The sequence below is a fragment of the Anabrus simplex genome, chromosome 2 (genome assembly GCF_040414725.1).
Source record: "Anabrus simplex isolate iqAnaSimp1 chromosome 2, ASM4041472v1, whole genome shotgun sequence".
Classification (NCBI taxonomy): Eukaryota; Metazoa; Arthropoda; class Insecta; order Orthoptera; family Tettigoniidae; genus Anabrus; species Anabrus simplex.
In genome coordinates this window covers 438,618,903-439,195,618 of record NC_090266.1, presented here as the reverse complement: position 1 = coordinate 439,195,618, position 576,716 = coordinate 438,618,903, and the positions used below count along the sequence as shown (strand labels likewise).

At 40.7% G+C, this 576,716-nt stretch overlaps 1 protein-coding gene across 1 annotated transcript; it reads left to right on the top strand.

The window, feature by feature from the left end:
* Window positions 1-279,606: 279,606 nt before the first annotated feature.
* Window positions 279,607-576,043, top strand: LOC136863569 (esterase E4). The gene is made up of 10 exons (XM_067139949.2): window positions 279,607-279,789; window positions 344,590-344,718; window positions 356,195-356,354; window positions 366,303-366,488; window positions 381,661-381,848; window positions 435,648-435,822; window positions 447,479-447,657; window positions 499,421-499,571; window positions 527,134-527,266; window positions 575,763-576,043. Exons 1-10 carry the CDS (start codon window positions 279,607-279,609, stop codon window positions 575,938-575,940), a joined length of 1,662 nt encoding a protein of 553 aa, XP_066996050.2. The 3' UTR covers window positions 575,941-576,043.
* The last annotated feature ends 673 nt before the right edge of the window (window positions 576,044-576,716 follow it).

The following is a 576,716-nucleotide window of genomic DNA, read 5'->3' as shown; positions in this document are numbered from 1 at the left end:
AAATTTTTATCTGGTTGTTAACTTTTGGTTGTTAAAATATATTTATATGTTATTTTGCACTGTTATTCTGGTCATCTTCTTTTGGGCCTAGTTCCTTCCTTACTGCGCGATTTTCCTCATCATAGCCTACTTCTTATTATATATTATTAACCACGTTTGATTGCCTGACGTTATCTTATCAATATAGGTACATTTTATTGCATTGTGGCATATCAAACTAATATATTATCCATGTTGTCGCCCCGACAGTATTGGTAGCGTTATATACAGTATTGGAATGTGCTAGCATTTCAAGAAGTAACCAGGTGTTTTTTCTCGGAACACGTTGCAATATTTATAACCATCCACCATGGGGAATATGTTCGCTAATCTTTTCAAAGGCCTTTTCGGCAAGAAGGAAATGAGGATATTGATGGTCGGGTTGGACGCTGCAGGAAAAACGACCATATTATATAAATTGAAATTAGGAGAAATAGTCACAACAATTCCAACTATTGGTTTTAATGTTGAAACTGTTGAATACAAGAACATCAGTTTTACTGTATGGGATGTTGGTGGCCAAGACAAAATCAGACCCCTCTGGCGACATTACTTCCAGAATCCTCAGGGTCTGATTTTCGTAGTTGACAGCAATGATAGAGAGCGTATAGGAGAAGCTCGGGAAGAACTTATGAGAATGTTGGCCGAGGATGAGTTAAGAGATGCTGTACTAATTATATTTGCAAACAAACAAGATCTCCCTAATGCAATGAATGCTGCTGAAATAACCGACAAACTTGGACTTCATTCACTTCGAAACCACGCTCTGCTACCAATACTGTATATAACGCTACCAATACTGTCGGGGCGACAACATGGATAATATATTTGTTTGATATGCCACAATGAAATAAAATGTACCAATATTGATAAGATAACGTTAGGCAATCAAACGTGGTTAATAATATATAATAAGAAGTAGGCTATGATGAGGAAAATCGCGCAGTAAGGAAGGAACTAGGCCCAAAAGAAGATGACCAGAATAACAGTGCAAAATAACATATAAATATATTTTAACAACCAAAAGTTAACAACCAGATAAAAATTTGGAAATGGAAGAAAAATCTAAAAAAAGATGTGCCACATTTACAAAAGTATACAATAAGCATCGAAACCAGAACCCTGAAAAGAAAAGGTACGCATGGGAAGGGAAAGGGGACTAGGATGAGAATGGATCTTCTTCACCGGGTAATTGAATAGTTTAGCAGTAGCAATAGATCATATATGAGAACTGAAGAAGCTTTCTTTTTGCAAATAGTCCGTAGCGCAGTTCATAAGTAGAAAAAGTCTATGTGAAAGTTTTTAAAGCGAAGCATTGCCACTCGACTGAGTAAAGTATTTATAACAGGCAAATGCCAAAATGAAGGTAAAGTCCAAATGTAAACAAATGCGTTATAAGCCTTGCTCACAGAGTTGCAGCAGATAATGTCCAGCTGAAGTTGACATAATAACACAGCACAGTTGTCAGCGTGTGTAATCCACCACTCCGCCACGTAAGCCCGACTCAAGGATGGATGGGCGGAGAGGGCAATTTAAAGAGGAAAGGAAGTTTCCAGAAACGAAGCGAAGGCTATACACACTAGCGAGTTCTAGAAAGAAGAAGGTCACGTGGTGCACAGTACACAAGCACGGCAAAGTGTAGCACAGCTGACGTAATCAGTCGAGTTGACAGTAGATGAGCAGTGTACATCATGCGGCGAGCGTGGAGTAGAAGCAAGCAGCGCCAAGCAAGGTAGGGAAACGTAGAGTATATACGGAGATCGTAATAAGCGTCAGGTCTATGGGAGCAACGGAGTCCCTCTCCCATTCGACAGACGAGAGACGAGAGACGAGAGACTCCTCGATGGAACATGACGAACGAAGTAAAATTCGATGGGTGCTATAAATATGAATTGGGCTTATGGAAGAATGAAAATAGAACTGGCTGAGTCAGCAAAGAGGATTCATCTGGATGTGTTAGGAGTTAATGTTGTTCAGTTCAGGGCAGATAACAAGGAAGAGACAGAAGGTTGTGAGAAAGGGAAGGGCAGAGTGTTGGATAGGAATGTTCATGAGGAATATTATTGCGCACAAATTAGTTTCTGTTAGGCACCTAAATGGGTAAATCTGATTAGATTATGGCAGTTGGAGGAATTAGGACGAAAATTGTCTCAGTGTACTCACCATGTGAGAGTGCAGGTGAGAATGAAGTTGACAACTTTTATGAATCATTGAGTGACATCGTAGTCATGGTTAACAGCAAGGATAGGATAGCTATAATGGGCGACTTCCATGAGGGAGTTGGAATTCGAACTGAAGAATACGAAAGGGTGATTGGTAAATTAGGGGAAGATATGGGAGCTAATAGAAATGGGTAGCGTTTGTTGGCTTTCTAAGCTAGTATGGGATTAGCAGTTACGAATACATTTTCAACATAAGTCTACTCACCGCTGCACATGGGATTTTAGAGGCACTAGGTCCATAATAGAAAATATTATGACCGACTTTGAGTTCAGGAAGTCTGTTAGGAATGTACGGGTATTTTTTGATGATACAGATCACAATCTGATCTTCAGTGAACTAAGTATCACGAGGCCTAGACCAGAGAAAGTAAAATCTGATTGTAGACGAATAAGAGTAGAATTTCCTGGACGAGGGAATTAGACAAAAGTATAGGAATATGATTAGTGAAAAGTTCCAAACAGAAGACAATATTCAGGTTCAGGGTATAGAAAGAGAATGGGTGGTATACAGGGATGATGTAGTAGAAACAGCAAGGGAATGCCTAGGAACAACTGTGTGTAAATATGGGAGTAGCGAACATCTTTGTAGAATGATGAAGTGACAGCAGGTTGTAAACGTAAAAAGAGAGCGTATCATAAATGGCTTCAAATAAGGACAGATACAGACAGGAAACTGTGCGTAGGGAAAAGATACAGAGCGATAAAATACTTGTTGAATCCAAGAAGAAGGTCAAGCAACAGGGAAAACTTTCTGGAGAGTAATAAATAATCTTAGGAAGGGACGAATAAAGGAAATTATTAGTGTTGTGCGTAAATCAGGTGAAATCATAATAGATCCCAGGGAGAGGTCTAAGGAACATTTCGACAATCTTCTTAACGTAAAACAAAATCTATCTGGTGACGTCATGAACAGCCGGGCTCATATGGATGAGGACAAAGATATTAATGAAATTACGCTTGAGGAAGTGGAAAGGATGCTAAATAAACTCCATTGTCATAAAGCACCAGAAATTGTTAAAATTAGACTTGAAATTGTGAAGTACAGTGGGAAGACAGGGATGAAAATCGCTTCATAGATTAATAAGATTAGCGTGAATTGATTGTAAGGTACATTCTGATTTTAAAAGTCAGTAACTGCACCAATCTATAAGCACAGGAACAGGCAGGCTTGCAACAACTATCGGGGTATCTCATTGATCAGTATACCAGGCAAGTTGTTAGCCGGCATTTTAGAAGGGAGGGTGCGATCAGTGGTTGAGAGTAACTTGGTTGAAGACCAGAGTGATTTCGGGATCAGCTTTTGAGTGTGCGCTAGGTAGAGACAGTTAAGTTTATGTTTCGTATATGTAGAGAAAGCGAATGACAGAGTGCCTAGGAAAAGATGTTCACTGTACGCAGGGCTATGGAATTAAGTGTAGATTATTATAATCAAAGGCACCTATGTTGACAATTGTGCTACAATGAGAATTGAGGAGTACGCTATAGCAGCCCCTGGGTATAAAGGAAAGGGTGATAGTCATAAAGCTGAAAATTACAGGCCAGTTCGTTTGACATGCATTGTGTGTAAGCTTCGGGAAAGCATTCTTTCTGATTATATTAGGCATGCTTGCGAAATTAATAACTGGTTCGATAGAAGGCAGTTCGGGTTTAGGAAAGGTTATTCCACTGAAGCTCGACTTGTAGGATTCCAGCAAGATACGGCATATAATCGTGGATTCCGGAGGTCAAATGGACTGTTTCGCGATTGACCTGTCTAAGGCAATTGATAGCGAAAATCATGGGAGACTACTGGCAAAAAGGAGTGCAATTGGACTATACAAAAGAGTGACTGAATGGGTGGCTATATTTCTGGAAAATAGATCTCAGAGAATTAGAGTATGAGAAGCTTTATCAGACTCTGTAACAATTAAGAGGGGAATACCCCAAGACGGTATTATTGGACTTATATTCTTTCTTATATACGAGGGTTGAGTCATAAGTCGTGGCAAATATATTTTTCTCCCGAAAGGGAGACAACACGGAAGAGCTAAGATATGAATTTGGAAATATAGGGCATGCACTTATGCATAGTGCCTGAAGACAAATTCTGGCTTGAGTAGATTCTCGTAGGAAAGTGACAGAACACAGATCATTGGAAAACATTGCTTTATTATGGTTTAGACTGCAAATACACAAGACTACGTACAAAGGACAGAACTCCACTGGGTACAGCCCTTCGAAATAATAACCCAAGGTTTCCAATGAGCATTGTCCGCGGTGGGGCAAATCGGCAGTTGATATTCTAACCCGTTTGAATGTCTCCACCCACCTCGCCACTATAGGCCATGACATGCACACCTAATGCTTCCCGCAGCTCTGCATGGCTTTGGCGTGCATTTCTGAAGCGAAGAAATGCTATTTTAATATACGATCGTTGCTCCTGCTTGTTGACTACCATTTTGGGACGCTCTCACTCACACACTGAAATTGGGGGCATGCTTAGACCCACACTGTTGTTTACATACACCATCTAGTGGCATCATACACAAGTACATACCGTACGTTTCCAAATGCATATCTTAGATTTTCCGTGTTGTCTCCTGTTCGCGAGAAAAAAGTTTCCATAACTTACGACTCGAACTACATATATAAATGATATTAGTAAAGAAGTGGAATCAGAGGCTTTTTGCGTATGATGTTATACTGTATACAGTAATAAATAAGTTACAAGATTATAAGAAACTGCAAGATAACTTCGATAAAGTTGTGAGATGGACAGTAGGCAATGGTATGTTGATAAACGGGGTTAAAAGTCAGGTTGTGAGTTTCACAAAACGGGGAAATTCCTCTCAGTTATAATTACTACGTTGATGGTGTGAAAGTTCCCTTTGAGGATCATTGTAAATACCTAGGTGTTAATTTAAGGAAAGATCTTTTTTGGGGTAATCACAAAAATGGCACTGTAAACAAGGTACTGATCTCCTCACATGTTTATGAGAGTATTTAGTGGGTATAGTAAGGATGTAAAGGATAGGGCATATAAGTCTCTGGTAAGACTCCAACTAGAGTGTGGTTCCAGTATATGAGATCCTCACCGGGATTACTGGATTGAAGAAGTGGAAAAAATCCAATGAAAAGTAGCTGTTCTGGATGATTTCCGACAAAAGAGTAGCGTTACAAAAATGTTGCAAAGTGTGGGCTGGGAAGACTTAGGAGAAAGGAGACGAGTTGCTCGACTAAGCGGTATGTTCCGAGCTGTCAGTAGCGAGATGGCGTGGAATGACATCAGTAGACGAATAAGTTTGAGTGGTGTCTTTAAAAGTAGGAAATATCACAATATGAAGATAAAGTTGGAATTCAAGAGGACGAAATGGGGCAAATAATCATTTATAGTAAAAGGAGTTAGGGATTGGAATAACTTACCAAGGGAGATGTTCAATAAATTTCCAATTTCTTTGCAATCTTTTAAGAAAAAGCTAGGAAACAACAGATCGGGATACTGCCACCTGGGCGACTGCCCTGAATGCAGATCAGTATTGATTGATTGATTGATTGATTGATTGATTGATTGATTGATTGATTGATTGATTGATTGATTGATCGACAACACACTATTATAGTAGGACACATGCTACCTAACAAAATAACAACACTACAACTCTCAACTGCAGTTGGGCGTATCTTAATTTATAATAATAGGTTAACTGAAACAATAGAACCGAAATGCCGAACGATCTAGTGTACAAAATATTATAATAATAATAATAATAATAATAATAATAATAATAATAATAATAATAATAATAATAAAAATAATAATAATAATAATACCCGTGTGGGGATTTACCGGTTACCTCCATCGGGCGCGTCCCATTGGAATTGGGGAAGCTCGCTGGCTCTGCCGCCAGCAGAGTCAGAGGGTAGTAGGAAAATGAACTACCACCGTGAAAAAAACTGGTCCCTTGCCAGGGTTACGGCGAAGACTGGTAAATGACCAGAAGCCAGAAAACAACTTGAGGCAACCTCTAGGGCTAACAACCCTAGTTGCAAAAGGATGGGTACCCGTCCAAAGCAAAGTCAAGTCAAAAAGCATGATGGCACAACATTTCAAGAAACATACCCCAGGGGGTAAATCTTCGGATAAATCCCTCGTCGTGAATGCCACGGCGCACGACTCTCGTTCGGATTCTGGGGGAGACTCGACATCATGCAAGAGACGAGTCGGAGCGTCTCGGTGTACCCCGAAGAGTCAAAAACTCAGGCCAAAATCTAAAACCTTTCTAGCAACTTTCAACATAAATTCACTTACACAAACTGGCAAGCTGAAAACCCTCACCAAAGGTCTTCACGAAAATCAGATATCCATAATGGCCCTACAGGAAACAAGGTACCCAGATGAAGATATTTTTGAATCCGAAGTTGATAATTTCTGGGACCTACTGGATGAAAAATTAAACAAAATCCCCAAACACCATGTCAAGCTTCTTTTGGGTGACTTCAATGCCCAACTAGGTCGTGAACAGAAGTACAAGAAAGTTATAGGAAATTACCCTGCTCACAAAAGAACCAATCCGAAGGGCAAAAGACTGGTGTCCATTTGCGAAAATCACAACCTGCAGGTCATGTCGACCCACTTTCGCCATCTACCCAGAAAGCAAATGACTTGGCGTTCTCCCGTCCAAGCTCTCGGAGAGTTCCAAATTGATCACGTTGCAATCTCCAGGAGAAACAGCCCTGAGATTATGAATGTGAAGGTAAAGAAAGGCATCAATGTGGCCTCAGATCATTATATCTCTCTTATCAAATTCAAACCAATTCCCGCAAACACAAGGAAAACAACCAAACAGGTCACACGCTTCGACAATGATAAACGTCGGCAAAGGGTCGAGGAGTTCCAGGAGAAGGCTAGACCAAATGACTGTGACTTTAACAACGCCAAAAGTCTCCTTGTGGAGGCCGCCAAAGACGTTGCAGAAATCAAGAGAAGCAAAAAGCATGCCTGTTGGAATTGTACCTGCGAATCAGTCCTCCAAGAAAGACTCAATGCATGGAAACAGTACTACTCTACGAAATCAGAAAATGATTGGGAAACCTACAAAACCCAACGTGCCCAAGCAGCTAGGGTGTTCAGAACTGAGAAACGTAAATACGAAAAATCTCCCATTGAAAAGATAGAACAAAATTTTAGGAAGAATGAAAGCAGAGAGTACTACAAAGCCTTCAAACGCAAACTCACTGGCTATAAACCACCATCTCTATGCTTTGAGCGAAAGGACGGCACACTGGCGACGTCAAATGAAGAAAATTGCAGCATTCTGGCAGATTACTTCAAGAATTTACTTAATTGCTCTAAACCGCAAAGCGCCATTGAGACCAAGGAACCCTTACTCAGGTACCCAGATTCCAGACCACCCGACAGAGATGAAATCAAGCGCCACATTGCCCGTCTCAAAAATAACAAAGCGCCGGGTGAAGACTCAGTAGTAGCAGAACTATGGAAATATGCCCCAGAGGAATCACTTGGTACCTTGCAAAAGCAAATAGAAGAAATTTGGAACAAGGAGACCCTACCCGAAGATTGGAAAATAGTTTTGATCCATCCACTACACAAAAAGGCAGCATGAAGAACATCAACAACTACAGAGGAATATCTTTGCTACCCGTGACTTACAAAATTCTATCACTTGCCATCCTGGAGCGTTTGGAAGCACAAGTCGAACATCAAATAGGTGAATACCAAGGAGGGTTCAGGAAAGGTCGCTCAACAGCTGAACAGATCCAAAAAATCAAAACGATCATCAGATATTGTACACTAAGGTCCAAGCAGTATGTGTCTGTCTTTGTGGACTTTAAGAAAGCGTACGACTCCATTGACCAGGAAGTCCTGCTAAACATCTTAAATGAATTTGGAGTAGATTTGAAACTGCTGGCATTACGTTAGAGTCACCCTGACCGATACAAAATCCAAGTTGAAGTTCCACGGATGTCTCTCGCATTCCTTTGACATCAAAACAGGAGTCCGACAAGGTGATGGGCTATCCCCGATACTCTTCAACTGTGTTCTTGAAAAGATCATCAGAACCTGGAGGGTGAGATTACAGGAAACCAAGTACAGTCCATTCAGAATAGGAACCAAATCCAAGGGGATCACAACAGACTGCTTAGCATTTGCCGATGATATTGCTGTTCTCTCAAACGACATAGAAACCGCTAGAGCTCAAGTTGAAATTTTAAAGGAAATTGCCGAACAAACTGGTTTGCAGATATCGTTTGAGAAAACAGAAGTAATGACTAACATCAAAGAGGCTCCACCAAAACTCCATACAAAATACGGGGACATCAGCCGAGTAGACAAATTCAAATACCTGGGTGAGATCATTATGAAAAGTGGACTGGACAAAGAAGCACTTCAGGAGCGAGTACGCAAACTGGAAATAGCCTACCAAACATCCCGCACAATCTACAACAAAAAAATACCTTTCCCAAAACACCAAGATACGTCACTATGAAACAGTTCTGAAGGCAGTAGTTCTATACGCAGCCGAAACCCTGTCTCTAAATGCCAACAAAGGACTTCTTGAAGAACTGGAGAAAAGAGAACGCAAAATTGTGAGAGGAATCTTGGGATCAAAGTACAAAAATGGAATCCATCAAAAGGGATCCAACAAGGAAGTCTACAGCAAAATAGAGAAAATTACCGACACAATCAGAAAAAGATGGGCACGATTTTACGGTCATCTGAAAAGAATGGACGGAAGAAAGTTAACTAAAGAAATCTTTCACTTTTTTGATTCAAACCCCAAAACCACAATTCCCTGATTTAGAAATACCAAAGAAGACCTGCAAATGCTACATATCTCAGCTGAAGACGCCCTTAACAGAGATCTCTTCCGCAAGAAAATATTGACGAACGGGCTAAACCGAGACGAACAACCGAAGAGAAGACACGGTGCCCCTTGGACAGAGGAGCGTAAGCAGGCCCACTCACAAAGAATGAGGGAAATTTGGGCTCTAAAGAAGGCCAAGTTCAGTGTCAAATGCAACAAGACTTAACGTGGTCCTTGATGGCCCCAGCGAATTATATATAATAATAATAATAATAATAATAATAATAATAATAATAATATTTTCGTGTGGCTATTGCTACTCTGGTGCAGTCCTTGTAACACAGACCGTCCGACGACGGTGAGTGGTATCTGCCGTATATGAAAAACTCTTTTTTATGGGTTGAAATTTGGTATTATACAGTAGGTACTCGGCTTGTAACACTCTGGGAAGGTATTCGAAACTAGTGGTGCAAATATTGATAGATTCCCAGCCGCCCCCCCCCCCCCTGTGCACTCTCTCCACACTCTATGTTGATGTTTAGTCAATGATTTTTCTCGAAATATTCCATTTCTCTATGGTCCGAAAAAGTACACCAATATTCAACAGCAGGCCAACTCACACTTGACCCTGATCATGTACATTAATTCCTGCATAAATCACAACGAGCATAAGACATGTATAAACATGAAAAACAACATTTATTTACTTTTGAGCTCTGTGACAAATGCTTATAATATCTTACTGGCGCTTCATGAAGGCACATTATTTTTGTTTAAGGAACATTCATATAGAATCCAGCACCATCAAGAACGGTCGCAGTGGAAATTTTTTCCCAGAAGTTGCCAGAGCTTGTTTAGGAAGCGAGAGCTCTGTGCTAATTCGCAAGCCCACAGGGTTTCGGGTTTATGACGGTTAAATTGCGGAACTTTTACTGCACGGGACATCGTGACGAACGCTTTCACGCTCCCAGTCTCTCAAACTAATTGGATTGAACAAGGTGACAATGAACTTTCTTCCACGTGTAAGTCGATACCTTTATTACAAGTCTCCTTGTCATTTGAGGTTCAAGGCAATCCGTGCCCAGTTAGGAGATAGTTTCGTATTTTTTTAGATGAATTAGTAAAAAGGTGGAGGCGAAGAACACTGTTCTTATTTGGCTCCACTTGTTTACTTTTCCGCAAAATCACGAAAGATATTCGTTTACGAAAGCACAAAGTGAGTTTTTCCATTCCCTGACGTAGGAAAGTGCCGTTCTGTTCGTTTAACAGCACTAACTAATTCGGGGTGAAATTGCTGTTATTCCACTGCACTTCATACAGTGTTCAATATTGGAAGATTCCGTGTTTTATGTACACAAAAAAACAGTCCACTGTTCAAATCATCTTCCGAGACCACCAGCTCAATACGCTCACCATTCTGAAACTGTCACTGTGCCAAGGCTAAGTTTCAACGAATTGTACACCTCTCAAACTAATTGGATTAAACAAGGTGGCAATGAACTTTCCTCCACTTGTAAAGTCGATATCAATATTACAAGTCTCCTACTCATTTGAGGTTCAAGGCATTCCATTCAGATTGCCTCAATCCTGATCACATTCTTGGCATGGATTCAAGGAATGTTTCTTAGAAGTTTTCACACTCATGCTATTTATATCGCTTTCTCCTACAAGGTCGGTTGTATACATAAGCAAAAACATTGCTTCTCAAAGAAGAAGGGATTTAAATGAGACTATGCAGTGGGTATGTGCGAAACTGGAAGTGAGATTTCTAGATCCTAATGGGTTGGTAGAGATATGGATCTTCCTCAGATGGTCTTCACTTAAACCGCAGTGGTACATATAAGTTAGGAAATGTGTTTAGAAGGGTTATAGAGAGGTACATTCAGGGAAACGGGGTGGCCTAGGGAGCGGTGATAAGGGTACAGGGAACTGGAAGTCAAGTAGGGATGATATGAAAATGTTAGTGCTCAACTGTAGAAGTATTTCAAAGAAAGGAATATAATTAAGTAATTTAATAGATTTATACTTAACAGATATTGCAATACGAGTTGAGTCATGGCTGAGAAATTATATACTGGGTGCAGAAATATTCTCACGGAGTTGGAGTGTGCATCGTAGAGATAGGAGGGGAGTGGTCAGAGGGGGAGTATTCATTCTGGTGAAAGAAGAATTTGTAATCTACGAAAATGTTAAAGATTACAAACATGAAATTCTGGTATAAGGCTCATCTCTAAAGATAAGAGGCAGCTGAATGTCTTTAGAGTGTATAGACAGGGAAGGGATAGCGCTGACGCTGATTCACAATTATTTGATAAGATAATCAGCTATGTGGGAAACGGCATGGAAAGGAACGTGATAGTAGCGGGTGATCTCAATTTACCAAATGTCAAATGGGAAGGTAATGCGATCGACAGGAAGCATGACCAACAAATGGCAAATAAGTTAACATAGGAAGAGCAGCTGATTCAGAAAGGGATGGAACCAACTAGAGGGAAGAATATTCTGAATGTGGTGCTGGTAAAACTAGATGAGCTCTATAGAGAAACCGAAGAAATAGATGGTATTAGTGATCACGAAGCTGTTTTTGTTGTAGTTAAAAAAATGTGAAAGAAAGAAAGGTATTAAATTTAGGACGATTAGGCAATACCATATGGCTGATAAAAAGGCATGAAGAAGTTTTAAAAAACTAACTATGATCGGTGAAAAACGGTAAATAAAAATGTAAGCGTACTCTGGGATGGGTTTAAAGCAATTGTTGACGAATGTGAAAATAGGTTTCTACATTTTAAGGTGGTAAGGAGTGGTAAAGATCCACTATATTATAGCAGAGAATTAAAGAGAATTAAAGAAGGATGTGCAGGTTGGAAATAAATAGAGTTCGAAATGTCTGTGGAAGTAAAGATAAATTGAAGGAACTTACTAGGAAATTGAATCAAGCAAAGAAATCAGCTAAGGATGAAATGCTGGCAAGCATAATTGGCGGCCATACTAATTTTAGTGAAAAATGAGAGAGTGTGTACAGGTACCTTAAGGCAGAAACAGGTTCCAAAAAGGACAATCCAGGAATCATTAATGAACAAGGGGAGTGTGTATGCGAGGATCTACAAAAGGCAGAAGTATTCAGTCAGCAGTATGTAAAGATTGTTGGTTACAAGGATAATAACCAGATAGAGGATGTGACTAATACTAAAGAAGTATTAAAATGTACCTATGTCAACAATGATATTTACAGTAAGACATGTAAGTTGAGAACCAGAAAAGCAGCTGGAATTGATAAGGCTTCGGGGCATATACTAAAGACAATCGGTTGGGATGTAGTACCATATCTGAAGTACTTATTTGGTTATTGTTTGCATGAAGGAGCTATACCAAATGAAGGGAGAGTTGCTATAGTAGCCCCTGTGTATAAATGAAAGGGTGATAGACATAAAGCTGAAAATTACAGGCCAGTCAGTTTTACGTGCATTGCATGTAAGCTTTGGGAAAGTATTCCTTCTGATTCTATTAGACACGTTTGCGAAATTAATAACTGGTGTGATAGAAGGGAGTTTGGGTATAGGAAAGTTTATTCCACTGAAGATCAACATGTAGGATTTCAGCAAGATATGGCAGATATCCTGGATCCAGGAGGTCGAATGGACTGTCTCGCGATTGACCTCTCTAAGACATTTGATAGGGTAGATCATGCGAGACTACAGGCAAAAATGAGTGCAATTTGACTAGATAAAAGAGTGACTGAATGGGTGGCTACATTTCCAGAAAATAGATCTCACAGAATTAGAGTAGGCCAAGCTTTATCTTGTCCTTTAATAATTAAGAGGGGAATTCCTCAAGGCGGTTTTATTGGACCGTTTTTATTTTCTTATATACACTGAAGAAAATGGAAATTACAACACCCAGAAGCAGTGGTGCTACATTGCTGCAATTGAACATGCAGGACGAGTGTTCGGTTGTGATTCGATGATTATACTTTCAGTCCATCTGACCGCAAGTTTGGACAACAATCAATACAGGATGTACCCACCACGAGCTGCAATACGTTGATGAATTCGTCGAGGCATGGAGTCAATAAGGCCCTGGATCGCTTCCTGAGGAATTGTGGCTCATGCTTGCTGCACTGCACGGGTCAGTTGTTCCAGAGTTGTGGGTGGCTGAGGACGGTTGGCCGGTTGTCGACCCATCATGTCCCACACATGCTCAATAGGACTGAGGTCCGGGGATCTGGCGGGCCATTCTAAGGTTTGATGTCGTGGAGAGCTTCTCTGGAGATGCGTGCAGTGTGAACCCGGGCAATGTCCTGCTGAAACATCCCATTAGCAATGTTCGCCATCATAAGGACAACCACTGGATTGAGTATCCTATCAACGTACTGTCGAGCAGTCATAGTGCCCTCAATAAGCACCAACTGTGATTTCACATTAAAGCCAATAGTGCCCCAGACCATAATGCTTGGTGTTGGCCCAGTGTGCCTCTCGACAATAAGGTCTGGGCGGCCCCTCTCCCCGGTACGTCGGCGCACACGATTCCGGCGATCACTGCGGGCAAGACAGAAGCGCGATTCATCACTAAAGACGACCATATGCCTTTCCTCGACCCACGTCGATCTTTCTCGACACCAGGCCAGCCTTACACGTCGCTGTGGTAGGGTCAAGGGAACACCTTCTGCAGGGACACGGGCTCGTAAGCCAGCTGCACGCAGGCGATTACGAACTGTTTGTTCTTGTGTAACGTGGGGTGCCACAGCTGCTCGAATTTGCGCTGCTGTTGCATGGGGTTCCAGCCGAGCCATCTGAATGATGCGGCGATCCTCTCTCACAGTTGTCTGTCGCGCTGGGTCTGTGCCAGGTGTACGAGTGTGGGTACCTTCATTTGACCACTGCTGCCATACACGTTGTACCGTAGATGTCTGTCGGCCAACACGTGCAGCGACAGTCCTTAGCGATAATCCAGCCTCACACATCCCAATTATCCGAACCCTCTCAAACGGCGTCATTTGTTGATACCGTGCTCTTCTCTGTCGTCGAGGCATGTTTAACGGGGAAAACTTCACTGCACAGACTGCAAGTCAACTACGCTACACCAGAGTCCGTATACTGGAGTTGATTCCTCCGCGACCAATCACTTGGGGAGACCTGTAGGAACAATCCAATGGGTCTGAAACTCTGATCGTTTACATACCTATATGGCATCGTTCTATATCTTGAAAATCAATACAAACCACCAATGCCTTCATGGTGTTGCAATTTCCATTTTCTTAAGTGCGTATCTAAGGTGTGTGTAAAGAAGTGGAATCAGAGATAGGCTTTTTGCAGATGATGTTATTCTGTACAGAGTAATAAATAATTTACAAGATTGTGAGCAACTGCAAAATGACCTGGATAATATTGTGAGATGGACAATTGGCAATGGGATGATGATAAACGGGGTTAGAAGTCAGGTTGTGAGTTTTACAATTAGGAAAAGTCCTCTCATTTTTAATTACTGCGTTGATGGGTTGAAAGTTCCTTTCTGGGGATCATTTGTAAGTACCTAGGTGTTAATATAACGATAGATCTTCATTGGGGTAATCACATAAATATGATTGTAAATAAAGTGTACAGATCTCTGCACATGTTTGTCAGGGTATTTAGTGGTTGTAGTAAGGATGTAAAGGAGAGGGCATGTAAGTCTCTGGTAAGACCCCAACTAGAGTATGGTTCCAGTGTACGGGACCCTCAACAGAATCCCTTAAATCAAGAATTGGAAAAAATCCAAAGAAATGACGAGCGATTCGTTCTGGGTGATTTCCGACAAAAGAGTAGCGTTCTCTATGCTTTGAGAGTTCAGTGTTTGTGTTCTTGTGCCAGTGTAATTCCTTATTCCTTGTGACGTGCGGTGAGCAGTGGTAAACGTATGGAATGGTGGCTTCTGTAACGCGTTGCGAGAAGGTAGTTCTGGATGTTAAGGTTTCTCACACTTGATTGTTATATAGCATTGAATTGGAGAGTAATCTGTTTCACTGTGACCCATCTATCCACTCTTACCATCCACATCAGTTGGCGCTGACCCCTGATAACAACACGTTGTACTGCACAGCAGCTGACACTAGCGATGAAGGTTTATCCCGAATATACGTTCTCATGGTACACTCCGCCACGATGGTCCATGGAAGGCCCATTGCCTGCATGACTTCGGAGGTGGAAAAGCCAATATATACACCGATAATCTGACCGCGATAATACCCGCGGAGATCTCGTGTCATACACACCCTGTGCTCTTCGTTATTCAGAGGCCAGTTCAATGTCCAACGACTTCGCAGACATGTACCACGCCGAACTATTACATTAACCAGGACAACTACAGCGCCATTTCGTCAAAACGGCAGCAATGTCTAATTCTACTGCTCATCGGTGTAATTTACCTTGAGATGACGTACGACAATTGTACGACGTGGACTTGAAGTGTATGGACTTAACTCCTTGTTATTAGGACTCTACGAAAAGCATACTCCTATTCAACAGGCAAGAGTCACTCATTCCCCTGCTCCGTCATTAAGCAGTGAGATAAAAGCAGCAACTGATCAGAAACATTAAATTCACATATGTCAGAAATCAAACAAACATCGTAATGCTGATATTTCGTGGAACCAATTGTGTGCAGTAAGTATGAAAATACAGAATCTCATATCCCAACAATATCACTTCATGCAGTTGACTACCGCTTCACTAAACAAATAAAAGGAACTCAACTCCATCCCGAATTTCTATCACACGAAGGCGACGATTACTTGGATACAAAACCAAAATTTTCGCGTCGTGTTATCAGTATAAATGAAGTTAACCGAGACTTAAATTCCATTAAATCTCAAACGAAAGGAGCAGATAATATTCCAATAAGTTTTGTAAAAGTGTTATCAGTGCACCTTACCGGTCATTACTCACATCTTCAATTATTGCCTAAATACGGTTCCGGTCATTTAGAAGGATGCTCTTGCAATTCCCACATTAAAGAATACCTCATCATATTCTCCATCAGTTTACCGCCCTATATCTATCCTCCCCCACTTGCGAAAACACTTGAACGACTCCTATAAGAGCAACTACCTCAATACCTCACAATTCATTCTACTTGGACTGTTTGCAAATTGGCTTTAAGAAAGGCCACCGCACCCTCCATGACCTTAAGAGTACGTTTGGTACAGCGAACATACAACGCATTCGTTTTACAATGCGCTCCCTTGACGCTGACAGGTGAGCGCTCAATTTATTTGAATCCTGTCGCACAAATCGTCTCGAGTAAACAATGGTACATTCCAATGGACTATCTTATTATCCGGCATCCTCAAGGATCTGTGCTGGGACATTTGTTATTCATATTGCCCATTAAACACATCACATCCTCACTTCTACCATCCAGATGGTAATGTCTTACAGGTATATTACCATAATATACGAATAATGACCCGCAAGGACTCACTTCATATGTCAGAAACAACTCCTTAATCATCAACGCACGAAAGACGCAAAGCATTATAATTCAAAACTAGAGATTATTATGTGCTCTAAATAATAAACATCCACTTCCGATTACCACCGATAATACTGAAGTGCCTTGATGTAAGACATTTTGAAATCTTGGGAACACTGTGTAAGAGATTCTCGCCTGGAATGAACACATTGGAATGGAAAAATTACAGAACCTCATATTCTAACAATATCACCTGTTGCAATTAACTACCACTTTACTAAACAAATAAAAGAAAACTTCAAGGTTCATGAATACATTTATCCCCTAAGGCATCATAAGAATTTTCCTCCCTTGAACCATAAATTAAAACGTCTACAAACACTTCTACTCCCAATCGTTGACTACTGTGGCAGTGTACTGACCGACCTAAACAGTGAACAAGCAACAAAACTGTAACGTGCACATAAATCTTGCTTCCGATATGCCTTCCATCTCCGACATGATACTCATATAACACCATAACCACAAAACGTTGGTGGGGCTACGTATAAACTCCCTGAGAAAAACCATCAAAATGACCCGTGTATATCAGTTGCTGTCTGCAAACAGTCGCACCTATTTATCGTCCAATTTTGTCCAATTTTAGGCTTCTTTCTTCATTGCGCAAAATCAGTACCAGTTAAGGATCATTCCTTCCTGGCCACTGCTTCGAGGCGAAGGAACATGCTTCCAGTAGGTATTAAAGACTTTTCTTTGTCTACCACGTGGAAGACAGCCTGCCGTAAATTGTTACAGAGTACACACAGTTGGCTTGAATGAATGTATGAGTGAATGATATCAGATAGTGTATATTATATGCATCAAATGTTATCCCATCTACATTTGACTATTCTCATTCAAGATTATGCATTGGTTTCTACGAACATACAGGACACTGTAGTATACTAACAGTCTAACCTAGTTCTTTGTGAATAGAGATTGTAACATAGTAACATTTAGTTAATTATTATGCCTCAAATGTATATATATTGAAACGGGAATGTCACTGCGACATTCATTATCAAAGTATTCCTGGTGCATACGGGCACAACTCGTAACAACAGCTGTACGAGAGGTTTAAAAAGACCGCATTGCGTGCAGGTGACGGATGTAGCATCTATGCACTCAACCTGCTCGCTGATGGAAAGCCAGCCAAGGACATATGACGTAGCCATCGAACATTCGATTCCTTCCATCTGATGATTTCCAGAGCTGAATTCGATACAAAAATTTCAATTACATCATCCTGTAGCCCATAACAGCAGAGAGTAGAACACCAAATTTCATTAAAATCGGCGGTGGGATAACCAAGACATTGAAAATAGAAGGTTGACGAATCAGAAGCCACGATGCCCGGACTACGGGTATAAAAGGAGCTAGTCAGCAGGATTGCCCCCTTTAGTACTTTAGTACTAGATCTAGTACTTCATGGACATTTTTAGTACGTTAGTTCGTTTTATGGAAATCTAGTACCTTTTACGGAGGTAGAGTAGAAGCTCTTCTACTGCAGCAGAAAAACAAGAAAGAAATTGATAAGAAGTTTAAAATCCAAGTGCCTATCTTTCAATGTTGAATTCTACGAACAGTTTTTAAAGAGGGTGGATTTGGTGATTCTATTTTAAGAAATCTGTCCATGTCGAACCTAGAAAATTACAAAAGAGATCGCAGTTTCATCAGTACAATCCCATTAGCTATATATTTCCCTAATGTAACTACAGAAAGTGTTTATGAAGTTAGATACGAAATAGTGGCTGGCTAAATCCACAGAAATATAAAAGCTCTTCAGTCTGTCGAACACACAAGCTCAATATAAATATTACACTATAATATACCTGTAAAAACACACATCATTAAACAATATTTATATTGAACTTGTGTTACATTTAACTGAGTCGACACTGGAAGTTTCCTTCCTAAGAAACAAGTCCACAGAATCGCTGAAAGAAAACTAAGAATTTATTACATTATGGAACTTAGCTTTTGAAATGAAAAATCCTGTACGCGATTACATCTTTCCAAATTTGACGCATTTTGTGAAGGCAGTGCTCTGTTTACCACATTTTTCTGCTGCAACAAAAAGGTTTATTTCTGCTGTTACTACTAATACGACCAAACTGAGAAACAAACTCGAATCCTGTATGTTGAATGGGTTCCTTCTAACAAAGAAAAAAACCTACAATCTGTTTTCCAGTCAGTGACCGGGTCAGGGATGAAATGAATGAAGATCCTATCTTGCGGCGAGGATAGGAATTGTGCCGGCTGCCGAGGCCTGTCGCACTCCTCTGGGGCAATGATTAATGACTGACAGATGAAATGAAATGTTAATGGAGAGTGTTGCTGGAATTAAAGATGACAGGGAAAACCGGAGTACCCGGAGAAAAACCTGTAACGCCTGCACTTTCTGCAGCAAAAATCTCACATGGAGTGACCAGGATTTGAACTACGGAACCCAGCGGTGAGAAGCCGACGTGCTGCCACCTGAGCCACGGAGGCTATCCAATATTTGACAAAGGAGAAACTAAAACACTCGTCTGCCCAAAATTTTCACATTTCAAAACAGTTTATTGCTTTGCAATGTTTTCCAAGGATTAGGAGAAGTGCAAAATATGAAATGCATGTGCATATATTCTAAAAGACAGCCAACGTTTGGGTAGTGTATGAAGACAAAAGGCGCGTGCACGTGTGTGTGTGAATATGCTTGAGAATATCCATAGTGTTCATATGCTGAACATAAATAAATTACTATCAACTCGTAGTCAGCCTGGAACTGGATGTGTTAGGATGGTGGTAATTGAAATTGCAACATTGCTTCTGGTCTCATTATTACACATTTCTCATATAATAAATGTGTATTTTTGATCAATATAATTTTTATGCTGCCTTTATGAATAATCCTACTCCTTTGTAAAAATTCGTAATTTGTCCATAATCTAGTACCTTTTTAGGGGAAAATTTAGCACGAAACATTTTGCCCGGTGACAACCCTGTACATCAGTATCTGTGTGCATTCCCAGATGCCACGGTGTGCGGACCGGCTGTGGAAGATATCGGTCAGTGATCGTTACTCTGTTCGGCAGACTGCCGACGGTAGTTGTGTTTACAGAAAGTACAAGTGTTCGCGTCTGTGGACGTACAAATTTTTACGTGTCGAAGGTGGAAATTTTGAACTATATTTTTTTGCGAGATAAGAAGTGATATAATACTTTTAGTCGTCAACAGCTGATAGACTTGTGTATTAAAACTCGAACAGTTCGAATAATTAACATTCATGAGAACAGGACTAAATTCTCCAAGTGAATAATCATAAATTATCATCAATTTGCATAAACTGGGCGGACACACCATACAATAGTTTATCGTCGTGTTATTGTACACATTCAGGGAAGTGATAGTTCACTTACAAACGAGACCATTTTTACTTATGTCAGTCTTTTGCAACGAACTGTATCATAATAATTTCTAAAGACTGTGTCGTTTATTGTTGGACAGTGTTAATTTCTTTCCTTCGAACGATGCTGACCACGTTATAATCATGCATTTTAGGTTCATGAGACTGTGCCTTAGTGACAGAATAGACTCGAGGTTTTTGAACTGTGTTCGCTAAGTAGGCTTGATGCACTAGAACAGTGCAACGAACGACAATCCTTTCATTTATGTTGCACGGTGTTAATCTTCTTCCATTATGAACTGTGATATTCTATTAACTTGAATTACGTCGACAATGCATCAAACGATAATCACTTCATCCATGTTGAACTGTGTTAATCTTCTTCTTTCGTTATGATCTGAGGAACTTGAAAATTCTACGAACTCTGTTCAGTAGTAATATTCAGTGAAGGTACTAATACGCAGAATGTGCAGTGCAGTAAAGATGTGTCGTCCCAGATCTCATTGACATTCTGTGTAAGGGAAAGAAATGGAATTCAATGCTAAATCAATAATTCCACATTGCACGTAATCGATCATCAGGCGTCAGACTCTCGGGTTCGATCCCGATCCTCATCGGACCTTCAAGACCTGTCAATAGCCGTGGGATAACGTGGTGCCATGGTGCTGAGAGGAGTTCCATGATCAGGGGGGAAGAGTCAGGCAACGCGGGATATCGCCGACACCGATGCCGAGAGACAGCGTCACTTCAAACCACTGTTTGGACTTTCTCATATCCATCCTTCACATCTCTAAAAGTTGATATAATTCTTGTCCAAGTTGAATAAACAAAGACTTAAATTTCAAAAGAACTTATTAAAATACCCTTCTCTCTGTAGTTCCTAGCATAGACCGTCAACCCATGCTCTCCGATAAAGCTGAAGTACGGGTGTTCCTGTTACAATATATTTATTTTTAAATATTTACTTTAAGCTAGTTAATAGATATTGTACCATTAACTTAAGACATTCTTCAGATATTGATTTTAGTACTTTTTAGATAATTGTTTAGTATGTATTTAACGTACGTTTCATTTATTAACTGCAATTAATTGTACTATTGTTCACTACCTATATCGGATTGTTCACCAGCCCCTTGCGATTTAGTTTTATATCTCCTGGCGCGTTTATTACAATTCTGAAATACATCGGTCCCTCTCACTAAACTGTGGTAATATAACGAGATGTGTGATTACGGGCTACAAACCATCAGGCATGGTGAGCGTCACTATTAACTCATTGTGAGTACCCCGAATGAACCCGTAAAACTTGCACAGAATAGAAGAGTATGTGCCTAACAACAGGATATGCACACACAGACCAGGAACAGGTATTGCATAGGCTGGAAACATGCGCCTGCATGTCAAGCCTTACGATAGCTCACTTGGCAGGGGTACGATGGGGGTGCGATAGAGAACGGTCCTCGAAGGTTCGAATCCTACGAAATTTTCTTTTTTATCTTCTTACACAGCCAGATGATTGGGATATGGGTAGGTTGCATACTTAATAGCTTCCACAGACTGATTTGTTTATTTGGTCCCGAAAAGGGCCGTTGGTATAGGTGCATATGATATGGAGCTGGAATTGGAAGGCGCTAGGAAACATGTGACAGGATTTCAGTTTCCTACGTCTTTTAACGCACCACCTGCTCGAACTGATGACCTCCGTGTTCAATACAGAGCTGCACGCGATGTTATAAGGACCGTCTGGGACTTTGCAACATCTCCGGCGTAACGATAGGCATGGCTTGGTGAGGAGCTGTCTAAGGTGACCAGGATTTCTCAGCTCCTTTCCATACACCAGGTTTTTTTACTTGGTCCCACGGAAGAAAATTCAGGGGCGTGAGATCTGGTGATCTGACGGACCAGGGAGACGTCCTCCTCTTCCTATCCATTTATCAGGACATGTCGCATGAAAATGGTTCCGGACGACCACCACCACGTGCGGTGGAGCTCCGTTATGTTCAAACCACATCCTGCAGTGGTCAGGGAGTGGCATATGTTCCAAGAACTGAGTTGATTCAACTTGGAAAAACCGCAGATAGCGTTCTCCTTTCAGAGGTGTCTCAAAAGTAATGGGGGCCAATAAGGTAATCACGCATGGTGCCGCACCATACGTTCACGCCCCACTGTATATGAAAAGCTGCCTGTCGTACCCAGTGGGGATTATCCTCACTCAAGCAATGCATAGTTGATTAACGATTCCATTGTTGTGGAATCGCGATTCGTCCGTTAATAAGATGGTAGCTAAAAAGGCAGGATCAGTGTCCGCATGTTGTAGGTTCATTTGACAGAACGCCACTCGTGCTTCGAAATCATGACCATGGAGCTCCTGGTGTAAATGCAGGTGATACGGGTCAACCCGCTGGGTATGCATTATCCGCATAACAGACGCCCAGCTGATGTTCGTCTCCTGTGCAATGGCCCGTGGTCTAGTGTGAAGGTTATGCCTGACAGCGTCCAGCAAACATCTTCATTGTGAGCAGACGTCACGGGATGATCTCGAACCGGCCATATCTTTCCCAGGGACGAAGAAGCCCGTAGACGTCTTTCCACACTCCGAAACGCCATTCCTGTCGGTTTTCCTCTGTCCGGATAGCGTTCTTGATACAGGTGTTGTGCCTGGTATATAATCTCTCTAGTTCCTCCGTAGACGCATAACACACCCATAGACTCGTCGCTGTAATACATCACAAGGCAGTGAATAAGCTTTGTGTTGTATTTTGCTGTGCCTTGCCTCGAGGGAAGGGAGTTCGCACAGCTACATAGCTACCTGCCATCGAATGTTGTTATCGTCCAAAAAAACACACTTTGCACTTTGGTCTACGAAGCTCGCAACATGTACGACGTGCAACGTAGCTAATTGGTTGCCTGTGTCCTAGCCAATGACCGTCACCTCCTCATCCTCATCCAAGCCAGCTCAATACCGTTTGTCACTATACATACGGCCCATTGCAGGGCCAAATAAACAGATCAGTCTGCGGAGGCAATCAAGAATGCAGCCTTACCACATCCCAGGCAATTGGCGGCAAAATTTAAAAAAAAATTTGCGTGGAATTCGAAACTTCGAGCACCGTCCAATATCATAACTCCCACCGCAACCCTGCCAAGTTACTGCAAGGTTTGAGATGCAGCGCGTAGTTTCCATCCTATACAATACCTGCTCCAGGTCTGTGTGTGCACCTCCTGTTGTAAGGTACGTGTTCTTAGTATCTGTGCTCGTTTTACGGGTTCATTCTAGGTAACGTTAATGAATTAATAGTAGCGCTAACGATTATCTGCTGTCTTTTAGCTCGCAAACACACATCTCGTTATATTACCCCGGTTTAGGGAAAGGGGGAGATGTATTTCAGAATTGTAAAAACGCAGCGGGATGCATAAAACTAAATTGCAAGGGGCTAGTGAACCAGCCGTTATTGTGTACAAACGTATAAGCATTAGGACTTTGGAGGCATAGCTTGAATTATTTTTGGATATCACATTCTCTTCTCGCTACGATCTCCTAATCCACTTGAATGTCAAAAGTTATGCTAAATCTTTACATAAAAACCGATCACAAAAACTTCTAAACTGTTCCCTTTTTTACACCCGTAATCTGAAAATCGCTGCTGTTTTCTGTTGTAGATGAGGACACCATATTCTGTAAATTATGGATTTTTCTCGGAGTCATTTGAATTGTCTTCCAGTTTTTTTCCCAGGGCTGTGAATCAATAAATCGACTTGACTTCCAATAAACACAGTTGCTTTAGAACACTCTGAAGGAACTTACGGGTGCTAGCACTTCCATTATTTTCACGCTTTAAAAACAAGGCAAGTTAAGTAGACATTTGCTGTACTGTCTACTTCATATATAAGTAGAATGTGCCCATTGAACGGAGTTTTCATTTAAGTCACGTTGGTATAAACGGCATTTATTTATGTTTAATAATAATAATAATAATAATAATAATAATAATAATAATAATAATAATAATAATTGCCTGCTCATCAATTTTAGCCACTACATGTCTCAATGTTCTTCTCTGTGAGTGCTTTACTTTCTTTATATGTATATTCATGGCCGGCCCATTGGTGTAGGGGTAGCGTGCCTGCCTCTTACCGGGAGGCCCCAGGTTTGATTCCCGGCCAGGTCATGGACTTTTACCTGCATCTGAGGGCTGGTTCGAAGTCCACTCAGCCTACGTGATTGCAGTTTAGGAGCTATCTGACGGTGATACAGTGGCCTCGGTCTAGAAAGCCACGAATAACTGCCGAGAGGATCCGTCGTCCTAACCACACGACACCTCGTAATCTGAAGGCCTTCGGGCTGAGCAGCGGTCGCTTAGCAGACCATGGTCGTTCGGGGCTGTTGCGCCATAGGGTTTGGTTTTGGTTTATATATGCTACATATATATTCGTTTTGGTGGATTCGGTTAGTTGAATAATGTTGGAACAGCAAATGCTTTTTTAAAAAAAATACATACAAGCACCTTCATAGTGCACACCATATATTTTTCAGGTTTTATTTAAAAATACGGCCTCTTTTTTTTCTAAAAATAATATCTTATGCAGTAGGCCTATATAGTCCCTTCGTTGGAACTAGACAGATATATCCTGCATTATAATTAGGCTTATAGCTAATTTGAATTTTGTAGACATTTTTAAACCGTGAATATTCGATTGTTGTCCGCCTCTGTGGTGTAGTGGTTAGTGTGATTAGCTGCCAACCCCGGAGGCCCGGGTTCGATTCCCGGGTCTACCACAAAATTTGAAAAGAGATACGAGAGCTGGAACGGGGTCCACTCAGCCTCGGGAGGTCAACTGAGTAGAGGTGGGTTAGACTCCCACCTCAGCCATCCTGGAAGTGGTTTTCCGTGGTTTCGCACTTCTCCTCCAGGCAAATGCCGGGATGGTACCTAACTTAAAGCCACGGCCGCTTCCTTCCCTCTTCCTGGTCTATCCATTCCAATCTTCCCATCCCCCCTCAAGGCCTCTGTTCAGCATAGCAGGTGAAGCCGCCTGGGCGAGGTACTGGTCATCCTCCCCAGTTGTATCCCCGACCCAGAGTCTGAAACTACAGGACACTGACCTTGAAGGCGGTAGAGGTGGGATCCCTCGCTGAGTCCGAGGGAAAAACCAACCCTGGAGGGTAAACAGATTAAGAAGAAGAAGAATATTCGATTGTTGCTCATTTATTAATAAATTGACTTGTTTTTCTTGCCGTCGCTAGTCTTTTTGAATGCTCAAAAAGCGTACCTTAATTTGTGTTGAAATAATTTATGCAGTTAGAAGCTAAAAATCAGAAGTTTTTACAAATGTAACAATCAAATTATATGGAACAAGTATTCGCGTGAACGTACATAACACAGCTGACTTTTAAATAAAAAATTGCAAGATATATACGAAAAACAAGCGTTTACTCGAAACTAGGTATGACAGCAGTTTACTGTTTCAATATAGCGGACACTGGTCTTCCGCACTATAATATAACGCATGGACTGAAAAGAAAATTTCTGTCTGTATGCTTCCTGATCTGTCATAAAGCTATGCCAGATTGGTGGCATAGTTCCACATCACGCGACCAAAGAATAAAGTTTGGCAGAAGCCTCTAAGTACCGTAATAACGGCAAATGAGCTAACCACTTTCGGCGATAAGAAATGCAATCATTTTCCTCCATTGAGTTACAGTTGTTTGAAATGCAAGGAGAGAATCAGATTATACTAAATATTTTTTTTCGTGTGGCTATTTCCAGCCGAGTGCAGCCCTTGTAAGGCAGACCCTTCGATGAGGGTGGGCGGTATATGCCATATGTAGGTAGCTGCATGTTATTGTGGTGGAAGATAGTGTATGTGTAGTGTGTGAGTTGCAGGGATGTTGGGGACAGCACAAACACCCAACCCCCGGCCATTGGAATTAACCCGGGCGGGAATCGAACCCGGGACCCTCTGAACCGAAGGCCAGTGCGCTGACCATTCAGTCAGCGAGTCGGACATACTAAATATTTATGAATAGGTACTTTTCATCTCACATCTGTATGAATAGGGACTAGATGATTTCGCAAGCTAAAGGCTAGGTCACACTTGGCGATTTTATAGCAGCGAGTCAGCTAGCAACGAGTACTCCCTGTTTAAATCGCTCAGTGTGATTAAAAAGTCGCTACTCGCCGTAAGCCCAGCGAGAAGAAAAATCGTTGCGAGAAGAGTTGGACATGCTTAACTTTTCTCCCTGCTAGCTAGTCACGTGATCATCCCGCAGCGACTCATCGCCTTGTGTGACAGCGTAATCGCTGATACAGGAAGTGTATAGTAGCGAGAAGTTTTAGCTTAAAACACCTTTTAAATATACTTGCCAGTGTTATCATTTAAAATGAGTAATATAAAGTGGTCAGGTGATCAGATAATACCATTTCTTTTGGTTTTCCGGAAGTATGAGGTCCTGTGGGACGTTTCGACCTGTGATTACATGAAAGGAGATCGTAGAGACAGTGCTTATTTTAAAATTATCCGTGAATGAAGCGAGTTGGGATTTACGGTTACGCTAGATGAGGTCAAGAATCAGATAAAAAGAACTAAAATACGCATACAGAGCAGACATTAGGCTGTCACCACTTGCCAAGCATCGCAGTGTCATTTCCAACTTTGTCCTGCATGAGATCGCCATACGCAATTTCGCATTTTGTTTTACAGTAAGTGTTGTAATCTTTTCAAGCGAGTCATCGAATTTGCGAGGGCTCATTCTTAGAACATTGTGGTACGCTTTCGGATCTTCTGCAGAAAGCTCTTGCATCAGTCTGTTGGAGGCTCCAAGCTGACCCCCCCCCCCCCCCCCACTTTTTGTATGCAGTCTCTCGCCCATTTACGTTTTCTTGATTCTTTCGTCAACACTATCAATAATTCGCGACATTTGCGAGGGCTCATTCTTAGAACATTGCGGTACGCATTCGGATTTTCTGCAGAAAGCTCTTGTATTAGTCTGTTGGAGGCTCCAAGCTGACCCTCCCCCCATTTTTTATGCAGTCTCTCACCTATTTACGTTTTCTTGATTCTTTCGTCAACACTATCAATAATTCGCGACAGACCTCATGCACTGTAAGTCTCAACAAACGTATTATAACATTACACCGAAATCCAACAGACATTATTATAAAACACCACGAAAATTACACAAAACTCTGCTAACTAGTCTACTGAAACTCAGAAAGACAATGTTATCGCTGCTTGTACCTCTATATACTATTTCGCTTGAGTCTTTGTAATGCCATAAATTCTCGTAGCGATTTTACTATCAGCGAGAACTCGCAGCTAGAACTAGCAACCAGAATATCGCCAAGTGTGACCTAGGCTTAAGGTTTCAGCAAATATCGATGGCTTTCTTTTAAAACCTCGTATGTCCAAATGTTCTTCCTACCCAATATATTCCTTAAGACTGGTCACGCCTCCCGGTCATATATTTGTATGTAGGCCATCAGAATAATTTTCGTTGTGTTCATTTTCCTTTGCTAATGTCTAAAGGAAAATGGACCTTACCGTACCGTATTGTAGCGATGTTGATTGCATGGCAAATTTACACACTCCTATCGTATAATGTATTTAAGGTTCATTTTCCTTTACAAATTGGCAGAGGAAAATGACCATAACGAAAATTATTATTTTGGACTGCATATACATATGAGACTGGGAGGCGTGACCAGTCTTAAGGAATATAATGGATAGGAAGAGTATTCGGACCTACGAGGTTTTTAAAGAAAGCCATCGATATGTTGCCTGCGATATATCTTGTCATTCTATATTGTATTATTTGTAGAAATCGTCCTGCTGCTCTCGGCGTGGAAAATTATATTTTCAGTGTTTGTGTCCAAAATTTATTTTTGCACATGCTGCTGTAAAAATTGTGTTTATAAACCAAATATTTGTTAGATAAATTAGCCTCCGTCATGTATTAGTAATTTTTTATTGGTAGGATTTATCGTTACTTATGATTACTAGAACTTACAGTAAATAGATAACCTCCAACGTTTTGACCAAGAGTGTCTTACCACGACGATATAATAACCTTACTCACTAAAATTGTCTTAATTTACAGTGAACCGTTCATTTTATTACCTTGTGTTCATTGTGATTAATAATCATAGAGAATGAAATTGTAAAATAGACATCAGATGTGTCATTAATTGCGTATTTAAGCAACTGGTTGTACGATTTGGATCACGTAGCCATACGCTTGCATTCTAGAGATAGTGGATTCGAGCCCCACTGTCGGCAGACGCGAAGACGGTTTTCCGTAGTTTACCATTTTTTTTTTTTGCTAGGGGCTTTACGTCGCTCCGACACAGATAGGTCTTATGGCGACGATGGGATGGGAAAGGCCTAGGAGTTGGAAGGAAGCGGCCGTGGCCTTAATTAAGGTACAACCCCAGCATTTGCCTGGTGTGAAAATGGGAAACCACGGAAAACCATCTTCAGGGCTGCCGATAGTGGGATTCGAACCTACTATCTCCCGGATGCAAGCTCACAGCCGCGCGCCTCTACGCGCACGGCCAACTCGCCCGGTTTTCCCATTTTCAAACTTTAATTAAGGCCATGGTTGCTTCCTTATCAATCCTAGCCCTTTTCTATTCCATCGCCGCCATAATACCTATCTCCGCCGGTGCGATGTAATAAAAAGATACTCTAATTTAAAATTGGGTATTCAGGATCTTAGCAATTTGTGAGGTGCGTGCTGCGAACACAGAACTCAAACAGATGCCAAGCACCAATCCTTAAGCAATATTATCTCTTACCCCGCGTTCCTTGTTCCATGTTCAGTTATTATATTTTCCTTAATTCAACCATATTAGGTTGGTAAGGAGCTGAGAACTTTTCCTTTATTGGCATTTCACAACGTTTCCATATTTTGTTTTGTTTATTACATCAATTACAACAGACTACCTTCCTGTTTTGACACCGGAAACAAAGAATTCTGAGTTGCTACGGTGATCTAGGAATAGGCATACTAACTACTGGATTCCTTCCCTGCAGTCAAGGATTTAAATAAATGTATGGGATTTGAAAAACGTGCCATCAGTCTCGGAAGATCAAATGTTAATGGGGCACTGACAAAGTTTAGGCAGGGAAAACTGAGAATTCGTTATAACCAATAAACAATTGAAATGTTATCCACATTGTTGCAGCGGATTTTCTAGTGTTGAAAGCCATCCACATAACATTATTTGTATACCTGCTTATAAGACAAATTCTCTTAAAGAAGAAATTTTAGCAAACATCAACTAGAGTCGAAGTAATTTATGTATTTTTATGGCATGCACTGAAAATAGAACGTAAGTTTATACTCTGCAGGAAGCTCGACAAATTCTCTGGCTGGCAGGATCGTCACGCATTTCTCCGATTGAACATTTATGGGGCATTGTGTATCCCTGACGAGTTCTGTTAGGCCCCCTATTAGTCTCACTGAATTACATTAACAGATGCAAATACCGTACGACAACGCGCCACAGGCTTGTCACGATGCAGAGACGGGGTGACAACGGCTCCTCCGTGGCTCTACAGCTCTGCATTCCGACCGACCAACCGAACAGAGGATCGGTGGCCACGGCTCTACCGTGGCTCTATGTCTACGCATTCGGGAGATGGAGAGGGTCTAATCCCCACTGCCGACTATACTGAGAATGGTTTTCCGTGGTTTTCCATTCTGCTGCACTAAGGCGAATGCCGGGACAGTTCCTTCACCACAAATCTCCTTTTCCACTACCGGGCGAGTTGGCCGTGCGGTTAGGGGCGCGCAGCTGTAAGCTTGATCCGGGAGATAGTGGGTTCGAATCCCATTGTCGGCAGCCCTGAAGATGGTTTTCCGTGATTTCCCATCTTCACACCAGGCAAATGCTGGGGCTGTACCATAATTAAGGCCACGGCTGCTTCCTTCCAACTCCTAGCCATTTCTTATCCCATCATCGATATAAGACCTATCTGTGTCGGTGCGACGTAAAGCCACTAGCAAAAATGTAGCCTTGTCCACTACAAATCTACTGGCTTGAGAGACGGCGTCACCGTCTAAGAGGCCCGCCTACCCCTTCAGGGAAGTATGAAAACATAGCAGTAGTAGTAACATATCACGAGGCTGACGTGAGAGACTACAGTAGCGAGGTAAATGAATTAAATTTTATCGAATTTCAAACCACTAAATGTGCACTACCTGTATTCGTTTACAAATCGAATGCAACGTATTCCCTAGAGCTTCATTTGTTTCATTCCATATCTGGCTTCAACATCATACTTTGTTTTTAATTTGTTCTACCTTCCTGGAAGTCACCTTAAACCACATGGTTTATCATTCGAATTCTTCTCAAAATTATAGAGGAGAATTTTGTTTGCACATAGAGACAGACCTTCAAGTTTGTTTAACAATGTGTTATTAAGATAACACTTACATCCAGCAATATTTATATCTAATTTCTCTACGTCGGCCTCGCAACGGATAATCCGCCTCCACTACCCAGTGAACAGCGGTGATACAAAGGAGCACTGTCCTAATCTGGGCCCCGCTAAAATTTAAGTAAGAGCAAAGCTGTGAAGTTCAATCTGGTACACGCACGCACATTAATGGTGTCCCGACATAAACAATCAACACTGCCCCACTCCAGTACTGAAAAGGAGGGGAGAGAGTAAAGGGATAGTGTTGAAGGCCACTCCAGTACTGAAAAGGAGGGGAAGGGAGTGAACAGGTAGTGCTGAATACACAGTGTGTGTATTCCGGCGTTATACTGTAACATTGTAATAAGATGGCTCATATCCTATCACAGGTGAATCGAGGCCGTATTATTGGCATGTAGGAGGCTCTCATGGTCCCCCAAGCAATAGCACAAGCAATACCATGCAGTCTTTGCACAGTTTGGAGACGGATAGAAATATGGCAAGAACGAGGTGAAGAAGGATTGGTAGATCCGATATAACGCAGCTACAAAATATTCCTAACTAGTATAAAATACTTTTCGGTTAAAAACTCCTTTACCGCTTAATACTGTAATTAACAGAGTGGGCTACTTTTTAATTTTTTATGTTAAAATGCTATTTGTTAGGGGCGTCGACCTACAGAGGTCTTTTGCCCCTACTTGCACAATATATGAACCTGTATGTAATTGGAATTGCGGAAGTGTTGAGTGTTGAATGTGAGAAACGTTAAGGACGACACTAACACGCAGTCCCCAGGCCAGGGATATAATCATTTACAATTAAAAACCCCTGACCCGGCCGGGAATCGAACCCGGGGTGGCCGGACGAGTAGGAAACCTAATGCTGCACTTCAATACATCCGCCACTGTGCCCATTTCGATCACAACGAAGTCTTGTAGCGGGCTGTCTGCATGCAGTCCATGCAGCAATTTGTTAAGCGAGAAGGTGAGTCATTGTGCCTTCGACACTATCCCTTCACTCCCTTTCCCCATGTTTTGTACTGGATTGGCCTTCAACACTACCCCTTCACTCTCTCCCCTTCTTTTCAGTACTGGAGTGGGGCAGTGTTGATTGTTTATGTCGGGACACCATTAATGTGCACGTCTGTACTAGTACTCAAACAATGCCCAAAGAGAGGAAGCAGCATGTAAAGATAGTATCTGAGAACTGACGGAGATCCCATACTTCGGAACCAGCAAAAGCGAATTTTACTGTAACCAGTGTGCATTATCAGCAGATTTAATCTTGATTGGACTGTAATATGTTTAAGGTATCGTCCGTGTATATCGCCACGCTACGTTGAGATGAGTCCTGATTTTCAGTAATCTGTATAAACTCACTAGTGCCATAACACTAACGATGACTAACGTCTAAGCTGTTAATCCTACAACTTCACCTACTATCTGAACACTATGAGACGAAAAATATATCCAGCTTGAAAAATAAATTGTTTAAACCATTCTGTTGTGTCAGATGTGCGGCTTCACATATGTTGTGAAACACAATCAAATATTCAATATATCTTCGCAATAATAGTTGTGGAATAGTGAACCCATAATTCTAATCTGCTAAATGTTGCAACTACAAAATACAACTACAAGCGCAACCATATTTCTTTATTGCAAGCATCTCATCCTCCATTGCGGGACAAGTCACCCTGAGAAATAGAGTGGGAGAGAGCGAGCCATCCATTCCTGCGGTATCGGAACACTTCGACTGACCTCGTGTAGTTAATATTTAATTTTCACACAATAAACCTTCATTGTAAGAGATTTCGGCAATATCATTAACCAAGAAATAAATAATTAAGAATTGTAAGAAGTATTAAATGAAGCTGAAATCCACAAGGTGGAAATGTATATAACTAACCTGGAGAAAATTTGTCTTCTGTATTGGCAGATTAACAGCGCGTGTCAAGGCTACGTCATTTAAAAGCGCGCGAAGTCGCATGTATGAAATTAATTAATTACGCCCGTTAAAAGCACGGGGAAAATCTGTACACAGTACCATCATGACTTGGAAATTAGGTGGAATTTTTGGAATGAATTTCAAAGAAATCGACCCAGTGATTATGGAATTGTATGATTGCACCACAGTACCCCATGACCAGGGCAGAGTCATCAGAAATCCTATAAATATTCCCACCCCTGGACAACAGACACACTCACTTGTTTGGTAGACGTGAGGAGAGTCCGCGTCGCGTTAACACAAAATATAGGTCTTGAACTCTTCGTCAAATAAACTTGTGAGTTAGTGAATTGAGATAAATATTTTACCGAGTGGTAAAGGTGAAAGGGGCATTTGTTAGTTGAAATAATAACAAAATTCCTGAACTTCTTTCCGCAAATGAAAATCGAAAGCGTAAATCTACCTTGCATTTGAGTATTGTGTGTCTTGGAAATAAGTAAGGGGAGTTGTATACTAGCCAAAGATAAGCCTCGAGTCTGATATCTCGTGAACACCTGGTGTAACAGAGAGGGTGCAGCCGAGTAGAAGTTCTCACAGTTAGTTTATTTCCAACGGACGGTAAATACGTACATGTAGAGGGCAGCCAGAATAATCCGTTATTTGAGTGTTTGTACGATTTCTAGTGTAAAATCTGTGTAGATATAATTAATGTATAAGAAAGAATCTGCAAATATGAGTGGCTTACTCTGAACAAGCTGGCTAGAATGTAGCCAGGAGCCAAAATATGACGCAGTTACAAGAACTGTCTATTTTTCAAATGCTTTGTAGAAAGATGTAAACACATGTCCCATTAAATCACTATGTTGCGTGTGTAGATTTAAGTATAATGTTCAGGCAAAGTGTCTATTGTTCATGTCAGCGTAAGAAACTCTTAAACGCGTTTCAAATTTCGTTAAGAAACTGTAAAAAGCGAAGTTTAAATATTGTACTAAAAATCAATGAAGTAAGGTTCAGACTGATAAATGTTACAAATATGATAACGATAAAATAGTCGTGATGAGCGTGATAAAGTCAAATATTAAATAAATTAAAATAATAATAATAATAATTATAAGCCTAATAATAATAATATTAATGATAAAGTTAATATTCACGTGAGGATAAATTTTTGATGGCAAATTATGTATTCAACAACAATGTCGAGTGAGATTTGCGATTTATACGGAAATCCAGTGACGTCTGATAAATTTATCAGTTATTTTTGGGAAACTTAAATTTTGTGACACCGTGTATTTGTGATACAGAAAATCACGGTATGTTATACACTGACTGACAGAGCAAATGCAACACCAAGAAGGAGTGGTCAGAACTTTATGCCAATTGCAGGGTAGACTGACGTCACTGAGGTATGCTCGTGATGTGAAATGCGCCGCTGTGCTGCGCACGTAGCGAACGATAAATGGGACACGGCGTTGGCGAATGGCCCACTTCGTACCGTGATTTCTCAGCCGACAGTCATTGTAGAACGTGTTGTCGTGTGCCACAGGACACGTGTATAGCTAAGAATGCCAGGCCGCCGTCAACGGGGGCATTTCCAGCAGACAGACGACTTTACGAGGGGTATGGTGATCGGGCTGAGAAGGGCAGGTTGGTCGCTTCGTCAAATCGCAGCCGATACCCATAGGGATGTGTCCACGGTGCAGCGCCTGTGGCGAAGATGGTTGGCTCAGGGACATGTGGCACGTGCGAGGGGTCCAGGCGCAGCCCGAGTGACGTCAGCACGCGAGGATCGGCGCATCCGCCGCCAAGCGGTGGCAGCCCCGCACACCACGTCAACCGCCATTCTTAAGCATGTGCAAGACACCCTGGCTGTTCCAATATCGACCAGAACAATTTCCCGTCGATTGGTTGAAGGAGGCCTGCACTCCCGGCTCCCTGCGCCCGCTCAGAAGACTACCATTGACTCCACAACATAGACGTGCACGCCTGGCATGGTGCCGGGCTAGAGCGACTTGGATGAGGGAATGGCGGAACGTCGTGTTCTCCGATGAGTCACGCTTCTGTTCTGTCAGTGATAGTCACCTCAGACGAGTGTGGCGTCGGCGTGGAGAAAGGTCAAATCCGGCAGTAACTGTGGAGCGCCCTACCGCTAGACAACGCGGCATCATGGTTTGGGGCGCTATTGCGTATGATTCCACGTCACCTCTAGTGCGTATTCAAGGCACGTTAAATGCCCACCGCTACGTGCAGCATGTGCTGCGGCCGGTGGCACTCCCGTACCTTCAGGGGCTGCCCAATGCTCTGTTTCAGCAGGATAATGCCCGCCCACACACTGCTCGCATCTCCAAACAGGCTCTACGAGGTGTACAGATGCTTCCGTGGCCAGCGTACTCTCCGGATCTCTCACCAATCGAACACGTGTGGGATCTCATTGGACGCCGTTTGCAAACTCTGCCGCAGCCTCGTACGGACGACCAACTGTGGCAATTGGTTGACAGAGAATGGAGAACCATCCCTCAGGACACCATCCGCACTCTTATTGACTCTGTACCTCGACGTGTTTCTGCGTGCATCGCCGCTCGCGGTGGTCCTACATCCTATTGAGTCGATGCCGTGCGCATTGTGTAACCTGCATATCGGTTTGAAATAAACATCAATTATTCGTCCGTGCCGTCTCTGTTTTTTCCCCAACTTTCATCCCTTTCGAACCACTCCTTCTTGGTGTTGCATTTGCTCTGTCAGTCAGTGTATTTTGTTCTGGAGTTCAGAAACCGTAATGAAGTTAATTTAGTGATTCTTATAAAATTGTTTATCGTGGGATTACGTATATTTGAAAACTTTCGAACAGAAAAAATGGATTGTAATGGAAATGAAATGTTATGGGAATAGTTAGGAAGATGCTAAAGGCAGATCAAACCTGCATTTTACGATTGATGTATAATGAACAAGAGGCTGAGTATGAGAAGCTCTGTTTTATGACAGAGATGAATTTGTGTGACATAGTCTATTTTAAAATGTGATTTTTCTGAGACAGGTTGTATAATATGACGATGTCCTTGTAAGCAATCCAGAAGAGTTGACTAATTTAATAGTGTTCGAAATCTAAGTGAGCGCGTTGTAACGCCTTTTTTTATTTTCAAGTCGATGTTCTCCCATGGTTACCATTTTTCTATGAGATTGTAGTTCTTGGAAATTATGTCCAAGTGGAGATTCTATGTAGAACCAGCGTAGTGCATTTTTGTTATAGTTGAACTCACGAACAAAGTACATTGTGACACACTGTCGAGGTGATACTTGATTATTGTAAACTGAATTCTGTTCTGTGTTTTTACGAGACGAAATTATTATTTGAATGAAAAATTGCGGGATAGAAAATTGTATGTTATTCGAATGATAGTCTGGCTTGTGTAGAGCGATGGAAAGTTGCTTCACTGCATAGTTCACGACCATACATGTTTGGAACGTTGAGATGAAAGGCCATTTTGAGCCTCATACTAGAGTTATGTGGTGGATCTCGTGATGGTGGTGATTACTGTTTTAGCGATATTACGTAAAATTACACGAGAGTTGAATTTATTTTTATTTACCGAAATTCATTGCATATGGTAAGATTGTATTGAGAAACGGATTAAACTATTCGGACGTGTTGTTTACTTTTGAATTTTACTCATTACTGTAAGAAATGGACAGTTTAGCTGTAGCGAGTTTCATTTTATTGTGTTAGAATTTCAACAAGGATTACATTTAAATATCCATGATTATGTTTGAAGTTTCAATTTCGCCTGACAGTGTTAATGATGCATAGACGTCCCAACATCGGATCAACGATAGGTTTAGGATGTTGCGCGTATTATATGAATATATGGATGAGTAGATATCCCAACATCGGCTCAACGATAAGTTTAGGATGTTGCTCGTATTATATGAATATATGGATGAGTAGACAACTCAACATCCGCTCAACGATAGGTTTGGGATGCTGCGTGTATTATATAACTAAGGGATGTGTATACACTACGTGGGTTCGACGACAGGATTAGGGTGTCTTTTGTATATAGCCAAGCCATAGGTTAGTCATTTTTGCGAATCGAATTCAACGATGTTAGTGTCTGCAGTAGTGAATACGAATGCGAAGAGTGTTAGCAGGTATTATCAAGTCCATGTTTCGGTATAAGTCTTACTAGCCAGAAGGTGCTCCCATAACGCGTTGCGTCAGTGGCGGCATGAATGTGAGGGTTGTCCAACATGGATACCTAGCTAATGGAGACTGATCATTACCGCTTTGCCGTACATGTTCAGGTTCGATGAACCTTGGTTTATCTATTTTCTTTCTTGATTTTTAAAATGTATTGTTTGGATGTCCGGTATCTGTTGAGAGTGCCGTGTATTGACACATAGCTGATTTATGTAGGATTTACGTTACGAATGCGGTTTCGATTCGTCAGCTGTTAATATATTTATTTTCAATTTTCGTTATTTCAATTTATATTAGGTGAGACGTTGGTCTATCGATTACTTGTAGTTTGGTTTAATGGGACACGTGTAAGTAGACAGATTTGTAATGGTAGTCGTAGTTATAGAAAATTGGAAAGATTTTTGTCATTTATTTTTGCCGTGTGGACTTGTAACTTAATAAGCTTAACGACATAATTATTTCATAACCTGAAAGTTGGTTTAGTAAGAACATTTCAAGAAACATTACTTTTCTTTAACTTCAGTGTTTGGCATTTCTTCTAAATGCATGATGAATTAACGTTTCCCTGCATTTCGCGGTTTTGTTTCTTCAGGACTTCGTAACGTAAGATCCCCTCGGATCAAGTTGTTGTTGGTTCCTTCTGAACATCTGTTTGGGTGATGCATACTTCAGCATCGGGATTATTCTGTAACTTAAGGGTGTCATGAGATGACAATGCATGGTGGAATATTATTTTTGATTGTGATCATTGCTGTTAACTTGTAACGAACACCACGCTTTCTAATATTATTTCGCAACTTATCCAAAGCAACTGATGGTCAATTTGGTGCGATTAAGGGTCCATTCGGGGGATGTTCCAATATCCGATTGGATACCAGACTGGTGGATAACCTTAATTAAATGTAAATCTGGAATTCTACTTGTTGAAGGTCAGATTTTCCACGGATCGTGTGGATTAATTCTCAGTTATCGTTTGGATCAATGGTGCCCGATTTTCAGGTTTTATTTTCGTTTCTCTAGTTTTTGCTATCCACGAATTTCATGATACTTTTACATTCCCTGAAACAATTTTAAACAGTAATAAGAAGACAACACTCACGCAATGTATTGTGACTGCGTCCAAACATTATATATAATTAAGTGATTTTATGGATGACTTTTAATAAATATATTTTGCATTGGTGTCATTGTATAAAATTTTAGTAAACACATTTTTTCTCCTCATTTACAGTAGTTAGGCTCTCTTCTGAACCTCATCGTTTGGTCAATGTAGTGACAGAAATAAACCCGCTACGACCCCAAGATCAAGAGTTCAATATTGCTCTATTGCAGCAGCTGTGGCAGACGACCAACGATGGAACGGTAAGTTCAAAGTTTCAATAACTTATTTTACTACAAATCGGTTGTGTGTTACACCACAGTATAGTCTCTAAGTTGAGCAATACGCAGGATAATGCATACCGTACTTGAATGGAGGGCCTTGTACCGTTCGGTGTCGATGGACCATATAGAATCGGTAACCCTGCAGTAATTAAACCCTCAGTCAGCCAACCTGTTTCGGCATCCGCTGGAAAAGGGTGGGGCGAAAAACACTGATTAGGTTTTCACACGTCGAAGGCCTATAAGCGAATGTTACCTTCTAACTACAACATCCAACATATCTTTCATCGAAATATGTAAATCGATACCTGTGCACTACTAATTTAGTCAATGTCTCTTCATAGACACGCATTGAAAAGGTACGTGGTTTCTGTCTTACAAATTACTTACGTAACGCTGTTTATGAGTAAGCACGAAAGTCCCATGGGTGTGTCACTCCAGGGTAATTTCTAGTTAGTGCCTCAGTCTGATGGTGATCTTGGATATAATTCTTTGAAAGGGAATATTGTGCGCGATCTTCTTACAAGGAAAGGGAGACTTTCAAATTAAAAAACAGTGATTTAATCCAGAATGAGTTTTAAACTAGGAATCCCGTTACTTCAAGTGTCACACAGCGAGTCCATAGAATTCTTCGCACTAATTGCTTCATAATGTGTACTACAGATATCAATGAGTTTCAGCCATCATCTCTGGTATCTACATATTTGTGGCCTCCTAATCATAAACATGATGATCTAATCTTTACTTTTAGCGAATTCTAAAACCTTAAGTTTACGTAAGGAAATTAATTTTCTTCTCATAGGGAACAGCAGATTTATATTAGACATGTTATTGCTATTGGTATACTGTTCTTTATAGACAATTACCAAATAAATTATGTATTATAATTAGACGTCTTCTACCTTGTATTAATTTCTTGTAATTCTTCTCTAAACCAACATACCAGGTGCATCCATAAGTTTTGCCTGTTTTGTGGTAAAGAAAACACGCAATTTTCAGGGGAAGTTAATTTTTCGTTTATTAAAAATATTGGCCATCGGCTTCTACACACTTCGCCCATCTTTCAGGTACGTCATGAATGCCATGTCAGAAAAACTGCTTGTATTTTGAGGCATTGAGCCATTTTCCAACTTCCTCGAAATTGCCGAAGTGCTGCTCTGCGAGCGCGTGCCCCATTGATGTGTAGAGGTGATAGATGGAGCCAGGTCGGGGCAGTACGGAGAGTGCGGAAGAATGTCCCATCCAAGCGATTTCAAGGTGTATTTCATTCGTTTTGCTGTGGGAGACGGCGCACTGTCGTGTAACAAAATCACTTTGACATGCCTTCTGGCCCATTCCGGTCGTCTTTCAATCAATCCGTGATTTAAATTAATCATTTGTTGGCGATAGCGTTGTGCATTAACGGTTTCGCCGGGCTTCAAGAGTTCATGATACACAATACAGCGCTGGTTCCACCAGACCAGACAATCGCCGAAGCGATTTAGCTTTGGTGTTGAAGGACCGGATCACCAGGCGAGAGCCACTATTTTCTCCGCTTCGGGTTTTCAAAATAAATCAATTTTTCGTCATCCGTCACATTCGGTACAGAAATTATTTTCTTTCGTGGCGTACTTACTCTTACTTTCCTTGGTTACAAACAACAACAAGGTGCTTTTTCAAAGTATCAACTGTCATAGACAGACGCTTGTCAGAAAGAATGTTTTTCATCATGGAAAAGGAACGTTCTACTTCCACTGAAGTGATTGGCGCAAATTTGAAACAAGCTATTTCGGAAGGACACATGCCAGTTATAACAGAATTTTCATCTTTCAGAACATCACGAATGTTCTTAATATTTTCAATGTCCACATTAGCACTCAGAACGCGTTTACAATTCTCATTGGAAGGAGAAGAGACGTACTTCCCTCATCCTTTCTCTTTCCTGGTATTCATTATGCTTGTGCATTCCTTTACTAATGAAGGTTCTGCTATTTACAGAGGTTAAACGAATGGGTTGAGAAAAGCTTTCGAATGCCTGAAAACAAATAAACGATTTACAGGGAACAAAATTCTAAATACATATTTGTGACGGCAATATGTAATTTAATTTGTGCAACCTATTTTGTCTTCGATGTACGGAAATTCATTATGTGCTTTTTAAAATGTGTAAATCGCAGAAAAAACATTGCATAATGATCAAAACAGGCAGAAAAAGGCTTTAAATCTTAAAATAGGCAACGGAAGCCAAAATAGACAAAAAAAGGCAAAATAAAAATTGTCTCTACACTTCCTAAATGCACGAAAACATATTTATCTCTATCTGATTCTTCAATATATCGTCAGATAAAAAAGGCATTTTGCCTAACTTCCGGGCTCTACTTATAACAAATTTAATGCTTGTGCCAATTGCTGTTTAGTTTGAGTTGGGTCATCATCCAGAGCACGCACTGCCTTTCACATTGAAATCACCACGTTTAAATTGTCGAAACCATATCTCACAAGTTCTAATCGATGGATCGTAATCACCATGTGTTTCTACCAACAAACAACAACTTTCCACAGCCTTTTCGTTTTGATTAAATAAGAAAAGTAATGCGTGCCGCAAATGTTCTCTTTCAGGCACAAACGTCGACATGATCACTGAACGATACAACACAGACGCTAGTGTTTGGCGGACTCAACTTGTCTGTGTTGGTAGGTTGATGTCAGACGAACAAACTGAGATATGTGTCAAATTCATACGCTGCGTAATGTTGACTGGCGCCATCTCTTAGTGAAACCGGAAAAGATTTATGCATACACCTGGTAAATGTCCCTTTGAAATTAACTTTTTCAAACCACACTAAGTACATATTTATCTAAGTTTAAGTGTGTTACACTGCACCCTTGGAAAGAGTATATCATTACACCCAGACCTTAGTCATCACTTTGTGTAAAGCTACTTCCACAATTGGTGTCAAATGAAACACTACTTGTTCAGTTATCTATCTAGCTAATTTACAGAAATAAGTGCACGTGAAAGTCTCCTGTGAAATTTCTGAACCGAGAATTTGTTGTCATGACCACAATTATTGACACAACAACCTGGTGTAAACCCGGCCATTCTTCAGAAATGTTCACCTCTTCTCTCTAGTCACTTCCATTGCATTCTATTTTTTAATTCCCACTCCATCGAATATGACACTCTTGAGTAATCTCTCAATCATGTTTTTTTTTATTTATAGGCTACACATGGCTACTAAATTGCGTGATTTCAGCACAATATACCCTTCTCCTCATATTTTCACTCTTTTTTTTACATTATACATACCACTGATCCAGTCATTCCACCATTTCAATTTCTTAAAGATTGGAGTATTTCATAAATATTTTCTATTAAGTTCTGGCTGGTTACTACATTCTCAGATTTTCTTACCCTTATCAGACTAGATGCAGCCCCTGTCCGCTTCTAGAAAGAAGAAATATAACACCAATAGCAAGAGGTCACATGATACCCAGCACATTGCAGATCAAAAAATTATATGTGTCATAAATAAAGTGAATACGGTACACACGAATTCCGAAAAGATATCTCGATTTGATAACTAATCTGTTAGACATCCGGCCCCCATGAATTTTCGCGTGCAATATTAATCGCCCTGGTATTTGAAGCATTTTATCAACACTTACCTAATAGAGTCGAGCAAAACACGCTCTGTGCTCGGTTCATATTTGTCGAATATGGCTATGATCGAATTTGCTTCTCAAAGGCCAGGCGAGCCATGTTCGTTCGAACTTGCCCCTTGATACTCGCTCCTTCTCACGCTATCTGACTTGTGAGTCACAGGTAGAAATGCTGGACTTACTCCGCCCTTGCTTAGCCATACTCTGTTAAGTTTGTCTCGCGTACCTTTATCTCTCGAAACATTACACATTTGCGCCAATGGTGGACTCATGACTGGGCACGGAACTGTCATCAATTTAACTCATATTTTTATACTATGTTTCTACACTGTACTGGGAGAAATGGTTAATTAATTATACGTGCTGTCACGTGTATTCCTGCTGACTAGCGTACTTTAGTGCTCTATATGACCGGGTCAGTGATGTAATGAATGAACGAGATATAGGATATTATTACAATGGGGTCGCCACTCCCAAGGTGATATTAATGACTGTTAAATGCTATGAAATGATAATGGAGAGTGATGCTGGAATGAAAGATGACAGAGAAAACCGGAACTAGCCGGAGAAAAACCTGTCCCGCCTCTGCTTTGTCCAGCACAAATCTTACATGGAGGGACCGGGATTTGACCCACGGTATCCAGCGGTGAGGGGCCGACGCGCTGCCGTCTGATCCACGGAGGCTACTTTAGTGCTTTATATACGGAAACTAAATACACATTATTAATGCATAAGCCATATATTTCACTACTAGCCATACCAAAAGACATTGTGAATCAACCATGCAATTTATTGTCATTATAACACATGTCCGACTCGTTGGCTGAATGGTCAGCGTACTGGCCTTCGGTTAGAGGGTCCCGGGTTCGATTCCCGGCCGGGTCGGGGATTTTAACCTTAATTGGTTAATTCCAATGGCCCGGGGGCTGGGCGTTTGTGCTGTCACCAACATCCCTGCAACTCATGCACCACACACAACACTACCCTCCACCACAATAACACGCAGTTACCTACATATGGCAGATGCCGCCCACCCTCATCGATGGGTCTGACTTACAAGGGCTGCACTTGGCTAGAAATAGCCACACGAAATCATATTATATTATAACACATAAAGTTAAATAAAAACTAAAAATTAATGAGAAAAGTCCTGTTGATGAAGGTTTTCTATCCAAGGATATATGGCTAGTGCAAAAACTCTAGCTCAGAATTGGGCTAACTCAACCATTCCATCATCCTTTGATACCTCCCAAATCCCGGCCTTTGTTCTTTGTATATGAACAAGGGCTTACTCATACCTGGACTGTCATATGCACATGTCTTGTACTAAAATCTCAAATCTCTTATATACAACAGCACTTAGGCAAGACGCAAATCCTCTTCCATCTCCTACTTCTTCAAATACTTATCCACCTCCTTCTTCCCTCACATCTCCCCAACCCGCCCGCATCTCTTGGCCAGGGAGAGGGCGTAACCCTCTAGGTGGCCCGCCCCACCCCTTCAGGGTGGAGAATGAAAGCATTTATAGATAGGTAGTTCATACCTGGATGAATCACATTTCTTGCAACGTCAGTAAAGCAAGCAAGGTCATCATCCTCGCTAGTCAGCAAACTTCGCTTCTAACATGCCCTGTCGAACGAATTGCAGCAAACTCGGGCATTTTAGCTTTTAACCTACACTCATACGCGATGGTGGTTACATACGCAGCAAGGCACATCTTGCTCCGTCTTGGTTACCCATCTCAAGTTCGAACAATGCTCGACACTATTACCTAATACTGACATCAAAATCCAGCTAGCATGTTCACCTATCAGCTTACGTAACTTCTCCATTGCTGTCAAACGAAACACCACTCGTTTTCTTATGTATATAGGGCCAATTCAAAGAAATAGGTGCAAATAAAATTAACAGTAAAACTGAGAGTGCATGTAATATTAATGATAAGAATGGAAGGTCTCGTGGGAAGGTTTGGACCGAGATTTCGTTGTCATGGCCTTCGTTACAGGCACAACAGCCTTATGTAAACCCTGTTCCCCTTCAGAAGTTTTCACCTCTTTCCTTCTCTTCTGTTCCGCATTACCTAAGTCCTTCATAAAACTTGTTCGTATCAAGTTCACCTGGCTCCTCACACGTGAACATGTTGAGAAGAGTATGTGCGTAAATTCACCTAACTCATTCACACGTTTAGCTACAGACATCTACGTAGCTGTGCTCGGTGTTTATGGTGAACAACTCAACACAAGTTGTTCACAGCTTATACCACACCTGATATGTTATACTACCCTACTACTTTATATACTGTATCTTTGCTGAATATTACGAATTCTAACATTTCCCTCTTTCCTGTAGATGCAACAAAATATGCTGCATCCCTTTCCTGTATAGTTTTTTCCTCACCTCATTTGTTAGTTACCGTGCGAGTTAGCCGTGCGGTCAGGGACACGCGGCTGTGAACTTGCATCCGGGAGATAGTGGGTTCGAATCCCACTGTCGGCAGCACTAAGGATGGTTTTCCGTGGTTTCCCATTTCACAACAGGCAAATGCTGAGGCTGTACCTTAGTTAAGGCCAGGTCCACTTCCTTCCAACTTCTCGGCATTTCCTATCCCATCTTCGCCATAAGACTTATCTCCGCCGTACGACGTAAAGCCACTAGCAAAGAAAACCATTTGTTAGGCCGATACCAAGAAGTCCCCATTTCTACAAAGGGTAATAGATGCATTTCATACTGAAATATTGGAGGCTTGATCAAAACTTGATCAAAAATGGTGAAACTGACTTTTTTTCAGAAAATAGAATATCTGGGTGTCCAACTGAATTAGAACGGGAAACACGACTAAGTTCAGTATTTAAGTGTTATGTCCACAAATGGTAAATTTAAACGCTGCTGTTCATTTCCGGTTTAGTTCACCGTGGCCATCAATTCTATCTACTGTCAATGTGAAATCAGTCTAATATTCAGAACTAGTTTGAACTAGATATCCCTAGTCAATTTTAGCTACGTCGGGAGACTGATTACCTCGAACTGAGTCGGGATACATCCGTACCTCGATGAGGAATACGGTAATTTATTTGAAACGTAGGCAACCTGTACATAGAACGCTCAGAATAACGACCGTAGAGGCTTCAAATCTAACATCGAATTTTATATGTGTAAATGTTCGAGGTAAAATTGGCAAGAAAGCACCTCGCCTGCCATAAATTGAAAAGTACGGCTCTAACAATCATGACTCATAACACATGGAAACATGCATACGAACTGCAGCGACCAAAATAGTAGAATTTTGACGGGTAATCTATTGTTATGTCCGTTTATTAGACCGCTAGTTGTTTGCCCCTAGTTTACGTACTAGGACGCGACGCGAGGAAAACGTACTAAGAACTACTGAATATTCTTCAAGGAAATGAAATATTACATTATGACTGCAGCCAAACCACGCTTAGTTTGTATCATTTTATTTATAGACGTATACCCCATCAACCCTCCCCTGCGAACCATGTGACCTTGCCGCAGTGGGGAGGCTTGCGTGTCCCAGTGAAGCAGATAGCCGAGCCGCAGGTGCAACCATATCGGATGGGTATCTGTTGAGAGACCGATGGCGTGCCAGATGCGACCGTGCCGCATGCGACCCGTGCCACTAGCGACCGCATAATCTGTAACCGTGCCGGATGCGACCGGCGTTGACAAGCAAATTGTCATTTAATAAGTTTTGTCATCACCCAAGGTAAGGTAAGCTAAACGCAGTGCAATGTAATTTAAAAAGTCTTATAAGCAACTACTGCCCCTACTTTACATAACACTTCTGGGGGAAACTCGTTTTACAACACGAAATATGGTGATGCGTTTACGTCTTTTCCCACCGGGCGAGTTGGCCATGCGGTTATAGGCGCGCGGCTGTGAGCTTCCATCCGGGAGATAGTGGATTCGAATCCCACTGTCGGCACCCCTGAAGATGGTTTTCCGTGGTTTCCCATTTTCACATCAGGCAAATGCTGGGGCTGTACCTTAATTAAGGCCACGGCCGCTTCTTTCCCATTCCTAGCCCTTTCCTATCCCATCGTCGCCTTAAGACCTGTCTGTGTCGGTGCGACGTAATACCACTAGCAAAAAAAAATCCTAATTCTCTGAAATTATTTACTTACTTATCGTGTCCTATTAGTGCCGGGAGTGTCCGAGGACGTGTTCGGCTTGCCTGGTGCGGGTCTTTCTACCTGACGCACATGGGAGGCCTGCGCGTCTGGATGTGAGATTATGATAATGAGGTAGGGAAAGATGAAACCCGGTGTCGGCACGTAGCCTACTCCTTTCGAATAATACCAAGGGGTCTGCTCAATGCTTTACGTCCCCATCCGACGGCCGAATCACCATCAACAGCATCATATTCCCTCACTTCATTTGAACACTGTGAAGGGGTTTGGATTTGAATCCAGGCTTTTGGTACGCAATCTAGTGATTACAAATTGTATACACCAGCTTTCCTACCCTGCCGCCTACATTATGATGGTGAATTTTTTTTCATCCTGGCTAAGTGGCTCGACGGCTCAGACGGTTGAGATGCTGGTCTTCCGACTCCAACTTGGCAGGTTCGATACTGGCTCAGTCTGGTGGTATTTGAAGGTGCTCAAATACGTCAGCTTTGTGTCGATGGATTTATTGGCACGTTAAATAAGTCCTGCGGGACTAAACTCCGGCACCTCGGCGTCTCCTTAAGCCATAAAAGTACTTACTGGGACGTAAATCCAGCAACATTATTATATTTTTCTTTCGACCAACGGCACTCGAACCTGCTAACAACGGTGTCAGACCTTTATTTTAGAAAATACCAAGTTAGTTACTGATAAACAATCTGCCACTTGGTGACAGCCCTTTATGCAAATAAGTTGTAAGTGATTGATGGGTCGCATGCGGCACGATGCATATCCGCTCGGTCGCTATTGGCACGATAATGGCCGGGTCGCATCCGGCACGGTCGCATCTGGCACGTAACCGAGAGACCAGACTAACGAATGGTTGATCGGAAGGGGGGTAGCAGCCTTTCGGAAGTTGCAAGGGCGACAGTCTGGATGATTGACTGATATGGCCTTGTAATAATACTCAACATGGATTAGCTGTGTTGATACTGCTACACGGCTGAAAGTAACGGGAAACTACAGCCGTAAATAACTCACGAGGACATGTAGCTCTCTCTGTATGAATGATGTACTGATGATGGCTTCCTCCCGGGTAAAATATTCCGGAGGTAAACTAGTCCCCCATTCGGAACTCCGGGTGGGGACTACACGAGAGGGGGCGATCTTCAGGAAGATGGATACTGACATTCTGCGATTCGGAGCGTGGAATGTGAGAAGTTTGAATCGTTGTGGTAGATTAGAGAATCTGAAAAGGGAGATGGATAGACTAAAGTTAGATGTAGTTGGTATAAGTGAAGTACGTTGGCAGGAAGAACAGGATTATTGGTCAGGCGACTACCGAATTATCAACACAAAATCAAACAGAGGAAATGCAGGAGTTGGTTTAATAATGAATAAGAAAATAGGGCAGCGGGTAAGCTACTACGACCAGCATAGTGAAAGAATTATTGTCGTCAAGATAGACAGCAAACCAATGCCCACCACAATAGTGCAGGTCTATATGTCTACTACCTCAGCGGATGACGAGGAAATCGAAAGAATATATGAAGAGATCGAAGATTTAATACAATATGTAAAAGGGGACGAGAATCTAATTGTGATGGGAGACTGGAATGCAGTGGTAGGCCAAGGAAGAGAAGGTAATACAGTAGGAGAATTCAGATTGGCACAAAGGAACGAAAGAGGAAGTCGACTGGTTGAATTCTGCACTGATCATAATTTAGTCCTTGCCAATATTTGGTTCAAACACCACAAACGACGGCTTTATGCGTGGACGAGACCTGAAGACACTGGAAGGTATCAAATAGACTTCATTATGATTAGGAGATTCAGAAACCATGTGTTAGATTGCAAAACTTTCCCAGGAGCAGACGTGGACTCTGACCACAACTTGTTGGTCATGAAATGCCATCTGAAGCTGAAGAAATTGAAGAAAGGAAAGAATCCAAAAAGATGGGATCTACACAAGTTGAAAGAAAAGAGTGTGAGGGATTGTTTGAAGGAACATGTTGCAAAAGGACTAAATGAAAAGGCTGAAGGAAACACAATAGAGGAAGACTGGATAGTCATGAAAAATGAAGTCCGCAGGGCTGCTGAAGAAATGGTAGGAAGGAAGAAAAGATCAACTAAGAATCAGTGGATAACTCAGCAGATACTAGACCTGATGGATGAACGAAGAAAGTACAAGAATTCTAGAAATGAAGAGGGCAGAAAAGAATGCATGCGATTAAAGAATGAAATGGATAGAAAGTGCAAGGTAGCTAAGGAAGACTGGCTGAAGGAGAAGTGCAAGAATGTCGAAGGTTCTATGGTCCTAGGAAAGGTAGACGCTGCATACAGGACAATCAAAGGAACCTTTGGAGAAAGGAAATCTAGGTGTATGAAGATTAAGAGCTCAGATGGAAAGCCACTTCTAGGGACAGAAGACAAAGCAAAAAGATGGCAGAACATATCCAGCAGTTGTATCAAGGTGAAGATGTAGATAATTTGGTTCTGGAACAAGAAGAGGCTGTTGATGCTGATGAAACGGGAGACCCAATTTTGAGGTCAGAGTTTGACAGAGCTGTGAGCGACCTCAATAGGAACAAGGCACCTGGAATTGATGACATTCCCTCTGAATTACTGACTGCCCTAGGAGAAACCAGCATGGCAAGGTTATTCCATTTAGTGTATAAGATGTATGAGACAGGAGAAGTCCCATCCGATTTTCAGCAGAATGTTGTTATACCTATTCCCAAGAAAGCCGGTGCTGACAGGTGTGAAAACTATCGCACAATTAGTTTAGAATCTCATGCCAACAAAATTTTAACACGTATTGTTTACAGAAGAATGGAAAAACAAGTGGAAGCTGATTTGGGAGAAGATCAGTTTGGCTTCAGAAAAAATGTAGGAACACGTGAAGCAATCCTGACGTTACGTCTGATCTTAGAGGATCGAATCAAGAAGGACAAGCCCACGTACATGGCATTCGTTGATCTAGAAAGGGCATTCGATAATGTTGATTGGACCAAGCTATTTAAGATTCTGAAGGTGATTGGGATCAGATACCGAGAACGAAGAATTATCTACAATCTGTATAAAAATCAGTCTGCAGTGATAAGAATGGAGGGCTTTGAAAAAGAAGCAGCAATCCAGAAGGGAGTGAGGCAAGTCTGCAGTTTGCCCCCTCCTTTTCAATGTTTACATAGAACAGGCAGTAAAGGAAGTCAAAGACGAATTTGGAAAGGGAATCACAGTCCAAGGAGATGAAATCAAAACCTTGAAATTTTGCCGATGATATTGTTATTTTATTGAGACTGCAGAAGATCTCGAGAAGCTGCTGAATGGTGTGGACGAGGTCTTGGGTAAGGAGTACAAGATGAAAATAAATAAGTCCAAAACAAAAGTAATGGATTGCAGTCGAACGAAGGCAGGTGATGCAGGAAACATTAAATTAGGAAATGAAGTCTTAAAGGAAGTAGATGAATATTGTTACTTGGGTAGTAAAATAACTAACGACGGCAGAAGTAAGGAGGACATAAAATGCAGATTAGCTCAAGCAAGGAAGAGCTTTCTTAAGAAAAGAAATTTGCTTACTTCAAACATTGATATATGAATTAGAAAGATGTTTTTGAAGACTTTCGTGTGGAGCGTGGCATTGTATGGAAGTGAAACATGGACGATAACTAGCTCAGAAAGAAAGAGAATAGAAGCTTTTGAAATGTGGTGTTACAGAAGAATGCTGAAGGTGAGATAGCTAGATCGTTTTTTTTTATAAGTTGCTTTACGTCGCACCGACACAGATGGGATAGGAAGGGGCTAGGGGTGGGAAGGAAGCGGCCGTGGCCTTAATTAATGTACAGCCCCGGCATTTGCCTGGTGTGAAAATGGGAAACCACGGAAAACCATCTTCAGGGCTGCCGACAGTGGGGTACGAACCCACTATCTCCCGAATACTGGATACTGGCCGCACTTAAGCGACTGCAGCTATGGAGCTCGGTATAGCTAGATCGAATAACAAATTAAGAGATACTGAATCGAATTGGTGAGAGGAGATCGATTTTGCTAAATTTGACGAGAAGAAGAGATAGAATGATAGGACACGTCTTAAGACACCCAGGACTTATTCAGTTGGTTTTTGAAGGAGGTGTAGATGGTAAGAACGGTAGGGGTAGACCAAGGTATGAATATGACAAGCAGATTAGAGCAGATGTATGATGCGTTAGTTGCGTAGAAATGAAAAGGTTAGAACAGGATAGGGTGGCATGGAGCGCTGCATCAAACCAGTCTATGGACTGATGTCTCAAACAACAACACCCCATCAACATTGTTCGAAACTGAACATAAGAAATGAACGTTTCACACTACAATCATCTGCCTTAAACTGAAATTTAAAATTACGGGACACGTTTTCAAAGTACAATTCCAAACATCGTAGCACACAACATATAAACAGCGGCGAGCAGTGTAGCAGAATTTTGACGGTTGTCCTTTTCAGCAGTTCACTCTGAACGGGTGTCAGCTCATGTAACACTGTCACTCACACAGCGATACTCAGGGGAGATGTTGCGTGTGGAGTGTGATGTGACAACAGATAATTATTCTCACACATCCTTTTAAATTCACGGTAAAAACAAAGAACAGAATTAACCGTAGAATGACGATGTAAAACATTACTTTATATGTTCCATGTGTACTAGAGATGGTCTTCACCCAGATCGGAGATTTTACTGAACTCTCATAGATACTGGCGAGAAGAGGATCGCGGAATGAAGTAAATTCAGACAACATACTGTAGTTCTTTTAATTTGATCGTTCCTCCAACGTCGACAACCTTATTCATGAAAGCCAAAAAAACAATACCTAGGTTGACAGTTGCGTCTAAAATACGATCTGTGACAGCTGAATAAAATAGGGATTCGTTTAAAATAATTACACGGTACTTCTTATACTTCTACCTTATCCGGTGATCACAGACTAGCATAAAAATCGATCATACAGTGCCCCTTTATATAATCTTCCCTACATCTTTCATTGTTCCAAAATACAACTGTAACAAAATTGCAATCCGGAATTCTTTAATCTGTTATTCCTTCCTGATCCAATATGCTTTCGTTTACCTAAAAGTACGATACAATAAATAATAGTGCGCAAAAATGCTGATAATTTACGTGTCCCATTCGGGAAGAGAGGAAAGTATTAAGTGCAACTGGCCTATTTTTAATTCTCTTTTCTACACGCCAAATGAGAAATAAAGTGCAATACAATATCTGCCAAAAGGTAGTTGGACATTTGTCTGGGATCTTTGCTTCGTCACAACTTCCATGGGCTATTTCTTGCTACTATAATAACAAACCAAACAAAACCCCATGGCGCAAAAGGCCCGACGGACCATGGCCTACCACGCGACCTCCGATCAACCCGAAGGCCTGCAGGTGGCGAGGTGTCGTGTGGTCAGCACGACGGATCCTCTCGGCCGTTATTCTTGGCTTTCTAGACCAGGGCCGCCATCTCACCGTCAGATAGCTCCTCAATTGTAATCACGTAGGCTGAGTGTACCTCGAACCAGCCCTCAGGTTCAGGTAAAAATCCATGACCTGGCCGGGAATCGAGCCCAGGTCCTCCAGGTAAGAGGCAGGCACGCTACCCCTACACCGCGGGGTCGGCCGTTATAATAACAACCATGCTGTAAATCCTGCTCTTGGCTGGCTGCGTAGGACGTCTACTGAAACGCTTCACCATTCCCTTTTCAATATCGCAGACAGCTGAGCAATGGAAATTGGTTGTATCTACCCAGATCACACCCTACGGTACAGTTCTTCCCAAAGAAGTTCGATAGACTTCAGATCGGGACTCTGTGTAGCCTGATTCAATCTGTGAACTAATGCAGAGTAACAGTATGATATCTCACATTGCTCGCAGTGTTTCGCTCCGTAAAACACTACATTACTTCATTGTCTAGAATTGTACATTCATCATCATCATCATCATCATCTGTTTACCCTGCAGGTTCGGCTTTTCCCTCGGACTCAGCGAGGGATCCCACCTCTACCGCCTCAAGGGCAGTGTCCTGGAGCTTCAGACTCTTGGTCGAGGGATACAGCTGGGGAGTATGACCAGTACCTCGCCCAGGCGGCCTCACCTGCTATGCTGAACAGGGGCCTTGTAGGGGGATGGGAAGATTGGAAGGGATAGGAAAGGATGAGGGAAGGAAGCGGCCGTGGCCTTAAGTTAGGTACCATCCCGGCATTCGCCTGGAGGTGAAGTGGGAAACCACGGAAAACCACTTCGAGGATGGCTGAGGTGGGAATCGAACCCACCTCTACTCAGTTGACCTCCCGAGGCTGAGTGGACCCCGTTCCAGCCCTCGTACCACTTTTCAAATTTCGTGGCAGAGCCGGGAATCGAACCCGGACCTCCGGGGGTGGCAGCTAATCACGCTAACCACTACACCACAGAGGCGGACAGAATTGTACATTACGACTGTGAATTCATGCTACCGCGAACAACCAGTGGCTTCAAATGGTAGTACGATAAACGTCCTCATACCAGCAAGCTGCCACCACCACTATCACCACCGGCAGCAGCTGCCACAACAGCATCAACAGTAACAACAGCAAATTTCATTACAGACACCATACAATCTGGAGGAAGACGTACTCTGCGTAGCGCCCACGCCCATGCTCATCCACAGATCAAAGCATTACGAATCTCGTTTTTTTGTTTTTTTTTGTTTTGTTTTTTTTGCTTTACGTCGCACCGACACAGATATGTCTTACGGCGACGATGGGATAGGAAAGGCCTAGGAATTGGAAGGAAGCGGCCGTGGCCTTAATTAAGGTACAGCCCCGGCATTTGCCTGGTGTGAAAATGGGAAACCACGGAAAACCATCTTCAGGGCTGCCGACAGTGGGGCTCGAGCCCACTATCTCCCGATTACTGGATACTGGCCGCACTTAAGCGACTGCAGCTATCGAGCTCGGTTTACGAATCTAGACTGGTCTACTACTCCAATGTCCAGGTCGAATCTAGAATCCGAGTTTCATTCATCTTCATCATATGCGTCTTGTCCGAGTTAGTGGGCCTTTAAAGGTCGGAAAAGTGTACGCATTCATACTGCTTCCAGGTGCTCTTAGCTGTAAGTCACTTGTCAGGGTTCTGCGATCTCTGTCTTCTGAATTTTGGTCACCAGGAACGCTCGCCATTTACACACTATTTGAGCTACCGAATGTCACAGTTCATTTAGCTCTGTTTACTTCGTATCCAATGTCTTGCTGGACAACCCATTGAAATGGAAACATTATTTCACTTTTATCGAAGTCTGATAGTTCTACATCACACGCAATTTCCTTCTCAGTGGGTTCTTTTACTTACTAAGGAACATCAGGGTGGGATGAGTAACATTATCTACCACACGGGTCAAGTTATCTACTCAGTTACCCATATCCAATTAACTTTAACCGGGCGAGTTGGCCGAGCGGTTAGGGGCGCGCAGCTATGAGCTTGCATCCGGGAGATAGTGGGTTCGAACCACACTGTCGGCAGCCCTGAATATGGTTTTACGTGGTTTGCCATTTTTACACTAGGCAAATGCTGGGGCTGTACCTTAATTAAGGCCACGGCCGCTTCCTTCCCACTCCTAGGCCTTTCCTGTTCCATCGTCGAAATAAGACCTATCTGTGTCGGTGCGACGTAAAGCAAATAGCAAAAAAAGAATTACACTGCTCTATTCTTATTCAGAGAATATCAGTATTAACATTTTTTCTCACATTGAAGGAGCCTCGTAATACGGGTTTAACTTTCGCATTCTCTTCGTTTCATTGACTATATGCCCGGATCCATGGCTAAATGGTTAACGTGTTTGTATTTGGTCCAAGGAGGTCCCAGTTTCTATTCCCGCTAGGGCCGGGGATTTTAACTTTAATTGGTTAATTCCGATGACTCTGGGTCTGGCTGTGTGTGTCGCCTTGGACATTTGAAATCATCCTAGGTAGGTCCAATCCACACAGGAGCGCAGGTCGCCTATATGCGTCAACTCGAAAGACGTGCTCCAGGCCTCTCCGGAATTCATACGACATTATCGATTATATAAATTATATTTCGAAGCTTTTCTTTCTGACGAAAGCTGTGTAGATTTCGGTCAGTGAGTTTCGACTATACTAAGATCGTTCCGTAGAAGAAATGGTGTTCATTTTCTGAATTTAGGAAGAATAGCTCACTTAAAGCATAATTTTTGAGGAAACATTTGGCAGTGAGTATATACAGTATTGTTGCTGTTGATTTTCTTATTCTTGTCGTTGTGGCCCTTATTGCAGCTGTTGTCTTAGATTTATTTTAAGGGCTAGGTAACAACGTTCATTAACCCATTTTATTTAGAGTGTATGATGGTTATTTGAAACGTGAAAGATAGCCTAGTTATAATGTAACTGGCTTCTAACCAAAATACCCGTGGCTCAAAGCTTGACCATTACTTTTGAGATTTTTGAAGTCGAAATACACATCCCTCTGGTTTGCATTCTACTCGTACATCATACTGGAGGTGCCGGGATTATTTACAAGATATCACACGCCGATTAAAATTACAAGCCTGTTTATTTCTTTTGATTATTCATAAGCTTGCTTTCTGTGCTCTATCTAGTAACTGATGTTCGGGATTAAGAATGGAAAATTACTCATAACTTCATATCAGATACTGCCCTAACATTTCCTAAATGCGAACATAGTAAAGCTCAGGAAAGGCAACTCTTAGAACAACCACTGACTAACATCAGATCTAGGAGTGGCGCAGCTATTATTTCTTAAGGGATGATCAAATCGTCCATAGTTCTTTTTTTTTTCTCAGATTGGAAGAGTCTCATAGTACCTTCTACCATTCTTCTGTTACTGATATTAGTGTAGTTTAAAAATTATAAAAAATCTGTGGGAGCAATGGCTGGTTGGTATGGGTGGATGTTACGCAAGTTGCTGGCCTGCTTCTGTCTACCATGTTCGGGAAAGGGTCAAATTACACTCCATCTTAGTGTCGCCAATTCTAGTGCGATTCGACTGCTTGTAATAGAGTTTCATCCCTTCGAAGTAAAGGTGGTGAAATCCGAGAAAGAAATATAGAAAACAACATTTAGTGGTTTTCTCCTAATTTTTCTCGTTATGTTACTTGAGTGTTATCTCAGGAACCTAATTTACATATTCAGACTCAAACATTTACCTTTCAGCGCAATGACTGAAAACCAATAGCCCGTAAAGCCTAAAAGTACTGAAATACCTGATGAAAGATAACTCCCATACTGATTCTGAAGAATTTCTGAGACGGTGCGTTTTCTATTGAATGAATGAATGAATGAATGAATGAATGAATGAATGAATGAATGAATGAATGAATGAATGAATGAATGAATGAATGAATGAACTGAATTAATTGTTTCTCCTGCCATCCAATTTTAGTTAACATTATCGTCTCATAAGTTGTGTTCATGGTTGACAGATGTCTATCACTTTGGAAAGCGCTAGAATATCATCCTAACCTAAAACATCATTATTACATTCATTCACCTCTAATTCATTTCCTAATGCAATTTTCAATCAGATTCTGCTTCAAGCAGTTTTGTATTGAAAGAAAGATGAACTTGCAATGTATTATTACATTTTCTGACACATTAAATGAAGTGGTAAAACGAGGAAAAGAAAGCCACATTCTATAGATATTCACATTAGATACTGGATGCATTTGCTAGGAAAACAATTTACATTAATGCGCAATGAACACGTGGTTGTATAATGTGGCTCGTTGGTTGAAGTCTATTTCAGGAAAGTTGGGCTTCTCCAATCCTCCAAGGCGAAAGGTTTAATAAACTTAACGAATTGCTTAAATCTCCAAAAATATGCTGACTTCCAAAGGGTAAGTTTCCCTTATAAGTAGAAAACATCTATTGTAGTAACGATATACCCATATAAGAAATATTTTATACTTTAACAGAATCTAGCGCAAATGAGAAAAGAGACTGGTAAAGTAGTGCGACCACAGTGGCTTATGACGTGGGTAGAAGCTATTCCAGTATTCACAGTATCATTGTTTTGAGTATACCTCACTTCTTATAATGAAATGTAATGGCGTTTGGCTTTTAGTGCCGGGGGTGTACTAGGACAAGTTCGGCTCGCCAGGTGCAGGTCTTTTGACTTGACACCCGTAGGAAACCTGCGAAACCCTGTGCCAGCGAAATAAACCAATGGTGGTTAAAATTCCTGACCCTGCCTGGAGTCGAACCCAGGACCCCTGCGAACAAAGGCCAGCACGCTAACCATTCAGCCGTGGATCCGAATACTTCTTTAATGAGCTCTATAAATGAGTTTACACATTGAAGAAAGTTCAAATACACTACCCATCATCTGCACGCAAAAGAGGTTATTATGCCTCTCATTCAGAGCGGAGTCTGTAATTGACACAGGTAAAGCTCACATTATATGACTAACCAGTAACTCATTGCTCGGTACTCAGGTAATTAATCCTACGACAGACGAAGCAGCCTGCAAAAAGTCACTAACGTATTACTGTAGCTTGTCTAGTCAGTCAATCGCCATTCAAGACTCGCGGTAATTCCACTGAAGTAGATAACGGTTTATCTCGCCATCGCTGGGCGTGTTTTATGTAAAACAAAGGTTGTTGACGTTGGATGAACCTAGAATATTTGAGTTCCCTGAATTCAATTTGCATAAAATAGTCCTTGCTCTCTTGGGAAAATATTTAAAATGGTATATGCTCTCTCGTCGTTAATTACAGAATAGACTTAAAGCATTCATATAAAGTGTACCGAGAGATACACCCCAACGCAGCGCATTTAAATCTTGCGCCCAAAAAACTCCTCTACAGGAGAAACACTGAACTTGAAAGTAGACCTACCTAAACTTTTACTCAGAAGATCTCACTACCTTTTTTTTGTGATTGTGAAGTGTCCAATACTGTGCGAATTTCAACTTGTTTTGTTTTCCGTTCATCAAGAAGTTTGGACATTCTCTCATAGACGTCACTACTAACAAATTTTGATCATGCACCCTGGTGGGAAGTGAAGGAACCTTTTTTGAAGAAACTTTGTATTCATAAGTTTTATCTTCACTAAATTTCGTTCGTTCATTTTTGAGTTCGCAATATTTATCGTTTCTTTCCGCCAGTTTTGAATTTAGCCAATCAAGAATTTCTGTAATTAATATCCAACCAATCCCATATTTGTTCTTCGATTTTGAGTGTAAATTTTGATTTTAACCAATAAAACTCTGTTGGTGTTTCTTGATTATTCATGAAAGGTCTCGAACCTTCCCCGAGGGTTTATAAACTGCGGATTTTCACGTCTCTTGGCCATTTGATCAACATCTAACTAAGTGTGTATGTCAAGCAGGAGGCGGGAGGTGCCTCTTTCATCAGGCAGCAGTACTCCGGCAAGGTATGGCCACTTAACATCTTCAACTTTTGCTAGCTCCGCAGTTTGACCCGAGGGAAAGGTTCGAAACTTTAACTATGTAACTTACTTCTCTAAATGTAATGTTATGTCGGCTTATGTAAAAACTTCCTAAAATCATTAACTGTAAACCGGGGATAGAGAGTGATATTCACTCTCGAACTCCCCTTCATCTTGGCTCGAGGTACCGCATTTTGTTTCTCCAATGTATTGAAGTTATCTCCATTCGCGCTACCTCAGTAGTTTGGGATTAGCCCCTGTTTCGTTGGCCAAGTGCCCTATAGGTCTGCAAATTTTTTTGGGGGGAGCTCAATCTTTGACTCCATTCCAGTTGTACTCGGGCCGTTTATTGAACCTGTTCTTTTTCACTAAGGCCCCGTAGGTTGGGTACTAGATACCTCGGTGTAATAAGATTGCTATTTGTAAATAGTACCTTGTAAGGCCAGTGATTATTAGATTTTCACATTGTGTTGCCTTGAGTAGGCTGGGAACACTGTGAGCACGTCAGCTCTTTTCAGGTATTGTAAGAATGCCTCTGGGAGGCTTAATATTGTAAATTGGGAGCAAGTGCTCCATGTATTAGGGAATTTCTACCCTTTGAACAAATTTGTGGTTTTGTAAAGTTGAGCTAGGAGCTCAAAATTGTAAAACTAGGGGCTTGTAGCCCAAGAGTGTTAAAATTCTGAAGTCTTGGATCTTTCTAGGTCTTGTTTCTACAGTAAGTTGCTATGTCATTGTTATTTCACTAAGTGAAAAGTTGTTAATTTTTTTTGAAAATATAATCTTTGTTAAAATTTTAAATTAACTTTGACTTTGTAGTTAGACCCATTCATCCCGGCACCTTCTTTCACCTCTGCTGGTCCACGGGTAACCCCGTAACATAAAGTATTCGTAGAAGAATGTATGGCAGTACAATTATATACTGAACAACGAGTGTACTCACTGTAAATGGCGTCCGGCTCCATGGATAACTGGTTAGCGTGCTGACCTTTGTTCACAGGCGTCCCGGGTTCGATTCCCGGCTGGGTCGGGAATTTTAAGCATCATTGGTTGATTTCCCTGCCTTGGGGCTGGGTGTTTGTGTTGTCTTCATCACCATTTCATCCTCACCACGACGCGCAGGTCGCCTACGGGAGTCAAATCAAAAAGACCTGCACCTGGCGAGCCGAACCCGTCCTGGGATCTCCCGGCACTAAAAGCCATACGCCATTTCATTACTGTAAATGTTGGAGGTTCAGACGCTAAATTTCTGTTATGTTCATGAGTCTTCTTGATTTGATGATGATGATCATGCTTGTTGTTTAAGGGGGCCTAACATCTAGGTCATCGGTCCCTAATGGCACGAAATGAGACAAAATGTAAAACAATTAAAAATCAATAATCCTCCAATGACCAGAATTCAGAACGTGAGGACGAAGATTGAATGGATGGATATGACGTTAAAAGAATCAGAGGATCCGACCCACAATGCCCCACATTCCAAGAAACTAGCGTTAAACAATAGTATTACTAAGGGACTGCTTCTAAAGCACAACACTGAATCGATGATGCTTGTAGTTTAAACGGGTCCAAAATCCAGGTCATCGGCCTCTCATAATGGTACTTATCTCGAGGTTAGTAGAACCATGGTATTTGTCATGTTGCGGTACTAATCAAAAATAGCGTAGACTCGCGGTATTCCACACATTATGGTACTACTCAAGGTAATGTAATGCGCACATGTAACACAGACCTATGGTGTTTGGCACATTGTGTCGCTATTTACAGGCAATGCAAACTTACTCAGGCAACGCAAACCTATGCTGTTCTTCACATAAGTGGACTAACCACAGGGACTCGCACTATCCCGTGGTGTTCCTCACATAGTGGGTACTAATCATAGGCAAGGCAGAACCATAGTGTCGCTCATATAGTGTTACGAATCACAGCTACTGTAAAATGCATCCTGACCACTCACTACCGCTACTAATCACAATCCTAGTGTTTTACTTGAGAGAAGACGTTCTCACGTGTACAGTTCTATGTCGCATGGTCATCTTAGCCCCAAAAGGCAATACCACAAACGTGGTTTGTGAAGAGTTCCTGGGGTAAATGAAACTCAATTTTTCAGTGAGGTTTTATACTTTAGGGATTTTCAGATAATATATTTGTACAGTACCGAGTCTTAGTACAGTAAGCCACGGGTAACCTCTAGTGTGTACATAAAGTTCACCGCAGATCGTACAGCACACAAAATTAACGTCTTTCCCCATCACCGTCAACTGCAGACATGAAAACGAACCAAATACGACTTTTAAGTTTAGGATCCGGTTCACAAGTCCTGTATTGTGCGGGTTTTAGTACGCTTGTTTCATATTTTTACCTCACGTTTTTGTCCACGGTTTCTTTTCTTTTGGAACTGCACTCCACATTCTTTTCCGATAAACAGGATTAAACGGAGAAGTCATAATGAAAACCACAGCAAACTTGATCGTCTCCACTCGACCGGAATGCTACGCACTCCGCTGACACGCAGTACACTGTACACATTGAAGCAGTCAGCCCATAGAACTACCTCAGCGCTGTCCTTGGCTCACCGCATACGAATGGCATAGCGCTGCCCAGACCGGCCCGTGCGATGACGTCACGGGCTTCGTATGTTCGAGTCTTTCAAAGCCCATTGCAGTCTATTGCCGAAGCTGCTCGTGGGCTGGGCCGCTCTTCAGGACTCTGTATTGTAGTGCACAGCGCCTGCGACTGCATCAGTTCGGCTAAAGAATTTTATAGCTAGCTTTTATATAAATTGTCGGAGAGGTAGAATTCCCATTTCGTTGTGGATTTACTTGTTGCGCAGGTAACGGGGAGCGTTACTGATCATGCGGAGCACTCTATTTTGAAAATTTTGCAGTGTGTTAGTTGATTGTTGAAAGCTCCTCCCCAAACTGGAGCAGCATAGGTTATTATTGGTCGGAGACGTGCTCTGTACAACAAGAATGACCATTCAATTCCAAGCGAGGTTTTCCTACTTAGAATAGAATATAATTTATGTAAACGAGCGTATGCCAATGTTGTTAGTCGTTTAATATGAGCATTCCATGTCAAGCGTGTGTCTAAGAAAACACCAGGATATTTGACTGCGGTGTCACGAGATAGCCAGGTTAGTCTGTTATTTTAGAGCAAAAGGGACGGTGGAGCGGTTTATTGTCTGAGTGCAAATATCTTCGCTTCTGTCTTCGTAGGATTCAGGGAGATTCGCCATTTCTGAAGCCACTGAGAAAGCTGAATGAGAGAAGTTTTCAGGCAAGACGTGGCTTCGTGAAGATCAGAATGGCCGGTGAAAAGAACTGTACCGTCGACGTACATTGCTGTGCGTGAAAGCGTAAGATCAGGGATGATATTCATAAAGATATTAACAGAAGTGGTGCTAGAATGGATCCTTGTGGTACTCCTGCCGTTATAATCTTCGGTGCGGATGGTTTTCCTCCGATTCGTACAACAAACGGTCGGTGTGTAAGGAAGCTCTTGAATATGGTGATAAGGTAATTTGGGAGAACAATTCGATGTAACTTTAACAGCAAGCTTACATGCCACACAGTGTGGAATGCTTGTGCTATATCCAGGAATACAGCCGCTGTATATTGTTTATGTTCATAGTCTTTGATTATAGATTCAATGACACGTAGAAGCTAGTTGACAGTTGAGTGTTTAGGTCGAAATCCAAACTGTAAAGTTGACAGTATGTCATTCTTGAGGACGTAAGGAGATATTCGACGGTATAGAAACTTTTCGAAGAGTTTGGAGAAGGTGGGAAGGAGACTGATTGATCTAAAGTTTGAAGGGTGGCTAGTAGATTTGCCACTTTTTTGGGAAACGATGATATCTGCAAATTTATACTTGGATGGAAAATAACCCCAATACAGAGCAGCATTAAACAAAGGTGCCAGGTAAGCGATAGCTTTCTTAGTGAGATGTTGAAGGACGATATTTGGTATTAAATCATGGCCAGGTGACTTTTTCTTTGGCAGGCGATTGATAAGTCTTCGAACTTCTCGCGGTGAGGTAAAGTGTATTCAGGTGTGCGCAGTAGGTTTATTGTTTTCTGCTTGGAGAGCGTCTTCTGCTGATAAAGTAGAATCTTCCGGTCCTTTTGCGTTCGGCAAAAATGTGGACTCATAGTATGCTGCAAGAATATTGCACTTGTCGACATCATCTCTGTATATGTGATCGTTAATTTTCAGAGGTGGCATGATTATTGGTTCTCGAAGAATTCGTCCAGTTGCTGTCCAGAGTGTTTGGTCATCTGGGTGAATGTTTGCTCTAAATATCTTTGTAAGAAAAAATTCGATATTTGTCCAGTTCCGTTCTGACCCTACATATTCAAGCATTTAGCCTGCTATTTTGCCAGGGACGGTGTTAGTGTTTCCAAATACGTCGAATTCAATGTTTCTCTTTTTTGCTATTGGCTTTACGTCGCACCGACACAGATATGTCTTATGGCCACGATGGGATAGGAAAGACCTAGGAATGGGAAGGAAGCGGCCGTGGCCTTAATTAAGGTACAGCCCCAGCATTTGCCTGGTGTGAAAATGGGAGACCACGGAAAACCATCTTCAGAGCTGCCGACAATGGTGTTCGAACCCACTATCTCCCGATTAATGGATACTGGCCGCACTTAAGCAACTGCAGCTATCGAGCTTGGTTGTTTCTCTTTTTATCAGGCGATCACTGGGAGATCACTGGATGTTCGTGATGGTTTAGAGTTGTGTAACATTGAAGATTTCACGCAGCTTATTATGATTTCCGTGAAATTCTGAGCGATGTTGTCAATACCTTTACAGCGTTTCAATTTATAAGGCTGAGTCAGTGAGGCATCTAGTGACGTTTGAAATTTATGCCAATCCATATGATAAGTGATCAGTCATGGATTGTTGACTGAGATATATGAGGTCGCGTGAAATGTGACCAATACTGGACAATGATCAGAGGTTAGTTCAGCCTGAGGTTGCATATGGATGGGAAATTTGAGATCCTTTGCCAGCCCTGGTTGTACTTGTGGATTAAATGAATAATACGTAGGTTTCGGGTGGTGTTAAGATTTGTATTCCATGGGAGCTACCTGCGTCAAGAAGGCGGCATCTTTTTGGGTTGTGGCTCTGCAGCCCCGTGATATATGTTTAACATTAAAATCTCCAAATAATATGGTTGAATATCCATCTGTGAGAAGAAGTTTAGTATGCGTATCATTTAATTTATATTTGGGTGGCTTGTAGGCACATATCAGCAGAAGGTCATTGATGTCATGGCATGCCAGTTTAATCCCACCTATTTCCATAGCGATCAAGACTGGTAAATGAATACTACAGTGAGCAATTCTCTTCCTGATCAAGATGGCAACTCCAGCTGAGGAAACTAGTGCTGTTCTGTCGTACGGTAAGTCAGGTAACCGGTAATTTTAAAACTTTCATTTGAAGAAGGTGAGTTTCAGTAACACAAGCAATGTCAACATTATGCCTCGCAAGGAAAGCAATTAACATTGAGCGCTTTTGACGAATACCGTTTGAATTCCAGTTTACAAGCGTTAATTGACGAGCTATCTGTAAGTTACGTTCCTCCATGTTGAAGAGTAGATGACAGACAACACAGGATTTGTGGGAGATAAGAAACAATAACTGATTTTAAGAGACTGAGAAGCTGAGAGAAGAAGTCACTGGAAGGTGCGGAGGATGTGTTGTCGTGGCTTCTTGTTGAGGATGTCGTTGTCGTTGAGAGGGAGGTGAGGATCTCATGGCAACGTAGTTATTAGTATTAAGTGGCGCAGGTTTTATTAGAGTGGACGTGAGAAGTGGAAAATGTACATTATTATTGGGTGGTGGAACATCCCCCGTAGGTCGTTGATGCGAGTGAGGATGTCTTCATTGCCCTGCTGCTGCTGCTGTTGCCGTTGTTGTTGTTGTGTACGAGCCTAGCCAGGAGGTCGATGCCTCTTAAGTGTTCGTTATTTAAGTTTTAAATAGTGAGGACATCCTTTAAAATTGGCGGCGTGATGTTGCTGACAGTTGAAACATTGTGGTGGAACCGATTTGGAAACTGTGCATTGGGAGTAATGATGAGAACCGACGCAGCGAACGCATCGTGGTGATAACTGGCAGTAATTCTTGGCAACGTGTACATTGAGGAATATCGTTGCTATGATGGCGTAATTCAACTTTAACTATACTGCGAGACAACACCGTGAGGTTAAGTATTGCCTTTCCTTCATCAGTATCATAGATTTCAACTGTGCAGAGTGGTGTGGGTTGCTTATCTTTATTTAAAATTCAGTGACCTTGTGAACTGGGAATCTGAGCTCTTGTAATTCAGCAAAGATTTCTTGATCATTGAGCGAATATGGTACATTTCGTATTATTTTGAAGAGTTTTATATGCGACGTAAAGCCACTAGCAAAATAAAAGATTTTATCTGCAGGGTTTCTATGCATGTAGTATTTCTGGTGATTTGACTCGACATATGCAGTCTGCGCTCGAAAGTGTGTTATTGTGGTAGTGAACACTTTTACAATCTCGCCGGTAAACTGTGTATGGAAGTCGGTTGGGCGATGTTTTATATGGCTTTGAACTAGTAGCTGATGATAATTCACTTCACGTAAGCAGATTGGTGGGATCTTTTCGGTAATTGTTGGAGTTACTGGATCGTGACGTTGATAATCTCTGTTGTTAAGATCACTAAGTGGTTGAAGGCGATTGTGAGTAGGAGCATTGAGAACATAACAAGTACTACTCTGTGGTGATGTTGACACGCGATGCCGTTTGGTGGGTATATTGGGGAAAGAGTACGTTGATGAGCTGATAGTCGTATGTGATCCTGTATATTCACTGAGTAGTGTCCATGTCTTCGTTACACTGCTGTATACTATCATCAGTCACCGTTTCAGGAGGAGCATTACTAAATCTAGGTGGCTGATGTTTTTACTTCCTTACAGTCTGTGAATCTGAAGTAGGGTGCACGTTGGGCGGTGGACTGGCGGAGTTCGGTAGTTTGGCGCAATTGTTCTGGATAGCAATGTTGCTGTGGTAGATGCTTCGAGAAATCTTGAAATAAAATCCGTTGCGGCTGTTGATCTTGATGCACTGGTTGGTTTCACTCGGTGTCATAAATAAGGTTAGTAGAACTGTGTATAACTGGCCTGAATCAGGCAACTCGTTATTCATTGAGGGTTAATATAGTAATTACTGGTGATAATGCACACAAATGTCACTAAACACAAATGCACATGAACACTAAAGCACAAGTTAAACAAAACAATGGGTTACTGGCGAGCAGTCCGATTCAACTCGAACACACACAAGACTTGATATCACAACGGAGCGCAAGCAAAAACGTCCGACCAACTCGAGAGGAGGCAGGCGAACCCAGCTGAATGTTTTATTATTAATGCACCTATTCCTCATGAATATTTTTTCCTTTCGACATTATCAGAACTATCAAATGCAAATAATAACTGATGAGCTTTCGTCAGTACACTCCTTTTATCTTCCAATACTTACTATGATTCTAATCAAATTTATGAGCTTCTTATTCTACTTAAATATATTTTTCAACATTCGTGCTATGTGAACTAACGGTTCGCTCTTCAAGTTCAAATCCGGAAAGAAAACTTTAGCTGAGTTATGTTCAATATATCTCAATATAAACCAATATTCCGACTAAAAAGAAAATGCATGTGTACATTTATGACTCATACCTTTAATTTTACATAACTACGAATCTGGGAGAAAGGAATTGACTGAAATAGAGCAGTTCTTAAATGTTCAAGATTGTCACTCCGTTGGACGTGCATATTATTATTTCAAGAAGATGGCAGTAAAATAAGTGTTTGCACGTTTTTTTTTTTTTCGCTAGCAGGCTGGTGGATAGTTTACACATGAACATGAACTAGAAAACCAAAAGCAGAGTAACCTGACTTACAAAGAAAATTAATGTCCTTCTTGCCGGTTAGAGAGCGTGATATCGAATTGTGTCACCAGCCATTTCGACATTTGCTAGTGATGATAATTTAACTGAATTACCCTAATAGTATTGATGCACTACAGGAATGAAAAATAGTGAACGTGAATTGTTGGGATTCTCACACGTTTAAATATATAATAGCATGCACCTCAAAGCAATAAACAGAGCTCTGGCTCAGCGACAGCTTGAGAAAGAATATTCTAATGTAAGAGCGCTAAACATATACATTAGCATGAAGTTCTATATGCAACAAAGTTTAAAATCCACGAAATTTTCAATTGGATTCATTATATATTTGCAAGTCATTTTTGTGACAATCAATAACGTTTGACAGTGATACGTTTCTGGCATAATGTATATTCATGTCAGATAAGTGTTTGAGTTAACGTGACTATGGCCAACATAATATTCACGTTTACTCCAGTCAGAATGTTTTTCAAATTTTCTTGTATCTTTTCTGAGTAGACTTTTCTCAAAAAGTTGCATTTGATCATATAACATTTTACTCGTCAGTCCGTCATCATAAATTTATTTACCCTCAGAGTCAAAATGGTTATATTCTCAAATTTTACTCTGAAAGTCTCGGGCTCGGTGCTAAATGCCTCAAGGGTTAACCAAGATCTGATGTGTCGCTACCAGCAATTATTTGACAGAATAACGCAACCATCGCTTCCAGGTCTACTTCCAAACTCCTACCCCACAGTACTAGGCTCTTCATTGTAGTCTGCAACACCAACGAACAATTAACAAGATACAGTCGTAATTTGAGAATAATTGAGGCCGATGATGGTGTAATTCTAAATATAAAAATGCCAAACCATGCCCAAACATCGGTATTAAGAGAAGGGCGTAAAGTAAAGGGGCTGTGCATATAAGTGCGAAGGCGAGATGCCTCCAATCGCCCGCCCATGAAGCCATGACTCCTGCTCTGTACATGTTTCAATTATTCATGTCACAGGCAATGTCGCCATTAAATACTTGAATTAGATTCTTGAGAAGCCAAAGAATTATTGACTGAATTGATCACTGATGTAATATTGGACTTCTAGTTTCCTATTCCGAAACTCTCTGTTGGAAGTTTTCTTTCAGTTCAGTAACATGCTGTGTGTGTGTGTGTGTGTGTGTGTGTGTGTGTGTGTGTGTGTGTGTGTGTGTGTGTGTGTGTGTGTGTGTGTGTGTGTGTGTTCAATTTAGTGCTATTTATATAATGGTATTTAGTGCTTGTTGGTAGAAATTGGGAGTAGGATATGTATTTGAATTTTATAACAAGTAATTCACTTGGTGTTCAGTTGATTACGTATTCTAGGTTAAGTAGGCTAGCTAGGTGTACCTTGTTTCGAATTTAGGTTTAGGAAATATTTTAGGTAATAACTTAATATTAATATTATAAAACAATATATTTAAATATCTGTAGGTTAGTTGGTATATTACAAAGGCAGATTAGCATAAGGAGTTGTAACTCACTGTAACTTGCGCCGCAACGTTTCGATATTTCATATAGATGTCAATCAATCAATACTGATCTGCATTTAGGGCAATCGCCCAGGTGGCAGATTCCCTATCTGTTGTTTTCCTAGCCTTTCCTTAAATGATTTCAATGACATTGGAAACTTATTGAACATCTCCCTTGGTAAGTTATTCAAATCCCCAACTCCCCTTCCTATAAATAAATATTTGCCCCAATTTGTCCTCTTGTATTCCAACTTTACCTTCATATTGTGATCTTTCCTACCTCTAAAGACGCCACTCAAACTTACTTGTCTACTAATGTCATTCCACGCCATTACTCCGCTGACAGCTCGGAACATAACACTCAGCCGAGCAGCTCGTCTCCTTTCTCCCAGTTCATCCCAGCCCAAATTTTGCAACATTTCTTAACGCTACTCTTTTGTCGGAAATCACCCAGGACAAATCGAGCTGCTTTTCTTTGGATTTTTTCCAGTTCTAGAATCAAGTAATACTGGTGAGGGTCCCATACACTGGAACCATACTCTAGTTGGGGTCTTACCAGATACTTACAAGCCCTCTCCTTTACATCTATATATATAAAGTAACTTGTCCTGACTGACTGACTGACTGACTGACTGATTCATCATCGCCGAGCCAAAACTACTGGACATAAATGAATGAAATTTTGAGGATATATTCATATTAAAATGTAGGTGCTCGCTAAGAGAGGATTTTTGGATATTCCGTCGCTAAGGGGGTGAAAAGGGGGTGTGAAATTTTAAAATGAGTGTATCTATATCTCAAAACTTTAAAAGTTTACAGATGTGAAAATTGGTATTTAGAATCTTCTTTAAAAATAAGGAAACCCGTATTTTTTTATTTTCAGAAAATCCCAATAGGATGGGTGAAAGGGTAAAAAATGGGTTGAATGCCATTTAATCAGGATACCGGTACTTATATCTCAAAAACCGCAGACATTACAGACCTGAAAATTGGAACTTTTGTTCGCTTTTAAAAATTAAGAAACACGTATTTTTTTGTTTTTGGAAAATCCAATTAATAGGAGGGTGAAAAGGGGGGTGAATTTTTTAAATGAGTGCATCTATATCTCAAAACTTTTAAAGTTTACAGATGTAAAAATTGGTATTTAGAATATTCATTAAAAATAAAGAAACACGTATTTCTTTGTTTCCGGAAAATCCCAATAGGAGGGGTAAAAAGAGGTGAAAAAGGGGTTGAATGCCTTTAAAGAGAATGCTTATATCTCAGAAACTGAAGATATTACAGACCTGAAAATTGGTGTTTGGGGTCTCCTTTAAAAATAAAGAAACACGTATTTTTTTGTTTTTGGAAAATACAATTCATGGTGGGGCTGAAAAGGGGGTGAAATTTTAAAATGAGTGTATCTATATCTCAAAACTTTTAAAGCTTATAGATGTAAAATTTGGTATTTAGAATCTCCTTTAAAAATAAAGAAATACATATTTTTTGTTTTCGGAAAATCCCAATAGGAAGGGTGGAAAAGGGTGAAAAACGGGTTGAATGCCTTTAATGTAGCTACTTATATTTCAGAACCTGAAGATATTACAGACCTGAAAACTGGTGTTTGGAATCTCCTTTAAAAATAAAGAAACACGTATTTTTTTTAGTTTCGGAAAATCCAATTAATGGGGGGGGGGGGGTGAAAAGGGCGAATTTTTCAAATGAGTGTATCTATATCTCAAAACGTTTAAAGTTTATAGATGTAAAAACTGGTATTTAGAATCTCCTTTAAAAATAAAGAAACATGTATTTTTTGTTTTCGGAAAATCCCAATAGGAAGGGTGGAAAAGGGTGAAAAAAAGGTTGAATGCCTTTAATGAGGCTAATTATATTTCAGAACCTGGAGATATTACAGACCTGAAAATTGGTATTTGGGATCTACTTTAAAACTAAAGAAGCAGGTATTTTTCGTTTTTGGAAAATCCAAATACGGGGGTGAAAAGGGGGGGGGGGAGAATTTTTAAAATAAGTGTGTCTACATATTAAAACGTTAAAAGTTTACAGATGTAAAAATTGGTACTTAGAATCTCCCTTAAAAGTGAAGGAAAACGTATTTTTTTCTTTTCTGTAAATCCCAATAGGATGGGTTTAAAAGGGTGAATAATAGGTTGAATGCCTTTAATGAGGATACATATATCTCAGAAACTGAAGATATTACAGAACTGAAAATTTGTATATGGGATCTCCTTTAAAAAAAAAGACACACGTATGTTTTTGCTTTTGGTAAATCCAATTAATGGCGGTTGAACAGGAGTGACAAATTGGGGTGAATTTTTTGAAAGACTATATCTACAGAATATCTGAGAAACGTAAATTGTTGCAGACGTAAAAAGTGTGTATTTTGAATCTCCTGTAAATGTAAAGAAACATAGGTGATTTGTATTTGGAAACTCCACTTAAGGGGAACTAAAAGTGGTGAAATTTTAAAATGAGAATTTCTACAGTATATCTCAAAAAAGTTAACATGTTACAGAATTGAAAAATTGTATTTTTTATCTTATTAAAAATAAAGAAACATGTATTTTTAGTTTTCGGAAATACCACTTGGGTGGAGGGGGGGGGGGGGTAAAGTTGACTGAAGATAGTGTTGATTTATTTTAATTAGGCTACTGATATCTCAAAAATGAAGATGTTACAGACGTGAAATTTGATGTTTTGAATCTGCTTTAAAAAGTAAAGAAACGCGTAATTTCCGAAAATCCAATGAGGGGGTGGGGTGAAATTATTGAAAAATTAATAGACCTAATTGTATGAGAATACTTACATCTAATAAAAACTATATTTGTTACAGGCGTGAAAATTTATTTGGATCTCCTTTAAAATCAAAGAAAAACGCGTTTGGGGCGGAATAATCTTGGAGGGGGCGGGAGTGAAAAGGAGTTGAGTTCCTTTCATGAGGACACATAAATCAAAAACGGAAGAAGTTAGAGTCGTGATAATTGGTATTTAGAAGATACTTTACAATTAAAGAAACGAGTTTGTTGCAGGAAAATTCACTTAGGGGTGGGGGGGAGTGTGAAAGATGTTAAAATAGTGAATTGTTTTTATGGGGATACTTATATCTGAAAACTGAAGGTTATAGACGTGAACATTGGAGTTTGGAATCTCTTTTAAACATAAAGAAACACGCCTTCTTTTCTTTTTTGCGGGGGGGGGGAATGAAACTAACGACGGTGGGGTGTAAAAGGAGGTTAGACCAATTGATTTTACTGTATATTCATTCCATTCCTGACCCTGTCGAATGACTGGAAACAGGCTGTGGATTTTCGATGTACTTATTCTGAGCATAAACCGATCATTTTTAATCTTTCCTGGGTTCGTTTTCAAGAGCCATCTTTTTCTTCGGAGAACGTTCTTTGATTACAGTAGATTCTCCTGGCATATAAATAAAAATTAAAAACATTTGAAATAAACGATAGGAATGAGATTGACTGTCCAATTGTTCACCTCTATAATAAGGTCAATAATGCACGGAAGTACGTCATTCGTATCACCAGAAATTCCGCGTACTTGCCTACGCGCGATAATGGTGCTGGTCACAATGTCAAAAATGACAATGGCAGCAGATGGAATTTACCGCCAATTAGCGGTCTTGCATCTTGCTGTGGGGTCCAGAACATCTATAATAATAATAATAATAATAATAATAATAATAATAATAATAATAATAATAATAATAATAATAATAATAATATTCTGGACCGTCGTCAAATGTGCGGACCGCGCTGGAAACGGGTCTGGACGGGTAATGACTACAAATGCAGTCCGGCCGCGGGTTCAGTACTGCCAAGGCACCCAAGAAGACACCACGCCGAATCTCCTCAAGAATTTGATCCATATTAAAAATGCTTATAGGAAAAGATGGCAAACTTTTAGGGACCGAACTGACCGGGTGGAATACATGGTCCTAGCCCGGGAAGTACGAAATCGATTGCTGGAAAGAAAGATTGAAAAATGGGAGGGAACTTGCCGTAATCTCTCAGAAAACGAGTCAGATCTCGAATTTTGACGGATTATATATAAATCGATATCCATTCAATTATAAATTTCAGTATAATACCGTAGCGAAGCACGGGTATCTTGCTAGTCTATATATATAAAATAACTTGTCCTGACTGACTGACTGACTGACTGACTGACTGATTCATCATCGCCGAGCCAAAACTACTGGACATAAAGAGATGAAATTTTGGGGATATATTCATATTAAGACGTAGGTGCTCGCTAAGAGAGGATTTTTGGATATTCCTTCGCTAAGGGGGTGAAAACGGGGGTGAAATTTTAAAATGAGTTGCTCTATATCTCAAAACTTTAAAAGTTTACAGATGTAAAAATTGGTATTTAGAATCTTCTTTAAAAATAAGGAAACACGTATTTTTTTGTTTTCAGAAAATCCCAATAGGAGGGGTGAAAAAGGGTGAAAATGGGGAAAAATGGGTTGAATGCCTTTAATCAGGATACCGGTACCTATATCTCAGAAACTGAAGATATTACAGACCTGAAAATTGGTACTTTTGATCTCTTTTAAAAATAAAGAAACACGTAATTTTTTGTTTTTGGAAAATCCAATTAATGGGAGGGTGAAAAGGGGGTGAATTTTTAAAATGAAGGAATCTATATCTCCAAACTTTTAAAGTTTGCAGATGTAAAAATTGGTATTTAGAACCTTCATTAAAAATAAAGGAACACGTATTTTTTTGTTTTCGGAAAATCGCAATAGGAGGAGTGAAAAGGGGCTAAAAAGTGGTTGAATGCCTTTAAAGAGGGTACTTATATATCAGAAACTGAAGATATTACAGACCTGAAAATTGGGGTTTGGGATCTCCGTTAAAAATAAAGAAACACGTATTTTTTTGTTTCTGGAAAATCCAATTTAGGGGGGGTGTGAAAAGGGAGTAATATTTTAAAATGAGTGTATCTATCTCAAAATTTTTAAAGGTTATATATGTGAAAATTGGTATATAGAATCTCCTTTAAAAATAAATAAACACACGTATTTTTTCGTTTTTGGAAAATCCAATTATTGGGGGGGTAAAAAGGGGGGAGGTAAATTTTTTAAAATGAGTGTGTATACATCTTAAAACTTTAAAATTTACAGATGTAAAAATTGGTAGTTAGAATATCCTCTAAAAATAAAGGAAAACGTATTTTTTGTTTCCTGTAAATCCCAATAGGAGGGGTGTAAAAGGGTGAAAAATGGGTTCAATGCCTTGAATGAGGATACATATATCTCAGAAACGAAAGATATTACAGAACTGAAAATTTGTGTATGGGATCTCCTTTAAAAATAAAGAAACACGTATTTTTTAGTTTTGGAAAATCCAATTAATGGCGGTTAAACAGGAGTGACAATTTGGGTGAATTTTTGAAAGACTATATCTACAGAATATCTTGGAAACGTAAAATGTTACAGACGTAAAAAGTGGGTGTTTGTATCTCCTGTAAATCTAAAGAAACATAGGTGATTTGTGTTTGGAAACTCCACTTAAGGGGAACTCAAAAGGGGTGAAATTTTAAAATGAGAATTTTTAGTTTATCTCAAAAAACTTAGCATGTTACAGAAGTGAAAAATGGTATTTTTTATCTCTATTAAACATAAAGAAACGTGTATTTTTAGCTTTCGGAAATACCACTTGGGTGGAGGGGGGGGGTAAAAGTGACTGAAAATGGTGTTGAATTATTTTAATTAGGCTACTGATATCTCAAAAATGAAGATGTTACAGACGTGAAATTTGATATTTGCAATCTGCTTTAAAAATAAAGAAACACGTATTCTCGGAAAATCCAATGAGGGGGGGGGCGAAAGAATTGAAAAATTAATTAAATTAATTGAATGAGAATACATACATCTAATAAAAACTAAAGTTGTTACAGACGTGAAAATTCGTATTTGGATCTCCTTTAAAAACAAAGAAAAACGCGTTTTGGGGGGAAACCATCTTGGAGGGGGGAGTGTAAAGGAGTTGAATTCCTTTCATGAGGACACATAAATCAAAAACTGAAGAAGTTAGAGTCGTGATAATTGGTATTTAGAAGATCCTTTACTATTAAAGAAACAAGTATTTTTTGCGGGAAAATTCACTTAGGGGGGAGGGGAGTAGTGTGAAATGAAGTGAAAAAAGTAAATTATTTTTATGGGGATACTTATATCTCAAAACTGAAGGTAATAGACGTGAATATTGGTGTTTGAAATCTTCTTTAAACATAAGAAACAAGCCTTCTTTTAATTTTTTTTTGGGGGGGGGGTGCCGGTAAATAAACTTAACGGCGGTGGGGTGTAAAAGGAGGTGAGACCAATTGATTTTACTGTTCTTAATGTACTTATAAGGATCCTCGGCAGCGCGCCGGCCTCTCACAGCTGGGTTCCGTGGTTCAAATCCCGTTCACTCCATGTGACATTCGTGCTGGACAAAACGGAGGCGGGACAGGTTTTTCTCCGGATACTCCGGTTTTCCTGTCATCATCCATTCCAGCAACACATAATAATAATAATAATAATAATAATAATAATAATAATAATAATAATAATAATAATAATAATAATAATGATGATGATGTTCCGGACCGTCGTCAAATGTGCGGACCGCGCTGGAAACGGCTCCTGGACGGGTAATGACTAAGAATGCAGCCCGGCCGCGGGTTCAGTGCCTTCTAGGCACCCAATATGACACCACGCCGGATCTCCTGAAGGATTTTATCCATATTAAAAATGATCATAGGAAAAGATGGCAAAGATTTACGGACCCAACTGACCGGGAGGAATACCTGAGCCTAGCCCGGGAAGAACGAAATCGATTGCTGGAAAAGAATATTGAAAAATGGGAGGAAACATGCCGTAATCTAATAGAAAACGAGTCAGATCGGGAATTTTGGTGGATTCTCGCAGAAAACGAGTCAGACCGCGAGTTTCGGCGGATTATATATCTAAAACAATAAGCATTCAATTATAAATTTCAGTATAATACCGTAGCGAAGCACGGGTATCTTGCTAGTCCTTAATAAAACCCCTAAACACCCTCATAACCATGTGTAGAGATCTGAATCCCTTATTTACAATCCCATTGATGTGATTACCCTAAAAAGGATTTTTCCTTAAATTAACACCTAGATACTTACAATGACCTCCAAAAGGAACTTTCACTCCACCAGCGCAGTAATTAAAACTCAGAGGACTTTTCCTATTTGTGAAACTCACAACCTGACTTATAACCCCGTTTATCATCATACCACTGCCTACTGTCCATCTCACAACATTATCGAGGCCACTCTGCAGGTGCTCACAATCTTGGACTTATTTATTACTCTATATAGAATAACATAATCCGAAAAAGCCTTACCTGTGATTCCATTCCATTCCTTTACACTACTCTACTCTAATTTTCTGAAATCTGTTTTCTAGAAATATAGCAACCCATTCAGTCACTCTTTTGTCTAGTCCAATTGCACTCATTTTTGCCAGTATTCTCCCATGATCCACCCTACCTAATGCCTTAGACCGGTCAATAGAGATACAGTCCATTTGACCTCCAGAATCCGAAATATCTGCTATATCTTGCTGGAATCCTACAAGTTGAGCTTCAATGGAATAACCTTCCCTAAAATCGAATTGCCTTCTATCGAACCAGTTATTAATTTCGCAAACGTGTCTAATGTAATCAGAAAGAATACCCTCCCAAAGGTTATATGCAGCGCATGTCAAACTTACTGGCCTATAATTTTCAGCTTTATGTCTATCACCCTTTCCTTCATATAGCAGCTCTCCATTCATTGCTATAGCTCTTTCAACCAAACAATAATCAAATAAGTACTTCAGATATGGTACTATATCCCAATCCATTGTCTTTAGTATATCCCCAGGAATCTTATTAATTCGGCCCGCTTTTCTAGTTTTTAATTTATGTATCTTATTGTAAACATCACTGTTATCATATGTAAATTTTAATACTTCGTTAGCATTAGTCACCTCCTCTATCTGGACATTTCCCTTGTAACCGACAATCTTTACATACTGCTGACTGAATACTTCTGTCTTTTGAAGATCCTCACATACACACTCCCCTTGTTCATTATAGACTTCTGGAATGTCCTTCTTGGAACCTGTTTCTGCCTTAAAATACCTATACATACCCTTCCATTTTTCACTAAAGTTCGTATGACTGCCAATTATGCTTGTTATCATGTTATCCTTAGCTGCCTTCTTTGCTAAATTCAATTTCCTAGTAAGTTACTTCAATTTCTCCTTACTTCCACAGCCATTTCTAACTCTATTTCTTTCCATTCTGCACCTCCTTCTTAGTCTCTTAATTTCCCTATTGTAATTAGGTGGGTCTTTACTATTCCTTACCACCTTTAAGGTACAAACATGTATTCACATTCCTCAACAATTTCATTAAACGCATCCCACAATCTGTTTACATTCTTATTTACCGTTTTTCACCGATCATAATTACTTTTTAAAAACTGCATCATGCGTGCTTTATCAGCCATACGTTACTGCCATATGTTAGTCCTTCTTTTAAAACCTTCCTTTATATCACATTTATTTTTAACTACGACGGAAACAGCTTCGATATCACTAATGCAATCTATTACTTCGGTTTCTCTATAGAGCACATCTGGTTGTATAAGCACCACGCCCAGGATCGTTTTTCCCTCTACTCGTAAGTGGCTCCGTCACTTTCTGAATCAGTTGTCCTTCCCATATTAACTTATTCGCCATTTGTTGGTCATGCTTCCTGTCGTTCGCATTTCCTTCCCAATTGACATTTGGTAAATTAAGATCTCCCGCTACAATCACATTCCTTTCCATGTCGTTTCCCTCATAGCTGATTATCTTATCAAATAATTCTGAATCCGTGTCAGCACTGCCTTTTCCCGGTCTGTACACTCCAAAGACATCAAGTTGCCTATTGTCTTTAGAAATGAGCCTTACACCAAAAATTTCACGTTTTTCACCTTTAACTTTTTCGTAGCTTACAAATTCTCCTTTCACCATAATTAATACATTCCCATCCACCATTCCTAATCTATCTCTACGATACACACTCCAGTTCCCTGAGAAAATTTCTGCATGCATTATATTATTTCACAGCCATAATTCAACTCCTATTACAATATCTGGTAAGTATATATCTATTGAATTATTTAATTCTATTCCTTTCTTTACAGTACTTCTACAGTTCAACAATAACATTTTTATGTCATCCCTACTTGATTTCCAGTTCCCTGTTCCCTTATCACCGCTCTCTAGGCCACCCCCTTTCCCTTCCAAACAAGTTATATGTACCACTGCGATTTCGGTGAAGGCCATCTGAGCGCAGATCCATATCTCCTACCAACTCATTAGGATCTAAAAATTTCACTCCCAGTTTCCCACATACCCACTCCATAGTCTCATTTAAGTCCCCAGTTACCCTCTAGTCAGTATCCCTCCTACACAGTATTCCACTGATAACAATCTCCACTTTCTTAAACTTCAACCGTGCTGCATTTACCAGATCCCACACATCTGCAACTACATTGGTACTTATATCAGCTTGCCTTACGTTGTTGGTACCAACGTGAAACACTACCACCTTCTCCTTCCCCTCCTCCTTCTCTTCTACTTTCCTCAACATCTGCCTCAACGTAATTCCTGAATAACACTCTACCCTGGTTCCCTTTCCTCCCCACACTTTCCTCACATGTCTATCGATGGAATCCCCCATGACCAGGAGTTGAATCATGGCTGAGAAATGATATAATGGATGCGGAAGTTTCCTCACCGAACCGGAGTGTGTATCGTAGAGATGGGATAAGAATGGTGGGTGAGGGAGTATCCATTCTGGTGAAAGAAGAATTTGTAAACCACGAAAAAGTTAAAGATGAAAAACGTGAAATTTTAGGTGAAAGGCTCATTTCTAAAGATAACAGGCAATTTGAGATCTTTGGAGTGTACAGACCGAGAAATGGTAGCGCTGACACGGATTCAGAATTATTTGATAAAATAATCAGCTATGTGGGAAACGACATGGAAACGAATGTGATTGTAGCAGGAGATCTGAATTTACCAGGTGTCAATTAGGAAGGAAATGCGAACAACAGGAAGCATGACCAACAAATGGCAAATAAGTTAATATGGGAAGGACAGCTGATGCAGAAAGTGATGGAACCAACTAGAGGGAAAAATATCCTGGATGTGGTGCTGATAAAACCAGATGAGCTCTATAAAGAAAACGAAGTAATAGATGGTATTGGTGATGATGAAGTTTTTTTTGTCGTAGTTAAAAATCAAAGTAGGATTAATAGGCAGTACCATATGGCTGATAAAGCAAGCATGAGGCAGTTTATAAAAAGTAACTATGACCGGTGGATAACGGTAAACAAAAATGTAAACAGACTCTAGGATGGGTTTGAAGCAACTCTTGAGGAATGTGCAAAATATTTGTACCTTTAAAGGTGGTAAGGAACGGTAAGGACGCAACTTATTATAATAGAGAAATAAAGAGATAAGAAGGAGGTGCGGATTGGAAAGAAATAGAGTCAGAAATGGCTGTGGAAGTAAGGAGAAATTGAAGAAACTTACTAGGAAATTGAATCTAGCAAAGAAGGCAGCTAAGGATAACATGATAACAAGCATAATTGACAGTCATACACATTTTAGTGAAAAATGGAAGGGTATGTATAGGTATTTTAAGGCAGAAACAGGTTCCAAGAAGGACATTCCAGAAGTCTATAATGAACAAGGGGAATGTGTATGTGAGGATCTTCAAAAGGCAGAAGTATTCAGTCAGCAGTATGTAAAGATTGTTGGTTACAAGGATAATGTTCAGATAGAGGAGGAGACTAATGCTAAAGAAGTATTAAAATTTACATATGATAACAATGACATATATATAAAAATAAGAGTTTTGTCTGTACAATGCTAAAAATTTGAAAAGAATCGTATTTCTGTATCGGTCATGTCCACGGTAACAGAAATGCACTTTTTACTTTTCCGTAATGTCTGTCTGTCTGTCTGTCTGTCTGTCTGTCTGTCTGTCTGTCTGTCTGTCTGTCTGTCTGTCTGTCTGTCTGTCTGTCTGTCTGTCTGTCTGTCTGTCTGTCTGTCTGTCTGTCTGTCTGTCTGTCTGTCTGTCTGTCTGTCTGTACACGCATCACTAGAAAACGGCCAAAGAGAATTTAATGAAAATCGGTATGCAAAGTCGGAGAATAAGTCGCTACAATCTAGGCCATAAATAATTTTATTCACGCTGATAGAAGTGGTATACTCCTGACGCTCAACGCATACCCAAGCGGTATCTTCTGATCTCAAAACTTGGCCCACCCTGGTAATAATGAGGGTTGTCAGTCTGCCCGCCCTAGTGATAATGACGGTTGACAGTCGGCTCCTTTCCTCTGGATACAAGAGGCGCGTGTCGTTTAAAAGGCAAGTGAGCTCTGTCAAAAGCAAGTTTGTCATATTTTGCGTCGATTATTTAAACATGTTAACATTTAATTTAATCTAAAGTCAAAATATAAATATAAAAAATTGATAAAGAACCACAGCACAAACCAATATCGCAGAATAATTTGTTTCGTGCTTAACCCATGCGGTGGTCGCAGATGTTGAAAGAAAGAAAGAAAGAAAGAAAGAAAGAAAGAAAGAAGGAAAGGAAAAACAGGAAGAAGGCATTGGCAAATAAACTCGACGAAGACTAAACTTAAATTAATACCAAAGTAGGCCCATTAAATTATTAATTTTATGCTGCTAATATCAATGTCTCGCTTTCAGTAAAGAAATGAAAAGTGCAACATTTTTTTACAATTTGTTTTATGTCGCACCGACACAGATAGGTGTTATGGCGACTATGGGCTAGGAAAGGTCTAGGAGTGGGAAGGAAGTGCCCGTGGCCTTAATTAAGGTACTTGCCCAGCATTTGTCTGGTGTGAAAATGGGAAACCACAGCGAACCATCTTCAGAGCTGCTGACAGTGCAGCTTGAACCCATTATCTCTCCGATGCAATCTCACAGCTTCGCGCCCCTAACCGCACGGCCAACTCGCCTAGCAAAGGAAAAGTAAAATCACGAACTAGGGACTGGGATAATAATAATAATAATAATAATAATAATAATAATAATAATAATAATAATAATAATAATAATAATAATTGTCCGCCTCTGTGGTGTAGTGGTTAGTGTGATTAGCTGCCACCCCCGGAGGCCCGGGTTCGATTCGCGGCTCTGCCACGAAATTTGAAAAGTGGTACGAGGGCTGAAACGGGGTCCACTCAGCCTCGGGAGGTCAACTGAGTAGAGGTGGGTTCGATTCCCACTTCAGCCATCCTGGAAGCGGTTTTCCGTGTTATCCCTCTTCTCCTCCAGGCAAATGCCGGGATGGTACCTGACTTAAGGCCACGGCCACTTCCTTCCCTCTTCCTTGCCTATCCTTTCCAATCTTCCCATCCCCCACCAAGGCCCCTGTTCAGCATAGCAGGTGAGACCGCCTGGGCGAGTTACTGGTCATTCTTCCCGGTAGTATCCCCCGACCAAATGTCTCACGCTCCAGAGACGGTAGAGGTAGGATCCCTCTGAGTCAGAGGAAAAAACCAACCTTGGAGGGTAAGCAGATTAATAATAATAATAATAATAATAATAATAATAATAATAATAATAATAATAATAATAATAATAATAATAATAATAATAATAATAATAATAATAAATATCGGAGTGTGTAGTTCGGACAAAAAATAGCCAGCAAACTTAGCTACTTTTAAAACAAATGCAGTATTTACCTTACCTCTATTCGTCTCCCTCGTCATTGTCTGCTATGTGAATTACAAATCTATCTTGGTTGCTATCCGTGTCGTGTTTCATGTACTTCTCTTCTGTCTTAATGGTGCTTCGAACACAAGCAGACCACCTCTCAGGACCGATCGTTCCAGCTCCTTCACGAAGAAGTTGACACACACTAGCACTCAAAGTTGGCGTAACATTATTTTTCCTAACATACGTCTTCAGCTGAAACCAGATCATTTCTATGGGGTTTAAAATACAGTGATATGGAGGGAGTCGCAAAACTTCGTGTCCACGTGAGGCTGCGATCTCCTCTACAGCGTACCTTTTACTGATATTGTCTAATTTGATTTCCTGCAACATAACTACCTTGATGGGTACAGGTTTTGGCACGGGAATATTATTGTACTCCATAAACTTAATAATGTCCTTAATATTAGTGTTCATGGAAGGAAACCTAATCAGCTGCCGCGAATGATAGCTTGCGTTGTCCATCACGATTACACATTTTCGGTCACGTGGTAGGTTCTCTAGAAGATGAGACCTAAACCAGTTTTCGAAAACTTGAGCTGTCATTTCGTCGTGGCTATCAGCTTTGCAGTCTCCAATGCCTTTAGCCCTCACTGCCTCCAGCATGCAATACATAATACGCTTGCCTCGCGATGTTGGTGCTTTCAGTATGCAATTACAAGTTCCATCATCCCACCCTTTCTTCACAATGCCATGAGTATCGTACCAAGTTTCATCTAGATAGACAACTCTGCATCCCTCGGAACGCAATTTCCGGAGACGGTCTATGAATTTATATCGCCAAGCTACTATTCTAGCAGATTCCATTACAATCTGTTTTTCCCTCAGAATACGGAAACAAAACCCAAGTTTTTTCAACAGCTGTCGTAGAGTAGTTTTTTCATAAGGAAAGCCACACACATCTTTCAAATGTTTTAACAGTTCCTGTACGGTTGGTGACTTACCTTTAGTAAAGAATGCATATACCTCGCGTCTCACCAAGTCACAGGAAAAATCATCAATTTTATTAAAGATAACCCTATTATTACCACACTTTTTCGGAGTTGTAGGTCCCCTCTTTACTATTTTACTTTCAGTTTTCCTGTTAAGTTTCAACATTTTAGCTGTCTCAGAAATATAACCCTTGCGAACGTTGTTCTTCATAACGTATTCGTATGCGTTACATACCAGCCGTTGACTTTGCTTACTTAAAGTTTTAGTCGCCTTTCTTTTCTTCGCGGAACGACTACTACCCGGCTGAGTATCACTCGCGGGCGCGGAACCACTGCTGCTCGGCTTAATATCAATCGTGGGCACGAAACCACTGCTACACGGCTGAGTATCACTCGCGGACACGGAACCACTGCTGCTCGGCTGAATATCACTCGCGGGCGCGGAACCACTGCTGCTCGGCTGAGTATCACTCGCGGACACTGAACCAGTACTACTCGGTCGAATATCACTGTTACCGGTGCTCGGTTGAGGATCGTTTGCCTGCACTGGTAGATTTAATTCAGGATTTTCTGATGCGATAACTTCCAGGTGTGATTCCCACGGGCTCCACATTACTGCGTGAAGCGAAGTGAAAAACAACACACTTCACAAATATTAATTAACGAAGCAAAGAAATAATCCAAAACTTTCAAACAGCGAACAAAGCAAGTGTGAATTGTCTGAGCTGAAAAGAGAGACTGACGTCTATTTAACAAGAGGTGCATTGGCAATAGAGCTGTGAGGATTTCTGAAGGGGAATGCGAAATTCCGTTTTAAAGCCCACTGTCGTCATAAATCACCCCCTACTAGGAAAGTAAGTGGCCAGGGAGATCAAACGTTTGCCGAACACTTTGAATGCCGCTGGGTGCGCGTAGCCCGTCTCACCTATAGGTTAGAGGAAGGCCTAAAATTTAATTTGTACCGAGCTCGATAGCTTCAGTCGCTTAAGTGCGGCCAGCATCCAGTATTCGGGAGATAGTAGGTTCGAACCCCACTGTCGGCAGCCCTGAAAATGGTTTTCCGTGGTTTCCCATTTTCACACCAGGCAAATGCTGGGACTGTACCTTAATTAAGGCCACGGCCGCTTCCTTTCCACTCCTAGCCCTTCCTTGTCCCATCGTCGCCATAAGACCTATCTGTGTCGGTGCGACGTAAAGCAACTAGCAAAAAAAAATAATAATAATTTTCAAATATTCATGTTTTCAATAAAAAATTCTTAATAAAAATTGTTATGCAAAGTCGAGGAATGCGTCGCTACAATCTAGGCTATAAATAACTTTATTCACGCTGAGTGCAATGGTAGTTTAGGGGAAGGCCCAAAATTTAATTTTTAAATATTTAAGTTATTAGTGGTTCTACTTCATTGCAAATTGGTATGCAAAGTCGGAGAATGAGCCAATACAATTTAAGCTGTAAATAATATAAGTTACGCTGAGTGAAATGGTAGTTTAGGGGAAGGCCTAAAATTTTAATTACCAAATATTTATATTGTAAGTTGTCATATAGATAAATACTACGTAACCAAAGTTATATTGAATTAAATTTCCGACCATTTGTCTTATTCATTTTTATCGTACCGGCTACTATAACACAGATATTCATGGATTTGTATTTTTGTTGCTAAATCAATATCAACGCCAAGCCACGAGAAAACTTGATAACAGAATTTAATGAAAAGCGGTATACAGAGTCGGGGAATAAGAAAATACAGTCTAAGCTATGAACAATTTTATTCATCCTGGATGAAATTGTAGTTTAGGGGAAGGCGCCTAAAATATAAATTTTAAATACCAGTGTTATTGGTCCTATCGAAAAGTACTAACTTATATAAAAAGTTAAAGAGAATACAATTTCCGATCATTGATCTTTTATTCAGTTTTACCGTACCGACTATGATAAGCGTGGTATTTCAGAGTCGGAAGAAAACGAAATGTGAAGGCCTATAATATCGAAAGTGTATAACATCGATCAACAATAACATTACATTGACCATTGTTTGTTGTGATGTTGTTTGTCTCTTATGAAGCCTCTCAACTCTGATAGATGGGATTACTGCTGCGTACCGAGTATAACAGCTTGACTGAATATTGGCAGGAAATAGCTGGGGAGTTAGAAAACTTTCTTCTTTAGTATGCCTTTCCTCTGGTTCATTCATTTTCTGATACAGCTGGTACGTAACACACTGGTTCATCATAGCATTTCAGCTATTCGATCCCTAATCTGACGCGCTGTTTTGATTGAGCAATGTGCGTACTTAAGGCAGAGCCTCACTTAATTGTAGTAGCAGTAGTACTAGTAGTATGGCCTGGTCCAGAATAACAATTTAGGCCTACTCCAAATTATAGCACCACAATATTCACTAAATAACTCAAAAATCAACCCTGAAAAGAGCCGTTTCCTCAGAAAAGCTTCTCTCACTTCACTTTTATTAAATTCTGCGTTCAATTTATTCCACATTAGCAGTGAAGAGGGGGTTTCTCCTCTGGCTTGGTGGAAAAATTTGCCTTGAAGTCAGATAGATTTTTCGCCGCCATTGTGGTGAATTGATATTTTCCGAGTCATCGGGTACTCCTAGGAAACAGATTAGTAATTGCGCATAGTTTTTTGCCCTGGGAGTCTCCACTATTCGACCCTCTCCCCGCCAAAGAAAGCCGAAGCGTGTTCACGGATCACGGCTATCTGCGGCTTGGTCATTCCAGCTCTGGAACTTTGGACTGTTAGATCGGGAGCGTAGTCATGTTCGTTAAAAGTGAGAAAATGTGTGGTGTTTCATTTGAACGAGTATTTCATAATATGAAAGCATTGCTTTTAATCGCGCCATTCCTAGTGACGTCGTTGTAATGTATGTTTATTTCAGTTGGGAAAACCACTAAGACAGTCCTTTTGAGGATGCAAAATGGCACTATAATGAAAACAACCCCACCTGATTGTGACTGATGGTATAGAATTGAGTCTACCTAACCTAGAATTCTGTACACAATGTAGAATTCCGTAGCGAAGCAGGGTACATCAGCTAGTTTAAAATAAGATACAAAAGTTGAAACTAGAAAAGCTGCTGGAATTTATAAGATTTCTGGGGATATACTAAATACAATGGTTTGGGATATAGTACCATATCTGAAGTACTTATTTGATTATTGTTTGGTTGAAGGAGCTATTCCAAATGAATGTAGAGTTGCTATAGTAACCCCTGTGTATAAAGGAAAGGGTGATAGACATAAAGCTGAAAATTACAGGCCAGTAAAGTTGACATTCGTTGCATGTAAGCTTTGGGAAGGCTTTCTTTCTGATTGTATTAGACATGTTTGCGAAATAAATAACTGGTACGATAGAAGGCATCTCGGTTTTAGGAAAGGTTATTCCACTGAAGCTCAACTTGTAGGATTCCAGCAATATATAGCAGATATCTTGGATTCAGGAGGTCAAATGGACTGTATCGCGATTAAGCAACTTCAACGTGACCTCGATAATGTTGTGAGAAGGACAGCAGGCAATGGTATGTTGATGAACGGGGTTAGAAGTCAGGTTGTGAGTTTCCCAAATAGGAAACGTCCTCTCAGTTTTAATTACTGCGTTGATGGGGTGAAAGTTCCTTTTGGGGATCATTGTAAGTATCTAGGTGTTGATATAAGGAAACATCTTCATGGGGGTAATCCCAGAAATGGGATTGTAAGTAAAGTGTACAGATCTCTTCACATGGTTATGAGGGTGTTTAGGGCTTGTAATAAGGATTTAAAGGAGAGGGCATATATGTCCCTCGTAAGATCTCAATTAGAGTATGGTTACAGTGTATGGGACCCTCACCAGGATTACCTAATTCAAGAACTGGAAAAATCCAAAGAAAAGCAACTCGATTTGTTCCGAGTGATTTCCGACAAAAGTGTAGCGTTCCAAAAATGTTACAAAGTTTGGGCTGGGAAGAATTGGGAGAAAGAAGACGAGCTGCTCGACTGAGTGTTATGTTCCGAGCTGTCAGCGGAGAAATGGCGTGGAATGACATTAGTAGACAAGTAAGTTTGAGTGGCGTCTTTAAAGGTAGGAAAGATCACAATATGAAAATAAAGTTGGAATTCAAGGGGACAAATTGGGGCAAATATTCATTCATAGGAATCGGAGTTAGGGATTGGAATAATTTATCAAGGGAGATGTTCAATTCATTTCCAATGTCTTTGAAATCATTTAAGAAATGGCTAGGAAAACAACAGTCAGTAAATCTTCCATCTGGGCGACTGCCCTAAATGCAGATCGTATTGATTGACTCTTATTGATTGACTCTGAGAAAGTTTCTGAAATTTTCCTTTTAAGCCTGGAGTCTAATTTTGTTCATTACCCGTATTTTAATTGCAGCCCACCAAAACCAAACCCCACGGCACTTAACGCCAGCCCAGCGACTGTTGCTCATCCCGAAGGCCTGCAGATTACGAGGAGTCGTGTGGTCAGCAGGACGCATCAACTCGGCCGTTATTCTGGGCTTTCGGGACCGGGGCCGCCATCTCACCGTTAGATAGCTCCTCAGTTCTAATCACGTAGGCTGAGTGGACCTCGAACCAGCCCTCAGGTCGAGAGAAAAATCCCTGACCTGGCCGGGAATCGAACCCGGGGCCACCGGGCAAGAGGCAGGCACGCTACCCCTACACCACGGCACCGGCATTTTAATTTCAGCTATTTGTGTTTAATTTTTTCGTGTTACATTATTAATGTTATTTGATATTATTTTCTTGAAAGACTCTGAACTTTTTATTAGCTCTAAGGGCCTGTGTGCATACTTTACATTAGTCGGCAGCATGATGAGTGGTCATAAGACTGAAGTAAGTCTTGCAGGATTGCTTACTGCAGTTTTAAGTAAGTGACATCATTTGAAACTCACAGAACTTTCTTGAAATGGATTTCATATTACCACTTCTGTTACCATTCCTGAAACATTTGTAATACAGTATATTATTTAGAAGAAACCTCCATGGCTCAAGACGGCAGCGCGTCGGCCCCTCACCACTGGATACCATGGTTCAAATCCCGGTCGTTCCATGTGATATTTGTGCTGGACAAATCGGAGGCGGGGCAGGTTTTTCTCCGGGTACTCCGGTTTTCCCTGTCATCTTTCATTCCAGCAACACTCTCCATTCTCATTTCATTGCATCTATCGGTCATTAATAAATCACTTTGGGAGTGGCGAACCCATCGTACTAATAGCCCATATCTGCTTCATGCATTCCATCCCTGACCCGGTCATTGACTGGAAAACAGGTTGTAGGTTTTCATATATTATTTAGAAAAATTATTTTAACAATAATTTAAAATGGAAAATATCAGATGTTTCAATCGAAGTCTAGTATTAAAACTGGAAATTGAAAAATGTCCGTGAAGTGAAGAGCTACGTAATTCTAAACACTAATGTATTTGTGACAGTCATGGCATATCCTCAACCCTCAGTGGCTACCAAAGTTTACAGGCAGTACTAACGTATGTTATTCGAACAGGGGTACCAACCCCTTTTTCTAACATAACCTAACGTAAGGAGATGACTAGCCGAGGCAGTAAAGACTTCGGTTCTCCCGGAAAGATGCGAGTTCGATTCCCCGCCAGGAAGTCGAAAAATATAAGAAACGAAATTTCCAATTTCGGAGGTGCACATGGCCTTGAGGTTCACCCAAACCTACATCAAAAACGAGTACCGGGTTAGTTCCTGGAGCAAAGGCGGCCGGGTACAGGGCTTACCTCTCTATCCCACAAAGTGCTAAGCGGAAGCCTTTACTTTCTACCCCTCGAAGGGTCTTCTTGGCTTGTACGGAGGTGACTTTGCTTTGCTATCAATACTTTGGCCCTCGTTACCACTTTCTATGTACACACGTACACATACGCGTGGAATGACTGTCGTTTGTTTGTCACACGCGGCCTCCTCGCAGAGGACGTATTCGAGCGGTGCACAAGGCTACCAACCTGCGTACTTTGGAAATATGGGGACAAGCAGAGGGGGTCTGCAAGCGTAAGCCTCTAGGTTAGAAGCCGAGAAGTGGCCTTAGGCCTCTAGCTTCCTGTGGAAAAAAACCATTGCTCTGGACTGGTTAGGGTAGGGCTTGGAAAAGACCATTGGTTTGGACTTGTTAGGGTAGGGCCTGGACAAGACAATTGATCTGGACTGGTTAGAGAGGGGATGGACAAGACCATTGTTCTGGATAGGTTTGGGTAGGGTCTGGACAAGACCAGTGATATGGAGACAAGCAAGAGGTTCTGCGGTTGTAAACCCCCATCTCTCTAGCTTCTTGTGGAAAAGATAATTTGTCTGGACTGGTTAGAGTAGGGCCTGGAAAAGACCGTTGATCTGGACTGGTTGGGGTAGGGTCTGGACAAGAGCATTGGTCTGGACTGGTTAGGGTAGGGCCTGGACAAGACAATTGGTCTGGACTGGTTAGGGTAGGGATGGACAAGACCATTGGTTCGGGTAGGTTTGTATAGGGTCTGGACACGACCAAAGTTATGGGGACAAGGAAAGGGGGTCTGGGGGCGTATGCTCGCAGGTTAGAAGCTCCGAAGCGGCTTTAGGCCTCTAGCTCCCTGTGGAAAATATGATTGGTACCGTCCTCTACTTTTATGTAAATTTCATATAACATTATTGCTGTTCTGTAATCTACAGTACATTGTTTCCATCGTCTGTTTCGTTTACTTTTGCTTTTAATCTGCTGGGTTTGGTAACGTAATCCAAGTAAAATCATTCAAGACATTGATGTCATGTGGCAATTTCTGTTGGCCAATAGGAATGCAAGTTGCTACTTCAACATTGAAAATGGCGTGTGTACTGCTCTTCGTTATCTTATAAAAGTACTAGCTGATACACCCGTGCTTCGCTACGGAATTCTACATTGTATACAGAATTCTAGGTTAAGTAGTGTACCCATTGTGAGCAAGATTGTATGAAATTGTATAGCTCTTAACGTTACCCTAGAAATGCGACGGGAAGTCACCAAACATATTTTCTCATATGAAAACTGAGTTAGGGAATTTTCACTGTAATGGTAGACCCACTTGCATACCATCAGTCACAATCAGGTTGGGATGTTTTCATTATAATGCCAGTTTACAACCTCAGAAAGACTGTCTTAGTGGTTTTCCCAACTGAAATAAACATACATTACAACGACGTCACTAGGAATGGCGCGATTAAAAGCAATGCTTTCATATTATGAAATACTCGTTCAAATGAAACACCACACATTTTCTCACTTTTAACGAACATGACTACGCTGCCGATCTAACAGTCCAAAGTTCCAGAGCTGGAATGACCAAGCCGCAGATAGCCGTGATCCGTTAACACCCTTCGGCATTCTACGGCGGGGAGAGGGTCGAATAGCGGAGACTCCCAGGGCAAAATCTATACGCAATTACTAATCTGTTTCCTAGGAGTACCCGATGAGTCGGAAAATATCAATTCACCACACTGGTGGCAGAAAAATCTATCTGACTTCAAGGCAAATTTTTTCCTTCAGGCCAGAGGAAAAACTCCCTCTTCACTGCTAATTTGGAATAAATTGAACGTAGAATTTAATAAAAAGTGAAGTGAGAGAAGCTTTTCTGAGGAAACGGCTCTTTTCAGGGTTGATTTTTGAGTTATTTAGTGAATATTGTGGTGCTATAATTTGGAGTAGGCCTAAATTGTTATTCTGGACCAGGCCATACTACTAGTACTACTGCTACTACAATTAAGTGAGGCTCTGCCTTAAGTACGCACATTGCTCAATCAAAACAGCGCGTCAGATTAGGGATCGAATAGCTGAAATGCTATGATGAACCAGTGTGTTACGTACCAGCTGTATCAGAAAATGAATGAACCAGAGGAAAGGCATACTAAAGAAGAAAGTTTTCTAACTCCCCAGCTATTTCCTGCCAATATTCAGTCAAGCTGTTATACTCGGTACGCAGCAGTAATCCCATCTATCAGAGTTGAGAGGCTGCATAAGAGACAAAGAACATCACAACAAACAATGGTCAATGTAAAGTTATTGTTGATCGATGTTATGCACTTTTGATATTATAGGCCTTCACATTTCGTTTTCTTCCGACTCTGAAATACCACGCTTATCATAGCCGGTACGGTAAAACTGAATAAAAGATCAATGATCGGAAATTGTATTCTCTTTAACTTTTTATAGAAGTTAGTACTTTTCGATAGGACCAATAACATTGGTATTTAAAAATTATATTTTAGGCGCCTTCCCCTAAACTACAACTTCATCCAGGATGAATAACATTGTTTATAGCTTAGACTGTATTTTCTTATTCCCCGACTCTATATACCGATTTTCATTAAATTCTGTTAACCCATTTTCTCGTGGCTCGGCGTTGATATGGACTTAGCAACAAAAATACAAATTCATGAATATCTGTGTTATAGTAGCCGGTACGATAAAAATGTATAAGTCAAATGGTCGGAAATTTAATTCAGTATAACTTTGGTTGCGTAGTATTTAGCGTTATGACAATTTATAATACAAATATTTGATTATTAAATTTTAGGCCTTCCCCTAAACTACCATTTCACTCAGCGTAAATTATATTATTTACAGCTTAAATTGTATTGGCTCATTCTCCGACTTTGCATACCAATTTGCAATGAAGTAGAACCACTAATAACTTAAATATTTAAAAATTAAATTTTGGGCTTTCCCCTAAACTACCATTGCACTCAGCTTGAATAAAATTATTTATAGCCTAGATTGTAGCGACTTATTCCCCGACTTTACACACCGATTTTCATTAAATTCCCTTTGGCCGTTTTCTAGTGATGCGTGTACAGACAGACAGACAGACAGACAGACAGACAGACAGACAGACAGACAGACAGACAGACAGACAGACATTACGGAAAAGTAAAAAGTGCATTTCCTTTTTACTGTGGACATGACCGATACAGAAATACCATTCTTTTCAAATTCTGAGCAATGTACAGACAAAACTCTTATTTTATATATCTTCTTATATATAAAATTGGATATTGGTATATTTGACGTTAAGGGACTCAAAAACTACTGGACCGATTTCGCTGAAATTTTCCCAGTTTTTTTCTTATTACATCTGAGCGGGATTATGAAGTGGTTTGAAGGAAATCTGATCGGTTTTTCAGCACTTTGGATGAGAAGTGGAAAAAACGAAAATAGGGGAAAATAAGCAAACCGCAAGACAAGTCTGATCAGCGGGTTATCTACCCACCAGTATGTGAAGATTATGATGTGTTTCTTAAAACTTATTTCTGCTTTTATCTTCTATATAATTATACAAAAATGGAAAATCCAAGTTCTGTCCCCATGGCACAGTGGGTGAGTAGGTACGAAAATGTCGCAAATTGGGGACATTACGGGTGAATATGTGTATGTTCCAGCTTAGCTCTAAACTGAATTTGATACTTATATAACTTACAATCTGGAAAAATTACTATTGGGGCAACAAACCACTAACACCCTTAACGGAAGGGGGTGAAACATAACAATACGAAAATGACTATATAAGTGACGAATCCATAGTCTCTGGGGTAGCTGAGATGAACTGTGACACTCTGAATGCCGTTTAAGTCAAAGTTCGTTCCCAATCGGTATGATAAACATATTATGACTTATTGTTTGGGAAAGAAAACTGTAGGATAAGACACACATACGGGCGGGATCGTGCAGTATATAAAATGCCTGTCATTACTGACTGACTGACTGACTGACTGACTGACTAGTTCATCATCGCCGAGCCAAGACTACTGGACATAAAGTAATGAAATTTTGAGTGTTAAATTTATATTACGATGTACAGTAGGTGCATGCTAAGAGAGAATTTTTGGATATTCCGCCGCTAATGGGGTGAACAGGGGAGCGAATTTTTAGAATGGGTATCTATATCTCAAAAACTTAACAGTTTAAGGACGAGAATATTAGTATTTGGAATCTCCTTTAAAAATTAGTAAACACGTATATTTTTGTTTCCTGAAATTCCTTTTAAGCGGGGGTGCAGTGAAAAGAGGTTGAAAAGAGGTTAAATACTTTTTACAAGGATACTTATATCTTAAAAACTGAAGATGTTACACACGTGAAAATTGGTATTTGGAATGTCCTCTGAAAATAAAGAAACACAGGTAATTTGTTTTCGGAAAATCCGTTTAAAGGGAGCTGGAAAAGGGGATGAATTTTTAAAATGAGCGTATTGACAGCACATTTCAAAAACTTAACATGTTACAGACGTGAAAAATTGGTATTTTTAATCACTTTTAAAAAGAAAGAACCACATATTTTCTGTTTCCGGAAAAGGCACTTAAGAGAGGGGGTAAAAAGGACTGTAAAGGGAGTGGAATTATTTTTATTAGGATGCTGATATCTCAAAAATTGAAGATTTTACAGACGTGAAAATTGGTATTTGGAGTCCCCTTTAAAACTAAAGAAATGCCCATTTTTTGTTTTCGGAAAATTCTCTTAAGGGGGTGAAAGAATTGAAAAAGTAGTTGAATTCTTTGTATGAGGATACTTATATTTCAAAAATTAAAGGTGTTGCAGACGTGAAAATTGGTATTTGGAATCTCCTTTAAAAATAAAGAAACACGATTCTTTCGTTTACGGAAAATCCACATAGGGGGGAATAATTGAGACATTACTTGAATTATTTTTACGAGGATACTTCGCATCTCAAAGTTGAAGATTTTATAAACGTGAACATTGGTATTTGGAATCTCCTTTAAAATAAAGAAAGATGTATTTTTGTGGTTTTGTAAAATCTGCTTAGGTGGATTGAGGGTGGGGGTAGGACTGATAAAGGGGTTGAATTATTTTTATGGGGATACTTATATCTCAAAAACTGAAGATGTTACCGACGTGGAAATAGGTATTTGGAATATATTTTTTAAAAAGAATTCTACTTGAGAGGAGACTATTTCTCACACCTACAGTTCTAATTCGCATCTTAGCCCCAAAAGGCAATAGAACAAACGTGGTGTACAAAGAATTTCTGGGGTAAATGAAAGTCAGTTCTTCGGTGAGTTTTTATACTTCAGGGATTTTTCTGATAATTTCTTAGTACAGTACCGAGGAACGATTACTTTTATCAGATGACGAAATCCACGCGAGCGAAGCCACGGGTAACTGCTAGTATAGATATATACTTCTTGGGGCGGAATGGTGGGTTCCCAGACATCGCTATGAACACGTCTTTAATTTCTACTTCCTTAGAATGTTAGAAACAATATTTAACGAGGTCTGAATTTTTACCGCTTTGCCTTAATCTAGCCTAAGTTAACCTAACCTGAGAAAGATTGGGTTGGAACTGGACCAGGGACTAATGTACAAGATAGAAGCAATGTGCAACTTAACCTAACTCCTATGTCCCATTTCTCACTGGTTGCCCTTCCCTAACTTAATCTAACCTGACCATTCTTTTTTATTTTACCAAAATTAACTTTTCGATTTTTATTTTGTAATATAGTGGCTTCTCCTAAAGATCTATTGCTGAAAGTTCTGGATATTTCCACTATGCATTCTTAGCCCTGTCGAGCGCAACATCTAGCGGCTCACTAGATGAGGATCCAACTAACTTTCAGTTTCACGAAACACAATTCGCAAACCTACAAAAGGAGAGCAGGTGGCTCTCCATCTGAAGATCCAACTAAGCTGCAGGTTCACGAAAATCAATTTGCAAACATGCACGGCTGATCCACCAGCTTTTTACAAAGTACCTTAGGGGCTGAAGTGTTTTAATTCACTCGCCTCTGTGTCTTCGCTCTATTATTAATCACCGACGGAGAGCAGAACGTGATTCCTGTGCAGGTTTGTGAAAGCTCTTTTCTGGCTGGTGTCCGTAATTACGAGCTGTTTTCAGTCTGTGTTTAAGCACTTGCGATAAGCAGAGCACTTTTCTTGCTGTCCCTATAATTACGAGCCGCTTTCGGGCTGTGTATTTAATCACTCACGAATGTCTAGCTGTGCCCGACGGAACTACGCTGGTACGCTACCGGCATGTGCTACTTGCCGGCGAACACTACTAGGCCGCTGGTGTATGCACTATATAACACTTAATCTTTAATATTAGAGTAAAATGTGTGGATTAACATCAAAGACAGATATTTTTAAACAAACGATTCACAGTAACTTGCATCAAAAACGGACACCTAGTAGTATCAAAAGCGGTCATTTGTCAATTTCGGTTTCAAAAGCATTCACCTGTATATTCGAAGTCAAATTCGGCTGATTTCTTGAATAATATTGATATCACAAACTGAACAATATTAATTTGGGACTTGTAAGACGAATGTAAAAATCATCAGAAAATAGCTATATAGCCTATAATTTGTATAACAAAAATAGGTTTTAACCAAATTGTAGAAAATTGCAAATATTCACCTTTGATGTTACACAATGGAGCAAGGCGTATGAGGCACTTGGAAACGTCGTCGAGCTAGTTATAGTGTCAAATTCAAATTATTGTTCCACGTTGTAAGGCGTACAAAAATATTTAAATATGGCGGGGATAACTCCAACAACCGTGCGTATTTTGCGGTGCCCATCTCTCGGCGTCCTCATAAAACGCTTCTCTATATCTCCAACACCCGCAGTGATAGCTTACTTTACACCTGGATGTTGCTTTATGATACAGTCTACCAATTCATTCTCTGGAAAATTTACCTCATTTCCATGAGGAGTATGGAATGATCGCATTCAGTTGCGGACTACTTACTTCAGTCGTATTGCATCCTTTAGTTGCCATTAACAACTGCTATCTGCCTAGACTGCATCGCTAAGTGCGGCCAGTATCCAGTAATCGGGAGGTAGTGTGTTCGAACCCCACTGTCGGCAACCCTGAAGATGGTTTTCCGTGGTTTCCCATTTTTAAAACAGGCAAATGCTGGGGATGTACCTTAATTAAGGCCACTGCCGCTTCCTTCCCATTACCGAGCTCGATGGCTGCAGTCGCTTAAGTGCGGCCAGTATCCAGTATTCGGGAGATAGTGGATTCGAGCCCCACTGTTGGCAGCCCTGAGGATGGTTTTCCGTGGTTTCCCATTTTTACAACAGGCAAATGCTGGGGATGTACCTTAATTAAGGCCACAGCCGCTTCCTTCCCATTCCTAGGCCTTTCCTGTCCCATCATCGCCATAAGACATATCTGTGTCGGTGCGACGTAAAGCAAATAACAAAAAAAAATAGCTTCCTTCCCATTCCTAGGCCTTTCCCATCCCATCGTCGCCATAAGACATATCTGTGTCGGTGCGGCATAGAGCTAAAAAAAATTGTACTGACTCTAATTTATTTATGCTGAAGAAATATATTACATTTACTAAAACTGGACGATGAAAAAAAACGGTTGAGCAAACAAATAACAATTAGTAAACTAATTGAACAAAGTACATTGTTCATGATTTATTCATTGTCTCCTGGGGCTGCATTGGTCGAAAATCACAATAAAACAAATGAAAACCTGGAGATCATAAAATTCGGAGTCCATGTGAAACCGAGGTTTACTTCACTTGATTCACAAGGTGCAGTTTTTCGTCACTGAGCTCAAGACTTCCGTTTAAATTAATATCAGCGCAGGGTAGCTTACAATCGTAGAATGGGCACTTAATGAATCGGAGTAACCCCCAGTTCTGCGTGGACCGGTCACTAACTATCTATTTATATTTGAAGAAATCAAATGTGCCTATTGCAAAATATAGCGCTTCCAAAACGATCAATTCCAGCAACTGAGGGAAATAAAATATGATTGCATCACCTGTGTCACTGCTTGAATCATGAACGTTTATTAACAAACGTGCTCCAAAACCCAGAAATACTGAAATTTGTTCAAAGAATGAATTTATTCATTCATTAAAATTAGAAAAATGTTTTTTTTATTTAGCCTTACACAAATAGACTCATTACTTTTCAGGTTACTTCCCAATTGTCTATATGAACTGAGAAGTGCAAAATGATCAAAATGGAAATGTTTTATTGCATTAAGTTCTCCAAACTGTTCTGAACAACATGGTATGCACTTTTATTTTGTTGTGTACATGTTTAGTTCTTGAAATGATCATTAAAAAGGACTGCACGTCTCTGTAAGTTGAGCCATGCGAACGCTTCATTCCTCCAAGATTTGTTGTTCCCAAAAGGTGAGGTGTCATGGAATGGTTTTCAGACAGCATTAGCAGGTGGTACTAGTTATCAGTACAAACACTCACTTTCTAGTGCTGTGATAGAAGCCATGCGACCTGCTTTCAGAGATATCAGTGGAACGAAACCCTTGAAAGAAATGTTTCCATGGGCAGATCCAAAATTTAAATGAAACTTTCAATAACTGTGTATGCGAATGCTTACCAAAACTGTTCTAATTGACTACAGTGCCAATTAGTTATTCGTATATGTAGTGCTGCTCTCACATTAATGAGGGCGCGATGGGTTGAACTATAATTTTGAGGGCATTGGGCATAGAACCAGATCATAACACCAGCAATAGTTTTGTGTCAAATCGAACAAGATCGTGTAAAATATGCAGAAAGAGCTGCTGAAGCGTCAATAAAGGAAACCAGAATTTCAAAAAATATAAGGAAGCAAGATTAAACAGCTGAAGCCGATAATAATGTCCATTCTTCAATATTCCACTTAATTTGTAAAACTAAGTGTTCGTCGCCATAAGACCTATCTGTGTCGGTGCGACGTAAGGCAACTAGCAAAAAAAAAACAACTAAGTGTTATCTTTAAATCAATTTTGATACTACATTTACCGAGCTCGATAGCAAACGTCGCTTAATTGCGGCCAGTAACCAGTATTCGGGAGACAGTAGGTTCGAACCCCACTGTCGGCAGCCCTGAAGATGGTTCTCCGTGGTTTCCCATTTTCACACCAGGCAAATGCTTGGGCTGTGCCTTAATTAAGGCCACGGCCGCTTCATTCTCATTCCTAGGCCTTTCCTGTTCCATCGTCGCCATAAGATCTAACCGTGTCAAAAAAAAGAAAAGTTACTACATTTTTTAAACCATAGGTCAATGTTTTTCTGGAACTGTTAGCTATCGAAAGCTAGAATTCGTACCATATATTTTCATGTAATATTAAGTGCTGATAAATAAAATTACAGCATGAGATTTAATTAATTCTAAGATATTAAATTTTATTTTTAGGAAATTTGCAGACCTTTTTTTGAGCATGGTAATTATTTTCTTAACCGAAATACATTCCAGTTTGAAAGTTTAATTTACTTACCAACGTCAATTAAGAGTAATGGAAAAACATGTAAAAATCTCAAATCCATATTTTGAAACAAGTTCTCAGAAATTGTACCTAAAATGTCAAAGTTTTTTTTTCAATTTTCAGTAAGTTTATGATTTGTTTACTTAGAAGTATTTTCATTTAGAGTAATGAAGCTGTGTAGAATCAAAGAACAAGCTTTGGTAAAATAATGAGGACATTTTTTAAAAATCCACCAGAAGTTTTGTTTTAAAATGGATATAACACCCAGATGAGTATTCCTCTGCTGGGAACACTTCCATGTTCCCTTAAATAAGCATGCACGGTTTTAATTTATGCAGAAATTAACATTGAATGATACGCTGATGGTGGGATTGGTTAACATAACAAGTTGGTGTGAAAAAAATGTACAAAAGATTCTTCCTGTGAAGTTAAAGAAAACAGAAGCCAAAAATAAATGTAAATAAAGTGTAGAGATCTCTCAAATGTGTCAGATCCAATGACGACAAGTCTAATCTGTACCCGAATAATTTGCGACATGACAAAAAACAATTTTTCACAATATTAACCTATAATAAACCTTGAACACAACACAGTGAAAACCATCTAGAAACTGTGAACATAAAAATAACTGAAATATGCTGCTCACTCAAACATCCGTAGACTACAGGTCAAAACTATCCGAAGTTAAATGAGGTTTACATGTAGTGACGATAAATTACATCAGCTAGGTTACTCAACGTTGAATCGAAATGAGTATCTCGTAGTCCGTAATTCGCACCTACCATTACCTATCATGTATCCCACAAACGTCCTCCCTTGACATAACTCAACTACTAACCACGACCTTTCCACAAAAGATCTCCATAATAACAATCACTAGTTACAAACCAAGAAAATATTCGCATGACTATCAACCATTAAAAATGAAAATCTACAGCCTGTTTCCAGTCATTCGACCGGGTCAGGAATGGAATGCATGAAGCCCCCATCTAGCGGCGAGGATAGGAAATTTCTGCCGGCTGCCGAAGCCTGTCACATTTTTCTGGAACAATGATTAATGATTGACATATAAAGTGAAATGATATTGGAGAGTGTTGCTCGAATGAAAGATGGCAGGGTAAACCGGAGTACCCGAAGAAAAACCTATCCCTCCTCCGCTTTGTCCAGCACAGTTTTTACACGGAGTGACCGGAATTTGAACCACGGAACTCAGCGGTGAGCGCCCGGCACGCAGCCACCTGGGGCATGGAGGATTCGCTAACAACCATCTCATTGATAAATATCTCTATTTACAAGCCAAGAAAATGTCTGCGTGGCTATCAGTCGTCTCTATTGCCAAGGAAATTTCGCCGTAAATATAAAACATCTCCGTATTCAACTATTCAACAAAATAATATGGTGGTTGATAACAACACTATGTTATGAACGGTCGCTGATGAAGATCTAACTAACCTTCATTAGGCATGGTCGCTCACGAAGATTCATCCAACCTGCAACTTCGACTCAAAATCGTCCTTCAAACACAAATGTATACTCAACTGGCTGTAATAATTTACAGAACTGTCTCATCCTCACCAACATCTATCAACTCCCAGTGGTATTGCGACCGACCAGCAGTGAAACGACATGAATATCATTAATACAGAACAATCTTAACAAGAGGTTTTCAAACTACATATTTTATTATAACTTCGAATTACAATTATTTGAGACCTAAGAAGTTACTTAACATTCAACAAGTTTCACTCAGATATGTTGGACCAAATTTACCACAAAACCCTATGGGCACACAATTAATCACGTAATCGGAAACACAGGACCCTAACAAACTATTACTTCAAGCCATTCTTAAACATCAGGTCGTTCAAATAGCTCCTGGTACACTGCAAATACGAAGGCTGATCAACAAAAACTGAGACTGATTTTTTCCTGTATCTTCCGCGGTAGTTTCCCATCTGTAACATAAATATTTGAAAAGAGTGGGTTATTATGTATAATGTCCCTAGTACTCTATTGTGTAGACGCTACGTACATTTCGCATACCAGACAACAGAGGTGAAGCGAGAGGAGCAGTACAGAGCAATCAAATTCTGTTTTCGTTTAAACCATACAGCCACTGAAACTTACGAAAATCTAAAGCAAGCGTACGATGAAGATGCACTACCTCGTGCAACAGTGTTTAGGTGGTTGAAGGACTTTAAAGAAGGCCGACTTGTCTGTGTTAAACAAGGTTGTCCTGGTGTTTCGGCTTCTGCTGTGACTGAAGTCAACATCAACACAGCTGCTATGATTATCCGTGAGGATCGGCGGATAAAATTACGTAACCTCAGTGAAGTGTTGAGAATTTAATATGGCAGTGTCTTTGCGATTACGAACGATCATCTCCATATGACCCGAGTGTGTGCCTGTTGGGTGCCATGTCTGTTGACTCCCGAACAAAAGTCTGTGCGAATGGAGACAGGCCGTGAGGTGCTGCGTTTCTTTGTTGATGGAGGAGATGCGTTTTTGAAATCGATTATCACCGGTGATGAGTCATGGCTGCATTATCATGATCCTGAAGGAAAACAATCCAGCACATTCTGGAAATCGCCAGGTTCTCCAACACCAAAAAAAGGCAAAAGTTGTTCCCTCTGCAGGGAAAATTATGGTGATCACATTTTTGTACTGTAATGAAATGATTTACCAGAATGCAGTTCCCCCTCACACTACTGTTACAGCAGCATACTACACGTCAGTATTGGCTACACTGAGGAAGCACCTTGCAAAGAAACGACCAGAGCTTTCTCGGACTGGGTGGCGACTTCATCCTGACAATGTACGGCCCCACGTCGCAAATCAAGACAGGGCCGATGACCTAGAATTTACGCCCCTTTAAACAACAATCATCATCAAATCAAGACACGCAGTTTCTGACTCGATTCAACATTACCTGTGCACCGCATCCACCCTATAGACCTGATATTGCACCCTGTGATTTTTTTATTCCCATTACTAAAGGCAAAGCTTAGGGGCATTCGATTTGAGAACTCTGAAGCAGTGCTCAGTAAAAGTGAGGCGATTCTCAAGGATCTGACAAAGAATGGTCTGCAGCATGTGTTCAAGGACTGGCATAGACGCTATAAAAGGTGCATTGAAGTAGGAGGTACTACTTTGAAAAAGATCATGTAAACATTGAAATGGAGTAATAAATATCTATGAAAAAGTCAGTCTCAATCTCTGTAAATCAGCCCTAGTAATTTCAACATGTATCAGACTTTCATAAACTCATCCTGAACCATACAATCACGCACTAAACAACAAATTATCACATGGGATCTTATAATGATCGCTCACCCGCACATGACTTCTTCTCTGCAAACAACCGGCCTCCTGCTAGGTTTCCTTCGCCTGTTCGTTTCCAGCCTCCGGCATTTTGCATCTCCGGAATACGCCGAACTATCAATCCTGCTTCTGCACCTATCATTCGGCATTATGAAGATTATACGCAGCTACAACGAATTTACGCTCAACTAAACACAAAATACCGTGCTTACCTCTCTCGTCAGCGTAGTGTTCGTCTGCCCACGCCATGTGACCCATATGTCACTGGGCTTTTCATTGGGCAATGGTAACATCCTACGGGCAATTCTCCCCTATATTCGTACCACCCGTTTTCATATTCGGTGATGAAACCGTTCAATGTCACGTTAATAGACATGTAATTAAGCCCAGTAATACATATGTGCAGTTTTCCGCATCATTTGATGAAGTATTCGGTTGCATCAGCATTTTACGCCCTGTTCGGGAGACGAACGACGCTGCGTGAGCTCAGAGGCAAGAGCCCCAATTACGCGTACAGAGAGAGAGAAAGCTTTGAGTAAGCGCGACCTCGGTATTGCCATCTCTGTTGTACAAGGGAGATAAAGACATGACGCATCTCTCAGAATGCTGCCTGTGTCAGAAGGCGCGGTTAACTTACAGTGTTTCAACTCAAGAACTGGATATTACCACCAGTTTCCCACCTATTTCTTGGATACCAACCCACAAATTTCGCGGGCTAAAGAAGAAGAAGGAGAAGAAGAAGATTTCGTTTCAAGCCCAGGAGAAGTATATGAAAGGAGTCAATAAACTCCGCATAATTTACCGTATTTAAAAATGTAGAGGTATGAGTGATGGATGACAGATGTTTATGGCAGTGTTCGTAACACAGAGCGGGGAGTCCCCATTACGCACAATATCACGCGCCAAAAAGTCAAAGAACGCGTTAACTTTATTTCTTGTCTTCAGTGTGATTATGGGATAAACACGACATTTATCTCCGGCAATCTGCATAAACTAGTGTATAACGCCCTACAGGTTGCATATCTATTTAGTGAAGCACTCGTAGATGGGATGGATTTAAATAATTCGGCTAATTTCCGCAATATTTCCAATTAACTTAAGATGGTATGATCTTCTTAAGTTCCAAACATTAATTTGTTCAGGTGCTTCACAATTTACATTTTGCATGACTTTTTTTTGCTAGTTGCTTTACGTCACACCGACACAGATAGGTCTTATGGCGACGATGGGAGGGGAAAGGCCTAGGAATGGGAAGGAAGCGGCCGTGGCCTTTAATTAAGGTACAGCCCCAGCATTTGCCTGGTGTGAAAATGGGAAACCACGGAAAACCATCTTCCGGGCTGCCGACAGTAGGTTCGAACCCACTATCTCCCGGATGCGAGCTCACAGCTGCGCGCCCCTAACCGCACGGCCAACTCGCCCGGTCATTTTGCATGACTATAGACATCCTTCTTTAGTTTAAGGATACTGTTAAGCGAAAAAGATACGATTGCTCGAGGTGCGAACAAACGACTTAGATAGATACGCGAGTGTGTGTAATGTTATAATTCACTCCTTGTTGTTGAGGGCCATTTACATACTTCAGAAGATATTTGAATAGTGTGAATATTAAATACCTACAGTATGTTTGAAATTGAAAACGACAGAAATACTATTATGTGAAGATGTGCAAGACGGGAGAAATTATGATGATAATAATAACAACAGAGGGACCAGTATTGAATTTTGCTAAGGCATTAGATAAAATGAATGATATGTGAATAGTGCCCATGGAGGTAATATGCATGGAAAACATGCAAATGTTAAAATGAAGAATTAACCGTATATTCCGGTTGGCATTGTGTTGTAGCTAGAGCATGTCTTCGAGACGAGTGATATATGGCCTCATAGTGGAGGGCTAGAGAAAGTGAAAGTAAAATATATTCCAGATCCTCAGTTATTCTGTCCCGTTAGGGATGTGCTTGCCGCCCTCACGCCTGTAAATGGCAGAGATAATATCGCTCATTTCAAACACCCTATTCAAATATTCAAGCGCTTAGTAATCTTTTTTCGCAAGGCTGTGTGTTCGATGTGCCGGTCGTCGATGTATTCCCTCCAATTAGGGTATTTAAACAAAGTCGTAGTAGAGAATTTCAGATAGCACCTCGAAGGTAAGATGGAGTGGTTCGACACCCGACTGGTATCGAAGTCCTTGTATCGATAACAGAGGACCTTTAGAGGGTCACAGATTCCGGGGAGCATTAAAGTGCATTTATTATTTGTTTCAAGGGATAGTGCTCCACCATATTATATGTTATTGTTTGTGTTGTGTGTAATTGTATGTTGATTCATTTGTGGAGTTACAGGCTAACCAACATTGTGATGTCCGCCTTGCAAATATTAGTATTAAGTTTATCACCCCGGAGATACCCGTATACTCTGTAGTGTACAGCAAAGCAAAGTCACCTCCGTACAGGCCATGAAGGCCCTTGGAGGAGTGGAAGGTAAAGGCTTCCACCATTGTTAATCTTGGCACGTGATGGGGTAGAGTGGTTAGCTCCACGCCCGGCCGCCTTTGCCCCCAGGAATTAACCTGGTACTCATTTTTGGTGTAGGCTGAGTAACCCTCAGGGCCATATGCACCCCCGGAAGTGGAAATCTCGTTTCTTAAATTTTACGACTTCCTGACGGGGATTCGATCGTTTCTTAAATTTTACCACTTCCTGACGGGAATTCGAACCCACGTCCTTCCGGGCGAACCGAGCACGCCTTTACCGTCTCGGCCAGGCAGCCCCCTATACTTGGTAGTGTAGTAATGTTTAATGTGATATTCTAAGAATTATAGTAATAGGCGACGACGTGATTTTCATGACTGCGTAATTAGTGGAGTAGATGGAATATACTTGTCAAACGCAGTTTCCACGATCTCGACTCTGTAAAAATGATTCGCAAGAGGTAGGCCTACCACCGTCTTCATGTAATGTATTGTTATGTCACAGTATAGTGGATATCCACATGATATCAGTATTGTGGTGACAAGGACAGATCCCTATTAATTTGTAGTAAAGTGTAAAATATGCGGTGTTGATTGGCTTTTGGATTGGGAATACCAGAATGAAATTCAGGAGTGAATAACTAACTGACAAATACATTAAATGACATTACCCACGTATTAAGGTTAAGGGGATTATATTTTTTAAATTGCCACGCAGACAAATATGTGGCACCTCTCGTGTGTAAAAGGATTTTCTTAATCAACGATTTCTCTCAGTGATTAAAATTATGTTGTGAATTCGGTAAAAATCCATTCTTATTATTTAGTAGGTTGTGTATTCCTCTTTTTAATGCTATTTGGTGTCCACCAAACACAGTTACAGCATAATGCCGAGCGTTACCGAAAGCGGCGAACTTATGGCGCCTTTATGCATCACTCTAAGAGAGTGGAAAGCTGTGTTTGGTAAGAGGGTGAAAAAGAACATATTGTTGTATGAAAATATTCATAAATCCGAAAAAATGGGATCTATACAAGTGCATGAATGGTCAAAAGGCGTATTCGAGCAAAATACATTGTGCGTTAAAGTTGCGCTCATTCTGGATTCCTTTCCTGGACACAAATCCATATAAAATGAAGATACCGTTCAGCTGATGATGATTCTTCCTTGTGCCACAGCTTTCTGTCAACCAACCAAAGTATACGGCCTTAGAGTGTGGGCAGGTTTTGTACGTAGATTATCTGACACTGTTCGATTATTGAATTTTGATATCGTTTTGGCACAGAGAAACACCATCTTGAAAATTCAGTATCTGACATACCACCAACTGTCGTCTCCTCGTTTTCGTCCCACGTGACAATACGCCTTTGTACGGAAGCCAATACGTGTCCAAAAGCCTGGAAATCTTTAGCAACCTGTGCAATATTGTTCTGACAGCAGTGACTTCAAATGTTCCAATTGCCCTTACCCCGCTTCGTTAGAAGTGGTTAGTGTAGAACCACTTTATGCATTCAACATTTCTACCACGACAATCATTGCTTTCAACATTTCTACCACGAGCATCAGTGTTGCACAAACAATAAGGAGTAACATGCGTTCGTGTATAACGTCCCTTGTTATACTGATTAACTTTTATGTTCACATAACAGGCTTGTTTTATTGCCTTTATTGACCGACAATAAATGCAGGTGTTACACTATTTTTCTTAATGCCACTACATCATTTTCGCCACGTGATACGCAACTATTAACGGAATAAAAAAGAATATCAGCGGTACGGTCCCGCGACGAGTGGACCCAGCTTCGCCGCAGTCCAGGATAGGCACGCCAATTCAAACATACAAACTTTAAAGCTTTCTGTAGGTCGCAAAAATTAAATCCCGAAATAAATATTTTGGTCTTTGTGCTATTCTTGTCTCATTTTAACATGTGTGCAAAATTTACGTAAGATCCATGGTACCCCGGTACGCACCCTTCCCTTGTTAGCGAGATTTATTTCTAGCTTTCGCCGTATTTTCAGTGTTGTGAGAATCGAATTATACATTCGTCCCATTTTTCCTAAACGCCGGCCGTGTCAACTGCTTAATATTGTAAGATACACTCTGGATTTTATTGTTGTTTTTCTCATTTCAGTAGGCAATCTGTCTGCAGTTTTGTATTGTTATTAATATGATAATGGTTTATAGCTTAAATAAGGTAGTCTGTTCGTCCTTTTTTGAATGTGGGGAAATGCAGTCCTCTAGAGTTAATAAAAAAACCAGTTTGTTGTAGATAACAACGCGGAAATGCAGTCCTCTAGAGTTAATAAAAAACCAGTTTGTTATATATAACAACGCGGAAATGCAGTTCTCTAGAGTTAATAAAAAACCAGTTTGTTATAGATAATAACGCGGAAATGCAGTTCTCTAGAGTTAATAAAAACCAGTTTGTTGTAGATAACAACACGGAAATGCAGTCCTCTAGAGTTAATAAAAAACCAGTTTGTTATAGATAATAACGCGGAAATGCAGTTCTCTAGAGTTAATATAAAACCAGTTTGTTATATATAATAACGCGAAAATGCAGTTCTCTAGAGTTAATTAAAAAAACAGTTTGTTATGGGTAACAACTTTCCTTCTGTTGTAAATGTTTTCTTTGTTTTTTAATTTTCTCATCATCCTTTTACTTTGAACTATTTATAACCCCGGCTGGACAATTTCATGACTTGTGTTGGTCCGGTATTTGGAATGCATATTCTGCTTTACCGCGTAAAGCCTGGGATTTCTCGGAAAATGTATCTGATTCTTTCTAACCAGTATATCACAAAGCACCCCAACCATAACACCGTATCTACTCTCGAAAACAGCGGCAAAAAATTAACTAAGTAGTATTCCACAGTTTGGAAAGGTACATACTAATTCAGACTGATATTATAACGTCCAACGTTCACTAATACTCGGGTCCCACATCTGTTCTAAATTACGTCGAACTACCTCATTTTACTCCTAAATTCTGCATCTGTTACCTATCTAATTTATCACGATTATTTAGACTTTACGGGGCAAATTTCACATTTATTAGTAATGTTATTTATTATTAATTTTGTATTACGACTGTGAACAAACAATAATGACAAATTTAATCACTCTGACACGGCAATATTGAAAATATTACGCTTTCTGCACACAGAAAACCACACACAGTTTTAAATATTCACAAGCAACTTCATAAATAAGTATCTTACGTGCTATATCAAGTAAACCTGCCATAAGAAAAGAAAGAGCGTTAACATGACAAGAAATACACACTTATTTATGCATACAATACAATGCTTACAGACCATGTCTCATTTTGCACTCAATCCCAGCCATTATTTTCAATTCAGCGGCTGCCCCGGAATTTTAATTCCTTCGTAGAAAAAATTGATATCATGGGACGCACTCTCGACAAACACTTATTACACATCTTCGTGATTATTTCGCAACTTACACTAGGAATCCAAAATAAAATATGACCAATACACTTGGTATTACTGTATTATTAGTCACTGCATTTTGTACAAAATATTGCCTGCCAACTTAAACTCTGCTTCCACGCACTCGCGAAACCGTTATCTCACTGCGACATACAGCCACGGGCTGTGTCCGGGCAACCAGAAAACAAGGAAATGTAACCCATTATTGAGTGATCCGTCTCCTACTCTGACTGATACAGTATATCACACCTGGCCTATAAGCAGGTGTCAGATAATTTGTACTGCTTTCACTCCAAACACCGCACTCGATTCACCGTGTCGTAACCGTAATACAATTCAAGCTGTCTTCTCTCATAATTTGACAATGTTAATATACATAAATACCTACTAACAGTCCTGACTTTATTGATAATGCCACAAAGTCTTCTAACTCTTACAACTCGACTTGGAAGTCTCTTATTTATTTACACCTCCATATGGACCGAAAAGTTTCTAAGTGATGATTCGTCACGACAAGAATTTCTCCCATGTCCCTGACTCAGAAACAATTAGAGTCGTTATTCTTGCATGGAGTAGAGTTTTTAAGTGTTGAAGGTTCGATAGGCAGTTCAAGTCCGAAATGCCCCTATACGAAATATGTCAGAGTCCGTAAGCTACTTTTGCGAAATGACTATGTTCTCCAACAATTATTGTAATAATTTAAATAGGAATTTATGTGTCTTCTAGATCAGCAAGGAGTAGATACAGGATAGACGGAGGAAAAGTAGCTAGAAACGAATTTTGTAAAAAAAAAAAAAAAAAATAGGAAAGAATACAGAGATATGTTAAGAAAAACGAAGTTAGAATGGCAACAAAAGATGGCTATGGACATAAATAAAAATTGTAAGGACAACGATAGCAAGAAAGTATGGGATATAATAAATCAGATAACCAAGAAGAACTCGAGAGCTGAGGATCCATAGTGCATGGGTTCAGTATTTTGGGAAATGATTGAATAAGGAAGATTAATGTAGAGCTCATTGCGAAGGAACTGTAGTTTCGGGGTGTATGAGTGTCACTCTGTCTTAATTAGATAAAACTATTTCGAGTCAAGAAATGCGGACCTGGTATAAGAAGCCCAAAATGGAAAATCAGTAGCTATTTCGGGCACCACATATGAATGTTGGAAAGAGATGGGAAAGAAAAGCGGCATGATGGAAATGTTGACAAGGCTATTAAAAAAAACCTTTCAGAAATATATATAAACATAAATGGGGCATATTTTATCCAGGCAAATATAGGGAAAAGTATACACTGATATAATGGTGAAAGACTAATGAACTGGGCAGAGACATTCAGTCCTGTCGAACTTTCAGAGTGGTTTTAGAAGATGAAGATGAACATCAGATAATGCTTTAATTGACAAATAAGTAAAGAAATAAAGGAGGTAAGCTGAATATAACATCAGTAGCATAGAGAAAGCATATGGTACTGTGAACACGTGGGGCAGTTGTTACTAGATTGAGACAAGCTGGAGTAACGTGCAAGATTATAAGAGCGATAGAAGAGATACAGTATTCGCTGAAATAAAATGTACAGTGAGTGTAAAAGGAGTAGTAGTTGTAGGATAGATTATTTCTAGAATGGGAATGAATCAGGGGTGTAAATTATCACATTTCTGTTTTTTATTACTGATATACTGGAATTTGAAAGAGAGGGGAGGTTTGCACGGCCATGTTCAGAAAATCAGGATATTCCTGGTTTTGTCTTTGCTCACATCATACTCCTGTTGACACTAACTCTCGCTGCAACGGGAACTAGTATTGATGGTACTGAGAAGTACTGTAAGAAGCGGAATATGATAATTAAAACACAGAAAACCAGAGTAATGGTGTATATAGTTTACTTTTTCAAAATTTGCTTTACGTCCCACCGATACAGATAGGTGTTATGGTAACGATGGTATATGAATGGGCTTGGAGTGGAAAGGAAGCGGCCAGTGCCTTAATTAAGGTACAGCCCCAACATTTATCTGGTGTGAAAATGGGAAAACACGAAACACCATCTTCAGGGCTGCCGACAGGGGGATAGGAATGCGGTACTACTGGAAAAGGGATTGCTTAGAGCAGCAAGGAATATATAAAAATTAGTCCTAAGTGTGAAGGACACTGAAAAGCAACAAATTGCTTCAGAGTACAAAAATGAAAGGACAATAGCGGAATTTTGTACTGCAATTGGGAGAATGGGGATAAATGTAGATATTTATTAATACAACTTCCCCCATGAGGAGGCTGCCACAAGGGAAAAGTATGTCGACTACACAGTATTTTGTCTTCCAGATTACTGGTGAGTTTGCTCGTGTGCCAGACAGAAATAACCACCACAAGGCTCAGGTGATTCCGGAGTATGGTTACTGAACCTCGTATTGCGGCGATAGCGATGTTGTGAAGTCGTGTCCGGTTGAGACCGCGAGAGTCCCATAGCCGTACAAGAAGGGAAATGAGGGGTATAATCAGGCCCCGATTTACAAATCGGCGGACTGGGCATTTGCCCAGGGCGCCAGTTTTTGAGGGGCGGCGGTTGGCGGCCGGCGGATCGAGTAATTATGGCCTGCGTGAATTACGTCTTAAATTCATTACACTCAAATTACTTTTACATTCCATAAATTATTCCAATTATTTTATTAGACTATACAAAACACTTTAAACTATTCTAACTTTAAAACCTAAATTCAATCTATATATTTAAATTTTATGAAGAAAATGTGTCTTATTTCTAAAATTATTTACTTGCGTACAAACTATCAAGCTGAACTAACGGCTTTTTAAATAAAAATAAAAACAGCCTCATTCTTATATTGCTTGATAAGTTTAATTATGAGAATTAACTGCATTTGCATAACGTGCTGTTTTAAAACTCATAATCTTGAAAAGTCTAATATTTAATTTGTAAACAATTTAAAGGAACAGGAAAACGAGCAGAGGGGCGGGCGGCTAAATAATGTTTGCCCAGGGCGCTAACTACTTGAAATCGGGGCCTGGGTGTAATATGGTGGTTATTGGTAATACACACAAATAAAGCGTACATGAAGAACAAGGATGATAACACATGTTTATTATGTTCTAAAGAAATGGGATGGTAACACCTTATAAAAGATTGTTTGGGGACAAGGGAAATAAGGGAGAAATTTATGGATGAGGAGGATAAGAGGAAAATTGATAAGGAAACTCAATTGTATACCGTTGTAAAGTTATTGAACAGAGAGTGAATGCACCCGGGACGAATTGCTGAATTATTCAACACTGTTAAGGGAATGTGGAGAAATAAATTGATAGAGGTAGGAATTGATGCATGCTAGTTAGTGATGGAATTGTGCCTAAGGTAACCTAGACAATATAACTTTGTTGAAGTCTAGAGCTATTAGGTACGTAATTATATTTAAAGCATATAAATAATAAACCATCATATTCTATTTAAATTGCCTGTTCAGAAAATACAATATTAATATTCATTGAAGACGTTGGACATGGTATGCGGGGAGTGAGGATGACTACTGTGGTGACCCTTACTTTGGGGGGTCACGTTTCCGGAGTACCCGATGGACCTCATGCCATGTCCAAAATGTCTCGTGTTTCCTTTTTTGTTTGTATTTTGCTTTTTAAAGTTCAGTTTATTAACATAATGTTTCTAACATTCGTCCCAGGCTATTCTGTCTCTGTTCAATTCCTAAATCATTTATGTGTTAAAGTTGGGTTATGACTTTTCCGGACACTGCTTTATTTCTATTTTTATATAATTGTGTGAAAGGATATCAATGTTTGTATCTGAATGTATCAAAAATAAGAACAAATTACAATAAACAATACCCTCTCCCTGATCTGCGGTTTCCGAGATTACGGGAGATGGGTAATATCTTATCTTATCTTATCTTATCTTATCTTATCTTATCTTATCTTATCTTATCTTATCTTATCTTATCTTATCTTATCTTATCTTATCTCATCTTTAAAAATACAAATATTAATAGCTGAGGGTAAAATATCAGAAATCTAGAGGAATTCGTTAATATACATTCAGGCATGAGAATAACAAATGATAAATTAACAAAACGAGAATAATGAGGAATAATATGGTGGCAAATGGGACTTTATGGGAATAAGGCATTTTAAGAAATCGATAGAAAATATATGTTTACTGTGTGAGAAGGAGATAAAAAATACACATTTCTTAAGACAGTATGAAAGTACAGGGGCATTACGGGTTAAATATTTAGGAACAGAAAACTGAAATAAAATATAAAGAGAATTATTAGAAGTGAAGCTTCCACGGTGTGAAGAATTATTTAATTTAATTTCCGGGTTGAACCGTATTGTACTTGTACGCATATCACGTACAGAAATATAAAGAGAATCATCCAGTTTCTAAAATCCTCAAGAGCGAATGGAGAATGCCACGGAAACTATCGAAATTATGTATAATTCTTAAAAGTTTGTGAGAAAAAAATGAAAGGGATGAATGAGGAAATGGTACATGCAGCCGAAGATGCCAATAATTAGGGACTTAAACTTGGCAAGTAACATCTGAAAATAGTGGAATAAGCAAGAGTACACATGGCTAAATATAATAGAGGACATTTATACTATACATACAGAAATGAATACTAATGTTGCAGGACGAACCACGTCTCGTCTCTCCTGCTTCGGCTAACCAAAGTTGGAAGAGAGAGACTCCAAATTGGACATTTACTTGTACTGTAAATAAAAAGTTAAACACTGGCCATATTCGCGTTGAAAATAAATATAGGCAAAATTATCAATTTCTCAAGTCTGTATGGGGAAGTAAAAACAAGGTTTCGTAACCATGCACGTACACAGTACAGTTTTACAATTGCCTTTACGTCGCACCGACACAGATAGGTCTTATAGCGACAATGCGATATGGAAGGCCTAGGAGTGGGAAAGAAGCGGCCGTGGCCTTAATTAAGGTGGAGTCCCAGCATTTGCCTGGTGTCAGAATGGGAAACCATGGAAAACCATCTTCAGGGCTGCCGACAATGGGGTTCGAACCCACCATCTCCCGGATGCAAGCTCACAGCTGAAATTATGATTCAAAGGTATGGAAAAGTATAGAATCTAGGACAATCACGATTAACGTCGATAATAATTTTAATTTTAGTATCTTGTCCTGTTTAAATATTTGGCCGCGTTTGATCCTCGTCTTGTATACACTGTAGGCCTACATTTTATATCTGATAGTATTTCTGTTCATTGATATGCACTCCGTAGTGTATATCCTTCATATTTGTTTTCTTGTGTTTGTTAGTTTGTTTGCTTGTTTGCTTGTTTGTTTGTTTAGTTGGCTGCAATAGATATGTGCCTAATTGCCAATAAACTGAATACTCTCCCCTTAGTTTCTGAAAAGCCGGAGCAGGTGGAGGGGAGTATTCTATTCTATATGTTTTTTTGGTAATGTAGGTAGAATATTTTATGCCCTACCATAAATTATAAATTCCTATTACTAGTAATCGGTATAGAAAGCCAAGAATAACAGCCGAGAGGATCCGTCGTGTTGACCATACGACACCTCGTAATCTGTAGGCCTTCAGGCTGAGCAGCTGACCGCTGCCATGGTATGCCATGGGCCTTCGGGGCTGTTGCGCCATGTGGTTCGCTTTGGATTACTAGAAATATTCTGAACTAAGGAATTGTATGGTGTCATCTGGCACCCATTTACCAGCATTATCGGCAATTTATAACTTATTTATGATTTATTTACTTTATTTTATTGCAAGTCGCTAAATCACAATTAACACTCAGTTGTGGTACAAAAGTATTAACATAAATCTTCTTCTTCTTCTCCTTCGTCATTATGCCCATTCAAAGACCGCGTTTGAACTTGTTCGTTGGCCTGATGATTTTCGCGTTCTTATCCTCTCAAAATCTCTTCATGAATGCACTGTGTTGCATCTTGCGTTCTGTGGACCAGAATTATTATTATTATTATTATTATTATTATTATTATTATTATTATTATTATTATTATTATTATTATTATTATATTTCCTTAGTCCCTGAAAATAAAGCTCATTCAATCACTTTTGTTTCCAATTCTCGAATACTGTGATACAGTTTTTATTGATATCAATAACGAGCAAGGCATGAGACTGCAACGTGCCCAAAATGCATGCATCAGGTATGCATTCGACATACGACCATATGCCCACGTATCCTCATACTATAGACAATTATCTTGGTTACGACTGAATGACAGACGTAGACTCCATGCAACTACTTTGGTGTATCAAGTGCTTTCTGAAAACACTCCTCCTTACCTATCCACCAGATTTCGCTACCTTAGTTCCCTACATCTGTTCAATACCCCGTCAGGCTGTACGCTAGAAATTTCTGTGCATCGAACCGCAACCTACAACAGATCGTTCACGATCACCGCCACGAGCTGGTGGAATGAACTCCCCAATGACATCAGGGAAGCTAAATCTAAGACAAAATCAAAATCCTTTGCCAGCGTCATCTTATAAGCACTTCCAGTCTTTCTTGAGTGTGAATGGGAAGCATGAATGAGAGTGAATATGGTTGTTTATTGTAATGTGTTCCTGTTTATACTTTAGTTATACTTTAGGTTGTAAAGACTTCATATGTTTAAATTTTATGTAAAAATTATAGTGTATATACATGAAGTGGTTAAGTGTAAGAAAGGGCCGGAGAACTTCGCCACAATAAAGACGTTTTAATAATAATTATTATTATTAATTTTCGTAATCATAAAAGTCGCTCCAAGCGTGGGGCTAACAAATTAAATTAAATTAAATTTATTGTTAAGTTACAATTTGTAATCTAAATGAGGTGAAGTATTTTCACAAAATTAATTTGATTTCGAATGCGTAATAAATACTCCCCCTAGATAACTTTAGTTGGAAGTAAACTAGAAATTAATATATATTTGAGGAGTTTCTGTTCAAAAGGTGCTGTTCCCACCTTAAGAAAGTTGTGTGAAAATCGCAAGAAACGTAAAACAAAAGCACGTGGAATGTTTCCACGTTCAGGTTTGGTACAACTTTTAAGGAATTGAATCTTCCTGGTCTGGCTTACTCATGACAATTGATACTGTTCAAGTAGTGTAATGCATGTGGACGAAATACTTATTTATTTTCTGGAATTTGAAAGAGCACCTTTCGAACAGACACTCCTCAATCGTGCGTGTACCCACAATGATGCATTAATTAACACGATCAATATTCGAACGTTTATAAATAGTAGAAAGTTGATACGTGAACGTTGAAATAACCAATCTATCATTCCTACAGTCACTCGACAAACGAACAGAACAAACCTTTAAGAAAGAAAGCACTCAAAGCCCCTGGTATGTGTAAAACGGCTCTTCTTTTACTCCATTGTGAAAAATGTCCTCTGTTGCCAACAATACTTGTGCAACAGTTTTGAAGTCGTGCAATAAACTCTCTCAGTGATACAATCAAGTATGGCATCACCAGAAATGAAGTTTGTTCATCTCCAGATTCAGAAAATCATTGGACGGAGAACATCTACCGATCATGTTTTCAACGGAAAGCAATTTCCTCTGCTAATGCATTTGTGGGCTTTCGCCACTTAAGATCACACTCTGCCAGTTACGAATGTCTGAAACCTGAAGTGGTGTTCGGCTTCGCAGAATACTGACAGAAGAAACGTACTATACCATACAATAAATATCTTTCACATTTAGAAACTCAAACTTTTATTTACGAGTAGAATGAGGACTCACAATTACATTATTGAAATGCATTGTACGATAGTGTAATCGACTGAAACTAAATGTAGACAATATACACTGACAACGTAGACGGATATGACTTTCAATATTTTATGACAATAAAAGCAAAGAAAAGCAAAGTCTTCTCCGTACAGGCCGTGAAGGCCCTTGGAGGGGTGGAATGTAAAGGCTTCCACCATCCGTAACCTCGGTACTTCATGGGGTAGAGTGGTTAGCTCAACTCCTGGCCGCTTTTGCTCCAAGGAATGAACCTGGTACTCGTTTTTGGTACTTTATGACAATGGTTATGAGTTATGAGTAAATGTTCCATGATCCATGTTAATGAAAGTGAAATGAAGAAATTTAGACATTTTCTCGTCAGTGTTGCCAACTTAGCGGATTTTCCGCTAAATTTGGCGGAATTAGAAGACTGTCGGCGGAGAAATATATAATTTAGCGGACAGCGGATTTTTTGGCGGAATTCTAGATTTATTATAGCGGAATATAATGTTTTATCCATTTTACGTTTTTTTTAATTTGTACTCCAGTCTGTCTGCGAGCTATTCCGTATTTCCTGTCAGGAGCTAGCAGTCACATGAGGGAAACATGTTATTTGGATATGATGTTAAGAGATCATCGTATCATAAATCTGTAAAGCGTGGGGAAAGGGTACTTATCTCTTAGTTGACGAATGACGACAGATAATGAAACTGTGAGAGAGTAGGATTTATGTGGCCCTTGAGGTAGTGGATTCGCCTAGTTTGCACGCGGCACTAAAACGCCTACAAGTTTTATCTTGCCGGGTCGCAGGCAGGGGGTAAATCCCAGTGAAACTCACAGATCAGGTGAGTGCAGACATTTATTATTATTATTATTATTATTATTATTATTATCATTATTATTACTCGATAGCTGCAGTCGGCTAAGTGCGGCCAGTATCCAGTAATCGGGAGATAGTGGGTTCGAGCCCCCACTCTCGGCATCCCTGAAGATAGTTTTCCGTGGTTTCCCATTTTCACACCAGGCAAATGCCGGCCACGGCCGCTTCCTTCCAATTCCTAGGCCTTTCCTATCCCATCGTCGCCATAAGACATATCTGTGTCGGTGCGACGTAAAGCAAATAGCAAATATATATATATATATAATTAATTACTTATTATATATTATTATTGTTATTATTGCTCATTATTTGAGATCGGATTGCTTAGCGGAATTTTAGCGGTTTTTAGTAGTATTTAGCGGATCTTGAAAATATAAGTTGGCAACACTGTTTCTCGTTTTAACAATTATGCCTATAGACAGGGACCTGTATTTTTCGTTTTATTGTTTTGATGGAGAAAGGATTATTTCCAAAGCATTCCACATTCTTTTTCTTATTCTTCTTAATCTGTTTACCCTCCAGGTTCGGTTTTTCCCTCGGACTCAGCGAGGGATCCCACCTCTACCGCCTCAAGGGCAGTGTCCTGGAACTTCAGACTTTGGATCGGGGGATACAACTGGGGAGAATGACCAGTACCTCTCCGAGGCGGCCTCACATGCTATGCTGAACAGGGGCCTTGTGGAGGGATGAGATGATTGGATGGGACAGGCAAGGAATGGGGAAGGAAGCAGCCGTGGCCTTAGGTTAGGTACCATCCCGGCATTTACCTGGAAGAGAAGTGGGAAACCACGGAAAACCACTTCCAGGATGGCTGAGGTGGGAATCGAACCCACGTCTACTCAGTTGACCTCCCGAGGCTGAGTGGACACCGTTCCAGCCCTCGTACCACTTTTCAATTTTCGTAGCAGTGCCGGGAATCGAACTCGGACCTCCGGGTGTGGCAGCTAATCACGCTAATCACTACACCACAGAGTCGAACATTCCACATTCTTTTAAATGAATTTAGGTGCGTTTTGAAGGTGGTCTGTTTCATGTTCATGCCTGTCCATTGATACTTAAATACGTAAAATATACTTTAAATATTTTGAGAATCTTAGAGGTAATTTTGAATGTACATAAATTAATCGAGGACAATATTGAGTTGTTTTCTATTAAGAAAACCATTTTGATCAAACCAACTATTAGTGAAGAAGCTGCCTGACCGAGGCGGTAAAGGCGTGCTCGGTTCGCCCGGAAAAACGTTGGTTCGAATCCCCGTCAGGAAGTCGTAAAATTTAAGAAACGGGATTTCCACTTACAGAGTTGCATATGGCCCTGAGGTTCACTCAGTCTACACCAAAAATGAGTACCAGGTTAATTCCTAGGGGCAAAGGTGGCCGGGCGTAGAGCTAACCATTCTACCCCATCACGTGGGCAGGTTAACAATGGTGGAAGCCTTTACCTTCCACTGCTCCAAGGGCCTTCATGGCCTGTACGGAGGTGACTTTGCTTTGCTTTGCAACTATTAGTGAAATAGGAACGATCTCATCAAAGTGAAATGCGTAATTTTCTGTTTACTAATTCTCAAAGGGGAGCGTTGCCATATCTTCTTTCATACTGAAATTCAGATCACTCAAGCGTCTTCAGTATGAAGAAATGAAATGTGCACTGTCATTGGTATATGGATAACAAACTATCTGAAGAGCTCTGCCATTATGATCTTCATCTTTGAATGCTATTGTGTTGTATTAACATTCACTTTGGTATAATACAATACTCGCTTTAACCAGACACTGCAAAAAACGTATAAACTGAACGACTGCTGAGGTGGCTTGTTTGAAGGAATTGAACTGAGAGAAGCTCACAGCGAAGGAGCGCTATAGTATTCCTCATAAAAAATGGTAATTGTTAAAAGATGGTGGCGGAAAGGTTAAAAAAAGAATAAGAAGTCCAAACATAGTGACTTCACGCTATTAATCGCATAGAGTTGATCGTTTTTTCATATTCGTTTTTACTGTCCCATTTCGTCTTACTTCGCGAAAGAATACACCTAAAATTCAAATTATTTACGTAAGTAATACCTAGAAGCTGTTTTCCCAAGTATCTCGTGATATTTCTTTAAGGTGGGATGTTCTGCAGTCGGAGAAAAAGTAGGCCCCTTTATATATAGGCCTACCATCCTTGTGATAAAATTCATCGGACCAGTTGGCCATGCGGTTAAGGGCGCGCATCTTTAAGCTTGCATCTGTGAGATAATGGGTTCGAACCACACTGTCGGCAGCCCTGAAGATGGTTTTCCGTGGTTCCGCATTTTAACACCAGGCAAATGCTGGGGCTGTAGCAAGATTAACACCACGGCCGCTTCCTTCCCGCTCCTACGCCTTTCCCGTACCCCACCGTCGCCATAAGGCCTATCCGTGTTGGTGCGACGTAAAGCAAATTGCGAAAAAAATTGATAAAATTCAGGTCTCCATAATGAATTCTCAGAATTTCCTTCATTAATTTTTTAAATGAAAAAACATTTTCAGAACCCAAATATTCAGTCAGACGACCATTATTCGGTATCGCGTGACATTTGCTGCTTCTTCCATTCTGGTTCACGTGCGCCTACTCCTACTTTTCATAGCAATCTACTTTAGCAGAGGCGATCTGTTCGTGCAGTGCTCAAACATCAGTTCCCGACAACTTGAATTCCCCACATAGAAAACGGTTTAGAATTCAGTTCAGTCAGGATACTAATTTCATTGAAATGAAATAATCAAACCATCTAACTACCCTACTTTGTCATATATATTACATTGAAAGTTTAGAAATAGTAACTGGTACGAAACATTCGCCTCCCCTGCGAACCATGTGAACTTGCTGCGTTGGGGTGGCTTGTGGGTCCCAGTGAAGCAGATAGCCAAGCCGTAAGTGTAACCGTATTGGATGGTTGTCAGATGAGAGACCAGACTAACGAATGGTTCATCGAAAGGGGAATAGCAGCCTTTCATAAGCTGAAAGGGTGGCAGTCTGGATAAATGACTGTTATGGACTTGTAATAATATTTAACATGATTTAGCTATGTTAATACTGATACGCGGTTGAAACAACAGGAAACTACAGCCGCCACTGACTCCTGAGGATATGCAACTCTCTCTGTATAAATGATGATGTACTGATGACGACTTCCTCCGGGTAAAATATTTCGAAGGTAAAATAGTACCCCATTCCGATATCCAGGTTGGGACTACACGAGAGGGGACAATCAACAGGAAGGTGGATACTGACATTCTCCGAGTCGGGGCGCGGAGTATTAGAAGATTGATTCGTTGTGGTAGGTTAGAGAATCTGAAAAAGGAAATGGATAGACTGAAGTAGATGGTATAAGTGAAGTACGTCGGCAGGACCGCAGAAAGAGCAGGATTTTTGATCAGGTAAATGAAATGAAATGGCGTATGGCTTTTAGTGCCGGGAGAACCCAGGACGGGTTCGGCTCGCCAGGTGAAGGTCTTTTGCTTTGACTCCCGTAGGCGACCTGCGCGTCGTGATGAGGATGAAATTATGATGAAGACAACACATACACCCAGCCACCGTGCCAGGGAAATTAACCAATGATGGTTAAAATTCCCGACCCTCCAGGGAATCGAACCCGGGACCCCTATGACCAAAGGCCAGACGCTAACCATTTAACAATGTAGCCGGACTTTGATCAGGTGACTACCGAATTATCAATACAAATCAAACAGAGGAAATGCAGGAGTTGGTGTAATAATGAATAAGGAAATAGGGCAGCGGGTAAGCTACGACGACTAGCACAGTGAACGAATTATTGTTGTCAAGTCAGTGTCCACCAAAATGGTGCATGCCTCTATGCCTACTAGTACAGCCGATGATGAATAAATTGAAATAATGTATGAAGAGATAGAAGATTTAACACAGTATGTAAAAGGTGGCGAGAATGTAATTGTAATGGAAGACTGGAACGCAGTGATAGGCCAAGGAAGAGAAGGTAATGCAATGGGAGAATTCGGACTAGGACAAAGGAATGAAAGAGAAATTCGGCTGGTTGAATTCTGCGCCGATCATAATTTAGTCCTTACTAATACTTGGTTCAAACACAAAAAACGACGGATGTATACGTATACGAGACCTGGAGACACAGGAAGGTATCAAATAGATTTCATTATTATTAGACAGAGATTCAGAAACCAGGTGTTGGATAAGACTTTTCCGGGAGCATACGTAGACTCTGGCCACAAGTTGTTGGTCGTGAAATTCCATCTGAAGTTGAAGAAATTGAAGAAAGGAAGGACTACAGGAGATGGGAGCTAGACAAGTTGAAAGAAAAGAGTGTGAGGGATTGTTTCAAGGAACATGCTGCACAGGAACTAAATGAAAAGATTGAAGGAAACACAATCTATACATATAAAAGAACTTGTCCTGACTGACTGACTGACTGACTGACTGACTGACTGACTGACTGAGTAACTGACTGACTGACTGACTGACTTCATCATCGCCGAGCCAAAACTACTGGATATAAAGAAATGAAATTTTGGGGATACATTCATATTAAAATGTAGGTGATCGCTAAGGGAGGATTTTTGGATATTCCGCCGCTAAGGGCGGTAAAAGCGGAGTTAACTTTTAAAATGAGTGTTTCTATATCTCAAAACTTTAAAGGTTTACAGATGTAAAAATTGCCATTTAGAATCTCCTTTAAAAATAAAGAAACACGTATTTTTTGTTTTCATAAAATCCCAATAGAAGGGCTGGAAAAGGGTGAAAAAAGGGTTGAATGCCTTTAATGAGGCTACCTATATTTCAGAAACTGAAGATATTACAGAGCTGAAAATTGGTATTTGGGATCTCCTTTAAAAATAAAAAACCCGTATTTTTGGTTTTGGGAAAATCCAAATAATGGGGGTATGAAAAGGGGGGAGAATTTTGAAAATGAGTGTATCTATATCTCAAAACTTAAAAAATTTACAGATCTAAAAATTGGTATTTGGAATCTCTTTTAAAAATAAAGAAACATGCATTTTTTGTTTTCGGAAAATTCTAATAGGAGGATGAAAAGGGGTGAAAAATGGTTGAATGCCTTTAATGAGGATACATATATCTCAGAAATTGAAGATATTACAGACCTGAAAATTGGTATTTGGGATCTCCTTTAAAAATAAAGGAATATGTACTTTTTGTTTTCGGAAAATCCAAATAGGAGGGGTGAGAAAGGGTGAATAAGGGGTTGAATGATTTTAATGGGGATACTTATATCTCAGAAACTGAAGATATTACAGACCTGAAACTTGGTATATTGGATCTCCTTTAAAAATAAAGGAACACGTATTTTTTTCTTTTAGGAAATTCGAATTAATGGCGGTTAAACAGGAGTGACAAATTGGGGTTAATGTTCACATAGATTATATCTGCAGTATATCTCAGAAACGTAAAATGTTACAGACGTAAAATTGATATTTGGAATCTCCTCTAAAAGTAAAGAAACATAGGTCATTTGTTTTTGGAAACTCCACTTAAGGGGAACTAAAAAGGGGGTGAAATTTTAAAGTGAGAATTTCTATAGTATATATCATAAACTTAACATGTTCCAGAATTGAAAAATGGTATATTTATCTCTATTAAAAATAAAAACGTGTACTTTTAATTTTCGGAAAACCACTTGAATTCTTTTAATTACGAAACTGATATCTCAGAACTGAATATAACTGAATATGTTACATACGTGAAATGTGGTATTTGAATTTTGCTTTAAAAGTAAGGAAACACGTATTCATGAAAAATCCATTGAAGTGGGGGGGGGGGGTGGAAGAATTGAATTAATTGTATTAGGGTACTTACATCTAGTAATAGCTAAAGTTGTTACAGCCGTGAAAATTGGTATTTGGATCCCCTTTAAAAACAAAGAAAAACGCGTTTTTTTTGGGGGGGGGGGGAAGAATCGCCTTGGGGGGCGGGAGTGAAAAAGAGTTAAACTCCTTTCATGAGGACACATATCTCAAAAACTGAAGATGTTAGAGTCGTGATAATTGGCATTTATAATATCCTTTACTATTAAAGAAACAAGTATTTTTGCAGGAAAATTCACTTAAGGGGGTAGTGTGAAAGGAAGTGAAAAAAGGTAATTATGTTTATGGGGATACTTATATCTCAAAACTGAAAGTAACAGACGTGGACATTGGTATTTGGAATCTCCCTTAAACAAAAAAGAAACGCGCCTACTTTTTCGGGGGGAGGGGGGTAAATCAACTTAACGGCGGTGGGGTGAAAAAAGAGGTGAGACCAATTGATTTTACCGTTCGTAATGTACTTAGAAGGAGCCTCAGTGGATCACGCAGCAGCGCGCTGGCTCTCACCGCTGGGTTCCGTGTTTTAAATCCCGGTCACTCCATGTGAGATTTGTGCTGAACAAAGCGGAGGCGGGACAGGTATGTCTCCAGGTACTCCGGTTTTCTCTGTCATCATTCATTCCAGCAACACTCTCCAATATCATTTCATTTCATTTGTCATTCATTAATCATTGCCCCAGAGGATTGCAACAGGCCTAGGCAGCCGGCGGCACAATTCCTATCCTCGCCGTAAGATGGGGGCTTTATTCATTCCATTCCTGACCCGGTCGAATGAATGGAAACAGGCTGTGGATTTTCAATGTACTTATTCTGATCATAAACCGATCATGTTTAATCTTTCCTCTGTTCGTTTTCAATGGCCATCTTTTCCTTTGGAGAATGTTCTTAGACTACAGTAGATTCTCCTGGCATTTATATACATATTTAAACACATTTCAAATAAACGATAGGAATAAGATTGACCGTGCAATTGTTCACCTCTATAGTAATGTCAGTAATGCACGGAAGTATGTCATTCGTATCGGCAGAAATCCCGCGCACTTGCCTAACCGCAGCAATGGTACTGGTCACATTTTCAGCAATGAGAATGGCAGCAGATGTAATTTACCGCCAAGTAGCCATCTTGCATCTTGCCGTGGTGTCAGGAACAATAATAATAATAATAATAATAATAATAATAATAATAATAATAATAATAATAATAATAATAATAATAGTAATAATGTCTTGGAGCGTCGTCAAAATGTGCGGACCGCGCTGGAAATGTGTCCTGGACGGGTAATGACTACGAATGCAGTCCGGCCGCGGGTTCAGTACCGCCAAGGCACCCTAGACGACACCACGCCGGATCTCCTCAAGGATTTGATCCATATTAAAAATGCTTATAGGAGAAGAAGGTGGGGAAAATGAAATGGCGTATGTCTTTTAGTGGCGGGAGTGTCCGAGGACAAGTTCGGCTCGCCAGGTGCAGGTCTTTTGATTTGACTCCAGTAGGCGATCTGCGCGTCGTGATGAGGATGAAATGATGATGAAGACGACATATACACCCAGCCCCAGTGCCAGCGAAATTAACCAATTAAGGTTAAAATTCCCGACCCTGCCGGGAATCGAACCCGGGACCCTCGTGACCAAAGGCCAGCACGCTAACCATTTAGCCATGGAGCCGGACAAAAGATGGGAAAGATTTAGGGATCCAACTGACCGGGTGGAATACCTGGACGTAGCCCGGGAAGTACAAAATCGATTGCTGGAAAGAAAGATTGAAAAATGGGAGCAACTTTGCCGTAATCACTCAGAAAACGATTCAGATCTCAAATTTTGGCAGATTCTCTCAGAAAACGAGTCAGATCGCGAATTTGGGCGGATTATATATAAAACGTAAAGCATCCAATTATAAATTTCAGTATAATACCGCAGCGAAGCACGGGTATCTTGCTAGTAGATGAATAATGGATTGTCGTGAAGAATGAGATCAGTAGGACCGCTGAACAAAGGTTAGGAAGAAAGGAAACATCAATTAAGAATCAGTGGATAACTCGGTGTACTAGATCTGACCAACAAACGGCGTAGGTACAATAATGCAAACAAATGAGGAGGGCAAGAAAGAATGCAGGCGATTAAATGAGGCAAATAGAAAGTACAGGCCAGCTAAGGTAGAATGGCTGATAGAGAAATGCAAGGATGTTTAAGGTTGTATAGTTGTAGGAAAGGTAGATGCTGCATACAGGAAAATTAAGGAAACCTTTGGAGAAAGGAAAACTAGATGTATGAATATTAATAGCTCAGATGGGAAAACACTTCTAGGGAAATAATGCAAGGCGGAAAGATGGCAGGAACATATCCAACAGTTGTATCCAGGGAAACAAGTAAACGATAAGGTTCCGGAACAACGAGAGGCGATTGATACTGATGAAATGGTAGGCGCAATTATGGTCAGAATTCGACAGAGCATTGAGAGAACTAAATAGGAACGAGGTACCTGTTATTGATGACATACCCTCAGAGTTATTGACTGCCTTAGGAGAAACCAGCAAGGCGAGATTATCCTATTTAGTGTGTAAAATGTATAGTACAGGAGAAGTGCCATACAATTTTAAGCAGAATGTTGTTACACCCATTCCAAAGAAAGCAGGTGCTGACAAAGTTTGAAAACTACAGCACGGTTAGTTCAGTATCTCACGCCTAAAAATTGTTAACACGTTTTATTTAGAAAAGAACGGGAAGGCAGTTTGAATCTGAATTGAAAAGAGGTCAGTTTGGCTTCGGAAGAAATGTAGGAACACGTGAAGCAATACTGACTTTACGTATGTTCTTAGAGGATAGCATTAAGAAAGGTAAGCCCACGTACATGGCGTTCGTTGATCTAAAAAAGGCATTCGATAATGCTGATTGGACCAAGCTCTTAGGGATTCTGAAGGTGATCCGGGTAAGATACCGAGAACGAAGCATTATCTACGATCTGTATAAAAGTCAGTATGCAGTGCTAAGATTCGAGGGCTTCGAAATAGAAACAGAAAACCATAAAGCAGGGAAGCAAGGCTGCAGCTTACTCCCTCCTTTTCAATGTGAATATAGAACAGGCGGTAAAGGAATTCAAAGAGAATTTGGAAAGAGAATCACAGTCCAAGGAGAGGAAGTAAAAGCTCTGAGATGTGTCAATGATATCGTTATGTTATGTGAGTCTGCAGAAGATGTACACAAATTACTGAATGGTAAGGATAGTCTTTGGGAAGGAGTACAAGATGAAAATAAGTGAGTCCCAAACAAAAGTAATGGAGTGCAGTCGAACGAAGTCAGGTGATGCAGTAAATATTAGATTAGGAAGTGAAGTCTTAAAGGAAGTAGATGGATATTGTTACTTGGGTAGTAAAATAACTAACGACGGCAAAAGTAAGGAGAATATAAAATGCAGAATAGCATAAGCAAGGAAGGGCTTTCTAATGAAAAGATATTTGCTCACTTCGAATATTGATACAGCATTTAGAAAGACGTTTCTGAGGACATTCGTCTGGAGCGTGGCATTGTATGGAAGTGAATCTAGCTCTGAAAGAAAGGTAAGAAAAGCAATGAAATGCGGTGCTACGGAAATATGCCGAAGGTGAGATGGGTAGATCGAATCACGATTGAATTGACACTATATCGAATTGGTGAGTGGAATTCTATTAGGCAAAATTTGACCAGAAGAAGATATAAAAAGACAGGACACATCTTAAGACACCCAGGACTTGCTGACCTAGTTTTTGAGGGTAATGTAGGTGGTAATAACGATAGGCGTAGACCAAGGTATGAATATGACAGATTACAGCAGACTATAGTGTACTAGTTTCATAGAAATGAAGAGTTTAGAACAAGTTAGGGTGACATGGAGGGAGATCTGCATCAAACCAGCCTATGGACTGATGACCCCAAAGGACAGCAACATAAACCTTCGATGAAAATGGCATATTTAATATTTTGGTAGAAAATGTACCAAACTATTACATCTAAAATAAGAGTGTTGTCTACACATTGCTCAGAATTTGAAAAGAATGGTATTTCTGCATCGGTTATGCCCACAGTAACAAGGAAATGCACTTTCTACTTTTCCGTAATGTCTGTCTGTCTGTCTGTCTGTCTGTCTGTCTGTCTGTCTGTCTGTCTGTCTGTCTGTCTGTCTGTCTGTCTGTCTGTCTGTCTGTCTGTCTGTCTGTCTGTCTGTCTGTCTGTCTGTATGTATGTATGTATTGAACCCTATCGGTCATTGTTATAGAGGCATGATTTTAGCCTATGGTATCACGTACATTCAAGACCACCCTGAAGAACCTTAGAGATCCTTGTATTTTAATTTATTGCCTGGGAGAAGTTGAGTGGTGCAGTGCTCGTGGGAATGGAACAGCTAAATAATTAGGAAATCTCTGGAATCTCATAAGATAAATTTATGACCCCAAGCCAAGCGCGTTAATTTAGACGCAGGACGCTAAACCCTTTACAAAAGGTGGCGTATCAACAAAGATTTGGAGCGAAAAGGAAATTAATTTATATCTTAAAGCACAGAAGAAATGCATTTAATCTGAGAAGAAAATTGCAACCTCCGTAAAATGAGCAAAATTTTGATATGCGACATGGGCATAACTAAAAGTGCATATGCGAGATTAGTACTTAGCGCGCTTCTTGCAAGGAGACCGCCGGAGGGAGAATATCGCGGGGAAATCCTTAGCTTGGGCACGCGAGACGTGTTATAAATATGCAGCGGTAGAGCACTCGAGACCGCACTATTTGACTGTCCCGCGACTGCGACGGTGTGATACTACTCCAGGAGGACATCGTGAATCAGATCTAAGCGGCGAGCTGTTAACATCCAGTACAATCTACTTGGGAATAGAAGTAAGTAAATAACCTGCATAATCTAATTGAATCTTTCAGACTACATGTGTTTGTTTGCCTGTCATGGAAATGTACTGCCAATAACTCCACTATCTCGCATGTAAATCGAATAGCTTTTAGGGCCAAGTATTAGAAACGAGATTCGTAATCTTATTATAGCTCAGATGATTTCTGACCGTTTGGAAAAATATTTCTGTGATAGAAAGACTGAATCTAGGCACAATATGTGAAAATGTGAATGATGGGTGTACTTGACGTCGCTCTAAAAGGAGCTTTAAAACGTGTGAAAGGGGCGTGAGTGGAGACTGACATTGTAGCAGAACTCTTGGTAACTTATGTCTCTTTTACAGTTTCCCTTCACGTATACAACGTGAGAAACGTCGCAGAGAACGAGAGAGAAGAACAGCAAGCTGTAGCAACGGAGCAGCTGTCGAGACAACCGAGCATCGACGCGGGGACTCCAGGAAGGCGAAGCTCACCACAATACCGGAAGAGACACTGGACCACCTTCACGGAAGCTGTCGAAGAATCATTCACCAGCCAGCATGAACCCAGTGATCTACATAACTTTGCAGTTGGCAGTGTCATCTGTCAACATGTGCTAAACATCAGGGTTCCATAGAGAGCCACCTCACAATGTCATCGGTACTCCCAGGTCAGACAAACCCAATTTATATTCAGCATGGGCTATTTAAAATTAAAATTCAAGGTGGCGTCAGCCACGACAGTTATGTAAATAATGGTTTGTATAGGATAGGTATGCACAGACCTCGAACTCTGGACGATAGATATGGTGGTGATTTTTTATATTTTCACCTTGTATTATGTTTGTTTCTGTTCGCGGCATCTTTTATGCATTGGTCACATTAGCTAGGTCTTTTAGCCAGACACGGGAATTTCAGAAGCAGAGGATTTTTATTTCATTGGTTATTGTACGTAAGTTTTTCACACTGGAGACAGATTCCTTGACTTGCACAGGTTGGCATGGCTGAGGGTGTTAGACATGGTGCTAGTGCTTCATATGCACGGTAGAGATAGCTAATCGCACGCATGGACGTTATATGACTGAGTCCTGTTGATATGATGTATAATGTTGGTAGTGCCAGGGAATTCAACCCAGGTGTCATGATGAAAAGCCCTATGGGGGCAAAGTATGTGAGAGTTATATGACTGAGTGCTGTTGATATGATGAATAATTTTGGTAGTGCCAGGGAATTGAACCCAGGTGTCATGATGAAAATCCCTATGGAGGCAAAGTATATGAGAGTAATATGTATGCCGAAGCCCTTTGAAGGCAGATATGATATGATGAGATAATTTCAGCACTAAAAGGTTAGTTGTGTATTAATGTAATGGGGTAAGAAGTCCCTGTAGTTGAACAGCTATGCGTAGTGTAGGATGGCGGGTAAGGACACTCTGCCATGTGACTTGTGCGAGGCAGGGCACTCGAGTGTGACGTCAGAGACGTGAAGATTTGGTCTCTGTCTGCGTGTTTGTTTTGTTTTCAAGTGCTTAGGGGGAGTCGCCCTCGGCTTGTGACCTTGAATATAGCTGCCTGTTAGGACCGCAGTTCGTTTGTTTGGTTTATTTTTTTCTTGTCTACTTCATCTCGCCACATGTTTACTTCGCCACGTATTGTTGGAGCGGGGATATTTTTGGGTTTATTGATAAGTGTGTGTACCTTAGTTAGGTTGGACTGTGAGCTTTCATCCAGTCCAGGTCTTGTACTGTAAAGCTTTCATTACGGAAGAGTATGGGTTCGAGGTCATGTGACGCAACATTTTTACGCACGGGAGATTGCCTTTTGATTTTTCCTTTTGCCCAGATAGTTCTCTTATCTTCCTATTTCGACTTATTCTGTTGTTCCACCCTTGTTCCAGCCCGGCAGACCGATGTTTTTGTGACATGGAGGTCCTCGGCGATATCATATTGGAATATTTCAGATATTCAAACTCTTTGTATATATGATTTTGGATTTAAATTTTTGTAATAAATTCATCATGTCATTTTATGAATGCAGCTTGGTTTCTCGTATTTTTTTCATTTTTATTTTAGATTATTCTTACCTGATATGTCACATATCCTGTTGTTTATCGTAATTTCGCCCTTTGTTTTCCCTTGTATCCCTGAGATGTGCGTGGCTGAGTTGCTGTGCGAGGATATGTGTTCAAGTAAGACTATGTGCACAAGATCACGATTGTGGGAGTTTTTTCACTACTGTGCTCTTGGTTCGAGACCGGTATTCGCCTGGCCGGAATCATAGGGCCCTGTAGGGCACAGTATGTATGTATGTATGTATGTATGTATGTATGTATGTATGTATGTATGTATGTATGTATGTATGTATGTATGTATGTATGTATGTATGTATGTATGTATGTATGTATGTACACGCATCACGAGAAAACGGCTGAAGAGAATTTAATGAAAATCGGTATGTGAAGTCGGGGGATGAGCCGCTACAATCTAGGCTGTAAATAATTTTATTCACGCTGAGTGAAATGGTAGTTTAGGGGAAGGCTTAAAATTTAACTCTAAAATATTTATATTATTAGTGGCCCTATCGATAAATATTGCATAACTAAAGTTATATAGAAAGCTAGGCTATAAATCATTTTATTCACGCTGAGTGAAATTGTAGTTTAGGGGAAGGCTTAAAATTTAACTCTAAAATATTTATATTATTAGTGGTCCTATCGATAAATATTGCATAACTAAAGTTATATAGAATTAAATTTTAGATCTTTTGTGTCATACATTGTTACCGTACCGGCTATGATAACACAGATATTCATGAATTTGTATTTTTGTTGCTAAGTCCACATCAACGCCCAGCCACGAGAAAATGGGTTAACAGAATTTAATGAAAATCTGTATATAGAGTCGGGGAATAAGAAACTACAGTCTAAGTTATAAACCATTTCATTCACCCTAGATTAAATTGTTGTTTAGGGGAAGGCGCCAAAAATTTAATTTTTAACCCTTTGTTTCCTGACGGTACTTTAAAGTACCGTCTCATATTTCATGGCTTTGTAATTATTCAGTATATCCTACCCTTGTATTTTCCTCATGATACTTTCAAGTACCTAATTCTTGAAACAGAGATATTTCATTTTTGATGTTGGTATTGATGAAAAACGCGGGGGATCGTTTTATTCTTAGGAGTGTAGTCATAGTGTTACCACTCTAAACAAATGACATTTTGATTGATTATTTCTTAGCTCATATTGTTACAATCGACCGGCAAGTGATCTTAATACAAGTAAGTATGCTTCTGTAATGCAATAAAATACTCAAATTGATGAAATTTGCAATTGGTGTGGATATATAGCTAGTAAATAGCGAGGTACTTAGATGTACCGTCAGGCCATATGAAGGGTCTCATGTTAGTCATATCCAAAACCGAAAGTAATGCTTTCCTTCGATGGACATCAGTGTTTTTCTATGGAAAGACAGTAAAGGTGTGTACATAGCATCTAATTTCCATGGAACAGAAGCTACAACTGTTTTTAGGAAACAGAAGGATGGAAGTAATGTTATTATTGATTCCGCGGTTGTTGTGCAAGACAACAATGCACACATGGGTGGAGTGGACCATGCTGACGGACTTCGAGGCGTATATGGTTTAGACCGTCGATCCAAAAATGGTGGCATAGATTATTTTGGGGAATGATTGAGATAGCATTTGTCAATGCCTACATCATATACTGTAATCTGCATGAAAAAGTCCCTCTAATGGCATTCCGGCGTAATGAGGCTCTAGGACTGATGAACCAGAAAGAAATTCCTCTTCCAGGAAAACTTTCACGTGATATGAGGTCACCAAAGTCACCAGAGGAAACTTGTCTACCAAAAAGGAGGAAAACAGAATATTCCGTGCCCAGTGATGTCAGACTAAGTAATCGTGGAGATCATTTTGTTGTTTTAGTACAAAACCGTGGTTGATGTGAGGTGTGTTCAAGAAAGAAGGTGCAGTCAAGACCGCATTCAAAGTTTACTACATGTAGTGTTTTTCTCTGCTGCAATGAAAAAAAAACTGCTTTGCAGAGTATCATAATGTGTCAGCTGTATAGGATGTATGCAAGATGTTCTACATATGAACAATAATATTAGGAAACTTCACTCCTATTACACATATTTGCCTTAAATTTTGCTTTTACATTTTTGTAATAGTTATAGGTATGAAAAACATGTTCTACTAATATTTTGTGACAATAAATGTGATATAATTCAAAATGTGAACATTCCTATCTATCCAAATCTGAAGCCTCCGATATGCCTGACGGTACTTAAAAGTACCAGGCCCCAAAAACATACCAAAAATTTAAATTATGATTTGAAAGTATTATCATTTACTATTAGAACATATTCCATTACAATAAGATGAAAAAATCAGGTATACTTATTATTTTTCACTATTCAGGCAACAAAGGTTTAAATACCTATTTTTTTGTCCCATCGGAAAGTACTACATAACAAAAGTTATAGAGAATACAATTTCCGGTCATTTTTGTTTTATTCAGTTGTACTGCGCCGACTATGATAAGAGTGGTGTTTTAGAGTCGGAAGAAAACTAAAAGAAAACTACAATATCGAAAGCGCATAACATTGATCTATATAAATAAAATTGTAGGGGGTCCGCTGTCTGTAATTTCTTTTGTTTTGCCAATTTTTCAGATATTTATCCGTTTTAGGTCAACTCAAGACCGAATCGGTGGTTTTTACGTTTCGTGTCTGTCTGTTTGTCTGTCTGTTTGTCTGTTCCACCATCACGTCGAAACGGCTGGATAGATCTCAACCAAACTTCATATTTAGAGTATACTCATCCCGGGGAAGGTTTCGATATGCATATTATTTTAAAACCTTTGAATAGACCGGGGGTTTATACGAAAACCAGAATGGTTTTTCCACCATCACTTCGAAACGGCTGGATAGATCTCAACCAAACTTCATATTTAGAGTATACTCATACCGGGGAAGGTTTTGATATGCATATCATTTGCAAATCTTTGAATAGACGGGGGGTTTATAGGAAAACCAGAATGTCTTTCCTCCATTTTCTCTTATACTATTGATTTTCTGCAAACTTCGTTTACCGTACGTTAAACGTCTCTTCATTATAAACAACTTTCGTTATCTTCATAATTTACCTTACTCTTCACATGACGGAGAAATTTACAATTTTCCGCTCGGATCATGCTCTGCATTGAGCGACCGACAGACCGACAACGAACCTACAGGTTACCATGGCAACGTCTCTGACTGCATGCCAGCAGGGAAGTAACGTATTGCCATTTTCCTCATCATGCTTTTAAATTCGTGGTTGTTCCTTGGGTAGAAGGCAAGAGAGGCGTCAATCGGCCTATCTGCAGGATATTGGCGGAATATCTTTGGATGTTATAACCGCCCTCGAATAGATTAAGTAATAACACCATTAGTCATCTTCTTATTATTTGTTTACCTAAGAATCACTGGACCTAAATTTCTCCTCTGTTACCGCTTTATTATATCCATAACTCACACTAGCATAATTTATTGAGGGGCATTTGATTTTCCAATACATTCACTTGGCATTTACATATTTGTCGTAAACCGGCTGTCCTCAGTTATAATGCATTTTCCATTACTTTCAACTTTCTTAACTGTATTATTTCTTCCTTTTTTTTGCTATGGGCTTTACGTCGCACCGACACAGATAGGTCTTATGGCGACGATGGGATAGGAAAGGCCTAGGAGTTGGAAGGAAGCGGCCGTGGCCTTAATTAAGGTACAGCCCCAGCATTTGCCTGGTGTGAAAATGGGAAACCACGGAAAACCATTTCAGGGCTGCCGATAGTGGGATTCGAACCTACTATCTCCCGGATGCAAGCTCACAGCCGCGCGCCTCTACGCGCACGGCCAACTTGCCCGGTATATTTCTTCCTTAATTACGCCGTATGTACGCGAGTGCTACAAACTACTGGATGTATTTCCACCAAGACTCATATTTAGAATTCACCTGTTCTTGATAGGTTTTAGGGCAAATATTGTTTATAAATCCCTGAACTGACTGGGGGTTTATACGAAACCGAAACAGTGATTTTGCACTTCCACAAAATATACACAACCAAACTTAATGGAAATCTACCTACCTTGGTAGAAATTAATTTCTAAACCTTTTTTCTCATGTGCATCATTTCGATACGAGGATTAATAAGGGAGATATTATTAACGGACCGCTTTTCTGTACAAGTCCCATCGGACTTAACTCACGAGCGGGTGCGTGTAAAGCGTATTCCTTACAACTTGAAAACTACTGAAGACATTCGAACCAAAATTTATATATTTAGCATCCACCTGTCCAAAGATAGGTTTTAAACGTAAATAACATTTCATGTTCCGGAATGGACTGGCGGTTTATAAGGAACACAAAAGGTGATTTTACTCTTCATAATATATACAGAACAAGACCAACCTGACTGGAAATCGACCAAACGTGATGGAATTTCACCTCTAAATCTTTTTTTTTTCATGTGCATTTTTTCGTCAGGAGGATTAATAAGGGAGATATCATGAATGGTCACTTTTGCAGGTTAAATCCAGCGGACATAGCCCAAAAGCTGTTTTACATGGAGCAGATTCCTTATCTATATAAATCATATCGTAACGACTGTGTGCCTCTACACTGACTATTTTGGCGAAATGTTCGTACAGCATTCCGTTTAAGGGTTAATAATGACCATCTCCATAATTTTTGGTTTAGTTTCCTGAAAGTCCTAATTTTTACCCGCCTCGCCCAAAATCCACATTGCGGCATAATCTGCCGGAAGAAAAAGAAGATAATTTAAACTTGACAAAATTATACGTTTTAGCCTGTAACGAACGGAAAACAACCTAGATCATTAAATTTTTCACTTTTTATCCCCGAAGAATATCGAAATATGCAGGCAATTTTAATGATAGTGCAGACCTTCGGAAATTCCTGTCACATAACGGATTGCACAATCTCCGTTCAATTTGGAATGATCTACAACCTTGGTGTTATGACTTTTTGCCGTATCTGTATCCCTTTTACGTTTGGTTTTTCTCTATTAATCGATGTTAAGTCAATTTGGGAATTTTCACATGCATAATTCATACTTTCAATTACTTAGATGAAATACAGAATCATCAAACTCTTCACGAAAATTGGCCCACCCAGTAGCCATATGTGAGCCAAATGCTATGTATGTAGCTGTCACATAATTATCCGAAAAGTAATGTAACGTGAGATAATCTTACAAATTCTTTACCCTGTTCCACGTTTCTAACTCAATCTGACCTAAGAATAGATGACATATCATAGGACCAGCCATTTAGGCCACTAAATCCGGCGTAGCAGTTAATCTGAAAATGAAGGTCTTCAATATTGTAAACACGCATATGCTTTCGTATGTCGATTTGTGTATATTCACTGATGTCGATTTTTAGCGATCGAGAAAGGGTGGGTCTGCTATTGTAATCAGTACTCCCCACACCGACTTTGACTGGCAGTAGGAAAGGGTTCCTTCTCCAACTCCTGTGTAACTGTCATTAGTAAGGAAGGCCTACAATTGTAATGAATAGTTCCCTTCTCGATTCGACTTGCAGAAGGCAAGTGAGCATGCAGTTTTGTTTAAAACTCCCCTACCCGATTGTGTTTGGCAGTAGACAAGGGTGCCCGCCATTATAAAGAAATGTCCTCATCTAAAATGTGACTGGCATTATGCATAGTGGCCTGCTATTTTGATGGAAACTCACCAACTTGGTGTGACTGGCAGTAAGCTGGCTGGCAGTAGGAAAATGGGCCTGGCATTATAATGATAACTGCACAACTCAATTTTGAGTGATAGTAGGGTAATTGCCTACCATTATAATAGAAACTCCTCAACTGTAATCTTCTGGAAGTAGGAAAGGGGGCTGCCATTTTAACGAAAACTCCCCAAATCGATTCTGTCCGCGTAGTAGGCAATGGGGCCTGCAATTATAATGTAAATTTCCCAACTCGATTGTGAATGGCAGTAGGCAAGTGAGCCTGCCGTTATATCACAAATCCATAAGAAACACTTTACATTGGAAACAACGTACGGGGACCTCCCCATGCTCTTTCTCGGATAACGCTAAGAGACATGCAATTTTAAAACAATTTTATTTACTGCATGAACACTATTTACTTCGATATTCGAATACAATGTAGAATACCGTAGCGAAGCACGGGTACATTCGCTAGTCAACAATAACATTACACTGACCATTGTTTGTTGTGTTGTTATTTGCCTCTTATGCTGTCGCTCAACTCCGATAGATGGGATTACTGCTGCGTACCGAGTATAACAGCCTGACTGTATATTGGCGGGAAATAGCTGGGAAGTTAAAAAACTTTCTTCTTTAGCAAGACATTGTTCTGGTTCATACATTTTCTGATACTGCTGGTATGTAACACACTGGTTCATCATAGTATTCCAGCTATTCGATCCCTACACTGACACGCTGTTTCGAATGAGCAGTGTGCACACTTAAAGCATAGTAGTAGTAGTAGTAGTAGTAGTAGTAGTAGTAGTAGTAGTAGTAGTAGTAGTAGTAGTATGACCTGGTCTAGAATTACAATTTAGGTCTATTCCAAATTATATCACCACAATTCACTAAATAATCCAAAATTCGACCCAGAAAGAGCCGTTTCTTAAGAAGAGCTTCTTCCTCTTCACTTTTATTAAATTCTACATTCATTTTATTCCAAATTAGCAGTAAAGACGGCGTTTCTCCTCTGGCTTGGAGGAAAAATTTGCCTCCAAGTCAGATTATTCCGCCGCCAGTGCAGTGAATTGAGAATTTTCCGATTCATTGGGTACTCCTAGGAATCAGATTAGTAAAAGGGCATAGTTACCCGGGAACTCTCCACTATTCGACCCCCCCCCCTCCCCCGAAAAAAGACGAAGAGTGTTCACGGATCACGGCTGTCTGCGGCCTGTTCATTCCAGCTCTGGAACTTTGGACTGTTAGATCGGCAGCGTAGTACTGTTCGTTAAAAGTGAGAAAATGTGTGGTTTTTAATTTGATCGAGTATTTCATATGAAAGCATTGCTTTTACTCTCGCCATTCCTATGACGTCCTTGTAATGACCTATGTTCCTTTCAGTTGGGAAAACCACTAAGACAGTCTTTTTGAGGATGTAAGCAGGCAGGTGGAGAGTGAGTGTCTGCCATTATAATGAAATTGCCCATCCTGATTGTGACTGATGGTAGGCAAGCGGGCCTACCATTACAATGAATATTCCCTAACCCAATCTTCATATGAGAAAAGACGTTTGGTGATTTCCCCGTCGCGTTTCTAGGGTAACATTAAGAGCTATACAATTTAATACAGTCTTGCTCACAACGTGTACACCGAGCTCGATAGCTGCAGTCACTTAAGTGCGGCCAGTATCCAGTAATCGGGAGATAGTGGGTTCGAGCCCCACTGTCGGCAGCTCTGAAGATGGTTTTCCGTTGTTTCCCATTTTCACACCAGGTAAATGCCGGTGCTGTACCTTAATTAAGGCCACGGCCGCTTCCTTCCAATTCCTAGACCTTTCCTATCCCATCGTCGCCATAAGACCTATCTGTGTCGGTGCGACGTAAAGCAACTAGCATGTAATAATAATAATAATAATAATAATAATAATAATAATAATAATAATAATAATAATCACGTCTGGTTGATTCCTCTAGTTTGGAGGCTGAGTGCTTGGGTTCTTCTCAATTCACATCTTCATCTACATACAACATATCAATACGAACCACCACAGAAAACAAAAAAGAAAACAACGTGTACACTACCTAACCTAGAATTCTGTATATACAATGTATAATCTCGTAGTGAAGCACGGGTAAATCATCTAGTTTATTTCTAAATACATCTAATAGTTCCCTTGGCCTGATCTAGTTTTAAACAAACGTTTCGAGATGTTATGTGTGATGATGTGCTTAGTAGTCATAATTATAATTTATATGCTGGTACAAATGAAATGTATTATATACTCAAATAGTATTAACTGAATATTAAAATATGTTTCTGTTTTTTTCACTTTTGTGGGAGTTTCAATAAGTTTCGGTATAGCAATATCACCTAGTTAAGGTGATTCACTTTGTAATTAATTAGTCCGTAAAAATTTGAGGTCAAGTAACAGCCTACGCAGAGGTACTCATTCAGGAAATGGCAGTTCTAAAATTATGTTCATATCGAGTTTTAGGGAATATTTGTATTATTTTTAAGAACTCGTGGCAGATGGGGACCGTTCTGATTCTTATATTTCCAAGAAGACTGTTACTGGAGTGGCTCATGGTCAGCATAACGACATCCTGAACCTTTTTTGTGAATTTTGTGGCTGGGTGTTAATTATTATTTAGGGTGAAATAAAACCAAAAATGTGCTGACATAGTGTACAAATGCACTTGAAGAAAAGGGCGTATAGTAGAATAATGACCAGGCCTAATAATAATAATAATAATAATAATAATAATAATAATAATAATAATAATAATAATAATAATAATAATAATAATAATAATAATAATCACGTCTGGTTGATTCCTCTAGTTTGGAGGCTGAGTGCTTGGGTTCTTCTCAATTCACATCTTCATCTACATACAACATATCAATACGAACCACCACAGAAACACGCAATAGCGAATATATCTTTCCACATAGTGTTGGGTGTGAGAACAGACATTCAGTCGTAAAACTGGGCTGAATTCTCATGTAGAACCGATCCCCAGTAATTGCGAAAGTGCTGAATAAATAAAATATTACAATTAAAGTTGTAATATTGACCGTATGAATTGGCTAGTAGCTTACAGTACATATTTACAAAACTACTCCAGAATCAGATATGTTAATCTTCTACTACCAATAATTTTATGCCAGATATACTTAGTTAATGTATTAATCCTAACCTTAACTGCAGATCAACTTAACCTTTCCGTTTTTGCTTGCCATCTATCAAAGAAAACCATAACTCAACTTGAGTGAAAGAACGTGGGGAGGATTAGGTTACAGGATCTACAAAACAAGCCAACAGTGTTGCCTTTCCTTCTCGAGGTTAATACACCGTCTACCGAAGACGAACGTGAAATAGCTAACAAATGGAGAATGATAATGAACGTTCAACTCCTTGGTTAAATGGTCAGCCTTGAGGCCTTTCGGTTCAGAGAGTTCCTTATAGAATTTCCGGCGAAGTTAGGGATTTTAATCGCAGATGATTAATTCTTCTGGCCTGCGTGTTTGTGTTTGTCCCAACACTCTCATATTTATATTCAGACAACGCACCATACTACCAACCACCACAGAAACACGTAATAGTGAATATCTTTTCCACACAAGGTTGGTGTCAGGATGGGCATCCGGCCGTAAAGCAAACCCAAATCCACAAGAGCGACAAAGCTCGTACCTGCAACCCAACAGATGTGAGAAAATCGGTTGAAGAAGAAGAATCCAAAGGTAATGAACGTAAAATAAGTCGAAATCAGCAATAAATTAATAGCTGTGGCTGTGGCTATGTGGTTTGGGTTACGTAGCTATCAGCTTGCAATCGGGAGATAGTGAATTCGAACCCCATTGGCGGCAGCCCTTAAGATGGTTTCCCGTGTTTTCCCTTGTTCATACGAGACAAATGATGGGGCTGTACCTTAATTAAAGCCACTGTCGCTTCCTTCCCACACTTAGCCCTTTCCTATCCCATCGTTGACAAAATATCTGTCTGTGTCGGTGTGACGTAGAGCAGAATGCAAAAATAAACATAACCACAAATGTTATAACAATGGCGTATGGCCTACGTAGAGGACCGGTGCAGGTCTTATGCGACCTGCATGTTAGTGAGGATGGGGCCCTACCTAAAATAATTTATAATGCTAAAGACATCTCGAACACCCAGCCCCCGAACGAGACGAATTCACCAGCCCGACCAGGCTGGGAATCGAACCAGGGGCCCCCTGGTTCAAAGGCCATCGTGCTAACCATTTAACCATGGGACCGGACACCACAAACCCTAACTGTCCGTGAATAAGTTATGGACTGCAGCCAATGAGAATTACTGTTTTGAACGAGGAAAGTTTAGACCACCAACGAAAATTCATAGGTGCCAGTCCATAGCAACGAAGAGAATGTGCCTGCAATAGGTCAAAGTCATGTTAAAATCTCAGGACTCCTGTACGGTACATCAGCTTATGAAAACTTCACTGCGCTAGTCGTTGCTGCAAGCCGTTGGCTGTAGCAAAGTACTATTCCGTTTACAAGATCATGAAAGTATTTTTATTGACACTGTTGTAACTATTAGTTGATGATTGTAATACACATGCTCCTAAAAATTGATTCAATAATAAGGAGGAGAGCATTCTATACTTTCTTTGAAATCCAATACTAAATATATGGATAGCATCACAACGGCCCTAGCGTCAACAATTTTTGTTTTGTTTTGTTTTTGATTTACAGAAAGATGACTCATCTGGAGGACAGTTCATCATTCATGTATGTGGCTAAATACTGAAGATCGTTCTTTCAAATCACGAGACGAATGCCTATAAACCAAAGTTGAACCGTTCTATTCCAGGCATAACAATTTGAAGCGGGACTGGTATTCACACGGCCAAAGCTGCGAATATTCCGCGTTCGCTCTAGGTATGGTTCTGGAACTGTTCCGAAACACTTTCCGTAATACTGGTCGTAAATATCCACAAATAAAACCCTAGACAAAGTGCCAGGGAAATATAATACAAAACACCACTTAAACGCAAGAAAGCAGACAAAGTTCCTACGCATACGAATGGAGCTACAATAGCAACAATGTGAAACATTGTTATATAATGTGAAAGGAAGGGCGAACACACATTGCTGTCTTTAGTTAACGTTAAATTTCCCTTCCACAAGTTGCTGATATAAAATCACATTTGTGTTTGAACACTTGTGATAAGGAATAAAAGAAACACTGGATAGAATTAGATTTTAAATATTGCGTAACAACTTCGTGATGGTACACCAGAGTTACCCTCCAGCTTTAGAAATGCCTTAATAATTAATTTGAAAAGCAAAATATGAAATAAGAAGGATCGACAGTTTCAGTAATAAATTAATGTCGTGCTTCTGAGTCAGAATAACACACTACCGATTCCTTCTTGATTTCTAAGCGTTATTCGGAGAAGATTTCGTTAATTGATAATACATGACATCAGCAGTTTTCAGTACCAAAGCACATACACATTCTTTACGAATTATCACGTTTGCTGAATTATGAGTTACGTAAATGTCAAGTATTCAAAATTACACTCCTAAATTAGTGTAAATCAGAGAAAGGACCAGGATACACATTAAATCCTTCTCAAGATAGTAAATATATTTATCAACGGATATTGCAGGTAAAATTAATACTTATGCCAATTACCCGAGATTTTTTTGGCAATGTAGGAGGGCCATGAATTAATAGAACACACGCATCCTTCCACTTGAAAAAACAGCTTCATAAAAATACTATTCAGATAAAACAATCTGACCAAAAGTCGTTGTTTTAATGTTCAGAGTGATACATATCAACTATAGCGGATTAAAAGATGTTAAGCCTGATAAAAAAAAAGTTCTTGAGAAAAAATGTCACAATACGCTCATGGCAGTTTGGGTAATGAACGATGCTAAGTTCCACTCACCTGAGTGGCGCCTATCGCTGGGCGGCAGAGCACGTCTCACACGCTGTCCTGTGTCATTCGCTTCCTGGAGCACCGTTCGCTCCACTACTGCCCGCCATCGATCCCTTCACGACCACGTGCGCTTCTGACGGGCGTCGTGGTCACTAGATGTCAGTCCGAGCAAGCAACAGGTTCCCCGCTGGTGACGCGCTGTGATCCTGCGTCCACATTTGGTAATCAAGAGAACTTCATGTCATGTAAACTAACACGGTTTATACAAAGTAAGCCGCTACCCTAACAAATTGCAGGTGGATGAGTTCCGACCAGTATAACAACAACGCTATTGGTTTTACAGCATACCATTGGGTTTTGCTCTTTTCAGAAACCTGAGGTGCAGGGATATAACGAATCAAGGCCACTCTATTTGAGCACCAGACTGTGCCAAGGGTCTAGGATGACCAGACCTCCTCATTTATGCGGACATGTCCTCCATTTTAGACCAGTGTCCGGGGCCCGGGTGGATTTTTTTTTAAACCTGAAATGTCCTCCTTCTTCAGTGAATCTGCTTATTTTGGAGTAATTTTTTTACTACTTCGTTTTTGCAAGTGTTCTTCATTACACGTCAGCATCATCTATATCGTATCGATATATAGAAATATGGTTATGGATTTACAGTACATGGCATTATTCCATTAATGCCATGTATTATGATAATAGACACTATTTACCATTCTGTACATTACATTAGTGATGTGCGCGAGTAACGCTTGGACTCGCGAGAATCGAGTCTGGCGAGTCCAAGCCTCGCCGAGTAACCCGTGCGAAGTACTCGAGTCTCCACTGTGACGTCACGATCCATAACAGTGACCTGTTGCCGAGCAGTCGGAAGAAATGCTCCAATCATTAAGTACTATTACAACAGCTACGTAAATGATGACCATAACGTGAAACACGCGAGTGTATCACCGTAACTTATTTGTTTCGAAATACCATTCGTTTAGGTTGTCACACAATGTTCTTCCTTTTCTCCTTCGTCTGTATTTAGTTGGGCACACGCATTACAGCACCTATGTAGCGTAACGGTTAATGTTACTAACTCCCATCCTTGGAAGCCTGGGTTCGATTCCCGGTACCGCCAGAAATTTTAGAATGTCCGAAAGGCTGGTATGTGATTGAAATGGTACATGCAGCTCACCTGCAATGGGAGTTTTCCCGAAAGGAGCTTCCCCACCTCGGGATGAGGATATGAGTTTGCATATTTGCATTATATCGCCCAGTAGGTTAGCCTTTGGTAACTTGAGATACGGAGTAAAGATTAGGAACATGATTTAACTATTCATTGTAGGCTTCCTTCCCTCTTCTTGTCTATCCCTCCCAATCTTCCCATCCCCCGCCAAGGCCCTTGTTCAGCATAGCAGGTGAGGCCGCCTGGGCAAGGTACTGGTCAATCTCCCCAGTTGTATCCCCCGACCCATTGTCTCACGCTCCAGAATACTGCCCTTGAGGCGGTAGAGGTGGGATCCCTGGCTGAATCCGAGGGAGAAACCAACCCTGGAGGGTAAGCAGATTAAGAAGAAGAAGAAATAGGTTTTTCCCTCGGACTCAGCGAGGGATCCCACCTCTACCACCTCAAGGGCAGTGTCCTGGAGCTTCAGACTTTGGGTCGGGGGATACAACTGGGGAGGATTACCAGTACCTCGCCCAGGCGGCCTCACCTGCTATGCTGAACAGGGGCCTTGGCGGGGGATGGGAAGATTGGAAGGGATAGGCAAGGAAGAGGGAAGGAATCGGCCGTGGCCTTAAGTTAGGTACCATCCAGGCATTTGCCTGGAGGAGAAGTGGGGAAACCACGGAAAACCACTTCCAGGATGGCTGAGGTGGGAATCGAACCCACCTCTACTCTGAGTGGACCCCGTTCCAGCCCTCGTACCACTTTTCAAATTTCGTGGCAGTGCAGGGAATCGAACCCGGACCTCCGGGAGTGGCAGCTAATCATGCTAACAACTACACCACAGAGACGGACCATCCCTATTTCACATTAAAAATATCTTAACATAGTCGCTAGTTACGTAGATTCATCTGAACACACTGCAGACAATTGACAGTGCGAGACGCAAGGTTCGGTAAGGGGCGCAATGTTCACACAATTGTAGAGGTCAGATATAACACACAGAGCTTTAAAAGCTTTACGGTCAGGTATTGTTTGTATAGTCACGAGCGTACAATAATGCCCTTTATAATATAAATAGATTAGTCGAAAATGTACGTTTGTCCTGCCTGATCTCTACAATTTCACACTGTGCGCCGGTAAAATGAAATGGCGTATGGCTGTTAGTGCCGGGAGTGTCGGATGACATGTTCGGCTCGCCAGATTCAGGTCTTTCGATTTGACACCGACAAGCGCCCTGCTCGTCATAATGAGGATGAAATGATGATGAAGACAACACACACACACACACCGTGTCGGCAAAATTAACCAATTATGGTTAAAATCCGTAACCCTGCCGCGTATCGAACCCGCGACCGCTGTGATCAAAGGCCAGCACGCTAACCATTTAGCCATAGAGCCGGACTGTAGCTCATAAGCACCTGAGTCCACACATTCCTTAGTTTACGTTACAATATGGTTTTGTTGTGTAGGCCTATACATTCATGTAAATACGGCATAATGTACATCAGTTTGTACATTATATCACTGTGCATTATTTGGAAACGGACCCAATACTTGTCCTTGGCCTACCTAAAATATTAAGCATCGTGTTGTTTCCATACACGGCTCGCAGATAACGCTGCCAGCGTCCTCGGCCTCGAGTCCGGACTCGAGTACCTCGAGTTTTACGATCCCAGACTCGAGTCTTCGCGAGTCCATTCGCAGCCCATCACTACATTACATGCTTCTCTCTCAGCGTCATCTCACTGCTATGTTAGCATGTATATGATTTTTTACGAGAGTTTAATCCTGATGTAAACAAATAGGCGGAGCACCTTGCCTTTGCACGTGGACATATACGTAGTTGATTGGAGAAGCAACCGTCTCACTCACTCGACTGTATGCGAGCTCGAAGAAAAGTAGTACGTCGCATTAATTTAATTTTATCTTAGCTTATTACATTTAGAGAGTCTGAAAGAGTGCGTAATCAAATTAAAATATGTTTGTCATATATATCGGTATATATCTGTAAGATTTTTTAAAATAAAACAGTGATTAAATAACGAGATATGAAGGCAGAAGGCGTGGTGTAATGCAGGAAGACTGCTCATAGTTAGTGAAAGTGGAGATAAGGTGTTGCATCTTGCAGCAGCTGTCAGTGTCAGTATTCATAGTGAGAGAAATGGAGCAAGAGGTAAGACCAGTGTGTGTAGTGAAGCACAAAAGAGGAAAACCGCTCAGAAGTGACCATAGGCAGTGCGTTGTGAATGTTTTTAATAAAATAAGTGAACAGAATCCAGGTTTAGCCGTAAAAGAGGTAGAGAAACTAAGTGCGGAGTTGTGTGGTGAGTCGGCTAGTTCGGTTCATAACATTTAGAAAGACAGGGAAATTAACAACGCCGGGAAAGGAACGAAAACGACCTCAAAGAGTCGAGAAGTACGACGATATCGTCAAAAGTGGTATTAGAAGGAAAATTCGTGAATTCTTTTTTTCGGAATGAACCACCTACTTTACGCAAAGTATTAGACAGTGTGAATAAAGGTAAAACTTTACCCACCTTCAGTTTAACTACATTGTACAGACTTTTCAAGGACATAGGGTTCAAGTTTGTTAAAAGAGAACGTAAACCTATGTTAATGGATAGGGAGGATATTGTATTGTGGAGACGGAAGTATTTGCGTGAAATTAGGAGATATCGTGCAGAAGGTCGAAAAATTTATTACTTGGATGAAACGTGGCTTAACGAAGGACACATAACTTTGAAAGTATGGGTTGATTCCACTGTTAAATCCAAGAAACAGGCCTTTGTTTCTGGACTTTCAACTGGCCTGAAGCAGCCGACTGGGAAAGGCAAAAGGCTTATCATTGTTCATGTAGGTAGTGACTCTGGTTTTGTGAAAGGTGGAGCTCTCGTGTTTGAATCTAAAACGACACGAATCATGAAGAAATGTCAGGTGACCTTTTAATCGTAGTTTTCGTCTATCCTACTGAAACTCGAACCCGGGAGCGTGATTGTAATGGACAATGCATCTTACCATTCTCTTAAAGTGGAAAGAATCCCTACAATGGCAATGCGGAAAGACCAGATCATTGCTTGGCTCGACAGTCACCAAATAGAATACAAGGCAGGTATGGTCAAAGCAGAACTCATTGAACGGGTGAGGTCAGTGCGAGACCAGTATGACAAATATATTTGCGACGAAAGAGCACAGAAAGCGGGCCACAGCATGCTACGAATTCCACCCTACCATTGCACTCTGAATCCCATTGAACAGATATGGAGTCAAGTGAAGGGTTACGTTGCGAGAAACAACACGACCTTCAAACTACAAGACGTACGAGCTCTACTTTGCACAGCCCTTGAAAATGTGACAGCTGATAACTGGAAGGACTGCATTAGAAACGCAACGAAAGAAGAAGACCAGATGTGGGAGCTAGATGGCCCAACAGATGAAATTGTCGAGAGATGTATCGTCACTGATAGCGACCAGAGTAGCAGCGACTCATCAGACAGTGACAGTAATGAGTATGGAGGAGATACGTTGTGTGATATGGAAGGAATTGAGCCCCTGCAGGACGACTAAAATAGATAAGCATATACAGTATGCATGGACTTCTTACTTTGTTAAGACCGCAACTGCCTGTGTTTCCTGTCTTTTTGAGTTGTTTCTTTTCGATAGATGTTACAGAAATATCAACAGTTCCGTCTGACATGTCCAATCTATATGCTCTATCAGGATAGGAATTCTACAAGATAAGAGATATACATTTCAACTCGAAAGTTGGTATTCTATTAGGTTACAGTCTACCGGGCGGACATTTCAAACAGCTGTCGTAAGATAAACCTTCCTACGTGTGTAATTTTGTGCTGTAGCCTACGATAGCTTTCTTCAATATTAAGAAATGAATAAATAAATAAATAAATAAATAAACAAATAAATAAATAAATAAATAAATAAATAAATAAATAAATAAATAAATAAATAAATAACGTAGGCCCTAATCTTCAGCAGTAGATCTCACTTCAAACCCCTCCGTTTAGTTTCATACAGCTCAAAAATTGTTCCTCGTCTATTTTAGGTCTTATGCGTAGCACTGTATGTCCGAACACGAGACGTTGACGGGGTGGAGGTCGATACTACACGCTCAGCGAATCACAACTCTTTCTTTGGCTGAGGCGTGGACATGCCTTGTTTACATCAGGATTAAACTCTCGTGAAAAATCATATATTGCGATGGGTCGAACCAGTTCATTCCTATGAACTACTTCACTCATTCACACTCTTTACTGTGAACCGTTCAAATGAAGTAGTTCGTTCATGAAGTAGTTCGTCCATGAAGTAATCAAGCCTGATGAAGCTGCTAAGTATGTCGTTCAGCAGCGACTTCGTTCACAGTATCTCACTCACTCAATAAAGCTTCACAATACTTAATCATATTGCCAACAGATGGCAGAGCTATGTAATTATGGACCTAATGGCTTACCTGCTTACAGCATCTAGATGATGGTTGATAGGGACAGGGAAAAGATAAATAGGGAGACCTGTCTTATATAACGAAGGAAATACATTTAATCTAGGGTCATGTTATTCGCATGATGCACTCAACAGTGTCTTTATCTGCCACGTGATACCTTGTTTAGCTGTACTCTGGCAGAAAACACCAGGGTTACCAACGTTATTCATCATATCATAACATTTTTCCTCTTAAAAATTCAATCCGAAATAGAATGAAAATGACTACCACTGCCACAAATGTTTATTTATCTACCTTGATGAATCTCCTGTGGGCGGGGGAGGTAGAATAACTCCCACGGTATCCCCTGCCTGTCGTAAGAGGCGACTAGAAGGGGCCCAGGGGCTCTGAACTTTGGAGCGTGGGTTGGTGACTACGGGGCCCTTAGCTGAGTCCTGGCATTGCCTCCACTTACTTGTGCCAGGTTCCTCACTTCATCTATTCTACTCGACCTCCCTTGCTCACCTCGTGTTCTTTTCCGACTCCGACGTTATTAGAGCATTCGAGGCCTAGGGAGTCTCATTTCCACGCCCTTCGTGGCCCTTGTCTTCTTTTGGCCGATACCTTCATTTTTCGAAGTGTCGGATCACTTCAGTTTTTTCTCTCTGATTAGTTGTAATAGAGGACGGTTTCCTGGTTGTATTTTCTTTTAAAACAATAATCACCACCACCACTACCACCACCACATTTCATATAGTGTACTGTCACTAACAAATAGCTCTCATTTTTAATTGAAGTCCACTCATCCATTGTCAATACAACCGCTTCTGCAGACGACATTGCAAGCATAACACAAGTGTGCGAAGTGGTGAAATTTTCAAAGATTGTACTGAGGAAATGAGCAATGAAAGACCGGTCACTGCGTCAAAAGTTATACTCCTCATTCGGTCATTGAAAAGATGGTGTTGCAGATTTGCCAATAACTCTGATATTCGTGGTGATGTGAAACAGATGGCCGAGAAGCTAGTGGAAGAGCTAAATCATCGTACTTAAAGCGCTCTAGGAGAGGCTATTTCAGCTTCATGTCTTTAAAAGTGATATAAAGTCCGTTCATTTTTTAAAATTTAATTACACTGCTGGACTCTGCTAAAATACCCAGTGATTTTACGCATTGGTGCCGACTACTGTGTCTATAAACTTATATTGTTTAACTGTGACTTTCCCATTGTAATGTATCTTAATGTTTACAATTTATTTACTAATCAGGACCCGATTTAAGCCTTGAGGAGGTACTATGACTGATGATGCCCTCAATGAAGGGCGAAACATGTCTCTAATGGATTTAATAATAAATTCCTAAGTGTTATAAAATTTATTATGTATTGAATAGGTGACACAATAAACCCTTTAGCATCCTACATTAGTCTACTCTCCAAAGTTTTAATTTCGTGTGGCTATTTCTAGCCGAGTGCAGCCCCTTGTAAGGCAGACCCTCCGTTGAGGGTGGGCGGCGTCTGACATGTGTAGGTAACTGCGTGTTATTGTGGTGAAGGATAGTGTGATGTGTGGTGTGTGTGTTGCAGGGATGTTGGGGACAGCACAAACACCCAGCCCCCGGGTCACTGGAATTAACCAATGAAGGTTAAAGTCCTCGACCCTGCCGAGAATCGAACCCGGGACCCTCTGAACCGAAGGCCAGTACACTGACCTTTCAGCCAACGAGTCGGACATTCTCCAAAGTGAAATTTTGTATATGTGATAAACATTCCTTACAAGGATGATACTCTTTAGGCTGTGGATTCAAGGCATCCTTTACTTATAAGAAGTGATACAAAGTCCGTTCATTTTTATATTTTTATTTAATTGGTATATTCCCCACGTGCAGTTTTGTTTAATTAATTACCGGTACCATAAGTATTGTGCGAGATGAACGCTCCTGCAGGAAAGATACTCTTTCGACTGTGGATTCAGCGCATTTTTTATTTCCAGATTCACAAGGTAAGCATTTTATTTGCATGTCTGCTGTGGTCGCTCTGTCGGGTTGTCCGTGTTTTCGTATATTATCATTAATGGTGTAATAACACAGTTCACAGGTAGGAATGGGACTGGGAGTAAAGGAGGAAATGAATTACGTAGCTAGTCAGAGGAGGGAAGAGAGAGAGAGAGAGAGAGAGAGAGAGAGTGTGAGCGAGCGACAGACGAATCGAATGAGTTGTGAATGATATGAAGTTTGAGAACTGTGAATGATATGAAGTGTGAGAATTGTGAAGTGTTTGAACTGCCAGTGCGGAATGATACCTTCCTCGGTTTTTGATTTGCCTGCAGCGATATAATGCAATCCATTTAGTGTTTCCTGTTAAGGCCGCTACTTACGTTCAATTCGGCTTGTCAATTCGATGTGAACAAGCCGAACTGACAAGCCGAATTGCCGTGTGTATGGAAAAGTTTGTTCAAACGATGTGAGCTCAAGCCAGAAATTTGAACTGATGGCATGATGGAAATTCGATCAATTCTGCTTGACACATCGGCTTGCCGTCAAGCCGAATTGACCGTGTGTGTGGAAGCGCAGTTCAGTTCCTCAAATCAGCTGTTCTGCGCATGCGCACCAGTGATTGGCGTCTGTCTAGCAACAAGTGTCCCGCGTATTTTTATTTTTCAACAATATTTGAAGTGCCTGTAGTTATTCCTATTTCAACAAAACTTGTAGGTTAAACAACACAAAATGTAATTACTTACCTTACAGAAGTCATTCTTCAATACTTTTAAAATTGCTTTGCAGGTTTCCTCTATAATGTTACCAAGTGCCTGTGGGGAAACGATTGTTGAATATTTTAGGTCTTCCAGTGACCTGCCTGTTGCTAGATACCGTAGAGTGGCTGTAAGTCTTTCGTGTGGAGTTATTGCTGCTCGCATAACAGTGTCCTTCTTTATCAACGGAGAAACACGGGACAGCAGATCTAGATGTGTTTCTTCGTTCATCCTCAAATAATTATGCCAATCTTTGGGGTGAAACCGAAGCTCTTTTAAAAGGTTAACATGGGAGTACTGGGCTCGTTTTAAAAGCCAGTCTTTAACCCACACATTCCGCTTGAATTGACGCCTTCTTCTTTTCACAATTACGCAAGCCACTGCACCACACATCAGAAATAACTCATCGTCCGAAAACATTATTAAGTTGGAATTTCAGAAACACAAGCACGGCCAAATTTTGGAGTTACAACCACATCGAATTGACACACCAAACTGAACGTATGTATGTGATTGCTGCTTCAGTTAGATTTGTCAGTTCTAACTGACAAGCCGAACTGACAAGCCGAATTGAACGTGTGTAGCGGCCTTTATAGTTCCTACATTCTATTCGGGCTCCACCTCCAAATGATGGCTTGATGAGTTATTCATTTGTTGGTGTTGTACTAACACATCGAACTTGTTCAGCGACGCAAGGATGGGGAAGTGATAGTACATCCCCGGCATTTGCCAGGTGTGAAAATAGAAAACCACGGAAAACCATCTTCAGTGCTGCCGACTGTGGGATTCGAACCCACCATCTCCCGAGTGCCAAGTCACAGCTACGCAACCCAAACTGCACGACCATTTCACTTGGTGCTTCATCAGTTAATCGTGTGTTGATCACACAAGCATTTTTTAATTCAGTGGCAGATTTCTAAATCAGCACATACGCATTCAGAATGCTTAAACAGAAAAGTATATTTACAGATGTTCTTGCAAATAAGTATACAGCTTTCAACAAAGGCTGGACTGAATTTCAAGCGGATGCAAAATTTGTGGTGTTGGAACTCCGGTTTCAGTTTCAAATAAAGTTAAATAATATTTTACTCATTATTGGAGAGCGTATTTTGGCATATGTGCATGTTTTGTTATTTTCCAGATATAATATGCCCAAAAGAAATAAAGAAGATTCATACCATTTCAAATCGAATAGACCGGGCGAGTTGGCCGTGAGGTTAGGAGCGGGCGGCTGTGAGCTTGTATCCGGGAGATAGTGGGTTCGAATCTCACTGTCGGCAGCCCTGAAGATGGTTTTCCGTGGTTTCTCACACCAGGCAAATGTTGGGGATGTACCTTAATTAAGGCCACGGCCGCTTCCTTCCAATTCCTGGGCCTTTCCTATCACATCGTCGCCATAAGACCTATCTGTGTCGGTGCGACGTAAAGCCACTAGCAAAAAAAATTCGAATGGCTAAGTTTTATAGTGCATATAAATGCACATATACGGAATATGCACATTTTCTTAACGTACGCGTATATAAATGCCTAATTGAAGAATATTGATATTCAAATCGGTACATCAATGAAAAGGAATGAATATGTAAAAATTCCGTTCGCAGCCGGAAACCTTTATAGTGTACTGTTGTTGACAATAGACAATATTTTACGGTGGCGTTTTGGTATTCGGTTCGGATGTTTGAACCACAGAAAAATAATATTTTACGATAACTGAAATAGCAGAGAGCAGAAATTCTTCCTCTATATTTGGCATTGAACACGCTATTCGCCCCAAACATGTATTATTACTTACATAGGAAAATTAAAACAGAAACAACCTGAAACTAAACAATGCCACCATTTTCTTTGTCCCTATTGTTTTTTTCACTACCAGAACCTAACCAGTCCAGACCAACTGTCTTGTGTAGGCCAACATTTTACAGCTCTAGCCTATCTGTGTTATCTGTGGATAATGCGCCGACGTTGGCAAGCTTGTTTAGTCCATTGCGAGCACACTGGAGCCGTCACTATGTTGGATCTATGGCCTATACTTTCATTTCTTCGTTGTATGAAGACCAGTGACCACTAGCAACCTTGCCAAAAGAAAAAGCACCTAAAAGTATTCCGCTTCAGCAGTTGATATTTGGACAACCAACCTTATTCGTAGAGGAAACACAAGTATTTTGCTGCATATACGAGTGAATATATTGCTGTTTTTAGTGTATAGATGCATGCATATTTTTCCGTTTTTATTGCATATGAATTCTCCCTCTTCTCATTACATGGCTATAAGCATTTTTCTAATTGTCACTGTGTGTAATGCTTTCAAGTGAACATTATATAATATTTTGTAAAACGAACTAGACAAGGCACAGAAATGTGTTTTCTTTTACTAGGTATTACAACTCAGGAATATAAGACTAATAATCAAGATTGCAGTTCAATATCCAGAATAGACACATTATTTCAGCAACACCAGTCAACTTCTGTTTTAAGTCACTGGATCCTTGCTGGAGAGGCAGCACTGTCAGGTACTATTTTAGCTACAGACATACCAAGTGACTGCTGCTCAGCCCGAAGGCCTACAGATTACGAGGTGTCGTGTGGTCAGCACGACGAATCCTCTCGGTCGTTATTCTTGGCTTTCTAGACCGGAGACGCTATTTCACCGTCAGACAGCTCCTCAGTTCTAATTACGTAGGCTGAGTGGACCTCGAACCAGCCCTTAGTTCCAGGTAAATATCCCTGACCTGGACGGGAATCGAAACCGGACCTCCGGGATAGAGGCAGGCACGCTACCCCTACACAACGGTGCCGGCAGATATAACTGTAGAATATTTAAATGAGATATCTTGCATTGGAGTTTCTACTGATGCGAGTAACCACAGATGTGTAAAACTATTGTTATTCAGTATTTTGATTACATTTTAGATGGAGTTAAACAAAACTAGTAGAGCTTAAATCAATCTCAAACGAAATATTTGAGATGATTGCAGGGTACGTTACAGAAACATTAAAAAATGTTGGCATTGCGAATAAGTGCGTAGCACATTCAGGCGATAATGCAAATACAACACTTGGGGGTATAAGTTCACAATGGGTATTGCAGAAATACTTGAATAATGACAATTTAGTAGGTTATTCGGCCCATAAAATAAAATAGAGAATGCGAACAAACCTAAACCCCATTGCGCAACAGCCCCGAAGGGCCTTGGCCTACCAAGCGACCGCTGCTCAACCCGAAGGCCTGCAGATTACGAGGTGATGTGTGGTCAGCAGGACGGATCCTCTCGACAATACAGCATGCAGCCGACTGTATACCGGTATCTGTTAATATTGAGTGTTTCATGTTGAAAGTGAATAATTTTATTCGATTTATACTGTGAGAACGGAAGAGTCTTTCTATGGATTTGTTGATGTTGATTACAAGGGGTTACTGTCTCACAGGAAAACTAGATGGCTGTCTCTTTTCTCATGCATTCGAAGTGTTGGAAATGTATACTCGATTAAAGTCTTATTTCTTATCTACACGTAAGTCACCTGAGATATTACTTCCATTTTTAAAATAGATTTGGTAAAGCCTACTTGTGGCATTTACATTCACTGATGTCCGTGTTAGATACACATATCATGCAAATAGGAAAGGAAGAAAATTATATTCTGGATACCGTCTATCAGGTCCTTCAAAACAGATTGCAAGGGAAGTTCATTTGCCTCAGAAATAAAAAGAAAATATAAAATTTCACAACAGAAGGAAGTTGGGTTTTTATGGAGGAAGCTATGTTGTTGAATACTTTAAATGATGGGTCTCGGTCCGTTTTAAATGGATGGCGCTTTAACGTGATATGCATTATTGTGATGTTGAAGAAAGTATTCTGTATTCTCAAGCTGTATAAATCCTTTCAAATTGATGATATGGAATCTTTCGACCAGTTACGCGATTACAAACAGTTCCTGAATGAGAGTAGTGATGACCCTGAATTTAACAAGTTACCTTGTAGTCAGAAATGGTCAAGGAATTTACATGCGTATCCTTTTACTAGTATATGTTAAACAAGCCAAAACTATTAAAGGCAATTGGTCTTCATAAAAGTACAACCAAGGTAGGTAAATTCATTCACTGTTCAATTATTTTTAACAATTTGCTGTATAATACGGAAGTGGATATATTTTGTTCTATATGAGCGTGAAAATTGGAATATATAAGTCTAAATTCAGATTCTCAATGGGGAATTTTTGTGTCCTCTTTTTCCTCTTTCTTTTTATCTGTATGCATCTGGTCGCCCTACCAGGATAGAACCCAACAAACTTGGGCCCATAAGTGGAGAGCCCCACCATCTGAACTTCTTAGCCCCGCATCCTGACATTTATATTTCCTATGCACCGTCCATTCTCCGGGCTCAAGTTTCTGAATATATAGTTCTATGCTCGCCAAATCTTGCGTTTTCGTCAATATAAACATGAAGTCGATTGAAAACTATGCTACCGAACTCGATAGCTGCAGTCGCTTATGTGCGGCCAGTATCCAGTATTCGGGAGATAATGGGTTCGAACCCCACTCTCGGCAGCCCTGAAGATGGTTTTCCGTGGTTTCCCATTTTCACACCAAGCAAATGCTGGGGCTGTACCTTAATTAACACCACGGTCGCTTCCTTCCCGCTCCTAGCCCTTTTCTCTCCCATCGTCGCCATAAGACCTATCTGTGTCGATGCGACGTAAAGCAACTTGCAAAAAAAATATGCTTATACTAGATGGATAGAAAAGTGATTAGATATGTGAGGTCGCCTTTTGTCCATTGCGTTAGCTTTTCCACCAGGACTGCATTGTTAGAATCCTTGTCATTGATTAACAACTGAATTGGCCGTTTGAGGAACAGCAAAAGCGAAGAATTACTACTTTTGGGAAACTGCGGAAAATATCTGCGTCTTTTAGTTTTTCATGTATTTAACTTGTTATTTCTAATTCTTCCTACAACAAAAGCTGGCTGCCGTTGAGACAAAGAGCACCGTGACGAGAGATGATTATCGTATATTAAATTCATTAGGCACATATTAATATCGAAATGTGGGCAAATATTTTGTAATCCTGTCAGTGAGTGACACTGTCCAAGTGTTTCAACAGAGCTGTTGCAACGTCTAACATGAACCTCTTCCACAGCTCCTCGCAGACGTTTTACGGCTAATCTGGTATGGTCCATCTGGCACCAATCGTTAAGTCGAATAGTTTAATGGTTTTCCCACTTTATTTCTCTTATATATCTTACTGTTGGCTCATATTTGAGTCTCTCTTGTGAATCAACTTCTTCAGGCTGGCTCTCATTGTTCCCAAATCTGATGGTAAGTTCTATTGTGTATGCTTGAGCGAGTTTGGTTTAAAGGTGATGATATCAGTCCACCTATTACATATAGTCTTCTTGGAAAGGATAGCGTATTTCCTGACTTTCCTCATGCACCCTATAAAATAACATTATTCAGTGCTACGTTTAGGAAGAATGTCTTTCTCAATATATTGAGTGATCCTGTAGTTCTGTAGTTAATGGATAAGTTATTAATTATTCTTCTACCGTTTTCTCCAAAACCTACTGGGGTCGCGGGTGCGACCTGCGGCCCACATTTTGACTTGGCCCTGTCTTACTGCCATATGCCCTTCTCGACGCCAACCCTATATGGAGGGATGTGTTTCTGTGGTGATTCTTTGTGCAATGAGTTGTGTGTGTATGAAGATGGGAGTGTTGGGAAAAACACAAACACGCAGCCCCCGAATCTGAGGAATTAACCAAATGAGATTGAAATACCCGATCCGGCCGGGAATCGAACGCCGGACCCGCTGAACCGAAGGCCTCGATGCTAACCATTCAGCGAAGGAGCCGGACGGATAAGTTATTAGTAGAGAAAAATTTGGAGATGTTCACCACTGCCGTCTCCATAAAATATTCACAAATACCAATTTTCTTGTCAGTCTATTATCTCATGCCGTATAGTAGTTTCCTCATTAACATTTGGATTTGAGAATATTTCCTTATAAAAGTTCTGGATCTTTTCTTCTGGCAAGTATGGTTCAAACATCCTTATGTCAACATGTTCTCGTCATTGATTGGTAGGAAACCATTGGGATGGGTGAACATACGCGTAGAACATTTTACTGATATTAAAGACGTGCGCTTGGAGGCCATTTATAAAATCCCAGGTTCGAACAATATCTTTGTTGGCCACTGGAAAGGATGAAATTCATAAGCTTCTTAATCCTGAAGGATATCCTGTGCTCTCTGAACGCATCCCTGCCGAGAGATTACATGGAGAGAACCTCCTTCCTGTAATTTCCGTCCCCACATTCTTTGAAAAAATCTCAGCACTTGAATCAGATTACATAACAACAAAGGAGTTCTTATGAGAAGATGAAAGAGTAGCCCTAAAAATCATCTAACGGTGTATTCTATCATGTCTTTTGGTTTTCCTCTTTACGACAGCAAAATATTTTGAATTGGTCAGCTGTTTACTACAACTTGCTATAGAATGAAGATAAGTCAGTGACTTACGTAGTTACTCAAAGAAGCACAGATCTCAGTGCCTTATCAAATTTCACAAATGAAATCTGACTTACGACTTTTCTGAAGTTTTTTGTTTTGTTTTGTTTTCTTTTCTTTTCAATCGGCTTTACGTCGCACCGAAACAGATAGGTTTTATGTACTGGTGTGAAAATGGGAAACCACGCAAAAACCATATCGCCAACGGAGCCAACTCGCTCGGTCGTTTCTGCAGTGAAAGGTATATTTATCAAAGGAGAATATCAGTTCAAAAAGTGGTCAAAAAGAGACATATTGTTTCTCAATTGATAGATTCAAGTTATAAAACGGGAACTCTTTTCGTCAATGGTTGAGATTCTTCCTAAAACCATAGGCGGAAATAAGAGAACTTAATATAAGTACAGCGAATAGCATAATGGCTGATATTTTAAGTGTATGGCATACTATACTATAAGCAGAGTACTTCATTACACATAAAGTGATAGCCTGCAATATACCTGGCTGTAATGACTGCGATCCATAATTGGAGATCTTCCCACATCATCTACTGCTCTTTACTATGTCTGCACCTGTCCTCTTACCCGCTTAATCCCACGTATAACTTGGCCATCATCCCTCATTGTGGAGTTTAATGGAAATTGCAATTCAACCATTTACGTCTGCACGAGGTAACTCTTTACTGGCGATTGCATTTGTTTGCTGTTGAATTAATCACCAACTAAGGCCCGGTTGTATAAAGACATCTGACTGGAGATCAATTAAAAACTTAGTTCTGAAAATGAACTGAGATTACGACTTCATCGCGTTGTATAAAACTGAACTCGGTTTACACATGTGTAGTTCAAATGTAATCGGAGTTCAAAAAATTGGACGTGGCAACACCGCAAAACAAATCAAATACGAAATAGCTCGGCCCGTTGGATAATACTTAAATAGTGGGATTGACCTGGCCGTGACTGCCAACAAATGAAATAGGAAATTGCCGTGACTGTCGAAGAGGAGAAGAAGATAATATTGTAATCTCGCGAAGTAAACATGGAAGGAACTTCGCACAGAAAGAAAAGGGCGATCTGGTGGATATTGTACTGTCATGGTACAAACATATAATAGAAAATAAAAGAACCTATATGGTGACATCAAAGTCGAAAGAGAAAGCCGTTGACTTGTCAATGTTAAAGAGCTCTCCAACAACCATTTGAAAACTTACTGTAGCATAAAACCTAAGAGTTGTTAGGAACATATACATGGGTGACAGGGGATAATTTATTTGACTAGGTTTTTGTAGTGTGTCCCTTAACTTTAGTTCCAGTCGTTCCACAACATCTTTCGATAAACGAAATCTTATTTTGAACTTTTCACACAATTCAATAATCGGATTCCGTCTGTGCCGAAAGACGCGAGGAGCTCGTTGTAAAATCAACTCTTCATCAGACGAAAAGTCGGGATAATCTGACATCCCTGCTAAAGAAAATATATATGCTTTGTTTTGTAAACTTGAAACATAATAGAAAACTAAGTAACAACATGTTGGTATAGCAGTAGGCTATTGTTTATATGATATTCACATAACCTCACTTCTGAAAAAATCGAGCGATCTTTAGCAATATTATTTAACTACTAGCATTCAATATACACTGACTGACAGAGCAAATGCAACACCAAGGAGGAGTGGTTCGAAAGGGATGAAAGTTGGGGGAAAAAGCAGAGACGGCACGGACGAATAATTGATGTTTATTTCAAACCGATATGCAGGTTACACAATGCGCACGGCATCGACTCAGTAGGATGTAGGACCACCGCGAGCGGCGATGCACGCAGAAACACGTCGAGGTACAGAGTCAATAAGAGTGCGGATGGTGTCCTGAGGGATGATTCTCCATTCTCTGTCAACCATTTGCCTCAGTTGGTCGTCCGTACGAGGCTGGGGCAGAGTTTGCAAACGGCGTCCAATGAGATCCCACACGTTTCGATTGGTGAGAGATCCGGAGAGTACGCTGGCCACGGAAACATCTGTACACCTCGTAGAGCCTGTTGGGAGATGCGAGCAGTGTGTGGGCGGGCATTATCCTGCTGAAACAGAGCATTGGGCAGCCCCTGAAGGTACGGGAGTGCCACCGGCCGCAGCACATGCTGCACGTAGCGGTGGGCATTTAACGTGCCTTGAATACGCACTAGAGGTGACGTGGAATCATACGCAATAGCGCCCCAAACCATGATGCCGCGTTGTCTAGCGGTAGGGCGCTCCACAGTTACTGCCGGATTTGACCTTTCTCCACGCCGACGCCACACTCGTCTGCGGTGACTATCACTGACAGAACAGAAGCGTGAATCATCGGAGAACACGACGTTCCGCCATTCCCTCATCCAAGTCGCTCTAGCCCGGCACCATGCCAGGCGTGCACGTCTATGCTGTGGAGTCAATGGTAGTCTTCTGAGCGGACGCCGGGAGTGCAGGCCTCCTTCAACCAATCGACGGGAAATTGTTCTGGTCGATATTGGAACAGCCAGGGTGTCTTGCACATGCTGAAGAATGGCGGTTGACGTGGCGTGCGGGGCTGCCACCGCTTGGCGGCGGATGCGCCGATCCTCGCATGCTGACGTCACTCGGGCTGCGCCTGGACCCCTCGCACGTGCCACATGTCCCTGCGCCAACCATCTTCGCCACAGGCGCTGCACCGTGGACACATCCCTATGGGTATCGGCTGCGATTTGACGAAGCGACCAACCTGCCCTTTTCAGCCCGATCACCATACCCCTCGTAAAGTCGTCTGTCTGCTGGAAATGCCTCCGTTGACGTCGGCCTGGCATTCTTAGCTATACACGTGTCCTGTGGCACACGACAACACGTTCTACAATGACTGTCGGCTGAGAAATCACGGTACGAAGTGGGCCATTCGCCAACGCCGTGTCCCATTTATCGTTCGCTACGTGCGCAGCACAGCGGCGCATTTCACATCATGAGCATACCTCAGTGACGTCAGTCTACCCTGCAATTGGCATAAAGTTCTGACCACATCTTCTTGGTGTTGCATTTGCTCTGTCAGTCAGTGTATTTATAACGCACCTCGATATTATTAAGGTACGGTATTCTTACGCAGATACGATACAAGGAAACACTCTCAAGTCTTCAGGTCTAGTTCAATGTTTAACATGAATGATAATCATCTAAGTTCAAGGAGATTAACCGACGAATATTCAGCAGTCAAATCTGAACTTAGATCAAGACGAGATGATCTTAGATTAGCGTTTATACAACGGAAAATCGAAGTTCAACTTGACTGGCAGCCATTTTTCCTCTTTAAACTCAGATCAATAGTTTTATACAACCGGGCCTAAGACTATCATTGAATAATCCCTAAATATTTACCGTATCATAATAATTACAGCATGATAATCTGCTTCGTTGTGGTATATGTTACCATACCTACTTGTGAATAGAAGTGATAAAGGTGACCGAATTCTAGAATGAGGTAATTTTCTAAGTGTGAAAATGAAGATTCTTTGTTTTATTTCACGCCCTTGTACATCACAACCTTCGTGTACTTCTGGATGCATAAACTATCTAATAACATGTGTTATTATGGGTTCTACACTAGTTTGAGCAGCTGTAATTATTTTCGAATAGTTTTGAATAGTATTTTCTTGGACTGAGTGTTGAGAACCCGGAAAAATACATTGGGAATGCTATTGGAGCAACAGGTTTCGGAACTAGAATTTAAAAGGTATGGGTTTCGAATTCTATCGGGAAGCGTAATTTAACTCACTCGCCTTTGAGGATGAGGGAGGTCAATCCATTCCTCACAAGAATGTTAGATGTAATGATTGGATAATGGTTATAGTCGCACATATCTTTATGAACCTTTCGCCGAATATTGCACTGGATTTCTGGAGTCTATATGGGTGGATGGCATGAGAACGACCTACACATGCATCACTGAAATATTAGATTCTCAAACACCCTCTCCCCTCACAACCCATAGTCCTTTTTGCCTTAATGATACGAAGTATGTTTCTTGTAAACATATCAACAAGTTGCTATATTTTCGTGACTTGTTGATATAGCGATAACAGCCAAAGGACCTCCAGTTTTACGTATGATCCGGCCGTGTGATCGTGACCAGTCCTATGAAAAACTTACCTTCATTGTTCGGGATAAGAACTATGCCCACCTTGGTGAGAAATCAGGGTGATATCACAGGGCTTCTTCCCCACACCCCACCCTAACCCTCACCACCATCTTGAACATATTGTACCGCACCGGTACAAAGCCCAGACTTCAGTATGAGCAATTCTAAGTAACACCGCGCTGACGCCGGGATTTGAGCGCGCATTACCTTGCGGGTATATGCCAAGACCTTACGTGATGCGCACCCGTCTTTGAGACCACACCTGTCAATGAAATCCTACAAACCTGCCGGCGCTGGAAGGAGAGAAGTATGACTAGATCGACAGGTCACCCAGCTTACGCGAGAGGACATGCATATTAAGATTTCCGGTCACTGGAAATAAACTAAATGAAACTAAATGCCTATCACCTGTGTATATAATTCTTTTTTTTTTTTTTTTGCTACCTTGCTTTACGTCGCACCGACACAGATAGATTTTATGGCGACGATAGGATAGGAAAGGCCTGGAAATGGGGAGGAAGCGGCCGTGGCATTTATTAAGGTACAGCCCCAACATTTGCCTGGTGTGAATATGGGAAACCACGGAAAACCATCTTCAGGGCTGCCGACAGTGGGGTTCGAACCTACTATCTCCCGAATACTGGATACTGGCCGCACTTAAGCGACTGCAGCTATCGAACTCGGTATATATAACTTTTAGAGTAAGATACAGTAGTGTAATTTTCCATGTTAAATCATTTCTGATCGTCGCTATAAGACCTATCTGTGTCGGTGCGAAGTAAAGCAACTAGCAAAAAAAAAAAAAATCATTTCTGTGTAAATAAGCAAGGTCAGTTCGGACCGTTGCCGTAAATTGAGGTCACCCGGTGAACGGCCTGAAGGGGCCCGTTAGCGCAAGGCACACCCAACACTACCTGGGCTGAGTGGCTCAGACGGTTGAGACAACGGCCTTCTGACCCCAACTTAACAGGTTACATCCTGGCTCAGTCTGGTGGTATTTGAGGGTGCTCAAATACATCAGCCTCATGTCTGTAGATTTACTGAAACGGAAAAGATCCCTGAGGGACAAAATTTCGACACCTTGGCGTCTCCGAAAATCGTAAAAGTAGTTAGTGTGACGTAAGGCAAATAGCATTATTAGTATACCCAACACTACGGATGCAGCGTCTGTGTATGTAGATTTACTGGGACGGAAAAATCTCCTGAGGGGCAATATTTCGGTACCTTGGCGTCTCCGAAAATCGTAAAAGTAGTTAGTGTGACGTAAAGCAAATAGCATTATTATTATACCCAACACTAGGGATGCAGCGTCTAACGCTAGGTATCTTTTAACCTGCTTTAAATTTGGAAATCCTCTATCAGAGAGGAATGAAACTCTATCAGAGTGTATACGAGATCTCCATCTACAGAATGAGCCTGATCTAGTGTCCCTAGTCTCGATATTAGCGGAAGGATCGACATAAAATCACGTGGCACCCTGGTCACATGGCATAAACTAATAAATACTTCCGGGCGAGTTGGCCGTGCGGTTAGAGGCGCGCAGGTGTGAGTTTGTATCCGGCAGATAGTGGGTTCTAGCCACATTGTCGGCAGCCCTGAAGATGGTTTTCCGTGGTTTTCCATTTTCACACCAGGCAAATGCTGGGGCTATACCTTAATTAAGGCCACGGCCGATTCCTTCCCACTACTTGGCCCCTCCTATCCCATCGTCGCCATAAAACCTATCTGTGTCGGTGCGACGTAAAGCAAGTTGCTGTTTCCAATAAATACTAGTGGCACAGAGGGGGCGCGGTTATTCATTATCCTGAACTCGTGATGGACAGAAGTGTGTACGAAGTGAGTACTCTGAAACTGCGAACTAGTGATTGTAAACTTTGAAGTGTACCTTTTTGCAGCCAGGCAGACCAAGCGCGTGGTTATCGCGGTATAATCGACTCGCGGAAGGCCGTAGCAACATTGAATGGCCACAGTTAATCGGCCACTGAGAAACTATCACGGGTCGAGGTAGCACAAATCACATTATCGCGGAGAGAGCACTGGCGAGGCAAGCTGTCCTAGAACTTTTGATTCGCCGAAGAACGATCGCCATATCATCGCCAATGCGGGCGGTAAGAGAGAAGGGACATCTTTAGCCGTCCAACGGATCGCGCTACACGGCAAGCAGTCACGGGAGTTTATGGCTCCTTGAAATCGTAGTGTCTCCAGGTGGACAAAGTAATTCATGAGGTTTCACCTCGGGACGTACAATCGACTGAGAGAATTTATATCACTACAAGAATTTGCCAAGAAGTTCTGGTTCCGAGATGTCATCAGCCTCAGTTACGTCGGTGTGGGTTCGGTGATACCTTCATCTTCATAGCTCACCCAAAACACCTGGGGGTTTTACCCCCAGAGACTTATCTGTCTTCGAGAAGCTGACAGTTAACATCATGGACACCATTGCCAAAACCTCTACCACCGCCATCACAACCGCTACCACCTCAAAAGCAAACACCACCGCCACCGTACTGTCAGCATCATCATGTAGGACTCTCTCCCAAGCCAATGCCACAAGCCTCATGTGCCCCGAGGTCACTCATTACTACCACAGGCAGCCCTCTAAGTGATAAAAGGCATCTCACTAAACCAAGGGAACCGATACCGCCTAAAGTCGCCGCTATCAACTCAACGCCTCCTCGCCTTCATAGAACATCGACTCAATGGAAATAGCCAACACTCCCCAGATAAACGCATCATCCACCACCGAACTTCCTGGCCTCTCTGGCACTCATCGTCCAACCCTCGCTCCCTGCAAAAGCCACCCCCAAAGTATTCGTGTCGTGCAAAACACGCTCTGTGCTCGGTTCACATTTGTCGAGTATGGCTATGACCGAATTTGTTTCTCAAAGGCGAGGCGCTATGTTCGTTCGACCTTGCAACTTATACTCGCTCCTTCACACGCTATCTGAATCACAGGTAGAAGTGCTCGCCTCCCTCCGTCCTTGCTTAGCCGTACTCTGTTCAGTTTGTCTCGCGTACTTTTATCTGTCGAAACATTACGCTTTTGCGTCAATGGTGGACTCATGACTGGGCACAAAACTGTCCATAATTAAGCTACTTTTTTACTATGTTTCTACACTATACTGTGAGAAATGTGTAATGGATTTCACGTGCTGCTACATGTACGAATTCCTCCCGGATAGCGTACTTTACTACTCTATATACGGAAGCTAAATACACATGTATAAGTCATTTGTTTCACTACTAGCCATACCAAAGGCATTCTGTATTAACTGTGCTAATTAATGTCATTATAACACACAAAGTTAAATATAAACCTCAAAATTAATTGAAAAAGTTCTCTTTGCTCAATGTTTTCTATCGAAGGATATATGGCCAGTGCAGAAACTGGAGCTCAAAACTGGGAATAAATTGCAAACTAATTATTTACTGTTATGATTACTAGGAATTAATAACAAGTCGTTGGCTTGGTCTGGGTCTAGCTGATATCTACGACTCGTAAGAGCATTCCAGCTTTACTAAATTTATTTTGCTGCTTGCTGGAATGCACAACGTACGTCTAGCAATTACTGACAGAGTGGGTGGGCAGACTGATTCCATACTCCTTCCACCAGCGCAGTAGGTCGTCGTCATCTTCATCAGCATTTATATCGTAGTATATCCCTACTTCGTCACCAGCAGCTCAGTTGTAGCTTATCCACACACTAAGTTATTTTTCTCCGGACGCTCTTGTAGACTGGTCGATGCATGCACAGTGCGACTTGCTGGATCTACAGAGAGACCAAACACCTTGTTTAGGTACATTATTTCTCATTTTAAATAACAAGATGTTTGGCGGACGTTGGGATGCAATTACTTACGTGACTACACAAAGCAAATTATATTTTCTTTCTTAATCCGTTTACCGTCCAGGGTTGGTTTTCTCTCGGACTCGGCGAGAAATCCCACCTCTACCGCCTCATGGGCAGTGTCCTGGAGCGTGAGACATTTTGGTCGAGAGGGTACAAATAGGGAAAAGGACTAGTACTCACCCAGGCGACCTCACTTCCTATGCTGAAGAGAGGCCTTGTGGGGGCTGGGAAAATTAGAAGGGAAAGAGAAGAAAGGGGAAAGGAAACGGCCGTGGCCTTATGATAGGTACCATCCCGACATTTGTCTGGAGGTGAAGTGGGAAAACACTGAAAACCACTTCGAGAATGGCTGAGGTGGATATCGATCCTCCGCTACTCAGTTGACCTCCCGAGGCAGAGTGGACGCGGTTCCATACCTCGTACCACTTTTCAAATTTAGTGGCAGAGCAGGGAATTGAACCCGCGCCTCGGGGGTGGCAGCTAATCACCACGAACCTGATATACAGATCTATTATGCAGATGCGTCTGAATTCTTCCATCGTGGCCTTCCTTTCATCTTCTTGTAACATTTTCAGGTGGTGAAACGGAGGCCATAGTAATGTGGCTGTTTTGTGTACAGTTGAGACTAGAACCTATTTCACTTAAGAGTTTGTGAGCTCTGATCTTTATCTTACGGATTTCCTTAAAGTAAAATCAAGGTTCAATATAATATTAATGTAATGACTATATGCATAGTACTGAAGTGACATACTGTAAACTGCAGAAATCAAGCATTAATATATATTTAATAGCGCACAAATGTGCATTAAAATACATTAATCTTTCGCATATTCTAGTAAAGATTTTGTTCTTTTGTTGCACTTGCTGAAGTGATAGCGATCGCAATGTTTGTCACACAACATACACACACAATGTAGAGATGGTTCATGGAAGCCTGATCGCCGGCATAGACGATGGTGAAACCCATGTACCGCCAGCCTATTCAAAGCACTTCTCATGCCATTATTTGGACCGGTCCAGCTGCGGTCAATCATAGCATCAGTTGAGTAAAAGTCCAGGCTGATTTCTGCTTGTTTCCTCTTTCGCTCTTGGAGAACTTCCTTTTCTTGCTGCGTATGTGGAAGCTGCATTCTCATTTTCAAATCTTCGAGTAAAAACGTTTCCTTGGATAATTCATACGCAAGTCGTGATGGTGACATTTTGGAGATGCCCAGTGTTCGTTTCAGAAATCTGGCCTTTACATTTTCAATAGTCCGAAGGTCGGACACCGTTAGTCTTTCCCAAATAAGTTCCATACCATATGTGAGAACTGGGAGGACCTTGGCGTAAAATAAGGCCATGGCTGTGTCTAGCGATAGTCTACTCGGGTTTGTAATGTCATATATGCTTCTGATGGCAGCTAAAGATCTTTCTCTTACGTGAATTCTAAATGAGGTGACCGTAGGTTGTAAAGTGACACCCAGATATGAGAACGAGTTCACTATGTCTAGGTCCACCCCTCCACATTGTATTCTGTCACTAGATGCGATTTTCCCCCCTTTCCGGAAAACCATCTGAACTGTTTTATTCTTATTTATCACAAGGCTGTTTTTGACTGCGTACTCTTCAAGTTTGTTTATTGATCTTTGTAGCTCTTCCCTGCTACTCGAACCCATAACAATATCGTCTGCATATTGATAAAGTACAACTGAACTGTTGTCAGTGACCTGCATGATATCTGCTAAGGTTATGTTGAAGAGGAGGGGGCTTAAAGGGTCGCCCTGCAATACTCCGTTTCCCTGAGTTATGTTGTTCGATGATGATTTCCCATCTTGTACTGTGATCTGATTGAAGGCTAGGATATTGTTGACTGCTATGGTTAGTGGATTATCTTGTCCAATCATATTGGCCAGTTTTGTAATTATAATTTTTCTGTCAAGTAGATCGAATGCCTTTTTGAAGTCAACAAAGACTGCAAAGAATTTACCATTTTGATGTCTGATTGTGTCATGTATGCTCTCGATGAGGTTTGCTACTGCATGTAGTGTTCCTCTTCCTTTCATAAAGCCGAACTGCTGTTCTGGAATATTTGTGTAGGTCTCTGCGACGAGCCTGTTCTCTAAAATTCTTGAATACACTTTGTAGATGTTATTTTCTAGAGCAATTCCTCTATATGAATCAGGATCATCTTTGTCTCCCTTTCCTTTGTACAACATTTTTAAGTTTGATTGTCTCCAAATTTCCGGAATTTTCCCTGAAGTGAGACATTTGTTAAACAGAGTGGTCCATATATCTAGTAGTACATCGATAGTGTCTTTCAGATTTTCATTGAATATGCCGTCTGGTCCCACAGCCTTTTTATCCTTTGAGCTGAGTATTGCTGTTTTAACTTCGTCCTGTGTTATCGGCTCGGACACTGCTTCCGTGTTCTCACGAAGTGGTAGAGCTATTTGAACATTTTTTGCGTTTAGAGTCTTAGAGAAATGCTGTTCCCATGATGCTATTGGGAAGTCTGGGGTGATACAATCCTTTCTCTTCTTTAAAGCGATGAAGGGGTCCCTCTGAGCATCCCTAGCTTGCGTGAGAGCTTGGTTTTCAAAGAATATTGCTTTTTTCTTCCTGATTGTTATTTTATATACTTTTCTCTTCGCCGCATATTCTGCCAGTATGTCATTACTGTCCGACTGTCTTGCTTTGTGCAGAAGTTCTAAAGTCTCTTTTCTAAGGTCGTAACATTCCTTATCGAACCATATCTTTGCAGTTTTGGGAGGTCTTTTTAGTTGGGCTTCCTTAATGAGATTCAGCGTCATGTCCAGCGCTAGGTCAGTGAGGCCCTCCTCAATCATTTCTGGGATTTTCTCTAGGCTGCTCATCTTCCTTTCAAGGACTTCAAGATCTGTGTTCCTTGTGGTGAGCATTTGAAAATTATTCTTAAGATTTCCTCTTGTTTTACCGAAGTCAACAGATACTGAAATTGGAATGTGCTTTCTTAATGTGGCCACTGGGTCTTGGTACATAACTTTTCGAGCAAGTATTTTATAGCATTCGCCTTTAACAAAAGCTAGGTCAATAGTACTTTTCCCATTGGGACTAATGTAGGTAACTTCTTCCGTTCTATTAATCAATGTGTATCCTTCATCATATAGAAGGTCAAGGATAAGTCTGGATTTGTGATCGAGTCTATCAATTCTACAGTTGATATCACCGCCCAGGACCACGTTTTGGTCTTCTTTTGATAATGTAATGGCTTTCACTATATGCTCAATTACATCATCTACCTTTCTAGCCGGGCTTATGTAGATACCTATAACAGTAATTTTGTTTGTTCTGATAAGTATCATGTTTTCTTCTGTGTGAACTTCCTTTACAGCACCTATGTTGTTTTTGTGGAATATGCTGACTCCACCTTCCGGTCTTCCTCTTTCTTTTGGAGTGGCTAAGGCATGCTTGCTGTACAGATATGGTATGCTGATTTGCTCTGTAAGGAAGGTTTCAGTTGCTATGATTATATTAAATTTGCACCAAAAGCTATCTGGAATTAGCGAGATAAGTGACTTAAGTCCTTCCGTATTCCAAATTAGAATGTCCAAATGAAGTTCTTCTTCCAAAGATTTACTTGGGATTAATGTTGTTTTAAGGTCTTCAGTATCACACGATATTACGTTTATATTTCGTTGATCGATCCTCTTCGTTTTGTTCGTCGTCGTCTTTTTATTCGAGGTTGACTCCACTGTATTGTTGCCTTCTCCGAAAAATAAACTGTCGTACTATGACTCCTTTTGGCCAGAACTCTGGCTTTTCAATTTCTTCTAATATCTGGAATGGAATTCCTAACTTAAATGCTTTGTTGCTACCAAGGGTCTTTAGTTCTTCACATTCGATTTTGCAATCGGAACACTTTTTCTTTATATATGATTTGATGCTGTCAGTGGTCGTGGTGTCCTTAAGTTTCCCAATGTATAGCCAAGCTTGTTTTACCGCTGCCTGTAATCCATTCTCCTCTGTATTTGTTCCTGTTATTATGTTTCTTCTCTTCTTGACTGCCTCTGTCCACTTTGGTTCTACATGCCTGTCATTTCCGTGCCCTTTCATATCTTGGGTATTAGTGTTCATAGAGTTATCTAGATTATCTGTGTATGTTGTAACTTCCTTTTCCTCTTGGCCTTGTGGTCTTGATATTAGTGGTGCATTGTGTGTTCGGGTTTGGGTCACCTCCGAATACAATGGTTGATGCTCCTCTGTGTTTTGGATGGTTTTATCTGTTTGGTTATCTGTGCTGCGTTTCATCTGATCTGTCAGAATTTCTGATTGTTTTACTTGTACTTCAAGCATGAGAGCTAGTTTATTTAATATAGTTTCGCTGAGTGAGTCGATAGTAGTCTTTAGTTCGGTCACATCGTTCCTTATTTCTAAGCATGTTTCCTTGTTTTCTAAGATAGCGGGTCTTGTTTCGTCTTCGGGTGCTGTTTTTATGCCGTATGTAACGAGTTGGTGCCTACATTTAGGGCAGAACCAGAAAAAGTTGTTCTTTTTGGTTTTCAGCACATTACAAGCTGACACAGAAATACCCATGCATTCCACGTGGTATCGTGTCTTGCAGTTACCATCGCATGTGATTATCTTGTCTTCTTCCCTCAGTTGTGAGTTGCATTCCTCACATGTGTAGTTATCGGTCTTGTTCGGCATAGCGAATTCTCGTATGTTTCTCCGCGTTTGTTTGTTGAAAGTCTTTGCGCAGAGCACGTAGTAGTGGTTAGCTTTCCCCTTGTGAGTATATCAACGCCAGTTCACTCTCTCTGCATCTATACTTTGTCTTTCCGGTGTGAGTCAAACTTTCTTTCACCTTCAAGGCAAGAATGCGGACTCTTCCCCTTGTGATTCGCTATTTGCAATTATGCTTTCTCTCTCCGCTGTGAGTCAAACTTTCCTCCACCCTTGATGCAAGTATGCGGTCTCTTCCTCGTGTGATTCACTATGTGCAACTACGTTTTCTCTTTCCTTTGTGCATTAAAATCTTCCACCACCCTCGAAACACTTATGAGTTTTCTCCCCCGAGTGATTCACTAAGATTTTCTCTTCATGTGGGCGATCTGTTTGTTTCTCCTCCGAGTGTTTCACTAACGTTTGGTCTTCAGGTGGATGATCTGTTTTTCGTCTTACTTAACCTCACTACTTTCACCCTGACCGTCTCTAGATTTTGATCCTGTATTTTACTTTATACACTGTTACCCACTATTAATAGACGATTTGCACTTGCAATATGCTCCTTTCCTGTTCCCCCGTACTCCACCTTACCTCGTTTAAGATATTTTGATCGTCTACAGTTCTCGCTAATTGCTGAGCGGCAGGCCACACACGATTCACTCACTCACTTGTCCGAAATCAAGCATTAATAAATACCTCACATTCTGATTCACTGACTGAGCAGTGCTGCCACAGTTTATGGAACCACAAGAGTATCTGTTCTGCAAACTCATAACTTAAGCCATCTAATTTTTGGAAGGCATTATGATTTCGCAACAATGCAACAATTTGATCATACTGTTTCAAAACAGACTGTAACATCGTGTAGAGATTATTCCACCTCGTAATTACTCGCTGCTGTATTTTTGAAGCTAGGCAGCAAGACCCTGATGTCACGAAAAACATGTCTTTAAAATCACACTGAGGAATGTTTAATTCGGACATTGTTCCGTGAACTTCCTCAATTATACCTTCACTTGTTTTCTCTGTATCTGGAAATTTTGTAATAAAAAGAACATTACTGAGCAGCTTGCACTCTTTGTTTATACGCTGCGTAGTCAGTCAGATAATGGATCTGGTCAGTCCACATATCAAAAGTTTTCTTTTTTTTTGCTAGGGGTTTTACGTCGCACCGACACAGATAGGTCTTATGGCGACGATAGGATAGGAAAGGCCTAGGAGTTGGAAGGAAGCGGCGGTGGCCCTAATTAAGGTACAGCCCCAGCATTTGCCTGGTGTGAAAATGGGAAACCACGGAAAACCATCTTCAGGGCTGCCGATAGTGGGATTCGAACCTACTATCTCCCGGATGCAAGCTCACAGCCGCGCGCCTCTACGCGCACGGCCAACTCGCCCGGTCATATCAAAAGTAGCCGAGCAATATTTGTCGGGCATGGCAGAAATAATCGGAGGCATTACTTCGCTTCGTATTTCACATGTATTTCCCTGGACGTTTCTTATTAATGGTAGAAGGATGTGGCAACACATCAACAATATCTTCTTTAGCAAAATTAGCACATATATTAATTAGTTCTTTAAAGAATTTTCCAGCAACAGAGTTAAACGGTCGGAAATCTTTGACACACATGAAAACACTCGCGCTAGTTATAGTTTGCTTTGTATTGCTGGAAAATACTTGGCGAGAAGAGCTAGCATTAAATTTACAAACGTGTTCTCTTTTTTTATTTATATGAGTTGTACAGAATGTATATGTTAACAAGGCATTGCACGATTCACAGGAAACATACCCTGTCTGCTGATTGTCAGCAGTGACAACAGGAAGGAATTTCTCCCAAACATCAGAACTGAGTCCATCCTTCTTGATTAGTTTATATACCGAGCTCGACAGCTGCAGTCGCCTAAGTGCGGCCAGTATCCAGTATTCGGGAGATTATGGGTTCGAATCCCACACTCGGCAGCCCCGAAGACGATTTTCCGTGGTTTCCCATCTTCACACCAGGTAAATGCTGAGGCTATACCTTAATTAGGTCAACGGACGCTTCCTTCCCAGTCCTAGCCCTTTCCTGTCCCATCGTCGCCATAAGACCTATCTATGTCGGTGCGACGTAAAGCTAATAACAAAAAACAAATTAGTTTATATTATCTGCTTTGAATTTTAGCCTTAACACTGTCCGCTGAATCACGTGGCATGGTGAACTTGAGTTCAAAGCTAGTGGTTAACTCAACCATTCAATCATCCTTTTATACCTCCAAATTCCTGACTCTTGCTCTATGTAAACAACGTCTTATACATATGTGGACGAACCACATTGCTTGCAACGTCAGTAAGCAAGACCATTCTCGCTAGTCAGAAGACATCGCTTCGAACATGACTTGTCGAACGAATTGCAACAAACTTTGACATTTTACCTTACACGCTCCATTCATGCGTGATGGTGGTTGCATATGGAGCAAGGCACATGTTGCTCCGTCTTGGTTACCCGTCTCAAGTTCGAACAATGCACGCCCCCACACCGTACCCATATTTTTCTCCTTCATAACCCTCCCCTGACTTCCATTCATCGCAAAAGATCTTTCGGTCTCTACTACGCTTCAACTATCACCATGAAGACATCGCAGACACCAGGCCTACCAACCATGGCCACCTCATCAAAGTCACCAATGAAGAAGCCGCCAAACGTCTTTCAAACTACGTAGGTTCCCATCAACTGGGTTCCACTTCATCATTTAAAATTTTGTCACTGCCGAAACAAAAAACTAACTACTCTCCCTCCGCCCTTTCACAGTCTCATCAGCTGTCATCCAGGATATTCCAGAATCTGTGATCCTGGAGGAACTTAACGTCGAGGGCGTTTCCGCCAAGAAAGTTCTCTGAATTAAGACCGCTTTCGGGCCGACCTTTGTTGTGCGTGTGCTGTTCCCCACCATCGAAGATCTAGGCAGAATACTGTCCACAGGATTCTCAGTATATCGCCAGCACCACGGGTTGGAGCCCTCAAAAGCCCACCTCCTCAACCTCTACGCTGTGAACGGTATCTCCAGTACCACGACCACAAACTTCAGACTGCAAAGCAGCCACATCTATCTGTGGACACTGATCACTGCAACATCCTACCCCAAAATACCTCAACATCACACAACCCCCTCACTGCAACACATGCGGTGAATCCCATTCAACCTTCTCCCGTCTCTGTACGGCCCATCCTCCTCCGCCTGACAATCGACCAGAACTCGTTGTGACTGTCAGAACCGTGGACCCACCTACAGATCCCACCCGTTCACAGTTCTCTTCACCCACCATTGAAAATATCATTCCCTTCACCACACTTACCAGCCATCACCTACTCCCATATTACCGACCCTTAGTCGTCTCTCACCTTCAAGCAGCGATCAAGTAGAACTTAAACCTCCATTTTGTCACCCCTCAGTCAGGCCGAAACTCCCATTTTCAATTCACCCGTTTGGAGATCCTTGTTTGATGGATTGACAGCTCAAACTTGGGAGTTCTTCCCCTTCAATCTCCATTCTTTTCGTAAATATTCAGTTCTTCTCGACCAAGCGTCTCCGCGTCTCCACCTCCAGATTCTCATCCAACAGCACCCAGTCCACACAATTCTACTCAATGAAACCATGCTCCACCCCAGAACCCCAGCCCATCATCCTGGATACACCCTCAGTCGCACACATCACTCTGAAGACCCCGGTAGAGGGGTATCAGCAATAGCTAAAAAAGTTTCACATTCCACCCGCCACCACGTCCCATCCCCCAATCCCCTTCACTTTCAAGAATCCACAGCGGCCACAATCTACTTTCGCTCCCGTATCCTACATCTTGCTACAATTTACACGCATTCAAGCCAACCCCTCCCACTAGATTACCTCACCCACCTCAGCAGATGATTTCCGCACTACATTTTCCTTGACGACCTGAATTTCTGAAATACACAGCCTCCACTCCCTCATGAGTGACATGGATTCTTCCTTCTTCCTACACCCTAGCCACTCACGCCCCTCCCCCCCCCCCCGCCCAACCAAGCCGGATGCAATTGTTGCCCATGACACTCTTACACATCTCGTCCATATTACTCTCCTTCCCAGCATTGCCAGCGACCACCTCCCTGTTCTTCTACAACTCCCCGCTCACTAACCTACCCCAAAACCCACCACCCCCAAACCAGCTCCCAATTGGAATTCACATCGCCCCGCCATCTTCAACATGTTCCCAAACTCTCCCCCCAGCCCCACCACCACTCACCGACAAGACCTCATTCGATACCCTCCAGGATCTCCTCCAATCTTCTATCACCTCTGCTTCCCGAGCTAACATCCGCATCACCTTACATTCCCCCTCAAAACCGCGACTCCATCCTAAATTTCTCCGTCTCCAGAAACATTCCCAATCCTACCTTAAGGATTACACTCACTCCCGTGACACCTATTTTCTCCGCCTTCGCCGCCAACTCCTCTGCGCAGTATATAACTACCTTATCGCTCACAAACGTCGTTCGTGGTCCCAAACCTGCACAACCCTCAACTCCCTACATGCTCATCCCTCCTAATATTGGCGTCGTCTTTCAAGCCTCCTTGACCGGCAGAGCACCCCTATCTATTCTATAATTCTCCAGTTAACACCACGGAAAAGCTGAAGATCTTCTCTGGACACTTCGCCTGTCGCTTCAACATCCAAATCTTCCAACATTTATGCCTTGCTGCCACGCTCTATCACACAATTCAATCCTCTACCGAACACATAACCTCTTCTGCACACCCCCCCTCACCTCACCTCTCAACTCACCCATCGTACCCTCCGATATTCACATCGCCCTCTCCAACACTCGTAACTCCACACACCGTCCAGACAATATCCGTTACCGCCACATCTACGAATCCCCTCCCATCCTCTTAACACTTCTAGCCACCTTCACATTCATCCTTCATACAGACTTCTACCCAACTGCCTGGAAGAAATCCATCATGGTCTTCTTTCCTAAATCCGCCAAACCCTGTCCGACCTTGACTCGCACCGATCGATATGCCTTACATCCGTTCTAGCCAAACTTTTCCGCTGCCTCCACTCCTCCTATCGCCCCATCACCTCCTCCCGTTTTCCCAAGGAAGTCTCCATCCGGGCCTATACTCCCACGATCAAATCTTCAAGCTTATCCAAATAGCTTCCAACCACATTAAACATGAAGAACGTTTCCTTCTAATTACTTTCGACTTTAACCGGGCTTTCGACTATTTTTGGCATGCAACCATCATCCTTAAACTGTTTTGCCCTGCTCTCTACCTATGTTCGCCTCATCGCCTTCTACCTCTCCCACCTTTCTACCAAGATATATATTAATCGTGAACTCTCTCCTTTAATACCCATGTCCTATGACGCTCTCCAAGTTTCCCCATTATCCCACTTCCTCTTAATTTTGATTGTAGCAGATATCCCTTAACCACCCGCTCCCATTCATTTACTTCAATTCGGGGATGATACTGCCATCCTGGCACCCCTTCCCTCCGTCACTATCATGAACAACCTCTTACAGCCTTACCTTGAATCCTTCCTATCCTGGTGTGATAAGTGATATCTCTTTATAAATCCCTCCAAAACCCTATCAATCCTCAGCCATCGTAGCCACCGTTGCTTCTCTGTGACACGAAACTCCAACCTCCTCCGACTCACTATCCACAACACTCCACTTACCACTCACCCTCGCTCAAGTACCTCGGCGTAATCATACACGAATTCTCACTTTAAGAGCACACTTTCGGACCCTTCAAACTAAATCCTCCCTCCGAGCCCAGTTGGTACGTCGGCTTGCCGGGACCAACTGAGGTCTCATCTCCAAACTTCTCCTGCTCACCCATACCGCCTTCATCCACTCTGTCACCGTCTATGGTTTCACCGCCTGGTTTGCCGTCTCTGACTCCCAACCTACTCACCTTAAAATCTCCTTAGCCATGGAACGCCTCCTAGTCCGTATCGCCCCCCGCCTTCCTCCACACGTTCACACCTCTGACATGTACAACATATTCCCAATCCCCAAACTAGATACTTTCCTCACCATTCTCGCTACCCGCCATTTCCAACGTTCCCTTGACTGTAACAATCCGATCCTCTCTACTATTCTACAATCCGTTCTCAAGACCCCTCTTTCTTATCCGCACCGCACTTCACATCCTCAAACACCTTCACCAGCCCACTCCGCCCGAACAGCGTGTGGGGCTGGGAGGGGGCAATTCATTCAATTCGCTACAATCATTCCAATTCTCAACATCGTCGTTACCATTATTAATTTATACCTAGTGTAGAGAAAAATTATCTGTTGATTGTCTAGGTATATTACACTGACTGACAGAGCAAATGCAACACCAAGAAGGAGTGGTCAGAACTTAATGCCAATTGCAGGGTAGACTGACGTCACTGAGGTATGCTCATGATGTGAAATGCGCCGCTGTGCTGCGCACGTAGCGAACGATAAATGGGACACGGCGTTGGCGAATGGCCCACTTCGTACCGTGATTTCTCAGCCGACAGTCATTGTAGAACGTGTTGTCGTGTGCCACAGGACACGTGTATAGCTAAGAATGCCAGGCCGACGTCAACGGAGGCATTTCCAGCAGACAGACGACTTTACGAGGGGTATGGTGATCGGGCTGAGAAGGGCAGGTTGGTCGCTTCGTCAAATCGCAGCCGATACCCATAGGGATGTGTCCACGGTGCAGCGCCTGTGGCGAAGATGGTTGGCGCAGGGACATGTGGCACGTGCGAGGGGTCCAGGCGCAGCCCGAGTGACGTCAGCACGCGAGGATCGGCGCATCCGCCACCAAGCGGTGGCAGCCCCGCACGCCACGTCAACCGCCATTCTTCAGCATGTGCAAGACACCCTGGCTGTTCCAATATCGACCAGAACAATTTCCCGTCGATTGGTTGAAGGAGGCCTGCACTCCCGGCGTCCGCTCAGAAGACTACCATTGACTCCACAGCATAGACGTGCACGCCTGGCATGGTGCCGGGCTAGAGCGACTTGGATGAGGGAATGGCGGAACGTCGTGTTCTCCGATGAGTCACGCTTCTAATCTGTCAGTGATAGTCACCGCAGACGAGTGTGGCGTCGGCGTGGAGAAAGGTGAAATCCGGCAGTAACTGTGGAGCGCCCTACCGCTAGACAACGCGGCATCATGGTTTGGGGCGCTATTGCGTATGATTCCACGTCACCTCTAGTGCGTATTCAAGGCACGTTAAATGCCCACCGCTACGTGCAGCATGTGCTGCGGCCGGTGGCACTCCCGTACCTTCAGGGGCTGCCCAATGCTCTGTTTCAGCAGGATAATGCCCACCCACACACTGCTCGCATCTCCCAACAGGCTCTACGAGGTGTACAGATGCTTCCGGGGCCAGCGTACTCTCCGGATCTCTCACCAATCGAACACGTGTGGGATCTCATTGGACGCCGTTTGCAAACTCTGCCCCAGCCTCGTACGGACGACCAACTGTGGCAAATGGTTGACAGAGAATGGAGAACCATCCCTCAGGACACCATCCGCACTCTTATTGACTCTGTACCTCGACGTGTTTCTGCGTGCATCGCCGCTCGCGGTGGTCCTACATCCTACTGAGTCGATGCCGTGCGCATTGTGTAACCTGCATATCGGTTTGAAATAAACATCAATTATTCGTCCGTGCCGTCTCTGTTTTTTCCCCAACTTTCATCCCTTTCGAACCACTCCTTCTTGGTGTGGCATTTGCTCTGTCAGTCAGTGTAATAATAGTCTATGTGTTTATAAATACCCTCAAAAATCTTCGCGGTGATCCTACATCCTACTGAGTCGATGCCGTGCGCATTGTGTAACCTGCATATCGGTTTGAAATAAACATCAATTATTCGTCCGTGCCGTCTCTGTTTTTTCCCCAACTTTCATCCCTTTCGAACCACTCCTTCTTGGTGTTGCATTTGCTCTGTCAGTCAGTGTAATAATAGTCTATGTGTTTATAAATACCCTCAAAAATCTTGTAATATGTATTTTTCTTCCTATATACTGTGTTCTATTAGTTTCTTATTCATGTGGTTAGTGTTGTATTAGTCTATGTTATCGGTAATATCAACTGTTCAACAATCGTCAACAGTATTGTATTCCGAGTAGCAAATCATTTCATGTAACTGTATTACCATTATCTTTATTATCTGTGAAAAAACGCAACCACCCCCTAAGTATGTACAGTCCATTATATTCATGCAAGTCAAATAAGGAGTTATAGCCCCCTAGAAACTACCCTCAACACCTGTAATCATTTCCTTCATCATCTTTCTCTTCCACTAATCTCCAGCAACACCATCCAAGGCCCTGGCCAGGGAGAGGCCGACACCCTCTAGATGGCCCGCCCCACCCGTTCAAGGTTGAGAATGAAAACTTTAAAATAAAAAGGAAGAGAGGGGACCGTTGATCCAAGGGCACAGAGTAGGCAAGGCCATTTTTCATACATCGAGTCGCCCTCAGTAGCCGTAATTTTTGGAGCCAAGCACTAAGGCTTAGCAGATCGCAGGGTTCGGAGTTCGAGACCCGTACTAGGAACGGTACGAGAGAGAGAACGGGAATCGAACGAAAGAAAGGATTTGATGCTGCCCTTTGTTGCAATGTGAACTTCCCAGCTTGGAAGAGCGAAACCATCATTAGTAGTGGGAAGACGGTATCTTCAGCATCTTATGGGGAAATGATGGTAGTGTAAACCCAGGGGGACCCAAGTGGGTCCGAACCGGCAGCCTTCAGGAATTGGATAAGTAACCGGATGAATTTTGTTATGTAGTTGTACGCTAAATACTCGAGTGTGAATTGGTAGGATACGTAGATGAGACCCCTTTTAGGTTAATGCATGTTGGTTGTTTTCTTCTATTTCAGTTTTTCTGTTTGAGAAGTGGATGAAATAGGTAATAATGGGACGTTGAATGTAGGCCCATGAGGAAATTAGTGAGTTATTTTTAGGCATATTAATTAGATTGCTGTATTAGGTAATCATCAATATCCGCAAGACCACGTCCCCTTTTTGATGTCCAGCCGGGAATGGATGTTTTAGAAGGCATTCAGTCCGTAAATTAAATCATTAGTACATTTGTGTTGCATTGTAGCTATTTAGGATGACGGAGACAGGGGAATACCTTGGAACGTTCAGCTAGGCTCACGTCGAACCCATGGTCACTAGCGACGGCAGCGAGCGAGCGCTCGGCCCATGTGCTCCTCTGGGGACCAGTTGGTTTGTTGCGTGTTTCTTTCTAGGTGTGTGTTGGACCAAGGCCGTACTAGATAGGCAGGCCACAAGGCTCGGACCGTGACGTCACGAGAGTGGCTGGCGTTCAGCATGGTAGTATACGGCCCGCTCTCACTCTCTCCATGATATTGTTCATTTATTGAACCTTAACGATATAACTATACACGCCTTCAATTGTGGTTTTATTTAGGCTTGTGCACTACACGATTTGTATGCGGGGGGAAAACTAGCGGAACAGTTTATGTACATTTCTTTACGTAAAATTAAGCTGACATCTGTCATTTGTAACGGAACACGGTTTCATGTAAAAGATTAAAACCCATAATACATATAAAAATAGTTTTAGTGTTACTATGCAAATACATGATAGCAATTCGCAACAATAGTATGGAACCTTTATTAGAAATTAGGCTTCAACTTAAAACTTATCTAACAATTCTTAAGGTTTCGGTTTATCAATTTTCCTTTTCTTTGCCGATTTATGGCTACCCTTACTTGAGGATTTCTTATTCTTAGCCACGAGTTTGTCTGAGACAACTTTTCTATAGTTATTCAATAATATATTACAAAAGATGTATATACATTTGTCAACGAAATCTTTAAAACTACTTCTACAATCACTGCAAGTTTCAAACATGACGTTTTCATTTTCCAGAACTTCGTTGACAAGCAAAATCAGAATGTTTCTTTGAGGATCACCATGTAAAAACCTCGATCCAAATGTATCTCTTATAAGTACACTAAATTGTGTGATCAATCTGTCAACAATAAAATCGGACGAATATTTCAAAGCTCCCCTGTCAATTATATTGAAATAAAAATTGTCCTCTGGTTTTAACACATCTGACGTTACATTATCATTATTTAACAATAAAACATCTTGACAATTTATACATGTACAATTTTTCATGATTATTTTACAAATATATCCACCAATATAAACTAGACCTAACAAAATGTTTTCAGATACAGTAACATCATTTAACTCAACTACCACATTTTCAAAATGTGAAATGTCTGTAGGTTTGGAGCTTTTACAGGCTGAGCTCTTGCAATCCACATACTTACTTAATGAAATATCACTAATAAGTATGGCTGCATGTTTAGCAGAGTATGCATTTATTACCGTCAGGGCTTCCCATTTTCGTTCTGACTCAGGGATTTGCTTCACTGAAGTATGGTAGCAGGCACCACTCACTTCCCTGTACTGCCCTAATCTTGCTTCCAATTCGTCAGTTTGAAATTTCCCTAACAATACATACTAGAATCCTAAACTTGTTTTCAAGAAATTTATTAACTCTAAAATAGTTTTTTATAGTGTGAACTAAGGCTGTTTGAGTTTCATTAGTAAGTTTTCCATGAAGACTCTCTGTTCTCTGTGTGATCTCCTCTTGAAGAAATTATCCCATCTATTTAACCATGTTAAAAACTTGCGCAGAAATAAAACGTTGTCGTCATGAATTGAAAATATTGCGTTACAATGAGAGTCGTTAAATCTGTCGCCTTTGAAAGCATGCTTAACATTAACAATGTTCCACCACTGAAGAATTATTTCTAAAAATACAGCTGTGCTTTAAAAATCATCTCCATTTCTTTTATCAAAGTGTTTTAAAGCGGCGACATTTTTCTCATCGAACAGCTTAGAACAAAGGTTTACATTTGGTCGCTCTAAAGAAGTTGGGTACAACACTTTTTGGTTCAGGGCAGGAGCAATCTGAACTACATATTTCTCTTCTCCTCTGTGGAGCTGTTTAAGGTGACCAACACTAGCAAAACATTTTTGGTCTAACTCAGGGTTGTCAAAGTCAGGAAGCACGAAAGTTTGTAAGTTATCGGCTTGATTAAGCCAGTTATTTCTTAAGCTTTTAAATAAATGAACAGTATCGAACATTACAAAAATCTTTTGTGTTTCCACAAATGGATTTTGAAGAGTGGTTTGTAAATTGCTTTTGCACAGCTTTTCAAAAATTTTTCTATTAACACTGTTATTATGAGAAACTATGCATACTACCTTATAACCTATATCTGTTAATACTTAAGCACTTGCAAAGTTAGTTCTTCTAAGAAATGTGACGTTAGGTTCTTACATGGAAGCAAACCAACAACGTCTTTATTTTTTTAAGAATGGATGACAACATAAAGGTTTGTACAGTTGTAGCTTATGTTGTGTTATTTTCTCCACTTTTACTACTAAAAGCAACTCCCTCTACCTTTTCTCCCTTATAGTTAAGCTCAGGTTTTACATAGACTTCATCCAACAACAAGTTTACAAAATCGTTCATGTTCATTTAAGAATTTTAGTTTCTTTTTCAAGTAATTCCAATGAAATATCGTATGGCTTTTAGTGCCGGGATATCCCAGGACGGTTTCGGCTCGCCAGGTGCAGGTCTTTCTATTGGATGCCCGTAGGCTACCTGCGCGTCGTGATAAGGATGAAATGATGATGAAGACAACACATACACCCAGCCCCCATGCCATTGGAATTAACCAATTAAGGTTAAAATCCCCGATCCGGCCGGGAATCGAACCCGGGACCCTCTGAACCGAAGGCCAGTACGCTGACCGTTCAGCCAACGAGTCGGAGAAGTAATTCCAATGTGAATCATCTATAACCGAATTTCCCGTGCCTAGTTTTGAGGTAAAAGGCTGCAAATACACAGGTTGAGGCATTATAAGGAATGTTGACTGTCTTATCTTCGTATACGCCCCAGGAAATGCGAAAAATATCGAAGCGAACCATGTTATTTGCATACAGAAGTAAGACACTTTCTTTGCAAAGGCTAAATTTAACTGTTCCTTGCAAAATTCTAATTTATCAGTAATGATACAGTCATCAACTTCACTTTCAATTTCATCGATTATTTTGTTCACAGTTTCTATTTTGTCGTGGACAGTCACTTTTTAGTCACAAACAAGACTAAACAGGAAGTTACAGATACTTTCCAAATTTGACCATTTTCATATCTTGCCCCCGTTACCTAATGCACGCATATCAGGGTTATAATTCATGAAAATACCATGTTTTGTGGCTTTAAAATCAAGAGCCACGTTTAATGTTAAGGAAGTGCCAATTTTCGGAATATTTTCCTCAGTTATATAAATTTTGAAAACACATAGACTTTGGCTGTCAAAATTGACAAAAACTTTGTCAAAATCTAATTTGCATTTAGTAGTGAAATTACCTGTAACGTCATCGAAGTCCTTGATCCTGTCATCTTCTTCCTCAGCTTTCTTTCTTTCTTTCTTTCTTTCTTCTTCTTCCCGTTTTTCAATTTCTTCTTGTCCGACTCGTTGGCTGAACGGTCAGCGTATTGGCCTTCGATTCAGAGGGTCCCGAGTTCGATTCCCGGCCGGGTCGGGGATTTTAACCTTAATTGGTTGATTCCAATGGCCCGGGGGCTGGGCGTATGTGTTGTCTTCATCATCATTTCATCCTCATCACGACGCGCAGGTCGCATACAGGCGTCAAATAGAAAGACATGCACCTGGCGAGCCGAACCCGTCCTGGGATATCCCGGCACTAAAAGCCATACGACATTTCATTTCAATTTCTTCTTGTCTTTGAATAGGAGTTTTCCTCGGTCTTGGAAGATTTTTAGACAGATAGGCAGGCACATTTTCAAACTTAGTAGGCATAGCGTCGTTTGAAAGTTTTAAATGGTTTCGTTTTACTATTAAAGTAGACCCATCAGGTCTTTTAATAGAATCCTCCCTAATTACGAAACGTTCGTCGAAGTGTTTTATGCACACAACTGAGCTTGCTGAAGGGACAAATTCTGTTCGATGAATGTCTAAGATCCACTTTTGTTTCCGAACCAAGTCAGTAGGAAATGTAAATACTGAAATATTGGGCTCTTTTGAACTATAGTTGCTTCTACAACGAGGTACACAACACGACGTGGATATAATTGAGAATGTTCACACACGTTTAAGTCATTCAACACCATTGATAGCTTTACTGCTGCGAGGTTCATATCAGCCTACAAGTCACTGGCGAAAAATGAAGCGGCCGGCTATTCGTGTGACGTTGCGCCGGAAGTGGAGGGGGAGCCTTATGGCCTGTCTATCTAGTTGGTCTTGGTTGGACCCATTCCTCTTTGAATTTTTGAAGGGTAGTGTTGAATCCGACCTGTGAGGCTAAGGGTTGAGAAGTGTTCTTTTTGCTAGTTGTTTACGTCGCACCGACACAGATGGGTCCTACGGCGACGATGGGACAGGAAAGGGCTAGGAGTGGGAAGGAAGCGGCCGTGGCCTTGATTAAGGTGCAGCCCCAGCATTTGCCTGGTGGGAAAATGGGAAACTAGGGAAAACCATTTTCAGGGCTGCCGACAGTGGGGTTCGAACATACTATCTCCTGAATACTGGATACTGGCCGCACTTAAGCGACTGCAGCTATCGAGCTCGGTAAGGGATGAGAAGTGCGGTGTGCAAATGATAGCCGAGTTGCTAAGCGTGCCCTGTGAAGACTCTTGACTGTCAGAAATATGTCTGAACTAGCGAATGTACCCGTGCTTCGCTACGGTATTCTACATTGTATTCGAATATCGAAGTAAATATTGTACATGCAGTAAATAAGATTGTTTAAAATTGCATGTCTCTTAGCGTTAACCGAGAAAGAGCATGGGGAGGTCCCCGTATGTTGTTTCCTATGTAAAGTGTTTGTTATGGATTTGTGATGTAACGGCAGGCTCACTTGCCTACTGCCATTCACAATCGAGTTGGGAAGTTTACATTATAATTGCAGGCCCCATTGCCTACTACGCGGACAAAATCGATTTGGGGATTTTTTGTTAAAATGGCAGCCTCCCTTTCCTACTTCCAGACAGATTACAGTTGAGGAGTTTTTATTTTAATGGCAGGCAATTACCCTACTATCACTCGAAATTGAGTTGTGAAGTTATCGTTATAATGCCAGGCCCATTTTCATACTTCCAGCCAGCTTACTGCCAGTCACACCAAGTTGGTGAGTTTCCATCAAAATAGCAGGCCACTATGCCTAATGCCAGTCACATTTTAGAAGAGGACACTTCTTTATAATGGCGGGCACCCTTGCCTACTGCTAAACACAATCGGGTAGGGGAGTTTTATACAAAACTGTATGCTCACTTGCCTTCTGCAAGTCAAACCGAGAAGTGAACTATTTATTACAATTGTAGGCCTTCCTTACTAACGACAGTTACACAGGAGTTGGAGAAGGTACCCTTTCATACCGCCAGTCAAAGTCGGTGTAGGGAGTACTGATTACAATAGCAGACCCACCCTGTCTCGATCGCTACAAATCGAATATATATAGATCGACATACGAAGGTATATGCGTGCTTACAATATTGAAGACCTTCATTTATAGGTTAACTGCTACTAAACGTACGTCATATCGACAAAGGATTATACCATAAGACACGCCGGATTTAGTGGCCTAAATGGCTGGTCCTATGATATGTCATCTATTCCTGGGTCAGACTGAGTTAGAAACGTGGAACAGAGTAACGTTTTTGTAAGATTATCTCACATTGCATTACTTTATGGATAATTATGTGACAGCAACATACATAGCGTTTGGCTCAAGTATGACTACTGGGTGGGCCAATTTTCGTGAAGAGTTTGATGATTCTGTATTTCATATAAGTAACTGAAAGTATGAATTATGCATGTGAAAATTCCAAATTGACTTAACATCGATTAATAGAGAAAAATCAAACGTAAAAGGGATACAGATACGCCAATTAGTCATAAGACCAAGGTTGTAGATCATTCCACATTGAACGGAGCTTGTGCAATCTGTTATGTGATAGGAATTTCCGAAGGTCTGCAACATCATTAATATTGCCTGCATATTTCGATATTCTTTGGGGATAAAAAGCGAAAAATTTAATGATCTTGGATGTTTTCCGTTCGTTACAGTCTAAAACGTATAATTTTGTCAAATTTCAATCATCTTCTTTTTTTCTTCTGGCAGATTATGCCGCAATGTGGATTTTGGGCGAGGCGGGTAAAAATTAGGACTTTCAGGAAACTAAACCAAAAATTACGGAGATGGTCATTATTACCCCTTAAACTCAAAGCTGTACGAAAATTTCGCCAAAATAGTCAGTGTAGAGGCACACAGTCGTTACGATTTGATTTATATAGATAAGGAATCTGCTCCATGTAAAACACCTTTTGGGCTATGTCCGCTGGATTTAACCTGCAAAAGTGACCATTCATGATATCTCCCTTATTAATCCTCCTGACGAAGAAATGCACATGAAAAATGGTTTAGAGGTGGAATTCCATCACGTTTGGTCGATTTCCAGTCAGGTTGGTCTTGTTCTGTATATATTGTGGAAGAGTAAAATCACCATTTCGGTTCCCTATACACCGCCAGTCCATTCCGGAACATGAAATGTTATTTAAGTTTAAAATCTACCTTTGGACAGGTGGATGCTAAATATAAATGTTGGTTCGAATGTCTTCAGTAGTATTCAAGTTGTAAGGAATACGCTTTACACGCACCCGCTCGTGAGTTAAGTCCGATGGTACTTGTACAGAAAAACGGTCCCTTAATGATATCCCCCTTATTAATCCTCGTATCGAAATGATGCACATGAGAAAAAAGGTTTAGAAATTAACTTCTAACAAGGTAGGTAGATTTCCTTCAAGTTTGGTTGTGTATATTTTGTGGAAGTGCAAAATCACTGTTTCGGTTTAGTATAAACCAACAGTCAGTTCAGGGATTTAGAAACAATATTCGCCCTAAAACCTATCAAACACAGGTGTATCTATATAAATAAAATTGTAGGAGGTCCGCTGTCTGTAATTTCTTTTGTTTTGCCAATTTTTCTGATATTTATCCCTTTTAGGTCCACTCAAGACCGAATCGGTGGTTTTTACTTTTCGTGTCTGTTTGTTTGTCTGTTTGTCTGTTTGTCTGTCTGTTTGTCTGTTCCACCATCACGTCGAAACGGCTAGATAGATCTCAACCAAACTTCATATTTAGAGTATACTCATCCCGGGAAAGGTTTCGATATGCATATCATTTTAAAATCTTTGAATAGACGGGGGGTTTATAGGAAAACCAGAATGGTTTTCCCACCATCACGTCGAAACGGCTGGGTAAATCCCAACCAAGCTTCATATTTAGAGTATACTCAACCCTTGGAAGGTTTCGATATACATATCATTATAAAATCTTTGAACAGGCGGGGTTTATACGAAAACTAGAATGGTTTTACTCCATTTTCTCTAATATTATTGATTTTCTATAAACTTCGTTTACCGTACGTGAAACGTCTCTTCATTATAAACAACTTTCGTTATGTTCATAATTTACCTTACTCTTCACATGACGGAGAAATTTACAATTTTCTGCTGGTACCATGCTCTGCAGTGAGTGACCGACAGACCGACAACGAACCTACAGGTTGCCATGGCAACGTCTCTGACTGCATGCCAGCAGGGAAGTAACGTATTGCCATTTTCCTCATTATGCTTTTACATTCGTGGTTGTTCCTTGGGTAGAAGGCAATAGAGGCGTCAATCAGCCTCTCTGCGGGATACTGGCGGAATTTCGTTGGAGGCTATAACCGCCCTCGAATAGATTAAGTAATAACACCATTAGTCATCTTCTTATTATTTGTTTACCTAAGAATCACTGGACCTAAATTTCTCCTCTGTTACCCCTTTATTATATCCATAACTCACACTATCATAATTTATTGAGGGGCATTTGATATTCCAATGCATTCACTTGGCATTTACATATTTGTCGTTATCCGGCTGTCCTCAGTTATAATCCATTTTCTATTACTTTCGACTTTCTTAACTGTATTATTTTCTTCATTAATTACGCCGTATGTACGCGAGTGCTACAAACTACTGGATGTATTTCCACCAAGATTCATATTTAGAATACACCTGTCCTTGATAGGTTTTAGGGCAAATATTGTTTCTAAATCCCTGAACTGACTGGGGGTTTATACGAAACCGAAACAGTGATTTTGCACTTCCACAAAATATACACAACCAAACTTAATGGAAATCTACCTACCTTGGTAGAAATTAATTTTTAAACCTGTTTTCTCATGTGCATCATTTCGATACGAGGATTAATAAGGGAGATATCATTAACGGACCATTTTTCTGTACAAGTCCCATCGGACTTAACTCACGAGCGGGTGCGTGTAAAGCGTATTCCTTACAACTTGAAAACTACTGAAGACATTCGAACCAAAATTTATATTTAGCACCCACCTGTCCAAAGGTAGGTTTTATACGTAAATAACATTTCATGTTCCGGAATGGACTGGCGGTTTATCGGGAACCGGAATGGTGATTTTACTCTTCCACAATATATACAGAACAAGACCAACCTGACTGGAAATCGACCAAACGTGATGGAATTCCACCTCTAAACCTTTTTTTCGTGTGCATTTTTTCGTCAGGAGGATTAATAAGGGAGATATCATGAATGGTCACTTTTGCAGGTTAAGTCCAGCGGACATAGCCCAAAAGGTGTTTTACATGGAGCAGTTTCCTTATCTATATAAATCAAATCGTAACGACTGTGTGCCTCTACACTGACTATTTTGGCGAAATTTTCCTACAGCTTTCCGTTTAAGGAGTAATAATGACCATCTCCATAATTTTTGGTTTAGTTTCCTGAAAGTCCTAATTTTTACCCGCCTCGCCCAAAATCCACATTGCGGCATAATCCGCCAAAAGAAAAAGAAGATAATTGAAATTTGACAAAATTATACGTTTTAGCCTGTAACGAAGGAAAATATCCAAGATCATTAAATTTTTCACTTTTTACCCGCGAAGAATATCGAAATATGCAGGCAATTTTAATGATGTTGCAGACCTTCGGAAATTCCTATCACATAACGGATTGCACAATCTCCGTTCAATTTGGAATGATCTACAACCTTGGTCTTATGACTTTTGCCGAATCTGTATCCCTTTTACGTTTGATTTTTCTCCATTAATCGATGTTAAGTCAATTTGGAATTTTCACACGCATAATTCATACTTTCAATTACTTATATGAAATACAGAATCATCAAACTCTTATGAAAATTGGCCCACCCAGTAGCCATATGTGAGCCAAATGCTATGTATGTAGCTGTCACATAATTATCCGAAAAGTAATGTAATGTGAGATAATCTTACAAAACCTTTACCCTGTTCCACGTTTCTAACTCAATCTGACCCAAGAATAGATGACATATCATAGGACCAGCCATTTAGGCCACTAAATCCGGCGTGTCTTATGGTATAATCCTTTGTCGATATGACGTACGTTTAGTAGCAGTTAATCTGTTCTCCGTTCAATTTGGAATGATCTACAACCTTGGTCTTATGACTTTTGCCGTATCTGTATCCCTTTTACGTTTGATTTTTCTCTATTAATCGATGTTAAGTCAATTTGGAATTTTCACATGCATAATTCATACTTTCAATTACTTATATGAAATACAGAATCATCAAACTCTTCACGAAAATTGGCCCACCTAGTAGCCATATGTGAGCCAAATGCTATGTATGTAGCTGTCACATAATTATCCGAAAAGTGATGTAATGTGAGATAATCTTACAAAACCTTTACCCTGTTCCACGTTTCTAACTCAATCTGATCCAAGAATAGATTACATATCATAGGACAAGCAATTTAGGCCACTAAATCCGGCGTGTCTTATGGTATAATCCTTTGTCGATATGACGTACGTTTAGCAGCAGTTAATCTGTAAATGAAGGTCTTCAATATTGTAAACACGCATATACTTTCGTATGTCGATCTATATATATTCACTGATGTCGATTTGTAGCGATCGAGAAAGGGTGGGTCTGCTATTGTAATCAGTACTCCCCACACCGACTTTGACTGGCAGTATGAAAGGGTTCCTTCTCCAACTCCTGTGTAACTGTCATTAGTAAGGAAGGCCTACAATTGTAATGAATAGTTCACTTCTCGATTTGACTTGCAGAAGGCAAGTGAGCATGCAGGTTTGTTTAAAACTCCCCTACCCGATTGTATTTGGCAGTAGGCAAGGGTGCCCGCCATTATAAAGAAATGTCCTCATCTAAAATGTGACTGGCATTAGGCATAGTGGCCTGCTATTTTGATGGAAACTCACCAACTTGGTGTGACTGGCAGTAAGCTGACTGGCAGTAGGCTGCTCCATATTTCAATTATATCAGACCTCAACTCACTTCCATATATCAAATTGGCACCTAAGTTGTTCACTCAAAGTTACGTGAAGAATGCAACACATTTATAATTTATTTCTTACAAATTTCTTATTATATTATTACTGCGTGGCAAACATATGACGGATCCTCTCAGGGATATCAATATCCACATATTCTGACGTTATGTTTGAAATCTCATAACATTCATAACTGAGAATCAGTCAAATCATTCATGAAAATCTCAACGGCATTATAATTAATAACTACCTGATTTTACAAATTTTCATAAATACTTCTTGTTAACTGCGTCGTCACAAAAAACCTTCATGACAATTATCATTGTGTTTGTTGCGATCCCTCACTATAAAAACTATAATTCGCAAAACAAAATATTATTATTGCTATTATTTGACCTCTATTTGTTATACTCAATATGACTTAAAAATTCTAGACACGGATAGATATAAAATTTTGATCATTAAACGATACCACAGACATTCCAACATCTAGCACACGTTAAGCAAATAGATTGATTTAATTTTGGGCCCTCAACATTAATTCACGCCATGTTTGCAATTTAAGGTACGTGACCTACAATTTCGTATTTAACGCAATATTAGCTGTTCTTTACAAAACCCCACAATAAAGCAAAATACGCATAAATATCTCTAACGGATGACTGCGTGGTCACGGCTATAGTTAATTATTTACATATTAATTAAAAACATTTCAATAATCTGGTAGTTACATTTCTCCGAGATGCATCAGTCAGACTCTCCCATATTTCCCATGCTACCTTCCTTGTTTTTAAGACATGTTGAACATTAACGTTGTCATGGTGAAGACTGCTGTATATCTAACTTGGCATACTTTCACTTATGACAAAGATTATTTATTCACGCGAGAAACTCTTCCTCAAGTTAATTCTAAGCTCTAATATTATCACTTATTCTAATACACTCCTAAGGATGACTTCGCTCTATCAGCGTAATTTGTAACACTATCCTAGATTTATCCAACTTCCTATCAGCTGGTCTGATATGCGGCAAACTGGCCCTCTTAAAACCTCGGTCAAACCTGCTCCCTGTTCTGACGTCCGGCTAGGTATTATTCTCACTCTTCCTATTAGCGTTAATTGTCCTCTGCTGGTTTGGTCAACGGAATGCCCGTAATAAGCTTAATGACATGCGCCCACAATAGAAATCCAGGTGACAACACAAGGTATTTACTGAACTGCCTTCTCTCTACCTGCACAATGTTCCACTCGCCTTTGTAGAATGTTAGTCTGCCCTCGCTGTTTCAAAGCAAACCGGCTACTTGTATTTCTCCCATTGACTTATGATATCAACTTTGTTCTCGGCAATAGCAAGCTATTACGTTAAGAAAATCTTCTACATAGAGACTATTTTCTCCACGGCGAGTGAAAAAAGTATAGTTTATGAATAGTCACTTACATTTTTCAATTATCTTGTTGCGGTTTCTGACCAGTCGGTAACCTGGCGTTACCTCGAATTCAGTTGAACCCGCCCACGTATTGCACTGCACATTGGACTTCACTGAAGCGTAGATCTGTAGTCTAATTGGTGAGTGTTCGAACAGTACAATGCTGAGTGTTTTCCTGATTCGTTTCACGTCTTTTATAAGCCTTCGGTCCAACTACGTGATTCCGGTGATATTACGGAGCTTCGCAAATTTATCCAATGGCTTAACTAAGTTATTAAACGGTGTCCGTGGCTTCTTATTTTTATTGTATCATGGTACGAAGTTGAAAGTCTGAGTACGACCGTACGGTTTCGTATAATTCACTTGGCGGTGGTTAAATTTAATTAACGTCGGCCATCTGCTTAATGGCGCTAAAGGTGTTACTTCCTGTTGCATCCACGCTATCCACACGTGATCAGTGGCGCACAATGATTATTATTTCACCTACGTTATACTTAATTTAACTGAGTCCAACAAAAATCATCTTCACTCTAATACGGTTATTAGAAGCCCAGTTTATGTGCTATCTGTTCCAACCTCACGAGATAAACTAAAATATTCCAAGCGGGAATTTCGGTGGTTTATAATGGAGCAATTTGGTTGGTCGCGCCATTTTTCTTTGGGGTCTGCTCGTCCAATTACAAAGATTATAGCTGTCTGCTGTCGCTTTTCTACGTCTTAACTGTCTCTGTCTAACACAGCTTCGTGGAAAATTCCCGAAGAATGTTCTCAGGGTGTGGTGAACGAGTGTTCCCTCGGTGTGGCGAACGGAAGTTCCCAGGCAATATCTGGCTAAGTGCATTTACGATATTGTTTAACAACCCCCAACAGAACGTGCTCTACCTATCCAAAGGTTGCTTAAATCCCCCACGTTGGTTGAGTGTGACCATTCTGTAGTCCTTGCTAAAACTGTCGAATGTTAGATTTATACAAGGAATCTGATGAAATAATATATATTCCACCATATCACCTAAGGCAATTTAGGTGCTTTGTTCTGACTGACTGACTGACTGACTGACTGACTGACTGACTGACTGACTGACGGATTATCCATCGCTGAGCCAAAACTGGCGGACATAAAGAAATATTGGGGATACATTTACAGTATATTACAATGTAGGTGCTAACCAAGGGAGGATTTTTGGATATTCCGTCGCTAACGGGGTTAAAAGGGGGGTGAATTTTTAAAATGGTTGTATCTATATCTCAAAAACTTAATGTGTTACAGATATGAAGATTTGTTTTGGAATCTTCCTTAAAAATAAAGAAACGCGTTTTTTCGAAAAATCCACTTAAGGGGATTGGGTGGGTGAAAATAAGTGAAGAATGTGTTGAATACCTTTTATGAGGATACTTATATCTCGAAAATTGAATATCGATGGCTTTCTTTAAAAACCTCGTAAGTCCGAATACTCTTCCTATCCATTATATACCTTAAGACTGGTCACGCCTCCCAGTCTCATATTTATATGCAGTCCAAAAGAATAATTTTCGTTATGGTCATTTTCCTCTGCCAATCTGTAAAGGAAAATGAACCTTAAATACATTATACTGTAGGAGTGTATAAATTTGCATGCAATCAACATCCCTACAATACGGTACGGTAAGGTACATTTTCCTTTAGACATTAGCAAAGGAAAATGAACACAACGAAAATTATTCTGATGGACTGCATACAAATATATGACCGGGAGGCGTGACCAGTCTTAAGGAATATAATGGCTAGGAAGAACAATTGGACATACGAGATTTTAAAAGAAAGCCATCGATATGTTTCAGTCTTGTAAATTGGTATTTGGAAACCCCTCCAAAAAAAGGGTAAACATATTTTAATGCTTTTAGCAGATCTGATTCTGGGGCGTGAAAAGGAATAACAAAGGGCGTGAATGTTTAAAACGAGTATATCTACAGTGTATCACAAAAACGTAATATGTTAGAGACGTGAAAATTGGTATTTGGAATCTCCTGTACCAGCAGAGGAAGACGCATTATTTGTTTTGTGAAAATCCACTTAAGGGGAGGTGTTAAAGGGGGTGAATTTTAAAATGAGCATATCTACAGTATATCTCAAAAATGTAACATATTACATACGCCAAAATTGGTGTTTCTAATCTCGTTTAAAATTAAACGTACTTTTTGTTTTCGGAAAAAACACTAGGGGGGTAAAAAATTGAAAAAGTGCGTTGAATTTTGGCTACTAGTATCTCCGAAATGGAAGATGCTTCAAGCGTCAAAATTGGTGTTTGGGATCTCCTTTAATAACCAATAAACATGTATTTTTTGTTTTCAGAAAATTCAATGAAGGGAGTGTTGTAAATAGCCCTGAAGAAGCGATTGAATTACATTTATGAGGATACATATATCTCAAAAACTCAATATGTTACAGATGTGAGGATTTGTTTTGGAATCTTCCTTAAAAATAAAGAAACACGTATTTTGTTGTTTTCGAAAAATCCACTTAAGGGGGTTGGATGGGTGAAAATAAGTGAACAAATGTGTTGAATTCTATTTACGAGGATACTTATATATCAAATACTGAAGATGTTACAGGCATGATAAATTGTATTTGGAATCTCCTTTAAAATTAAAGGAACACACATTCTTTTGTTTTCGAAAAATCCAATTGGGGCTGATAAATGAATTGAAAAATGAGTTGAATTCTTTGTATGAGGATACTTATATTTCAAGAACGAAGCATGTTACACTTTTTTGTTACCGAGCTCGATAGCTGCAGTCGCTTAAGTGCGGCCAGTGTCCAGTATTCGGGAGATAGTAGGTTCGAACCCCACTGTCGGCAGCCCTGAAAATGGTTTTCCGTGGTTTCCCATTTTCACACCAGGCAAATGCTGGGGCTGTACCTTAATTATGGCCACAGCCGCTTCCTTCCCACTCTTAGCCCTTTCCTGTCCCATCGTCGCCGTAAGACCTATCTATGTCGGTGCGACGTAAAAACAACTAGCAAAAAAAACATTTTTTTGTTTTTGAAAAATACACTTACAGGGGTTGGATGGGTGAAAATAAGTGAAGAATGTGTTGAATTATTTTTACGAGGATACTTATATATTAAATACTGAAGATGTTACAGACATGAAAAATTATATTTGGAATCTCCTTCAAAATTAAAGGAACACGTATTCTTTTGTTTTCGGAAAATCCAATTGGGGCTGATAGATAAATAGAAAAATGTGTTGAATTCTTTGTATGAGGACACTTATATCTCAAGAATGAAGGATGTTACGGATGTGAACACTAGTATTCGGAATATCGAAAATATAAAATAAAGAAACACCTCCTTTTTTGCAAGTTGCTTTACATCGCACCGACACAGATAGATCTTATGGCGACGATGGGACAGGAAAGGCCTAGAAGTGGGATGGAAGCGGCCTTGGCCTTATTTAAGGTACAACCCTAGTATTTTCCTGGTGTGAAAGTCGGAAACCACAAAAAACCATCTTCAGGGCTGCCCGGAGTAGGGCTCTAATCCACTATCTTCCAAATACTGGATACTGGCCGCACTTAAGCGACTGCAACTATCGAGCCCGATACATATCTTGTGGGGCGAATCAACGTAAGGTTTGGTGTAAAATGAGTTGAAATATTTTTATGAAGATAGAAATAAATGTGGACTTAAACCAATACACCCCTAACTGGTTTTGACTGGGTGTGAGAAATGATGACAAAAATATGCATTTATATGAAGCCGTTTGAATTACGAAGTTAAAATTTCAAATGCTATCCTAGGTGTTATATAACAGATGGCTTGAAAAAAATTAAACCCTTAGAGAGTTAAATGGGGGTTAAGATCTGAAAACAAATATATTTATTCCATCCTCCGAAATAGTTTAACATACGAAGACAAAATTCCAAACAATGGTATATATTTTAAATTTTACGTGTGAAACTGGAAATACTTTTAAACGTTCCCCCACCCCACCCCAAAAATGATTAATGAGGTTAGCTCGGTAAACGAAATTATTCATTCCTCAAAAACAGTTTCATGTACTGAACCAAACAGTCCATGGACCAATAGTAGAGATTTTATTATTAGATATTGGGATTACCTGAGACCACCAAGGAAGTCATTGTCTTATAGTTTATTTCATAAAAGATTCCAGAAGAAGCGTTCTCGTGGGAAGAGAGCTAGAGCATCATTATGAAAATTTCCAGAGCCTCATTAAAGGGATTTATGCCACAAGCCAAGCCTCTTAATGAAAATTGGGGACGCTCCCCGGATCCCAGCAAACTAACTTTCGGAGGGAAGAAGGAATTAAATTAATATCTTTGGTTACGAAAGAGATGCATTGGATCTGATACAAGAATTGCAACGTGCATAATTTATGCTAAATTTTGATATGTAATATGGCTGTAATCATAAATGCATTCGTTAAGTAGGGTACTTGACGTGCTTTGTGCGGGAAAACTTCGAGTCGCGGGCGCGCGTATCCTACACGCGATCAAGCAGCGTGGCTACGCCAACCTGATTATAAATGCAAGGCCGCCTGGCACGTCAGCCTCATTCTCTGACCGTAAGGCTGCTTGAACGAAGTCGTCATGCTGCGAGTAGGCACCGAGAACAACGTTTTATCTTCGAGCTGCACATACAACTAGCACTACAGAATCTGCCAGAAAGTAAGTAATTAACCTGCATATTCAGCTGAATTCTTGATATTACCTATGTTGATCTGCTGTGGTGAGATGAGGTACTGCCTATTATAGACTGATGAACTAGTAGCTTCATATTTCGGTGAGGTCAAGTTGTAACTGACGTAATGCTAGAATAAATGTAGGCTCAGGGTAGTTCTGATACCACGACATGTTGTCCGAGTGAAAGAATAAAATACCAGTGTTACTAAGAGTGATGAAGAAACTATAGTGTACCAGGTTTAAAATTCAGAACAAGACTTGGTCAATGTAACGTGTGAGGCACGATATTAGTGGAAACAGGCATCGAGTCTGGACAGTCTGTAATAAGTAAATTTGTTTTCAGTTACCCCTGCATCAAGCCAGAACGAGCTTCTACATCATCATTGCGAGGAAGCCACAACGGGAGCTGAAGCCGGCACGACATCGGGAATCGACCCAGGAACGTTGGGCGTACCTGATCAGCGCGACATCGAAGGGGACATCTTCCAACCATCTAAGGAGCTGCAAGAAGGATTCACGCAAGATAGAATGGCTCCAGCCGTCCACCAGTATCTGCTGCAAGCGTCGCAGTTTGTCATGATGTGGTAAATTCAGTGGTCCACAGGAAGGGCCGCTCCGTCATGTCATCAATCATATAAGGTCAGAGCTTTCCAATTCTGTTTCAAGCATGTCATTTAAATTTAGATAGGAACAGGGGGGCCGTCAGCCAACAGGTTAGTTTATGGTAGGAAAATTCTTGGTAATAAAGAGCTAGGCCTCAAGCTCGAACCCCGTACATTAGTGTAGGTAGTAGGTTGTATATTCCTTGTTGGTGTGATTATATTTCATTTCGATAGTATTAGATTAGTGTACGTGTCATCTTCATGGGTCAGGTCGAACTCCCTTGGTCATGTTAGGTAAGTCTGACAGGCAGGCACTGCTTATTGTGTAGCGTTTAGGCATATGTCTCTGCAGACGTAGGTTGTGTATTTGAGATCAGGATTTACCCCGTAACTCACTTAGCTTTACTGATAGGGTGAGCGAGTCCGTATGTTTGAGAGATGTGGGCATTATGCATGTAGCTGACTGAATGAATTGATATGAGAGAGCCCCAGCACAGATTAAGAGTGTATTAGATGCATTTGAGATGCCTTATTATGGCTATGTGATTATAGCTTACTGAATTGTGCCTTTGTATTATCAAGGATGAGCCCATTGGAGGCGGAAATGAGATTTGTTGTATTGCTGGTGATATTGAGATGAGGGCGTGTAGCCCATGTGTATTTAAAATAGCGCTTTAGCAGACAGATTATGTGAGGTACTTTGAAAAGCGAAGTTTCTTAGCACTCAGCTACAAGTCAGTCAGCTGAGCTCATAAATTGTGTGGACCGCTGCCTGTCGAGTGCACTGCTGGTGAGGGTTGTTGTGCCTGACGTCACAGTCTTGAAACTCGGTTATATTGCTGTCTGCAGCTTGTCGAGTGTGTAGAGGGGAGAGGACGACCTTGATGTTTTGACGCAAGGAGAGATTTTAGTTCTGTTTGTTCTGCTTTATTTTAACACTTGCCCGTTTCATATTGACCCCTTGGACAAGGTGGTTGTGTTCCTTTGATATTTTTTTTGTATATGATTATTCAACGCCTTGCTCTTCATTGGACCAGGCATCGAGACCGGGTCAGGTCACTGTACATTATGTGTTTATATTTGTTTGCACCGGGGTTTGATGGTACGAGGCATACTAACATTTTATGGGGAGATTACTGTTAGATGTGTATTTCAGCAGAACCATTTTTCTAGATTTCATTACTTACACAATTGTACCATGCTTGTTACAGCAAAGCTGTTTCGTGAAGGCAGTGAACTGGTAGTCATCGGCTCAACATTATCTTTACCCCAGTCACATTTGAAAGCTCTTATATTTGTAAATAGTATTTTTATGTAATAAATCCCTGATTGTAAAACTTTGAATGCAGCGATGTTTTCTGTTAGATATTTTTTTGGTAGAATTTTTCTCTTACCCTGCATCATATCGTATCCACCTAAGTTATCTTTTATGCCCTCAGTTTTCACCCTGATGCCCTGATTCATGTTCTACTGAGCTGCGGATTGTGGACACGCCTGTAAGGTAAGACATGTGCCGTACATACATCTTTTCTTGGATGTATGGGTCACTATGATGTTCTTGGTTCGAATTCGGCATTAGCCAGACTGGAATCAAAACATTATAGGGCACATAGTAAATTTGGCACGAGCCAATGTGGGGCCTGATATATCCGTAAATGAGGGTTACCCAGACATAGTAAACTTGGTGCGGCCAACTTAGGACCCGATATTGCAGTAATGAGGGTCATACAGCTTGTTTTATTATGCCGTCAGGTGGTGCTCGATATTTGTGTATACGAGCTCACACACTCAAGTTGTATTTTGCTGATGTTCTCCGTAAATAGGGATATAGGTCATAACTTGTGTCTATAAAAGCAGGACCTGTATTTCGGTAAATAAAGGTCATGCAAGGCTTGATTTCAGGCATATGTTATGGCAGCTGCATTCAATTATGTGTAGTACAGGTATACCAAGTTTGGTCTTTGATCTGTACGGTTAGCTTCGTGATATATTAGGTGTATCTTGTTGAGACTTGTGATGTTTACATGACTGCCAGTTCATAGATGTATTTCGTGTCTTATATGTCCTTTGGTCTTACCATTAGAATATGGATATTGCAGTTGATGTTGATTAGCGAGGATGTGCTGATTTAGTGGTTACCGTGGAGTGTTGGATGATATTCGTGGGTTGATTTGACCTGTAGAGTGTTTTGTTTAACAGGTGTATAATCATATAGCTTTGATTTTTGCATGTTGAAGTTTTTTGTTGTTTTTATGGCAATTGTTGGAGAATTTTGTGTTTGTGCTGTATATATTTTGTATCATAGTGTTGTGCTGACGGTTTCCCTGTGTTGGAGTGACATGATGTTGCATTGAGGTAGCCTACTTAGGCTTTGGAAGTACGAGATTTTGGCAGTTAGGAACATTTTTGATAAATTAGAGTTGAGGGAAGTTGATAGAACTTGAAATTTAATCGGTGACATACGGAGCGGTTCTTCGCCGGACCTTATGACGAGTGAGTGCCGAATGTCGGTAGACATGGGTGAGGTGCTGAGGCACCTGAGTGATCAGCTAAAAGAACTTAGAGAGGAGCTAGGAATTATTAAAGGACAAGCGGATAGCAATGGTGAGCGTTTGAACGAGCAAGTCAGTATAAAATTTAAAGAACAAGAAGTTAGGAACTCGGAACATGTGAAAGAACTTAAAGAACACTTAACTGAGCAACTCACAGAAAAATTCGCGGAGTGCGAAGAAAAGGTTACACAAACAATGACCGAGCAACTCACAGAAAAATTCGCGGAGTGCGAAGAAAAGGTTACACAAACAATGACCGAGCAATTAGTACTCACAGAGACACGGGTAGCGAACCAGATAACTGAGCTAAAGGAGCACACTAACATTCGTTTGGAGCAATTGGCCTCTGAAAATGAAGCGACTAGGGAAACCATAGCAGAGATAGGTACGAAAATAGAGAACGTACGTCTGTGCTGTGTCGCCACGACCGAGAAGTTGAGTCAACAGTTTGAAGAGTCGCACAGGACGGTAGATAAACAAATTCGTGAAGTAAAGGGCAGTATTGAGGGGATATAACAGCGTATAGGAGAAAAAGGCAAGGCGACTCAGTCTGAACTAGGAGCCTTTAAAGGAAACCTGGTGGCAGTAGTAGTCCGTATGGACCATACCCAAGAAGAGCTAGTGAGAGTAGAAGAAAAACTAGAGGCTAGGACTCAAGAAGTAGTTGACAGGTGTGAGAAGACGACCGAAAAGAACAAGGCTAATATTGCTGGAGTAGAACTTAGTTTACAATAGACTAGGAAGGAAGTCAGCGCTGAGATCCAGGGTTTGAAGAATTGCCGAGAGCAGGCACAACGGACAACTGAGAAGCGAATACAGGGGTTAGAGCATGAAATGGAGGATATGCGCGATAAGTTGGACCAATTGAAACTCGAGGAGGAAAACGGAGTAAAGAAGCAGAAGGTGAGTAGGACTCACAGCCCGATAGAACGCCAGTATGAAGATAGATAGATAGATAGATAAGAAATGGGTGAGCCCTGTTTTCGCAGAGCTCCACACGTAGGTCTATGAAGACCCTTTGTGCCCCTTGAACGGGTTTGCCTAGTCCAGCCCTAGTGCTCCTATAAAGGATACCAGTGTCCGGATTTTGGCATTCCTGATGTCCTCCAGGCTCACAAAATGTGAGCCCAGGAATCGATGTCTAGTGCTTGCAAAAGCCTCGCACTGACATAACACATGCGCGGAGGTCTCCTCCTTACCGCATCTTCTACACATCGGATCCTGGGTGATTTTCATGATGTGTAGGTGTCTCTGTAAGGTATTGTGGGCCTGTTAACAGTCCAACTACCATTCTCATTCTGGTCCTATTCAAATTCATTAGGACCTTTTTATAGCTTTGACTAGGCCCTTTGATAAGTTCACGTGCCTGTCTTGCTATGGTTAACCTCTTCCAAATATCTAGGTGAGACTGGTTTATCCATTGGGATATTGCCAGTCTCACACTTCGGAGTGACACTCCCAGGAAGGGCTCTGGTCCTATGAAGGAACCCATTGAGCCCTGTTTCGCTAGTTTGTCAGCTTCTTCATTTCCACTGATACCTGTGTGCCCAGGAACCCATAATAGGGTAACTGAGCTAAGCTCACACAGCTGATCTAACATCCTTTGGCATTCCCATACCAGTTTTGATGTTGTTTTAACTGCACATACTGCTTTTAGCGCTGCCTGGCTATCACTACAAATAGTGATATGTCTTCTGTGTCCAGGCATATTCCATATATTTACAGCACAGGCTAGTATTGCGTATACTTCAGCCTGGAAAACAGTAGCATATTAACCCATAGGAAGGGAGAGCCTTGTCTTAGGCCCCCAGACCCCGGCGCCTGTGCCCGTCTCCGTCCGCGAGCCATCTGTGTACCACGTACAGCCCCCAGACTTAAGACGGGCCCCAGCGTCCGCGGCCCACTTCTCCCTTGTGGGTATCACCACTGTAAATTTATAATTCAAATTAAAGCTAGGCTTCATCAGATCCCCGATCATCATTGTCATAGGGCAAGTCTGGTGAAGCCTTGTAAGAATAGAGGCATGACCTCTATTCGGGTTTTTGAAGGACCATCCTCCGAGTGACCAAAGGCGATAGGCACTCATTCCCGCTATTACCTTAACATATAAATGTAATGGGGGAAAACCTAGGATGGCCTCCATTGCACATAATGGTGTAGTATCCAGTGCCCCTGTTATTCCTAGACACGCAAGTCTTTGGACACTGTTTAACTTGGTGCTCACAGTTTTACTCTCTGAGCCTGGCCACCAAACTATAGATGCATAGGTGATCGTGGGCCGTACAATGGAGATATAGAGCCACTGGACCACCTTAGGTCATAGGCCCCAAGTCTTCCCGACGGCCCTGCGACAGGCCCACATAATCTTGTGAGCCTTATCCACCTTATGATCTATGTGTTTCTTCCAACTCAGTCTTGCCTCAAGGATTACCCCTAGGTACTTAACCGAAGTTGTCTTAACTAATTTTTTTCCAAATAGGAAAGGCTCTGACAGTCCGTGTAGCCTCCTCCTCTTGGTAAATACCACAAGCTCCGTCTTATCGGGATTAACCGACAAGTCTGTCTCGTGGCACCATCTTTCCACCCTACGTAGAGAGCTCTGTACGAGTTCGGAAACCGTACTGGGGAAATTTCCTACCGCCATCAGGCTTATGTCGTCTGCATAGCCTTGGGCGTATATTCCTCCAACATTTAACCTGGTAAGTAGTTCATCCACTACCAGACACCATAATGTTGGTGATAATACTCCTCCCTGTGGACACCCCCTGTCTATATTAGCTCTCAACGTTACAGCGTTGAGGGTAAACAGAACTTGACGGCCCTGCAGTGAGGCCATAATCCATTTTATGAGCATGCTGCTCACTCCTCTTCTCTCTAGACCACGTTCTATGGAGCCCAAAGATGTATAGTTAAAGGACCCTTCTATATCTAGGAATACAACCATGGCAAGTTGTTGTTGATCCAAGGCACTCTCCAGCCTAGAAACCAGCTGGTGCAGTGCCGTCTCAACCGACTTCCCTGGTTGATATGCATGTTGGTGGGAATGCAGGGGAAAGTCTCTTAATACTTTCTCCCTGATATGTCTATCCACCAGTCTTTCCAAAGTCTTAAGTAGAAAAGACGTTAGACTAATGGGTCTATAATCCTTAGGTCTAGTATATGAAGACCTTCCGGGTTTAGGTATAAATACCACTTTCGCCTGACGCCACAAGGAGTACACGTACCCCATAGTGAGACAGGCTCTAAAAATTCTAACCAGGTATGGTATAAGGACCTCTCCCGCCTCCTGAAGAAGCGCCGGGAAGATCCCATCCACACCTGGGCTTTTATAAGGGGCAAAGGATTCTAATGCCCACTTAACCCTTCTTGGGGTGACAATCTCTGCGGCTTCCCTCCAGCCACTTTTATCGGGTCTGAAGGATCCGCTCGATTCTACCTCACAATTCGTGATTACCGAACCTGGAAAGTGGGCATCAAGCAGTAAGCTCAGGGTCTCCCCCTCTGTGGATGTGTATCCACCAGAAGGAGTCTCCAGTGAGCTCAGCCTTGCCCTTCTATCCAAGGTTAAAATTTTATGAAGCCTTGCCGCTTCATGTTGACTTTCAATGGAGTCACAAAATTGTCTCCAAGATTTCCTAGAAGCCTTTTTGACTCCTGACTTGTACCTTCTTTGTGATTCTTTGTAAGAATCTAGGCTTTCTTGATCCTGAAGTTCCCTGTATTTATTCCAGAGCCTTCGTGTATTTCTCCTCAGGTGTTCAAGATAACTATTCCACTTGAAGCTTCCTGTTGCTCTCTATGCCTTAACAATAGGGCAGTTTAATTCATAAGAGGTAATCAGTGTCCGTGTGAGAAAACTCACACTGAGCTCCAGCTCCTCTTTGTTTTTAATTATGTTTGAGGGTCCTCCCTCCAGTCCCCTCCTCACGTCCTCCCTAAAAGATATCCAATCGGTTCTTCTAGGGTTTCTGTAAGACGGGATATCGATGGAGCCCTCTATATAAAACACAATGTGTCTATGATCTGACAAGGAAGGCTCCAAAGAGACCTTCCAGTCTTTAAATTCCTGCATGATTCCCATGGAACCCAGGGTAAGATCTATGATCCCTTCGCTCCTATTATTAATGAAGGTAGGGGTATCACCAATATTCATGATCTCAAGATCAGTTGTACATAGAAATTCTATGAAGTGCTCTCCCCTTCGGTTTGTATTTTTGCTTCCCCAAATGCTATGATGAGCATTGGCATCGCATCCTACTATCAGGTGTAATCCTTGTTTCCTACAGTATATCACCAGTCTCTTGAACTCCTCCGGCGGGGGTGGAGATTCAGAGTCTCCTGGGAAATATGCAGAACAGACAACCAAGTCTCTTGGCTGTCCGCCCTCTTCATATCTCATTAGGACTGCTACCATGTCTCTACTAATGAAACCCGGTATAGCCCAAGCGTTATGATCCTTAACTAGTATACATGCTCTAGGCTTCTCCTCTGCTATTCCACTGAATAGCGTGAAACCTGCACATTTTAGTCCCATGATATGCCCCTGTCTAAGCCAGGGTTCCTGTATCAGGGCGACCGAAAACCCGCCTTTCTGGATACTTCTATTAAGTACCCTAGAGGCCGCTATACAATGTTGTATATTTGCTTGTATGAAAGTGATCATTCTTTACTTTCATAGAATACTTTACCTTATGCGGTCTCCGGTACTTGCAGCTCCGTCTCCCGCGATGGATCCTGGGGCTTGGCTGCCCCGGTTCCTGTCCGGGCTCCAGCTCTTTGCCCCTGCTGGTCTCGATTTTTTCTGTGGTGGGGTTGGTCCTCTGCTTGCCATGCTTGCCCTCCACCAAGGTGAAGGTAGCCACATGCACCCCGCAGAAGATCTTCTTCCCCACCACTTTCTCCACATCCCTGGAGTCCATGCTGACCACAAGGCGAACACCTCTCTTCTCCTCCTTGCGGTCGTAAACCCTCCAGCTGGTGGGATTTAAGCCATGGTTCTGGCGTGCCATTCTTCCCAAAAGGACATTATTGTCCTTTGGTTGTCCTGGTATCCAAACCATGACTCTCTTGTAGGAAAGGAGTTTGTCCATGCCCACAATTGTGAGCCTGGCTCCTTCCCACGGTTGTCGCCAGTATGAAGGTGACAGCCTGAATGAAAGTCAGGATGAGGGACATGGACTGCTAGGAGATTCATTTAGGTCTAAGCCAAAAAGTTGAGTTAAATAAGAACCATGATTACCAACCCGGTGAACGTATTTGGACAGTGGACATGCAGACGGAAGACCTTGGTTCAGAAGGGTGGCTACAGGGTCATGAAGAAATAATACCGGAGTTTGAAATCATGTTATCCGAATTGGAAGAGCAACGAGAGAGAGAAAATTTTTTAGGTCTGTTACCGGGTAAAATCGAAGAAGCGAAGATTAGTCCGGAAGACAAGGGTCGGCTGCAGGAATTATTGAAGAGGCATGAGACGGTTTTTGGTTCGAGACCCGGAAAAATCCCTAATTACCAGTATAAATTGTGTGTGAATAACTGGGAGCCTTTCAAACAGAGACCTTATCGTATTCCAGAGAAAATGCTACCGCAGGTCCGGGCGGTAATCGAAGATATGAAGAGGAACGGGATAATCGCCAAGTCCCCGAGTTCGTTTTTAAACCCATTGTGTGCAGTGCCCAAAGCAAACGGGACTGTCCGCGTGTGTTTGGACGCGAGGGCTTTGAACCAGCGCCTAGTCCCCGAGTATGAGAGACTCCAAACCTTAAAGACATTCTTAAGAAGTTCGGAGGTATGGAATTCTTCAGCACGGTAGACATGACCTCAAGCTTTCACCATATCGTCTTGGATCCAAGTACTAATATGCTAACCGGATTCTTATTTGATAATCAGACGTATATTTTCTTACGGCTTCCCTTTGGCTTGGCGTCAAGTTGTGCTGCTCTGATACGGGCACTAGAATCGAACCTCAGTCCCGAGGTAAAAGAGTTTACGATTAGGTACATTGATGATATCTTAATTTGCACTAAAACACTAGAAGAACACCTGGAAAAATTGAACTTACTCTTTCAGGACCTCGAACGATGCAATTTCAAGGTCAATTTTGAGAAATCGCACTTCTGTCAGCGCAGGGTACTGTTCTTGGGACATGTTGTTGACGGTCAGGGTATTCGGCCTAACCCAGCTAAAATTGCATTAATACAGAATTTTTCTAGGCCAGTCAAGGTTAAACACGTTAGGCAGTACTTGGGCCTAACGAACATTTTCTCCAATCATTGTCCCGGCTACACGGAAGCCGTGGCATCACTTCAAGACATGTTAAAGACTAATAACAGATGGAAATGGGAAGAAGAGCAAGAAAAAGCTTTCGTAAACACTAAAGTACTTTTAGAGAATTCCGTAAAATTGGGGTACCCTAGCTTCGATAGAAAATTCATAATACAGACGGACGCTTCTGCAGTAGGAATCGGAGCAGTGCTTTACCAGGAGACACCCGAGAGGGAGCATAAAATATCCTATTTGGCTTTCATGAGTAGAAAATTACGAGGACACGAGTTGAAATACCCTACCACCGAAATGGAGATGTTAGCCATAGTTACTGCCTTGGCACACTGGAGAAAATTTGTGTACGGGTTCCCAGTAGTGATTAGAACAGATCACAAAGCCCTTACTTTTATTCTCAAGACTGACATGGCTAATGCACGGGTCAGTAGATGGGCACTTTACGTCCAGCAGTTCGACCTCACGGTGGAACATTGCCCAGGGAAATTAAACGTACTCGCTGACGCGTTAAGCAGAAATCCAAATCCGGAGGAGCTCACAATACACTTAACTATGTTAGACCAAGAGGATCAGAATATACTGGATAGACTTCGAAACATTCATGAGGAACAGGCAAATTACCCAGAGACCGGACGGCTGATCCAGTACTTTCGGAAAGAACTCCAACCCGGGACTCCACAGTACGCTGAAGCGGAGCGCAAAGCGGCAAATTATCATTACTTCAATAATATTTCACATAAATTTTTGGATGAGAACTACACGAAATTTAGAATTGTTGTACCTCCTCGATAACAGATTGACCTGGTGTGGGTAGCCCATCACTCTACAGGACATTCGGGTATTGATAAAGTGGTAGCAATACTGCAGGAAACTTTCGTTTGGCCTAAAATGAGGACAATGGTACAGAAAATACTGCGTACCTGTGACATCTGTCAGAGGGTAAAACCAAATCCTTACCTTCTGAAGCAACCACCCCGACCACTGATACACACGGAACCACGTAAATTATATGCAATAGACTTCTTCGGTCCCTTGCCCTCTGCTACTAGGGGCTTAAAGTACATCCTTCTCTGTATGGACGTGTTTAGTAAATTTGTAACGTTATGCCCTATTCAGAAGGCAAATACTCGCTCGGCACAAGCGCAGATCAAGAAGAAGATAATACCCATTATGGGCAAGCCAGAGAGCATCTTAAGTGATCATGGGAGCCAATTCACTGCTGCAGGGTTTAAGCGTGAATTAGACAGACTAGGAATTAAGCATGTCTTATCCAGTATCAGACATCCTCAAGCTAACCCGAGTGAACGTGTCATGAGGGAAATATCCAAGTACTGTAGGATATACTTCCCGAGAGAGCATTATAAGTGGAACACTGTAGTGCCCATTATTACTGAGTGTATTAACTCAACCAGACATGAATCCACCGGTATGGTTCCGGCATGGCTTCACAACAATGTGCTGCCCAAACGTCCTTGGGAGAATGTAATTCCTTGCCCTAGAGATCCTCAACTAGCTAGAGAGATTTGTATTAGAAACGTGCAGATCACTTGAAAGCACAGGCTGAAAAACGGCTGCAAAGAACAAGGAACAAGAGGTTTCATAGACCACTACAAGTGGACGAGTTGGTTTTAGTTAAGACACCCACTGTCTCCAATCCTACAGAGAGATACTACCACAAGTTTGCTGAGCTATAAACTGGACCGTATAGAATAATTCATATTTATGAAAATAACTCATACAAGGTACAAAGCTTGGACGCTACGGTGACTAAGGTCTTTAACTCGGCAAATCTCCAGCCATTTTTCAGACCCGGCTAATACCAGTTAAACAATGAAGAAGAGGAAGAAGAAGAAGAATAAGAAGAAGAAGGATAAGAAGAAGAGGAAGAAGAACTTGGGGAGGAAGACGCCGAAGATGTTGCAGGAGATGAGGTTGTCTATCCGGAAAAGGATGAACATGACGGCGGAGAAGAACAACCAGAGGTACCCAGTGGTGAAAGGCAAGAACAAGAAGAAGAAGTAAATATGATGTCCTCAGGGAACCGTTATAAACAGCTATCTGAGCAGCGAGAAGAAGCGGAATGTCAAGGCTGCGAGAGTAACCACCGGAGATTTCTAGCCCTGCTAGATGCCTATTACCAAGTTAGGAAGGATAGGGAGGCTATTATGTCTGTAGCCGAAGATAGTCCCGTTCCAAGAGGTTTTGAAAATTTACAGCATAAATGATTGCGATGAGAAGATGATCTCTACATTGAGGAAAATAAAATTTTTGACAAAATTTTATTTTGTCCTTCACGGAGGGCTATGAACCATACAGTTCATGGACCAATAGTAGAGATTTTATTATTAGATATTGGGATTACCTGAGACCACCAAGGAAGTCATTGTCTTATAGTTTATTTCATAAAAGATTCCAGAAGAAGCGTTCCCGTGGGAAGAGAGCTAGAGCATCATTATGAAAATTTCCAGAGCCTCATTAAAGGGATTTATGTCCCAAGCCAAGCCTCTTAATGAAGATTGGGGACGCTCCCCGGATCCCGGCAAACTAACTTTCGGAGGGAAGAAGGAATTAAATTAATATCTTTGGTTACGAAAGAGATGCATTGGATCTGATACAAGAATTGCAACGTGCATAATTTATGCTAAATTTTGATATGTAATATGGCTGTAATCATAAATGCATTCGTTAAGTAGGGTACTTGACGTGCTTTGTGCGGGAAAACTTCGAGTCGCGGGCGCGCGTATCCTACACGCGATCAAGCGGCGTGGCTACGCCAACCTGATTATAAATGCAAGGCCGCCTGGCACGTCAGCCTCATTCTCTGACCGTAAGGCTGCTTGAACGAAATCGTCATGCTGCGAGTCGGCACCGAGAACAACGTTTTATCTTCGAGCTGCACATACAACTAGCACTACAGAATCTGCCAGAAAGTAAGTAATTAACCTGCATATTCAGCTGAATTCTTGATATTACCTGTGTTGATCTGCTGTGGTGAGATGAGGTACTGCCTATTATAGACTGATGAACTAGTAGCTTCATATTTCGGTGAGGTCCAGTTGTAACTGACGTAATGCTAGAATAAATGTAGGCTCAGGGTAGTTCTGATACCACGACATGTTGTCCGAGTGAAAGAATAAAATACCAGTGTTACTAAGAGTGATGAAGAAACTATAGTGTACCAGGTTTAAAATTCAGAACAAGACTTGGTCAATGTAACGTGTGAGGCACGATATTAGTGGAAACAGGCATCGAGTCTGGACAGTCTGCAATAAGTAAATTTGTTTTCAGTTACCCCTGCATCAAGCCAGAACGAGCTTCTACATCATCATTGCGAGGAAGCCACAACGGGAGCTGAAGCCGGCACGACATCGGGAATCGACCCAGGAACGTTGGGCGTACCTGATCAGCGCGACATCGAAAGGGACATCTTCCAACCATCTAAGGAGCTGCAAGAAGGATTCACGCAAGATAGAATGGCTCCAGCCGTCCACCAGTATCTGCTGAAAGCGTCGCAGTTTGTCATGATGTGGTAAATTCAGTGGTCCACAGGAAGGGCCGCTCCGTCATGTCATCAATCATATAAGGTCAGAGCTTTCCAATTCTGTTTCAAGCATGTCATTTAAATTTAGATAGGAACAGGGGGGCCGTCAGCCAACAGGTTAGTTTATGGTAGGAAAATTCTTGGTAATAAAGAGCTAGGCCTCAAGCTCGAACCCCGTACATTAGTGTAGGTAGTAGGTTGTATATTCCTTGTTGGTGTGATTATATTTCATTTCGATAGTATTAGATTAGTGTACGTGTCATCTTCATGGGTCAGGTCGAACTCCCTTGGTCATGTTAGGTAAGTCTGACAGGCAGGCACTGCTTATTGTGTAGCGTTTAGGCATATGTCTCTGCAGACGTAGGTTGTGTATTTGAGATCAGGATTTACCCCGTAACTCACTTAGCTTTACTGATAGGGTGAGCGAGTCCGTATGTTTGAGAGATGTGGGCATTATGCATGTAGCTGACTGAATGAATTGATATGAGAGAGCCCCAGCACAGATTAAGAGTGTATTAGATGCATTTGAGATGCCTTATTATGGCTATGTGATTATAGCTTACTGAATTGTGCCTTTGTATTATCAAGGATGAGCCCATTGGAGGCGGAAATGAGATTTGTTGTATTGCTGGTGATATTGAGATGAGGGCGTGTAGCCCATGTGTATTTAAAATAGCGCTTTAGCAGACAGATTATGTGAGGTACTTTGAAAAGCGAAGTTTCTTAGCACTCAGCTACAAGTCAGTCAGCTGAGCTCATAAATTGTGTGGACCGCTGCCTGTCGAGTGCACTGCTGGTGAGGGTTGTTGTGCCTGACGTCACAGTCTTGAAACTCGGTTATATTGCTGTCTGCAGCTTGTCGAGTGTGTAGAGGGGAGAGGACGACCTTGATGTTTTGACGCAAGGAGAGATTTTAGTTCTGTTTGTTCTGCTTTATTTTAACACTTGCCCGTTTCATATTGACCCCATGGACAAGGTGGTTGTGTTCCTTTGATATTGTTTTTTTTTGTATATGATTATTCAACGCCTTGCTCTTCATTGGACCAGGCATCGAGACCGGGTCAGGGCACTGTACATTATGTGTTTATATTTGTTTGCACCGGGGTTTGATGGTACGAGGCATACTAACATTTTATGGGGAGATTACTGTTAGATGTGTATTTCAGCAGAACCATTTTTCTAGATTTCATTACTTACACAATTGTACCATGCTTGTTACAGCAAAGCTGTTTCGTGAAGGCAGTGAACTGGTAGTCATCGGCTCAACATTATCTTTACCCCAGTCACATTTGAAAGCTCTTATATTTGTAAATAGTATTTTTATGTAATAAATCCCTGATTGTAAAACTTTGAATGCAGCGATGTTTTCTGTTAGATATTTTTTTGGTAGAATTTTTCTCTTACCCTGCATCATATCGTATCCACCTAAGTTATCTTTTATGCCCTCAGTTTTCACCCTGATGCCCTGATTCATGTTCTACTGAGCTGCGGATTGTGGACACGCCTGTAAGGTAAGACATGTGCCGTACATACATCTTTTCTTGGATGTATGGGTCACTATGATGTTCTTGGTTCGAATTCGGCATTAGCCAGACTGGAATCAAAACATTATAGGGCACATAGTAAATTTGGCACGAGCCAATGTGGGGCCTGATATATCCGTAAATGAGGGTTACCCAGACATAGTAAACTTGGTGCGGCCAACTTAGGACCCGATATTGCAGTAATGAGGGTCATACAGCTTGTTTTATTATGCCGTCAGGTGGTGCTCGATATTTGTGTATACGAGCTCACACACTCAAGTTGTATTTTGCTGATGTTCTCCGTAAATAGGGATATAGGTCATAACTTGTGTCTATAAAAGCAGGACCTGTATTTCGGTAAATAAAGGTCATGCAAGGCTTGATTTCAGGCATATGTTATGGCAGCTGCATTCAATTATGTGTTAGTACAGGTATACCAAGTTTGGTCTTTGATCTGTACGGTTAGCTTCGTGATATATTAGGTGTATCTTGTTGAGACTTGTGATGTTTACATGACTGCCAGTTCATAGATGTATTTCGTGTCTTATATGTCCTTTGGTCTTACCATTAGAATATGGATATTGCAGTTGATGTTGATTAGCGAGGATGTGCTGATTTAGTGGTTACCGTGGAGTGTTGGATGATATTCGTGGGTTGATTTGACCTGTAGAGTGTTTTGTTTAACAGGTGTATAATCATATAGCTTTGATTTTTGCATGTTGAAGTTTTTTGTTGTTTTTATGGCAATTGTTGGAGAATTTTGTGTTTGTGCTGTATATATTTTGTATCATAGTGTTGTGCTGACGGTTTCCCTGTGTTGGAGTGACATGATGTTGCATTGAGGTAGCCTACTTAGGCTTTGGAAGTACGAGATTTTGGCAGTTAGGAACATTTTTGATAAATTAGAGTTGAGGGAAGTTGATAGAACTTGAAATTTAATCGGTGACATACGGAGCGGTTCTTCGCCGGACCTTATGACGAGTGAGTGCCGAATGTCGGTAGACATGGGTGAGGTGCTGAGGCACCTGAGTGATCAGCTAAAAGAACTTAGAGAGGAGCTAGGAATTATTAAAGGACAAGCGGATAGCAATGGTGAGCGTTTGAACGAGCAAGTCAGTATAAAATTTAAAGAACAAGAAGTTAGGAACTCGGAACATGTGAAAGAACTTAAAGAACACTTAACTGAGCAACTCACAGAAAAATTCGCGGAGTGCGAAGAAAAGGTTACACAAACAATGACCGAGCAACTCACAGAAAAATTCGCGGAGTGCGAAGAAAAGGTTACACAAACAATGACCGAGCAATTAGTACTCACAGAGACACGGGTAGCGAACCAGATAACTGAGCTAAAGGAGCACACTAACATTCGTTTGGAGCAATTGGCCTCTGAAAATGAAGCGACTAGGGAAACCATAGCAGAGATAGGTACGAAAATAGAGAACGTACGTCTGTGCTGTGTCGCCACGACCGAGAAGTTGAGTCAACAGTTTGAAGAGTCGCACAGGACGGTAGATAAACAAATTCGTGAAGTAAAGGGCAGTATTGAGGGGATATAACAGCGTATAGGAGAAAAAGGCAAGGCGACTCAGTCTGAACTAGGAGCCTTTAAAGGAAACCTGGTGGCAGTAGTAGTCCGTATGGACCATACCCAAGAAGAGCTAGTGAGAGTAGAAGAAAAACTAGAGGCTAGGACTCAAGAAGTAGTTGACAGGTGTGAGAAGACGACCGAAAAGAACAAGGCTAATATTGCTGGAGTAGAACTTAGTTTACAATAGACTAGGAAGGAAGTCAGCGCTGAGATCCAGGGTTTGAAGAATTGCCGAGAGCAGGCACAACGGACAACTGAGAAGCGAATACAGGGGTTAGAGCATGAAATGGAGGATATGCGCGATAAGTTGGACCAATTGAAACTCGAGGAGGAAAACGGAGTAAAGAAGCAGAAGGTGAGTAGGACTCACAGCCCGATAGAACGCCAGTATGAAGATAGATAGATAGATAGATAAGAAATGGGTGAGCCCTGTTTTCGCAGAGCTCCACACGTAGGTCTATGAAGACCCTTTGTGCCCCTTGAACGGGTTTGCCTAGTCCAGCCCTAGTGCTCCTATAAAGGATACCAGTGTCCGGATTTTGGCATTCCTGATGTCCTCCAGGCTCACAAAATGTGAGCCCAGGAATCGATGTCTAGTGCTTGCAAAAGCCTCGCACTGACATAACACATGCGCGGAGGTCTCCTCCTTACCGCATCTTCTACACATCGGATCCTGGGTGATTTTCATGATGTGTAGGTGTCTCTGTAAGGTATTGTGGGCCTGTTAACAGTCCAACTACCATTCTCATTCTGGTCCTATTCAAATTCATTAGGACCTTTTTATAGCTTTGACTAGGCCCTTTGATAAGTTCACGTGCCTGTCTTGCTATGGTTAACCTCTTCCAAATATCTAGGTGAGACTGGTTTATCCATTGGGATATTGCCAGTCTCACACTTCGGAGTGACACTCCCAGGAAGGGCTCTGGTCCTATGAAGGAACCCATTGAGCCCTGTTTCGCTAGTTTGTCAGCTTCTTCATTTCCACTGATACCTGTGTGCCCAGGAACCCATAATAGGGTAACTGAGCTAAGCTCACACAGCTGATCTAACATCCTTTGGCATTCCCATACCAGTTTTGATGTTGTTTTAACTGCACATACTGCTTTTAGCGCTGCCTGGCTATCACTACAAATAGTGATATGTCTTCTGTGTCCAGGCATATTCCATATATTTACAGCACAGGCTAGTATTGCGTATACTTCAGCCTGGAAAACAGTAGCATATTAACCCATAGGAAGGGAGAGCCTTGTCTTAGGCCCCCAGACCCCGGCGCCTGTGCCCGTCTCCGTCCGCGAGCCATCTGTGTACCACGTACAGCCCCCAGACTTAAGACGGGCCCCAGCGTCCGCGGCCCACTTCTCCCTTGTGGGTATCACCACTGTAAATTTATAATTCAAATTAAAGCTAGGCTTCATCAGATCCCCGATCATCATTGTCATAGGGCAAGTCTGGTGAAGCCTTGTAAGAATAGAGGCATGACCTCTATTCGGGTTTTTGAAGGACCATCCTCCGAGTGACCAAAGGCGATAGGCACTCATTCCCGCTATTACCTTAACATATAAATGTAATGGGGGAAAACCTAGGATGGCCTCCATTGCACATAATGGTGTAGTATCCAGTGCCCCTGTTATTCCTAGACACGCAAGTCTTTGGACACTGTTTAACTTGGTGCTCACAGTTTTACTCTCTGAGCCTGGCCACCAAACTATAGATGCATAGGTGATCGTGGGCCGTACAATGGAGATATAGAGCCACTGGACCACCTTAGGTCATAGGCCCCAAGTCTTCCCGACGGCCCTGCGACAGGCCCACATAATCTTGTGAGCCTTATCCACCTTATGATCTATGTGTTTCTTCCAACTCAGTCTTGCCTCAAGGATTACCCCTAGGTACTTAACCGAAGTTGTCTTAACTAATTTTTTTCCAAATAGGAAAGGCTCTGACAGTCCGTCTAGCCTCCTCCTCTTGGTAAATACCACAAGCTCCGTCTTATCGGGATTAACCGACAAGTCTGTCTCGTGGCACCATCTTTCCACCCTACGTAGAGAGCTCTGTACGAGTTCGGAAACCGTACTGGGGAAATTTCCTACCGCCATCAGGCTTATGTCGTCTGCATAGCCTTGGGCGTATATTCCTCCAACATTTAACCTGGTAAGTAGTTCATCCACTACCAGACACCATAATGTTGGTGATAATACTCCTCCCTGTGGACACCCCCTGTCTATATTAGCTCTCAACGTTACAGCGTTGAGGGTAAACAGAACTTGACGGCCCTGCAGTGAGGCCATAATCCATTTTATGAGCATGCTGCTCACTCCTCTTCTCTCTAGACCACGTTCTATGGAGCCCAAAGATGTATAGTTAAAGGACCCTTCTATATCTAGGAATACAACCATGGCAAGTTGTTGTTGATCCAAGGCACTCTCCAGCCTAGAAACCAGCTGGTGCAGTGCCGTCTCAACCGACTTCCCTGGTTGATATGCATGTTGGTGGGAATGCAGGGGAAAGTCTCTTAATACTTTCTCCCTGATATGTCTATCCACCAGTCTTTCCAAAGTCTTAAGTAGAAAAGACGTTAGACTAATGGGTCTATAATCCTTAGGTCTAGTATATGAAGACCTTCCGGGTTTAGGTATAAATACCACTTTCGCCTGACGCCACAAGGAGTACACGTACCCCATAGTGAGACAGGCTCTAAAAATTCTAACCAGGTATGGTATAAGGACCTCTCCCGCCTCCTGAAGAAGCGCCGGGAAGATCCCATCCACACCTGGGCTTTTATAAGGGGCAAAGGATTCTAATGCCCACTTAACCCTTCTTGGGGTGACAATCTCTGCGGCTTCCCTCCAGCCACTTTTATCGGGTCTGAAGGATCCGCTCGATTCTACCTCACAATTCGTGATTACCGAACCTGGAAAGTGGGCATCAAGCAGTAAGCTCAGGGTCTCCCCCTCTGTGGATGTGTATCCACCAGAAGGAGTCTCCAGTGAGCTCAGCCTTGCCCTTCTATCCAAGGTTAAAATTTTATGAAGCCTTGCCGCTTCATGTTGACTTTCAATGGAGTCACAAAATTGTCTCCAAGATTTCCTAGAAGCCTTTTTGACTCCTGACTTGTACCTTCTTTGTGATTCTTTGTAAGAATCTAGGCTTTCTTGATCCTGAAGTTCCCTGTATTTATTCCAGAGCCTTCGTGTATTTCTCCTCAGGTGTTCAAGATAACTATTCCACTTGAAGCTTCCTGTTGCTCTCTATGCCTTAACAATAGGGCAGTTTAATTCATAAGAGGTAATCAGTGTCCGTGTGAGAAAACTCACACTGAGCTCCAGCTCCTCTTTGTTTTTAATTATGTTTGAGGGTCCTCCCTCCAGTCCCCTCCTCACGTCCTCCCTAAAAGATATCCAATCGGTTCTTCTAGGGTTTCTGTAAGACGGGATATCGATGGAGCCCTCTATATAAAACACAATGTGTCTATGATCTGACAAGGAAGGCTCCAAAGAGACCTTCCAGTCTTTAAATTCCTGCATGATTCCCATGGAACCCAGGGTAAGATCTATGATCCCTTCGCTCCTATTATTAATGAAGGTAGGGGTATCACCAATATTCATGATCTCAAGATCAGTTGTACATAGAAATTCTATGAAGTGCTCTCCCCTTCGGTTTGTATTTTTGCTTCCCCAAATGCTATGATGAGCATTGGCATCGCATCCTACTATCAGGTGTAATCCTTGTTTCCTACAGTATATCACCAGTCTCTTGAACTCCTCCGGCGGGGGTGGAGATTCAGAGTCTCCTGGGAAATATGCAGAACAGACAACCAAGTCTCTTGGCTGTCCGCCCTCTTCATATCTCATTAGGACTGCTACCATGTCTCTACTAATGAAACCCGGTATAGCCCAAGCGTTATGATCCTTAACTAGTATACATGCTCTAGGCTTCTCCTCTGCTATTCCACTGAATAGCGTGAAACCTGCACATTTTAGTCCCATGATATGCCCCTGTCTAAGCCAGGGTTCCTGTATCAGGGCGACCGAAAACCCGCCTTTCTGGATACTTCTATTAAGTACCCTAGAGGCCGCTATACAATGTTGTATATTTGCTTGTATGAAAGTGATCATTCTTTACTTTCATAGAATACTTTACCTTATGCGGTCTCCGGTACTTGCAGCTCCGTCTCCCGCGATGGATCCTGGGGCTTGGCTGCCCCGGTTCCTGTCCGGGCTCCAGCTCTTTGCCCCTGCTGGTCTCGATTTTTTCTGTGGTGGGGTTGGTCCTCTGCTTGCCATGCTTGCCCTCCACCAAGGTGAAGGTAGCCACATGCACCCCGCAGAAGATCTTCTTCCCCACCACTTTCTCCACATCCCTGGAGTCCATGCTGACCACAAGGCGAACACCTCTCTTCTCCTCCTTGCGGTCGTAAACCCTCCAGCTGGTGGGATTTAAGCCATGGTTCTGGCGTGCCATTCTTCCCAAAAGGACATTATTGTCCTTTGGTTGTCCTGGTATCCAAACCATGACTCTCTTGTAGGAAAGGAGTTTGTCCATGCCCACAATTGTGAGCCTGGCTCCTTCCCACGGTTGTCGCCAGTATGAAGGTGACAGCCTGAATGAAAGTCAGGATGAGGGACATGGACTGCTAGGAGATTCATTTAGGTCTAAGCCAAAAAGTTGAGTTAAATAAGAACCATGATTACCAACCCGGTGAACGTATTTGGACAGTGGACATGCAGACGGAAGACCTTGGTTCAGAAGGGTGGCTACAGGGTCATGAAGAAATAATACCGGAGTTTGAAATCATGTTATCCGAATTGGAAGAGCAACGAGAGAGAGAAAATTTTTTAGGTCTGTTACCGGGTAAAATCGAAGAAGCGAAGATTAGTCCGGAAGACAAGGGTCGGCTGCAGGAATTATTGAAGAGGCATGAGACGGTTTTTGGTTCGAGACCCGGAAAAATCCCTAATTACCAGTATAAATTGTGTGTGAATAACTGGGAGCCTTTCAAACAGAGACCTTATCGTATTCCAGAGAAAATGCTACCGCAGGTCCGGGCGGTAATCGAAGATATGAAGAGGAACGGGATAATCGCCAAGTCCCCGAGTTCGTTTTTAAACCCATTGTGTGCAGTGCCCAAAGCAAACGGGACTGTCCGCGTGTGTTTGGACGCGAGGGCTTTGAACCAGCGCCTAGTCCCCGAGTATGAGAGACTCCAAACCTTAAAGACATTCTTAAGAAGTTCGGAGGTATGGAATTCTTCAGCACGGTAGACATGACCTCAAGCTTTCACCATATCGTCTTGGATCCAAGTACTAATATGCTAACCGGATTCTTATTTGATAATCAGACGTATATTTTCTTACGGCTTCCCTTTGGCTTGGCGTCAAGTTGTGCTGCTCTGATACGGGCACTAGAATCGAACCTCAGTCCCGAGGTAAAAGAGTTTACGATTAGGTACATTGATGATATCTTAATTTGCACTAAAACACTAGAAGAACACCTGGAAAAATTGAACTTACTCTTTCAGGACCTCGAACGATGCAATTTCAAGGTCAATTTTGAGAAATCGCACTTCTGTCAGCGCAGGGTACTGTTCTTGGGACATGTTGTTGACGGTCAGGGTATTCGGCCTAACCCAGCTAAAATTGCATTAATACAGAATTTTTCTAGGCCAGTCAAGGTTAAACACGTTAGGCAGTACTTGGGCCTAACGAACATTTTCTCCAATCATTGTCCCGGCTACACGGAAGCCGTGGCATCACTTCAAGACATGTTAAAGACTAATAACAGATGGAAATGGGAAGAAGAGCAAGAAAAAGCTTTCGTAAACACTAAAGTACTTTTAGAGAATTCCGTAAAATTGGGGTACCCTAGCTTCGATAGAAAATTCATAATACAGACGGACGCTTCTGCAGTAGGAATCGGAGCAGTGCTTTACCAGGAGACACCCGAGAGGGAGCATAAAATATCCTATTTGGCTTTCATGAGTAGAAAATTACGAGGACACGAGTTGAAATACCCTACCACCGAAATGGAGATGTTAGCCATAGTTACTGCCTTGGCACACTGGAGAAAATTTGTGTACGGGTTCCCAGTAGTGATTAGAACAGATCACAAAGCCCTTACTTTTATTCTCAAGACTGACATGGCTAATGCACGGGTCAGTAGATGGGCACTTTACGTCCAGCAGTTCGACCTCACGGTGGAACATTGCCCAGGGAAATTAAACGTACTCGCTGACGCGTTAAGCAGAAATCCAAATCCGGAGGAGCTCACAATACACTTAACTATGTTAGACCAAGAGGATCAGAATATACTGGATAGACTTCGAAACATTCATGAGGAACAGGCAAATTACCCAGAGACCGGACGGCTGATCCAGTACTTTCGGAAAGAACTCCAACCCGGGACTCCACAGTACGCTGAAGCGGAGCGCAAAGCGGCAAATTATCATTACTTCAATAATATTTCACATAAATTTTTGGATGAGAACTACACGAAATTTAGAATTGTTGTACCTCCTCGATAACAGATTGACCTGGTGTGGGTAGCCCATCACTCTACAGGACATTCGGGTATTGATAAAGTGGTAGCAATACTGCAGGAAACTTTCGTTTGGCCTAAAATGAGGACAATGGTACAGAAAATACTGCGTACCTGTGACATCTGTCAGAGGGTAAAACCAAATCCTTACCTTCTGAAGCAACCACCCCGACCACTGATACACACGGAACCACGTAAATTATATGCAATAGACTTCTTCGGTCCCTTGCCCTCTGCTACTAGGGGCTTAAAGTACATCCTTCTCTGTATGGACGTGTTTAGTAAATTTGTAACGTTATGCCCTATTCAGAAGGCAAATACTCGCTCGGCACAAGCGCAGATCAAGAAGAAGATAATACCCATTATGGGCAAGCCAGAGAGCATCTTAAGTGATCATGGGAGCCAATTCACTGCTGCAGGGTTTAAGCGTGAATTAGACAGACTAGGAATTAAGCATGTCTTATCCAGTATCAGACATCCTCAAGCTAACCCGAGTGAACGTGTCATGAGGGAAATATCCAAGTACTGTAGGATATACTTCCCGAGAGAGCATTATAAGTGGAACACTGTAGTGCCCATTATTACTGAGTGTATTAACTCAACCAGACATGAATCCACCGGTATGGTTCCGGCATGGCTTCACAACAATGTGCTGCCCAAACGTCCTTGGGAGAATGTAATTCCTTGCCCTAGAGATCCTCAACTAGCTAGAGAGATTTGTATTAGAAACGTGCAGATCACTTGAAAGCACAGGCTGAAAAACGGCTGCAAAGAACAAGGAACAAGAGGTTTCATAGACCACTACAAGTGGACGAGTTGGTTTTAGTTAAGACACCCACTGTCTCCAATCCTACAGAGAGATACTACCACAAGTTTGCTGAGCTATAAACTGGACCGTATAGAATAATTCATATTTATGAAAATAACTCATACAAGGTACAAAGCTTGGACGCTACGGTGACTAAGGTCTTTAACTCGGCAAATCTCCAGCCATTTTTCAGACCCGGCTAATACCAGTTAAACAATGAAGAAGAGGAAGAAGAAGAAGAATAAGAAGAAGAAGGATAAGAAGAAGAGGAAGAAGAACTTGGGGAGGAAGACGCCGAAGATGTTGCAGGAGATGAGGTTGTCTATCCGGAAAAGGATGAACATGACGGCGGAGAAGAACAACCAGAGGTACCCAGTGGTGAAAGGCAAGAACAAGAAGAAGAAGTAAATATGATGTCCTCAGGGAACCGTTATAAACAGCTATCTGAGCAGCGAGAAGAAGCGGAATGTCAAGGCTGCGAGAGTAACCACCGGAGATTTCTAGCCCTGCTAGATGCCTATTACCAAGTTAGGAAGGATAGGGAGGCTATTATGTCTGTAGCCGAAGATAGTCCCGTTCCAAGAGGTTTTGAAAATTTACAGCATAAATGATTGCGATGAGAAGATGATCTCTACATTGAGGAAAATAAAATTTTTGACAAAATTTTATTTTGTCCTTCACGGAGGGCTATGAACCATACAGTTCATGGACCAATAGTAGAGATTTTATTATTAGATATTGGGATTACCTGAGACCACCAAGGAAGTCATTGTCTTATAGTTTATTTCATAAAAGATTCCAGAAGAAGCGTTCCCGTGGGAAGAGAGCTAGAGCATCATTATGAAAATTTCCAGAGCCTCATTAAAGGGATTTATGTCCCAAGCCAAGCCTCTTAATGAAGATTGGGGACGCTCCCCGGATCCCGGCAAACTAACTTTCGGAGGGAAGAAGGAATTAAATTAATATCTTTGGTTACGAAAGAGATGCATTGGATCTGATACAAGAATTGCAACGTGCATAATTTATGCTAAATTTTGATATGTAATATGGCTGTAATCATAAATGCATTCGTTAAGTAGGGTACTTGACGTGCTTTGTGCGGGAAAACTTCGAGTCGCGGGCGCGCGTATCCTACACGCGATCAAGCGGCGTGGCTACGCCAACCTGATTATAAATGCAAGGCCGCCTGGCACGTCAGCCTCATTCTCTGACCGTAAGGCTGCTTGAACGAAATCGTCATGCTGCGAGTCGGCACCGAGAACAACGTTTTATCTTCGAGCTGCACATACAACTAGCACTACAGAATCTGCCAGAAAGTAAGTAATTAACCTGCATATTCAGCTGAATTCTTGATATTACCTGTGTTGATCTGCTGTGGTGAGATGAGGTACTGCCTATTATAGACTGATGAACTAGTAGCTTCATATTTCGGTGAGGTCCAGTTGTAACTGACGTAATGCTAGAATAAATGTAGGCTCAGGGTAGTTCTGATACCACGACATGTTGTCCGAGTGAAAGAATAAAATACCAGTGTTACTAAGAGTGATGAAGAAACTATAGTGTACCAGGTTTAAAATTCAGAACAAGACTTGGTCAATGTAACGTGTGAGGCACGATATTAGTGGAAACAGGCATCGAGTCTGGACAGTCTGCAATAAGTAAATTTGTTTTCAGTTACCCCTGCATCAAGCCAGAACGAGCTTCTACATCATCATTGCGAGGAAGCCACAACGGGAGCTGAAGCCGGCACGACATCGGGAATCGACCCAGGAACGTTGGGCGTACCTGATCAGCGCGACATCGAAAGGGACATCTTCCAACCATCTAAGGAGCTGCAAGAAGGATTCACGCAAGATAGAATGGCTCCAGCCGTCCACCAGTATCTGCTGAAAGCGTCGCAGTTTGTCATGATGTGGTAAATTCAGTGGTCCACAGGAAGGGCCGCTCCGTCATGTCATCAATCATATAAGGTCAGAGCTTTCCAATTCTGTTTCAAGCATGTCATTTAAATTTAGATAGGAACAGGGGGGCCGTCAGCCAACAGGTTAGTTTATGGTAGGAAAATTCTTGGTAATAAAGAGCTAGGCCTCAAGCTCGAACCCCGTACATTAGTGTAGGTAGTAGGTTGTATATTCCTTGTTGGTGTGATTATATTTCATTTCGATAGTATTAGATTAGTGTACGTGTCATCTTCATGGGTCAGGTCGAACTCCCTTGGTCATGTTAGGTAAGTCTGACAGGCAGGCACTGCTTATTGTGTAGCGTTTAGGCATATGTCTCTGCAGACGTAGGTTGTGTATTTGAGATCAGGATTTACCCCGTAACTCACTTAGCTTTACTGATAGGGTGAGCGAGTCCGTATGTTTGAGAGATGTGGGCATTATGCATGTAGCTGACTGAATGAATTGATATGAGAGAGCCCCAGCACAGATTAAGAGTGTATTAGATGCATTTGAGATGCCTTATTATGGCTATGTGATTATAGCTTACTGAATTGTGCCTTTGTATTATCAAGGATGAGCCCATTGGAGGCGGAAATGAGATTTGTTGTATTGCTGGTGATATTGAGATGAGGGCGTGTAGCCCATGTGTATTTAAAATAGCGCTTTAGCAGACAGATTATGTGAGGTACTTTGAAAAGCGAAGTTTCTTAGCACTCAGCTACAAGTCAGTCAGCTGAGCTCATAAATTGTGTGGACCGCTGCCTGTCGAGTGCACTGCTGGTGAGGGTTGTTGTGCCTGACGTCACAGTCTTGAAACTCGGTTATATTGCTGTCTGCAGCTTGTCGAGTGTGTAGAGGGGAGAGGACGACCTTGATGTTTTGACGCAAGGAGAGATTTTAGTTCTGTTTGTTCTGCTTTATTTTAACACTTGCCCGTTTCATATTGACCCCTTGGACAAGGTGGTTGTGTTCCTTTGATATTGTTTTTTTTGTATATGATTATTCAACGCCTTGCTCTTCATTGGACCAGGCATCGAGACCGGGTCAGGGCACTGTACATTATGTGTTTATATTTGTTTGCACCGGGGTTTGATGGTACGAGGCATACTAACATTTTATGGGGAGATTACTGTTAGATGTGTATTTCAGCAGAACCATTTTTCTAGATTTCATTACTTACACAATTGTACCATGCTTGTTACAGCAAAGCTGTTTCGTGAAGGCAGTGAACTGGTAGTCATCGGCTCAACATTATCTTTACCCCAGTCACATTTGAAAGCTCTTATATTTGTAAATAGTATTTTTATGTAATAAATCCCTGATTGTAAAACTTTGAATGCAGCGATGTTTTCTGTTAGATATTTTTTTGGTAGAATTTTTCTCTTACCCTGCATCATATCGTATCCACCTAAGTTATCTTTTATGCCCTCAGTTTTCACCCTGATGCCCTGATTCATGTTCTACTGAGCTGCGGATTGTGGACACGCCTGTAAGGTAAGACATGTGCCGTACATACATCTTTTCTTGGATGTATGGGTCACTATGATGTTCTTGGTTCGAATTCGGCATTAGCCAGACTGGAATCAAAACATTATAGGGCACATAGTAAATTTGGCACGAGCCAATGTGGGGCCTGATATATCCGTAAATGAGGGTTACCCAGACATAGTAAACTTGGTGCGGCCAACTTAGGACCCGATATTGCAGTAATGAGGGTCATACAGCTTGTTTTATTATGCCGTCAGGTGGTGCTCGATATTTGTGTATACGAGCTCACACACTCAAGTTGTATTTTGCTGATGTTCTCCGTAAATAGGGATATAGGTCATAACTTGTGTCTATAAAAGCAGGACCTGTATTTCGGTAAATAAAGGTCATGCAAGGCTTGATTTCAGGCATATGTTATGGCAGCTGCATTCAATTATGTGTAGTACAGGTATACCAAGTTTGGTCTTTGATCTGTACGGTTAGCTTCGTGATATATTAGGTGTATCTTGTTGAGACTTGTGATGTTTACATGACTGCCAGTTCATAGATGTATTTCGTGTCTTATATGTCCTTTGGTCTTACCATTAGAATATGGATATTGCAGTTGATGTTGATTAGCGAGGATGTGCTGATTTAGTGGTTACCGTGGAGTGTTGGATGATATTCGTGGGTTGATTTGACCTGTAGAGTGTTTTGTTTAACAGGTGTATAATCATATAGCTTTGATTTTTGCATGTTGAAGTTTTTTGTTGTTTTTATGGCAATTGTTGGAGAATTTTGTGTTTGTGCTGTATATATTTTGTATCATAGTGTTGTGCTGACGGTTTCCCTGTGTTGGAGTGACATGATGTTGCATTGAGGTAGCCTACTTAGGCTTTGGAAGTACGAGATTTTGGCAGTTAGGAACATTTTTGATAAATTAGAGTTGAGGGAAGTTGATAGAACTTGAAATTTAATCGGTGACATACGGAGCGGTTCTTCGCCGGACCTTATGACGAGTGAGTGCCGAATGTCGGTAGACATGGGTGAGGTGCTGAGGCACCTGAGTGATCAGCTAAAAGAACTTAGAGAGGAGCTAGGAATTATTAAAGGACAAGCGGATAGCAATGGTGAGCGTTTGAACGAGCAAGTCAGTATAAAATTTAAAGAACAAGAAGTTAGGAACTCGGAACATGTGAAAGAACTTAAAGAACACTTAACTGAGCAACTCACAGAAAAATTCGCGGAGTGCGAAGAAAAGGTTACACAAACAATGACCGAGCAACTCACAGAAAAATTCGCGGAGTGCGAAGAAAAGGTTACACAAACAATGACCGAGCAATTAGTACTCACAGAGACACGGGTAGCGAACCAGATAACTGAGCTAAAGGAGCACACTAACATTCGTTTGGAGCAATTGGCCTCTGAAAATGAAGCGACTAGGGAAACCATAGCAGAGATAGGTACGAAAATAGAGAACGTACGTCTGTGCTGTGTCGCCACGACCGAGAAGTTGAGTCAACAGTTTGAAGAGTCGCACAGGACGGTAGATAAACAAATTCGTGAAGTAAAGGGCAGTATTGAGGGGATATAACAGCGTATAGGAGAAAAAGGCAAGGCGACTCAGTCTGAACTAGGAGCCTTTAAAGGAAACCTGGTGGCAGTAGTAGTCCGTATGGACCATACCCAAGAAGAGCTAGTGAGAGTAGAAGAAAAACTAGAGGCTAGGACTCAAGAAGTAGTTGACAGGTGTGAGAAGACGACCGAAAAGAACAAGGCTAATATTGCTGGAGTAGAACTTAGTTTACAATAGACTAGGAAGGAAGTCAGCGCTGAGATCCAGGGTTTGAAGAATTGCCGAGAGCAGGCACAACGGACAACTGAGAAGCGAATACAGGGGTTAGAGCATGAAATGGAGGATATGCGCGATAAGTTGGACCAATTGAAACTCGAGGAGGAAAACGGAGTAAAGAAGCAGAAGGTGAGTAGGACTCACAGCCCGATAGAACGCCAGTATGAAGATAGATAGATAGATAGATAAGAAATGGGTGAGCCCTGTTTTCGCAGAGCTCCACACGTAGGTCTATGAAGACCCTTTGTGCCCCTTGAACGGGTTTGCCTAGTCCAGCCCTAGTGCTCCTATAAAGGATACCAGTGTCCGGATTTTGGCATTCCTGATGTCCTCCAGGCTCACAAAATGTGAGCCCAGGAATCGATGTCTAGTGCTTGCAAAAGCCTCGCACTGACATAACACATGCGCGGAGGTCTCCTCCTTACCGCATCTTCTACACATCGGATCCTGGGTGATTTTCATGATGTGTAGGTGTCTCTGTAAGGTATTGTGGGCCTGTTAACAGTCCAACTACCATTCTCATTCTGGTCCTATTCAAATTCATTAGGACCTTTTTATAGCTTTGACTAGGCCCTTTGATAAGTTCACGTGCCTGTCTTGCTATGGTTAACCTCTTCCAAATATCTAGGTGAGACTGGTTTATCCATTGGGATATTGCCAGTCTCACACTTCGGAGTGACACTCCCAGGAAGGGCTCTGGTCCTATGAAGGAACCCATTGAGCCCTGTTTCGCTAGTTTGTCAGCTTCTTCATTTCCACTGATACCTGTGTGCCCAGGAACCCATAATAGGGTAACTGAGCTAAGCTCACACAGCTGATCTAACATCCTTTGGCATTCCCATACCAGTTTTGATGTTGTTTTAACTGCACATACTGCTTTTAGCGCTGCCTGGCTATCACTACAAATAGTGATATGTCTTCTGTGTCCAGGCATATTCCATATATTTACAGCACAGGCTAGTATTGCGTATACTTCAGCCTGGAAAACAGTAGCATATTAACCCATAGGAAGGGAGAGCCTTGTCTTAGGCCCCCAGACCCCGGCGCCTGTGCCCGTCTCCGTCCGCGAGCCATCTGTGTACCACGTACAGCCCCCAGACTTAAGACGGGCCCCAGCGTCGCGGCCCACTTCTCCCTTGTGGGTATCACCACTGTAAATTTATAATTCAAATTAAAGCTAGGCTTCATCAGATCCCCGATCATCATTGTCATAGGGCAAGTCTGGTGAAGCCTTGTAAGAATAGAGGCATGACCTCTATTCGGGTTTTTGAAGGACCATCCTCCGAGTGACCAAAGGCGATAGGCACTCATTCCCGCTATTACCTTAACATATAAATGTAATGGGGGAAAACCTAGGATGGCCTCCATTGCACATAATGGTGTAGTATCCAGTGCCCCTGTTATTCCTAGACACGCAAGTCTTTGGACACTGTTTAACTTGGTGCTCACAGTTTTACTCTCTGAGCCTGGCCACCAAACTATAGATGCATAGGTGATCGTGGGCCGTACAATGGAGATATAGAGCCACTGGACCACCTTAGGTCATAGGCCCCAAGTCTTCCCGACGGCCCTGCGACAGGCCCACATAATCTTGTGAGCCTTATCCACCTTATGATCTATGTGTTTCTTCCAACTCAGTCTTGCCTCAAGGATTACCCCTAGGTACTTAACCGAAGTTGTCTTAACTAATTTTTTTCCAAATAGGAAAGGCTCTGACAGTCCGTCTAGCCTCCTCCTCTTGGTAAATACCACAAGCTCCGTCTTATCGGGATTAACCGACAAGTCTGTCTCGTGGCACCATCTTTCCACCCTACGTAGAGAGCTCTGTACGAGTTCGGAAACCGTACTGGGGAAATTTCCTACCGCCATCAGGCTTATGTCGTCTGCATAGCCTTGGGCGTATATTCCTCCAACATTTAACCTGGTAAGTAGTTCATCCACTACCAGACACCATAATGTTGGTGATAATACTCCTCCCTGTGGACACCCCCTGTCTATATTAGCTCTCAACGTTACAGCGTTGAGGGTAAACAGAACTTGACGGCCCTGCAGTGAGGCCATAATCCATTTTATGAGCATGCTGCTCACTCCTCTTCTCTCTAGACCACGTTCTATGGAGCCCAAAGATGTATAGTTAAAGGACCCTTCTATATCTAGGAATACAACCATGGCAAGTTGTTGTTGATCCAAGGCACTCTCCAGCCTAGAAACCAGCTGGTGCAGTGCCGTCTCAACCGACTTCCCTGGTTGATATGCATGTTGGTGGGAATGCAGGGGAAAGTCTCTTAATACTTTCTCCCTGATATGTCTATCCACCAGTCTTTCCAAAGTCTTAAGTAGAAAAGACGTTAGACTAATGGGTCTATAATCCTTAGGTCTAGTATATGAAGACCTTCCGGGTTTAGGTATAAATACCACTTTCGCCTGACGCCACAAGGAGTACACGTACCCCATAGTGAGACAGGCTCTAAAAATTCTAACCAGGTATGGTATAAGGACCTCTCCCGCCTCCTGAAGAAGCGCCGGGAAGATCCCATCCACACCTGGGCTTTTATAAGGGGCAAAGGATTCTAATGCCCACTTAACCCTTCTTGGGGTGACAATCTCTGCGGCTTCCCTCCAGCCACTTTTATCGGGTCTGAAGGATCCGCTCGATTCTACCTCACAATTCGTGATTACCGAACCTGGAAAGTGGGCATCAAGCAGTAAGCTCAGGGTCTCCCCCTCTGTGGATGTGTATCCACCAGAAGGAGTCTCCAGTGAGCTCAGCCTTGCCCTTCTATCCAAGGTTAAAATTTTATGAAGCCTTGCCGCTTCATGTTGACTTTCAATGGAGTCACAAAATTGTCTCCAAGATTTCCTAGAAGCCTTTTTGACTCCTGACTTGTACCTTCTTTGTGATTCTTTGTAAGAATCTAGGCTTTCTTGATCCTGAAGTTCCCTGTATTTATTCCAGAGCCTTCGTGTATTTCTCCTCAGGTGTTCAAGATAACTATTCCACTTGAAGCTTCCTGTTGCTCTCTATGCCTTAACAATAGGGCAGTTTAATTCATAAGAGGTAATCAGTGTCCGTGTGAGAAAACTCACACTGAGCTCCAGCTCCTCTTTGTTTTTAATTATGTTTGAGGGTCCTCCCTCCAGTCCCCTCCTCACGTCCTCCCTAAAAGATATCCAATCGGTTCTTCTAGGGTTTCTGTAAGACGGGATATCGATGGAGCCCTCTATATAAAACACAATGTGTCTATGATCTGACAAGGAAGGCTCCAAAGAGACCTTCCAGTCTTTAAATTCCTGCATGATTCCCATGGAACCCAGGGTAAGATCTATGATCCCTTCGCTCCTATTATTAATGAAGGTAGGGGTATCACCAATATTCATGATCTCAAGATCAGTTGTACATAGAAATTCTATGAAGTGCTCTCCCCTTCGGTTTGTATTTTTGCTTCCCCAAATGCTATGATGAGCATTGGCATCGCATCCTACTATCAGGTGTAATCCTTGTTTCCTACAGTATATCACCAGTCTCTTGAACTCCTCCGGCGGGGGTGGAGATTCAGAGTCTCCTGGGAAATATGCAGAACAGACAACCAAGTCTCTTGGCTGTCCGCCCTCTTCATATCTCATTAGGACTGCTACCATGTCTCTACTAATGAAACCCGGTATAGCCCAAGCGTTATGATCCTTAACTAGTATACATGCTCTAGGCTTCTCCTCTGCTATTCCACTGAATAGCGTGAAACCTGCACATTTTAGTCCCATGATATGCCCCTGTCTAAGCCAGGGTTCCTGTATCAGGGCGACCGAAAACCCGCCTTTCTGGATACTTCTATTAAGTACCCTAGAGGCCGCTATACAATGTTGTATATTTGCTTGTATGAAAGTGATCATTCTTTACTTTCATAGAATACTTTACCTTATGCGGTCTCCGGTACTTGCAGCTCCGTCTCCCGCGATGGATCCTGGGGCTTGGCTGCCCCGGTTCCTGTCCGGGCTCCAGCTCTTTGCCCCTGCTGGTCTCGATTTTTTCTGTGGTGGGGTTGGTCCTCTGCTTGCCATGCTTGCCCTCCACCAAGGTGAAGGTAGCCACATGCACCCCGCAGAAGATCTTCTTCCCCACCACTTTCTCCACATCCCTGGAGTCCATGCTGACCACAAGGCGAACACCTCTCTTCTCCTCCTTGCGGTCGTAAACCCTCCAGCTGGTGGGATTTAAGCCATGGTTCTGGCGTGCCATTCTTCCCAAAAGGACATTATTGTCCTTTGGTTGTCCTGGTATCCAAACCATGACTCTCTTGTAGGAAAGGAGTTTGTCCATGCCCACAATTGTGAGCCTGGCTCCTTCCCACGGTTGTCGCCAGTATGAAGGTGACAGCCTGAATGAAAGTCAGGATGAGGGACATGGACTGCTAGGAGATTCATTTAGGTCTAAGCCAAAAAGTTGAGTTAAATAAGAACCATGATTACCAACCCGGTGAACGTATTTGGACAGTGGACATGCAGACGGAAGACCTTGGTTCAGAAGGGTGGCTACAGGGTCATGAAGAAATAATACCGGAGTTTGAAATCATGTTATCCGAATTGGAAGAGCAACGAGAGAGAGAAAATTTTTTAGGTCTGTTACCGGGTAAAATCGAAGAAGCGAAGATTAGTCCGGAAGACAAGGGTCGGCTGCAGGAATTATTGAAGAGGCATGAGACGGTTTTTGGTTCGAGACCCGGAAAAATCCCTAATTACCAGTATAAATTGTGTGTGAATAACTGGGAGCCTTTCAAACAGAGACCTTATCGTATTCCAGAGAAAATGCTACCGCAGGTCCGGGCGGTAATCGAAGATATGAAGAGGAACGGGATAATCGCCAAGTCCCCGAGTTCGTTTTTAAACCCATTGTGTGCAGTGCCCAAAGCAAACGGGACTGTCCGCGTGTGTTTGGACGCGAGGGCTTTGAACCAGCGCCTAGTCCCCGAGTATGAGAGACTCCAAACCTTAAAGACATTCTTAAGAAGTTCGGAGGTATGGAATTCTTCAGCACGGTAGACATGACCTCAAGCTTTCACCATATCGTCTTGGATCCAAGTACTAATATGCTAACCGGATTCTTATTTGATAATCAGACGTATATTTTCTTACGGCTTCCCTTTGGCTTGGCGTCAAGTTGTGCTGCTCTGATACGGGCACTAGAATCGAACCTCAGTCCCGAGGTAAAAGAGTTTACGATTAGGTACATTGATGATATCTTAATTTGCACTAAAACACTAGAAGAACACCTGGAAAAATTGAACTTACTCTTTCAGGACCTCGAACGATGCAATTTCAAGGTCAATTTTGAGAAATCGCACTTCTGTCAGCGCAGGGTACTGTTCTTGGGACATGTTGTTGACGGTCAGGGTATTCGGCCTAACCCAGCTAAAATTGCATTAATACAGAATTTTTCTAGGCCAGTCAAGGTTAAACACGTTAGGCAGTACTTGGGCCTAACGAACATTTTCTCCAATCATTGTCCCGGCTACACGGAAGCCGTGGCATCACTTCAAGACATGTTAAAGACTAATAACAGATGGAAATGGGAAGAAGAGCAAGAAAAAGCTTTCGTAAACACTAAAGTACTTTTAGAGAATTCCGTAAAATTGGGGTACCCTAGCTTCGATAGAAAATTCATAATACAGACGGACGCTTCTGCAGTAGGAATCGGAGCAGTGCTTTACCAGGAGACACCCGAGAGGGAGCATAAAATATCCTATTTGGCTTTCATGAGTAGAAAATTACGAGGACACGAGTTGAAATACCCTACCACCGAAATGGAGATGTTAGCCATAGTTACTGCCTTGGCACACTGGAGAAAATTTGTGTACGGGTTCCCAGTAGTGATTAGAACAGATCACAAAGCCCTTACTTTTATTCTCAAGACTGACATGGCTAATGCACGGGTCAGTAGATGGGCACTTTACGTCCAGCAGTTCGACCTCACGGTGGAACATTGCCCAGGGAAATTAAACGTACTCGCTGACGCGTTAAGCAGAAATCCAAATCCGGAGGAGCTCACAATACACTTAACTATGTTAGACCAAGAGGATCAGAATATACTGGATAGACTTCGAAACATTCATGAGGAACAGGCAAATTACCCAGAGACCGGACGGCTGATCCAGTACTTTCGGAAAGAACTCCAACCCGGGACTCCACAGTACGCTGAAGCGGAGCGCAAAGCGGCAAATTATCATTACTTCAATAATATTTCACATAAATTTTTGGATGAGAACTACACGAAATTTAGAATTGTTGTACCTCCTCGATAACAGATTGACCTGGTGTGGGTAGCCCATCACTCTACAGGACATTCGGGTATTGATAAAGTGGTAGCAATACTGCAGGAAACTTTCGTTTGGCCTAAAATGAGGACAATGGTACAGAAAATACTGCGTACCTGTGACATCTGTCAGAGGGTAAAACCAAATCCTTACCTTCTGAAGCAACCACCCCGACCACTGATACACACGGAACCACGTAAATTATATGCAATAGACTTCTTCGGTCCCTTGCCCTCTGCTACTAGGGGCTTAAAGTACATCCTTCTCTGTATGGACGTGTTTAGTAAATTTGTAACGTTATGCCCTATTCAGAAGGCAAATACTCGCTCGGCACAAGCGCAGATCAAGAAGAAGATAATACCCATTATGGGCAAGCCAGAGAGCATCTTAAGTGATCATGGGAGCCAATTCACTGCTGCAGGGTTTAAGCGTGAATTAGACAGACTAGGAATTAAGCATGTCTTATCCAGTATCAGACATCCTCAAGCTAACCCGAGTGAACGTGTCATGAGGGAAATATCCAAGTACTGTAGGATATACTTCCCGAGAGAGCATTATAAGTGGAACACTGTAGTGCCCATTATTACTGAGTGTATTAACTCAACCAGACATGAATCCACCGGTATGGTTCCGGCATGGCTTCACAACAATGTGCTGCCCAAACGTCCTTGGGAGAATGTAATTCCTTGCCCTAGAGATCCTCAACTAGCTAGAGAGATTTGTATTAGAAACGTGCAGATCACTTGAAAGCACAGGCTGAAAAACGGCTGCAAAGAACAAGGAACAAGAGGTTTCATAGACCACTACAAGTGGACGAGTTGGTTTTAGTTAAGACACCCACTGTCTCCAATCCTACAGAGAGATACTACCACCAGTTTGCTGAGCTATAAACTGGACCGTATAGAATAATTCATATTTATGAAAATAACTCATACAAGGTACAAAGCTTGGACGCTACGGTGACTAAGGTCTTTAACTCGGCAAATCTCCAGCCATTTTTCAGACCCGGCTAATACCAGTTAAACAATGAAGAAGAGGAAGAAGAAGAAGAATAAGAAGAAGAAGGATAAGAAGAAGAGGAAGAAGAACTTGGGGAGGAAGACGCCGAAGATGTTGCAGGAGATGAGGTTGTCTATCCGGAAAAGGATGAACATGACGGCGGAGAAGAACAACCAGAGGTACCCAGTGGTGAAAGGCAAGAACAAGAAGAAGAAGTAAATATGATGTCCTCAGGGAACCGTTATAAACAGCTATCTGAGCAGCGAGAAGAAGCGGAATGTCAAGGCTGCGAGAGTAACCACCGGAGATTTCTAGCCCTGCTAGATGCCTATTACCAAGTTAGGAAGGATAGGGAGGCTATTATGTCTGTAGCCGAAGATAGTCCCGTTCCAAGAGGTTTTGAAAATTTACAGCATAAATGATTGCGATGAGAAGATGATCTCTACATTGAGGAAAATAAAATTTTTGACAAAATTTTATTTTGTCCTTCACGGAGGGCTATGAACCATACAGTTCATGGACCAATAGTAGAGATTTTATTATTAGATATTGGGATTACCTGAGACCACCAAGGAAGTCATTGTCTTATAGTTTATTTCATAAAAGATTCCAGAAGAAGCGTTCCCGTGGGAAGAGAGCTAGAGCATCATTATGAAAATTTCCAGAGCCTCATTAAAGGGATTTATGTCCCAAGCCAAGCCTCTTAATGAAGATTGGGGACGCTCCCCGGATCCCGGCAAACTAACTTTCGGAGGGAAGAAGGAATTAAATTAATATCTTTGGTTACGAAAGAGATGCATTGGATCTGATACAAGAATTGCAACGTGCATAATTTATGCTAAATTTTGATATGTAATATGGCTGTAATCATAAATGCATTCGTTAAGTAGGGTACTTGACGTGCTTTGTGCGGGAAAACTTCGAGTCGCGGGCGCGCGTATCCTACACGCGATCAAGCGGCGTGGCTACGCCAACCTGATTATAAATGCAAGGCCGCCTGGCACGTCAGCCTCATTCTCTGACCGTAAGGCTGCTTGAACGAAATCGTCATGCTGCGAGTCGGCACCGAGAACAACGTTTTATCTTCGAGCTGCACATACAACTAGCACTACAGAATCTGCCAGAAAGTAAGTAATTAACCTGCATATTCAGCTGAATTCTTGATATTACCTGTGTTGATCTGCTGTGGTGAGATGAGGTACTGCCTATTATAGACTGATGAACTAGTAGCTTCATATTTCGGTGAGGTCCAGTTGTAACTGACGTAATGCTAGAATAAATGTAGGCTCAGGGTAGTTCTGATACCACGACATGTTGTCCGAGTGAAAGAATAAAATACCAGTGTTACTAAGAGTGATGAAGAAACTATAGTGTACCAGGTTTAAAATTCAGAACAAGACTTGGTCAATGTAACGTGTGAGGCACGATATTAGTGGAAACAGGCATCGAGTCTGGACAGTCTGCAATAAGTAAATTTGTTTTCAGTTACCCCTGCATCAAGCCAGAACGAGCTTCTACATCATCATTGCGAGGAAGCCACAACGGGAGCTGAAGCCGGCACGACATCGGGAATCGACCCAGGAACGTTGGGCGTACCTGATCAGCGCGACATCGAAAGGGACATCTTCCAACCATCTAAGGAGCTGCAAGAAGGATTCACGCAAGATAGAATGGCTCCAGCCGTCCACCAGTATCTGCTGAAAGCGTCGCAGTTTGTCATGATGTGGTAAATTCAGTGGTCCACAGGAAGGGCCGCTCCGTCATGTCATCAATCATATAAGGTCAGAGCTTTCCAATTCTGTTTCAAGCATGTCATTTAAATTTAGATAGGAACAGGGGGGCCGTCAGCCAACAGGTTAGTTTATGGTAGGAAAATTCTTGGTAATAAAGAGCTAGGCCTCAAGCTCGAACCCCGTACATTAGTGTAGGTAGTAGGTTGTATATTCCTTGTTGGTGTGATTATATTTCATTTCGATAGTATTAGATTAGTGTACGTGTCATCTTCATGGGTCAGGTCGAACTCCCTTGGTCATGTTAGGTAAGTCTGACAGGCAGGCACTGCTTATTGTGTAGCGTTTAGGCATATGTCTCTGCAGACGTAGGTTGTGTATTTGAGATCAGGATTTACCCCGTAACTCACTTAGCTTTACTGATAGGGTGAGCGAGTCCGTATGTTTGAGAGATGTGGGCATTATGCATGTAGCTGACTGAATGAATTGATATGAGAGAGCCCCAGCACAGATTAAGAGTGTATTAGATGCATTTGAGATGCCTTATTATGGCTATGTGATTATAGCTTACTGAATTGTGCCTTTGTATTATCAAGGATGAGCCCATTGGAGGCGGAAATGAGATTTGTTGTATTGCTGGTGATATTGAGATGAGGGCGTGTAGCCCATGTGTATTTAAAATAGCGCTTTAGCAGACAGATTATGTGAGGTACTTTGAAAAGCGAAGTTTCTTAGCACTCAGCTACAAGTCAGTCAGCTGAGCTCATAAATTGTGTGGACCGCTGCCTGTCGAGTGCACTGCTGGTGAGGGTTGTTGTGCCTGACGTCACAGTCTTGAAACTCGGTTATATTGCTGTCTGCAGCTTGTCGAGTGTGTAGAGGGGAGAGGACGACCTTGATGTTTTGACGCAAGGAGAGATTTTAGTTCTGTTTGTTCTGCTTTATTTTAACACTTGCCCGTTTCATATTGACCCCTTGGACAAGGTGGTTGTGTTCCTTTGATATTGTTTTTTTTTTGTATATGATTATTCAACGCCTTGCTCTTCATTGGACCAGGGATCGAGACCGGGTCAGGGCACTGTACATTATGTGTTTATATTTGTTTGCACCGGGGTTCGATGGTACGAGGCATAGTAACATTGTATGGGGAGATTACTGCTAGATGTGTATTTCAGCAGATCCATTGTCCCTTTATTGCATTACTTACACAATTGTACCATGCTTGTTACAGCAAATCTGTTTCGTGAAGGCAGTGAACTGGTAGTCATCGGCTCAACATTATCTTTACCCCAGTCACATTTGAAAGCTCTTATATTTGTAAATAGTATTTTTATGTAATAAATCCCTGATTGTAAAACTTTGAATTCAGCGATGTTTTCTGTTAGATATTTTTTGGTAGGATTTTTCTCTTACCCTGCATCATATCGTATCCACCTAAGTTATCTTTTATGCCCTCATTTTTCACCCTGATGCCCTGATTCATGTTCTACTGAGCTGCGGATTGTGGATACGCCTGTAAGGTAAGACATGTGCCGTACATACATCTTTTCTTGGATGTATGGGTCACTATGATGTTCTTGGTTCGAATTCGGCATTAGCCAGACTGGAATCAAAAATATTATAGGGCACAGTACAAAATTGTAGCTTTACGCAAAGGGTCTTCTTTCTATGCCCTAGCTGTGAAATACCGTATACTTCAAAATATTTCTCCCCTAACGGGTTTAGATGGTGGTTAATTTTAACAAATGCATTACAAATGGGAAATATCCCGGTGGCAATGGTCACTTACGGTAATGTAATAATAAAGTAAACATAATTTCCCAACAACAAACAAACAACAAGAGTACAACAAGTAAATCCATGGAAATATAATATTACAAGAATTACTGCTAGTTTAACATTCTAAATCCAGAATCATCATAGACAAATTCACACACAACTTAAGTATTTCCAGTGCTTAACACTACGGCTTACAATACAATTGGTTGAACTTACTACTAGCTTAACATTATAAGTGATAATAAAGTGAAGTTAAACCTTAATTACCCTACAACAACCACAACAATTGGACTCTCAAAAACACAATACCCACTCGTCTGAAACCGTTTCAAGCACGAACTTATTTTATTCGACGGGTGGTCTTCTATGTACAATATGTTAATAAATGTTTTAAAATATTACCCCTTTAAGAAAGTATTCATCCCTCCATTAATGTTCGGCGTAAAAATCAAAATTTTGAAGGTTGGTCCCTTTTACATCCTAGATGTTACATAAGATAGCGTTCAAAACACTCAAATTCTTGTCAGTGGGGTTCAAATGAGTGTTGGATCAGAAAATAAATAATCATTCCCCCAAAACCGTTTGACGTACGAATTGAGGGCATAATTTACATGTACAGCTGACAGTGAATTCTTCAAAATGTAAAGCTTTGAATATTAACTTCCAGTATAAATCCGTAGTGAAGCACGGCTTTCTTGTTAGTCTTTATATAAAAACGAACTTATCACAGAAACGTTTAAATCGGTCACTATTCACGCCCGTAAGGTGAAAATGACTACTATTTTATGTTGTAGATGATACTTTATTCTGTTAATTCTGGATATTTTCCTTGAATCAATTTAAATTGTTTTCCATTTTTCTTCTCTAGGGCTGTGAGCTTATAAATCAACTTGACTTCCAACAAAAACAGTTGCTTTAGAACAATCGGAAGGAATTTAATGGCTAGGCATTTCCATTATTTTCGTCTTAAAAATCATCATCATCATCATCATCATCATCTGTTTACCTTCCAGGGTCGGCTTTTCCCTCGGACACAGCGAGGGATCCCACCTCTACCGCCTCAAGGGCAGTGTCCTGGAGCTTCAGACTCTTGGTCGGGGATACAACAGGGGAGAATGGCCAGTACCTCGCCCAGGCGGCCTCACCTGCTATGCTGAACAGGGGCCTTTTAGAGGGATGGGAAGATTGGAAGGGATAGGCAAGGAAGAGGGAAGGAAGCGGCCGTGGCCTTTTGTTAGGTACCATCCTGGCATTCGCCTGGAGGAGAAGTGGGAAACCACGGAAAACCACTTCGAGGATGGCTGAGGGGGGAATCGAACCCACCTCTAATCAGTTGACCTCCCGAGGCTGAGTGGACCCTGTTCCAGCCCACATACCACTTTTCAAATTTCGTGGCAGAGCCGGGAATCGAACCCGGGCCTCCGGAGGTGGCAGCTAATCACGCTAACCACAACACCACAGAGGCGGGTCTTAAAAATCAAGGTTTAAAATTAATTAAGGACATTTGATTTAATGGCTCTTTTCTACAAAAGGAGAATTTTGTGCCCACTGAACTGAGTTTTCATAGAGGTGAGATTCACACAAAGGGCTTTTAATGCGAAGTGTATAAAACAGTATCGACCCACTATTCTTGGCAATAAGGGCAACGACGTGACCTGTTTCACAGCATTATTCAGCACACCGGATCCACCAAATTGAATATTAAAAAAGATAGAACGAGTACTCTCAGAGAGGAACCGTTATTAAACGATATTTTACAACTCACTACACTATAGTCGCTGGGTTAAATACGGGGAGTGGACATGGACAGGTAGATTGGGACATTTTTCTTGATGGGTTAAGAGCCTCGGGGATGTACCAGTGTCTCACATAATTTTGCTATTGCATCATTCGCAGAGCTGAGAAACTTCGGTTTGTTGTAATGATTACTCTCCGAGGTCGAAGGTGCGGCTACTACTTCTCGTAGAAAGCTTGCTTGCCGTTTCTTGTCACGTATACAGAAGCGGCTGCAGGGAATTCACCACAACGAGGCCCGCGGCGTACGGTGACTACACACTACTACCAAGTTAGAGTGAGTGGATGGTATGAGTAGGAAGTGAGAGTTTCAGGAAATATATCTGCCGTTCCTTTTGCTATTTCTTTTACGTTCCTCCGACACAGAAGGTCTTATGACGACGGTGGGATAGGACACGGCAAGTACAGTACTGGAAATAGTGGAAGTTGGAACAGCAACTGGTTTCTTAGAGACAATTTAGTCGCACAGGAGTTCTTGTACGTGCCAGTAAATCTACAGACAAGAGGCTGACGTACTTGTTCGGTTTTTATTTGAATTCATGACATCCCTCATTTTTCTTATTTTTAGAATTTCTCTCTCCTGCAGTTTATAATGTCCGCCTCTGTGGTGTAGTGGTTAGCGTGATTAGCTGCCACCCCCGGAGGCCCGGGTTCGATTCCCGGCTCTGCCACGAAATTTGAAAAGTGGTATGAGGGCTGGAACGGAGTCCACTCAGCCTCGGGAGGTCAACTGAGTAGAGGTGGGTTCGATTCCCACCTCAGCCATCCTCGAAGTGGTTTTCCGTGGTTTCCCACTTCTCCTCCAGGCGAATGCCGGGATGGTACCTAACATAAGGCCACGGCCGGTTTCTTCCCTCTTCCTTGCCTATCCCTTCCAATCTTCCCATCCCTCCACAAGGCCCCTGTTCAGCATAGCAGGTGAGGCCGTCTGGGCGAGGTACTGGTCATTCTCTCCAGTTGTATCCCCGACCAAGAGTCTGAAGCTCCAGGACACTGCCCTTGAGGCGGTAGAGGTGGGATCCCTCGCTGTGTCCGAGGGAAAAGCCGACCCTGGAGGTTAAACAGATGATGATGATGATGATGATGATGATGATGATGATGCAGTTTATAATCCATACCTTTGCAATGGAAAAATACCTACTGTATTATAATTAGTCCTACCGTACAGCTAATTTTAATTGTGAACATTTTTTTAATTCCTGAATATTTTATTGTTGCTACTTTATTAATAAACCAGTTTATTTTACTTGCAGTTACTAATATTTTTGAAAGCTGAAAAACTTCGATTTATTGTAATGATTAGCCTTTCTGTGCGACTTATGATTCGCTCCGTAATGATCGGAAGCTCAAGTGGTATCGAAGGGATCACTCATATTTTGTTGCTTTGTTTTTAATTCCCAGTATTTTAAAGATTCATTGTGATTTCTATGGTGAATTTATATCATCAGCATGCAGTGTGTGTCCGAGTCATTGGCTGAATTGTCAGCGCTGAAGCCTTCGGTTCAGAAGGTCCCGGGTTAGATTCACATACGGGTCGGTTATTTCAATCGCTCCGATTAATACTTCCTGCCCGGGGACTGGGTGTTTATATTTGTCCCAACACTTTCATCGTCATATTCAGGCAACATACTACACTACCAACCGTCACAGAAACACGCAATAGTGGTTACATTTCTCCATATAGGGTTGGGGTCAGGAAGGGCATCCGGCCATAAAAGTGGACCAAATCCACATGTGCTACACAGTTCGAACGCACGACCCCACAGATGTTGGAAAACCAGTAGAAGAAGAAGATGTGATGTAAAGTGATAATTTTCTGCTGTAGGCCTAAACCTTGTCGTGCTTAGTGTTTGTGTTTTTGTGCAAATTTAAATGTCGCATGTTATCTCGTGACGTCATAGTTTCATCATGGCTGACCTTCAACAAGTTGAAGGGATGTACTGACTCTAAACTATGCAGGCGGTGAGCGGAGCGTTGCCGCTATCGAAAAGTTGAGAATTTGACTTCTTACTAAATCTTGGTCTTTGCCGGCCTGACCTAGTGTTGACAGTGCACTGAGTCTTCTGGTGTAGGCTAGAGCAATTTTGTTACTTTCATTGATCTGTCTCTGTCTTATCCTTGTCTTTGACAATATGAACGTGACTGAGGTATGAGTGATGCTAGTATTGCCATTCCTTATGCAGTCAGTCCCTGTTATGAATGGTGAGAAAATATTGCTCATAGGGTCGGTTGTTGCATATATTTCAGTTGTCTTGGCAGACTGATATGTAATAGTAACTTCTGGCTCGGTGAGGAAAGCAACGATAAACTACCTCACTCCTCCTTTCCCTAGTACGCCTCTTCAGTGATGCCTAGGCCATCTATGACAGTAGATGGCAGAGCTTTTGAGGACCCAGCCAGCCTTCAGGCTGAGAACTGAACATACACATACATACTAAATCTTAACGCGCGACTTCAGAAGAAAGTCACCAACTTCCAGAGACCCATCAGTCATCCGCGAGTGCATGTTTAGGAATGAGAAAAGTATGTACAAACAATATGAATCGATACATGATGCAGCAGTGAGGAGAGATCCTTTCTTTATGCCTGCCAGGGACCCACCGACCCACCCCAAGAAATGTTATTAATTATACAGGAAAATTAAAACGGAGACATTACATTGCCAGTTCACATAGAAGGACGAGTAGGAAGTAGTGTGTTCAAATGGTACTCACAGATTACTATGAAACGTTATTTTGATATCCACTGCACGAACTCTCGAAATTGTCTGCAAAGCCAGCATACTGAATTTCAAATCACTCGCAAGATTAGTTTCATCACACTCCCATACGCAATTAAACTCCACTTAAAACAATGCATATCGGTTCACTTTGAATATGTACGAATCATTCGTTAAATAGTTAAATACACATATTTACTTTTAACAGGTTTTTTTATTTTTTTTTATTTTTTTTTTTTTTGCTATTTGCTTTACTTCGCACCGACACAGATAGGTCTTATGGCTACGAAGGGAGAGGAAAGGCCTAGGAATGGGAAGGAAGCGGCCGTGGCCTTAATTAAGGTACAGCCCCAGCATTTGCCTGGTGTGAAAATGGGAAACCACAGAAAACCATCTTCAGGGCTGCCGATAGTGGGATTCGAACCCACTATCTCCCGGATGAGAGCTCACAGCTGTGCGCCCCTAACCGCACGGCCAACTCACCCAGTCTTTTAACGGTTAGTTACAGCTGATATTAATAATAATGTTAATGACTTTATGTCTAACTAAATGCTTTTACGGTATTCGGAGACGCCGAAATGCCAGAATTAAGTCCCGCAGGTGTTCTTTTACGTGCCAGTAAATCTACCGACACGAGGCTGACGTATTTGAGCAGCTTCAATTACCACCGGACTGAGCCAGGATTGAACCTGCCAAGTTGGGGGTCAGAAGGTCAGCGGCTAACCATCTGAGACACAGTGCGGTAGTTACAGATGGAATTATTCATACATCTCTTAGCCTTCATTTTCAGTAGAGTTTCTCTGGACGATGACATGCAATTTCAGATGGTCATAGGTGAAGGACTTTCTGACTCCAATTTGGCAGGTTCTATCCTGGCTCAGTCCGGTGGTATTTGAAGGTGCTCAAATACGACAGCCTCGTGTCGGTAGGTTTTCTGGCACGTAAAAGAACTCCTGCGGGACTAAATTACGGCACCTCAGCGTCTCCGAAAACCGTAAAAGTAGTTAGTGGGACGTAAGGCAAATAACATTATTACCGAAGGACCTGTGGTTGTCAGCATGTAGAGCCTTGTACGTGGAGGAAAATTCTTTCTACATCGCACGACGTACCGGGGACATACTTGAAAAAAAGGGAAACGCTTAGCGGAAAGTTCCGGTTTACTTACGTTGAATTTTGCTTCTTTTCCACAAAGAATGTCAGCAACTGTACACAATGTTGTATATCCAGGGTTTCTTCCATGCACACTTCGTAATTTTTCCCTGACCTTGTCAGCTTCTTCATCCCGAGCTTTCGATAATTAACTCTCAGTTTCTCTCACAATGCATAGTGCATCACAGAATTGCGTACCCACAGTTTCAAGGCGGAGTGATGGATTTTGCTATCACACAGAAATTTGAAATTATATAGGGTAATTTTCTTGACATGGTGGTCATTTCCTTTACTGCAGATGACTCACTTCCGTCAAAGTCATTGATGATCATCTCACTCTCACTGTCAGTAGCAGCGATTCGGAGTTAGAAGTGAGGAGGGGGAAAATGTACAGACAACGAAAACTACCTGGGTTTGAGGGATATAGTGGCGCGGGGGGGAGTAGGGGTGTATATATAACACAAGTGGAAAAAACTACAAAGTAGTAATTTTTATGCTCTCTAAGCGAATTTCGACAGAGAGGTAAACGTTGACAGTCTACCAAGTTAAGTGCGCTAATAATAGCTTTTTGAGATTTTGATTCAATACTCTACCGTGTCCTGTCTCAAATTCGGACTAGCTCAGGATAGAAGCGCGTTGAACGTCCGGATGCGGGCAATAAAATCTCTTTCTTCTTCTTCTTCTTCTTAATATGTTTACCCTCCAGGATTGGCTTTTCCCTCGGACTCAGCGGGGGATCCCACCTCTACCGCTTCAAGGGCAGTGTCCTGGAGCGTCAGACTCAGGGTCTGGGGATACAACTGGAGAGGATGAACAGTACCTCGCCCAGGCGGCCTCACCTGCTATGCTGAACAGGAGCCTTGCGGTGGATGGGAAGATTGGAAGGGATAGACAAGGAAGAGGGAAGAAACCGGCCGTGGCCTTAAGTTAGGTACCATCCCGGCATTTGCCTGGAGGAGAAGTGAGAAACCACGGAAAACACTTCCAGGATGGCTGAGCTGGAAATCGAACCCACCTCTAATCAGTTGACCTCCCGAGGCTGAGTGGACCCCGTTCCAGCCCTCGTACCACTTTTCAAATTTCGTGGCAGAGCCGGGAATCGAACCCGGGTCCCCGGGGGTGGCAGCTAATCACACTAACCACTACACCACAGAAGCGGACAATAAAATCTCTACTGACTAAATTATACTAAAAGTATATGGACAGGACGTACGTACATATAAAACTAGTGAATGAGAACGCAGGTATTCCGGTAACATGGATTTATTAATCTAAAAACATGAATTGAAATCACACTGTCAAATAACAAAAATCAAATAAAGGAAAAATGGACCGTAAAATTGGCCAGAGAAAGTAATAAGTACATTTACATGAACTGGCATTTAAAATTCAATTATGTATTAGAAACACGGGTAACGACCCCTAAATGTGATCTCAAGTTACATGGAAAGGGGATGTCACGTTAATTCAATTGGTTGACTGCTTCATTAAGACTCTAAATTCTTTGCCCGTAGGTTCTATCTAAAACCGTCCATGATACAACTCTCCACCACGTTCTGATATGAAATTCGACCAGTCAAATCATGCCGGACGACGAACGGATTCTGCATTTTCTAGCCCAGATGGTGGACGAAAGAAGCCGTGCCCTGCTTGATCCTAGCATCAGCGTCTACTTCCGGCTCCACTGACCTCGCCGCATTCTATTCGAGAACAATCTGGAGCAGACGGCCCTTCATCACTGCTGGGAATAACTCCATTGGCTCCATTGGGTAGCGCAGTACTACCCACCAACTCCAGCAGCCCACTCCGTACATGCCTATCAGTGTACGGAGCTACGCCCAGGCTGCGTTAAACCCCACTATACCACCCAATATCAGGAACCGGAGTGTCATCGACACCTCACATCAAGCCACTATTCAACCTTCTTTTTATCTCGTCAAGCTTACCAACATCGACCCTGCTAAAGCCAATGTTAAAAACCAATTACCAGCTTCCGTGCCGCTTCACACCGTACTTCTTCAACTATAAGCTTGAGGTTCAACGAACCCGAGATGGTGGCTTCAATCTCAAAAGCTTTAAGCCCGATTACTCCCATTTTACAAGTGATATTGGAGCAAATGAACTGGGGCCGCACGCCAGGGCTGCCAACGTGACCACTCAGCGACCTACCAGACGACCAGAGCCCCCCGCCCACTCAGCGCCCATTTTATCTGTGGTGGCCTACGGGGTGGACAGGGACTACACGGATGACGAGGTGGCCGCCCAACTCCAACTGGAAGGCCACAACATCTTCCGAGTCATCCGTATCCGGAGCGAGCGCGGATCAACATCGATGGTTCGCATCCTGTCGCGGGATGTCACAACGCTGAACGCGTTTCTACGGGATGGCGCTATGATTTACGCCCGACGACATAGAGTGGAGTCATCCAGGTCTGCTCCACCGCAGAAGACCTGCTGTCCTCGCTGTCAAGGATTCGACCACCCACCAGGCAAGATATGTTGTCAAATGATCTAGTCAGGAACATGCAGGGCTGAGTGGCTCAGACGGTTGAGGCGCTGGCCTTCTGACCCTAACTTGGCAGGTTCGATCCTGGCTCAGTCCGGTGGTATTTGAAGGTGCTCAAATACGTCAGCCTCGTGTCGGTAGATTTACTGGCACGTAAAATAACTCCTGCGGGACAAAATTCCGGCACCTCGGCGTCTCCGAAGACCGTAAAAGAGTAGTTAGTGGGACGTAAAGCAAATAACATAACATAGTCAGGAACATCCTAGTCAAGTGTGCCCTAACAGATCCTTTCCTAAGTGTGTTAGTTGTAACCTGAACCACCCAGCATTTAATTACAAATGCAAGTCCAAAACACTTCCTGAACATAACAAGCCTGAAACCGTCGTCCCCGTCCAGTCCCAAGACCTGCCTACCCCTGCTTCTTCCTCCTCCCTCCCCTCACCTAGTTCTGAAAACATAATCCGTTTTGTTGCGATGGTGTTGCAAAACATCCTTCCCTATAACCGCCCCCACATCCTTGCCCAGATCCAGTTAGCGGTTCGATTGGTACTAAATACCCATCCTCTAAGTACTATGCATTTTATGCGTTAAATTCAAGATCTACTACGTGAACATTCGCTCAGTTAGAAACAATCTATCGCATCTGAAAACGTCCCTGTTACTGTATGCACCGGACGTATTCGTGCTCAATGAAACCTTTCTGACGCTTACTTTTACTCCACGATTCAATTCATTCACTTTATACCGTGCTGACCTTTCTGGTCAAGGTTGAGGCGGTGTTACCATAGGCGTTAGAAGAACATATACAGTTATCCAACACTATTTTCATTTTCCGAATAATTTTTCGGAATATCTCATTTTGTAAATACTTGCCCCACATATGTCAATCACAATTGCAACTATATACATGACTACCGGGAAATCAGCCCCTCTTATTTTATCAAGTACATATATTCTAAATTCACGGATTATGTTATTTTAGCAGATTTAAACATCACATTATACAACCCAAACTAATTTCTAGAATTCACTGATTTATGTAATCATCTCCGGGGCACACGGTATCCCTTCCCATTCTACACATTACCAGGTAATAATTCTACCCCTGATGTCCTCATTCTTTCTCCCTCCCTAGCCTTTTCCCCTACTATACCACAGCTCGTTTCCCTCCGTAGTGATCATGCACCTGCTATCATTCCATTCCTGAAATATTTCCCCGACATAGAATATCTCGTCCTCGCCCTCCCCCTACTCACCGATTTTCCCATACTAACTGGAATAATTACAGGACTACACTAACTAAATGTTCCTAGATTCTCGCCCTCTACATCCATTCCAACTCTCCACTCTTTCATTGCTAAAATCGAACAAGCTATTATTGTTTCCGATAACCTACATATCCCACGCCACTCCTACCACCCTTCCAAAACCCCAATCCCTCCTAAGGCATTGCGTCTACTTAAGCTAGCATACGACTACTATCACTCATATGTACGTACTAAGGACTTTACAGACTTTACAACATTACAACAACACAGACGAACATTACGTAACGCCCGCTCTTATATTAAATCACTTAAACGTAAACTATGGAGAGATAAATGTAATGACTTAGTCGACTATCATGACCCCAGAAAATTCTGGACAGCTTTCCGCCAATTAACTAAAACTAATAAAACTCCTCTTACCTACCCCATACTACACCCACCTACACACCCACGTACTGACAAAGATAAAGCAGACTTATTTGTAGACTATTATAAGAATATTTTCTCCACCTCTTCAAATCCAGATTTTGCCCATCCTGACGAATCTGTAATTAATCAACTTTCCCATCCTGACTTACCCGAACTCCAACCCTCATCCCTCCATTTCCCCCAAGTCGAATATTTACACAACTTAAATGCTCCCATCACACCTAACGATAATACCCGTTTTTTGAAACATGGGAAAAGCACCTCTCCTGGCTCCGACCACATCTCCTACCGTCATATCCAAGAGGCCCCACCTATCCTCATAGACCTTCTTAGCTTCATCTATACATGCATACTATACAACGACACTTATCCCGAACGCTGGGGTAAGGCCTCTCTCGTTCTTTTCCTCAAACTAAATAAACCCCCATCTTATCCTACAGACCTATATCCCAACTCCTCGTCCTTAGCAAGTTTCTAGAAGGAGTTTTGTGTAGGGGAATTTTCTCATATCTCGACTCAGTAGGTCTTCTCACTTCCTCCCAAGCCGGATTCCACCCCCATCTTTCCACCCATGACCATCCCTTCCACAACTCCACCTCTCTCCATCCCTATCTCCGTCCTCGAAAAACCGCCGCTATAGTATGCCTAGATGTAGACAGAGCCTTTCCCTCTGTGTGGCATTCTGTGCTGCTGTTTAAACTTCAATACTTTCCGCTCACTATTACCATTATTCGCTTAATTTTTAATTATCTCATATTTCGAACCGCCCAAATCAATATCCACGGAACACGCTCCTACCCCTTTCCATTGACCTCGGGTATAGCCCAAGGGTTGCTACATTCCCCACTTTTATACATATTATACATTTCTGATATTCGCCTCTCCAGTCCTTCCCTCCTTCTCTATCAATATGCCGATGACCTCGCTATCCTCCCCTAACTCTAAGTACTAATACACTAATCAAATGCTTACAGCATTACTTCTAACTATGTACAATACCTCACTAACAGAGACTAACTTACTAACCTAGCTTGGAATTAAATTCCAAAATAAACTTAAATGGAACCACCATATTACCCATGTTTACAAACGGTCTCTCCAACGCTTCCGGGCCTACGTATTGTATCGTATCACTAGATCACAGCCCAAATAGCATCAATTTATAAGGGGGGTTAGTAGTATACGTGCAGATATTAAGCTTGTCGGCAAAGAAAAATACATCTCACAATATATGCTATGTACTGAGCCAAATATTTCAGGACCTAATGTGTTTTGAACGGCCGTAGCAGGATACGCCGGTTATGTCATTCTGTCCACGCGTAGTGGAAGTACAGTAGCAGAGTATAGGGCTTGTTGAACCTGTTTCTTATCGCAGGACAACACATGTTTTTGTGCACTTCCCCTAAAGGCGTGGCAAGTAGGAGAGGTTGACTCACGTGCCAGGCCACTTGCTGTACTCGAAAACAGGTCTAGGGTAGTCTGTGTGAAAAGTACACAGAATCCTTAGAGTGACGTCGAAGATCCATACCAGCACATGCATGCGAATCAAGTGTTGTGTAGTTGTGTGTGATTCACAAAACGTCAATGTCAGTGATCCAAGCTGGCAAAATGAAAGGAAATAATTAATAAGTAAATGAAAAATGGGCGCAACATTTATGTGCTGTTATTGGGACAGTCTACAATGAATTTCTGACAATAGACACTGCGAGTTGTCTATATTTATTCATAAACTATTCAGGTCAATGAAAGGACGGTAGACACTGAGAAAAAAGGCTATAAGTATCCAGTGAAATTGTTATTAATGAGAAAAATTTCAAAATCCGTAGTTGCATTCATGCGTGAACATTGCTCGAAGGAAAAAGAGCTACTGTGGAATTGCCGCCGGGCATTTGTAATAGAAGGCTTATTCTTCTTTTTCCTAAACTGTTTACCCTCCAGGGTTGGTTTTCCCTCGGACTCAGCGAGGGATATCACCTCTACCGCCTCAAGGGCAGTGTCCTGGAGCGTGAGACATTGGGTCGAATGGCGAGAATGACCAGTACCTCGCCGAGGCGGCCCTACTTGCTATGCTGAACAGGGGCCTTGCGTCGGGATGGGAAGATTGGAAGGGATAGACAAGGAAGAGGGAAGGAAGCGGCCATGGCCCTAAGTTAGGTACCATCCCGGCATTTGCATGGAGAAGTGGGAAACTACGGGAAACCACTTTCAGGATGGCTGAGTGAGAATCGAACCACCTCTACTCATTTGAACTCCCGAGGCTTAGTGGACCCCGTTCCAGCCGTCGTACCACTTTTCAAATTTCGTAGCAGAGCTGGGAATCGAACCCAGGCCTCCGGAGGTGGCAGGTAAACACACTAACCACTACACCACAGAGGCGGACAGAAGGCTTATTACTGGACCGTAAATGCCGATAGGTAAAATGATGACTGTAATGGACCCGTTTAATTAGAACTTCCGTAATAATAATGTTACTACTACTACTACCACTAATAATAATAATAATAATAATAATAATAATAATAATAATAATAATAATAATAATAATAATAATAATGTCCTTACGGTCCACTAACTAAATTTTACGGTATTCGAAGACGCTGAAGTGCCAGAATATTTTACCGCAGTATTTTTTTTAATGCAAGTAAATCTGCAGACACGATACTGGCCTATTTGAGCACCTTCAAATACCATCGAACTGAGCCGCCATCGAACATGCCAAAGTGGGATCAGAAGACCAGCGCTCTATCATCTGAGCTACTCAGACAGGCAGTAGATCTTAGAGTAAGTTGGTCGTGCGGTTAGGAGTGCGCAGCTGTGAGCTTGCATTCTGGTGATAGTTATTTCGAACTCCACTGTCGGCAGCCTGGAGATGGTTTTCCGTAGTTTCCCATTTTCACATTAGGAAAATGCTATGACTACCTTTATTAAGGCCTCGAACGCTACCTTCCCACTTGTATCCCTTTTCTCTCCCATCGTCGCCGTAAGACCTATTTGTTAAAAGTTCATTATTTTCTTTAGTGTTTTCTGACAGATTACGAGCTACGAAGTTTGAGTGAGGCGATTAACTTTTATTTTCATAATAGTTAGTAATAATAGACTAACACAGTTATTATAATAATATTGCTAGTGGCTTCACGACGGATGAAAGCTGACAGGCGCACGCTCCTAATCGCACGGCCAACTCGCCCAATAATAATAATAATAATAATAATAATAATAATAATAATAATAATAATAATAATAATAATAATAATTTATGTTAACGTGCCAATGGAGACGCGCGGTGTCGAAATTTTGCCCTCAGGTATCCTTTAACGTGCCAGTAAATCTACCGATCAGAAGCGGACGTATTTGAGCACCTTCAAAAACCAGCGGACTGAGCCAGGATCGTGTCTGCTAAGTTCACGAAACCAGTGCTTGAACCGCCTGAGCCACTCAGGCTGGCAACGTTTATTTTGATACGTTTAACAGGCACTACAAAAGTAGCAGTAAGCTAGAATGCTTTAATTTAAAATTAAACACGTTCTTTTCGTTTGGAGGCACGAAAGGAAGGTACGTTTAATTAATTTATTTTAAAACACGGGTCGCCCTCCGTGAACCTATCGGGAAAGGCTTCCCATCAGACGGGTGCCAAAACCAGAACGATACATGCTGTACTGCAGCGTATTCGCGATACAGGCTGTGTTACATCAGGCTTTGAAAAGCGATGGCCTGAACGGCCACGTGTAATCCTAGACGCGGAAGAAGACATCCTGACAATAGTAAACGATGAACCCGGGCGCCGTACGCTTAGTATAACACGTGCCGTTGGTGTACTAATTTGGACCATACGTAGGACACTGCATGAAGAGCGAGTGCATCCTGACCACATTCAACGTGTGCAGTGTCTTTCACAGCTGATTACCATTTTTTACGAGTTGATGTACGTCGCCACGACACAGATAGATCTTACGGCGATGACGGGACAGAAAAGGGCTAGGATCGTGAAGAAGCAACCGTGGCCTTAATTAAGGAACAGCCCAGCCGGATGTGAACATGCCAAAAAAGGATAATCGTCTTTAGGGCTGCAGACAGAAGGGTTCGAACCCACTACACCCCACTCATGGGCTGTGGAACATCCCCATTCAGAAGGACAAGGCAATTTCCAGCGCCGGTTCTGAATTAATACCTGGATGGGTGTAGTAGGAGGTCGGTTACGTGGACTAATCATCTCTTTATTAATGTTACCTTGCTCCTGTAGATCCAGTACGTTACTGGAGCTTTCAGAGGACGTGCCGCTTCGACTACGCAGAACCACGAGGATTTTACACGATGGTGCAGACATTTCCTCAACGGTGGACAGGACGATGTGGAACTATCAATTGGCCAGCCAGTTCTCCAGACCTTATTTCAATGGATTATTACGTCTGGGGGCATGAAACACAAAGTACATCGAACTGAAGTAACCACTTCGGATGACTTCCGTGAACGTATTGTTTAAGCAGCAGAGGATATTCTGAACAACCCTGGTGTCTTGGTTCGAATGCGTCGCAACTGGATTCGGAGAAGTGAAGCCTGCAGAGAAGCCCAGGGTGATCACTTTGAACAATTGCTACGAGTTTTACTTTGGTATGTCAGATGCTACGCCATTTCTGCAACGTAATGGCTTGGGAGTACAGTACAGAATCCCGATAGTTAGATATTCCCAAAAATCCGAGCAGAGAAATTGATGTATCGGTAACAATAATTATAAATCGAGAGTTTCAGTGCGCGAGTGCCTTGTACGTGGCGAAAGATGAACACAACACACGGAAAACGTGCTTGTTAAAAAGCTAGACATTGACCAGAAGGTTGCCCAGTGTATTTTGTTAATTTACAAAAGAAAGTTTAAAATTTCTTGTAGTGTAAGGCAATCTTTTTTTTTGTTTTCTAAACTGTTGTACTGTAATGTTCAACATAGGTACATTTCTGTACACAGGCGTTTTCGTGTACGTTCGTAAATCCGTGCTTTTCGATTCGAGATAGTCTTGTTACCGTCCACCTGGAATTACGGATCCCCTACTGTATGTTAGTTCATTCTTTTCTGCAACAGAGTGTTACTATTGCGACTGTAGATCCTACGACCACGCCACTCTTATGTCTGAGTCACTAATGTGCGCCTTGTTCGCCTCTGTCCTGCTTCACTATGTGACTCACGTTACCTCCTTCTTCCTCTTCTTCTACTGCAGCATCATGTCTTAACAGGTATACTGTATTCTACCGACATTATCTTAACACGCAGTAGTGTAATCTGCTGCGATTTGTTATTAGCACCATCATAGTAAAATGTAGGATGTAGTTGTGGCGGAATCTTCTCAGATACGTTCGACATCTGTGAATTGTGTATAATTTGATAACCCATCTTGTACTCATGAAAGTGACCGTCGGCCTGGGGTTCAGATAAATAGCTACATATCTCTAACGTGTAACCTTGTTAATGTTTCTCAGATTTGTTGATGTGTATGTTTGATGTTTATACACAATACGAGATTACATCTGACTCATCCGCACGAGCTTGACATGGTTCTCGTCTTACGTATAGTAATCTCTAGTTAACTACTGCGACCGATGTTACCTCACGTGACGTATATTTCATCTTGTTTCCTCTTAAACCACGCATATTTTACTATTTTCTTCCACGTATTTCAGTTTATAATGACCTGATAATAATAAAAATAATAAAAATAATAACGTTAAGCATTTACGTCCCACTAACTACTTCTACGGTTTTCTGAGACGCTGAGTTGCCCGAATTCATTCCCGCAGGAGTTCTTTTATGTACCAGTAAATCTACCGACACGAGCCTGACGTACAGTATTTGAGCACCTTCAAGTACCACCGAACTGGGCCAGGTTCGAACCTGAAAATTTGGAATCAAAAGGCCGGCAACCGTCTGAGCCACTCAGCCCGGAAGGAGGCACGAAATGTAGGTACGTTTAATTTATTTAGTTGTATAACATGCCCATTATTCCTTTGAAACTGAACGCTCGATGTATTTCGTTAATTCAATTCGATGCTACTCGTTTGGACATCCTATCCCATGAATGCTTTCGTTGGCGTAAGGAACTGCCATCTTTCTTCTACCTTTACGCAATGCACAACGGGCATCGTACTGTATTTCACGTTCCGGAGCGCCTATCCCAACCAATAATTATATCACACGCACGTACAGGTCCCGCACCGACACAGGGTTTCAGGTCATTTCCATACTCCCTAGACCACGGGGTTGATGACCACAGATATCCCAATCCTCTAAAGGACGTAACAGCAAATGAACCAGCATTAACGCTGAGAATTCGATACATCTCCAGGGTCCGAAACCGATAACCAGGGTTGTCTGAAGCCCTTAAGACGGAAAATAAATACTAACAACAACAAAACCAGTCTGGCGAGAATGTAACGTAACATGACATACACTGTTGTAGCAGCCGCCTTCAGCTGTTATTGTAGTTCAGTTGCTCTTAAACATAAAACCAGTTTGACAAGTATGTTACGTAATATCTCGTGCATTGAATAGGTAGCGTTCAGCTGTTACCGTAGTACATTTTCTCGTAAACATAAACAGAAAACAGTTTGGCACGGATGACGCGTGACTTGCCTGTTATCAAAGGGAAGCTATTCATTCACAAGAACAAGGCATACTACCTATTCTAAAAACATCGTATCTCTTTGCTCTCGAAAGTAACTTCCTAGGATTACTAAAAGTTTGCTAAATAGTGGTTCGTCACATCGTATCTATTGCTAGAAGAAATATCTGCAGGTACACACCTAACACCCCGTATATCAATGATGTGAGTAAAGAAGTAAAATCGGAGATAAGATTTTTTGCAGATGGTACTATTCTGTACAGAGTAATAAATGAGTTATAATATTGTGAGAAACTACAAAATGACCTCGATAATATTGTGAGATGGACAGCAGGCAAAGATATGACCATAAATGGGGTTAAAAGTCAGGTTGTGAGTTTCACAAGTAGGAATATTCCTCTCAGTTTTAATTACTGCGTTGATGGGGGTGAAAGTTCCTTTTGGGGAACCTACGTGTTGATATAAGGAAAGATCTTCATTGGCGTAATAACATAAACATGATTGTAAATCAGGGATACAGATCTCTGCACATGGTTATGAGGGTATTTAGCGGTTGTAGTAAGAAGAGGGCATATAAGTCTCTGGTAAGACCGCAACTAGAGTATGGTTCCAGTGTATGGGACCCTCACCAGGATTACGTGATTCAAGAACTGGAAAAGATCCAAAGAAAAGCAGCTCGGTTTGTTCTGGGTAATTTCCGACAAAAGAGTAGCGTTACAAAAATGTTGCGAAATTTGGGCTGGGAAGAATTGGGAGAAAGAAGACGAGCTGCTCGACTGAGTGGTATGTTCCCAGCTGTCAGTGGAGAGATGGCGTGGACTCAGTAAACGAATCCGGCGCTATGGCTAAATGGTCAGCTTGGTAGCCTTTGGTCACAGGGGTCCCGGGGTCGATTCCCTGCAGGGTCTGGAATTTTAACCATAATTGGTTAATTCCCCTGGCACTGGGGCTGGGTGTACGTGTCGTCTCCATCATCATTTCGACACCATCACGACGCGCAGGTCGCCTATGGGAGTCAAATCAAAAGACCTGCATCTGGCGAGCCGAACTTGTCCTCGGACACTCCGGGCACTAAAAGCCATACACCATTTCCATTTCAGTAGATGAATAATTTTGAGTTGTGTCTTGAAATGTAGAAAAGATACCAATATAAAGATAAAGCTGGAATTCAAGAGGACAAATTGGAACAAATATTCGTTTATAGGAAGGAGAGTTAGGTATTGGAATAACTTACCAAGGGAGATCTATATAAACAAAATTGTAGGGGGTCCGCTGTCTGTAATTTCTTTTGTTTTGCCAATTTTTCAGATATTTATCCGTTTTAGGTCAACTCAAGACCGAATCGGTGGTTTTTACGTTTCGTGTCTGTTTGTCTGTTTGTCTGTTCTACCATCACGTCGAAACGGCTGGATAGATCACAACCAAACTTCATATTTGGAGTATACTCAACCCGGGGAAGGTTTCGATATGCATATTATTTTAAAATCATTGAATAGATTTATAGTTTATAGGAACACCAGAATGGTTTCCTCCATTTTCTCTTATACTATTGATTTTCTGTAAACTTAGTTTACCGTACGTGAAACGTCTCTTCATTATAAACCACTTTCGTTATGTTCATAATTTACCTTACTCTTCACATGACGGAGAAATTTACAATTTTCCGCTGGTATCATGCTCTGCATTGAGTGACCGACAGACTGACAACGAACCTACAGGTTACCATGGCAACGTCTCTGACTGCATGCCAGCAGGGAAGTAACGTATTGCCATTTTCCTCATCATGCTTTTAAATTCGTGGTTGTTCCTTGGGTAGAAGGCAAGAGAGGCGTCAATCGGCCTATCTGCGGGATATTGGCGGAATATCGTTGGATGTTATAACCGCCCTCAAATGGATTAAGTAATAACACCATTAGTCATCTTCTTATTATTTGTTTACCTAGGAATCACTGGACCTAAATTTCTCGTCTGTTACCGCTTTATTATATCCATAACTCACACTAGCATAATTTGTAGAGGGGCATTTGATTTTCCAATACATTCACTTGGCATTTACATATTTGTCGTTATCCGGGTGTCCTCAGTTATAATCCATTTTCTATTACTGTCAACATTCTTAACTGTATTAGTTTCTTCCATAATTACGCCGTATGTACGCGAGTGCTACAAACTACTGGATGTATTTCCACCAAGACTCATATTTAGAATACACCTGTCCTTGATAGGTTTTAGGGCAAATATTGTTTCTAAATCCCTGAACTGACTGGGGGTTTATATGAAACCGAAACAGTGATTTTGCACTTCCACAAAATATACACAACCAAACGTAATGGAAATCTACCTACCTTGGTAGAAATTAATTTCAAAACCGTTTTTCTCATGTGCATCATTTCGATACGAGGATTAATAAGGGAGATATCATTAACGGACCGTTTTTCTGAACAAGTCCCATCGGACTTAACTCACGAGCTGGTGCGTGTAAAGCGTATTCCTTACAACTTGAAAACTACTGAAGACATTCGAAGCAAAATTTATATTTAGCATCCACCTGTCCAAAGGTAGGTTTTAAACGTAAATAACATTTCATGTTCCGGAATGGACTGGCGATTTATAGGGAACCGAAATGGTGATTTTACTCTTCCACAATATATACAGGACAAGACCAACCTGACTGGTAATCGACCAAACGTGATGGAATTCCACCTCTAAACTTTTTTTTCGTGTGCATTTTTTCTCAGGAGGATTAATAAGGGATATATCATGAATGGTCACTTTTGCAGGTTAAGTCCAGCGGACATAGTCCGAAAGGTGTTTTACATGGAGCAGATTCCTTATCTATATAAATCAAATCGTAACGACTGTGTGCCTCTACACTGACTATTTTGGCGAAATTTTCTTACAGCTTTCCGTTTAAGGGGTAATAATGACCATCTCCATAATTTTTGGTTTGGTTTCCTGAAAGTCCTAAGTTTTACCCGCCTCGCCCAAAATCCAGATTGCGGCATAATCAGCCAGAAGAAAAAGAAGATAATTGAAATTTGACAAAATTATACGTTTTAGACTGTAACGAACGGAAAACAGCTTAGATCATTACATTTTTCACTTTTTATCCCCGAAGAATATCGAAATATGCAGGCAATTTTAATGATGATGCAGACCTTCGGAAATTCCTATCACATAACGGATTACACAATCTCCGTTCAATTTGGAATGATCTACAACCTTGGTCTTATGACTTTTTGCCGTATCTGTATCCGTTTTAGGTTTGATTTTTCTCTATTAATCGATGTTAAGTCAATTTGGAATTTTCACATGCATAATTCATTCTTCAATTACTTAGATGAAATACAGAATCATCAAACTCTTCACGAAAATTGGCCCACCCAGTAGCCATATGTGAGCCAAATGCTATGTATGTAGCTGTCACATAATTATCCGAAAAGTAATGTAATGTGAGATAATCTTACAAAACCTTTACCCTGTTCCACGTTTCTAACTCAATCTGACCCAAGAATAGATGACATATCATAGGACCAGCCATTTAGGCCACTAAATCCGGCGAGTCTTATGGTATAATCCTTTGTCGATATGACGTACGTTTAGTAGCAGTTAATCTGTAAATGAAGGTCTTCAATAATGTAAACACGCATATACTTTCGTATGTCGATCTATATATATTCACTGATGTCGATTTTTAGCGATCGAGAAAGGGTGGGTCTGCTATTGTAATCAGTACTCCCCACACCGACTTTGACTGGCAGTAGGAAAGGGTTCCTTCTCCAACTCCTGTGTAACTGTCATTAGTAAGGAAGGCCTACAATTGTAATGAATAGTTCCCTTCTCGATTTGACTTGCAGAAGGCACGTGAGCATGCAGTTTTGTTTAAAACTCCCCTACCTGATTGTGTTTGGCAGTAGGCAAGGGTGCCCGCCATTATAAAGAAATGTCCTCATCTAAAATGTGACTGGCATTAGGCATAGTGGCCTGCTATTTTGATGGAAACTCACCAACTTGGTGTGACTGGCAGTAAGCTGGCTGGCAGTAGGAAAATGGGCCTGGCATTATAATGATAACTGCACAACTCAATTTCGAGTGATAGTAGGGTAATTGCTTGCCATTATAATAGAAACTCCTCAACTGTAATCTGTCTGGAAGTAGGAAAGGGGGGCTGCCATTTTAACGAAAACTCCCCAAATCGATTCTATCCGCGTAGTAGGCAATGGGGCCTGCAATTATAATGTAAACTTCCCAACTCGATTGTGAATGGCAGTAGGCAAGTGAGCCTGCCGTTATATCACAAATCCGTAACAAACACTTTACATTGGAAACAACGTACGGGGACCTCCCCATGCTCTTTCTCGGATAACGCTAAGAGACATGCAATTTTAAAACAATCTTATTTACTGCATGTACACTATTTACTTCGATATTCGAATACAATGTAGAATACCGTAGCGAAACACGGGTACATTCGCTAGTGTTTAATAAATTTCCAATTTCTTTGCAATAATTTAAGAAAAGGCCAGGAAAAGAACAAATAGGGAATCTGCCACTCGGGCAGCTGCCCCAAATGCAGATCACTAGTAAAACGAAACGGCGTATGGCTTTTAGTGCCGGAAGTGTCCGAGGAAAAGTTCGACTCGCCAGATGCAGGTCTTTTGATTTGATGCCCATAGGCGACCTGCGCGTCGTGACGATGATGAAATGATGATGAAGACGACACTTACACCCAGCCCTCGTGCCAGCGAAATTAACCAATGACGGTAAAATTCCCGACCCTGCCGGGAATCGAACCCGGGGCCTCTGAGAACACAGACCAGCACGCTAACCATTTAGCCAAGGAGTCGGACCAGATCAGTAGTGACTGATTGAGATGAGTGGCATCTATGCAGAGACCGATGCGGTGGAAAGTGGGACAGTCTATCCCCTTATCCATATCTTGAATTTACATATACGATGTTAACACCCCACTATGTTTGTTCTACTCACGTTATCACGTTGCATTGTGGCCTATCACCGATTGAGTTAACTTGGTATATTCCTGTTCTCTGATAAGGATATCGTAAACCAAACAAAATACGGGAGACTTGTCAGTAGATTAATGTTATCATCTTATTTCCTTCCCCATCGCACGAGCACAGGAAAAAGGATGTATGAAGTCGTCATATTCCTTCATGTGATAGGTGGTTCCTAGGTTCACTCGTCGTGTCTTCCTGACATGAAAATTGGTCTGCAGGAAATGTCTAAATCTCCGAATACAAGCACAACCGAAAGAAAGGAGCGCATCGTCATTTAGATTTCTCGGCTAATAAATACATGGAGAAATGTCTGCAATTTGTTAATAAGCGGTGCACTTTTGTCCTTTAAGATTGAGATTAGATTATAACTTTCGTTACTATGTAATTACCCCTAAACGCTGCTTGACGCTTTCCTAACATAATAGAACTATGCAAATTTGTTGGTGTAGTGTGCATACGACAAAAGTACATTAAGGAGCAGGACTTTGTCGCTATAGACCTTACTGTAGATAAGATAAACAAAGCTACTGTCAACGTAACTGTGCAGTCTGCTTGTTAATTATACTAGTTAACAAATTTAAACTTTCCTTTTGTATCTGGTTTTTAAATGGGTGGATTTACCTAATTTAGGGGTGCAGAATACACTGGTAAAATCAGTTCTTCTCTATGACGTCACATTTCCTAGATATACAGCAGAATAAAAAATGGTGATGGCGAAAATTGACACAATTAAGTCAAACAAAAATACACATTCAGAACGTTTGAAATCAATACTATTTTGTATGTAGGCTATATATGGGCATGATGCCAATAAAGGGTCCAAATTAGTTCAGAAAATATTTTCACCTTTAATCGTCTTTGAATTTTGAAAAATGCGACGATGGAACTCTTCTTTTGATTGCCATTTCATCACTCTCCCTAACAAGTCCCCAGCAGTAGTCACCCATCATCGAAGGGTTCCAATGGCCTTGGTAACGGTGTTCCATGGTACGAATGTCTTGGAGAAAGCGTTCACCATGTTCATCGCTTACAGCTCCCAAATTTTCGTGGAAGAAATCAAGGTGAGAATGTAAAAAGTGAATTTTAAGCGACATTCTACACCCCATGTTCTTATAGTTGTCCAACAGATCATTCACAATGGTAACAGAGTTTTTGTCTTTTCTGTTACCCAGAAAGCCCTTCGCAATTGCTTTAAAAGAAGGCCAAGCAACTAATTTGATATCTGTGAGTTTGGTATCAAAGGTTGGATCTTTCAGCAATTTTCTTATTTGTGGTCCAACAAATACACCCTCTTTCAGCTTTGTCTCACTTGATTTGGGAAACTTTTCTTTTAAGTGATTGAAGGCCTCACCTTTTTTTATCCAGAGCTTTTGTAAAGTTCCTGATAAGGCCCAACTTGATATGAAGGGGAGGCAAAATGATTTTATCGGGCTCAACCAGTGGGGTATTGTTCACATTTACGTTTCCAGGAACATATGACTTCATTATAGGCCATTCCTTGACTGCATAGTGGTTCTTGGTGTCACGGCTGTCCCAAAGGCGCAAAAAGCAGCAGTATTTCGTGAATCCAGCCTGTAAAACTGTAAGGAATGCAACAACTTTTAAATCACAGCATTGCTGCCACTCATGGTCTTTATATTTGATTGCCTCTAGCAGCAAAGCCATGGTTTCATAAGTTTCTTTCATGTCGACTGCGTAAGCCAAAGGTGCCGATGGAAATGCATTACCATTATGCAGTAGTACTGCCTTCAAGCTGGTTTTACTGGAGTCAATAAGTAGTCGCCACTCCTGTGGATTATGTTGTACACCTGGCTGCATCATCAGACCATTGACATATCTCAATACATACATTGAATTCTGTGAATTCTGCATATCGAAATATTGAGCGAAGGAAGCACCTCTTGATCTTAAAAAGGAAAATTTTGTCCCTGGAGTTAGAAAGTTCCGTTGTTGCAGTCTTGTCCCCAAGAGTTCAGCTTGCTGTGTCGAAAGATTTAGTTCGCGAACCAAATCTTTCAAATTCTCTTGATGAAAGAGCTGAGGCGATGTGTCATTATATTGAGGGCAGTACTCTTCTATATGTTCAATACTTTCGGATTCACTTGACATGGAGTCTGGTTCCGTGGCTTTCAAATTACAGAGAGGAACGGGCAACCCCTCATCATGGGGCACAGGCAAATGCACTGAAGATACGTTTGGATACTTTATTTTACGTCTAGTTTTGCTTGAATGTCCCGAAATATTTGTAAGACAGAAGTAACAGTCTGAATAATGGCCTTTAAGCTCACACCACACCATCGTAACAGCGAATGGCATGGCTCGGCGTTTTCCTTTTGTAACGGTTCAAATCCCGTTACAAGATAATATGTATATTATTATTATTACTATTATTATTATTATGTCCGTATTATTATTATTTTATCTGTGAGATTACTATTATTTTGTTATAATTATTATTCAATTCCATTATGAAAAGCTTGTCGCTTGCATATTTGTAATTGAGTATATGCATATATACGTACAGATGTAGATTAACATTAAATACCTGTACAGTGAGAGTTTCGATGTATCAGATGTGGAAGTGACGTTGTTATATTGTACTATACTACTGGCGATTCTGCCAAGTCATCGCCACGTCATGGCTACTTCATCGTATTTAGTTACCACTGAGCTCACTTTCTTTGAGAAACCCAGCCAGCCGGCGCCGGTTTCACCACTGTATGTAATATTTGCCGCGCGGTGGGAGTATGTCATTGTTATTTCTGGAGATTGCGTAGGTGTGCCATGCACGTCTATAAAAGAAGGCTGCATATTGTAGCGTCAGTCATTACTTAAACGGAAGCAGTACAGTGAAGAAGTCTACGAGATGAAGAGACCTCAGTCGGTCAGTCAACGAGTGTGAACGAGAGATGGAGAAGACTCAGTGAGCCATTAATCATTGGTCATTGAGAGAGTGAGGCCAAAGGTTGGTCGGTCACTTAGTTGAAGACACGGACGCAAGGGCTTACCATGGAGTCAGAGAGGGCAACCCTGGACCTGCCAAGAGGTAATACCATATTGACTTACAAAGAAGTCAGATGATATGGAGAAGAAGCAGTCACAAGGATGTATCACCAAGTTAGGCGTGACACATCTACAGTAAACACCAGAGCAATGGATTACGTCGTAATTACACTCAAAGTGTTGAAGGTACAGTCAAGTGAATCAGTGAGGGAAATATTTCGTATAAATTGTTAAATGTCCGGTCAAGAAGAATTCAAATTCATGCCTAGTTTCTTTCAGTTGCAATGTCATAATTTCATATTCTCATCTGTTTTATCGCAACAAGACTCACTATTTTTTGATATATTATTTAAAGAATATATATTGTTCTATCAAACGAATTCATAGTTTCATTTCACTGACAGTAAAATATCTTAACCTCAAAATTAATGGGAAAACCGAACGCCAATCTCCTTTTCCCAGAACTTATATGGTATGTTGTCAAACGTAGGCTTATTACCCCACACCCTAGAGATAGTCAAGAGTCTCATTCTATTATTGCTGCACTGAGTGGCAGCTGGCGCCCTTCAAATAACGTATGTGTAAGTAAGCAGGTATCAAGTAAGTGTGAGTACAAGGTTCGACGATTGTGTATTTTATTTAATGAATGTTAATTTTCATAATTTTCATTTTAAATGCAGATATTCAGATTTTTCAAAATAAATTCAGATTCATATGTTTCAAAAGTTAGTCAGACAGTTAGGAAAGTCACACTTTCAATCACTCAGTTAAGGTTGTAGTACAGGTTATGCAGGCAATATGAGGTACAAAATTTTTATCTTGATCACCAACAGGACAATCAAAATACAATGTATGTGCCTTCTTAACCAAATCAGTGATTGGTTTTCTTTGGGCTTTTGGAGTGAATTTCCCACACACATAACAAAAGTTGTCGGAGTGGTTTAGACAGCAACGAAATTTACTTGTTGCCAATTTTCTTAGTGCAAGTTTTAAACACAAAATGTTTGCACTATATTTCACAGGAAACACTCACTGAGGATCTCTTTCACACCACTGGATTACCATACCAACCATTTACTGACGATTTGTAGATCTTCTAGCTCTCCTCTGCAAATCAAAAACAAACAATTAAACATCAAAACAGAAGAACAGCAAAAAGCGAAATACTGAATTGTTGTTGTTTGAATCATCAGTCCATAGACTGGTTTAATGCAGCTCTCCATGCATACGAATACGAAAATTAAAAACCCTTAAAAACTCGAAAATGGTACGCGCTAGAACATTTTGAAAGGTATATTCGGATTCTACACACCAAAATACATACTAGTTGATGTATCACATCCCAGATGCAAAATGGCTGTTGACTAGTAATCTGAATCGCTCGACTGATACAAGGTCACCCTCCTCGCTGTTGTCGACACCGACAGAGATCAATTTTATATCCTTTCCAATAATCCTTCTATTCCATCTCAGTATTGGCTCTACAGGCTGTAGGTTGGAGAACTGGAGTTTAGCACTGTGATGTAAATTATTCTTGCTCTTGAGTTTACTGATTAAATGCTACATGCAGATGAATATCAGACTGACCTGGAAATATTGGTTATTTTCATATGCGATTTTAGAAGTGAAAAGTCACATTCCCGAGGCTCAGATTCCACGTAAAACTGAAGGTTTGCGTGGGTATGATTACGACATAAACAATTACGTTAATCTAAGCTTGCTTGGAATGGTACACTGTTAAAGTACTGGAGTATTCCAATTCCAGGAAAATTAAACAAACAATCCGTAATTGCAGCACAGATATAGAGAACAAAAGAAAAGGCTATCGGACAGCTGGCACAAATTCAACTTAATGATGATGACGAATATTGTCCCAAACCCATGAAGGATACATACTACTTTGTTTCTGATGATGATGCTTGTTTAAAGGGGCCTAACATCTAAGGTCATCGGCCCCCTACTTTGTTTCTAAGCTAGATGCTATTTGCTTTACATCCCACCGACACAGATAGGTCTTCTGGCGACGATGGGATAGGGAAGGCCTAGGAAGTGGAAGGAAACGGTCGTGGCCTTAATTAAAGTACAGCCCCAGCATTTGCCTGGTGTGAAAATGGGAAACCACGGAAAACCATCTTCAGGGCTTCCGGCCGTGGGGCTCGAACCCACTATCTCCCGATTACTCGATACTGGCCGCACTTAAGCGACTGCAGCTATCGAGCTCGGTTCTTAGCTAGATGTTTGGTGTATTGTACCCTTAAGGGTTCACATTACTTACATTAGTCATTCTCATATAAATGTATTTCTCATATGTTTACAGGTCACTCATAACACAAATGTGTGCGCTAATATTATTTTACTTTATAATGATGTTAATCACACCTGACCTCATCGTATTCGTATACTCATAGACGTTATGTATATCTTTGCGAAATGTCCAATCTATATGAAGTACTTTACTAGTATTGCTATATTTCCAATATAAGGCATCATTAATAGTTATTTTTAAGATTTAATTTAAATTTTTAGCCGGGCTGAGTGGCTCAGACGGCTAAGGCGCTGGCCTTCTAACCCCAACTTGGCAGGTTCGATCCTGGCTCATTCCGGTGGTATTTGAAGGTGCTCAAATACGACAGCCCCGTGTTGGTAGATTCACTGGCACGTAAAAGAACTCCTGCGGGACTAAATTCCGGCACCTCGACTTCTCCGAAGATCTTAAAAAGTAGTTAGTGGGACGTAAAGCAAATAGCATTATTATTAATTTAAATTTTAATATATTAAGTATCTCATAAGTAAATAGACCATATTATGACGCAAGTTTTTTCTGGTTGTTTTACGTCGCACCGACACAGATAGGTTTTATTGCGACGATGGGACAGGAAAGGGCTAGGAGTGGGAAGGAAGCGGCCGTGGCCTTAATTAAGGTACAGCCCCAGCATTTTCCTGGTGTGAAAATGGGAAACCACGGAAACCATATTCAAGGCTGCCGACTGTGGGGTTCGAACCCACTATCTCCCGAATACGTGATACTGGCCGCACTTAAGCGACTGCAGCTATCGAGCTCGGTGACGCAAGTTTAATAGCTTACCATTTATAGGTCAACGTGATTATGTTTAACTTTTTAATAGGGGCCGGGATCATAAAAAGTAGGTTTACGGTAATGGAGTGTATAATTTCTGAGTACCATTTATGGACGATTTTTGGTCAACGTAAAAAGTAGATCTTACTAACGTAACAAGTAACATTTAGTTCTTAATTATCAATAAGGATACAAAATTGTAGAGGTTAAGTAAATTAATTTTAGTGATAGAAATATGATGTTTAACTAATGATTAGATGTATACCATTTACATTATTCTATAAACTATATATAACGGAGTTTCGTATTAATATGGTGTGGCATAATAGCAGGCTTCAGAGCCTTCGCCCCACCGCATAAGAAAGACAATGACCTAAACCAAACTAATATTGTTATACCCTCGGTATCCAATATTGGGAATTATTTCCACTTTTACAATGGTGATTTATCTTTGTCGCTGTATACTGAAGCACAATGAGCAGTACAGAACGTACATATTTCGCTATGCTAGTGGTTTAACGTCGCACTAACACATTTAACGTTTTCGGCGAAGCAAGGGTGGGAAAGTGCTAGGATTGGGAAGGAAGCGGTCGTGGCCAACTTAAGGTTCATCTCCAGCATTTTTCTGGTGTGAAAATGGGAAACCATGGAAACCATCTTCAGGGCTGCTGACAGTGGAGTTCGAACCCACATCTCCTGAATGCAAGCGGATAGCTACATGACCCATACCACACAGCCACTTGTTCGGTCGGTAGTACATATAAAGTAGATTGTAATGCCTCTCACACATACGTTGTACAGTATGAAGTAAAGGCTGATAAAGTATAATCTGCAAAATCTCCCTAAACCAAAGAAAAAACATACTTCCAACACAATAGATTCTCAGCTGATCTTTTTCAGCCCAGCACAATTGAATGGTGCCCCGGTGAAGTTAGGATTCACGTAAAGAAGAAGAGAGTACAGTACTTCGCAGAACCAAAATTCCTGCATCCGATATTCGGTTCCCTTCCATTAAAATTAAAATTAAATTTGATAATAGTGTAATACTCACGCAATCGTCAACAGGATACTTTACAGAATCAGTAAAACAATTTCAATAGATTACCGTACAATTAAGTGTAAATATTATCAAACGAGAAAGTGATTGCGCGGTTTGAGTCATGTAGGCTATCAGCTTGCATTCGGGAGAATGTGGGTTCTAAACACACTATCGTCAGCCCTGAACATTGTTTTCGGTGGTTTCCCATTTTCACACGTGGCAATTGCTGGGGCTTGATCTTAATTAAGGCCGCGTCGCTTTATTTCCAATCCTCGCCCTTTCCTATCCCCTCGTCGGTACAAGACCTATCTGTGCCGGTGTGACGTAAAGCAAATTGTAATATCGGGAAATGATACAGATCTATGTTATAGGTGTCAAAATTGTTAGGTACCCTTAACAGCCTCCCACCAAAACGTAACCGAGCTCGATAGCTGCAGTCGCTTAAGTGCGGCCAGTGTCCAGTATTCGGGAGATAGTAGATTCGAACCCCACTGTCGGCAGCCCTGAAGATGGTTTTTCGTGGTTTCCCATTTTCACACCAGGCAAATGCTGGGGCTGTAGGTTAATTAAGGCCACGGCCGCTTCCTTCCCACTCCTAGCCCTTCCCTGTCCCATCGCCGCCATAAGACCTATCTGTGTCGGTGCGACGTAAAAGAAACCAGCAAAAAAAAAACAACGTAAGAGTGGCACAAACAAATAAAACATTATACCGACGAGTAGTATAATTGGATGGTTCTGGCGCCTCCGCCGCATCCTCCGCCGCCCGCCTCCTCCTCCTCCGCCGCCGCCGCCGCCGCCGCCCGCGGGAAATTTGAATTTTGGCGGGAAATTTGAATTTTGGCGGGAGATTTGAATTTGTAAACAAAGCCACGTGCTTTTTGACAGCTGTCATCGACAACAACGCATCGCTAACCTCAGTACTGCCATCTTGACGGGCCTAAACCTCACTAGTGCCAACTTAACCTAACTAGCATGAGGTAAACAAAGCCACGTGTTTTTTGACAGCCACGTGCTTTTTGACAGACCACAACGCATCGTTAACCTCAGTACTGCCATCTTGACGGGCCTAAACCTCAGTAGTGCCAACTTAACCTAACTAGCGCGAGGTAAACAAATCCACGTGTTTTTTGACAGCCACGTGCTTTTTGACAGATTTGTAAACAAAGCCACGTGCTTTTTGACAGACAACAACGCATCGCTAACCTCAGTACTGCCATCTTGACGGGCCTAAACCTTAGTGGTACCAACTTAACCTCACTAGCATGAGGTAAACAAAGCCACGTGCTTTTTGACAGCCACGTGCTTTTCGACAGATTTGTAAACAAAGCCACGTGCATTTTGACAGACAACAACGCATCGCTAACCTCAGTACTGCCATCTTGACGGACCTAAACCTTAGTGGTACCAACTTAACCTAACTAGCGCGAGGTAAACAAGGCTACGTGCTTTTTGACAGCTACGTGCTTTTTTGACAGCTGTCATCCGCCATCTTTGAGCACTATGCTGCCCTCTATATAGCAGTAGCTGTAAAATTCATCACCTGTCATCGACAGTGCTGCTATCTTGACGGGCCTAAACCTTAGTGGTACCAACTTAACCTAACTAGCATGAGGTAAACAAAGCCACGTGCAGCTGTCATTCGCCATCTTTGAGCACAGTGCTGCCCTCTTTAGCTACTTACCTTTGACAGCTGTCATCCGCCATCTTTGAGCACAGTGCTGCCCTCTTTAGCTACTTACCTTTGACAGCTGTCATCCGCCATCTTTAATCCAGAGAGAACAGTGCTGCAATCTATGTGGTGGCGGTAAATTCCACATGCTTTACAAACCTATATGCTTTTCTGACAGCTGTCATCCGCCATCTTTAATCCAGAGAGAACAGTGCTACCCGGTGGCGGCAAATTCCACGTGCTCTTGTTTGGAAACAAAGCCATGTGCTTTTTTGACAGCTGTCATCCGCCATCTTTAATCACCGTGCTGCCCTCTATGTGGTGACAGCAAATTCCACGTGCTCTTGTTTGGAAACAAAGCCAGGTGCTTTTTTGACAGCTGTCATCCGCCATCTTTAACCAACAGAGCACTATGCTGCTGGCAATTTCGTCAGCTGTCATCCGCCATCTTTAATCCAGAGAGAACAGTGCTGCACTCTATGTGGTGGCGGTAAATTCTATGCGCTTTACAAACCTATATGCTTTTCTGACAGCTGTCATCCGCCATCTTTAATCCAGAGAGAACAGTGCTGCCCTCTATGTGGTGACGGCAAATTCCACGTGCTCTACAAAGCCATGTGCAGCTGTCATCCGCCATCTTTAATCACCGTGCTGCCCTCTATGTGGTGACGGTAAATTCCACGTCCTCTTGCTTGGAAACAAAGCTATGTGCTTTTTTGACAGCTGTCATCCGCCATCTTTAATCACCGTGCTGCCCTCTATGTGGTGACGGCAAATTCTACGTGCTCTTGTTTGGAAACAAAGCCATGTGCTTTTTTGACAGCTGTCATCCGCCATCTTTAATCACCGTGCTGCCCTCTATGTGGTGACGGCAAATTCCACGTGCTCTTGTTTGGAAACAAAGCCATGTGCTTTTTTGACAGCTGTCATCCGCCATCTTTAATCACCGTGCTGCCCTCTATGTGGTGGCGACAAATTCTAAATGCTTTACAAACATATGTGCTTTTCTGACAGCTGTCATCCGCCATCTTTATTCACCGTGCTGCCCTCTTTAGCTACTTACCTTTGACGGCTATCATCTACCATATTTAATCCAGAGAGAACAGTGCTGCCCTCTATGTAGCGGTGGCAAATTCAACGTGCTTTACAAAGCTATATGCTTTTCTGACAAAAAAAAATTCTGCTCTCGAGATACTTACCGAACTATACTTACGAAACTGCTCATCACCTTCTTTCTTCTATCAGTAATAAACAAAAACTCTATCTTGCAAATAAGGAGCGGGAGGAAGGTGATACCTAACCTAAAATAAAAGAATATGCTAATTCTACATTATTTATTTACATCTTGTATGTACAAGTTTTATCTTGAATCATTTTACCCCAGTGATGTTTGCGTACTTCTCGATGCAATTCTTGAATGTACAAGTTTAAACTTGCCGTACTACACTCTCAGCGTACCTCTCCCGAATTGTGATGTAAGACAGCGTAACGTAAGTACACACACCTCTAGCATAATGTTTATGTAAAGTAGTACTTATCAATACTACTATGCCCCCAGGCTAGCGTGTTGGTAGAATTTGGGATGACAAACCGTTTACAATCATCGCTATTAAGGGCTACCTTACTAATTAAATGAGTGTACAACTGGTGCTTCTTGCTTCTAATGACAGACATTTGCTTATGCAAAACAGGTGGATTACTTTTAATGCAATTGTTATAGTTTTCAAAACTTAGCTGATTCTGAACGACATTCTTTTTAACCCCCTTCAATCTCTTTATTTGTAATTCATTTAAGAGTTTTATGCAATATGACTTGGATTTAGTACCTACAAATGAATCGATAATATTCCCAGCACATTCATCTTTCATTTTACCTAGAACCTTTTTGTTCACTAGCGGTAGATGATATTGATTATCTGCAGGATAGTTACTCGTATCAAACCTACCCAAGTCAGGCTTTATATCATTGTAATAGTCATCAGTTTTGATTTGATAAATAAACGAATCGGTATCTGTGTAGAGCAATTGCGCATTATGCGCGTACTTCTTCATCATATAATCGTAATGGAATTCATACATGAGTGTTTTAGCCAATTCAAGTACTGTGAAGCCGACGTAGGTAGGTTTGTCATACTTAACCTTGACACGATTCATCTGTATAATAACTAAATTCTCATGTATGATGGTGCAGCTGTGGAAATTTGGTTTACTTATTAAATAGTTAGCACCATACCTTTTCTTAATATTATCCCAGTTTGTAATCAATTTTACATCAACGCGTTTGTCAACATTCTCCATAGTCTTACCAAACACACTGTTATTCATGAGCTTGTAGAAATCTTTTTCAGACTCGTTAACCGCATTCGTTCTTAAATTATTGTTCAGATCGATATATGGCTTTAGCCACGGTGACTGATTAAATTCTAGTACGCGATGAATTTTGGATAACTTCAAACCATGCTGCAAACACTGTTTTAAATTTCGGTAATGAATGATATACTTAGATTTATCGCATAAATTAGCAATGAGCATTTTCGTCGTTGATGCAATGTACGGGGACTTCATATTTTCAGGGCAGAACGGTAGGTCATTATGAGAAGTGTGTAACTCTTTAGGATACTGTAAGTCAACTTCGAGGAAATAACTTTTATCAGCTTCATCACCTAGGGCGTGTAGCTGTAAAGCATCAATTTCGCACTGCGTCAGCCAGCGGAAACCACTCACCGGTAGATGCTGACTCATCGCCCACACATACTGATTATTAGCATCGAGGTAAACGATATACCGAGATTCCTGACTGGAATCGAAACTCGGCATGTACTTATTATTAGCACTCGAATACCGGCCGCTGCACTGACTCAGACCGCCTCGAATGGATGCTTTTATAAAGTGCACCATATCGATATCGGTCAGCAGTTCCAAATTCACACGCGTGTATTTTAACATCGCGTCCCAACTTAACCCAGGTGCAGTAAAATACTGACATGGGTCAAGGCTGTAGGTGTTCATGCAAACACAGCGAAAATTTTCAAAAACATCAGCTAACAAAAGTACATCTGTCTTTAAATATAAATCGGAGTATTCACCCAGCGTTTGAATGTGGAACTGCTCCCAGATATGTTGTGCATGTAAATAGTCATCATCACTAATATCTGCTGAATTCAGCGAGCTGTAAAAGGATTGTTTCGATGGTAAGGCACGTTCTTCGAGGCGGTCTAAGCAGTCGAGATATTCGTAACAAAAAACACCCTTACGCCGAAGTAAATTAAACTGCGCTTCTTCAGGGAAAACGCGTCGAATTTCCGTAAATTGTTCAGGCTGTAAATGACTAGAAAGTTTATCGAGGCTACTCGCCATAAAGCGAAACGAGTCAAGGAATCTCAGTTTTATAGAATGCTCAGCATCTACTTTTACAGACTTTGCAAACGCAATGTACCGCTCTTTATTCTGAGGGATTATATCTACTTTTTCATCTGAAGCTCCAAATTGTGAAATGATGAAATGAGAGTCGTAACCAGATAAGTTATGAAAAATTACAGGGATAAATTTAGGAACTCTATACTTAAGATTACAGCTATAATGAGCGGCACATCTGTAGAAACCAGTTAAATGATCATGATCAAAAACTTTAGGGTCATTTTCGGAAAATTCCCCATCACAAATGCTACAATTTGTAGCACGTTCATGATCATTTAACTGAATTTCGGTGAGTGGCTTCATAGGAATATTACTATTCAGAATACGACCGAGACGAACTACATCACTTTCAAGTCTTTCTAAAAATACTTTAGCAGCATCATGTCCTCGATACAGCTCTAACTTGTTAAGCGTACTATCGTAACTACACTTGATGTAATACGCGAAGCTATACGGGACATGCATGTGCGTAGTATTAGTGAAAGAGTTGTCAGGATTAGGTGAGCATGTGTTGCATGGCGTGAGGATGGCTTCAAAGTCTGCATAAATCACGAACGGTACCCACATCTGCTTGTGAAAATTTGTAAATTTTAAAACATTATTGCCTGTAGTAGGTATCTCTGTACGTACATGATTGCAGTCATTCTTGGAATGCTTCGTTAACTGATCTTCATTTCTGAAATACTGCAAGCATCCATCACATAGCCACTTTTTGTTAGGCCTGTTTGACAACTGACTGCCAACAAGTCTACTCAGATTTTTAATCCAGCAAAAGTGGCTATTCTCACTGTTTTCAATATAGAGTAAATTAACGTGAGTACTCTTCTTATGACATGTATAATACAGAGGACCTACTACAGACTTTTTCTCTACACCATACACATTGATACTAATGTTATTTAGTTCCTCAAAGTGCTTAATATCCTTTATCTGTACAGGAAATTCTATACTATCGAAATTTAGCTGCGTTGAATAGTGTGGATACGATGATGTTCTATTCGCTACATTCCGTTTCACAGGATTTAAAGCTGACATCACCGCCCATGCAAAACATGCTTCGTCATTGTTTTGGATGTTTACAACAGCTTTTCTTTGCTGAATCCATGTCGGCAGCTCAATGTACGATGAACCTCGCATGGGATTGTACTTATTGATGTTAACTTCTAGATACATTATCTCAACTAAAGCCCACCCTGATTCCTTTTCCTGAAATTCCTCGCTCTTAGTTGAAATAATGTTAGAGACATCCCTAAGTACATCACCAAAATTAGTCGACTCACTTATGACAAAATTCTTCGTATTAAATGATTTAATGTCCGTTATTTCGGATTCATCCGTGCTTTTAATGTACAAGGCGAAAAGTTCAAAATTAACTTTAAATAAACTATGATTGGACAAAGATTTAGCAAGAAGCTGTTGTACATCCGGTTGAACGCAATTTAAAAAGTTTGAAGTGCTCTGAAACTTTTGACTGGTGCGAATTCGGTAACTAGCAATCCTACTTTTAAATGCTGTATTAATTTCCTCGATGTTTGCGTTACTACCACTTCTACACGCATTATTTTTATGCGCATTACTCCGTAAGTGCCCCTGAAAATGCGAAGATGGAATATCAGTGTTACAGTGCTCGCAGTGAATAGTTGGAAGTTCATGATTTTTTCTAGGTTTTTTACTACTAGTACTTTCTACAGCTACATCAGTAGCTGCACGCTTTTTCCCTACTACTACCTGAGGGCAAGTAGATATTTGATGTACCTCAGCTAAGTGATCCTCATATCGCTCTACGTTAGCGAAATACACACTACAAACTTTACATAAAGCAGATGTTATGCTAGGGTGTTTTGTTTTCATATGGCGCATGAAGTTATCACGCCATGCAAACGTTACATTACATTCCTCGCAGCAGGGGGACATCTGTTCATGATTTTTTCTAGGTTTTTTACTACTAGTACTTTCTACAGCTACATCAGTTGCTGCACGCTTTTTCCCTACTACTACCTGAGGGCGAGTAGATATTTGATGTACCTCTGCTAAGTGATCCTCATATCGCTCTACGTTAGCGAAATACACACCACAAACTTTACATAAAGCAGATGTTATGCTAGGGTGTTTTGATTTCATATGGCGCATGAAGTTATCACGCCTTGCAAACGTTACATTACATTCCTCGCAGCAGGGGAACATCTGAAAAGAGAACGACCGATAGAGATTAGGTGAAAGTTACGGAAGAAGCCAAGTTTCAACGTATAGAGGTTGGACATGGCTGTGAGTTAGGCCTATAGCATGAGGATTGAAGAGAACGACTAAAGTTATGATGTTCGGAAGAAACCAAGTTTCAACCTGTTGAGGGCAGACATAACTATGTGTACGTGTTTGAAATTATACCACGTCTATAGTATGTTGATTAAAGAGAACAACTATTTATGATTAGCTTAAAGTTACGATGTTCGGAAGAAACCAAGTTTCAGCCCGTTGAGGGCAGACATAGCTATGTGTGCGTGTTTGAAATTATACCACGTCTATAGCGTGAGGATCAAAGAGAACAACTATTTATGATTAGCTTAAAGTTACGGAAGAAACCAAGTTTCAGCCCGTTGAGGGCAGACATAGCTATACCTCGTCTATAGTATGCAAGAACAACTATTTATCAATTGCTTAAAGTTACGATGTTCGGAAGAAACCAAGTTTCAGCCCGTTGAGGGCAGACATAGCTATGTGCATGTGTTTGAAATTATACCTCGTCTATAGCGTGAGGATTAAAGAGAACAACTATTTATCAATACTCTAAAGTTACGATGTTTTAGAAGAAACCAAGTTTCAGCCTGTTGAGGGCAGACATAGCTATGTGTGCGCGTGTTTGAAATTATACCACGTCTATAGCACGAGGATTAAAGAGAACAACTATTTATGATTAGCTTAAAGTTACGATGTTCGGAAGAAACCAAGTATCAACCCGTTGAGGTCAGACATAGCTATGTGCACGTGTTTGAAATTATACCACGTCTATAGCGTGAGGGTTGAAGAGAACAACTATTTATCAATAGCTTAAAGTTACAATGTTTTAGAAGAAACCAATTTTCAGCCAGTTGAGGGCAGACATAGCTATGTGAGCGTGTTTGAAATTATACCACGTCTATAGTATGTGGATTAAAGAGAACAACTATTTATGATTAGCTTAAAGTTACGATGTTTTAGAAGAAACCAAGTTTCAGCCTGTTGAGGACAGACATAGCTATGTGTGCGTGTTTGAAATTATACCTCGTCTATAGTATGTAGGTTGAAGAGAACAATTATTTATGAATAGCTTAAAGTTATGATGTTTTAGAAGAAACCAAGTTTCAGCCTGTTGAGGGCAGACATAGCTATGTACGCACCTCGTCTATAGCGTGAGGATTAAAGAGAACAACTATTTATCAATAGACTAAAGTTACGATGTTTTAGAAGAAACCAAGTTTCAACGAATAGAGGTCAGACATACCTTAAAATCTTCGCGCTGCAAACTGTTACTCGGATGTATAAAATGCGTGCGTTCAAGCCTGAAACTCGAATGATAATATTCTGGTCGTACCTAAAAAAAGAAGAAACATATATGAATGTAGTGTAGGGTGCATCATCTAACCTAATTATCTTTACAACTCAAAGTTCGAAAACATACCTTTTAAAAAAAATGCACGTGCTGCAGGCTGTTACTGTGATGAATAAAATTGCGTACTTTCGAACGGTACCTAAAAAAAAAGAATAAACATATATGAATGTAGATGTCTAGCGTAGAAGTTGCTTTGCAAATAAAAAAGTAACTAACAGTTCTACCTTACCTTAAGATAAAGGCTGAAGAATAATATTCACAGCAGACGGGAGATGTGTGTGTGTGTACGTAATAAACGCATACAGAGAACTGTGAGCACTTCGCGCAGACTGCAGCGGCTAAATATTCTGCTTGTTACCAACCGGATGTGAAAAAATCGCTGACAAACTGCGGGTACAGTCGGAACGAAGTGTTTATGCAACAAGAGCTCCCACCTGCAGGCTGACGTATTCGAACCTCCTGTTGATGCCGAGGTGTCAGAATTTAAGACTTCGAGCCTTGGAAAGTTAGCGTGTGATCCTCGACTTCTCGAGGGTACATACGCGGTATTCCTTACCTGTAGGTATTGAGCTAAAGCTAGATAATGTAATGACGATCGCGCAGGCCCCTCGCCTAGCATTTACGGCTTCTAGTTCGAACCCGCTATCTACCGAAGTAGCGAGAATGATTGAAGAATGTTGAGGGTGATTCATTTGTCGGATGGAGGCGTTAAGCTATGTGCAGGCTTCTTCTAGTCGGGGTACGCGATTCAAATCCTAGTAACTTATGCCGTCGGGAAGGGCATCCGGCTAGATCATGCAATGACGATCACGCAGGTCCCTCGCCTAGCATTTACGGCTTCCAGTTCGAACCCGCTATCATCCGAAGTAGCGAGAATGATTGAAGAGTGTTTTGAGTGTGATTCATTTGTTGGATGGAGGCGTTAAGCTGGCTTCTTCGGTAGGAGTAGGCTATGTCGGGATATCGATTTAAAATCCTAGTCAGGAGGGGCAACCGGTCGTATAAAACTATGGTGTGAGGACGTTAAACCTTGTGCAGACTCCTTCGAAAATGATTTTTTGAGTACAAGACTTGACGGTGATTCATTTGTCGGATAGAGGCAATAAGCCTTGTGCAGGCTTCTTTGGTAGGAGTAGGCTATGTGTCGGTACCGGGATATCTAGTTATAAAACCCGCTACAACAAATTTATCGCGTATACTGCGATTTAAAATCCTAGTCAGGAAGGGCAGCCGGTCGTAAAACTATGGTGTGAGGCGGGGTGTGCAAAAAGCCAGCATTAAGTAAGGGCTGTTGATAGGGAGAGCGTTAAACCTTGTGCAGGCTCCTTCACCAGGAGAAGCCTACATGCCGGTACCGTGCAGGTTCTTTCGATAGGAGTAGGCACTGTGTGTGTTTTAACCTCTCCGTACAATCATGATATTTTACGTTAGGAACTTACATAGGCTAAATGCTACACATTCCGTGGCAGAGCCAGGAATCGAACTCGGACCTCCGAGGGTAGCAGCTAATTACACTAACTACTGCACTACAGAGGAGGACTATTTCAGAATATTTTACAACCTTAATTAGTACTGTGTTTTAAGAGCTTACATGCTACTCAGCTAAGAAGACGTTCGCGAGTTACAAGCACGCCGTGTCCTCGTTCAAGGTTGAGCCGGAAGATACGTGTACAATTTCAGCTAACACATGCATTCCACACAACTCGCTCAGAATGACTGTGCCGATACTTCGAGGACTGTAGAACAAATCTATAGCCTACAGTATGCATGCCTCTCACCCGGTAGTCTCGGGTTCGATTCTCTTGGGAATAAAAATGTGTTTAAATCACATGAATTTGTTGAGTTGTCCTTCCTGATGCATAACTAGCAGTATCTAACCTCATACACTATAGTTTTCAACCGGTTGCCCTTCCTGACAACTCGGATTAAGAATCTGTTTTACAACGTCTAACACGGGAATCGGGGATTTACAGCTAGATGCACTTCTTAGATTTTAAATCACGAACTATTGTTTTACGGCCGGATGCCCTTCCTGACTAAGATTTTAAATCGCAAGAATTTGTTTTAAGACTAGTCGCCCTTCCTGATGCAAAACTGGCAGTATCTAGCGTCATACACTATGGTTTTCGACCGGTTGCCCTTCCTGACGTCAAAGAACTCGGATTAAGAATCTGTCGAGAATCGGAGAGGATTTACAGCTAGATGCTCGCCGGATACCCTTCCTGACTAAGATTTTTAAATCGCATGAATTTGTTGGGTTACCCTTCCTGACGCAAAACTAGCAGTATCTAGCCTCTCACGTCATACACTATTGTTTTCGACCGGTTGCCCTTCCTGACAACTCGGATTAAGAATCTGTTTTACAATTTCTAACACGAGAATCGGGGATTTACAGCTTAAAGATGGCGGATGACGGCTGTCAGAAAAGCACATGGGTTTGTAAAGCACGTGGAATTTGCCGTCACCACATAGAGGGCAGCACGGTGATTAAAGATGGCGGATGACAGCTGTCAAGAAAGCACATGGCTTTGTTTCCAAACAAGAGCACGTAGAATTTGCCGTCACCACATAGAGGGCAGCACGGTGATTAAAGATGGCGGATGACAGCTGTCAAAAAAGCACATAGCTTTGTTTCCAAACAAGAGCACGTGGAATTTACCGTCACCACATAGAGGGCAGCACGGTGATTAAAGATGGCGGATGACAGCTGCACATGGCTTTGTAGAGCACGTGGAATTTGCCGTCACCACATAGAGGGCAGCACTGTTCTCTCTGGATTAAAGATGGCGGATGACAGCTGTCAGAAAAGCATATAGGTTTGTAAAGCGCATAGAATTTACCGCCACCACATAGAGTGCAGCACTGTTCTCTCTGGATTAAAGATGGCGGATGACAGCTGACGAAATTGCCAGCAGCATAGTGCTCTGTTGGTTAAAGATGGCGGATGACAGCTGTCAAAAAAGCACCTGGCTTTGTTTCCAAACAAGAGCACGTGGAATTTGCTGTCACCACATAGAGGGCAGCACGGTGATTAAAGATGGCGGATGACAGCTGTCAAAAAGCACATGGCTTTGTTTCCAAACAAGAGCACGTGGAATTTGCCGCCACCGGGTAGCACTGTTCTCTCTGGATTAAAGATGGCGGATGACAGCTGTCAGAAAAGCATATAGGTTTGTAAAGCATGTGGAATTTACCGCCACCACATAGATTGCAGCACTGTTCTCTCTGGATTAAAGATGGCGGATGACAGCTGTCAAAGGTAAGTAGCTAAAGAGGGCAGCACTGTGCTCAAAGATGGCGGATGACAGCTGTCAAAGGTAAGTAGCTAAAGAGGGCAGCACTGTGCTCAAAGATGGCGAATGACAGCTGCACGTGGCTTTCTTTACCTCATGCTAGTTAGGTTAAGTTGGTACCACTAAGGTTTAGGCCCGTCAAGACAGCAGCACTGTCGATGACAGGTGATGAATTTTACAGCTACTGCGATATAGAGGGCAGCATAGTGCTCAAAGATGGCGGATGACAGCTGTCAAAAAAGCACGTAGCTGTCAAAAAGCACGTAGCTTTGTTTACCTCGCGCTAGTTAGGTTAAGTTGGTACCACTAAGGTTTAGGTCCGTCAAGATGGCAGTACTGAGGTTAGCGATGCGTTGTTGTCTGTCAAAATGCACGTGGCTTTGTTTACAAATCTGTCGAAAAGCACGTGGCTGTCAAAAAGCACGTGGCTTTGTTTACCTCATGCTAGTGAGGTTAAGTTGGTACCACTAAGGTTTAGGCCCGTCAAGATGGCAGTACTGAGGTTAGCGATGCGTTGTTGTCTGTCAAAAAGCACGTGGCTTTGTTTACAAATCTGTCAAAAAGCACGTGGCTGTCAAAAAACACGTGGATTTGTTTACCTCGCGCTAGTTAGGTTAAGTTGGCACTACTGAGGTTTAGGCCCGTCAAGATGGCAGTACTGAGGTTAGCGATGCGTTGTTGTCTGTCAAAAAGCACGTGGCTGTCAAAAAACACGTGGCTTTGTTTACCTCATGCTAGTTAGGTTAAGTTGGCACTAGTGAGGTTTAGGCCCGTCAAGATGGCAGTACTGAGGTTAGCGATGCGTTGTTGTCGATGACAGCTGTCAAAAAGCACGTGGCTTTGTTTACAAATTCAAATCTCCCGCCAAAATTCAAATTTCCCGCCAAAATTCAAATTTCCCGCGGGCGGCGGCGGCGGCGGCGGCGGCGGCGGAGGAGGAGGAGGAGGAGGCGGGCGGCGGAGGATGCGGCGGAGGCGCCAGAACCATCCAATTATACTACTCCGACGGCCAAAGGAAATTTTAATTTTTCAAATAACTTACCACAAAGTGCCCAGAAGAGAGCGACAAGACCCACGGCCCAATACAAAACCACCATAACAAAATCATGTAAGTGGCTCATGATAAACGAATAGATGACCTTAGTGACTCTATGACGTCATTCGCACACCAAACACACTACAATCGGTCAAGAGAAGTTATGTATATTATATTATATTATATTATATTATATTATATTATATTATATTATATTATATTATATTATATTATATTATATTATATTATATTATATTATATTATATTATATTACTAGCAAGATACCCGTGCTTCGCTACGGTATTATACTGAAATTTATAATTGAATGCTTATTGTTTTAGATATATAATCCGCCGAAATTCGCGGTCTGACTCGTTTTCTGCGAGAACCCACCAAAATTCCCGATCTGACTCGTTTTCTATTAGATTACGGCATGTTTCCTCCCATTTTTCAATCTTCTTTTCCAGCAATCGATTTCGTTCTTCGGGCTAGGCTCAGGTATTCCTCCCGGTCAGTTGGGTCCGTAAATCTTTGCCATCTTTTCCTATAATCATTTTTAATATGGATAAAATCCTTCAGGAGATCCGGCGTGGTGTCATATTGGGTGCCTAGAAGGCACTGAACCCGCGGCCGGACTGCATTCTTAGTCATTACCCGTCCAGGAGCCATTTCCAGCGCGGTCCGCACATTTGACGACGGTCCGGAACATTATTATTATTATTATTATTATTATTATTATTATTATTATTATTATTATTATTATTATTATTATTATTATTATTATTATTATTATTATTATTATTATTATTATTATTATTATTATTATTATTATTATTATTATTATTATGTGTTGCTGGAATGGATGATGACAGGAAAACCGGAGTATCCGGAGAAAAACCTGTCCCGCCTCCGTTTTGTCCAGCACGAATGTCACATGGAGTGAACGGGATTTGAACCACAGAACCCAGCTGTGAGAGGCCGGCGCGCTGCCGAGGATCCTTATAAGTACATTAAGAACAGTAAAATCAATTGGTCTCACCTCCTTCTACACCCCACCGCCGTTAAGTTTATTTTACCGGCACCCCCCCCCCAAAAAAAAATTAAAAGAAGGCTTGTTTCTTATGTTTAAAGAAGATTTCAAACACCAATGTTCACGTCTATTACCTTCAGTTTTGAGATATAAGTATCCCCATAAAAATAATTTACTTTTTTCACTTCATTTCACACTACTCCCCTCCCCCCTAAGTGAATTTTCCCGCAAAAAATACTTGTTTCTTTAATAGTAAAGGATCTTCTAAATACCAATTATCACGACTCTAACTTCTTCAGTTTTTGATTTATGTGTCCTCATGAAAGGAATTCAACTCCTTTACACTCCCGCCCTCCAAGATGGTTTCCCCCCAAAACCCGTTTTTCTTTGTTTTTAAAGGAGATCCAAATACGAATTTTCACGTCTGTAACAACTTTAGTTTTTATTAGATGTATGTATTCTCATTCAATTAATTTAATTAATTTTTCAATTCTTTCACCCCCCCCCCCCCTCATTGGATTTTCCGAGAATACGTGTTTCTTTATTTTTAAAGCAGATTGCAAATATCAAATTTCACGTCTGTAACATCTTCATTTTTGAGATATCAGTAGCCTAATTAAAAGAATTCAACACCATTTTCAGTCACTTTTACCCCCCCCCTCCACCCAAGTGGTATTTCCGAAAGCTAAAAATACACGTTTCTTTATGTTTAATAGAGATAAAAAATACCATTTTTCACTTCTGTAACATGTTAAGTTTTTTGAGATAAACTGTAAAAATTCTCATTTTAAAATTTCACCCCTTTTGAGTTCCCCTTAAGTGGAGTTTCCAAACACAAATCACCTATGTTTCTTTAGATTTACAGGAGATACAAACACCCACTTTTTACGTCTGTAACATTTTACGTTTCCAAGATATTCTGTAGATATAGTCTTTCAAAAATTCACCCAATTTGTCACTCCTGTTTAACCGCCATTAATTGGATTTACCAAAACTAAAAAATACGTGTTTCTTTATTTTTAAAGGAGATCCCATATACAAATTTTCAGTTCTGTAATATCTTTCGTTTCTGAGATATATGTATCCTCATTCAAGGCATTGAACCCATTTTTCACCCTTTTACACCCCTCCTATTGGGATTTACAGGAAATAAAGAATACGTTTTCCTTTATTTTTAGAGGAGATTCTAACTATCAATTTTTACATCTGTAAATTTTATAGTTTTAAGATGTATACACACTCATTTTAAAAAATTTACCCTCCCCCTTTTTACCCCCCAATATTTGGATTTTCCAAAAACGAAAAAATACGTGTGTTTATTTATTTTTAAAGGAGATTCTATATACCAATTTTCACATATATAACCTTTAAAAATTTTGAGATAGATACACTCATTTTAAAATATTACTCCCTTTTCACATCCCCCCCCCTAAATTGGATTTTCCAGAAACAAAAAAATACGTGTTTCTTTATTTTTAACGGAGATCCCAAACCCCAATTTTCAGGTCTGTAATATCTTCAGTTTCTGATATATAAGTAGCCTCATTAAAGGCATTCAACCACTTTTTAGCCCCTTTTCACTCCTCCTATTGCGATTTTCCGAAAACAAAAAAATACGTGTTCCTTTATTTTTAATGAAGGTTCTAAATACCAATTTTTACATCTGCAAACTTTAAAAGTTTGGAGATATAGATTCCTTCATTTTAAAAATTCACCCCCTTTTCACCCTCCCATTAATTGGATTTTCCAAAAACAAAAAATTACGTGTTTCTTTATTTTTAAAACAGATCAAAAGTACCAATTTTCAGGTCTGTAATATCTTCAGTTTCTGAGATATAGGTACCGGTATCCTGATTAAAGGCATTCAACCCATTTTTCCCCATTTTCACCCTTTTTCACCCCTCCTATTGGGATTTTCTGAAAACAAAAAATACGTGTTTCCTTATTTTTAAAGAAGATTCTTAATACCAATTTTTACATCTGTAAACTTTTAAAGTTTTGAGATATAGAGCAAATCATTTTAAAATTTCACCCCCGTTTTCACCCCCTTAGCGAAGGAATATCCAAAAATCCTCTCTTAGCGAGCACCTACGTCTTAATATGAATATATCCCCAAAATTTCATCTCTTTATGTCCAGTAGTTTTGGCTCGGCGATGATGAGTCAGTCAGTCAGTCAGTCAGTCAGTCAGGACAAGTTATTTTATATATATATAGATATTATATTATATTATATTATATTATATTATATTATATTATATTATATTATATTATATTATATTATATTATATTATATTATTCATGTGACATATTTCATTATGTAAGAAAATATCGAGTCATTTACAGGTAATAGCCAAAACGAACTAACCCCATAGCACTACAGCCCTGAAGGGTCTTGGCCTACCAAACGACCGCTGCTGAGCCCGAAGACCTGCAGGTTACGAGGTGCCATGTGGTCAGCACGACGAATCCTCTCGGACGTTATTCCTAGCTTTCTAGACCGGGGCCGCTATCTCACCGTCAGATAGCTTCTCAATTCTAAAGATGTAGGCTGAGTGGATCTCGAACCAGCCCTCAGATTCAAGTAAAATCCCTTGGGCATTGAACCGGGGCCTCCGGGTAAGAGGCAGGCACGCTACCCCTACACCACGGGGCCGGCCATTTACAGGTAATATTGTGCCATAATTAATTTCCAGTGCCATGATTTAAATTTATGGTTGTAATACAAAGGGCACTAGGAAAGTTTTGCATTACGCAAAAGCAGTTGGCTGGACACGCCTATCATGGTGAGGGATGAAAAGTGGGATGAAAACCGGTCTAGAAGACAGTAAGGCGCTACCATCACACCAGTTGTTAAAAAGCAGTGGGATTAATAGCACGTTAAGATGTCAATGTGGTCTAAAGGTGAATATCGCGCAATTATCCGCTACAATTTTGCTCGTGGATTAACCGTTGACCAGTGCCTGGAGGAAATGACTCCTGTGCTGGAGAAAGACTGTCCACACCGGACAACAATTTTCCGCTGGCACAAAGAGTTCCAGAGGAGAATTTTTGGGGTTGAAGGCGATCCTCGTTCGGGGCGACCGTCTGAATAAGTGACTGAGGAAAACATTGAAGCTGTGAGGAAAATGTTGCATCAAGAGAGGCGGTTGACATATCGGCAGGTAGAAGAGATCCTCCACATCCCTGCACTAGCTATTCATTCAATTCTACACGACCATCTCCATGTTAGAAAGGTTTGTTCCCTTTGGGTGCCCCATTCACTTTCAGAGGAACAAAGGGCACATCGAGTGAAATGGTGCCGAGAAATGCAAAAACAGTTTGAAAATGGGACTTCGCGTAACGTCAATAGCATCGTTATAGGTGATGAAACTTGGCTTTATTATTATGATGTCCCAACAAAATCCCAGAACAAGGTGTGGCTGTTTGAAGGTGAGGGTACTCCTGTGACTGTGCGAAAATCAAGGTCAGAGAAGAAAAAGATGATTGCAGTATTCTTCACTAAACGGTGCATCCTTATTCGGGTTGTGCTAGAAACACAAAGGACAGTTACTGCGAAGTGGCACAGTGAGACTTGCCTGCCTTAGCCCAGGCTCTCAAGCAACTCCGTCCAAGGTCACGGCTCAACACTTGGTTCTTGCATCACGACAACGCTCCAGCATATCGTGCTAATGTAACAATAGATTTTCTTGCCAGATCAGGGTTGACTGTGCTTGATCACCCTCCATACAGTCCCGATCTTGCCCCTTGTGACTTCGCACTCTTCCCAGAAGTGAAAATGAAGCTGAAAGGGCGGCGTTTTGCATCCGACGAGGAGCTTCTGGCAGCATGGGATCAAGAGTGTGAAAATATAACCGAAGAAAAGTGGCAGAGGTGGTTCAGTGACTGGTTTCGACGTATGGAGAAGTGTATTGAGTGTGGTGGAAATTATTTTGAAAAAGTCTAAAGCGTTCACTCACATTGCAAAACTTTCCTAGTGCCCTTTGTAGTGAAGTAAGGCAGAAGTAAGAATGCCTTTGCTGGTGAGATCTAGTGTTTACAGTGCACTGTGTCTTCTGGTATGGGCTAGAAAAATTTTCTTACTTTCACTGATCTGTCTCAGTCTCATCCTTGGCTTTGACAATATGAAAGTGACTGAGGTAGGTATGAGTGATCCTAGTAATGCTATTCCTTATGCAGCCAGTCCCTGCTATGAATATTGTGAAAATATTGCTCATAAGGTCGGTTGGTGCATGCATTTCAGTGGACTTGGCAGACTTATATGTAATAATACCTTCTGGCTCGGTGAGGAAAGCTACGGTAAATTACCTCACTCCTCATTTCCCTAGTACGCCTCTTCAGTGATGCCTCTGCCATCTGCGACAGCTGATGGTGGAGCTGTTGAGGATCCAACCAGCCTTTCGGGCTGAGGACTGAACATACATACGTGATAAGAATCAGAAAGACATTTTCTTGGACATTGGAACTCAGTGTACCGAAGGGAAAGGGGATGGTGATCCTTGGTGAACCCACGTCCAGAAATACCGTAGAAAGTACACTCAAGTGCGAGTGCACTCACATGAAAAAGTACTCGGAAAACGTGAAGGACACAGAACGGAAATTGGCTCAGTTGCATTATGAGCGTGGGTATGTCCATGTAACCTGGTTTTACGTGAAACGGATATAACTGATGTCGAAGTCAAGTCGAAAACGTTATAAACGGAAAATATGATAGGATATATGAACCACCGACCTCGATAGCTGCAGTCGCTTAAGTGCGGCCAGTATCCAGTATTCGGGAGATAGTGGGTTCGAACTCCACTGTCGCCCAGCCCTGAAGGTGGCTTTGCGTGGTTTCCCTATTTTCACACCAGTTAGCCCAAATGTTGGGGCTGTACCTTTATTAAGTCCACGGCCGCCTCCTTCCCACTCCTAGCCCTTTCCTATCTTTTCTATCCCATCGTCGCCGTAAGACCTGTCTGTGTCGGCACGACGTAGAACAAATTGTTTTGTGTTTTTTTTTTTTTTTGCTAGTAGCTTTAAGTCGCACCGACACAGATAGGTCTTATGGCGACGATGGGATAGGAAAGGCCTAGGAGTTGGAAGGAAGCGGCCGTGGCCTTAACTAAGGTACAGCCCCAGCATTTGCCTAGTGTGAAAATGGGAAACCACGGAAAACCATCTGAAGGACTGCCGACAGTGGGATTCGAACCCACTATCTCCCGGATGCAAGCTCACAGCCGCGCGCCTCTAACCGCACGGCCAACTCAACCGGTAAAGCATATTGTAAGAAGAGAAAAAAATATGAACCTAGGAAGTATTACTCAGACGACGATGCTATACTTTTCAATTTGCCTTTACTGTTGTCAGTGTGTCGTACTGTCGGTCATACTTGTGAAATTTGGGAAGAAGTGTTATTAAATTTCAGTGTGCCAGTAGCTAAGAACTGTTGTAAGATAGCCATGTTGCCACAGTTTTTATTCGAGGTCTAAGTGAAGGACCGTAGTGATAAGACTATGGACTTCGGCATAATTCGGTCATAGTACTGAAATTAGCGTACTGTGCTTTTCATATGTGGTAATAGCTTTACAAGTATTATGGAGTGTGCCAGGTTGGACGGCATTGGTATCAGTCAAGGTATAGACCATACTCTCACTTCACTTCAGTAATTACTATGCGTACCAGGCATGGGATGGTGGCAGCCGCAGCTACACAGCGTAACACGGTACTAGTTTGGTATATGTCTTCAAAAGGAGACCGAACCTGTTTTACGACTGGCTACTCCTTCGGACGCGAACCCTATGTGGACAGATATTTCTCTGCTGAGTTTTTCTGTGGGGGTTGGTAGTACAGTATTGTGCGTTGTGTGCATTTGAAAAGAAGTATATTTGGACAAACACAAACACCCAGTCTCAGAATCAGAGGAATTAACCAGACGCGATTAAGTGTCCGACTCAGCTGTGAATCGACCCCGAGGCTCTCTGAACCGAAGGCCTCAAAGTTGACCATTCGGTGAAGGAACCGGTCAGAAATAGAGCTCCCGGTATGTAAATAATAACTACCATTACGGTTTTCGGAGACGCCAAGGTGCCGGAATTTAGTCCCGCAGAGTCCTTTTACGTGCCTGTAAATCTATCGACACGAGGCTGACGTAGTTGAGCACCTTCAAATACCACCGGACTAAGCCAGGATCGAACCTGCCAAGTAGGGATCAGAAAGCCACTGCCTCAACAGTCTGAGCAACTCAGCCCGGCCCGGGTATGTAAAGCCAAGGACTACAGTACACTTATGTTAAAGGCTAGAATAGAATTCTCAGCCGAACACCAATACCTTGACACTAGAGCAACGTTGGCCGGCCACAACAAGGGTCACCAGGCAACAACCTTCTTTCAAGTAAAATAAAATACGGTATTTGAAGAAAAAGCCACTCCCTTTTCTAGCTATTCATCGTAGTAGGGTACACAGGGCTGGCAGCTGTCATGAAGCGTGATTGATCACTCACATTCAGCAGGTAATGTACCAGATGTTACGGTCTAGCCTAGTGTGGGCACAATTTAGCGTGTCTTCCTTGTCGCAATTCCTTACAATGAAACACAAGCAACCCATACATACACTTATAACAGGTTTTCCTTCTTGGATGTGACGTCCGTTCAAGGTCGGCCCTCGCCGGAATTATGCACTTCAGTCCAGTTGGCAGCTCTTCAGTGTGCTTGAAATGTTCGCCGTAGTAGGATGTGTGTTATGTACCCTGATAGCAGCAGAGGCCGATGTGCCGATTGTCAACACAGTTCAAGGACAGCTACGTGGTAGGATCCTCCACACAGTCTCGGGAAGGGAGTTCGTCTCCTTCCGAGGTGTGCCTTTCGCTGAGCCACCAGTGGGAAATCTCAGGTTCGAGGTAAATTATTATTATTATTATGATTATTATTATTATTATTATTATTATTAATGATATTATCTGGCTCCTTGACTGAATGGTCAGCGTCTCGAACTTCTCATCAGAGGGTTCCGGATTCGACCCCTGGCCAGGCGAAGGATTTTTGAACTACGTATGGTTAAATCCTTTCGCTCGGGAAGTGGGTCCTTGTGTTCGTCTCTTCATATGCGCGCGTGCACACACACATCGCATTACCAACCACTACAGAGACCTACAATAGGGGATTCATCCCTCCACGTAGGATTGGCATTAGGAAAGGCGTTCCACCGTAAAACTAGGCATTTCTGTTCCAACTTTTTTACTGAATGGTCAACATCGAGGGTTTCGGTTCAGAGGGCCCCAGGCTCGACTCCCGGCCGGGTCGGGAATTTTAACCTCTTAATTCCACTGAATCGGAGACTGGAATTTGTTTGTGTCCCAACACACTTCCTTTCAAACACACATACAGTGCCCCTAAGTTAATGCGAAAAGGCCAGGGAGATTATTATTATTATTATTATTATTATTATTATTATTATTATTATTATTATTATTATTATTATAGTCAAATGGTTAGCGTGCTCGCCTTTGGTCCAAGGAGTCCAGTGTTCGATTCCCGGTCGGATTAATTCGAAAGACCTGCACCAGACCTCACCGGAGGCCACATGACATTAAATTATTATTATTATTATTATTATTATTATTATTATTATTATTATTATTATTATTATTATTATTATTATCACTTATTAAACTATAATCCTGTCTCGTCTAGTCGTCAAGTAGTGAGTGTTCTAAGCTTCTGGTTTTTCCGTGATGCTAGGATGGGAAAGGTCTTAATTAAGGTAAACCTCCGGCATTTGGGTAATATGAAAATGAAACAACACGCATAACCAGCTCCAGGACTGACGACTTGGAACTCCGCGTAAAACTATAGGTCCCGTCACAATATCAGCACCTGTGTTCGACTGCAGACTGTATTTAGAACAGACGACCAATGACTAACCAACTGCATCCTGAGGTCGTCTACCGTAGAACACTCGAGACAACTTCACTATGTTGTTTTTTTACTAGTTGCTTTACGTCGCAACGACACAGATAGGCCTTATGGTGACGATGGGGTAGGAGAGAGCTAGGAGTGGGAAGGAAGTGGCTGGTGTGAAAATCGGAAACCGCAAAAAACCGTCTTCAGGGCTGCCGAGAATGGAGTTCGAACCCACTATCTCTCGAATACAAGCTCCTAATCGCGCGGCCAAGCCACTCGGTAATTCACTATGTTAATGTCTATGATAGCCGAGTGGCATAGTCACCAGCTTCCCACCAAGGCACCCTCGGTTTGAATACCAGCAAATGTATGCGATATATTTGACATGTTCCATATAATAAGCTGGAGGTCCCGTGGCTATGATCATGATCTCAACAGTCATGTTAAACTACACGCTTCTCTCGTGAAGTATACCGTAGTATTTACACTGCACAATGACGTCTTGTTCAAAACGTTTGTTGTTTTCCTCTGATCTTTTACAATAGACTGTGAATATGATTGAGCCTATGCATATGACTAAGGTAAAACCATTCCTCATGCAGCTGTCCCTGTGATCGGTTAGAAGAAAGTATGGATTGTGAAGTCGAGTCCATCGTACATTTCAGGGTGCTTGGCAGACTGATAAAGTCTACAATAGCACTTCTGGCTCAGTGAGGTAAGAAACAGGAAACTATCACGTTCCCCGAGGTGTACAGGTAACTTACTGCCTCTCACAGAGGCCCCAAGTTCGATTCTTGGCCAGCCCAAAGATGTTAATTCTGGACTGAGTGCTGAATGTGCTTTAACCAACTAAGGAGCTTGTTGATATGAGAGGCAATAGATTCGGTTCAGGCGCGTAACGTTAGGTCCCGCAGGGACCGCCAAGCAGGCGGGCCCGGGCCTTGAAGGGGCCCCGCACACTCCTCGCAAAAAGATAAAATAATATATTTCTGGCCTAATACCACACTGCACGGAAATAATCAAGGCGATTTTGTAGAATCAAACGAAGTTTTTTAATGTTTTAATTTTTTTTAAATTTTTTTTCTAAGTAGACGATTTGCCACTTGCTTGCATCTAGCAACAGGTTATTGAACTGAATATAGACAATGCTCCTTTGCCTTTGCCATCCCTCACAACACCGCGACACGCTCCTCATAAAAGACAATCAATCAATCAATCAATACTGATTTGCATTTAGGGCAGTCGCCCAGGTGGCAGATTCCCTACTGAGACTTTCCTAACTGTCTGACTAATTTTACAAATATTATAAAACTGCATTTAACTTGGAAAATATGAAATATCTGCATTTAAAATGGAAAATCTGAAAATTAATATTCATTAAATAAAATACACACTCGTCGGACCTTGTACTCACACTTACTTGTTACCTGCTTACTTACACATACGTTATTTGAAGGGCGCCAGCTACCACTCAGTGCAGTAATAATAGAATGAGACTCTTGACTATCTCTAGGGTGTGGGGTAATAAGCTTACTTTTTACAACATACCATATAGGTTCTGGGAAAAGGAGATTGGCGTTCCGTTTCCCCATTAATTTTGAGGTTAAGATATTTTACTGTCATTGAAATAAAACTATAAATTCGTTTGATAGAACAAAATATATTCTTTAAATAATATATAAAAATTAGTGAGTCTTGTTGCGATAAAACAGATGAGAATATGAAATTATGACATTGCAACTGAAAGAAACTAGGCATGAATTTGAATTCTTCTTGACCGGACATTTAACAATTTATACAAAATATTTCCCTCACTGATTCACTTGACTGTACCTTCAACACTTTGAGTGTAATTACGACGTAATCCTTTGATCTGGTGTTTACTGTAGATGTGTCACGCCTAACTTGGTGATCCATCCTTGTGACTGCTTCTTCTCCATATCATCTGACTTCTTTGTAAGTCAATATGGTATCCTTCTCTGACTCCATGGTAAGCCCTTGCGTCCGTGTCTTCAAATAAGTAAGCAACCAGCTTTGTCCTCACTCTCTCAACGACCAATAATTAATGGTTCACTGAGTCTTCTCCATCTGTCGTTCACACTTGTTGACTGACCGACTGAGGCCTCTTCATCTAGTAGACTTCTTCACTGTTCAGCTTCCGTTTAGCTAATGACTGTTCACTTATCCATTTTGACTTCTTCACTGTACTGCTTCCGTTTAAATAATGACTGACGCTACAATATGCACCCACCTTTTATAGACGTTGGTTGACACAGCTACGTAATCTCCAGAAATAACAATGACATACTCCCACAACGCCTCAAACTGTTGCATGTAATGGTGAAATGCCCTGGGGCTCCCTAAGAAAATCAAAGGAACAGAGCTCAGTGCTAAGTGAGCACGATGACGTAGCCATGACGTAGCAATGACTTGGCACAATCGCCAGCATTATTGCACAATGTAACGATGCCATATCCAACATCTGACATATAACAATTCTTACTGTACATGTATTGAGTGTTATTTTACACACGCGTATATATGCATACATCTAAGTACAATCCTGCAAGCGACAAGCATTGTAAAATTGAATTGAATAAGAATTATAACAAAATAATAGTAATCTCACAGATAAAATAATAATAATAATACGGACATAATAATAATAATAATAATAATAATAATAATAATAATAATATCACAGATGCAATAATAATAATAAAATACAGATATTACCTTGTAACGGGATTTGAACCGTTACAATTCGCCTCCCTCATAAATAAATCGAAGAACAAAGAATCGATTGATTTATGAACAAAATTTTATATATAACACTGACACAGATAATCACTTTAAATGAGTATACAACAATAATTTTCTTTTTCAACATCCATACATTTTATAAAACATCACATATATGAGAATTTTTCTCGCACATTGCCATCGTAGATAACTGTTCAGTGTCCCATTCTCTGTCTCTCTCATACAATTCACAAGAGTATAGCACTTGATTAAATACATACAAATTATTTTAAATGTTTACACTACATTCTTCTTTTTTTACATATCAAAACTTTTTGTGAAATATCACTTATATGAGAACTTTTCTCGCATATTGTTAACGCAGTTAACTGTTCAGTGTCTTGTTCTCCGCTTTTGCCTCACAACACATGACAATGTAGCACTTATTCTTCCAATACACCAATACGACACTTGCTCACACGCAAATTCACATATGTCAGTTTTATTTTGCCAGTTTCTCACACAAATAAATCATCTTATTCTTATCTCAACAAATCTCACGTGAAGTACTTCTTCAAATTCCTAATGTTATAAGTACCGACAATCTTCCCTTCCTGATCTTTTAAGGAATATGCACACTTCCCGATACGGTTCGCAATAGTGAAATACCCCTGATACAAAAAATAACTTCAAAATATTTCCCGCCCCTGCAGATGATGAAATGGAACTTTGAGTAGCACTCTGTCACTCAAACTGAATCAATTTTGCCCTTATAAACTTACATATCTCAACAAATCACATCCTTCTTGGCAACAATAATTCAAGGATCAATACCATGGCTACAAGATGGTTCAATTATTCCGTAATCCAGCATAATGTTTATTTGTTCTTTGACTTCACTAGCACATTTAAGTTGAATGGGGTACTTACTTCCCACAAATGATGAATGGTCATGTACTACAAATTTATGTTCATATACGTGTTCTTCCTCACTTACCACTAAATACATCTCGATGCTTACCTAACATCGAACACAATTACTCCTCCTGTAATTCACTCAAATTACCTCACGTCACTGCCTCATACCGACTATCCCTCGGATACTGGTCGTACAGGCACGTAACACACCCAACAAAACATTTCCTCTCACTAGGAACAACTTCACTTACTTCTCATATATTTCAAAGAACACACGTCACCAACACACTTACCTCAGACCATCATAATTAACACGTACTTCTTTGCTAGTTCCCTCATAGAACAAACACACACTACCTAAATTAAAGTCTACTCTACTTCCCTGATTTGCAACCAAGTCAGCTCCTAGAATAACTGAATACACAAGATTTGGTACAAGGCGTGGCTAAAACTTACAATTATCTTCATCATGATTGGTACCGCTATCATCTTTTTTACTCACTATGACTTACCCAACGGCTGTTATAATATCTAATAGTACCTTTGCTTACCTTCACAATTTCTATCATCGGAGTTACTATCTCAATACTTACATCATATTCTCGGCATTACAAGTACTTACATCACTTAACAGATCACTTCTTACATCTAACTTACTGCTACCATTAATTACTTCATTATCTACGACTACGTCACTACTTAAATATCTCACTTAACATTACTTAAGTCACAATCACACTATACCCTTAAATCTATTTTCACTACACAACTACTTTTACTACATACCTGTTCATCTTCTACCTTCGGACTGTTCACTTAATTTACCCGATTCCCTGTGAATCTGAAATACTCTGGCTCGATAACGACACCTGCATCACATTTGTATTCAGACTATCATAGTTTCTGTGATAACTCAAATCCGTACGCCTCCCATCTTCCGATTCTCTCTGATTACTCCTCTGATCCTCTCTCTCATAACTTAAATACATACGCCTCCCATCTTCCGACTCTCTCTGATTACTCTTCCGACCTTCTCTCTCATAACTCAAATACATACGCCTCCCATCTTCCGATTCTCTCTGGTTACTCATCTGACCCCTATCACCATCGACATAACTCTTAATCCTCTGCTCAGCAGGATTATTACTTCTCATCTGATACACGGCTAACATTTTCCCCCCTCTCTTTACTATACTACTTTCCCCAGCCATCATGCGCTCTCTCTCTCGCGCGCGCCCTTGCACACATTCCTTCCAAAGACTATCAATGAACTTGCCTTTAATTTCTCCTAAATTAGATATATTATCCCAGTACACTCGAAACCACATTTTACCTTCACCAATAAAAACATTAGACAAAATCTCCAACACATATTCCCATTAAATAATATTCTTCCTTGACTTACCTGCAAATCTTTTCTCAACTATTTTCACAAATTCTGTAGTACTGAACTGTTTTCCAGAAAACCCGGTTAAATCATGATCCCTACTGAACAAACCACTCGCTACTATCACTTCTGTCATTTCACCTGTACCTTCTTGCCGTATCACTTCCTGGCAACTATAAAATATCTTCTACCGCTTCTCTCTCAGCATTCTCTTCCTCTATTCTCACTTCTTCCTTCAATTCTTCCTCTCTTTCTCTTACCTGCTGTGATAGCGTTTCCTGTTCGTTCCGTAGTTCAGTGACCTCCACAAGTTTGCTTTCAACTTGCTCATTTCTACTAATCTGTTCCCCCATCTCTTCCCCAACTACATTGCAAATCTTGTCCAATCTCTTCTCGACTACCTCATGAATTTCTTCCCGATTACTAGAAATTTTATTACTTAATTCTACGATATTCTCTGAAAATGCTCCATTGACATGCTCAATCTGAATATGAATATTGCTCCAATTCAACTTCATTTTACCTCCCATTTCAACACACTCTTCATTTGACTTACTTTCTAATTTATATTCTGACTTAGATATTTGATTGTTTATCTCTAATATCTTAGAATCTATTTTATTAATGGTCACATTAAAATTTTCTTTATAACTGCTAATTAATTCTTTCATCTGTCTATTCCTATTTTCGAGTACTTCCTTCATGTGTTTAATTAAATTTTCGCTGAAGTCGTCCATTTTGGCCATGAACAAATTAACAAAATCTTGGTTCAGTCCCCCCGCGATTTCCTTTTGAGTTCCTGTGTGCTTCTCAATTTCTGAAATTTCCTGAATTACCTCAGAAGCTACCATCGTATTCACCTGCTCCCTACTCTGAATTTCACCTTGGATGTCCGCAGAAGCGATGACCTCGTCGTCACATGACTTGTTATTGTCTTCCTTGTCCATCTTTGGTTCACTAACGATAGTACGCGATCTCAAATTAATTTCCCTCCTCAAATCCCTTGACACATCCCCAAAATACAAATATATATCACAAAATGACACTCCTGACATTTACCGGTAATAATTCCGTTGCCTTAAATTGTGCATACTCCTCCTAAAATAAACCTATGATATGCTGTCATTCAGACCATGTTCTGAATTTATTCGTGCACCACGTTGCGTCGACACATTGAGACTTTCCTAACTGTCTGACTAATTTTACAAATATTATAAAACTGCATTTAACTTGGAAAATATGAAATATCTGCATTTAAAATGGAAAATCTGAAAATTAATATTCATTAAATAAAATACACACTCGTCGGACCTTGTACTCACACTTACTTGTTACCTGCTTACTTACACATACGTTATTTGAAGGGCGCCAGCTACCACTCAGTGCAGCAATAATAGAATGAGACTCTTGACTATCTCTAGGGTGTGGGGTAATAAGCTTACTTTTTACAACATACCATATAAGTTCTGGGAAAAGGAGATTGGCGTTCGGTTTCCCCATTAATTTTGAGGTTAAGATATTTTACTGTCATTGAAATAAAACTATAAATTCGTTTGATAGAACAAAATATATTCTTTAAATAATATATAAAAATTAGTGAGTCTTGTTGCGATAAAACAGATGAGAATATGAAATTATGACATTGCAACTGAAAGAAACTAGGCATGAATTTGAATTCTTCTTGACCGGACATTTAACAATTTATACGAAATATTTCCCTCACTGATTCACTTGACTGTACCTTCAACACTTTGAGTGTAATTACTACGTAATCCCTTGATCTGGTGTTTACTGTAGATGTGTCACGCCTAACTTGGTGATCCATCCTTGTGACTGCTTCTTCTCCATATCATCTGACTTCTTTGTAAGTCAACATGGTATCCTTCTCTGACTCCATGGTAAGCCCTTGCGTCCGTGTCTTGAACTAAGTGAGCGACCAGCTTTGTCCTCACTCTCTCAACGACCAATAATTAATGGCTCACTGAGTCTTCTCCATCTGTCGTTCACACTTGTTGACTGACCGACTGAGGCCTCTTCATCTAGTAGACTTCTTCACTGTTCAGCTTCCGTTTAGCTAATGACTGTTCACTTATCCATTTTGACTTCTTCACTGTACTGCTTCCGTTTAAATAATGACTGACGCTACAATATGCACCCACCTTTTATGACGTTGGTTGACACAGCTATGTAATCTCCAGAAATAACAATGACATACTCCCACAACTCCTCAAGCTGTTGCATGTAATGGTGAAATGCCCTGGGGCTCCCTAAGAAAATCAAAGGAACAGAGCGCAGTGCTAAGTGAGCACGATGACGTAGCCATGACGTACAATGACTTGGCACAATCGCCAGCATTATTGCACAATGTAACGATGCCATATCCAACATCTGACATATAACAATTCTCACTGTACATGTATTGAGTGTTATTTTACACACACGTATATATGCATACATCTAAGTACAATCCTGCAAGCGACAAGCATTGTAAAATTGAATTGAATAAGAATTATAACAAAATAATAGTAATCTCACAGATAAAATAATAATAATACTGACATAATAATAATAATAATAATAATAATAATAATAATAATAATAATAATAATAATAATAATATCACAGATGCAATAATAATAATAAAATACAGATATTACCTTGTAACGGGATTTGAACCGGTACACTACCTGTTGTTTTCCTAGCCTTTTCTTAAATGATTTCAAAGAAATTGGGAATTTATTGAACATCTCCCTTACTAAGTTATTCCGATCCCTAACGCCCCTTCCTATAAACGAATATTTGCCCCAGTTTGTCCTCTTGAATTCCAACTTTACCTTCATATTGTGATCTTTCCTACTTTTAAAGACGTCACTCGAACTTACTCGTCTACTAATGTCATTCCATGCCATCTCTCCGCTGACAGCTCGGAATATACCACTTAGTCGAGCAGTTCGTCTTCTTTCTCCCAATTCTTCCTAGCCCAAATTTTGCAACATTTTTTAAAGCTACTCTATTGTTGGAAATCACCCAGAACAAATCGAGCTGCTTTTCTTTGGATATTTTCCAGTTCTTGAATCAGGTAAGCCTGGCGAGGGACCCATACACGGGAACCACACTCTAGTTGGGGTCATACCAGAGACTTATATGCCCTCGCCTTTACATCCTTACTATAACCCCTAAACAACCTCATAACCATATGCAGAGATTTGTAGCCTTTAATTACAATCCCATTTATTTGATTACCCCAAAGAAGATCTTTCTTTATATTAACACCTAGATACTTGATCCCCAAAAGGAACTTTCACCCCATCAACGCAGTAATTAAAACTGAGAGGACTTTTGCTACTTTGCTACGTTGCCTGCTGTCCATCTCACATTTTCGAGGTCACGTTGCAGTTGCTCATAATCTTGTAACTTATTTATTACTCTATACAGAATAACATCATCTGCAAACAGCCTTACCTCTGATTCCATTTCTTTACTCATATAATTTATATATATAAGAAAACATAAAGGTCCGATAATACTGCCCTGAGGAATTCCCGTCTTAATTATTATAGGGACAGATAAAGCTTCGCCTACTCTAATTCTCTGAGATCTATTTTCTAGAAATATAGCAACCCATTCAGTCACTCTTTTGTCTAGTCCAATTGCATTCATTTTTGCCAGTAGTCTCCCATGATCCACCCTATCAAATGCTTTAGACAGGTCAATCGCGATACAGTTCATTTGACTTTCTGAATCCAAGATATCAGCTATATCTTTCTGGAATCCTACCGAACTGCCTTCAATCGAACCAGTTATTAATTTCGCAAACATGTCTAATATAATCAGAAAGAAAGCCTTCCCAAAGCTTACATGCAACGTATGTCAAACTCACTGGCCTGTAATTTTCAGCTTTATGTCTGTCGCCCTTTCCTGTATACACAGGAGCTAATATAGCAACTCGCCATTCATTTGGTGTAGCTCCTTCAAGCAAACAATAATCAAGTACTTCAGATATGGTACTTTATACCCGGAAATCTTATCAATTCCGGCCGCTTTTCTAGTATTCAACTTTTGTATCTTATTACAAACTAGTTGATGTACCCGTGCTACGCTACAGAATTCTCAGAAACACTGATTTGGTGGTTTTCCTAACTGAATTCAACATAGATCATTACAAAAACGTCATTAGGAATGTAGCGATTGAAAGCAATTTTATCATATAAAATACTTGATCAAATGAAAAACCGCACACTTTCTCACTTTCAACGAACAGTGCTACGGTGCCGATCTAACAGTCCGAAGTTCCAGAGCTGGAATAACCAGATCGCAGACTGCCGTGAACACTCCTCTCTCATTATTCCGTTAAATATTCACACTACTCATTGCAATCAGTACCACAGGGTAGGGATTGAATAGCTCGAATACTATGATGAACCAGTGTGTTACGTACCAGTAATATCAGAAAATGTATGAACCAGAGTAATGGCATGTTAAAGAAGAAAGTTATCTAATTCGCCAGCTACTTCCCGCCAATATATAGGCAGGCTGTTACACTCGGTACGACCAGGCGAGTTGGCCGTGTGGTTAGAGGCGCGCAGCTGTGAGCTTGCATACAGGAGATAGTGGATTCGAACCCCACTGCCGGCATCCCTGAAGATGGTATTCCGTGGTTTCCCATTTTCACACAAGTCACACCAGACTGTACCTTAATTAAAGCCTAGACCGCTTCCTTCACACCCCTATTCCTTTCCTATCCCATCGTCGGTGCGACGTAAAGCAAATTAAAAAAAACCTCGGTACTCTGCAGTAATCCAATCCTATCTATCGGGGATAAGTGGAAACAGAAGAAAAATATCACATCACAACAAACAATGGTCAAAGTAATGTTATTGTTGATAAAGTTTATGAGCTTTCTGTATTGCAGGCCTTCACATTAGTTTTCTTTCGACTCTGTGATATTAGGGCGTCTTACAAAATTATTTATATCGTAGACTATAGTTCCTTATTCTCAGACTATACATACCTATTTTCACTAAATTCTGTTTATCTATTTTCTCGTGACTCGGCGCTGATATGGACTTAGTAACAAAAATCCAAATTCATGAATATCTCTGTGATTATATGCGGTACGGTAACAATGTATAAGACATAAGTGATCGGAAATTTAATAACCTCTTACATAACGACTACTAACTTACGACATAACTAAAGTTATGTTAGTTATGTAGTATTTATCAATGCGACCACTAATAGCATAAATGACTTATTTGAGAATGACATTTCAGGCCTTCCTCTAAACTATCATTTCACTCAGCGTGAACAAAATAATTTATAGCCTAGGTTGTAGTGGTTCATCACCCGACTTTACATACCGATTTTCATTAAATTCTCTACAGCCGTTTTCTCGTGATGCGTGTACGTACATACATGCATACACACAGACAGACAGACAGAGTCACAGAGAGACAGACAGACAGACAGAAATTACGGAAAGTAAAAAATGCATTTCCTTGTTTCTGTGGACATGACAGATACAGAAATATCATTCTTTTCAAATTCTGAGCAATGTACAGACAAAACTCTTATTTTATATATACATTACACATTTCAGGCCTTCCCCTAAACTGCCATTTCACTCAGTGTGAATAAAATTATTGATGGAGTAGATTATAGCGACTTATTCCCCGACTTTGCATACCAGTTTTCGTGAAGATACGACAACCAATATCATAAATATTTGAAAATTAAATTGTAGGCCTTCCCCTAAACTACCATTTGTCTCAGCGTGAATACAATTATGTATAGCCTATATTGTAGCGACTTGTTTCCCATCTTTGTCTACCGATTTCAATTAAGATACGACCAGTAATAATATAAATATTTGAAAATTAAATTTTAGGCATTTCCCCTAAACTACTATGCGGACAGAATCGATTTGGGGAGTTTTCGTTAAAATGGCAGCCCCCCTTTCCTACTTCCAGACAGATTACAGTTTTTATTATAATGGCAGGCAATTACCCTACTATCACTCGAAATTGAGTTGTGCAGTTATCATTATAATACCAGGCCCATTTTCCAACTTCCAGCCAGCTTACTGCCAGTCACACCAAGTTGGTGAGTTTCCATCAAAATAGAAGGCTACTATGCCTAATGCCAGTCACATTTTAGATGAGGACATTTCTTTATAATGGCGGGCACCCTTGCCTACTTCCAAACACAATCGGGTAGGGGAGTTTTAAAAAAAACTGCATGCTCACTTGCCTTCTGCAAGTCAAATCGAGAAGGGAATTATTCATTACAATTGTAGGCCTTCCTTACTAATGACAGTTACACAGGAGTTGGAGAAGGAACCCTTTCCTACTGCCAGTCAAAGTCGGTGTGGGGAGTACTGATTACAATAGCAGACCCACCCTTTCTCGATCGCTACAAATCGACATCAGTGAATAAATATAGATCGACATACGAAAGTATATGCGTGTTTACAATATTGAAGACCTTCATTTACAGATTAACTGCTACTAAACGTACGTCATATCGACGAAGGATTATACCATAAGACACGCCGGATTTAGTGGCCTAAATGGCTGGTAATATGATATGTCATCTATTCTTGGGTCAGATTGAGTTAGAAACGTGGAACAGGGTAACGTTCTTGTAAGATTATCTCACATTACATTACTTTTCGGATAATTATGTGACAGTTACATACATAGCATTTGGCTCATATATGGCTACTGGGTGGGCCAATTTTCGTGAAGAGTTTGATGATTCTGCATTTCATATAAGTAATCGAAGGTATGAATTATGCATGTGAAATTCCATATTGACTTAACATCCATTAATAGAGAAAAGTCAAACGTAAAATTGATACAGATACGGCAAAAAGTCATAAGACCAAGGTTGTAGATCATTCCAAATTGAATGGAGATTGTGCAATCTGTTATGTGATAGGAATTTCCGAAGGTCTGCACCATCATTAAAATTGCCTGCATATTTCGATATTCTTCGGGGATAAAAAGTGAAAAATTTAATGATCTTGGATGTTTTCCGTTCGTTACAGGCTAAAACGTATAATTTTGTCAAATTTCAATTATACTCTTTTTCTTCTGGCAGATTATGCCGCAATCTGGATTTTGGGCGAGGCGGGTAAAAATTAGGACTTTCAGGAAACTAAACCAAAAATTATGGAGATGGTCATTATTACCCCTTAAACGGAAAGCTGTACGAAAATTTCGCCAAAATAGTCAGTGTAGAGGCACACAGTCGTTACGATTTGATTTATATAGATAAGGAATCTGCTCGTGAGTTAAGTCCGATGGGACTTGTACAGAGAAACGGTCCGTTAATGATATCTCCCTTATTAATCCTCGTATCGAAATGATGCACATGAGAAAAAAAGGTTTAGAAAATAATTTCTACCAAGGCAGGTAGATTTAAATTAACGTTGGTTGTGTATATTTTGTGGAAGTGTAAAATTACTGTTTCGGTTTCGTATAAACCTCCAGTCAGTTCAGGGGTTTAGAAACAATATTTGCCCTAAAACCTATCAAGGACAAGTGTATTCTAAATATGAGTATTGGTGGAAATACATCCAGTAGTTTGTAGCACTCGCGTACATACGGCATAATTAAGGAAGAAAATAATGCAGTTAAGAAAGTTGAAAGTAATAGAAATTGGATTATAACTGAGGACAGCCGGATAACGACAAATATGTAAATGCCTAGTGAATGTATTGGAAAATCAAATGCCCCTCAATAAATTATGCTAGTGTGAGTTATGGATATAATAAAGCGGTAACAGAGAAGAAATTTAGGTCCAGTGATTCCTAGGTAAGCAAATAATAAGAAGATGACTAATGGTGTTATTACTTAATCTATTCGAAGGCGGTTATAACATCCAACGATATTCCGCCAATATCCCGCAGATAGGCCGATTGACGCCTCTCTTGCCTTCTACCCAAGGAACAACCACGAATTTAAAAGCATGATGAGGAAAATGGCAGTACTTTACTTCCCTGCTGGCATGCAGTCAGAGACGTTGCCATGGTAACCTGTAGGTTCGTTGTCGGTCTGTCGGTCACTCAATGCAGAGCATGGTACTAGCAGAAAATTGTAAATTTCTCCGTCATGTGAAGGGTAAGGTAAATTATGAACATAACGAAAGTTGTTTATAATGAAGAGACGTTTCACGTACGGTAAACTAAGTTTACAGAAAATCAATAGTATAAGAGAAAATGGAGGAAACCATTCTGTTTTTCCTATAAACCCCACGTCTATTCAAAGATTTTAAAATGATATGGATATTGAAACCTTCCCCGGGATGAGTATACTCTAAATATGAAGTTTAGTTGAGATCTATCGAGCCGTTTCGACGTGATGGTGGAAAAACCATTCTGGTTTTCCTATAAACCTCCGTCTATTCAAAGATTATAAAATGATATGCATATCGGAACCTTCCCCGGGATGAGTATACTCTAAATATGAAATTTGGTTGAGATATATCCAGCCATTTCGACGTGATGGTGGAAAAACCATTCTGGTTTTCCTATAAACCCCCGTGTATTCAAAGATTTTAAAATGATATGCATATCGAAACCTTCCCCGGTAGGAGTATACTCTAAATATGAAGTTTAGTTGAGATCTATCGAGCCGTTTCGACGTGATGGTGGAAAAACCATTCTGGTTTTCCTATAAACCCCCCGTGTATTCAAAGATTTTAAAATGATATGCATATCGAAACCTTCCCCGGGATGAGTAAACTCTAAATATGAAATTTGGTTGAGATATATCCAGCCGTTTCGACGTGATGGTGGAAAAACCATTCTGGTTTTCCTATAAACCCCCCGTGTATTCAAAATTTTTAAAATGATATGCGTATCGAAACCTTCCCCGGGAGGAATATACTCTAAATATGAAGTTTGGTTGAGATCTATCCAGCCGTTTCGACGTGATGGTGGAAAAACCATTCTTGTTTTCCTATAAACCCCCATCTATTCAAAGATTTTAAAATGATATGCATATCGAAACCTTCCCCGGGATGAGTATACTCTAAATATGAAATTTGGTTGAGATCTATCCAGCCGTTTCGACGTGATGGTGGAAAGACCATCCTGGTTTTCCTATAAACCCCCCGTGTATTCAAAGATTTTAAAATGATATGCATATCGAAACCTTCCCCGGGAGGGGTATACTCTAAATATGAAGTTTGGTTTAGATCTATCCAGCCGTTTCGACGTGATGGTGGAAAACCTTTCTGGTTTTCCTATAAACCCCCCATGTATTCAAAGATTTTAAAATGATATGCATATCGAAACCTTCCCCGGGATGAGTATACTCTAAATATGAAGTTTGGTTGAGATCTATCCAGCCGTTTCGACGTGATCGTGGAACAAACAGACAGACAAACAAACAGACACGAACAGTTTTATTTATATAGAAGACTAGCGAATGTACCCGTGCTTCGCTACGGTATTCTACATTGTATTCGAATATCGAAGTAAACAGTGTACATGCAGTAAATAAGATTGTTTTAAAATTGCATGTCTCTTAGCGTTATCCGAGAAAGAGCATGGGGAGGTCCCCGCACGTTGTTTCCAATGTAAGGTGTTTGTTACGGATTTGTGATATAACGGCAGGCTCACTTGCCTACTGCCATTCACAATCGAGTTGGGAAGTTTACATTATAATTCCAGGATCCATTGCCTACTACGCGGACAGAATCGATTTGGGGAGTTTTCGTTAAAATGGCAGGCCCCCTTTCCTACTTCCAGACAGATTACAGTTGAGGAGTTTCTATTATAATGGCAGGCAATTACCCTACTATCACTCGAAATTGAGTTGTGCAGTTATCACTATAATGCCAGGCCCATTTTCCTACTGCCAGCCAGCTAATTGCCAGTCACACCAAGTTGGTGAGTTTTCATCAAAATAGCAGGCCACTATGCCTAATGCCAGTCACATTTTAGATGAGGACATTTCTTTATAATGGAGGCCACCCTTGCCTACTGCCAAACACAATCGGGTAGGGGAGTTTTAAACAAAACTGCATGCTCACTTGCCTTCTGCAAGTCAAATCGAGAATTGTAGGCCTTCCTTACTAATGACAGTTACACATGAGTTGGAGAAGGAACCTTTTCCCACTGCCAGTAAAAGTCGGTGTGGGGAGTACTGATTACAATAGCAGACCCACCCTTTCTCGATCGCTAAAAATCGACATCAGTGAATATATATAGATCGACATACGAAAGTATATGCGCGTTTACAATATTGAAGACCTTCATTTACAGATTAAATGCTACTAAACGTACGTCATATCGACAAAGGATTATACCATAATACACGCCGGATTTAGTGGCCTAAATGGCTGGTCCTATGATATGTCATCTATTCTTGGGTCAGATTGAGTTAGAAACGTGGAACAGGGTAAAGGTTTTGTAAGATTATCTCACAGTACATTACTTTTCGGATAATTATGTGACAGCTACATACATAGCATTTGGCTCACATATGGCTACTGGGTGGGCCAATTTTCGTGAAGAGTGTGATGATTCTGTATTTCATATAAGTAATTGAAACTATGAATTATGCATGTGAAAATTCCAAATTGACTTAACATCGATTAATAGAGAAAAATCAAACGTAAAATTGATACAGATACGGCAAAAAGTCATAAGACCAAGGCTGTAGATCATTCCAAATTGAACGGAGAATGTGCAATCCGTTATGTGATAGGAATTTCCGAAGGTCTGCACCATCATTAAAATTGCCTGCATATTTCGATATTCTTCGGGGATAAAAAGTGAAAAATTTAATGATCTAGGATGTTTTCCGTTCGTTACAGGCTACAACGTATAATTTTGTCAAATTTCAATTCTCTTCTTTTTCCTCTGGCAGATTATGCCGCAATCTGGATTTTGGGCAAGGCGGGTAAAAATTAGGACTTTCAGGAAAATAAACCAAAAATTATGGAGATTACGGAAAGCTGTACGAAAATTTCGCCAAAATAGTCAGTGTAGAGGCACACAGTCGTTACGATTTGATTTATATAGATAAGGAATCTGCTCCATGTAAAACACCTTTTGGGCTATGTGCGCTGGACTTAACCTGCAAAAGTGACCATTCATGATATCTCCCTTATTAATCCTCCTGACGAAAAAATGCACATGAAAGAAAAGGTTTAGAGGTGGAATTCCATCACGTTTGGTCGATTTCCAGTCAGGGTGGTCTTGTTCTGTATATATTGTGGAAGAGTAAAATCACCATTTCGGTTGCCTATAAACCGCCAGTCCATTCCGGAACATGAAATGTTATTTACGTGTAAAACCTACCTTTGGACAGGTGGATGCTAAATATAAATTTTGGTTCGAATGTCTTCAGTAGTTTTCAAGTTGTAAGGAATACGCTTTACACGCACCCGCTCGTGAGTTATGTCCGATGGGACTTGTACAGAAAAACGGTCAGTTAATGATATATCCCTTATTAATCCTCGTATCGAAATGATGCACATGAGAAAAAAGGTTTAGAAATTAATTTCTACCAAGGTAGGTAGATTTCCATTAAGTTTGTTTGTGTATATTTTGTGGAAGGGCAAAATCACTGTTTTGGTTTCGTATAAACCCCCAGTCAGTTCAGGGATTTGGAAACAATATTTGCCCTAAAACCTATCAAGGACAGGTGTATTCTAAATATGAGTCTTGGTGGAAATACATCCAGTAGTTTGTAGCACTCGCGTACATACGGCGTAATTTAGTAAGAAAATAATACAGTTAAGAAAGTTGAAAGTAATAGAAAATGGATTATAACTGAGGACAGCCGGATAACGACAAATATGTAAATGCCAAGTGAATGTATTGGAAAATCAAAAGCCCCTCAATAAATTAAGCTGGTGTGAGTTATGGATATAATAAAGTGGTAACAGGAGAAATTTAGGCGCAGTGATTATTAGGTAAACAGATAAGGAGATGACTAATGGTGTTGTTACTTAATCTATTCGAGGCCGGTTGTAAACTCCAACGATATTCCGCCAATATCCCGCAGATAGGCCGATTGACGCCTCTCTTGCCTTCTACCCAAGGAACAACCACGAATTTAAAAGCATGATGAGGAAAATGGCAGTACGTTACTTCCCTGCCGGCATGCAGTCAGAGACGTTGCCATGGTAACCTGTAGGTTCGTTGTCGGATTGTCGGTCACTCAATGCATAGAATGATACCAGCGGAAAATTGTAAATTTCTCCGTCATGTGAAGAGTAAGGTAAATTATGAACATAACGAAAGTTGTTTATAATGAAGAGACGTTTCACATACGGTAAGCTAAGTTTACAGAAAATCAATAGTATAAGAGAAAATGGTTGTAATATTTTTCAATGTGGACTGGTAATTTTATTAAGCGTAACAAAACCATTTCTAACCTGAAAATCGGTTTGATAATAATATTTTTCAAGTGATTTACCACTTTTTAATTAACTTCAATGTTTGGCATTTCTTCTAAATGCGTGATGGATTAGTGTTTCCTGCATTTCGCAGTTTTGTTCCTTTAGAACGACGTGACGTAAGATCCTCGCGGATCGTGTTGTTGTTGGTTCCTTCCGAACAGCTGTTTGGGTGATGCACATTTAGCATCGGGATTACCTTATCACTTAAGGGTGTCATGAATGACAAATACATGGTGGAATTTTATTTCAATTGTGAATGATGCTGTTAACTTGTAGTGAACACCATGCTTTCCCATAATATTTCGCAACCTATCCAAAGCAACTGATAGTCAATTTGGTTCGATTAAGGGTCCATTCGGCGGGTGTTCCGTATCCGTAAAGGGTATTCGACTGGATGATAACCTTAATTGAGATGAAATCAGGCGTTCTACTTGTTGAAAGTCAGATTTTCCTCGGATCATGTGGATTAATTCTCAGTTCTCGTTTGGAGTAATAGATGCCCGGTTTTCAGGTCCTTCCTTTTTCAGTTTTTCAGTTTTTGTGTCCACTAATGTACTAATTTCTCCGAAGCAACTCTTCGACATTGTGAGAAATAAATCAACGCTATGCAATGTGACTGCGTTTGAAACATTCAATAATAAATCATTTATAATTTTTTTATTTTCAAGGATTTATATTAAAATAATAATGTTGTGTCATTTCGATTTTAATAAAAGTTAGTAAGCACATATTTGCTCCTCATTTCAAGTAGTTAGGCTCCCTTCTGAACCCCATCGTTTGGTTAAGATCGTGACCGAATTTATTCCCGCAACGACCCATGATTTACGAGTTCTATATTGTTCTACTGTAGCAGCCTTGGCCGACCAACGATGGAATGGTAAGTTCAAGGGTTCAGTAAGAATGTCGCACCAACGTGGTGGCTTAAGTCACTTAACAGAAAGTGCCTAAGTGCATCAAAGAAAGAACTACGAGTCATGTTGGTTGACATCAGTAAAATGATGACAATTGTAGGATATATTACACGTTTGGGCCTCAGTAAGAGTGGCGGCCCAATCAAGGAGCTTTAATGTCACGATAACGATGAGGAGCCTTAAGTCACGATAACGATACGATGCCACGATAACGATAATAGAATTATATATTGAAAATAAATGTTAGGAAAATATAAAATAATGTTGAGGCCTAAGCCACATTATAAATAATACAAGCGGGTGAGAACTATGGCTGAGCCACAGTTAAACGAATTATGCCCGATGAGAGTGCTAGATATCATCACGTTTAACGAGGAGCTTAACTACTTGGTAGATAATAATGATAATAATTACAGTCACAATGCATTTTAGGAAACCAGTACTTAAAGCTTTATTGAAGCTTATGTCATGTTGCAAATATAAATTTTCGAAGTGGTAACGCTGAATTACATTCAAAGTTTATGCGTTAACATGTTCTTTATTTAATTAATCTACGGAAGCGAAACTATTTAGGATATTTATCCCGAGTAACTTATTAACTTCAGATTTTCTTTTTATTAAACAATTTGTGATACCAGCCACTTAAATAAAAATTTTAATAAGACAACTGTTGGAATGTTGTCAGTTTCGGCATTAAATTATAATAGCGTTTGTATGTGAAAACGCAGTAGATAGTGAATTCTTTCCTTAGTAGTCTGGAGTATTCTGGTTACATTAACAGCCAGTGTACTCATTGTATTTTTGGTGGTATTGTGATATGGAGGATCAGGCGAGGATGGATCTGCTAATGCAGAGGATGGAAGAAATGAGTAGCAATATGAAAGCCATGAATGATAGTTTGAATAGTAAGATGGAGGACACGAAAATCCAGAATGATAATTTGAGGGAGGACATGAGAGTTCAGAGTGATGGTTTGAATAGTTTGAGGGAGGACGTGAAAGTCCAAAGCGATAGTTTGAATAGTAAGATGGAGGACACTAAAGTCCAGAATGAGAGTTTAAATAGTAAGACAAATGAGAATTTAAGTAGTAAAATGGAGGATATCAAAATTCAAAGTGAGTATTTGGCGGATAAATTAGCTAAGATTCAGGACACTAGTGACGAGTTAAAGAGCAGTATTGAGGATACCCAAGCTAGGTGAAAGAGTCTAGTGATGAGTTGAAGGTTGGATTAAAGGACGTGGTTCATGAGACACACACTATTTGCACCGAACTTAAAGAGGAAGTTAGGGGTGAGATAGGTAAACTCAACCAGCGTTTTGATGATAGCCAAGTGGAGACTAGGAATGAAATTGATAAGCAATTTGCGGAAGTGGAGATCAATTTAAAGAACGATTTTGATAAACAGTTTTCCAAAATCCACGACAGTTTAAAAACCGATATGGACAAGCGTTTTGACGAGAGCCACGACATGTACACTACGTTATGCGATAGTCAGGAGGAGATGAGGAAGGAACTTGACAAGCATTTACTGGAAAGCGAGGCAGTGCACAAACAGCTGATCGACAGCCAGGTCGAATTTAAGGACGACATTACACAACAGGTCGTAGGGATACGGAATTCCATTGATCAGGAAAAGGGGAAAACGCTAACCATGTTAGAAGGACAACGTCAAATCGTATCGGCGGACATTAAGTCACTGGATGACAAGATAGACAAAATTAGCGTGGAATTGGATAGTAAATTATTGTCAAAAACCGAAACCATGGAGAAGAAACTATTGCAAATTAATGAGGAAGCAATTAGTAAACTCCAAGTGGCTAATGAGGATTCCGAAATTTTAATTAAGGAAATTCAAGAGGAGTTAGTTGAAATCAAAGATGAACATACCCGGGAATTCAACGACAGGCAAAATAGTATGGAACAGGAATTAAGGGAAATCACGTCAGCCCAGGAAGAAACGGACAAGAAAGTTGGGTTCATTAAGAGCGAGGTGAGCAGTTGGATTAGCAGCGTGGTAGATATGCAGTCCAAGGTGGACAAAGTATTGAGCCAAACCTCGACAGCTCTTAACTCTGACTTTAGTGGTCAATTGCCAAATATCAGTCACGTAAATAACAACGGTCAGAGCTCGAATGTAGATACCAGTCGATCTCAAGGCTCAGGGGTTACAAACGTTATTAACATGATTAGGTTACATGAGGATCAGCCTAAGAAATTTAATGGAGGTCCACATACCACGCCGAAGGGATTTCTTAAAGATCTCAGGGAGTACATACGGGACGCCAAGATTCCTGAGGAACGTCAGTTAAGGGTAGCTGAAAGATACTTAGAGGGGGCACCACTCTTATGGTTTAAAGGCTTTCGATACCACTTTGACACCTTTGATGAATTCCAGAAGGCGTTTCTAAATAAATTTTGGAGCACTGAAATTCAGCAAAGTCTCAGATTAGAACTATACTCACCGGGCGGGTTGGCCGTGCGCGTAGAGGCGCGCGGCTGTGAGCTTGCATCCAGGAGATAGTAGGTTAGAATCCCACTATAGGCAGCCCTGAAAATGGTTTTCCGTGGTTTCCCATTTTCACACCAGGCAAATGCTGGGGCTGTACCTTAATTAAGGCCACGTCCGCTTCCTTCCAACTTCTAGGCCTTTCCTCTCCCATCGTCGCCATAAGACCTATCTGTGTCGGTGCGACGTAAAGCCCCCTAGCAAAGAAAAAAAGAACTATACTCACGTCGTTATACTGCTATAGGCCCTACTGAATTCAGCGAGTATTTCACTGCACAGCTACTAAAATTCAGGGAGCTTGAGGCGGCACCCTCGGATCAGGAATTGGTCCAGGCCATCCAAAAGCAGCTACCTCCCGAAGTGCAAAGGGTGCTAATTGCATCAAAGGTAGAGACGCCCATACAAGCAGAGATGATCCTTAGACAGCTGGATCACACCCATAATCAAGTAGCACCCAGAGGGGGACGATCGCACGAACAGCATGTAAATACCGTTAGCCAGGTTCCAGAGGGAGGTCAAGAGGCACCTGAGCACGGGAAGCCACAGTCGACCGAGCGAAGGCGTGAGTTTCGTAATAACTGGGAACCCTCGCATCCACGAAATGAGGATTGGAACAGGCGTAGGGGTAACTGGAATTATCCCGCAAAGCAGGAACCCGTACTGGAGGCGATACGATGGGGCGGAGAAAACCAGAGGAAGTTCAGAAATGGATATAATAACCGCAGGGACTGGGGAAATAATCGAACCCCTAACTTCCGCCGTGATGACGATGAAAGGTACCGCGAGCGTGCTCAGTACACCGACGGGTTAAGGAAATACCACGAAAGGGAAAATGGAAGGGGGCTATACAGCGCCAGGAAGTTAACACCGATTGCTTCGGGGCTGAAAGTCTGGAATTCCAGAAGGTACATCAGCAAGACCAGCGAAAGTCCGGTTTGAACCCTTTTGCGCCAAATTTCGAACAAGAGTCAATGTCGACTCTTGATAGAAAAAACTTCAAAATCCCAGTAGGAAAAATTTCAGAGTCTTTAATCCCAGATTCTGAAGGAGAGACGTCAGATGAGTGGGTGGTCGCACAGATAGATTCGTGGATCATTACCTCTGATGACTTGGTGGAAAACCGCTTAAAACAGGAGAGCAATCAAGTAAAGAAACTGCCTTTAATAAATGTCCGCATCTGTAATTTCTATATCAAAAGTTTTGTAGATACAGGGGCCAGTATCAGCATCATTTCCCAAGCTCTTTTTGACGATTTGAGACAACGGAATAAATTGCCAATTATTCCGGTGTCAAATGTGAAATATCGAGGGGTCATTCCTGACAAAATTGCTGTTTGTAAGGTACAAACCTATTTAGACGTACAAATTGGAAATTCCACTTTCGCTCATGCAATCGTAGTCGTGTCCAAGATGCACTACAATGTAATTTTAGGGGCTGATTTTATCCGTGAGACCAACGCAGTCATTGATTTAAGCAGGAACCAGATAAAGTTCAGGAAAGAAGAGGGAGCAGAAGTCGTTACACTAAACGAGGAATTGGGAGAAGATAGAACATTAGAATATGGCGAAGAGGAGGCCCAATGTGTAGACTTCGTAAATTCATTAGAGGGAGTCGCTGGTGAAATTGACAGTGTAGATGACGAAGGGATTCATCATGAGGAGTTACATGACGTCTTGGAGGCTGAGGTTGACACCGATTACGAGGCCTTAATTGGGTTAAAGGTCGCGGAATGTCCTGGTACTGTAGAAGAGAAGGAAAAACTTAGAGCTCTCTTAATGGAATTTATATCTGTGCTCGATTCCAAACCGGGTCTAATCCCTAATTTCACATATGCGCTAGCTGTTACGGATTGGATACCTTTTAAGAGGAGACCGTACCCTATACCGGACAAATATTATGCTCAAGCTGCAAAGATTATTAAGGAGATGGAGGAGAATGGGCTAATTTCAAAGCATCCCACTCCATACTTAAATCCGCTGGTCGGGGTTCAAAAACCGGACGGGTTTCTGCGCGTGTGTTTGGACGCACGTGCTCTCAACGAGCGCTTAATCCGCGAGCATGATCAAGCCCCTCCTATTAAAAAGGTTATCAAAAGTTTCAGAGGAAAATCACATTTCATTAGCGTAGATCTGACATCCTCGTATCATCACATTGGTTTAGAACTCAAGTCTAAATTATTTACTGGCTTCATTTTTGCTGCTGCTTGTTGTTTTAAGGGGCCTAACATCGAAGGTCATCGGCCCGGCTTCATTTTTTACCAACAGACGTATGTCTTCAAGAGTCTCCCCTTCGGATTGAAAAACGCCAGTGCAGCGCTCATACGCGCCCTAGATCGATGTCTCACTGATGAAGTTAAGGCCGCTACAACTCGTTACGTCGATGACATCTTGCTAGCTTCAGCAAGTTTTGAGGAAAATATCAGGGATTTGAGGAAATTACTGGAGAATTTAAAGACATCAGGTTTCAAAATCAATCTGAAGAAATCGCATTTTTATCAAAAAGAGGTCCTGTTTCTCGGCCATGTCATTGATGGTGAGGGAGCTCGCCCAAATCCGGTGAAGCTCCAAGCCATAGACAAGTTCCCAAGACCGCTCAAAATTAAGAACGTCAGGCAATTCCTTGGAAAGTGCAACTTTTTTTCGGATCATTGCATAAATTACACGGAGGTTGTAGCCCCACTTCAAAGCTTGCTTCACAAGAACAACAGATGGAAATGGAGTCCCGAGCACGAGGAGGCATTCAGAAAGACCAAAGAGCTCTTGATAAACAGCGTTAAGCTAGGTTATCCTGATTTCGAGAAACCCTTTATCGTACAGACTGATGCATCGACCGTAGGAATCGGGGCACTCCTATATCAGGAATGTTCGGACCAGCCTCATGATAGGAATTATTTATAGTTCTACAGCCGAAAGTTGAGATCACATGAAGTCAAATACAGCGTGACCGAGTTGGAAATGTTGGCTATTGTTCAGGCATTGCAGCATTGGAGGAAAATGATTTATGATTTTCACATAATCATTAAAACCGACCATAAGCATTAACCTATCAAGAAAACCGCTGTTGCTAGTGAGCGAGTGGCTAGGTGGGCCCTGTTCATACAACAATTTGACTTCGAAATTGAGCACTGCTCCGGAAAGTCGAACATCTTGGCGGACCTGTTAAGCCGAAATCCTAATGAGGAAGAACACGTCGTGAATCATTTGGACTTAGTCCAGGAAGACCACGATTTTCTATCAGAATTGAGACAAATGGGAGACTTGCAATTGAGAGATCCTTTCTGCGTAAAAATGATTTCTTTCCTCCGAGGGACACTTCCGGCTGACGATCACAGTTACTTTGCCATCCAAAAACTGTCAAACAACTATTTGTACGTGAATAACGCGTTGGTAAAATTCGTGGACAGCGATCACGTGAAATCCCGAATTTTGGTACCACCGCAGCTTCGGAAGGGATTAATCTGGCACGTACACAGGGTTATCGGTCACGGAGAGATCGATAAGGTTGTGTCAACCATCCAAGAAACGTTCACCTGGGTGAATTTGAGGGAAAATATCAGAGACATCATCATCACATGTGATACATGCCAACGGGTTAAGGCAAACCCTTATTTGATCAGGCAGGCGCCTATTCCTTTCTTACCTTCGCAACCTAAAGAGCTGTTCGCGATGGATATCTATGGGCCACTCGTGAAAGGAAAGCGTGGGAACAAGTTCGTGCTGGTAACCATCGATGTTTTCTCCAAATTTACGACTCTGTTTCCCATGCAAAAAGCTAATACTAAGCTAGTCTTGAGGTGTATTTCCCGTAACATCATTCCGGAAATAGGCACACCGAAATTTCTTCTGACAGTTCATGGTCCCCAGTTTACCTCTGCACAGTTCAAAACTCCCCTTCAGAATATGGAAATCCTTCACATCCTGAGCAGCGTGAGACATCCTGAGGGAAATCCTAGCGAAAGGGTAATGCAAGTAATTGCAAAATTCTGCAGAATTTATTGCGCCCGAGAGCATTTCAAGTGGGTTGGTGTGCTACCCCTAATAGTAACTTGTGTAAATAACACCATACACGAATCTATTGGGAGGATTCCCTCTATCGTGCATTTCAATAGATATCCTGTGAGATCCTGGCATAGTGTCATCCAATGTCCCATCGATCCCCGTCCGTCACAGGAATTACGCATTCAGAGTACGGCGGAACATCTACGTCGGCAGGCAGACCGCCGGTTACGCAGGGTGAGGAACAGGAGATTCCACCGTTCCTTAGAGGAAGGCGAATTGGTGCTTGTTAGGAGACCCATGATATCGAAACCGCAGGAAAACATCTATGCTAAATTTGCTCCCTTATATGTTGGGCCTTTCAAGGTGATCAAAAGTTTCAGGAATAATTCCTATATAATTCAGAGTCTGGGGGCAGCAGCGAAGCTATATTCAATGCAGCGAATTTGAAGGTTTACCATAGAGCAGAAGAAAGAGTTCCACTACAGGATGACACCGCCTTACCAGCTGGGGAAATGGTCACCGAAGAAGAAGAAGAAGAAGAAGAAGAAGAAGAATTACAACCCGTAAATATGATCGTCACGTAGAAAGGAAGACAGGTCGAGGCACCACTCCAAGGACAGGCAAGCAGCTGTAGTAATCAAGAGGAAGACTCTGAATGCTTACAAAGTTCGTTCTTAAGAGAAGACTTTATTGATGACATATGTAACGCAATTCTATTGTTGGAAGACGAAACCAGGAGAATACGTGAAAGTAACCGAGCCCTACGTCAAGAGTGAGATCGACTGGGAAATTTTACGTAGAATCATGGTTGACTTGTATCAAAATTCCCATGTACAATTCAGAATTTTGAAGGAATATATATGTTTAAATATTTCCCCTTACTGGGTAAACATTTCGTCGTTGTAGGTGGATTATGATCCCATAATTCTACGATGAGAAAAATATTTTTTATTTTCTCAATATTTATTTCAAATCAACAAGCTACTTTTATTTTTGAGGGCAGCCATGTTGCGCTCCTAAGAGACTCGATGTCGCGTGGGAACGATCTCACCCGCGGCAAGCTCGTGAAATACCGTGACACCTCGGCGGACTTCGAGTGCCCGATAATTCTTTAAATTCACGGAATTCTGCGTAACGAGGGATTTTGGCAATACAGTAAATAAAGAAATAAATAATCTAAATTATTCTTGAACCCTACGTGAAGACAGATCCCCCAGGGTAAAACATAAATGCAGTTAAGCCTAAGTACAAATCCGCGTCAGGTCAGTGGACTAGCTCCACGTGCCAAGGTCAATGGATGAAGAAAACGCGCGAAACGCCCGGGCAGAAATAATTTATTTCACCTGTTGCGAGTGTGGTAAAATTATGAGATTAACATCTAAAATAATTACAAGCCTGTCCGGAATTCTGGGACAAGTCTCATAAAAATCGGTCTATTGGACGCGAAATTAGCAGATTACGCAATCAAGCTTTGTAGTGTGTGTAGCGTCCCTCCTAAGACTATAAGAGGAACCCACCCATTGCATATTTTTCAGTGTCGATCTGGTTTTTGAAGCGGCGGTAGCTTACGCCCGTCGTCAGCAGAAAATTGTACCAGATTGATCACAAACAACTTAATACATGTTAGTGGCTGAGGTCCACATATTCGGTTAGAAAGGGAAGGTGACTGAAAATTTCTGAACTTTTGCCGACAAACTGTGAAAGTATAGGCGTCTGTTAAAGTACACAGCAGATTTTATTATATCACCTCATGTGCGTTTGAAAGTGGTAAGAGAGTTGGGGAAGCTAGTCAGAGTAGTTCTGATTTCGCTATCTGTTGAACACCTGTCGTGTCGTGGGTGACAGAGAGAGACAACTCTGGGAAGAAAGCAGACAGTCGCAGTTGACTGCAGAACGAGGGAGGTTCGTTGTACAAATTATAACGAGGAAAGTGCGTGATTGTTGTTGTAATTTAATATCGTGTGAAAAAGGGCAGTGTTTGTAAGAGTGATATGTTGGAAATGATGTTATTTGTACAAATGTACGGCTAAAGGCACGAGGTCATCTGGCGACGATGTAGCCAGAAAACTGAGGATGGCGCAATTTGCAGGTCGGTCTATATTTGTATTATGTTGTAGTTAGATTTTATTGTTCTGTCCCAACAAATTTTTCAGGATGATTGTCGGGTTGATATTTTTAATTATCAGGCGAAAAGTGTTATAATTTTTGGTCAGCGTGTGAAAATTTTAGTTTGTAAATTTCACGTCAAGAAACTGTAAAATGCGACGTTTAAATCTGGTGTTAATGTTCTATGAGATACTGTCCAAATTGAGAAAAATCAGGAAAGCTATATTTGTAGAATGATCGTGGCGAATGTCTTAATTTCAAATATCAGTTGAATTCAGAAATGTTTGTCGATAATAATAATAATAATAATAATAATAATAATAATAATAATAATAATAATAATAATAATAATAAGGTCTACCGCGCGATATGGAAATTTTTCTATGTTAAAAGTGCATTTAACCTGTATATTTTACAAGGATCACAGGCACTTAGAATTTCAGTGAAATTCGATAGAGTTATATTTATTCATGGGAAGTAAAATTTTAGGACATCGTGTATATCAATGATACGGAAAATCGCGGTGTGTTCTTGGATTCTCGAGGTCCGAAAGTCGTAGTAATAGTAAAATAAAGAGGTGTATTTTATAATGGTTGTTGTTTTCACTAGAGGATTGAAAAATGAAAAGGGTCTTGGAAATATAAGAAAAATGGATTGAGAGCGAAGAATTTATATATGTGGAGATGAGAGGGATAGGAATATTGAAGATGAAATGAAGCCTGGATTTTAAGTTATACCGCTGGGATAAGGCGAGGAGAATGAGTTTGAGACAGGCTATGTTTGCCGAGGAAGTATTTGTGAAACAGACTGTATTGTGACAGGCTGTAGAGTATTCCGCTACCAATCCGAAATTTGAGACGACTACTGTGTGAGGCATCGTAGATTTCTAGTAAGATCCCAAGTGAAAACGACTCTAGTAAAAGGTTAAAAATCTTGGTAGTAAAAGTCAGGTGACTAGTTACGTAAAGCCCGTATGAATATTAAGATAATGTGACCTCAAGGATAAAAGAGCATTTCGTTTCACTGGATATGTCATTGATATAAATGTTTGGAATTGACGGTAGGTGATTGGAGAGTTTCTAATGCGGTAGTGATGATTATTATTTTGAATACATCCACTAAATGGTAGACGTGTGTTGGGAATTATCATTGCTTCCCGGAAAACTTCATTGCACAGGCTGAGATTGTGTTTGAGTTGGAGAATTGTTCGTCACGTATATTTATTTTCGAGTTCACGTATTGTAACGAGATGGAGACTTACTGCATTTTCCGACTTGCATTCGTTTAATAGTAAGAGACGTGGTTCCATGTGTATTGAAATGTCAGAGTTGGTTTAAAATTGTTAGTTCGCCTGATAAGCTAGAGGATGCGTAGTACGACCCATTTTTGACGCCCGACCATAGCTTTAGGACGTCACATGTTTTCCTTGGAGTTACTGATGATGAGACGTCCTAGTTCACGCCCGACGATAGAATTTGGAAGGTATCATGTACATAGAGATTAGTGTTAGGATGTACAGATTTTAAGTGAGCCCGACGATAGGTCTGGGATGTCAGCTGTACATACTCAAGTCTCAGATTAGATGTTTCTTTTGTTTTTGCGAAGTGACCGGGGCGAAGGTAGCATCTGCAGTAAAATATGAAATATGAGGAGGGTTAGATCGACAATAATGAGGCCAACTAGTGCGTAGCTCCAACAGCTGAAGGGTGTTCCTTAAGATAACGGGGCCGCTATCGGTGAATGAGGGTTGCCCAAATATTGGATATCGACCTGATGAAGATTAAATATTTTTACTGTAATTCTCCATGCGTGTTGAGTTTTAATGACTTCGATATGTTATTTTATTTTACGGACTTAATTGTTTTGTCGTTCTGGCGTCCGTTTCGTTTGATAGTGTGCATATTGACACTCAGTGTATTAGTGTGAGACTTGAGTTGCGAATGCGGTTTCGATTCGTCAGCCAGTAATATTATTTTATTTTCAATCTTTGTCGTACTTTCATTTTATTCGTAGTTGAATTCGATTAAGTAATCACTTTACAGGTAGTGTGTTGGGACAGACAATAAGTAGATGGATCTGTAATGGTAGTCATTGTTTTTCAAAGGAAAGGATTCCTTAAAGTTGTAATATTTTTCAATGTGGACTGGTAATTTTATTAAGCGTAACAAAACCATTTCTAACCTGAAAATCGGTTTGATAATAATATTTTTCAAGTGATTTACCACTTTTTAATTAACTTCAATGTTTGGCATTTCTTCTAAATGCGTGATGAATAAGTGTTTCCTGCATTTCGCAGTTTTTTTTCCTTTAGAACGACGTAACGTAAGATCCTCGCGGATCATGTTGTTGTTGGTTCCTTCCGAACAGCTGTTTGGGTGATGCACATTTAGCATCGGGATTACCTTATCACTTAAGGGTGTCATGAATGACAAATACATGGTGGAATTTTATTTCAATTGTGAATGATGCTGTTAACTTGTAGTGAACACCATGCTTTCCCATAAGATTTCGCAAACTATCCAAAGCAACTGATAGTCAATTCGGTTCGATTAAGGGTCCATTCGGCGGGTGTTCCGTATCCGTAAAGAGTATTCGACTGGTGCATAACCTTAATTGAGAGGAAATCAGGCGTTCTACTTGTTGAAAGTCAGATTTTCCACGGATCATGTGGATTAATTCTCAGTTCTCGTTTGGAGTAATAGGTGCCCGGTTTTCAGGTCTTTCCTTTTTCAGTTTTTCAGTTTCGCTGTCCACTAAAGTACTAATTTCTCCGAAGCAACTCTTCGACATTGTGAGAAATAAATCAACGCTATGCAATGTGACTGCGTTTGAAACATTCAATAATAAATAATTTATAATTTTTTTATTTTCAAGGATTATATTAAAATAATAATGTTGTCGTGTCATTTCGATTTTAATAAAAGTTAGTAAGCGCATATTTGCTCCTCATTTCAAGTAGTTAGGCTCTCTTCTGAACCCCATCGTTTGGTTAAGATCGTGACCGAATTTATTCCCGCAACGACCCATGATTTAAGAGTTCTATATTGTTCTACTGTAGCAGCCGTGGCCGACCAACGATGGAATGGTAAGTTCAAGGGGTCAATATTATAAAACAGAAGTATAAACAATAAACACATACAACTGGCTGTACAACAAAACAATATAAACTTGTATGTGCCGGAAAGTCCAGGGTCTGCCTTAGACTGAGAACCGGTGGTTTCCAGGATACCACTGACAAACGGGTCTTTAAAAATTCCCTATCTCAATTATTCATAAGGTCAACAAACCATACAATACTGGCGTTCCATTTATTTAATTTATTTACAGAAATAAACATGAACGAGTTAAAAAGAAATCCTTTAAATGCAACCGGATTTATGCGAACTTCATACATTCAGTCTTGGTGGACAGCCTTGAACAATACACTTGGCAGTCCCCCTCCTAAAAAGGAAATGCTTACATACCCTCTAAATTCATACATCATAGAGCGCAGAAACATAGCTTGTGATGGCTGGCCGGAGATTATTCCTTTTCCACAAACTCTAGGCGAGACAAACCGTCTCCCTGAGAATACATCATGGTAAATAATATCATTTCAAATGATATCCTCTTATCATATTCCATAGCACCACTGGCTTATTAGTTCTCTGCCCGCTTAAAATTCTTTAATTCATTTTCAAGCCACTATTAATTTTGTAATGTCACACCACAGACTTAGAATATCCAGGTTCACATCCAGTCAATTGCATAGAAAAATTCAGCCTAGGTTTCCCTACAATTTGAACTCAGACAAAAATATCAAATTGGATTTAAAGGTATCCATAATTTTATTCTAATATTAAAGAAAAGCATAACTTGTTGACATAAAAGGAAAACTTTATTTAAAAATGGGAGGTCGTTCGTTCGTGTCCAGGCTTGTCACAACTTACACACATAATTAATACAACCATCTACATATTCTCTTCGTGCAAAATTACATTAAATCAAGAGTACCATCCTATCCCCCTGATTATTATGCCAATACTGGCATTTTGAAGACACTATTGACATGCATTACCAAAATAGGTTGAATATTCCACAAAACAAAAGTATACATATTACAGTTTGAAATGATCAATAAACCAAATCTATATTTTGCCCTCCTAATCTAAAGCACTCTCAACCTTTCTGAAATTTCATCGTTAAATCACGCACATGCGTTGCATTGAATTTGTGTCTTATAGGCCCGAAAGTTTAGCCTATATAATAGAATTTCCGTTCCCATCTAGTTGAATATATTTAAAACAATAAGAAGACCACTCACAAGTCTCTCCCTAATTCAATAATGCATGCAATTTACAATCTTAACCTAGCTTATGTGATCTACATAATTATAACCGTGCATTTATTTGGATAATATTTAGATTTTATGTAATTATCGTGATGTCGAGAAATCCATGGTTCGGACCTCGGGAAGGCCCTTGATGTCGTTTAGCCTCTCATGGTGCTGACGTGGATCACAGGTTCGAATCCTCTTCTAGTCCTGCTGAACATGTTCATAATCCCAGGGTCCTCTTCTTTACTGTAACAAGTCTAATGACGTTGATTTAAGTTACGTCATTCACAAACACAATTTTCGAAACTGTAACACAGTTCTCGCGTCACATTAATTAAAATTTTCAAATACTTTCAGTACTTGAACTTCATCTATCACTCGGACAAATTTTTTCACACCGCGTATTGGCAAAATGTACATTGGCAGTCCCGGATGCAGGTAAGGCCAGAACACCAGCGGACCGTGGGTCTGCCTTCATTCTTCCGCGTCAAGTGAAATGTTTTCTCAACATTGCGGCCCATTATATAATTTTACCCCTACACGAACAATAGACGGCGATAAGTCCCCACCACATTTTTGCATATCAGTTGTTCTACGGCTTGTGTGACATCGGTAATACGCACAAATGTGTGACTCAGACTTTTAAGTAATCTAGTATTGTGCGGGAAACAAATCAATGGGCAGTTTATCTGAAATTTATTATCAAAATGATGTCTTTACGGGGATCCCCCATCCTGAGTCTGTGTATTTAGTTGGCGCGTCTACGCTACTGGTGCTTATATAATCATATGGTGGCGTAATTTTCCACACGTTAAAATTTTATAAACAATTAGAAATTTGGCAGAGGTCCATTATGAAATCATATGACATGCCGTGGTTTCCCTTACTAACTATTATGCATATCTCGAAATCTTACAACACAAATCAAGCTTGCACGTTGGCATTGACGTGTTTCGGCCATTTTTAGTGGGCGGAGTTATTACTATAGAGTTTCTGTCCTTGTCATTTTTCATAGCTCGCTCTCTTTCTGGGGATTCTTCCAGCTATGACGGACTCGTGTTTATACCACCAAGTCGGAGGTGTTGTGCAAACTGATGCAACCTAATGCAACTTTACTCTAATATGGACAAGGGAGCTTAACAAAATTTTCCACCGCCAAAATCAATTATTTAATAAATATGTGTATGATCGATACGTTCACAATATCCTGTTGGAATCCTACAAGTTGAGCATCACTGAAACAACCTTTTCGAAACCCGAACTGCCTTCTATCAAACCAGTCAGTAACCTCGCAAACGTGTCTAATTTAATAAGAAAGAATACCTTACCAGGGATTACTATCAACCAACCTTTAGATATCCCCTTTCTGTTTATCATTATTTATCATCCTTTCTTTTGTACACTGGGTCTACTTTAGCAACTCTCCATTCATTTGCTCTTGAAGCAAACAGTAATCGGAATGATTACTTTTTACGCTTTGCCTTTAGTATATCCCCAGAAATATTATAAATTCCAGCTGCTTCTTTAGCTCTAAATTTTGTATCCATTTGTAAATGTTTCTTATTATCATAGAGAGACACTTCACTAGTATTAGGCACCTGCACTACCTGGACGTTATCCGTATGCTGACCAATCTTTATGTAGTGATGATTAGATACTTCTGTAAATCCTCACATACACATTCCCATTGTCCATTCGGTTCCTGAAATGTACTACCTGCAGCCTTTTTCTGCCATAGGACCTATACGTACCCAACCATTTATCACCAAAACTCGATCGGCTGCCAATTATGCTTCTCATTATTTGATCCTTAGCTGAATTGTTTTGCTAAATTCAATTTCCTGGTAAGTTACTTCAATCTCTCCTTACTTTCACAACCATTCCTAACCCTTACTTAGCCGGGCTGAGTAGCTAAGACTGTTGAGGCGGTGTCGTCGCGATTGCGAACAGTCTTGATTGCGGACAATCGCGATTGCGGACACAAAGTATTTGGGAAGAGTGCCAACTCGTTCCAGGGTTTTCCCCCGTAAGTTGCGTCTTTATTGTGGACAGTCTCGATTGCGGACACACCATTAGTATTCTCGATGTGCCTATTTCCTACATATAAGCCTTCGTGAAATAAAGTATCTATATTGTACTTTTATTACTAGTGCAAGTGCGTAAAGGTTCATTGTTAGTGCTAACCGGGACCGCACCTCGCACCTCGCTTATTTTCGAGGTAGGGCTGTCGTGTAGTTCCGCACATGAAGTTTACGGCAGAGGGTCGGAAGACCCACGGACGCCCTGAACCTGCACGGTTAACCGTACTCGGCCTTTAAAATAATGAGAACCTAGTCCCCTAATTAGCTGCTTTTTTGCTTTGTCAGATTAACCGTTTGCACATTTTAATAAGTTTGTCATTTTTACTACTAATTATTTACGTATTAATTTAGGCTTATAGGCCTAATTATTTCTCATCTATAAGATTCGTCATAATTTTACATACAGGGTGGCGCACGAAATGTCATACACTCGAAACTCTTTATAGAAAAAAGTAATATACAACATATTGAATACAAAATGGCGTTATAACATTCAATGACATGTGCATGGTTAGTCCGTGTGCAGGACACGTTCAATATGTCCACCTTCTCGGTGTACAACAGCTTCGAGACGAACCCGCATGTTCGTGATCACTCTACGACACAAGTCCTCACTCAACCCTCGGAAGAAAGTCACAATGGCCGCTTGTAATTGCTGTACTTTTTCTGGTTTATGGCGGTAGATTGTCTCCTTCAAATATCCCCACAGGAAGAAGTTGCAGGGATTGAGATCGGGTGTATGCGGTGGCCAGATTGAGCAGCTCTGAAAACGCTCGGGATATCGATGGGACATCACACGGGGCATGAAATGTTCATTCAGGACGTCCAGAACAACATTTGCTGTGTGCGAACGAGCTCCATTTTGCATGAACCATTGTGGCTGTATTGGTAGTCGTAATGCAAAGAGTTCTGGAAGGAAACTATTTGTCAACATGTCCAAGTAACGCGCAATATTGACTATGTCATTGAAAACGATTGACCCAATAATTCCATGACTAAATTACAGCCCACACACACACTTTCACACCATGACTTTTAACCTCGTGCACAATAGCAGGCCGCTCTTTCGTCCAAAAACCGGACATTCTGCTTGTTCGCTGCACCATTGAGATAGACGCGTGCCTCATCACTGAACCATGTGTTGTGCAATACCGGATCACCTCCTGCAATAGCCCACGCAGCAAACTGTACTCGCCGTTGCTTGTCAAAGGCCGTTAGTTTATGGCCTGTTGTCATTTTATGGAAACACGTCAAGGTCAGACTGCAGTATTCTCTGAATTCACCGACGAGAGATGCCCAGCTGAACACATGCAGTTCTAGTGGATTTGGAGGTGCTCCGAGCCACAGCCGCTCTTACAGCAGCAACATTCTCCGGTGAGCGGACTGGCTTGAGGCGGGGCCGTTTTCTCTCCAGCATGTGGCCTTCTGTTTCAAATTGCCTGGCCAGTCTGTACACCGTCAACCGGCAAGGAGCCCACCGAGTACGGAAATGAACACGAAACCTTTCGTGGGTCCGAGCTACGCTCTTTGTTTCCGCATAAAACGATGATGATGATGCTTGTTGTTTAAAGGGGCCTAACATCGAGGTCATCGGCCCCTAATGGTACGAAATGAAATTACAACAAAAAATTCAAAATCATCCACTGACCAAAATAAAAAAAATCATTATGAAGAAGGAATGGATGGACATGAACCAAAAACAAAAAACGACAACAAAAAACGAGCAAACAAAAAAGGAGTGGATCCAACTCAAAAAAGATCATAGATAATTCATTACTGAACAAGGGCCCACTCATGAAGCACAATCCTGAATCGAGGATGCTTGATGTATAAAGGGGTCCAAAATCCAAGTCTTTTTTTTTGCTAGGGGTTTTACGTCGCACCGACACAGATAGGTCTTATGGCGACGATGGGATAGGAAAGGCCTAGGAGTTGGAAGGAAGCGGCCGTGGCCTTAATTAAGGTACAGCCCCAGCATTTGCCTGGTGTGAAAATGGGAAACCACGGAAAACCATCTTCAGGGCTGCCGATAGTGGGATTCGAACCTACTATCTCCCGGATGCAAGCTCACAGCCGCGCGCCTCTACGCGCAAATCCAAGTCTAAGGGCCCTCAAAATGGTACATGTCGCGAGTAAAGTAGAATCATGGTATTTCTCAAGCTGCGGTACTAATCAAAGGTAGCCTAAACTCACGGTGTTCCAAACATTAAGGTACTAATCACAAGTATTGTACATCGTAAAGGTAACGCAGACCTATGGTGTTGCTCACAAAATGGCGCCACTTATAGCCAACGCAAACCGATGAGGTTCCTCACCTAGGTGTACTAATCACGGGCGCCGGCATTCCCGTGGTGTTCCTCACATAGTGGGTACTAATCACTGGCAACGCAGACCCACGGTGTCGCTCATACAGTGGTACAACTCACAGGCAACGCCCAAACCCGTAGTGTTGCTCACATGGGTACGACTCACGGGTACTGGAAACCCACACTGAACCCCGCTTGAGTGCTACGAATCACAAAACTATTGAGTACCTAACAGACTCGTACTACTCGCAAGTAAAGGCGACCCATGGTGTTCCCCGCGTGATGGTGAAAAAAATGAAAAAAAATAGTTTCATGTTTCTAATTCAATCATTCCTTGGTAGCCCCTTTTAGTCGCCTCTCACGACAGGCAGGGGATACCGCGGGTGTATTCTACATGTGCGTCCCCCACCCGCAGGGGGTAGTGTGTTTGGTCCGCGAGAGGTATTTTATTTCCCTCAAGTCCGCTGGCAAGCCGGTTAGGACCCCCCTATCCGCCACCTGGGAAGCGCCACGTGGGGAGTATCGCCTCTCCCCCGGCTACGCCTGCGTAGCAGGTTCGTGGCCGCATGAAACAACACTATCTTCACCTTCTATTCACGCGTCAATCTCCCTTTGTCCGCCATGCTGTATAACTGGCAGCCGGTACGCATGCGCGACATGGGGTGCTGCCTGTCGGATCATGCATGAAATAAGATTTCTGTTGACGTAAGGACATGGTTGTGAGCCCAGGTTTACACATTTTATAAAATATTTACAACATGCGTTTTTTGAACTAACGACACTTACGCTACTCCATTCTGAGGGCAAATGGCATTACATTCATTTTTTTGCTAGTTGTTTTACGTCGTACCGACACAGATAGGTCTTACGGCGACGATGGGACAGAAAAGGGCTAGGAGTGGGAAGGAAGCGGCCGTGGCCTTAATTAAGGTACAGCCCCAGCATTTGCCTGGTGTGAAAATGGGGAAACCACAGAAAACCATTTTCAGGGCTGCCGACAGTGGGGTTCGAACCTACTATCTCCCAAATACTGGATACTGGCCGCACTTAAGCGACTGCAGCTATCGAGCTCGGTGACATTTCATTCAAAAACCTTTGCAAGTTGCCATCCTCATTGTACTTCCTCGTGCTTCGAGCAATTCTTTCGTCCAGTTTACAGTACTTTCTTTTTTTTAGTTCCTTTCAAATTTAAGTCCATCCGCATAACTGAATGATCTGAATTCTCCGCTTCCAGCTTTAGACAGGTGATGAGATGTCTTATTCTTGGGTGAGGCCTTCCGATTTTACTATTGATTTTGTAATTCCACTCTTCAATGGCATTGTTTGTTCTGTGCCTAATGTTAAAATAGTTCCATATCTCTAACGGTATAGACTCATTCAGAAGGCATAGCTCAGCAAAATAGTCGAAGAATTCTGTTAATTTCACATCCGGCGGAGCTTGACTGTGAATTACAATCCATCCACCCTCTATATCTTCAGGCTTCAGGAAAGCAAGTGTAGCACATTTTCTTACATTTCGTCTAATTTCTTCATTTTTCTTGTAAAGAGTCGTCATTCCTATTTCCTGAACCTTCCTCCTCAGACACTGCATGAAATGAAAAAATCATCCGTGAATCTCAGATTGAGGAAATGTTTCTCTTAGAGCAAAAATAGCACCAGTCTCAAGGTCTACTGTGAATTTCTCTGGTTTCCGTTCTGGAACAGCTTGCACAATGCTTTCGAGCAACCGAATATATGTCCCTCTTTCTTGTCAGGAAGAAGTACAAATACATTAGGAGTGATGTTAGTTTCACTTTAACTATTTCCCAGGTCCACATATATCGTGTATAGTTAGGCGAACTGACTGCTTACACTCCTAAATGTACCGTCAACGAAAAACACGTTCTTTCTCGCAACATTTCCTTAGGTAAAGAACTGCCGAAAATTAACATTCTGTCATCTGTGCCGTCATCTGAAAGGAGAAACCTCTTTCCGTCAAACATTTTCAACAATTCTTCACTGAGGATGATTTCTGACGCTAACTTGGGTTCATTCTGCACTCCATGATCATCATTCCTTCCATAGCACATTGCATGTTTAATATTTATAAACTGAGGAATGTGTGTTACAAGTTCATATCCTTTATTACGCAAATTTTGAAATTCTTCAGAATAAATCTGAGGTATAGAAGAACTAGGCTCTTACCTAGCCCGTTTCTTTGCACGAAATATTGCTTGTTTTACATTAAGTTGAGCCTCGTCAGGTATGCAGTCATGATTTACAATTCACACGACTTCATTACCTAAAATAAGTAAGCAAATAAATAATAATTAGTAGTTAAATATTGATAATACAAATAATAACAAATTTTTAATAATAGTAATAATAATAATAATAATAATAATAATAATAATAATAATAATAATAATAATAATAATAATAATAAACATTACTTTGGTTGCTAATAACTACAACCAAATTAAGTTAGAAACTTTCCTACACGCTTCATGACACGTGCAGAGAGACTTTTTCAATCTATCAGTTTGTCAATCTGGAAAAAATAAAATTGGATCACAAATAATTAACATAATGTATTTAATATATTTGCAACTAAGTTTGAATGAATCAGAGTTGAAGCTTAATAGAGAGGTATAGATATTAATCAAATTTGTTAAGATTAAGTTCTGTTACATAACTTTAGTAAATAATTTTCCTTTGCACTTCTTCGTTTTCTCCTTCAAAAAATCCATGTCATAACACCAAACCAAAACCAAACCCCATGGCGCAACAGCCCCAAAAGGGCCTTGGTCTACCAAGGGACCGCTGATGAGCCCGAAGGCCTGCAGATTATGAGATGTTGTGTGGTCAGCACGACGAATCCTTTCGCCCGTTATTCTTGGTTTTCTGGACCGGGGCCGCTATCTCACCGTCAGATTGCTCCTCAATTGCAATCACGTAGGCTGAGTGGACCTGGAACCAGCCATCGGATCCAGATAAGAAATTCCTGACCTTGGCGGGAATGGAATCTGCGGCCTCAGGGTAAGAGGCAGGCACGCTACCCCTACACAACGGAGCCGGTGTGGTTACACCATTTTTACTAATTCTAAACTGTCTGTAACTATAACCATGTAATAAGGCACATGGCTTACGTTTCTCCGTCTCTATAAATTCCATAATAGCACAAAAATTAATGAGCAGAAATAAGCAAACGAATTAAAAACTGGATTGGTAAGACGGGTGGAAGAGGGATGGAAAACCTTGGAACGAGCTGGCACTCTTCCCAAATATTTTGAGTCCGCAAACAACACAGCACCGTTGAGGCACTGGCCTTCTGACCCCAATTTGGCAGGTTCGATCCTGGCTCAGTCTGGTGGAATTTTAAGGTGCTCAAATACGTCAGCCTCGTGTCGGTAGATTTACTGGCACGTAAAAGAACTCCTGTGGGACAAAATTTTGGCACCTCAGCGTTTCCGAAAACCGTCAAAAGTAGTTAGTGAGACGTAAAACCAATAACATTAACATTATCATTAACTCTTACTTATTTCTTAATATCCTCATTTCTGTGTTAAAATATAGTGGGTGTAGTGAGTATTTACCATTCCTTTGCACCTTACAAAATGTTCATAACCCTCATATATTTCTTAAAATCCCATTCCATAGGCCGTTTACAATTTTACTTACCGTATTCCACTGACCATATTTTTTTAACTCCCTCATGCGTCCCTTATCAACCACACGATACAGTTCAATAGTCATACTTTCATTACCTTCCTTTCTATCACATTTATTTCTTAACTACGGCTAAAGCAGCGTCGTGGTCACTTATACTTTCTATCACTTCAGTTTCTTTCTACAGCTCGTCTTGTTTTAATCAGCACCTCGTCTAGTATAGCCCTCCTTTCATTACTTTCTGATTCCGGTGACCTTTCCCGATGAACTTATTAACAATTTGTTGGTTGCAATTTTTGCCATTCGCGTTCCTTCCTTGTTAATATTTGACAAATTTATATTACCCGCAACAGTCAAATTCATTTACGTGTCGTTTCCCACATGACTGATTATATTTCTTTCTTTCTTTCTTTCTTTCTTTCTTTCTTTCTTTCTTAATCCTGTTTACCCTCCAGGGTTGGTTTTTCCCTCGGAAACAGTGAGGGATCCCACCTCTACAGCCTCAAGGGCAGTGTCCTGGAGCGTGAGAGTGGGTCGGGGGATACAACTGGAGAGGATGACCAGTACTTCGCCCAGACGGCCTCAGCTGCTATGCTGAACAGGGCTTGAGGGGTGGGGGGATATTGGAAGGGATAGGCAAGGAAGAGGGAAGGAAGCGGCCGTGGCCTTAAGTTAGGTACCAACCCAGCATTTATCTGGAGGAGAAATGGGAAACCACAGAAAAGCACTTCCAGGATTGCTGAGGTGGGAATTGAACTCACCTCTACTCAGTTGACCTCCCGAGGCTGCGTGGACCCCGTCCCAGTCCTCATACCACTTTTCAAATTTTGTGGCAGAGCCGGGAATCGAACCCGGGCCTCCGGGGGTGGCAGCTAATCACTGTAACAACTGCACCACAGAGGCGGTCGTCTGATTACCTAATGAAATAATTCCGCGTTCAGCATCACCCTTTCCAGGCCTGTACGGCCCACAAATATTAAGTTGCCTTTAGAGTGTAGGTGTAGCGTGCCTACCTCCTACCCGGAGGCGCCGGGTTCGTTTCCCGGACAGGCCAGATATTTTTACCTGGATCTGAGGGTTGGTTCCAGGTCCACTCAGCCTACGTGGTTACAATTGAGGAGGTATCTGACGGTGAGATGGCGTCCCCCGTCTAGAAAGCCAAGAATAACGGCAGAGAGGATTCGTCGTTCCGACCATATTACACCTCATAATCTGCAGGACTTCAGGCTGAGCAGCGGTCACTTGGTAGGGCATGGCCCTTCGGGATTGTTGCGCCGTGAGGATGGTTTATAGTTGAGCCTTACACCTACAATTTCATGTTCCTCATCCTCAACTTTTCCCATCTTGCAATAATTCTTTATTCCCTTTCACACTCCTATTTACGAAAAGGAAAGCAGTTGCTGCGGTCATTTGACCATAATATACATCACTAAGGAGTACGCGGACCTGGCCAATCTGGGCCGTAGTTTGAGCGGGAGAGCGGGAAACACGCAAAGAAAATGGACCCCGGCCCATTCTCGAGCGGGCGACTTTGAAGACGCGCCTTGTCCCTTGTCCCGCAGTGTCTTCTACCCGCAAATGTGACCAGTCCCATTAAAGTCAGTGCTGCGTAGTTTTGCGCAGGATTACCCACAGTCCCGCTGCGGGAAAACACGCAAGTGTGGCCTTAGCCTAAAACTTCCGACTGGGCTAGTTGGCCGTGCGGTAAGGGGCGCGCGGCTGTGAGCTCGCATCCGGTAGAAAGTGGATTCGAACCCGACTATCGGCAGCCCTGGAGATGGTTTTCCGTGGTTTCCCAATTTCACACCAGGTAAATGCTGGGACGGTACCTTAATTAAGGCCACGGACGCTTTCTTCCCATTCCTAGACCTTTTCTGTTCCATCGTCGGCATAAGACCTATCTGTGTCGGTGCGACGTAAAGCAATCAGCAAAATATAAAACTTCCGAGTACCATCTCCCTCATTTTGCGAGATGCCGAGCCGCCAGGATTACTTTCAGGATCGCATCCATCCTGTCTCTGCGATAAACTCTCCAGTCCCGGGAGAACATTTTCGCTTCTATAATATCACATTTTAGCCATGATTCAACATCCTGTTGTAATATCTGGTAAATAATTATAAGTACTTAAATCTGTTCCTTCCCTTACAACACTTCTGCAATTTAACATTACCAGCGCTATGTCATCCGTACTGGACTTCAACTCTGTGCAGGCCCTACTCTCATCACCGCTCCATAGTCCACCGCCATTTCGTTGAATGTACCTCGTTATAACACTTCTAAACAAACCTCCTAACTTGTCTGTAAAGATGCGGTTCTAGTGAAGGCTATCTGAACGCAGACCCATATCTCCTACCCATCCATTGGGATCTATAACGCTTGGGCTGTACCTTAGATAAGGCCACGGCCGCTACCTTCCCAGTCCTAGTCCTTTCCCATACTTGCATCGCCAAAAACTTTCGATGTGTTAGTTCGACGTTAAATCAAAGGCAGAAATAATAAAATACAAATCTCACGCCCAGTTCCCCGCGTTCCAACTCCCATAGTCTTATTTAAATCCCTCTATTTTTAAACACCAATGTATATTCGGTCCTCCTCTGTGGTGTAGTGGTTAATGTGATTAGTTGGCACCCCCGGAGGCCCGGGTTCGATTCCCGGCTCTGCCACGAAATTTGAAAAGTGGTATGAGTGCTGGAACGGGGTACACACAGCCTCGGGAGGTCAACTGAGTAGAGGTGGGTTCGATTACCACCTCAGCCATCCTGGAAGTGGTTTTCCGTGGTTTCCCACTTCTCCTCCAGGCAAATGCCGGGATGGTACCCAACTTAAGGCCACAGCCGCTCCCTTCCCTCCTCCGTGTCTATCCCTTCTAATCTCCCCATCGCCCCCCCCCCAAGAAAGGCCCTTGTTCAGCATAGCAGTCGAGGCCACCTGGGTGAGGTACTGGTCATCCTCCCCAGTTGTATCCCCCTACCCAGAGTCTGAAGCTCCAGGACACTGCCCTTGAGGCGGTAGAGGTGGGATCCCTAGCTGAGTCTGAGGGAGAAACCGAATCTGGAGGGTATATAGAAGAAGAAGTATATTCGGAGAATGAGAATAGCATAACGTACATGGGATACCTCAGTATACATTTTGTATATCGTATTTGATTTCATGCACACATCTTTCACTCGTGTGTGTATATATATATATTTACTAGCAGTTGCCTGCGGCTTCGCTCGCGTGGATTTCGTAAAATAATAAAAGTAATCGTTCCTCGTACTGTATTAAGACATTATCAGAAAATCCCTAATGTATAAACGTTCACAGACAAATTGAGTTTCATTTACCCCGCAAACTCCTTGTAAACCACGTTTGTGTTATTGCCTTTTGGGGCTAAGATGAAAATGATACATAGAACTGTACATATGAAAAACAGTCTTCTCTCAAATAAAAAAATGCTTATTTTTAGAGGAGATTCCAAATATCTATCTCCACGTCGTAACATTTTCAGTTTCTGAGATAGGCTATAAGAATCCCCATAAAAGTGATTAACCTCTTTATCAGTCCTTCCCATTTTCCGAAAACCAAAAGAAACACAAGTTCCTTTACTTTTAAAGGAGATTCCAAATACTAATTTTCGCGTCTGTAACATCATCAGTTTGTGAGACAAGAGCATCCTCATTAAAAATTATTCACTTCATTTTTCACTTCTTTTCACCCCCCTCCCCTCCGCCCCGTTAAATACCTTTTCCGAAAAGAAAAAGTACGTGTTCCTGTATTTGTAAAAGGCTTTCCTAATACCAAGCTTCATGTCTGTAACATTTTAATTTTTTGATATATACTGCAGATATACCCGTACTCATTTTCAAAATTCACCCACTTTTTCAATTCTTTTCAACCCTTAATTGAATTTTCCGAAAACAAAAAGTATGTGTTTTATTTTTAAAGGAGATTCAAAATATGGTACCAACTTTCACGTCTGTAACATCTTCAGTTTTTGAGATATAAGTATCCTCGTAAAATGAATTCAACTTCTTGTTCCCTTTCTTCCACCCTCTCTCCCTTTAAGTGGACTTTCCGAAAACAAAAAATATGTGTTCCTTTCTTTTTAGAGGAGATTCAAAATACCAACTTTCACGTCTGTAACATCTTCAGTTTCTGAGATATAAGTGTCCTCTTAAACAGAATTCGACTCCTTCCTTACTTACTTTCACCCCTCCCCACACCAGGTCGACTTTCCGAAAACAAAAATATACGTGTTTATTTTCGAAGGAGTTTCCAAATACCAAGTTTCACCTCTGTAACATCTTTATCTTTTACAGATATAAGTATCCTCATACAAATAATTCAACGAATATTTCAGTTCTTTCCGCCCGTAAGTGGATTTCCGAAAACAGAAGAAGACGTGCTTCTTTATTTTTAAAAGAGATTCCGAATACCAATTTTCACTTCTGTAACACCTTTTTATATATATATATCCTCACAAAAGGAATTCAACTCGTTTTCACCCCACTCCCGTTAAATTCACTCCCCCCCCCTCCAAATACGTTTCCCTTTACTTATAAAGGAGATTCCAAACAACAATTTTCAGGTCTGTAACCATCAGTTTTTGAAACATAAGTACCCATATCAAAAGAATTCCATTTTTTTCACTTCCTTTCACCCCCGTCCTTAAGTGAATTTTCCCAAAAAAAAAAAAAAATACGTGTTTACTTATAAAGTAGCTTCTGAATACCAACTATCACGACTGTAACATCTTCAGTTTTCTAGATATTTGTCCTCATTCAATTCCTTTTCACCCCCTCCCCCAAGTTTATTTTCCTCCTAAAACGCGCTTTTCTTTATTTTGAAAGAGATTCCAAATACCAATTTTCACGTCTGTATCAACTTTAGTTTTCATAAGGTATAAGTATCTTCACACAAATAATTCAATAAATTTTTCAATTTTTTCACCCCCGCCTAAGTGGATTTTCCGAAAAAATATGCATTTCATTATGTGATTCCAATCACCAATTTTTACGTCTGTAACGTCTTCAGTTTTTGAGATATCATTGTCTGTCTGTTAGGTCATCAGCCCAGAGGCTGGTTGAATCCTCAAATAGCACCACCAAAGGTTATGCGGTTATAAGGAAACCCCAAAAACCAATGGCAGCACCAAAATGAGGCGGACTAGGCAAGATGAGGAGTGAGGTAGTTTGCCATTGCTTTCCTCACTGGGTCAGAAAGTACTATTGCAGCACGACTGACCCTATGAGCAGCATCTTTCATAACACTCAGATGCACTAGTCATGCTCTGAATGTCATTACTCAGCACTACCCATACCCCAGCAACTTCCATATTGTCACAGCCATGGATGTTGACTGGGACTTCGGTGGAAGCTACACTTTACTCTGGCCTGTGCAAAGAGATGGATGCAAAAGTACTGTATCCATCAAGAAATGACAGCAGGAAGGAGATATCATTATCCTAATACAAAGAATTCAACCCGATTTTCAGTCCTTTCTACCCCCCCCCCCCCCAAGTGTTCTTTCCGAAAACAAAATATGCGTGTTTCTTATTTTTGAAAGTGATCAAAAATACTAATTTTCACTTCAGTAACATATTATGTTTATGAGATATACTGCAGATATTCTCATTTTAAAAATTCATCCCCTTTTTTGTTCCCCTTAAGTGGATTTTCCGAAATAAATTATCTACGTCTCTTTACTTTTACAGGAGTACCAGTTTTCAAGTCTGTAACATGTTAAGTGTCTGAGACATATTGTAGTCCTACACATATTTTTTTTTAATTTCCACCCCATGTGTCACACACGTTCACCCCTATTCATTGGATTTTTCAAAAACAAAACAATTCCTGTTTCTTTATTTTTAAAGGAGATTCCAAATACCAATTTTCATGTCTGTAATATCTTCAGTTCTTGAGATATAAGTATTCTAGGTATTCAAAAATTCCCCCCCTTTTTTTCCAACCCCCGTAATGAGGTTTTGCGAAAACAAAAAACAAGTGTTTCCTTGCTTTTAAAGGAGATACTAAATACCAAGTATTACTTCTGTAAACTTTTACGTTTTTGAGATAAAGATGTCCTCCTTCAAAATTTCACCCCCCCCCCCTTTTCCACACCCTTAGCAACAAAACTACGTGTTTTTTATTTTTAAACGTATTTTTATTTTTAAACGTTTAGAGATATAAATACTCTAATTTTAAAAATTTCTAAAAATTCACCCCATTTGTTACTCCTGCTTAACCCCCATTAATTGATTTTCCAAAAACAAAGTATACGTATTTCTTTATTTTTAGAGGAGATTCTAAATACCAATTTTCAGGTCTGTAATTTCTTCATTTTCTGAGATATAAGTATCCTCATTAAAGGCATTCAACCCATTTTTCACCCATTTTCACCCCTCCTAGTGGAATTTTCCGAAAACAAAAAAATACGTGTTTCTTTTTAATGGAGAATCTAAATGCCAATTTTTACAGCTGTAAACTTTTCAAGTTTCGAGATAGAGATATATTCATTTTAAAAAATGCACCCCCCTTTTCGCCCCCCTTGGCGATGGAATATCCAAAAATCCTCCCTTAGCGAGAGAATCCGCCAAAATTCGCGATCTGACTCGTTTTCTAATAGATCACGGCAAGTTCCCTCACATTTTTCAATATTTCCAGCAATCGATTTCGTACTTCCCAGGCTAGGTCCAGGTATTCCACCCGGTCAGTTGGGTCACTAAATCTTTGCCATCCTTTCCTATAAACATTTTTAATATGGATCAAATCCTTCAGAAGATCTGGTGTGGTATCGTCTTGGGTGCCTTGGCGGTACTGAACCCGCGGCCGAACTGCATTCTTAGCCATTACCCGTCCAGGACCCGTTTCCAGCGCGGAATTATTATTATTATTATTATTATTATTATTATTATTATTATTATTATTATTATTATTATTATTATTATATATGTTCTGGACCCCACAGCATCATGTATGACCGCTACTTTATTTTTAAGCAGATCCCAAATACCAATTTTCAGGTCTGTAATATCATTAGATTCTGAAATATAAGTAGCCTCATTACAGGCATTCAACCCATTTTACACCCTTTTCCACCCTTCCTATTGGGATTTTCCGAAAACAAAAAAATACGTGTGTTAGTTTATTTTTAAAGGAGATTCTAAATACCAATTTTTACATCTACAAACTCTAAACGTTTTGAGATATAGATACACTTTTTTTTAAAATTCATCCCCCTTTAACCCCCCTTTAATTGGATCTTTCAAAAACAAAACAATACGTGTTTCTATATTTTTAAAGGAGATCCAAAACACCAATTTTCAGGTCTATAATATCTTCAGCTTCTGAGATATAAGTACCCTCATCAAAGGCATTCAACCCATTTTTCACCCCTTTTCACCCCTCCTATTTGGATTTTCCGAAAACAAAAAATACGTGTTTCTTTATTTTTAATGAAGATTCTAAATACCAACTTTTACAGCTGTAAACTTTTAAAGTTTTGAGATATAGATACACTCATTTTGAAATGTCACCCCCCTTTTCACCTCCTTAGCGACGGAATATGCAAAAATCCTCTCTTAGCACCTACATCTTAATATGAATGTATCCTCAAAATTTCATTTCTTTATGTCCAGTGGTTTTGGCTCGGCGATGATGAATCAGTCAGTCAGTCAGTCAGTCAGTCAGGACATGTTAATCTATATATATAGACTGGCAAGATACCCGTGCTTCGCTACGGTATTATACTGAAATTTATAATTGAACGCTTATTGTTTTAGATATATCATCCGCCAAAATTCGCGATCTGACTCGTTTTCTGCGAAAATCCGCCAAAATTCGCGATCTGACTCCTTTTCTAATAGATTACGGCAAGTTTCCTCCCTTTTTCAACCTTTCTATCCAGCAATCGATTTTGTACTTCCCGGGCTAGGTCCAGGTATTCCACTCGGTCAGTTGGGTCTCTAAATTCTTGCCATCTTTTCCTATAAGCATTTTAAATATGGATCAAATCCTTCAGGAGATCTGGCGTGGTGTCGTCTTGGGTGCCTTGATGGTACTGAACCCGCGGCCGGACTCCATTCTTAGTCATTACCCGTCCAGGACCCGTTTCCAGCGCGGTCCGCACATTTGACGTCGGTCCAGAACATTATTATTATTATTATTATTATTATTATTATTATTATTATTATTATTATTATTATTATTATTATTAGATGATCTGGAACCCACAGCAAGATGCAAGACCGCTACTTGGTGGTAAATTACATCTGCTGCCATTCTTATTGTTGACAATGTGACCAGCACCATTGTCGCGCGTAGGCAAGTGTGCGGGATTTCTGGCGATACGAATGACATACTTCAGTGGATTATTGACCTTATTATAGAGATGAAAAATTGGACGGTCAATCTCATTCCTATCGTTTATTTCAAATGTGTTTAAATTTGTATTTATATGCGAGGAGAATCTACTGCAATCTAAGAACGTTCTCCGAAGGAAAAGGTGGCTGTTGAAAACGAACCCAGAAAAGATTAAAAAAGATCGGTTTATGATCAGAATAAGTACATAAAAAATCTACAGCCTTTTTTAGGTCATTCGACAGGGTCAGGAATGGAATGAATAAAGCCCCATTTAGCGGCGATAATAGTAATTGTGCCGGCTGCAGAAGCACTTCTGTGCGGCAATGATCGATAAATGATAAATGAAATGATATTGGACAGTGTTGCTGGTATGAATGATGACATTGAAAACCGGAGTATCCGGAGGATTCCTGTCCCGCCTCCGTTTTGTCCAGCACGAATGTCACATGTAGTGACCGGGATTTGAACCATGGAACCCAGCTGTGAGAGGGCGGCGCGCTGCCGCCTGAGCAACGGAGGCTCCTTATAAGTACATTATGAACGGTAAAATAAATTGGTCTCACCTCCTTTTACACCCCACCGCCGTTGAGTTTACTTACCCCACCCCCAAAAATAAAAATTAAAAGAAGGCGTGTTTCTTTATGTTTAAAGGAGATTCCAAACACCAATGTTCACGTCTATTACCTTCAGTTTTGAGATATAAGTATCCCCATAAAAATAATTCACTGTTTTTCACTTCCCTTCCCCCTCCCCCAAGTGAATTTTACGGCAAAAAACACTTGTTTCTTTAATAGTAAAGGAACTTCTGAATACCAATTATCACGACTCTAACTTCTTCAGCTTTTACTTTATGTGTCCTCATGAAAGGAATTCAACTCCTTTTTACTCCCGCCTTCCAAGATTGTCCCCCCCCCCCCCAACGCGTTTTTCTTTGTTTTTAAAGGAGATCGAAATACCAATTTTCACATTTGTAACAACTTTAGTTTTTATTAGATGTATTGTACCCGGTTGAGATAGCCCATAGGTATCATGATTTGATATTATGCAATATGTTAAGGCATATGAGAGTATTGAAATATACACATTGTCATTCTAGTGTAGACCAAACGATTTCAACGTGGTCAGACGTGCTCCCGACAATCTGCCGCCAAGAGTTAAGCCTGTCATAATGTTTAGTAAATTTCTTTGTCAAAAGCTAAGAGGATTAAATCTAGAACTCAGAACAACAGTCCTAATTGCCTCAAGGAAGTGAGGGAGCATTTATTCTTGAACATGAACCTTTCCGCGTGTCACAAATACATAGAATGATGGTTTTCCATGGTTTCCCATTTTCACACCAGGCAAATGCTGGGGCTGTACCTTAATTAAGGCCACGGCCGCTTCCTCCCAACTCCTAGGCCTTTCCTATCCCATCGTCGCCATAAGACCTATCTGTGTCGGTGCGACGTAAAGCCCCTAGCAAAAAAAATACATAGAATATTTCGCAATAGAGTTTCCTGCGCCTCGAGGCATTTTGTTGTTAAGTTGTCAAAGGGAGATATTTAAACGAACCGCTGCAGTGTTAGCCAATGACAAAATTAGTAAAGGACTCGCAGATGCGCCAACATAACCAAAGTCAAAATGAACTCCAGTTATCTCCAGTAATAATAATAATTAAAATATTCCAACCACCGAATTGAACAGGTGGGATTTTTGTGTTGTTGATTAATTGTAATCTTGATGGATTAAAATAAAGAATTCTAGGAAAAGGCCCACGCTGTTTTCCTATTGGTCAGCGATATCGTACCAGCACAGACGCCGACTTAGCGCGCGAAAATTAGAGGACAGAAATCAAGTAATATCTCCGTGATCGCCGAACGATATGAGATCAGAATACGACACGTGAATGTGTATCGCTAGTTTATTAAATGGGATGAATTCAGAGGTCCAAATCCACCTGCAAGTGCTGATTTAGGATAACCAAACCCCCTCCCTCTGGTATGACCGCGGATGACCCCGGCGGGAAACCAAATCGTCCATAAATAACCAGCAGTTGGACCTCACATCCCCAGTTGTTACCAGTCATCAGTCGTGTCAGTCGCACCAGTCGTATCAGTCGTATGAAGTAGTTGAGACTCTAACACGTTGACTCTGTAAGTCAGCACCTCGGGACGCATTCGAAGTCAGTTAGAGCTGAATGTACGTGAGTTGTTATGAGAGTGAAGACGAACAGTGAGATTATGCATAGTACCGAGTGTAAATAATCAGTACAACTGTATGTTGAAATTAATACATTTCTGAAGGTTTCAAGTGATTGAATATAAATAACTAACGGAACGCCGATAGTACTTTTGGAAGGCAGTGTGCGGAGCCTGAAGTAAATATTTCAAGATAGACGGTGATACAATTATCCGAGCAGGGAACTGTAGGAGCGAGGCGATCACGAGACGGCCTAGAATACGTCAGGAAGTGCCGGTTGAATAGCGCGATACGCGCTGGATCGAATAAAACGACGCATCGTCGTAAGTGTCACAGCTTGTGGTTCGGGCTCATGTGAATAACATAATAGTGAAAATGTAATGGGTCTTTATGCACCTAGAAGTGTTTTTTAGATAAATCGTTGTAAATTCATTAGTAAGGTGTTAATAATGGGTAATCGCCCAGAAGTGTTTTGTTTTGTTAATATTATAAAGTGCGATATGATGCACGAGTAAAGCAATATGGGGCCATGAGGCTTCTCCATCGCCACGAGACAATGGAATTCTACACAGGAATGAGTACACTAATTTGATATATTTGGGGATGTTATCGCGACAAAACCGGACTCCGGGTAAATTAATCATTGTTACTTAACGTAACACATGGATCACTTCCCGAATCCATTATTTATTTATGATAGACGGACGAACTAATTTACATTAACGTAATTATGGGTTAGACTAATTAATTTAATATTTGTTTGTTGTATATAATGTAAATATGGGATATTTCTTTCAATTAATGCATGCTGTTTGTGAATACATTGCTTTAAGTTCAATTCAAGTGTTAGATTTTATTTTATGCTAACCCAGTTTATTTTGATTTTTCAATCACCACGGTGATTATTTGTACCTTAGTTAGGCGTGTTTGTTACCAGACAACCAGATTATGAAAGTGCCAGTGTGTGTAAAATATGTGTTTGCGTACGGAAGGTCATAAATAATAATGCTTTGTGAGTGTGCAAGTTAAAGTGAAGGAAATATTAATAATGCTTTATAAGTTCGCAAGTTAAAATATAATAATAATGATAATGATGTGAGAGTTCGCTGGTGAAAGTAATAATCAATGTAGAAATAACATGTGGCGTAAAAGAATTTAATTCGCGCAGTAAATTTGATCTTTACGTAAATTATTGATTTCACGTTTTTGGACTCTATAATTACCATAAAAATTTAGTTAGAAGTGATAGAGGAACGTGTATAGGATGGTCACGTTATGATGAAAGCCCAGAGTGGTTTGAGCCCATTTTTGAGATTGGAAGCCTTGCGGGACGAAAATCCTGCGTGAGGTGAGAATCGAGCCGTACTGTTGTTGATGATGAAAAAAAGCTCGATGCCTAAGACGATAAACTGTCGATTCCGGTGTTATGAGTAGCAGAATCCACGCACCGAAGATTAATTAGTATATTAAATGTTGAAGAGTTCCAGTGGAATGAATGGACTCCAAATGAATAGGAAGGAATAATTTAGCAATCGCAGGTATTGGATGTATTTGCCCAGCCGCGAAGTGCCATGGGATTTGAGATGTGTCTTGGGAGGACATGGTGTCCTCATAAATTTAACGGCAGTACGGAAATGAAGGTTGCTGTTCCGAATACCGTGGTGTCCCGATCGATGCAAATCGGATCTTGGTGGTTCATATTGGGACTCAACATATGTGACTAAATTATAGTGCGTGGAAATAAAAATATAAAACCTTCCATATTAATAATAACAATAATCACAATAATAATAATAATAATAATAATAATAATAATAATAATAATAATAATAATAATCCAAGTGAATCTTGTCTTAAATCAATTTCTTAGTGCCAAAGTAGACCGAAATTGTAAAAGCTTATGCATTAACCATAGATATCGCTAACGGTAGTGTAGAACGTGAAATAGAGTTATAATAATAATAATAATAATAATAATAATAATGATAATAATAATAATAATAATAATAATATGAAAAGGAATAATTTATTAGATTAATTTGAGAACAATTATGGTGAGATCAATGTAAAATACTAAATCCATGATGAATAAGTGATACGATAATGATAATCTCCACTGATTAAAATAATAAAGAATAATAATAATCATAATAATAATAATAATAATAATAATAATAATAATAATAATAATAATAATAATAATAATCAAAATTTGAAGAAGCAGAAGAAGGAGAACTTGCAATTGTATTTTGAGAATAATAATTATGATGAAAGGAAATTAAGGTATTTAATGGACGATGATTCAGTGTTACGAATAATAATAATAATAATAATAATAATAATAATTTATTATGAAACTGATCATTAATTTGTGCGGATTAATTACGAGGGAAAACGAGGGAAAAGCATAAAATCATCCCGGATGATAAATGATAATAATCAAATATAGGATGATAATTGAAATTAATGATAATAATAAAATAATGGATGGTAATCACAGAATATGCTATGATCAGATAAAGAATGATAATGATAATTATTTTATAACCATAGGTAGATATAATAGGGGCAGTCGTCATGTGTCGAATTGGTCGGAACCAGATGTTGGTTTTCCACGTGGGAGATTGTTGGCGGTATGTGCAGAATAACCCACGGACGGCACATGTCTTCATTGTGCGAGCATAGTAATGAACCTTTCCGTACGTCTTGTCGTATTGACAAAGGTAAATATTGAGATAAGCTTTGAGTTAACGAGCTACATCTGGCATGTTTGTGAATCTGGAAATATAGGCTAGAGTTTGTCCGTACAATAAATTCCCGTTTTAGATACGATAACATTTCCACGGTGAGGATCCGGCCTACTAGAATGTACATACTGGAAGTGACTCATGTCCAACGGAACGTGGAGATGACAGTAAATAGTTACTCTCATGCCCATGTCTCCGAAAAAGATCTCCAGCGGTGAAACGTCCACTCATACGGATGTGGATTCGATCCCCAGTACCCCATGGGGCGAATTCACCAAATATTTCTCACTACCAGAGTAGTGAGGTGTCTTTTCTTTTTCAGGGTGGAGATTTCTAAATGTAATAATTGCCATCGTGTGCAGTTTGCATATAAGTCAATAAATTGCTCCTTATTGCAATTTCAATAGGAAAAAGTTTTCATATCGTTTTATTGTAGTTAGTCCAGAATGCCCATGGAATTTAAGTTGTCACTTTCTTGTCCTATTGTGGAGTCTATAATTAGTATCTATGAATGAGCCGTCCCCCTTTACATTGATTTGCATGCCCCGTTCATCCCTGTGTTCATTTGGTGCGCCTAGATATTTTTTATTGTTATAGATTAAAATTTTTAACATCTTTTACGAACTGATCACCCCTGAGATTAAGGCTAGTCTGGGACTCAGGAGGTGAGCGGGTGCAGTATGTACTCTCATACAATTAAGTCAATTAATTTTTCAATTCTTTCACACACACCCCCTTCATTGGATTTTCCGAGAATACGTGTTTCTTTATTTTTAAAGCACATTCCAAATATCAAATTTCACGTCTGTAACATCTTCATTTTTGAGATATCAGTAGCCTAATTAAAAGAATTCAACACCATTTTCAGTCAATTTTAGCACCCCCCTCCACCCAAGTGGTAATTCCGAAAACTAAAAATACTCGTTACTTTATTTTTAATAGAGATAAAAAATACCATTTTTCACTTCTGTAACATGTTAAGTTATTTTAGATATACTGTAAAAATTCTCAGGTCAGGGAATTTTACCTGGACATGAGGCTGGTTCGAGGTCCACTCAGACTACATGATTACAATTGAGGATCTATCTCACGGTGAGATGGCGGCCCCGGTCTAGGCAGCCAAGAATAACAGCCGAGAGGATTCGTCATGCTGACCACACGACATCTCATGATCTGCAGGCCTTTGGGTGGAGCAGCGGTCGCTAGATACACCGTGGCCCTTCAGGGCTGTTGCGCCGTGGCGTTTGGATTTCTTTAATAGGCATGTTATCCATGTGCTCATTCCAGGTCAGAATCTCATTTACGGTGATCCCAGGGTTTGATGATGATGGTGATGATGATGATGATGACGACGATGATGATTATTATTACCATTGTCATTATTTATAGGGGACCTATATCTAAGTCATCGGCCCCTAATGGTACGAAATGAAACAAAATATAATGATTTAAGACATGTCCGCCTCTGTGGTGTAGTGATTAGCTGTCACACTCGTAGGCCCGGGTTCGATTCCCGGCCCTGTCATGAAATTGGAAAAGTGGTACGAGTGCTGGAAATGGTCCACGAAGCCTCGGGAGGTCACCTGAGTAGGGGGTTCGATTCCCGCCTCAGCCATCCTCGATGTGTTTTTCCGTGGTTTCTCTCTTCTCCTCTAGGCAAATGCCGCGATGGTACCTAACTTAAGGCCACGGCCGCTTCCTTCCCTCTTCCCTTCTAATCTTTCCATCCTCCCACAAGGCCCCTGTTCAGCATAGCAGGTGAGGCTGTCTGGACGAGGCACTGATCCTCATCCCCAGTTGTATCTATCCGACCCAAAGTCTCACTCTTCAGGATACTGCCTCTGAGGCGGTAGAGATGGGATCTCTCACTGAGTCCGAGGGTAAACCAACCCTGAAGGGTAAACGGATTAAGAAAGAAAGAAGAAAGTTTAAAATGTACTCACTGACTCTAATTTAAAGGATGATAATGAAAATGAATATGATTTTAAAATAATCAGTGGATCTAAATCCCAAGTCATTACTTTTTATAAAATGATTTAAAATTCGATTTAAATGTATTTAAATGGAATAAGGCATTGTCTTTGAAATAAAATCATATATTTAGTGAAAAATAAAAGTTTCAGAAACGCATTCAAAATTCACACAGAGAGACTAAAGCAGAACTAATAGAATAAAAATTCAGCTAACAATAAAAAGATTAAAAACAAATAGAAAATTCACTTTTAAACACGATAAAACAGGCCACTATCCCTCATAAAACGGTTGACGAAGTCTGCTGGCTGCTTGGGGAAATGGTACTCGGAAGTTTTAGACTACGGTGCAGATTGGCCAGGTCCGCGTACTCCGTAAGGATGTATATTATGGTCAGATGACCACCAAAACTGCACAGCGGGGGAGCTTTCCCTTCAGTAAATAGGAGTGTGTTGCTATACCATGGCCGGTCCGAAGACGGCTTAACACCATAGCTTCTCACCGAGGAGCCCGAAGGGAAGGCTTCCATATCTTCGTAGTTCCTTTAATCGTTTCCAGCTTCCATCTCCCAATAAGACATCACCAAATATCTCAGAAGAGAACAAATATCGCTAGCTGGAACCTTGTTAGGCAACGGGGGCAATGTGACCGCCTCCATGGCTGGCTTAACTCGTTTTCCGCTACACCCATGTGACTAGGGAGAAACCAAAACGTGATTCTGGTGCTAGCACTTCAACACCCGACCAGCAGGTATTGGATCCGCTGCAGCAGAAGGTGCGTGAAAATCATCATTAATAGATTGTGACGAGCTCAAGTAGTCAGTACAAAGTAGAAACTGCCGACGTTCATTGGGCAGCGCGTACCGCAGACCTTCAAGGATAGCATAAAGCACTGCTGTGTACACGCTACAGATATCCGGTAGATAAAAAAGACACCTCTTGTTATCAACAACGAAAACATAACATACTTTCGCTTCTGTCCGCGATAACTACTGAAACTGGGTTCCGGGTAACAATTGACAGGAAGAGCCTCGGGTAAATGGAGGGGTCCGTGTTACAAATCGAATCTCGCCTCTGTTGCGTTTTTGTAAGGACTGTATAAATTACTTCTTATTGTTTTTATGATCAATGTCACCTTGGTTCTTCAAACAATCCGAGAGTCGCAGCACAACTATTACAACGATGTACGTGCACCGTACAATGACAGACACCAGTCATATCGAGTGTCCCCTACGGTCTAGCAGAGGAGTGTCTGTTCAAAAGGTGCTATTTCTACCTCTTGAATGTTGTGGAAAAAGCGGAAGAAACGTAAAATGAAAGGCACACGGAACGTACCCATGGTCTGGTTTGGTACAACTTTTAAGGAATTATACCTTTCTGGTCTGGATTGCTCATGGCAATCGATAATATTCAACTATTGTAATGCATGTGGACGAAATACTGTATCTTACGGTCCAAATATAATCGTTTTACGTTCTAGGAATATTTGAGTATAGCACCAAGCAGAGCCCGAACTCCGTGACTTAGGGGGACGCGAACCCCGTAGCACAAGCTTCAGTCCCTGCGGTTGCTCATGAAAACCCCAGTGTGAAGGATGCTTTACTTTGAATTTACTCGTAAAGACCCCGGCGATCGCTCTTCCAATCGATCAGAAAAAGAGATGTAAGATCGCGAGAAACAGACGAAGATGATTGAATTTGTCACGTGGAACTAGTAGTACCAACAACGCATAGCCAAATCGAAACACTCCAGGCATGATAGCATGCCAAATTGAGGTGTTATTACCACACGAGTGCAACTTTCAGCAAATGTAAAACACTGGAAGATACTGATTGAAATTATGCGGCACTATTTGCACTCTAGCGGTGTTTAAGATTTTCCTAGGTTGAATTCAAACAGCCGTTGGAGAGGCACGGTCGGTACATCTATTGTGAACGCGGGGATGTACCCAGCCCAACGGAAACCGGAAATAACTATACATGGAAGGCTTCCGAATAAGCTTGAGGCTATTTGCTGACAGACCGGTGCATAGTACGTTTCGCTCTAGACAAACTGCTTCTAACAAACTGATTACAAAGTCGCATTTAGGGAGTAGACTAGCTCGCCTGAGCATTTACAGTGAATGAATAAATAAAGGAACTAGATCGATTTTATCAATTTAGTGCAGGACGCGTAAGTTAATTGCCATACGGACTGGTAATAGACGCTACTCATGGTCGGACTGATATCATAAGTAGCAGATATAGTCAATTGTATCTGTCCTACGTCGCGGCATTGTATGCAAATGCATACAAGGCAGTGATGAGGAGTGTCGTAATACAACATCCCATTTTCAGGACTTGCAGAGAATAGAAAAAAAAAACGAAGAAGAAGAAGAAGACGGCATCTGTAATGGCGTTCCCAGGAGTCGAGTGCCAGACTTCAGGATCCGGTGTACACAGCGCTAGATTGTGCTAATTCCACAACGCAGTCCTCAACGGCACTCTGAGGCAATGACGGATTGTTTCAGATAACAGAGCATGACTTATAGCTATAGATTCGACTCAGGGCCTTTTTCACTAATGTAAATATTAAATACTAGCAAGATACCCGTGCTTCGCTACGGTATTATACTGAAATTTATAATTGAATGCTTACCGTATTGTTTTAGATATATAATCCGCCGAAATTCGCGATCTAACGCGTTTTATATTATTTTACGGCACGTTTCCTCCCATTTTTCAATCTTCCTTTCCAGCAATCGATTTCATACTTCCCGGGCTAGGCTCAGGAATTCCTCCCGGTCAGTTGGGTCCGTAAATCTTTGCCATCATTTCCTATAATTATTTTTAATATGGATAAAATCCTTCAGGAGATCCGGCGTGGTGTCATATTGGGTGCCTTGGCGGCACTGAACCCGCGGCCGGACTGCATTCTTAGTCATTACCCGTCCAGGAGCCGTTTCCAGCGCGGTCCGCACATTTGACGACGGTCCGGAATATTATTATTATTTATATTATTATTATTACTATTATGTGTTGCTGGAATGGCTGATGACAGGAAAAACCGGAGTATCCGGAGAAAAACCTGTCCCGCCTCCGTTTTGTCCAGCACGAATGCCACATGGAGTGACCGGGATTTGAACCACGGAACCCAGCTGTGAGAGGCCGGCGCGCTGCCAACTGAGCAACGGAGGATCCTTATAAGTACATTAATAACAGTAAAATCAATTGGTCTCCCCTCCTTCTACACCCCACCGCCCTTAAGTTTACTTACCGCCACAACCCCCCCCCCAAAAAAAAAATTAAAAGAATGCTTGTTTCTTTATGTTTAAGGGAGATTCCAAACACCAATGTTCACGTCTATTACCTTTAGTTTTGAGATATAAGTATCCCCATAAAAATAATTCACTTTTTTCACTTCATTTCACAATAATTCCCCCCCAAGTGAATTTTCCCGCAAAAAATACTTGTTTCTTTAATAGTAAAGGATCTTCTAAATACCAATTATCACGACTCTAACTTCTTCAGTTTTTGATTTATGTGTCCTCATGAAAGGAATTCAACTCCTTTACACTACCGCCCTCCAAGATGGTTTCACCACCAAAACGCGTTTTTCTTTGTTTTTAAAGGAGATCCAAATACGAATTTTCACGTCTGTAACAACTTTAGTTTTTATTAGATGTATGTATTCTCACAATTAATTTTTCAATCCTTTAACCCCCCCCCCCCACTTCATTGGATTTTCCGAGAATACGTGTTTCTTTACTTTTAAAGCAGATTCCAAATATCAAATTTCACGTCTGTAACATCTTCATTTTTGAGATATCAGTAGCCTAATTCAAAGAATTCAACTCCATTTTCAGTCACTTTTACCCCCCCCCCCTCCACCCAAGTGGTATTTCCGAAAACTAAAAATACACGTTTCTTTATGTTTAATAGAGATTAAAAAATACCATTTTTCACTTCTGTAACATGTTAAGTTTTTTTAGATATACTGTAAAAATTCTCATTTTAAAATTACACCCCTATTGAGTTCCCCTTAAGTGGAGTTTCCAGAAACAAATCACCTATATTTCTTTATATTTACAGGAGATTTACACCCACTTTTTACGTCTGTAACATTTTATGTTTCCAAGATATTCTGTAGATATAGTCTTTCAAAAAATTCACCCCAATTTGTCATTCCTGTTTAACCGCCATTAATTGGCTTTTCCAAAAACTAAAAAATACGTGTTTCTTTATTTTTAAAGGAGATCAAATATGCAAATTATCAGTTCTATAATATCTTTCGTTTCTGAGATATGTGTATCCTCATTAAAGGCATTCAACCCATTTTTCACCCTTTTACACCCCTCCTATTAAGATTTACAGGAAACAAAAAAATACGTGTTCCTTTATTTTTAGAGGAGATTTTAACTACCAATTTTTACATCTGTAAATTTTAAAGTTTTAAGATGTAGTCACACTCATTTTAAAAATTTCACCCCCCCTTTTCACCCCCCAATATTTGGATTTTCCAAACACGAAACAATACGTGTTTCTTTACTTTTAAAGTAGATCCAAAATACCAATTTTCAGGTCTGTATTATCTTCAGGTTCTGAAATATAAGTAGCCTCATGAAAGGCATTCAGCCCATTACTCACCCTTTTACACCCTTCCTATTGGGATTTTCCGAAAACAAAAGAATACGTGTTTCTTTATTTTTAAAGGAGATTCTAAATACCAATTTTTACATGTATAAACTTAAAAAGTTTTGAGATATAGATACACTCATTTTAAAAATCACCCCCTTTTCACCCCACCCCCCCCATTAATTGGATTTTCCACAAACAAAATATACGTGTTTCTTTATTTTTAATGGAGATCCCAAACACCAATTTTCAGGTCTGTAATATCTTCAGGTTCTGAAATATAAGTAGACTCATGAAATGCATTCGACCCCTTTTTCAACCTTTTCCACCTCTTCCTATTAGGATTTTCCGAAAACAAAATATACGTGTTTCTTTATTTTTAATGGAGATTCTAAATACCAATTTTTACATCTGCAAACCTTAAAAGTTTGGAGATATAGATTCACTCATTTTAAAAATTCACCCCCATTTCACTCTTCCGTTAATTGGATTTTCCAAAAACAAAAAATACGTGTTTCTTTACTTTTAAAAGAGATCAAGAGTACCAATTTGTGATAGTACATATATCACACCCCAGAATTATATGTAGAAGTTAGAGATATTAATGTCAGTATTCGATTTATTATTATTATTATTATTATCGGTATTTCATTTGTATGTTTTGTCATTTATATTTATAAGCTGGAAGATATCCACATATGTAGGTATGAGTAATTTGTTTTGCACGAGTGGGAAAACATTGCTTTAATAACTCTGGTAATTTGAATGAGTCATCTGGCTACCCCAGTGCTTGTTGTGATGTACTTGTGTCGGGAAGTTCGTATGAGTCATGTATATATCCCAGCCTGATGAGATAAGCTTGTTGTTGCATTAGGAAAGTTTGGTGATTCATGTAAAACTCCCGAGTGTTTGTTTATCTCTTGGGAGAAAGGAGAAGTTCAGGGCTTGGTCTTGACAAGAGGTTCACTCATGCTTGGTGGGCAAGCACCAATCAAGACGTCTCATCTGAGAGGAGGGGGATGTTGGTGTCTATAAAGGTTGATCATACGGCGGCAACCAGGACATTGTGAGACATTGTAAGGAACATTATAAGAGTGATTGTAGAGGTGATTGTAAAGGAACGAGAAGGAAGATAACTACAACTACAACTGAGGCACTGTACTGGAAGGAAGTGGTGCTGATACACGGTACTGGAGTGACACGGCAGCAATGGACTGGACTTCAAACATTCGTGGAGCGTAGTCTAGTTATGTTCGTGGAAAGTGACTGATTGTGGAGAGTGCTTGCGCATTAAGTATTGTAGCACTTGTGGCGGCCTAGCATTATATATTGGTGAAAGCTATCTCAGACTTTCCATAAATTTATATGTTGAGGATCGACAGACGTGTGTATATATCTTTACAACAAGTGTCAAAATATGTGAACACAGTAGTACAAGGTACAGTATCTGTGTGATGTGATAACTGCCGATTATGAGAATCGGTAAGTCGAATTGATACAGAGACAGTGAAGGGTATTTATCTTCATACATGTACATTGTTCATCGGACTATTTACAAATGGTAACATAGTTCTCGCTTTCGTTTTCCCACGATTTTCATTATTTTTGTTGTTGTTGTAAATATGGAGTCTTCCAGCAATATTTTATGTGTGTATTATATGTATAATGTTGTATGTTGATGAGGTGCTCATGCACGGAATTTGTTCAGAATATAGTTAGCTATTTTAGAATCTGTGTTATTGATGAACCTAGGTGCAGTTCCTACCTAATTAGTCGTTTTCAGGAGGTTAGGTAAGGCCTGCAGCAGATGTACCAGTACGCAGCATTATGTACACGCCCTGGGATATAAAGTTTATCATGCTCTTATCTGAATTCGAGGGATCCATTCTGGTGAACTCTGGCGCCCATACTACGGACATTTCGGTTAATTATGCTTATTAATTTTATTAAGTTTTTGAGTAATTTTATTTATATATATTTTATTCATGATATTAATTATCAGTAGTCATCAAAAAGTTACAAATTTTCAGGTCTGTAATATCTTCAGTTTCTGAGATATAAGTACCGGTATCCTGATTAAAGGCATTCAACCCATTTTCCCCCATTTTCACCCTTTTTTATCCCTCCTATTGGGATTTTCTGAAAACAAAAATACGTGTTTCCTTATTTTTAAAGAAGATTCTAAATACCAATTTTTACATCTGTAAACTTTTAAAGTTTTGAGATATAGATACACTCATTTTAAAATTTCACCCTCCTTTTCACCCCCTTAGCGACGGAATATCCAAAAATCGTCTCTTAGCGAGCACCTACATCTTAATATGAATATATCCCCAAAATTCCATTTCTTTATGTGCAGTAGTTTTGGCTCGGCGATGATGAATCAGTCAGTTTGTCAGTCAGTCAGTCACTCAGTCAGTCAGTCAGGACAAGTTATTTTATATATGTAGATGTCACTATCAATGCTATAGGCATGTTTATTTCAAGTCTAATTTGAATAATTTAACTTGGGCTGATCGCCTGTGCCAGCCATGTCTTTTATTAGCTTTGCTTTAGATGGAATGGGGTTAATGATAATTGATAATATAGTTTAGTGGGTATCACGTGATTTTGAATTTAGATATCTTATGCGTCATGGATTCACGCAAAGTCTTCAGAATGAGTTGGAGGTCGACTTCCCTTTACAGATTCGAACGGGGAACCCAGTATCGAAGACGACGTAGTTAACCACATTGGGATGTGCATGATTACGCATGGGGAATATTTTCCAGCTTGCAGCGAGAGCAGAGAGATATTTATACCGTGGTAACTCAGACAGGGTCTTTCATATAATCTCGCGACAGAATAACCATAGCCGTGTGGGGGCTGCGAACCTAGTGCGGATAGGTGCGTGGCCGTGAAGAGCCGAAATATGTGTGTGATACCCCAGTGAGATATTTGTGGAAGCAGCCCGAGGAGGCTTAGATGTGAGAATAGGCCGAGTAAGAGCCTGGATGCGAACCTCGATATTTTAGATACGAGGCCGTGTAGAGCCGTAAATAGGGAATGCTTTCCTCATATAAGATGAGAAATATGTATTTGAATACAGGCTGATGAGTGGCCTAGATTCGGAATTGGATGGGACACAACCTGTGTCGTAACAAGACTTATGTTTATATCAGAGAGCATCAGGCCTGACCAGACTTGTTTCTGTAACCCGCGCGGAAAATGGGCTATTAACCCAATGACGTATTTATGCAGGTATATGCTCGGTGGAGAGTGAGGGAGCCACAAATGAATGAACACGCCGTACACACAAAACGTTATCCCGCCCACGGAATGTCGATCTGTTTGCGTGTAAAATATTTGTTATTAACGTTTCTCTCCACGGCTGACCAGGAGATGCTAATTTTAACTGGCAACATTTCGCTGTCGTGTGCACGACAGTTGACGTCCAGAGCCACAGAGGTCTTGGGTTCGAGACCTAAGCCCAGACGATGACATCATGTATATATATTTGTTTCCTTTTTCAGGTTGTGTTTATTTCTATCCTGTGTGTTTGTCCATTGCGTTATTTGTCTGTTGATTTTGTGTGCGTTGTTGATCAAGGAAATTACAGCACATGCTGATTTGAGGTTGTGAGGCTCTGTTGCCTCTCCAATTTTCTACGGGGCGGACCATGTGATTTTAATTTCAGTGTATTTTGGATGTTATATGTCAGTCCCAGGCAAGTGTTTGTTTTATTTGTTTACCGACTAGTTGGGATTGATTTAATCAGGCCGAGATGTGCGAATCTATAATTATAATTTCATGTTAAGGGACGATTCCGTTGAAGGCTACGTGCCATACGCAGTTTAACCTATCTGAACCTCCGTCAAAACTCAATAACACCAACTTATTCCACACAATTATTGTAATTTGGGTTCGAGACCCGTGTTTATATTTGATCAGTGACGGCAAATGTTATATTGTCATATTTTCTGTGAATTCGTTTTTTTTTTTTTTTTTTTTTTTTTTTTTTTTTTTTTTTTTTTTTTTTTTTTTGGGAATATGACTTTTTTACGTCATGCTAATTTGTTAATAAACCTTTCCACCCACTTACTTCTTCGAGTTTTCATGTATGAATATGTATTCTAGAACCTGCCCTATGATTTTCAGTAAAATTTTGATAGGACTTCCGTCCCATGATTTTATTAAAGAACGTACCACGCAGAGTCTCCCCTGAACTAGGCCAAGTGAGGACAGGGGAAGGTACAACACTGATTTATTTTTTGAAGTGGAAATACCACCTTTTGAAAGGACAATTCTCAGTTGGGCCTTATCAGAGACTTACATACTTTGTGCCAGCTGCCGAGGCCCGTAACACTCTTCTGGGGCAATGATTAATGAATCATGACTAACAGATATAAACGAACGAAATTACATTGGAGTGTGTTGTTGGAGTGAAATATGACAAGGAAAACCGGGGTACCCAGAAAACCTGTCCGACCTCCACTTGGCCAGCGAAAATCTCACAGGGAGTGACCGGGATTTGAACCACGGAACCCAGCGGTGAGAGGCCGGCGCGCCGCCACCTGAGCCACGGAGGCTTCTACCATATCTTTATAATCTTTATTATTTATTTCAGGATCCTGTGCCTCCCCCTGCATGGAAAGGAATAAGGGATGCAACGAAGGATGGAAATGTGTGCACCCAATATGGGAACAGTGGGAACCAGTCAGAAGATTGCCTTGTATTGAACGTCTACACACCAAAGGTACGCATTATTAGATTCACATAATTGTATAAGAATTGCGTTGCATGTCTAGGCAATATTGTTAAGTGTGATACTTCATACAGCGGAGATTAGATTTTATTTTCTCAAGTATTTTTACCACAGTCCGCCTCTGTGGTGTAGTGGTTAGCGTGATTAGCTGCCACCCCCGGAGGTCCGGGTTCGATTCCCGGCTCTGCCACGAAATTTGAAAAGTGGTACGAGGGCTGGAACGGGGTCCACTCAGCCTCAGGAGGTCAACTGAGTAGAGGTGGGTTCGATTCCCACCTCAGCCATCCTGGAAGTGGTTTTCCGTGGTTTCCCACTTCTCCTCCAGGCAAATGCCGGGATGGTACCTAACTTAAGGCCACGGCCGCTTCCTTCCCTCTTCCTTGCCTGTCCCATCCAATCTTCCCATCCCCCTACAAGGCCCCTGTTCATCATAGCAGGTGAGGCCGCCTGGGCGAGGTACTGGTCATACTCCCCAGTTGTATCCCCCGACCAAGAGTCTGAAGCTCCAGGACACTGCCCTTGCGGCGGTAGAGGTGGGATCCCTCGCTGAGTCCGAGGGAAAAGCCGAACCTGGAGGGTAAACAGATGATGATGATGATGATGATGATTTTTACCACAGAAGCAGAACAATGAGCATTGACAGTTTTCAGCAATATTACGTTATTTATCCTTTTCTGTACCCCATGAACAGGCATCGTCAGCAATAGTAGATCGATGTAAACGAATCGCTATTTCGACTTGTCCTTCCCAATGTAATCGTGCTTGAAAAGCCGGCCACTGTAGCTTGTCTGGCCGGTCCGCTGCTAACCCTACGAGGGCATTCATGTGTCTGTTTGCTTGTGGTTGAAGTTCTTGAGAGAGTACAGCTAGGGAAATTGGCATCAAAAATTACACGACAAAACACAAAACAGATCAACACCGCATGAAATTCACCAGTGGAGAGAAGAGGTGCGAAAGGTATGTGATGATGAACTACAAATCATCCAACTGGTAGGAAAACAGAATGCAGCTTACTTCAAATGCTGTCAAATGAACTTAAAGTCGTTTAGAGGCACAACTTATCTTACATTATTGAATTGTGATCCAGTAAAAGTGCTTCCTTTTACATCGCACCAACACAGATAGGTCTAGATGGCGACGACGGGATAGGAAAAAGCTAGGAGAGGGAAGGAAGTGGCCGTGGTCTTAACTAAGATACAGCCGCAGCATTTGCCTGATGTGAAACTGTGAAACCACGAAAACTTCAAAGCTGCTGGCAGTGGGGTTCGAATCCACTATCTCCCGAATCAAGCTCACAGCTGCACGACCCTAACCGCACGGTCAACTCACTCGGGCAGTACCAGTGACCATCATACCCGGTGAAATAGAACTTACCACGGCATAATTACCGAACGAACGGGTACAGTTCCTGCTCCGGAATTGGGCGAAAATATAACAGATACAAAACGAGAAGTAGTCAAATGGATATCGCTACCAACACCTATTCCTTCAATCCTCATTGTAGCAAGTTATGAGGTATATTTAACCCACCCCTGGAGAGGAACAACACCATTCTTCATGTCCATGTTCTTCCCCATGTTCGGACCAATTGTCCCATTAGATTCACCTACACCAGAACAACAGTGATATCCACAACACGCCTCAAAATTACTGATGTATTTAATCCTCCGTCCTCTGACAGCCCACTATTAGATATAGAACCAGCTCTCAGGGATGTAAACAAACTATCATCTGTACAGAACAGTGTAGAGAACGGTGCAGAAGACAGGACAACATCAACATCAAACCTACAACACGAGGCACAAGCCTTGATTGTACGTTGGAACACAAGTACCTAGAAAAACAGTGTTAAATAATGATCGTAGAGTTACCGCACCAGGGAACGAACTCACGTTAGAGTCCAGTGACAGCTCGGACTCAGATGCCATCTCAGTAGAAGACGCACTAGATACCAGGGACATATGCGTATCAGATCAAGGAAATGTAGAAGAAAGTAAAGCGATCACAAACAAAACTGAGACAGGAAAAGCAAAAAAATTACTGTATATGCTGGCCGGCTCTCTGCAACAGTTGACAAGGTCTGAAGCAGTGAGCCATTGCCTCATGAAATAATTTTTTGTCGTCTGATCTGGATAGGCCTGTGAATAATCAACAGAATCCTTCCAATCGTGAAACAATCATATGGAGCTAAAGAACGAATATATTAGGGCGGGAGGACCCTGTAGCGGACGTATCGCTTGAAATAACAAAACCTCATCCAGGTCAGCAAAAAATCGGCAAGTTAGTTTGTAAACAACGAATCCTTCCGTAGAAGATAGGGGCGAGTAAGCAAGGATTACCCCCACCCTCTCTTTAACTACGAAGAAATAGTCTGATAGAATATCGATATGTGGACAGCATTCTGTTTTTCTGTGTTGTAGTGTCATGACCCTCTCAATAACAGTGGGGACAGTCAAATTCAACAATAGGTATCAATATTATGCTGACTGTTGGGACTGGTATATAAGGCCTCAAATTAAATATTTCTTTAAGCGAAAATTTACGAACTTTGTCAAGACGAATAAATTCTACTAAACTTCTATTTTATGTGTGTTTATGATGTACAATAAAACTGCCAGCCATCATTTGAGAGGAGACGCAAAATTAGCCGCTATAAAGCAAAAATACACGGACAAAATTGCGGGAATCAAGATATTCAGCAGGGTCGATGAACCAATTAAAAATGGACGCATCTGTATTTATCACTTAACGAAGGACTATAAACGCCGCAGATCATCTCTCAAATTGAAAGTGAAAGACCCAGAGCACACAGCTCTGGTTCACATCTCATCTCTACAAGTGGACTCTAATCTTCCCACAGCAACGTCTCTTTTTTTTTTTTGTCGGTAGGGTGACGCCACAACTATATCTACTGCACCCTTCCGACGGCAATCAAGCATATAGGCTGGCACCAAGTCGGAAGTCGGCCTCCCCAACATGTACACCCTTATTGTCCGTGATGTTAATCCTGCTCTCTCCAATGACGACATCTACACGGAACTCCGCTCAACAGGCATCCATACCGCCTCCAGACTCTACGCCGGACCAGACCCATCGCCTGATGTACTCCTGTATGTTCCTTCTTCCGACGACTACTTCAACCTTCTAGATAATGGAGCATGCATTCACCGCCGCCTCCATAGAGTCGAAGCTACTCCTACGAACATCATGGCTCAACTACTCCTCGAAGCACCTGATATGCCTGTCACAGCCGATTCGTCTGTAGCAACCGCGCCACCTCCATCTACAACACTGTTCCATCCTTCGTCGTCTATCTGCACCACCACCACCACAACCACTACCACTTCTGTTCACACCTCCTTCAACATTCCTATAACCACTTCAGTTATGCCCCATCCTTTTCTCCTTATGACGTCTCCTCTCCTCATCTCTCCCACCACTGACCAACTTCGTCCCGAGTGCACCTCACTTCAGCCATCTGCCGAGGGAAATGCCACCGAAGCGCCTGCAGATACGACCCGTCCACCGTCGTCACCGCCGCCGTCCGACAGCCCTACAACCTACAGTTGCGTCGTTTGCGGTGTGGACCCTAGCATATCATCTGAAGACATCGTCCATGAACTCCGTCAAGTAGGATTACCAGTGCGCCGAGCGTTCCGGATCTTCAACGCGGATGGACCCACATATTTAATGAGACTCCACCTTCCTACACTTGACGACACTCAGCGACTTAACCACCATGGTATACAGCTCTACGGCCGCCACCACCGGGTTGAACAGTCTCGTTCTCCTCCTCAACCTTAAACCCGTCCTGCCACACCTCGTCGCCGTCCCCGACCTACCCCTCCCCCTCAACCATCTAGTCCACATATCCGACCACCACCCTACTTTTCGCCACCATCGCCAACCTCTCACCTCCTCAGCCTCCTACTCACTTCTCTGTTTAATTTCTTCTCCCTCTATCACATCCTTGCACTTCACCTTTTCCCTTAAAACCTTGGTTAAATCTTCCTTTATTTGCATCTCTGTTGTACATGTCTTTGTATTTGTAAATCTGTCAATAAAGCGCTGAATATCCTACACGTCCTTATTCCCATCTCCTTTACCTTTTCAAACCGCTATTACTCATCTCCCTCTTCTCTCAATTTTTCCTAACCCCATCTAATCTCCTGGCCAGAGAGAGGGGGTTACCCTTTAGGTGGCCCGCCCCACCCCTTCAGGGTGGGGAATGAAAACGAGAAAACGAACGAATGAAAGACCCAGAAGGACAGGGATACAAAACATATCCGACTATTAGTAAAGTTTTCGATTCATTTCATAGACAACTGTTTGATACCGAGACAACTCAGGACAATAAAAATAGCTTTCCTTCGATGACTGTGAGCCCACTCCTCTCGGATAAGAGAGCCTTGAAGGACTATTTACCAAGATTTTAACAGCGCTACGTCACAAGAAGAACTCCAAAACTCCTGGGATTGATGGAATACCTCAGGAATTTTACTCTGTCTGCTGCCAGTCATTGGAGAAAACCTCACCTCAGAGCAAAATACCGTATCCTGGAAGACTCTTGACTTGGATTCATGCCAATCTCCATTTCTTGTTCGGTTTACTAATGTAGTGTCTTCGTCTAGGTACCCTGGCTCTGTAACCCGAGCGGTTGAGAATGGTATAGATTGCTCTATCCGAACTGGTCACCCACATGTGAAGATAGTGCAGATGCTGACAATTTAGGAGATTTCTTGATCTTTTCCTTTCTTGTCGTAAACCCCTAAGTACCTTGAACCAAGAACTCATTCTACCTTCAATTCTCACTGCAGCCCGATTGTCAAAGTACATGCATTGCATTTAAGAATCTATCCTTAATCCTATAATCCCCCAGTATGGCTGATATATTTTTCTTCGGTACACTGTCATAAGCCTCCTCTAGATCTACAAAACATGAACACAACTTTCTGTTTATGTCGTAATACTTTTTCAATCACCTGGCGCATACTGAAAATCCTATCCTGACACCCTCTCTGTGGTCTGAAACCACACTGATTTTCAACCAACTTTCTCTCAACCACTGATCGTACACTCCCTTCCACAATGCCAATGATCACCTTGCCTGGTATATTCACCAATGAAATAACTCGAATTAAGGCCACGGTCACCTCCTTCCCCCTCCAAGGCCTTTCCTATCCCATCGTCGGTACGACGTAAAGAAAATAAAAAATACCTCGATAGTTGTTACTATCCTTCGGTTCCCTTGCTTATAGATAGGTGCAATTACTGCTTTCGTCCAATCAGAGGGTATCTTACTAACATTCCATTCTAATCTTACTACTCAGTAAAGCCATTTCATCCCTCCCTTCCCCCTATATTTCACCACTTCAAGTCGAATTTCATCTATTCCTGCTGCTTATAACAATGGAGTTTATTTACCATTATTTCCCGTTCCTCAAGCGTAATTTCTCGAACGTCATTGTCCTCCTCCCCATGAGCTCTTTTGTTTGCGATATCATCAAAAACATTGAGAAGATTTTCAAAATATTTCTTCCACCTGTCCTGTGATTCCCTTCAGTCTACTATGGGTTCACCTGATTTGCCTCAAACACTATTCATTTTCCTTCTCTTTCTAAGATTATTTATTACTGTCCAGAAAGGTGGTTTTCCCTACTGCTTGACCAGACCTTTCCAGGTTATTACAGAAATCTTCCCATGACTTCTTAAATTCACCAATTATATGATTCACTGTGTTCCTTTCATCTACATGCAATTCCCTGTCTGCATCTGTCCTTGTTTGAAGCCATTTCTGATACTCCCCCTTTTTGCTTTCAGAAGCTGTCCCGACTTCATCATTCCACCAAGAAGAACCCTTGCCCCTAATCCTTTACTAACATAGAAGTTCAGTAAACTCTCCCCATTCGTATTAGCTTCAATATCTTCCCCCCATTTACCCAACGCCTAGTCATATCCTCCAGTACTATTTCGAAATCTCGCATTAAAATCACCCATACTCACTATCCTATCCATGCTGTTCACCCTGACTACGATGGTACTCATTGCTTCATAAGCCTTGTCAACTTCATCATCATATGCACGGAGGCCGTGGGGCCGATGACCTTTGATGTTAGGCCCCTCTAATCAACAAACATCGTCATATGCACGCTTTCATGCTGAATAGACGGAGTCAGTTCGCGTCCTAATTCATCCAACTGCTAAATCTACCCACACCATTCCTTCACGTACGTGCCTGACAGAAATAACGTTGCGTACAACAGTATTCCTGAAGAATAGTCCTAACCCACACTCTGTCCTTCCCCTCTTTAACACCTGATAAGAACTCTTTATAGTACTCTATCTCTTCCTCGTTATCTCCCCTTACCCAAATATCATTAACACCTAACACATCCAGACGCATCCTCTTTGCTGACTCAGCCAGTTCTACTTCCTTTCTTCCATAAGCCCCATTAATAATGCTAGCCCCCATCAATTTCTTTCTCGTTCGCCAAGTTGTTTCATAGTAGTCCCTCGCCTGTCAATTGAAGTGGAACTTCGTTGTTCCCATAGGTCCGAGGTTTGCTGGAAACTTTCTGAGGGTGCTCGGTAAAGATTCTGATGAAAGGGATGCTACCCTGTTTGCACATAGTCCCAGTGAGAATGTCTCCTCTAACGAGTTAGGAACCGCCGGAAGATTATATAGTCTTAACCGGCTGAGCACAAGAATGGCTGTGATTCAGAATATGTTGAAGATGCCCATTCCTGTTCCATAGCAACTAGTATCCCGAATGTCAGGACCACTTAATAGTCTACTAAGGCGCTGCTCATGGTTCACGAACTAGGACGTGACAACAGTAACCCACACCACGAACCATACATACACAATAGGAGGACTAAAATATGTTTACCCGTATTTCTGCATTATAGAAATGGCTCTCCTTTGAAGCTGAAATCTTGAAAACTAATATGTTTAGAAACTACACTACCTACGTGACGTCTGTTATTTCATTCATTTGAAGAGAGAATGTTTTATTTTGTTATTTCAATCATTTGAAGAGGGTATATTTTCTTTATATTTTCCATTCATCAGAGAACCATAATTCTTAATAGCTGAAGACCATGTAGAACATCTTCGATCTTCTTTCTTTAACTCTTCAAAATTAATGTTAACCTTGTCAAGAAACCTTAAGTCAACCTTAAGCCGAGCTTTTATAATGACATTCTTAAGTTAAAATTTTCTGACAGGATCACTGAGATGTCACACACAATTACAGAATGATTTGAACAACACTGCAGCACTACCCCGCCCGCAGTTGAAGTTATGACTGGAGGATCAGCACCCTTTTCCCGACCCGGATCATAGGATAGCGCACACTTAACTGCCGGCCTGGTTTGGTTACAGTGAGTAGCGATTTAAGTCAAATAATAGATGGTTCCCTTTTCAGGTATTGCTATTGATGTGGTAAGGAGTATATATAAATTATACTAAAGCATATGATAGTTTACCATCAGATTATCGCCCTATATCCATTCTCCCACCCCTTTCCAAAGTACTAGAACGCTTGGTACACGAACAAGTCCTCACTTACTTGACTAACTTCTCACTGCTTGACCCTTACCAATCTGGTTTCAAGAAAGGACACAGCACAACGACTGCCCTACTGAAAGTAACTGATGATATCCGACAGGCAATGGACACTCGACAAGTGACTGTACTGGTTCTACTTGATTTTTCTAGTGCTTTTGATACTGTTGTTCCTCAACTGCTACTTTCAAAATTGGATTCATTAAATTTCAGCAAGACGGCAATAAACTTTTTCAGTTCGTACCTCAAAAATCGCCGTCAGTGTGTCAAAGTAAATAATAGCAGATCTGAGTGGCTTAACAAACCCCTCGGTGTCCCCCAAGGGTCTGTACTTGGACCATTGCTGTTTGCAATTTACTTACACGATGTTGCCAAATCGATTACACATTGCAAGTATCATCTTTATGCTGATGATCTGCAGATCTACTACCACTCAAGAACTGATAAAATTCAGAGTGCTGTAGAAAAAGTTAATGCTGATTTAAGTCTCATAAGTAATTTTGCATTGAGTAACAATCTCAAAATTAATCCTCTTAAAACGCAAGCAATAATCATTGGTACTTCAAAAAACTTACACGTCTTAAAACAATACGAAATTCCTCCTGTAGCACTAAACAATACCATTATTCCATTTTGTGAAACAGTTATGAATCTTGGTGTGGCTATAAGCGAAACATTGAACTGGTCGCAACATGTGATGAAAGTGTGCCAAAAGGTATATCAAAGCCTGCATCCTCTGAAGCGGTTTAAAAATATATTTCCTCGGTCCTTGAAAATAAAGCTCATTCAATCACTCTTGTTTCCAATTCTCGAATACTGTGATACAGTTTTTATTGATATCAATAACGAGCAAAGCATGAGACTGCAACGTGCCCAAAATGCATGCATCAGGTATGCATTCGACATACAACCATATGCCCATGTATCCCCATTCTATACGCAATTATCTTGGTTACGACTGAATGACAGACGTAGACTCCACGCAACTACTTTGGTGTATCAAGTGCTTTCTGAAAACACTCCTCCTTACCTATCCACCAGATTTCGCTACCTTAGTTCCCTGCACCTGTTCAATACCCGGTCAGGCTGTACGCTAGAAATTCCTGTGCATCGAACCGCAACCTACAATAGATCGTTCACTATCACCGCCACGAGCTGGTGGAATGAACTCCCCAATGACATCAGGGAAGCTAAATCTAAGACAAAATTTAAAATCCTTTGCCAGCGTCATCTTTTAAGCACTTCCAGTCTTTCTTGAGTGTGAATGGGATGCATGAATGAGAGTGAATATGGTTGTTTATTGCAATGTGTTCCTGTATATAATTTAGTTATACTTTACTCACCTTAGTTTAGTTAGTGATACTTAAGTTGCTTTAGTTATACTTTAGGTTGTAAAGATTTCATATGTTTAAATTTTATGTAAAATATACATTGTATATACATGAAGTGGTTAAGTGTAAGAAAGGGCCGGGAGCCCTAACTTCGCCACAATAAAGACGCTTTAATAATAATAATAATAATGATATTCCCTTCAGGCATTTCTGTTTTTTAAAAGTCGATCAAGCCTGGCAGAGGAAGATTTCGTACGTAGTATCCTGTTGTTACACTATTTGCCCCTTCAACAATTTTCAAAATTAATTATAAATTTACTTAGGGCAAATTTATTCCGGGAAAGAACGTATAATACGAAAAAATTCTGTTCTAATTGAATTAAGCGTTGACTACAGTGAGTTTTGTCTTGAAACCTATCTTCGTAATTCCCTTAAAGTGTATGGCTAATGACATAGGATATGTGTTTACAACCTCATAAAATAAGTGAAAGTAACGAATTAAAAATTGCTTTCTATGCGGGGATTGTATTACCTTACTGGTTTTCTAGGAAGTACCCCATGGTTTCCGTATCTTTTTATTTACTTAATTATACAAACGTGACAATTCTTGCATCTCTGGCGGTTATAAAATAACGTGTAATATTTATTACCGAATAGATGATTTACAACTGCAATATATCCTGGCAGATCCAGTGGCCGTCTGCTTGCAATTTTACTATATCTGTAAGATCGTTTTCGCAAAAGATGCTGACGGCAAATGCATAAGTAACGTGCATTGACCACTTCCAGGATCTCCCTGTATACTGGTTTTTTTTCCACAGTAAACAATACATTATAGTTCTTTCGTCGTCACATTGATGAGTTTTAGTCACCTTAGAAACACACTTTCCTCAGAATCTTTTGCTTCAAAATGTATCTCACACACGTATATGTTAAGAACTTATTAATAAAGCTAGAAAGGAGATCCGCGTGAAATACCACGAAATTATAGTTGTTCTCCTAAAGTTGATGTTACAGACTCCAAAGAGACTAGTCGACAGTGGGATGAAGAACATCAACGTCACCTCCGTTGGAAGACCTGGGATTCGCATGCGATCCCTGTGGTAGACTAGTGTTTGAAACTCTCCACATTTCACTGAAAACTGCGTTCGGTATTGCAAAGGCCCATTTTTCTCCAATTTTCTGCTAAGTATGAAGTTATCCTTAACCATCAATTAAAACGGTATCTACAGTTTCATATGGAATCCATAGCAGTTGGGTGCGACACTCCACTCTGAAAATGTTTCTCACTTCCATGTTATAATATGGCTACACCGTGGGCGTAAGTTACATAATACACCCTATTATACAAACCGTGACTAAGAATAATAATTGCTCTCTATTTAACATCACAGAGTACAAGGAGAGCAGAGGATAAGGGCGTAGCAGGTAACGGCCTTGGTCTGGAGTAAGACAGAGTACCGGCATTGGTCCGATGTGAAGATGGCAATCCACTGAAAACGGTCTTCAGAGCTGTCGACAATGAAACTGAAACTCACCATCTCCCGAATGGGAACTGACAGCCACACGATTGGTACCACTTAGTCAACTCGCTCGGTAAAATAATAATCACTTTTGGGGAAAGATATTTCGGGATAATTTTCTTACTTTTCTAAAAGCAATAGGAAAAATTAAATCGTAATATTAGAGTGTTGAAACTTTTGAGCTCAACAGTCGGCGTTAAATACAGAGAATTAAAATGCGATGATCTATCTCTCTCTCTCTCTTTCTCTGTGTGTGTGTGAGGGAGGTGTACTTGGTTGCCAAGTTGTACTTCTCTTAAAACAACGATCACCTCTACCACCACCACCACTTTCATCAAAGTGTGTTACCACAATTGATCCGAACGTTACTGAATTCGAAGTGATCGGACCGATCTCGATAGCTGCAGTCGCTTAAGTGCGGCCAGTATCCAGTATTCGGGATATAGTGGGTTCGAACCCCACTGTCGGCATCCCTGAAGATGTTTTTCCGTGGTTTCCCATTTTCACACCAGGGAAATCCTGGGACTGTATCTTAAAAAAGGCCAGGGCCGCTTCCTTCCCAGTCCTAGCCCTTTCCTGTTCCATCGTCGCCATAAGACCTATCTGTGTCGGTGCGACGTAAAGCCAATAGCGAAGTGATCGGAAGTATACTAGTAGTTTCTTTTGTAGAACTGTACTACAACACTCTTTTCATAACAACTTCACCACCAAATCTCGTGGAAAATTAAGATTTAAAAATTACAAAACTGAGAGAAACTTGAAAAATCTCCAAAATATTTCGATATAATTGCTTTGTGGAATCTTATCTATTGCTCATTTAAAGTGTTACTCCATTACTGTACAGTAATACCAGATAAGTTGTCATATATTTGTCACTGAACTCCTTGACTACAAGTATGTATGTGTATGATGACTATTGTTCAGACACATGAAACAATTTCAGATGTGATTTTATGCAAAATAAAACACTATATTTGAACTTGCATTATATTTACTTTTATAGAAATAAATTGTTCTTTGTAGTTAAACTGAAATCTATATTTCAGTTGCCTGATGGATCTGGAAATTTAAATATACCAGTCATGGTGTACTTCCATCCAGGAGGATTTTACTGTTTAACCGGTCACAGCTTGTGGCATGGGCCCCAATATCTTTTGGATCATGATATTGTATTGGTGACAACCAACTACAGACTTGGAGTTCTGGGTAACATGTTTTACTTCTTAGATAATTTACATTATTTACACTGTTTTATGTAAAGCATAATACACTGAAGCTCAATGAAAGGTCCTATTTTTACCACAGCTTACGCATCGAGAAAATAGATTGTTGGTCAGGTCTCTATTTGCGTTTAGGTAATAACTTACTATAGTACACAATACACAAGTCTCTGCAGATTATTAGGAGTATAATATCGTGTCCAAAATCAATGGTTCACCGGTTTAGTCTTAATGGTAAACTTTCATATTTCCTTCCCCTTAAATGTTGACGTGACCGTCAATATAATGATCTCTAACTACAGAACCGGCCATAAGTATTTTGACAAACGATTAAATTGCTGTGGTCTCGTTGGGTATTAACATAATGCATGCATTTGTACAACACAAATAATTTGACCATTTCTACACACAACCAAACCATCACATCGAAACAAACGTAAAACACAATTACATGCATGGAGGCCATAAATATTTTGGCCCAGAAAACTCAGCAGAAAAACCATTCCAGAAGTTCATATAAGTACTTTGTATCATCTAGAATTAAATCAGGTGGCCATTTTGCTTGTACAACTGCTGCCCATCGAATTAGCATTGAGTCCACCAATTTCTCAAGGTATGAGACAGGAATTGGACCGTTTTCAATTTAAAGCTTCGAAGCATGTCCCCTTGTTTGTGTATGTTTTGCTTTTAACATGCCTTTTGAGTTCCTCCCATAGATGTTCAACAAGGTTTACGTCAGAGCTTTGACTTGGACAGTCAATAACCCTGACACTTTTCTTGCTGAGACATGTTTGACAAACTTGGAGATATGTTTAGGATAATTGTCATGCTAATACAACTACCCACGAGGCATGGTTTGTTTAACATACGGTATTATATGTTGTTCAATGATCCTGCCATATACATATTGATCCAGATGACTTCAGTTTTTACCAGTGGACTAAATCCAGTTCTAGGAAAGCAGCCCCAAGCATTTATATGACCACTATGTTGTACTGTGGGTTATTGGTACCGTACATCATTCCGTGTGTTAACTGGAGGTCTGAGAAAGAAATTTCCATCCGAGTTGGACATACTGAATTTACACTCATCGCTCCACATCCTTCTTCGTCCAGACATCATAATTCTTAGAATAGGCAAGTCGGTAATTCCTGTTCTTTGCTGAAATCAAGGGCCTCTTGCTTGGTCGTCGACCCATTAAACCTTGGTGTATGAGGTACCGTTTGATAGTAGTTAAGCCAAGTTTGACCTTACAATTCTCTTTTAAATTATTCCGTACAGCTACTGCCGTCGTACGAAAATTAACAACGCATTACCTTCGTATGAGTTTCTCAACAGCAGGGTAACAATTCTAGGGCGACCAGATGTAGGCTTATTGATTTAAAAGTCTTCCGCGGTTTTCTTTTTTTACTATTTGTTTTACGTCACACCGACACAGATAGGTCTTATGGTGACGATAGGATAATAAAGGCCTAGGAATGGGAAGGAAGCGGCCGTGGCCTTATTTAAGGTACAGCCCCAGAATTTGCCTAGTGTAAAAATGGGAAACCGCGGAAAACCATCTTCAGGGTTGCCGACAGTGGGGTTCTAACCCACTATCTCCCGGATGCAAGCTCACAGCTGCGCACTCCTAACCGCACGGCCAACTTGCCCGGTCCGCGGTTGTTGTAGACTCTGTACCATACATTTAAAATGTGTCTAGAAAAGCCAAAGTCTTTTGCAACTTGTGCTTGGCTATTGCATCTCTTCAGAGCCGCGATCTCTGCTTGCCTATGATCTAATGAATACTCTTTCTTTTTCCCTATTGTAATATATGTTTGGGTGAAGGAAGCAATTGGAAATCACATGTAAGTAAATCATTGTTATAAGTAAAATCTCACTAGTCAAGATACTTACGGTCTCCACATAAAGGTCCCACTTTACTTCTAGGTTCGAAACATAAATAATACTGAACTCTCTACTCAGACGCAAGGAGGTAAAGTAATGAAACGGTCTTCTATTTCTTTTGCATCATGGGTATCATTTACGCTATCTATGGTCAAAAATATGAATGTCAAGATACTTATAGTCGGTACTGTAGTATGTAACATATAGCTCACGGTGTTACTCAGCTAATCTAATTCTGATCAGATAATACTTTTACTAGCAGTAATGTGATAAGAAGGCAATTGAATTTGAGGTGTTAGGTAAATTGAGTCCATAACTAGTTATTAACTATTCTCTGAGCAGTAAATCGAGTCCCACAGATTTTAACCCATGCGGTAAATTGAATCAACTACTGTTGGCTTTACCGGTCTTCTCTCTCAGCACTGCGACGTCAGGGTATTTACGCCATTACGTAGCATAGAACACCTGTTAGTGTAAATCAGCAGGCTTAACGTTTAGTGCAGTGCAGTGCAGTGCACATATAGTGAAAGGGCCAGTATGGAAGTGATGATCAATGAGAAAAATAAACCAATTTTTATTGTTGATGATTACAAATTTCGCTTCCATAAAACGTTAATGGATGGAATTCAGCTGTGGGCCTGCTCTTTGAACTCATGTAAGTGTTATATCGTCCATTAAACGGCAATGTGCCGTAACCCTCAGTTGGGTTATAACATTTTATCAGTGGATAGAAACATCACTAGGGATATGACATTTCGTTTTTCGTCAAAATAAAATATTTCTTGAAGGGATATGGCATTCTTACTGAACATGTCAACATTACCCACAAGCCTGAAAATGACAAAATACCAGTTTTTCTTAAATTGACGGTTAGCCTGCAGCATATTGCCGTTTCATGAAAGGTATAAAATTAGGAAATTTACTGTAATTCTGTAGTAGAAATCTTCCGGATTGACAACCATGATAGGCCAGACTTATAGAACCTATAACGCTGGCAGATACGGCCTTCATCAAAGGGCATATACGTAATGCACACGCTCACTTTCAACCCAATCTCCCCAAAAGTGCCACAGAAACACATGCCGTACTCCATGAAATGGACATAGTCACTAACAGCGGTGAGCCTTTCCTAATGTTAAATGATCGTGAAACCTGTATAGTGTAGGGCCTAATTGCTTCTTTTTTTCAAATACAATTAACTTAACCGTCCTTTGCGAAAGGCATGCAGCTTACGTAGATAGGACATTTAAAAGCTGCCCCAGGTCTTAATAGTCCTACACATTGTTTGCTATTCAGTGCACTAGTAAATGATGTTAACGTGCCACTTAATTTATTTCTGCTACCAAATAAAACTGAAATCTATGTAAAAATTTCGCGTCATATTGCAACCCATTGTGCTATACCTTTGGTTAACATTTTCTCTTAAAGTGATTTTTATAGACTATGAAGCAGCTATTCGGACGGCCGCAATAATATTAAAAGGGTGTCGTTTCCAATTAGGAAAAAAATTGTGGTGCAAAATACAGCCCTTGTTCTATAAAAAGAATACAAATCGAACTTAGAAAAAGGTACATTTTTAAAGCATTTCTTTGGATCTCCTTATTTAACCTCAGATGACGTAGATGACTGCATGAATGCTTTGTCTAAGATCTGATGGCTGTACAACCAGGAGAGACAAAAATACAACAGTTCACTGACTACAGTCTGGAGACAGACATTGCAGGAAATTCAATATTTCCCCCTGCTATTGGGGATGACTCCACAGCTACCACATACCGAACAAAAAATAGCTGTGAATCTTTAATGCCAAATTGAACGGCTTCTTTTACACTTCGTACTCAAACATACAACATTCGTTGACGTTTTGACCGACATTCAGGCAGGTGTATATGTTCAGTTACGCAGTATAGGAAGCAAAGTAAAGCAAAGTCACCTCCGTACAGGCCATGAAGGCCCTTGGAGGAGTGGAAGGTAAAGGCTTCCACCATTGTTAACCTCGGCACGTGATGGGGTAGAGTGGTTAGCTCTACGCCCGGCTGCCTTTGCCCCCAGGAATTAACCTGGTACTCATTTGTGGTGTAGGCTGAGTGAACCTCAGGGCCATATGCACCTCCGGAAGTGGAAATCTCGTTTCTTAAATTTCACGACTTCCTGACGGGGATTCGAACCCACGTCCTTCCGGGCGAACCGAGCACGCCTTTACCGCCTCGGCCAGGCAGCCCCTTACGCAGTATAGGAAGAAGTAAAAACACTATAATGGAAAAGAATTTGAGGGAAGAGGTGATAAAGTTGAATAATCAGGGCATTCTAAGATTTGACTTTGTGATAAACTGTTCCTTTTACATTTTAACGTGTATGACAAAATTATTCCAAGTTGTTCATACAAACGATTCTGTTCTGTGAAAACTTTGGGGGACTATCCACCCTATCAAGACAAAATGTTTAACACCGCCAACCTGCTAAATGGTTGCGTATCGTCGCCGTAAGACCTATCTGTGTCGGTGCGACGTAAAGCCCCTAGCAAAAAAATGGTTGCGTAGACCCAAGCCTGCGCAAAGCGGACGGAAATTGTTGTCAACGTTACATAAACGGATCGAGTTATATTATCGAACTACGAGGCGGAACTAAATTCACTTGTCACTTGAATTGAGGCGGAGCGCAATTTACCCATCAATAATATTGAGGAGGGACTCAGTTTACCTTGAAACAATCAAATGGGACTCAATTTACCAAACCCGGAATTTTAATATCAAATACGAGGTTCACTTGCTATGTTATGACTGCAATGTTTTTTTGGTCAACTGCGCTATATTCCCAGGATTTCATAATAATAATAATAATAATAATAATAATAATAATAATAATAATAATAATAATAATAATAATAATAATAATAATAATACATCCAGTTAACTATATCTGCGGTTTTTGAGACACCGAGGAGCTGGAATTTTGCTCCACTAGAATCTTTTCCGTGCCAGTAAATTATTGACACGAGTCTGGCTGTTTTGAGCACCTCTAAATACCACCGCAGTGAGCTGAGATCGAGCCCGCCAGTTTGTCAATCCATGTAGGGACACACATATTACAAGCTATGGATTAATGTATTTTACGTCTGGTATTTTGCTCGGAGTTACACCGAGAGAACTAAAAGACACCAGTCTAACTTATTGGTGCTTACTTCTTTATTCTTTCACCTGAATAGTAATGGTGTTGAACACATTTAAAAATAATGATAGCGTTATGTAGGTGGGAATTCTGTAGTCTGCCCTCGAACACACGTAAACACATTAATGAACCTCAAGTTATCAATGAGACAGTCAATTCCTTGCTGCCAAAGACAAGGAAGGCACGGACACCGTCAGCTGTATCAATCCTCGTAAGTCTTACAGTCTCTGAGCTCACTGACTAGGCATCTTCGCGTCTACAGAAGGGTCGCCCACTCAGTGGACGTTTCAGATTGGGGATCAAAACTTAATTAGGAGCTAAATGTACGGTGGCTGCTCGAGTACTCTCCACCTCCAGATTCGCCCTTAAAGCCATTTGCCGTCCGGGTGTAGGATTATCGTCTGTGAAGCAAGTCGGTTGTTTATCTCAGACTGCAAGCCGTACGTCATTCTACAAATACAGGGCGCGTAGTGGTCTGCGTCCACCGTTTGTCCATTTGAGACAAAATGGTAGAAAATATCCCTCTCTCCTGGATGTCGTATCGCAAACTAAAGTTAACTTTACAGGAGATGGATTTTGACCAACCTTAAGGTTTTGGACCAATATTTGATGGTGCCATTGAGCGAATTAACATTTTAGCTCCGGTTCATTGCCCTGGCAGAAGGTTGATCAAGGTTCTTTGAAATCATCTAAAGATAAACTAGGTAAACGACTGGTAGGGAATCTGCCGACTGGGTGAAGGCACTAAATGAAGATTAGTTGGGATTGATTGATTGATTGATTGATTGATTGATTGATTGATTGATTGATTGATTGATTGATTGATTGATTGATTGATTGATTGATTGATTGATTGATTGATTGATTGATTGATTGATTGATTGATTGATTGATTGATTGATTGATTGATTGATTGATTGATTGATTGATTGATTGATTGATTGATTGATTGATTGATTGATTGATTGATTGATTGATCGATCCTGTTAAAACGTCTCTTTAGAGCCCGTTCCGTTCAAGGTTCACACGCCCCTTCCACGATGTATCCTATCTTGCACTTCAGTTAATGTGGGTGAAAACTTCACTGCGGCACCAATTCTTATGTAAAATCTTATGAATAGTTGCCTGGTCACTACCGCTGTATGCCTGAAACACCATCGTCTGTCGTCCACAACACAAAATTAACTACAAGACTAATATCGGCACTAACAGTCCTGAGGAATGATATATCTAATGGACGCAGAAATTTTCTCACAGAACTGAAGTGTATATCGTAGAGATGCGGTAGGAATGGTAGGAGGGGGAGTATTAATTCTGATGAAAGAAGAATTTGTAAGCTACGAAAACGTTAAAGACGACAAACATGAAATTCTAGGTGTAAGGCTAATTTCTAAATATAATAGGCATCTTGATGTATTTGGAGTTTACCGACCAAGAAATGGTAACGCTGAAACTGATTCAGAATAATTTGATAAGATAATCAGCTGTGTTGGAAATGATATGGAAAGGAATATGAATGTAGCGGGAGATCTCAATTTGGCAAATTTCAGTTGGGTAGGTAATGCGAACAACAGGAATCATGCCCAACCAATGGCAAATAAGTTAATATGGGAAGGACAGCTGATTCAGAAAGTGATGGAACCAACTAGAAGGACGTGGTACTGGTAAAACAAGATGAGCTCTATAGAGAAACCGAAGTAATAGATGGTATTAGTGATCACGAAGCTGTTTATGTCGTAGTTAAAAATAAATGTGATAGAGAGGAAGCTCTTAAAAGTAGGACCGTTAGGCAGTATCAAACGGCTGATAAAGCAGGCCTGAGGGAGTTTTTAAAAAGTACTATGAACGTTGGAAAACGGTAAATAAAATTGTAAACAGACTCTGGGATGAGCTTAAAGTAATTGTTGAGGAATGTGAAAACAGGTTTGTACCTTTAAACTTGGTAACGAATGGTAGAGATCCACCTTATTTTAATATGGAAATAAAGAGTCTAAGAAGGAGGTGTAGATTAGAAAGAAATAGAGTTAGAAATGGCTGTGGAAGTAAGGAGAAATTTAAGAAATTTACTAGGAAATTGAATCTAGCAAAGAAGGCAGCTAAGGATAACATGATGGCAAGCATAATTGGCAGTCATACAAATTTTAGTGAAAGATGGAAGGGTATGTATAGGTACTTTGAGGCAGAAACAGGTTCCAAGAAGAACTTTCCATGAGTCATTAATGAACAAGGGGAGTGTGCATGTGAGGATCTTCGAAAGGCAGAAGTATTCAGTCAGCAGTATGTAAAGATTGTTGGTTGCAAGGATAATGTCCAGACCACGGAAGTGACTATTGCGAAAGAATTATTAAAATTTGCGTATGATAAAGATGACATTTACAATAAGATACAAAAAGAAAAAACTAGAAAAGCGGCTGGAATTGATAAGATTTCTGGGGATATACTTAAGACGATGGGTTGGGGTATAGTACCATATTTGAAGTACTCATTTCATTATTGTTTGTATGAAAATGAAATGAAATGTCCTATGGCTTTTCATGCCGGGATATCGCAGGACGGGTTCGGCTCGCCAGGTGCAGGTCTTTCTATTTGACGCCCGTAAGCAACCTGCGCGTCGTGATGAGGATGAAGTGATGATGAAGACAACACATACACCCAGCCCCCGTGCCAGTGGAAATAACCAATTAAGGTTAAAATCCCCGCCATGGCCGCGAATCGAACCCGGGACCCTCTGAACCGAAGGCCAGTACGCTGACCGTTCAGCCAACGAGTATGAAAGAGCTATACCAAATGAATGGTGAGTTGCTATATTGTCCCCTGTGCATAAAGGAAAGGGTGATAGACATAAAGCTGAAAATTACAGGCCAGTCAGTTTGATATACATTGCATGTAAGCTTTGGGAAGGCATTTTTTCTGAATATATTAGACATGTTTGTGAAATTAATAACTGGTTCGATAAAAGGCAGTTCGGTTTCAGGAAAGGTTATTCCATTGAAGCTCAACTTGCAGGATTCCAGAAAGATATAGGAGATATCTTCGATTCAGAAGGTCAAATGGACGTATCGCGATTGACTTGTCGAAGGCATTTGATAGGGTGGATCATGGGAGACTACTGGCAAAAATTAGTGCAATTTGACTAGACAAAATAGTGACTGAATGGGCTGCTATGTTTCTAGAAAATAGATCTCAGAAAATTAGAGTAGGCGAAGCTTTATCTGACCGTATAATAAATAAGATGGAATTCTTCAAGGCAGTATTATTGAACCTTCATATTTTCTTATATATATATAAATGATATGTACAAAGAAGTGGAATCATAGATAAAGCTTTTTGCGGATGATGTTATTCTTTTTAGAGTAATACATAAGTTACATGATTGTGAGCAACCGCAAAATGACCTCGATAATGATGTGAGATGGATAAACGTGGTTAAGAGTCAGGTTGTGAGTTTCATAAATAGGAAATGTTCTCTCAGTTTTAATGCTGCGTTGATGGGGTGAAATTTCCTAATGGGGATCACTGCAAGTACCTAGGTGTTAATATAAGTAAATATCTTCATTGGGGTAATGACATAAATGGGATTGTAAATAATGGGTACAGACCTCTTCATATGGTTATGGGGGTGTTTACGTGTTATAGCGCCGGGCTGAGTGGCTCAGACGGTTGAGGCGCTGGCCTTCTGACCCCAACTTGGCAGGTTCGATCCTGGCTCAGTCCGGTGGTATTTGAAGGTGCTCAAATACGTCAGCCTCGTGTCGGTAGATTTACTGGCACGTAAAAGAACTCCTGCGGAACTAAATTCCGGCACCTCGGCGTCTCCGAAGACCGAAAAAGTAGTTAGTGGGACGTAAAGCAAATAGCAGTAGTATTAGTACGTGTTATAGCAAGGATATAAAGGAGAGGGCGTATAAGTCTCTGGTAACACCCCAAATGGTTCCAGTGTATGGGACTCTCATCCCGATTACTTGATTCAAGAACTGGAAAAATCCAAAGAAAAGCAGCTCGATTTGTTCTGGGTGATATCCGACAAAAGAATAGCGTTACAAAAATGTTGCGAAGTTTGGTTGGAAAGACTTGGGAGAAAGGAGGCGAGCTGCTCGACTAAATGGCATGTTCCGAGCTGTCGGTGGAGAGATGGCGTGGAGTGACATTAGTAGACGTATACATTTGTGTGGTGTATTTAAAATTAGGAAAGATCACAATATGAAGATGAAGTTGGAATTCAAGAGGACAAACTGGGCCAAATATTCGTTTATAGGAAGGGGAGTTACGGATTGGAATAACTTACCAAAGGAGGTGTTTAATACATTTCCAATTTCTTTGAAATCATTTAAGAAAAGGTTAGGAAAACAACAGATGGAGAATCTGCCACCTGGGCGACTGCCTTAAATGCTGATCAGTGGTGATTGATAGCGTGTGTCAGGGACTGTCTGATCGCCAGTGGAGTAGTTTTCTGGATGCTTTTGAATAATTTACTGTTTTTACATCCCACTAACTATATTTTTATGATTTTTTGGGACTGAATGCTTTTGATAAGACTATTTCAGTCGTCCTCCAATCATGATTTCATCTTCAGATTCTGACTGAAATATTATAGGCCCCTATACCATTGCAAACATTTACGGAAGTTTTATAAAATATATCATTAGGCAGGATAGTGACATAATTTGAATTTTACTTCCTTCAGTCTTAAAATACATTTGCAATAGCGAAAAGTCATGGTCCTCTAAGAAGGAAGGACTTGAAAAATGCAACCTTTCATTGAAATAACTGAATGTACCCACTCATCCATATACGTATACTTTCAAATGTAAAGTACAGTATAAATATACGGTTTCTTGTGATATTTGTTTCCACTAATATATTTGAAGCATTTCTTCAGGCTTTCTCAGTGCCCAAGATTCTGTTCTTCGAGGTAACTATGGTTTGAAAGATCAAGTACAAGCACTTCGCTGGGTCAAGGAAAACATTGCGTCTTTTGGAGGAAATCCTGATAATGTGACCATATTTGGCTACAGTGCCGGATCCACAAGTGTAATTCTTCATATGATGTCACCCATGTCACAAGGTAAGAAAGTTAAATGTGCACTTCAACTTCAGTAATAAGTTTCATAGGTGGCTAATATTATGAATGACTTACTTGAGAAAGGAAAATTACCATGTCGTTGAGTTAATAATGAATATGAGATATATGACCTTGTCATTTGTATTTCTTATTAAATAATTAACAGCACTGAGAAAGGAAAAGATGCATCAAGAATGAGCACATAATCACATTTTAACAACTAAGTAGACCATTAAAATGTTAAAACATTTTCAAATACTTTATACCACACCTAGTCACCTTCCTTACGTTCATATATTTTACATTTAGAAATTAGTTTAAACTTCAGGCTACATAACATTCTTGAGGAATGGATGAACTGATGATAATAATGATGATGATGCCTAAGAGGACCTAACTACGAGGTCAACTATCCTAGATATAAGTAGATAACAAGTACGGTAAAAACACCTTAATTGTGACTGTTTGTTTCTATTGAGAGGAAACCTATAGTGTGGCGCTGATCTTCTTGATGTTAGGAATATTGAGGTGATGACCTTGAATTGCAGATACTTCCTTGCTAATGGTTTAACGTCGCACCAACGAACCGCAGAAAACCATCTTTAGGCTGTCGACGATGGAGGTTCAAATCCCTCTCTTCCGAACGCAAACTTTCCGTTGCACGACCCGTCGCTGTTCACCCCGTGTTTGTGGATGCTTTTCGGCATTCTGTATGTAGTACAGTTCAGTTCATTGAATTTAAAGGTACGTTGGGACTAGGATTGGAGAATGTCTGCCATAATATCGACGAGTAAGGGTCAGGCTGTCGTTTTTATTTCGCAAAAATTTGAATTGTAAATTTAATTCTGTCTATGTAGGTACTTATTTCTCATATCTGCATATTGTTTAAATTGTTACTACCAATTTTATTTGAAGAACAATTTTGTCGTACTGAAATGTCATAATTTATCCCAGTGTTTCGGATTCTACATAAAAAGTGTAGGTTTCTTGGCTGTGATCACATTATAAACAGTTATATTGAACTTCAAGCTTGCTTGTTTTCTAATTGTATTGTAATCACTGTAAGTTGCGAGCAGTCCACAGATAGCCCGGCACAGTGCTCCCCGCCAGGTGTTACGATTTGTTTGTATTTTTTCTATTCATTTTACGTCGCACGTACTCAGACAGGTCGTATGACGTCGACGCGATAGGACAGGGCTAGAACTAGAAAAAAACGACCGTGGCCTAATGTGTATACGGGAAGGTTGTATGAAGAGTCTGCTCAGTGAAATTTCTCCTGAAATGGAATGTTGCTTGGCGGGTTTTCACATATTCTAAGTCTGCAACGCATCTCCGTATGACTTATCGCTCTGGGAGCAACACTCAAATCCACCACTTCGCCATCAGCTACTTGTTTCGTTTCATTTCCGTAATTAATTTTGTGTAGTGCACTATGGAGTTTCTTAATATTACCAAGGGTAAGATGCGCGTGAACTATGAAGGCTACCGGCAGTACAGGAGTACAACAAACGACCTTATCACTTGGCGATGTCTTAGAGAGCGCCCAAAGAAGTGTTACGGGATGCTGAAAAGTAGGAACAGCCAAGTGATAAGTGAAAAATGAAAACCTACAACCTGTTTCCCAGTCATTGACCGGGTCAGGGATTGAATGAATGAAGCAGATATAGGCTATTAGTACGATGGGGTCCCCACTCCCAAAGTGATTTATTAATGAGTGATAGATGCTATGAAATGAGAATGGAGAATGTTGCTGGAATGAAAGATGACAGGGAAAACCGGATCACCCGGAGAAAAACCTGTCCCACCTCCGCTTTATCCAGCACAAATCTCACTTGGAGCGACCGGGATTTGAACCACGGTATCCAGCGGTGAGAGGCCGACGCGCTGCCGTCTGAGCCACGGAGGCTCTCCAAGTGATAAGTATCAGTGAATATTCATGTGGAGCCTCGGATGAAGTGCGCCTCAAATTAGAGAAGATTTTACTTCAGATGAGCTAATAACCTACATATCCAGCATGTCTTTATGTTGTGGAATGAATTATCACAATATATATGAAATTGAGGTGGTATCTTGTTTATTTGTCTGAATCATTGAGCATCTTTACCACTCACAAATATGCACAATTTAACACGTGTAAAACGTGCTTAATTTGATTACAGGCAAAGAGAAGTGCTCTAGAAGAAGACGCTCCCATACCAAACTTTTAATCGGAAAAGATGGGAGATCTTCATAATAAGCGATACGAATTCTTGACCGAAATGCCAAGCAAGTCTGCTGCCTGGAAGATCCCATACCAGCATACGAGTACAGCACAAGGCAACCAGAAGCAGCCGAAGACACAGGAGGAAATCGTGTTTGATGAAGAATTGTTACATATGACAAAGGGAGAACTGTACTTTTAAAAGACGATCTATCAAGCGAATGAATTACTATTCTGCGCGTGAAAAGGGAAAAGTGTCCTTATAGATTTATGACAACTTTCTCATGGACGGAACGTTTAGAAGTTCAAGCAAACAGTTCTGTCAAATCTAGACTATTCACGCTGATTTTGGGAGCAGCAACGGAGACACGAACAAACATGCGATCGTGTTTGCTTTGTTGCCGAACAAAAAGAAACATACTTATAAAATACTCTTTCGGTACATCTTAGAATCTGTGTCAGGATGGAAGCCCAGGATAGTTAATGTAGATTTTGAAGTTGCGGCAATTTCATCTCTCAAGGAAGTGAATGGCTGCTACATCCATGTGAATAATTGCCTATGGCGGAATGTGCAAGAGCTTGACTTAACAAGAGAATACCGAGAAGACGAGGAAATTCGTCATCATATTCATATGTGCCCAGCGTTGACTTTTCTCAACCCTGAAGACGTTAGAGACGGTTGGTTAGAGATCCAATCGCAGGCTCCCGTCAACGCAAAACTAACGGAGATTTTTGGTTATTTTCTCGAGAGATGGCTGGAAAACGAAGATATCAATCTCAAAACTTGTACATGCTACAAGAGAAGGCACCGAACCACGAATGCTCTTGAAGGATGACATCATCGCCTAAACAACGTACTAGGTCGACCGAATACCGGAATCAGAGACGTGGTGCTTCTCTTGAAGAAAGAAGCGGGAAAATCAGCCTTCGCGTGCATGAGATCGCAGTTAAACATCGATGGAAACAGAAGGAAAACCGTGTACCGAAGTTTGGATGAAAGAATCGAGAACGCAGTAAAGACGAACGAGGATTCACGCAATATTAAAGTGGGGTCTCAGAGCGATCGTATTCTTACGAAAAATTGAATAAATTCGATGAAAACGTAGTCCCGTCCCATGAATTATGACCTGATCTTTGGTCTGAATATATTGTGTATTTTGTAACTAAAATGTTACTGACTTTGAGAAAACTCTTCCTAGCAAGAAAATAGTGAAGTTTTTATAAACTGATTTTAAACACACCTGAACATTTGAAAGATATTTCAGTTATTGAGCTAGTCTAAAGCTTATTAAATGTGTGATGGGAATCAGAATAATGAAATAATAAATTAAAATCCACAGCCCATTATCCAGTCAATCGACCGGTTCAGGAACCCCATAAAATTAATAAGGGAGTATTCAAACTGAGCTAAACAACGGGAGTGTACGCGGGACAACATGTAAGCGAATATTTCACTGAGCTGATATTTTGCAGAGTGGATCTTTCGGGACAACGTGTGAGCGGATATTTCACTGAGCTGGTATTTTGCAGAGTGGAACTTCCGGGACAACGTGTGAGCGAATATTTCACTGAGCTGGTATTTTTCAGAGTGGAACTTCCGGGACAAAGTATGAGCGGATATTTCACTGAGCTGATATTTTGCAAAGTGGAACTTCTGGGACAACGTGTGAGCGGATATTTCACTGAGCTGATATTTTGCAGGGTGGAACTTCCGGGACAACGTGTGAGCGGATATTTCACTGAGCTGATATTTTGCAGAGTGGAACTTCCGGGACAACGTGTGAGCGGATATTTCACTGAGCTGATATTTTGCAGAGTGGAACTTCCGGGGCAACGTGTGAGTGGATATTTCATTGAGAGGAACTATCACGACACCTATGGGAAACCAGGAAACCATCTTTAGGGCTGCGAAGGGGTTGGCACCCATCATCTTCCGAATGCAAGTTAACAACTGCGCGGCACGAACCGCGTGGCAAACTCGCTTGATGTGCTACAAAAATAAGTGAGACCTTCTTTGCTGATCGGATCAGACGTGTTTTTAGTGGTAATTTTTCTTCTGTTTGTTTTTGGTACTAACTGATGATTGATTTCACAGAGTGCATAAGACTCACGGTAATGAATGCCAATAAAAGCTAGGGAAAACTGGCGGCGAACAACGAAGGCAGATATTTTATTGAAATCCGTTCTCGTAAATGAAAATAGTATCCTCTTTCTTGGAAGAACCACATTTTCTTAAACGTCCTACTTACAAAAGAACTATACAAGACTGACTGCAGTATCAGAAAGCTTACATTTCATCATCAGCTTCAGAAGTGTCTCGGAACGTACATGTTGGTTGACACCAACATTATCCATGTCCAAACAATATTTTTACTATCCTAACTATCAAAAACAAGTACAATTTCAATAACAGAGCCTAAGGAAAGTGCGGAAGTCTCCATCCCCCCAAAAGTGAACTTCGTTCCAATTTTCTATTTTGTTAAACATTTACTTTGTTAAGACCTACAACATTTTAAGGAATGTTCTAATAATAATAAAAATAAACCGAAAGTAACCTTGTTTTTCACGACATATTTCTTCCTTCATATACTAACAAATCACGATATTTTCCTTGCCTTCTTTGCCGCATAATATTTGTTGACCTCAAAGTTGGTAGTCGGCATATTCCCACACTTAATATGATAAGTCCACTCAGTCTGCCTTGGCCTGTAGGTGCCCTTAAGTAGGAAAGAATTAGTTTGGACAATGATCTCTCACAGCTAGTAATGAGCTCTAATACGCAAGCTGAGGAACACACCCTTATCTCCATACTGCAGAATATAATACATCAGCCCTTTTTGTTTTGAAGATTTCTCAGTGGATGTGAAATTCAACATGATGCAATCCAAAACGTCTTCATTAAGGAATGAAGCATTAGTGATGATGATGATGATGATGCTTGTTATTTAAAGGGGCCTAACATCTATGTCATCGGCCCGTGAAGCATTAGTATCGCAGTTGTAAATTGCTACGTAATTTCGTGCATTGGTTATTGAAGACGCTATTGCCAGTATAGTGTGAGACGGTGTGAGGACGTCAAGAATTAACCCGAATTTGGGAGCGGTATCTAGCAATAGATTGAATCTTTCGTCTATTTCTATGTGAAGATGATCGAGCAAGTGATCCTTCACCAAATAATTCATGACAGCATTTATGGTTAGGGTCTTAGAAATATATCGGGATAGTTCATTGAAGAATGTTGAAATCTCTTCTGAACTTGGTCAATTGATGTGAGAACTCCGTTCCAAAATACCAGAAACCTATAAATGCACAATTTTATATTACTCCTTACTCCACTGTCCTGGTTCTCATCATTCATTAGGACCTGAACAGCCAAAGGTACATTATCGTGTATCTGAATAATTTTGCAAACTCTATCCTTCCACTCTAGCTAGTTTCTGCTCTGACTATTAAATCATACTATGGACATATTCGGTTCATCCCATCGCGATGTTGAACGAGTAAGGAATATGATTTAATAAATCGATTGTTATGGAAAACGTTGACTATCACTAAATATAATTCTGTTTCATTGTACACCCATCAAATCGATTGAGTTAATGCTCGTAATTTACAAAGAGTATTAGGTTATCTTCTTCGTTAATTCTGCGACTAAGCCTCCTTTGTGTCTTGCTATCACAGCAGCGTTATGGTAGCACTAGGTTCGACATAATTTTATTTGTCCGTTCTGCTTGCCTATAATGAATCCAGCCAATCTGTCCGCGTTCTCCTGCCTTATTTCAGTGAAGCCAACGAAATACTCAACCATACTGTTCTTATCTCATCGTCTTCAATGTACCTCATTTCAGTACTTCAGACATCTGTTAACGTGTCTGATCAAGAGTCCAATTAAGCATTAAGCAATAATACTTGTCTTTAAGTATGCTGACCTGTATCATCTGCAGAACGTTGGATGCAATGAGGAAAACATTTGGTGAAAGATATAAAATTAATCCTGGATGTTTTTCTGCTTGGACCGTGTGTTCTTTCACAAGAGAATAAAAACGGAATGTAGTTACAGTAAGTCAAAAGTGACTTTCTATGCCCCTACTGCAGCTTCTTCCCCAGAATTGAGTTACGCACTTTGCAGTGCCTAGCTACACTAGCGACTCGGCATAAGACCACATTCTCATCAAAACTTCCGTATAGAGATAAGCTTTGTGTCACAAGAGTCTTTAAGCAACGAAGGACTCTCCTCAAGGTTGCATATCATTCATTTTATTTTCCCTTATAACCTGTACGTGAATTTCCACATCAATTACTCCTGAAACGCTGAATGGCATAAGAGTCTACAGTGAAGATGTATGTATGTATGTATGTATGTATGTATGTATGTATGTATGTATGTAATCAAACCGTTAAATACCACGCTAATGGACATTTCATGAAGCCCAAAAGCATATGTGCCGTTTTTCGCATCATTATGTGAAATATTTATTTGTAACAGCACCTTATGCCCGGTCCGAGATACATACGACGCCGCGCATGTTTAGGTGCAGGAGCTCTCGTTGCGCGCACAGAGAGGAAGAAACTCTAAGTACAGCATGGCCTAGGTATTGCTCTCTCTATCGTCGAAGAGAGCACGAGAGAGGAAGCTATGTTCATCTGCTGAGTGTCTCAGTAGGTGTGGTTAAATTTACAGTGTTATAACATGAGAACGGGATAACACCACCGATTTCCCTGCCTATTCTTGGATACCAACTCACAAATTTCTCGGTCTAAGTAATAATGATAAGGAAAGTTCGTCACAAGTACAAGAAACTTACAAGTAAGGAATCAATAAACTCGGCATATTTTGTAATATTTTATAATGTACGAAGATGAATTACTTATCGAGCGCATTCTTAATGATACACTTAAGATAGCCATGCAGTGATGGAGGCGAGATGTTTCTGGTACTTACCTGAACGCAGAAAGGGTACTCCCCATAGCCCCTCCCTCTTAGAAACTACAAGTAAACCTGTGATGAGATTTAAACGAAAATAGATCAGTAAATAGAGGATATCAAGATCTACCATTTGAATACCCATTCGACTCTGAGAGACAATTGTTAGCAGAGCGATTATTTCAGTGTGGGAGGAGTTTCCCTCTCCATAGCAGACTACCCTAGTCATCCAAAAAAGGAACCCAACGAGGCTCATCGACTCTCAGTATACTCGGTTAAGTTCCAGCAAGAGGCTTACTCTATCTTAGTCGGATACGCAGTCTTTTTCCTAGTGCAGCCACAGTTTCTTTGTTTGAAGTTACAGTCGTGGTGTGTGGATGTGTGAAAATACTAACCTCAGGATTCAGGAAGGGAATGCAGACAAGTAATATTATTTCAGGCTAAATGAATATGTTTCATTTTAGAGCGGGTCGCACCATCGGCAATCGTCATGACGTAGTGAGTTAGTGAGTATAGAGAACCAGTGGTTATTGTACCATAATTAACGCATGTGCAGTTATCAGAGGCAATAAGCATAATAAAATAAACGTTGTCAAATTAACCAGGAAAGTGTACCATCAATGAATAGTGACGGTTAATTAGGAATAAACAAATCAGTGACTATTTCTCTCTATAACGTACGGGAATCGAGTAGCGGTCTTCACAGACAGTAATCACTACTTGTGGTAGTCCATCTCGAGCCTATGAGTGGATCTACCTGTGTCGTATTATTGTAATGTCACCTAAACATTGCTTCAGGTAACCCGACTTCTCAGTCTGTTCGCATGTACGTGAATGCTCCTCGAACCCAGGATTTACAACATTGAGATCGCGCCTGTGTGCCAGCGGAATTCCTCTGTGAAGACAACGGGGAAAGTTCAGTGGCTGGAGGTAGCAGTTTCAGGACGTCATGAAGTCAAGACTAGCAAGACGGCAGCTATGGATAACTAAATCCGTATGGTGCCGCCAGATGATAGCAGGTTACAGACCAAAATAATAAGTACATTCCAGTGATATCTTAGCATGAAAATCAGTCCATGTCGCATTAAGGTGTACAGTTAACTTTACAGTTAAAATGAAGCAGCATGCATTTTGATTTTGTAAATATATATAACGTGTAGGTAACGCAGTATACGAGTTTCGAGGGAGCAAAGTATTTTATTAGTTTATTCTTCTTGTCTTCTAAGCGGTTAAATGGATAATCACAAAGTTATTTCCTGGAATTTGCATGAAGTAGTGTATAAGGCCCCATAGTTTGTTACGTTTTTCAGTGAAGCATTAGTATAGGGGGTGGACTTAGATACTTCAGCGGACTTCATAATCCCTTCCAATTTCAATCAGCTGATATGGATCTTTTCAATCTTTCGAATACAGATTGTTCCGATGCTTCACAAATTTAATGCATGACTACAGTTACTCCTCCTTTAGTTTAAGGATGCTGATGAGTGGAGAAAGGAAGCGATTGAATCGAGGTGCGAATCAATGACCTAGGCAGATACACGAGTGTAAGAAGATGCTATATGTAAGATGTCAGATGTAAGTGTAAGAAGATGTTACATGTTAAGTCCATGTCGGTAGGATCATCTCAATGTGTTTGAATAGTGTGGATATGATGTACACGTGTGTGAAATTGAGGGCAAACGAGATAGGTGAAAACGTGCAGGACAGGAATAATTATAATAATAATAATAATAATAATAATAATAATAATAATAATAATAATAATAATAATAATTGTTACCGTGTTTTTGTGGTAGTTAGAGGTGAAAGAAGGTGCGGGGTGGTGAACAGGTCTCAAGCTACGAAAGTAAAATTAATTTAAAATTTAACAAGGTTATATTATCTTTTCAAACTCAGAAATAACAAGAATGGCAGGTACAGAGTAGCAAGGCAACAAAGAGCAACAATAGTATTTACAGGTTTTGGGCTTCGGGCCCCGAACTTCCAATTCTCGAGCAGTTAGCCCGAATTTACATGTACATAAGGTTTAGCAAAGGGGCAGAAAACCCCAATCATGCCCAGGAGTACTTGCTCCGAATTACACAGTAATACCTCCTAGAGGCACGCAGAAACAAATTGCAAAAGAGCGATCCGCTCTCAAAGTTTTAAGCCTATCACAAGGCCACACCTAACTCTACTTTCAAGCTGTCCTCTAAGGACGTAAGCACAGGGGTAAAATACCCAACCTACTGAGGTCTATTAAGCGATAAAAGGATAATTACATGACCTCTAAAATACCAAGTTGAGAGGAGGCGAACTGCACTCCTAATACATTTGCTTTTAAAACCTAATCTGGCTCTAGGCCACAAATGCAAGGGCTAATCCCATACGAAAGAGGTGACTTTAGAAAGAAACAAATTTACATAATGTTAAGGAAGAATAGGTTGAGAAAATAAGTTCACCTCAAAACAATATGAGTGGGAGCTCGAGAGGGTTAAGCACTCTCTATCCCAATATGTAGTTTAAAAGATAGAATAGATACAAGTTTCTTTACATTTTTAGGAAGGTTACATAATGGAAAAACTTCGGACCCGCCCCGAGAGTTAAACTGCTGAGCAAGCAAGAAAAGAAGTAATTAATCGGCCATTACCTGGTTGTTGACTGCCGCCGAAGAAAGAGGCGCTTCCCGCCCCCTGCTATGTACTTTACACACGAAAAGATGGAACAGAAGTGGCGCAGAGACCCTAAAATCAGCAGTTTATATACTCTCGCGGAAAGTTCGAGGCGTTTTAGGAAGGAAAACACCCGCCCACAATCTTTTATTGGTGGTTAAAGAAAACCCCTACACAAGATGAAGAAGAAACACATCATTGGTGGAAAATTAATTTAAGAAATTCGGGATTGGCTAAATTCAAAACAAGGGGAAAGAAAGGGTTAATATTGCCAACTTAAACAATGACTGAAGGAAATTTAGCAAAGAACAAACTTTTGAAATTAAATTTTCTCCAAAAAAAAAATCAGTTCTTTCACTCCGCACTAGGGTGCACTATTGTTGATCTTCAGTAGTGTCCTCTAGAAGAGAAAGTTCACACTTCTTACTACAAGCAAAACAAAATTACGTCGAAAATGACACAGTTCAAAAACTCCAAAATTTCCAGGTAGTGACATCTTCTGAGAAAGTAGAAAATTAATACCGTAGATAAAGTTCAGACTTCCTCCAGCAGAGGAGTTTCAACTGGCGCAAATTTTAAATAAGCGGCGTGGAGGTGTACCGCCCGGTACAATAATAATAATAATAATAATAATAATAATAATAATAATAATAATAATAATAATAATAATAATAATAATAATAATAATAATAATAATGTGATAAGCCAGCATTGAAACTGGCCGAGATATTGTGATAAAATGATTATATGTGAAGAGTGTCCGTGAGGGTATATGCCCGGAAAGCATACGATAATTGAATTAAGAATTACTTGTTTGTTCCGTATGAAAGTGTTGTGGCTGCCCAGCTGGGTTTATGGCCATAGAATGGAGGGTAGGAGAAAGTGAATTCTAGACCCTCAGTTGTTTGTCCCGTTAGATATCTGTCGGTAGCCTGCACAATGTAACCTGCATAGAGTGTTGCGCATTTCACATTGAACTGAAATATTCACTCGCTAATAACACGTCAACAGCCATTTTGCATCTGGGATGTGATACATAACTAGTATGTATTTTGGTGTGTAGAATCCGAATATACCTTTCAAAATATTCTAGCACGTACCATTTTTAAAGGTTTTTATTTTTCGTATTCAGTACTTCGCTCTTTGCTGTTCTTCTGTTTTGATGTATAATTGTTTGAGTTTGATTTGCAGAGGAGAGCTAGAAGATCGAAAAATCGTCAGTAAATGGTTGGTGTGGTAATCCAGTGGTGTGAAAGAGATCCTCAGTGAGTGTTTCCTGTCAAAGATAGTGCAAAATTTTTGTGTTTAAAACTTACACTAAGAAAAATGCCAACAAGTAAATCTCGTTGCTGCCTAAACCACCCCGACAACTTTTGTTATGTGTGTGGGAAGTTCACTCCAAAAGCCGAAAGAAAACCAATCACTGATTTGGTTAAGAAGGCATATAAATTCTACTTTGATTGTCCTGTTGGTGATCAAGATAAAAATTTTGCACCTCATATTGCCTGCATAACCTGTACTACAACCTTAACCGAGTGGTTGAAAGGAAAACGCTGACCCATGTCGTTCGCTGTTCCGATGGTGTGGTGTGAGCCTAAAAACCATTATTCAGACAGTTACTTCTGTCTTACAAATATTTCGGGACATTCAAGCAAAACTAGACATAAAGTATCCAAATGTATCTTCAGTGCATTTGCCTGTACCCCATGATGAGGGGTTGCCTGTTCCTGTCTGTAACTTGAAAGCCACGGAACCAGACACCATGTCAAGTGAATCCGACAGTATTGAACATATAGAAGAGTACTGCCCTCAATATCATGACACTTCGCCTCAGCTCTTTAATCAAGGGGAACTGAACAATTTGGTTCGCGATCTAAAACTTTCGAAGCAGCAAGCTGAACTCTTGGGGTCAAGACTGCAACAACGGAACCTTCTAGCTCCAGGGAGAAACATTTCCTGTTTCAGATCACGAGGTGCTTCCTACGCTCAATATTTCGATGTGCAGAGTTCAATGTGTGTATGTAGAGATGCCAATGGTCTGATGATGCAGCTGGGTGTACAACACAGTCACCACAGGAGTGGCGATTATTTATTGACTCCAGTAAATCCAGCTTGAAAGTAGTACTACTGCATAATGGCAATGCATATCCATCGGCACGTTTGGTTTACACAGTAGACATGAAAGAAACTTATTCAACCATGGCTTTGCTGCTAGATGCAATCAAATATATGGATCATTAATGACACCTTTGCTGTGATTTAAAAGTTGTTGCACTCCTTACAGGTTTCTAGGCGGGATTCACGAAATACTGATGCTTCTTGTGCCTTTGGGACAGCCGTGACACCGAAAACCACTATACAGTGAAGCAATGGCCTAAAAGGAAGTCATACGTTCCTGGAAACGTAAATGTGAACAATACCCCATTGGTTTAGCCATATAAAATAATTTTGCATCCCCTTCACATCAAGTTGGGCCTTATCAAGAACTTTGTAAAAGCTCTGGATAAAGAAGACAAGGCCTTCAATCATTTAAAAGTAAAGTTTCCCAAATTAATTGAGGCAAAGCTGAAAGACGGTATATTTGTTGGACCATAAATAAGAAAATTGCTGAAAGATCCAACCTTTGATACCAAACTCACAGATATCCAATTAGCTGCTTGGTCTTCTTTTAAAACAATTGTGAAGGGATTTTTGGGTAACAAAATACAAGAAGTATGTTACCATTGTGAATGATCTGTTGGACAACTATGAGAACATGGGGTGTAGAATGTCGCATAAAATTTTATTTCTTCCCGGAAAATTTGGGAGCCGTAAGCGATGAGCATGGTGAACGCTTTTACCAAGACATTCTTACCATGGAACACCGTTACCAAGGCCATTGGAACCCTTCGCTGATGGGTGACAACTCCTGGGGTCTTCTTAAGGAGAGTGATGAAACGGCAAATAAAAGAAGAGCTCTGTCGTCGCATTTTTCAAGAACCAAAGACGATTAAAGATGAAAATATCTTTTGAACTAATTTGGACATTTTATTGGCATCGTGCCAATATATACATACAAAATAGTATTGATTTCAAACTTTCTGAATAAACTTTTTTTTACTTAATTGTGTCAATTTCTGCTATTACCATTTATATTCTGCTGTATATCTAGGAAATGTGACGTCATAGAGAAAACTGATTTTACCAATGTATTCAGCACCCCAAAATTAGGTAAATCCACCCATTTACAAACCAGATGCAAAAAATATTTAAATTTGTTAATTAGTGTAATTTGTTTTACCATCGCAAGGCTGTGTGTTTCATTTGCCGATAGGTGGTGTCCTCCCCCAATTAGGGTATGTAAATAAAATCGTAGTAGGGAATTTCAGACAGCACCTCGAAGTCAAGAAGCCGTGGCTCGAAACCCGACTTGTATCGACGTCCTTGAATCGACACCAGGAGACCTAAAAGTGGTCACAGGTTTTCTGAAGAGCATTTAAGTGTGTGATTGTGTATTTACAGGGATAATGTTCCACCACATTATGTCTTATTATTTATGTATTGTGTAAATGTATGTTGATTTTTGTGTAATTACAGGCTAACCAACGTCGTGTGTCCACCTTGTAAATATTAGAATAAGTTATTACCCGGGAGGAACGCGTATATTAGTGTGATGATATTTTATGTGATAATGTAGTCCTTATTAGCGACAAGCAACGATGTGATTTTCATGGCTAGATAATTAGGTAGTAGAAAGGGAATGTGCGTGTCAAACTTCGTCAATAACATGGTATCAATGTAAAATATTTTCTTTTCTCACGAAAATGCCATCATGTCCATACGATTTATGTTGTTATCGTAAGTATAATATAGTGGATATACACGTGATATCAATATTAAGGTAAAAGGGACAGGTCCCTGTCAATTTATGGTGAAAGTGTATACATTCAGCGTTTAATGATTTGGTTTGGGAATGCCAGAATGAGATTCAGGAGTGATCAACGAACTGATAAAGACATTTAACGGCATTACCCATACGATGAATTTCAGTGTACTATATTTTAAAATTGCTACGCAAGCAATTATATGGCAATTCCCATGCATGTAATATTTTCATACATGATTCTCTCAGTGATTAAAATTGTTCTTTGAAAATCCATTCGTACCATTTATTAGATTAGCGTATTCCTCTTACTATAATGCCCTGCTTTGAAGATATTTATGTTAAATGCCCACTTTATTTTAATGAACAACACCACTACCCGTATGCCCTCGAGCGAAGCCGTTGTGCTGCATGAAAGTAGGGAAGATGGGACTCCGCCGCCCGGGAATGATTTTCCGAAGTTCTTCATCCATAAGATTTCCATCCGATTATATATATGTGAAGCAATATTTTATCCTTAGCATTCTGTCCAGGCTTGGGACAGGTACAGTAAGATATCTTGAAGGTTAAGTAATAATTAATTTCGTGTGGCTATTTCTAGTCGGATGGAGCCTTTTTAATGTTGATCCACCGATGAGGGTGGGAGGCATCTGCCATTTGTAGGTAACTGCGTGTTATTCTGGTGGGGGATAATGTTATATGTGCCGGCCCCGTGGTGTAGGGGTAGTGTGCCTACCTCTCGTCCGGGGGCCCCGGGTTCGATTCCCGGCCATGTCAGGAATTTTTCTCTCCACCTCGGGGGTGGTTCGAGGTCCACTCAGCTATGTGATGATAATTGAGGAGCTATCTGACGGTGCGATGGCGGCCCCGGTCTCGAAAACCCAGAATAACGGCCCAGAGGATGAGCCGTGCTGACCATACGACCCCTCGTAATCTGCAGGCCTTCGGGCGGAGCAGCGGTCGCTGGACAGGCCAAGGCCCTTCCAAGAGCGTTAAGTGTCGTGGGGTTTGGTTTGTTATAGTGTTATGTGTGATATGTGAGTTGCAGGGATGTTGGGGACAGCACAGATACCCAGCCCCCGAACCATGAGAATTAACCATTTATGGTTAAGATCTACGACCTGGTCGGGAATCGAACCAGGAACCCTCTGGTCTGAAGACCAGCATGCTAAGCATTTAGCCATGGAGCCGGGTATCTTGAAGATGAAAACTCACATATATACAAATTTAGAAAGTGTGTGGGTCATTGTAACAGAGCGAGATGGCTGCGGTTTTCACGTCACGTAGTTCTGAGCTTGAATTCTGGAAACGGTGGGTTCTAACCCCACCGTCTGCAATACTGTAGATGGTTTTTAAAGCTTTCCAGGTATTAGTGAGGAGTTAAACCACTAGCTCTTAATTGAAAACATCAGTAAGGAAATTCATCTTGAAAACCGTGGGTGGAAGTAATAATGCATACATAAATATTTTCTGTGTACGTGGAAATATATAATGTACAATGTGTAATGATCTCAATATGTATTTTTTTTCTTTTTAAGGTCTATTTCATCGTTGCATTGCCATGAGTGCATCACCAATTACAACAATGACAGGTGGGGATCCTGCAGGGAAGGTCCTTAAGGAAGCTGACATTTTCAACTGCCCCAAAGATTCCACCCAACAAATTGTTGATTGTTTACGCCAGATACCAGCCAAGGATATTGCAGTATCCATTGAACAATTTTACGTAAGTATTTTGTATTATAAGGAAATGACAGTCAATTGTTAAATACCTGTATTCTTCTTTGTGTTCTTTGTCCCAGTTTCTTTTAGTCGGCACGTTTGTTGGCGGGATGCCCATCACGACATCAAACCCATGTGCAGGGATACAGTATATTCACAAATGCCTGTTAGGGTGTATGAAGATGGGATGTGTATTAAGATGAACACAAATACCAAATCCTCGAACCAGAGGAATTAACCATAAGCAATTAAAATCCTCGGCCTGGCTGGGAATCTAACTTGATACCTTCAGAACTGAAGGCTACTACTCTGACCATTCAGAAACGGACCCGGCTCTTTATACCTAGTTTAGTAGGTGTTTTGGACCACTGTCATTTCTATCGTTGTGAATGATAGAAATGTTTTTGAAATACAGAGTGTCCAAAAGTCATGGGAAGGCACTGAATGTGGTGTTAATAACGAGTTGCTCCTCTGCGAGCCTTCAAAACGGCAGCAAAACAGCGAGGCAACCATTCTACAAGGTGTTGAAATCGTTCTGAAGGGACCCGGACCCACGCATCTTGCACTGCTACCCACAACTGGTCTTGTGCAGCTGGTGCGGGCTTTATGGGGCGTACACCACTATCGACAGCATTTCATAAATATTCGATTGGAAGGGGGATCTGGATTGCCTATCCATGATCGTGGCTTCACTGGAGTGTTCATCCAACCACCAGCGTGTCACCAAAGAGTGGTGACATGGCGTATTGCTCTGTTGAAAAATGGCATTTCCATCAGGGCACTCTAGGGTCAGAAAGGGATGCAAATGGTCTGAAAGAATGTCCATATAACTTGCACCTGTCAGCGCTCCCTGCAGCCGGAAAATGGGGCCTAATTGCGATCATGAGAACGCCGCCCAGACCAGAACTGACCCATCTCCCGCACCGACATAACCTTGTTGACATGCAGGATCCATAGCTTCATGGGGCATACGCCACATCCCCACGCGCACATCAGCTTGATACAACTGGAACCGGGATTCATCGCACCATACCACACACCACCACTCTTCCATGGTCCATTGACGATTTTTGCGGTCTCATACACGTCGTTGAGCTCTGTATCGAAGGACACCAGTTGGTCGTGGGCTGGTGAAGCCTATGCGGCGCAGTAGCATCCTTACAGTCCTGGAAGAAATGGGTTCCTGACTCCCAACATTCAAGTGGACGGTGATCTGACTCACAGAAGCCCGTCGAGGGCCCAGTATGGTTCTACGGATATTACATGATGTCCGTTCGTTAAACACCTGCGGTCTTCCTGTGCGGCGGCTTACGCGGGTGGTAACTTTCTCTCTGCGATATTGAAGATCCACCCTCGACACTGTTGACTTCCGAAACCCGAATTCGCGTGTGATCTCCGCAATGCTATGACCCATGCGCCGTACTCCGATAATCATCCTACGTTCAAAGTCGGTTAAATCCCGCGTGTTGCCATATTCACGACACTGGTGACAGACTGTTCCGCTACGCCGCACCTAGCCGCAACGCTCAGGAGTCACACACGGCACATTTTCTAATGGGACACCACTTCCCATGCCTTTTGGCCACTCTGTGTGAATCGTAAAGGTCTCTAACTACAGCACGTGTGGTAGCTAGTGCACTGAAGGTCCGAAAATGCTGTCCAACAATCACAGACCTTGGTTAAAGGTTGAGGACAATTAACATGGTGATAGCAACCAAGGCCCTAACTCTCAATTTTCATCCACACTCGAATGAAGGACGTAACGTGATGTCGTTTTAGACGAGGTCCGTGGCACAAATGGTCCAAAAAGGAGTCTCCGCAGCGTCAGAAATCACAGTTATGCTGCGAAACCCCTTTTTTCGGTGTCAAATTGTCGTGAAACATCAAGCCCTGTCAAAAACTGGATTAGGAATTTTGAACAAATATAGGTTAGTGCCTACACTTACACAGTAGTTGTACTTGGTCTCACAATGGAACTATCACATACCTCATGCTGAAATCTGTCTTAAAATTCCCTTGGCAGAATCCCATGTCTAAAAATATAACTGCTACTTTACACTGTAAGCCTTTGAAATCTAGCGCCAAACCACCCATTTCAAGTACAAGTAAATCACACTACAACTTACTGGCTGGACTGGACGCCCTTAACTTCTCATCTGAAGGTTACGTAGGGTTAGAGAAAGAGGAGCACAGAGATCGACCATGCCCTACCATGCCGGGAAGAAGTGAGCGAGCTGCGTCGACATGACGATTAACTGTTCATTGACATTCGACTTACTGTTAGCTAAATAATTACCGAAAATATTGTGAGGGTACTTTAGAAATAGCATAACAGTCGCAATGAGTTCCACTGACTGTTGTAACCGTCCAGGCTTCTCCAACCATACTAATTTCTTGTACAATCCTATTACGTTATATCACTCGATGTCAAGATTATCCGTCATCGGAAATTATTCATTAACACATTAATTTAACTTCAATCATTTGTAAATAAGGCTTTTGGAATCATATTGTATATTGTAACGAGTTGGCGGGGTAGTATGATCAATTAACACTAGACTGGTAGCTTCAATACTAAGATTTATTAGCTACGCACTAAACTACACAAGACTACACAAAACTGTTGCTCATAACACAGACTTATGCAGTTCACGCGCTCTCTCTCCCTTCGTTTCTCACTTGTTCTCACACTACACAGTTTTACACGCACATACAAGGTCCCGCGTCGCACGGCTACACGTTCTCTCCTTCGCCGACAGTCCGCACTGTAGCACACTAGTCCGATAATCACGGCAGTTCACATACTTCACTACACTGGCAGTCGCTCACGACTGAACCACACCATCTTTTAACTCAGTCCAACTCTCACTGACTATCACTCCAAGTTACTCCTCTCCTTATATACCTGCTCTGGGCCTTCCAGAACAGTCCGGATGCAAGATGTATCTAGGAACCTCGCGAGATCGAACACTCCAGATTAATAGTCGGGTAATTTCCGTCGTCCCATGCGGCGCGACCACAGATAGAAGAGAGAAGGGCTGGTCCAGCACTTAAATGTTGCTCGCGATTAGCGCGGTCGATCGTAAGGGGGGTGGGGCGATGGGTGACGAGCTCGGCCCGCTACCAGTTAGCATGGCGGACGCTATAACCATTACATTGCCCCCTCCTTAAGGCTGCTCGTCCCGAGCTGCTCCACGATACGGTGCCAAGCGATCCAGGTGAACAACCATCATCTTCCCTCGGGGAGGCCGCCGGATTCGGTGGACGACGTCGTTGATCCTGGTGACGATTGTATATGGGCCTTCCCATTGTGGCTGCAGTTTCGGTGACTTCCCTTTCATCCGCACAGGACGGTACAGCCACACTCTGTCACTTCTTGGAAACACGAAGAGTTCGCGAGCATGTCGTAGCGGGCTTTCATCCTGTCGCTGGCTACCCTTATATGATGTCGGGCATAATTGTGGATGTCGTTGAGCCGATCCACCAACTCCCATGCATAGTCTGTCGCTGATTGCTGCTGGTCTGGTGCAGACCCGAACATTAGATCGCATGGCAGGCGGAGCTCCCTTCTGAAGACCATGTTGGCAGGTGTCATGCCCGTCGTCTCATGGGTGGACGCTCGATAGGCCATCAAGAAGAAAGGGACCCTCTCGTCCAAGTCCTTCTGGTGCGGCGAAACCACCTTCCTGAGGTGCTCTTCGACGGTTTTCACAAAACGGCCCACCATACCATCTGACTGAGGGTGGAGAGGTGTCGTACGTGTCTTCCGCACTCCTAAGCGTTGCAGAACCTCTTGCATGAACCTGGACTCAAAGTTTCTGCCTTGTTCGCTATGAAGTTCCCTCGGAACACCGAATCGACAGAAGAAGTTCTTGGCCAAGACGTCGGCCACTGTCGTTGCCTCTTGGTTCGGGATGGCGTAGACCTCCGGCCACTTTGTGAAGTAGTCCATAGCCAGAAGTAGGTAATGGTTTCCGTCTTCGGATTCGGGGAATGGTCCAGCGACATCAATGGCGGCCTCTCGAATGGTGCTCCAACGTTGTACTGCATCATTTGGCCCCTACTCCTGGTACGTGGACCCCGGCTCGCCGTGCAGGTTTCACACAGCTGGCACATCCTCCCAACATCGTTCCTCAAGTGCACCCAGCAGTAACGCTGTCGGGCACGATCTATTGTCTTATTCACACCCAAGTGGCCGGCAGTAGCGCCCGCATGCAACTCGGTCAGCACCTCTTTTATCATGCTCCTGGGGATTTTCAGCTGTGCAATGTGCTTCTTTCCGTCGGTTGATTCCCACGTGTGGGTAAGTACCCCGTCACTAACCATGAGAGACGACCACTGGGCCCAGTACACCTTATAGGTTGGACTACGTTCGGCGATGTCTTTCCATTCCGGCCTCTGCCCCGACTCTACTTCTCGTAAGATCAGACCGATGTCGTCGTCCTTCAGCTGCTCCCTCCTGAGGGAGTCTCGATCCCATCCTTCAGCGGCCGTGGCCCTCACGGCCCGGACGTCCACGATGCCTGCCTGTCTCTCCACTTTCTGGCAGTGTGTACAGTTCGCAGGGCACGGTCTTCTCGATAGAGCGTCGGCGTTGCAGTGCTTCCTTCCTTGTCGGTGCTCGGTGATGAATTCGTACTTCTGAAGGCGTTGCACCCAGCGAACTGTCTGACCTTCCAGGTTTCTGAAGCTTAGGAACCAGGTCAATGCGGAGTGGTTGGTGCGCAGGCGGAAAGGCTGCTCATACAGATACTTGTGAGAGTGCTCCAAGGTCTTCACGATGGCCAGCAATTCCCAACGCGTCACGCAGTAATTTCTCTCAGCTTTCGACAACGTCTTGCTAAAATAGGCGATCACCTTCTCCTGGCCATCTTGCGCTTGTGACAGTACCCTACCAATTCCCACGTCGCTGGCGTCTGTATCTACGATGAACGTCTCCCCAGGCTATGGATATCCGAGGATGGGTGCAGTACACAGCGACTACTTCAGCTTCCGCAACGCAGCCTCCGCCTCGCTTGACCATTGGAAAGACCTCCTCTCCTCGGTGAGCCGTGTAAGAGGCTTTGAGATGTCTGCGTAGCCAGCTATAAATTTGCGGTAATACGTACAAAGGCCGACAAAACTACTTAGTTCTCGCTTGTCCTTAGACATCGGCCAGTCCCTGACAGCTTCTAACTTCTCCGGATCCGTGGCTACTCCCTCCGATGACACGATCTGGCCCAGGTAGCGGACCTCCTTCTGGAACAGCTGGCATTTTCCGGGATTTAACTTTAGGTGAGCCCCACGTAGCCTCTCGAACACTTTCCGCAGGTTCTCCACGTGCTCTTTGAACGTGCGTCCCACAATAATTATGTCGTCCAGGTACACGAGGCAAGCGTCGTGAGTTAGCCCTCTCAGCACGGCCTCCATCAGTCGCTCGAAAGTTGCCGAAGCGTTGCAGAGGCCGAAGGGCATCACGGTGAACTGGTAGAGCCCTTGGCCGGTTGGGAACGCCGTCTTCTCCTTGTCTTCCGGATGGAGCGCTACTTGCCAGTATTCAGACTTCAGGTCCAAAGTCGAAAACCACTGGGCTCCAGATAATATGTCCAGGATGTCATCTATCCGCGGTAACGGGAAACAGTCCTTCTTCGTGACGTCCTGAAACTCATGGATTAGTTCCTTAACCTCCCTGAGCTGTCTCGCCTCTAAATGTTTCCGGGCGTCGGATATAATCTTCCGGAGATTAGCCAATCCTTCACCTCCTCCCAGGGTCTGTGCGTCTCCGTCGTCCACTGGCACGACCCACGTGACTGGTTCACAAGTCCCAAGCTCGGTCCCGCTGGGTACCCTCTGCTCCCGTGACGTCGAATTCAATATTCGTACCGGCACGCAGCTTCGTGCCGGAACGAGCGTCCTGCCCAGGTAGAGTCCTTGATCGGTGGTCGGCGAACCGGGTTCACGAGCACGCTGTCCCCTTGTATAGGTTCCTCTAACCGTGCCATAACCATCACCTCGCTGTTGGCTGGTATCACTTCGTCGCTGGCCAACGTTTACTGCGCTACTCGAGGTTGCGTACCTGGGCATCGCAGAATTACCTCTTGTTTGCCGAGCCACAATACACGTCGTCCCACGTCGACAGTCACCTCGTATTTCCGGAGTGCGTCTAGGCACAGGATGACCTCATCCGCGATAGCGGCGACGAAAGCCCAGACTCGTAGGCGTCGTTGTCCCAGCGTCAGCTGAAGTAGCGCCTCCTTCAAGACAGAGATGGTGTCTCCTGAGGCCGTTTGCAGCAGATAATGGCAGTGGGGATCCCTCTCTGGCAGTCCCTCAGCGATGTCCGGCCTTGCGGTGGTCAATGCCGCCCTCGTGTCTATCGTGACTCGGCACGGCCTGTCTCCGAGCCACCCGTCGGCGATCAAGCTGTCGTCACTCCGCTCGGTGACCACATTTAGCGTGAAACGAGGGGACGGTAGTGACGGTGCCGACGAGCCCCTCTCCTTGTCGGTCCTTACTCGTTTCCCTGATCTGGGGCCGCCTCCATACGGCAGTTCCTGCACAGGTGGCCACGCTCGCCGCAATTCCAACAGGTGATCTCGTTGGTGCGTCGGCGTCTCAGCGGCGGCGTGCGTCATTCTCCCGTAACGGCGCGGGTCTCCGGCGCGTCCTCGCTTCTCACGGCTCGTATTCTTGGTGACGGTGCCGCTGTTCCCTTCACTGCCTCCACCCTCAGGGCTAATGTCAGGGCCCTTCTGAGGTCATGCTCCCCGCTGAGCATCAGCTTTTGACGGATCTCAGCGTCCCGGAGCCCATCAATGAATGTATGGGCTGCCTCCCGCTGAATGTGGTCCAGAGGCAGCCCATCCAGAGCCTTGTGGGCTAGCTGCACCACATTTTGCGCAAAATGTTGCAGCGTCTCATTAGCGCGCTGGGGCCTCTTCCTTAGCTGGACTCGGTAGGCGGCAGCCAGCTGGTGGTCACCGTATCGGCTGCGAGCGCTCTAACGATCTCGTCGTAAGTGGCACACGGCTGAAGGCAGTGTAGTACTTCCGCTACTGGAGCTTTGCAGTCCGGCGATTAGGTACACGGCCCTTTCCTCCGATGTCCAACCGTTGTGCCCGCACACGGTCACGAATTGGGCCCGGAAGGTCCGCCAAGATGTTGTCCCGTCGATACGCGGGGGTTTTACTTTCCCGCCGCTGGAGCCGCTGTCGCCGCTGGTGGCCCTAGCACGAGTCTCCATGGCTGTCACTCTCGTACGCAAGGCACTTACTTCTTCTTTCAGGTCTCGAAACCCTGACTCCACAACCTGCGGTATTTCTTTGATCTGTTTTCCAACCAGTTCCTGTACGTCCTGCATAATGTCACTCTTTAATTTTCTTTCAAGAGAGCGCATTTCGTGTTCTAATTTACCTTGTCCACCCTTATATTCATTTAATTCCAGTTTCAGTTCGTTCTTGATTTCGTCCTGTTTGGATGAGAGTTCGGTGAACTTACTGAGGAGAGCCTGAAACTGTTCGCTATCCATTTTACGATTCATTAGAAATTCCTAATTACGAAATTACTGCTACCAGTCGATCCCGATTCTGACAACAGTTGTAACGAGTTGGCGGGGTAGTATGATCAATTAACACTAGACTGGTAGCTTCAATACTAAGATTTATTAGCTACGCATTAAACTACACAAGACTACACAAAACTGTTGCTCATAACACAGACTTATGCAGTTCACGCGCTCTCTCCCTTCGTTTCTCACTTGTTCTCACACTACACAGTTTTACACGCACACACAAGGTCCCGCGTCGCACGGCTACACGTTCTCTCCTTCGCCGACAGTCCGCACTGTAGCACACTAGTCCGATAATCACGGCAGTTCACATACTTCACTACACTGGCAGTCGCTCACGACTGAACCACACCATCTTCTAACTCAGTCCAATTCGCACTGACTATCACTCCAAGTTACTCCTCTCCTTATATACCTGCTCTGGGCCTTCCAGAACAGTCCGGATGCTAGATGTATCCAGGAACCTCGCGAAATGGAACACTCCAGATTAATAGTCGAGTAATTTCTGTCGTCCCATGCGGCGCGACCACGGATAGAAGAGAGAAGGGCCGGCTCAGCACTTAAATGTTGCTCGCGATTGGCGTGGTCGAGCGTAGGGGGGTGGGATGATGGGTGACGAGCTCGGCCCTCTGCCAGTTAGCATGCTGGGCGCTATAACCATTACATTATATTAAAACATCATTTATTATTTAAATTATAACATAGGAATTCATTATGTGCTGTAAATATGGTCAATATGTTGAGCCTTAATTTGTGTCATTTCATCTAATATTGTGTATACGGAAAAGTTATGATGAGTCATTGGGTTTAACTCATGAGTACTGTACTATTCAGCGACCCGCGTGCAAGGCTAGCAAGCTAGGAGACAACATCATCGACACGCCTACTGGTTACGGGTGAAGAATGAAAAGAGGGATGATATGAGATCAACGAATCCGATGCTACGTTGTAAAGAGATTTGGCATGGAGCAGTTACCAAGAGTGGGGAGAGCTCCTGTATATTATCTTGCGCGGAACAATCCTCAAGACACATCTACAATTTATTTTTGAGACAGTGTGTTGTCGCTTCAAGACACAGTACGTAGCTGCTGTGATGTTGTCGGGTCAAGGTGAGACGAAACAAGCATACGGCTTGTGATATATTTTATAATTATTCTGGACGAAGAACTACGCTAGTTCAAGTCCACGGTACTTGGCACAAACCCGTATTGTATCAGTAGAATAGCTAAGTTGGATTGAGATTTCTGATAACATGGAAAAATTCATAACTCTGAATTTTCTCCTCATACGATCAACGGTGATCAATTTTTAGAAGCATAAGGCCAATGTCTAATTTAAAGACTAGGCAATTAGGGAGTGCTAGTCCAGACAGCCCAAACCATATCGCAGAAGGAAGGAAGTATGTCTATGGAGCCAGTCTGGAACGAGAAAAGGGGAACGAGTAACCACGGAATACAGATGACCTCAACGGAAGCTACAGTTGGTGAGCCCAAATTAGACAATGCAAGCAACAGTAAATTAAAGTAACTTTAAATTCTTAATTCCCTCCAAGCTAAAAGGTACTTTTCCGAGTCATCTCATTTTTTTTTTGTTTAATAAATTCATTTGACCAGATATTGTGTTAATTTTCTTTCTCAAAGCGATACTTAATGGTTAATTATTTAAAACCCTACCCCTATGATTTAAGTATAAGTCTCTATGCTACAAAATATAAATTTTGCTGTATAGTTTTGTTTAAAACTGTAAAGCTGGCGCCCATACAATACATAGAGAAATGGGAAACCATGGAGTGATAATTAATATTCTACTTGCGTGGCAATTTGCGGGCAAGCCACATATAGTTTATATGTATATTCATGTGTCCCCAGCTATTAACTTTCGTCTCCTCAAGTGTGAATCTTAGGAGAGCGAACAGTTACACTGTGAGCGAGAATTTCTAAATCCTGTTAAATATCATTGAATTCGTGTTGAGTTATTTTCGCGAAGGTTCTTACCCCATAAATTACGGTTGCAAAATTACATTAACTTATCCCCCCACCCCCAAGTTAACTATGGATGACAATTTTAGGTTGGAGTATTAGTTTCTATCTTCATTTGCATTGTCCTGATCCCTTTTATCATGGCCTTTTTCTACACCCACTACATACAAACAATGTTTTTAACGAATGTAGACAGAAGCTTTGTCATCAGAACCGGTAAAAATCTGACCTTTGTATGATCTTGGGTACTCCTACAGCACCAGATGTTGCCGTTCAGTGGTCGAAAATTCACCGTCACAGCAACTATCACTACAACCGAAAACTCTCCGAGGATGAGGGCGCACACTAAGGGCAAATTATAGTGTTGCGTCTTTTCTTCTATTTTTATATAATACCCTTTTCAAAACTTTCTAGTCATGACGAACAAACTGACTTCCTTTCGAACATCATAACTTCCAGAGCAGTAATTATATATCTACGGTATTTTCAAATATGCATTTATTGACGTAGAAGTTTCCACACTGAAAAAAGGAACCGTCATATTCAAACGAAATTGTATTAGTATGAAGGCATGGACAAAAGAAGAAAGATCGGCGAGTTGGCCGTGAGGTTAGGGGCGCGCAGCTGTGAGCTCGCGTCCGAGAGTTAGTGGGATCGAATCCCACTGTCGGCAGCCCTGATGATGGTTTTCCGTGGTTTCCCATTTCCACACCAGGAAGATTCTGAGGCTGTACCTTAATTAAGGCCACGGCCTCTTCCTTCCCTTTCCTAGGCCATTCCTATCCCATCGTCGCCATAAGACCGATCTGTGTCGCTGCGGCATAAAGCGATAGCAAAAGAAGGGAAAAAGTGAATAAACGTAGTTACATCAGGACGATATTCTGTCCATCCATGGTGCACAATAAAGCCCTCCGTAATCAGAAGATGAAATGGAAAATTTCACGAACCGGAACGGTTAATCTCTCACCGTATTTGAAAACAATATGCAGGACAACTTAACTTATTGTATGTGAGGAGATGGGAATATTTTCAACTGCTTATACATGTTAAATAACGTACTCGTGTTGTGATATCCACCACCAGTTATCATGATATGATACTAAATAGTACTATTAGTTTATGTTAAATAATATGGGCATGGACTCTTTTATTACCGACCATCTACGTGCATTCGTCCACATATTAGTGTGACAAATTACCTAGCGGCAATTACTTTTTCCTTATATGTTTTTACATCTAATAGTGCTTCTTTTTACAAAAGCGACATTATTTGTCGGTTAATTAACTGTTAACAACTTCCTTTTTTTAATACTTAACGAATATGTAGGAACATTTCTCCCGAAATGGAAAGAATCTGGTCGCTTCTTAACGAAATGGAACGATACCGCCTACGTTGTTTCACGAACCAGAACGCCATCTTGGTGTCTTTGATATCTCCCTTCTCTCTGGATAAATGCTTTTGTACGATTAGACATGAAGTTAAACAGACATCGCACTCGTATGTCATCCTGTAGTTACAAATTATACTCTGAACTACGAATACTTGTTTTTATTATTATTAATTTAATTGACCTTTGTTGGAAAAACATTTGGTCATCCTCCATGTACAAGGAACACTCATGGCACACATACAAAAATATAAATTGTCAGTGAAAAGTATATATAAGAATGAAAACCAAACCGTCCACAGAGAACACTACACTGCACTGAATCTGTCTTCAGAGAGAAGAGGGGGAGAAAAAAGCAAACCCTGGCAACAAAGTGAAGAGCACAAAGTCAAATTCTTATATCCGCAGTTCCCAAGAAGTCCATCACAGCATTGAGAACTGAATTGTTACCACCGTGCAACACCAATGCAGCGCTGTTCGGGAACGGCACTTGTAGATCAAATAGTTCAGATAGAAAGAGGCTTCGAGAAGCATCATAGAAGCTACACTTAAACAAAATGTGGTTGAGATCTCCATCCTCTGCATACTGACATTGACAGCGCGGTGAATCCAAAACTCCTATGCGATGGAGATGTGAAGAGAATGATCCGTCATTGAGCCTCATTCGGATTACTGAAACCATTAGACTTCGTGACCGATGAAACTTATAATACCAAAGCGTAAGAGGAATGTTGGGTTGTACGAGAGCATAAGATCTACCTTTATTCAGTTGAGATTTATCCCATTCCGTAGACCATTCGTGACGAATTTGTTGTCGAATAATGGGAATAAAGTCCATCCATGGGAGTTGCAGCGCTGTAAGTAGCCCTTCCGATACACCACGTTTGGCTAGTAAGTCAGCCTTTTCATTGCCAAAAATTCCACTATGTCCTTTGACCCAAAGAAATGCTATGGAGCAACCTGAAGGACAGATGTTAAAAGCTCGCTCCGATACGTCATACAAGCAAGCATGCGTTTGGAGATTCCACTGGAGATTTTTTAACTTCTTCATAACACTTTGGGAGTCCGTAATGATAAGGGTGGAATCGAATCGCTTGTTTTGACAAAAACGAAATGCAGCACATACAGCTCAAATTTCCGCTATATAAATAGAGATTTCTCGCGGTAGTTTGAAGCTACCACATTCTCCTGTTTATTGGCAGTAATATGCATATCCCACCGAGTCTTCGAATTTGGAACCATCCCTGAAAATATAAGTAATAATGGGCCACATGGAGCCAATGAGAGCCGGAATGTCGTTCTATGTATGAGCTTCTGTGGTGAGATATCTAGGTAGATAGTATATCGGCAGTCGATGTGAAGAACACTGAAGGCTGGCTTCAAATCTGGGCATGGTTCATGTTTTGAGAGTTAGTGAGAAAATCGTTTTCAGTTCGTTGTAGCAGCGTAACAGAAGCTGTGGCTTCTATCGTGAAGGTCGTCAATGTCTCTCCTCGATAACGGCCAACCGTTGAAGTGCAATAAGAATGGGATGCTGTGAAATAGCAGAACGTTGTAACATAAATTTATTGCCTATCATTTCTCGGCACATTTGCAAAGATAATTCTTCATCTTCTATTAAGAGAGCATTTGTGGGTGTGGATCTCATAGCCCCCAAACTAATGTGGATCGATCGAAATTGTATTGTGTTGTGTTTCTTCATGGCATATGCAGGAGCATTCCCATACAAAAACCTCCCATAATCGATCATGGAGCGTATCATAGAATGATACAGAGTCAAAAGTATAACAGGATCAACTCCCTACCAGGTACGGGTCACAAAGCGGAAAATATTAATCGCTCGTTCCATTTATGGAAGAAAGTGAGCAATATGGCAACTCCAAATTATTCGACCATCAAAATGCATATCCCATAGGCGTAATGATGATGCCACTGGAAATGTGAATGGTCCTACATGGATATTACCAAGCTGAGGTAATGTCCTCTTCCGGGTAAAAGTCACCACAGTAGATTTCGATGGAGACAATTCAAGACCATTATAATTATTTTGCCAGATCGCAGGCCACGTGGTGTAAACGATGAGATGTAACCTCGAAGCTAGAGGAAGTAGTGTAAATACACACATCGTCCGCGTATTGTAAAACGTGAATCGAGGGGCTGAACAGATGCTCAAGATCAGCAGTATAAACTGATACAAAAGCGGTCTGAGCACAACGCCCTGTGGGAGTCCTTTACGCACGCGACGAGGGCCATGTAAACTCTGCCCATCTCGTAGGTAAATATATCGTCCTTGTAACAATGTCTGAAGACGATATATAAAAGCTGAAGGGATATGGAATATTTGAAGCTTACTGAAGAGAACTGGTATAGTGACGTTATCATAAGCTGAGCTGATGTCCAGCGAGAGAGCCGTAATATTCCATTAATCGAAAAAAGCATGTTCTATTGCAGAAATGAATATACTGAGTTGGTCCAATGTTCCTCTCCCACGGCGGAATCCATACTGCGACTGAGGAAGCAGCTGCTGGTGTTCTAACCACCACTCAAGTCGTGTTTTCACCATCCTTTCCAGAGTCTTTACACCACACACGAGGAAAGAGCAATTGCTCTATAAGAAAAAGGGTCACTAGGGTCCTTTCCAGTAATATGATAACATTATGATTGTTTTTAACTTCACAGACTGCCATCGTTCAATGTATTTCACCACAAATTCTCGCTGTTTATCTGTACATAATGTTACTAATTAAGTCTATGGTTATCATATTACTTTTTATTACGACATTGCTATTCTTTTAACAATTTTGATCACTGAAGTTTAGGGCCCTGACCTAGTCTTTGTACATTAACGGCTGATGATGTTCGCAATGCCGAACGAAACATGTTCCGTTATTTAAGCCATTCTTTAAGACACCTCATGATTATTTTATACTTCAATGAGTGTATTCTATTGTATTGAGTAGGTGGCTGTTAATAAAAGAATTTTATAATTTTAATAATAGTATCCCTACTATTCGTTCATTCCAGAAGGTGTAATCTATAATGGCAGATTTAAACCGTTTATGTATCATAATCATTATTCCTGCTTGTGCTCAATTTTCGGAAGTTACACCAGCGTAAAACTGTGGGTAATTTTGTGTCGGTTTTGTACCTTGTAGTTTCTTTTTCGTCTCTGATATTACGGCAATTGAGATTTCCTTTTATGCCAAAATGTCGTCTAGCTGTTCCTCTTTATGAGCTATACCTCGTACATTCCATGTGGAAAACTTCAGGATGTTTTCTTTCTTCCACGCATTAGCCTTATTCATGCTTTAATACTTTTGTTCAATCTCCGGTGTGGAAGGATTCCAAGGACGCTCCGACTCATCCTTATTGCAAATGTTGGGACTCCCCATAACCCTAGGTCCCGATGCATTGCATAACGCAATGGTGGATTTCTCTTCCGAGCTACCACGGGTCGCAGTGCTTTCTTTAAGCGGTTTTCCATTCCGCAAATGTATCTTTGATAGACTTGAAAGCAAGGAAATGCCGCCCCCCAACTAGTTGCTGGCAAGAAGGAGGTACGTTCAGTGGTGGGTCTTAAACCTTTCAGCTTCTGAACCAGCTGCATGGTACTGCATTTCCTCAGTACTGAGATGGAAATTTTATACCGCCATGACTCGGTCCCCAGAGCCTCGTCTGTAAAAGCAGGTTACTGCACCACGGGCAGATGAGGTTGAGATTTGGATAGGAGAGGTTATGGAATGCACATCACTACCCCTTACAGACCCGATTGCGATCCCAGTTGGGTGTAAAGCGCCAACTGGGCAATTGCGACACAGTCGGTGGAGCAATATGACTATGAAAAGCCTCGACGCAATCAGACGGAAATGAAGAACATGGGGAGCTACTCCCTACCCCTTTTAAGGATCTTACTTTATTCCAGATTGTAGTAAGTGAGGTTTCTCTGCTAATTTCTTTTTCCAGGACGAAAGACATCGATATTGTTTAGAAACAGGTTTCCTTCCTCTAATCATTCGGGAGCATTCTGTGTCCCACCACGGCACAGGGGTACGTTTCGAAAAACAGAAAGGCTGTTTCACTGGGATACTAACCGAAGCTGCAGCATTTAATATGTGTATTAAGCAGTCATGTTTTTTAAGTGGGTCGGTGGGGAGAGTTGCAGTACGAAGCTTGGAGTCTTTGTTCTCACTGAAGGCAATACAATTTGCTCGTTTGGTGTTCCATTTTGTGGTGGGGTAGAAGGTTGTAGGTAAGGCGTAGCTATTTTGTTGACCTTGACAATGTACGCACTGAGGCTGAGGCAGTGAGCATGGGTTTGGAGCGTGTGACACACCACAGTTATTGCATCTACCCTGAGAGCGACAGTGTTTACTAATGTGTCCGAAGCGCAAGCAGTTGTACCAAATACGTACTGTAGCAACATATGGAGAAACGTCACAATGTGCCCCATATATTGACACACTGTCTGGCAGTGTCTGAGAGTCAAAGCTAACCACACAAGTCCGTATTGGAACAGCAGTTGAAACATTGTCCTTCAGTGTGCGCCTATACATGCGACGGACTCGTCTGATTTCAACAGAAGAATCTACCACTTTAACCGTTCGTCTTCCTCTATTTCTGTATGCGCATCTCGAATGACACCCTGTCGAGTTATGACGTGAGACGAAATGTAACCTTCTAATTGATGCGAGGAAAAAGAAGTAGAACTAACGAACCAGTTTGCTGCTTGTGCTGAATGAAATTCCATTTTAAGATGTTTTTTCCTGATGGAAGAAATATCTCTGATATTTTGACGTTGAAATGGACACTCCCAATAAATCATTTTACCAAACGCCATCCTATGTAGTTTACCTATGTTTCCTTCTTTCCTTTCCACATAGATGTAGTAAGGCCCTGAAGAATCAGTGTGATATCGGTTAGCTTTGTTATTATCATATGCACTGAGCCGAGGCGGTGGACCGCTGTTTTGAGGAGGAAGCAGAGCTGGTACCGCATTCAAGTCAGAAACACTATCACCTTGACTAGAAGCTGAGCTGGACCCTGAATCACTAGGAGAATATATCTGTTTTGAAATATTACCTGTAGCGTATTCTGGTGAAACTGCTTTTTTCTCATCGATGTTACCTGAAGGTTCTTGTAATGCTCGCTTGTTTGCCGCCACAACGGATGGAAAACTCGCCTCCATATTACAGTCGTAGGTAGGTGGTGGATTTAGAACCGCCAGAGCACTCCCGACGCTATGACACTTGCTGTATACCGTTCGGTATGAGCACATTAGACGGTGATATGGGGGGAGGACCAACTCACCCATATAGGACCCCTTCTATAGCAATAACTGCCAATTAAACTGCAAGGTATGTCATTAGGCTACACACGAGTCGACGTAGTCACTGAAAGGCACGAATAAGTGTCCACACAACTACTAAGTCCGTACTGCCATACGATAAGTGAGCGTGAGTCACACGGAGCGAACACTAACAAGCAACTGCACGCCACGAAGGTTACGAACGCACTGAACAAATACATCGTAAGGTTAGGAGATGGCATTCCATCTTATCCACCGGGCGAGTTGGCCGTGCGATTAGGGCCGCACGGCTGTGAGATTGCATCTAGGATATAGTGGGTTCGAACCCCACTGTCGGCAGCCCTGAAGATGGTTTCCCATGGTTTTCCATTTTCAAACCAGGCTGTACCTTCATTAAGGCCACGGCCGCTTCCTTCCCACTCCTAGGCCTTTCCTATCCTATCGTCACCAAAAGACCTATCTGTGTTTCTGCGACTTAAAGCAAATTGAAATAAAATCCATCTTATCCTACAAATGTTCGTTCGGCGAAACATCACTAAGATGGGCAACTATTTATTGAAACATAACATTACTGGGAAATCCGAGCAGTTTGCGGGCTAGAAAGGGGCTCCTGGTCACAAATCCAGGAAAGTGAGCACATGGAAACGCAGGATTTCTATATTATACCGCTGTGCTATCAATGAACCTTGATACCCTTATCATGACCGCCGATCAGGTGCGACTGACTTTCAAACCGTAATGTCAGTGGTTAGTAATATATGCCGATGTAAACTGAGACAATAATTATAGTGCCCATCTACGAACTCTGTCGTGATGCCATCTACTCCCAAATAAAAGCGTGATTGTCTCCTAAATGCAATACGCCCACCTGTCCGTAGCATTCCAGAATGCCCTATTGACTTTACTGCAAACATGGGTGACCATGTTGAGATGTTAATACCAGAAAACGTCTAGGTCATCGTGATAGCAGATTTATCTATGCTAGACATCTGGAAGAGCTTTTGGTAGAGATAAGGTCCCCTGTTGAAGCAGCCACATGTCTCTGGATGGTGGTCAGGGAAGCCTGAAAAACGAACGGTCCTTCCTCATGGTGGTCTCTCGGGATGTTTCATATCCTGTCTGCCGAGTATGAATACCGTCACGTGCCCATTGCTCCATGTAGGGTATGACTTAGAAGTGAAAATGGCGAAAACGACGGCCAAATTTTGTGCCATCCACTATAACCTTTGCAATCTCACATACTTCCTCAGTTCTTCGTACTTATATCCTTTGTGTTTCCTAAACATACATATCACAAAAATCGTTTCCCGGAAGGTATCATGCACGTCACATCGCATATGATTTTCTGAAGACTGCTCGTATATGACTTATAAGTGTCGTACGACGTGGCTTTAATCGTTTCCATATCATCAATTGATCAACCTATTTGCTGACTTTCTAGGAATCGAATGGTTTCCCTTTTTATATAGGATGCACATATTTTTATGTCTATTAATATTGTATATTTCTGACTGAAGTATTCGGGCCATCTTTCGTACAACATTCTGTGTTCACTGGCATTCCGCAAAGAACTAGCGATCAGACCCTCTAAGAAATACAGTTTCAAAGCATTTGCTTGCTGTATATGGAACAAATTCATCAATTTCTTGTTCTCCTGCCCATTTTCATATGTCACAGTGGGCTAGCGGGACCAAACTGAGAAGCACCTGTGGACTTGGGCCTGTTTTACAGCTGGATGCCCTTGCTGATACCGACACTGTGTGGAGGAACATAGTCACTGTTGCGTGTTTCTATGTTGGTTGATAGTATGGTGTATATTGTGTACAGAAAACGTGTGTATTAAGACAAATACAGACACCTAGTCCCTGAGTCAGAAAAATAAATCAGACGTAGCCAAAATCCCCAACTTGGCCATGAATCAAACGATAACAACTTGCTGTTTGCCCCGTCATACGTTTGCTTCTGAGTTTATATGAAACAAGGTCTTTTATTAGTGAACCGGGACAGGGTCGGGAAAGAACAGTGTGAACTGGAGAACTGGAAGAACAAGTTTTGGCACAATTGGAGCAAATTCCCTCCAACTCCACACGTGAGACCACGATCAACTTGGGAAAAACCACATGAATGCGTGGAATGTTCTCCATGAAGAGTTGAATCTATTTCATTTGCACCACATGTAAGCTCTTTGTCCTGCAGAAAACCCACCACGAGCACTATTTTCTGAGTGGTACCTACACAACAAAGCCTGCGTTACACGAGAATGATTGCTCAATCCTCGTAATCTTCACGTTTGGAATTACTCCAATCCTCACGCATTATTTACCCGATCTTCTCAACAACGATTTCAAGCCAATGAATGAGTAGGTATAATTGACAACATTATTATCGGCCCCTATCTTTTGCCATTGCGGTTAAAGGCATGATCTACTGCACATTTCTTAAGGAAGTACAATTTTACTGGAGCTTTTACAAAACGTGCCATTGGCCATAAGGTAACAAATGAGGTTCCGGCGTGATGGGGCACCGGACCACTTTGAAATATCACTGCGCTATCATTGAAATGATTTTTTCCAAGAACGCTCGGTTGGGGTATGAAGTCCTGTCCCATAGCCTCCCAAATCACTGGATTTATACGATTTAGACCACTGTATGGGACTCGTGTTGACACTCAAGAGACTCTATTGCCAGGATAGTTGCAGCAGTTAGAGAAATTCAGAAAAATCCGGAAACCTTACTTTGTGTTCGACAGTCCTTGAGTCTTCGATGTGAGCTTTGTGTGCAGGGCAATGGAGGTGTTTTTGAACCTCTTCTGTAAAGTGCACTAAAGTATGCAACTGTTGTGCCACTGTAATTCTGAGAAAAATATGATTTGTAGCAAAGTTGTTACTTCTATCCTCACCAAGCAATTCTTGTAGGGCAAAATGGCATTAGAGAAGGTTGTTTGTTGTCTTGTCTTATACAACCTTAGTACGTTTGTTGGTATGCGGTAATTTTTATATACCCTGTGTATATATATGATATCTGTAAAAAACTGGAATCACATATAAGGCATTTGCGGAAGATATTATACTGTATACAAAACTAAGGTACTTGATTGTGAATGCCCGCAAAAAGACCTCCACAATGTTGTGAGATGGACATCAGATGATGGTAAACGGGGGTGAAAATCAAGTTGTAATGTTCACCAGGAGGAAAAGTCCGCTGAATTTTAATTTTACTGTTGATAGAGCGGAAGTACGTCACTTTAAGTACTTAGATGTTTATATCAGGAAATATATTAATTGGGGTAAGCACATTAACGGGATTGTAAAGTATAAAGCTTTCTTCATATGGTTAGGAGGGTATCTAGGGGTGTAAAGCAAAGGGCGTGTATGTCACTGGTAAGACCCCAGTTAGAGTATGAGACCCTAACCAGGATTATTCTATTCAAGAACTGGAAAAGATCGAAATGAAAGCAGCACAATTTCTTTTGGTTGATTTCCAACACAAGTGTGGTATTTCCTAGATGTTCCAAATTTTGGACTGAGAGTAAGGAGTAAGGAGACTAGCAGCTCGACTAAGTGGTACGTTCCGAGCTGTCAGTGGAGAGGTGGCGTGGAATTAATTAGTCGACGAATGAACTTGAATGGAGTTTTTAAATGTAGGACAGATCATAATATGGAGATAAATTTGGAATTAAAGAGGACAATGTAGGGCTGATATTAGTTTACGATGGATGGACGGACGGACGGACGGACGGACGGACGGACGGACGGACGGACGGATGGACGGATGGATCTCACACAATACAGGTATTATAACGACAAACAAATCCGAAGATTGTATTCCCGAAAACGATGTGGAGAGTGCGTTAGTGATCTTTTCGTGTGCAACAAATATAGTCTATCAGCTTTAAAAAATTCAGATACAGTCCACATCGATGGAACATTTCAGTAGGCCCACCTTTTCAGGACTACAATCAGAATCCTCCTTGCTGCTGAGGAGATACTGAATACAGAGTTATTTCTTTGTGGAAATTGACATACTCAATCACACATTTTTGGCAATCTTCCTGCAACCGAATCCGGTACACTCAGATTCGAAGACACCAATATACCAACTACATTGGGAAGTTAAAGAGAAACAAAATGCTAACGGTGAGAACACAAGACGTATAATGTCGTCATTGTATATACCCATTAATCGTCAAATTCCTTAAAAGAGTCCTGCGAAATACCTGTTATAAAATTTCCCCCCACCCTATTCTATCAGTTTTTATCCCATTTCCATTGAACATATTATGGATGCGTGTCATCTTTATTACATTATAACTCATTGGTTATTAGCCGTAGGATTGGAGGAGTTATGTGCCGGAGAATAGGTAACCAGATACTTGGACTAGGTCTAATCTAATTTATTACATATAATGATATTATCAATATTATTCACAAACAATTAAACAGGAAGAATGCACTATAAATCAAAGGGAAAGAGGAAAGAAAAGGAAATATGTTTCGTTACTAATGTTATAGATAACCTTCGAAAACGTTCCTAATGCTATAAATATCCATCAAAGGGAAACTGATTGCATCCGGAAGATAGTAGGTTCGAATCCCACTAACGGCAGCCCTGAAGATGGTTTTCCGTGGTTTCCCATTTTCACACCAGGCAAATGCTGGGGCTGTACCTTAATTAAGGCCACGGCCGCTTCCTTCCAACTCCTAGGCCTTTCCTATCCCATCGTCGCTATAAGACCTATCTGTGTCGGTGCGACGTAAAGCCCCTAGCAAAAAAAAAGGAAACTGACAAGTGTATTAACTAATACTAGGGATATTCATAATGAAGCTTCATTTTGTACAGACAGCGGTCACAGTCTAATGCCTAAAATCTGATTGCAGTCAGTTTATCTTATGCCGCACCGAGTGGCTCAGACGGTTGAGGTGCTGGTCTTTTGGCCCCAGCTTGACCGGTTCGATCCTAACTCAGGCCGGTGGTATTTAATGGTGCACAAAAACGTCAGCCTCGTGTCAGTACATTTACTGACACGTGAAAGAACTCCTGCGGGACAAAATTCCGACACCTCGTTGTCTCCGAAAGCCTTAATAATTAGTTAGTGGCACGTAAAGCGAATAACAGTATTATTATTATTATTATTATTATTATTATTATTATTATTATTATTATTACTATTATTATTATTATTATTATTATTATTATTATTATTATTATTATTATTATTGGAAACCCACAGCTTGTTTCCAGTTATTTTACCGGGTCAGGAATGGAATGAAAGAAGCCCCATCTAGCAGGGAGGATAGGAATTGTGCCGGCTGCCGAAGCCTGTCACACTCCTCCGCGGCTATGATTAATGAATGACAGATGAAATGAAACGATATTGGAGAATATTGCTGGAATGAAAGATGACAGGGAAAGCCGGAGTACCCGGAGAAAAACCTGTCCCGCCTCCGCTTTGTCCAGCACAAATTTCACATGAAGTGACCGGGATTTGAACCAAGGAACCCAGCGGTGAGAGGCCGGCGCGCCGCCGCCAGAGTCACGGAGATTCTCTATTATTGTTCTTATTATTATTTCCTTCTAGTTGCTAAAAAGAGCTCAGGGGGGTCACCAGGTAATGATCTGAGGGAACATTCTTGAACTATATTCCGGTCTGTTTGATTTCTGCTCCACTTACCCAGCTTTGAGAGAATCTTCTGCTCCATTTATGAAAAGAGTCAGCACAATTGCCACAGTTAGTCTTTATTCTACTGAAAGTGACCAACTTCTACGATTCAAATCAAGTCCTGGTGGTTTGGTCATGATGTAGGATATTTTAAGCTTTTCAGGTGTAACATTAGTTTGCCATACTTCCTTCCATCGGTCGTTTGTATTAAATCCATGTTCAACGAGCTCACTTGAAGTTCTGAGTGGAGGGTGACGGGAACGAAGCCTGTTTCTGTTGACAGAACAAATACCATCGTGGATATACAGTGAGCTCTAATTACATACACGTTTTTACTCTCGAACAAGCAAGATTGTGGTCGTAAGAATGGAGGGCTATGTGGTTGAGAATATGTAACCAGAAAGTTGGATTAGGTGTAATCGTTCCTGTTATAATTCGCATAGTTTGATTTAACTGGGTGTCAACAAGTCTTAACCTGTGCACTGTTCAACCAGACCGCAGCACAGTACTCGGCCACAGGGTAAACCAAGCCAAAAGCTGAAATCCTGAGTAATGAAGCGGAGGAGGTTTTCTACAACATGAACTTTCTGGCTCTAAATTTAGCGATCCTTTCACTACATGTGGTCTGTAACTGAGAAGGGGATACTCCAAGATATGTCAGTCACTTGGTGTGAGAAGGCAATCTGCCTTCAAAATAGATCATTTCTCTATTGGCCACCTTGTTTGCTTAGGTGAAACCCGTGCTAACAGTACTTAGGTGTAACATCCACTTCCGGAATATACACCAAGAATGGACAAGTCCGTGATCAAAATCTATATATATATATATATATATAACGTAACTTGTCCTGACTGACTGACTGACTGGCTGGCTGACTGACTGACTGACTGACTGACTGACTGACTGACTGACTGACTGACTGATTCATCATCACCGAGCCAAAACTACTGGACATGAAGAAATGAAATTTTAGGGATAAAATCATATTAACATGTTGGTGCTTGCTAAGAGAGGATTTTTGGATATTCCGTCACTAAGGGGGGTGAAAAGGGGGTGAAATTTTAAAATTGGTGTATCTATATCTCAGAACTTTAAAAGTTTACAGATGTAAAAGCTGGTATTTATAATCATCCTTAAAAATAAGGTAACACGCATTTTTTTGTTTTTGGAAAATCCCAATAGGAAGGGTGACAAAGGGGTTGAATGCCTCTAACGAGGATACTTATACCTCAAAACCTGAAGATATTACAGACCTGAGAATTGGTATTTGGGATGAGCTTTAAAAATAAAGAAAAACGTACCTAGTTTTTGTTTTTGGAAAATCTAATTAATAGGAAGGTGAAAACGGGGGTAAATTTTTAAAATGAGTGTATCTATATCTCAAAACTTTGAAAGCTTGCAGATGTAAAAATTGGTATTTAGAATCTCTTTAAAAATAAAGAAACATTCATTTTTCTGTTTTGGGAAAATCCCAATAGGAGGGGTGAAAAGTGGTGAAAAACTGGTTGAATGCCTTTAATGAAGATACTTATATCTCAGAAACTGAAGATATTTCAGACCTGAAAATTGGTATTTGAGATCTCCTTTAAAAATAAAGAAACACGTATTTTTTGCCTTTGGAAAATCCAATATATGAGGGTGAAATGGGGTAAATTTTTTAAATGAGTTTATCAAAATCTCAAAATTTTAAAAGTTTACAGGTGTAAAAATTGGTATTTAGAATCTCTTTTAACAAAAAAGGAACACGTATTTTTCTGTTGTTGGAAAATCCCAATAGGAGGGGTGAAAAGGAGTGAAAAGGGGTGAAAAATTGGTTGAATGCCTTTAATGGGGATACTTATACCTCAGAAACTGAAGATGTTACAGACCTGAAAATTGGTATTTTGGATTTCCTTTTAAAATAAAGAAACATGTATCTTTTTGTTTTTAGAAAATCCAATATATGGGGGAGAAAAGGGGGTGAATTTTTAAAATGAGTGTATCTATATCTAAAAAAAATTATTTTAAAGTTTACAGATGTAAAATTTGGTACTTATAATCTTCTTTAAAAGTAAGGAAACACGTATTTTTTGTTGTTGGAAAATCCAAATAGGAGGGGTGCAAAAGGGTGAAAAACTGGTTGAATGCCTTTAATGGGGATACTTATATCTCAGAAACTGAACATATTACAGACCTGAAAATTGGTATTTTGGAACTCCTTTAAAAGAAACAAGTATTTTTTTGTTTTTGGAAAATCCAGTATATGGGGGGAAAAAGAGGGTGAATTTTTAAAATGAGTGTATCTATATCTCAAAATTTTAAAGTGTACAGATGTAAAAATTGGTATTTATAATCTTCTTTAAAAATAAGGAAACACGAATTTTTTGTTACTGGAAAATCCAAATAGGAGGGGTGAAAAGGGGTGAAAAATTTGTTGAATGCCTTTAAAGAGGATATTTATGTTTCAGTAAATGAAGATTTTACAGACCTGAAAATAGGTATTTGGGATCTCCTTTTAAAATGAAGAAACACGCATTTTTTGTTTTGGGAAAATCCAATTAATAGGGGGTGAAATGGGCGTGAAATTTTAAAATGCGTGTATCTATATCTCAAAACATTTAAAGTTTACAGATGTTAAAATTGGTATTTAAAATTCTTTTAAAAGTAAAGAAACGTGTTTTTTTTTTTTTTTGTTTTTCTGGAAAATCTCAATAGGAAGGGTGAAAAAGGGGTTGAATGTCTTTTTTTTGCTAGGGGCTTTACGTCGCACCGACACAGATAGGTCTTATGGCGACGATGGGATAGGAAAGGCCTAGGAGTTGGAAGGAAGCGGCCGTGGCCTTAATTAAGGTACAGCCCCAGCATTTGCCTGGTGTCAAAGTGGGAAACCACGGAAAACCATCTGAATATCTTTAATGAGGATTGCTTATATCTGAGAAACTGAAGATATTTCAGACCTAAAATTGGTATTTGGGATCTCCTTTAAAAATAAAGAAACACGAATTATTTTGTTTTTGGAAAATCCAATTAATGGGGGGTGAATAGGGGGATGAATTTTTTAAAATGAGTGTATCTATAGCTCAAAACTCTTAAAGTTTACGGATGTAAAAATTGGTATTTAGAATCACCTTAAAAATAAAGAAATGCACATTTAGTTTTCGGAAAATTCCAATAAGTGAGGTGAAAAAGGGTGGAAAAATGGTTCAATTCCTTAAATGAGGATATTTATATCTCAGAAACAGAAGATATTACATACCTGTAAATTGGTATTTTGGATCTCCTTTTAAAATAAAGAAACACTTTTTTTTTTGAAAATCCAATTAATGCGGGTTAAACAGAAGTGACAAATTGGGGTGAAATTTTAGAAAGACTATATCTACAGTATATCTCAGAAACGTAAAATTTTACAGACGTAAAAATTGGTATTTGGAATCTCCTGTAAAAATAGAGAAACATAGTGATTTTTTTGCAAACTCGGCTTAAGTGGAACTAAAAAGGGGGTTAAAATTTAAATTAGCATTTCTACAGTATATCTAAAAAACGTAAATGTTACCGAAGTGAAAAAAACTATTTTTATCACTATTAAATTAAAGAAACATGTATTTTTGTTTTCTGAAAAAACACTAGGGTGGAGGGGTAAAAGTGACTGAAAATGAGGTTGAATTCTTTTAATTAGGATACTGATATCTCAAAAGCTGAAGATGTTACAGACGTGAAATTAGGTATTTGGAATCTCCTTTAAAAATAAAGGAATACTTTTTTGTTTACGGAAATCCACCTACCTAAAGGGGCAGGGAAATTGAAAAATCGGTTGAATTATTTGTATGAGGATACTATTATCTCAAAAACAAAAGATTTTGCAGACGTGAATTTGGAATCTGCTTCAAAATTAAAGAAACACGTATTCTCGGAAAATCCAATGAAGGGGGCAGGTGAAAGAATTGAAAAATTAATTGAATTTACTGTATGAGGATACTTACATCTAATAAAACTAAAGTTGTTACAGACGTGAAAACTGTTATTTGGATCTCCTTTTAAAACAAAGATAAAGCCTTTTGGGGGAAAACATCTTGGAGGCTGAGGTAAAAAGGAGTTGAATTTCTTTTATGAGGACACATATCTCAAAAAATGAATTTGTTTGAGTCGTGATAATTGGTATTTATAAGATCCTTTACTATTAAAGACACACGTATTTTTTAACTGGAAATTCACGTAAGGGGGGAGTGTGAAAGGAAGTGAAAAAAAGTTAATTATTTTTATGGGGATACGTATATGTCAGAACTAAAGGTAACAGATGTGAACATTGGTATTTGGAATCTCCTTTTTAATTAAGGAAACCCGCCTTCTTATTTTTGGTGGGGGGGGGGGGGAATCAACTTAACGACAGTGGGGTGAAAAAGGAGTTCAGACCAATTGATTTTACTGTTCATAATGTACTTATTCTGATCATAAACTGATCATCTTTCCTGGGTTCATTTTCAAGAGCCATCTTTTCCTTTGGAGAACATAAAGTTTGATTACAGTAGATTCTCCTGGCATATAAATAAAATTTTAAACACATTTGAAAAAAAAACGATAGGAATGATATTGAGCGTGCAATTGTTGACCTCTATAATAAGGTCAATAATGAACGTAAGTATATCATTCTTGTCGCCAGAAATCTCGCGCACTTGCCTACGCGCGACCATGGTGCTGGTTACATTGTCAGCAATGACAATGGCAGCATATGTAACTTACCACCAAGTAGCGGTCTTGCATCTTGCTGTGGGTTCCAGATCATCAATTATTATTATAATAATTATAATAATAGTAATAATAATAATAATAATAGACTAATAATAGTAATAATAATAATAATTATCATAATAATAATAATAATCTGGACCGTCGTCAAAATGTAAGGACCGCGCTGGAAACGGGTCCTGGCTGGGCAATGACTACGGTTGCAGTCCGGCCGCGGGTTCAGTACCGCCAAGGCACCCAAGACGACACCACGCCGAAACTCCTCAAGGATTTGATCCATATTAAAAATGCTCATAGGTAAAGATGGCAAAGTTTTAGGGCCTCTGCTGACCGGGTGGAATACCTGGATCTAGACCGGGAAGTACGAAATCGATTGCTGGAAAAAAATATTGAAAAATGGGAGGAACTTTGCCGTAATCTCTCAGAAAACGAGTCAGATTACTAATCTTAGCGTATTCTCTCAGAAAACGAGTTAGATCGCGAATTTCGGCGGATTATATATAAAACGTTAAACATTCAATTATAAATGTCATTATAATAGCGTAGCGAAGCACGGGTATCTTGCTAGTTGCTTATATGACTTCTAGGTCTTTATGACTTGCAGCATATTCATACTTTCCTAAAGTAGTTTAATTTATATCTGCTATTTACAGGCTGAACAGTAGGGGAGACAGTATGGATCCTTGTGGATGACCGTTGTTTTACTTCATTGGCTTGCTCATCCGATTACCTATCTATCCCTGGAAACAAGCATCGCTATGAATATGTCGCAAACACTGTGTAGGAGAGACTCGTGTGATTATCCCTATTGACAATAGGAGGTAGTGTTCAGTGTATTTTTCCTGCTGACAAAAAGTAAAATACACTGAACGCTATCTCCTATTGCCAATAGGGATAATGTATCCACTTTCATTCTCTCCTCTTCTGTGTCAACAAACAGGGCGCAGTGACATCTTTATTTCTGCGTTGATGGGGTATATAGTACCCCTTGGGAATCACTCTAAGTACATCGGTGCGTTAAGAACTGGAATCACAGATAAAGCTTTCTGCCTTGGTTGGGAATTTTAACCATAATTGGTTAATTCCACTGGGACGGGGGCTGGGTGTATGTGTCGTCTTCATCATCATTTCATCTTCATCACGACGCGGGTCGCCTACGGGCATCAAATCAAAAGACCTGCATCTGGGGAGCCGAACTTGCCCTTGGGCACTCCCGGCACTAAAAGCCATACGCCATTTCATTTCATTTACCGTACCGGCGATGATAACAGGGATATTCATGAATTTGTATTTTTATTGCTAAGTCCATATCAACGTCGAGGCACGAGAAAACGGGTGAACAGAATTTAATGAAAATCCGTATATAGAGTCGGGCGCCTACAATTTAATTTTTAAATTCCTATGATTGTTCCTATCAGTAAGTACTACATAATAAAAGTTATAGAGGAGCATTTATGTTTCATTCAGTTTTACCGCACCGACCATGATAAAAGTCGTATTTCAGAGTCGGAAGAAAACTACAAAATCGAAAGCTCATAAAATAGATCAACAATAACATTACATTGACCATTGTTTGTTGTGATATTCTTTGTCTCTAATGCTGCCACTCATCTCCGATAAATGGGATTACTGCTGCGTACCGGCTATAACAGTATGCCTGAATATTGGCGGGAAATAGCTAGGAAGTTAGATAACTTTCTTTTCTTTAGTGTGCCATTCTTCTGGTCCACACATTTTCTGATACTGCTGGTACGTAACACACTGTTTCATCATAGTATTCCAGCTATTCGATACCTACTGTGTCTGACGCGCTGATTGGAATGATCAGCGTGCACATCACATCTAAGGGAAAAATAGCAGAGGCTCGCTTATGACCTGGTATAGAATTACCCCAAATTATAGCACCACAATTCACTAATAATTAAAAATTCAATCCTGAAAAGAGCCGTTTCTTAAGAAGAGCTTCTTCCTCTTCACTTTTATTCAATTCTACATTAATTTTATTAGAAATTATCAGCGAAGACGTTTCTCCTCTGGCTTGGAGGAAAAATTTACCTCCAAGTCAGATTGTTTTGCCCCACCAGTGTAGTGAACTGAGATTTTCCGACTCATCGTGTACTCCTTCTAAACAAATGAGTAAAAGGGCATAGATTTTGCCCGAGGACTATGCACTATCCCCTCCCCCACCCAGAAAATAAGGAGTGTTTACGGCTCACGGCCATCTGCTTCTTGGTCATTCCAGTTCTAGAACTTTGGACTGTTGGATCGGCAGCGTAGTACTGTTCGTTAAACGTGAGAAAATGTATAGTTTTTCATTTGATCGAGTATTTCATATGATTGTTTTGATTTTAATCACATCAATACTACTGGCGTCATTGTAATGACCTATGTTGATTTCAGTTGGGAAAACCAATAAGATAGTCTTTCTGAGGATGTAAAAACGCAGGTGGAGATTGGGTGTCTGCAATTATAATGAACACTCCTCAACTTGATTATGACTGATGGTAGGCAAGAGGGCCTATCATTACAATGAAAATTCCCTAACCCAGTCTTCACATAAGAAAAAACGTTTAGTGACTTTCCCGTCGCGTTTCTAGGGAAACGTTCAGATCTATGCTATTTAATACAATTCTGTTCACAAGGTGTACACTACCTAACCTAGAATTCTTTATACAATGCAGAATTTCGAAGTGAAAATAATAATAATAATAATAATAATAATAATAATAATAATAATAATAATAATAATCGATACGGTGATTTGTCGTGGAACGCAGAGGTAAAGAAGCGAGTGGGGTGAATGGCTTGACATGGGATTACTTATAGTGACAATTTACTTTAACAAAAATTGGAAATTTTATTTCTTTCCTTTCTTAAAATTCAGAGAGAGTAATTTAATGATATAATAAAAACAGTTGAAATATTACTTCGGAATGTTCACATTAAAAAATGAGCCCGTCAGCTCTAACAATGCATTGGACTTCGAAGTCCTTAATCAGGTGCAGGATTAATTGGGAGAATCTCCCAGTCATTAACCTATATATGAAAGGGCATAATTGCTCCTAGCAGGTACATTATGAAGGAGCATAATTGCTCCTAACATGTACAATATTAGATAGTCTGAGCTCCAAAATACGCAGAGGCTAGCCTCAGTTAAGCAATCAGTTGCTATTTAAAATTTCATTTACACTCGTAACCTCTAGGGTGACCCCACTTCAAAGCATTCATACACAGGCTGTTGAATTTCTTACCTACTGACATCAATTTAGTCTTGTAAAGGCTAATTTTCATACCATATTCATTGCAACTATTTTCAAGTTCCAAGATATTAGACTGCAGGCTTTCGGCACAATCTGCCATTAAGACCAAGTCGTCAGCACAGGCCAGACTGCTTACTACATTTCCACCTAACTGAATCCCTCCCTGCCAATTTATACCTTTCAGCAGATGATCCATGTAAACTACGAACAAAAAAGATTACAACCTTTTCTAACCCCTGTAAGTACCCTGAACCAAGAACTCATTCTACCATCAATTTTCACGGCAGCCCAGTTGTCAACATAAATCTAACCTTGATCCCATAGTCCTCCAGTATGTTGAACAACATTTCCCTCAGTATCCTGTCATATGCGTTCTCTAGATCTACGAAACATAAAAACAACTGTGCATTCCTCTCGTAGCATTTTTCAGTTACCTGGCGCATACTGAATATCTGATCATGACAGCCGCTCTGTGGTCTGATCGCACCTCCCTTCCAAGATGCCAGTGAATACTTTGCCTGGTATACTAATCAATGAGATATCTCGATAGCTGGTGCAATCCTTCCTGTTACCTTGCTTATAGATAGGTGCAATTACTGCTTTAGTCCAATCTAAAGGTACCTTACCGACACTCCATGCTATTTTTATTATTCTATGAAGCCGTTTCATCCCTTTCTTCCCATTACACTTCACCATATCAGGTGTAATTTCATCTATTCCTGCTGCTTTTTGAAAATGGATTTTATTTACCATCCTTTCCACTTCCTCAGGCGTATTTTCACAACATCATTTTCCTCCTCCCGATGAGCTCCGTTGTTCGTGACACCACCACGAAGACTTCCTTTTACGTTGAGAAGATATTCAAAATATTCCCTCCACATGTCCTGTGACTCCCTGAGATCTATTATGAGTTGACCTGAAATACCAAAAACACTGTTCATTTCCTTTTACCCTCCCTTCCTAAGATTCTTTATTACTGTCCAGAAAGGTTTCCCTGCTGCTTGACCTAGGCTTTCCCGGTTATTACCAAAATCTTCTAATGACTTATTTTTGGATTCAACAACAATTTGTATCGTTCTGTTTCCTTCATCTACGTACACTTCCCTGTCTGCATCAGCCCTTGTTTGGAGCAATTTCTGATAAGCCTTCTTTTTAGGTCTAAAAGCCGCTCCCACTTCATCATTCCACCAAGATGTTCGCTTTTTCCCATATTTACACAGTTGTTCCTAGGCATTCCCTTGCTGTTGCTACTATAGCATCCCTGTATGCCACCCATTCTCTTTCTATACCCTGAACCTGCTTACTATCCACTGTTCGGAACTTCTCAGTAATTATATCCATGTACTTCTGTCTAATTTCCTCGTCCTGGAGATTTTCTACCATTATTCGTTTGCAGACAGATTTCACTTTCTCTATCCTATGCCTAGAGATACTTACTTCACCACAGATCAGAACAGAAAAAACGTACATTCTTAACTCTTTACTGATAGGCGGGAATCCTATACACGCCCCCGGTTTTAATTGGCTAGAGAAAATACTTACAAGTTTTTGATAGGTTGATTGCAATCGAAGAGGAACCGGCTGAAGCGTTGACAACTTCTATACATAAACGAAACAATGCTCAGAACCACAAGTTTGCCAAATGCAAAACTAAATATTATTTTATGAAATAACGAGCAAGATACCCGTGCTTCGCTACAGTATTATACTGAAATTTATAATTTAATGCTTATCGTTCCTATAACCTGCCGATATTCGCGATCTGACTGGTTTCCTGAGAGAATGCGCCAAAATTCGCGATCTGACTCGTTTTCTGAGAGATTACGGCAACGTTCCTCCCATTTACCAATCTTTTTTCCAGCAATCGATTTCTTACTTCCCGGCCTAGGTCCAGGTATTTCACCTGGTCAGTTGGGTCCCCAAATCTTTGCCATCTTTTCCTATAACCATTTTTAATGTGGATCAAATACTTGAGGACATATGGGGTGGTGACGTCTTGGGTGTCTTGGCGGTACTGAACCCGCGGCTGGACTGCATTCGTAGTCATTACCCGTCCAGGAACCGTTTCCAGCGCGGTCCGCACATTTTGACGACGGTCCAGAACATTATTATTATTATTATTATTATTATTATTATTATTATTATTATTATTATTACTACTAGGGTGGGTCAAATTAGTTGAATTTAGGTAGTAGTAGTAGTAGTAGTAGTAGTAGTTTTTTTTGTTATGGCAGGGGAAAATCTTTTAAAGACACCACTCTGTGTGGGAGTTGGATTTCCACCAACTAAAAACCCCTGCCCTCTTCACTCAGACCATTCTGGAACTGCTTGTAGTAGTAGTAGTAGTAGTAGTAGTAGTAGTAGTAGTAGTAGTAGTAGTAGTAGTAGTAGTAGTTTTTTGGTATGGCAGGGGAAAATCTTTTAAAGACACCACTCTGTGTGGGAGTTGGATTTCCACCAACTAAAAACCCCTGCCCTCTTCACTCAGACCATTCTGGAACTGCTTGTAGTAGTAGTAGTAGTAGTAGTAGTAGTAGTAGTAGTAGTTTTTTGTTATGGCAGGGGAAAATCTTTTAAAGACTACACTCTGTATGGGAGTTGGATTTCCACCAACTAAAAACCCCTACCCTCTTCACTCAGACCATTCTGGAACTGCTTGTCGGCATGACATCAGAATGGAGTGATGTATATTATTAAGTTCTTCCTTTCTCTTCTTTCTCCTTCATCCCCATAATGCTTGTCGCCATTGCCTTTACTGTGTTCCAGGCAAACGGGCTCTCTAACATAATCTGAACCAGATTCTCTGGCGTAAGTCGTCGGCCAAGTTGTTGGCAGGCTTTCCTTCGTTCTTCTTCCCATCGAACACAGTAGAAAAAAGTGTGTTCTACTGTATCCCTTTCAGAACAGTACCGACAACCATCTCCCTGCGTCTTTCCCATCTTCATGGCGTATACGCCGAATCTTCCATGTCCTGTCTGGATCTGCGACAGATAGTAATCTACCTGCCGATGTCTACATTTAAGCCAGTCTCCTATGTTGGGTATTAGCTTTTTTGTCCATTGGCCAACATCGGTTGTGCCATCCCATCGGTCTTGCCAGTCTAGTAAGAGTTGGTTCCTTGAGGCTTTCTTTTCTTCAGCAGATGTAGTTGCACCCCTTTCATGCCAAAGTTTTCTCTCTACAACGAGGAGGTTAATGGGAATACTGGCAGCTACAACTTGTAAAGCTGCTGTCGAAACAGTTCGATATGCACAGGTAACTCTGAGCAGCATTTTCCTCTGTACTCTTTCCATAGCTCTTCGGTGAATCTTCCTCCTGTGTGCATTGTGCCAGATAGGTGCAGCATAAAGTAAAATGGAATATACTGCAGAGCACATAATCTGTCTCTTAACTGTTCTTGGTCCCCCGTTGTTAGGCATAAGTCTGGCTAATGACGATGCCTTCTTCTCTGCCTTTTGGGTTACTGCCTTCACATGTGCACCAAATGTGCAATTCCTGTCAATAAGAACCCCAAGGTATCGTACAGACTTTACTGGGATAATCACTGTATCATTTAATAGGAAACGGACATTTTTCCAATTCCTGGAACCTTTCAAAATTACAGCCTCAGTCTTATGTGGAACCAATCTCAACTTATTATTTACCATCCAAAGGTTAACTCGTCTCAGTGATTCATTTACTCGGAAGGTCAGTCCTTCTACATTCTCTGCTATTACGACTATTGCAAGGTTATCTGCATAACCAATAGATGTTGTCCCTTTTGTCAGCTGCAGGCGTAAGACACCATCATATAGAATGTTCCACAAGGTGGGTCCTAGGACAGATCCCTGTGGAACGCCAGCACTCATTTCGAGATCTTCTAAATCATGAAATTGTATTCTTCGTCCTTTGAAGTACTTAACGATTATTTGTTGTAGATACTGAGAAATGTTCATCCTACGAAGTTCTCTCAAAATAATGCTCCAAGAAGCAGTGTTAAAAGCATTTTTGACATCTAGCGTTATCAAGGCAGCCCATTTCTCACTGCTTTCTGCCTGTATTTTAATCACCCTCTCAATAGCTTGGGTTGTGGTTCTACCCTTTCTAAATCCAAACTGGTTCGAAGAAAGTCCTCCCTGTTGTTCAAGTTATTTCTCCAGTCTAGTTTTAATCAATCCTTCGTAAAGTTTGCTCAAGGTATTTAATAAGCAAAGTGGCTTGTATGCTGATGGATCTAATGACAGTTTCCCTGCCTTCAATAACAGCACTAGCTTGGCTACTTTCCACTCATCGGGGAATTCACGCTTTTTTAATAAATCATTGAAGACTGATAAGATCCAACCAGGTGCCACCTCAACTGCATACTTGATGGCTTCTGGTGGGATTCCATCTACACCTGGTGCCTTACCAGTCTTCATATTGCGTGCTACCTCTTGTAACTCAACCACAGTAAACGGTTCTGCAACACAAAAATCTGATTCCGTTTCAAGTTTGTCATTAGTACAAGGGAACAACTCCATTGCTATGGCTTTCCTTCTATCAGCTGGAAGCTGAACTGGTACCCTGTTGATTATTCGACCGGTCACTTTCTTATATCCCGCTCCCCAGATATCACTGTCTAGATCTTCGCATAGCTTTTGCCAGAGATTTCTCTTAGAATCCTTTATTAGCTTCATTAGTTGCCTCTTTGATGCCTTATAGTCAGCTTCTAATTATATTAAGTTGACCTGGCTGATTTTTTTCCTAGATCTTGTAAGAATTCGTCTCTTGCGATTGCAGTCTTTCTTTTGCGTGTCTGTTTCATTGTTCCACCAGTAAGGGACTCGTGTTTTATATTTTGTTGATCCCCTCAATCGGCTGGTCCTACAAGCATCTTTAAGAACAGCAGTTTCATCTTTTAGAGTATGTTGCACTGTATCTACAGTTTGTGACATCCACTCGATTGCAATTTTAAAAGTTTCCCAATTATAGTTCCACACCGTTTTTGTGATATCATTAAGCTTCTTCGATCCCTTAACTTGAAAGTAAATAAAACGATGGTCGCTGAGAGATTCATCTTCCACAACTTCCCAGTCAACAATGAATGATGCTATACCCTGCGTTGAGCAGGTGACGTCTATGAAAGATTCTGAGTTCCCTCTGGAAAAAGTTGGTAAGATTCCAGTGTTCTGAACCACCAAGTCTAGGGTCGCTATCCATTCTGCCCAATATTCTCCCCTACGATCTGCATTTGGTGCCACCCACAGAGGCGACTTGACATTTAGGTCTCCGAGAATGATAGATTCAATACCTGACGCCATGCAGTCCTGAACTATTGCATCTACTTCAGCTTTGAAAATATCAAAATGGATGTTAGGAGAGATATAACAACAATACATCTGATATTGCTGAAGTTGAATACACAAATATCCTTCTTCTGCCCTTATGCTTAGCACCTCCAATTTATCATTTAAAAAATATGCAGCTACATCACATCTTTTGTCCGTGAACCAACCACCTTCAGCTACTCGCCTTCTGTTCGGCTCGCTAACAAGCACTAAGTCTACTTTCCTTTCCAATGCTGTAGCATACATGATGACTGTCGGATTTCCTCATGAGATTCACCTGCAGTATGTCCATTATTGGTCGTTTAAATTCAACTTCCTTGCCTCTAATATTAGCTTCCTGTAAGTAGGGCATTTCATTTGATCTGAGCGGTGGCCCTCCACTTGGCACATGGTGCAAAACGAAATGTTCCGACAATCCTTCGCCAAATGGCCTTCTTGTCCACAATTTAGACAGCTCCGTGACCGGTCATCCTTAACGTCGCAGTGTGGCGCTTTATGTCCAAATCCAAAACATTTAAAACACCTTGCAACTGTAACTCTTTCCTTCACCATACAGGTTGCCCATCCCACATTTATTTTCTTTTTCTTTAACAGTATTTTCGATGGTTCCGTTGGCAATATTACGGTAGCATTCAGATTTCCGAACCTCCCCGGTCTTACGGACGTAATATTGATCTGAGATTCTTCGACAGCAGCTTCTAAGGAGAGTGCTGCTCTGAGATAGTTTTCATTTAAATCCGGATCCATACCGTACACTAGAATTTTTGTCTCCTTCCTTTTCGTTTAAACCTCTATTTCCTTGACGTTTTTATTTATCTCACGTTGTAATACGTCAGCCTTTCCTTTGCCTTCTACAGTAAGTATAAGGTCATCCTTTGCTGTTTTCCTTATTCGTTTTATTTTAACGCCAATTTTTTTCGATGTTTACTCCTTCCTTTACTGTTTTAAGCTATTCGGCGTACGTTTTTCCCGCAGCTTTGCACGTAACTGTTTCCTGAGTATTATCATTTAAGGATTTCTTTTTCGATGTTAATCCCACAGAAACAGCCTGTTTTACCTGCGTTTTACCCGATTCCAAGCACCCTATTTCAATATCACTCTTACGAAACATCCATTCCAAGATTTTCCTTATATAATTCCGATCAAGGGTATCCGGGATAGTTATCAGCACTTTCTTTCTTGCATGAGTCTCAATTATCTCTCTCCAGTGGGTGTGACATGAATACAGGCTCTGCAGGTCATTTACTCCATCCTGATTAAATGAATATGGTATTACATACACATGTCGCAGCTTCTCCCGCTCTCCTCCTCGACTCGTGTAGGTATGCGTAACAGTGCGCAGGAATTCCGTCTTACCTTCCTCCAGATTAGAGTTCAGCAAGTCAGAGATTTCTGTATGCATTTTCTTCATGCTTCTCATAATTCCATCCTCCTCTGTAAGATGTTTGGGATTTACAACCATTGATATATCCCAATCAGTCAATTTCCCTATACTTACGGAGATGACGTGCGTGTTACTGTAAACACAGTCAGGCCATTCCTTATCCAATAGCTTCGCAAACTCGTCAAAGCACGTAGCTTCCAAGAGGGTCTGCTCTATATCTAGCACTCTGTCACTGAATTGCGCCTGTGTCCCAACATCACGGGTTATTTTCTTACTGGAGGTAGTGCCCTGTTCCAAATCACTCCTAGCCTTTGGATCTTCATTCACATCAAATTGTTCCCATTCCCACGAACGACTACGGATTATTTCTGCCATTTGTCCCATTTCTTGAATACCTTTCTTTATCTCCGCTTTGGTATTAGGAGTCATCTTAACTAATGCTAATAAGTCTTCACTATGCTTGACTAACTTATCAATTTCTAGTCGCATCTCTTCTAATCCTACTCTTTGGTTTATAGTCTTCGTACTCCGTAGTTCCATGGTTACGTCCAGCTCCTCATCCGACACAGTATCTCTTTGGTTTTCTGCGTCTATTTCAACCTCTTTGGATTTGACATTTCTATTCTCAGTACCTCTACTCCCTTTTCTCTTTGAAAACATAACCTTAAATCATTTAAAGCAATATAAACGACTTATTTACCTTGTCAGAAAAGGGATGCCTCTTTAGCTCATCAAAGAGAGATAATACCGCGTTCTGGAGGGCAGCACTTCCACTTATAATCGCAATATATTTTATCCATACACAGCCTTTAAAACACCACTTAATTAAGCAAATACCCGGAGCACTAAACAACACCAGCCATTCAATAGCAGCACGCAAGTGTAGTCAGTAGTAGTAGTAGTAGTAGTAGTAGTAGTAGTAGTAGTAGTAGTAGTAGTAGTAGTAGTAGTTACTTGGCGGTAAATTGCATCTGCTGCCATTGTCATTGATGACAGTATGACCAGCATCATTGTCGCTCGTAGGCAAGTGCGCAGGATTTCTGGCGATACGAATGACATACTTCCGTGCATTATTGACCTTATTATAGAGGTGAACAATTGCACGGTCAATCTCATTCCTATCGTTTATTTCAAATGCCAGGATAATCTACTGTAATCTAAGAAGGTTCTCCAAAGGAAAAGATGGCTCTTGAAAACGAACCCAGGAAACATTAAAAAATGATCAGTTTATGATCAGAATAAGTACATTGATAATCCACAGCCTGTTTCCATTCATTTAACCGGGTCAGGAATGGAATGAATAAGCCCCCAGCTAGCGGTGAGGATAGGAATTGTGCCTGCTGCCGAAGCCTGTCGCACTCCTCTGGGGCAATGATTAATGAATGACAAATGAAATTAAAATATATTGGAGAGCGTTGCTGGAATGAATGATGACGGGGAAAACCGGAGTAGCCGGAGAAAAACCTGTCCCGCCTCCGCTTTGTCCTGCAAAAATATCACATGGAGTGACCGGGATTTAAACCACGGAACCCAGCGGTGAGAGACCGGCGCGCTGCCGCCTGAGCCACGGAGGCTCCTCATTTCATTATGAACAGTAAAATCAATTGGTCTCACCTCCTTTTTCACTCCACAGCGGTTAAGTTGATTTACCACCAACCCCCCCCCCCCAAAAAAAAAAGAAGAACGCGTGTTTCTTTATGTTTAAAGGAGATTCCAAATACGAATGTTCACGTGTGTTACCTTCAGTTTTGAGATATAAGTATTCCCATCAAAATAACTTTTTTTACTTACTTTCACACACACATATACACCCGCTTTAATTGAATTTTCCGGCAAAAATATTTTTTTGTAGTAAAGGATCTTCTAAATACCGATTATCTTCAGTTTTTGAGAAATGTGTCCTAATGAAACGAATTCAACTCCTTTTCACACCCGCCCCGAAAGATGATACCTCCCCCCCCCCCCGGCCAAAACGCGTCGTTTTATTTTTAAAGAAGACCTAAATACCGATTTTCACGTCTGTAACAACCCTCATACAATTTATTCAATTAATTTTTCAATTTTTTCACCTCCCCCCTCCCTCATTGGATTTTCCATGAATACCTGTTTCTTTACATTAACAGGAGATTCCAAATACCAGTTTTTACGTCTGTAACATTTTACGTTTCTGAGATATACTGTAGATATAGTCTTTCTAAAAATTGAACCCAGTTTGTCACTCCTGTTTAACCCCCATTAATTAGATTTTCCTAAAACAAAAAAATAATGTTTCTTTATTTTTAAAGCAGATCCCATATACTAATTGTTAGGTCTGTAATATCTTCAGTTTCTGAGATATAAGTATCCTCATTAAAGACATTCAATCCCTTATTCACACTTTTCACCCCTCAAATTGGGATACACTCATTTTAAAAATTCGCCCCCCTTTCAACCCTCCACTATTTGGATTTTCCAAAAACAAAAAGTACATGTTTCTTTATGTTTAAAGGAGATCCCAAATACCTTTTTTCACGTCTGTAATATATTCAGTTTCTGAGATATAAGTATCCTCATTAAAGGCATTCAACCGATTTTTCACTCCTTTTCACTCCTCCTTTTGGGATTTTCCGAAAACAACAAATAGGTGTTTCTTTATTTTTAAAGGAGATTCTAAATTCCAATTTCTACGTCAGTAAACGTTTAAAGTTTTGAGATATAGATACAATCATTTTAAAAATTCACCCCCTTTTCACCCCCTATTATTTGGATTTACCGAAAACAAAAAAATACGTGTTTCTTTATTTTTAAAGGAGGTTCCAAATTTAAATTTTCATGACTGTAACATCCTCAGTTTTTGAGATATAAGTCTCCTCATAAAAGGTGTTCATACACTTCCCCCCCCCCTTTTCAACCACCTCGCTACGGTATTATATTTAAATTTATAATTGAATGCTTATTGTTTTAGATATATAATCCGCCAAAATTCGCGATCTGACTCGTTTACTGCGAGAATCCGCCAAAATTCGCGATCTGACTCGTTTTCTAATAGATTACGGCAAGTTTCCTCCCATTTTTCAATCTTTCTTTCCAGCAATCGATTTCGTACTCCCTGTGCTATGTCCAGGTATTCCACCCGGTCAGTTGGGTCCCTAAATCTTTGCCATATTTTCCTATAAGCATTCTTAATATGGATCAAATCCTTCAGGAGATCCGGCGTGGTGTCGTCTTGGGTGCCTTGGCCTTGGCGGTACTCAACCCGCGGCCGGACTGCATTCTTAGTCATTACCCGTCCAGGACCCATTTCCAGCACGGTCCGCACATTTGACGACGGTCCAGAACATTATTATTATTATTATTATTATTATTATTATTATTATTATTATTATTATTATTATTATTATTATTATTATTAGATGTTCTGGACCCCACAGCAAGATGCAAGACCGTTACTTGGCGGTAAATTACATCTGCTGCCATTGCCATTGTTGAAAATGTGACCAGCACCATTGTCACGCGTAAGCAAGTGTGCGGGATTTCTAGCGATACGAATGACATACTTCCGTGCATTATTGACCTTATTATAGAGGTGAACAATTTGACGGTCATACGCATTCCTGTCGTTTATTTCAAATGTGTTTAAATTTTTATTTATATGCCAGGAGAATCTACTCTAATCTAAGAACGTTCTCCGAAGGAAAAGATGGCTGTTGAAAACGAACCCAGGAAAGATTAAAAATGATCGGTTCATGATCAGAATAAGTACATCGAAAATCATTTCATCCTCATCACAACGCGCAGGTCGCCTACGGACATCAGGTCAAAAGACCTGCACCTGGCGAGCCGAAGTCATCGGACACATCCCGGCACTAAAAGCCATACACAATAATAATAATAATAATAATAATAATAATAATAATAATAATAATAATAATAATAATAATAATAATAATAATAATAATAATAATAATAATGTCTGGAGCACGTGTCTATGGAGTCGTTCCAGATGTTGCATCAACAAATTGGGATGTAAGCAAGGAATAAACATATATATTACTTTCGACGACTTTACAAGTGCTTCTCGAGCTCATAAAGTCTCGTCGCAAGTACATACGAATGCTTGTATAAATTATTAGGCCTATATGCAACCGAAACTTTCTTGAGCAGGAACGTAGACAGAACAAACTGTGTCCCAACTTCTACATATTACGTCCCCATCTAGAAAACATAAAGAGGAAACGATCGCCAGAGTAATACATTACTGCATTCCCTGCATATGATACAATTTTACACAAACAGAGAAACCCTACAATGAGAAAGAAAACCAAAGAAAAGCGGAAACGTTCCAGATTATATACTGATTAACATAAGACAAGCTGATGGGCAGCGAGATATATAATCATCATTGAGTGGTACTGTTGAAGGTGTGTGTCATAACATTGCTGAAGTACGTAGTTCCACAAGTTGAAGCGCTGCAGTGGCAGTCAAGGGAACTAGGTGATATGAAGGGACATGTTACAAGCGCTCACTTTATCACCTGTACTTGGTTTCAAGCGATTGCCCAGTAAAGTGCTGCATTCTAGCGATCCAACCATGAAGCGTCTCGCACAGAGTTTGCTAAAGAAAGTCCAGCTTACACATAGAGTTAGTAAATAATACACTAGATGTAGCAGCGACGCTACCGTCTACGAGAGAATCACTCTAACGAGCGGAACATGTTGAAATCGCAGCTGTTTGGCAAAAAGCTCACTCCGCTGTGCTCATCAATGTAAATAGGGGACTTCTGAAACTGAGTGGATATAGATATGGTTTTAAAATCGTACATGTGAACATTCTCAGATACTACAGTATACTTGCGATTCTTCTCTCCAATAAAAAAGAAAGCCCAAGAAGCATAAATATAGGAGAAATGCGTGTAAAAAAGAGTTGTCGGTAGATGCTGACAGGGTCTCGGCCCATAGGTGGACACGGCTTGTTCAACAGCTCTGCACTATGACCGGCCAACCGAGCAGAGGAGGAAGGGTGGCCGCGGCTCTACGCCTCTGCATTCAGGAGACGGAACAGCGCTGGACCTCACGACTGACCCTAATCGTCGGCTGTCCTGAGAATGGTTTTCCAGTCTCCTGCACTAGGTGAATGCCGGGACATTTCCTAGTATAGGCCACGGCCGCCAACACCCTTAACTTCTCCGTGTATCTCCTTCACCGCAACAAATCTCCTGGCCTGGCAGACGGCGCCACCAAGAGGCTCGCCTCCCCTTCAGGGGAGGAATGAAAACATCAATCAATCAATCAATCACTACTGATCTGCATTTAGGGCAGTCGCCCAGGTGGCAGATTCCCTATCTGTTGTTTTCCTAGCCTTTTCTTAAATGATTGCAAAGAAATTCATTTAACATCTCCCTTGCTAAATTATTCCAATCCCTAACTCCCCTACGTATAAACGAATATTTTCCCGAATTTGTCCTCTTGAATTCCAACTTTATCTTCATATTGTGATCTTTCCTACTTTTAAAGACACCACTCAAACTTATTCGTCTACTGATGTCATTCCACGCCATTTCTCCATTGACAGCTCGGAACATACCACTTAGTCGAGCAGCTCGTCGCCTTTCTCCCAAGTCTTCCCTGCCCAAAACTTTGCAACATTTTTGTAACGCTACTCTTTTGTCAGAAATCACCCAGAACAAATCGAGCTGATTTTCTATCATATTTTTCCAGTTTTTGAATCCAGTAGTCCTGGTGAGCTGCTTTTCTTTGGAGTTTTTCCACTTTTTGAATCAAGTAATCCTGAGGAGGGTCCCATACATTGGAACCATACCCTAGTTGGGATCTTGCCAGAGACTTATATGCCCTCTCCTTTACAATCCTACTTTACCCACCATGACACTACAGCCCTTGAAGGGCCCTGGCCTACCAAGCGACCATTGCTCAGCCCGAAGGCCTGCAGATTACGAGGTGTCGTGTGGTCAGCACGACGAATCCTCTCGGCCGTTCCTCTTGGCTTTCTACACCGGGGCCACTATCTCACCGTCAGATAGCTCCTCAATTATAATTACGTAGGCTGAGTAGACCTCGAACCAGCCATCAGGTCCAGGTAAAAATCCATGACCTGGCCAGGAATCGAACCCGGGTCTTCCGGGTAAGGGGCAGGCACGCTACCCCTACACCACGGGGTCGGCTTTACATCCTTACTACAACCCCTAAATACCCTCATAACCATGTGCAGAGATCTGCATCCTTTATTCACAATCATATTTATGTGATTACCCCAATGGATATCTTTCCTTATATTAACACCTAGGTACTTACAATGATCCGCAAAGGGAACTTTCACCTAATCAACGCAGTAATTAAAACTGAGAGGACTTTTCCTATTTGTAAAACTCACAACCTGACTTTTAACCCGGTTTATCATCATACCATTGCCCACTGTCCATCTCACAACATTGTCGACGTCATTTTGCAGTTGCTCACAACCTTGTAACTTTTTTATTACTCTGTACAGAATAATATCATCTGCAAAAAGCCTTATCTCTGATTTCACTTCTTTACACATATCATTGATATATATAAGAAAACATAAAGGTCCAACGATAATACTGTCTTGAGAAATTCCCAGCTTAATTATTACAGGGACAGATAAAGCTTCGCCTACTCTAATTCTCTGGGTTCTATTTTCTAGAAACTTAGCCACCCCTTCAGTCACTCTTTTGTCAAGTCCAGTTGCACTCATTTTTGCCAGTAGTCTCCCATGGTCTACCCTTCCGCCACAAATTTTCCGATATTTCGGAGAGATATCGGTTCAAACTATCACGAAGGTAATAATTTATTAAATTAAATAACACGATACGCCTGTAAACTTCGATTTAAGAGAAATTAAAGAGAATATACGGTAATTTCTCTGGATATTTACGGTACTTAACAGTTTTTGGATTGTTGGCGATTCTATTAGAATTCTATTTAAGTGTGGCCAGTATACAGTAATCGGTAGATAGTGATTTCGAACTCCACTGTCGGCAGCCCTGAAGATGATTTTCCGTGGTTTCCCATTTTCACACAAGGCAAATGCTGGGGCTGTACCTTACATAAGGCCACGGCTGCTTCCTTCCCATTCCTGGGCCTATCCATCATCGCCATAAGAATCTGTGTCGGTGGGACGTAAAGCAAATAGCAATCAAGAATTATATTAGAACTAGCAAATGTACCCGTGCTTCGCTACGGCGTTCAACATTGTATTCGAATATCGAAGTAAACAGTGTACATGCAGTAAATAAGATTGTTTCAAAATTGCATCTCTCTTAGCGTTATGCGAGAAAGAGCATGGGGATGTCCCCATACGTTGTTTCCAATGTAAAGTGTTTGTTACGGATTTGTGATATAACGGCAGGCTCACTTGCCTACTGCCATTCACAATCGAGTTGGGAAGTTTACATTATAATTGGAGGCCCCATTGCCTACTGCGCGGTCACAATCAAGTTGGGAGTGTTCGTTACAATGGCAGGCCCCATTTCCTACTCCCAAACAGATTACAGTCGAGGAGATTTTATTATAATGGCAGGCAAATTCCCTACCACCATTCAAAATTGAGTTGTGCCGTTATCATTATAATGTCAGGCCGATTTTCCTACTGCCAGCCAGCTTACTGCCAGTCACACCAAGTTGGTAAGTTTCCATCAAAATAGCAGGCCACTATGCCTAATGCTAGTCACATTTTAGATGAGGACATTTGTTTATAATGGCGGGCAACCTTGCCTTCTGCCAAACACAATCGGGTAGGGAAGTTTTACACAAAACTGCATGCTCACTTGCCTTCTGCAAGTCAAATCGAGAAGCGAACTATTCATTACAATTGTAGACCTTCCTTACTAATGACAGTTACACAGGAATTGGAGAAGGGCCCTTTTATACAGCCAGTCAAAGTCGGAGTGGGAGGTACTGATTACATTAGCAGACCCACCCTTTCTCGATCGCTACAAATCGACATCAGTGAATATATATAGATCGACATACGAAAGTATATGCGTGGTTACAATATTGAAGACCTTGATTTACAGATTAACTGCTACTAAACGTACGTCATATCGACAAAGAATTATACTATAAGACACGCCGGATTTAGTGCCCTAAATGGCTGGTCCTATGATATGTCATCTATTCTAGGGTCAGACTGAGTTAGAAACGTGGAACAGGGTAACGTTTTTGTAAGATTATCTCACATTACATTACTTTTCGGATAATTATGTGACAGCTACATACATAGCATTTGGCTCACATATGGCTACTGGGTGGGCCAATTTTCGTGAATAGTTTGAAGATTCTGTATTTCATGTAAGTAATCAAAAGTATGAATTATGCTTGTGAAAATTCCAAACTGACTTTACATCGATTAATAGAGAAAAATCAAGCGTAAAAGGGATACAGATATGGCAAAAAGTCATAAGACCAAGGTTGTAGATCATTCCAAATTGAACGGAGATTGTGCAATCTGTTATGTGATAGGAATTTCCGAAGGTCTGCACCATCATTAAAATTGCCTGCATATTTTGATATTCTTCGCGGATAAAAAGTGAAAAATGTAATAATCTAGGATGTTTTCCGTTCGTTACAGGCTAAAACGTATAATTTTGTCAAATTTCAATTATCTTCTTTTTTTCTTCTGGCAGATTATGCCGCAATCTGGATTTTGGGCAAGGCGGTTAAAAATTAGGACTTTCAGGAAACTAAACAAAAAATTGTGCAGATGGTCATTATTACCCCTTTAATGGAAAGCTGTACGAAAATTTCGCCAAAATAGTCAGTGTAGTGGCACACAGTCGTTACGATTTGATTTATATAAATAAGGAATCTGCTCCATGTAAAACACCTTTGTGGCTATGTCCGCTGGACTTAACCTGCAAAACTGACCATTCATGGTATCTCCCTTATTAATCCTCCTGACGAAAAAATGCACATGAAAAAATGGTTTAGAGGTGGAATTCCATCACGTTTGGTCGATTTCCAGTCAGGTTGGTCTTGTTCTGTATATATTGTGGAAGAGTAAAATCACCATTTCGGTTCCCTATAAACCGCCAGTCCATTCCGGAACATGAAATGTTATTTACGTTTAATACCTACCTTTGGACAGGTGGATGCTAAATATAAATTTTGGTTCGAATGTCTTCAGTAGTTTTCCAGTTGTAAGGAATACGCTTTACACGCACCCGGTCGTGAGTTAAGTCCGATGGGACTTGTACAGAAAAACGGTCCGTTAATGATATCTCCCTTATTAATCCTCGTATCGAAATGATGCACATGAGAAAAAAGGTTTAGAAATTAATTTCTACCAAGGCAGGTAGATTTAAATTAACGTTGGTTGTGTATATTTTGTGGAAGTGCAAAATCCAGTTTCTGTTTCGTATAAACCCCCAGTCAGTTCAGGGATTTAGAAACAATATTTGCCCTAAAACCTGTCAAGGACAGGCGTATTCTAAATATGAGTCTTGGTGGAAATACATCCAGTAGTTTGTAGCACTCGCGTACATACGGCGTAATTAAGGAAGAAAATAATACAGTTAAGAAAGTTGAAACTAATAGAAAATGTATTATAACTGAGGACAGCCGGATAACGACAAATATGTAAATGCCAAGTGAATGTATTGGAAAATCAAATGCCCCTCAATAAATTATGCTAGTGTGAGTTATGGATATAATAAAGCGGTGACAGAGGAGAAATTTAGGTCCAGTGATTCCTAGGTAAACAAATAATAATAAGATGACTAATGGTGTTATTATTTAATCTAGTCGAGATCGGTTATAACAACCAACGATATTCCGCCAATATCCCGCAGGTAGGCCGATTGACGCCTATCATGTCTTCTACCCTAGGAACAACCACGAATTTAAAAGCATGATGAGAAAAATGGCAATACGTTACTTCCCTGCTGGCATGCAGTCAGAAACTTTGCCATGGTAACCTGTAGGTTCGTTGTCGGTCTGTCTGTCACTCAATGCAGAGCATGATACCAGCGGACAATTGTAAATTTCTCCGTCATGTGAAGAGTAAGGTAAATTATGAACATAACGAAAGTTGTTTATAATGAAGAGACGTTTCCCGTACGGTGAACGAAGAGTACAGAAAATCAATAGTATAAGAGACAATGGAGGAAAACCATTCTGGTTTTCCTATAAACCCCCCGTCTTTTCAAAGATTTTAAAATGATATGCATATCGAAACCTTCCCCGGGATGAGTATACTCTAAATATGAAGTTTGGTTGAGATCTATCTAGCCGTTTCGACGTGATGGTGGAAAAACCATTCTGGTTTTCCTATAAACCCCCCGTATATTCAAAGATTTTAAAATGATATACATATCGAAACCTTCCCCGGGATGAGTATACTCTAAATATGCAGTTTGGTTGAGATCTATCCAGCCGTTTCGACATGATGGTGGAAAAACCATTCTGATTTTCCTATAAACCCCCCGTCTATTCAAAGATTTTAAAATGATATGCATGTCGAACCTTCCCCGGGATGAGTATACTCTAAATATGAAGTTTGGTTGAGATCTATCTAGCCGTTTCGACGTGATGGTGGAAAAACCACTCTGGTTTTTCTATAAATCCCCCGTATATTCAAAGATTTTAAAATGGTATGCATATCAAAACCTTCCCCGGGATGAGTATACTCTAAATATTAAGTTTGGTCGAGATCTATCCAGCCGTTTCGACGTGATGGTGGAAACACCATTCTGGTTTTCCTATAAACCCCCCGTCTATTCAAAGATTTTAAAATGATATGCATATCGAAACCTTTCCCGGGATGGGTATGCTCTAAATATGAAGTTTGGATGAAATCTATCCAGCCGTTTCGACGTGATGTTGGAACAGACAAACAAACAGACAGACAAACAGACAAACAAACAGACAAACAAACAGACACGAAACGTAAAAACCACCGATTCGGTCTTGAGTTGACCTAAAACGGATAAATATCTGAAAAATTGGCAAAACAAAAGAAATTACAGACAGCGGACCCCCTACAATTTTATTTATATAGATTGTTGACGATTGTTGCTTCATGTACATGGTAGTTGTGTAAATATATACAAAATCAGCTGATTTTTTCCAATAATTTGTAGTCTTAGTTCCCTGCATATTTTGTACTTTTCACCTTCGTTTATTCATCGAGTAAAAGTTAATAATCAAATTCCTAAATCCCAATAATATTGCAGTTCAAGCCCCCGGCGTAGTTTTGACAGAAATCATTGTAGTCAACCTCTTATTTTTCGGCATTTAGGGACACTTTTATACCCCGTCTCGCGTAGTAGAGAAAATAATAGTAATCCACCCGCGCTAAAATTCACATAACCACATTTCAGCTGAGAATTGTAGTGTAGATACAGTATATTTAGATAGTACCGCATCTTGCCTGCTATATTCGTGTGTATATTTCGTGTGTATCTATTAGAGCATAGTAATAATAATAACCTGTCTAAGCATTTGATTAATTGATACAGTAGTTCTTGCAAATTTCAAACTTGCAATTTTCATTTCTGTTTGGGCTCAGTAGTGACATACGGTACCGGTATTGTAATTAGGATACGTCTGAACGTAGTTTAAAATTATTGTAGTGTACTCTACGGTAGTATATGAGTATTATCTTATTAGAATTTAGCGTGCTTATTTTATTATTGTAAAATATTTGTGTAGTACCGGTATAGTAGAGGTATCCATAGAAACTCTCTTACTAACATTCTGTTGTTGTAATTAGGATAGGCTTAATTGCAGTTTATAATTGTGTAATTCTTGTGTATTCCTTTCGGTATTCAGTAATTAACAGCAGTTTTTATCCTGTTAAGGTGTTGTAGGATAAAAGTAGAGTTCGACTAAGTAGTATTGTAATGTAGTCATATATTAATTACCTTATTTTCGTGTGATCTTTGAGTACTATCCCAGAAAATATATCCCTCCTTTCATTTTTTGCACATAAGTTATTTCTCCTTTTATTTTCATTTTTTCCGTAAAAAATGGCTAAGGAGTGCAAGTGTAGGAACTGCGGGTGTGGCGAGACATTTAGGGGTGTGAGGGAGGAGTTGGAGAGTTTGAGGGAGATATTTAGGATTCTCACAGAAGACAGGAAGGAAGATAGGCCTCCCTTAAACAATGTACAGGTTACAGTAGGTGTACAATAGGGAGAGGGAGGAAACGGGGTAGTTGTAGAAGACGGGTGGTCTAATGTTCTAAGGGGAAGGAGATTGCAGGCTAAGGGCTCTATTCAGGATCAGAATTCAGGACAGGTGTCTGTGATAAATCGGTACGAATCACTCCAGGCAGAACAACAGAGGGAAGATAAGCAACAGGGAACTATTGCTGAGATGTGTGCAAGTAGGAGGAAGGGAAAAGGTAGGAAAGAGAAATATAGATTAGAGGATAGGAAAAGACAGGTGGAACAGGGTCATGGGAAGGAGAAAAGCGAGGAGGAAGTAGCTGCTGCGGCTATCAGGAAAGATAGGGCTGACCAGGAGGGGAGGAGATCAAATGAGGTGGGTAGGGTTCAGGCTTTGGTCATGGGGGATTCCATCGTTAGACATGAGGGGAAAGTGTGTGGAGGAATGAGAACCAGGGTAGAGTGTTATCCAGCAATTAGGTTGAGGCATATGTTGAGGAAAGTAGAAGAGAGAGAAGAGGGGAAGGAGAAGGTGGTAGTGTTTCACGTTGGTACCAACAAAGTAAGGCAAGCTGATATAAGTACCAACATAGTTAGGGATGTGTGGGACCTGGTAAATGCAGCACGGGTGAAGTTTAAGAAAGCGGACATTGCTATTAGTGGAATACTGTGTAGGAGGGATACTGACTAAGGGTGATTGGGGATTTAAATATGACTATGGAATGGGTATGTGGGAAATTGGGAGTGAAATTTCTAGATCCTAATGGGCGGGTAGGAGATAGGGATCTGCGCTCAGTTGGCCTTCACTTAAACGGCAGTGGTACGTATAAGTTAGGAAATTTGTTTGGAAGGGTAATAGGGAGTTACATTCAGGGAAACGGGGTTTTCTAGGGAGCGGTGATAAGGGTACAGAGATCTGGAAGTCAAGTAAGGATGACATAAAAATGTTAGTGTTGAACTGTAGAAGTATTGTAAAGAAAGGAATAGAATTAATTTAATAGATATATATTACCAGATATTGTAAAAGGAGTTGAATCATGGCTGAGAAATGATATAATGGGTGCAGAAATTTTCTCACGGAACTGGAGAGCGTATCCTAGGATTGGAATGGTGGGAGGGGGAGTATTCATTCTGGTGAAAGAAGAATTTGTAAGCTACGAAAAAATTAAAGATTCTAGGTGTGTCTCATTTCTAAAGATAATAGGCAACTTGATCTCCTTGGAGTGTACAGACCGGGAAAGGGTAGCGTTGACACGGATTCAGAATTATTTGATAACATAATTAGCTATGTGGGAAACGACATGGAAAGAATTGTGATTGTAGAGGGACATCTGAATTTACCAAATGTCAACTGGGAAGGAAATGCGAACCACAGGAAGCATGGCCAACAAATGGTAAATAAGCTAATATGGGAAGGACAGCTGATTCAGGAAGTGATGGAACCAACTAGAGGGTAAAATGTCCTGGATGTGGTGCTGGTAAAACCAGATAAGCTCTATACAGAAACCGAAGTAATAGATGGCATTAGTGATCATGAAGATTTTTATATCGTAGTTAAATGTGATAGAAAGGAACGTCTTAAAAGTATGACTATTAGGCAGTACCATATGGCTGATAAAGCAGGCATGAGGCAGTCTCTAAAAAGTAAATATGATCGGTGGTAAACGGTAAATAAAAATGTAAACAGAGTCTGGGATGGTTTTAACGCAATTGTTGAGGAATGTGAAAACAGTTTTGTACCTTTAAAGGTGGTAAGTAATGGTAAAGACCCACCTTATTAAAATAGAGAAATAGACTAAGAAGGGGGTGCAGATTGGAAAGAAATAGAGTTAGAAATGGCTGGGGAAGTAACTAGAAATTGAAGGAACTTACTAGAAAATGGAATCTAGCAAAAAAAAAAGGCAGCGAAGGATAACATGATGGCAAGCATAATTGGCAGTCATACAAATATCAGTGATAAATAGAACGGTATGTATAGGTATTCTAATGCAGAAACAGGTTCCAAGAAGGACATTCCAGGAATAATTAATGAACAAGGGGAGTGTGTATGTGAGGATCTTCAAAAGGCAGAAGGATTCGGTCAACAGTATGTAAAGATTGTTGGTTACAAGGATAATGTCCGCATAGAGGAGGAGACTAATGCTAAAGAAGTATTAAAAGTTACATATGATAACAATGACTTTTACAATAGGATACAAAAGTAGAAAACTAGAAAAGCGACTGGAATTGATGAGATTTCTGGGGATATGCTAAAGACAATGGGTTGGGATATAGTACCACATCTGAAGTACTTATTTGATTATTGTTTGGTTTAAGGAGCTATAAAAATGAATGGAGAGTTGCTGTAGTAGTCCCTGTGTATAAAGGAAAGGGTGATAGACATAAAGCCGAAAATTACAGGCCAGTAAGTTCGACATGCGTTGCATTTAGGCTTTGGGAAGGCATTCTTTCCGATTATTATATTAAACATGTTTGCGAAATTAATAACTGGTTCGATAGAAGGGAGTTCGGTTTTAGGAAAGGTTATTCCAGTGAATCTCAACTTGTAGGATTCCAGCAAGGTATGGCAGATATCTTGGATTCAGGAGGTCAAATGGACTGTATCGCGATTGACCTGTCTATAGCATTGTTGACCTCCCGAGGCTGAGTGAACCCCGTTCCAACCCTCGTATCACTTTTCAGCTAATCACACTAACTACTAACCTAAACGTGATTACAAGTGGAAATATAACATTCAATTGTGCTTTCAGTCTATTATGGAGTTTTTATTTAGCTTTTCCTGAAATGTATGATTTGCTTTAATATTTTAAAATGTAAAATGATTTCCGTTAATGGGGAAAGTGGTAAATTATATGATTGAAGAGAACTGAAAAGTACTTACAATATTTCAAATTACGTGGCTGAGCTGGAAATCGAACACGGTTCTCCTGGGGTGGCATCTAATCACTCTAACCACTATACCACAGAGGCGGACACTACTATTATTACTGCAAAATGTTTTCATTCTGTACCCTGAAAGGGTACGGCGGTCCTTTCAGAATGTGACGCCTTCTCTCAGACCAATGAGATTTGGAGTGGTGGAGGTAATGTATGGAGAAGGTTAGGGTTTTGGTGGCCGCAGTCTATAAGAGTTTGAATCACTGGCCTGAAGTTGTATGGTGTCGGGCGGTCTAGGGGCTGATGCGTCATTACCGATCACCACACCACACGTCAACAGAAAGTTCCAGATCACCAAGCACGAGATAGAAGATGACGTCAGGTGTCAGTATGGGAATTGATGCAGTAATTCATGTTTAGCTGCAATATTCCTAGTATGATGTGAAGAAGATGCGTGGGCAAGAGGAATTTTTTCGACGGAGGAGTCGAATGGTGGTACCGATGTAAGTTTCCCGTGCTGACGACGAGGCATGCACGAATGCAGGTAGGATAAACGTTACAATGGTAAACGGGTCTAAAAGTCAGGTTGTAAGTTTGAATGAAGCATTTGAGTTTCGGTTGCCAATGTGTTCACCTTGCCATCGTCTGATGAAGGATTTTACATTACTTAATTTTAGCATAAGTGTGTAGTATTTTTCTCGTAAACAGAATAAATTTTGGAGTTCGTCCACTGAAAAAAAGACTGCAACGCGGATAAGGTTTTCATTTGTATGATGATTTTAGACAACCTCCAGAGAGAGTGTTTGGCTACATGAGAATGACTATTTCCACAATCGATTATACCCCAGACAAAGTTAATTGAACTACCTTTATTCATTGTTATTCAACACTTGAACAGAATGTAACCAAGCTGTCAACATAGTGAGGTGCTAACACGTCTCATTTTGTAGTCCAATGCGCGATTATGGACTGTGCTAAGTTTAGTGCAAAGTGCGGCGCATCGTTGTGAACGAGCCGGACATTTTGGTCCTAGAACTGGGGAGGAAAACTGGTTCAAGAAATATAACAGTATCCTAGTATTTTCATGGAGTGAGTGACTGAGTAGCAGGAGAGAAAAAGCTGTGGAGATACTTCAATCACCATAGCAGCTATGAACGCAAAATTTAGAACCTAGATTCTCACAAAGATACAACTTCCCAACCTCATCGACAAGTGCGACTTAAAGGGCTCATTATGAGGGTGCACTTTTCAATGATGAATTTGCTCCTTGAGGGGAGGACAAATCACTAGTCTGTTTTTTACTAATTCTGCTTAAGTTTATAGCTTACAATTAGTTATCCTACGAAGATGAAATACGGCAATGTGAAAGTACAGTAATTACAAAGGCGCTTCTGAAAATAAGGTAACAAGAGCTTGCACAAAGAAACTTCATTTTACAGGCAGATATAGAAAGTATTGGTACGCCGATAGGCATTACTATTCAACGTAGCCGCCATTCTTAACGACATTCCGTCCCTGAAGATACATCATCATGGCCGTATCATCGTTGAATCTCTTACAACTCAGGTGCTTCCTCAACGGTCCGAAAAGAAGGGAGCTACTGGGTGCCAGATCAGAGCTGTAAGGAGAGTACACCAGATAGTTGATTAGCTCACTAGGGGAGTGACATTGAACGCTGCCAGTTTCTGTAACACACTGGAGCGTTTGCGGGTAAAAATTTGCAGAAAACGTCCTGGAATTTTTTCAACAGACGACATGCTGCTGCACGACGCCGTCTGATCACACGCAGCTAACAGCACGCATAACATTTTACGTCGCTTCCGGTGAGAGGTGCTTGACCAGCCTCCCTACAACCCGGATTTGGCACCTAGTGATTTCTAGCTCTTCGGACTGTTGATGAAGCACTTGGGTGGTAAGTGATTCAGTGATGATCTGGCCGTTCAACATGCTGTCTTGATATGGCTGAGGGGAAGGATGCAGATTTCTTCCATGTCGGCATCGATGCATTGGTATACCGTTGAAACAACTGCTTGGGCCGGAATGGTGATTATATTGAATAATGATACTTATCAGTACTCTATTACTGAATGTCGTTATACTCACCTCTAAAGTACAGATTCACCGTGCAAGCTCTTGTTACATTTTTTTCTTTTCATGAAGCTACGTTGGATAATTCCATACTTATAAAACATTGTAATATAAATTAAGCAAGAGAACAAATTGTATTTTCTTATCTATGATATTCTTTCTTAGGAGTGGGATAAAGACACAATGGTGAGATTTGGTCCAGTAATTGAACCAGATCTTGGAGATGGCTCTGAACGATTTCTGACTGCTGACCCTACTGAACTCTTACTTTCCGGCAACTTCAGCCACGTCCCACTGATCATGGGGTTTACCGAGATGGAATTCGATTGGTTAGCAATGTGTGAGTATCTTTAGGAGTACACCCATTTCAGTTCTGTAATTAACCTTGCTACCGCAATGATAGCCTCTAGTTAAAGTACATTTCAGTAATATCAAGAAGTATGAAAGACAATTCTGTCTATTTACTACGAATGTGCGAAAGTTTGTTTAACTATTCTTGGAACGTCATCCTATACGTGTTAGAATTATATTTAACATCTCATTAATTCTAAATACATTATAATTTTATAACTAAATTGCTACGTGTTACATTGATGAGTATGGAAATTTCTACACCCTCCGTCAGTACAGGCTAGTTCATTAAATACGCACAGGATGATATGTTATAATACAAACCCTCAGTGATATGCCAATCGAGCGTAGAGAAAGATTAATTAATTACCCGCTACGCAAGATTTCTTTAAGGTAGGACCTCCGTGCGCATCTACATGGGCAGGGATGTGACTAGGCGTTCCACCATACTGGTTCCAAATACTGCCTTACGGCGGATTCTACTATTCTTCCTGCTACTGCATGCGTAGATCGTCCAGAGACTGGACAACCGTTTCACAGCAGTGAAGAGTGCCCCATTACATCCCAAATGTTCGCAATAGGTGACAAGTCTGCTGACCTTGCAGGTCAAGAAATGGCGTTGATATATCGTGGAGCCTATTGTTTGATGCGAGTGGCCTATACTAGAAACTGTCCCTGCATTCGCCTTAGTGCAGGGGAATGAAAAAAAACGAAAAACCATTCTCAGGACAGCTGACGGTTGGGGCCAGCCGTGAGGTCCAGCCCTGTCCCGTCTCCCAAATGCAGAAGCGTAGAGCCACAGTAGAGCCGTGGCCACTCCTCCTCTGCTCGGTTGGCCGGTCAGAGTGCAGAGTTGTTGGACCGACGGACCAGCCGTGGCCACTTATGGGTCGAGACCAACTTTGCATATACCGACCCTACGTCAGGTGGCAAGAAATAACAGCTCCAAGAACGTTATTGACATATTGATGTATTGTCTGCGCATATTCAACAAACTAAAGAGATGATCGCAAGACATCGCTGATGTTATCCCAAATAAATAAAACTTGGTATGCCATGCCCGATGAATGTGATTCAAGAATCAGCACTGGATTGTTGTGTGTTCTCCTTTGCCCCAAACGCTCTCGTTGCCACCATCTACACTAAGCATGCGAGTGGGCTCATCAGAAAAAGCTGTATGTCCGCGTCCATATGTGACATTCATTGCACCATTGGCGATGAGCCAAACAATGTAAAGGATGCGGTTCCTATAGTCCAGACTCGTATAACCGGCGACGAGTGGCCATTGCTGAAACCTTCAAATGGAGTATGGACTGTGGGATCTCTCTGGATGAGGCGCTGCACATCGGCGGATATGGAGATCATCTCTCCCATGATGTGTGACAGGCGCACAACCTGAATACATCGTATTGCATTGGTGATAGAATGGAGTATTTGACTGGCTTATACGATGAGCCGACAATATGGCGTTGTGCATTCCGACAGTATAAACCCATTCAAATGGGTCTAACTTGTTATATTCTACTGGTGTATGATGTCATGGTACGGTAATATTCTTAACACGAACAGTTCTAACTTTTCTGCCTGAAGTGTGGTCCTTTTTTACATATTGACAACTAACGACCATTATGATGTAAACTTTTGCTACTTGAGAGGTCCCCGTAGAAAGCGAGTGATCGTAGGACAATGAAATTTTGTGGAAACATTTATAATGACATGTGGAAGAAAAATAACGAATAAACAATTGAAAGAAACCCACTTTAATTTCCACTTGACAGGGTAACATTTTGTTAATTGCGTACCCTGTTTACGTTCCAGATTAAAAACTTTGCTGAATGTGACAACCATCTGCATTCACGACACCCTGCTACCCGAAACATTTCAGGTGGGGTGTTGGTTACCTCCCTCGCTATGCTCATCATCAATCTTCCATGTGTGTTAGTGTCCTGTTGATAAACATTGCTCTCCAGGTAACCCCACAGCCCGAATTCACACGGGTTCAAATCTGGTGATCATGGTGCAGTTTGGAACGATCGGCCAATGATTCGGTCTTCTCTAAATGTGTTACGGAATAACCGAGTGACCTCACGAGCAATGTGAGGTGGAGTTCCTTCGTGCATCAAAATAGTTGAGTCCAAAGCACTGTCTCCCGTGGAGCAGAAATCACATGTTGGAGACGCAGATCGCAGTTTTTTTTTTTTGCTAGGGGCTTTACGTCGCACCGACTCAGATAGGTCTTATGGCGACGATGGGATAGGAAAGGCCTAGGAGTTGGAAGGAAGCGGCCGTGGCCTTAATTAAGGTACAGCCCCAGCATTTGCCTGGTGTGAAAATGGGAAACCACGGAAAACCATCTTCAGGGCTGCCGATAGTGGGATTCGAACCTACTATCTCCCGGATGCAAGCTCACAGCCGCGCGCCTCTACGCGCACGGCCAACTCGCCCGGTGCAGATCGCAGTAACGTGCTCCGTTCACACTGCATGTCCTTGGTACTGGGGACCGAGTTCCTCAAAGAAAAATGGACCAATTATGAATTGTGCCGTGAAGCTACACCACACAGTGACGCGTTCACTATACAGGGGAACCTCATGAACGTTCTTTGGCCGTGTCGATCCCCAAATGCGACAATCATGAGTGTTCACTGCCCCAGTGAGTGTAAAGTGTGCTTCATCACTCCACAGAATGTTCCATGGCCACATGTCGTCAACTTGAACACTTGCAAGAAACGTAAGAGCAAAGTCTACTCGAATGTCTGCGTCACGTGCAACAGTTGATGAGTAGGCTGAAGATTGTACGGATACCATTTCACAATTGATTACAGCACTTTTCGAACGGAGGACCGTGGAACGTTCAGCTATCGTGACATAGCTCGTGCACTGCTTGAACATCGCACATTTCGTCCAGCATTCGGAACCTTGGCGACAGAAACTTCTTCCACAATTTATGGCGCAACTGGTCGTCGGCATCTCCCAGGAGCCATTCCGAAATCGCCAGATTCGAATTTTTGAATCATGTTCATCATCCCCGGGGGATCTCTAGGTATTCCATTAATGCGTCCGTACTCTCGAAGAGCAGCAGCATAATTGCTGTTGTTTTTATAAAACAGCTTTACTAGTAAAGCCCTGCTGCTCTCGTGCAGACCCATGTTGACTGTCAGCAACTGTAATGCTTGCTGATGCTTGTAATTCAACCCTACGTCACCGTACCAGTACCGACGCCTAACGGCAAGTCATGACACTAACAATATTAGCAACGCACATCCTGCAGAGCACTGTCTGAACATCATTCCTATAAATCTGGGTACCTATATGGTACATAGTTTTCTGTCTACACTGGCTCAAGTAGCGAAAGTTTAATTATAACCATCCTGTATATGGCGTGTTGCAGAGACGTTTCTACGTCCCATTAATAGTTTAATGTTTAACCATTGATACTTTAGATGCTTTTTGATTTCATTACGAATTAATTGCTCATTACGGGTGTATCAATTTCTATGTCCAGCAAACTACAACCTTCTACGTAATGAATCACTCATTCGAACTCCACTCAAGGAAAAGTTTGAGTGAATACAAAATAATTAATGCTGTGCGTTTAACGTCGCGTTATTTGCAATCGGATTTGATAGACTGAGAAAAACCACCAATTTTCCCTCCGAATGCACTCTGTAAGAGGCTAGTAAGTAATAAAATAATTTCATTTAAGCGTACAAATTCACAAGTTGATTAATCGGATCGGAAATTCAAAAGTCAAAATTAAGATCCCATGTTAAATAGCTTTGTACCTGACAAACTATAAGACCTTGAGTATTTCAACTGAAGATCCATTTCTCGATGCATGAAGTATCAAACATATGTTTCTTAATGAACTGTTAGAATCACTCTTTTGCGAATATAGTCGTCTTGCAACGCCACCGACCCTTCCTTTGAGATACATTTGCGAGGACAGTTCAATGTATTTAAACGTGCCAAACTTGAAGATAAGGGGATTTAATTCCCATCTTATTCCATTTCAGTTTCTAGAAACATATAGAACTACATCATTCTTAATTTTATGGATGCTTCTTCCTCAGCATCAAATACGTTCAAATTACAAACTTCTCTATGTGTAAATCCTTGCAAATAATAAATACATTCAGACAGAAAATATTATTTTGAACTTGGTCTAGCCTTAAAGAAATCAGATAGTTTGGCTTGTTTCACTTTTCTTGCATTAAGAGTATAAACCTCCTTTTGCAAACTTAGTAATGAATTTAAAGCATTTTCACTACAACTTTTCACACTGATGTAACGCCTACACACATCGATTGCACTTAACACTTCACTAGGTGTTTCAAGATTCAAGTCGTTATCTCCATCTCCATCACTGTCACTATTGCTTGTATCTGGTCCATCACCACCGCGTTGTTGGCATACATCAGGAATAATCTCTTCATCCGGTAGTTCTCCGCATACAGCCAGATTATCATCGAAATGCACAAAAGTATCGAATTCTACATCCTCCGGTAGCGTTAGCTCATTTCCAGACAAAACTTCGTCCCCATAATCATCATTAGAGGCAGCCTCTTCTAGGAAGACACCAGCTTTGCGGAAACAGTTGCTGATTGTGGAGGATGACACCTGCTTCCAGGCAGCCTAAATAAAGTACATGACTTGTAGCAAATTAATGGAGAGAGGTTCACATTCCTTGCGTCACTCAGTGTTATTAAATGTTGAACCGGCATTTTTCTATAATGCACTTTGAAATTTGCAATGATGCCCAAATCAAACGGTTGTAGAACACTGGTACAGTTAGGAGGGAAAAAATCCACTCGGACATTCTCCAGAACGATTTGAGGTGGATGTGCTGCACATCGATCCATAATAAGAAGGATCTTCTTCTGTTTCTTTTTCATTTTAATGCCCAATTTTTTCAACCACTCTTCCATTAGAAGCATAGTCATCCAATAATTTCTGTAGGATTCATATTCCGTAGGTTCTGTTTCCACACCCTTAAAACATCTCGGATTCTTCGATTTTCCTATCACAAGTGGAGGAGGTTTGTCAAATCCATCTGCATTGGTGGCGAGAAGTACTGTTACATGAAATTTTACTTTTCTTCCCTCCATGGCATGAGTCATCTTTTCAGCTAATGATTATTAGGAAGGAGATTGTAGAATAGGCCGGTCTCATCACAATTGTAAATTTTTGGAGGCTGATAATCGTTTACGATACCCGACAGAACCTCTTCTTTCCAGTGTTTCACCCTGACGTCGTCCACAGCTTTTGAGTCACCGCAAATTGTTCTCCCTGTGATTCCATGACGATCTTTAAATCCTTCCAGCCATCCTGACGAAGCCTTGAAATCAGCAGTGATACTCATAATTTTAGCCAAACCTATCGTCTTTGCCTTCAACATGTCGCCACTAATTGGTAGAGCTGCAGCCAGCTTTTGCTGACGGCTGCGCTTTGCTGATTTTGAACCCAGTTGTAAGAACTCATCCAAAATAGCGTTTCTTTTACTGATGACTGTACATAGCATGGTAAAAGCAATCCCTATGTCTGAAGCAATTTCAGTTTTTGTTTGGTGTGGATTGTGTGGATTAAATACCGGCACCGTGGACATTTTATTTCTGCGTTGTTCCCATTAAAGAAATTCTCATATTCAAACAAATTTACTGTATTTTCTTTTGTTTCCGCACCGAAACCGCACATTTTGCTTGTTTGAGGTCATAAACGACGAAGGAAGAGGAGGAGCGAGGGGACTCTCTCAGCTGGCCTTTGTTAAGCCGCCAGTAAGTAAGGATCAACAATGTCACTCGGCGAAACTCTTTGTGTTCTGTTTCAGCACCGAAACCAGACCGCTCTACTTCCGCCTACAACGATAAAGAGGAAACTTTGTAAATATACTAGTTTCTTTTTTTAAAGCAGGTTCGATCCTGGCTCAGTCCGGTGGTATTTGAAGGTGCTCAAATACGACAGCCTCGTGTCGGTAGATTTACTGGCACGTAAAAGAACTCCTGCGGGACTAAATTCCGGCACCTCGGCGTCTCCGAAGACCGTAAAAGTAGTTAGTGGGACGTAAAACAAATAACATTATTTAAAAGCACGTGCTCAATACAATTACGCAAAACTCAGTTATATTTCACCGACACTTAATACGTATAACAGCGAATTACGTATAAATTAAGGTTTAATTAACACCCTTTTAAATTACATTTTGCCGGGACCTAAAGGAAATTACGTAAAAATAAGAATTACGCAGAACAGAGTTACGTATAAAGGTGCGTTTTCCAAGGTGCGACTGTAGCTGCCACGGCGGCCAGAGTCGCAACGACTGGGGTCGCCATATACGTTGGCGAGAGCAGCCGCAAGCGACGGGCAAGTGGGGGTGTTTTCTTAGACACGACTCCAGTCGCCTGTCGCGCAGTCCATAGTCCAGTCCGTCAGAAATGGACGAGAGCACGGGCGATTTCTTTAGTGGCAGGCTTTCCTTGACATTTTAATGGAAGAAGAAGACGAAGTATTGTTAATGTGGTATCTCGGCCCGAAAAGAAGGAAAGTCAACAGTATATTTGCATCGCACTATGAGGAAGGATGCTATAACATTTTTTTTTTTGCTAGTGGCTTTACGTCGCACCGACACAGATAGGTCTTGTGGCAACGATGGGATAGGAAATGCCCAGGAGTTGGAAGGAAGCGGCCGTGACCTTAATTAACGTACAGCCACAGCATTTGCCTGGTGTGAAAATGGGAAACCACGGAAAACCATTTTCAGGCCTGCCGACAATGGGATTCGAACCCACTATCTCCCGGATGCAAGCTCACAGCCACGCGCCCCTAACCGCACGACCAAACGCCCGGTATATAATATTTTAATTAACAGGCATCTTTTAAGTGATAAGACAAAGTTCAGGAAATATTTCACACTGAGTGTTAGTCAGTTTAGTTATATTCTCGAACTTATAAAAAGTGAAATATTGAAAACCCCGTACAATCGGTACAAGAATCACCCCAGCTGAGAAACTTGCACTCACTTTTTAATCTTATTTTAGCAGTGTTTAGCTCCGCTGAATAAGTGATTTTACAGTAAGACATAACGATCACTAAATCTATGGTCTTAATATACTTCAAGGTTTATTTATTTTTTTCTAGTGGCTTTATGTCGCACCGACACTGATAGGTCTTATGGCGACGAGGCATAGGAAAGGCCTAGGAGTTAGAAGGAAGCGGCCGTGACCTCATTAACGTACATCCCCAGTATTTGCATGGTGTAAAAATGGAAAACCATCTTCAGGGCTGACGACAGTGGGATTCGAACCCACTATCTCCCGGATGCAAGCTCACAACTACGCCCCCCTTACAGCACGATCAACTCGCCCGGTAAACTTCAAGTTTAACAAACCCGCAACTTAATTGAGTGACACGACAATAATTACACCAATATGTTACTTATTTACATACATACACATGCCATTCCATGGTGTAATTTCGTGGAAGCGGATATAATTTAATTTATGCAGTTGCAAACTGTCTATCGTACTACTACTCAATCTTGGGAATGAAGGAATCAATAAAAGCGCATAAAAATGATAATGCAAAGTGGGATTTACAATTTATTTGAGAGTACATATCACACTATTTATATTCATTCCTATAAATTATGACCCAGTAACCTTGACAAGATATCATGACTGTTTACATCTGTGCACGGCTCGGCTTTTAGCGGTCCTTGATTGACAGAGGAGAATGCTTGAAGAGGAGATGTTGAGCATTAGTCGCTTTAAACTGTACATACATTTATGCTCGGTAACTAAATGGCAGTCCGCCTCTGTGGTGTAGTGGTTAGTGTGATTAGCTGCCACCCCCGGAGGCCCGGGTTTGATTACCGGCTCTGTCACGAAATTTGAAAAGTGATACGAGGGCTGGAACGGGGTCCACTCAGCCTCGAGAGGTCCACTGAGTAGAGGTGGGTTCGATTCCCACCTCAGCCATCCTGGAAGTTGTTTTCCACTTCTCCTCCAGGCAAATGCCGAGATGGTACCTAACTTAAGGCCACGGCCGCTTCCTTCAATCTTCCTTGCCTATCCCTTCCAATCTTTCCATCCCCCACCAAGGCCCCTGTTCAGCATAGCAGGTGAGGCCGCCTGGGCGAGGTAGTGGTCATCCTTCCCAATTGTAACTCTCGACCCAATGTCTCACGCTCCAGGACACTGCCCTTGAGGTGGTAAAGTTGGGATCCCTCGCTGAGGCCGAGGGAAAAACCAACCCTGGAGGGTAAGCTGATTAAGAAGGAAGAACTAAGTGTCAAAGAGCTATATCATGCCAGCGAATGAACACTCCCTCGACTTTTCGTTGTTTCGACATCGTACCTAAACTCAATAACTAACTACTACACAACAGATACTTGCATCAACTGTCGCAGAGACTGCGGCTGCCAGCACAGCTCACTGCAGCAGTGTGGCGGCTCAAGCCGCAATCGCAGCGAGTCGCCGACCAAACTCAAACTGCGAATGCGAGGAGGCGGAGGCTGCTGTCGCCGTGCGGCTACAATCGCCGTTGCGGCTAAAATCGCACCTTGGAAAACGCACCTTAAAGCAGGTTCAACTGTATATACATGTGGCGTGAGATGAAAATTTGTTCACTGTGGCACGTTTATGTATCGCAACCTTTCTATTAAAGAGATCTCGCCACTTGGGTTTAAGATGCAGTCAACTCTTTTAAAGAACACCTTAACGATCAATTCTTCGCTGTGCGTTACTACTTCGAGTTACGAAAACGTACACGAGTGTGGAGTGGTGGCAATCTTAATCTACACGAATTAGCAGCTGACGATATGTGAACATCGACTGATCGTAAAATCAAAACCATATTGTTGTTACCTGGTTAATTGTGCCAGCAGAAGTGAATGTAGAGTCTTTCTTTCTTTCTTAATCTGCTTACCCTGTAGGGTTGGCTTTTCCCTCGGACTCAGCGAGGGATCCCACTTCTACCGCCTCAAGTGCAGTGTCCTGGAGCTTCAGACTCTGGGTCGGGGATACAACTGGGGAGGATGACCAGTACCTCGCCCAGGCGGCCTCACCTGCTATATTGAACAGGGGCCTTGTGGGTGATGGGAAGATGGGAAGGGATAGACAAGAAAGAGGAAAGGAAGCGGCCGTGGCCTTAAGTTAGGTACCATTCGGACATTTACCTGGAGGAGAAGTGGGAAACCACGGAAAACCACTCCAGGATGGTTGAGGTGGGAATCGAATCCACTTCTACTCAGTTGACCTCCCGAGGCTGAGTGGACCCCGTTCCAGCCCTCGTACCACTTTTCAAATTTCGTGGCAGAGCTGGGAATCGAACCCGGGCCTCCGAGGCTGGAAGCTAATCACACTAACCACTACACCACGGAGGCGGACCCTCTTTATACAGGGTGAACAAAAACTGCCGCACGTGGAGGTCGGCATGCGGTTCCTTGTCGAAATTCACGACAAAATTTTATCTTGCAAAACCTAGTCCCAGCAATAGGTTTAACAGAAATGCGAGTTAAGAAACGAGGCTCTGGCAACGCTGTAACGGCGTGCAGCTTGGCCAAGCACAGGCCGCATAAACTCAGCGCTTTCCCGGAGCTGTCTCATTAGCCCAGTGAGACAAGGTAGTGCCATAAATGCTGGTTGTGCGGACGCGCCAATGTTCGAGTCACGTTCACGATAAATGTTTTTTCAGTCAATGTATGAAATTGTATCCAGTGTACACCTCCACTATGCAATACACTATGTTCTGTCTTTCCGTTACAGTTACCTTTATTAAACATTCAAACATAACATGAACTTCTTATAGACGTAAACTACCACTTTGTTTCGTGCATGGCACAAATAAAGCCAATACGTAGAACATAATAGTGGATATATTAACATCCTCTCTATCCAATGTGGTACAAGGAAACACAATACAGTACAGTAGGTAGGCTACACTGGATTGCCCATTATGCTACGCACAATAATTCCATAGTGTACGTGTGACGTCCAGTCTTATCTTCACAGAGCCAGTACGTACACTTACGAGCAACGTTCACTTCACAGCAGATGTTCAAAGCGACCACCTTGCATTTACAAAAACTTCACCACTCACTGGTGCATACTTTGCCGGACCCTACGCAACACACCTGTATCCACCATTGCCGATGTAGCATGCACGCGAGCTATTAGGTCTTGTAGTATGAACATGTTCGTTTAAGTGTCCCCACAAATAAAAATCTAGTTGATTAAGGTCCGGGGAACGTGGAGGTCAAAACATTGGATCTCCACGACCAATCCATTTCCCTGGAAACGCTTCATTTAACCAGTTACGCACAGTCAATCCAAAGTGTGGCGGTGCACCATCATGCTGAAACCACAGCTGTCGCCGAAAACCAAGTGGAACGTTTTCTAAAGCGTCAGGAAAAGTGTTGCCCAGAATCGTACAATAGCGGGGCGCATTCAACTTGTCCGGCAAAAGGTAAGGGCCTGAAAACACTCCTCCCACGATTCCAGTCCACAGGTTTATGCCAAAGCGTGCCTGAAAGCCACGTTCACGGTAACATGTGGGTTGTGGTCAGACCAATAATGGCTGTTGTGATGGTTGAAAATACCTTCCCGAGTGAAGCTACATTCACCACTCCTGTTCATCCCGTGCATGGACACAATAACCGTAGATAATAATAATGTTCTGGACCGTCGTCACAATGTGCGGACCGCGCTGGAAACGTGTCCTGGGCGGGCAATGACTATGAATGCAGTCCGGCCGCGGGTTCAGTACCGCCAAGGCAACCAAGAAGACACCACGCCGGATCTCCTCAAGGATTTGATCCATATCAAAATGCTTATAGGAAAAGATGTCATAGATTTAGAGACCCAACTGACCGGGTGAAATATCTGGACCTAGCCCGGGAAGTACGAAATCTATTGCTGGAAAGAAAAGTTAAAAACATGGGAGGAAATTTACCGTAACCTCTCAGAAAACGAGTCAGATCGCGAATTTCAGCGGATTATATATAAAACGTTAAGCATTCAATTATAAATTTCAGTATAATACCGTAGCGAAGCACGGGTATCTTGCTAGTATTGTATAAATCTTCTCTGCTTGCAAACTTTGACATTTTGACAATTTTCTTTCCGTCGCACTGGCACAGATAGGTCTTACGGCGGCGATCGAATAGGAAAGGGGTAGGACTGGAAAGGACGTGGTCATAGCCATAAATAAGGTACGGCCCTAACATTTTTCTGGAGTGAAAATGGGAAACCCCGGAAAACCATATTCAGACCTCCCGACAGTGAGGTTCGAACCCGCTATCTCCCGAATACAAGATCACAGCTGCGAATATACAATACTTGAGAGATGAATATCGTATTTTGAAGCTGAGCTGAAACTTACAACAACTGTCTTAATGTTATATACCTCAACAGATATAACACGATGTGTATATTTTACTCCAAGTTGAACATATTCTAGAAATACGAGTTAATCATAAGAAATTCGTAAATGTTATTGAAAGACTTGAGCAGCTGTGATTTAATGATATTGATATGTGCATAGGTAAGATTCTCTGACAGATTTATTTCTGTATTTTTGTCTCAGGAATACAAGAATAACATTGTTAGTGTCAACAATTACATGTCATTGATAAGCGTTATTTGTATTTTTAGATGTCATACAAAATAACACATGGGCCGAATATATGACGGACCGTTTCGATGAACTGGCACCTATTTCACTTCTCTACGAAAGAGGAACAGACAGGTCTCGCAACATAACCAGAGAACTCCGGAAATTTTACCTCCAGGATCAACCCGTCACAAATTCGTCATTTCAAGGACTAGGACAGGTAAGATAATTAAGGTATGAATATTGTCGATAGTAAATTTAAAGAGCTCCTTGTAAAGTTATGAGGAAAGAAATGGAATCCAAACTTAGGTTCACTCTACTGTAGATTGATATGATCCCGCGTGTGTCAGCTAAGAGCTAAGATGAAGTTTAAATAAGTTTATGAGTGAAAATGAAAACCTACAACCTGCTTTCCAGTCATTGACCGGGTCAGGGATGTAATGAATGAAGCAGATATAGGCTATTATTACGATGGGGTCGCCACTCCCAAAGTGATTTACATTAATGAGTGATAGATGCTATGAAATGAGAATGGAGAGTGTTGCTGGAATTAAAGATGACAGGGCAACCGGAGTACCCGGAGAAAAACCTGTCCCGCCTCCGCTTTGTCCAGCACAAATCTCACATGGAGTGACCGGGATTTGAACCGCGGTATCCAGCGGTGAGAAGCCGACACGCTGCCGTCTGAGCCACGGAGGCACTAAGTTTATGAGTATTGATTCTAAATTATGATATATCATGATCTAAGTTAATGGTTTCGATTTACAATTAAAGGATCAGCATGCTTCTAAGTTTCAGAGCATCAGAAAGAGGAATACGTTTAAAAGACATTTTTCATGGTGGAATGTGTAACTAACATTATTCCATTGAAGAAAATAATTAATGTTAGTCTCTTTGTCAACCTAGTTGTGGGTAATTTAATCGGTGAATAATTCATGCAACAGACTGTGCTGTTTTATCTGTCCCACACCAAATGTAGACAGAATTTTACACAAAAGAAAATATGGAAATTATTTAACGCATTGTTCATTTCACTATTTTATTTTGAAGTTCTTTAAAAGCACGAGCGTCACTGCATTAAAATTATAGAATAACATATTCTGTCCACAATAAGTTGACGCAAGTGCTTATTCGACTACCGTGTTTTGGTAATAGGTGAATAGGCCCACAATTAATCTCGGTATATGATGTAAACTTTTTAACTTTAGTTAAACAATTCATAAGCATGGACCTTGTCAATTACTATTTATTTGTTTAATTAACGTCCCTTCAATTGCTGTACGTTTTATGAGACGTCGAGGTGTATGTATTTTGTTCTGCAGGAATTATTGCACGTGCCGGAAGCCAAAGACACAGTATTGTTGCTTTTAAACACCTTCAAACACCCCGACTTCCGAAGGGAACGAACCCGCTTCCTTGGAAAAAGAAGGCCAATGATTAAACGTCAGCATCACAAAGGTCGATCTGTGTGTATTGCACACTTCTGGTTACCTAGAGCCAATTCGGGGAGCAAGATACACTGGCGGAAAGAAATATCTAAACACTGAAAAGGGGTTGCGCTAGATTAACGAACGTTGATGTGTGTGTTTATACATCTGAAAGATGACTTTGATTCATATTTCCCGCAAATCGCATTAGCGTGGCACTAGTAGCGGCCCCTTGACTTTGCACAAGAGGTTTACGGGCTGCACTGTGCGACAGCTTTAGTTATCTGCGAGATTGGACGGACTGACTGTGAGTGGATCAAGAATGCATTAACGATGACGAAGAGGCCAGTATCAACCGCTCACTGGGGTTGAACAAGGCCGTACAATAGGTCTACGTGAAGGTGGATTTACCCTTTCCCAGAAAACTTAGGTAGGCCTATATCAAGATCCCTAGTGATTAAACCATTCGTTACAATTATTTCACCTACATTTCTACTATCACGCAGTTCTTGCTGGAGTAGTAGTAGTAATTTATTGAACATTACAGGCTGTTCGCCCAAGATACATGTTCACAGTGCCAGATTACAAGAAACAGAAAAAAACATTAAAATAAACGAAACTAAACAATTATAGACAGATCTATAAACTCACCAACTAAATCTACTGAGCGGTCTCTTACATGGGCGGATGTCCAGTCCACATGTAAGGGCCAACCCTGCAACCCTATAATAATTCTATTAAGTTGCCACTACATGAGACAGAAAGAACCATTAAAACAAACGAAACTAAACAATTATAAACAGATCTATAAACACTCCAAATAAATCAACTAAGCGGCCTCTTACATGGGCGGATGACCAGTCCACATGTAAGGGCCAACCCTGTAACACTATAATCTAATCCTAAAGTAAAAACAAGAACTAAAATTAAGAACATCTACCGCTGCTGCCCGGCCGTGTCATCACCCCTGGTGAGAAGAAGCCGCCCTCCCGATGATGACACGACCGGCCCTATCCGTGGGGCCCTAAGAAGGACCCCCACAACTTACCAGATGATCGTGTGTTTCTCTCACCATTCCATTGCGGCCGGCCACGTAAAGCTGGAGCCGCTCTCTTCCCTACCACTAATCTACTGAACGGTCCCTTACATGGGCGGATGACCAGTCCACATGTAAGGGCCAACCCTGCAACCCTATAATCTAACAACTAACTTGGTGGCCCCCCACACGAGCGGGATACCAGTCTCCATGCAAGGCACCACCTCTAGACTAAATCTGCTAAGTTGCCACCCCATAAAACAGAAATAATCATTAAAGCAAACGAAACTGAACAATTATAAACAGATCTATAAACACATCCCACTTCTCACATTTCTCCCTTTTACATATTTCGGGTGGGCCCGTCCCACCCATTCTTTTACGGTTATATCCTGTTCTCCCTTGCCCCTCATTCCTTACCATCCCCTTTACGGTTGTATCCTGTTCTCCCTTGCCCCTCATTCCTTACCATTCTCTACTATGCGTGAATAGTGAGAGAAACGCACTTGCCTAAATGTACACCTACATCTGCATCCTACCCTGTCAGCATGTCTAATGAAATCATTACTACAAGCTGACGTTTCTAACATTTAAAATGCCAAGTGCCAATCTCCTACTGACCTATTTATGCTATCTACACCACTATTTACATTCCAAGATCTTGCATCATATACAACCTCGTATTTCTTTCATACATTGCTTTTTCACTGCACATAAGAACTTATTCAGGCCGTTGCCGTTTCTCCACTGATTCGCTACCCATATAATAATTTTCTGTTCATCTTTTTGTCTACACATTTCCAGTTGCTTGGTATTTAGAAATTTTTCTCTTAGTTCCTCTGTTCCTATACAGCCACAAAGTAAATGTAAATCATCATTCTTAGCTTTACATAGTATACACTGAGAGTTCTCTTTACTTCTGATCCATCCTTTGTTTCTATGCAGCCCCAACAACCACCATAATAACCCACTCTTAACTCTTCCATCTCCAAATCTTATGCTTAAGTTGGAGATCTGGTAGACCTTATAGAATAAGCTGAGCGAGGGCCTTTCTCTGCATTCTTCCAAGCATTTCTGCATCTGAATGTCTTTAATTCTCAATGTCAGGGCCCTCTGCATTCTGCTATTATTCCCCTTCCATCCCTCTCGCCAGCTATATCCCATACCCAATCCCTCAACATAACTATTGATTTTTGCTAACCAACTCTCATCATACATTCCTTCCAGTTCATATCTATATACTTCCTGCACCAGAAAACCGCCACCTCCCCGTCTTAGTCTGGACCAATAATTTAATACTCTTTTGACACAGTTTAACTCGATAAACTCTCCGCATAAGATTAATGCCCCCACATTAGCTGTACATTGCGGTAGCCTCATAACAGCCTTACTGAAATTATATGTTATTTGATTCAGGCTTACCCTTTTCTTTTCTAATCCCCACAGTTCGACCCCATATAAAGCTCTGCTCAGGACTAGAGATTTCAGTATTAGCCTGAGTATTTTATAGCTTACTCCTGGATACTTAGCTACTAGAATTTTTATTGCTGCGAGGGCTCCTATCCCTCTAAGTTTGCATCTCTTGATGTGGTCTTCCCACCCTCCTTTCTTATTCAGTATCATCCCTAGATATTCTAATCTGTCTACTTCCTCTATTCTTGCTCCCTGTACCAACCATTCCTTTCCTTTTCTTACCCTCCTTCTCTTACTTACAATCATCACCTTCGTTTTAGTATAGTTAATTTTCAGCGACCATTTATTTGCGTAATCTGCTAGTTTATCCAGACTTTTCTTCAATCCTCCCCTAGTCAGCGTCATTAGCAAAATATCGTCCGCGAAAATCAGGCCTGGGATCTCCATATTACCTACCGTTGGTACAGCCCACTTTGCCTCACCGTGTTCGTCTAGTATATCATTAATAAACAGAATAAATAATATGGGTGATAGTTTGCATCCTTGTTTGAGCCCCAGCTTACACTCTATCGGATTACTTATTACATTGTCTTCTAGTTTAACGCTATTATATACTCTATGATATAGCGCCTCTATCGCACGTATCATTTTCCTAGAAACGCCCAGCTTCCCTAATTTTTCTATTAACGCCTTTCTGCTTACTGTATCAAACGCTTTCTCAAAATCGACTGCTGCCAAAAATATGCTGCCACTTCCCCGTACCGTGTATTTCTCGATTAACATTTTCACAATCATGATATTATCTATTGTTTGTCTTCCCCTTCTAAATCCTCCCTGGTATTTTGAGATTATACCGTTATTTTCAGCCCAGTCCCTTAATCTATTAGCTAAGACTCCTGTGTAAATTTTGCTCAATGTATCTAAAAGAGTTATACCTCGGTAGTTATTAGGTAAATTTCTATTCCCTTTCTTTTTATATATTGGGCATATTATCCCATACTCCCATTCCTTCGGTACCTTCGCCCCGTTGAAAATCTTATTGAATAGCTTAACAATTCCTTCTACCATCGGACCGTATTTACTTATTTGTTTCCAGCATTCATTACTAATACCATTCCTCCCACCCGCTGATTTCAACTTAAGTTTCCCAATCACCCCCTGTACTTCTTCTATCGTAAAATCCCTATCTAGTTCGTGTATACTTACTTCCACATTAGACCACAAGGTCTGTTTTCTTTCCTTATACTCCCAATCGTCCCTTCCTCCTAATAGCTCACCGAAATATGTCACCCATTTTACATAGTCGATATTTCTTTTCTTCAATCCCTTCCCTCCTTTATTGATCATATTTATTCTCTCCCATATTTTTTCCGTTTGATTATTTCTGCATTCCTTGTTTATTTGCTCTGATTGCTCCTTCAACCATTGTTTCTTCTTATCTGCAATTTTGCTTTTATACTCTTTCCTCAACCTGCAGAATGCTTCACGCTCTTCGCTCCATCCTTTTGCTCTATACTCTTTTAGCGCTCCCAACGTTGCTTTTCTGAGAGCCTCACATTCCCTGTCATACCAACCCTCCCCTTCCGTTTTTTTTTTCCTTTTGCTGTGCCCGACTGTACGGGTCACTCTCTTCACAGGATACTGCAATAATTCGAGCGCTCTATCTGTGTTGTTTTCCATCAGCGCCCTTTCCCAGCCAATTCTAATTAGATGTATCTCTTTATCCATGAATGTATCTAGTCTTCTCTTTGAGTTCTCTGCCCATATATATTTAGTATAGCCACTACCCCACTCTGTCATTCTTTTTCTCTCTTCCTCTTTATTTTCCTCTCGCCTCACCAAATTGACCCATACCGGAGCGTGGTGCGATTCAATCCAGTCTTCCACTATTATGTTTTTAATGTAATCTAGCAAGTCCTGTGAGCTCATTACTAAATTAATAACGCTCCCTCCTTGTTCAGTGACATAGGTCATTTTACCTTCTTTGTCCCCCTCCCAAAAGCCATTCAAGATGCAGAAACTCCCGACTTCACATAATTCTAAGAGTTTTCTACCATAGTTATTGATTACCTTATCATTACTACTTCTTCCTGCTCCAACTATCAATTCTTCTTCTTTACTATACCTTGGACTTCGCTCGCCTATTCTGGCATTCCAGTCTCCAAGTAATAATATACCGTCCTCCTCATACCTCCCTCTAATGATACCAATTTCTAATAATAATTCTTCAAAGAACTTATCATTTGCATATGGAGATTCCCTGGGGTGACAGTAGGCAAAAGCCAAGCACACATGTTTCTCTCTCCCTGCCTCTCTCCCCATATTAAATCTTATCCACATGACCCCTTCAATTTCACTCTCGATATGCTCTATACATTCGTTCAGCTCTTCTTTGACTAATACTACTATTCCTCCTGGCACGCGGCCCATTTTGCTTAATCTCTTCCTTGACTTGTGCCTTACCGTGAATCCTCCCCAAGTTATCTCCCTGCCTACTTCTAGCCATGTTTCTAAAAGCGCTACAATATCAAAGCTTTCTATTAATGTTTTTACTTTTATATTGTCTATCTTTCTCAGTACACCTTCAATATTAACAAATCCTATTTTCCAGCCTAGTTACAGCTTTTTCTCCCTACCTTCCAGACCGCCATCTTTAATCTTACTTCTCGTCACCCTCTCACTCTCAGCTTCTACCTCCCTTCCATCATTCCTCGACGGTTTATTGTCATCCTTCTTCTCTTTATCTTCTACACCTTTATTTCCTTTCCCCCATAGGTCTTTCAGGCTCCTGCTTCTTCCCCTGGTCGTAAGGTCTCCCTCTTTCTTATTCCCCCCCAGATCGGTAATCAGAGCACCCTCTTTCCCTTTCGGAACCCTGTCTGCTAACACTTCTTGAACCTGCACAATTGATCTTTCACTCACACTATCTTGCACTGTACTGATTTCTTGCCTCGTTGCTTCAGCCATGGTTACCACATTTCCTCCCTCCTCTTGAGCGTACTCCCGACTCTCTCTTGGCCGTTTCGAACGTTCCTCTTCCTGTTTCAGCCCTTCCTCCATCCTTTTTAGTTTTGTTACAGACCAAACACGCCACCATACACCATTTGTTACCACTAGCCTTTGATCCTTGATAAATGCTTTAAGGCCTTGATGTTTAGCTCTGCCTAAATGTTTCCGTAGGATTTTTATATTCTCACTCCCTTCTTTTCCCAAGTCTTTGTTTATCCAGATCCTTTCGCCTTGTAGGTTCTTTGCGTTTCTTAACACTATGTCCGCCATTATGGTTGACATCATCTTCACTTTCACTGGTCTCCTACCTTTCACTTTTCCTACTCTTTCGATATCGTCCATATCCACTTCACTGAAGTTAAGTTTCAGCTTATTTTGTACAAGGTCCACCACTTTATATATAAGCTTAACTCTATCTTCATTTCGTTCTTCCTGTAACCCATAGATATATATGCATTTCTTCATCCTTTGTTGGTTAACGAGGCCGAGCTCGTTCTTCAGAAACGTCACTTCCTTTTCCAGATCTTTTACCTGCTCTTTTAGCACTCTCGTTGCTCTCTCATTCTCTTCTATTCTTTTTTCAGTGGCTCCCCACTGATCCTTGAACCAGGGCTTCATATCTTCAAAACCCTTGGCTTGTTCCTTTTTAAATTCATTAATCAGTGCCTCTCCGGTGTGTGTTTTGACAGCGTCTCCCATCATCTCCTTGATTCTCTCCCAGTCTTCCCAGCTCATGTCAGGGCCTGGATTCGTCTCCACTCCCCCTATAATTAATAGCATAATTATCACCGTTGCTGCCAAGATAACCTCGCCGATCTTCCCCAGTTCTCCATTATTCGCCGCGTGCCCTATCGTCTTCTTCAGCCTGCCCATCCAGCCGCCTATCGCCGCCCGATATTGCTCAATGCCAATCATAGTACTGCGCTTGAGAATACCTTCTTACCTTTGGGGCAGCACCAATACGCGCCACCGCACAATGTGATTCACTCAGGGGAGAAAATCTGCAGTTGTAATAAGTGCTAACAGACAATCACCGATATTGCAGGCGCTAGCTCACTTTGGGAAGGAGATACACAGCTGCAATACTAGCAAGCAGACGTTCACCCTGGAGAGAAGATCCACAGGTGTAATCTGTGCGGAAAGACATTTACTGATATCACATAAGTGAATTGTTTGTCTTTTGGCAGGATCTTTGTTCAGATGGTCGATTTGCGGATTGTCGTACTTAACATCACAGTTTGTCCGGGCCCACGTGTAACCAATATTACGATTCCTACTCCACTTAAATCACTCTGTTCCACTTGCTAACACCTCCTCACAACCATAACGCTTGACAGCATCACGCGAGTCGTCCAAACTTTACACCCTCACTCGAATTTGCTTATATTTCACTTACATATATCATATCGAACCCTCACCAACATGCAGCACTCCATTGCCCAGCAGTAGATCCCTTGCTGGAGTACCCTCTGGCAACTCAGAAATTTTTCTTCCACTGTTTCCTCAGCCTATTATTGAATTTTTCTTAATCAATCTTCTTATTAATACTATTACCCTGAGCTTCAGTTTTCTCACTCATATTATGCTGAGATTCAATTTTGTCATTAATGACATTATTCTGAGATTCAGTTTTCTCACTAATGGCATTATTCTTAGATTCAATTTTCTCATAATTGCTTTTCAATTTTATCACTTATGATATTATTCTGCTCATTCATTTTGGACATCAGAAAATTGAATAAACCCCCTTTGCTTTAATCTTGCGTGACAGCGTTTTCCTCAGTTTCTACTATTTTCTGGCTTTCAGCAGGTCCCACTTCAGTCACCAACTCCCTTGGACTTCCTCGGAAACAATAACATTAACCTCATCACTAATGGCTTATTGCTATCTTTGTCCATCTTCGGTTTCGTACTGATATTTCGCGATCTCAAAGCTATTTGCCCTTGCACTTCCTCTGACATTACCCCTTAAATAAAAAACAACAAAATGACCTTCCTAACATTACTCGGTTCACTTAACATGTGCGTACTTATTAAAAGACTGACCCATGCATATTGCCATTCAGAATATCTTTTTCTGAACATTTCGAGCTCCACGTTGCAGCGACACGTTGTAACTACTCCTACCACTACTATTACTATTACGTTCCTATACAAAAACTCTTATCTCAGTTATTCTAAAGGCGTGTGGTGATAAACTCATACATCTGGCAATATATAGGAATATGGATCAGGACAATTGTAGATTATGGTTGCATTTCTAAAATTGAGGGCTGTACTTGGAAATAGAATCACTTATTATTATTATTATTATTATTATTATTATTATTATTATTATTATTATTATTATTATTATTATTATTATTATTATTATTATTAAAAGAAAATTGAATTTATGACTATACTTTACGTCACAATGAACTAGCATTGCCGTACTTTAATTTAAAACTAAATTAGTATACTCTGTGAGATTTGTTGTTACTTGTACAGAAAATTTTATCTGAATAAAGAAAGCCATTGGCATGAACTTGAATTGGACTATGATATCGCCGCTGATTAAATTCTTCTTCATGTTATTTATGCGTGACATGTCTGATGCTGCAATTACCTGATGTCTGCACACACCACTGTTGAACTTGAAATTCCTGGAAAAACCATTGAGTTGAATTCGGAAGCCGTCCGCTGTTATCTTATCTTCTTGCGTAAATTGACCTACATTCCCTGCCCGAGTGTAGTAAGCTCCAATGCGGTTACGCCCACTCAATATTTATAGTTAGAAATTGGAAAGCTTTACTGATGTACCTATAATATCCAGGCATACTGTCTAGTTTCACACATCCTGATAGCTAATATAGAAACTGTTGAAATAAATACAACAGTTCTTTGCAATGTTAGATGTATCTACGTTAGATTCAATTCTCGAGCAAAGTTCGCGAATTGCATAGTAGAATTCACTAAAGACGACTGTTAACTGCATATATCAGTTAAATTCGATATATATATATCCTATACCTCTGCAGACTATGGCACTTAATCTCTGGTAAATCTACTGAAATAAACTTACATTGCAAAGTTCTACCGCGCAATTAGATGTTGCTGCTTCACAATCAGCCCAGTACAAGTCTCTACTCAGATCAGACCACTCCTCTTAGACTTCTTCGACTTGAACACCACCCTTAGACCACAGCTTAGCTCTGACCACCACTCTTACATCGACTTATATAAATTCGTGATGACCACTCATCTCCCTACTATCCGGTCACCCCTTCCACATCAACACACAGTAGCTGGCAAAAATGGACACACTATTGAAACCTCGTGGCCACCCACTATACCAAAGTAGTCATGTGTCCCCACGCGTCGCATCGATGACTAAAAAGATACGTCAGCGGAAAATTTGCTTGCCTAATACCACCTCGGTTAAACATAGCCTCAGTTGCAAAATATCACGCCAGCCCACCTACCCACAGTTACAAGTCACAGCAAGACTATTTCAAATCAACAAGTCTCACTTATTTATGTACAGAATAATTACAAACAAAATTCCCTTCTCCTGTGATTAAATGAAATAATATGGTTGATACCTAATTATATTACAGTCTAAATGATGAAAATCAGAATTTAAAATCTAATGAATCGTGTCAATTAATGATAATAGTAATAATAAACGCTGAATGAAATCTGTAACCCTGTTGTACGGTTACAACGCATGGGAGGAGGAGGTTAAAATGACTAAAAAATAGCTTGAATTATTTTTATTAGGATACTGATATCTCAAAACCTGAAGATGATACAGACGTGAAAATTGGTATTTGTAATCTCCTTTAAAAATAAAGAAATACTTTCCTTTTCCTTTTTGGAAAATATACTTAATGGGGGTGGGTGAAGGAATTGAAAAATTAGTTGAATTCATTGTATGGCGATACTTACATTTCAAAAACTAAATAAGTTGCGGGCGTAAAAATTAGTATTTGGAATCTTCTTTACAAATAACACTTATTTCTTTGGTTTCACTACATCCAACAAAGGAGGGGAGTGAAGGAAATGAAATTACTTGAGTTATTTGTATGAGGATACTTATATCTAATAAAAATGAACGTTGTTACAGACGTGAAAATTGGTATTGGAATATAACTTTAAAAACCAAAACGCGCATTATGGGGGGAAAATCAACCTGGTGTTGGGGTGTAAAACAGTTGAATTCCTTTTATGAGGACACATATATCTCAAAAACGGAATACGTTACAGTCGTGATAATCAGTATTTGGAAGCACAATTATAAATAAAGAAACACGTATTTCTTTGTTTTCGGAAAATTCACCTAAGGGGGAGAGTGAAAGGAAGTGAAGAAATTTATTTCCTTTCATGGGGATACTTATATATCAAAAACTGAAGGTTACAGATATGAAAATTGGTATTTGGAATCCCCTTTAAAAATAAAGAAACACGCATTTGGCATGGTTCATGTTTGTGGATTACTGCAGTCACGTCCTAGTTCGTGAACCATGGGCAACGGCAGAGTGGCCTAGTAAGTGGTCCTGAGAGTCGGGATACCAGTTGCTATGGAATGGGAGTGGGCATCTCGGACATATTCTGAATCCTGGCCCTCATTGTGCTCAGGCGGCTAGGACTATACAATTCACCGGTGGTCCATAACCCGTTAGAGGAGAGATCCCCACTTGGACTATGGTCAAGTAGGGTAGCATCTTGCTTCATGAATTTACCGAGCTCATAACATTTTAAGCAAGCTTCGGACTTATGGGAGTAACGGAGTCCCACTCCCATTTGACAGGCGAGAGACTCCTTGGAAACAACTTGGCGAACGAAATGGAATTCGATGGGGAGCTATCAATATTAATGGGGCTTATGGAAGAAAGAAGGTAGAACTGGCTGAGTCAGCAAAGAGGATGCATCTGGATGTGGTAGGTCTAAGTGATATTCGGGTAAGGGGAGATAACGAGGAAGAGATAGGAGACTATAAAGTGAACTTGACGGGTGTTAGAAAGGGAAGGGCAGAGTCTGGGGTAGGGCTCTTTATTAGGAGTACCATTGCACGCAACATAGTTTCTTTTAGGCACATAAATGAGCGAATGGTGTGGGTAGATTTGTCAATTGGAGGAATTAGGACAAGAAATGTGTCCGTGTATCCACCATGTGAGGGTGCAGATGAGGATGAAGTTGACAAGTTTTATGAAGCATTGAGTCACATCGTGGTCAGGGTCAACAGCAAGGATAGAATAGTGCTAATGGGCGATTTCAATGCGAGAGTTGGGAATAGAACTGAAGGATACGAAAGGGTGATTGGTAAATGTGGGGAAGATATGGAAGCTAATGGGAATGGGAAGCGTTTGCTGGACTTCTGTGCTAGTATGTGTTTAGCTGTTACGAATACATTCTTCAAGCTTAAGGCTATTCACCGCTACACATGGGAGGCTAGGGGTACCAGATCCATAGTAGACTACATCTTAACAGACTTCGAATTCAGGAAATCTGTTAGGAATGTACGAGTTTTTCCCGCGGATTTTTCGATTATACAGACAATATCTGATCTGCAGTGAACTAAGTATCTCTAGGCCTAGGGTAGAGAAAGTGAAATCTGTCTGCAAAAGAATAAGGGTAGAAATACTCCAGGACGAAGAAATTAGACAGAATTACATGGATATGATTAGTGAGAAGTTTCAAACAGTAGACAGTAAGCAGGTTCAGGATATAGAGAGTGAATGGGTGGCATACAGGGATGCTGTATTAGAAACAGCAAAGGAATGCCTAGGAACAACTGTGTGTAAAGATGGGAAAAGGCGAACATCTTGGTGGAATGGTGAAGTGAGAGCAGTTTGTAAACGTGAAAAGAAGGCTTATCAGAAATGGCTCCAAACAAGGGCCGAGGCAGACAGGGATTTGTACGTAGATGAAAGAAACAGAGCGAAACAAATAGTTGTTGAATCCAAAACGAAGTCGTGGGAAGATGTTGGTAACAACCTGGAAAGGCTAGGTCAAGCAGCAGGGAAATCTTTCTGGACAGTACTAAAGAATCTTAGGAAGGGGGGGAAAAAGGAAATGAACAGTGTTTTTGGTATTTCAGATGAACTTATAATAGATCCCAGGGAGTCACAGGACATGTGGAGAGAATATTTTGAATATCTTCTCAACGTAAAAGGAAATCTTCGTGGTGTTCTCACGAACAACGGAGCTTATCGGGAGGAGGAAAATGATGTTGTGAAAATACGCTTGAGGAAGTGGAAAGGATGGTAAATAAACTCCATTGTCATAGAGCAGCAGAAATGGATGAAATTACACCTGATATGGTGAAGTGTAATGGGAAGGCAGGGATGAAACGGCTTCATAGAATAATAAAAATAGCATGGAGTGTCGGTAAGGTACATTCAGATTGGACAAAAGTAGTAATTGCACCTATCTATAAGCAAGGGAAAAGGAAGGATTGCAACAACTATCGAGGTATCTCATTGATAAGTATACCAGGCAAAGTATTCGCTGGCATCTCGGAAGGGAGGGTGCGATCAGACCACAGAGGGGCTGTCATGATCAGATTTTGAGTATGCGCAAGGTAATTGAAAAATGCTACGAGAGGAATAGGCAGTTGTGTTTATGTTTCGTAGATCTAGAGAAAGCATATGACAGGGCACCGAGGGAAAAGGTGTTCGCCATACTGGGGGACTATGGAATTAAAAGTAGATTATTAAAAGCAATCAAAGGCATTTATGTTGACAATTGGGCTTCAGTGAGAATTGATGGTAGAATGAGTTCTTGGGTCAGGGTACTTGCAGGGGTTAGACAAGGCTGTAATCTTTCACCTTTGCTGTTCGTAGTTTATATGGATCATCTGCTGAAAGGTATAAAATGGCAGGGAGGGATTCGGTTAGGTGGAAATGTAGTAAGCAGTCTGGCCTATGCGGACGACTTGGTCTTAATGGCAGATTGTGCCGAAAGCCTGCAGTCTAATATCTTGGAACTTGAAAATAGGTGAAAATTAGCCTCTAGAAGACTAATTTGATGTAAGTAGGTAAGAAATTCAAAAGAATTGAATGTCAGATTGGTGATACAAAGCTAGAACAGGTCGATAATTTCAAGTATTTAGGTTGTTTGTTCTCCCAGGATGGTAATATAGTAAGTGAGATTGAATCAAGGTGTCGTAAAGCTAATGCAGTGAGCTCGCATTTGCGATCAACAGTATTCCGTAAGGAGGAAGTGAGCTCTCAGACGAAACTATCTTAACATCGGTCTGTTTTCAGACCAACTTTGCTTTACGGGAGCGAAAGCTGGGTGCACTCAGGATATCTTATTCATAAGTTAGAAGTAATAGACATGAAAGTAGCAAGAATGATTGCTGGTACAAACAGGTGGGAACAATGGCAGGAGGGTACTCGGAATGATGAGATAATTTAGGAATGAACTCGATGGGTGAAGCTGTACGCATAAAACGGCTTCGGTGATGGGGTCATGTGGGGCGAATGGAGGTGGATAGGTTACCTAGGAGAATAATGGACTCTGCTATGGAGGGTAAGAGAAGTAGAGGTAGACAAAGACGACGATGGTTAGACTCAGTTTCTAACGATTTAAAGATAAGAGGTATAGAACTAAATGAGGCCACAACACTAGTTGCAAATCGAGATTTGGGGCGGCATTTAGTATATTCACAGAGGCTTGCAGACTGAACGCTGAAAGGCATAGCAGTCTATAATGATAATGTATGTATGTATGTATGTATGTATGTATGTATGTATGTATGTATGTATGTATGTATGTATGTATGTATGTATGTATGTATGTATGTATGTATGTATGTATGTATGTATGTATGTATGTATGCATTTGGCGGCGATGTAGGGGATATCAACTTACGGAGGGTGAGGTGAAAAAGGATTGAATTCGTTTTATGAGGATACTTACATCTCAAAAACTGAAGATGTTACCGGCAAAAAATTTGTATTTGGAATCTTATTTCAAAGTAAAGAAATATGTGTTCTTTTGTTTTCGGAAAATCCACTTAACGGGTTGTATGAATTGAAAAATTAGTTGAATTACTTGTATGAGTATACTTGAAAATCTACAGCCTGTCTCCAGTCATTCAACCGGGTCTGGAATGGAATGAATGAAGTCCCCATCTACCGGCGAGAGTAGAAGTTGTGCCGGCTGTCGAAGCCTGTCGCACTCCTCTGGGGCAATGATTAATGACTGACAGATGAAATGGAATGATATTGGTGTGTGTTGCTGGAATAATAGATGACAGGGAGAACCGGATCTTCCGGAAAAAACTTGTCCCACCTCCGCTTTGTCCAGCACGAATCTCACATTGAGTGACCGGGATTTGGACCACGAAACCCAAGCGATGGGAGGCTGGCGCGCTGGCACCTGAGCCATGGAGGCTTTTTTATGAGGATACTTGTATTTCAAAAATTAAAGATGTTACAGACATGAAACTTGGTATTTGAAAGTCTTCTAAAAACACAGGAACAGGCATTTCTTTCTGTTTTCTTAAAATGCACTTAACGGGTGTGAAAAGGAGGGGGAAAAAGTGGAACAGTTGTTTATGAGAATTATTTTATCTCAAAAACTGAAGATGATACATACGTGAGAATTGGTATTTGGTATCTCCTTTAAAAATATAATAATACGAATAATAAAAATAATATTAGTAATAATAATAATGTTATTTGCTTTACAGCCCACTAATTACTTTTTACTGTTTTGGGAGATGCCAAAGTGCTGGAATTTAGTCGCTCAGGAGTTTCTTTACGTGCCAGTAAATCTAACGACATGAGGCTGACGTACTTGAGCACCTTCAAATACCAACGGACTGAGCCCGGATTGAACCTGCCAATTTGGGCTTGTAAAAATAAAGAAACATGTATTTTTTGTCTCCGGAAAATCCCCTTATGTGGGGTTGGGGGAAGGACTGAAAAATGGGATGTATTCATTTTATGAGGATACTTATATCTCAAAAACTGAAGATGTTACAGACGTGCAAATAGTTATTTGGAATCTCCTTTATAAAGAAATATTTTCTTTCTTTTTTTTCCATTTGTGAGAAGACTGTTTCTCACGTGTACAGTTCTATGTCACATGGTCATCTTAGCACCAAATGGCAATACCACGAACGTGGCTTACAAATATTTTCTAGGGTAAATGAAACTCAGTTTTTCGGTGAGTTTTTATACTTTAGGGATTTTCAGATAATGTCTTTGTACTGTACCGAGGATCTATTGCTTTTATCAAATCACAAAATCCACGCAAGCAAAGCCGCGGGTAACTGCTTGTAACGCCAAGTGACCGGCTATTCACAGCTTGCATCAGTATAATGCGGAAATGTAAGTGAATATTTATAAACTATATTTACTCACTTCTCTTGGAGAAAATAGGCTCTAAATAGATGATCTTCTTAGCGTAATAACTTGCTATTGCCTAGAACGATGTTCGATTTCATGAGACAAGTGGAGAAGTATGATGTCGAGAGAAAAGTAGCCGGTTTGTTTTAAAAACAGTGAAGGTGGACAGGCCAAAATTCAGCAGAGACTAACGGAACATTCTGAGCAGGTAGGGAAGGGAACATTTTGGTAAATGACAATCTCTTGTGTAGTCCCCAGTCTTCAAGTTCGAGAGCATGTCCTTGAGCTCATGGCGGACATTCCTTTGACTCAACAAGCAGAAGACAATAAACCAGAACGGGAAGAGTGTAAATAATCCCTAATAAGCCGTCTAAAACAGGTATCCCATTGAACGAGACTTTAAGAAGGCCATTTTTGCCACAGACCAGACCAGCTGATAGGTAATTATGTAAATGTAGAATAGTGTCACAAATTACGCTGATAGAGTGAGATCATCACCAGGAGTGTATTCGTATAAATTTGAATATATGAGCATAGAATTAAGTTGAATAAGAGTGTTTCGTGTGTGCATAAAATAAGGTTTGTGTTATCAGTGTATTAATGAGCCAATTTTGATATACACCTATCTTCACCATGACAACGCTAATATTTAACATATCGTAAATCCAAGGCAGGTGCCATGGGCAATATGGGGTAGCCCGACGAACGCAGCTTGTAGAATGTAAGAACCAGATCGTTGAAATGTTGTTTTAATTAAAATGTTAATAATTTACTATATCCGTGACCACGTTGTCATCCGCTAGATAGAATTATGCCAACTTTCCTTTACCTTTTGTTTTGGGAATGGACAGCTGATATGGCTTTAAATGAAAATAGTAGGTCACGTACCATAAATTACGGGCATGTCGTGAATTAATGCTGTGGGCCCGACATTAAATCATTCTGTGCTTAGCGTGTATGATTGCATTATGTTCAAGGTTATGTGATATCTACTGTCTCGTGTAATAATCTAAAATATATGTCCACCGTGTCCATAATGTCTAAGCCATATTTGAATAATAATAAGTATAATAATAATATGTTGGGTTACGAATGATAATAGCTATTTATGAAAATTTGTAAAATCAGATAATAATAATAATAATAATAATAATAATAATAATAATAATAATAATAATAATAATAATAATAATAATACTGTTGCGATTTGCATGAGTTATTTAACTAAGTTGTGAATTTTACGAAGTTTTAAATATAACGTCAGAATAGGTGGATATTGATATCCATGGGAGGATCTGCCATTGATAAAATAATCGGGAACTTATAAGAAATAAATTATAAATGTGTTGCATTGTTTACGCAACAATGAGTAAATTGATACAGTGCTGACCGGACGTGTAGAAGTGAGTTGAGGTCTGATATAAATGAAAATATCGAGCAACAAGGGATATGAGAAAGAATGAAATCCCCGCAAGAGGAGGAAAATGTTACGTTAAGGTACCAGTGGAAATGATCCTGGATAAACAAGTGACGAGCTAGTGAGCAAATGTCTACGAATAAGGATGGAAGGAATATTAATAAAGCTCCGATGAAATAATAAGATATAAAAAAGTATCTACGTTGAAAATAAGAAATGACATAAAGAGGGACTAACCGCTGTGTAATATACAAAGGCAGGTGTCTGCTGATAAATGATCGAGTACAGAGATAAATACCGCCGTAATCACATCCAGACGCACTGGGAATATTTAATTGGTATCGTGTTGATTTCAGATTATGTCCTCTGAATGAAGCAGAGTTAAATTGATACCAATTATTTTATACTTTAAAATTAAGCCTGTGAATAATAATACTGTATTAATAGAAATAATAATCAAAGTACAGATACCTGACACGGAAGCATTCTGCTACGGAGGTTAAATTATATTATTAATGTCCATGAATTTTTGATTGACCTTTCATTCGTAATTTTATCATGGAAGGATGACTACTGGGTAAGTTATGAAGACCTTACTGTCGGCTGTATTTTCATGCCTAGTTGTTTTTGATCTGGCTCTTGCGATGTTATCGTTAAGCGACATTTCAGAGTTGTTTAAATTATTATAATGACCACGATATGAGATAATTTTACGTGGTCACACACACCGTCCACAGTGAGACATTACCATAGCCACTGTGACGAGGGAAGTCATTAGAACATTCGGTGACATTCAGTCCTATGGATTGCAGGTGTGGTCAGCATCTGAGTTAGAAATAAGAGTCAAATTGGTACGCGATTTTACTGTTCTGTGTATATATTATAAGCTAGATACGATAGGGTGTCTTCTCCTTCTGGAGTGTATTTAGATGGTAGAATTAGGATCACTGACGCTTAACTGTCACTTCCTTTTGTCATTTAGTCTGTTTAATGGTTAACGTGGGAGGATTCACCCACGCTATAACGTAAATATGAGGTCAGTAACCTTAGGGGTGGAAGGCAGCTTGGTTACGTCTTTTAAAACAACATTTCGCTTACAGTATCCAAGCAAATTGCAACTGGATAATTAAGTCACTGAACAGGCCCCTACAGAAATGTAAATAAGTAGGACTGTAAGTGTAAAGCTGTAGACTTAACACGTTTTTAATAGCTGGATAAAATATACGCGAATCATGCAGACCCGGTCGGGTTAACCATTTGATTGTGCAATTATAATATGTAAATGTTAGGCAGGTCTGTTCAGTTGATTTATTTATACAATTTCCAACTTACAGAATCCATGTTGACAACACAGTGATCATAAAATGCTCATGGATAAATTTTGTTTGAGTATCCATCCGATACCAGGTCATGAAAGGTCAGTTGAGACCAATCAAATGTTATGCTAATTTAGATAGTAATAATAAATAACAGGGGGCAGTAAACTCCCAAACTGAGGTGTGTTCTCAGAAAACTCCTAATTATTTATCGGAGCAATTCCAATTCACGTAATTCAATGTTATTCCTTTTTTATGATTTTACTTTTGGTAACTACTGTATCAATTAACTAAATAATATAACTTTAATACTGCTCAGAGTTACCTTATTTAAAAACCAATGTATTTTACATTTTAGATGAAAAGTAACTAGGTTACGTCAGTCAATTAATCAATATTGCAAACCTGTAGTTTCAGCAATTAATTTAAATGTAATTACTCAGTTATGGATAATTGTTGCTTGTGGTGTAAGCCAACATTTGATTGTTATTTTACAGTTTGAGTAAATTTTATGATTTTATTGCCCATTTAAAATTTGTGTTGGAATGTAATTAATTTCGATTAGAAAAAATTAATTAGTAAAAATTTGATTATTATTATTATTATTATTATTATTATTATTATTATTATTATTATTATTATTATTATTATTATTATTATTATTATTAAAGCGTCTTTATTGTGGCGAAGTTAGGGCTCCCGGCCCTTTCTTACACTTAACCACTTCATGTATATACAATGTATATTTTACATAAAATTTAAACATATGAAATCTTTACAACCTAAAGTATAACTAAAGCAACTAAAGTATCACGAACTAAACTAAGGTGAGTAAAGTATAACTAAATTATATACAGGAACACATTGCAATAAACAACCATATTCACTCTCATTCATGCATCCCATTCACACTCAAGAAAGACTGGAAGTGCTTAAAAGATGCCGCTGGCAAAGGATTTTAAATTTTGTCTTAGATTTAGCTTCCCTGATGTCATTGGGGAGTTCATTCCACCAGCTCGTGGCGGTGATAATGAACGATCTGTTGTAGGTTGCGGTTCGATGCACAGGAATTTCTAGCATACAGCCTGACCGGGTATTGAACAGGTGCAGGGAACTAAGGTAGCGAATTCTGGTGGATAGGTAAGGAGGAGTGTTTTCAGAAAGCACTTGATACACCAAAGTAGTTGCGTGGAGTCTACGTCTGCCATTCAGTCGTAACCAAGATAATTGTGTATAGAATGGGGATACATGGGCGTATGGTTGTATGTCGAATGCATACCTGATGCATGCATTTTGGGCACGTTGCAGTCTCATGCTTTGCTCGTTATTGATATAAATAAAAACTGTATCACAGTATTCGAGAATTGGAAACAAGAGTGACTGAATGAGCTTTATTTTCAAGGACCGAGGAAATATATTTTTAAACCGCTTCAGAGGATGCAGGCTTTGATATACCTTTTGGCACACTTTCATCACATGTTGTGACCAGTTCAATGTTTCGCTTATAGCCACACCAAGATTCATAACTGTTTCACAAAATGGAATAATGGTATTGTTTAGTGCTACAGGAGGAATTTCGTATTGTTTTAAGACGTGTAAGTTTTTCGAAGTACCAATGATTATTGCTTGCGTTTTAAGAGGATTAATTTTGAGATTGTTACTCAATGCAAAATTACTTATGAGACTTAAATCAGCATTAACTTTTTCTACAGCACTCTGAATTTTATCAGTTCTTGAGTGGTAGTAGATCTGCAGATCATCAGCATAAAGATGATACTTGCAATGTGTAATCGATTTGGCAACATCGTGTGAGTAAATTGCAAACAGCAATGGTCCAAGTACAGACCCTTGGGGGACACCGAGGGGTTTGTTAAGCCACTCAGATCTGCTATTATTTACTTTGACACACTGACGGCGATTTTTGAGGTACGAACTGAAAAAGGTTATTGCCGTCTTGCTGAAATTTAATGAATCCAATTTTGAAAGTAGCAGTTGAGGAACAACAGTATCAAAAGCACTAAAAAAATCAAGTAGAACCAGTACAGTCACTTGCCGAGTGTCCATTGCCTGTCGGATATCATCAGTTACTTTCAGTAGGGCAGTCGTTGTGCTGTGTCCTTTCTTGAAACCAGATTGGTAAGGGTCAAGTAGTGAGAAGTTAGTCAAGTAAGTGAGGACTTGTTCGTGTACCAAACGTTCTAGTACTTTGGAAATGGGTGGGAGAATGGATATAGGGCGATAATCTGATGGTAAACTAGGATAATTCTTCTTAGGAATAGGAATGACGATACCGTGCTTCCACACAGTTGGGAATACTCCCTGTACGAGGCAATGATTAAATATTTGCGTCAGAATAGGTAATATGGCACCAATAATACTTTTTATGAAAGATAATGGTATGTCGTCATTACCCGGAGCATCAGACTTGAGGGAGTAAATTACACGCTTCACATCGTTCACCCCAACTTTTTTTAAAGTGAGTTTTACTTGATTTACTCGGGAATGAGCATTTATGGCGTTAATATCATCATCAGTTAGGTCATCAACTGGTTGATGATGATTATTATTATTATTATTATTATTATTATTATTATTATTATTATTATTATTATTATTATTATCATTATTCGGATACTTAGCATCATAGTCATTATTGTCAGTAATAATGATTAGTGTATGCTGCTTTCGTAAAATGAGAATTTAGATCATCAAGTGGTATACTGGATGTCTGCATGGTCAGGCTGCGACCTATACCCATCTGATGCAAATGTTTCCATATTAGTGCTGAGTTTCGTCTGTTTGTTATCTCTTGAATATATTTATACTTGCTGTTACGAATTAATTTCTAACTTGATTTCGAAGAATACGGTAATTTTCGAAATCACTAGTGCTTTCAGTTCGCCTAAATCGCCTATACCATGCATCACGATTTGCCATGACCGACTTAATTTCACTTGTTAGCCAAGGAGACGAAGGGTGAGAAACTCGAATTTGCTTCTTCGGAGAGTGTTTGTCATACAGTCCTAATATTAAAGAGTTCAGTCTGTCAACCTTATCATCAATGTCATTAGTCAGTAGAATGTCATTCCACGGCAATTGATATGCTTCATTTCGTATTATCTCAGTATTTAAATGCTTGAAGTCTCTTCGCATTATGTACCTGGTTTTGTACTTTGGTGCCTTGAGAGAGTAACATAAGTATATGAGATCGTGGGTCGAAATACCTGGTACAGCAAGCTGTCCATGTTTTACCACTTTCTGCGGATTGTTTGTTATAATAAGGTCAATCAGTGTGTGAGACGTGTGGTTTATTCTGTGAACATGGTTAGTCGCGTCTAGTGTCAGTATATTGTAATCCATGCCATGGAATAAGTTTTGTAAGTATGTTGATTCGTTACTTGTAACTAGGAGATTAGTATTGAAGTCACCAAGAATGATTATGTTTTCGTACAGCGGAGTTAATTTCGATAATGCCACTTCTAGGTCAGATATATGCTGTATGTCCGGTGCCTTGTATACCACTCCGATCAGTAGTTTTTTATTATTAACCAAGAGTTCAACAAACATGAATTCAGGTCGAAATGGAGTCTTAGGATCTGAGGTCATAATTATTTTACTTTCTAAGTCGCTACGACAATATATAGCGCAAACGCCCCCTACACGATTTAAACGATCTAGGCGATGTAACGTCATGTTATTCAGCTTTACGAGATCAGATTTGAGTGACTGCTGTAACCATGTCTCTGTTACACAAATACAATGCAAGTTACTGATACTAAATAGAGCCTGTATTTCGTCAAAGTGACAAAGAAGCGATTGTGCATTGATATGACAACACTTAAAATATTGTTGGTGGGGAGCTAACCTTTCCTTAAGAATGTCTCCTGCCACAGCTGGCGAAGGGGAATTTAAGGGTAAAGGCGGACGACAATGAAGAGGGATAGGGTCAATGACATCACGGACATGCTGTTCGGTATAAATAATTGACTCATTTACGTTAGCCATTGTCAACAGAAAAATTCAAACTACTCACCCTAGTTGTTTCATAAGCACCTCCAGAAATATTTACACAATCACTCTCACACACACTATCACATTCACATACACAAACATTATACGCTATTATATCACTCATTGTTTTTCCTAGTCAATCTCGTCGCTCACATAAGGCTTATTAACTGTGCCATGCTGCTAACAAACATTTTCTGTCCATTGTCTTTCAAAACAACAATGTGGCCGTCCTGTGTCCACACCCGCCGGAGTCCGAAGTGATCACGTGCCCTGTTTAGAATAGTTTTTCTGATACCTGTCAGGGATTCTGTCAGTAGAAGGCCAGTTCCTTTTAACAGCCGCTTGGCCCTCCAAACTCTGTCCCGGTCATGGTAACGCACGAATTTTATAATTATAGGGCGCTTACCCGTAGCAACAACCTGAGCTGTGGTTCGTTTTAGCACTCCTAAACGATGGCAACGATCTGGTCCATTCTCATTCAGTAGTGATGGTACCCGTAGTACTTAATTCCCTTATGTACCAGCTTTAGAAGTGGAATGACGAGCCAATCACGCCCCAAGCAGATGAGAGTCTCCGAGCGGTAAGTATATTTTGTTACAGAGGGCCGTGACAGAATGAAAGAGCAGATTACCGTTGATTCGACGTTTACAAGAGAACAATATACATTATATACTAGCGAATGTACCCGTGCTTCGCTACGGTATTCTACATTGTATTCGAATATCGAAGTAAATAGTGTACATGCAGTAAATAAGATTGTTTTAAAATTGCATGTCTCTTAGCGTTATCCGAGAAAGAGCACGGGGAGTTCCCCGTACGTAGTTTCCAATGTAAAGTGTTTGTTACGGATTTGTGATATAACGGCAGGCTCACTTGCCTACTGCCATTCACAATCGAGTTGGGATGATTACGTTATAATTGCAGGCCCCATTGCCTACTACGCAGTCAGAATCGATTTGGGGAGTTTTCGATAATATGGCAGCCCCCTTTCCTACTTCCAGACAGATTACAGTTGAGGAGTTTCTATTATAATGGCAGGCAATTACCCTACTATCACTCGAAATTGAGTTGTGCAGTTATCATTATAATGCCAGGCCCATTTTCCTACTGCCAGCCAGCTTACTGCCAGTCACACCAAGTTGGTGAGTTTCCATCAAAATAGCAGGCCACTATGCCTAATGCCAGTCACATTTTGATGAGGACATTTCTTTATAATGATAGGCACCCTTGCCTTCTGCCAATCACAATCGGGTAGGGGAGTTTTAAACAAAACTGCATGCTCACTTGCCATCTGCAAGTCAAATCGAGAAGGGAACTATTCATTACAATTGTAGGCTTTCCTTACTAATGACAGTTACACAGGAGTTGGAGAAGGAACCCTTTCCTACTGCCAGTCAAAGTCGGTGTGGGGAGTACTGATTACAATAGCAGACCCACCCTTTCTCGATCGCTAAAAATCGACATCAGTGAATATATATAGATCGACATACGAAAGTATATGCGTGTTTACAATATTGAAGACCTTCATTTACAGATTAACTGCTACTAAACGTACGTCATATCGACAAAGGATTATACCATAAGACACGCCGGATTTAGTGGCCTAAATGGCTGGTCCTATGATATGTCACCTATTCTTGGGTCAGATTGAGTTAGAAACATGGAACAGGGTAAAGGTTTTGTAAGATTATCTCACATTACATTACTTTTCGGATACATACATAGCATTTGGCTCACATATGGCTACTGGGTGGGCCAATTTTCGTGAAGAGTTTAATGATTCTGTATTTCATATAAGTAATTGAAAGTATGAATTATGCATGTGAAAATTCCAAATTGACTTAACATCGATTAATAGAGAAAAATCAAACGTAAAAGGGATACAGATACGGCAAAAAGTCATAAGACCACGGTTGTAGATCATTCCAAATTGAACGGAGATTGTGCAATCCGTTATGTGACAGGAATTTCCGAAGGTGTGCACCATCATTAAAATTGCCTGCATATTTCGATATTCTTCGGGGATAAAAAGTGAAAAATTTAATGATCTAGGATGTTTTCCGTTCGTTACAGGCTAAGACGTATAATTTTGTCAAATTTCAATTATCTTCTTTTTCTTCTGGCAGATTATGCTGCAATCTGGATTTTGGGCGAGGCGGGTAAAAATTAGGACTTTCAGGAAACTAAACCAAAAATTATGGAGATGGTCATTATTACATCTTAAACGGAAAGCTGTACGAAAATTTCGCCAAAATAGTCAGTGTAGAGGCACACAGTCGTTACGATTTGATTTATATAGATAAGGAATCTGCTCCATGTAAAACACCTTTTGGACTATGTCCGCTGGACTTAACCTGCAAAAGTGACCATTCATGATATCTCCCTTCGTAATCCTCCTAACGAAAGAATGCACATGAAAAAAAGGTTTAGAGGTGGAATTCCATCACGTATGGTCGATTTCCAGTCAGGTTGGTCTTGTTCTGTATATGTTGTGGAAGAGAAAAATCACCATTTCGTTTCCCTATAAACCGCAAGTCCATTCCGGAACATGAAATGTTATTTACGTTTAAAACCTACCTTAGGGCAGGTGGATGCTAAATATAAATTTTGGTTCGAATGTCTTCAGTAGTTTTCAAATTGTAAGGAGTACGCTTTACACGCACCCGCTCGGGAGTTAAGTCCGATGGGACTTGTACAGAAAAACGGTCCGTTAATGATATCTCCCTTATTAATCCTCGTATCGAAATGATGCACATGAGAAAAAAGGTTTAGAAATTATTATCTACCAAGGTAGGTAGATTTCCATTAAGTTTGGTTGTGTATATTTTGTGAAAGTGCAAAATCACTGTTTCGGTTTCGTATAAACCCCCAGTCAATTCAGGGATTTAGAAACAATATTTGCCCTAAAACCTATCAAGGACAGGTGTATTCTAAATATGAGTCTTGGTGGAAATACATCCAGTAGTTTGTAGCACTCGCGTACATACGGCGTAATTAAGGAAGAAATAATACAGTTAAGAAAGTTGAAAGTAATAGAAAATGGATTATAACTGAGGACAGCCGGATAACGACAAATACGTAAATGCCAAGTGAATGTATTGGAAAATCAAATGCCCCTCAATAAATTATGCTAGTGTGAGTAATGGACATAATAAAGCGGTAACAGAGGAGAAATTTAGGTCAGTGATTCTTAGGTAAACAAATAATAAGGAGATGACTAATGGTGTTATTACTTAATCTATTCGAGGGCCGTTATAATATCCAACGATATTCCGCCAATATCCCGCAGATAGGCCGATTGACGCCTCTCTTGCCTTCTACCCAAGGAACAACCACGAATTTAAAAGCATGATGAGGAAAATGGCAATACGTTACTTCCCTGCTGGCATGCAGTCAGAGACGTTGCCATGGTAACCTGTAGGTTCGTTGTCGGTCTGTCGGTCACTCAATGCAGAGCATGATGCCAGCGGAAAATTGTAAATTTCTCCGTCATGTGAAGAGTAAGGTAAATTATAAACATAACGAAAGTTGTTTATAATGAAGAGACGTATCACGTACGGTAAACGAAGTTTACAGAAAATCAATAGTATAAGAGAAAATGGAGGAAAACCATTCTGGTTTTCCTATAAACCACCCGTCTGTTCAAAGATTTTAAAATAATATGCATATAGAAACCTTCCTCGAGATGAGTATACTCTAAATATGAAGTTTGGTTGAGATCTATTAAGCCGTTTCGACGTGATGGTGGAAAAACCATTCTCGTTTTCCTATAAATCCCCGTCTATTCAAAGATTTTAAAATGATATGCATATCAAAACCTTCCCCGGGATAAGTATACTCTAAATATGATGTTTGGTTGAGATCTAGCCAGGCGTTTCGACGTGATGGTGGAAAAACCATTCTTGTTTTCCTATAAACCCCCCGCATATTCAAAGATTTTAAAATGGTATGCATATCGAAACCTTCCCCGGGACGAGTATACTCTAAATATGAAGTTTGGTTGAGATCTATCCAGCCGTTTCGACGTGATGGTGGAAAAACCATTCTGGTTTTCCTATAAACTCCCCGTCTATTCAAATATTTTAAGATGATATGCATATCGAAACCTTCCCCGGGATGAGTATACTCTAAATATGAAATTTTGTTGAGATCTATCTAGCCGTTTCGACGTAATGGTGGAACAGACAAACAGACAAACAGACAAACAGACACGAAACGTAAAAACCACCGATTCGGTCTTGAGTTGACCTAAAACGGATAAAAATCTGAAAAATTGGCAAAACAAAAGAAATTACAGACAGCGGACCCCCTACAATTTTATTTATATAGAAGATTAACTGCTACTAAACGTACGTCATATCGACAAAGGATTATACCATGAGACACGCCGGATTTAGTGGCCTAAATGGCTGGTCCCATGATATGTCATGATATGGGTCAGATTGACTTAGAAACGTGGAACAGGGTAAAGTTTTTGTAAGATTATATCACATTACATTACTTTTCGGATAATTATGTGACAGCTACATATATAGCATTTGGCTCACATATAGCTACTGGGTGGGCCATTTTTCATGAAGAGTTTGATGATTCTGTATTTCATACTAGCGAATGTACCCGTGCTTCGCTACGGTATTCTACATTGTATTCGAATATCGAAGTAAATAGTGTACATGCAGTAAATAAGATTGTTTTAAAATTGCATGTCTCTTAGCGTTACCCGAGAAAGAGCATGGGGAGGTCCCCGTACGTTGTTTCCAATGTAAAGTGTTTGTTACGGATTTGTGATATAACGGCAGGCTCACTTGCCTACTACCATTCACAATCGAGTTGGGAAGTTTACATTATAATTGCAGGCCCCATTGCCTACTAAGCGGACAGAATTGATTTCGGGAATTTTCGTTAAAATGGCAGCCCCACTTTCCTACTTCCAGACAGATTACAGTTGAGGAGTTTCTATTAAAATGGCTGGCAATTACCCTATTATCACTCGAAATTTAGTTGTGCAGTTATCATTATAATGCCAGGCCCATTTTCCTACTGCCAGCCGGCTTACTGCCAGTCACACCAAGTTGGTGAGTTTCCATCAAAATAGCAGGCCACTATGCCTAATGCCAGTCACATTTTAGAAGAGGACATTTCTTTATAATGGCGGGCACCCTTGCCTACTGCCAAACACAACCGGGTAGGGAAGTTTTAAACAAAACTGCATGCTCACTTGCCGTCTGCAAGTCAAATCGAGAAGTGAACTATTCATTACAATTGTAGACCTTCCTTACTAATGACAGTTACACAGGAGTTGGAGAAGGAACCCTTTCATACTGCCAGTCAAAGTCGGTGTGGGGAGTACTGATTACAATAGCAGACCCACCCTTTCTAGATCGCTACAAATCGACATCAGTGAATATATATAGGTAGACATACGAAAGTATATGCGAGTTTACAATATTGAAGACCTTCATTTACAGATTAACTGCTACTAAACGTACGTCATATCGACAAAGGATTATACCATAAGACACGCCGGATTTAGTGGCCTAAATGGCTGGTAATATGATATGTCATCTATTCTTGGGTCAGATTGAGTTAGAAACGTGGAACAGGGTAAAGGTTTTGTAAGATTATCTCACATTACATTACTTTTCGGATAATTATATGACAGCTGCATACATAGCATTTGGCTCACATATGCCTACTGGGTGGGCCAATTTTCGTGAAGAGTATGCTGATTCTGTATTTCATATAAGTAATTGAAAGTATGAATTATGCATGTGAAAATTCCAAATTGACTTAACATCGATTAATAGAGAAAAATCAAACGTAAAAGGGATACATATACGGCAAAAAGTCATAAGACCAAGGTTGTAGATCATTCCAAATTGAACGGAGATTGTACAATCCGTTATGTGATAGGAATTTCCTAAGGTCTGCACCATCATTAAAATTGCCTGCATATTTCGATATTCTTCAGGGATAAAAAGTGAAAAATTTAATGATCTAGGATGTTTTCCGTTCGTTACAGGCTAAAACGTATAATTTTGTCAAATTTCAATTATCTTCTTTTTCGTCTGGCAGATTACGCCGCAATCTGGTTTTTGGGCGAGGCGGGTAAAAATTAGGACTTTCAGGAAACTAAACCAAAAATTATGGAGATGGTCATTAGTACCCCTTAAACATAAAGCTGTACGAAAATTTCGCCAAACTTTATATAGATAAGGAATCTGCTCCATGTAAAACACCTTTTGGGCTATGTCAGCTGGACGTAACCTGCAAAAGTGACCATTCATGATATCTCCCTTATTAATCCTCCTCACGAAAATATGCACATGAAAAGAAGGGTTTAGAGGTGGAATTCCATCACGTTTGGTCGATTTCCAGTCAGGTTGGTCTTGTTCTGTATATATTGTGGAAGAGTAAAATCACCATTTCGGTTCCCTATAAACCGCCAGTCCATTCCGGAACATGAAATATTATTTACGTTTAAAACCTCCCTTTGGACAGGTGTATGCTAAATATGAATTTTGGTTCGAATGTCTTCAGTAGTTTTCAAGTTGTAAGGAATACGCTCTACACGCACCCGCTCGTGAGTCAAGTCCGATGGGACTTGTACAGAAAAACGGTCCGTTAATGATATCTGCCTTATTAATCCTCGTATCGAAATGATGCACATGAGAAGAAGGGTTTAGAAATTAATTTCTACCAAGGTAGGTAAATTTCCATTAATTTTGGCTGTGTATATTTTGTGGAAGTGCAAAATCACTGTTTCGGTTTCGTATAAACCCCCAGTCAGTTCAGGGATTTAGAAACAATATTTGCCCTAAAACCTATCAAGGATAGGTGTATTCTAAATATGAGTCTTGGTGGAAATACATCCAGTAGTTTGTAACACTCGCGTATATACGGCGTAATAAGGAAGAAAATAATACAGTTAAGAAAGTTGAAAGTAATAGAAAATGGATTATAACTGAGGACAGCCGGATAACGACAAATATGTAAATGCCAAGTGAATGTATTGGAAAATCAAATGCCCCTCAATAAATTATGCTAGTGTGAGTTATGGATATAATAAAGCGGTAACAGAGGAGAAATTCAGGTCCAGTGATTCTTAGGTAAATAAATAATAAGAAGATGACTAATGGTGTTATTACTTAATCTATTCGAGGGCGGTTATAACATCCAACGATATTCCGAAAGTATCCCACAGATAGGCCGATTGACGCCTCTCTTGCCTTCTACCCAAGGAACAACCACGAATTTAAAAGCATGATGAGGAAAATGGCAATACGTTACTTCCCTGCTGGCATGCATTCAGAGACGTTGCCATGGTAACCTGTAGGTTCGTTGTCGGTCTGTCGTGCAGAGCATGATACCAGCGGAAAATTGTAAATTTCACCGTCATGTGAAGAGTAAGGTAAATTATGACCGTAACGAAAGTTGTTTATAATGAAGAGACGTTTCACGTACGGTAAACGGAGTTTACAGAAAATCAATAGTATAAGAGAAAACGGAGATGGTTTTCCTATAAACCCCCCGTCTATTCAATGATTTTAAAATGATATGCATATTGAAACCTTCTCTGGGATGAGTATACTCTAAATATGAAGTTTGGTTGAGATCTATCCAGCCGTTTCGAAGTGATGGTGGAAAAACCATTCAGGTTTTCCTATAAACCCACGTCTATTCATCGATTTTAAAATGATATGCATATCAAAACATTCCACGGGATGAGTATACTCTAAATATGAAGTTTGGTTGTGATCTATCCAGCCGTTTCGACGTGATGGTGGAAAAAACCATTCTGGTTTTCCTATAAACCCCCCGTCTGTTCAAAGATTATAAAATTATATGCATATCTAAACCTTCCCCGTGATGAGTATACTCTAAATATGAAGTTTGGTTGAGATCTATCCAGCCGTTTCGACGTGATGGTGGACAAACCATTCAGGTTTTCCTATAAACCCCCCGTCTTTTCAAAGATTTTAAAATGATATGCATATCGAAACCTTCCCCGGGATGAGCGTACTCTAAATATGAAGTTTGGTTGAGATCTATCCAGCCGTTTCGACGTGATGATGGAAAAACCATTCTGGTTTTCCTACCCCCCCCCCCCCTGTTTGCAAAGATTTTAAAATGATATGCATATCGAAACCTTCCCCGGGATGAGTATACTCTAAATATGAAGTTTGGTTGAGATCTATCCAGCCGTTTCGACGTGATGGTGGAACAGACAAACAGACAAACAGACAGACAGACAAACAGACAAACAGACACAAAACGTAAAAACCACCGATTCGGTCTTGAGTTGACCTAAAACGGATAAATATCTGAAAAATTGGCAAAACAAAAGAAATTACAGACAGCGGACCCCCTACAATTTTATTTATATAGATAAGTAATTGAAAGTATGAATTATGCATGTGAAAATTCCAAATTGACTGAACATCGATGAATAGAGAAAAATCAAACGTAAAAGGGATACAGATATGGCAAAAATTCATAATACCAAGGTTGTAGATAATTCCAAATTGAACGGAGATTGTGCAATCCGTTATGTGATAGGAATTTCCGAAGGTCTGCACCATCATTAGGATTGCCTGCATACTTCGATATTCTTCGGGGATAAAAAGTGAAAAATTTAATGATCTTGGATGTTTTCCGTTCGTTACAGGCTAAAACGTATAATTTTGTCAAATTTCAATTATCTTATTTTTCTTCTGGCAGATTATGCCGCTATCTGTATTTTGGGCGAGGCGGGTAAAAATTAGGACTTTCAGGAAACTAAACCAAAAATTATGCAGGCGGTCATTATTACCCCTTAAACGGAAAGCTGTACGAAAATTTCGCCAAAATAGTCAATGTAGAGGCACACAGTCGTTACGATTTGATTTATATAGATAAGGAATCTGCTCCATGTAAAACACCTTTTGGGCTATGTCCACTTGACTTAACCTGCAAAACTGACCATTCATGATATCTCCCTTATTAATCCTCCTGACGAAAAAATGCACATGAAAAGAAAGGTTTAGAGGTGGAATTCCATCACGTTTGGTCGATTTCCAGTCAGGTTGGTCTTGTTCTGTATATATTGTGGAAGAGTAAAATCACCATTTCGGTTCCCTATAAACCGCCAGTCCTTTCCGGAACATGAAATATTATTTACGTTTAAAACCTCCCTTTGGACAGGTGTATGCTAAATATGAATTTTGGTTCGAATGTCTTCAGTAGTTTTCAAGTTGTAAGGAATACGCTTTACACGCATCCGCTCGTGAGTTAAGTCCGATGGGACTTGTACAGAAAAACGGTCCGTTAATGATATCTCCCTTATTAATCCTCGTATCGAAATGATGCACATGAGAAAAAAGGTTTAGAAATTAATTTCTACCAAGGTAGGTAGATTTCCATTAATTTTGGCTGTGTATATTTTGTGAAAGTGCAAAATCACTGTTTCGGTTTCGTATAAACCCCCAGTCAGTTCAGGGATTTAGAAACAATATTTGCCCTAAAACCTATCAAGGATAGGTGTATTCTAAATATGAGTCTTGGTGGAAATACATCCAGTAGTTTGTAGCACTCGCGTACATACGGCGTAATTAAGGAAGAAAATAATACAGTTAAGAAAGTTGAAAGTAATAGAAAATGGATTATAACTGAGGACAGCCGGATAACGACAAATATGTAAATGCCAAGTGAATGTATTGGAAAATCAAATGCCCCTCAATAAATTATGCTAGTGTGAGTTATGGATATAATAAAGCGGTAACAAAGGAGAAATTCAGGTCCAGTGATTCTTAGGTAAACAAATAATAAGAAGATGATTAATGGTGTTATTACTTAATCTATTCGAGGGCGGTTATAACATCCAACAATATTCCGCCAATATCCCGCAGATAGGCCGATTGACGCCTCTCTTGCCTTCTACCCAAGGAACAACCACGAATTTAAAAGGATGATGAGGAAAACTGCAATAAATTACTTCCCTGCTGGCATGCAGTCAGAGACGTTGCCATGGTAACCTGTAGGTTCGTTGTCGGTCTGTCGGTCACTCACTGCAGAGCATGATACCAGCGGGGCGTCATGTGAAGAGTAAGGTAAATTATGAACATAACGAAAGTTGTTTATAATGAAGAGACGTATCACGTACGGTAAACGAAGTTTACAGAAAATCAATAGTATAAGAGAAAATGGAGGAAAACCATTCTGGTTTTCCTATAAATCCCCCGTCTATTCAAAGATTTCAAAACGACATGCATATCGAAACCTTCCCCGGGATGAGTATACTCTAAATATGAAGTTTGGTTGAGATCTATTAAGCCGTTTCGACGTGATGGTGGAAAAACCATTCTCGTTTTCCTATAAATCCCCGTCTATTCAAAGATTTTAAAATGATATGCATATCAAAACCTTCCCGGGGATAAGTATACTCTAAATATGATGTTTGGTTGAGATCTATCCAGGCGTTTCGACGTGATGGTGGAAAAACCATTCTGGTTTTCCTATAAACCCCCCGCATATTCAAAGATTTTAAAATGGTATGCATATCGAAACCTTCCCCGGGACGAGTATACTCTAAATATGAAGTTTGGTTGAGATCTATCCAGCCGTTTCGATGTGATGGTGGAAAAACCATTCTGGTTTTCCTATAAACTCCCCGTCTATTCAAATATTTTAAGATGATATGCATATCGAAACCTTCCCCGGGATGAGTATACTCTAAATATGAAATTTGGTTGAGATCTATCTAGCCGTTTCGACGTGATGGTGGAACAAACAAACAAACAGACAAACAGACACGAAACGTAAAAACCACCGATTCGGTCTTGAGTTGACCTAAAACGGATAAAAATCTGAAAAATTGGCAAAACAAAAGAAATTACAGACAGCGGACCCCCTACAATTTTATTTATATAGTTTCTCTAATACACAGTATTTTCTTCCTCTGACATATATTCCTGTTTATAGAATACACTACTAACTTGATTTCTATTGTATATACAAACTATTTCACATTTCTTTGAAGAGTTAAAATAATGGCTGAGGAAGGTACGTGTAGGGACTGTGGGTGTGAGTAGTAATTGAGGAAGATGATGGAAGAGATAGTAAGTTTGAAGGAGATATTTTGGGCTTGTAACGGAGGATAGGAATGAAGGTAGGTCCCCTTCAATCAATGTACAGCATACGATAAGTAGGCAAGAGGGACGGGAAAGAAGGGGAGAAGTTGTGGAAGACCTGTGGGCAATGCTTTAAGTGGAAGGAAAACAGAGGTAAGGGTTTTCTTCAGGGAATGAGTCCACGGGAGCTATCGGTGAGGAATCAGTATGTGGGAAGTAATACGGAGGAGGGGTAAGATAGGCATGAGGAAGATTTAAAAATTAATTATGGTCGGTGTAAAACTTTAAATAAAAATACCAACAGACTATGGTATGGGATTAAAGCAATTGTTGAGGAATGTAAAAACGGGTATGTTCCTTTAGAGGTTGTAATGAATGGTAAAGACCAGCTATATTATAACAGAGAAGTAAAATATTCCCAGGGATATGCCAAAGGCAATTGGTTCGTATATAGTACCATATATGAAGTACTTCCTTGATTACTTTCCTTATCAAGGAGCTATACTAAATAAATGGTGCGTTGCTATAACAGCCCCTGCGTATAAAGGAAAGGGTGATGAACATAAAGCCGAAAATTACAGGCCAATCAGTTTGGCATGTGTTGCATGTAAACTTTGGGAAAGCATTATTTTTGGGGGTCGATTGAGCTATGCGAGGAGTAACATAACCACGATACCACATATTAGTTAAAAGTTGGTTTATTCAACATCCCAACATCTCTGTACATGTTCAATCTTCTAGTACACAGTTTACTACGTCGTAACTCATGTACAAGTACCATCCAACTGTTCACATATCCAGTAACTGTACATCTACTACAGGATCTCTACAACTGCAACTGGAAACTGTTGCCTCCTACTACTGACACATATTAATACTAGCAAGATACCCGTGCTTCGCTACGGTATTATATTGAAATTTATAATTGAATGCTTATTGTTTTAGATATATAATCCGCCGAAATTCACGATCTGACTTTTTTCTGCGAGAATCCGCCAAAATTCGCGATCTGACTCGTTTTCTAATAGATTACGGCAAGTTTCCTCCCATTTTTCAATCTTCCTTTCCAGCAATCGATTTCGTACTTCCCGGGCTAAGTCCAGGTATTCCACCCGGTCAGTTGGGTCCCTAAATCTTTGGCATCTTTCCCTATAAGCATTTTTAATATGGATCAAATCCTTCAGGAGATCCGGCGTAGTGTCGTCTTGGGTGCCTTGGCTGTACTGAACCCGCGACCGGACTGCATTCTTAGTCATTACCCGTCCAAGACCCGTTTCCAGCGCGGTCCGCACATTTGACGACGGTCCAGAACATTATTATTATTATTATTATTATTATTATTATTATTATTATTATTATTATTATTATTATTATTATTATTATTATTATAGATGTTCCGGTCCCCACAGCAAGATGCAAGACCGCTACTTGGTGGTAAATTACATCTGCTGCCATTGTCATTGTTGACAATATGACCAGCACCATTGTCGCGCGTAGGCAAGTGTGCGGGATTTCTGGCGATACGAATGACATACTTCCGTGCATTATTGACCTTATTATAGAGGTGAACAATTGGACGGTCAATCTCATTCCAATCGTTTATTTCAAATGTGTTTACATCTTTATTTATATGCCAGGAGAATCTACTGTAATCTAAGAACGTTCACCGAAGGAAAAGATGGCTGTTGAAAACGAACCCAGGAAAGATTTAAAATGAGCGGTTTATGATCAGAATAAGTACATCGAAAATCAACAGCCTATGACAGTCATTCGATAGGGTCAGGAATGGAATGAATAAAGCCCCATCTTGCAGCGACAATAGGAATTGTACCGGCTGCCGAAGCACTCCTCTGGGGCAATGATCGGTGAATGACAAATGAAATGAAATATTGGGCAGTGTTGCTGGAATGAATGATGACAGGGAAAACCTGAGCATCCGGAGAAAACCTGTCCCGCCTCCGTTTTGTCCAGCACGAATGTCACATGGAGTGACCGGGATTTAAACCACTGAACCCAGCTCTGAGAGGCCGGCGTGCTGCCGCCTGAGCAACAGAGGCTCCTTATAAGTACATTATGAACAGTAAAATCAATTGGTCTCACCTCCTTTTACACCCAACCGCCGTTAAGTTTATTTACCCCTCCCCACCCAAAAAAATTAAAAGAAGGCGTCTTTCTTTATGTTTAAAGGAGATTCCAAACACCAATGTTTACGTCTATTACCTTCAGTTTTGAGATCTAAGTATCCCCATAACAATAATTCACAATTTTTCACTTCCCTTCACACTCCCCGACCCCCCCCCCCCCCGGTGAATTTTCCAGCAAAAAATACTTGTTTCTTTAATAGTAAAGGATCTTCTAAATACCAATTATCACGACTCTAACTTCTTCAGTTTTTGATTTATGTGTCCTCATGAAAGGAATTCGCCTCCTTTTCACTCCCGCCCCCCAAGATGGTTTCCCCCCAAAACGTGCTTTCCTTTGTTTTTAAAGAAGATCAAAATACCAATTTTCACGTCTGTAACAACTTGAGTTTTTATTAGATGTATGTATTCTCATACAATTAAGTCAATTAATTTTTGAATTCTTTCACCCCCCCCCCCCCCCCATTGGATTTTCCGAGAATACGTGTTTCTTTACTTTTAAAGCAGATTCCAAATATCAAATTTCACGCCTGTAACATCTTCATTTTTGAGATATCAGTAGCCTAATTAAAAGAATTCAACACCATTTTGAGTCACTTTTACCCCCCCCCCCCCCTCCACCCAAGAGCTATTTCCGAAAACTAAAAATACACGTTTCTTTATTTTTAATAGAGATTAAAAAATACCATTTTTTACTTCTGTAACGTGTTGAGTTTTTTGATATACTGTAGAAATTCTCATTTTAAAATTTCACCCCTTTTTAGTTCCCCTTGAATGGAATTTCCTAAAACAAATCACCTATGTTTCTTTACATTTACAGGAGATTCCAAATACACACTTTTTACGTCTGTAACATTTTACGTTTCTCAGATATTCTGTAAATATAGTCTTTCAAAAAATTCACCCCAATTTGTCACTTCTGTTTAACCGCCATTAATTGGATTTTCCAAAAGCAAAAAATACGTGTTTCTTTATTTTTAAAGGAGATCCCATATACAAATTTTCAGTTCTGTAATTCTTCAGTTTCTGAGATGTATATATCCTCATTAAAGGCATTCAACCCATTATTCACACTTTTACACCCCTCCTATTGCGATTTACGGAAAACAAACAAAAATACGTGTTCTTTTATTTTTAAAGGAGATTCTAAATACCAATTTTTTACATCTGTAAACTTTTAAAGTTTTAAGATGTAGACACACTCATTTTAAAAATTCACCCCCCCTTTTCACCCCCCATTATTTAGATTTTCCAAAAACGAAAAATACCTGTTTCTTTATTTTTAAAGTAGATCCCAAATACCAATTGTCAGGTCTGTAATATCTTCAGGTTCTGAAATATAAGTAGCCTCATTAAAAGCATTCAACCCATTTTTCGCCCTTTTCCACCCTTGCTATTGGGATTTTCTGAAAACAAAAAAATACGTGTTTCTTTATTTTTAAAGGAGATTCTAAATACCAATTTTTACATCTATAATCTTAAAAGTTTTGAGATATAGATACACTCATTTTTAAAAGTTCACCCCGTTTTCACGCCCCCCCAATTAATTGGATTTTCCAAAAACAAAAAATAAGTGTTTCTTTATTCTTAAAGGAGATCCCAAACACCAATTTTCAGGTCTGTAATATCTTCAGGTTCTGAAATATAAGTATCCTCATTAAAGGCGTTCAACCGCTTTTTCGCCCCTTTTCACTCCTCCTATTGGGATTTTCCGAAAACAAATAAATACGTGTTTCTTAATTTTTAATGGAGATTCTAAATACCAATTTTTACATCTGTAAACTTTAAAAGTTTTGAGATACAGATGCACTCATTTTAAAAATTCCACCCCTTTTTCACCCTCCCATTAATTGGTTTTTCAAAAAACAAAAAGTACGTGTTTTTTTATTTTTGAAAGAGATCAAAAGTACCAATTTTCAGGTCTGTAATATCTTCAGTTTCTGAGATATAAGAACCGGAATCCTGATTAAAGGCATTCTGCCCATTTTTCACCTTTTTCACCCTTTTTCACCCCTCCTATTGGGATTTTCTGAAAACAAAAAAATACGTGTTTCCTTATTTTTAATGAAGATTCTAAATACCAATTTTCACATCTGTAAACTTTCAAAGTTTTGAGATATAGATACACTCATTTTAAAATTTCAACCCCCTTTTCACCCCCTTACTAAAGGAATATCCAAAAATCCTCTCTTAGCGAGCACCTACATCTTAATATGAATCTATGCCCAAAATTTCATTTCTTTATGTCTAGTAGTTTTGGCTCGGCGATGATGAATCAGTCAGTCAGTCAGTCAGTCAGTCAGGACAAGTTATTTTATATATATAGATAGGTACACAGCTGATCCAAGGAGTCTATACATTCTCACTGAGTAAATGCCTCAACCAAAGAGTATACAATATGAGGGAACATTGACCCTCTACACCGATGACCTAGATGTTAAGGCCCCTTTAAACAACAAGCATAATCATCAAGCATTATTTATGATTATATTGGACATGATTGCAAAATTAATAACTGGTTCGATAGAAGGCAGTTAGTGTTTGGGAAACGTTATTCCATTTAGGCTCAACTTGTATGTTTCCAGCAGGTTACGGAGGATAGGAATGAAAGTAGGTCCCCTTGAATCAACGTACAGCATACGATAAGTAGGCAAGAGGGGCGGGAAAGAAGGGGAGAAGTTTTGGATTCGGGAAGTCAAATGGACTGTATCGCGATTGATCTATGTATGCTGTTTGATAGGATAGATCATGGGAGACTACTGGAAAAAATGTGCAATTTATTGGACTAGACAAAAATTGACTTATAGAATTAGAGTAGGGTAAGCATTATCTTATCCTGTGACCATTAAGAGGGGAATTCTTCAAGACAGTATTATTGGACCCTTATGATTTCTTATATATATTAATGATATGAGTAAAGAACTGGATGATGTTATGCTGTATAGAATAATAAATAAGTTACAAGAATGTGAGCGACTGTTGAAAGATCTCGGCAATGTAGTGAAATGGACATCAGGCATTGGTATGGAGATAAAAGGAATGTGAGTTTGACAAATAAGAAAAGTCCTCCCAGTTTTAATTATTGCGTTGATGGGGTGAACGTTCTTGATGGGGATCACTGTAAATACCTAGATGGTAATATAAGAAAATATATGCATTCGTATAATCACATAAGTGGAATTTTAAATAAAATTTACAGATCTCTTCACATGGTTTTGAAGGTATTTAGGTGTTGTAGTACGGATGTCTCTTGTAAAACCTAATTAGTGTACGGTTCCAGTGTATGGCACCCTCACCAGGATTACTTGATTCGAGAACTGGAAAAAATCCAAGATTAGCAGCTCGATTTGTTCTGTGTGATTTCAATCAATAAATCAATACTGATCTGCATTTAGGGCAGTCGCCCAGGTGGCAGATTCCCTATCTGTTGCTTTCCTAGCCTTTTCCGAAATGATTTCAAAGAAATTGGAAATTTATTGAACATCTCCCTTGGTAAGTTATTCCAATCCCTAACTCCCCTTCCTATAAATGAATATTTGCCCCAGTTTGTCCTCTTGAATTCCAACTTTATCTTCATATTGTGATCTTTCCTACTTTTATAGACGCCATTCAAACCTATTCGTCTACTAATGTCATTCCACGCCATCTCTCCGCTGACAGCTTGGAACATACCACTTAGTCGAGCAGCTCTTCTTCTTTCTCTCAATTCTTCCCAACCCAAACATTGCAACATTTTTGTAACGCTACTCTTTTGTCGGAAATCACCCAGAACAAATCGAGCTGCTTTTCTTTGGATTTTTTCCAGTTCTTGAATCAGGTAATCCTGGTGAGGGTCCCAGACACTGGAACCATACTCTAGTTGGGGTCTTACCAGAGACTTATATGCACTCTCCTTTACATCCTTACTACAACCCCTAAACACCCTCATAACCATGTGCAGAGATCGGTACCCTTTATTTACAATCCCATTTATGTGATTACCCCAGTGACGATCTTTCCTTATATTAACACCTAGATACTTACAATGATACCCAAAAGGAACTTTCACTCCATCAACGCAGTAATTAAAACTGAGAGGACTTTTCCTATTTGTGAAACTCACAACCTGACTTTTAGCCCCGTTTATCAACATACCATTGCCTGCTGTCCATCTCACAATATTTTCGAGGTCACGTTGCAGTTGCTCACAATCTTGTAACTTATTTATCACTCTATAGAGAATAACATCATCCGCAAAAAGCCTTACCTCCGATTCCACACCTTTACTCATATCATTTATATATATAAGTAAACATAAAGGTCCGATAACACTGCCCTGAGGAACTCCCCTCTCAACTATTACAGGGTCAGACAAAGCTTCACCTACTCTAACTCTCTGAGATCTATTTTCTAGAAATATAGCAACCCATTCAGTCACTCTTTTGTCTAGTCCAATTGCACTCATTTTTGCCAGTAGTCTCCCATGATCCACCCTATCAAATGCTTTAGACATGTCAATCGCGATACAGTCCATTTGACCTCCAGAATCCAAAATATCTGCTATATCTTGCTGGAATACTACAAGTTGAGCTTCAGTGGAATAACATTTCCTAAAACCGAATTGCCTTCTATCGAACCAGTTATTAATTTCACAAACATGTCTAATATAATCAGAAAGAATGCCTTCCCAAAGCTTACATACAATGCATGTCAAACTTACTGGCCTGTAATTTTCAGCTTTATGTCTATCACCCTTTCCTTTATACACGGGGGCTACTATAGCAACTCTCCATTCATCGGGTATAGCTCCTTCGGCCAAAAAATAATCAAATAAGTACTTCAGATATGGTACTATATCCCAACCCATTGTCTGTAGTATATCCCCAGAAATCTGATCAATTCCAGCCGCTTTTCTAGTTTTCAACTTTTGTATCTTATTGTAAATGTCATTGTTATCATACGTAAATTTTATTACTTCTTTGGCCTTAGTCTCTTCCTCTATCTCGACATTATCCTTGTAACCAACAATCTTTACATACTGCTGACTGAATACTTCTGCCTTTTGAAGATCCTCACATACACACTCCCCTTTTCATTAATTATTCCTGGAATGTCCTTCTTGGAACCGGTTTCTGCCTTAAAATACCTATACATACCCTTCCATTTTTCACTAAAATTTCTATGACTGCCAATTATGCTTGCCATCATGTTATCCTTAGCTGCCTTCTTTGCTAGATTCAATTTTCTAGTAAGTTCCTTCAATTTCTCCTTACTTCCACAGCCATTTCTAACTCTATTTCTTTCCAGTCTGCACCTCCTTCTTAGTCTCTTTATTTCTCTATTATAATAAGGTGGGTCTTTACCATTCCTTACCACCCTTAAAGGTACAAACCTGTTTTCGCATTCCTCAACAATTTCTTTAAACCCATCCCAGAGTCTGTTTACATTTTTATTTACCGTTTTCCACCGATCATAGTTACTTTTTAGAAACTGCCTCATACCTGCTTTATCAGCCATATGGTACTGCCTAACAGTCCTACTTTTAAGACCTTCCTTTCTATCACATTTATTTTTAACTACCACAAAAACAGCTTCATGATCACTAATACCATCTATTACTTCAGTTTCCCTATAGAGCTCATCTGGTTTTATCAGCACCACATCCAAAATATTTTTCCCTCTGGTTGGTTCCATCACTTTCTGAATCAGCTGTCCTTCCCATATTAACTTATTTGCCATTTGTTGGTCATGCTTCCTGTCGTTCGCATTTCCTTCCCAATTGACATCTGGCAAATTCAGATCTTCCGCTACAAATTTCTTTCCATGTCGTTTCCCACATAGCTGACTATCCTATCAAATAATTCTGAATCCGCATCAGTGCTACGCTTTCCCGATCTGTACACTCCAAATATATCAAGTTGCCTATTATCTTTAGAAATGAGCCTTACACCTAGAATTTCATGTGTCTCATCTTTAACTTTTTCGTAGCTTACAAATTCTTCTTTCACCAGAATGAAAACTCCCCCTCCCACCTTTCCTATCCTATCTCTACGATACACACTCCAGTGCCGTGAGAAAATTTCTACATCCATTATATCATTTCTCAGCCATGATTCAACTCCTATTACAATATCTGGTAAATATATATATCTATTAAAATACTTAATTCTATTCCTTTCTTTACAATACTTCTACAGTTCAACACTAACAATTTTATGTCATCCCTACTTGATTTCCAGTTCCCTGTTCCCTTATCACCGCTCCCTAGGCCATCCCGTTTCCCTGAATGTACCTCCATATTACCCTTCCAAACAAATTTCCTAACTTATACGTACCACTGCGGTTTAAATGAAGGCCATCCGAGCGCAGATCCCTTTCTCCTACCCACCCATTAAGATCTAGAAATTTCACTCCCAGTTTCCCACATACCCACTCCATAGTCTCATTTAAATCCCCAATCACCCTCCAGTCAGTATCCCTCCTACACAGTATTCCACTAATAACAATCTCCGCTTTCTTAAACTTCACCCGTGCTGCATTTACCAGATCCCACACATCTCCAACTATGTTGCTACTTATATCAGCTTGCCTTACGTTGTTGGTACCAACGTGAAACACTACCACCTTCTCCTTCCCCTCCTCCCTCTCTTCTACTTTCCTCAACATCTTCCTCAACCTAATTCCTGGATAACATTCTACCCTGGTTCCCTTTCCTCCACACACTTTCCCCACGTGTCTAACGACGGAATCCCCCATGACCAGAGCCTCAACCCTACCCACCTCATTTGATCCCCTCCCCTCCTGGTCAGCCCTATCTTTCCTGATAGCTGCAGAAGCTACTTCCTCCTCCCTTTTCTCCTTCCCATGACCCTGTTCCACCTGTCTTTTCCTATCCTCTACTCTACATTTCCCTTTCCTACCTTTTCCCTTCCTCCTACTTCCACGCATCTCAGCAACAGTTCCCTGTCCCTCATCTTCCCTCTACCTGTTCTACCTGGAGTGACTCGTACCGATTTCGCACAGACACCTGTCCTGAATTCTGATCCTGAATAGAGCCCTTGGCTTGCAATCTCCTTCCCTTTAGAACATTAGACCACCTGTCTTCTACAACTCCTCCCTTTCCTTCCCCTCCCTCTTGTACACCTACTGTAACCTGTATATTGTTTGAGGGAGTCCTATCTTCCTTCCCGTCTTCTGTGAGAATCCTAATTATCTCCCTCAAACTTTCCAACTCCTCCCTCATACCCCTCAATGCCTCACCACACCCACAATAAGTACACTCGCGCTCCTTAGCCATTCTTTACGGGGGGAAAATTTTAAATTAAAAAATAAAATAACTTATTTGCAAAAAAATAAATGAACGGAGGGATATATTGTCTTGGATAGTACACAACAATAAGGTAATTAATATACGACTACACTACAATACTACTTAGTCGTGCTCTATTATTATTATTATTTTAAATCCTACAACCCCTAACAGGATAAAAGCTGCTGTTAATTACTGAATATCGAAATTAATACACAAGAACTACACAATTCCAAACTGCAATTAAGCCTATCCTAATTTCAACAATATTTTAGTAAGAGTTTCTACGGATACCTCTACCACACCAGTACTACACAAATATTTTACAATAATAAAATAAGCACACTAAATTCTAATAGGATATTACTCGTATACTACTGTACAGTACACTACAGTAATTTTTAAACTACTTTCAGACGTATCCTAATTACGATACCGGTACCGTACCGTATGTCACTACTAAGCACAACAGAAATGAAATTTGCAAGAACTACTGTACTCAAAGATTACCAACGAAGCTAAATGCTTAGACAAATTATTATTAGTATTACGGTCTAATAGATATACACGAAAGATAACACACGAATATAGCACGCAAGATACGGCACTATCTAAATGTACTGTATCCATACTACAATGTATCTACACTACACTACACTGCGTTTGGTTAAATGCTTAAGTATCAAAAGGATTGCCGTACACGAAGAAAAACACGAATATAACTGGCAAGATACTATCTAATATATTATACCTTATCTTTACTACAATTCTACTGAAATGTGGTTATGTGATTATTACAGCTGGTGGATTACTATTATTTTCCCTACTCCACGGAACGGAGAAAAAAAAGTGTCCTTAATTAGGCCTACTGAAAAATACGAGGTTGTCTACAATAATTTCTCAAATATTTCTATCAAAACTACTACTACTACTACTACTACTACTCCAGGGACTTGAACTGCAATTACTGGGATATATGAACTTTATTATTATTTGCTAACCGCTCATAAATACTGAAATATCGAGGGAGCGAAATGTAAATTACGGATACTAACTACCTACTCAGAAGTACAAATGAATGGAATACAAGGTCAGCTGATTTTTTATTTATATTTACTTGACTACACTACACCCTTTGTTCACGACTGTAGCCAACAATGCAATATTTGAATATTAGGAGCGACAATAATCAATAACAATACGACTGTTAACTATTACCGTGTAATCTCTTTAACTTCTTTTTAAATGGAAGTTTACAGGCGTATCGTGTTTTTTAATGTAGTAAATTATTACCTTCGCGATAGTTTGAACGTATATCTATACGAAATACCGGAGAAGTTGCTGCAGAAGTTACGGTACTATTCCTTATGATAATCTGCCTCTGTAAGTACAACCAACGAATCTACAGATATTTACAAATATTTTTAAAGTTAATATTGTTACCTAAACCTAAATTCGAAACAAGGTGCACCTAGCTAGCCTACTTAACCTAGAAAACGTAATTTACTGAAGACCAACTGAATTACTTGTTACAAAATTTAAATAATTATTACTACTCCCAATTTCTAACAACAAGCACTAAACACCACTATATAAACAGCACTAAATGAATCAGATATACACAAAATTAAGCTATTTCAATAGGTATTCACTACCTTATCACTACAATAATGCAAGAGCTCTCTAAACAGCCAACCGTCCTCAAGCGCATCCAACAATACTCAAACGAGTGGCATTAGTAAATTGTTGCAAAGTTTAGGCTGTAAAGACTTGGAGAAAAAGTGGTGGAGCTGCTCGACTAAGCGGTGTGTTCCGTTGCGTCGGTGGAGAGATGGCGTGGAATACGTTTTGGTGTTTTTATTTGCAGGAAAGATCACAGTGTGAAGATAAATTTGAAATTCAAGAGGAAAAATTGGGGCAAATATTCGTTTATAGGAAGACTAGCAAGATACCCGTGCTTCGCTACGGTATTATACTGAAATTTATAATTGAATGCTTATTTTTTTAGATATATAATCCGCCGAAATTCGCGATCTCACTCGTTTTCTGCGAGAATCCACCAAAATTTCCGACCTGTCTCGTTTTCTATTAGATTACGGCACGTTTCCTCCCATTTTTCAATCTTCCTTTCCAGCAATCGATTTCGTACTTCCCGGGCTAGACTCAGGTATTCCTCCTGGTCAGCTGGGTCCGTAAATCTATGCCATCTTTTCCTATAATCATTTTTAATATGGATAAAATCCTTCAGGAGATCCGGCGTGGTGTCATATTGGGTGCCTTGGCGGCACTGAACCCGCGGCCGGACTGCATTCTTAGTCATTACCCGTCCAGGAGCCGTTTCCAGCGCGGACCGCACATTTGACGACGGTCCGGAACATTATTATTATTATTATTATTATTATTAGTATTACTATTATGTGTTGCTGGAGTGGCTGATGACAGGGAAAACCGGAGTATCCGGAGAAAAACCTGTCCCGCCTCCGTTTTGTCGAACACGAATGTCACATGGAGTGACCGGGATTTGAACCACGGAACCCAGCAGTGAGAGGCCGGCGCGCTGCCGCCTGAGCAACGGAGGATACTTATAAGTACATTAAGAACAGTAAAATCAATTGGTCTCACCTCCTTCTACACCCCACCGCCGTTACGTTTATTCACCGCCACCCCCCCCTCCAAAAAAAATAAAAGAAGGCTTGTTTCTTTATGTTTAAAGGAGATTTCAAACACCAATGTTCACGTCTATTACCTTCAGTTTTGAGAAATAAGTATCCCCATCAAAATAATTTACTTTTTTCACTTCATTTCACACTACTCCCCCCCCCAAGTGAATTTTCCCGCAAAAATACTTGTTTCTTTAATAGTAAAGGTTCTTCTAAATACCAATTATCACGACTCTAACTTCTTCAGTTTTTGATTTATGTGTCCTCATGAAAGGAATTCAACTCCTTTACACTCCAGCCCTCAAAGATGGTCCCCCCCCAAAAAACGCGTCTTTCTTTGTTTTTAAAGGAGATCCAAATACGAATTTTCACGTCTGTAGCAACTTTAGTTTTTATTAGATGTATGTATTCTCATACAATTAAGTCAATTAATTTTTCAATATCAAATTTCACGTCTGTAACATCTTCATTTTTGAGATATCAGTAGCCTAATTAAAAGAAACCAACACCATTTTCAGTCACTTTTACCCACCCCCCAAGTGGTATTTCCGAAAATTAAAAATACACGTTTCTTTATGTTTAATAGAGATAAAAAATACCATTTTTCACTTCTGTAACATGTTAAGTATTTTTAGATATACTGTAAAAATTCTCATTTTAAAATTTCACCCCTTTTGTGTTCCCCTTAAGTGGAGTTTCCAAAAACAAATCACCTATGTTTCTTTACATTTACAGGAGATTCCAAACACCCACTTTTAACGTCTATAACATTTTACGTTGCAAGATATTCTGTAGATATAGTCTTTCAAAAAATTCACCCCAGTTTGTCACTCCTGTTTAACCGCCATTAATTGGATTTTCCAAAAACTAAAAAATGCGTGTTTCTTTGTTTTTAAAGTAGATCCCAAATACCAATTTTCAGGTCTGTAATATCCTCAGGTTCTGAAATATAAGTAGCCTCATTAAAGGCATTCAACCCATTATTCACCCTTTTACACACTTCCTATTGGGATTTTCCACAAACAAACAAAAGAATACGTGTTTCTTTATTTTAAAGGAGATTGTAAATACCAATTTTTACATCTATACATCTATAAACTGTAAATGTTTTGAGATACAGATACACATTTTAAAAATTCACCCCCCTTTTAACCCCCCCCCCCATTAATTGGATTTTCCAAAAACAAAAAGTACGCGTTTCTTTATTTTTAAAGGAGATCCCAAACACCAATTTTCAGGCCTGTAATATCTTCAGGTTCTGAAATATAAGTAGACTCATGAAAGGCATTGGACCCCTTTTTCAAACTTTTCCACCTTTCCTATTAGGATTTTCCGAAAATAAAATATACGATATACGTGTTTCTTTATTTTTATTTTTAAAGGAGTTTCTATATACCAATTTTCACATCTATAACCTTTAATAGTTTTGAGATATCGATACACTTATTTTAAAATATTACCCCCTTTTCACCCACCCCCCCCTTAATTGGATTTTCCAGAAACAAATAAATACGTGTTTCTTTATTTTTAAAGGAGATCTCAAACACCAATTTTCAGGTCTGTAATATCTTCAGTTCCTGAGATATAAGTAGCCTCATTAAAGGTATTCAACCCCTTTTTCACCCCTTTACACTCCTCCTATTGCGATTTTCCGAAAACAAAAAAATACGTGTTTCTTTATTTTTAATGAAGATTCTAAATACCAATTTTTACATCTGCAAACTGTAAAAGTTTGGAGATATAGATTCACTCATTTTAAAAATTCACCCCCTTTTAACCCTCCCATTAATTGGATTTTCCAAGAACAAAAAAATACGTGTGTCTTTATTTTTAAAAGAGATCAAAAGTACCAATTTTCAGGTCTGTAATACCTTCAGTTTCTGAGATATAAGTACCGGTATCCTGATTAAAGGCATTCAACCCATTTTTCCCCCATTTTCACCCTTTTTCACCCCTCCTATTGGGATTTTCTGAAAACAAAAAATACGTGTTTCCTTGTTTTTAAAGAAGATTCTAAATACCAATTTTTACATGTGTAAACTTTTAAAGTTTTGAGATATAGATACACTCATTTTAAAATTTCACCCCCCTTTTCAACCCCTTAGCGAAGGAATATCCAAAAATCCTCTCTAAGCGAGCACCTACATCTTAATATGAATGTATTCCCAAAATTTCATTTCATTATGTCCAGTAGTTTTGGCTCGGCGATGATGAATCAGTCAGTCAGTCAGTCAGTCAGTCAGGACAAGCTATTTTATATATATAGATAAGTTAGGGATTGGAATAATTTACCAAGGGCGATGTTGGATATATTTCCAAATTCTTTGAAATAATTTAAGAAAGGGCTAGGTAAACAACAGAAACTGTCACATGGGTGACTGCCATAAATGCAGATCAGTGATGGATGGATGGATGGATGGATGGATGGATGGATGGATGGATGGATGGATGGATGGATGGATGGATGGATGGATGGATGGATGGATGGATGGATGGTATCACAAGCGATTTTCTGAGAGAAGGAAACCTACACCCAGTATGTTCCGGAGCCTTTATCTACGTTAGTCTTCAACTGGAGCTCTTAGAAGGAAACCTCCTATTAAAGATAGTCCTGTAATGTCTGGTCATAATGAAGAGGTTCTTTTAGACGCTATACGGAATATTCCTCTTATTTATTGGTATATGGGCAGTAGTACAACAGAACACCCTCAGCCGGTCATCTGTTTTCCGAATATAACATAAGAATACTTCATCCACAGCATCTGCAATTTCATTAGCAGCTTCGCGTCTCACTTCGGTGCTTGGGGAATATTCTATGAAAGGACATTACACATCGTGAACGGTGATGCAGTCTTTTCAGCGATACTCCTCTGTACGGATGAATCAACTACAAACATTTACTTTTACAGGGCAACATAAGAACTAATTCCAGAAAATGAGTAGTTAACCATTCAGATGTGTGATTTAGCCACCTAAACTTTGATGAGGATTCGCAGTCAGTAGGATGTTCACAGTCTATATTTGTTCATAGGCTTAATGTACGCTTCCTGTTCTAACATAAGTGTTTTTCGCAGCTGTGATCGTTTCATACATACATTACGGTTTCTATCATTGAATTACAATCGGCGCTAATGATTACGTATGTATTGTCGATCTTAAACCTAACTTATCGTTTTACTAATCCTGTATAGCAACAGGGCTCACTAATTATAACTGCTAACTACGTGATGCATATAGTCTTCCAAGCTAGTTAAATGTAAGATAAAGCCACTCGGCCTTCATCTTATCAGGATAAATAAACCATCAATCACTCATACAACAACTGACCTTGATTCACTTGTCTTTCAGATAGAGGAAGATGTGTTTTGGTCCTAGGAATGATTGTGTAGCGCTAATTCGATTAAAACAGCTTCTACGATGTAGATGAGAGCGAATGTGAACACAGGTGTAGTGTATAATCAATAAGAATATTATTTGTCATATATTGATTAGATAAAGCTGCTTTAATGAAATTAATTACTTCAACTGACTGAATCCTCCTTATCTGCTGAGAACTAAAAAGAATTATATTCCAATAATTTTCTGCCTCTTCATAATCCAACTCTGGGGGGGTCTTAAGAACATGCATAGTCACCAATGCGCCTAAATCTCTTCAAATAGGAATACATTTTTAGGTATGAGCAAAATATAGAAACAATGCTCAGAAATTATTTTGGAAAGTAGTGTATTTTGGCATTCAAATATGAACTTGAGACAATCCTTTCAAAGATGCTGATGTCTATCGTATTACTAATGTCATAATTATGTTTATTAGGTAGGGCTACTTTGATCAGATGAAATACTTCAACCGACTGAATCTTTGTAATCAGCTAACAGTTAACAGTTGTTCAATATCCTAATTATTCTCAGCCTCCTGACAGATTAACTCTGGGAGGTACTTGGAACGTGTATAGTCGCAAATGTATGTAAACCTCTTCAAACTGGAATAGATCCATAGCTCTGAGAACAAAGTAGAGATACGCTGGTTTAATCCATATATTGGTATTCCAAGAAGTATTGTACGAACCTGCAAGGAATACTGCAAGCTTTAACATGGTACCAATATAATATTTTTTAATTCACCATTTACCAATCATTTTTCCTTTATACCGTATCTATCCTGATTCCTTCCTTCATTCCTTGCTTCCTTTCTTTCTTTCTTTTTTTTTTTTTTTTTTTTTTGCTATTTGCTTAACGTCGCACTGACACAGATAGGTCTTTTGGCGACGATGGGATAGGAAAGGGCTAGGAGTGGGAAGGAAGCGGCCGTGGCTTTAGTTAAGGTACAGCCCCACCATTTTTCTGGTGTGAAAATGGGAAACCACGGAAAACCATCTTCAGGGCTGTCGACAGTGGGGTTCGAATCCACTATCTCCCGATTACTGGATACTGGCCGCACTTAAGCGACTGCAGCTATCGAGCTCGGTTTCTTTCTTTCTACGGGTAAAGAAATTTAAATATACATTCGTACTAAAATAATTTATATAACCAACCTAAACAACTTCTACAATAATAGCATTTAGGAAAAGGCAAAATCGATTACACTACGGAGGACTGCTATCAAGGAGGCCTCTACCAAGAGCTAATCTTAAACCACACCATAGTGCGGCTCGTGTATGTTTGGTCGACGTACGCGTCTAATTCATACCTAGGGTAACATGACTGCTCTCGTATACAGGTGCAGCATCCTCCAAACTTTAGTTGCAGAATTTGTTGCCACTTTACACTGGTAGACGATAATGCTCGTGTCCATCGAGCCAGCGTGCTCAGTCAGTTTCTCGAAATTCATGGCATACAGAGAACGGTGCGGTGTGGGCAGCTTATTCTTCAGACATGAACCGTGTTGAACACGCATGTCGTGAATTGAAGACAGCAATTACCCTCCGTTCTAATCCTCCGCAAACATTCAGCAACTAACTGAAGCTGATATCCGATCTGTCCCAAAACAATTTAGATTTTTTGGTGCTGATTGTGCCTCGTCGTGTTCAAGCATGCCCCAGGGCCCGAGGTGGCTATATCTGCCACAAAATGAACGTTAATTCTGTGTTCAAAATCCCAAATTACCAATTTTGTGCTGTTGTTGCGTCTCTTTGTATGACTGGCTTCATAGTATTTTTCTTTTCTGTACACCCTCCGTAATGAAAAATGCACGTACAAATACACAGCGAAGTGAAAAGTGCACTAAACCCAGAATATGCAAAACTTTATTTTGTGCTCTCTATTTACTATGGCGTGTTTCTATGGTAGCTGGTAGTGTGGTGTGTTGTGTGTATATGAAGAGATGTATTTAGACGAACATAAACGACCAATACCCGAGAAATGAGGATTAACCAGATGCAAGTGAAATAATCTCCAGCCCGACCGGAATCGATCCCGAGGCCCTCTGAACCGAAGGGCACTACGTTGACTATTCATCCAAAAATCCGAACGCTATATGTAGACTACTGTATGAGGTAAACTCCGGGATGTTTTCTCTTTCAGTAACAATTTGGAAAAGATCAGTGGTATTGTCTATTAGCTACGTAAATTTGTTTTACGTATTTCGTTTCGGGTACTTCATCACTGTGTCAAGAAAATCTTGGGGAAACTTATAAGCCACATTCTACTGACCGATCTGCATTTCTAGTTACTGGACGTTAATTTCTTGTAAGTTGTTCCTTTAAAACATAGCACTGTATTTCACAACATCCTACATCTTTCATTAGTGGAATACAAAATAATATATCTTACTTTGATCATATTTCTAATGAAGGCCTGTTTTTTATTTTCCTCAGCTCTATTCCGATTCCATCATCATTTTTGGAATGTATCGTACTGCAAATCTGATATCTAGAGTTAGCAGCGCTCCTGTTTACTTCTACAAATTCTCCTATTCAGGAACGTACAGCCACAATTACAAACCTCCTCAATATTCCACACCCTATGGTAAGTATACAATTATAAAACTCTTTCCATTTCTAAAGGGCATAGCTGGCTTGTTCTGCTTTGTATGTGGTAATAATATTCAGAAGAGTCTTCTTAGAGACAGAATTTCTCAATTAATTCGGAGTCATGCGTGTAATTTAAGTCCTGTCTTTAATGAGATACCCCCAACAAAACTGCGTGTTTTACTTAGAACTTCATACGGGATTTCCTATTACAGATATGACACAGATATAGACATTGTTATTGACATTAAATAGAAATATGGTAAATATACTTATTTTACCTCCGCGGAAACCTTGAATCGGGTTTTTTAATGGCAAAATAGTTGGGTACTTTTTTTTTTTTGCAAATTGCTCTACGTCGCACCGAGACGGCGACGATGGGAAAGGAAAGGGTTATGTATGGGAAGGAAGCGGCCGTGGCCTTATTTAAGGTAGAGTCCCAGCATTTGTCTGGTGTGAAAATGGGAAACCACCGAATACCATCTTCAGGGATGCCGACGGTGGTGCTCGAACACACTATATCCCGAATACTGGATACTGGCCGCACTTAAGCGACTGCAGGCAAAAGAGTTTTAACATTGTCACTGCTTATTGTCCAGTCTGGAATCCCTACAAGTGAAGTGTCAGACTCCCAAGTTCAATTAACTTAAATACTCAGCCAAATTTAACGTTTCTAGAATTCATAATGTCATAATGTTTTAGGCTATATTAAAAATATAGTTCCCCCTACCCTGAAATAAGCATTATAGCATTAAATAACTTCACGTCTGAAGAATGAATTAGTCACTGCTAATCCCATTCTTGTATAACCTTTCGTGGTGCTATTTTACGATCCGGCCAGCCTCTGGACTGAGGATTAGCAGACAGAATAATTCTAGTAAATGCTACCTGTTCCTACTATCTTCGGACATCTTCCCCATATGTATTCATTAGCTGGAGGTCACAGATATGAAAGTAGCGAGAATAATTACTGGTAGAAACAGGTGAGAAGAAAGACAGGGGGTCATTCTCATTGAAGAGACACAAGTTAAATTAGAAAGGAAATCATTGGATGAACGCTTCAATGGTGAAGTGAAGCAAATAGGGAAGGATAAGGATAAGGATTGCCTTAGAGAATAACTAGCTGATGTGCCCGTGCTTCGCCACGGATTTCTACATTGTATATAGAATTCTAGGTTAGGTAGTGTGCACGTTGTGAGCAAGATTGTATGAAACTGCATAGCTCTTAACGTCACCCTAGAAACGCGACGGGGAAGTCACCAAACATCTTTTGTAATATGAAGACTGAGTTAGGGAATTCTCACTGTAATGGTAGACCCGCTGGCATAACATCAGTCAAAATAAGGTTGGGAAGCTTTCATTATAATGGTAGAAACTCACTCTCCAGCTGCCTTTTTAAATCCTCAGAAAGACCGTCTTAGTGGTTTCCCAACTGAAATGAACATACAATATAATAACGTCAGTAGGAACGGCGCAATTAAAAGCAATGCTTTCATATGAAATACTCGATCAAATGAAAAACCAGACATTTTCTCACTTCTGACGAACAGGACTAAGCTGCCGATCCAACAGTCCAAAGTTCGAGAGCTAGAATGACCAAGCCGCTGACTACCGTGATCCGTGATCATTCTTTGTCCCTCTTCGGCGGGGAGGGGGTCGAATAGTGGCGATTCCCAGGGCAAAAACTATGCACTTTTACTAATCTGTTTCCTAGGAGTACCCGATGAGTCGGAAAGTATCAATTCACTACACCGGCGGCGGAAAAATCTATCTGACTTGGAGGCAAATTTTTCCTCCAAGCCAGAGGAGAAACCACCTCTTCACTGCTAATTTGGAATAAAATGAATGTAGAATTTAATAAAAATGAAGAGGAAGAAGCGGCTCTTTTCAGGGTTGAGTTATGAGTTATTTAGTGAATTGCGGTGCTATAATTTGGAACAGCCCTAATTGTTATTCAAGACCAGTGCATACTACTACTACTACTACTCAACTAAGTGAGCCTCTGCCTTAAGTATGCCCACTGCTCATTCAAAACAGCGCGTCAGAGTAGGGATCGAACAGCTGGAATACTATGTTGAACCAGTGTGTTACGTACCAGCTGCATAAGAAAATGTATGAACCAAAGGAATGGCATGCTAAAGAAGAAAGTTTCCTAACTCCTCGGCTATTTCCCGCCAATATTCAGTCAGGCTGTTATACTCGGTACGCAGCATTAATCCCATCTATCGGAGTTGAGAGGCAGCATAAGAGACAAAGAACATCACAACAAACAGTGGTCAATGAAATGTTATTGTTGATCAATGTTATAGCCTTTCGATATTGTAATCCTTCACATATAGTTTTCTTCCGACTCTGAAGTACCACTCTTATCATAGTCGGTACGTTAAAACTGAAGAAAACATAAATGATCGGAAATTGTAGACTGTAGTTTCTTATTCCCTGACTCTATAACCGATTTTCATTAAATCCTGTTAACCCATTTTCGCGTGACTCGGTGTTGATATGGACTTAGCAACAAAATACAAATTCATGAATATATGCATTAACATAGCCGGTACGGTAAAAATGTATAAGACATAAATGGTCGGAAATTTAATTCTATACAACTTTGGTTATGTAGTATTTATCGATACGACCACTAATAATATACATATTTGAGAATTAAATTTTAGACCTTCCATTAAACTACCAAGTCACTCAGGGTGAAAATTATTTATATTCTATATTGTAGTGGCTCGTTTTCCGACTTCGCATACCAATTTCCAATGAGACAGGACCAATGATAATGTAAATATTAAAGAACTGGCAAGATACCCGTGCTTCGCTACGGTATTATACTGAAATTTATAATTGAATGCTTATCGTTTTATATATAACCCACCGATATTCGCGATCTGGCTGGTTTTCTGAGAGATTCCGCATAAATTCGCGATCTGACTCGTTTTCTGAGAGATTACGGCAACGTTCCTCCCATTTTTCAATCTTTTCTCCAGCAATCGATTTCGTACTTCCAGGGATAGGTCCAGGTATTCCACCCGGTCAGTTGGGTCCCTAAATCTTTGCCATCTTTTCCTATCAGCACTTTTAATGTGGTTCAGATCCTTGAGGAGATCCGGCGTGGTGTCGTCTTGGGTGCCTTGGCGGTACTGAACCTCTACTTGGCGGTAAATTACATCTGCTGCCGTTGTCATTGATGCCAGTATGACCAGCACCATTGTCGCCCGTAGGCAAGTGCGCAGGACTTCTGGCGATACGAATGACATACTTCCGTGCATTATTGACCTTATTACAGAGGTGAACAATTGCACGGTCAATCATATATCTATCGTTTATTTCAAGTATGTTTAAATTTTTGTTTATATGCCAGAAGAATCTACTGTAATCTAAGAACGTTCTCCAAAGGAAAAGATGGCTCTTGAAAACGAACCCAGGAGAGATTAAAAATGATCGGGTTATGATCAGAATAAGTACATTGAAAATCTACAGCCTGTTTCCAATCATTCAACCGGGTCAGGAATGGAATGAATAAGCCTTGCCGAAGCCTGTCGCACTCCACTGGGGCAATGATTAAATGAATGACAAATGAAATGAAATGATATTGGAGAGTGTTGCTGGAACGAATGATGACGGGGAAAATCGGAGTACCCAGAGAAAAACCTGTCCCGCCTCCGCTTTGTCCAGCACAAATCTCACATGGAGTGACCGGGATTTGAACCACGAAACCCAGCGGTGAGAAGCCAGCGCGCTGCCGCCTGAGCCACGTAGGCTCCTTATAAATAGATTAGGAACAGTAAAATCAATTGGTCTCACCTCCGTTTTCACCCCACAGCGATTAAGTTGATTTACCTCCCCCCCCAAAAAAAGAAAGAAAACGTGTTCCTTTATGTTTAAAGGAGATTCCAAATACCAATGTTCACGTGTGTTACCTTCAGTTTTGAGATATAAGTATTCCCATAAAAATAATTCACTTTTTCACTTTCACACTCCCCGCCCCCCTTAAGTGATTTTTCCGGCAAAAAACACTTGTTTCTTTAATAGTAAAGGATCTTCTAAATACCGATTATCTTCAGTTTTTGAGATATGTGTCCTCATGTAACTAATTCAACTCCTTTTCACACTCGCCCCCCCCCCCCGCAAAACGCGTCGTTTTATTTTTAAAGAAGATCTAAATACCAATTTTCACGTCTGTAACAACTTTAGTTTTTATTAGATGTAAGTATCCTCATACAATTAATTCAATGAATATTTCAATTTTTCACCCCCCCCCCCCCCAACCTTCATTGGATTTTCCGAGAATAGCTGTTTCTTTACTTTAACAGGAGATTCCAAACACCAATTTTTACGTCTGCAACATTTTACGTTTCTGAGATGTACTGTAGATATAGTCTCTCTAAAAATTCTAAAATTTGTCACTCTTGTTTAACCCCCATTAATTAGATTTTCCAAAAACAAAAAATAAATGTTTCTGTATTTTTAAAGGAGATTCCATATACTAACTGTCTGGTCTGTAATATCTTCAGTTTCTGAGATATAAGTATCCTCATTAAAGACATTCAACCCCTTATTCACACTTTTCACCCCTCCTATTGGGATTTTCCGATAACAAAAAGTACGTGATCTTTTATTTTTAAAGGAGATTCTAAATATCAATTTTTATATCTGCAAAATTTTGAAGTTTTGAGATATAGATACACTCATTTTTAAAATACACCCCCCCATTAAACACCCCCCCCCCCACTATTTGGATTTTCTATGAACAAAAAATACATGTTTCTTTATTTATAAAGGAGATCCCAAATACCGATTTTCAGGTCTGTAACATCTTCAGTTTCTGAGAAATAAGGATCCTTATTAAAGGCATTAAACTATTTTTCACCCCTTTTCACCCTTCCTATTGGGATTTTCCGAAAACAAAAAAATACATGTTTCTTTATTTTGAAAGTAGATTCTAAGTACCAATTTTTACATCTGTAAACTTTGAAGGTTTTGAGATATATACACCCTTTTTAAAAATTCACCCCCCTTTCCACCCTCCACTATTTGGATTTTCCAAAAACAAAAAGTACATGTTTCTTTATTTTTAAAGGAGATCCCAAATACCTTTTTTCAGGTCTGTAATATCTTCACATTCTGAGATATAAGTAGCCTCATTAAAGGCATTCAACCCCTTTTCACCCCTCCTATTAGGATTTTCCGAAAACAAAAAATACATGTTTATTTATTTATAAAGGAGATTCTAAATACCAATTTTTACATCTGTAATCTTTTAAAGTTTTAAGATGTAGACACACTCATTTTAAAAATTCACCCCCTTTTCCCCCCGCCATTATTTAGATTTTCCAAAAACGAAAAAATACCTGTTTCTTTTTTTTAAGTAGATCCCAAATACCAATTTTTAGGTCTGTAATATCTTCAGGTTCTGAAATATAAGTAGCTTCATTAAAGGCATTTCAACCCATTTTCACCCTTTTCCACCCTTCCTATTGGGATTTGCCGAAAACAAAAAATGACGTGTTTCTTTATTTTTAAAGGAGATTCCAAATACTAATTTTTACATCTATAAACTTTAAAAGTTTTGAGATATAGATACACTCATTTTCAAAATTCACCCCCTTTTCACACCCTCATTAATTGGATTTTGCAAAAACAAAAGAATACGTGTTTTTTTATTTTTAAAGGAGATCCCAAACACCAATTTTCAGGTGTGTAATATTTTCAGTTTCTGAGATATAAGTATCGTCATTAAAGGCATTCAACCCATTTTTCACCCCCTTTTCACCCCTCCTATTGGGATTTTCTGAAAACAAAAAAATACGTGTTTCTTTATTTATAATGAAAATTCTAAATACCAGTTTTTACATCTGTAAACTTTCAAAGTTTTGACATATTGATACACTCATTTTAATAATTCACCCCCCTTTTCCCCCTCCCATTAATTTCATTTTCCAAAAACAAAAAATACGTGTTTCTTTATTTTTAAATGAGATCAAGTGTACCAATTTTCAGGTCTGTAATATCTTCAGTTTCTGAGATATAAGTACCGGTATCCTGATTAAAGGCATTCAACCCTTTTTTCACTGTTTTTCACCCCTCCTATTGGGATTTTTTGAAAACAAAAAAATACGTGTTTCCTTATTTTTAAAGAAGATCCTAAATACCAATTTTTACATCTGTAAACTTTTAATGTTTTGAGATATAGATACACTCATTTTAAAATTTCAACCCCCTTTTCACCCCCTTAGCGACGGAATATCCAAAAATCCTCTCTTAGCGAGCCCCTACATCTTAATATGAACATATCCACAAAATTTCATTTTTTAATGTCTAGTAGTTTTGGCTCGGCGATGATGAATCACTCAGTCAGTCAGTCAGTCAGTCAGGACAAGTTATTTTATATATATAGACTGGCAAGATACCCGAGCTTCGCTACGGTATTATACTGAACTTTATAATTGAATGCTTAACGTTTTATATATAATCCGCCGAAATTCGCGATCTGACTGGTTTTCTGAGACATTAGGGCAATGTTCCTCCCATTTTTCAATCCTTCCTTCCAGCAATCGATTTCGTACTTCCCGAGCTAGGTCCAGGTATTCCACCCGGTCAGTCGGGGCCCTAAACCTTTGCCATCTTTTCCTATAAGCATTTTTAATATGGATCAAATCCTTGAGGAGATCCGGCGTGGTGTCATCTTGGCTGCCTTGGCGGTACTCAACCCACGGCCGGACTGCAGTCGTAGTCATTATCCGGCCAGGACCCGTTTCAGCGCGGTCCGGATATTTGACGACGGTCCAGAACATTATTATTATTATTATTATTATTATTATTATTATTATTATTATTATTATTATTATTATTATTATTATTATTATTATTATTATTATTATTATTATTATTATATGTTCTGGACCCCACAGCAAGATGCAAGACCGCAACTTGGCGGTAAATTATATCTGCTGCCATTGTCAATGTTGACAATGTGACCAGCACCATTGTCGCGCGTAGGCATGTGTGCGGGATTTCTGGCGATACGAATGACATACTTCCGTGCATTATTGACCTTATTATAGAGATGAAAAATTGGACAGTCAATCTCATTCCTATCGTTTATTTCAAATGTGTTTAAATTTTAATTTTTATGCCAGGAGAATCTACTGTAATCTAAGAACGTTCTCCGAAGGAAAAGATGACTCTTGAAAACGAACCCAGGACAGATTAAAAATGATCGTTTTATGGTCAGAATAAGTACATCGAATATCTACAGCCTTCTTCCAGTCATTCGACAGGGTCAGGAATGGAATAAATAAAGCCCCCATCTAGCGGCAACAATAGGAATTATGCCGGCTGCCGAAACCTGTCGCACTCCTCTGGGGCAATGATTAATGAATGACAAATGAAATGAATTTATATTGGAGAGTGTTGCTGGAATGAATGATGACAGGGAAAACCGGAGTGTCCGGAGAAAAACCTGTCCCACCTCCGTTTTGTCCAGCACGAATGTCACATGGAGAGACCGGGATTTAAACAACGGAACTCAGCTGTGAGAGGCCGCCTGAGCATCGGAGGCTCCTTATAAATACATTATGAACAGTGAAATCAATTGGTCTCACCTCCTTTTACACCCCACCGCCGTTAAGTTTATTTACCCCCCCCCCCCCCCAAAAAAAAACCTAAAAGAAGGCGTGTTTCCTTATGTTTAAAGGAGATTCCAAACACCAATGTTCACGTCTATAATCTTCAGTTTTCAGATAAAAATAATTCACTTTTTTCACTTTCACACTCCTCCCCCACCCCCAAGAGAAGTTTCCGGCAAAAAAATATACTTGTTTCTTTAATAGTAAAGGATCTTCTAAATACCAATTATCACGATTCTAACTTCCTCAGTTTTTGATTTATGTGTCCTCATGAAAGGAATTCAATTCCTTTTCACTCCCGCCCCCCAAGGTGATTCCCCCAACCAAAACGGGTTTTTCGTTGCCTTCAAAGGAGAACCAAATACCAATTTTCACGTCTGTAGGCCCCAACAACTTTAGCTTTTGTTAGATGTAAGTATTCTCATACAATTAAGTCAATTTTTTTTAAATTCTTCCCACCCCCCATTCATTGGATTCTCCGAGAATAGGTGTTTCTTTACTTTTAAAGCAGATTCCAAATATCAAATTTCACGTCTGTAACGTCTTCATTTTTGAGATAACAGTAGCCTAATTAAAAGAATTCAACACCATTTTCAGTCACTTTTACCCACACAAGTGGTATTTCCGAAAACTAAAAATACACGTTTCTTTATTTTTAATAGAGATAAAAATACCATTTTTCACTTCTGTAACATGTTAAGTTTTTTGATATATCTATACATATATAAAATAACTTGTATAATTTCAGTATAATACCGTAGCGAAGCACGGGTATCTTGCCAGTTCTTTAATATTTACATTATAATTGGTCCTGTCTCATTGGAAATTGGTATGCGAAGTCGGAAAATGAGCCACTACAATATAGAATATAAATAATTTTCACCCTGAGTGAAATGGTAGTTTAGTGGAAGGTCTAAAATTTAATTTATTAGTGGTCGTATCGATAAATACTACATAACCAAAGTTATATAGAATTAAATTTCCGACCATTTATGTCTTATACATTTTTACCGTACCGGCTATGTTAATGCATATATTCATGAATTTGTATTTTGTTGCTAAGTCCATATCAACACCGAGTCACGCGAAAATGGGTTAACAGGATTTAATGAAAATCGGTTATAGAGTCAGGGAATAAGAAACTACAGTCTACAATTTCCGATCATTTATGTTTTCTTCAGTTTTAACGTACCGACTATGATAAGAGTGGTACTTCAGAGTCGGAAGAAAACTATATGTGAAGGATTACAATATCGAAAGGCTATAACATTGATCAACAATAACATTTCATTGACCACTGTTTGTTGTGATGTTCTTTGTCTCTTATGCTGCCTCTCAACTCCGATAGATGGGATTAATGCTGCGTACCGAGTATAACAGCCTGACTGAATATTGGCGGGAAATAGCCGAGGAGTTAGGAAACTTTCTTCTTTAGCATGCCATTCCTTTGGTTCATACATTTTCTTATGCAGCTGGTACGTAACACACTGGTTCAACATAGTATTCCAGCTGTTCGATCCCTACTCTGACGCGCTGTTTTGAATGAGCAGTGGGCATACTTAAGGCAGAGGCTCACTTAGTTGAGTAGTAGTAGTAGTAGTATGCACTGGTCTTGAATAACAATTAGGGCTGTTCCAAATTATAGCACCGCAATTCACTAAATAACTCATAACTCAACCCTGAAAAGAGCCGCTTCTTCCTCTTCATTTTTATTAAATTCTACATTCATTTTATTCCAAATTAGCAGTGAAGAGGTGGTTTCTCCTCTGGCTTGGAGGAAAAATTTGCCTCCAAGTCAGATAGATTTTTCCGCCGCCGGTGTAGTGAATTGATACTTTCCGACTCATCGGGTACTCCTAGGAAACAGATTAGTAAAAGTGCATAGTTTTTGCCCTGGGAATCGCCACTATTCGACCCCCTCCCCGCCGAAGAGGGACAAAGAATGATCACGGATCACGGTAGTCAGCGGCTTGGTCATTCTAGCTCTCGAACTTTGGACTGTTGGATCGGCAGCTTAGTCCTGTTCGTCAGAAGTGAGAAAATGTCTGGTTTTTCATTTGATCGAGTATTTCATATGAAAGCATTGCTTTTAATTGCGCCGTTCCTACTGACGTTATTATATTGTATGTTCATTTCAGTTGGGAAACCACTAAGACGGTCTTTCTGAGGATTTAAAAAGGCAGCTGGAGAGTGAGTTTCTACCATTATAATGAAAGCTTCCCAACCTTATTTTGACTGATGTTATGCCAGCGGGTCTACCATTACAGTGAGAATTCCCTAACTCAGTCTTCATATTACAAAAGATGTTTGGTGACTTCCCCGTCGCGTTTCTAGGGCGACGTTAAGAGCTATGCAGTTTCATACAATCTTGCTCACAACGTGCACACTACCTAACCTAGAATTCTATATACAATGTAGAAATCCGTGGCGAAGCACGGGCACATCAGCTAGTACTGTATAAATTTCATTTTAAAATTTCAACCCCTTTTTAGTTCCCCTTAAGAGGAGTTTCCAAAAACAAATTACCTATATGACTTTACATTCTAAATACCAATTTTTACGTCTGTAACATTCTACGTTCCTCAGATATTCTGTAGATGTAGTCTTTCAAAAAAATCACCCCAATTTGTCACTCCCGTTTAACCGCCATTAATTGGATTTACAAAAAAAATACGTGTTTCCTTATTTTTTAAGGAGATCTCATATACAAATTTTCAGTTCTGTAATATATTCACTTTCTGAAATATATATGTATCCTCATTAAAGGCATTCAACCCATTATTCACCCTTTTAACCCCTCATATTGGGATTTACAGTAAACAAGAGAAAGTAAGTGTTCCTTTATTTTTAAATTAAATTCTAAATATCAATTTTTATATGTGCAAACATTTAACGTTTTGAAATGTAGATACATTCATTAAAAAATCCAACCCCTTTTCACCCCCCCCTCCGAATATTTGGATTTTCCAAAAACAAAAAGGACCCGTGTCTATTTTTAAAAGAGATTAAAATACCAATTTTCAGGTATGTAATATCTTCAGTTTCTGAGATTTAAGTATCCTCATTAAAGGTATTCAACCCCTGTTTCACCCCTCCTATTGGAATTTTCCGAAAACAAAAGAAAACCTGTTTCTTGATTTTTAAAGGAGCTTCTAAATACCAATTTATACATCTGTAAACTTTTAAAGTTTTAAGATGTAGATACACACAGTTTAAAAATTCGCCCCTTTTTCCCCCCATTATTTGGATTTTCCTAAAAAAAAGAAAAAATACCTGTTTCTATATTTTTAAAGTAGATTCCAAATACCAATTTTCAGGTCTGTAATATCTTCAGGTTCTGAAATATAAGTAGCCTCATTAAAGGCATTCAACCATTTTTTCACCCTTTTCCACCCTTCCTACTGGGATTTTACGAAAATAAAAAATACGTGTTTCTTTATTTTTAATGAAGATTCTAAATACCAATTTTTACATCTATAAACTTTAAAAATTTTGAGATATAGATACACTCGTTTTAAAAATTCACCCACTTTTCATCCCCCGCCCATTAATTGGATTTTCCAAAAACAAAAAGTACGTGTTTCTTCATTTCTGAATGAGACCCCAAACACCGATTTTCAGGTCTGTAATATCTTCAGTTTCTGAGATATAAGTATCCTCATTAAAGGCATACAACCCCTTTCTCACCCCTTTTCACCCCTCCTATTGGGATTTTCCTAAAACCAAAAATAAGTGTTTCTTTATATTTAATGAAGATTCTAAATACCAATTTTTACATCTGTAAACTTTCAAATTTTTGAGATATAGATAGGCTCATTTTAAAAATTCATCCCCCTTTTCACCCTCCCATTAATTGGATTTTCCAGAAACAAAAAAATACCTGTTTCTTAATTTTTGAAAGAGATCAAAAGTACCAATTTTCAGGTCTGTAATATCTTCAGTTTCAGAGATATAAGTACCGGTATCCTGATTAAAGGCAACCAACCCATTTTTCACCCTTTTTCACCCCTCCTATTGGGGTTTTCTGAAAACAAAAAAAATACGTGGTTCCTCATTTTTAAAGAAGATTCCAAATACCAATTTTTACATCTGTAAACTTTCAAAGTTTTGAGATAAAGATACACTCATTTTAAAATTTCACCCTCCTTTTCACCCCCTTAGCGACGGAATATCCAAAAATCCTCTCTTAGCGAGCACCTACATCTTAATATGAATGTATCCCCAAAATTTCATTTCTTTATGTGCAGTAGTTTTGGCTCGGCGATGATGAATCAGTCAGTCAGTCAGTCAGTCAGTCAGGACAAGTTATTTTATATATATAGACTAGCAAGATACCCGTGCTTCGCTACGGTATTATACTGAAATTTATAACTGAATGCTTAACGTTTTATTTATAATCCTCCGAAATTCGCGATCTGACTCGTTTTCTGAGAGAATCCGCCAAAATTCGCGATCTGACTCGTTTTCTGAGAGATTACGGCAATGTTCCTCCCATTCTTCAATCTTTCTTTCCAGCAATCGACTTCGTACTTCCCGGGCTAGGTCCAGGTATTCCACGCGGTCAGTTGGGTCCCTAAATCTTTGCGATCTTTTCCTATAAGCATTTTTAGTATGGATCAAATCCTGAAGGAGATCCGGCGAGGTGTCGTCTTGGGTGCCTTGGCGGTACTGAACCCGCGGCTGGACTACATTCGTAGTCATTACCGGGCCAGGACCCGTTTCCAGCGTGGTCCGCACAATTTGACGAAGGTCCAGAACATTATTATTATTATTATTATTATTATTATTATTATTATTATTAGATGTTCTGGACCCCAGCAAGATGCAAGACCGCTACTTGGCGGTAAATTACATCTGCTACCATTGTCATTGTTGAGAATGTGACCAGCACCATTGTCGCGCGTAGGCAAGTGTGCGGGATTTCTGGCGATACGAATGACATACTTCCGTGCATTATTGACCTTATTATAGAGGTGAACAATTGGACGGTCAATCTCATTCCTGTCGTTTATTTTAAATGTGTTTAAATTTTTATTTATATGCCAGGAGAGTCTACTGTAATCTAAGAATGTTCTGCGAAGGAAAAGATGGCTGATGAAATCGAACCCAGGAAAGATTAAAAATGATCGGTTTATGATCAGAATAAGTATATCGAATATCTACGGCCTGTTTCCAGTCATTCGACAGGGTCAGGAATGGAATGAATAAAGCCCCATCTAGCGGCGACAATAGGAATTGTGCCGGATGCTGAAGCACTCCTCTGGGGCAATGACCGATGAATGACAAATTAAATTAAATATTGGACAGTGTTACTGGAATGAATGATGACAGGGAAAACCGGAGTGCCCGTAGAAAACCTGTCCCGCCTCCGATTTGTCCAGCACGAATATCACATATAGTGATCGGGATTTGAACGACGGAACCCAGCTGTGAGTGGCCAGCGCGCTGCCGAGTGAGCAACGGAGGCTCCTTATAAGTATATTATGAACAGTAAAATCAATTGTTCTCACCTCCTTTTACATACCGCCGCCGTTAAGTTTATTAACCCCCCCCCCCCCAAAAGAAAAATTAAAAGAAGGCGTGTTTCTTTATGATCAAAGGCGATTCCAAAAACCAATGTTCACGTCTATTACCTTCTGTTTTGAGATATAAGTATCCCCATAAAAATAATTCACCTTTTTTCACTTCCTTTCACCACCCCCCGCCCCCACGCAGGTGAATTTTCCGGCAAAAAATACTTGTTTCTTTAATAGTAAATGATCTTTTAAATACCAATTATCACGACTCTTAACTTCTTCAGTTTTTGATTTGTGTGTCCTCATGAAAGGAATTCAACTCCTTTTCACTCCCGCCCCGCAAGATGGTTTCCCCCCAAAACGCGTTTTTCATTGTTTTTAAAGGAGAGCCAAATATCAATTTTCACGTCTGTAACAACTTTAGTTTTCATTAGATGTATGTATTCTCATATAATTATGTCAATTAATTTTTCAATTCTTTCACACACACACACACACACACACACACATACCCTTCATTGGATTTTCCGAAAATACGTGTTTCTTTACTTTTAGAACAGATTCCAAATATCAAATTTCACGTCTGTAACATCTTAATTTTTGAGATATCAGTAGCCTAATTGAAAGAAATCGACGCCATTTTCAGTCACTTTTACACACCCCCGCCCTTCCACCCAAGTGGTATTTCCGAAAACTAAAAATACACGTTTCTTTTTTTTAATAGAGATAAAAATACCATTTTCACTTCTGTAACATGTTAAGTTTTTTGATACATACTGTAGTAATTCTCATTTTAAAATTTCACCCCTTTAAACTTCCCCTTAAGGGGAGTTTCAAAAAACAAATCACCTATGTTTCTTTACATTTACAGGAAATTACAAATACCCACTTTTTACGTTTGTAACATTTTACCTTTCTCAGATATTCTGTAGATATAGTCTTTCAAAAAATTCACCCCAATTTGTCACTCCAGTTTAACCGCCATTAATTGGATTTTCCAAAAGCAAAAAATACGCGTTTCTTTATTTTTAAAGGAGATCCCATATACAAATTTTCAGTTCTGTAATATCTTCAGTTTCTGAGATATATGTATCCTCATAAAGGGATTCAACCCTTTTACACCCATCCTATTGGGATTCACAGAGAACAAAAAATACGTGTTCCTTTATTTTTAAAGGAGATTCTAAATACCAATTTTTACATGTTTAAACTTTTAAAGTTTTAAGATGTAGACACACTCATTTTAAACATTCACACCCCCCCCCCCCTTTTCAACCCCCATTATTTGGATTTTCCAAAAACGAAAAATACCTGCTTCTGTATTTTTAAAGTAGATCCCAAATACCAATTTTCAGGTCCGTAATATCTTCACGTTCTGAAATATAAATAGCCTCATTAAAGGCATTCAACCCTTTTTCCGCCTTTTCCACCCTTCCCATTGGGATTTTCCGAAAACAAAAAAATTCGTTACTTTATTTTTAAAGGAGATTCTAAATACCAATTTTTACATCTATAAACTTTAAAAGTTTTGAGATATAGATACACTCATTTTAAAAATTCATCCCTTTTTCACCCCTCGCCATTAATTGGATTTTCCAAAAACAAAAAATACGTGTTTCTTTATTTTTAAAGGAGATCCCAAACACCAATTTTCAGGTTCTGAAATATAAGTAGCCTCATTAAAGTCATTCAACCCATTTTCACTCTTTTCCACCCTTCCTATTGGAATTTTCCGAAAACAAAAAATAAGTGTTTCTTTATTTTTTAAGGATATTCTAAATACCAATTTTTGACGTCTATAAACTCTAAAAGTTTTGAGATATGGATATACTCATTTTAAAAATTCACCCTCTTTTCACCCCCCATTAATTGGATTTTCCAAAAACAAAAAATACGTGCTTCTTTATTATTAAAGGAGATTCCAAACACCAGTTTTCAGGTCTGTAATATCGTCAGTTTCTGAGATATAAGTATCCTCATTAAAGGCATTCAACCGATTTTTCACCCCTTTTCACCCCTTCTATTGGGATTTTCCGAAAACAAAAAATACATGTTTCTTTATTTTTAATGAAGATTCTAGATACCAATTTTTACATCTGTAAACTTTCAAAGTTTTGAGATATAGATAGGCTCATTTTAAAAATTCATCCCCCTTTTCACCCTCCCATTAATTGGATTTTCCAGAAACAAAAAATACGTGTTTCAGGTCTGTAATATCTTTAGTTTCAGAGATATAAGTACCGGTATCCTGATTAAAGGCTTTCAACCCATTTTTCACCCTTTTTCACCCCTCCTGTTGGGGTTTTCTGAAAACAAAAAAAAATACGTGGTTCCTTATTTTTAAAGAAGATTCCAAATACCAATTTTTACATCTGTAAACTTTCAAAGTTTTGAGATAAAGATACACTCATTTTAAAATTTCACCCCCCTTTCCACCCCCTTAGCGACGGAATATCCAAAAATCCTCTCTTAGCGAGCACCTACATCTTAATATGAATGTATCCCCAAAATTTCATTTCTTTATGTTCAGTAGTTTTGGCTCGGCGATGATGAATCAGTCAGTCAGTCAGTCAGTCAGTCAGTCAGTCAGGACAAGTTATCTATATATATAAAATAGCTTGTCCTGACTGACTGACTGACTGACTGACTGACTGACTGACTGACTGACTGACTGATTCATCATCGCCGAGCCAAAACTACTGGACATAAAGAAATGAAATTTTGCGGATATATTCACATTATGATGTAGGTGCTCGCTAAGAGAGGATTTTTGGATATTCCTCCGGTAAGGGGGTGAAAAGGGGGGGGTGAATTTCTAAAATGAGTGTATCTATATCTCAAAACTTTAAACGTTTATAGATGTGAAAATTGTGTATTTAGAATCTTCTTTAAAAATAAGGAAACACGTATTTTTTTGTTTTCAGAAAATCCCAATAGGAGGGGTGAAAAAGGGTGAAAATGGGGGAAAATGGGTTGAATGCCTTTAATCAGGATACCGGTACTTATATCTCAGAAACTGAAGATATTACAGACTTAAAAATTGGTACTTTTGATCTCTTTTAAAAATAAAGAAACACGTGTTTTTTGTTTTTGGAAAATCCAATTAATGGGGGGTGAAAAGGGGGTGATTTTTTTAAAATGAGTGTATCTATATCTCAAAACTTTTAAAATGTATGGATGTAAAAATTGGTATTTAGAATCTCCTTTAAAAATAAAGAAACACGTATTCTTTTGTTTTCGGAAAATCCCATTAGGAAGGGTGTAAAAGGGTGAATAATGGGTTGAATGGCTTTAATGAGGCTACTTATATTTCAGAACCTGAAGATATTACAGACCTGAAAATTGGTATTTTGTATCTACTTTAAAAGTAAAGAAACACGTATTTTTTCGTTTTTGTAAAATCCAAATATTGGGGGGTGAAGAGGGGGGTGAATTTTTTAAAATGAGTGTGTCTACATCTTAAAACTTTGAAATTTACAGATGTAAAAATTGGTAGTTGGAATCTCCTCTAAAAATAAAGGAACACGTATTTTTTTGTTTCCTGTAAATCCTAATAAGAGGGGTGTAAAAGGGTAAAAAATGGGTTGAATGCCTTTAATGAGGATACTTATATTTCAGAACCTGAAGATACTACAGAACTGAAAATTTGTATATGGGACCTCCTTTAAAAATAAAAACACGTAGTTTTTGGAAAATCCAATTAATGGCTGTTAAACAGGAGTGACAAGTTGGGGTGAATTTTTTGAAAGACTACGTCTACAGAATATCTTGGAAACGTAAAATGTTACAGACGTAAAAAGTGGATGTTTGGAATCTCCTGTAAATGTAAGGAAACATAGGTGATTTGTTTTTGGAAACTCCACTTAAGGGGAAATCAAAAGGGGTGAAATTTTAAAATGAGAATTTTTACAGTATATCTAAAAAAACTTAACATGTTACAGAAGTGAAAAATGGTATTTTTTTATCTCTATTAAACATAACGAATCGTGTATTTTTAGTTTACGGAAATACCACTTGGGTGGTGGGGGGTGGGTAAAAGTGACTGAAAATGGTGTTGAATTCTTTTAATTATTCTACTGATATCTCAAAAATGAAGATATTACAGACGTGAAATTTGATATTTGCAATCTGCTTTAAAAGTAAAGAAAGACGTATTCTCGGAAAATCCAATGAAAGGGGGGGGGGGTGAAAGAATTGAAAATTTAATTGACTTAATTGTATGAGAATGCATACATCTAATAAAAACTAAAGTTGTTACGGATGTGAAAATTCGTATTTCGATCTCCTTTAAAAACAAAGAAAAACGCGTTTTGGTGGGGAAACCATCTTGGAGGGTGGGAGTGTAAAGGAGTTGAATTCCTTTCATGAGGACACATAAGTCAAAAACTGAAGAAGTTAGAGTCGTGATAATTGGTATTTAGAAGATCTTTTACTATTAAAGAAACAAGTATTTTTTGCGGGAAAATTCACTTGGGGGGGGGGAGTAGTGTGAAATGAAGTGAAAAAAGTAAATTATTTTTATGGGGATACTTATATCTCAAAACTGAAGGCAATAGACGTGAACATTGGTGTTTGGAATCACCTTTAAACATAAAGAAACAAGCCTTCTTTTAATTTTTTTTGGGGGGGGGGTGGTGGTAAATAAACTTAACGGCGGTGGGGTGTAGAAGGAGGTGAGACCTATTGATTTTACTGTTCTTAATGTACTTATAAGTATCCTCAGTTGCTCAGGCGGCAGCGCGCCGGCCTCTCACAGCTGGGTTCCGTGGTTCAAATCCCGGTCACTCCATGTGACATTCGTTCTGGAAAAAACGGAGGCGGGACAGGTTTTTCTCCGGATACTCCGGTTTTCCCTGTCATCAGCCATTCCAGCAACACATAATAGTAATAATAATAATAATAATAATAATAATAATAATAATAATAATGTTCCGGACCGTCGTCAAATGTGCGGACCGCGCTGGAAACGGCTCCTGGACGGGTAATGACTAAGAATGCAGTCCGGCCGCGGGTTCAGTGCCGCCAAAGCACCCAATATGACACCACGCCGGATCTTCTGAAGGATTTTATACATATTAAAATGATTATAGGAAAAGATGGCAAAGATTTACGGACCCAACTGACCGAGAGGAATACCTGAGCCTAGCCCGGGAAGTACGAAATCGATTCCTGGAAAGGAAGATTGCAAAATGGGAGGAAAAATGCCGTAATCTAATAGAAAACGAGTCAGATCGGGAATTTTGGTGGATTCTCGCAGAAAACGAGTCAGATCGCGAATTTCGGCGGATTATATATCTAAAACAATAAGCATTTAATTATAAATTTCAGGATAATGCCGTAGCGAAGCACGGGTATCTTGCTAGTTTTATATATATAGACTAGCAAGATATCCGTGCTTCGCTACGGTATTTTACTGAAATTTATAATTGAATGCTTATTGTTTCAGATATATAATCCGCCGAAATTCGCGATCTGACTCGTTTTCTGCGAGAATCCACCAAAATTCCCGATCTGACTCGTTTTCTATTAGATTACGGCATTTTTCCTCCCATTTTGCAATCTTCCTTTCCAGGAATCGATTTCGTACTTCCCGGGCTAGGCTCAGGTATTCCTCTCGGTCAGTTGGTTCCGTAAATCTTTGCCATCTTTTCCTATAATCATTTTAATATGTATAAAATCCTTCAGAAGATCCGGCGTGGTGTCATATTGGGTGCTTTGGCGGCACTGAACCCGCGGCCGGACTGCATTCTTAGTCATTACCCGTCCAGGAGCCGTTTCCAGCGCGGTCCGCACATTTGACGACGGTCCGGAACATTTTTATTATTATTATTATTATTATTATTATTATTATTATTATTACTATTATGTGTTGCTGGAATGGCTGATGACAGGGAAAACCGGAGTATCCGGAGAAAAACCTGTCCGGCCTCCGTGTTTTCCAGCACGAATGTCACATGGAGTGACCGGGATTTGAACCACGAAACCCAGCTGTGAGAGGCCAGCGCGCTGCCGCCTGAGCAACGGAGGATACTTATAAGTACATTAAGAACAGTAAAATCAATAGGTCTCACCTCCTTCTACACCCCACCGCCGTTAAGTTTATTTACCGCCACCCCCCCCCCAAAAAAAATTAAAAGAAGGCTTGTTTCTTTATGTTTAAAGGTGATTCCAAACACCAATGTTCAGGTCTATTGCCTTCAGTTTTGAGATATAAGTATCCCCATAAAAATAATTTACTTTTTTCACTTCATTTCACACTACTCCCCCCCCCCCCCCAAGTGAATTTTCCCGCAAAAAATACTTGTTTCTTTAATAGTAAAAGATCTTCTAAATACCAATTATCACGACTCTAACTTCTTCAGTTTTTGACTTATGTGTCCTCATGAAAGGAATTCAACTCCTTTACACTCCCACCCTCCAAGATGGTTTCCCCACCAAAAAGCGTTTTTCTTTGTTTTTAAAGGAGATCGAAATACGAATTTTCACATCTGTAACAACTTTAGTTTTTATTAGATGTATGCATTCTCATACAATTAAGTCAATTAAATTTTCAATTCTTTCACCCCCCCCCCCCTTTCATTGGATTTTCCGAGAATACGTCTTTCTTTACTTTTAAAGCAGATTGCAAATATCAAATTTCACGTCTGTAATATCTTCATTTTTGAGATATCAGTAGAATAATTAAAAGAATTCAACACCATTTTCAGTCACTTTTACCCACCCACCACCACCCAAGTGGTATTTCCGAAAACTAAAAATACACGATTCGTTATGTTTAATAGAGATAAAAAAAATACCATTTTTCACTTCTGTAACATGTTAAGTTTTTTTTAGATATACTGTAAAAGTTCTCATTTTAAAATTTCACCCCTTTTGAGTTCCCCTTAAGTGGAGTTTCCAAAAACAAATCACCTATGTTTCCTTACATTTACAGGAGATTCCAAACATCCACTTTTTACGTCTGTAACATTTTACGTTTCCAAGATATTCTGTAGATATAGTCTTTCAAAAAATTCACCCCAACTTGTCACTCCTGTTTAACAGCCATTAATTGGATTTTCCAAAAACTAAAAAAAAAGTGTTTTGTTTTATTTTTTAAGGAGGTCCCATATACAAATTTTCAGTTCTGTAATATCTTCAGGTTCTGAAATATAAGTATCTTCATTAAAGGCATTCAACCCATTTTTTTACCCTTTTACACCCCTCCTATTAGGATTTACAGGAAACAAAAAAATACGTGTTCCTTTATTTTTAGAGGAGATTCTAACTACCAATTTTTACATCTGTAAATTTCAAAGTTTTAAGATGTAGACACACTCATTTTAAAAAATTCACCCCCCTTTTCACCCCCCAATATTTGGATTTTACAAAAACGAAAAAATACGTGTTTCTTTACTTTTAAAGTAGATACAAAATACCAATTTTCAGGTCTGTAATATCTTCAGGTTCTGAAATATAAGTAGCCTCATTAAAGCCATTCAACCCATTATTCACCCTTTTACACCCTTCCTATTGGGATTTTCCGAAAACAAAAGAATACGTGTTTCTTTATTTTTAAAGGAGATTCTAAATACCAAATTTTACATCCATACATTTTAAAAGTTTTGAGATATAGATACACTCATTTTAAAAAAATCACCCCCTTTTCACCCCCATTAACTGGATTTTCCAAAAACAAAAAAACACGTGTTTCTTTATTTTTAAAAGAGATCAAAAGTACCAATTTTCAGGTCTGTAATATCTTCAGTTTCTGAGATATAAGTACCGGTATCCTGATTAAAGGCATTCAACCCATTTTTCCCCATTTTCACCCTTTTTCACCCCTCCTATTGGGATTTTATGAAAACAAAAAAATACGTGTTTCCTTATTTTTAAAGAAGATTCTAAATACCAATTTTTACATCTGAAAACGTTTAAAGTTTTGAGATATAGATACACTTATTTTAAAATTTCACCCCCCTTTTCACCCCCTTAGCGAAGGAATATCCAAAAATCCTCACTTAGCGAGCACCTACATCTTAATATGAATATATCCCCAAAATTTCATTTCTTTATGTACAGTAGTTTTGGCTCGGCGATGATGAATCAGTCAGTCAGTCAGTCAGTCAGTCAGGACAAGTTATTTTATATATATAGACTAGCAAGATACCCGTGCTTCGCTACGGTATTATACTGAAATTTATAATTGAATGCTTATTTTTTTAGATATATAATCCGCCGAAATTCGCGATCTCACTCGTTTTCTGCGAGAATCCACCAAAATTTCCGACCTGTCTCGTTTTCTATTAGATTACGGCACGTTTCCTCCCATTTTTCAATCTTCCTTTCCAGCAATCGATTTCGTACTTCCCGGGCTAGACTCAGGTATTCCTCCTGGTCAGCTGGGTCCGTAAATCTATGCCATCTTTTCCTATAATCATTTTTAATATGGATAAAATCCTTCAGGAGATCCGGCGTGGTGTCATATTGGGTGCCTTTGCGGCACTGAACCCGCGGCCGGACTGCATTCTTAGTCATTACCCGTCCAGGAGCCGTTTCCAGCGCGGACCGCACATTTGACGACGGTCCGGAACATTATTATTATTATTATTATTATTAGTATTACTATTATGTGTTGCTGGAGTGGCTGATGACAGGGAAAACCGGAGTATCCGGAGAAAAACCTGTCCCGCCTCCGTTTTGTCCAACACGAATGTCACATGGAGTGACCGGGATTTGAACCACGGAACCCAGCAGTGAGAGGCCGGCGCGCTGCCGCCTGAGCAACGGAGGATACTTATAAGTACATTAAGAACAGTAAAATCAATAGGTCTCACCTCCTTCTACACCCCACCGCCGTTACGTTTATTCACCGCCACCCCCCCCCCCTCCAAAAAAAATAAAAGAAGGCTTGTTTCTTTATGTTTAAAGGAGATTTCAAACACCAATGTTCACGTCTATTACCTTCAGTTTTGAGAAATAAGTATCCCCATCAAAATAATTTACTTTTTTCACTTCATTTCACACTACTCCCCCCCCCCCAAGTGAATTTTCCCGCAAAAATACTTGTTTCTTTAATAGTAAAGGTTCTTCTAAATACCAATTATCACGACTCTAACTTCTTCAGTTTTTGATTTATGTGTCCTCATGAAAGGAATTCAACTCCTTTACACTCCAGCCCTCAAAGATGGTCCCCCCCCAAAAACGCGTCTTTCTTTGTTTTTAAAGGAGATCCAAATACGAATTTTCACGTCTGTAGCAACTTTAGTTTTTATTAGATGTATGTATTCTCATACAATTAAGTCAATTAATTTTTCAATATCAAATTTCACGTCTGTAACATCTTCATTTTTGAGATATCAGTAGCCTAATTAAAAGAAACCAACACCATTTTCAGTCACTTTTACCCACCCCCCAAGTGGTATTTCCGAAAACTAAAAATACACGTTTCTTTATGTTTAATAGAGATAAAAAATACCATTTTTCACTTCTGTAACATGTTAAGTATTTTTAGATATACTGTAAAAATTCTCATTTTAAAATTTCACCCCTTTTGTGTTCCCCTTAAGTGGAGTTTCCAAAAACAAATCACCTATGTTTCTTTACATTTACAGGAGATTCCAAACACCCACTTTTAACGTCTATAACATTTTACGTTGCAAGATATTCTGTAGATATAGTCTTTCAAAAAATTCACCCCAGTTTGTCACTCCTGTTTAACCGCCATTAATTGGATTTTCCAAAAACTAAAAAATGCGTGTTTCTTTGTTTTTAAAGTAGATCCCAAATACCAATTTTCAGGTCTGTAATATCCTCAGGTTCTGAAATATAAGTAGCCTCATTAAAGGCATTCAACCCATTATTCACCCTTTTACACACTTCCTATTGGGATTTTCCACAAACAAACAAAAGAATACGTGTTTCTTTATTTTAAAGGAGATTGTAAATACCAATTTTTACATCTATACATCTATAAACTGTAAATGTTTTGAGATACAGATACACATTTTAAAAATTCACCCCCCTTTTAACCCCCCCCCCATTAATTGGATTTTCCAAAAACAAAAAGTACGCGTTTCTTTATTTTTAAAGGAGATCCCAAACACCAATTTTCAGGCCTGTAATATCTTCAGGTTCTGAAATATAAGTAGACTCATGAAAGGCATTGGACCCCTTTTTCAAACTTTTCCACCTTTCCTATTAGGATTTTCCGAAAATAAAATATACGATATACGTGTTTCTTTATTTTTATTTTTAAAGGAGTTTCTATATACCAATTTTCACATCTATAACCTTTAATAGTTTTGAGATATCGATACACTCATTTTAAAATATTACCCCCTTTTCACCCACCCCCCCTTAATTGGATTTTCCAGAAACAAAAAAATACGTGTTTCTTTATTTTTAAAGGAGATCTCAAACACCAATTTTCAGGTCTGTAATGTCTTCAGTTCCTGAGATATAAGTAGCCTCATTAAAGGTATTCAACCCCTTTTTCACCCCTTTACACTCCTCCTATTGCGATTTTCCGAAAACAAAAAAATACGTGTTTCTTTATTTTTAATGAAGATTCTAAATACCAATTTTTACATCTGCAAACTGTAAAAGTTTGGAGATATAGATTCACTCATTTTAAAAATTCACCCCCTTTTAACCCTCCCATTAATTGGATTTTCCAAGAACAAAAAAATACGTGTGTCTTTATTTTTAAAAGAGATCAAAAGTACCAATTTTCAGGTCTGTAATACCTTCAGTTTCTGAGATATAAGTACCGGTATCCTGATTAAAGGCATTCAACCCATTTTTCCCCCATTTTCACCCTTTTTCACCCCTCCTATTGGGATTTTCTGAAAACAAAAAATACGTGTTTCCTTGTTTTTAAAGAAGATTCTAAATACCAATTTTTACATGTGTAAACTTTTAAAGTTTTGAGATATAGATACACTCATTTTAAAATTTCACCCCCCTTTTCAACCCCTTAGCGAAGGAATATCCAAAAATCCTCTCTAAGCGAGCACCTACATCTTAATATGAATGTATTCCCAAAATTTCATTTCATTATGTCCAGTAGTTTTGGCTCGGCGATGATGAATCAGTCAGTCAGTCAGTCAGTCAGTCAGGACAAGCTATTTTATATATATAGATTAAATTTTAGGCCTTCCCCTAAACTGCCATTTCACTCAGCGTGAATAAAATTATTTATAGCCTAGCATGTAGCGACTTCTTCCCCGACTTTGCATACCAATTGTTATTAAGATAGGACCACTCATAACATAAATAATTGAAAATTAACTTTTCGGCTTTCCCCTAAACTACCATTTCCATCAGTGTGAATAAAATTATTTATAGCCTAGAGTCTATCGTCTTATTCCCCGACTTTGCGTACCAATTTTCATTAAGTTCTCTTTAGCCATTTTCTAGTGATGCGTATACATACATACATACATACATACATACATACATACAGGCAGACAGACAGACAGACAGACAGACAGAAATTACGGAAAAGTAAAAAGTGCATTTCCTTGTTACTATGGACATGACCGATACAGAAATACCATTCTTTTCAAATTCCGACCAATGTACAGACAAAACTCTTATTTTATATGTATAGATTTATCGAGAGTCCACCCTGATTTCCATTTTCCATAGAGTCAACGCTATGTAAACGTAGTTTTTTCCTACGAAATGACTTCTTACTGTGAGCTCACTACAATACCATTACTAAATTTTCGATTACACTTACTATACTATCATCCTGGGAGAATAAACGTCCAAAGTATTTGAAATGATCCACTTGTTTTTTACTTTCGACGCCACATTCCCATGTGCATGTCGAGTCAGCAGAACACCCGGGATTGGATTAGGACTTGGCTGCGGTTTTGAAGTCAGGTGCCCTTCCTGTTGCAACACTCTGGTCCTATTTAGAACCCCAATAGAATTCGAATACTGGCTGAACCCAGAAGCCGCATATACTGCATTAAGGTATTGCTTAACGTATGGAGGACACGTGACAGGCATTACGAAAAGTGGTTATTTCTTAGGAATAACGAAATGTAACATAGCACACAGATATAGTAATGGTTGGAGTACGGATTTTTTCGATGTAACCACAATTAGCCGCAATGGCAGTTCTTCGATGCAGGACCCCAAACGATGCCGTGTACGAATTACATGAACTTACTGATGTTGGACATTTCTAGGGACATTAAGGGAATCAGTCGTATAGTGAGAATGTTGATTCATCTCCCATTCAACAATGTCCAACACGTGAAATTCTAAGGGGTGTAGGTTTCGAGAGCTGAGTGGGCATATATTTGGTGTGATGTGGTCGTGCAGATTGACTGCCATCCAATCTCGTTTAGTCGCAGCTTTGTGCGCTGGTCCAAGATTCTGCTGAAACACACAAGGCCTTACATTGCATACGCTGTCTATCCAGGGCTTCACAAATGACTCTAGCACCTCAGTGTAGCTAGTACCCTAGGCCATAAGGCCCCATGGAAAAGAGTAGGGTGTCATGACGTGTCCTTCACTACTCACTACCCATAAAACAATCACAGGTATGGTAAACTTGGTGTGTATAACACGGGGAACATCTGGACATGCACATAAACAACTGTAATTTCTCCTATTCATCTTTTGATCACTGAAGCATTTTTCTTTCATCAGAAAATAAAAGAGCAGGCCAGCTTGTTCTTGATGTTTGAACTTTTCGATAATCGCTTTTCTTAGAATAGCCGTTGTTGTTGCATATGCATTCGGAAACCTGGAGATCTCTGGGAATACACCTCACGTGCAAGGTTTTCATCGATAATATGCTGCATTTGCTGTACGAACGGTGGTGTTCTGGTACTGCCCGATCGCTGGGAATGCGTTTTGAGCCTTAGTTACATGCATCACATCCCCGCCGGAGACGTCCGACTTTTCTTGAACTTCATGCACAAATGACCGGGCGAATTTGAAAAACCGTGCAATATCACCATCGCTGTGCTATGTGTGTATCGCAACAATCACAGCGTGCCTTTTCATCTCTTGCGTTTACTGAATAGTCTTATGCTGATGCTCTGAAAAGATAAAAGTACCACATATAATAAGTACATGAGTTCAGGTACACAACTGCATGTCCTTAAAGACCTTACGCCCTCCTGTATACATGTAGCAGCAGTAGTACAGTAGTATCGCTGTGATCACATAGCATGTAAACCAAAGTCCCACATGTTTATACGCATGTATATTGGTATGGTTTTTTTTTGCAGATATTTTATCGTCGCACAGACTCAGTCAGGTTTTTATAAGATGGGACAGGTAAGGGCTACGATTAGGACGAAGCATCCGTGGCCTTAATTAAAGTACAGCGGCAACATTTGCGTGGTGTGAAAATGGCAAACCACGGAATGAAATTATACATGTGTGTGTGTGATTGTAGCAGTGGTAGTAGTAGTAGTATATTTTCCCCTACTTTTCCCATTTACTTTGGGTCGGCACTGCATGAGCATTAGGCCCAGTTTTGCGTCCATCCTGACGGCAGCCATATGTGGAGGATGTATTCACCATTGCGTGTTTCTGCAGTGGTTGGCAGTGAGGTATGTTGTGTATAAATGAAGAGGTGTGAATTAAGAAAAAACGAACAACCAGTCCATGGACAAACAAATTAATCAGACGCTGTTAAAATCCCATACACAAGGAATAATAATAATAACAATAATGTTCTTGTTTCATTAACTATGTTTACGGTGGTTTTGGAGATGCCGAAATGCCGGAATCATAATGCAGAATTTATTTCAAGTGAACGTAAATCTGCCGGCCCCGTGATGTAGGGGTAGCGTGCCTGCCTCTTACCCGGAGGTCCCGGGTTCGATTCCCGGCCAGATCAGGGATTTTTACCTGGACCTGAGGGCTGTTTCGAGATCCACTCAGCCTACGTGATTAGAATTGAGGAGCTATTTGACAGTGAGATAGCGGCCCCGGTCTAGAAAGCCAAGAATAACGGCCGAGAGGATTCGTCGTACTGACCACACGACACCTCGTAATCTGCAGGCCTTCAGGCTGAGCAGCGGTCGCTTGGTAGGCCAAGGCCCTTCAAGGGCTGTAGAGCCATGGGGTTTGGGGTGGAACGTAAATCTATCGACATAAGGCTAACAAAGGCTAATAAACAAACAAGTAAATAAATAAATAAATAAATAAATAAATAAATAAATAAATAAATAAATAATACCGCCGGACTGAACCGACATCGTATCCGGTAAATTGAATTCAGAAGGCCAGCGCTTTTATGTCTGAGCTACTCACCCTGGCAACACGATGTAAATAAGAACAGCGAGAGTAGATTTTTAAGAATGCCCATAATACAGCTGGAGCATAAAGTATGTCTGTAGTGAATAAAGTGATATGTTTCACTTAACACTTTCTCAGAAATGTATTCTTCTTCTAGGTGCTGTACATCATGATGATCTGATGTACTTATTCTACATTGCCAACATGCTCCCATTATTCAATGAGGGAGAATCTGAATACAATATGATGAAGAAACTAACCAAACTGTGGACAAACTTTGCTCACTTCAGGTGAGTACATTTTAATACTGCCTTAAGGGGAAACGGAATGGTGAGGCTATTACATTTATGTGTAAAATGTATGGTACAGAAGAAGTGCACTACGTCCGTCCGTGAGACTTTTTAGAATACGCTGTCTAAACAGTTAAAGATACATCTATACTATGAGTTTAAGAATTGTTCAGAAAGAAAAGTTCTTAAAAAATGCCCGCGACGTCATATATCTTGTAGCTTCTTTTGTTATAGCTTACCGAAAAAAGTCAAGTTTCAAAATCTTTTTTAATTAATCAGGTAATCCGTAGAAGATAAATTGTATGTTCCCCTCAAGTAAATAATGTAAATTAAAATGTCACTTACAGTATGTAATTTTCACCTATGATTTCGGAGATACAGTCGTTTACATTTCTTTTAGCGCAATCTCCATTCTGAAATATAGAAATGTAAATGAGGAGCTTAAGAGCGAGTGAGTAGTGCCTCTCACACAAGCTATCAACGGCTTCGGCCAGCAGTTACCACTATAACAATAGAATTTCAGAGAATTTTATATTAATTTATTAGTTTATATTAATTCAATTCACCCAGTTTTTCTCTATCCCGTCTCTGAACATTTCGTTCTACAGTCTGTTGGAGTTTCCGTGATAATTTGTTGCATCTCGGCTTTTCTTTATTCAGTCTGTGGAAATTTCATTTCGCAGGCTTCACAGCAAGTTGAGAATGGGGGGAGGGTTGATGTGTTTGGAATTTCGCTTTTAATTTCATGTACCTCGACTTTCTAAAAAATTCCATCTGTGAACTTTCCGTTGCACATACTACGATACAATAATGTATAATTCTCTTGTGATTTTCCGTTATCTATATAAAATCATGCCGAAACGGAAAGCGAATATAGGTCGTAGTACGTTGCATACGAAAATAGTGCGCTTACGAAGAAACTTTCGCAGTTTGTGGTCCGAGAAAGAGTATTCCGCTATAGGTTATGATTCGTCCATAAATTATAAAAAAATGATGTTTCAGTTTTATTTTGTACAATGTCTTTTGTTTGCCAATATTTTTCAGCTCTAATACCAAAAGAAACTCCGCCAAAGCTCAGTAGTTCTTGTTACCCGTCCCGAGTCCGGATAAAGGAGGAGGGTTCAACGTCAGGCTTACAGCAACAAGCCGATTGTTAAAAACATATGTTGCATCTAAATGCACTGGCTACAAGAAATATTGGGATACAAACTGCTAGGGCGTTCTCCGCTTTAGGCAACGCGCATCATTATCGCCTGAATGTTGTAAGAAATGGGCAAGGGCTACCCACTCAAGTACGGGGTGGGCTAAAGAAGCAAGTCTAACAAATCAGGATGGCATCAATCGACATTGGTACTGTGAAGAGTCGAAGTCGAGAACTTGCTGATGTACTAAATAACCGGCACATAGACATTGCCTGCATCCAAGAAACAAAGTGGACTGGTTCCAGGCTAAGGATATTGGTGAAAGATGCAATTTATTCCCCCACGGTAAAACACCTAACCGTCGTGGTGTAGCTATTACTGTGAGTCCTAGCATCTGAGATCATGCCATAGACGTTAGCATTTATCCGACCAAATGATGTCCATCAAGGTTAGTAATGGAACGAAACTGTTACGCGTAAGCTCCTGCTATGCCCCACAAACTGGATGTGCTGACGATGAAAAGGATGAATTCTGGACCAGCCTTGAAACTCACCTGCAATCTCTTAAGGAAAACAAGCTCCTCTTCGTTGGTGGTGACTTAAATGGACACGTCGGGGAAAAGAGGGGTGGATATGATAGAATACATGGAGGTCAAGGCATTGGAGAGAGAAATGAGGATGGGAAGTAATCTTATATTGCGGTGCTGTATTTGACTTGGCGGTAGCTAACTCCTCTTTCATAAAACGTCCATGGCACCCCATTACTTTTAGCAGTGGTAGAAGAAGTACTCAGATTGATTACCGGTTAGTACGAAGGAGTGACCTGAAGTCAGTCATTGACGCTAAGGTTATTTCGCCTCCTCTCACAATCACATGTTTCCCTAGCCATCACAGTTCTATTTCTAAGCTGTAAGCTAAGGAACTTCTAGTCCTCTCCAATCACATACCTCTTGTTCGGCTACTTGGCCCAAGTGGATACGAAGCAGTGTTTATTTACATCATACATGCTGAATTAAGTTCGAATCCCGAACCTAGGAGGCGAATATTTTATTAAACCTTGCACAAGATAGTCTAGTGAGCCGACGTAGAGAGCCTGTTAGCGAACAAGTCTAAAATGCATAACCATATCCACGTGATCACTGCGTGGCTGACCATGGTATGACACCTGATGTGCCCCGCCATCTTCTTCCAACGCGTTAAAAAACATAGTTGCAGATTAAAGCGCGCGCGCGCGCGCGCGTGTGTGTGTGTGTGTGTGTGTGTGTGTGTGTGTGTGTGTGTGTGTGTGTGTGTGTGTGTGTGTGTGTGTGTGTGTGTGTGTGTGTGTGTGTGTGTGTGTGTGTGTGTGTGTGTGTGTGTGTTTTTTATCTCCACTTCTACCCTCACCTCAACCTCAACTTCTACCTCAATTTCCGCCTCAATCACCACATCAGCCTCAACATCGTAACAGAATTAGCTAAAGCATGCAAGCATCGGCATTGAGCTAGAGTTAGTCCTATAAGAGCATGCATAGGATGACCAATAAACACAGAATATAGCTATTTTCTAAGTACCCCTAACCTACATTTTTGCAAATATACGGATAAAGTGCAAATACGCTACGTGTAGATACTGTATAAGGTAGGTAAAATGAAACATTTCAAGCTCACAAACAGCTTTCTATGATGATCAGTTGGGAAGATAATGAACGTTTAAGTTAAAGGATGTTCACACCCCCAAACGTTTAAACCCCCAATGTTTACACCCCGAACGTTTACATCTCCAAACGTTATTTAAAGTATAGCCCAAGAATTTTTTTTAACGTTCGAAGTCATGTTACCCCTAAACTTTGAAAAGAAACAGTCCGAGGTAAGTTGATACGGTATACATCACCGGCTAGAAGATATTTTTTGTTCAATTTTAAGCTAAATATCTGTTTTCTGCGGCTAATGGTTTAGAAGATAATGAATTTTTAAAGTAAGGGTTCTTTTCACGCCCAACCTCCTTTTTTTACTATAAAAACCATTTAAGGGAACGTCGGAAACATTTTAACGTTAATTTATCTTAATCCAAAACATTGAAAGAAACAATTAGGGGCGATTATATATACCACTGGTTAGAGGATAATTTTGATTAATTTGAAGCTACAAAGCAGTTTTCTGCGAGTAACGGTTTAGCAGATACTGAAATTTTATTTTAAGGATTGTTTTCATCCCCAACCTATTTTTTACCCTAAACGTCATTTAAAGTATCATCCGAGACTTTTATTAACGTTATAAGTCGTTTTACCCCCAAAACGTTGAATACAAACTGTTAGGGGTGAGTTGATATAATATATCATTTGTTAGAGGATAATTTTTGATAAATATTAAGCTTAAAATGTTTTCTAGTACCATCGGTTTGAGAGATATTGAATTTTTAAGTTAAGGGTTGTTTTCTCCCCAACCTATTTTTTTACTCTAAAAGTCATTTAAAGTATGATCCGAAACTAATGTTAAAATTCATTTTTACCCCGAAATTTCTAACTGAAATGGTCGAGGGGTAAGTTTTATATATCGCCGGTTAAAGAAATTTTTAATGAATTTTATGCTAATAATCAGTTTTCTACGACGATCAGTTGAGGACATATTGAATTTCTAAGTTAAGGGGTGTTTTCTCTCCGACCTTGACGCGAGTACGTTTTAAAACATTACTACAGTTACTAAAGTAACACAGGTTATCAAACAAATTCTACATACATATAAGTACACTGGGCTGATGGCCGCGATGCTATATGCTCCCAATAAAGTAACAACAACAACTTAAAAGAACGGGTCGTTAATAAGAGAGCATAAAACCGGAAGCGTACGAGATAGTGTAGGGAAGGGCAGCCGGTTAGCAAGAAGTGGGTCCGTACGGTTGGCACATCCTCTACTAGGTTGGCAAGCCTGCACACGTAGTCACCTAGTTTTAACATCAGAGCACAGCACATGCTCCCCTGTGGCATGACAGCTGTAGCACACAACCGCGCCTACTTTTCAAATCACCCGCGCTTTGTGATGTCACACCTCAATAGCCAATCATTGCTTGGTCTATATGCCGCTCAGCCTCCCTTCCAGGGTTAAAATGCCATTAAAACAACAGATGCGTTTGGCCGAGTATGTAGTCCGTCCCAACAGTGTTCAATGTTTACATGTTACCTCATTTTGTGAAAACCAAGCCCGATAGCTGCAGTCGCTTAAGTGCGGCCAGTATCCAGTATTCGGAAGATAGTGGGTTGGAAACCCCACTGTCGGCAGCTCTGAATATGGTTTTCCGTGGTGTCCCATTTCTACACCCAGCAAATGCTGGAGCTCTACCTTAATTAAGGGCACGGCCGCTTCCTTCACACTCCCAGCCCTTTCCTATCCCATTGTCACCATAAGACCTATCTGTGTCTGTGTGAGGTAAAGCAACCTGTAAAAGAAAACATTTCGTTAAATGACTTACTTCATTTCAACATTTAAGAAACGTGTAAGGAATAGCTTATGATACGTTTCAAGAAGCATGCGGAGTCAAGGGATCGCTGGAAGATGGTCCTCACTGGGAAAACGCATTATCAGAATTTGCTCTATGTACTTTGACAAGATCGCTTCGATATTTGTTTTCTATCATTATCGTCTTAGCCAAGTTCCTGGTTTATTAGGTCTTTCATTTTCACACCAGGCAAATGCTGGGGCTGTACCTTAATTAAGGCCACGGCCACTTCCTTCCAACTCCTAGGCCTTTCCTATCCCATCGTCGCCATAAGACCTATCTGTGTCGGTGCGACGTAAAGCCCCTAGCAAAAAAAAAAATATTAGGTCTTTGGAATAATCACCAGCAGAGCATGTCAGAAGACTTACTGAACCAAAAACGAAGAGAGCCAGCACAAGAAAAATTAAAAATTAAACTATGACCAAAATATTTTAATCACTTCAAGGAAATCGATCAGAAAGTTTGGACTTCCCTTCATAGATAACAATAACCTACTGCCGAATAATAATGAATACTTCAGGCAGATGTCATATGATCGTTCTCGGCTCCTGCAAACCGTTTCTCAAGGAGAATACCGTCTAAACCCCGATCAGAAGAAATTTTATCGCACCATCGTATCTAGAATCACAAACAACGAAGCAATTGTAATTCTCCTCGATACCCCTAGAGGCACAGGGAAAAATATATTTATTAGTAGTCGCACAAATCTTCGGTTGAAGCTCTAGACAGGACCATGCTTTATCTGAGGAATATGAACACACCTATGGGTGGCTGCACAGTTTCAGTCGCCGGAGATTTCCGCCAAATCTTACCAATTGTTATGAAGTGAACGCTTCTTTTCTTAATCTTACATTTGAACGGATATAAAAAATTGGCACTCAAAGCTAACATAAGAGTACTCCTACCTTCTGAAGATAATACTTTTTAATCAGATATATTAATTAAAGTCAGAAATGAATAATTATCGACATTTAATAAATAACGTGGATGTATGTGTTTTAGTAAGCAACATTCAAGAATTGATTGACAGCGTTTATCCTGAAATCCACGACTTACTTCACAAGTCCCTTACGTGGTTTAAAGGAAAAGCAGTATTATCTCTGACACAAGAAAAAGTTAGGGAACTTCATGACTTGGTGTTCCCCAAATTCACTGCCGAGGATCCAATATAATACTCAGTAGACAAAGTAGTCGATGGGCGGGGGAGGGCGTGATTAGTTCAGTGGCTTAGCTGTTGGCCTTCCACCCGGGAGGCTGAGGCTCGAATCCTGGTCGATTCCAGGTCGAGATCCTTATCTAAAGAATCACGCGTCGTCAGGAAGGGCATCCAGACCTGAACCCCCGGCCAAAACCAAAATGAGCCTAGGTGGCTCCAGCGACCCCAGAAGTAACTTTGATAAGCTGAAGAAAGTATAGTAGACATAGTAATCGATAGTGAAGAAGCTGTTCATTACCCTATAGAATTTCCAAGTTCTTTACAACCTTCCTGCTTGCCACCACCCAAGGTGATTTTGAAAGTGATGTTAAAATCTACATAATGTTAGGTTTAATAATTTCGTGTGGCTATTTCTAGCCGAGTGCAGACCATGTAAGGCAGACCCTCCGATGAGGGTGGGCGGCATCTGCCATGTATAGGTAACTGCGTGTTATTGTGGTGGAGGATAGTGTTATGTGTGGTGAGTGAGTTGTAGGGGTGTTGGGGAGAGCTCAAACACCCAGCCCCCGGGCCATTGGAATTAACCAATGAAGGTTAAAATCCCCGACCCGGCCGGGAATCGAACCCGGGACCCTCTGAACCGAATGCCAGTACGCTGACCATTCAGCCAACGAGTCGGACATAATGTTAGGTAATCTGCATCCTTCAAAGTTATGCAAAGGGACGCGATTGGTAGTGAAAACTTTGAAAAACTGTTTGATTGAAGCTACTATTTTACATGGCTGTGGCACAGAACAAACGGTCTTAATACCGACAATCCCTATGGATTCCTTCAGTTTTGATTTCAAACGATTCCAATTACCCGTAAGATTCTGCTTTTGCATAACAATAAACCAAACACTGGGACGGAGTTGATCTCAGTGAAGAATGTTTTCCTCATAAACAGGTTTACGGGGCCCTTCCGCGTGTTACATCAAAACGAAATCTTTTCTTATTCACTACCAGAGGAAGAAAAACGAATAATGTTGAATACAAGGAAATCATATAGGTCCTCGGTTAAAGGAAGCCCCTCGCCTTAAATTCATAACTGTTCCCGTTCATAGCTGAAAACCAGTTTCAGTACAAATTTCGTATGAACTGTGCCATATGAGGCTGTCAACCTCCTCAAATGTTATTGCGTAATGAATATTGTAACTGCTTCGTTGGATCAGTGGTATAAAGTCTTACGAGTGAACCCATGTTCACGGGTTCGATTAAGGCCGAGGCAGTCGAGAAGAACGTTTTTCAAAAATATTGTCGATGTGTTAAATATTACCGGTGGCGCACTCAGTGTCATTCGACAAAGTGAAATTAATTCAGCCGTGGGAACCTTCCAGGACAATACAACATTTATTGCTAGAGAGTAGCACAATCGGAATATCGAAATAGTTAGGCAGGTCACCTACATGGCACCACTTCAGAAAATGAGCAACTCGATAACTGAGGCTAAATAATAATAATAATAATAATAATAATAATAATAATAATAATAATAATAATAATAATAATAATAATATAATTTATTATAATTTATTATAATTTATTATAATTTATCTGGTTACCCTCCAAGGTCGGTTTTTCCCTCGGACTCAGCGAGGGATCCCACCTCTACCCACTCAAGTGCAGTGTCCTGGAATTTCAGATTATTATTATTATTATAATTATTATTATTATTATTATTATTATTATTATTATTATTATTATTATTATTATTTGCGTTAAATGTTTGAAATAGAAACACATATACAATTATTATTATTATCATTATTATTATTATTATTATTATTATTATTATTATTATTATTATCATTATTTATCTGGTTACCCTCCAAGGTCGGTTTTTCCCTCGGACTCAGCGACGGATCCCACCTCTACCCTCTCAAGTGCACTGTCCTGGAACTTCAGAATCTGGGTCGGGGATACAGCTGGGGAGGATGACCAGTACCTCGCCCAGGCAGCCTCACCTGCTATGCTGAACAGGGGCCTTTCGGGGGGATGGGAAGATTGGAAGGGATAGACAAGGAAGAGGAAAGGAAGCGTCCGTGGCCTTAAGTTAGATACCACTCCGGCATTTACCTGGAGGAGAAGTGAGAAACCACGGAAAACCACTTCGAGAATGGCTGAGGTGGGAATCGAACCCACCTCTACTCACTTGACCTCCCGAGGCTGAGTGGACCCCGTTCCAGCCCTCGAAGTTCGAACCACTTTTCAAATTTCGTGGCAGAGCCGGGAATCGAACCTGGGCCTGCGGGGGTGGCAGCTAATCACACTAACCACTACACCACAGAGGCGAACCACACAAAATTCTTCTTCGGAACAAGTAGAGCTTCTGACGACTTCTACTATTTAACACTAGTATAAATTACTTACATATTTGGAATTTGAAGATGGAACAGAAGAGGAAATTGATAGCGGACACCACCCTACTATTAGTTCGATGTAAATAAAAGAAAGGAAAATTATGCTTGTCAAATATATTAAATACAATGGTGCTCTGTGTTTAATGCACCTTGAACTGGTAAGAGGTACTCTAGAGTCGGGACTTCTCCCTGAAAAGAGATTCTAGAGACGCCTAAATTCTAAATTCAAAACTTCTTACCAATGATTAGTAGTTGTCCGAGAATATTTATATTTCACAGAAAGAACTTAGGACATAAACATCTGATCACTATATTTATTTACTAAGCATGTTTTATTCAAATGGTGGTGGAAGTAAAAATTTCAGAAATTTAATTAAGTTACGGAAATGAAGAGGAGAAAATTAATGTGTGTCCCATAATATTAAGGTGAGTTATAAATAGAATTAATAATCTTACAGTAATCAATGAGTTAAATTCTTGGTATGAAAGCATGATGGATCTGAACAGAATGATTGATTTCCCTCCTCCCGTTTCTCTCTCTCTCTCTCTCTCTCTCTCTCTCTCTCTCTCTCGCTCTCTCTCATGGTAAACTGTAAGCTAAAAGGTCTCAAAAATAATTATGATGAGAGACAGAAACTGAAAGTTATGATGACAATAATAATAATAATAATAATAATAATAATAATAATAATAATAATAATAATAATAATAATAATAAAATGATGATGATGATGATGATGATGACAATGACAATTGTTATTTTCAGGAACTTCGACTTCCAGGTCATTCATGTCTCACTAATTCCAAGGTTTTTGGAGCCGCCGAACTGCCGGAATTTTGTCCCACAGGTGTTCTTTTGCGTGCTGGTAAATCTCACATGAGGATGGCGCATTTCATCACTTCAAATAAGTTATCCCCAGGCTTAGCCAGAATTGAGCCAGCCAACTTGGGCTCTGAAGGTCAGAACTGGATCAGCCGCCTGAGCTCTCAGCCCGCCTTAATGTACTGTACTAGCTACCCACCCCAGCTTCGCACGGGAGCAGTTATGAATTTAAGACGATAGGCTACTTTTTAACCGTCCGACTCGCTGGCTGAACGGTCAGCGTACCGGCCTTCGGTTCAGTGGTTCCCGGGTTCGATTCCCGGCAGGGTCTGGGATTTTAACCTTAATTGGTTATTCCTACGGCACGGGGGCTGGTTGTATGTGTTGTCTTCATCATCATTTCATCCTCATCACGACGCGCAGGTCATCTACGGGGTCATATAGAATGACCTGCACCTGGCGAGCCGAACCCGTCCTGGGATATCCCGGCACTAAAAGCCTTACGACATTTCATTCATTTCCTGTTTCCCTGCATACAACATTAGTCGTTTTTCTCCAGTAGTTAACACGAAAAGTTTTCTTTTTGATATAACGCACGAAATGGATACGTAAAGCTGTCCAGGTGAAAAACATCCTCCAATGAAACTACTCCACACTAAGTGTCCACCCCTGTGCTTTGTTTATTGTCATGCCAAATCAAATTATTACCGGGAACTGGACTCATTTGTAATCAAAATGCAAATGTGAAAGAATCATTCCTTTTACAAGTTGCTTTATGTCGCACAGACACAGATAGGTCTTATGGCGACGACGGGACAGCAAAGGGCTAGAAGTGGGAAGGAAGCGGCCGTGGCCTTAGTTAAGGTACAGCCCCAGCATTTGCCTGGTGTAAAAATGGGAAACCACGGAAAACCATCTTCAGGAATGCCGACAGTGTGGTTCGAACCCACTATGACCCGAATGCAAGCTGACAGCTACCTGACCAAATCCGCGCGGTCACTTGCTTGGTCTGAAATATGGAAATGTAACGATTTCAGTGAAGCAAAATGATGGAAAAGCAACCGTACGTACGTCTTTTTAGCTTACGCTGGCGCTAAACCATTAGAAATATATCCATACTATGAAAGTAAGTATTGTTCAGAATAAAAATTCGGCAAAAAAGTCCGCATGTGTCTATCTTTAACACATATCCCACTATAAAGTTGGCCGGGCTGAGTGGCTTAGACGGTTAAGGCGCTGGCCTTTTAACCCCAACTTGACACGTTCGATCTTGGCTCAGTCCGGAGGTATTTGAAGGTGCTCAAATACGACAGCCCCGTGTCGGTAGATTTACCGGCACGTTAAAGAACTCCTGCGGGACTAAATTCCGGCACCTCGGCGTCTCCGAAGACCTTAAAAATTAGTTAGTGGGACGTAAAACTAATAGCATTATTATTATTATTATTATTATTATTATTATTATTATTATTATTATTATTATTATTATTATTATTATTATTATTATTTACTATAAAGTTGTTTATGTTACAGTTTGCAGAGAAAAGCCAACGTCAAATTTAGAAACAACTTTTTTAACTAATCATTTCATCATTAAATTAATGATTTAATCCTTATCAAAATCAATTGTTTAATCACCTCAACCAACGAACGTAGATTAATATATCATTGGCAGTATCTCATTTTCATCAAAACTTTCGGAGCTATCAACGACTTCGTCCAGCAGCTAACGGTCGAGTTCAGACTTTAGAGAAGAGTGGATGTATCGCGAGTTTTTCCTGTGTTTTCTATTCCCTCTGTGAATATTTTGTTCCACAGTTTGTTTGGAGTTTCCCTAGTTATCTGGTGCACCTCGACTTTTTTTTTCATTACGTCTGTGAACAATTCCTTGCACCAGCTACACAGTCGAATTGAGATTGGGAGAGAGGTGGATGTGTTTGGAGATTTCTTGTTAATTTCATGCACCTCGTTTTTTTTAAATTGCGGCTCTGTATATTTCGTTGTACATGCTACGATACAATAATTAATATTTTTCCACTTATCTTCGTTACCTGTATACAATTTATAACAAGACGAGTTGCCTCCGGCGAGGCCTGGTACAGTTCTATCGAGTTGACTCCCAATACACAACCTGTGCGTCTTGAGATGAATTCTAATCATGGAGATGGCAGGAACATCCCGTCCCCGGGGCAGAGGAATTAACGAAGGAAAGTTAAAAACTGGGATCCCTTGGACCAAAGGCCAGCATGTTATTCATTCTAAGTGCGGCCAGTATCCAGTAATCGGGAGATAGTGGGTTCGAGCCCCACTGTCGGCAGCCCTGAAGATGTTTTCCCGTGGTTTCCCATTTTCACACCAGACAAATGCCGGGGCTGTACCTTAATTAAGGCCACGGCCGCTTCCTTCCAATTCCCAGGCCTTTCCTCTCCCATCGTCGCCATAAGACCTATCTGTGTCAGTGCGACGTGAAGCAAATAGCAAAAAAAAAAAAAAAAAAAAAAAAAGCTATTCATTAAACTATGTGTCCGAACTATGATATCTATGATAACCCATCATGCCGAGACAGAAAGCGAATATAGGTCATAGCACATTGCATTCGAGATAAGTGCGCTCATCACGCGACATTGAAACCGACCAACATAGAGATTCTCGATTGTCACAGGACAGATAAAGCATGAATTCACAAAGATAAAAGGAGTAAAATTCAAGTATATTACTCAGTTCACACAGCAGTGGATAGTGATGGTGTTCCTTAATCCCTATAGAATTGTTAAATTATTTACATCCTTCCAACTTGCCACCCCACATCTTGATTTTGAAAGAGAGGGTGCCAATTATATCGTTACGTAATTAAAACCCATCGAAGTTTTGCAATGGTAGTGAAAAATTTGAAAGAGTGTTTGATTTAAGCTAATATATTAAATGGAACAGGGGAAACTGTCTTAATACCGAGACTCCCTGTGATTCTTTCACGCAGAGCTCGATAGCTGCAGTCGCGTAATTGCGGTCAGTATCCAGTACCCGGGAGATAGTGGGTTCGCGCCACACTGTCGGCAGCCCTGAAGATGTTTTTCCGTCGTTTCCCATTTTTACACCAGGCAAATGCTGGGGCTGTACCTCAATTAAGGCCACGGCCGCTGTCTTCCCACTTCTAGCCCTTTCCTGTCCCGTCGTCGCCATAAGACCTATCTGTGTCTGTGCGACATAAAGCAACTTGTAAAAAGGATGCTTCCTTTACATTTGCATTTTGATTACTGTCAGCAGTTCTGAAGATGGTTTTCCACGGTTTCCCCATTGTTGATCAATCAATCAATCAATCAATCAATCAATCAATCAATCAATCAATCACTACTGATCTGCATTTAGGGCAGTCGCCCAGGTGGCAGATTCCCTATCTCTTGTTTTCCTAGCCTTTTCTTAAATGATTGCAAAGAAATTGGAAATTTATTGAACTTCTCCCTTGGTAAGTTATTCCAATCCCTAACTCCCCTTCCTATAAACGAATATTTGCCCCAATTTGCCCTCTTGAATTCCAACTTTATCCATATATTGTGATCTTTCCTACTTTTAAAGACACCATCCAAACTTATTCGTCTACTGATGTCCTCCCACGCCATCTCTCCACTGACAGCTCAGAAAATACCACTTAGTCGAGCAGCTCGTCTCCTTTCTCCCAAGTCTTCCCAGCCCCAAATTTGCAACATTTTTGTAACATTACTCTTTTGTCGGAAATCGCCCAGAACAAATCGAGCTGCTATTCTTTGGATTTTTTTCCAGTTCCTGAATCAAGTAATCCTGGTAAGGGTCCCATACACTGAAGCCATACTCAAGTTGAGGTCTCACCAGAGACAAATATGCTCCGTCCTTTACACCCTTACTACAATCCCTAAATACTCTCATAACCATGTGCAGAGATCTGTACCCTTTATTTACAATCATATTTATGTGATTACCCCAATGAAGATCTTTCCTTAATATTTATACCTAGGTATTTACTATGATCCCCAATTGGAACTTCCACCCCATCAACGCAGTAATTAAAACTTAGAGGACTTTTCCTATTTGTAAAACTCACAACCTGACTTTTATCCCCGTTTATCATCATACCATTGCCTACTGTCCATCTCACAACATTATCGAGGTCATTTTGCAGTTGCTCACAATCTTGTAACTTATTTATTACTCTGTACAGGATAACATCATCTGCGAAAAGCCTTATCTCTGATTCCACTTCTTAACACATTTTCATACCAGGTAAATGCTGACGCTGTAACTTAATTAAGGCCACGGCCGCAGCCCTTTTCTATCCCACCGTCGCCATAAAACCTGTCTGTGGCCGTGCGACGTACAGGAAATTGTAAAAAAAAAAAAAAAAAAAAAAAAAAATACGCAACTCACGCAACAATTCAAGTAGCCATAAGTACAGAAGGCCCCCCCCCCCCGTCCTCATTAATGTAATGGCAAGTCCACATAATCACAATTATTAGATACTCAGCCGGGCTGAGTGGCTCAGACGGTTGAGGCGCTGGCTTTCTGACCGCAACTTGGTAGGTTCGATCCTGGCTCAGTCCGGTGGTATTTGAAGGTGCTCAAATACGTCAGCCTCGTGTCGGTAGATTTACTGGCACGTAAAAGAACTCCTGCGGGACAAAATTCCGGCACCTCGGCGTCACCGAAAACCATAAAAGAGTAGTTAGTGGGACGTAAAGCAAATAACATTATTATTATTATTATTATTATTATTATTATTATTATTATTATTATTATTTGCGTTAAATGTTTGAAATAGAAACACATATACAATTATTATTATTATTATTATTATTTATCTGGTTACCCTCCAAGGTCGGTTTTTCCCTCGGACACAGCGAGGGATCCTACCTCTACCCCCTCAAGTGCAGTGTCCTGGAACTTCAGAATCTGGGTCGGGGATACAGCTGGGGAGAATGACCAGTACCTCGTCCAGGCGGCTTCACCTGCTATGCTGAACAGGAGCCTTCCGGGGTGATGCGAAGATTGGAAGGGATAGACAAGGAAGAGGAAAGGAAGCGTCCGAGGCCTTAAATTAGATACCACTCCGGCATTTACCTGGAGAAGAAGTGAGAAACCACGGAAAACCACTTCGAGAATGGCTGAGGTGGGAATCGAACCCACCTCTACTCAGTTGACCTCCCTAGGCTGAGTGGACCCCGTTCCAGGCCTCGGCTCGAACGACTTTTCAAATTTCGTGGCAGAGCCGGGAATCGAACCTGGGCCTGCGGGGGTGGCAGTTAATCACACTAACCACTACACCACAGAGGCGAACCACACAAAATTCTTCTTCGGAAAAAGTACAGCTTCTGACGACTTCTACGATTTAACACTAGCATAAATTACTTACATATTTGGAATTTGAAGATGGAACAGAAGAGGAAATTGATAGCGGATACCACCCTACTATTAGTTCGATGTAAATAAAAGGAACGAACGAAAATTATGCTTGTCAAATATATTAAATAGAATGGTGCTCTGTGTTTAATGCACCTTGAACTGGTAAGAGGTACTCTAGAGTCGGGACTTCTCCCTGAAAAGAGATTCTAGAGATGCCTGAATTCTAAATTCAAAACTTCCTACCAATGATTATCAGTTGTCCGAGAATATATATATTTCACAGAAAGAACTTAGGACATAAACATCTGATCACTATATTTATTTACTAAGCATGTTTTATTCAAATGGTGGTGGAAGTAAAAATTTCAGAAATTTAAATAAGTTACGGAAATGAAGAGGAAAAAGTTAATGTGTGTACCATTAAGGTGAGTTATAAATAGAATTAATAATCTTACAGTAGTCAATGAGTTAAATTCTTGGTATGAAAGCATGATGGATCTGAACAGAATGATTGATTTCCCTCCTCCCGATCTCTCTCTCTCTCTCTCCCATGGTAAACTGTAAGCTAAAAGGTCTTAATAATTATGATGAGAGACAGAAACTGAAAGTTATGATGACAATAATAATAATAATAATAATAATAATAATAATAATAATAATAATAATAATAATAATAATAATAAAGTGATCATGATGATGATGATGATGATGATGATGACAATGACAATTGTTATTTTCAGGAACTTCGACTTCCACGTCATTCATGTCTCACTAATTTCAAGGTTTTTGGAGGCGCCGAGCTGCCGGAATTTTGCCCCACAGGTGTTCTTTTGCGTGCTGGTAAATCTCACATGAGGATGGCGCATTTCATTACTTCAAATAAGTTATCCCCAGGCTTAGCCAGAATTGAGCCAGCCAACTTGGGCTCTGAAGGTCAGAACTGGATCAGCCGCCTGAGCTCTCAGCCCGGCTTAATGTACTGTACTACCTACCCACCCCACCTTCGCACGGGTGCAGTTATGAATTTAAGGCGATAGGCTACTTTTTAACCGTCCGACTCGCTGGCCGAACGGTCAGCGTACCGGCCTTCGGTTCAGTGGTTCCCGGGTTCGATTCCCGGCAGGGTCTGGGATTTTAACCTTAATTGGTTATTCCTACGGCACGGGGGCTGGTTGTATGTGTTGTCTTCATCATCATTTCATCCTCATCACGACGCGCAGGTCACCTACGGGAGTCATATAGAATGACCTGCACCTGGCGAGCCGAACCCGTCCTGGGATATCCCGGCACTAAAAGCCTTACGACATTTCATTCATTTCCTGTTTCCCTGCATACAACATTAGTCGTTTTTTCTCCAGTAGTGAACACGAAAAGTTTTCTTTTTGATATAACACAGGAAATGGATACGTAAAGCTGTCCAGGTGAAAAACATCCTCCAATGAAACTACTCCACACTAAGTGTCCACCCCTGTGCTTTGTTTATTGTCATGCCAAATCAAATTATTACCGGGAACTGGGCTCGTTTGTAATCAAAATGCAAATGCGAAAGAATCATTCTTTTTACAAGTTGCTTTATGTCGCACAGACACAGATAGGTCTTATGGCGACAACGGGAGAGGAAAGGGCTAGAAGTGGGAAGGAAGCGGCCGTGGCCTTAGTTAAGGTACAGCCCCAGCATTTGCCTGGTGTAAAAATGGGAAACCTCGGAAAACCATCTTCAGGAATGCCGACAGTGTGGTTCGAACCCACTATCACCCGAATGCAAGCTGACAGCCACCTGACCAAATCCGCGCCGTCACTTGCTTGGTCTGAAATATGGAAATGTAACGATTTCAGTGAAGCAAAATGATAGAAAAACGACCGTCCGTACGTCTTTTTAGCTTACGCTAGCGCTAAACCATTATAAATATATCCATACTATGAAAGCAAGTATTGTTCAGAATAAAAATTCTGCAAAAAAGTCCGCATGTGTCTATCTTTAACACATATTCCACTATAAAGTAGTTTATGTTACAGTTTGCAGAGAAAAACCAACGTCAAATTTAGAAACAACTTTTTAAATTAATCATTTAATCATTATCAAAATCAATTGTTTAATCACCTCAACTAACGAATGTAGATTAAAATATCATTGGCAGTATCTCATTTTCATCAAAACTTTCGGAGCTATCAACGACTTCGTCCAGCAGCTAACGGTCGAGTTCAGACTTTAGAGAAGAGTGAATGTATCGGGAGTTTTTCCTGTGTTTTCTATTCCCTCTGTGAATATTTTGTTCCACAGTTTGTTTGGAGTTTCCCTAGTTATCTGGTGCACCTCGACTTTTTTTTCATTACGTCTGTGAACAATTCCTTGCACCAGCTACACAGTCGAATTGAGATTGGGAGAGAGGTGGATGTGTTTGGAGATTTCTTGTTAATTTCATGCACCTCGTTTTTTTTAAATTGCGGCTCTGTATATTTCGTTGTACATGCTACGATACAATAATTAATATTTTTCCACTTATCTTCGTTACCTGTATACAATTTATAACAAGACGAGTTGCCTCCGGCGAGGCCTGGTACAGTTCTATCGAGTTGACTCCCAATACACAACCTGTGCGTCTTGAGATGAATTCTAATCATGGAGATGGCAGGAACATCCCGTCCCCGGGGCAGAGGAATTAACGAAGGAAAGTTAAAAACTGATATCCGTTGGACCAAGTGCGGCCAGTATCCAGTAATCAGGAGATAGTGGGTTCGAGCCCCACCGTCGGCAGCCCTGAAGATGGTTCCCCGTGGTTTCCCATTTTCACACCAGACAAATGCCGGGGCTGTACCTTAATTAAGGCCACGGCCGCTTCCTTCCAATTCCCAGGCCTTTCCTCTCTCATCGTCGCCATAAGACCTATCTGTGTCAGTGCGACGTGAAGCAAATAGCAAAAAAAAAAAAAAAAATAGCTATTCATTAAACTATGTGTCCGAACTATGATATCTATGATAACCCATCATGCCGAGACAGAAAGCGAATATAGGTCATAGCACATTGCATTCGAGATAAGTGCGCTCATCACGCGACATTGAAACCGACCAACATAGAGATTCTCGATTGTCACAGGACAGATAAAGCATGAATTCACAAAGATAAAAGGAGTAAAATTCAAGTATATTACTCAGTTCACACAGCAGTGGATAGTGATGGTGTTCCTTAATCCCTATAGAATTGTTAAATTATTTACATCCTTCCAACTTGCCACCCCACATCTTGATTTTGAAAGAGAGGGTGCCAATTATATCGTTACGTAATTAAAACCCAACGAAGTTTTGCAATGGTAGTGAAAAATTTGAAAGAGTGTTTGATTTAAGCTAATATATTAAATGGTACAGGGGAAACTGTCTTAATACCGAGACTCCCTGTGATTCCTTCACGCAGAGCTCGATAGCTGCAGTCGCGTAAGTGCGGTCAGTATCCAGTACCCGGGAGATAGTGGGTTCGCGCCACACTGTCGGCAGCACTGAAGATGTTTTTCCGTCGTTTCCCATTTTTACACCAGGCAAATGCTGGGGCTGTACCTTAATTAAGGCCACGGCCGCTTTCTTCCCACTTCTAGCCTTTTCCTGTCCCGTCGTCGCCATAAGACCTATCTGTGTCTGTGCGACATAAAGCAACTTGTAAAAAGAATGCTTCTTTTACATTTTACATTTGCATTTTGATTACTGTCAGCAGTTCTGAAGATGGTTTTTCACGGTTTCCCATTGTTGATCAATCAATCAATCAATCAATCAATCAATCAATCAATCAATCAATCAATCAATCAATCACTACTGATCTGCATTTAGGGCAGTCGCCCTGGTGGCAGATTCCCTATCTGTTGTTTTCCTAGTTTTTTCTTAAATGATTCAAAGAAATTGGAATTTTATTGAACATCTCGCTTGGTGAGTTATTCCAATCCCTAACTCCCCTTCCTATAAACGAATATTTGCCCCAATTTGCCCTCTTGAATTCCAACTTTATCTTCATATTGTGATCTTTGCTACTTTTTTTTTTTTTTTTTGCTAGTTGTTTTACGTCGCACCGACACAGATAGGTCTTACGGCGACGGTGGGAGAGGAAAGGGCTAGGAGTGGGAATGTAGCGGCCGTGGCCTTTTAAAGACACCATCCAAACTTATTCATCTACTGATGTCCTCCCACGCCATCTCTCCACTGACAGCTCGGAACATACCACTTAGTCGAGCAGCTCGTCTCCTTTCTCCCAAGTCTTCCCAGCCCCAAATTTGCAACATGTTTTTAACGCTACTCTTTAGTCGGAAATCGCCCAGACAAATCGAGCTGCTTTTCTTTGGATTTTTTCCAGTTCTTGAATCAAGTAATCCTGGTAAGGGTCCCATACACTGAAGCCAAACTCAAGTTGAGGTCTCGCCAGAGACAAATATGCTCCCTCCTTTACATCCTTACTACAACCCCTAAATACTCTCATAACCATGTGCAGAGATCTGTACCCTTCATTTACAATCATATTTATGTGATTACCCCTTGAAGATCTTTCCCTAATATTTATACCTAGGTATTTACAATGATCCCCAATGGGAATTTTCACCCCATCAACGCAGTAATTACAACTTAGAGGACCTTTCCTATTTGTAAAACTCACAACCTGACTTTTATCCCCGTTTATCATCATACCATTGCCTACTGCCCATCTCACAACGTTATCGAGGTCATTCTGCAGTTGCTCACAATCTTCTAACGTATTTATTACTCTGTACAGAATAACATCGTCTGCGGAAAGCCTTATCTCTGATTCCACTTCTTTACACATTTTCACACCAGGTAAATGCTGACGCTGTAACTTAATTACGGCCATGACCGCAGCCCTTTTCTATCCCACCGTCGCCATAAACCCTGTCTGTGTCCGTGCGACGTACAGCAAATTGTAAAATAAACCCCAAAAAACAAAAAAACGCAACTCACGCAACAATTCTAGTAGCCATAAATGCAGAAATGTCTCCCACCCCCTCATCATTAATGTAATGGCAAGTCCACATAATCACAATTATTAGATACTCAGCCGGGCTGAGTGGCTCAGACGGTTGAGGCGCTGGCTTTCTGACCGCAACTTGGTAGGTTCGATCCTGGCTCAGTCCGGCGGTATTTGAAGGTGCTCAAATACGTCAGCCTCGTTTCGGTAGATTTACTGGCACGTTAAAGAACTCCTGCGGTACAAAATTCCGGCACCTCGGCGTCTCCGAAAACCGTAAAAGAGTAGTTAGTGGGACGTTAAGCAAATAATCTTATTATTATTATTATTATTTTTATTATTATTATTATTATTATTTAATTCGCTGGGGCCATCAAGGACCACGTTAAGTCTTGTTGCATTTGACACTGAACTTGGCCCCCTTTAGAGCCCAAATTTCCCTCAATCTTTGTGAGTGGGCCTGCTTACGCTCCTCTGTCCAAGGGGCACCGTGTCTTCTCTTCGGTTGCTCGTCTCGGTTTAGCTCGTTCGACAATATTTTCTTGCGGAAGAGATCTCTGTTAAGGGCGTCTTCAGCTGAGATATGGAGCATTTGCAGGTCTTCTTTAGTATTTCTAAACCAGGGAATAGTGGTTTTGGGGTTTGAATCAAAAAGTGAAAGATTTCTTTAGTTAAAGTTCTTCCGTCCATTATTTTCAGATGACCGTAAAATCGTGTCCATCTTTTTCTGATTGTGTCGGTAATTTTCTCTATTTTGCTGTAGACTTCCTTGATGGATCTCTTTTGATGGATTCCATTTCTGTACTTTGATCCCAAGATTCCTCTCACAATTTTGCGTTCTCTTTTCTCCAGTTCTTCAAGGAGTCCTTTGTTGGCATTTAGAGACAGGGTTTCGGCTGCATATAGAACTACTGGCTTCAGAAGTGTTTCATAGTGACGTATCTTGGTGTTTTGGGAAAGGCATTTTTTGTTGTAGATTGTGCGGGATGTTTGGTAGGCTATTTCCAGTTTGCGTACTCGCTCCTGAAGTGCTTCTTTGTCCAGGCCATTTTTCATGATGATCTCACCCAGGTATTTGAATTTGTCTACTCGGGTGATGTCCCCGTATTTTGTATGGAGTTTTGGTGGATCCTCTTTGATGTTAGTCATTACTTCTGTTTTCTCAAACGATATCTGCAAACCAGTTTGTTCGGCAATTTCCTTTAAAATTTCAACTTGAACTCTAGCGGTTTCTATGTCGTTTGAGAGAACAGCAATATCATCGGCAAATGCTAAGCAGTCTGTTACGATCCCCTTAGATTTGGTTCCTATTCTCAATGGACTGTAGTTGGTTTCCTGTAATCTCACCCGCCATGTTCTGATGATCTTTTCAATAACACAGTTGAAGAGTATCGGGGATAGCCCATCACCTTGTCGGACTCCTGTTTTGATGTCAAAGGAATGCGAGAGACATCCGTGGAACTTCACCTTGGATTTTGTATCGGTCAGGGTGGCTCTAATTAATGCCAGCAGTTTCAAATCAACTCCAAATTCATTTAAGATGTTTAGCAGGACTTCCCGGTCAATAGAGTCGTACGCTTTCTTAAAGTCCACAAAGACAGACACATACTGCTTGGGTTAGTGTACATTATCTGATGATCGTTTTGAGATTTTGGATCTGTTCAGCTGTTGAACGACCTTTTCTGAACCCTCCTTGGTATTCACCTATTTGATGTTCGACTTGTGCTTCCAAACGCTCCTGGATGGCAAGTGATAGAATTTTGTAAGTCACGGGTAGCAAAGATATCCCTCTGTAGTTGTTGATGTTCTTCATGCTGCCTTTTTTGTGTAATGGATGGATCAAAGCTATTTTCCTATCTTCGGGTAGGCTCTCCTTGTTCCAAATTTCTTCTATTTGCTTTTGCAAGATATCAAGTGATTCCTCTGGGGCATATATCCATAGTTCTGCTACTACTGAGTCTTCGCCTAGGCGCTTTGTTATTTTTGAGACGGGCAATGTGGCGCTTGATTTCATCTCTGTCGGGTGGTCTGGAATCTGGGTACCTGAGTAAGGGTTCCTTGGTCTCAATGGCGCTTTGCGGTTTAGAGCAATTAAGTAAATTCTTGAAGTAATCAGCCAGAATGCTGCAATTTTCTTCATTTGACGTCGCCAGTGTGCCGTCCTTTTGCTCAAAGCATAGAGATGGTGGTTTATAGCCAGCGAGTTTGCGTTTGAAGGCTCTGTAGTACTCTCTGCTTTCATTCTTCCTAAAGTTTTGTTCTATATTTTCAATGAGGGATTTTTCGTATTTACGTTTCTCAGTTCTGAACACCCTAGCTGCTTGGGCACGTTGGGTTTTGTAGGTTTCCCAATCATTTTCTGATTTCGTAGAGTAGTACTGTTTCCACGCATTGAGTCTTTCTTGGAGGACTGATTCGCAGGTACCATTCCACCAGGCATGCGTTTTGCTTCTCTTGATTTCTGCAACGTCTTTGGCGGCCTCAACAAGGAGACTCTTGGCGTTGTTTTTTTTTTTTTTTTTTTGCTAGCGGCTTTACGTCGCACCGACACAGATAGGTCTTATGGCGACGATGGGATAGGAAAGGCATAGGAGTTGGAAGGAAGCGGCCGTGGCCTTAATTAAGGTACAGCCCCAGCATTTGCCTGGTGTGAAAATGGGAAACCACGGAAAACCATCCTCAGGGCTGCCGATAGTGGGATTCGAACCTACTATCTCCCGGATGCAAGCTCACAGCCGTGCGCCTCTACGCGCACGGCCAACTCGCCCGGTCTTGGCGTTGTTAAAGTCACAGTCATTTGGTCTAGCCTTCTCCTGGAACTCCTCGACCCTTTGCCGAAGTTTATCATTGTCGAAGCGTGTGATCTGTTTGGTTGTCTTCCTTGTGTTTGCGGGAATTGGTTTGAATTTGATATGAGACATACAATGATCTGAGGCCACATTGATGCCTTTCTTTACCTTGACATTCATAATCTCAGGGCTGTTTCTCCTGGAGATTGCAACATGATCAATTCGGAACTCTCCGAGAGCTTGGACGGGAGAACGCCAAGTCATTTGCTTTCTGGGTAGATGGCGAAAGTGGGTCGACATGACCTGCAGGTTGTGATTTTCGCAAATGGACACCAGTCTTTTGCGTTGGGATTGGTTCTTTTGTGAGCAGGGTAATTTCCTATAACTTTCTTGTACTTCTGTTCACGACCTAGTTGGGTATTGAAGTCACCCAAAAGAAGCTTGACATGGTGTTTGGGGATTTTGTTCAATTTTTCATCCAGTAGGTCCCAGAAATTATCAACTTCGTCTGGATCAGACTTGTTCTTATCGTTTGTAGGAGCATGTGCGTTAACTAGGGCGTAGGTTTTGTTCGCGCATTTAATTGTGAGTATAGACAATCTGTCATTCACAGGTTCGAAATTTGCAACCGATTTAAGGATCTTGGTTCTAACAGCAAACGCGGTTCCAAACATCACAGCTCCATTGAGGATTCCTCTTTGCGCTTTGCTCTTGAAAAATCGGTAGCCTTCGGATTCAAAAATCTCTTCATCTGGGTACCTTGTTTCCTGTAGGGCCATTATGGATATCTGATTTTCGTGAAGAGCTTTGGTGAGGGTTTTCAGCTTGCCAGTTTGTGTAAGTGAATTTATGTTGAAAGTTGCTAGAAAGGTCTGAGTGTTTTTGACACTTCGGGGTACACCGAGACGCTCCGACTCGTCTCTTGCATGATGTCGATTCTCCCCCAGAATCCGAAGAAGACTCGTGCGCCGTGGTTTTCACGACGAGGGATTTATCCGAAGATTTACCCCCTGGGGTATGTTTCTTGAAATGTTGTGCCATCATCCTTTTTGACTTGACTTTGCTTTGGACGGGTACCCATCCATTTACAACTAGGGTTGTTAGCCCTAGAGGTTGCCTCAAGATGTTTTCTGGCTTCTGGTCATTTACCAGTCGTCGCCGTAACCTTGGCAAGGGACCAGTTTTTTCACGGTGGTATTTTATTTCCCTACTACCCTCTGACTCTGCTGGCGGCAGAGCCAGCGAGCTTCCCCAGTTCCAATGGGACGCGCCCGATGGAGGTAACCGGTAAATCCCCACACGGGTATTATTATTATTATTATTATTATTATTATTATTATTATTATTATTATTATTATCCCTCATCCCTTTCTCTTCGGCATGCCGGTCGGATGATTCCATCATCTGCCTAACCTGCCACCTCGATGTTCTCCATTCTGTGATGATTAATCCCATGGGCACCTTAAAATTACGCATCCTTTTAAAATTATCACTTAGAAAACAGGCTTCAATTCTCTCCCGCTCAGAAAAGCCGCGACACGACGGTACCACACCACACGGCCCGGCTAGCGTCCGTGAGGCTGACCAGGTATTTACCTGACGTTGAATGTCTGACGCCGTCCGACTTATTACCCTCCACGAAGACTATGATTCCTTCCTGACATGTAGACCCATGGGGAAGCATATGTTTATCCCTATCCTAGCCTGTGCAAACGAGACACGCAATTCCTCTAAGCGAATGCAGGCTGAGTATCCACTTGCACTTTACAAACACTGAATGTGCTACCCCTGCGCCTGGCTTCCGTCAGCAAACAGGATCGAGGCAAATATTACTCAGTAGGTGAAATAATAATACTGCCCGATGGCTGTTACGTTCAGAAGTAGTAGTGGTAGGGTTCAGAGGTCCCTTTATATTATATTTTTGTAGAATTTCCGGGTTTACCCGAGGTCACGTCAGAGAGAGAGAGAGGCTACAGGTCTCCCATATCGAGGTTTCCTGACTGAGGCAGCTGTCGAAACGTGGCCCACTCGTATGAGACTTTGTTCTGACCAGGTGTATAGAGTTTGACTCACAATCGATCGTTGGATCAAACGTTGTGATCAATTTCCTCGCCCTTTCGCGGGAAAATAGGCTTCTTCGATGGCGTCCTTCATATGTAGCCAATCAGGAGTTAACTGGGATTGAATTATTAGAAATTAACATGTTGGATTTTAAAAGTTATTGGAGTCTTTTAGGGGGGTGAACTTCGAAGATTCTAAATGCCATGCCCCTGTAATCTGAAAAATGTATTTATAATTAATGGTGGAGTTAGCTAGATTATGCCCTAGCAAAATCTAAGGTGGCAGTACTGCGACTGGCTGATAGTGCAAAAATAGAATTTTCGTATTGGTTTTGAGACAATCGGGAGTTTGAGTATTACCCTTCGTGCCAGTATGCCCCTAGGCCTGGGGTGGTCATTCACTTGGCCTCCTGATATCCCAGGCATAGGTGACGGGGTTGAGTAGAGCGGTATTTTCAGTGCCTTCCATCGTGTAATATTAAGTGGCCAGATGGACTCCTCAAATCACAGCTCTGGCTAAGCTTCTTGCGAAGGTAAGGCCACTCCTGCTAGAATTTCCACACACATATTTTGTTACTGCAGGGCCTTTTTATTGCCTATGGAGACATCCGTCTACACCGCGTTCTTCGTCCAGGCCATTTCTTGGCAAACCTCAACGTAGCTGAACGGCTTATAATGAAATTATACGCTAACCTACAATTAAAATATTCCTCTGGTATATCATATTATGACGCGAAGCCTAGGCAGTCAGGGTACAGTATGTATGTACGAAGGGCGTACTATATTGTTTTACACCTTATTTTTTCTACCCAAATGAAGTACATTGCACACCAGTTGTTACGTCAATCTTCTCAACATAATCTCCTTGTAACTGTATGCACATTTGCCATCGATGTGTCAGTCTCTCCACCGTCAGTCAGTCCGTCAGTCTCTTCACCGTTTCGCAAATAACACTAACTGTACACAACTAAAGCAGTTCTTAACATCTATCTTTCTGGAGGAGTACGCAAGAGGCTGAGATCAGGCATTCTTGTGTCGAACAATCAGAAATATGTATATTTCGAAGAAAATTGTTTCTCTGCCTTAGGTTTATATTCTTTAAATCCATGTAGTCCAAAATAACAGAAGGGCTTAATGATTTAATTTCTTACTTATTATATATTGTATGTCTTAACCTTACTGGATTTGGTATCTGTATTTTCATTTTTTTATGTTTCATGTTTAGTTTAATACTTTAATATTATAAAAATGTAGTTACTGTGATCATAAATCTGTATTGTTTTATAAGAAGACGCTACATAAAGGGGCTTTTCAGCCTCAGTGGCATGTAAATCATGATCAATAAATTCAATTCAAATTCAATTCAATTCAGACCTTCCTGAAACCATTATTTCGAGTGCTGCATATCCATGCCTTGACAGCCGTGCCCAGTTCTGAAAAATCCACAAAACGGCGAACACGCAGAGGTTTCTTCATGTTCCCGGCTGGGCTGAGTGGCTCAGACGGTTAAGGCGCTGGCCTTCTAACCCCAACTTGGCAGGTTCGATCCTGGCTCAGTCCGGTGGTATTTGAAGGTGCTCAAATACGACAGCCCCGTGTCGGTAGATTTACTGGCACGTAAAAGGACTCCTGCGGGACTAAATTCCGGCACCTCGGCGTCTCCGAAGACCTTAAAATAGTAGTTAGTGGGACGTAAAACAAGTAACATTATTATTATTCATGTTCCCGAACAACCGATGTCACTGTTCGACATGCCTTTGGCGGTTGACTGCCCCTATGCTTCCATTGCATCGATTGTTGTTTCGTTTGTGGCTCATGGTAATGAGCCATGTCTCATCACCAGTCGCAGCCTAGCCATGAAGTCGGCTGGATCTTGATCGTGGCATTGCAAAAGTTCTCTGCACACGTCCACATGCCTCTGCTTTTCGTCTACAGACAAGAGTCTAGGCACCCACGTGGATGACACCTTCACCAACTGTAAGTGGCCGTGCACGATCCGCTTCAGGGTGTTTCGGCTAATTCCCGTGGCTGCCTCCATTTCCGTAAATGTGATGCATTTGTTTTCTTGGATGGCCAGTTCGACCCGGGGCAATGTTGGCTGGTGTTGACACTGTCACATTTCTTCAAGAACTGGTTCCCTGGTCCAGCGATGTGCGCCCTGTTTTCCAACCTTCGACTCAGTTGTAAACTGTTTTCCGTGACGGCGCATGTTCTCCACAGACTGTCACCCAGCGCCGATGAATTTCTGCAGTGTTCACGCCTTCTTTCCATAGGAACCAAGTCGTATAGCGCTGTCCCTGACTGTTGATTTCCATGTTGTCTGCTCCACCGCTGACAGTGCATTAGTTAGCCCCTCTGCGTGTAAAAGCAAAGTCGTCTCCGTACAGTCCATGAAGGCCCTCGGAGGGTTCGAAGGTAAAGGCTTCCATCCATTCATAACCTCGACACTTGATGGGGTAGAGTGGTTAGCTTTACGCCCGGCCGCCTTTGCCCCCAGGAATTAACCTCGTCCTAACTTTTTGTGTAGGCTGAGAGCATCTCAGGGCCACACGCACCTCCGGAAGTGGAAATCTCGTTTCTTAAATTTTACGACTTCCTGACTGGGATTCGAACCTACGTCCTTCCGGGCGAACTGATCACGCCTTTACCGCTTCGGCCAGGCAGCCCCTCCCTCTGCGTGTACTGCTACTAAACGGTGGAACAAGACACTACTTGCACGTCACCACCTTCGAAAGTGAAATGTGAACCATACCCGGACGTACAAATAATAAAGTGTAAAACAATATAGTACGCCCTCGTATATATGTATGTAGTGACTTTATCCCGAAAGCTAGCTGGATCCCTATTAGATCCACCATTACCTGTCACTGACAGTGCAAGCGCTATCGATGAGTACTAGGTACCGAGCTCGATAGCTGCAGTCGCTTAAGTGCGGACGGTATCCAGTAATCGGGAGATAGTGGGTTCGAGCCCCACTGTCGGCAGCCCTGAAGATGGTTTTCCGTGGTTTCCCATTTCCACATCAGGCAAATGCCGGGGCTGTACCTTAATTAAGGCCACGGCCGCTTCCTTCCACTTCCTAGGCATTTCCTATCCCATCGTCGCCATAAGACATACCTGTGTCGGTACTAGGTAAGTGAAAAGCGAGGAATTTTCCCGTTGTTTTCCTCACTGAGTCGAAGACGCAGTTACTCATCAGTCTTCCAAATGCACTGAAATCTACACAGCAGTCACCTTGTCAGTGGCCCTATCAAGATCGATAAAAGTAACAAATTTGATCCAGGTCATATTCTGAACATTAATCTCACCAGAGATATATCTTGGCGGAATTAATATAGAGAAGGAATTTGATCAGTGATATTTCAAAATTATTTCCTCTAAATATTGTAAGGATACTAATAGTAGATAAAAGATTAAGTTTCTTGGATATCAAACGTAACAGGGAAAAGGCGATGTGTCAATATTCACGATAATGATCTTTCCTGCTGGTAGAAATTGCATGGTAGTGTGGAGAAACATTGACCAAAGGTTACATAACGAGTAAAGACACAGAGACTTGACTTTGAATCCAGTTATCTTACGCTGCTAAACGAACTATTTTCCGTGGAACTCCAACCAAAGAGGCGTAACTTCTCGTACCGTAAGTTTTGCATTCGCTGACCATGGCGCCCTTGATGTTAGGCTACCAACAGTTTCCAAGCAACCATGACTGCCACAAAAGTTGAAGTAACATAAGGAGGTGTACACTATTGTGAGTGGGAGTGGATCAGAGGCCGTGAGAGTGCACAGAGAAACATGCCAATGGGAGTGTTAAAGTGTAACAGTGGGTGTGCTGGAGTGGAGTGTGTTGATAAGAGAAAATGGAGGAGTGTCGTTTTAAGGAGAGTATACGATGTTACATGAAAAAGTAAGATTTTTCTTAATCACTCCACTTATCAATCAATACATCAGACCGTTATTAATTATGACTGCGCTTTTGAGCTTTGTTCGGCTGATAAAGTTCAACAAACCCATGCACGCACGACACATTACATTTTAATAACTATGCTCTTCAAATTTAAGATAATATCAAGTGGTATGACGCATGAAAGTCTCAGTGTTTATCAGTTTTACCTTCTTCTGTAATCGTATTGGCAAAAACACTTTCCATGAAGGCACTGGGTTATCAAACATGAATCATTCGCTCCTGGTCATCATTGTCTTCAGGGAGTCCTTTATGTGTTCTGACAAATTTAGAGACAGTATCTAAGTGCACAGAAGTACATGGTGATGATATAGACTCTACTGACTCCCAAATTCACCCACTCGGATCGGCATTTTAAAATAAAATGGCGAGAATGATTTGCACCGACATCACTACTATCTTATAACGGTGCTGCGAGCCGCACATTGAACGGCCGTCCCTTGAAACTGACTGTACACTAATGACATAATTTATTTATTGTTACAAAACATTAGTTAAGTGGGTATAAGTTTTGTAATTGTTAGCATCATTAGGCAATGGACGATAAAGGCAAAGCAAATATTTTTAATAATGTATTTGGACATTCACGCAACTAAATTTGGCCCAAAGCACCAAGGCATGGCGTTAAGATTTGTTTTGGTTATGAATGAAAGTCCACAGCCTCTTTGCAGTTTCCGCCGGATCAGGAATGGAATTAATGAAGCCCCATTTAGCGGCGAAGAAGGGAACTGTGCCACCTGCCGCAGCCTGTCGTACTCCTCTGGCGCAATCATTAATGACTGACAGATAAAATGAAATGATATTGGAGAATGTTGCTGGAATGAAGGATGACAGGGAAAACCGGAGTACCCGGTGAAAAACCTGTCCCGTCTCAGCTTTGTCCAGCACAAATCTCACATGGAGTGACCGGGATTTGAACTTCGGAACACAGTGGTGAGGGGCTGGTGTGCTTCCGCTTGAGCTACGAAGGCTTTGTTTTGGAGACGATACTTCAAAATTCAAAACTAGTCCCAATTTCTGCGCCGACTTCGCCGAATAATTGATTCCTTGATCCTAACACACCGTACTGGTTAGGCCATTGGACTTCTGTTGTCGTCTTCTGTCGGTACTCACGAGTACCTCCTACATTATAATAGAAAACACATAGTACGATGAAGTTTTCGGCCTAGATACAAGGTGGCAGAGGAAGAGCCGCTGTGTACGTTGCCTATTTCGTCTATCTAAAAATGCTTTCAATCCCCACCCTGAAGGGTGGGGCGGGCCACCTAGAGGGTAACGCCCTCTCTCTGGCCAGGAGAGGTGACGGGGTTGGGGAGAAGTGTGAGAATTATGAGAGGGGAGAAGGAAGCTATTCTTTATTATGGCTCGGCAGCGGAGATGGAATTACGGGAGATGTGTGGAAGGACTCGTGCATTTTATTTTTCATGAGTTACATACATTGAGTTTCATAGGGTTTACAATACAGTTTACACATACATATAGTGTTGGTACAGTTTGCCGGTTGGACGTGATGGTTTAGTAAGGGGTACTGGGGTAGAGTTGGGATGTAAGGAAGTGGATGGTTGTTGTAATGTTGGTGATGGATGTGGCTAGAAGGCGGAGAAGGTCTAGAATTGTGAGGGGCGGTAGGAGGAAGCTAGTGTGAGGAATGGGTAGGTGCATGGTTAGCGAGGGTGTGGTGAGTGGTGGGGGTGGCCGGGGGCGACTGTGAGGGTTGTTGGGAGGGGAGCGCATAGTATGGGGTGGGGAGCGTGAGTGCTCTACTCGGTGGTGCTGCCTGTGAATACGGACGCCGTTGGTTATGAGATGTACTTCTTCTTCGGAGGGGAGTTGAATTCGTACCATGAATGTTGGGCCGTGCCTGTTGTAAATGCGATGTGCTCGGCGGACTGGGACGCCTGCTGTTAGGAGTTCTTCAAGGATGTTTCTGGTTGTGATGGCTGGGTCAATGCCTCGAATGACACAGCTCGGCATTGGTAGCTGCTGGGGTGCTGGTGTTGCGGCGGTTGTATCTTCCTGTGAGGCTGGCTGTGCTGCGTTGGTTACGTCTGTTTGGTTGGCAGGGGGTTGCTGAGGACTAGGTGGTGTGAAGTTTATAGAGGTGATGGGTATTGACATTATGGGAGAGGGGTGAGTGGTCGTGGTAGTTATGATAGAAGTTTGAGGAGGGGTGTAAGCCGAGGTAGTGATGGTAATGGTAGTAGTAGTAGTTGATATGGCCGAAATGGAGGTTGGGGGCGGTGGAGGCTGCTGGGTTGTTCTATGTTGATATTCATCAACGGTGGGAAGGGTGTTAGGATTATTGAACATTTGCTGCAATATGTATTCTGGAGTTGGCAGCACTGTTATTGATCTTCGCACCGCTGGTTTCGAGGACTGACGTTTCGTCTCCATCTCGTAGGTATGCCAGGACCTGGGTTGATGTAGTGAAGTTGATCGATCCCGGAGCCTGCGGACATCGTGGACTCGGGAGCCGGACATGCGTAGTTCTCCGTGAGGGCAGTGTCCACACCTGTGATGAGGCACTAATACATGATGTGCTGGGGAGGCGACAGCCAACTAGGCGTCTGCCTATTTATGCTTTCTTGGGCCGACTGAGTTGCGGGTAAAGTGAGGGCCACCCAGCCGAAAAATTTTCAGGTGTCTTGGTTGCCTGCTGATGCAGAATTGTTGTCTTGTGTGGCGTGCTTGAACTCCCGTTGCGTCGTGTGATGATGATGTGCGTGTTGTGTTTTCTGATCCCCCCCTATTTCGTGCTTGTCTTGAGTACTTGTAAACATCATGTTTACTCAATGTATCCGCAAGATAAGTAAGTATATATTTATTATGTTTTTGTATGTAATTTGAAATGTATTTAGTGCATTAAAAATATTCCGAATATTTGAAACATCTGATAAAATGCAAATAATATTACTCTGACTTATACGTACCGTCAGTAATGCAGTGCCTCATTTATTGTCACATAGCCTCTTTTCATACCATTACAGTTGAAGGTTAGTCGAATATTATGTAGTGATTCTTGTGCAGTCTGCCTCTGTGGTGTAGTGGTTAGCATGATTAGCTGCCACCCACGGAGGCCCGAGATCGATTCCCGGCTCTGCCACGAAATTTGAAAAGTGGTGCGAGGGCTGAAACGGGGTCCACTCAGCCTCGGGAGGTCAAATGAGTATAGGTGGGTTCGATTTCCACCTCAGCCATCCTGGAAGTGGTTTTCCGTGGTTTCCCACTTCTCCTCCAGGCAAATGCCGGGATGGTACCTAACTTAAGGCCACGGCCGCTTCCTTCCCTCTTCCTTGCCTGTCCCTTCCGATTTTCCCATCCCTCCACAAGGCCCTAGGTGAGGCCGCCTGGGTGAGGTACTGGTCACCCTCCCGAGTTGTATCCCCGACCCAAAGCCTCGCGCTCCAGGACACTGCCCTTGAGGCGGTAGAGGTGGTATCCCTCGCTGAGTTCGAGGGAAAAACCGACCCTGGAGGGTAAATAGATTAAGAAAGAAAGAAGGATTCTTGTGCATATTTAATCTGTTATTGATAATAAATTATATTCTTACTCCTAAACAATAAATGCAACGTACTCTTTTATAACACAATTGTGTGGCTCATTTGTTGGTATACAGTATAATCTACTTTCATAACACCTCCTTTGAAAATTTGTCGATCAATTTTAGTGACTCTTTGCAGTTTTAATATGTTTTTGATAATAATTGGTATTTTTACACCAAAATAACAAATTCAACGTAGTTTTTGTGATATGATGCAATGTAGGAAGTCTACTTTTGATTACAATAACATGCTCCTGTGCAATAGCCCTAGTGCACGCATGCATGTTGTCAGATGTCCTTCGGACCAGTGTTTTCCCCGATTTTTACTTTTGTCTTCCAGATGGCATATCCCTTAACAGATCGTTATTACTGCTTGTCGTCTTGGACGTCCTTCTGGTTACATTCACACGCAGTCAAATACTTCGTGTAGCCAGCTTTCCCCTCGATCTTCACAAAGAACAGTTAAATATGGGGTTGCGCTCGACCTTGAAGAGAGCTAGTCGGTGAAAGTGTAGGTTTCCACAAATATCTGCTAGCCAGCTGATTTTGTACAATAGAACAATGAAAGTGTTCCCAAGCCTGGACTGGTCTCCTTGTATACTAGAATGTCTGATTCCCGGCACTAGTGAGCATCATAAACCCGTATTACAACGGTGTTTCAGTTACTACATAACTCAAAATCTCATGTCGTTAATATGTAAAATTGATTTAGAGAGTATGTTTCTCATTATTAAGTTACCTGGTATTCTTAAAAATCACTTTCATAGGCACTTGGTGTATCAGAAACTTAACTTCGTATGAATATACGGACAAACACACTTTGTTCTTTGTGAGTATTCACAAATACGGAGCGCTGCGCGACACACGTCTAATCGCCACGACCCTTCTGAAGATGACTGAATGTTGAGAATCGGGGCGGTGTGGAGGTAGAGTCACTTCTCGGCGAAAGGATATATGCTTTTTGACACACAAAAATCCCCGTCGGAGTGCGTCTCCTAATAAAATGCTTCAGAGATGAAATCCATTATTCACTTAATTCCACAAAATGCATGTCATTATACTGGTACAGCGTGGTTTCAAAATTGTTCGTAACTTTTCGTATAATACTGGTAGCGTTACTTGGATTACTTCTTCTTACGCACTGTCGAACCGACTTCATGTTGGCGGGGATTGCACACCTGTATTACTATCCAAAAGTTCAGTGCGCAATTATTATATTCCATTATCAATAATACATTGACTTGGTCCAAAAATTACTTAGTCAATACTAATATCTTGCTGTAATAAAATCCATATTAATTACTAGCCTTGATTGCAGATGAATTAAATATTCTGTCCCGCTGATTTTAAAATTATTTAAATGGTGCAACCTGACTGGACCACTTGTATTCGCTATTTATTTGTATGGACGAGACCATTCCAAATCAAGGAGATTCTGGTAGTAAAATTCGTAGTTTTCTGTCTCATTCTTCCAATGGAATGTTACGCTTCTACTGCGTAGTTCCAGTTCTGACGCAACAGACCGTATGTTAGTTGTTTACGTTACAAAGATATTGTTTTCTTCCAGAAAAGAAAGGAAGCGTGGGCTTCTGCTGATTCTTTGTTCATATACATTGGCCTCCTCAGTATCCCATCATTTTATAATTTTAATAGCATACATGAGTACTTCCATCCAATATCTAATAAAAATGAATTAAATCCCTAATCAGGCTCATATGATGGGTGCACTATAAAATGTATTTTTCTCTTTTTATTTATTTTTGTTTGTAGAATTTTACAGCTGGAACCATCAGTTTCAACTATTTAACTATTAGAACAACTGTCATTGCCAACAGTAACAACAATCAGAATCATTACAAACAATAGCTCTCAGAGCTTCGTCATTAACTAGCAAGAGCAACTTCCAAACATACAAGGCCTATGATCATTTACCTCTCAAAATATTAACAAGCAGGGAAAATAAGCTCCAAAATTAATAGAGCATTAACAACCAAACAGAATTAGCTCCAAATTTCATAGGCCCTTTTGACAGTCGCTTCCCTTTGTTCCCCAGGGAAGCCAACAAAATATAAAGGATAGGAAGGATCCGAAAAGATACAGATGCTACCGCTTATGCTACAAAATTAGAAAAAAGAAAGTTAAATGAGAAGGAAATCGAAAATTGATCTAGCACAAGTAGAAAGGGATGCAGAAGAATCTCTAGCAAACCTAAGACATAGCATAATAAAATCCAATGGAGCACAAGGCCCAGTGACACAGAGGCTAGGCCATACTACGTTGTAACTAAATGTGGAAATATTAATGGCAGAAATTTAAAAAAGAAATATAGTTTAGAAAGACTTAGCCACAAGAATCTAAGTCATAAAGGGAAACGAGGGTTCACACTTTTACTTCCGTTGGTGCATTTCACCCATTAGGGTGGCTACATTCGCAGCTTGGAAACCAAGAAAACCTACATTATTAAATATAAATTACAAAGTTCTTCTATTAAAACACGGTAGGTACAACAAAGCACAACCCTAAGGTTTACATGCTAAGGGGAAAACTGTTATCCTCCCGTCACCACTAGATGATTCTAGAATTCCCATTATTAGGACGATAAAAACGTTCAGAAGGGATAACTCTATAAACAAAGAAAGCAATAAGGGAGTGCCAAATCCTGACCATGACAATTCTTTTTAAATACGGCGCTAACTAGAAAGTACAAGTAGCAGCTCCCAGGCGGCAGCCTTAACCAAAAAGTGGCATCTATCGGCAGGCTTCAGAACTACATAATAACATAAACTTCAGCTTATCTCAACAAGAATTTAAAGTATTTCTGTACGTAAAGTGTTGTCAAACTTTAGAAAGACGCCCCTCTTCATGTCATTATTATTATTATTATTATTATTATTATTATTATTATTATTATTATTATTATTATTATTATTATTATTAACATCAGTCGATAGACTGGTTCGATGCAGCCCTCCATGTCACCATATCATCTGCTAAACATTTTATTTCTACATAACTATACTACATCTACTGTACTCTAATCTGTTGCCATATTCATGGCATGTTCTGCCCCTAATTTTATTACCGCCAGGCTGAGTGCCTCAGACGGTTGAGGCGCTGGTCTTCTGAACCCAACCTGGCAGGTTCGATCCTGGCTCAGTCCGGTGGTATTTGAAGATGCTCGAATACGTCAGCCTTGTGTCGGTAGATTTACTGGCACGTAAAAGAACTACTACGGGACTAAATTCCGGCTCCTCGGCGTCTCCGAAAACCGTAAAAGTAGTTAGTGGGACTTAAATGAAATATTATTATTATTATTATTATTATTATTATTATTATTATTATTATTATTATTATTATTAATAATAATTTTCTTAGTGCCTACACTTCCCTCAAAAACTAACTGAACAAGTCCTAGGTATCTTAAGATGTATCTATATTTTCTTATCGTCAAATTTCGCCGAATCGTTCTCCTTTCACCAATTCAGTATCTCTCAATTTGTGATTTGATCTACTCATTCAACATTCAGCATTCTTCTGAAACACCACATTTAATAATGTATATTCTCCTTCTCTCTGGGCTAGTTATTGTTGACAGTTCACTTCCATACAATGCTACGGTTCAGACGAAAGTCTTCAAAAACATCTTTCCATTTCCTATATCAATGTTCGAAGTGAGCAAATTTATTTTCTTACGAAAGTCTTTCCTTGCTTGAGCTAGTCTGCATTTTATGACCTCCTTACTTCTGCATTCGTGAGTAACTTTACTATTCAAGTAAGAATATTCATTTACTTCGTTCAAGTCTTCATTTCGTAATGTTATATTTACCGCATCACCTGACTTCGAATGACCGCACTCAATTACCTTTGTTTCTAATTTATTATTTTCTTCTTGTACTCCTTCTCCAAGACTGTGCCCATAACATTCAGCAATTTCTCCAGATCTGCTGTAGATTCAGATAAAATAATATCATCGGCAAATCTCAGAGTTTTTATTTCTTCTCCTCGGATTATGATTCCCTTTCCAAATTCCTGTTTGATTTGCTTTACCGCCTTTAAATAGACATTGAAAAGGAGGGGGAAATTTCAGCCTTGCCTCACTCATTTCTGACTTATTGGTTTTTTTTATTCATAGCCCTCGATTCTTATCACCGCAGACTGCTTCTTGTAGAGATTGTAGATAATTCTTTCTCGGTACCTGATCATCTTCAAAATCTCAAACAGCTTCGTCGAATCAACATTATCGAATGGCTTTTCTAGACCTAGGAATGCCATATACGTGGGCTTGTCCTTCTTAATTCTACCCTCTAAGATCAGACGTAAAGTCAGGATTGCTTCACATGATCGTACATTTCCTTTCAATCCAAACTGATCTTCGACCAACACAGCTTCTACTTGTGCTTCTTAATTCGATCCTTTAAGATCAAACGTAAATTCAGGATTGCTTCACGTGTTAGTATATTTCTTCTGAAGCCAAAATGATCTTCTCCAAACTCAGCTTCTACTTGTTTATCAATTTTTCCGTAAATAATGCGTGTTAGATTTCTGCAAGTGCGGGATACTAAAATAATGGTGCTGTTGTTTTCACACTCGCTAATAACTACTTTCTTGCGAATACCGGTAGGTGTAACAACATTCTGTCTAAAATCGGATGGCACTTCCCCTGTATCATACATTATATACACTAAATGGAATAACCTCGCCATACTGGTTTCTCTTAAAACAGCCAGTAATTCAAAGGGAATGTCATCAATTCCAGGTGCCTTGTTTCTATTTATGTTCTCAGAGCTCTGTCGAATTCTGACCTCAAGATTGGGTCTTACATTTCAATAGCATTAACAGCCTCTTCTTCTACCAGAACCTTGTCATCTACTTCATTCATTTGATACAATCCTCGATGATGCCGTGGCATCTTTCTGCGTTGTCTTCCTTCCCACTCGGTGGTTTTCCATATCATAGTAATCATACAGCTAGTTTTTCTTTCCCTAAAGGTTGTTGAATAGTTGTTGAATCCTAAAAGAAGTCTTGGGACGATTTTGGTAATAACCTGGAAATGCTAGGTCAAGCAGCAGGGAAACCTTTCTGGGCAGTAATAAAGAATCTTAGGAAGGGAGGGAAAAAGTAAACGAACAGTGTTTTGAGTAATTCATGTGAACTCATAATAGATCCCAGGGAATCACTGGAGAGGTGGATGGAATATTTTGGACATCTTCTCAACGTAAAAGAAAATCATCCTGGTGGTGTTGCGAACAGCCAAGCTCATGGGGAGGAGGAAAATAATGTTGGTGAAATTACGCTTGAGTAAGTGGAAAGGATGGTAAATAAACTCCATCGTCAAAAAGCAGCAGGAATAGATGAAATTTGACCTGAAATGGTGAAGTATAGTGGGAAGGCGGGGATGAAATGGCTTCATAGAGTAGTAAGATTAGCATGGAGCGTTGGTGAGGTACCTTTTGAGTGGACAAAAGCAGTATACCTAATTGCACCTACCTTTAAGCAAGGAAACAGGAAGGATTTCAACAACTATCGAGGTATCTCACTGATTTGTGTACCGGGCAAAGTATTCACTGGCTTCTTGGAAGGGAGGGTGCGATCAGTCGTTGAGAGGAAGTTGGATGAAAACCAGTGTGGTTTCAGACCACAGAGAGGCTGTCAGGATCAGATTTTCAGTACAAAGCAGATAACTGAAAAATGCTACGAGAGGAATAAGCAGTTGTGTTTATGCTTCGTAGATCTAGAGAAAGCATATGACAGGGTACCAAGGGAAAAGATGTTCGCCATACTGGGGTAATATGGAATTAAAGGTAGAGTATTTCAATCAAAGGCATTTATGTTAACATTTGGGCTTCAGTGAGAATTGATGGTAGAATGAGTTCTTGGTTCAGGGTTCTTACAGGGGTTAGACAAGGCCGCAATCTTTCACCTTTGCTGCTCGTAGTTTACATGGATCATCTGCTGAAAGGTATAAAATGGCAGGGAGGGATTCAGTTTGGTGGAAATATAGTAAGCAGTTTGGCCTATGCTGACGACTTGCTCTTAATGGCAGACTGTGCCGAAAGCCTGCAGTCTAATATCTTGGAACTTGAAAATAGGTGCAATGAGTATGGTATGAAAATTAGCCTCTCGAAGACTAAATTGATGTCAGTAGGTAAGAAATTCAACAGAATTGAATGTCAGATTGGTGATACAAAGCTAGAACAGGTCGATAATTTCAAGTATTTAGGTTGTGTGTTCTCCCAGGGTGGTAATACAGTAAGTGCGATTGAATCAAGGTGTAGTAAAGCTAATGCAGTGAGCTCGTAGTTGCGATCAGCAGTATTCTGTAAGAAGGAAGTCAACTCCCAGACGAAACTATCTTTACATCAGACTGTTTTCAGACCAACTTTGCTTTATGGGGGCGAAAGCTGGGTTGACTCAGGACATCTTATTATAAGTTAGAAGTAACAGTCATGAAAGTAGCAAGAATGATTGTCGGTACAAACAGGTGGGAACAATGGCAGGAGGTTACCCGGAATGAGGAGATAAAGGCTAATTTAGGAATGAACTTGATGGATGAAGCTGTACGCATAAATCGGCTTCGGTGCTGGGGTCATGTAAGGCGAATGGAGGAGGATAGGTTACCTGAGAGTATAATGGACTCTGTTATGGAGGGTAAGAGAAATAGAGGGAGACAAAGACGACGATGGTTAGACTCAGTTTCTAACGATGTAAATATAAGAGGTATAGGACTAAATGTGGTCACAGCATTTTTTTGCAAATAGGGGATTGTGGCGACGTTTAGTAAATTCACAGAGACTTGCAGACTGAACGCTGAAAGGCATAACAGTCTATAATGATAATGTGTGCATGTATGTATGAAGTTCCCTTGATTTCCCTGTATACATCATCTCCTTTTCCACAAAACATTCAACCTTGAACTTCTCTCTCTTCTTCCTTAGTAATCCTGGACTTTCAGTCTACAGTATATTAATTTTTAAACACATTTATTCTCTTCTGGTCTCATTGTTTTGCATTTTTGTACTTTCGAAAGGCTGCTACGCCCCTCCCCCCTACCTCCTTGATGAAATATTCGTTAGTCTGGTCTCTCGGTAGACAGCCACCCGATATGGTTGCACCTACGCCTCGTCTACCTACTTCGCCGTGATGCACAAGCACCTCCCCCCCCCCCGCCCAAACCTCGGCAAGGACACATGGTTCACAGGAGAGGAATATTATTATTATTATTATTATTATTATTATTATTATTATTATTATTATTATTTATTCTTTTCGTTTCAGCCATCTATGTGCTGCGATTACGCAACTTCCATCGCTTTCCCAAGTGCTTTCTCCTTCCTCTTTCGCCAGTATTCCTTCATCCGTTGGCTTGCTCGTGCTCGTTCTTCTGCCGAGAATATTCCTTCCTCGTTTTCTCATCAGTTAGGTCCTTCACCTCAGCAACTCTCTGCCTGAAGATTTTTCTGTTTCTTCTTCTTCTTCTTCGTTTAGGCCTACGATGGACCACGTGGTACTTAACTCTGGTGAGCTCTTTTCTTCCTCTTAGCCCAGTATTCCTTCATTCTAGCGCTATGGATGACTTTTCTTTCTTGAGTCCATTTCACTCCTACTCCTGGACGCAGTGATTTAGTTGTTAGTGACTGGAGAGATTCAGATGTCTTGACTAACTTTCTGAATTTATCTCGGTTGTAAATGTCAATGTGATCAATGTTTAGGTACTGTAGGTCTTTCCGGACTAAATTCGTCCATTTGGAATTTGTTGCTTTCCCTCTAGATACAGTGTTGAAGATTCGTGAAGTGAGTCTCTGGCTGTCCATCCTGACTACGTGACCATAGAAGATTAGTCTTCTCTTCTTCATAGCTGTTGTAATGCTCTCTATTTACTGTGCAGTCCCTTGTTGTGCCTGATTCTGTAGATATCTTCTGCCGTGATCCCACATTTTTCTAAATCTCGGTGGGCATCTTTTACCCATGGGACTTGTGTCTTCATGTTCTCCTGGAAGGTGAGGATCCTGTTGGCGAGTCTCTCCGATCCCATCCTTTTAATATGTCCGTAGAACGTCAATCTCCTCTTTTTCAATGTGGTGGTGATGTTTTCAAATTGTTGGTATAGTTCTCGGTTTGGTCTCATGCGAAACGTAAACTTGCCTGATGATTTTATGAGTCCAAGAATCTTTCTAAGGAACCTCCTTTCTTTCTTTTCCAAATCTGAGAGTCCCTTCGTGGCTATTGTCTCAGCTGCGTATAAACATTCAGGTTTGACTATCGTGCTGTAGTGCTTGAATTTGGCCTGGTAGGAGAGTGACTTAGATTTGTAGGTTTTCTGACATAATCTAAACGCAGTTTCCATCTTTCTTGCACGTTCTTGAATTGCTGCTTTCTCATTCATCTTTGAAGTCAAAATCTCTCCTAGGTATTTGAATTTTGTATCTCTTTTGATATCACCGTACTTCGTCCTCATTGTCCAGGTTGGGTCAGTGGTATTTATGTTCATGTACTCCATCTTCTCAAAAGATATTTGCAATCCTCTTTTGTCTGTTGTTTCTTTGAGGACTTCAATCTGCTTAATTGCAATTTGCAAATTCTCTGCAAAAAAGACTATATCATCTGCAAATGCGAGGCATTCAAATTTAAGCCCAGTTCTCTTGTGACCTAATCTAATTCCATTTGGAAAGTTGAATTTGCTCATTTCTTTTCGCCATTCCCTGATAACTTTCACTAAAACACAGTTGAACAAAATTGGAGAGAGGCCATCTCCTTGTCTCAAACCTGTTTTGATTTCAAAGGGCTCTTACAGTTCTCCTAAAAAAATTTACCTGCGATCGTGTGTTTTTTATTGTTTGATGAATCAAGGTTGTTGTCTTATTGTATATTCCAAATTCCTTAAGCACTTCCATTAGTGTGTCCCGGTCTATGGAGTCGTATGCGTTTTTGAAATCCACGAATGTCATTATCACTTTCTTATCTACCGCTAATGTCTCAGTTTTGATTAAGGTCTTAATGGTAAAAATCTGTTCTACACATGACCGCCCCTTTCGAAAGTCAGCTTGATATTCTCTCAATTGTTTAACTATATGTCCTTCTATCCTACGCTTGAGTGCTATAGAAAATATCTTGTAGGCTACTGGCAAAAGTGATATCCCTCTATAGTTATTGACATTCGTTCTGTCTCCTTTCTTGTGCAGGGGGTGGATGATAGCCTCCCTCCATTCATCTGGGATCTCTCCTGTGGATCAGATCTGTTGAAAGAGTGTTTCAAGTTGTTCCAGGAAGTTATCCCCTGCATATTTCAGAAGTTCAGCAACAATTGAGTCCTTGCCAGGTGCTTTGTTATTTTTCAAGCTTTTGATGATCTCCTTTATTTCGTTCTTATCTGGCGGGGTTGATTCATGCAGTGTACTTTCTGGTTTCTGGAACGTCAGTTTTTCTTGAGGTGGATCACAGTTGAGCAGTTCTTTGAAATATTTAGCCAAGTGTTCACACTTCTGTTTGTTGCTCATAATCAGCTTACCTTGATCATTTTTGAAACAAATGTTGGGTGACGAGTAACCTCGAAGTTTTGTCTTAAAAGTCTGATAGAAGTTTCTTTTGTTGTTTTTCTTGAAATTCTTTTCTATCTCTCTCAGCTGGTCTCTTTCGAATCTTCTTTTGGCACTCTTGAACACCTTTGCTGTCCTTTTCCTTTGGATCTTAAATTCTTCGAAGTTCTGTTTGTTGGAGTTCCACTTGTTCCAAGCTTCTGATCGTCTTCGTAGAGCATCTTCACACTCATTATTCCACCATGGATGTTTCTTGCATGAAAAATTGTTTCGCTGCTTCCTGGATCTTTCGAGCTATTTTGTCCCACTTATAGGACTCCAACGTGTCGAGTTCTTTCTGATTTTTCACTACTATTCCTTCGCTGACTTTGAGTTCTTCAATTCTGTACTTCTGTATTCTGAGGGGTTTCTTTCTACGGTTACAAGGTATGGGTTTCACTTTTATCCTTGTTAGATAGTGGTCGGAATCAAAATTAATACCTTTCTGAACTCTGACATTCATTATTTCCTTCGGGCTGGTGGTCGCTACATGGTCAATTTGGAATTCTCCTAACATGGAGTTAGGTGATCGCCATGTCATCATCCGCTTGGGAGCTCTCTTGAATTGAGTGGACATTATTTTCATACCAAATGATTCACAAACATCTATCAATCTTTCACCATTTCTGTTTGTCCTTTTATGAGCCGTGTGTATTCCAACAATGTTTCGAAATTTTTTCTCTTTTCCAATCTGAGCATTAAAATCGCCCATCAAGATCTTGACATGTTTTTCTGGGGTTCTGAACAGTTCTTCTTCAAGTTGTGACCAACATTCTTCTACATTCTCTGGATTCTTTCTGTTATCTTCATTAATTGGAGCATGAACATTGAAAATGGAGTACCATTTGTTTCCACTAGTGAGAGTTAGTACAGACAGTCTGGGAGATGGAGATCTGAAGTCTACTATAGATTCTGTTATAGAGTTGTGAATAATGAAGGCTGTCCCGAGTATTAACATTGAATTCTTGGTTTTCTCTGACTTCTTAACTTTGATAGCTGGCCGTCTTTTCAGCATTCTGTAGTTTCCAATAGCCGACACTTCATCTGAAATAAATCTTGTTTCTTGGACCGCTAGAACTTTGATCTTATATTCATCGAGTACTTTGATCGGCTCCTTTTGTTTACCAACTTTCATAAGGGTGTTCACATTGAGTGTGCCAAAGAAATGCTTTTCTTTCGTTCTGAGTTTGCGGGGTGATGGATCCTCCGACTGATCCAAACATGATGGTGTAGGGCCCCCAGAATCCTTTGCCCTACTTGAACCAGAACTCTGGCCCCGGATTTTACCGGCTGGGGTACTAGATTCCGTACGTTTTGTCATGATGTTAGTTGCGTGGTTTTTGGTGTGGGGGATAGAGCAGAACCCCATCCAAAAAGTAAAACCAAGTTGGTGAGACCTGGAGTTTTAGAACAGCCGTCCCTAACATGGAATCCGACGCTGACCAGGAAGCCGCCCGATTCGGGAACAGTCGCGCCTGGGTTTTAAGTCGCTTTACTTTTCGGGGTGTGCTCCCTTAGTTTCTTCCGCTCTCTGTGCCGTCGGGAAATAGATTCCTCTTCCGCCGCTGGGACCGTTGACCAGTTTCGCCAAGTAACCCTAGGTAGGGGTCCTATAACAGGGTGCTACCATCAGGTGCCAGATGGACCCTGGTTTTTTACGAGGTTGATACTCTTCTCGCTCCTCCTTCCTCATCACTTGCACAATGAGGCCCCGGGCTTGTGACCTGCACTGGCGGAGTTATTATTATTATTATTATTATTATTATTATTATTATTATTATTATTATTATTATTATTGAATAACCTTATACATTTTACCTGCAGAAAAGCTCATTTCTTCTATTTTGTGTTTGATACAGGAGTCATTTATGAGAAATTTTCTCACTCTGAAACCCCAACTGATGTGTTTCTCAAATTGTTTGGAGAAGACATTAAAAATATATCAATCAAAGAACCTGAAAGGACATGAGTTACCCTTTTTCCCTTGAGAATAACCTTCATGATGGGGTACAATTCCTTGCCTGCAATTGAGCATTACTGGTCAACTTCAGATGATATGAACGTATGTGCTATATCTAATGAAATGCCTCGAGCACGGTTTCTTGAAATATTGTCAAATGTTTTTGTTAATGACAATCAAACCATTACTTCAGGTTGTAAAGATAAACTGTACGAATTGCTCCTACTGGTTGTTTCTCATAATAAGCAATTCCAGTCCTCATATAACGGCACACGGTAGATAACTATAGATGGGTCCACCAGAAAATTCGAAGCAATTCAATGAAGCGTGTCGAAAGAGGATAAAAATTGTGTTATGCCTGTGGTCAAGAGGGTTACACACTGGAGTTTATTATCTAAAAATGAAAAGACGTAGTGCTAAAAGAAGAGTTTGCAGGTTGTAGTTTGGGAGAAAGAGTTATGTTTCATTTAACAAAATGTTTATGGTGACAACAGATAATAGTATTCGTCGGCAACTTTTTTCTTCATTACGTCTAGTGGGAGGTCTGAAGATAAAGAAAGTGTCGGCATGTTGGACAACTAGAGCTATCAGGAAAGGTGCACCGACTAATTTGGCACAAGATAAGGCTTTCAAGAGTGGTGAGTTTGATTTCAGTATTTCTAGTTCTGATATTGGATATGGTTGGATGGATAACAGAGTGGTTAATTTTGTATCTAATTTCTATGGGTCGGAAAATACTTCAGTTCTTCGTACTCCCAAAGAGGGTCCAGACAGGAAGTGAAGCGCCTTACGGTAGCGTCACCGTACAGTAATAAATGGGAGAAGTGTATCATGCACACCGGCTAAGGAACATCTACATTCGTCATCATCATCGTATGCAGTTTCCAGCTGTTGGCCAGGTCTGCTTGGAACATAAGCCCCTCCATCACTTCTTGTCTTCCCACCACTTCTCCGTCGTCACCCTTCCCAATCCTCACATCTTCTCTGTACACACTATTCCACTCCTTTTATCCACCTGTCTCTTCGTCATCCCCTCGGTCTTTTTCCTGTTATCTAAATTTCATGCATCCTCCTCGGTATCCTTTCCTCTGCCATTTTCTTCATACTATCTAAGTCTAGATGACTCTATCAGGGTCTGTAGTGGCTCTTCTTTTACTATATCTCTAACCTTCTCGTTTCTTATCTTATCCATTCTTGTCACTCCTATCCTGCTTCTCAGAAATTTAATGTCACTTGTCTATATCCTAGTTACGGCTATCTGCCTCATTACCCAAGTTTCTGCTGTATAAGTCAGAATAGATACATAGTACGTCCTTCATATCACTCTTTTGCTTCTCTGAGGGACATCCTTGCTCCAAACCAGGCTTCTGACACTTTTCAGGAATGTCCCTGCGTGTCTTCCACGCCCGATTATGTCCTTATCATTTCTTCCACTTTCCTCTATGATACTTCCCAGGTACTTGAAACTATCTACCTTCCTAAGCTTTTCCCCTCCAAGCATTATCCCTCTCGTAGGCCTCTCCTTCTTTCTAGTTGTGATCACTATCTCGCTCTTTTTGGCATTAAATTTCATTCCATATTGTTTCCCCTCATCTTCTCATACATCTAACTGAACCAGGATATCCTCTTCCTTTCCTCTCCAGACAAACAAGTCATCTGCAAACATCGCCACTTTCATTTTCCCTTCCCAATTTTCCTTGCCACATTTGTCATTAGCTCGTCCATTACTACAATGAAGAGCAAGGGTGACAGAACACTTCCTTCTCTTAATCCGCTTTTTTGCTCAAACCAGTTTCTCTCTCCTACTTTAATACAACTGACACTCCCATGGTACATCTCCCTCGCTCTTTCTATTGTCTGCTTCTCAAAACCTTTTATGGCTTCCCAGACCTCGTTTCTGCAAACGTGGTCATATACTTTCTCAAGGTCCAAGAAGGCCATCAGTAGATGCTCTTGTAACTGTCTTACTGCGAATATAACGTCTACTATGGACTTTCCTGATCTGAAGCCACACTGCTCTTAACTTCTCTTCCACCCTCTCTCTGATTCTATTTTCCAGAATTTTCTCAAACACCTTTGCACAGTGACATACCAATGTGACTCCCCTATAGTTCTTAAAATCTTTCCTATTCCCCTTCTTGAAGATGGGTTTGGTTATCACCTTCTTTCAGTTTTCAGGAGGTTTCTCCCCTTCCATACTACTTTCAACACACGATAAAGCCACTACTTCCCTACCTCTCCTGCTGCCTTCACCATCTCAATACTCACTTCATCTAAACCTGGGACTTTCTCTCCTTTCGTCTTATCTAATGCTACCTCCACTTCTCCCCATGTTAAAGCTTTTCTTTTTGCGTGTTTCTTCCCTCATCCCTGCTTCTACTTTCCTCTTCTGGGTTTAGTAAATCTTCAAAATACTCCTTCCATATTCCTTGAGTTTCTCTTTCTCCTGCATTTCATTTCCATTTTTATCTATCATTACAACATCTTCCCTCGTGCCTTTCCTCTTACTCTAGACCATTCCATACAGTACTTTTGTATTTCCTTTGTTATCTTCTTCCATCATGTTTGTCCACTTTTCCATCCATTTTTTCTTCTCCTCTGTTACAACCTTTATAGCTTCTTCCTATTTGGTCTTATACTCCTGTCTTGTCTCGATTGTCCTCTGATGAAACCTCACTCTAAAAGCTTTACACTTCTCTTCAACTGCCACTTTGATTCTGTCGTTCCACCATGGGATCTCCTTGAATCTTTTCCTAGTACTAGTTCTCTCATAAACTTCATCTGCATGTTTTTACTAATGTTCTCTTGAACCTCCTCCATTCCTCCTCTCCTGCTTTTGTACCATCTGTTGGTAAGTTCAATCTTATTTTTCCTGGTATTCTTTCTTGGTTTTCTTCTCCTTCAGTTTCCATATTTTGATACGTCTTTCTTGATTCTCTATCTTCTTCCTTTCCTTCATTGTTCTCAGTTTCATTACCTGTGGTCTGTGCTCACTATCTAGGGCCTATGATGGTATTACCCTTACATCTGTAACATTCCCCTTCATTTCCCAGTCGCAGATCATGTAGTTCACAATGGATTTCTTAGACCAGTCACTGCTGTACCAGGTTATCTCATGGCTTTCTTTCTTCTTGAACCACGAGTTACCGACCATCATCCCATTTCTTTTGCACAGATCCAGTAGTCTTTCCCCTTCCTTATTTCTATTTCCCCGTCCTTCCGCTCCAAGTACGTTTTCATGTCCCTTCCTTTCCATGCCTACATGGGCAATCAAGTCCCCCATTACTACGTAGTTTTGGCCATTCAACTGTCTCTCCAATTCTTTCTCAAATTAATCTTTATCCTGTTGCATGCTTCCTACTAGTGGAGCATATACTTGAATAATTTCCCAGGTTTTACCTTTGACTCTCATTTTGACTTCAATCAAACTGTCACTTATCCCTTTTACTTCGCCTTTCAGTCCATTTCTTACTACAACTCCTACTCCATTTGGCTTTCCTTCGCCATTTCCTATCCAGGAAAACCAAAAATTATTCCGCAGTTCTCTCTTACCTTCCCCCATCCAGTCAGTCTCTGCCAGCCCAGACACATCCAGTTTTCTTCTTTCCATCATGTCTGCAACCTCTTCTACTTTTCCAGTCAATGTTTGTATATTCAGTGTTCCAATTTGTAATCCTGTTCCTCGCCAGGGTCGTTACATCCGTCCGACTTACTGTTCCGTATTTTCTTGAAAGTTTTTTTTCCTTTGACTCTCATTTTGACTTTAATCAAACTCTCACTTATCCCTTTTACTTCGCCTTTCAGTCCATTTCTTCCTACAACTCCTACTCCATTTCGCTTTCCTTCGTCATTTCCTATCCAGTAAAACCAAAAATTATTCCTCAGTTCTCTCTAACCTCGAATTTCTAGGCCTGTCGTGACTTCACAAGAGCTCCGTTAGCCGCCATCGTTTTCAGGATTCCTGTAGGGCCTTCACGGCTACGTACCGGTCTTGGGGCATACGCAGTCCCCACTGTACTTCACCCCCACAGGCTATCCCCTACTTAATGACATTGCCAATCTCCCACGGCGTGGACGAGGGGGTGGACTTGTCGGATGATTTGTGGACAATGCGAACTGGAAATCCGAGAGATGGGACACTGATTATTTTGTGGTTTCTTTCATATTGTACCAGTCAGTGGCTTTGCCCATCTCATGATGATGATGATGATGCTTGTTGTTTAAAGGGGCCTAATATCCAGGTCATCGGCCCCTGTTTCATATTCCATGTAGATTCGGACATGCTGACTTTGAAACGGTGGATAGCTCGAGGAATCATGACTCAAAGAGCTCCACAAATCAGTTCACCTCCGGCAATGATGAACGGATCAAAGCACCTGAAATGTGGATTTTCTGTACCAATGGATGTCCGTTATGGCAATCGGAGTGGGTAAGATTCAGTTCCCTTCGTGGTCGCTGTGAAGTATGTATTTATACAATGATTCAATCTCGCCCTCATTCAAATTGCTCTCACTGCAATGTGTAGGTGTAAATGAGAAAGAGAATTGCTTTGCCTAGTATCAAGGTGTGCATGTGTGACAGCCGTTCAGCGGTTTTATTATGTGCTGTGTATAATATTGATTCTCATATTTTATTATCTGTTTGTATTAGATCATGTGAAATAAAATAATTCATTTGGAACTCATCATTTTTTATTTTATTGTTTTTAATCAGGTAAGTTTATTTTAGTCATTATGGGTTGCAATCAACTGACAGTAAGTTTAAGTACCACATTCCATAAGGGTAGGCTACTATTTTTTTAACTGCAAAGGCCTGTAATATAATTTTTGAGGATTTCTATTAACAAATAGTAATTTAGAATTGGTAATAGTGACCCTTGATCACAATGTGGCAGACGAGGATTTTGTTTTTATCAAGGCTGTCAAAAGGAGCTTCGTGAAGAAATTCTACTTCCTCCTTGCGTATTCTGATCTACTTAATGTCTCGATTAACGAATTACCTATCTTACTGAGAGATGGTGACGCGTGATATCCGTGATTCGAAGCCTGCAAAGTAATTTTAGATTTTAACCTTCGCCCATTTTCGACCACATCAGATCTTTAAACAATGGGAAATCAAATCAAGCATTATTTATTTATTTATTTATTTATTTATTTATTTATTTATTTATTTATTTATTTATTTATTTATTTATTTATTTATTTATTTATTTATTTATTTATTTATTTATTTATTTATTTGTTTATTTATTTATTTGAAACCCAGGCAATGACATTACTTCTTTCTTTTTCAGTAATCCAACTCCTGTTAATTCTACACTACTGGACAATATCAAATGGACGCCATATACTTACCGGAACCTCAAATACATGGACATCAATTCAACGTTGCGGATGTCAGAAGACGTTTTTCATGATAGGATGGCTGTTTGGGAAAGATTATTTCCTTTGCCTTGTCCTGATCATTCATAAATACATTAATATCGTAACGAAGAATAACGGTCAAATTGTCAAATGTACTTATCCAGGCAAAAATAAATACTGTAGTCATAAATAATGTGTTTTTGTACATATAATTACGTAACGGAATATGATGTTAAGGAATGTCAAGAGAATTAAAATCGCTCAAGCATTCCTTCCAATAACTTATTTCTGAAGCAGATGCCATTGTAATTCTTTTCATGATTTGGATGCCCATATTAGTGAGATCAACGTAAGCTACATCGTGAAAATTCTAAAATGTTTATTTACAGGCCTACATGGATTATACCACTGAGTAAAAGTGCATATACATGCAGTGCATATGCATACATTCTGCCTTGAGAACTAGGACACTGAATATACAGTTGTTGAGGAACGATAAAACAGGTTTGTACTTTAAACATGGTAACGAAGGTAAAGACCCACTATATTATAACAGAGAAGTAAAGAGACTAAGAAGGAGGTGCAGGTTGAAAAGAAATAGAGTTAGAAATGGCTGTGGAAGTAAGGAGAAATTGAAGGAACTTACTAAGAAATTGAATCTAGCAAAGAAGTCAGCCAAGGATAACATGATGGCAAGCATAATTGGCAGTCATACAAATTTTAGTGAAAAATGGAAGGGTATGTATAGGTACTTCAAGGCAGAAACTGGTTCCAAGAAGGACATTCCAGGAATCACTAATAAACAAGGGGACTGCGTACGCGAAAATCTTCAAAATGAAGTATTCTTCTTCTTCTTTTTTTGCTAGTTGCTTTACGTCGCACCG

What these genes read in the sequence shown, in the direction of transcription:
- LOC136863569 (XM_067139949.2), top strand. Translation starts at nt 279,607, where the DNA reads ATGTTCGCCGTAGTAGGATGTGTGTTATGTACCCTGATAGCAGCAGAG. An exon ending in CTACAGACTTGGAGTTCTGG is followed by an intron (nt 356,355 to 366,302) that starts GTAACATGTTTT and finishes GCATTTCTTCAG; the next exon opens with GCTTTCTCAGTGCCCAAGAT. An exon ending in CATTTCAAGGACTAGGACAG is followed by an intron (nt 447,658 to 499,420) that starts GTAAGATAATTA and finishes TATTTTCCTCAG; the next exon opens with CTCTATTCCGATTCCATCAT.